Source organism: Blennius ocellaris (assembly GCF_963422515.1).
Source record: "Blennius ocellaris genome assembly, chromosome: 5".
Lineage (NCBI taxonomy): Eukaryota > Metazoa > Chordata > Actinopteri > Blenniiformes > Blenniidae > Blennius > Blennius ocellaris.
In genome coordinates, this window is record NC_137654.1 from 13,151,513 (window position 1) to 13,702,805 (window position 551,293).

General features: G+C 40.2%; 12 protein-coding genes across 16 annotated transcripts in view; 8 read left to right on the top strand and 4 right to left on the bottom strand.

Moving 5' to 3' along the window:
- Positions 1 to 71, top strand: part of mtcl2 (microtubule crosslinking factor 2) — a 91,914-nt gene extending 91,843 nt beyond the window's left edge. For both annotated transcript variants that reach the window (XM_080496400.1, XM_080496401.1), the window contains exon 24: positions 1 to 71. This exon is cut by the window's left edge and continues 2,677 nt beyond it. The gene's annotated coding sequence lies outside the window, so the exon portion shown is untranslated.
- A 10,935-nt stretch (positions 72 to 11,006) lies between these two features.
- dnajc16 (DnaJ (Hsp40) homolog, subfamily C, member 16) lies at positions 11,007 to 15,200 on the bottom strand. Its single transcript, XM_080495965.1, has 15 exons — positions 15,154 to 15,200; positions 14,696 to 14,878; positions 14,546 to 14,612; positions 14,126 to 14,450; positions 13,850 to 14,034; positions 13,649 to 13,753; positions 13,392 to 13,550; positions 13,186 to 13,316; positions 12,892 to 13,075; positions 12,634 to 12,813; positions 12,460 to 12,536; positions 12,106 to 12,186; positions 11,878 to 11,967; positions 11,621 to 11,791; positions 11,007 to 11,528 (listed from the first exon to the last, which is right to left on the bottom strand). Exons 2-15 carry the CDS (start codon positions 14,866 to 14,868, stop codon positions 11,081 to 11,083), a joined length of 2,376 nt encoding a protein of 791 aa, XP_080352091.1. The 5' UTR covers positions 14,869 to 14,878; positions 15,154 to 15,200; the 3' UTR covers positions 11,007 to 11,080.
- A 327-nt stretch (positions 15,201 to 15,527) lies between these two features.
- casp9 (caspase 9, apoptosis-related cysteine peptidase) lies at positions 15,528 to 19,736 on the top strand. Its single transcript, XM_080496458.1, has 10 exons — positions 15,528 to 15,797; positions 15,878 to 16,088; positions 16,734 to 16,817; positions 16,891 to 16,949; positions 17,038 to 17,214; positions 17,307 to 17,396; positions 18,191 to 18,338; positions 18,439 to 18,627; positions 18,757 to 18,866; positions 18,964 to 19,736. The coding sequence occupies exons 1-10, from the start codon at positions 15,666 to 15,668 to the stop codon at positions 19,069 to 19,071; spliced, it is 1,308 nt and encodes a 435-aa protein (XP_080352584.1). The 5' UTR covers positions 15,528 to 15,665; the 3' UTR covers positions 19,072 to 19,736.
- An 11,540-nt stretch (positions 19,737 to 31,276) lies between these two features.
- Positions 31,277 to 34,543, top strand: LOC308130698 (L-rhamnose-binding lectin SML-like). Its single transcript, XM_080497130.1, has 9 exons — positions 31,277 to 31,318; positions 31,588 to 31,620; positions 31,710 to 31,772; positions 32,279 to 32,414; positions 33,060 to 33,169; positions 33,255 to 33,299; positions 33,430 to 33,562; positions 33,656 to 33,759; positions 33,880 to 34,543. The coding sequence occupies exons 1-9, from the start codon at positions 31,288 to 31,290 to the stop codon at positions 33,918 to 33,920; spliced, it is 696 nt and encodes a 231-aa protein (XP_080353256.1). The 5' UTR covers positions 31,277 to 31,287; the 3' UTR covers positions 33,921 to 34,543.
- Positions 34,544 to 44,511: 9,968 nt separating this feature from the next.
- LOC308130695 (L-rhamnose-binding lectin SML-like) lies at positions 44,512 to 48,352 on the top strand. 2 transcript variants are annotated; one of them, XM_080497127.1, is made up of 9 exons: positions 44,512 to 44,590; positions 44,861 to 44,893; positions 44,983 to 45,045; positions 45,550 to 45,685; positions 46,652 to 46,761; positions 46,847 to 46,891; positions 47,022 to 47,154; positions 47,248 to 47,351; positions 47,469 to 48,352. In XM_080497127.1, the coding sequence occupies exons 1-9, from the start codon at positions 44,560 to 44,562 to the stop codon at positions 47,507 to 47,509; spliced, it is 696 nt and encodes a 231-aa protein (XP_080353253.1). In that variant the 5' UTR covers positions 44,512 to 44,559; the 3' UTR covers positions 47,510 to 48,352. The 2 variants fall into 2 exon arrangements, with proteins under 2 accessions (XP_080353253.1, XP_080353252.1); XM_080497126.1 differs by having other exon boundaries at positions 44,563 to 44,602.
- A 3,068-nt stretch (positions 48,353 to 51,420) lies between these two features.
- On the top strand, positions 51,421 to 58,391 carry LOC308130775 (L-rhamnose-binding lectin SML-like). The gene is made up of 9 exons (XM_080497230.1): positions 51,421 to 51,558; positions 55,141 to 55,173; positions 55,263 to 55,325; positions 55,823 to 55,958; positions 56,925 to 57,034; positions 57,120 to 57,164; positions 57,293 to 57,425; positions 57,519 to 57,622; positions 57,749 to 58,391. Exons 1-9 carry the CDS (start codon positions 51,447 to 51,449, stop codon positions 57,787 to 57,789), a joined length of 777 nt encoding a protein of 258 aa, XP_080353356.1. The 5' UTR covers positions 51,421 to 51,446; the 3' UTR covers positions 57,790 to 58,391.
- Positions 58,392 to 61,203: 2,812 nt separating this feature from the next.
- Positions 61,204 to 65,212, bottom strand: lrrc47 (leucine rich repeat containing 47). The gene is made up of 7 exons (XM_080497515.1): positions 64,641 to 65,212; positions 63,495 to 63,956; positions 63,249 to 63,365; positions 63,006 to 63,121; positions 61,961 to 62,063; positions 61,730 to 61,819; positions 61,204 to 61,612 (listed from the first exon to the last, which is right to left on the bottom strand). Exons 1-7 carry the CDS (start codon positions 65,208 to 65,210, stop codon positions 61,391 to 61,393), a joined length of 1,680 nt encoding a protein of 559 aa, XP_080353641.1. The 5' UTR covers positions 65,211 to 65,212; the 3' UTR covers positions 61,204 to 61,390.
- Positions 65,213 to 66,205: 993 nt separating this feature from the next.
- Positions 66,206 to 95,131, top strand: cep104 (centrosomal protein 104). Of its 2 annotated transcripts, none has more exons than XM_080496407.1 (22): positions 66,206 to 66,257; positions 67,447 to 67,573; positions 67,832 to 68,005; positions 68,740 to 68,878; positions 69,498 to 69,560; positions 72,116 to 72,192; positions 72,631 to 72,784; positions 74,217 to 74,372; positions 74,527 to 74,733; positions 75,602 to 75,817; positions 75,965 to 76,132; positions 76,758 to 76,931; positions 80,517 to 80,693; positions 84,296 to 84,496; positions 85,203 to 85,298; positions 85,537 to 85,624; positions 86,069 to 86,141; positions 86,327 to 86,441; positions 86,545 to 86,683; positions 89,854 to 89,921; positions 92,410 to 92,497; positions 93,786 to 95,131. In XM_080496407.1, the coding sequence occupies exons 2-22, from the start codon at positions 67,461 to 67,463 to the stop codon at positions 93,914 to 93,916; spliced, it is 2,817 nt and encodes a 938-aa protein (XP_080352533.1). In that variant the 5' UTR covers positions 66,206 to 66,257; positions 67,447 to 67,460; the 3' UTR covers positions 93,917 to 95,131. The 2 variants fall into 2 exon arrangements, with proteins under 2 accessions (XP_080352533.1, XP_080352534.1); XM_080496408.1 differs by having other exon boundaries at positions 86,333 to 86,441.
- A 610-nt stretch (positions 95,132 to 95,741) lies between these two features.
- On the bottom strand, positions 95,742 to 97,793 carry b3gnt7l (UDP-GlcNAc:betaGal beta-1,3-N-acetylglucosaminyltransferase 7, like). Its single transcript, XM_080496230.1, has one exon. It carries the CDS (start codon positions 97,543 to 97,545, stop codon positions 96,310 to 96,312), a length of 1,236 nt encoding a protein of 411 aa, XP_080352356.1. The 5' UTR covers positions 97,546 to 97,793; the 3' UTR covers positions 95,742 to 96,309.
- Positions 97,794 to 100,177: 2,384 nt separating this feature from the next.
- cUnh1orf174 (chromosome Un C1orf174 homolog) lies at positions 100,178 to 106,308 on the top strand. 2 transcript variants are annotated; one of them, XM_080497409.1, is made up of 4 exons: positions 100,178 to 100,405; positions 103,078 to 103,149; positions 103,588 to 103,956; positions 104,632 to 106,308. In XM_080497409.1, exons 1-4 carry the CDS (start codon positions 100,394 to 100,396, stop codon positions 104,746 to 104,748), a joined length of 570 nt encoding a protein of 189 aa, XP_080353535.1. In that variant the 5' UTR covers positions 100,178 to 100,393; the 3' UTR covers positions 104,749 to 106,308. The 2 variants fall into 2 exon arrangements, with proteins under 2 accessions (XP_080353535.1, XP_080353536.1); XM_080497410.1 differs by lacking the exon at positions 100,178 to 100,405 and adding an exon at positions 101,023 to 102,807.
- dffb (DNA fragmentation factor, beta polypeptide (caspase-activated DNase)) lies at positions 105,423 to 110,358 on the bottom strand (the record flags this gene model as incomplete). The annotated part of the gene is made up of 7 exons (XM_080497408.1): positions 105,423 to 106,572; positions 106,663 to 106,763; positions 107,521 to 107,694; positions 108,186 to 108,265; positions 108,763 to 108,948; positions 109,140 to 109,266; positions 110,236 to 110,358. 7 exons carry the CDS (start codon positions 110,356 to 110,358, stop codon positions 106,353 to 106,355), a joined length of 1,011 nt encoding a protein of 336 aa, XP_080353534.1. The 3' UTR covers positions 105,423 to 106,352.
- Positions 110,359 to 110,937: 579 nt separating this feature from the next.
- On the top strand, positions 110,938 to 294,300 carry nphp4 (nephronophthisis 4; the record flags this gene model as incomplete). The annotated part of the gene is made up of 29 exons (XM_080496857.1): positions 110,938 to 111,117; positions 111,385 to 111,522; positions 136,008 to 136,177; positions 136,640 to 136,704; positions 146,495 to 146,644; positions 153,607 to 153,749; positions 174,808 to 174,992; positions 177,775 to 177,910; positions 200,426 to 200,644; positions 201,013 to 201,154; positions 206,375 to 206,427; positions 219,379 to 219,516; positions 227,680 to 227,834; positions 230,349 to 230,540; positions 234,001 to 234,188; positions 247,757 to 247,917; positions 249,593 to 249,776; positions 263,877 to 264,014; positions 267,248 to 267,452; positions 268,671 to 268,889; positions 277,752 to 277,941; positions 278,654 to 278,737; positions 281,635 to 281,791; positions 282,297 to 282,373; positions 282,666 to 282,751; positions 283,999 to 284,170; positions 286,818 to 286,997; positions 290,787 to 290,930; positions 294,108 to 294,300. 29 exons carry the CDS (start codon positions 110,938 to 110,940, stop codon positions 294,246 to 294,248), a joined length of 4,392 nt encoding a protein of 1,463 aa, XP_080352983.1. The 3' UTR covers positions 294,249 to 294,300.
- Positions 294,301 to 551,293: the final 256,993 nt, after the last annotated feature.

Sequence of the window (551,293 nt, forward strand, 5' to 3'; positions counted from 1 at the left end):
CTTTTTAAAAAGTCATACCGTGTCCAGACTCTGTCAAATACCCAGAGTGACAATAATATTTGCTTCTTGCATCAGCAAGTATGGTAAAAGTGGATATTGGGGGGGGGGGGGGGTTCTGCAGGTTTCTAGTCTGCTACATTTCATAGCAACACTTATTGAGTTTGAGTGTTTTAATCTAGGATCAAACAAACATTTCTACCTTTTGACAAATGCAAGTTGCGATCTTAGCTTTAAGTTAGTCAACAGATTGCACGCTGACTTTAGTGGGACTGGACTGAAAAGAGTTATCTGTTGTCACCAAGGTGAGAGAGATCTCTGCATGCAGTGAAAACACCCTGGGTAATAACGTTTAACAGCCTGAGCCTAAAAAACCCCGTCTGCAGTGAACACCACCGATTAATGACTCAGCCTGTCGCACACACATCAGGATGAGGGTTTTAAAACCACAAAGGAACCTTAATCATACGCTAAAATTAGATTCTGTTGAGTCTTCAAACCAGAGGTGTCCGACTCATTTCTTTTCATTGGACACATGCAGCCCAGCTTGACCTCATTAGGGCCAGGTCAGTAGAATTAGAGCATAATAGCCAACAAAGTGAATAAATTAATAAACCTGCTATACACTTTTTTTTTTATTGCAATCAACTTTTATATACACAGAGTTGTATTAAATTCCAATTGCAAGTTGGCACATGTGATTTGACTGAGGGCTCCAGTGGAAATTAGGAGATTCATTGAACCTTTTTTTAAACATGTTAGAGGCAAATGATTCCTTCATCAACACAGAGCCTCAGTCAAACCAAAAGCTCTCGATCTATTACCGTATTAATTACTGCTGTATTACTGTGTATGATAATGTAGAGATGATGCAGAACCATTCAGCGACAGGGACTTGTGCATTGTGCACAGCTGCTTTTTTGGAAAATGATGTGATTTAGGTCATCCCCAATTGCAAGATAAAAAAATACTGAAAGACTTTTTATGATGGCCTGTTTTTAACAAAGTTTACCAGATTGTGTTTCTACCTCTTCCCCTTTTACATACACTCAGACGCACCATGCAATAACACAGAGCTTATTTATGATGATGTTTGATATTCCCAATGTTATTCACTCTCAACTGTCCACAAGTAAGTCATTTTAGTGCCTTTCCTCTATAAAGATGTCTTGGTTTGCCTAAAAGTTTTACTTTTCAGTGATTATTTGGCTTCAGCCTCATTGTAACGGTGATGCCAAATTGCTCAGATTTAAGATTTAATTCTTGTTTTGTTTCGCTTTTTGTTAGTAGGCGCAGAATAATTAGTGTTTACATTCATCCTCACTCCATGTTTTTTCAAGCCAATGTAAGTTCTCAGTGTCAAGGTCAAGAGTGCAGCCTCAAAAATGGGCCTTTGTGAGCAGACTTCCAAACGAGGAAAATTTGGACCAATTTTTACACTTTAGCAACATGGTTGACATTTTTTTAACACAACGTGAAGATGAAACTGGCACTGTTCATAAAATTATTGATTTGCACCGAAAGTAATCTGTCAAAGCTGGAAAAAAAAAAACATCTCACTCCTGCTGGTTCTACCTGCAGCTTCATCACTTTTCTATTGAAAACCTCAAAGAAAGCTCAAATTCCTCCGTGATGTCACTGACCGGTGGACTACCCCCCCCTCAGGTGACCACTGTCAGACATGTCAGCCAATCACAGAGCCGGTTTAAACTGCGTCGCCAGCCAATGACGGGTGACTTCCTACTGGTTGTACAAACATGACTCCAGCGTTTTTAAAATGTTTTTCCCCATTCCAGTTCATGTGATTATTATATGCTGGGAGTATGTACATGAATTCTTAGCTGTTCATAATGTTTGCTAAACTGCCTGTATATCCGCTTTATATAACCCGACTCTTGTCTTTTGTTTTAATAATGCTTGATTCTTAAATCAATGGAGAATGCAATGATAGCTGAATAAAATCGAGTACTTGGTAAGAGAAAGTGTGATTCTGAAAAGGGAGGGAAAGGTTTGTACTCTTTGTCCTTTAGTTTCTTTGAGAAAAGCTGAATGTCAGCAGTCGATCCGACTGTGGAAGTATGTAGCTCTCTCACTTTACAGTCCACACTTGAGCATTTCTTCTGTACATAGGTGCATTTTCAAAAATAATAAGTAAAGTAAAAAGAAAAAGGTGGCAGCAAATGCTCAGTGGAAAAATTTGATCCATGTGGATTTTTAAAAATGGGGTTTGGGAGTGGGGGGGGGGGGGGGGGGGTTTCGACCAGTGTAGCTTGTAAAACAAGATACATCTGCTTCCTGTTTGTCATAGAAATAACAAATAAATGTTTGATGGACTTTAATAGTTTTGTTTTCTTATTGTCTGTGTATTGTGTCTTTATCCTCCCTCGCATTTTTTTTTTTTTTTTTTTTTATAAAACATCAGCCGATCACAGCCTCAAATGTTTCTCAGTGTGTCCACTTTCACTTTTGTGAATTTAATATTACAAATACTTATCTTCATTTTATTTATTTATTCATTTAATTTTCCATTTTTCCTAAAATGAGACGATAATATACAGGTTATAACTATCATGTTGAAAATTATACCGAATGTGTTGGGGTTTGTTTAATCGCAACTGTATTCAATTATGTTCTGAATCAAAAAGGTAAACAAGAATATAAACAACACAGTCAGTTTTAGTGACGACAGTCATAAATAAAGTGAATGTACAAGATACAAATTAAAGCTATAAGCAGTGTTGAACAGGTCCTCGCCCACCCAGGCACATCGGAATGTGGTGTGATGTTGAATTTCAGTGCAACATCAGAGTGCGATGTGATTCCTCCAAATTATCACATTTTCTTTAGCTGGGCCTGATGACTGCAAATTGTTGCAAAAAGTTTTGAATGTTTTGGCCCTCAAAAACACATTTTCCCCGAATGAAAAAAGTACAAGAGTTAACAATAGCCTTTACAATTTCAATAGGGTCCTTCGACACTTTCAGTGCCCAGACCCTAATAAAAGTGTTCAAGCCCTTAACAAAACAATGCTCAAATGATTAAAGCAAAAAACTAGCAAATGGAAAAATCTAAATAAAGTTACATTTGGTCAGTCTGCTGCTCATTATTTCATGATTAATGCAGGTCACTGTAGAGTCTCACATCTTACTGAATTTTGTACTTTTATGCTGTTTTTTTTTTTTTACATTTTGACAGAAAGTCCCTCATGAAATAGCAACCATTAAAATCCTTCTTAAGAAAATGGCTCAGGATGTGATCTTAAAAGACATTTGAGTTCCGTTTGAGCTCGATGTGCGTTGAGCTTTCTCTTGCAGTTTCATCCACAGCGGTCCACTCGGTGGTCTGCAGGGCACAACCGGGTCAGAAGGTCACAGGTACAGTATTAAAAGGTCTCAGGCCATTTAAACATTTTAAAGGCACCATTAGCATTTTAGAATCTCACAAGCCAGATGGTGAGCTGCACTCCCGAACAACTGGACTGAAGCGAAAATGTGGTAGATCCCAAGTTGGGGTGTAACGGCTTGTTCATTCTTTCTGCAGCAGTTGGCATTCTCACTTCAAACCGAGACGTTCGTGGGTTAGAATCTGGTCTGCTTGGCGTTTGCGTGTTCTCCCTGCACATGGAATGGGTTTCATCCCACCGTCCAACAACATGCATGTGACGTTATTGATTGAAGTAATTATTATTTTCCTCTTCCAGGTTTTTTCTGAGACATTCAGCTTTCATCTTTGTCGCAATTATAACTGCCTCCAAACGCTGTTCATTTACATGAATGTGGGCCCAGAGATGAAAAGGAAAACTGTTTCCAATGCATTTTCTTAGTGGAAAGTGCTTTTTATCTCTGAGTTTGTAAAGTCTCCTGACATTAGGTGGGATAGACAGATGGTGTTTTTTTTGCGACTCAGATTTTGTTAAAAAAACAACTTAGTATGGAGACTTGAATTAAACAGGGAGAATAATTAGGTAGCAGTTAACTTCCAGTTTCCCACAGAGCAGCCAAAACTGCTGACTAAACCTCCCAGTATTTGATCATTGTTTGCCTCTGAAGCTTTGTTCGTATTATCCTTTTGTTGGCGCTGAATCCTCCATATGGCTCCAAGCAGTAATAATGCTGGTTTTGCAAAACCTGATTAGTCTGGAGGAGATTGAGGAGTCAAAGGAAATTTAAACAGACATGACAAGGCACGGAAATCCAAGGAAGGGGTAAATAGAAACCGCTCGAAGGAATGAACAAAGGAGAAATGGTTGAATGTTGTTTTCTGTGAACAACTCGAGGAAGACCCTCATCGATGACTCCTGATCGGCTGGACAGTGCCCCAGAATCTCTTTGAGGCCAACCAAAAATCTCTTTCCTCCTTGGTATCTCCAAACTCCAAGGGCAAACTGGTATTCTTGGGTTGCACTCATGACAGGCAACGGCGAGCTTCTGTCCGCAGCTGCACATAGCCGCCTCCACAATGGAGGTCTTGAACAGGGTCCACTTGTACTCCATATCCCCAACATCCTCATGTGCCTGTCTTTCCCTTTGCAGAACACACGCTCTCGGGTCAAAGGTGACACAATGGCAAAGTTGATCATTGACCCGAGTCCCAAGGACCTCTGGAGCACTGAACTCCAATCACAACTCACCACTCAGTTCCGATCACTCTCATTCGGGTTACCCAGTCATCGTCAACATGTGTGTTAAAGTAGCACAGTAGGACTCCGGAGTCCATTGGCGGTGACCTTTGCAAGGCCTCACCCAGTCGCTCCAAGAAAGCAGAATACTCTGAGCTCTTGTTTAGTGCCACCGAGAGGCAACCTCCTATCCACCGGGATAAACTCCAACCGTGTGGCCACAAGCCAGGGGCTTGTCAGTATCCCCACTCCTGCCCAGTGCCTCTCACCCTGTGCATCACCCGAGTAGGAAAACGGAGAGAACATCCCTTACTGATGAGCATGGTTCTAGAGTCCATGCTGTTTATGGAAGTGAGTCCAACTATATCTCGTCAGTACCGCTGAACCTCCAACATCAACTGTGACTTCTTTCCCTCCAGTGAGGTGATGTTAACGTTCCAAGAGCCAGTCTCTGTACCAGGGGTCGACGGCACCTGGTCGATCTCCACTTTCTCACAATGCATGAGAATGTCCCCCTCCCCCATGTTGGACTTTGCAGACGATGGGCAGATGAAGGCCTCCCACATAGCTTCTTTCAGCTGTACCCAACTGTGTGAATAATGTATGTAGCAGTGTAAACATTATATAAAGTTAATTATTTTTTGTGATGTTTCAACAGCCAAAGCTTTAACGTCAAACCACATTTCCTTTATCTGCTCATCTAACTGCAAAAAAAAAAAAAACAAACCCTAATGCAAGTATATCAATATTTGAGCATGTATGGATTTTCTCTTTCCTCGCCTCACTGCTTAATTTAATTCCTCAGATTGTTTTCTGTATGCTAGACTGAGCCCACATCTCTCCGCATGAGTCAAACTAAGGTGTGGCTTTGACTTCAAGTCTGTTTATTCAGCCAACTCCGACTGTGGGATTACAAGATGTGTGCATTATGCAAATATCCTCCAAACTTTAAAAAAAAAAAAATTAGCTTTCACTTTGTGCCTTTACTTCTTCAGTAAAACTTACTTCAGCCTAAAGATTTAAGTTTTTCAGACAAAATGTTCAAAGAATTTATCTAAAGTCTGAGAGCACACAGTAGGATGTCATAGCTCAAGAGTGCGCGCATGCGTGTCTCTGAACCTTGCAGAAATAGGTCAGCATTAGAGGAAGCATGAGAAAGTCTTATCTATGAGCAGGCACTTAAAACCAAGTTGCTCTTGTATCGGCCTATCTATGAGAATGGGGCAGTGGTTTCTGAAGTTTCAGAAGATTTTAGGATGACGAAAGGCTGAATTTAAAAGTCTTTTCAGTTTAACTTTGGAATTCTGCCATAGAAAGTCATCATCCAATCCCAGACTGGTGGTTTAATACTTCTTTTTTTGATGTGTGCCAAATTGTTAACGTTAGTATGATAATAATCAGTTTTCGTCCGTGTGTATACAGGACATAAACATTAACTATGGTAAGTACACGGACCATCGTGGACAGACAAAGTTGGATTGCTATTCCAGGTGACTCAACTATAAAACTATCAAGTCCCAGTCCCCTACAGGAGCTCTGCAGCTGTTTCCATGTGTAACAAGCTCATGGAAAACTCAGTATTTGTAAAGACATTACATATTTATTTCACAGTAAGCTGCATTACTGTTAAATATGTGGTGATGTGGCTTCATAGCGAATGATTACTGAAATAGTCGGTCAGCTCTCTGTATCCTCCATCGCTCTGTAGGTATTTGACTGTGCTTTCAGTTATAATACCGACAGTTTTAATCATAAGCTTTCGCTTATATGAGATAAAGTGTGTGTCCATTATCAAAGTTGTAGGATGAGGTTTAATCATGTGTATCTCGCTGTTATAGGTGCAAAACACAAACACACACAGGAACAGAGGTACAAACACAGGATGCAGTCAATGAGGCTCCACCATTTAAACCTGGAGGCCAAGAAAGGTTCTGAAGCTCCTCAAGTGACTAAATGCAGACAACAAACACAAAGACATCAAGTCTCACACACACACTGTTGAAATGTCTGCCAAGAAATGTGGTAAAGGCCAAATCTACTCCAAGAGGAAGGGAGTGACTTCCCTTTCAGGAAACACCGACGGCGTGCTGTCAAGTCATTCTTACCTTCAGTAAAAGCACAAACACCTGACCTCATATCAGAGAAACCAAGGATTTTTAGTAGCGATAGCACCCGAAAAAATCCATTGAAATTAGCAGCGGGGGGGGGGGGGGGGGGGGTTAACGCTTTCAGTCCGATATGTTATTTCCTCATTCTGTAGTTGGCCTATTTTCTCTTCCTGATAATCAAATACCGAGATAGGAAAATACACAGGGGAGGCCTGGAAGGCTGCATTGATAGCATAGGCTCAATTAAAAGGGTCAGTGAGTACAAGAGGCTGACAGAGGGAGGAGAGAAAGAACTGGATGATAGCCGTCTCCTTTTTATGTTTGTATGTAATGTTGGAATAAACTACTGGTTTAAAAGGGTCCCTATTCGAGGTGCGTCAGGTCAAGATGAGAAAAATCTCCTTCAAAAAAAAAAAAGAGAGAGACGAGCCGGCAGTGTTACAACACGCAGCTGTCGGTCATCTTCACCTCTGACACCCTCTCAGACCAGGATAGCAACAGAGGTATAGTGAAGGTTGACGGTACAAGGACTTCTATAAAAACACAGCTTGTTCTGACCGCGGGAGGAGAAGTCTTGCTGGTGACTTTGGGATTAACATGTGACCAATGACCTGTGTGCAGCATGGCCTTATCTGGAGGGTTGAACTCCAAGCAGCTGGGATAGGAAGAGTCTGATCATTGTGTATCGACACCGGGGTCCCCGTGCCGATTCCGTCCTTGATCGAGTGTTACAGTGGAATATTTCTGCATGAGACATTGGAATGGTCCTCTGAGATGTCTTCTCAGTTATATGGTTCAGAGATCAAAGAATGAGGTGTGAATGAAAACTATAATGAGGGACAGTAGCAGCAGTAATCATAGTGCTATAATAAGGACGTCTACTTGTGCAATAATAGCTTCTGGAAGGTGCACTGCTCACTGTCTCCGTTTCAGTGCTGTCACAAGTTATTTTCTCTGTAAAGCAACACTATGAGCTCGCCAATCCAAAAATTACTTGTACTTCAAATGTTGTATTTGTGAGAACAACAAAGGAACAAAGACTCGCTCACTGTCACTGGACTTGTTGGTGTGAGACGCCCTCTTGTGGCAGAAGGTAAAGACTTCTTTTTTTCATTTTTATTGAGCTAAAACTATTTTAAATCCAAGTAAATTAATCCAATCAAGCACGGAGGATGGATGGATGGATGGATGGATGATGGATAGATAGATAGATAGATAGATAGATAGATTTTCTAATAAGCTGTAGACACGGTTATCTCTTCTGAGCAAACAAATACCAGTCAGATGTAAAATGTATGTGTGTGTGTATATATATATATATATATATATATATATGTATATATCACTGATATAAAACCGAACAGATTGAGGCAGTCCTCAGCTCGATGTTTCTCCATCTGTCACATCTCCAAACTTTGATTAAAGCATCTGCAGGGCATGTCAAAATTGGAACGGATGCATAAGACAAAGACTGAAATGTATAGTTTGGTAAAAACATGTTAAATGTAACCTCAGGTGAATATTTGCTTCATTTCTTTCTCTGTTCTTGCAGCTGCTTTCAGGCTGTTTGCAGGTATAATGTGTGTGCAGGATAGCGGAACACATGTTAGTCTGAATGCCTGCATTGAACAAATGTGTTTTTCAAGTGTTTCTGCAGGCATAACGACCACATGTGGTTTCTCGATCCGCCGGCTGAGCTGTGTTATGACTCTGTTCCCGCAGGCCGTTTGATTACAGACCATCAATATAAATTCAAATAGTTCTCAAAGAACCTGAGGGCCTGTGTGGATTGTGGGCAATCTGTGTGTCGTTTGCATTAAATCACATCACTGCTGAACAAAGAACAACAACACAAAAAACCTGCCAAAATGGGAACAATATCTACCTTTCTCTTTCTCTATATTCATTCTTTACCTCATATTTGTGCTTCAGTGTCTGAAACTGACGATGTAGACGATGTAAAAGAGACACAAATTTACCTCCAAACATTGCCATTAAATTATAAAAAAAATGTAACAATATATAATATAATGTTAAAGTATCATGAATTATCGTCCAGAAAATGAAACCATCATAAGAATTTATAAAACTATGAGTACCGGTATTTATTAATCGTATTTACAGCCTGCATAGCTGACTTTTTTCAGGAAGGGAAAAAAAAACAACATATTGACAGTAATGTGCAGTGGATTGACCTGCAGTATTAAACAGTTTGACTTGAGGGTATGAATGACCTGTGCTAATTCTCCTTCTGGGATGGAGGCTGTTGTTTATCTTATTATTCTATATTTTTACATGTTTAGTCAAATTTAGGTTAAAAAGAGACATTTTATTCACTGTTAAATTTCTGGAACTGGTGAAAGTTGCAAAAGAAAATTGGAAAAAAGAGGAAACGGGTAGAGAGACCATGCCTTCTCTCATTTCACTCTTCTATCTATTTTGGTTCCTTCTTCCTCCACAAATGATTTTTTATTGTTTGAGTTAATTATTTTATCTGTGTTACATAATTTGTATTACTTTCTTATTTGTGATAACTACAGTTCTTTTTTTTTTTTATAAACTATCACTTGTTTTCACATTCCAGTGTTGAATGCACAACACTGGAATGTGTTGTGCAACAGGTGTCGTTTCAGCTGAGTGGTGATGGTGTGGGATTCACATCAACTCATGTGTCATGCATTCATGTACAAACCTTGCCTCAAAGGTATTTACCTCTATTATTTTTTGTCCTTTGGTGCAAAAGGCAGAATTAACTTTCCATTGAGGGATCATGGGAGCAATAGCGAGTTTTTTCTTACATGAGGTTTTGTTTTGTTTTTTTCCTTTGACCATGCGTCTGTTATTTCATGTGCACACGGCACACATTTTGCATGCCAACATGTAGAAACATCTGCTGAAATGCCGCCAGGAGTTTTTGGGTTCGTATTTCTGAATTCTTTGTCTCGGACGCACACACACAGACACACACACATTTTTTGGAATTTTTATAATAACCCTCAAATTAAACTATTTCAACTGAAATAACATTACCCAAAGCAGCTTTAATAAACATAAAGTGTTTTATTACAACAGGATTAATGCAGACCAATTCAACCATCGTACTTTGTTGTTTTTTCTTTTACACCAATACAAAACTTTGAAAACAAACCACAGTATTTTGATCATGTAAAACATTCATCTTTTCTTTAAAATGCAGCTCTAAGATATAATTCAATCGTATGTAATATTTACAATACCTAATACAAACCCATTTTAACTCATGGACTTTTACATGTAATGTGGAAAAAAATTAAATCAATAAGAGCCAAGTTCCACTTTCAGGTGTTTACTTGATGGTGATTCATCGGCAGGAAAACATTCAGATGACAAAATGAACAAAATGTTTGCTACATGACGCTACTGGCAAACTGAGAGCTGAACAGACCAAGGCTGCGAGTTAGTCATACAAGGTGGTGGTGGAAATATATTTTGATCCCAAAGAAATGTCTTTTTCTGCAGTGATTATGGAAGAACATGAAGTAAAGCCTCGAGGTCCAGCGTGACAAGGCATTATCATGACAGCTCTATTGCACACAAGAATCAGCATTTAGGAGACAATTTATAGCAAAAAAAAAAAAAAAAGAAGTCTGAGCTAAGATGCATCAAAAGGCAACAACATTAAGTGTGTGATTTTTCATGCATCTGTATTCACAGTATTGATTATAAAAGGCGTCATACTCCGTCCAAACTGCTCGTCTGACGACTGAAATGCTTTGAAGACACCGACAGATCGAGGTCACGATCAGCCAGCCGCGTGGAGGCGAGAATAAATCCTATTTTATCTCTTATTAGGTACAACACAGCAGTAACTGTGGCACGTGTCCAGTGTGCCGGTGTGGTAAAAAAGATTTCAGTGCGTCTTCAGATTACGTCGAGTCATTTTGAAGTTTAAATGGATTCACAGGAAGTCCTTCTGAGGTTGTGATCCCGCCTCCTGTAGTCGTATCGGGTGTAATTAGTATCCGTGGAATATTCGAGTCTAGTTGGCCACAGTGATTCAGTGTTCTCTTCTCAAGGCTGGAGCAGCAGCATATCCTTCAATGAAATATGGGCACCACAGTTGAAAACAGCATGCGATGAGTGCAGGAGGTTCACACAGTAGTTGGACTAAAAATTTGTAAACTTAAAAAGAGAAACATATATATATATATATATATATATATATATATATATATATATATATATATATATATATATATATCAGATAATATGTCGAGTGCAAAATATAAAAAGGCAGCTCGAGCCTAACTTTGATAACGAATGGAATCCTTTTCGTGTGACAGCAAATAAATACTAAGCCCCGCCCCCTGGCCGGCGTCTATTTACAGGGGGTGATCTTGTCAATCCCAGGCCAGGTGGGGATGTAGTAGCGAGGCAACGTGCCCTCCATCAGCCTCTCCATCCACAGCCCCAGACGGTCCAGTTTGTGGTGGATCTGCAGGGTCGATGTGCTGCGAGATCGATTGGACTTGCGCGGCGGTTGGTCGTCACGGGACCTGGACCTGGACCGGCCCCCCAAAGCGCCGCCTTCGTCCTCCGACGACCTGTTGTCGTGGTCCTCCCCGGTGTAGACGGGCCTGAACAGACACAGGTATTTCTTGTGGCCGTTGAGTGCCAGCACGTAGCCGGTGTGGTCCATCTTGCGGCTCCTCGCGTCGTCCTCGTCGGCGTCGATCTGCATGGCGTCCTGGGCGTACTCCAGCAGCGTCGTCATCCACTGGCTGTGCTTGTCGATGTTCAGGAAGGAGAAATGCAGAGTCGGGCTCCTGGGGAGAATGACGAGAGGGAACCCATGTGGACTCGGTTTCTATAAATAATCTGCACTTCATTTTGCCTCCACAGGAGACTTTGGGCTCACCCGGTGAAGGAGTACACCTCTTTGGCGAACTTGCTGAGCAGGATGTTCTTGGAGGCGTCGGTGAGCACCAGCACGATGTTCATGTGTCCCGGCCTCAGCTTCACCAGGTTACTGATGTAAGTGATGTCCGTAAGCTCGGTCACCTCCACAAAATTCTTCTTGGGAGGACGACTAGATTCAACGAAAGGAGAAAGTTTGAATATGCCACTGTGAGTTTTACACCGTGAGGTGTGTTGGTATTAAAAATGCATTCTCGCCTCGAGGTACCACCGCTCCCCGATGAGCCATTTTCTGCTTTTGTTCCATCTTTAGCTTTTGGTTTTGTCTGCTTATCGTCACTGGAGTCACTAAAAAACACACACAGGGAAGTCCCGGGAGACATGGGCAGAGCACATAAAGGCGTTATCACTTTGATTTTTTTTTTCTCCAGCTTTCTTTACATATTCCTCTGTCTAAATAGGTTGGAAATGTGTGTTTTTACCCACCTGAAGGCCTGGATGACCACTGTACCAAACAAGATGAATAACGCAGAGAAGATGAGGGACAGAAGAGGCATCATCTCACGCCTGCAAGACATTTACAAGACGCCGCACTGTTTAGATCTCAGGTTCTCGTGAGAGAAGCTTTCATACAAATTACATCCTGAGATAATGAAATAGCTGCTTCAGCACTTTTACGACCAGATTTATTTAGATTTTAAAGCTTTAAGTTATCTAAAATGTGCAATGACTGATGGCTTCTGCCATCCCCCCCCCCCCCCCCCCCCCCCCCAAGACAACATAAACTTTGACAGGATTGGAGTAGAAGAGTTATCTGAATCTAAAATAACTTATACAAACCAGTTGTTATGAAGGATGTCGTCAATGACTTCAGAGAGATAATCGTACGATGCATAGATCCACCGGATTACAAACATCTAGAGAGGGAGATATGAGCTCAGTGAAAGCACCTTGGGTGGAGGTTCATCGCACAACAGGTTTGCTGGGTTTTTTTTTACTTTCAACACAACGTACGGAAGCAAACTCGTTGTTGAGCTCAGGCAGCATTGCATCATGGATGAGGATGGACGGGTCCTTCTGCAGTCGGTCCAGCTCCTCCAAGAGACGCTGCTTGTCCTCCTCGCTGCCGTTCCAGGCCGTAACCGGCTTGTAAAACGCTTTCCCGGCAGCGTTACGCCGCTCCAGGATCACAACCTGTCAATAGACAAGTGAATTTGATTAGCACAGATACCAAAACCCAGCTTCGCTGTAGGACAAGGGTGTCGGTTGAACCTGTGGTGGCGACTGGGCGCTGTCTTTGTTTCGCATGAGGATGTCACACAGCGGTTGCTGGAGGTGTTGGTAAACGTAGGCAAATCGCACAACCTCCCTGGTGTTGGTAGAAGCAAATGAAAGAAAAGCCTGGTTCCCGAAAGCAAAGGTCTCTTCGTCACCTGTGATCAGCAGGACGCAGTATCTGAGGGGAAACGGTATGGTCGATTACAAAACAGCTGCTGGATAAAGGGATAAACGGGAAGTTTCCTTCTCCTTTCATTTGCATTTTGCACGAAAGGTTTGTGTTCTTACTTCCGCCGTCTGTGAAACTGTTTGACGGGACACAGCTCATCAAAGAGCTTCTGATTGACGAGCCGCGGTGCGAGGAGAAACTTGTTGTTGGACATGAACTCTTCGATAATTTGCTTTTTCATTCCTTTTGCCTGCAGAGAGAGAAAAGAAAGTTCGACGGTGTGCCACTCATGTGTCTGCACAGGCTGCATCGCGCTTTGGTTTACCTGTATGATATCAGCGGGCTTGTCAGTGTTCTCTTTGAAGATCAGCATGGTCGGAGCATAAGTGTTAATATTAAACTCTTTCTGCAGGTTCGCCGTCTCAGAGAGGCCCTGGTCCACGTAGCCAAACTGCAGGTAGTCCTTGTAAGCAAAAGCTGTCAACTGTAGAAACACAGTAATGAATGATTGGCATGTTAGTATTAATATGGCGAGCTTGTCTAAACGTTTCCTCGGGTGTATAAATAAAGGGAAGCGCGAACCTTGTACAGTAGAGGAACGGCAGGCACTTGGTCAAACAGAAGCACATGTGGCTTGTTGAGCTCGTGCCAGCTGTTCAAGAACTGCAGGTCATTTTTGTCAGTGACCTGGATTATTGAAAACAGGAGGTGAGCGTAAGTGTGCGTTGCCTTGTTAAGTCCTGCATGTAACGTGCTCGTTTCCGCTGCACGTGCGTTGCTCACCCGCTCCACCAGCCTCTGAGGAAGAAGGTCCTCCACAAACTGCCTCAGGTGCTCCTTGGCTACGGCGTAATGGAAAAACGTCACCTTGCCGTTGATGACTCCGAGTATGGACGGTGTGCGGTGGGCTCCGAGGTGATTCGCCAAGCGTCTCTCGTATCCCACATCCACAACGCCAATTCCAACTCCTGTCGACGGAATAGACACGAGAACACGTCAACCTGCTGATTCAAGCACCTGCTGAATAAATATGAAAAAAAAACAACGGTTGAAACTCACCCAGGCTCTCCATCTCCTGCACCACCTCCTTCCACACTGGTTCGATGTGGATGCAGCTGAAGCACCAGTCAGACGTGATCTTGATCAGGTAGGGTCTCTTGTAGCTGTCGGGGACCACGTTGTTGACGTACTGGTTAAAGTGCAAGGTGTATTTGCCGTCAGTGAAGTCTCTGTGGTTCTTGCTGTTGAAGGGAAAGTTGAAGAAGGACTCGTCGAAGTAGAAGCCGTCGTGACGATTGCCATATCGACTGTTGCCGTACGGCTGAGTGTCATCAGTCTGCCCATAGCGGTCGTAATTAGCACGCTTATCCTCGCTGGACAGGATCTAGATTTGAGGATGAAAAAAAAAAAAAAAAAAGGTTACGTTTCTACCAAAAAGGTACCGCATGCAGATAGACTCCAGTATAAATGAGAGCTCACCTCATAGGATTTGGTGATCTTGATGAACATGTCCTCAGCACCTGGGTTTTTGTTTTTGTCAGGATGCCTTGAGAAGAAGATCATCAGTTAACAACAGACTAAATAAACGCTATAACGCATAGAAACGGGTATACTGGGGGGGATGTTTACCACTCTTTGGCCAGGCGCTTGTAGACCTTCTTGATCTCAGCCTGGCTCGCGCTCCTGGTCACTCCTAATATTTTGTAAGGGTCCATCTCAGGCCCGGCGTGGGTTGATGCTGCCAGCAGCACAGAGAGGACCACCACAGCAGCCAGAGGGAGGGACATCTTTGACCCCGCCATCACAGTTCCCCTTTAGAACACATGAGGAGATCTGTCACATCAAGACAGCGAGAAAAGATGGTGACACAGACTTTAAGAGAGAAAGCTTGTCCTCCACTCTCGGCAGCTGTGCAGTAATACAACATGAAGCTAGCTGGGGATCTGGTTATAGCATGCTAACTGCAGAAGCAAGGCGAGCTGTCATGTTACTAAGCTGCTCCGGCGGGATGAAGCGCAGATTCCCAGCCTCCTGTTGGGGTTATTATCGATGCCACCGGGGCGGAACGTGTCCCCGCACTCAGTCACCTCAAGCAGACGCGCTCAGCCGCCACGACGCCGCATATCAGGCGATGCTCCTGCCCCCCTTCAGATGCTCCTCCAGGAGAAAGCTGATGACAACCTGCTGCCGTGAGGCAGGAGTAAGGAGGAGGAGGAGGATGGATGATGGAGGGAGGCGCCGCCAAACACGAAAGTCATTTTGGGAGATGAAGTGCGCTTGTGCGCTTCGCCGCTGTCCGTTCGGTTTGTTGTGTGGCGCACCGCGCCATTTTAGAATGCAAGTTACAGCCATGGTTACAACTGGCTCCTTTACAATAGCGACGCTCTCTAACTAAAATCAAGCGCACCCTATTTGCCGAACTCGAGTCGCTTGTGAATGGACCAATCAGTGATCGCGGTGATGTAAACACGGAAGTAGAAAATGCAACCGAAAGAAGTCAACAAACTCCTTGTATTCGTTGATTCTTTCTCAGCTGTGTTGACGCGTATTACCTAAGCTTTAGCTTTTGTGATATTTCGTTGATGATCGTTCGTCGTAAATGGATGAAACACTCAGAAACATCCTTCGTAGGAACAGAACTAACCTGGTGACACAACTGAATCCATCTGCTCTCTATGACGGCCTCCTTGAAAAAGGGGTTTTCACCCAGGACATGATAGAAGAGATACAAGTAAGTCGGCTACGCTGATGTCTTTGCATTTTTGTAATCTAAAGCAGATGGATGACGATCCACATGTCTCCCCCTGTCAGAGCTCCGGGACCAGACGAGACCAGGCCAGGCAGCTGGTCCGGGATTTGGAGACCCGGGGGAGTCGAGCCTTCCCACTATTTCTGCAGTGCCTTCGGGAGACGGGTCAGCACAGTTTGGCAGGGATCCTTCTGAATGGGGCTCCAGCAGGTCAGCTGCAGCCTGCAGCACCGACACCGGTTCCCCGTCCTGTCATCCAGCCTCTGCCAGTCAGTAAGTGTGTTATATTCTTATTCACATTCATAATACAAGAGCCAGATGTGCGCAGTCGGTGGTTGGATTTGGTGCAATGGCGTCCACCTTCCCTAAATAGTATTAAGTTGTCAGGAACTTCTGCCATTACATTTACTGTTCCTCCATTTAGATGTCTGTTGTTTATTAGACCGACCAGATACAATATGTTATACGAGGAGGCAGCACGAGCCAAATCTCAAAGATGGGATTACTCCATTCAGCACCACGAATACTCCTTATCTCCTTATTTTATATAGCGCCAATTACGTCAAAGAAAAACCCAACAATCCAACTTTACACATGAACAAGCATAGGTAACAGTGGAAAGGAAAAACTGCCTTAGAATGAAACTTCTGCAGAATCAGACTGGTTGGCTTCTACTGCACAAATTGGGATTAGAAGATAGGAACAGAAAAGAATAGGACAGAAATGCAGCAAGTTGACATGAGATAGGAGGCACAGATCCAAATGTAAGAGACCCTGCATTGTCGAATTTAATGGTATGTAATAAACTCACATTCAATTTGCTTTTAATTGTATATTGAATGTTTAAACTAACGAAATATCTTACTACATATTGCACCTTTTAAAGATAAATATCTTGGTGTGATTTGTGTTTTGTAGTCTCTCCAATGGATGTTGATAAGCACAACAAAGATGTCGTCCCTATTCATCCATTGCCGAGGCCCAGTACCACTCCCAGTCCATGTAAGTCATACAGGTCACTAAGATGTCTCCGTGTGGTCAGTTTGTGATGCAAGACATTCAATGATTCTCACAGCACCCGAGAGGGAGTACACAGCAAGGCCACAAGGCAGAACACGACGGGACAGTCTTCAGGTATTTATTCATTTAAATTGTCACTTTTGAATTTTGAATGACATTCAGGTATTTATGTGTCTGAACTTATTGTCTCTCATTGTGTCAGATGTATAAGATGGATGCCAGCCCCTGTGGTCATTGCCTCATCATTAACAACGTGGAGTTTCAACCTGAAACTGAGCTGAGCAATCGCAAAGGCTCCAACATAGACTGTGACAAACTGGAGAGCAGATTCAAAGCACTCAATTTTATCGTTGAAGTCAAGACAAATCTGAAACACAGAGTAAGTGTCACTTCTTCAGCGCCTATGTCTGAAAATGCACACGTAATACAAGCTTTGCGGGTGTGTTGATGACAGATTCAACCCCATTTCAGCAAATCAAACATGAGCTGTGTGCTCTGTCGAAGAAGGACCATTCCCAATTCGACTGCTGTGTGGTCATCATGCTGTCCCATGGGTCTGAGGTAATGCTTGTCTTATCTTTGTATTCAACCCAATATGGATGTAATCATGTTTGTAATATAAGGTATTAGACAAGGTTTCCTGGTTACATGGCACCCAGGTTAAGGATTGTAGTTATTTCAGTGCATCTAATGATTCTTATTCAACCCTAAATTAACTTCTCTTTGTTGATTTTTTTTTTTCAGTTGACATGAAATATGTAGCAACCAGTGATGTAAATAACATAATACCTGCCAATAATTCAATGTAATAAAGCCCATAATTTAATAAGTTTACAATAGTTTAATAAGACATTAGAGCCATTATTATAACATTTAGCCAATGATTTAATTAATTATGATGTGATTGAATTAGCTATAAAATAATAAATATCCTTTGAAATGATACATAAATAGCCAAGTGAAGTCACTTTTATTTGTATAGCACTTTAAAACAGCTGTGGCTGAAGCCAAAGTGCTTCACATAAATGACAAAATAAAAACAGAAGAATAAAAACAGCAAAAAACAGTAAAAACAAACTATAAATAGGGCTACATAAAACCTTTTTTGCAGGCTTTGTGTAGTTTTCTTATAAAATAATAGATATAGTGATGGGATGGATGTTATATTCATTCATTCAGAAAGCAAATGACAGCACTCTCTCAATTAGGAAAAAATTATTCTGCTATGTTGTATCTACTATATTAGATATTTGCCAAATTGTTACCTTATTGGCTATATTACATTCAGAATGACCTAAATCATTACATTATTGTTTGTTACAAAAGATATTGTGTGCCAATAATTGTGTTTTTAGGTGAGTCATAACCGCTTCCCTGGAGCAGTGTGCGGTGTGGATGGACAGTCTGTTCCCGTTCAGCAAATAACAAACTACCTCAACGGCCAGCACTGCCCGTCTCTACAAGGCAAACCAAAACTGTTTTTCATCCAGGCCTGCGGAGGAGGTGTGTAACACCGAACACCGTCTCATGGTAACACAAAATAGCATGTGCCAAATCCATTCACAAGTTGTGTAATCGGCGAGCGTGTGTTTTCACCCTCCAGATGAAAGAGACACGGGCTTTGAGGTGTCACCAGACGAGTTTCAGCCATCCATCGGTGGCGTGGACGATCAGACCGACGCCATTCCCACGTCGTCCAGCAGCGACTCTCTGAGCACGTCCGATGAACTGGACGCCCGAGCCACGTTGCCCACTCCGAGCGACATCCTGGTGTCCTATTCCACTTTCCCAGGTGTGTTTTATGGTGAACACATGCTTATTTTACTTGTTTTGTTTCTCTGTGAGACACTTCTTGATGCAAATTCAGATCTGGACTTGCTGGAGTTGTCTCTCTAATCCTCTGAATGTTTAACAAACACAGGTTATGTTTCGTGGAGAGACACGCAGTCAGGGTCCTGGTACGTCGAGATACTCGACCGCATTCTCGAGGAAAACGCTGCTACAGATGATCTTGGCACAATGTTGATGATGGTGAGCCTCCACCAGAGAAAACTGAAGAAATTGCTGAATCCTCTCCTCATGTCTTTTATATATATATATAAAACATCTTCACTGTTCTCATTTTCAGGTGAACCACGAAGTTTCCCAGAATTCAGCTAAAGGGCTCTATAAGCAAATGCCAGGCTCTTTTAACTTCCTCCGTAAACACTTCTACTTCCAGACCCAACAGTCCTAGTGGAAGAGTCACGCGAAACCATGAACTTTAATGTTTTGATATTCTCCCTCAATCCAGGTGCAAAGGGTCTCAACTTTTTGATCGTTGTGAGCTTTGCTGTTTCCTGATCATGTACTTTAATGTAATTCGCATATTTATCAAATCTGGGTGCTTTGTTTTTTTGTTTTTACTTGTTTCTCTTTGAACCGTTCAAGGGATTTGCATTCCCAGAATCTTTGTCAGATTAGTTATTTTACTGTAAATGAAACCAACTGCACAAGTACCACTCTGCACCAGCATTGTTAAAACAGTTGTTAAATGCATTGATTTATTCAAATTGGGAGAAGTGGGTTTGAATCCTCCTGCTGAAATGTCACCACTTGAGCTCAGCTGAAATGCACTCCTTCATTTAAAGTCACTCGTCTTATATCGATCATGTTCAGAGGTTTATTTTTTGGCTGAAAATGGTGGTAGAGCCACTAATGAAAGTTTGATTAAACTCGTATTGCTTCTATTTCTTTACAAGTTGTGCTTGTACAACACATAGGTTAGGAAGATTCACTGGAAGTAAAATGATTGTATATCCTTTCGCTGGTCTGTTGTTTAAAATTTAAATACACGTTTTGTTGACTTTGTTTAGATGTTTTTTGTTAACCACGAGAATCGTGTAAGTCGTGCCTCCAGAGAAAATTGTGTCAACTTCATGTTTTTGGTCATTTCCATTTTTGAAATAAAATAGATTGAAACTATTTGTAATGCATCATTACCAGATAAGGACAAGCTCTAACTGTTCCAAAACACAATTCTAAGAACTGTTTTACCTCATGTACATTCATACAGCTACCATTTTTAAACTGAGGTACTGAGACATGTGTTGGGGAGATGTAGTGTGTTGTGAGTTTTCATGTTCTCCCCTTGTGTGCAGGATCTGTTCAGGTTACCCTGGTTTCCACTCATAGTCCCAAAACAGAGATTTCAGGTAATTAGTGACTCTGAATTTCTCATAGGAGTGAGTGTTTGAATAGGAATGCTTAACACCTAAATGATCTTAAACACATGTTTCTTGAGAAAACGGGAGTACCTGGATTAAAACCACACATGCGCAGAGAGAACCTGCAAACTCAAGACATGAGGGGAGGATATTCTTCTTATGAGAAGTGAGCGCTAAATACATTGTCAAATGTTCCCATAATGAAACACAGGAGGACCGGTGAAGCTGCTTTGTCTTTTTATACAACTGAAAATGTAGAATTATTTACTACTTTGTATGATCTTGTCTTTATATAATCCTTTCACATTTCATTTCGTCTTTACTTATTTTGAACTCTGAATTGAGAAAACACTCACATGGGACAACGTTCACTCCACACAGACAGACCAGAAAAGAGACGCTCTCGCTCCACATCTATCACTTGAGTCCAGACTGATCTGTTATTTCACGGGGAAAGTGTTGGGCCAGTGCTTGGCTTGAACCAGATAGAGCCACATTAAACAGTCAGAATTCCAAACTCAAGTTTCGATTATTTATTAGCGGGAATGAAGCATCCTGCAGACGCCTGGTGTCAGCAGTCCAAATAGTTCTGTTTACTATTTCCCAATGAATGCAGTTCAAAAGGACATGGTCTGTTTTTGTAATCATTAACTGTCACAGACGGTAGCTCACATGTCATTTTATGGATTTGAGAAGAACAGAATAGGATAGAAATGCTGTATTTTTCCCAGAGGGAAATTCCCTTGAGCATTTCTCCACACGCAATCAAGAGAAACGAAAGTTGGACATCAGTACTTTTTAATATTAATATCTACAAAGCTTAACGATGACAGCGCATAAGCACAGGGAGAATCAAAACACAGCAAATACTATTCACAGGGTGGAGTTCTAGAGTCTTATGGCCACAGGAACAGATGACCTTGAGTGGCGGTCTGGATTGCACATTGGTGTTATTATGAGTCTGTTGATAGACCTCAGATTGGAATGGATCCTCTCTGAGAACTACATTTTCAACATTAAAAAAAAAAAAAAAAATCCCCAAACTGCTTTTAAGACGTTCTTCTTAATTCCCCCTTCACTAAAGTAGTATTTCCCATTCTGTGTTTGATGTCTGCCACCTCCAGCACTTCTGATTTTTACACAGATTGTTATCAGGTTGCGGCAGGCTTCGGTGACGACCCGTTCATTTGTATCAGGTGTGTTTCAGCCGCCAGACATCAAGAACGCGCAGGACAGGTGTCCACCAGGCTGGATAACATAACACTGTGTGAAAGACTTTGAACTGCTCCAGGATGTCGAGTATTTGCACTCCCATTGGATGTCTGCCACTGCTCCCCCGTGGGATTGTCACGTTATCCCAAGCTTCACCAAATCGCAGCCAACTAAACAAGTCACAGAGGAGTCGGCTTCACATAAATGTTACACAAGCAGAGAGTGTCCTTGATTCATATAAATTTAAACTGACTGCTCCCACTATCAGCCTCACAAAGCACTGAGTCCCGAGGAGCCATGCTTTTCTACAGCACCGCTCTCTGTAAGTGTGACCACCGCAAAGCCACTTTTTGGATCCTATGATAACAACTAAATGGGTATTTTTTTCATTTTCAGTGCTGGCAGCGACCTGTCTGCTCCTACAGGCAGGTAAATATCTGTGTGTGTTTGTGGTCTGAGGGTACAACTACACAACTTAACTGTTCTTTCTCTCATTCCTGTCTCTTTTAGACGCTGCCTCAGAGGTGATGACCTCCTGTGAGAACTTCTCTGTACATCGTCTGAGCTGTGGTATGATTATTTCCTCAAACTTCTTATGCGTTAATCAAACAGCTCTTCTAATTTCTTTTGCTATAGAGATTCACTCGCATTATCTTGGATGGTAAAACTGGAACTTAATTCAAATTAAACAGTTTTGTGTTTAGATGTGATATCTGTCACATAAGAAATAATAACGCAAAATACAGAGATGAGATAACGCTACTGAAGTCAGACAATGAATTATTTGTACTTGACGACTTACCATCTCATGATAAGGCAAAAATAGCAGCAGATAAACACACATAAAAACATCCTATCTCTTCCTGGACGTTCTGCCCTATAAAAACAATATGACTAATATTGGTGTTATATGAATACATTTATTTTGAAAATTAACAACACATACAAAGGCAAAATAGCTAAAGCTGTTTTCAAGAAAAATCTTTCTAAAATACTAAAATTATCAAGGAAAAACAATCCTTGCAAACTGTGTGTGTGTGTGTGTGTGTGTGTGCGTGCGTGCGTGCGCGCGTGTTGCATGGTACTAAACACTTTTTATGTCAAGTAACACAAATACATGACCAGTTAAATCTTAACACAAAATTTAAACTTTGACTGTACATTTTCAACATGAATCCAAAGTTCTTTTTCTGAAACATGAGTGACCGATAAACAAGAATCAGGTACTTCGAGTTGACAGTGATGCAACATAAAACCTTAATCCCTGTTCCCTGTTTGGAGTAGACATTGGAGTGATCAGTGTTGAGACCGTGCTGTATGGACGAGCAGACCGGGTGACCTGCAGCATTGGGAGACCTCCAAATGAGGTCACTAACACAGACTGCTCTATGACCAATGCCAAGGACGTTGTCAAGAAAAGGTAAGTAAGTTGTCACGGCATCATGCAGAGAAACCGCTGGCCGTCTTAACCATGACAATAATGGAGTTATTGTACCTGTTGCTTGTCTTTGACTGTGATCCTGCCTCAAACTTAACCTTCTGCCTTTTCTTTCTTTGCCTTGATTTTTTTCCCCCGTGTGCATAGATGTGATGGGAAGAAGGTCTGTGAACTAAGCGCCAATATCTTCACTGCGCCGGATCCGTGCGAAGGAACCTTCAAGTACCTGCAGACCAAATACACCTGCTTACCAGCAAGTCAGTCACAGCTCTGTACTCATGATGATTTTCAGATTGAAATGCACACATCGTCTGCAATTACTTACCCTATTTGTCAATCCTCGTTATTTCCATTCCAGGCTCAGTTTTTATGCATTTGCTCGGTTGTCTTGGAGCCTTTTGTATAGTAATGGCACATGTGCAGGTTTTTTTAAATATAACCTTGATGAGATTTAATGGTTTTAACACTGAGAGGCAGGGGTATGATTTCTGAACACAAAACCTGTTAGGTGGGTGTGGGGTGGTTAAGGCATTTTTACAAAGTATAATTATTTGTTACAGTCCACCACGTGACGTGTGAGCACTCTGTGGCACACCTCCAGTGTGGTGAGACGGCATCCTCATCTTATATGGCACTTTTGGCTAAAATTACAGCATTAACTACATTTTAACTTGCGATCATGAACATGTGCATCTCTCTTCGTCAGATTTAGGACAAGTGATTTCAGTTCATGCAGCTGATTATGGACGCCGTGACCAGTCCACATGCTCCTATGCACGGCCGGACAGTCAGCTCCAAAACACTGAATGTTTTCACCCAACCAGCGTAGTTGCAACCAGGTGCAGCTAACACTCCCCCTCAGATTAAAGCTGATGGATATAGTACCCACAGTCTGTTAAACATGTAATTTAATTCGCTCTTTATCTTATTTATATCCATGTCCGCACAGCTGCAATGGGAGAAACTCTTGCGATATCAAAGCAAGCAACTCCGTGCTTGAAGACCCCTGTCAAGGCACCTACAAGTACCTGGAGGTGGCTTACACTTGTCATTGTAAGTAAACTGAAAAAGTCTTTGATCTTAGTTAGTATATTGACTCAATGTGCAAAAGTAGCATCAATCTTTGGAGGGATGTAGAAATATATCTTTGCAAGGATTAAATACTGTAATATGTGTACTCTTTCTTTTTTAAGCAGACATGCTAATGGAAAAATATTACAACTTGAGCTTACTTTCATCAAAAAAAAAAAAAAGAAATCTCCAAAAAGTTTCCTTGAAATGTCCCAGTCTTTTGTTTTTGTTTTGTTTTTCTTCTCCAGATCCTGATGTCCCCCTAGAAGAGACGTCCAAATGAGCATGACTGAATCAATAGTGTCAATCAGCTTTAAAATAAACAATAACATTTGGTAATCTCAGGGAGATTCAAATAGCTTTAAGGTAAAAACTTAAAAGTAGAACGATTACCAAAGTATTGGTAATTGGTCGATCGTAAATGAAAATGTGTCGAACTGTCTAATGATCGGATGTGAAGTGTTAAAGATGAACCAGAAGGACAGATGTTGGTGACGCCACCGACCAACATGAACTTGTGCAGCAGCTCAGGAGGAAATTATTTCGGATTTGGCTGCGAGATCCTGAAGTGAAAGAACAATGATTCTCAGCAAGACCTTTGTGAAGCTTTGGAAGAAGACGTCTTTGCAGAGCACAGAAACTGGGAAGCAAAAGTGACGTCCGCAAACCTCTTCTGAACCATCACAGGTTATGTTGCAAAAGGGGGTGGAAATGTTATGCGGATGTACGGCTTGCTTGTGAGTTTCTAGTTTCTGTGTAAATCTTTGAGTTGTTTGTGTTGGCACATAGCATGTGCCAAAAGAGTGAATGTTAGATTATTTTAGCTTGACGTAGTCTGCCATCTTATGTTCACTGTTACAGAGACAAAAGCTTTGCATTCATGAGCTTTGCCTCCATTTTTCACCATGAGGTTTGATTGACGCTCAAGAACAATAGCCTGTTGTGTAAAAAAGGAAGTGACTGGTTCCCAGGAAGACTAGAAGCACCCAGAGTTTATAAATTTGTTTGTTTAGAATCACTCTTTCACTGCCTTAAGCTGGCGGGAGAGCACGGCCGTCCTGTACAAGCTGACCATGTGGTGAGAATGTGTTGTTTAATAAATAATTGGGTGGATTCTTAACTATCTCAGCTCTGTGGTTTGATCCCATAGCCAGCCACACATGCAAAATCTAGAGATAAAGATAAATTATTTAACAATGCGATAAGTGCTGTAGAAAAAAAAATGTCAACAACAGTGGCTGCTTTAGCAGTATTAGAAGACTTTGTAAATGGTGTTGGCTTAATACGAAGAGAGCGTGTGTTTAGAGAATATTTACTGGCGCATGATGACAACTGGCTCATCAGCAAACTCCACAATGACCTGGATTCAAACACTCAAACCTTTCCCTGAGGGGAGAAACCTAAGTTTTCTAACAATAATTTAAAAAGTCAACACTTAAGGGGTTGATTTTAGTGATCACATTTTTGAAGAAAATTCCAACTTGGCACAGTTGGGTTCGGGTTAACCCTTGCATGTGCTCCTGCCTTTTGTGTATTTAAGTTGCGAGTTTGCAACTGTGCTTTGTTGCTGTCCACCACTTGGAGCAGCCACAAACACAGTCAATGCAACAGGAAAGAAAAGCTGTGTGGCAGTGGCACAGTGAAGTTCACACTCATCTCTGTCATCCTACTAATATAGGCTCCTTAAAAATGTGGCAAATGAGGAATAAACAGGCTTAGGACCTGAAATGGCTGAAATGTTACAACTCAAGCAAACTTTTTGTTGTAATTGGGAGCGGTTGAGTATGTTTACAATGTTAAAATGTGGGTTCCTCAAGAAAAAGCTTGAACTGCTGGAAGTACCCAAATCCTGATGGGACACCCTCCCCGATGATGGTTGAGAAGAACAGGGCGAAGATCCTTCAGCTTCCAGACTCTTAAACCACTGCAGGCGAAGCAGCTGGACATTGTGTTTGATGGCAAAGAACAGAAGAAGGCAACAGTGATAGAGGAAGTTGAACCAGCCGATGGCAACATCAGAAAGAAAGAACACAGAACGGTTGAAGGGACAGTTGTGTAGGGTTAAAGCTATAGTGATAGTCCCTGTAGTATTAGGTGCACTCAGGATGGTGGCCCCAAAACCAGGAGAGAACAGTGCAGTCTGCAGTCCTAATATATATATATATATATATATATATATATATATATATATATATATACGTGTGTGTGTGTGTGTGTACATTTCTATTTAGGAGTTATTGACCACATTTTCACTGGTATAAAAATCGTTTAGTTTTCAAACTGCCTTCCTGCAAACATTAGTCTGCCCTTCCATACAAGCTAATCCTAATGACCACGTCACAGAAACAACACAAATCAAAAGAGCATGGAAAACATGCACACACACACGTGCACGCGCACTAACCCAACACAGTGAAGCATAAACAAACAAACTTCTCCAGTGCAACTGAGGTCAACAAAAAATTGTATTGCTCCAAAGTTACATGTCCTCTGGAGACTTTTAATGTTGTTCCATTTTTAAATTGCATTTGAAGCTTTGTCATATTTCCAGTTAACCAGTTGTAACGATAAAACAATGAATTAAAAAATATAGAGATGATTTCATACTTCACACTTCAAAGTATGAATTGCACGGTTTGCATAATCTCACCTTTACCTTTGGGTGCTCTATGCCTGCCCTTGCTTTTTCTTACTGGCATCCAAGAAGTTACTTTCCTGTTCTATGTAAAGAGCACAGGTTGTGTTGCTTCATGAACAAACTGATGCGTAGAACTCAAACCAGGAACCGGGCCTTGTAATCTCTTGCTTTTCATAAAGTTCACAAGAACTAAACAATGGGTGTTTACGGGCGTTCCAGGAAGTCCTCAGTCAAAAAATACCAGCGCTACAACTCACAAAGCATGTTGCTGTAACTGCAAGAGGCACGTCTGAAGGACTTCCATCAGTCATTCAAGACAAAACCACAGTTGAACTGAAAAATGGAGCGAATCACAGTACGTATGTGAAACAGAGCTGTGTGGATGCTACACTGAACATGCACTGAGAAATGTGGATAAAACATGACCTCCTCCCCCATGTCACCTTAAACTGCTCAGACTCACAGCGAGCACTCCTTCAATTAAATTATAGTTAAATATATGTTGACTCAGCAGTTATTTCCCTGGGACTGTCACACAGCTTTCACGTGAGTCATGGACAAATCATTTCAATACTTATACAGTATGTACTTTTAAAGAATCACACTGAACTTTCTACTGCTGCCAATAATTATTGTGTTATTACAGCAACTCAGCTGGTAAATGTCACGTTACAGAAGATGACAGTAATGTCAAAAACAAAACGACACAAAGACGAAAAATATAAAACCCAAAAGCTCATATTTTGTCAGATACAGAACAATATAACTGTTAAATGGGAGCTGGAAATATTTACTTATTACTTATTACTATTTACTCATTTGCTCATTACGGTTGTAAATGAATGGAAGCGCTATGCTACTGAACATAATAATATGATGACTATAAGAAACTACATCAGTTTTATAAAAGGCTAGAAATTCTCCTCTTGATGTTGGGGCAATGAAAATGTTTCTGTAAAATAACTTATAAATAAACACTTACAACTATGAACCTGTTGAAAATTATACCATTACGTTTTGAAAAAAGGCTATAAATGCTACATTAATGTAGATAACAGCAGTGGAATTATTGTTGTCAAAAAGGCTGAAAATGCTAGGATACTCCATTTAATGCAATTGTAAAACATGGACTGGAAATGCTATTTTACTGTACAAAAATAGCATTATTACAAATGCAAAAGATCTTGGAATCATGAAGGGAGACATGAATGAGACACACTCGGTCAATAAGATTATCACTGTAAAAATACAGGAAACTCGACTTGTCTTTGCAGATTTCACAACAGCTCCTGGTGCCTGTTTTTACCTGTGTGTGTGTGTGTGTGTGTGTGTGTGTGTGTGTGTGTGTGTGTGTGTGTGTGTGTGTGTTTGTCCGAATGTCAGGAAAAAGAAGCCACAGCCCTCCAGTTTCTTCACAGTTGATTTCACAGAACTGGATGTAAATCACACCGAGGCGCATCTCTAAAAACAGAAGTTAATGATATATACAAAAATATATTTAAAAAACATTAGTGCACCAAAGGTGACAAATTGTCATTATGAGTTGGACTTGCATTTATGATCTGTTAGGCAATACAAGAGCATGATACTATTGCATACATTTTTTAAATTAAACAGGTAGGCATTTTTACAAAAGCGATTATGCTCCTGCAGCATGTAAAGTTAAAGTACTTGTATTGAACAGTTCAACGAGAAAGTGAAAAGCTTTTTTAATAACAAACATCAACAAATACAGAATAATACTCTGAAATGAAAATGGAGGAAAACATTTGGCCTCCAAAATGTCGTTTATAAACCTCCCTCATATGTATTTCTCTTGAAGATTTGTGTTTATTGTCTACTCATCCCACAGCTGACATGAAATTGTACCTTTGGGTTCATCCAAGCCTTTAAATATCAGGTGTGACTTTACTGGAGGTGTATTTTTCTCATCAACTTAGATGAGGCTATGAAACTAAGCGGGTCATATCAACAAGGTGGAGCAGACATGCAAGTGCATTTTTATAGTAATTTGGTGCATAGACTGTCTGTGTAATATTGTGTTTTTTGGCAAACATTCAGTGTCAGGTTTAGGCTATAGATATTTATTAAATCTGCAAGAAAGAACAAGACAACAAGGGTGATTTTTACTCGCGAGGAGAATGAACAGGAGGCGCCCAAGTTACACCTCCGACCCACTCTGAGCTCCCTGCCATTCTCCTGCGCTTTTATTTCGATTAACAGATGGGAGGGTTTACACGATATGCAACACAGAAAAAACACATTGCTATGCTAAACATTTGTAGAGAATGGCAGTCTCCCCTGGAGGCGTGGGACGCTACCGAGACGTCCGCTGAGGCAAGGTTGCAGTGTTCTTGCTTATCAGCCTCCGTCAGAGTGCCCCTGCCAAGGCAGAACACATGTTTATACAAAGTTAAACAACAGCGTCTGAGTGACGCTGCCAAATAAAGACAGAAGGAATAAGATTGAGATTAAGCATGAATATGGCAACTATATATAAAAACACTCTAACATTCAGTTTCACTCATACTCAAGTACAATCTCCACCATGTGAAAACATAATGCTCTAAAGTACAACCAAATGTGCAGCATTTCTTTTCACCTCTAAATATAAACTCATGTTTTCAATTCCTTCTTTGAGAGGAAACCAGTTGTGAAAAAAAATATTTGGTTTTCCATAACCAATCTTTTGACAGAGTTTAACTGGCAAAATCACAAGAAAGAGAAGGAGGAAGGTTTCCTTACAAAATTACATTTTACGAATTTCCGCAAAAAAAAAAAAAAAAATTTGACTTGGGCCAAAACACAAAAGGTGGAGAGAGTAAGCTGAATAATAGTGTGACGGATTCTCGGGTAGATGTGAAGTTGGAGATAAAGTGTAAAAGAGGAACAGGGTTGTTGCCTAATCCTGAAGGTGTTTAGGTACACATAATATTGGATTAAATGGATTATTAATAAAATCATATTTTTCAATCACTTAAATACCACACTCCAATGTTTCATCGAAGGACATTTCAATACTTTAAAGTCAGTCAACTCAACTCAACTTTATTTACACGCCATTAAAGAAAAAATCACAAGGTGCTGTACATAAATAGATATACAATCCTAAAAACACAAAGTGCAGGTTTCAAGCTGGGTAAAAGTCATGTGCCATTCACACATAATAAAATGTCTTGAACAGCAATATACAGACATAACTACACACATTTCACAATTTCTAACATAAACGGTGTCTGAAGTAGACAATTCTGTAAAATACTGATGACATACTCTTGAGTAACACTGTCTCACTACATGTTTTTAAAATTGCCAAAAAGACACTGAAGACGTTTGACATATGTTTGGAAATTACGGGTTTTATGTGTACTATGCTTTCCTCAAATTCCTTCAGTTTTCACATCATATTTGAAATGAATCAATCAAGTGAACTCACTGGGAAGAAATGCTGCTTCGCCCGAGCAAGGCTGCACTGCATCCACTAATGTTTTGCCTGATTTTTATTATTGCTCAGGTTGAAGTTGAGCAGGGCAAAATGTAATGGTTACTGGGTCTGATATTTTTTTTAATAATTAGTGGTTTGTTAAAAATTATTTAATGCAAAGGAACCAAAACAAACTTTAATTTTATTGTCTTTGCTTAGAAGCAGTTTATGGTGCCACATTGTACTTAAAGTTACTTTTATGATGCTTTTATCATGTTGTGTAGTTCCTTATTGTCTCTACAGTAATTGTTTTGTTTTTATTTCTAATTTCCTCACATCAATGACGCCACCTTTTGAATAGCTGATTGTCAACTCCTCCCTACCGAAACAACTGAGTCATTGATGTCTAAAAGGTTAAAAAAAAAATCCCATATGCCAGTCCTTTCCTTGTCACCATGATGATTCATTTTTAGCCTATTTTTATGGGGTTAATTGTAAAACCTTTCATGAATCAAAGGGCTCAGAGAAGCTTTTCATTCACTTTAGTTAATTGGCAAAATTCTTCGAAAAGCTGTGAATTCCCTGTTGGTAAACACTAATGATGATTGCAGCATGACTGCTATCTCAGCTCAGGTCACAGTGTTGTTCCGACCCATTTTGGCCCACACGCCTGATGTTTGACATCCCTGGTTTAGAACACCAATCGGATTTCAGTAGTATTTTTTTTAACCCATATCATACTTAAAGCTTAGTTATTGTGTCACAACAGTACCACAGTTAAACACCTGGGCACATGAATAACAAAATCCTAACAATTAAAAGTAATGCAACTTTAATAGAAAGCCTGTTACTTTATAAAGGATTATCTGCAGGTGGTTTCCAGTTTCATGGTTGTGATCGGCTTCTGGTTTCCCTCTTTGTGATAATGCCTGAGCTTAGTGTTGGAACACTTTTCTGGACCTCCCATGGTGCTTTTGGGCAGGGTGACTGAAAACCTGAATAAAGCTTATTGTTACACAGCATTTGACTTGTGGTGATCAGTGGCAGTCAAGATGTCCCAGTTAGCATTCACCTATATACTTTATATAAGGTTTTAAAGACCTTCCTGTCCTTTTCTTTTGTGATGAAAAACACAGCCTCGGAATATGTGTGTGATGTAACTATCTTGTAATGCTGTCAGTGCAGAAATACAGTCGGTTATTTCATTTTAACTATCAGACCTTCCCTTCACTTCACTCAGTTTAACTCTGTGACATAAGTTGACGTGTTGAGAGATGTATTTCCTGGTCGTCAGGCCCAGTTAGACCAAAAGTCACCCACTCTTGCCATCTCCTTGGGCATGGATGACATCACAGATGGTGGGAGGAGATTACCCACGCTATTGTTTAATGATCTATCTTCCTGTATAAGTACGAGCATCTTCGTCCCTGTTGGCATCACTTGACACTCGATCTCCAGCAGCCATGTTTTGTTTTAGCCACAATACCATACTGTGTGAGTATATGGGTGATTATTTATAAGAACATATTAGAAATATTTACAATCTAATACTTTTGAAAATTTCTATTGCTTCCTATGACAGTACTGAGTATATTTTGTATGGAGGTATATGAATAAAATGGTTCCTTGATTGATTCAAACTGTAAATAACTGTCTTTGCTGTTAAATGAAAAATATTTTATCTCAAGAAAACAAAATTTGACATTTTGATTTGCAATTATAAAAAAAAACTCTACTCAATGTGGAATTTCTTCTTTTTCCAGTGCTTGCAACAGCTTGTTTGCTCCTGTCATCAGGTAAATTACCAAAACCAAACTGAATGTTAATATTTCATACAAGCAGTACAGATAGACATTGACTGGTGTTTTTCTGTTTGTTGTTGTAGCTGTTTCTGCAGAGAGAGCAACCACCTGTGGCAGCAGCTTGACAGTCCATCACCTGGAATGTGGTATGCCTGAATATTATGCAAATCTGACATTGAGCCATCAAGTATTGTATTTTGTTCTGCATAGATTCGAAAGAAAAGGTTGAAGAGGTTATTTTTACTTATTTATAAGTCGATTACAGATTTTTTTATTGTAAAGTGAAAAGAAAATATGCTAATTCTGACCAAAGTGCACATTTACATATAAGGGAAGCCTTTTAACACCCATGTTATTCACTGTTTTTTGAATCATTATTCATGCCATAACTGATAATTAAGCCATTTCAATAAAACAATAAATATAGTGTGTGCATGACATGTGTGACTGCACACACACAGTATGAACCCCGCCCCATGAGGCATTTAAAAATGTGTTTTGAATCAAGAAATCTATGATTCAAACATTTCTGGGCTGGTGCATTTTAAGTGGAAAACCTTGAAATTATGTATTCTTATTTTTTTTATTTTTTTGAAAAGTCAAGTACATTTGTTGCCCTCTTTTCCAACTCTTTACTTTCCGTGTGTGACAGAAATGGGAGTGATCAGCGTGCAGAATGCACTGTTTGGACGTACTGACAGAGAGACGTGCAGCGAGGGCAGACCTCCTCAACAGCTTGCCAACACCGAATGCTCTTTGGCAGGCACTGTGGACATCATTCGAACGAGGTATACATTATTATCATGGTCATAAATTTAAAATGTGTCACTGATAGCCACTTATTTTGGGAAGCAGTCGGTCACATCTTCGCTTTCTCATTATTGGGAAACACGCAATGTGGCAAAAGTGAAGGGTGATCATGTGGTGCATGTGCTACCCCTCTGTATCCTACTCACTGGTAATAATGTAGCAATTTATCACAAAGGTGGAAACGTCTTGTTGAGTTGTACAATATGGTGGTACTACATAAGGCAACGTTACAGGGAAGTCGTCTTTACTTGTGTGAAATCACTTTTAGCGTTCCTATCTGGTCACAGAGACAATTTATCTATTAAGAGTTTGATTCCCGGCCTTGCCTTATGAAATTTGTATGTTCCCCTCTTGCGTGTGCTTTTTTCCCCCGCCTGGATTTTCCAGTTTCATTCCACAGCCCAAAAAATTGCATTTGAGGTTAATTGTTGCCCCTAGGTATGAATGTGAATGTATGTGAGATTGTCTGTCTCTTTGTGTGGTGACCTGTTCAGGTTGTGTCCTGCCACCTTGTCTAGTAGGATGAAAACAAACAAACAAAAGCTGCTCATCAGATAAGTAACATCTGAGGAAAACATACATTTTCTTTGTGCAAAAACGTGCTTTCACTGGCATTCCCACAGGTGTGACGGCAAGAAGGTGTGTGAGATAAACAGAGGTGATGTTCTTACCTCAGACCCCTGCCGAGGAATCTTCAAATATGTGGAGACCAACTTCACCTGCGTCCCAGCAAGTCAGTCTGCCCTCAGTCCTCATCAAGTATAGCTGCAGTTGAGCTCCGCCGTCAGAAACCTAACCTGAATCCCTTTGTTTTCCAGTTCGTCTTATCGCATGTGAGGGCTCTTTGGCACGTTTGTACTGTGGTAAGATCATCTGTTTTATCCTCTTTTAGTTTATGATGGATCGACGTGACAGATATGAGTGTAAAGTGCTGAAAGTTCCACAAAGCAAATGGCGATCTTTGCCATTTCCTTTCATTTTTTTTTTTTGCAGATGAAGGCCAGGTTATATTTGTCTACGGTGCAGACTACGGTCGTCGGGACAGGACCACCTGCTCTTACAGACGACCTGAGTCTCAGGTGGAAAATGTGCTCTGCTCAAACCCCACAGACAGAGTGGCAGAGAGGTAAACGATGGCTATTATCACCTCTTGGCTCAATTCAAAGTCAGGCAAGTCTTAAAACAGTCTGTATTCACTCGTGTTAATCTACATCAACAGTTGCAATGGGAAAAACACCTGTGACATCACAGCCATCAACTCGGTGTTCGGAGATCCCTGCGGAAGAACGTACAAGTATCTGGAGGTGGCCTACCACTGTGACTGTAAGTAGCTACCAAAGGTTTACTTAAAATACAAATTTCTGAGAGTGGAACAAACTGCATGACACATAAGTTTGACATAAAATATGTGTGAATTGAACATTTGTTGTTGTTCTGTTTCAGATCCTCTTGTCCTACCAGAGGAATTGGAGGAGTCTCCCTGAGGGAGCAAACAATACAACCATAGATGTCATCATCTATGATGTCATCATCTAGGAAATCCCTGTTACTCTATCATGTTATTTGCTGACTTTTTTTTTTTTATTAATCTACTCTGCATGACATAATCAAGCTATCTCAAGTCTCTCTCTATGTGTGAGGAAACCAGCACAAAAATAAACTTCACAAAATACACAAATTACATTAAACCTCCCATTCTTCTGCTTCAGCTGATCCAAAGACACTGACTCACATTCACACCATCATTTCACCATTTCACCTGAAGCACATGATTCTTGGATGTCGGAGGAAACCAGAGAAAGACCTGGGAAAAACCTTCCCATGTATGGGAAGAATAAGCAAACTAACTTTGGATATGTGGGAGTTGAGTAGTATGCCATTGCACCACCGTGTGGCGGTGTGTCAGATGTTTGGAAGAAGTTTTTAATTTATTCTTTTAATTCTTTTTTTACTCTTTTTTGTTCATGCAAATGTAGATTGAGTGGGCTGTATTGTTTCTTTTGGTTTTCTTGTATTCATCTAAATGTTTCTTTTTCTTTCTTCTGTTTGTGTGTTGGGAAAAAAGATTCATTCAATAAAAAAAAGAGGTTACGCAGCACCGAACACAGACAAACCCAATGTGATACATTAGTTTAAGATTTTCACCACTTGAGAAGTGTAATCCTGTCAATCTTTTCATTGGTTTAGATTTAATATATCCCAAAGTATTTCTTGATACAACAGACCATAAAAAGGAGCTAGTTTTCCTTCCATCTCATGTGTATTGAACTAGATGACCACTGAACTCTTATAATCTGTGAATGGACAGAGTTCCTGGGCCTTGATCTTCACGCAGATATTCTCCACATACCTGAACTAATTAGAAGGATGAATGGCAACGATTGGGTGCATTGGTGACCCCCAAGGCATGTTTCTGTTGGTAACACATGCCGATACGTAAAAATAGATGTTCAAACATGCATCTGAGTGAGTGTATTGGTGTCTCTTTGTAGTCTGATTGGATCAGTTTGACACATGAGTGAACAGAGATGTTACATCATGTGACTCTGTTATTTTGATTCCTTCATTCTGTGAGGGTCCATGACTATTGTCAATAGAATCCTTGAAAATCTCTATGACGTTTGGTATTGATGACTAGTGGACGAGAGCTTTCAGGTTGTGTATTAGAATGAACAGACATTTGCCATTAAAAGCACAAGATCATATTACGTATTGATCTCAAAAGCCTTTAAACAACAAAATCTCATGATGTGAACAAATGTGAGAGCTTGGTTTGTCACATCACCGCTGCAAAGTTCAATGTAGTTCAAGCTGAAACAAACTACCAACATGCAGATTGCACTCCTATAATAGAAAGCTCATTTTAATTCCGGGCCCCATCTGCATAAAAGGTTTATTAAGTTGGACATCCGTCACTCCTCCTACTGTAAATGACAGTTTTTACCCTGAGAGCATTACAGATCGAGAGAGGCGGTCTTTACAACTATTTTCAGTTAATTCAGTAATTTTAACTGCATTTATACCCCCAAAAGTTTAAAAAAGCTAGTTTTTTTTACAACTGCACATTATACAGGCATATATTTCATTAGCTTTAAGGCACACTGAAGACTGAATTTACTCGTATCCTTCTCCATCTGTAATCAGAAAAACAACTGCACCATCAGCTTTGGCAAGTGTTTGAGAGCGTCAATACACATGTATAAATACCTGGAGGAGATAAGATAAGATAAGATAAGATAAGATAAGATCGCCTTTATTAATCTCATTGTGGAGAAATTTACTTGTTGCATACAGCTCTTGAGGACACATGAGGAAAGGAGAGGAATGTGCAAACTGTTAGTAGAATAGGCAAGGAAAGTGCACACAGTTAGTAGAATAGAGGTATCTTATATACAATTTTACAAATTAAGTGACTTTGATAAAGTGTCCTAGGTGCATGGGTTGTTTCACATGCTGTTGCTGTTACTACACAGTCCTGTTGTACAGTCTAACAGCAGTGGGGATGAAGGACTTGCGGTAGCGCTCCGTCCTGCACTGAGGGTGTCTCAGTCTGCCACTGAGGGAGCTCCTCAGCTCCTCTACAGTCCCGTGCAGTGGGTGGGTGGTGTTGTCCATGATGGAGGTGGCCTTAGCTACCACCCTCCTGTCGCTTACCTCCTTCACAGAGTCCAGGGGGCAGCCCAGGACGGAGCTGGCCCTCCTGACCAGCTTGTCCAGTCTGTTCTTGTCCCGCTCTGTGCTGCCCGGGGCCCAGCACACGGAAGCGTAGTGGAGAGCAGAGGCCACCACAGAGTCATAAAAAGTCCTGAGCAGAGGCCTGCTCACTCCGAAGGACCTCAGTCTCCTCAGAAGGTGGAGGCGACTTTGGCCCTTCTTGTACAGGGCGTCGGTGTTGTGGGACCAGTCCAGTTTATTGTTGAGGGAACTGGCTTGTGGCGGCCAAGTGTTCATAGCGACGTCGCTTTTTGATCCTTCGATGTCGGCTCTTCCTATCATTGTGAAGCAGAATTCACCAAGCGTTGGATTGTTCACCCACTAATAGGGAACGTGAGCTGGGTTAGACCGTCGTGAGACAGGTTAGTTTTACCCTACTGATGATGTGTTGTTGCAATAGTAATCCTGCTCTATTTTTTAGATAGATGCTTCCTCATCATACCCAGGTACTTGAAACTGTCCACCTCCTCAATGTCCTCCCCCTGGATGTTCACCGGTGTGTGTGTAAGTCTCTTCCTCCTGAAGTCGATCACCATCTCCTTCGTCTTACTGGTGTTCAAGCACAAGTGGTTGCGCTCACACCAGTCCACAAAGTCTATGATGACCGACCGGTACTCCAGTTCGTTCCCCTCGGACACCCGGCCCACGATGGCGGAGTCATCGGAGAACTTCTGCAGATGACAGCTGTCCGTGTTGTAGGTGAAGTCCGACGTGTAGATGGCGAAGAGGAATGGTGAGAGGACGGTGCCCTGAGGGGCCCCGGTGCTGCAGACTACCACCTCAGACTCACAGCTGCGCAGCCGCACATACTGTGGTCGGTCCATGAGGTAGTCAATGGTCCATGCAGTGAGATGTTCATCCACTCCCACGTCCTCCAGCTTCCCTCGCAGCAGCGCCGGCCTGATGGTGTTGAAAGCGCTGGAGAAATCAAAGAACATGACCCTCACAGCGCTCGGGCTCCCGCCAGGCTCCAGGTGGGTGAGCGCCCGCTGCTGCAGGTAGATGACGGCGTCCTCTACTCCGATGTTAGGCCTGTAGGCAAACTGCAGTGGGTCCAGGGTGGGGCTCACCACAGTGCGGAGGTGGGTGAAGACGAGCCGCTCCATGGTCTTCATCAGTGTGTGTGGATTATAGTCATTTTACAATTATTTACTTCAATGATGTGATTCAATGGAGTATTTTCTCCTCTTTTTGCAGATTCTAGTGTTGGCCCAGAGTCTCACAACACCTGTAAGTCACATCACAAACATGCGAGAGATTAGTGTTTTACTTTGTGATTTTTGAATTCTGGAAATAAATGAATTAAAGCTACATCAAAATATTATTGGTTAGGTAGACAACAAAAGTTGTGTACTTATATTCATGGTAAAAAAAAAAAAGTAGTTGAGAAGAAATTTTACTTTAATGTGAATGAAATGACCATTTTTCTCCAGAAGTTAAGAAACATTCAGTTATTTAACTTGTTCAGCCTTTGGTTTTTGATTAAAGGTATAGTAGAGGATTTTCTTCTTCCGGGTGGATCATCAAAATAACTGGTCCTCCCAATTGTCAATCATTCTGGTGATATATGACGTAAGCCCGTCGTACGTGCTCATCTCTGCGCGCAGCTCACTCCACACGGGTCTCATTATGCCGGTGGCCGACCCGACGCATTATTCTCGGACATTTTTACACAGTTTCACCCCCTCTGGTGCAAATCTTCTTGTAAAGTGAGCTTATGTGAGCGATGCCGACTTGTGACTTGTAAACAGAGCGTGCACGAGGAGAACTGGGCTCGTGCATGTCTCTCGCACGCGTTTTAGTAGGCGTTCCGTCTCGGGAGCAGGTACAGCGTTGCGCATGCGCATTTTTTTCAAACGGTGGAGAGGGCGGTTCTTTCTTAAAATTCCTGAAAATCCTCCTGTATACCTTTAAATCTAAAACACAGTTACTCCTAATGAAAAACTGAAAAAAATCAACATTCATTACAAATATGTGGCTCTGAATTCAGTTCTTTCTGCTTTCGACATATTTCACCACTATTTGTTGGTCAGTTTGTTATGTTCTAATAACATGGTCACACAGTGATCCATGGGTTGCTGTATGTTGCTTAATAGTGGTTACGGTCCCTTTAAGAGATGGTGTGAGGATTATGGGATGCAACGTTACGTGTAGTGTGAACACATGAGACTGGAGAGATAAAGGAGTGTATGTTCTGAAGCAACGCGTGTGCGTGTCAGCCTTTTACACATAACATTTGGCGACAAGGATGGCTGGATTTAGCCTTCCCCCACCCGAAGTGTTTCTCGCGGTTCCCGGGGAACCCGCAGTACCTTGGACACGGTGGCTGACAGGTTTTAATGCCTATGTTGATGCGCTCGGATTCTCCGGCGACGAGCTCCCCGACAAGCGAAAGACCGCTATCCTCGTCCACTGCCTCGGTACCGAGGGCCAGCGTGTTCTTGGAGCGCTCGGCTCAGCAACAACCTTCGAGGCTACAGTCAAGCTGCTGACGGACCATTTTTCTGGGAAACAACGTGTCCTGATACGGCGGTACAGGCTCAGGAAGCGCCACCAACGACCCGGCGAGTCCATACAGACTTTTGTAGCTGACCTACGTGAGCTGGCACGAGCCTGTGAGTATGGAGCATTGCATGACCAAATGATCAGGGACCAGCTGATAGAAGGCACGTCATGTGACAAGACACGCGAAAAACTGCTTATGGAACCTGATGATTTGACACTGACTGATGCTATTAAAATAGCGTTGCAAGTGGAATGTGCTCTTGAATGCTCTACTCTACTGACCAGCCCTGCTCACCACACAGCGTTAGCACAACAGTTGCGGCGCGCAGAAACGTCTCAGTTTTCCCCGTCCAACAAATGAATAGACAGCGCCCCGCTGTGGGCTCCAGGCGCAATTGCGGCAACTGTGGATCCAGTTCTCATGCTACAAGAGCATCACAGTGCCCTGCCCGTGGACAGGTCTGCAGAAACTGTTCTAAATTAAACCACTTTGCTAAAGTCTGTCGTTCAGCGCCAGCCAATGAAGCACAGCAGCACAGGCTTCCCCAGTCCACTTCCGGATACACAGAAATTAGTAATATCCGTTCTACACGAGTATCATTCAAAACTTGCACAGTGCAGCTGGGGGAGGTAAGCGTGCCACTCATCCTGGACACTGCGGCTGCAGCGTCGCTCCTCAATTTGGCCACATACAGGAAATTCTTTTCCCGCATGCCATTGGGACCCCCATCCACAAGCTTGCGGGGATATGCAAATTCTGCCATTGAGATTGTGGGCACAATTGACCTGCCTGTCTGTTATGGTACGACGCACCTTCCCTCCTTCCCTTTTCATGTGGCACAGCGGGGAACCAACCTTCTTGGCCTCGATCTCTTCATTGCACTGGGCTTCTCTCTGATGGACAATAGTGGAAGAGCTATAATGCAGGTCTTCCCAACGATGCACCAGCAGTGGCCAGCGCTGTTCGACGGCCTGGGCTGCTTGACAGCATTCACTCATCGGCCCCTGGTTGACCCTGCCGTGACACCAGTTATTCAGCCCCTCAGACACCTGCCACTCACCTTCCGGGAGGGCGTCACCGCAGAGCTCACCTCCCTGCTAGAAGAGGGCATCATCGAGCCAATAAATGCAGCACCCTGGATCTCAAACCTGGTGGTCGCACAGAAAAAGTCAGGGGGTCTCCGGGTCTGTGTGGATCTGCGACAGGTCAACAAAGCTATCATTCCAGACAAATATCCTTTACCTACAGCTGAGGAGCTCACCTCTCTTTTCCATGGATCAACGGTCTTCACACGGTCTTGGATTTACGCCAGGGCTACCTACAAGTTCCCCTTCACCCGGCCAGCCGGGACCTGACAGCCTTTGTGACACACGCTGGGGTGTTCAGGTACACACGCATGCTGTTTGGTCTTAGCTCTGCCCCCAGCTGCTTCCAAAAGGTCATGTCTACAATTCTCGCTAGGGTCCCGGGGACAGCAGTTTACCTGGACGACATTGTGGTGCATGGGCCAGACCAAGCCACCCATGATGCCCGCTTACACAGAGTGTTTGTGGCCCTCACCAAACATCACCTGACACTGAACGGGGAGAAATGTCTCTTCTCAGTACCGACTGTGGACTTTATTGGATTCCGCCTCTCAGCTGATGGCATTGCACCTCTCTCTTCCAACGTTGACGCAATACAACGCATCCCTGAACCAACCTCCACCACACATGTCGCATCGTTCCTAGGAATGACGGCTTATTATTTGCGTTTCCTGCCCAACTACTCGCAAACGACAGCACCCCTCCGCCAGCTCCTGAAGAAGGAGGAGCCGTGGGCTTGGTCACCACAGTGCTCTGAGTCATTTTCCATGTTGAAAAAACAATTAACCTCACCTCCTGTCCTCGCCCATTTCAGCCTCTCAAGCCCAACCTTCATCACCTGCGACGCCTCCACGGCTGCAGTTGGAGCTGTCCTGTCGCAGCTTCATGACGGCACGGAGAGGCCAATCGCCTTCGCATCTCGGGCCCTGACACCCACTGAGCAGCGGTACTCCGTGGGTGAACGTGAAGCGTTGGCCTGTGTGTGGGCGTGCGAGAGGTGGCACATGTATGTTTATGGCCGTCATTTCACCATCAGGACGGACCACCAGGCCCTCACAACAGTGCTCTCCACGTCAGGTTCGGGACACAAGCCTCTCCGACTCCATCGCTGGGCGGAACGCCTCCGCCAGTACCACTATGACCTCATCTTCACGCCGGGCAGGGAAAATGTGGTGGCAGATCTCCTCTCTCGCTCCATCGCAGCCCCAAACCCTTCTGTACCATCACACGATGAAGAACCGGCTCTCATCCAAGCGCTCTATGCACCATTGCAGCCAGTAGTCACACTGGAGGAACTGAACACTGAATCAGGAAGAGACCCGATACTATCCAAGCTGTGCACCTACATCAGAAACGGCTGGCCGTCCCACATCCCGGAAGAGTTGAAACCGTTTGCTCGGGTGAAAGATGAGCTCTCCTGCTGGGCAGACACATGTGTCTCGAGGGGGCTCTGCACCGTCATCCCAAACACTTTGCGTGCACGTGTCCTGTCAATGGCACATGAGGGTCACCTGGGAATCGTGAAACTCAAGCAGCGGTGCCGTGAGTTGGTGTGGTGGCCAGCCATCGACTGCGATATTGAACATCTGGTCCAGGACTGCTCAGCGTGCCTCCTCAGTGGGAAAACCGGACCCCCTTCAACCCCTCCCCTGCAACCGCTCCCCTGGCCTTCACGTCCCTGGGAACATGTACAGCTGGACATCTGTGGGGAAATCCATGGCCGTGGTGTTCCCCACCACCAGCGCTTCCTGGTGGTCGTTTATGACCTCCACTCTAAGTGGCCGGAGGTTGTGCCAGTGGGGACGGTGACGTCGCACGTCATGGTTCGGATACTGGATGGCCTCTTTGCCCGCTGGGGCGTGCCTCGGGCCATAACAACGGATAATGGCCCACAGATGACATCTGCTGAGTTCTCTGACTTTCTTGCCAGCAGGGGTGTCAAGCACATCCGAACCGCTTTTTACCACCCACAGGCCAACGGTGGAGTAGAGCGTTTTAATGCAACACTGAAGAACGGGATTCGTGCACACCTGGCCCAAGGCTGTGCATTCGAGGAGGCACTCAACCAGACCTTGCTGCACTACAGGGCAAGCCATCACTCCACCACGCTTGTGTCACCAGCGTCTCTGATGCTCGGACGAGACTTGGGACTGCCATTACACAGGCTCCGAGCACCAAATAGTGACTTTCCCATGCCCTCCCTGGCCCGTATCCGAGAGACTGTTGCTGCACGGCAGCAGGAGACGAGGGAAAGGGTTGACAGGAAGCGCAGGGCGAGGCCTCCGTCCCTTCAGGTCTCCGACTGGGTCAGGGCTCGACGGCCGCAGCGACACAACAAGTTGGCCTCGTTCTGGTCTCAACCTAGACAGATCAGTCGCCTTCTTGGCCCCGCCACATTTCTGCTCGACGACGGCTCACGGTGGCATGCGAGTAGGCTGAGGAAAGTCCCAGCACCCCTCTCTGAGCACTTGGCCACGGCACGAGCCCAGTCACCATTCCCCTACAACATGGCCACTGATCCGGGCCCGCCCCCGGCCCCGGTTGCACCCCCCGCCCCTGTCCCGCCCCCCGTGGCGCCACGCCAGGAGGTGGTGGTGCCGGACCTGAGGCCGGTGCGGGCCAGGGCTCGGCCTGTTGCCTTGCAGGACTATGTCGCGACTTACCATGCTTAGTCTAGCGGTTGCCTTCACAGTTTCTTGCCGGTCCTAGTACATTCGATATCGTATTTAGATGTTCAGTTTTCTGACGACTGTTTGGGTTGGTTGTAGTTGGGGTGGTATGCTGTTTGCTCTTTCATGGGGGGGAGGAAAATGTTATGTTCTAATAACATGGTCACACAGTGATCCATGGGTTGCTGTATGTTGCTTAATAGTGGTTACGGTCCCTTTAAGAGATGGTGTGAGGATTATGGGATGCAACGTTACGTGTAATGTGAACACATGAGACTGGAGAGATAAAGGAGTGTATGTTCTGAAGCAACGCGTGTGCGTGTCAGCCTTTTACACATAACACAGTTAACAATCGATGGAAGATAATCCATAACCACAGTGGCTGAACATGGAATATGTAAACATGCCATGTGTCGATGGAGTGAGGAGGGACATTTCGGACATACCCAGAGACATAATATACGTAATGTCTTCATAATCTCTTATAATGTCGACGTGGAGAACAAGCTTGCAAATGAAGTTTCATTATTGTGCGTTCATGATGACTTATGTACATCGTAGGCGGTGGCATTTTCATCATGCAATCCACGCATAGCATTGCGCAATCTGCTCACGCAAACATGTCCTTCCCAAAGTGATTAGACTCATGTTGGACAGTGTAGCGACCCGGCCTAATGTTTGTCAGCTTAGGGGCAACATGCAGCCCAATTTCATCTTGCGTTGGCTGGACTGATAAAATAGTGCCACGATAACCTTTGAATATCAACTTTAAAGTTTTTCTTTGTTGTGGCGCAGAATATACAGTATTCCATGAAAATCTCTACAATCACTACAATCTCAACATAAAGCCAATTTTAATTAAACCCTTCTGGTGCAGAACACAGTAAAACATAGAGAAAAGTCTAGTGCATTATGCATGTTTTTCAACCTCACCCAGACAGCATGGCTTTGCTTTGAGGCTAGTTTGATAGCAACAACGTTGTTTTCTTTGATTGCAGCATGACTGCTATCTTTTGTTTTTATTTCTAATTTCCTCACATCAATGACGCCACCTTTTGAATAGCTGATTGTCAACTCCTCCCTACCGAAACAACTGAGTCATTGATGTCTAAAAGGTTAAAAAAAAAAATCCCATATGCCAGTCCTTTTCTTGTCACCATGATGATTCATTTTTAGCCTATTTTTATGGGGTTAATTGTAAAACCTTTCATGCATCAAAGGGCTCAGAGAAGCTTTTCATTCACTTTAGTTAATTGGCAAAATTCTTCTACAAGCTGTGAATTCCCTGTTGGTAAACACTAATGATGATTGCAGCATGACTGCTATCTCAGCTCAGGTCATAGTGTTGTTCTGACCCATCTTGGCCCACACGCCTGATGTTTGACATCCCTGGTTTAGAACACCAATCGGATTTCAGTAGTATTTTTTTTTAACCCACATCATGCTTAAAGCTTAGTTATTGTGTCACAACAGCACCACAGTTAAACACCTGGGCACATGAATAACAAAATCCTAACAATTAAAAGTAATGCAACTTTAATAGAAAGCCTGTTACTTTATAAAGGATTATCTGCAGGTGGTTTCTAGTTTCATGGTTGTGATCGGCTTCTGGTTTCCCTCTTTGTGATAATGCCTGAGCTGAGCGTTGGAACACTTTTCTGGACCTCCCATGGTGCTTTTGGGCAGGGTGACTGAAAACCTGAATAAAGCTTATTGTTACACAGCATTGGACTTGTGGTGATCAGTGGCAGTCAAGATGTCCCAGTTAGCATTCACCTATATACTTTATATAAGGTTTTAAAGACCTTCCTGTCCTTTTCTTTTGTGATGAAAAACACAGCCTCGGAATATGTGTGTGATGTAACTATCTTGTAATGCTGTCAGTGCAGCAATGCGGTCAATTATTTAATTTTAACTATCAGACCTTCCCTTCACTTCACTCAGTTTAACTCTGTGACATGAGTTGACGTGTTGAGAGATGTATTTCCTGGTCGTCAGGCTCAGTTAGACTTGGGCTCCTTGGGCATGGATGACATCACAGATGGTGGGAGGAGATTACCCACGCTATTGTTTAATGATCTATCTTCCTGTATAAGTAGGAGAATGTTTGTCCCTGTTGGCATCACTTGACGCTCGATCTCCAGCAGCCATGTTTTGTTTTAGCCACAGCACCATACTGTGTGAGTATATGGGTGATTATTTATAAGAACATATTAGAAATATTTACAATCTAATACTTTTTAAAGTTTATATTGCTTCCTATGACAGTACTGAGTATATTTTGTATGGAGGTATATGAATAAAATGGTTCCTTGATTGATTCAAACTGTAAATAACTGTCTTTGCTGTTAAATGAAAAATCTTTTATCTCAAGAAAACAAAGTTTGACATTTTGATTTGCAATTATAAAAAAAAAACTCTACTCAATGTGGAATTTCTTCTTTTTCCAGTGCTTGCAACAGCTTGTTTGCTCCTGTCATCAGGTAAATTACCAAAACCAAACTGAATGTTAATATTTCATACAAGCAGTACAGATAGACATTGACTGGTGTTTTTCTGTTTGTTGTTGTAGCTGTTTCTGCAGAGAGAGCAACCACCTGTAGCAGCAGCTTCAATGTCCATCACCTGGAATGTGGTATGCCTGAATATTATGCAAATCTGACATTGAGCCATCAAGTATTGTATTTTGTTCTGCATAGCTTCGAAAGAAAAGGTTGAAGAGGTTATTTTTACTTATTTATAAGTCGATTACAGATTTTTTTATTGTAAAGTGAAAAGAAAATATGCTAATTCTGACCAAAGTGCACATTTACATATAAGGGAAGCATTTTAACACCCATGTTATTCACTGTTTTTTGAATCATTATTCATGCCATAACTGATAATTAAGCCATTTCAAAAAAACACTAAATATAGTGTGTGCATGACATGTGTGACTGCACACACACAGTATGAACCCCGCCCCATGAGGCATTTAAAAATGTGTTTTGAATCAAGAAATCTATGATTCATACATTTCTGGGCTGGTGCATTTCAAGTGGAAAACCTTGAAATGATGTATTCTTTTTTTTTTTTTTTTTGAAAAGTCAAGTACATTTGTTGCCCTCTTTTCCATCTCTTTACTTTCCGTGTGTGACAGAAATGGGAGTGATCAGCGTGCAGAATGCACTGTTTGGACGTGCTGACAGAGAGACGTGCAGCGAGGGCAGACCTCCTCAACAGCTTGCCAACACCGAATGCTCTTTGGCAGGCACTGTGGACATCATTCGAACGAGGTATACATTATAATCATGGTCATAAATGTAAAATGTGTCGCTGACAGCCACTTATTTTGAGAAGCAGTCGGTCACATCTTCACTTTCTCATTATTGGGAAACACGCAATGCAGCAAAAGTGAAGGGTGATCATGTGCCGCATGTGCTACCCCTCTGTATCCTACTCACTGGTAATAATGTAGCAATTTATCACAAAGGTGGAAACTTCTTGTTGAGTTGTACAATATGGTGGTACTACATAAGGCAACGTTACAGGGAAGTCGTCTTTACTTGTGTGAAATCACTTTTAGCGTTCCTATCTGGTCACAGAGACAATTTATCTATTAAGAGTTTGATTCCTGGCCTTGCCTTATGAAATTTGCATGTTCCCCTCTTGCATGTGCTTTTTTCCCCCGCCTGGATTTTCCAGTTTCATTCCACAGCCCAAAAATTTGCATTTGAGGTTAATTGTTGCCCCTAGGTATGAATGTGAATGTGAATGTGTGTGAGATTGTCTGTCTCTTTGTGTGGTGACCTGTTCAGGTTGTGTCCTGCCACCTCCTCTAGTAGGATGAAAACAAACAAACAAAAGCTGCTCATCAGATGGGTGGACTAAAACCTTTACTTTAGCTCAATTGTTCCATTCTGTTGGTAAAAATAGAGACTAACACAAATCAATCAGGAGGTAATAAAAGTTTGCTTCCAGCAATCGACGATTCAAATGCACCCAACCTGGAAAAGGGGAGAGTGACAGAAGGAAGACACACACCCATGCTTGGAATGTTACAATGATCAACATGATTAAAGTCTCATCTTAAGTTTTTTATTATGACTCTGTGGTTTCAGTTGACTTTGTGGGAAAACCCTACAATAGTGTTGGTATTCAGACTACACACTTTAATGATTTATGTATTGGTAGTAAGGAACATCTGAGGAAAACATAGATTTTCTTTGTGCAAAAACATGCTTTCACTGGCATTCCCACAGGTGTGACGGCAAGAAGGTGTGTGAGATATACAGAGGTGATGTTCTTACCTCAGACCCCTGCCCAGGAATCTTCAAATATGTGGAGACCAACTTCACCTGCGTCCCAGCAAGTCAGTCTGCCCTCAGTCCTCATCAAGTATAGCTGCAGTTGAGCTCCGCCGTCAGAAACCTAACCTGAATCCCTTTGTTTTCCAGTTCGTCTTATCGCATGTGAGGGCTCTTTGGCACGTTTGTACTGTGGTAAGATCATCTGTTTTATCCTCTTTTAGTTTATGATGGATCGACGTGACAGATATGAGTGTAAAGTGCTGAAAGTTCCACAAAGCAAATGGCGATCTTTGCCATTTCCTTTAATTTTTTTTTTTTGCAGATGAAGGCCAGGTTATATTTGTCTACGGTGCAGACTACGGTCGTCGGGACAGGACCACCTGCTCTTACAGACGACCTGAGTCTCAGGTGGAAAATGTGCTCTGCTCAAACCCCACAGACAGAGTGGCAGAGAGGTAAACGACGGATATTATCACCTCTTGGCTCAATTCAAAGTCAGGCAAGTCTTAAAACAGTCTGTATTCACTCGTGTTAATCTACATCAACAGTTGCAATGGGGAAAACACCTGTGACATCACAGCCATCAACTCGGTGTTCGGAGATCCCTGCAGAGGCACGTACAAGTATCTGGAGGTGGCCTACCACTGTGACTGTAAGTAGCTACCAAAGGTTTACTTAAAATGCTAATTTCTGAGAGTGGAATAAACTGCATGACACATAAGTTTTACATAAAATATGTGTGAATTGAACATTTGTTGTTCTGTTTTAGATCCTGATGTCCGACCAGAGGAATTGGAGGGGTCTCACTGAGGGAGCAAACAATACAACCATAGATGTCATCATCTATGATGCCATCATCTCTGAAATCCCTGTTACTCTATCATGTTATTTGCTGACTTTTTATTTTATTTTTTATTAATCTACTCTGCATGACATAATCAAGCTATCTCAAGTCTCTCTCTATGTGTGAGGAAACAAGCACAAAAATAAACTTCCCAAAATACACAAATTACATTAAACCTCCAGTTCTTCTGCTTCAGCTGATCCAAAGACACTGACTCACATTCACACCACCATTTCACCATTTCACCTGAAGCACATGATTCTTGGATGTCGGAGGAAACCAGAGAAAGACCTGGGAAAAACCTTCCCATGTATGGAAAGAATAAGCAAACTAACTTTGGATGTGTGGGAGTTGAGTGGTATGCCATTGCACCACCGTGTGGCGGGGTGTCAGATTGTTTGGAAGAAGTTTTTATTTATTCTTTTTTTTTTTTGTCAAGGTCTTTTTATTATTTTTTCAACATACAAACAAAAACATAAACATCAATGATGTTTCACTTAAGAACAGTGAAACATCCCCCTCCCCATAGCTCCATTTGAGCTATTCTCTCAATGGTTCATAGAAAATAAAACAAATCAGAAGTTCAAGCTTTCTAAGGTACAGTGTATACAGAGTGAATATATGCGTATGTACACATGCACAAAGAACAGATAAATGCTCATATAACCACACACATACACACACCAATGGATAATTAAAAAAAAAAAGCCCTGAGTGAACATTGAAATAACTCAAAAAGTGGTGGGATCATCAGCTCTAATTTACAATGTCCTTGGCTTCCATTTTTTCAATAAAAGTTATAAACGGCTGCCAGATGGTATAAAATTTTTGGGCACTGCCTCTTGTGGTGTATCGTATCTTCTCACATCTCAAGAAATGGATAATGTCATTTAACCATGATTTAAAAGTCGGAGGATGTTTGTCCTTCCATTTCAGCAATATCAGGCGACGTGCCAAGAGAGAACCAAAAGCAACCATAGTTTTTGCCCGTCGATTGAGATGTGGCCCAGGTGGTATGACCCCAAACATTGCTGTTATAGGAGTGGGTTTTATTGCCATTTTTAAGACGTCTGTAAATGTTGAAAATATCAAGTTCCAAAACCCATCCAGTTTCGGGCAGGACCAAAACATGTGTGTGAGAGTACCTGGCGCTTGCTTGCAACGATCACACAAGGGATCAGTACCAGGAAGCATTTTAGATAGTTTGATTTTGGACCAGTGGAGGCGATGTATAACCTTGAATTGAATCACGACATGTCTCACGCAGATAGAAGAAGAGTGTATATTTCCCACAGCTTCATCCCAGATCTTCTCAGATAGTTCTAACCCCAATTCTTCCTCCCAGCAGTTCCTCAACCTGATCAAAGGTTTCAAGTTGTGAGAATTAATTAAAGAATAAAGAAGTCCAATAGACCCTTTCGAAGATGGATTTAGTTTCAAAATACAGTCTAGGAGAGAGTTGGTTGGTGTGGATGGAAAAGAGGAGATGAATGTTGATACAAAATTACGGATCTGAAGATATCTGAAGAAATGTGACCGCGGAATATTGAATTTTGATGTCAGTTGGTCAAAAGATGCAAAAGGGTCATTAATAAACAGATTTCCAATTGTAGTAGCTCCTCCTTTAACCCAGATATCAAAAGCTTTGTCCATTATTGATGGTTTAAAAAGATGGTTTTTTGTAATAGGGTCGTGGATTGAAATATCTTTTAGTGAAAAAAATCTTCGAAATTGCGTCCATATCTTAAAAGAGTGTTTAATTATTGGATTTGAGGAATATTCGGATATAGGTTTAGGTAAAGGAAGTTTCGTATTAAGCAAGGCAGGTAGAGAGGTAGACTGACAGGACAAATGTTCCAATTGAAGCCATTTAGGGGTTGAATCAGAGTTTTGGGAATCTTTCCAGTACAGAATATTTCGTATGTTGGCAGCCCAGTAGTAATATTGAAAGTTTGGGAGAGAAAATCCACCATTTTGACAATGGCGTTGTAGCATATTTTTACGTATTCTAGGTGTTTTCTTATTCCAAATGAACTCCGATATTAGTTTATCAATTGACGCGAGAAAGGATTTTGACTGTAAGTAGCTACCAAAGGTTTACCGGTACTTAAAATGCACATTTCTGAGAGTGGAACAAACTGCATGACACATAAGTTTTACATAAAATATGTGTGAATTGAACATTTGTTGTTGTTCTGTTTCAGATCCTCTTGTCCGACCAGAGGAATTGGAGGGGTCTTACTGAGGGAGCAAACAATACAACCATAGATGTCATCATCTATGATGCCATCATCTCTGAAATCCCTGTTACTCTATCATGTTATTTGCTGACTTTTTTTTTTTTATTAATCTACTCTGCATGACATAATCAAGCTATCTCAAGTCTCTCTCTATGTGTGAGGAAACAAGCACAAAAACAAACTTCCCAAAATACACAAATTACATAAAACCTCCAGTTCTTCTGCTTCAGCTGATCCAAAGACACTGACTCACATTCACACCATCATTTCACCAATTTAACCTGAAACACATGATTCTTGGATGTCGGAGGAAACCAGAGAAAGACCTGGGAAAAACCTTCCCATGTATGGAAAGAATAAGCAAACTCTAACTTTGGATATGTGGGAGTTGAGTAGTATGCCATTGCACCACTGTGTGGCGGTGTGTCAGATTGTTTGGAAGAAGTTTTTTATTTATTCTTTTACTTCTTTTTTTTTACTCCTTTTTGTTCATGCAAATGTAGATTGAGTGGGCTGTGTTGTTTCTTTTGGTTTTCTTATATTCATCTAAATGTTTCTTTTTCTTTCTTCTGTTTGTGTATTGGGAAAAAAAGATTAATTCAATAAAAAAAAGAGGTTACGCATCACCGAACTTCACTGACAAACCCAATGTGATACATTAGTTTAGGATTTTCACCACTTGAGAAGTGTAATCCTGTCAATCTTTTCATTGGTTTAGATTCAATATATCCCAAAGTATTTCTTGATACAACAGACCATAAAAAGGAGCTAGTTTTCCTTCCATCTCATGTGTATTGAACTAGATGACCACTGAACTCTTATAATCTGTGAATGGACAGAGTTCCTGGGCCTTGATCTTCACGCAGATTTTCTCCACATACCTGAACTAAATAGAAGGATGGATGGCAACGATTGGGTGCATTGGTGACCCCCAAGGCATGTTTCTGCTAGTAACAGATGCCGATACATAGATGTTCAAATATGCATCTGAATGAATGCATTGGTGTCTCTTTGTAGTCTGATTTGATCAGTTTGACACATGAGTGAACAGAGATGTTACATCATGTGACTCTGTTATTTTGATTCCTTCATTCTGTGAGGGTCCATGACTATTGTCAATAGAATCCTTGAAAATCTCTATGACGTTTGGTATTGATGACTAGTGGACGAGAGCTTTCAGGTTGTGTATTAGAATGAACAGACATTTGCCATTAAAAGCACAAGATCATATTACGTATTGATCTCAAAAGCCTTTAAACAACAAAATCTCATGATGTGAACAAATGTGAGAGCTTGGTTTGTCGCATCACCACTGCAAAGTTCAATGTAGTTCAAGCTGAAACAAACTACCAACATGCAGATTGCACTCCTATAATAGAAAGCTCATTTTAATCCCGGGCCCCATCTGCATAAAAGGTTTATTAAGTTGGACTGTGTGACTGCACACACACAGTATGAACCCCACCCCATGAGGCATTTAAAAATGTCTTTTGAATCAAGAAATCTATGATTCATACATTTCTGGGCTGGTGCATTTCAAGTGGAAAACCTTGAAATGATGTATTCTTTTTTTTTTTTTTGAAAAGTCAAGTACATTTGTTGCCCTCTTTTCCATCTCTTTACTTTCCGTGTGTGACAGAAATGGGAGTGATCAGCGTGCAGAATGCACTGTTTGGACGTACTGACAGAGAGACGTGCAGCGAGGGCAGACCTCCTCAACAGCTTGCCAACACCGAATGCTCTTTGGCAGGCACTGTGGACATCATTCGAACGAGGTATACATTATTATCATGGTCATAAATGTAAAATGTGTCGCTGACAGCCACTTATTTTGGGAAGCAGTCGGTCACATCTTCACTTTCTCGTTATTGGGAAACACGCAATGCAGCAAAAGTGAAGGGTGATCATGTGGTGCATGTGCTACCCCTCTGTATCCTACTCACTGGTAATAATGTAGCAATTTATCACAAAGGTGGAAACGTCTTGTTGAGTTGTACAATATGGTGGTACTACATAAGGCAATGTTACAGGGAAGTCGTCTTTACTTGTGTGAAATCACTTTTAGCGTTCCTATCTGGTCACAGAGACAATTTATCTATTAAGAGTTTGATTCACGGCCTTGCCTTATGAAATTTGCATGTTCCTCTCTTGCGTGTGCTTTTTTTTCCACGCCTGGATTTTCCAGTTTCGTTCCACATGCCCAAAAATATGCATTTGAGGTTAATTGTTGCCCCTAGGTATGAATGTGAATGTATGTGAGATTGTCTGTCTCTTTGTGTGGTGACCTGTTCAGGTTGTGTCCTGCCACCTCCTCTAGTAGGATGAAAATAAACAAACAAAAGCTGCTCATCAGATGAGTGGACTAAAACTTTTAGTTTAGCTCAATTGTTCCATTCCGTTGGTAAAAATAGAGACTAACACAAATCAATCAGGAGGTTGTGAGGTAATAAAAGTTTGCTTCCAGCAATCGACGATTCAAATGCACCCAACCTGGAACAAGGGAGAGTGACAGAAGGAACACATAGATCCTTACTTGGAATGTTACAATGATCAACATGATAAAAGTCTCATCTTAAGTTTTTTATTGTGACTCTGTGGTTTCAGTTGACTATGTGGGAAAACCCTACAATAGTGTTGGCATTCAGACTACACACTTTACTGATTTATGTATTGGTAGTAAGGAACATCTGAGGAAAACCTAAATTTTCTGGCCCCATCTGCATAAAAGGTTTATTAAGTTGGAGATCTGTCACTCCTCCTGCTGTAAATGACAGTTTTGACCCTGAGAGCATTACAGATCGAGAGGTGGTCTTTACAACTATTTTCAGTTAATTCAGTAATTTTAACTGCATTTCTACTCCAAACATTTTTTTAAAAGCTAGTTTTTTTTTAAACTGCACATCATACAAGCATGTATTTCATTAACTTTAAGGCACACTGAAGACTGAATCTACTCGTATCCTTCTCCATCTGTAATCAGAAAAACAACTGTACCATCCGCTTTGGCAAGTGTTTGACAGCCTCTGTACACATGTATAAATACCTGGAGGAGGTAAGTGTGTGTGGATTATAGTCATTTTACAATTATTTACTTCAATGATGTGATTCAATAGAGTATTTTCTCCTCTTTTTGCAGATTCTAGTGTTGGCCCAGAGTCTCACTACATCTGTAAGTTCCATCACAAAAATGCGAGAGATTAGTGTTTTACTTTGTGATTTTTGAATTCTGGAAATAAATGAATTAAAACTACATCAAAATATTATTGGTTAGGTAGACAACAAAAGTTGTGTACTTGTATTCATGGTAAAAAAAAAAATTAAAAAAAAAGTAGTTGTGAAGACATTTTGCTTTCATGTGAATGAAATGACAATTTTTCTCCAGAAGTTAAGAAACATTCAGTTATTTAACCTGTTCAGCCTTTGGTTTTTGATTAAATCTAAAACACAGTTACTCCTGATGAAAAACTGAAAAAAATCAACATTCATTACAAATATGTGGCTATGAATTCAGTTCTTTCTGCTTTCGACAGATTTCACCACTATCTGTTGGTCAGTTAACAATCGATGGAAGATAATCCATAACCACAGTGGCTGAACATGGAATATGTAAACATTCCATGTGCCGATGGAATGAGGAGGGACATTTCGGACATACCCAGAGACAAAATATAAGTAATGTCTTCATAATGTCTTATAATGTCGACGTGGAGAACAAGCTTGCAAATAAAGTTTCATTATTGTGTGTTCATGATGACTTATGTACATCGTAGGCGGTGGCATTTTCATCGTGCAATCCACGCATAGCATTGCGCAATCTGCTCACGCAAATATGTCCTTCCCAAAGTTAATCGACTCATGTTGTACAGTGTAGCGACCCGGCCTAATGTTTTTCAGCTTAGGGGCAACATGCAGCTCAATTTCATCTTGCGTTGGCTGGACTGATAAAATAGTACCACGATAACCTTTGAATATCAACTTTAAAGTTTTTCTTTGTTGTGGCGCAGAATATACAGTATTCCATGAAAATCTCTACAATCACTACAATCTCAACATAAAGACCATTTTAATTAAACCCTTCTGGTGCAGAATACAGTAAAACATAGAGAAAAGTCTAGTGCATTATGCATGTTTTTCAACCTCACCCAGACAGCATGGCTTTGCTTTGAGGCTAGTTTGATAGCAACAACGTTGTTTTCTTTGATTGCAGCATGATTGCTATCTCAGCTCAGGTCATAGTGTTGTTCTGACCCATCTTGGCCCACACGCCTGATGTTTGACATCCCTGGTTTAGAACACCAATTGGATTTCAGTAGTATTTTGTTTCAACCCACATCATTCTTAAAGCTTAGTTATTGTGTCACAACAGTACCACAGTTAAACACCTGGGCACATGAATAACAAAATCCTAACAATTAAAAGTAATGCAACTTTAATAGAAAGCCTGTTACTTTATAAAGGATTATCTGCAGGTGGTTTCTAGTTTCATGGTTGTGATCGGCTTCTGGTTTCCCTCTTTGTGATAATGCCTGAGCTGAGCGTTGGAACACTTTTCTGGACCTCCCATGGTGCTTTTGGGCAGGGTGACTGAAAACCTGAATAAAGCTTCTTGTTACACAGCATTGGACTTGTGGTGATCAGTGGCAGTCAAGATGTCCCAGTTAGCATTCACCTATATACTTTATATAAGGTTTTAAAGACCTGCCTGTCCTTTTCTTTTGTGATGAAAAACACAGCCTCGGAATATGTGTGTGATGTAACTATCTTGTAATGCTGTCAGTGCAGAAATACAGTCGGTTATTTCATTTTAACTATCAGACCTTCCCTTCACTTCACTCAGTTTAACTCTGTGACATGAGTTGACGTGTTGAGAGATGTATTTCCTGGTCGTCAGGCTCAGTTAGACAAAAGTCACTGTCTTGCCATCTCCTTGGGCATGGATGACATCACAGATGGTGGGAGGAGATTACCCACGCTATTGTTTAATGATCTATCTTCCTGTATAAGTACGAGCATCTTCGTCCCTGTTGGCATCACTTGACGCTCGATCTCCAGCAGCCATGTTTTGTTTTATCCACAATACCATACTGTGTGAGTATATGGGTGATTATTTATAAGAACATATTAGAAATATTTACAATCTAATACTTTTTAAAGTTTATATTGCTTCCTATGACAGTACTGAGTATATTTTGTATGGAGGTATATGAATAAAATGGTTCCTTGATTGATTCAAACTGTAAATAACTGTCTTTGCTGTTAAATGAAAAATCTTTTATCTCAAGAAAACAAAGTTTGACATTTTGATTTTCAATTATAAAAAAAAACTCTACTCAATGTGGAATTTCTTCTTTTTCCAGTGCTTGCAACAGCTTGTTTGCTCCTGTCATCAGGTAAATTACCAAAACCAAACTGAATGTTAATATTTCATACAAGCAGTACAGATAGACATTGACTGGTGTTTCTCTGTTTGTTGTTGTAGCTGTTTCTGCAGAGAGAGCAACCACCTGTAGCAGCAGCTTGACAGTCCATCACCTGGAATGTGGTATGCCTGAATATTATGCAAATCTGACATTGAGCCATCAAGTATTGTATTTTGTTCTGCATAGCTTCGAAAGAAAAGGTTGAAGAGGTTATGTTTACTTATTTATAAGTCGATTACAGATTTTTTTATTGTAAAGTGAAAAGAAAATATGCTAATTCTGACCAAAGTGCACATTTACATATAAGGGAAGCCTTTTAACACCCATTTTTTTCACTGTTTTTTGAATCATTATTCATGCCATGACTGATAATTAAGCCATTTCAAAAAACAATAAATATAGTGTGTGCATGACATGTGTGACTGCACACACACAGTATGAACCCCGCCCCATGAGGCATTTAAAAATGTGTTTTGAATCAAGAAATATATGATTCATACATTTCTGGGCTGGTGCATTTTAAGTGGAAAACCCTAAAATGATGAATTCTTTTTTTTTTTGAAAAGTCAAGTACATTTGTTGCCCTCTTTTCCAACTCTTTACTTTCCGTGTGTGACAGAAATGGGAGTGATCAGCGTGCAGAATGCACTGTTTGGACGTACTGACAGAGAGACGTGCAGCGAGGGCAGACCTCCTCAACAGCTTGCCAACACCGAATGCTCTTTGGCAGGCACTGTGGACATCATTCGAACGAGGTATACATTATTACCATGGCCATAAATTTAAAATGTGTCGCTGACAGCGACTTATTTTGAGAAGCAGTCGGTCACATCTTCACTTTCTCATTATTGGGAAACACGCAATGTGGCAAAAGTGAAGGGTGATCATGTGGTGCATGTGCTACCCCTCTGTATCCTACTCACTGGTAATAATGTAGCAATTTATCACAAAGGTGGAAACTTCTTGTTGAGTTGTACAATATGGTGGTACTACATAAGGCAACGTTACAGGGAAGTCGTCTTTACTTGTGCAAAATCACTTTTAGCGTTCCTATCTGGTCACAGAGACAATTTATCTATTAAGAGTTTGATTCCTGGCCTTGCCTTATGAAATTTGTATGTTCCCCTCTTGCGTGTGCTTTTTTCCCCCGCCTGGATTTTCCAGTTTCATTCCACAGCCCAAAAATTTGCATTTGAGGTTAATTGTTGCCCCTAGGTATGAATGTGAATGTGAATGTGTGTGAGATTGTCTGTCTCTTTGTGTGGTGACCTGTTCAGGTTGTGTCCTGCCACCTCCTCTAGTAGGATGAAAACAAACAAACAAAAGCTGCTCATCAGATGAGTGGACTAAAACCTTTACTTTAGCTCAATTGTTCCATTCTGTTGGTAAAAATAGAGACTAACACAAATCAATCAGGAGGTAATAAAAGTTTGCTTCCAGCAATCGACAATTCACATGCACCCAACCTGGAACAAGGGAGAGTGACAGAAGGAACACACAGATCCTTACTAGGAATGTTACAATGATCAACATGATTAAAGTCTCATCTTAAGTTTTTTATTGTGACTCTGTGGTTTCAGTTGACTATGTGGGCAAACCCTACAATAGTGTTGGCATTCAAACTACACACTTTACTGATTTATGTATTGGTAGTAAGTAACATCTGAGGAAAACATAGATTTTCTTAGTGCAAAAACATGCTTTCACTGGCATTCCCACAGGTGTGACGGCAAGAAGGTGTGTGAGATAAACAGAGGTGATGTTCTTACCTCAGACCCCTGCCCAGGAATCTTCAAATATGTGGATACCAACTTCACCTGCGTCCCAGCAAGTCAGTCTGCCCTCAGTCCTCATCAAGTATAGCTGCAGTTGAGCTCCGCCGTCAGAAACCTAACCTGAATCCCTTTGTTTTCCAGTTCGTCTTATCGCATGTGAGGGCTCTTTGGCACGTTTGTACTGTGGTAAGATCATCTGTTTTATCCTCTTTTAGTTTATGATGGATCGACATGACAGATATGAGTGTAAAGTGCTGAAAGTTCCACAAAGCAAATGGCGATCTTTGCCATTTCTTTTCATTTTTTTTTTGCAGATGAAGGCCAGGTTATATTTGTCTACGGTGCAGACTACGGTCGTCGGGACAGGACCACCTGCTCTTACAGACGACCTGAGTCTCAGGTGGAAAATGTGCTCTGCTCAAACCCCACAGACAGAGTGGCAGAGAGGTAAACGACGGCTATTATCACCTCTTGGCTCAATTCAAAGTCAGGCAAGTCTTAAAACAGTCTGTATTCACTCGTGTTAATCTACATCAACAGTTGCAATGGGGAAAACACCTGTGACATCACAGCCATCAACTCGGTGTTCGGAGATCCCTGTGGAGGCACGTACAAGTATCTGGAGGTGGCCTACCACTGTGACTGTAAGTAGCTACCAAAGGTTTACCGGTACTTAAAATGCACATTTCTGAGAGTGGAACAAACTGCATGACACATAAGTTTTACATAAAATATGTGTGAATTGAACATTTGTTGTTGTTCTGTTTCAGATCCTCTTGTCCTACCAGAGGAATTGGAGGGGTCTTACTGAGGGAGCAAACAATACAACCATAGATGTCATCATCTATGATGCCATCATCTCTGAAATCCCTGTTACTCTATCATGTTATTTGCTGACTTTTTTTTTTTTATTAATCTACTCTGCATGACATAATCAAGCTATCTCAAGTCTCTCTCTATGTTTGAGGAAACAAGCACAAAAACAAACTTCCCAAAATACACAAATTACATAAAACCTCCAGTTCTTCTGCTTCAGCTGATCCAAAGACACTGACTCACTTTCACACCATCATTTCACCAATTTAACCTGAAACACATGATTCTTGGATGTCGGAGGAAACCAGAGAAAGACCTGGGAAAAACCTTCCCATGTATGGAAAGAATAAGCAAACTCTAACTTTGGATATGTGGGAGTTGAGTAGTATGCCATTGCACCACTGTGTGGCGGTGTGTCAGATTGTTTGGAAGAAGTTTTTTATTTATTCTTTTACTTCTTTTTTTTTACTCCTTTTTGTTCATGCAAATGTAGATTGAGTGGGCTGTGTTGTTTCTTTTGGTTTTCTTATATTCATCTAAATGTTTCTTTTTCTTTCTTCTGTTTGTGTATTGGGAAAAAAAGATTAATTCAATAAAAAAAAGAGGTTACGCATCACCGAACTTCACTGACAAACCCAATGTGATACATTAGTTTAGGATTTTCACCACTTGAGAAGTGTAATCCTGTCAATCTTTTCATTGGTTTAGATTCAATATATCCCAAAGTATTTCTTGATACAACAGACCATAAAAAGGAGCTAGTTTTCCTTCCATCTCATGTGTATTGAACTAGATGACCACTGAACTCTTATAATCTGTGAATGGACAGAGTTCCTGGGCCTTGATCTTCACGCAGATTTTCTCCACATACCTGAACTAATTTGAAGGATGGATGGCAACGATTGGGTGCATTGGTGACCCCCAAGGCATGTTTCTGCTAGTAACAGATGCCGATACATAGATGTTCAAATATGCATCTGAATGAATGCATTGGTGTCTCTTTGTAGTCTGATTTGATCAGTTTGACACATGAGTGAACAGAGATGTTACATCATGTGACTCTGTTATTTTGTTTCCTTCCTTCTGTGAGGGTCCATGACTATTGTCAATGGAATCCTTGAAAATCTCTATGACGTTCGGTATTGGTGACTAGTGGATGAGTGACAAGTGTAGACTGCTTTTCACCTGCTTTCTGTATTTATTGGTGCGATCTCCCTTGAAAATGTCAAATCTTGTAAATCTTTGATAGCAGTCTGCAGTATTCAACGCAATCGTTCCTTTTCCCTTGAGAGCAGGATGGATGTTGATGTTCTTGTTCCTACTGACAACTCGGTGACTCTCCTGTTGGCTGATATTGGATGGTAGGGGTTTTACATTTAGAAGAGTGATACTTCAGCACAGATCAATGATTACTAATTGTATTTAACCTTTATTCAACCTGTATATCTTCAAGAAAAAAATGTGTATTTAAAACAGCAACATCGCAAATGGCAAGAGTTATGGAATCTTGAGGAGAAAAAAAGTTAAGATTATCAACATATCTAAACAGATATATTCATGCATCTATAAAATAACAGTAAAATCAGACAATATAGAGAACAGACATAAGAAAAGCAGCAGTTGGTCAGTCAGGAAGCAGCTGCGAGAGACCTTTTGTAGATGAAATTTTCCAGTTTTACCATTTTTTGTAGGTTATTCCAGTTAATGGATGCTGCAGATTGAGATACAAATTGGCCTCTTACAGTGTGTTCAGGGACATTACAACTATATAAGGCGAACAGAGTGTCTGTTGTCAGGATATAATTGTCCTTTTTTTAACAAGCTGCAGAAAAAAGGGTCAACATAGTGAGGACAGTTTTTTTTTTCCAATGAGCATGAACAAGTTTACAGAGGAATAGTATGCAGAAATGTCTTTGTTGTGTTTAATAAGTAACTCCAACACTTCCAACTCCATGGAATCAAGTTTCATTTTGAAGTAGCAATGTTTCGAATCAAATTGAAAATCTTAAATGTTATTTAGTGCCCACCATCAATCTGTTGTTAAAAAATCTAAAAGGAGTGTGGCCATTGGTTAGTTGCTCGGAGAGATGCCGTTTCCCGTCAGTATTCTTTTTTTTCATTATACCATCCCACGGCTTGATGAAAAGAACAAAGTGTAAAACTGTTATTTTAATAAACAGATTCATAAAATGTTATTAATTATAAGTGTAATAGAGACAAATTAAAATGATGAAATAAGATTTATTGACAAATCCTCAGTGCAACAGGTTATGTATTAGAATGAACAGACATTTGCCATTAAAAGCACAAGACCATATTACATATTGATCTCAAAAGCCTTTAAACAACAAAATCTCATGATGTGAACAAATGTGAGAGCTTGGTTTGTCACATCACCGCTGCAAAGTTCAATGTAGTTCAAGCTGAAACAAACTACCAACATGCAGATTGCACTCCTATAATAGTAAGCTCATTTTAATTCCGGGCCCCATCTGCATAAAAGGTTTATTAAGTTGGACATCCGTCACTCCTCCTACTGTAAATTACAGTTTTTACCCTGAGAGCATTACAGATCGAGAGGTGGTCTTTACAACTATTTTCAGTTAATTCAGTAATTTTAACTGCATTTCTACTCCAAACATTTTTTAAAAAGCTAGTTTTTTTTTTTAAACTGCACATCATACAAGCATGTATTTCATTAACTTTTAGGCACACTGAAGACTGAATCTACTCGTATCCTTCTCCATCTGTAATCAGAAAAACAACTGTACCATCAGCTTTGGCAAGTGTTTGACAGCCTCTGTACACATGTATAAATACCTGGAGGAGGTAAGTGTGTGTGGATTATAGTCATTTTACAATTATTTACTTCAATGATGTGATTCAATAGAGTATTTTCTCCTCTTTTTGCAGATTCTAGTGTTGGCCCAGAGTCTCACTACATCTGTAAGTTCCATCACAAAAATGCGAGAGATTAGTGTTTTATTTTGTGATTTTTGAATTCTGGAAATAAATGAATTAAAACTACATCAAAATATTATTGGTTAGGTAGACAACAAAAGTTGTGTACTTATATTCATGGTAAAAAAAAAAAAAAAGTAGTTGTGAAGACATTTTACTTTAATGTGAATGAAATGACAATTTTTCTCCAGAAGTTAAGAAACATTCAGTTATTTAACTTGTTCAGCCTTTGGTTTTTGATTAAATCTAAAACAGTTACTCCTGATGAAAAACTGAAAAAAATGTACATTCATCACAAATATGTGGCTCTGAATTCAGTTTTCTGCTTTCGACAGATTTCACCACTCTTTGTTGGTCAGTTAACAATCGATGGAAGATAATCCATAACCACAGTGGCTGAACATGGAATATGTAAACATTGCATGTGTCATAAGAAATACAGTGAATAAAATGGGAAACATGTTTTATTAACACTCTTCGATTTCTAGCATAAAGAAGCAAAGGCAATGGATTCTTTCGATAAAGAAGCATACCATGTCTAGAGGATGGTTCAGGTTAAAGTGAATGGTGGTAAAATTCACATGATAATTTACCACCTTCATGTAATCTGAACGGATGTAAACACCGAAGCACCGCTACCAAACCACGGTCAGGTTGGCGATGTCTGTTGCGAGGTCCGTCTTGGACGGGTAGACCACCCTCAGGTTCCCGTCTTGATCAACCGTCCGCACCTGCTGGATTATCAGCTGGCTGGACGTGTCACTGGGGGCGCCGGGCTCGGCCGCGTCGCCCCCTTCCTCGTCTGACCCCGCCTCCTCCTGATGCTCCGCCGTGAACTTGTTCAACTCTGCCATTTTCTGCGTGGAGACAACGGGGGCGCAGTGGTGAGTACAGGCTGGATTTACAAATGTTTAGTTACAAAACTTCAAGGTGCAGTCAATGACCGTAACGCGAGAGGAAAAGGTGACGCTTACAACAATTAGGGCATCCATTACATCTTTGCAGGTCTGCAAGCTGGTTGCACTCGTCACCTCCAAGAACAACTCCTTAGTGGTCTTCTTAATCTGCACAGAAAAGTCATGCAGTGGTTTCTGTTGTTTACAAAATGTTTCAATACTTCTGGACGTGTCTTAATATTACACTCATGCTTATATCGGTAAAGTGTGAGAGACCGTTCAAATGTGAAAAAATGTGCACACACTCACCTTTGTTTTCTCACTGTTGGTGATCGGTGGGAAGGAAATCACGTGGCCTTCAGCATCCACGAGGCAGGGATACACCGCTTTGCCTTGAAGAAGTTGCAGGTATCTACAAGAATATAAGCACCTGGTTCACTGACTGGACGATAGAGATGAGACCTTGAAAGTTTTTGACAAATTGCTTTCTTCTTATAGAATTGACTGAAACACAAAAAACTTCAACCCCATCAGGCCGAGTCACACATAGGTAAATTTGCAAGCTTTGTTTTCTGATTTTTTTCTTTTAAAGCAGAAAGCAAAGATCGGATGAAAAGTGCAGTTGGATAAATGATCGTAAATAAAGAAATCTTGTTTACACAAGAGATCTTGAAAACAATATGAGAACTCAAAAAGCTATTGTTTTGGTCTGTGAGCAACTTAATTTGTAATCCTCTTTTCAATGTTCATACAATCAGAAGAACATTTACACCAAGGTCATATCAATACTGCGATAGAGTGTCAATTGTGTCCTTTATCATTTTGAAATGACATTCAAGTGCATCCTCAGAAACGCAGCTTTCACCACCAAAAGTAAGACCTCAGTTCATAGACTTGCAAAGCTTTTGTTGTCTTGTGCAAATCAACAACTCTGGATGAAAAGTCTCCAGAGATCCTTCTAACAAAGCACAGCCAACATCCGAATCAAGCTTATTGTGAACCTAAAGCAACTTCATGAGTAATCCGATTGGCCGTTGTCTAGTGCAAGTCATTGTACGAAATGTCCACACGTCACTGTATGATCAGAAAGAAGTGAAAATTCAAACCTGAACGTAATTCAAAAAGGAAGTGTAATAACAGACTTTTTAAATCGGAGTATTGTTCCCATCCCTGTCACCACCGACTCAAACGTAGTTTAAATGATTGCGCTTCACGTCTGCTCACTCCCGTACACTCCTCAACTATTTTTGGAGTGATCAGCCTCGAGGCTCACTTCCTTTTAGCCCCGCAACATTATATTCCTATGTGACTCAGGAGAAGTTCAGATCTTCTCCCACAATCTTCTCCTACTGACTTGTGAAGGCCGGTGACGTTCTGCCTCTTCTTGTGCTTCCTCAGCTCCTCCGCCTCCAGATGAAGAAGTCTGATCAGCTCCACGGCCGTCATCTCCTTCCGACCAAGTGCCACAACCTGACAGGCAGACGGGAAAACGATGCAGAGCAAAATGGATGCTCCGGCTTAGGGATGCCACCAGAACTGGGATGACAATGAAAATTTGTACAGTTTGTGTTGAGCTGAAATGTGATTGGACGGATACCTTCAGTTGGGTGGGAGGTTTGACCTCGTACACCAGGGGACCCTTGAGAAGCTGCACGTCGTGAGTTGCGATGGTTGCGATGGTCCTTTTGCCACACAAGTCATCATGAAGCTTTGTCTAGAAACAACACAACTGAAATCATTGTTGTGGACACAATGGGAGTTGGGATTTTAAAAGGTTCATCAAGAGTTAAATGCAGACAAGTAGGGAGGGATCAATAAAGTATTGTGAAGGCGTTGGTCTTACCTGAGCCATCAGGAAGCGTTTGAGCGCGTTCCCCGGCTTCAGGTGCATGCCTCTGACGACGCAGCACACCAGGTACGGTCGCACGTCTTTCACCTCGGCGCTCACCGTGACCGTGATCGCTGTGGGCGCGTCTGAAATGTGGAGAACCTTCACCACCATCTTGTTCACTTCTTCCACTTCGTCGTCTTCCTCGGCCACCTTCTCCTTCTTCTTCCTTTGCTGCTGCCTCTTCTTCTTATCGGCGCCGCGGCCTCCGTCACAGTCGCCTCCCTCTTCGCCCTGCCTGCCCCTTCCTTTTCCCCTGAGGTAGTCCAGAATGGACTTCGTCTGGCACCCATTCACCATCTTCGCAAGGCGGTTGTCCTTCAGCTTGTTGCCTTTGAAGTTGATCTCTTTCAGCTTGGGGCAGTCGCTCAGGTCGGGGGGGATCTCACTCAGCTTGTTGTTAGAGAGATCCAGCACCTTTCAGAATAAAGGCAAGAGAAAGACAGTTTGGCTCAGGTATGGAAAGGGAAATATCGGCACCAAGCACAGCATAGAGAGAATTAGGGCTGCACAATATTAGTTAAGGATGCAATATTTTTGTTGAGTATTGCTATCGCGAGAGGACTTGCAATAATCATTTGAGAAGTGGAGAGGGTTTGTTGAGTTGCAGTAATTTTTTGCTTCGTTTTTTGTGCAGTAGGGCTCCATCTGAGTGGCCAAATATCTTGGAATGCACATCATGAATGCACAGAGACAAAAAATATATTACATGTCTGGTTACTCTTTTGCAACATGTAATTTTACAGAATTTGGGGTGGCATAGTGGCTGTGGTTAGCGCTCTTGTCTCACAGCGAGAAGGTCTGGGCATTTCTGTGTGCGATTTGCATGTTCTTCCCATATGTATGTGTGTTTTCTCTTGGTTCTCCGGTTTCCTCCCACAGTCCAAAAACTTCTATGTGAGGTTGACTGGTGACACGAAATTACCCCGGGGGATTAGTGTGAGAGGTTGTCTCTCTCTGTGTGATGGACTAGTGTACCTGCCCTTAGCTCACATCACAGATAGTAAACTGGGATTAGCTCCAGCTCCTACCACTGCCACCTCATGGACTTCACCCTTGCACCTTGAAGCAGGTTCCATTCAAATCTGCTTTCAAGCTCACCTTGAGAGCAGCCAGTTTGTGGACCTCTGCACCCAGAAGCTGGATGCAGTTGTCGGAGGCCACCAGGGTGCTCAGCAGGTCCAGCCGCTCAGAGAAGAGATCCTCGGGGAATCCGGTGAGCTGGTTCTTGGAGATGTTGATGGTGGACAGCTTGGTGCACTGACTCAGACCCTCGGGCAGCACCTCCAGGCGGTTGCAGCTCACGTTGAGAGTGTTGAGCTCCCTCAGCAGGGTGATCCCCTCCGGCAGGGCCGTCAGGCTGTTGACCGACAGGTCCAGGACCTTCAGGGATTTCAGGCTGCCCACCACATCCGGGAAGGAGGCGAGCTTGTTCCTGCAGAGGATGAGGCTCTGGAGGTTGGTCAGCTGTTGGATGTCCTCGTGGATCTCGGACAGACTCGGACACTGGCTGACTTCCAGATAATTGAGCAGAGTCAGAGAGTAGATGGAGGAGCTGAGACCCCCGTGGTGGGAGACCCTCTTGTCCACAGCAGGACCCTGGAGAACCAGCTCACGCCTCTTCTCTGCGGCCGCTTTCTCTATTTCTGGCCAATTCTGAGGGTCCTCCATGCTACTGCCGAACGGGTGCAGACGTTGTGAAGCTAGCGATCACGCTGAGAATACAACTTCCGTTTTAGTATTTCAAAGTAAGTGAAACAGAAACTGATTTATTGCCAAGTATAGTATATTACGAGGAATTTGTTTTGGGGACATTGATGCAACTTTTCCACCATATTACAGAATAACAAATGACTAACAAATCCAAAAGTTCAAGAATATAACGTGGAGGTTGAATTGAAAAATTCAGTTGATATATTGATACAGAAGTAAAGTTTAACTTTTTAATCGTCATACTTTTGAATTAAAGCTTCAAACTGACTTATTCTTAAATGTTGTTTTCAGTCAATGAAGACAACCGGGAAAGAATAATATTTGGATTTTACGCTTGGAATATAGATATCTTGGAGATGTCAAACTTCAAATTTTTAATAAGTTTCTTTTGGTCAGTTTTGAAATGTGTTATTTGAATTTTGACTTTAATCTTACCACTAAATTCACAAAATCTCACATAATTCCTTGATCCTAAACTCTTCACTTAAATAAGGTCATCTTCTGTTATTAACATTTTTTAAATAAAACATTGAACTTTATTCCAGCAATCTATTTTTCTTCTTGGACTTTCAAGAATGAGTCATGCATTCCTCATTCCTTACGCTTTAGGATCTTGCTCTGTCAATTAAAATTGTTGTTTTTAATTAAAATAATAAATAAATAAATTATAATGGAAGATTGTAGTGTACAGTATTGTCACTTCGTTTATTATGGCGATGCGATTGCACTTCCGGTGTTTTGTTATGCGTTATTTCTCTCGGCAATCAGGAAGTAGATATTAAAAAATACTTTAATACATGTTTTATAAGGTTTGTATAGATGTTATAAATAGGTTGCATTGGTTATAGGTGGAAACACAAGTTAAAAAAAACTACATAATAAACCACCGAAACGACAAGCCCCACAGTTCTGCGCTGACTAAGGGTCGTAACTGCGCATGCGCGCGTGGTTGTTGTCACCGGTGGTTATGGAGATGAGCTGTGGCTTCGAGCTGTCAACAGCAAGGTAACGTTCACAATGATACCTCTTTAAAACGTATACAGGACAATGTATCTTTAAAGTATTTGCATGTATCTCATATAGAGTGACAATGACAACAGACGTTTAGCCACTCAAAGAATACCTGTGGTTCGCTGTGCTGTCTGACGCGAGTTAGCTCATGCTAATGCCCCCCGCCCCTCTTACACGCCTACAAATCTGTAAAAGATTAGCTCTCTATTCTCACCAAGAAGGCTGTGCACCCTGAATAACGGCTCATTGTGTCAAGAGAAAACCGCAGAACAAGCTGCTCGTGATAAAGGGGCCTTTCAAATATTTTATTTGATTAAACGCCGGTCCTTAAAGACCAAATGAAAGCCCTCAGCAGATCTTTAAGCCTCTTGGGTGCATGGACAGTCGTCACTGAACGTGTCACTCTCTTGGTGCTGTGTTTTAGCCCGCAGTATTTACTTGATTGGTTTTTCTTCTGCACTTGAATAGATTAAAAAAAAATACATTGGGCACTTTGCAGACCATTTTTGAAAAATATTTGTTTGAAAAACAATTAAAAACTAAATTGCATTGCCCTCAACATTCACTCAAGGTATTGGCAATTATTGAAAGATCTTTCTATATGCCAACAAATGCTTATCATCAGCAAGGTGATCATAATCATACTTATTTGATTATCTTTCATTTATTATTTCTGTAAATGTGTTACCGGTAATGAAAAAAATTGTTGAAACATTGGACTAAAACACATGAAACACATTCATTGTAATTGTAATACAAAACAAGATCTTGGTTATATTCTATAACTCCCTATTAATTCTTTTGTATCATATTGACACAATTGGCATCTTAATTTAGTGGTGAGTACTCTTCTCGCAGCATTGACTGTCTGTTTTTTGGGGTTTCTGGTCCTCACTGTGAGGCTTTATATGTTCTCTCTGTGCATGTGTGACTTTTTCCAATGTACTCCAGTTTCCTCGCACAGTCTGAATCCATGTGAATAATGAGCTATAAGTGTGACAGTGAGTGTGATGCAAATGTTTAAAAGATGAATGGGTCCTTACAACTTTTATTTTAATTCTTTATCTAGAAAGTTGCCGGTGGTCATTGGATGCTTTAAGGAATCTCAACATGTTCCTTCATTGTTAGGGTTATAACAAATGTTAGGTATTAGGGAACTAATAAAACGACTGTGATTTGTCAGTTTCCAACAGCGGGATGCCCAGGAAGATAGGATTCGTTGTGGTCGACTCTTCAAGTCATGAGGACAAATTCAGTGCTAAAGAACTTATGGTCCATGCCCCCACCATCAGTGGCTGGAGATCCTGCAGGTACTCAAAGACGATGTCTGTCTTCAAAATGCACATCCAAGATTTTCAGTATTACTCTGGGAAAGAAAAGCTGTGTCAAGATGTACTTTTCATTCCAAAATGAATTATCTGCTTGTGTATTATTCTTGTTTTCCTTTTTTGATTTTTTTTTACAGCAATCAAAACTTATATCCCAGATTGCACTTGTCTGTTTCTTCTGAAGTGACTTTTTTGCTCTTATAACGACAGCGACATTTCTGTGATGGGAATGTGTTGCAGGCAGTGTCCCTTCCCACAGCACATCACCCTCCAGCTGGCAGAGCGATGCAGGGTGAGGAAGCTGCAGCTGTTGGCTCACCAGTACCTGATCCCAGCCAGGGTGGAGTTCCACATTGGAGACTCCATCCCCGAAAGCAACACTGCAGGATTTCCCGGGCAACTCCACAGACTCGGGTGAGACTCCAATCGAGGCCAGCTTAGTTTTTATATCCACGTTTATTTTTCTTCGACATTTTGAAGATTTAAAACACTTGGTGCAAATAACTAAGCGGTATCTTATTGGGCTCTTTCGCCCTCTGTGGTGGCTCCCTGAAGCTTTCAGAAAACTATGAGTCAATAAACATTTTATCCCATTATTAACTTATTTACATATCAGTCATTTTCAAAAGGGCTTTTAAATCTTTGCTAAAAGGGCTATGATAAGTAGATAATATGGGAAAAATATGTAAAACAGCTCAAAAGAATTACTACAACTTAAATAAAAACAAAAAATCTTAAAATGAGGGAGAAACAAGCACAACTGCTTGAGAGAGAGCCACAATAGTTAAAATAGTTCAATTGTTAACATTGTCAACAAATAAATAAATAAATAAATTGAAAGAAGGGTGAAACTGCAAACATCAGGTCAAAAACAACAGCTGAAAATATCATGAAACGTTTCTCCTTTGAACGTGTATCAAAACTATACATGAAACCTTTTCGGCTGTGTTGGCTTCGTCTTAAAGGTTAAACATGTTTTGTTGCTTCACCTGAAATTGTTTTGGCGGAAAGTGACATAAACGGCCCTTTTGGTCGTAAAGATTTCAGACCCCTGGTTTCACCAAGCTGAAATGGCACCAGAGGTCAATCGCTTGAATGTCACAGCAGAGGGCGCTCTTCAGCAGCTTCACTCGCTCCTGTCTCCACAGGTATGTGTCTCTGTCTGACAACGAGAAGACAGGATTCAAAGCTCGTGAGCTGAAGTCCGTTCACCTGGATGCTGTTGGCACGTACCTGAAAGTAATCTTCCATCGAAACCATGTCAACCGCTGCAATCACTACAATCAGGTACTCGTGTGGGGAGCAATACACAAAGATTTGTCTCGTGCAGAGCCAGAACACTATGGCTGTTGTTACATGTAGGAAGGATTTACACTTGTATTTGATATTTTTAGAAATCTAATGAGAAATGGAAAAAAAAAACCTGGGTCACGATAAAAAAAAAAAAATATATATATATATATATATATTGATTCCCTCAAGAAAAAGGTTGGTAAACTCTGAATTCGATTATTAATTAGAATTATTTTATTTTATTTGTTGCAACAATCAAAATGTAATGATTGATATCAGGGTGAAATAGTTGCTTTATAAGGAATAGTGAATATTTGGAGCTGTAAAATGCCCTGCAGTCTCCCTGCATGTTCCTCGTTAAGAAAAATCTCATTAAGTGCAGTCATGTGGATCAGAAATAGGCTTGTTTTTCCATCAATTAGCAAGTACAATAATTTCCTTTAAAACTTTCATAATAAAAAAAAAAAAAGAAGAAATGATCTTGATGCAATCACATACATCAAATCTTACCTCCCCCAGTACTCACTCATTTCCCCCCACGCATTGACTTTTGATTTGATTTCCCAGTTTCTGTTTCTCCGTCAACATCATCAACATGTGTTTATGATTTCAGGTTGCTTTGGTTGCCATTAATGTTCTGGGAGAGTCTTTGGAAGGCAATGCTTTGAACACAATAGTAAGTCAGCTCTCTTCTCACTCGTTGCCGCGCCTGCATCCGCTCAGCAGCAGGTGGTGATGTTGTGCTGTGGCTTTGTGCAAATGTGGTCGCTGTCCTCAGTTTGTCAGTGGAGCTGATTGATGTGTTATCATGCATCAGTTTTAGGTATTTAATCTACAGTGACACTTTAAACCCTCGCCTCCATTCGTTTGGGAAACAAAACGGCTATACAAGTATAAGTCTTTCCTCCAGTCATCTATCCTCCGTGAAGCTTCACTCAACAAGGAACCGGATGTAAAACCATGTTTGTTGCGCTTCTGGTGGGTTGTGGTCCGTGGAACATTTTGATGCTGTTCTTGTGTTCTACGATTTTGTGGCGTGGACACACTAGAATCACTCATCCAAATCCACTGCCGAAGCAGATGTTTACATACACCGGTTAAACAGAATTGTGTGTATGCCAGTGTGTATTCTTGTGTATGTATGTGTCAGTCATGTAGTAATGAGAGACAAAAGGAGGGCAGTATGTAATCAAACAGGAGGCCTTTAGTTAGTCAGTGTAATCAGATATTCCTGCAGACGGACAGCTCCTGGAGGAGAGAGCGAGAGCACCTTAAAGCACACACATAGACACACACAATCGGAAAGAAACACGGAAAGACAGACACACACTTGCACAGATTCCACTGAACAGGCCGTGCATTGTTAGCCTGCTAATCCGACTCTGAGCACCTCCATCACAGCAGTGATCTTGCCTGGAGGGTCGGTAAGATCTTGTTCTCCTTTACCTGCTCCATGTATGGAACTGGTGTTCGTCCTGTGGAGGTGCTCATGTGGTGTGAATTTTAAGATAAAGGTTGAAGCATTCATTGCATTAAAGGGTGAGTTTATCCAAATGATTGAAGAATACACGCCACTTTGCTGTAGTACATGTCATTATGCATAATAAAAAACATTCTTATAGTGCTTGTTCAACTTTGACTTTGAACTGATAATTCTAATATATGTTTGTTTTTAACCATTCATCTACATTATTCACTATTTTCTTATTTCCATTCTCATACTTTCACTTCTGGTGTCATTTTCTGGCCTCCACTAATATATTAACATTGGTTGATATTATGTTAGAAGTAAGAAGTATGTCATCTGTAGGCCATAATATCAACAAATGTTAAATGTACTTCCTGTTAACATCAATTTACAGGATAATCTCTCAAAACAGACTGTCCACAGCACTTTTCACATGTATTATTCCATTACTTTCCCACTTGGACTCTGTAGTGCTTTGTGCAAGCTGCAGAGCATCTTCTAAAACAATATGATTTTAAAGTTATTATTCTGGAAGTTTGTAAACAAATAAAAAAGTACTATCTTCATAATACCTGGCAACACCGAAGTAGCAAAAAAGGTGGACAATTAGGATTATCTTGTATTGCACTGATGTTGATACCAGCGTGTGTAGTGAATGTCTCGTGATTGGCCATGACTGATAACGTGCCAGAGCAGCACACCAAATCAGTGAAAGGGGACTAATATCAACTATGTGGACATTTTTCTTAAGATCAACTCATGAGATAAACGTAAGGCTAAGTGCAAATTATGCACGAGGCTGGTACTGATTCGGCGAGTTGAGATTGAAAAGATGACATTTTCTTTTCTCAACAGTGTGATTATTTTACAACAAGGCGCCTGTTCACACAAGAGATATGGGCTGCGGACAATACAGAGCACATTTACCCAGCCAAAAGGCAGCGCAAAAGCTGGGAATACTTGAAATAATGTTGGATCTGTTGACAAATCGTATTTCACTTCATTCATGAAAGCAATATATATAATACCTGGTGGCAGCAGGCCAGAAGACAGAGGCACAGGAGCACGGTTTGCCTGGGTGGCTATGCTTTCGTGAAGTGTGTGATGGCATGATTGTCATGAGCAGAATTGAATAGAAATGAAACATTTTAAAATGATTCTGTCAATTGAATTGTATTGGTTTCAAGCAACTTTCAAACTCTTTTATGTAAAAAAAAAAAAAAAGTGACATATGAAATCCTATTTGGATGCTTCCTGCCTCTTGCACACCGTCTTGTCTTCTCACAGAAGGCTAGCAAACAGTTGTGCGTGATCGCAGCAGCCACTATTGTTCCCATTCATTAGTGACTGAAAGGAAATGGTCCTCTGCTCCATGAGGAAGTTTGTCCTTCATCACGCTAAATTTGCTTTTAGTGCTGATAAGTAAGAAGTATGTCATCAGTAGGCTATTTTCTGGTTGTATAATCATTAGCTTTCAAGCTAATAGCAGTGTTCATGGTGGATTGTCTCTATATATCCTTGGCCTGGAGTGGTTGAACAATAACTGGGTTTGTGTGAGAGTGTGTGATCTTGTTTTACTGCCCTTGCAGTTTTTGGTGATGTCATTTTGTAAGTAGTTGTTAGTTTCAGTATATACTGGGGTGAGTTTGAGAGTCACCTTCAAGCTAATGTGATCTGGAGACAACGGTCAGGTTTTTCCTGAGCGCAGTAATAGAGGAGTATATATGCGCGTGTGTGTAATTTGTCCATCTGTTTACCCCCAGCCAAGCCGAGAGCAGCTGATCGAACACTACCTCAACAGTACCCAGCTGGAAGCCGCCTTGGACACGACCCTCATGGGGTGAGGCGAGGCCATTGAACCCTGGTTTCTCTGTCTTGTGACAATAACAGCGTTCAACAAAGCCATTTAGTCTGGAAGCTAACCAATAAGGCATTTGAGGTCACATGCATCTGAGGACGATGCAGGTGGCAGCCCATGCAAAGATGAAACACATTTCAAAATAAAAAAATTTTCTTCCTTTCTATTATATCCACCCCCAAGGGACGCTTCACCTCAGGGCCACACTCCTTTGGGGGTGGGGTCGGGACAGACAGTCAGTGTTTTTCCCCTTTGGTTGGGAATTGCACAATAACCAGCCTATTTATTTGATGATGACTCTCGCATTGAATACCAGCATTATCTCAAAGATCTACGTGACTAACTAGCCAGTGACAAGCCAACACTTCTCTAAAATATCCCCTTTGTGTTGTTGTTGTTTTGTTTTGTTTTTGCACCCAGCAAATGTGAGACCATCTCCCCGTTGGATGACCTGGCCTTCGATATGTACCAGGACCCCGAAGTGGCTCACATCATTCGTCTTCTGGACCAAAAGAAGCAGGAGAAAAATGAGCAGGCCAAGTATTTGAAGCAGGCCATCGCTGACCTGCAGAAGGTAGTTGCAGGGCTGTCATACATTTAGACCAGGGGTCTGCAACCTTTTATGACAAAAAATAAAACATTTCTGGATTTCGCACCAAATAACATTTTGTCTGCAGCCTCAAAACATGCTATATATCTGAATATTTTTCCCTGCTGGCTTTTCCAGTCCTAATATTTCAATGACTCACTCAGAAAAAGTAAAGATTCATTTTCTGTGTCTTATGGAGGCTTGTCGTAGCACAGGGATCACAAAGAGTGACAGACTATGATCCTAAAACAACATAAAACAGTCGATTTTCTTTTCTGTGCTTAACAAAATTAATAAACAAGATACCATCAACCTGCATTTACCACCGGTCATCATAATATGTTTTCCATGCACATCCTCACCTGGATATCTTTTTCTTATAGGGGCCTCGTTTGTTTTCACCACTGTCTGTAACAGTAGTTGTTAAACATTGTTCAAATTCCTGTTACTGACCTCCTTTGTATACGGCGTTACCATGCAGACCATGAATTCTTAATGAGCCCAACAGCTGCAGCAAGAGGCTTTTTGGGTTGCGTCTCCCCAACGCCCAACCACAAGTCCCTCTGTAACCAGATCGCACACGGACAAGCATCTTGTTAGCATGGTGTATTACAATTGTGGACAATGCATTTGCCAACGTGGTCATGCTGAAAATCCCTTGTCATCGCACTGTCTGGCTGTCAGAGCAGGATGTTTAGTGTCACATTATATTTGATGACACATGAGAGAGAGAGACAACAGATCTGTCAGCAGGGCACCACCACGTCATAACACAGAGGAGGTGGAGTTGCCATGGAGACGGCGCTACCTGTTTCATCCTCAATCTGACTAAATTAATAAAAATCCATCCAGCTATGATTTACCCAGAGTAGGATTTGGTTCATGCTATCCAATGTGAGAGCCAGAGTACATCACAGACTCTCACAATGAGACCAAGTCAGACATTAACATTAATTTAAATTATTTAGTGAACTCAGCTTTGTCCTTTACTGTAAATTCTGAGTGTTTTTGTCTCATCAAAGGCACACGATAACATCCCATAAACAGGCCTAAATCTATATAGTTAACAATTAGCCATTGAAACAAGCTATTATTAGAAAAAGATATAAAAGTGACATCAAACTTGTGTTAAACTAAAATATTTTTTTTGTAAAAGACCAGTCCAAAAGGAAGCCCTTGAATAAAAATACATAGCTTACTGACTTTTTCAAACTGAAAAATAAAGATTTATGCCTTAAAGTGCAAGTCCTATAAGGATATATATATATATAAAAAAAAATCATCCAATTAACTTTACTTAATCAGACTCAAATTTATGGAAAGAAAAAAAGGTCATTGTGAGCCATAAGCTGCTCACATATCCCAGTGTGTCACCGTGTACCGACAAGGCTTTTCTTACTTTTGGACATTCTTTCAGGTGGGGGAGCGATTGGCTCGATATGACGTGGAAAAGCGATGTGCCATTGAAAAAGAAGATTATGATCTGGCCAAGAAAAAGAAGGATCTGATGGAGGAGTACAGGAGGAGTGTTTACCAGCAACTGGAATTCCACAACTTGCTGGACATGACAATGGTTTGTCACCTGATCATAAAAACAGCCGATTGTGTTATGAAATTGTTCATTATATAAACTTAACAGGTTTTGAAAATCTGAGGATTAGTGGGACATTTTCACTATTTCTTTTCTCACGTTTTTTTTTTTTTTTTTGTCTTTGCCATGTCACCAGATCCCAAAGGCATCAAGTCTATCCCCGAAAGAGATGGAAAACCCCCTTTTGCCTTCACCGGGTCATCAGTCCCTCCCTGTCGGAAAGCCGGTGGCATTCCCAGACACATTCAGGAAGGAGAAAAAAAGTCATCAAACCCAACATTCACCTAAATTTAGCAACACACCTGACACTGCTTTCATCTCACCTGCTGGACCCGAGAGTGATGTAAGTATACCTCTTTTCATACATCACCACAGCACACTATATATAACAACACAACTCTGTCCGGACTGTTAGTGATTATTTTCTCATTAATGACACAGTTCGACCAGGAAAAAATAAAAATACAAATCTAGCCCACTGAAGCACGTCAGGAACATGTTTCCTGTTGAGACTTCTGTAGTTTTGTAACCCAGAGCACACAGGGGGATTATGATCGCCGGTTTCTTTTATGCTTTACTCACCACCTACTAGGAACGACCCCGCTACAGGTTTAGGTTTCACTATTTAATTAAAAGCGTGCAACAGTTGGCTGACTCCGGCGGCTGCCAACCTGGCCCTCAGGCAGGGCTTTGAGTCGTGTGTACGAGGCAGCGGGATGCCAGTTGGCCCTGGGGCGAAGGGGACGGTGCTCAGCGGCTGGAACTGTGGTGTGTTTAGAGAGGGCGAATCTGTCATTCTCATCCCCAACGTTGAAAGATCGACCCATTCAGAAGAAGAACAAGGCCCGAGATGATCAATTTTTCAAGAGAATGGACGTTGCTTCCATGCATGAAAATATAGATCAGTTTTCTTTGAGCTTCATACAGTAAAGCGAACAAATGGTATAAAATGTGCTTTCTTATCTATTTCGAACATGTCTGCACCAATAATGACATGTTCCCTTTAACCATCTTGTATAGTGCTTCGTCTAACGTGGGACTGCAGAAAGCTGAGTACTGTTGGTGAAGGCCGGGTACACCACAGAGCAAACAACACATGCATTCACACATACGGAATCGAATCGGCTTCTTTTGACCCTGAACAGGACAACGCAGTATGAAAGATGGATGAATGGAAATCGGAATGACATTTTTTCTCTTTCTTGTGACAGGTCAGCACAGTATCTTATGACGAAAGGCCACTGCCGACCCTTCAGAGGGGAGAGCGGCTCCTGGAGGTCACCCAGAGCCCAGCCGAGGAGCACTCTCCCAAATCTGATTCGCAAATGACTCCAGACAGCGCTGAGACGAGAGGAGAGCCAGAACCCCTGACAGAGCAGGCCCACAAAGAAGCTGTACTACCAATAGAAGTATTTGGAGAGAGCTTGGTAACAGAACCCCATAATAATCTTAATGCTATGTAACCTCAATACACCACATGGCATCTCTGTAAATGTCTGCTGCGGTACAGTCCAATGTAACTCATGCGTGCAGTCTGCCCCAAACCCCTTTGGCAACTCCGTGGTATTTTTCAGGTGGCTGGGTGGTATTCTAAGAACTGGCGCAACAGAGAGCATGCTCTGCAGTCTGTGTACGAGAGGCTTCTGGAGGTATCGGTCGTCAGCCCCAAGGAGGAGCTGAGAAACACAATCAGAGCTGCAGTCTTCCTGGTCAAGAAGTCGCTTCTGGATAAAGCCGCAGCTGTGAGTCATTTCAGAAACCAGCGTCATTGTATTTCAATCGGCCCAGTTTGAGCACAAGTTTGTAGGGTTGAGTAACGTTTCGCCGTGAGCTTAGGTACTACACTTCATGCAGTGGTCATAACAAAACAAAAAACAAACTGCACGGACCATCACCAGGACAGCCGGATCAGGAGCGGAAAAACACCGCTTTGAGGCAAAATGATTGTGTTCACTCCTTCTCTGTCAACACCTTCTATATGCCACAGAGATCATGCATTCTTGTTTCAAACGGAACTAACATCCGTGCTGTTAAAACACAAGTCGCTCACTCACAAATACACATGTTTTAGCAGCGTTCTTCCTGAAGCACAAACCCAGCTCTTCTTTCCAGAGCTGGCTGCTTTGGACAAACAGTTTCAACAAAGTTGGTCTTGCAATTCTGTAATCCCCGCTGAAAGCCACTGACAGTTGTCTGGTAATGAATAAGAGGAGCTGAGCTACTTTCATACACACTTACTTACCCATCAGGATATTAACCGATCATTTTTCTGCTCATTCAATATGCCACCGTTCACCGGACGAGTGTGTTTAGGTTTCGGGAAGTCCATTGAGGTTTGATCTTAATGTTGAGTTACTTTTGCTTCAGGTTTTCCATGCCTCCCTGAAGCTGCTGCGGGTTTTGTTGAGCCAGGTAATCCCAGGTCTGAGCCTGGGCCGGCCTGAGATGACCTACTGTTTGGAGCAGACCTGTCCCAACCTGCTGGCCAGGAGTGGAGACCCTGCGAGTCATGTTCGGGCCGCAGTCGCTTCCTTCATGCTGGTACTTTGATAATCTTACAGCTCGATATAGGAACCAGATTCCACATTCCCCTGATGTTTTTCCCTGATCAGCCTTTGTTTGTCTCTTTTAGCAGCCACAGTTTTTCACGCTTGAGTTTGCTTTCATTCCTTAAACCTTGTATCTCTGGGGCATGAGAACAGAAGGTTGTTTTTTTTTCTCTGCTTGTTAAAAAAAATACAATGTCTTCAGTTTTCCTGCATTAAGTCCATCCATAGTGCTGCATTATAATCTTGGGAGATTTCCACTCAAAAACAAACCTTCAGATTGAAATGTACAGGTGTACAAAAAGTGGGGAAAAGTCAATTTTTTAAATATTTCATCACACTTTTTGACAGAATGAGATTAGTTCATTTTCAATGTAATATTCCAAATATGTGATTATCATGCCACAGACCCATTCAATATTTCTTTTTAAATAAAACTGTGGTTTATGTAACCTTGTAATGTCTTGCTCTGTAATATAATGAGACACATACAATCAAAGTCTTGAATATATATTTTCATATCTACATTTGAAGCAAGTATGTACACACAACTTAAACCAACATTTGGTTTTGGCTGTAAATGATGTAAAGCTGATGGAAACTGTAGGCCACCTCTCACTGCACATTCCCTGTTGGTCACTTATTTACCATTGGACCAAGTTTGTGCCAAAACTACTACTAATTCTCCTCCTCCTCCTACTATTACTACTACTACTAGTATGACAGACCCTCACTTTCAGTTTAGCCACAAAAATGTCATCTTCACTGCCATGTGGCCAAATTGCGACTGGCCACTTCTCCCATCAGGCCATATTGGATTTATGGAAACTAATTTAATGAAAAAGTTTTTAATATAGCTAATCTATACTGTGGGAAGAAATCAGAGTATAGCCACACAATCACTAGGAAAACATGCAAACCGATGTTAAAAGTATCAGTTAGGTTTGGAGGGAGAAACGGTAAGCTAAAAACATACCAGTAGCAGCCAATTTTCAACAATTGATTCATGGTTGTGCTTTAATTAATTTTAAAGGAAAATGAGGAAGTTACCACATGTAGTTGTTGCTTGATAAATGATTTCTGACACATGTTGGACATGTGAGTTTGGTCAAATTAAAACCATCATGAATCCTGTTCTTTTCTGGGTTACATACAAAACGTTTTTAGAACATTCAGAATTAATAACTCAAGCAATGCATCTGTATTTCAGTGTGTTGACAGTTCAGATGCAAACCATTTCACAAAAAACAACAAATCTATTTGAAGAAAATGTGACTGTATTTATGAATATCTCAATTATAAAAAGAATAGAAAAACACATTACATTGGTGTATCTTAACTGAAAACATCAGATAATCTATGCAAGTAATTCATGTTAATAGAAGAAAAGCGTAAAAGGGGTTTTACTTCTGCCTCGTATGAAGTTCATTCCATCACATCAGAAAATCAGACAACCAACAAGTCTAATAATCACAACCTGTTGCAGCCTGCAGAGAACTTTTAATTGCAGGTAATGGTCGTAGAGAAAACGGAGATCAAACTATTGTCGCACACTGAATAAACTACACGTCTGAATTATTTACAAATCAGACAAGACGTACAAAACCCAACTTCACTCCCAGTTTATTTGGTGGCTTCATTGACTTTCACGGCGTCTTTTATTTTTGGATTGGAGTAAGAGCTTTGTCAGTATCAGCTTCTTTATCTTTCCTAGCCTAAATGCCTCTTCCAAAAACAACACGCCACCATGTGGTTCTAACTTCCGAACTGTGCAGAAACTTGTGACTCCCGTCCCCCCTGGGGACTGAGCTCATTTGGGTGAGCGTGTGCAGGAGACGAGAGATAATTACCGAGCTGAGTTTGTGGAGGAAAAATATTTGGTGCTGACCAAACGTCACTCTCTGATAAGATCACGAAGCTGGCATGAGTGGAAAAAGAGCAGAACTTCATCATTAATCTGACATTTTCAACCCCCATTTAAAAAAAAAAAAGAAGTAATGTTTTAAGATCGTCTTAAATTCCGCTGTCTAATATGTCTTTGAGAGACAGGAATTTAGATCGCCAAACATTTTTCTGTTTCGGTGGAATGAATTTAAGCCACTAAGCCAGATTTTCTGCTTGAGTGTCCGCTGCTCAACCAGTGGAGAGACTCATTAATGGCTTGAGGGACAGCTTTGAATAGTTTAGGGGGGGATGGGTTGAACATGTTCTGACAAGATATAGTGGATGTGTTGGACAAAGACATGGAGATGGTTGGTGTAACAAGAAGAGGCAGGTGATCTGTGGCCACCCACATATGGAGCAAGAAAGACCAAGAAGATCAGCACTTCTTTCAATTCCTTGTTGGATCAAAAGGCCTCCACATTTTCTGTAAAAAAAAACAAACAAACAAAAAAAACAAACTGAAGGAGATATTTATGGTATGATGACACTTAAAAATAAAAAGAACAGAGATCAGGACAAGTTTCACCAATCGACCCCAAACCACATTTGGACAATTCAAAATTAATTCGACACACTAAAAGTCTACTTCAGATTGCAAGTTTACGAATTTAAATCTGAAATAACTGCACGGGCTTACACATCTTGTTGCTAATCTGTGTTTTTTAGTGTACATCAAAATTATGGGAGGAAGTCAAATTTTTAAATTGATCTATTTCTTTGATAATGTTCTTTATCTTTATTAATAGACGGTTAAAAAAACTCTAAATTTGTGGAATGTCGCTTTGTTTCTATCCTTACATCTTTTAATACAACTCAAATAATAAATTTGACGATTTTATTTCTTCTGAAAATGCTAAAATGACTTACCATGAACATCTCCGACCTTGTCAGTGGCATACTGTATGAATTTAGATTTATGAGAATGATTCTATGTTTTTATTGTAGAACAGGGCAAAAAATGTCTGCTGATGACTCTCCTAAGTTGAACCAGTATGTCATCTTGATGTGCTGACAATTTTTCCCAAAACCTTGGAGCTGAAGCCTGGAAGGCCTCCTTAAACATGGACCAGAGCCACCGGTGCTGGTTCCTCTTGCATGAGTTGGTCTTTGTTATTTATGCACTGTCCTGGCGAAAGCCCCATTATGAGCTGCTGGGTGGGTCCAGATGAGTGCAGCTGAGCCACGGGAAGGATGGATGACGCACCCTGTGTGCGCACATTCGCTTCGAAGGGTTTCTTGCAGCGTAGTCATGGAAGGGTGTGTTGAGTAAAAGAGCAAGGTTGGGAATGAGCTCAGTGCCTCACAGGCAGAGCTGCTCAGCCCATCTGGCGTCGGATTTGTCTTCAAATCACTATTTGAGCTCTTTTTTTACTTCTTGGTTTTTGACCCAGCATGTTTTGCCGCCTTCCATTTACAACAGTTTCTTTTAGGTTGTTTTTAAGTCGCCATCCAAACAAAGCCGAGTTGTGTTTTCTGTCAGGACTGTGTCTTAGCCAGATGCTTGCGCCGAATGATAAATTACAGTTTTTCTAATTTAAAGGTGTAAGTATACAAACACGTCACATGATTTCAACACCATCAATTTCAAAGGCATTGTCTCATTCCCATGTCCTCCCCCCCTCCCTCCCTTGTGTAGGAAATTGCTGTTTTGAGGGCTGTCCGGGTCCTGCAGATGATCCCTTGTGAGCTGGTGAAGCCCTTCAAATACAACATCCCCTGTCGTCTGGCTCAGAGTCGGGCCGAGCTTCTCGAGAAACTGCTGGCCGAACTGGGCACAGAGAGCTCCGGCTTCACCCTGGAAAATGTCATTACGGTAAAAACAAGCTGAATATCTGGATACATTTTTACATGATGGGTCTGATTTATAGAATTTAGAGAACTCTAGTATTTCTTTATCATGAGTATTTATGACTTCATTCGTGAGTTGTGACTTCCATCCTTTAAAACTGGTTTGGAACTGTAACTGTATCAAATCTGTCTTGAGGGCACACTTTTCAGTTGGCTATAAAATCAAAAGAATTTACTGAACATCTCTGTTGAGTAAATTCTCGTCACAAGAGCCAAAAAAGCCCCCAGGTATCACAGATTGCTGTATTTAAGCTGTTAACGGCTACTGTTTTTTGGCAGCTTGTAAGCTTTTGAGGTATAGCATCCTCCATGTTGACATGATAGAACACGTCCTCTATATCGTGCATGCCTGCATTGTGTTACCTCAAGTCACACTGAATTTCAAGTTTTCTCTCACATTTTTATTTTTACAAGAAATCTCAGTGTGACTAACTGAAAAAGGAGCAGCCACTCCTCTGCTCTCTGTGGTCATCCAGCTCTCCAGAACTGGCTTCCAGTAATCTCCAGTCAGCTGAGTCAATGTTGTCACCACTGGCACCAACTTAAATGTCCCCTGCTTTCCTTTGGGTTTCCAGCAGTGAGCGAATAGCTCCGGTACAAACTACCCGACTGTCAACCAACAGTCCTCTCCAATTTGCAGTCGCTCCTCTTCCGCCCAGCTCAGGCCTCCTCTTGACTCTGTTTGACTTTTATCAGTGAGAGCTGATTGTGAGGTTTGTCCTGTGAGTTTCTCCAGCCTCACAAGTGGCACTGTGTGGCCTGTGTTTGCGTGTTTGGGCATGCCTGCTCAGCCCCTGACTGCCTTTGTATTGGCTGCTTTACGTGTTTGCTCAGGAAACATTTTTCAGTCTGGATAGAGACATGACAGGAGAGCTCTGCTTTTTTTTTTTTTTTTTTAACTCATCCACTCGCTCTCTGTCACTTTAAAGAGGCCGGCAAGTAGGATTAAGAAGACAGCAGGATTAAGATTAAACTGGACTTGATCAATTAACTGGCATGTCTTCATTGGTCCATTTAGATTTAGATTCCCCACCTTCTTGTGATCAGATAATGTTCTCTTTTAGCTTCACACGCTTCTTCTAATCACAAGGCCTTTGTCCAGGAACAGAACGATGATTCCGTGCAGTATCTGAACAAATATCTCCCAGCGTCAGACCTTATCTTGTTTAGTTAAAGCAAACAACAACAGCTTGCTACTTCTGTCTGCCAGTGGAAGTGACTCTGCAAACACATTCAAAATAGTTATCCTCCGCCTCCTCAGAGCACAAAAAGTATTAATGACCACAAAAAGCAACCCACAGAGAAAGAAACCGTCTCATCTACGACAATTTTAAATGTTCAGAGTGTACTGTACATCGTGTACTCACGGCATGCTGGAAGTGTGAGAAGCAGATATTTGTAGGATGGATTCATCAATAGGTCTTTCATTCAGTAGGAAATTAGCTTTTACTACTTTTGTGGGGAACATGAATATATATATTTTCTAGATATTTAAGAGAAGATGTTTAGAGTCAAACAAGTACAGTTAAAAGTAGAATCATTCTTCAGGAAATGCATGTAAGTGAATTCATTGTCCCCTCGGGGCATGCCGATTTGATATGTGTGTGCACGGGCATGCAAGTGCAGACATGTATTTGTGCGAGTGTTGGTGTCGGATTCTACAGTAAAATTCTCCTGTCAAGATGTGAATGAAATATGCTCCTATCACCGCTCCAAAAACAAGACAGTGCTTCATAGTTGGTCAGGAAATTCAAATTCAGGTCAGTTCTGTCCATTCATTCATTCATTCATTTGTATTTACTGATACGGTCTCATGTGAGTCCTTACATTCTCAGCTGAACCTTTTAATGGTGTGTGGTTTTGAACGCCTCTTTAGGCTCATGTGAGTGAACCCACTTGACACAGCGCAACTGTGTTAGCCTAGCTATGGCTGAAACATTTTTCCTTTTTCCGCCTCTGTTACCTGGGTGATCTGCTCTGAGGCAGGAGCCACAGTGAAAACAGGGGGTGATTGAATTTCCTGTAATTAAAATGACAAGTGGTCAGCAGAGACAACAGAGAATAATGGCAGGCTGTCCCTGAGCCTGTTGAGCGAGAGATGGGCGGCCTTTGTACACATTTTACCTCTGGATGTTAATGTTCTCCGCTGGCAGGATTGCCTTTGTGTTACGGCTCTCTTCACGGGCTTTTTGTCAGATAATAGGTTTGTTTTTAACGTCACGATGCGCCGCTTTTCCCAAAGGACTTTCCCAGTGTTGCTGCACATTTCACATGAACACTGTCTTCATGTATTACTCCACATTTGGAGTGTTTCTAGTTATTACGGAGGCAGAATATAACATATATTAAGGAATTAGATTTCATTTATGTAAATGTTCTCACACTGTTGGAAGTCGAGATAATGCTGACAAAGAATGTCTTTGTCATCTGAGCAGTTTCAATGAGACTGCTTGAATAGTTTGACAAAAGAAAGTTAATTAATTAAAGTGCAACACTGAGTAGTCATATCTGACCCTGAGGTGGGGAAGTGAATAAGAATCAGGTTGAAAGTTCTAATAGTGGAAAATGTGCGCAGTGTGGAATGAGACTGATCTATTGATCACTCATCGTGAAATTATTTCTCTGGATTTAATCCATCTGATTCTGAGGATGCGCCCGGTGGACTGCTGGATTCAAGCATCATGCTCATGGACCCACAGTGGTGACCTGTCTGCTGTGGGATTTGAACCTGCAACCTCAAGGCCATTACTCCTCTTAGAGTTCCTTTGTGTGCTGTACTTACCTGGTCAGCTTGCAGCAGGTCACTCATCCAATTGTAGATGAGAATTCTGTTAGTAGAACTAAAGCAACAGTGATGCTTTAGTTCACCGCTGATAATCAGTACACCGCTCCACAGCGGTGTACTGATTATCAGGGATCTCTGGTACTCTAGTTTTCTCTCTCAATCCAAATCATACTTTCAAAGTCAACTGATGACTTGTGGGTTCGTATATGATAGCCTCTGTGTTTGCTCAGTGACGAGTCGGTTACTGATTCAAGGTGTAACCTGTGTTTTGCCAAGCAGCTGGTGTGTGTGTGTGTGTGTGTGTGTGTGTGTGTGTGTGTGTGTGTGTGTGTGTGCGTGTGCGTGTGCGGGTGGGTGTGTGCGTGCGTGAAGTTGCTCCTGGCCAAGGTACCCACAAGCATATTTGATTTCCTTCCTGATACGGATTCAATTGCAGGATTCGAACCAGCAAACCTACTGTTATCTTCTTGCCTTTTTAACATCCATCCATCCATCCATCCATCCTCAATACTGCACTGTCCAATTCAGAGTTACCGGTTATAGCTGTTTAAATAAATGTGTGCTGATTAGTTTAAATTAAATCGGTTGTCACTTTATGTATTCCCGTGGCTAAGAGATATGCTTTCTCAAGATTTACAGTGCCAGTTTCTACTCTGCATGGTGTTTCTGAAACTATGACTCTGGTACATAGAAGCTACTGAAGCACATAGTAGTGTATTTTCTTAACTCTATATTGTAACGCGAGTCTTTTGTCTTCACAGAAGTCTTGTTTCCTCTGTTAGTTTTGTACAGCGGCTCTGGAGCACTCTGCCCTGAAGGTTCGAGAAGTGGCAGTGCGCATCATCTTAGCCTTGTACCAGCAGCACAGAAGTGCTGTTCTCAGCTACCTTCCACCCAACGATGCTGCCATACGGAAAACCTTCCGCTACAAAACCCTCTTCGATGGCTTCGCCAGGATCGATGGAAAGCTGGTGGACAAACAAGTAAGTCTCTTTATAGCTATTTACATTCTCTTACTTTTGACTAAGTGACTGTTATATACAGAAACACACATGTTGTCTGTATGGACAGTTTTAAAATGACCTTCAACTGAGGGTTTGTTCACATCACGCAGTTGTTGTTTTGTTTTGTTTTTTCGAATGCTTTGTAGTCGGGATGGAGCAGCTGGCAGGCGAGCAGTGAAACTGCCAGACAAAGCAGATGAAGGTCATAGCTGAAGCAGAAACTTGCTCTTCAACTTCTTTAGAGATGATGTTTCTCTTGTTTATACATCTCAAAAAATAGGTGTTTGTGCAAATGATTGCGTCAATAGAGTAGCACCATCTCCAGTTTTTCTAGTTATTAATTTTATTTAATCTATATTGTGTTTCAATTCATCTTTCTCATCTCGTGGGTTTGTGATGCTGCACCCCCCCAAGGACGTACATCTGTTTTACCACAGCAATTTTACATGAAAGGGGGTGATACTGTACTTGATTATCAGCATAGCTCTGATTTGATTGGAAAGAAATTCTACTTTATATACACAATGAGGCAATTCAAAGGTAAGAGCCTGGCAATAATCCTACATCAAACAGGAACCCAATGAAGAGAAGCTACTATTGGGGTGATGTGATCATAAAATAATTAATTATCAGCGACAGAATGACGTGAAAAAAGTTGTTTAATGGTCCAACACTTTTCACCCAGACTGTGAAGAAGGGCCACAGCCAGCAAGACGGCCAAAAGGAGAAAGAGGAGATCCACTCTCTGCAGGAGCAGCTGGCTGCTTTGAAGGAGATCACAGTAGGTGGATGAATCATCATTGTGCAATTGCGTCACTACTGGCAAGTGTATATCTGTATTTATCACTATAGACAGGTGGGGTAAAATTGCCTTACACACACTCAGCTATTTGCAATGCTTGCACATTATACTTGAGGAAGGATACGGCTATTTCTCCTGAACTGAGCTCGTCCGCTGCTGTTCAAAGTGTGTGATGACTTTCTCACATCTGTTTATGTTTTCCTGTCTGCTTGTGAAGGAACGAGAGAGTAAAAGCACCAAAGAAGTCACAGACAACAGAGAATCACACCAAGTGGAAGAAGAGTCCCTGAAAGCTGGCCAAGCAAGTATGTCTTGGAAACACAAAAAAATATGACTTCCTTTCATAAACCAGCAATAATGAGCTGATACAGAGGAGGTGAAAGCTGTAATATCATCACTCACCACATGTGGATTTGCAAGAATACAATTTTACGGATGCACTGAGCTCATACATAATGATACTAATAGAGATACTCAATATTTTTTATTATTTTCCTCAAAAGCTTTGAAATTAAAAAATAGCAATGCAGTGTTTCTTCTTTAGTTTTAATGATACATTTCTAGCCTTTCTCTAAACTTGATTAGATGAATTAAACTAAATTCACTAAATGTCTTTGTTCTGTAGAATTTGGATTATTTTTGTTCCAAAGTTTTTTTTTTTGGTCCCATTTAGGTTGATATTTAAAAGTTATTGTCTCAAAATGTGTGTTAGTTTTGTGAGTAACAGACATTTGCTTTTTCATTTCCAGCTGACACTAAAGAGCCACAGAGCAAGTTAACAGATGATCAAGATGTCCAACAATCTATCGAGTATCTTGACAAGTGAGTAACTAAATCCAATACAGACCTTCAGAGAAAGGAAATCCTCATGGGACTAAATTTGAAGCCTGTGCTCACATGATTCTTTTATCTCATTTTTATCCTGCTAAGGTGCTAATATCATTATCAAGCTTTTTTTTTTTGTCCAATAATAAGTTCTAGTACAAAATCACCTAACAGATTTTCAGTTTCAGTCTGTGCATATTCTGCGATAAAAAGGACGACTCGTTCACCGAGGATGGATTGGACCTTCACTACTGGAAACATTGCGTCATGCTGCGGCGCTGTGAGGAATGTGGACAGGTTGGTCCTATCGAAGGTCCCACACCTTTTGTCCAGCCAAGTAACAGAATACACACTTCCCCAGCTTCAGCCTTTTGTTTGTGCCTCTGTGTGGCGTTCACAGGTTGTTGAGATAGCCAGCTTCACGGAGCATCTACTGGGCGAGTGTGAAAACAGGTCCAAGTTCAGCCAGTGCCCACGATGCTCTGAGGCTGTGGCCAACGAGGAGCTGGCTGACCATGTGCAGGGTCCCAACTGTAACCGTGAGTGGCCTCGATCTTTTCGATTCTACTGGAATATTATAAAAATAAATAAATAAATTGTCCATGTTCGTTTTAGTATCAAGTTTAAAGTGAAAAAAAAAATGGATTTGTGCTCCTTTTACCTGAATCTCGTGATGATGTCATCACCAAGGTTGTGAATAAGCCCACTAACGAGCCCCTCATTGCAATCAGGTGTGCTGCAACTGGTAGAGAGCTAAACCCCGCAGGTCGCCGGCCCTCCAGGACCGAGCTTGGCATGAAGTCATTCCACTGTAATAGTAAATACAGCTTCATATATGTTGGGTAGTATCTTCAGTCTCTGCATCTGGATTTGGTTATTTGTGACGCGTTGAGAAACAATTAATTAACAATACACCTTTTGGCCTGAATACCATTTGGCAGTGTTGACTAGTGACATGTTTACTGCTTATTGACAAATGGTGGGTTGCCTCGTATTCCAGGACTATTAGAATCACCTCTTCTTTGGAGAAACTAGGTTCTATTGTTTAGTAAACCAGCTATCTGTGTATGGATACAAACATTGCACCACATTTGTCACACTGCACACTTGAAGTTGAGCTCGACGTTTCCAAAGTGATGCTGATCTAAAACAGATTCAGACTTCCTTCCAATCTGCAAAATTGAAAAGATAAACCTGCTCATTTATCCAGCACAGTTTGAGATGCGTTTTATAACAACCACTGGCTGCAGGTCAAGCCAGATGTTTTTTTTGGGAGAAATAAAATACACACTGTGACACAACTTTTAGGACAAGATGATTTCAGGGGCTCACCAGATGATTGACATTGGAAATAGTAGACTACATCACTTTAAAAATACAGTAGTTGTACTTGTTTGTCTTGTCTTATTCATGATTTGTCTGGAATTGATTTCATCAGCTGAGTTTGGATTAGTAGAATTATATATTAACCGTATAGTTCCCAATAGAGGCGCATCCCCAAGCCTTGCACTCGTGCACTGCATGCCTATTGGGAACTGTACAGTACGTATATATTACATTTTGTTCACACTTTCACAGCAGATTAAAAGCAAACAAAAAAGGAACTAGATTTACATTTTGACACCATTGATGTGACAACGCCTTACCCATCCATCCATTCTCACATGCGATCTTTAGCAAGTCATTTTATTTCCTGTCAAATCTTCATTTGTCAGACCATTTGTGAGAAAAAGTTACGGCTTACACCACACCTCCATCAGCAGCCATATGTTCCATCTATTATTAATACACAGGAGCCTTCTGTATTATTCAACTCAACTTTATTTAAATGGCACTTTAAAAACCACCACAGTTGAAATAAAGGGCAGGACCTTAAACAATATAAAGTACAAACAATAAAAACTTCAAAATGTAATGGTAAAAACAGTAGCAAAGTAACAAAAGTGGGTTTAAAGATTCGTTTTAAAAAAGTACAGTGAGGGGGCTTGTGTGATGTGCAGTGGTAGCTCATCCAATAACTTAGAAGCAGGAACAGAAAAAGTTCTGTCCCCTCCGAGCTTCCGTTTGGACCTCAGTACACCAGAAGCAGCTGATCGGCTGACCTGAGGCACAGAGCAGGAGTGTTTGGGTGAAGCAGCTCAGAGGGGTAAGGCAGGGCGAGAGACCATTCAAAGATTTATAAACAAATAAAAGAATCTTAAGATGAATTCTAAAATGCACGTGTTCCCTCTTATGTGTTCCAGTTAGTAGTTGAGCGGCAGCACTCTGAACCAACTGGAGACATATAAGGGAAGACTGGCTGACTCCAACATAAAGTGCGTTACAGTAATCCAGCCGAGATGTAATAAAAGCATGAATTACTCTGTCAGAGTGCTGACGTGCAAGAATGGACTTCATCTTTGAAAACTTACTGAGATGGAAGAAGCTGGACTCAACCACTGCACTTATCTGTGAGTCCAATTTAATATCAGTGTCCATTTTCAAATGCAGGTTCAATAGTGCCGGCTTCACAAGGGGCTGAAGTCGACAGGGCGGAGCTTCACAGAAACCACTGGCACCAAATGCCATCACTTCTGGGGTTTTATTTTTTCAGCAAAAATGTAGTCATCTTGGGTATAATGTCATTGAAACATAGTGACAGAGTTGTCAATGAAAAGGTGTCTTTCTTCGATAATGGGACATATATCTGACTGTCTTCTGCGTTGCAGTGAAACCAGATGCTGTGCTTTCTCAGAATAGAACCCGGAGGAGATAAGTGGAGTGATAAAAGCAGGGGCCCTAAAATTGAGCCCTGTGGAGCAACGTATGCAAGAGGAGTGGAAGAGTTTGCAAAGCCAGCAAGACTCTGATAGACATGTTCTGTCTGTCAGATAGGGCCTAAACCATACAAGTGCATAACCGCAGATGCTCAGCGGGTGCTGCCACTGGGATATCAAGATGTCATTATCCACTTTTGTCAAATGCAGCAGTTATGTCCAGCAGAACCAGAACCATGTCATCGCCAGAATTGTTAGGACGTCATTAAAACCTCGGTGCTATGAAGAGTTTTAAAACTGGACTGAATAACCTCCGTGTTCATCCGGGTAAAGATTTAGCTGTGAGTAGACAAGCTTCTAGAATAGCCAGAACATTCTGATCCAGGCCAGGTTTGTTAACAAGCAGTTGCAGTACTATATGTTGTTTAAGACATCTTTAAAGAGATGGGGAGGGACAGCATCCCTAAAGGCTTGATATGGGCAACCATGTCCTCTGAAAATGATAAAGTCACAAGCTCAAACTTATTGAACACAGCTGGACAAAAGACAGAACCACAGGGATCAGAGACAGGAGCTGAGCTCAGAGTCCTTCTGGTAACAACCTTATTGATATTAAAGTGCAGGAAGTTCTCACATAGTTCAGAGGATGATTCCAAGGAAACCCACTGCGGGGCATTAAGAACAGATACAGTGGTTCTTAATAGCACACTAGGGTCATGACGGTTTGACACAATAATGTTGAGGAAGTGTTTTCTTTTAGCGTTACCTAAAACAAAACTAGCAGGTTGAATTGTGATCACACAAGGATCGTGTCGACTGTAATATTCCGCCTGTTCAAATAGTTGAAACTCTCCCCGTTCAGTGGTGTCATTTCATCCGGTTCTCGACAGTTTAGCGGACCTCCTCTGTAATTGTATAACAGACTGCTTAAAGGTGTTGTGTTTCTTTTCCAGCTCCCGTCTCAACTCAAGGCTTCAACCACTGTCCTTTGTGTCACAATAACTTCATGCCTGGAGAGGAGGTGAGATCCACAACATGCCCGTTGCATATTATTTTGTTGTGATTTGACACAAAGCGACGGCCTGAAGCCACGAAAACCAAAACATATGTTCTTTCTGACACGTAACGGTGTGTCTAACTTTAAGTTAAGTCATAAAATAATAAAGCCTCTCTTGAAATGGACAGAAGAACAATTAATCTGAAAGTGGAGAATTCTTTTCACTGATCTTTCCTCTCAAGTTTCCTCAGTAAGCTGGTCTTTCTCTCCCATATCAACACAGAAACTAGCAAGTACCTAATATCGGGCTCTTGGTGCAAACAGGTGTTGAGGTAAAACACAGCTATTGTTGGTCTTTTAAAGACATCAAAGGGGACTAAGCCTTTGTTGGTAATGGGCCGTTTCATTTGTGTCGGGATGTAGAAAACTCCATCACATTCCTCACATTCCCATTAGTGTCGTGAAGTATTTGGATGAGCTGCTTCAAGCTGAAGCTTTGATTAGGTTTTTTTTTTTTTTTTTATAGCCGTGCCTGTGTACTTTCTGTCATCAAGGTTTCTTTCATGCTTCAGTTTGGTTTGAGGAGATGTTTTCATAGCATATAATTCGAAAAGATAAATAAGGATTGAATTGTACCTGAATCTTGTACATTGCATTATATTCCGATATCCTCTTTTGTAAAGATAAAGAAAACTCTGCTCCTGTTTCAGTGCCCTCTCAGCTGCAATAATACTTTACGCCTTCCAGAACTTTAAACAAGACACAAAGAAAAACAACAATGGTGTCTGCTTATATTTCTCCTCCAGTCCGGGTCCTGTCTTTGTGGAGCCTAATGAATCATGTAACACACCTTTCAAGGAGCCACTCTTCCTCCTCCAATCAGTTTGAGTTGCACTTCTCAATTTCCCAAAACATCTTGAGCATCTGATTCTTGAAATGATGGACCTGACTGTATTGAACATATACTGAAGGGATCAGATCGGAGGTTATGCATTATGTCACAGAATGGCCACCCCCAGCACAGATACTGTTCGTGTAGACAGAAGATGAGCCATAAGCTGAGGTAAGAGAAGAGTTGGAGTTATAAATGAAGTCTTGAGGTTAGTGAAAGCAATGCCCCCTAAGTGGTGAGGAAACCGTGTGTGTGTGGTTGTGTGTCGAAAACGAAGAAGTGGACAACCGCACAAGCTGGTTCAGAGCTGCATCCATAGGGAGCCTTCAGCCGGGTATATAAAGTCAAAACTAATGCTGAAGGAGCCTGTAACAAACAATGCAAAGGACTTTAGTCTTGTAACATTGTCTGCTTTCATGGTCTTCTAATCCAAAAGTGCCTTCGTATAGGCCTCTGTGATCTTGTGGTGCCAAAAAAGTCCTTGAGCATTTGCTCAAATGTTTTCATGTTTCAGAGATAAAGTTATAAGGGTGTGTGTATTCCAAAGAAAGGAAACTTAAACTTATCGACAAATGGAAAGTAAAAAAGAAACTTTAAACTCAGTGCAGCCTTTCGGTCTAGGATAATCATGAAAAACCAGATGCGCTAAAAGTCGCAGCTCTTCATCTGGTGAACAAATGGTCATTTCTAAGTAACTTGGGTGTGCCTAAATCAGCATGACAGCAGCATTTTCCCATTTCATTTAGATTCTGCTTCCTTGTTCACAGTAAATTACAAGCAGAAAACCTAAATCTGAATTCATCTGCAGCTTTGTTGCAACTGACTGGATAAAAAAAAAAAAGCAAATGGATGCAGATGTGAAAGTAATGTGCAATGAGTTGATACATCTAGCTTTGAATATCTAGTAGTTATTCAACATGATTGTGTTTTCGATGGCAAGAAGCCCATGTTACAAATGTGTGACACGCGAGTTCAACTTCTCTGGGATTGAATGATAACAGAAGTCACATTAAAGCTCCATTTGTTTCCTTTCTGGTAGAGTTTGAATTTTTCTAGATATCATTAAGGGTTAAAATACAAAGGTGACAGCTTATGAGTAATACTGTTCAATAGCATGCTTGTCACTGCTATGTTAAAATGTGTTCTTGCAGTTATCACAAATATGAATCTCCATGCCCCCCCCCCCCCCCCCCCCCCCCAAAAAAAAAGAAAAACTAATAATGATTAACTTTTAGTTTTAATGGTCTATTTTCACACCCACTAAATCACTTACTGTCCAAGCACATTAAAACAAGACTATTAACTACACAGTGACACATACTACCCAACTTGAGTTGGAACACAATCTATGTTCCTATTAAAAAACCTGATGCTCAACATGCAGTGTCTCACCTCACACACCCTTAAAATTTAGTGCGAAAAAAGAAAAAAGGATGTCCAGAAGGTTGCAGTCCGTGTGCCAGAGCTCTGAGTGTAAACCCAATGAAAGCCTGTAGTGTTGACGCGACGGAGGGCGGCCGCTCGGGTTCTGACTGGGCCCACAGTCACTCGTGGTCATCCCTGTCGAGAAAATATCTGGGAGAGAAGCGAACTCACTGAGCTACTTTGTCCCCATTCCAGGCCTGGAAGGCTCACCTCATGGGCAGGGAGGGCTGTAAAGAAAACTCACGAAGGACTGCGGTGCCTCAGAGAACTCAGCCAGCACAAGGTGAGGCATTCATACGCAGCTCACATGCAAATACCCCCCCCCCCCCAACACGTAGTGTGAGAGCCATGGAGTAACACAAGTTGGTAAAATGTCATGTTGGAGTCTTTCAGGCTTTGCACACAGGAGAGCGCATGTAAAAATAGTGGCCCATTTGATTTGGAGTGTAGTGTAGTGGGCAGTAGAGTATCCATTTATAGTCCCGTTTCACAAGGACCCAGCTTTTAGCATTTGTGGAGGATTTTATTAAGCTCAGTGGTTTGTTGTACCTGGCAAACCTATTCTGAGGGACCGTTGGAGAACACGTCTCAATGTGAAAATATTTAAGGAACCATTTCATAAAAGATTTGTTTTGAATTACGTTGAGGTACTGCATGAATATGAAAATGCAGAGTCCACTGAGTGGTGCTCAGTTATGGTAATGTCACATGTCCTCCGTCACCATGGCCCGCAATTCAAGTCTCACATTAAGGAAAACATCCTCTTGAGCCACCAAATGGGGCTGTTTGCTAGAAAGAACCAGCCAATCAGAGAAAAGTATCATTAACATCATTGAAGCCAGCATGTTGTTTAACATATAAAACACCAAATGTGACTTTCAGGTATAAAGATGAAAACTGTTAAATATTATAACACATGGGGCATTTAAATTACATATATTACTGTACATTATCAGTATTGTACGTTTTTGAATCAATCTGCTGTTTCTTCACATTAACATAGATGCATAATAAGCTGTAAAGTTTTCAATTCAGGATGTTTACTTGTCACAACGTATTTTAAAGTGGCTGCTTCCAGCAGACTGAGTGAAGGAGGAGTACAACCTGCACAGGTCAATCACAGAGCAAACACAAAGAGACACTCGCTCATTTTAGAGTCACCAGTGAACTCTGAACACATTATATATAGACTGTGGGAGGAAACCAGACTATCAGGGAATCGATGCAGGGAGAACATGCAAACCACACACTGAGAGGCTGGCTGGATTCAAACCTAGAACATTCGTGGTGTGAGGATTGATCAGTGGATCACTATAATCCAAGTCCACATTGTGACCATGGCCTGTACTCAGTGATTTCACAGCTCATCATCAAAGAGCACCATTTCTCCCAAAAATGTCGTCGTATCGCCATGAGCTGCTGACATTACAAAACTTTAGTTTATTTTTTTACATCACAGCCAAAGCAGACTTCTCTGCTCAGTGAAAAAAAACTGTAAAGAAGAACACATGGGATGAAGGTTCATTCTATGGATGACACTTTGCCTGTTTTTTTTTTTTGTGCACATCCAGGCCGTGCTGTGGGCGGAGTCAAGATAAAGCCTTCCTCGTCGGTCGGAGCCCGGGCCCGGCCCGTGGGAAGAGGTAGCCGCATCCCGTCTCTGGAGGCTTCTGCCAGAGGACAAACACCAGGGAAGCGCTGACCCCAGAAGGAGAAACCTAATGTATTCCTGCATCTCGGCACTTTAGGAACGCTCATATATTATAGTTTCAAACACAGCATGTTTTAATACCCGGTTTTTCTTCAATAAACCTTAACAAACAGGCCTTTTCTGAGATAATACTTAATTCTACTTCAGTTGTGGTCAAGCATAGGATGTTTACAGAGAGGAGCATAGTGGACTTGACCTGTTTGTTTTTGTCCCACTTCAGACCATGAGGATGACACACCTGTGGGGCCGGTAAACATGAGCACACATTGTGCTGGTTACTCATATCTCCTTACAGGATATCGAGGCTCCCCTTTTTTCCCCTTTGACTGCCATATGGAACCTCTTTGGAGGAGCAACTTAAAGGGTTAATCCCATCTGTTATGTTGAAGTGACTAAGACGAAACATGAAATCAGAACTGCCGCAAAGCCAGTAAAAATATATTATCTTACTGATACGCAGTAAATGTCTTGTACATCACACTTCCCATTAGGAAATCAACTATTTACTGGAAAACCAAAGATGTAAAATTACAGTCATGCTCTCAAATTTTTTTTGTCTCAAAGCTTAGATAACCCTGGGATAACATAATGAAGGTTCAAAGAGAGCTCCTGTATCCGTCTGTTTTCAGATAAACTCTTGTTTCCCTTCAAAACTCTGCACAATATAGTAGCTAACGCTACAAAAGGAAAGTTATTTATTTTTTCCAATGATAAAGATTACTGAGGGGAGTGATCCCCTGTGCAGGATCAGACTTCACAACATGAAGATGTGTCAGGTGTTTAACATATAATCACTTTTTTGCATGTGGTCAGACATTGACTGACAATGAGGCAGCAATGAAAAGTGGAAGAGGGTCAAGGTTCAGTTACGTTCCTTCCTTGGCAACATCCCAAAGTGACTTCACTTTTTACACGGTTCCTTGTTTTACTGAACAGTATCAAAATAATGATAAAGCACTTTGCCAAGCAGATGATGGTTCACTGCTGAATATTTACCCTAATATGGGCTCCTTCTGCTTTCCTTGATGTCTACTGGCAATGCTGATGAGAAGGAGATGCCTATTCGTGAATATCGATGAATAAAAAATGGAGACGAATGTACTTAAGATGTTTTTGTATACTTTTTCTCTGAAATTCGATCTTAAGTTAAGTATAGTAGGGTTTGAGCAAAAAAAAGTGACATTAAATTAAAAAATGCAGGTTCAATCCTTTGACTTTCAGTCTTCTCTGTACTTTTACTAAACCTCTTCACAGTGTTATGGTGATCTTGATTGTAATGTGTTGAGAGGAGAACACACTCTGGAATGCATCTGAGTTGTTTAATCTTTAAAGAAGCTTCTAATTATTGATGTATAGGAACATGGGTGAGTATCATGACTCAGATTATTGAATCTGTGCTCCAGAATGACTCAAAAAATACTGTTTTGAAAGAGAGGATATTTTGCTTATATCTATGTGTGTGTGTGTGTGTGTGTGTGTGTGTGTGTGTGTGTGTGTGTGTGTGTGTGTGTGTGTGTGTGTGTGTGTGTGTGTGTGTGTGTGTGTGTGTGTGTGTGTGTGTGTGTGTGTGTGTGTGTGTTTCTCATAAATAGTGCATTGGGTCATATTTTATTGCGTTTTGATGTAAATGATGTGTCTAAATAATGATGCTAGCATCAAATGTCTATTTTTCTCTGCCCGAGCAACTGTATTTGGAATATCAATCTATATTAAAAAGAAGGGATGTAGTTTCGCCTTAACCAACCAGTCTTGTAAACAGATGTGAGTGGACACTTGTCTAGAAACACAACAGGCTTTATAGGCCCACAGGCCTCAAAACACGCTTTTAATATCCAATCTATTGTTGCAGAAACATCAAATACTGCTGCAGTCATTCAGTATTTACAAAGCCACCAGGGATCTTCATGTTTATTTACACTATTATACAGAAATGACTCTGTAAATCATACACATTGAATTAAAAAAATGTAAAACAATATATTAAGTTAAGAAAAACTAATCATTTCTTCCTTTTTTTGTTGTTTTTTACAATTTCACAACGAAAATGCTGCTGTATAATGCACTGTTAAATCCAAGGAGTTCTCTAAGCAGTCACAATGAAATCCTGGTTAAAAAAAAAAAAAAGTCAAGTAGTTATTAATGCCTGCGGGGGTACACAATTTCCGACAAATAGACAGATCATGGCACTGGAGATCAGAAACCTGGAGGGCTGTGTAGTAGTGGTTTTTAAATAAACTTCAAACCCTGAAATGGAGAGGTGCGCAGTAGGAATTCAAATATGAGACTGGAGATTCAACAAAATGAGTGAACTTCATCATGTGTGATCATTGAACAGGTCTACTGTGCAGCTTTGGTGTGTGTGTGTGTGTGTGTGTGTGTGTCCATCATAAGGAGAACCTCTGCGCGCACACCAGGTCCTTGCTGTGCACCACGTTCCACATCTTCAGCAGCTCCTGCGCGCTCAGTTTGTGCACCACGATGAGGTTTTTGTAAAAGCATGGCTCGCTGTTCATGGAGCTCACCCTGCGTCTGGTGATGCCGAATGTCCTGAAACCCGGGTGCAGCTCCGGGGACAGGTGGAGCTTCTGCAGGCACATCCCCAGAAACACGTCGTCGATGGGGTACAATTCCAGGTCCTCCGACACCACGAAGAGCCTCCGGGCCAGCGGGGAGGACATCAGAAACCCCCCTCCTCCTACATAAGGGGGGTATGGCTTGTCGTACAACTCTTTGGGGATGTAGTATTTGCTCTGCCGGTTCCGGATGGGGATCGCTTTGGAGATGGTGTCCCCCACGAACAGCCCGGCCTCTTTCTGCTCCTCCACCTTGAAGCCGATGAGCTCGAGCAGATTGTGCGTGTTCACGAACACGTCGTCGTCTCCTTTGAATATAAACTGCACACCGGGGCAGTAGATGTCGAACCACTTGAGGAAGTTGACCTCTTTCAGGGTCAGGTTGAAAAATGTGTCCATGAAGTCCCACTGCAGGATGTCCTTGAAGATCTGGTCCTCGTACTCGATCAGTTTCTGGAGGTTTTTGATATCTTTGCCGGTGTTGGGGCTCCCTACTAGAAACAACGTTTTAATAGTCTTTCCATCCACGGTTTGCTCCTTGCCCCAGGTTTTACGCACAGCCTCGCGTCGGTCGTGCTGCTCGATAACAGACTTGACCACCATGAGGAGGTGGACGTCTCCGTCCGCGCATTTCTCCGGGTGGTTGATGAGCATGGGGAAATACCTGCAGTGTCTATGCAGAACAAACTGGTGAAATCTCGGGTCCAGACGCCGGAACCAGTCCTGGGTCCTCACCGACGAATCCTCGCTGCAGTTGAGAACCTGCGCGTCCCAGGTGGCCGACGTCCTGTTGGACACCCGCTGAGTGTCCGACTCTTTTCTCGACGCGGGGGACTCGGCGCTTCCCAAACTACTTTTACTGACTTCTTTTTTGAAAGAAAAACACTCTGAGCCGCACCAACCCGCCGCTCTCAAGTGTTTAAGTCCCACTGCGTCCTTCTCCGACAGTCTCAGTTTGTGGATCATGAGAAAGGACGCAAAGACCAAGGAGAGGCTCAGCAGGGGTTTCAGCAAACCGACCCGCTTTCTCCTAAAAAAGTGATCCATGGCTGTCACTGCCTTGTCCGGGGACCCTCTAATTCAGGATGTTTTGCCTTCATAGTTCTTCACAACTGTGCGCCCGACCGGAGTCCATCACCGCCGTCCATTCTGACTGGGGCTGGATGCGTAAAAGCGCGCACTCTGCACCGGCTCCAGGACGAGTTGTGCCCATGACTGGGCCCAGTGGAGTTACACATCTCCCCTCGGTGCGGAAAAGCGATGCAGCATGCCAGAAGGCTTCTTCTCCGTCCCTTGTCAGCACACAGACTGGAGAGCTGCTACAGGATAGCACCTCCTCACCCCCCACCTGCCACATATATCTCCACCCACCAATGATCCGCGATGATCTCATTTCTCACACGCTCAAACAAGGATCCAACTTAAAAAAACAAACAAACAAAAAACCCGCTTTATAATCAAGAATTTGGGATTGCAATCATCACAACAAACAAATACACTTTAATTACATGTTTAGACAAAAACAACAGCACACAGCAAGAGCTTTTAATCACACAAATACCGTTTTATTGGAAACACTTTGCTCGCGCAAAAGTTAAAACGACAACAGTTTCGGAAATGATGACAGATTTTATTTTATTCAGCAACCCAGCCAAGAGTTTACATATTGAAAGACCACTCTTTCTGTAAAGTTGCACTCAGTTTTTCAGCATTTCTTGGCAGGTTTCCAACCTGCACTGACTGCCTTCTCTGTTTCGCGCAAATGTTGGGGCTCTCAGCATTCCCTGACTTCTTGGTGGGGAGGATGCTTGTAGTTGAATTTTGAAGTTTAACATCAATCACAGGCTTACTTATTTGTAGTTTGCCATACTTATGAAATGAGATGTGGGTGGGCTCCAACTTTTGCTTATCAGTGGCACTGTGCCCCTCTAAACGATACTGGTGGTGAAATGAAAAGAAGTGAAATCTAAATTCACTCTATTCATTCTATATTACATGGCAAGTACACAGTTGTATACAGATGCAATTTCAAATGGAAAACACTGTTATTGAAACTGTTGCTGCACTACAGTTGGCTTTGCTCCTGCTTTGATTGTTTTTAGCATTTAAAAAGAGTTTTATTGTTTGCATTTTATGCTATTAAGAGTTTATGCTTATTGGTACTGGTTGTTTTGAAAGTGCTTCATGAAAAAAGTTGAGTTGAGGTTACATACAAGGTCAGCAGGTCGATGTCAATGTCCAATAATTAGAAACATCGACGATAAATATCTATCCAACTATATTTTTTCATGCTTCATGATATTGTACACAAATGCAAATAGTACCTCTTTGTAGTTAATCATCAAATATACTGAGTGTCTGAAATCATTCTTTATTAATATGAAACATCCAGAACCCTGAGGTCATTAGGAAGAGGTTTATAAAATGTTCTCGGAGTCAGAAGAAACAAGGTGAATCAACTTTTAGTTCCTACGCTTCTCATCTGAGGAACAAAGTTCCTGAACACCTGAAGACTGCTGACACACTCACTACCTTTAAATCAGGACTAAAACATTTATATTTGCTCTCAAATCAACAACAGACTCTTATTCTATTACCCTTTTCTTTAAAATGTTCTTACTGTTCTATGTTGTTTTTAACCCTTTAATTCACATTACGCAATTATGAAATTAATTGCATTCATTTTTGAAGTGATGCAGTGAAGAGCTTCTTCCGCTCATGTAGGAATTCATTATTTCTGTGTTGGTTGCAGAGAGTGAGTCTGTTGTTTGCGAAGGAACCTGGAATGGTGGGGTTCTCTGACCAGAGGACATAATATTTGGACAGAAGAGCAAAGTAAAGTCGATCCAATGAAAAGGATGAGTGTGTGAGAGAGAATGTGACAGGTTTGAAAGTAATTGCTTAAGATTAAGATTGTTTAAGATTAAGATTCTTATTCGCTGCGATTAATGTATTTACTTTATTTTTTTGGAAAACACCATGAATGACCTTGTGTCTGAATGATGCTCCATAAACACATTTGCCTTACCTTTGCTTCATTATAAGGTGCCTTAAAATTGGAATATATATATATATATATATATATATATAAATTCCTTCTGGGATTCTCTTCTATTCTATTAAGCGAACAGAAGGGGGAGATACGAAGAGGTCTGCCGCCCTCTGGAGGTCATTTAGAGAACTGCAGCAGAGCTCTCGCTGTGTCCTTAAACGGCCCCTAAAGATGAGGCTTCTCTCAACACACCAATGTGAAAGCAGATGTAAAAATTCGTCAAATTGTTGGAAATAATTGTTTAAAAAATTAATGGAGTAATATAAAAAAACAAAAAAAGTGAAGCTATATGTTGGTGTGCTTGGGGAAGCTGTAATAAAAAAAGAGATAAGAAACAAACAAGTGATGGATGACCTATTTGCGAACACATTTGCATTTTTTTCTCCTTTTTTTTTTCGAGCGTAAAAGAGGAATTGTGTACCGAAGCGTGGGAACTGCGGGGAGGATCTGACGCTGTGCCCGCTGCTCAGAGGACGTTTCCCGGACACGTCCACCTCTTCGCCCACCGCTCGGAGCACTTCTCTTCCGCCACAAGCTATCGCTCGGAAGACGCCCCTCCACCCTTGCTACCTCCTCCCCCACAGCCCGCGGCTCGGAGGACCACCCCCCCGCCCCCCGGTCTATTCCACCACCACACACGCTGTAACCTCCGGCTGAACCTCCGGCTGAGCCGCCCTCTCTCGCAGGCAGGAAACGCTCCGCGGCGGCCCGGAGCAGCGACCAGACCAACCTATCAGGATATAATCGGCAGTCTTCACCGTCAGCCGCTCGGAGCCTACCCCGCTTCGATACGCGCATAACCTCGTGATTAATCTTGGAGATAATCCCGCGCCGCGCCGCTCAATGATCCACACGGTGAGTGAGTGAACCAGCCGGCTAGTGGCGTTAGCACGGGGGAGCTGAGGCGGTTAAACGAGTTCCTATCGTCAGTGTGGCTACAGACGAGGCTCTGGTCTTTTTTTGTTGTTGTTTATCCCCCCCCCCATCCCCATGTGGGGCTCGTTTCTGGTACCGGAGACTCCCCGGGGCGGCCGCTCCATTCACCCACACCGCCCGGTGATATTCACCGCTGAAAGCTAAGTTAGCACCGGGGAAGGGTTAAGAGGCGAAAACGATTCATCCCCGCTGGCCGCAATGTCGGACATACCAACCTAATGTTGCTCATTTGAGAGGAAAATGATTATCTGCAGGGTTTTTAGTCCTGTCTGGTGTGTTGAGGGGAGTTTGGTTATAGGGGGTAAACAAGGGGCGCCTCCCGAGAGGGGGGCTTTCTCGTGGAGGTCGGCACAGATCCAGGATCAGATTGAACTGCAGAAACTTTGCTCAGATAAGTCTAAAGTCTTTAACTCTCCAGCATGTTGATCGGCCTTTTGTTACGTCGAAGTTTGAAGCGAGGCACGTGCTCGGTTCAAGTGGTCTGGTTAAAGTGGAAAGAATTCAAGATTATTCCAAATAATCTGGACCGACAGATCGTTTGGATCTGTTTTAAAATCTCCAGATGCTGTTTGGCATCTGGACAGGTGTCTTAAATAGTCCCAACATCTACATCTGATAAAAAGAATCTGTGTCTCCAGTTTAACGAACACAGCTCTGTTTATTATTAATCCTAGTCCAAAGACCAACTGCAGTTCAAAAAAACCAGGCCTTGTCTGTAGTTTACCTGTAAATAAATCTCTTCATGGGGAAAGTTACTTTCATTTTAGCTTTTTCTTTAAAGCTATAACACTTCTCTTTTCTGATTAAAAAAATAAAACAAAAGCACACTATTTTGGCAGAACACTAAGCTCCATGTGGCGATTATGCAGCAACAATGGAATTGTGGACACTTTTTAGTTTGTTTAAAAGCATTTTAGTTGTGAAATACATTATAATTTTGGCCAATGTTATGCCTTCTGACAATTTGTCTTTGTATATCAATAACATTCAGGTTTTGCCAAAATGCCAATTGAGTTTTAAAATGAAAATATTTCAATAAGTGCTTTATCAAGCTGAAGATGACATTAAATGGATTAACATTGCATGTCCATCCTATTGTGACTTCTAAAGTGGTTTCTGGTGGAAAACTGGAGACATTTTAAGCAACAGAGGTAGAATACAAAAAGTTACTTAAGACTCGGCTTCATCATCATTCCTATGTGACCATGATGGAACAAAATGTTATTCTCAGTGTACACAACCAACAAGTCAAAAAAAGAAAAAGAATTCTAATTGTGTGTTAAAAGTTCTACATAGTAAATACACTAAGAAATATCCCAATACAATTTTATTAATCATTCAGACAAATCAACTCAAATACGTACATGGAAATAAAACATATAGGACATGGATGCTGGAAACGATGTAATTAGCATGCTGGACCACCAGTTCACGCTATTGGTTGAGTTTGTATATGCTATACTACCTTAGAGCCTTTTTCAAAAAAAGATGCAAGTGGAATTGGTGGTAGATTTTGTGCAAATGATTTCATTGTTGAATGCCAACGTTGTACAAACACATTTATTTACATATTGATTAGAAAGGAACCATCGCAGCAGTACCATTAAATGCATCATTAGTAAAAACATGGTTCAAAACCATTGCACCAGCCATGAAAACGTTGCGTAACTACTTGATAAACAGTCTAAAAATAAACCTGAGCCATGTGTTGAGCACAGACCGTTCTCTTGCTGAGCTCAATAATAAAGAAAGATGTATTCATAATTGGCTTCACAGTCTTCAAAAGTGGGATTTTAACCTGAACACAAATATATATATTTTTGTAAACATGTCCACAAACTCCTACCTCATTGACTTTAACACAGAGATTTTCATGTGTGTTGGTGTTTTGTCTGCACACTTCGATTTATCTCCTCTGTGGTGCCACTTTTCACATTTCTCTGAAATCCTTTTTGTGTCCCAATAAATCCTGGACGACTCCTCCTCCGCGGCCACACAGTTTCTGCTGCTTGTGGCGAAGTGTGTAAGATTTCGAGGTCCTGCCGCGTCTGTCATTGTTTCACCAGGCGGCTGCGCAGGTCCGCTGACAACAAATCACTCCCAGGAAGTTCAGATAATATTCGAGACGACGTCCTGAAATGTAGACATGGAAAATCACCTTTGATATCTGCAGCAAATGTCAAGACGGAGCTGGGACTCGAACCAACGGTGTTTTCAAATCGTCTTCCTCGAGCACCGCCCAGTTCATCTGGCAAGTGCAGGGACCGAATATTTAGAGTTTAGTTTCTGTCAGGAGTTTCTACTCTCAACTCAAACAAGATGTGAGTGATTATCGAACTCGCATGGAAACGTAGATTAAAAAAGAAAGAAAAAAAACCATCTGTTTGTTTGTGTCCAACTGGAAAAATGCATTTGAGCACATATGCATCTTAAACTGGCTTTTCAGGAATTCGGTCACACTCTGGTTTTATATAGAATCTGGGTATGAGCTTGTGTGCTCAGCAGGAGTCCGCTGGTATTGTGACAGCCGCCTCCCTGCTGACTCCAATGATCACAAGGTAGTAAACACACCACATGATGCTGCTTTGCAGATGGAGGGCCAACTTGATAACGTGAAGCCCAGAAAGAGGAGGAACAACTCCGAGGCCAGAAGTTCCCGAAAGGTTGGTGTCGCTTGTTTGCGTGAAGCCGAGCAGGGAATTCAAACACGAGCTAATGTACTTGTATTGATCCAGTGTTTCATGATTACCACGGAAATGAAAACTTTACATGTAAGGGGAACATTTCTGATTAGTGACTGTCTAATGACTTATATCTTCACCATTTTTGCATTTTTCACCACAATCACCATATGCTTTGACAGGCGAGTTTTTCAGAATAGTAATCTTTGTGCCTTTTACATTTACACGCCATCGTCTGGAAGACGTGTCGAGACACATTTCTTCTCGCATACGGCTAAACTGAGCGAGCCCGTACGACAAGAAGGAGCTCGTATGTTTACATTGTTACTGTTCCCTTCATGGATGGACGGTCGCGGTACAAAAACACAGCAGACGTGTTGTGGCTCCCCGTCCACCGCGCTTGTCCACTCTCTGCTCCAGGCCGCCGCCAGCGGGAGGTGCGTGCGAAGTCCGAAGAGGCACTCGGCGGCCGAGGGCTCCTCCTCGGCGGCGGACGGCTGCAGGAGGTCGGCCGACCCACCGGAGAGGATCTCCCGGATCAGCTGCGAGTGCCACCTGTCCGCCGGCAGGAGGAGGTGCTCGGCGTCGCCGGAGCTGGGAGGCCGCGACGGGAAAGAGAACGAGCTGAGGGCGGGCCCGGAAGGAGAGCGAAGCAACAACACGAGGGACAAACGGGAGCCCGAGCGCATGGATTGCGAAGAGCGAGGGAAGATCGTCTTCTTCCCCGACGACGACAGCAACGAGATTCTCCCAGTGGAGCAGTTCTTTGGGAACTTGGACACTCTACAGGTGAGGCGCTCGGGTTGAATTCACCATTATTCACATCGCTTTCAGTGTTTCTATATTAAATGTTGGGAGAGTCTGTGCTGCTGCCATCTCAGCTTTTCCATGGTAGAAGTGAGTTTAACGCACTTTTAACTGAGGCGTTCACTTCCTGGTCACCTTCACACCCTCGTTAAACTGACATGTTATGCCTCTTTTTCAGCGCCGCTGACATGCAGGCAGAACTGTGTCAGTGGTACTGAGCTGTCCAGTTCTGTCCCGTTTGAAAAGAAGACTATGAAGTCATTTTGAAACAATCCCAAGACTATGCTTCAAAGTCTAAGATTTAACACTAAAAAGTTATTGAGACAATACGGGAATTCTGTGGACCACCGTTTTATTGGTGAAGCCGCTTCTTACTGACTTCGAGACACAAACATGAGTGGAAAAGATGATTTTGTCTTTTGAACTACCCGCGGAATTAGTTCTTCGTGCATGTCTCAGGAATGTTGCATAAACTCCGGCTGACGTTTGCATTATGATCCGCCTGAAGTTCAACTGCTTGTTGCTTGATCGATTAATGAACGTAAGGCAGTCACTTTGACATCCGAAGTCAAGCGACACCTTTGGAAACTGCTGAGCTCGATGCTTCACGTCTCTTTACTTCTCATCAATTCTTTTAAACTCTCTCCACCCCATCAGGACTTCCCTCAGAGGTCGTCGGCAGCGTGTCCCAGCAGCCACCGGGAGCACAGGCGCCGACATTACTACGCCCCAGAGGACAGCGACGACGACGAGGCGACGGGGGCGGGCACTTAAGAGGAGAACCGCGCCGGACGCAAAACCGACTTCCACGCTCCCACGTCCAAGACTTTGCTTTCAGTCACCAGCTGAAATGAACCCCCCCCCCCTCCCCCTCCCCCGAGTTACGGTGATGAATGTCCACGATGCAAGCGCCTTACCAATAGCCTTGCAGACAAGCCAGCCTCACATGGGAGTATTCTCCCCATAAAACCGAGAAACTCCAGCGTCAACGAAACCGTCCGAAGTGACCCGCTTCCCATCCGACCAGGACCAAGAAAAAAAATGCACATCAATGCCAAATGGTTTCCTTCCTTCACCGCCACACCAGTGGGTGCCACGACTGCAAGTTTAACCGTCGTACGTTAAATACGGCCTCTTGTGAGCACGCTGAAGTGTTGCTTCAGTTTATTTATTACTGGACATGTTCCTCACATCGTATTGGTTCTAATAGAAGTGGTCTTACCTGGTGGGGGGGTTGTGCAGATGACAGCACTTTAAACCAATCTGTCCATGCTTCAGAGGGCAGCTTTGCAAGATTGAGATTTGCCGTGCGAGATGCCAAAGAGTGCTGGATTAGAGTTACTACCTATACAAGAGCTAATCTCCCGCCACAGTTTGTGAAAACAAATCCGCGTGCACGTCGAAACGGCAGCAGCGTCAGTGTTGAAGGATGGAGCTCACGCCAAAGAGCAGTTCGGAACACATTTTAATGTCATTGTTAAGAAAAAAAAAGAGGAATGTCACGTCAGCAGTTTTTCTGCACTCGAGTCATATTTCACCAAGTGTCCCAACGCAGCTTTGCGTCTTCAGGCTGTTGTTTTTCCGCAGCGTATGTATAAAACAGACTGCGTATAAAAATGGACCATATCGCTCACCTGTCAGGCAACGACGGAGCCGCCGAGTGGCGAGCGAGATAAGCCCCGCCCGCTTATCCACCTTGAATTAAGAGACTGAGTCCTTCACTCAGCGGCGTCCCGATCCCGACACAACACATGTGATTGGTTCAAACGGCGGATTTGACCTGAGGAGTTCTAACCACTAGTCCATCTTTATACGCAGCCTGTGGTTTTCTGTCTGGCAGCTTTTCAAACATACAAATACTGTGTGTGTGTGTATATATATATACATATATGTAATCCATGCAGCTCATCTTGCCTGCTCAGATTCTTAATTGGTGGGGCTTTGAAATCACCAGTGATTAACTTAAAAGTCTGACTTTATAAATGTAATCCTGCCATCTAACTTAGAGGGTAATACAGTAATTGCACTAGCTAACTGTAGTATGTTTGTATATAGCCGAGAGTTTTGACCATCCATGAATATTTTTGCATTTTAAAGAGATTCTCACTGCCTTATTTAAGCAACATACATCTTCATATCCTATGCAACATTTTGAGAGGACAGATGCATCATTTTCATAAAAAAAAAAAAAAAAGTTCTGTGCCAACATATGGGGAAAACGAAAAACTTTTTCATGATTGAAGTGGAATCATTAAAAAAAATATATATATAAGTGTACAAGAAGTGGCTCATAAAGCAGATTATCGTAATGTGTTTGAAATTAAAAATGCCAATTGAGGTAAAAATGTGAAATCCAGTTTGTGTTTGAAGTCAACATGCTAAGTGCGGCGTCTCTTCGGTTTCGATTCGCTGGAGAAGATTTTTTCGGCGTCGCACGAAAGGCCGTGCGCTCCTTTCTTGTGGCAGACGACGTGAACCAGCTTGAGGTTTTCCCTGGTGAACAGCAGCTGGTAGAAGTAGTCCAGGTTGATGCTGCTGCTCTTGCGGTTCTGCAGTGCGTCCAGCAAGGCGGGAATGATGGTCCGTCTCTTCTCGATCCTGCTCGGGGGGGGGGGGGGGGGGGGGGGGAAGAAAGTGTCAAAGCAGAAATGTCTTGCGTAACATTTCAAAAAGTGTCTTTCAGCCGACCTGTGGTCCAGGTTCCAGGTGCTGAACACGATCCTGCTCTCTCGGCTGCCGTACGGGTTGATGGAGTGAAGAGACGGACACGACTTCTCGTCAAATGATCCCTGAGCGAGGCCGTTACGAAGCGAGGCCGTTACGAAAAGAAGAGGAGGGGGGAAGTTGGTGCAGATAATGCAACTCCTCAAATTGGTTACTATCTCTTTGTGGTTAAATGGACTTGAACTCAAAACTACAAGAGGCGTCCAAACTACCAAACGATCATTTTCAGGATTTTAATCTTGAAATCCTCTGAATCAATCAATCAATCAAACTTTATTTCTATAGCCCTTTACAATCACCCAGTGGTATCCAAAGTGCTTTACAACAAAGCTATAAAAACAATACATTAAGAAATAAATACGAGAATAATACAGTTCTGAATCAGTTCGTCGGCCACATGGAGCCCAATTTTATCTCGAGCGAGACAAACCAGTAAAATAGTGCCACGATAGCTTTTTAACTTAAACTAAAGTTTTTTTTTGTTGTGCACAGTATATGTGATGAAAGCATATTTTCACAAAACGCAACAGTTTCTCCTGAATATGACTACAAACTCAACATAAAGGCAATTTTAACGATGCCTTCTGGTGCAAAATAAAGTGAAATGTCCACACAAAAAAACCTAAACTTCTATAGCTGTTGCATTATGCATGTGAGGCGTCAACCTGGGTTTTATGTGTCCGCGACTGTGAAGAAATGTGTCTTACTTTGAAATTTTAACAATTTGCTTGGTAGTTTTCAGGCGGAATTCGAGACTCTTGTATGGTTTTTTTTTTGGCTCACGGGTCTTATGTTTGAACTCGTCCAGTGTCTGTGGCCTACCTGGCAGGTGAACCATCCCTCCTGGGTGCAGAGGCGCTCCGACTCCTTTTCAGTCCGGTCAAAGTAGCAGCCGTTGTAATTTGCTTCCTTCAACATTTCTGTGAAACACTTGGAGGCTTTCAGGAGCTCGGCCCTGACTCTCGCTTTCTCTGCAGTTCTGGTGGCCTCGTTGACCTGAGGACGCACAAAAGGAACGGCTATTTAACTTTACAATATTATGTCAGTTTCTTAAATGAGGAGGAATCGTAAAATGACTTGACACAGCTAGTGAGTTTAAGTATATTTAGAGTTCTGACTACTTTTTGGCTTTAGTTCCTGGAACAACCAATAATGTAATAACTTGTCAATAATCTAATAAGTTATCACATTAAACATGTCCCTCATAGCTTGGATTTACAAAGTATTTGTGAAAAAAAAAAAACACCTTCATATACATCTATAAAATCTCCTGACATATTCCCGTTTGTTTTTTACAGAACAATTTAGTTTCTCATTCTACAAGCTGAATGATGTGGTGTATCGGTGTCTCAAAGCTAAAAAAAAAAGTCATTTTTGTACTTTCACAATGCCTACTTCACCTAAAGAAGCTGAATCTGTAATTTAACCAAAAATCTTTTTCACACAGTTTCTTCAGCAAAGTATCCGAGTACTTATTGAGTATTTACCTCTTTCATGTAGCTTCGTATCCTGCTTTGACAGTTGAACTTCATGTAGGCAGACTTGGTTTTGAATCGAACATCAACACCTGAAATTAGATGCAACAAATTCGTTCAACGGGAGCTTTGCTTCAAAATCCAACTCACGTTTGAGCGCTGGTCATCAGACCAAATTTGACTCTCGCGTATTTGAAGAGAAATGTGTGCATGTTCTGTTGCTTTAAATTCTGTTTTTGCACCAACAAAAGCTTGCGTTTAGCCTGACGTGTTGAGATTAGACGAGACGTTCCGCCGCTGAGATAACGCACATGACGCCACCCCGTCATCGAAGGTGCGAAGCAGTTCAAGGTGCTTTACAGATGAGCTAAAAATGTACATGCGTCTTAACCTGCTATATTATGAGTCACTATTTAACACCGATCGGGAGAGCTGCAAAACATTCTCTCTTCCCTAACTGTGTTCACCCCTATGCTGTCATAGTATATTGCATACTTCTCATAACTGCAAGATCGTTCGATAACTCAAAAACTCCCAGACGCTTGTTCTGATCCCATTCTTTCCCACGGATTTACATTGCAGTTTGTACCTGTAAACCAGGCCTTGTCGTCCTCTCGGCTCTCCATCTCTGACCTGTCGTCCAGGTTCCGAAGCAGGTCGCTCAGGATTTTGCGCTTCTTTGAAGATTTCTCATCGCAGAGCAACTCCTTCGCTGCGTCGATCAGGCTGTCCGCATGGCGGTCTGTGTTCAGGAGCTGGCCGATGTCACAGACAACTAGAAGGACACACACACACACACACACACACACACACACACACACACACACACACACACACACACACACACACACACACACACACACACACACACACACACACACACACGTGAGGATCAGTCAGCAATGCGACTGAGAAAGGACACGCCTGTCTTCATTTCTGCTATGCGTCTGAGGTGGATTCCTGTACCTCCGCTCCACGTCTGGCCTTGAGACAGAAGCACGAGTTCGGTGTCGTCGGGTAGAGTCAAGAAGAAGTCCTCTGTCACCACTGTCCCGTCCTCATACAAACAAACCTGAGCCCCAGAGGAGGGCACCTATAACAACGAAACACATATCCGATGTTTATGCACAGGTTAAGACGACCCCCCCCCCCCCCCCCTCCTTTTTTTTATTTTTAAACTTTGCTATATTTTGTGTTCAGAGTGCTCAGGCATGTTGACAAAAGACGGTATGTTTTATCTTATAAATGTGACACGGTCTTCAGCTTAAAATTATACATTTGTCTCTTTGATAAGAAACAGTAATATTGCTTTTTTTGACAATCACTGATTGCCACTGGAAGCCTTGTTATGTGAAGTTCCATGTTACCTCTGGTCATACCTGGATTTCCTGCAAATACTCCACTTTTCTCCCACAGTCCCAAAACATGCACACGAGGTCCATTATCAGTTTTCCATGGACTGTAGATGTGAATGTGAGTCCATGTAATCGTCTGCCTCTCTTTGTTTGCCCTATGATGCACTCTTGACCTGTTCAGGATGTGTCCTGCCTGCACCCACAATTACCTGGGATCAGCTCCAGCACCTTGAAGACGGTTCGGTGTCTTTATACGTTTTTGTGCTCCAAGTACACGATTTATGTCTAGTAAAGTGTAGTACAATGATCCCAAAACTATTTCCTGGTGGTATAATGAAAGACACTTGGTACATAGACGAACTGTGAGTGAATAAGCAACTTTTCTCTGATGCTTTGGGACAAAATTACACTCTACTTCAAGACGTGTTTCATATGATCGAGTAGTTGTCCACGACAGTGCAGATAAAGACGGTAACAAGGAAATTATTCAATTTCTTCAGTTTGTGCTGAAGATCCTTTGTCATAGAGGGACTTTATGAACCTCTGCATTTCATGGAAACAGATAAAACCTGCTGCCTCTTGTCAGTATGTGTCTGCATGTAATGGATCATCTGGATCGATCGTACTGAACAAAATAAACAGTTGTTTGCTTCTCGATTACCTCCGAGCAGCATTATTACTTTACGATGTTTACAAACGCGGCTCACCTGCAGCAACTTGCATCCCTTTTTTAGTAGCTCCTTCATATCTTTTGCTGCCACTCCATACTTTTTGTTTTCGCTGAAACCTCTAATTTTAAAAGGTTTACTCTTGTTAAAAAGCCTGAACATTTTCCTGTTTGTACATACCGCTTCCTCCTTTCTCTTCCTGTCTGGGTGGCAAGGAGCAGTGAGATCGTGCTGCTGCCCCCTGCTGGTCCTCTCTAAATACAACCTGGACCCGCAATCACTGTCCGCACGCTGTATGTAAATATGTATTAATTAATTTGTTTCTTTGCGTGTTTGTTTTGTTTTTGTAGTCCTGTGTGACACGCGTTTGGAAAGACCGGACCGACGTAGCAACGTGAGCATTGCCATAGCAACTGAAGCAGCCTCGAGGAAAGTACCAAAGCAAAGGGGGTGTGCGAGCATACGGAGCAGCCTTAAAATCTCGCCCAAGCGTTTAGTTGTTTAACGTATGATTTTAAAGAAAGAGTTCTATAGCAGAATGTAGTTAATGCTAGTTTTATTAATTGTATTATAGCTCGAAGTTTCCGTAGAATTACTTGTATTTTTGGCACCTTCCCGGGGATTGCGTTGTAAAATCCTATTTCAATATGGCGGCCTGGGGTTTGAAAATCCAAACTGGTAGGAAATGATCATTAATGCTGTTCTGTTCCAGCGGTGTCCTCGATTTATGCGTCTTTTGGCATGGTGAATAAGGAACACAGAGCGTCCTGTATGGCGAACGGCTGGGGAGAGGTGTTTGAGAGAAACAGGCGGGTTCCTCCGCCCAGTCAGACCGTTCGTCAGGCTGTGGAGAACCACTTGAACCGGACCCAGGGATTCCAGCTCAGCCTTCACCGGGTCACTGCAGCCCACCTCCCGCAGGTGATCACCAGCAGTTTACACACACGGAGGTCATGGCAGCAAGTCCATACAATCCTGAAGCTTTCAGATTTTCGCAAGCTTTACATCACTGATTTTGTACTGTCGGCTTGTGCCATAGAAATCAAAGATGATTGAACTTTACAGGGGCTATTTTAGATATCTCTTCTTTTCCTCGTTTATATTAAAGAAGTTAGACATTGTTTATCTTGGGGCTTTAAACGTTGACAAATACGATTTCAGATGCATGTCTGCCTTGTTCACCTACAGGAGATTTCTACTGGGGAGCAAACTGTGACCTTTCAGCTGCGAGTGACACTATTTGAGAGAAATCACCAGTATTTCTTTGGGAAAACATGGAAAAGCTCACCACAGAAGATGAAAAACAACAGGATTTTCTTCAATGAGGTACAACTTACACTGAAATGAGACCAGACCTGGATAGTGATTCACTGAGTGTCTCATGCTGTCTTGATATGCAGTGGATTGATGATTGTATAGTGAAATCATCGCTCATTCAGACATATATTCCGTTCATTCCACTCAGACATTGTTTAATTAAAACCAATCAACTACCTTGAAATTAGGAGCCATGATTAGACTTGGCTTGGCTGCCGGTCTAGACACAACAAAGTTTAATTAAATAAGAAGTGCTTCCTACTTCAATTTCATTTTTCTTTAAGTCAAGTTGAAGAAATGCACAGAGGTGTGTTAGGAAAACTTTGAAAACTTGCACCCAGAGTATGAAAGGGTCCACATATTTAAAAAAATAAATGAATAAGTGCAGCGATCTAAATAGAAAGAACACATATTATTATCATACATGAACATAGGAGTTCTACTACTTGATTTAAAGATTTCCTACTCAAACTCATTGTGGCTCCGATTGTTAAAGAGAGGTCTGTTACACTGTAAATGGTGTAAGCAAAACATCCAGATTGTTGTTGTTTTTTTTCATTGATTCAGATGCCTTATTGCAGACATGATCACTCAAACCACTGGCAGAAAGTTCCATGGAACAACACAAGCATAATTTTCACGTGAAGTCAGATGCGTCATAGCCTTTTTTAGACGACTGATTTATTGGTTAGTATTCCCTCAGATCATGGCACGGGTAGGAATTCTGCAAATACACATTTGTCAGATGTTGTGTGGTCAAATGCAAGTAATACAATTCACTTGTAGTATTGGAAGGATACGGTAGGGGCCAGGCAATAGCTTGAGATGTGACGTAAACTGCTATAGCCAATGTGTCAACCACAGCAGCCATAAAAGTAGAAAATTACTTGCATCAAGCATTTCACTGTCATTGCCCTCTGTCGCTCACTGTAGCCAAGCATCAGTCATGCTGCTTGTGCTGTAATATTTCGTGACTCAAAGTGGAAGCAGTGTGAAGTCCACATGCTGTAAACCTGTCTTTTCTAGATCCAGCATGGCAGCTGGCATTTGTAGATGAGATTTAATCAACTCATGTAAGTGTAAGCCGAGGTTGCAACAGTCTGATTATAGGAGTGTTGAGAAAAGGCCTCACGAAACATTCGTAATTAGCTTAGTATTAATTTGCACTTAAAAGCATTTTTCACAGTCTCAAATTACGGTCATTGGAGCACAATGTCCTCTCGGTGCGTTTTCATCTCAGTCTTATTAGAATTGTAGCCGTTTGCACAACAGACGGGATCAAAATCGGTTGACTCTCAGGCAAAGCAAACTTGTGTGCTCACAGCTGCAGCTCAAGTGGACAATAACTAACACAACTCCTGCTGTAACTGGGATACGAAATGTAATTATTGCCAGTTCAGCAGCCTGATTAAGGCTGGATTATAATGAAAAACTCTGCACACAGGCAACCATAAAGCTTGAAATGGTTTATTTCATAAACTAGAGTGTTTTCCTCCTGCAAATTTCTGGTTGGTTATTGGGAGTCATCAGTGATAATCAGGGGGATATTGCTGTGTTAAAGACTTACTTAATCAGTTTACATTTTGAGGTATTGTAAAACCATCCTGTTGTGCTGCAGCATCTCTATATTAAGGATTCAGTGTGTGGGATTTAGTGACACCGAGATAGCAGAAAACAAACTGAGCACTGCTCCCTTCCTTATCCTCCTCGCTCTCTTTAAGCCTTTATGACAAGGATTTCAATCAGACAGACATTTGGCCAAAACTGGCCTGCAAGGTTTTATTTAGAGTAAAAGACGTAAGACAACACTGACCCAAAAGATTTGTGATGCTGTGGTGAACGTGAGATAACGAATAGCTCGAAAAGTAGCATGAGAATCACATGCATGCAGATTGCTGCAGCAGGACTTCACGTACATTAACATGAATAGAAATGCTGTGGATCTGACATATTTGAGTGGTTTTATAAAATTAACCACAACAATAAGGCATATGTGCAATTTTACAGAGAAAAAAAAAATTCCAAACTTTTACCAGCCAGAAATAGAGGTTATGTTTTTAATGTATTTTGGACTAGGATGCATAGTTAAACAGAACATCATGTTGAAAATGCACATTAATTTCTTTAGAATAAGAGAAATCTCAGATTTGTGAAAAATATATCTAATTAAAGGCTGTCTCAAGAGTAACAGGCATAAAACAACACTGAGACTTTTGGACCAGAAAGTATCACGGGATTTATGTCGAGACTGGAGTAAATTTTAGGGACTAATTCTGAAACATTTTACAAAAACATAGACTCTTTCGAAACTTATTTTTTCGCCTCATTCAAGAGAGGCTTTATTCCCAACAGAGAGGTTTGGCTGAGGCTCTGTGAATTTCCACAATTAAAATTTCATGTCACTACAAGCAGAGGTTTCGACAAATTGAATCCAATGAGGCTTACTTGTGAACATAATGAATACTGAGCCTGACAGTTTAATGCCCATCGTACTCATTAGGTGATCGAACAAGTAAATGCACAATTATTTAATGAGGTTAAAAATTGCTTTTGCTGCAGCTGTAAATACATGTTGTTGTTTTTTTCTTCTCCACTGACAAAATCACTTTGGACTGAAGTGCTTGTTGTGAGCCTGAAGTACAGCTCCTCTTGTGATGTGATAATTCTACTTAAGTTTCCTCGTGTCATCAGTTTCCACACCATTTCAGTGTTTATATGCTGATTGTTTTGCTGAAAGCAGTGCATGCCGGCTACATTATATTGACAAACAGTAGGCCATTAGGACATCAGTCCTATATGGTTTGTCTGGGGTTATTATGTGTACTTACTGTAGCATTTATTGTAATTTAACACACTCTTTAGGGAGTGGTTATCTCTGTGCTCCCCTGAAGAAACAAATGAAAAGAGTTGAGTGTTTATTGACTGAGGATCGGATTTGTAGTTTTGCTTTTAGGCGTGAGTTAGTGCAGGTGCAGTCAGAAGGAGCAGCTGCACACAAAGACTGCTGCCTCACTTTGCTGCACTCTTTTCATTTCTTTTCCTTTTTTTTTTTGCCAACAACTGAGTCTTTTCTTCTCTGTAATCATCATTAGACAAAGGGAACAAAGCAACAAATTTTTTTTGGTATCAAATGATGCTGTGAGAGATGTACTCTTTGAAAGTCATGCTTTGATGATGAAATTTCCAATTACCTATTGAAAATGCTAAAGAGAACGCTGTAACAATGAAGGACTTGAGATACAAAAGATAACATATTCGACACTGATATTGAAATGCGCCGCGAGCCAGATTATCTTCATCGTATCCATGCGGTTGGAAATAAGTTCTTTTGTTAAGTTCGGTGCTGTGTGGACTGCGCCCATGCAGCTTGAGAGGCGGGGGGTGGGTGGGGGCTTGTTGCATGCACGTACAGTCGGCGCTCTCAAGCAACTCTTCATTTTCTCTGTGCAGGCTCGGGCTCTTGTCAGAGTACGTAGTCCCATTTTCCAAACCTTCAGCGGTTGATGCCGTTGACTGGGTGTCGGGTATCTCGGCGCTGCTTGAATATACTGTGCATGTCATTTTTGATCTGGAACGGTGTGTTTGAAAAGCTGAAAGTCAATCTTCAATCTATCTGCTGGCCGACGGCATCATACATGCAATTGAAAGAAAAGTGAGGAAGCTCACTTAGAATGCATGTGTGTGAATGAGAAGGCGGCAGGTGAGTTCACGTACATTCAGTGCAATGGACAGTGTAGAAATGAACAGTGCAGACAGGATGGAGTGTATGGAGTGTCATGTGTTAAGGAAGGATTGAAGGAAAAGTGAAAAGGAGAGCAGACCATCTGCTGTGACAACCCATCCATCCATCTATCCAAATATACATTTTCATTGCAGTTCTGGAGTTTTGCATTGCCTTGAGGCATTTTCCTTCTTAAATGTAAAATACTAGCAACTTTACAGGAGCTTATAACACACTGAAAATAAAAATAAATGTGAATCAAGTAAGTTATGGGATGTTTTGAAGTCTCATCAAACATTTCTCATCAGAGATTGAATTTTTGAGGATGCCAAAAAGAGCTGTAGTGAATACACACAAAACAAAGTGAAGAACAATGAGTTCAGCTGTGGTTTTGTTGGGCCTCAACAATTGTCTATTTGTTTATTTAATTGGTTATTTGATGGATGAAAACAATAAGTACATCTCTGGAGTCGTATTTATTCACTGTGGTCTGTGTGCAATTGCAGACCAAGATTTATTTTCTGATCAAGTTTGACTTGGTCACATTTATTGTTTCTCATTTTGAGAGCATATACAGGGAGTTCTGAGGAAATCAGGCCACTGCGCCTTAAAATGACAGTGCCATCCATCCATCCATCTTATACATTGATTTATCTAACCAGTCCATCACAGGGCCTCACACAACTGACAGTCATAAAAGGTCATGTTCACAAAATAACACCAGCCTTTGGAGTTGATTTGTGCTAAACTTATTTTCTCTGTGATAATCAGTTGCAGAGGACTGCGTCCTCCCATGTCGAGTTGTAGAAGTCACACTCCTGTGCAGTAGAACGGGCATATTTGAGACTTTCCCATTTTCATTTCCCTCTGTCCTAAATCCCTTGTGCCAACACGTAGTCTCAGACATAAGCCCGTTTTGTTGAGAAATATTTGGAGGGAGAAAAGGAACAAGGAGTCCTGCAACAGATGGTCTGACCTCCTCGGGGCCTCCGAGAAGTGGCAAGTTCTCTTGTATCCTTGGAGCAACCCACCTGTGCAAAGCTGCACTTCACGCTGGAAGAAAACTGTTTGTACCTGTGCCTGAGGGGAGGAGGAGTTACAGATTAAAGTGAAGCCTTTGCCTCTCCGTGTTCATCCTTCGTCCTTGCATTTTGGAATGTAATCCCTTTCAGGTGGAAATGATGTCCAGCGGCTCAATGTTCTCTCTTTTACTTTGGTCATGAAGATCTGCTCAGTTGCTAAGGAAGGCTGGCCACATCTTGCAGTCTGAACTTTCACTAAATTAATTTTTTTTTTTTTTTTTTGGTGTGTGTGTGCGTGAAGGGGCTATCATTAGTGAAGTAGAAAATATATCCCTGTGAAGTGTGGAGAAATCCAGCGCTGTGTTTACCATCTCTTCCAAGTCATTTTGTTATTTCTGAGCAGATATCTGGGAAGCAGCTGGATGTCTCTTTTCTCTCCGAGTCAAACATCTGAAGGTCTCTGTACATCCTGGTTGGAGGCCGGTCACCCACTGTTTTATGATCGTGTCAGAGCAATGTGGAGCTCCTCAGTAGCTTCCCATTTTGAAGCTGCCTCATCGGCTTCCTGTGTGTGCTGCTCCACAAGATGTTTTGAGAAACTCTCGTAACAGGAAGAATACTGCGAGCTGTGGCTGGCTGATTAATGCATACTGTTGCATAAGTCTTTGTACAGAGACACCAATGTGTCACAGCCATGGCACATTCTGATATCTGCTCTTGTCACCATCTGTTTCTCCCCTTTCCCCTGCTTGATGTTTTTTTGATCGAACAATCACTGGAAGCGCGTGGCCCTATACTTTGATCCAGTGAAACAGTCGTACCCTGTATAGAATAGACCTCTGTTGGAAGCCTAATAAGCATCTAAATCACATTATCCATCCAGTGTAATGATATCAAGCACAACACATCCTATCAGGATGATAAAGTGGGCCTGGCTCTCTCTGTGTCATACAGTGAGATCTGCACTAGCCTTTTTTCATTTTTAAAAATAATGTTCTATTGGATTTGGCCTGATGCACTCGCATTCATGCTGTTGTTTATGAATGGAGAATTGCTCTTTGATATCCAAATGATGTTAGAAGAGAGGAGGAATTGGGATTCTCTCATAAGTTACAGGAGCGCAGTGGAAATTGCCCCCGCCACCCCCCACCCCCCACCCCTCCTCTCTCTCAGTCACCCATGATGGATTGGTTTTAATCTTGGGTGAAATGCGAAGATGCACAGTGATTAAAGGGAGGAGCAGAGAGCTTGGACGAAATGTGTTTTCTAGCTTTGTGCGCACCTTGTCTGCATGGCACCCTAACGATGGTGCTGTCATTTGCTTTGTGTGTCAGTCTGCTTTTGCAAGTTGTTAAATTTTTTTAAGGTGTCAAGTCAAATGTATTGGGATGGCTCCATGGGCTTGTGAAAGCCTTAATGATTATTTGTTTCATGGCTTGTAAAGTATTTTCAGGATTTTTAAATGGTCAATTTTCTTCTGATCACAAACAAACAAACACATTTGCCCGTTGGTAAAACTTTCTTGAACACCTTTTTTTTTTGTGATGTCATAAGTCCTTCTTTTTGGTTTTATAGAAAAAAGACACAGCTCCAAATCGGTATGTCTTTTAACAGCCATATTACACTCACAATTCCCCACAAATTGTTGTTTTTCTCAAAATATGACCGAAGATTGTTCAGATGACTCTTCTCGAGGGTCACTCTCCAGAGGCAGTGAAAGCAGTTGCCAACAGAGGGCAATGTTGCGCTGCAGACGTACAGGCACAGGAGTCCAGAGGCTGGAGGAGGCAAAGCGAAATGTGCATCTTTCTGCATTGTCTCTCAGTGTGATCACTTCATTTGAACTCCCTGCCTTCACAGGGAGCCAGCGGTTTCTTCTCATATGTGCAACATTATCAGGCCGACAGCTGGGCTTCGGGAGAAAAGGCCAAGTTTGTTCATGTCCGTGCAACCTCTGTTTTTCTTGGTCCTCATTTTGGCAATGCACGGACCAAACTGGGAACAAAACAAGCACACACACACACACACACACACACACACACACACACACACACACACACACACACACACACACACACACACACACACACACACACACACTCTCTTAATTTTTTTCTGTTCGTTACTCTCTTTAATAATCTTATCCACATGTTCAAGCCGAGCCAGCTAAAATCTAAAAGACCCCCACAGCAGGGTGGACCGTTATGTGTTAGATCCCTACAGTGTGATTAAAAACAATATGCTTCAGCAGCACGCACAGCTTTACGACATGACTTCAAAGAATCTTGCAGCAAAAGAAGATTTGTCGATGGGAAAGTATTCCAACATCAGTCGTGCAATTCTTCCACTTTTGTTTCTTGAATGTTTGTACTCTGAAGAACAACCCAGTTTCAAAGAGATGAATCCCACACGGTTCAAACTTAAGCTGGGAGTAATGAACACACGGCAGCCTTCACCACGGCACGAGTTTCTGTTTCTTACAACATACAGTGGCCTGCCAAATTTAAGCTGTCAGTGTTGCAACAAAGCTACAGTTAAAACCCTCATCCCTCCTTCTTTCGCCTCGCTCTCTCTAAAAGCAGAGACGTACTCCAGAAAGGTTGGCTCAGCCGAAGAACAACTTGTCTTTGAAGTCTGCCATGGTGGTAGTTGTTGTTGTTGTTGTTGCTGCTTTGCGTTGCGCACGGTGGTTCGCAGTCCACCGCGTATGATTGCACACATGATTCGCAGACTATTCAACCGTGGACATTTGGCTGTCACACAGGAGGAAGTCGTGCCCTTTTCCCCTTGTGTTCAGGTAGAAGGTGAGACGGCTGCACGCCGGTGTCAACATTTCTGAGAGGAGAGTAGCCATGACAGGATCAATTATGTTCCTTCCTGTTGATTTCTGTAAGTGAACAGATGTAATGGTAAAAGACCAGCTGATTCAACCTGAACCATTCAGTTCCTCTGGGAGTATTCTGTTTGAATCGTTGTCCTCTCCATTAAGGATTTCAGAGCTGATTCTCAGGATTTTTGTTGTTCAAATAACAAGTAGTCAACCTTTTTTTTTTCTGCTATTGAAGTATTCTGTTGTATTTGTATGTTAAGTTGCTGTTTTTATGGACGCTTTTAAGATGCTTTTAAGAGAAAAAAAAACTGCAAATCTAGCTTTTTGCAACAGTCACTCAAATCAAAACAAAAAAGTAATTGAACGTGTGAATGGATTAAAATCTGCAAATTCCTTTAAATTAGCTGTAACATGTATGGGCTTTTAATTCTCAGCGTCTTTCCACTGTTCTCTGGGGAATAGGTATAATTGATGCCATCATCTATATTTCATTGATACTCATCCATAATTCTGTAAATAATAGAGGGACATGTGGTAAAGTCAATTAAGTCGCTTGTCGTGAAACAACTGTTGCTTCACGCTCTGCACCGACTGTCTCCATTCACCGTGCTGAAGTTAGCCCACTCTCTTTAGCCCACACATTTTTAACTGCTGTTCACCATAACTGCAGTCCACAGATTGGAAACGGTGTACTCGCGCACATTAGCAGATGTTTAGATGGGAGGAAAGGTAATTGAACAGCAGGAAGTCCGAGAAAGCCCAACCTTGAGAATGAACAGGGCTGAGATGTTGATGGAGGGCACTTCAGCTCAAACCTGGTGGCAACCGGTGCCAATCTTTTGGTGCTTAACTTAGATATTTCCATCAGATGTAATTAGCAGTTGAGTGGAAATCGTGACATTGTTTTCATTAAGCAGATGTCCACCCACACAGGTGATTTCTTCCTCTCGAGTTGCACTCTTATTAAGCACCATGTCTTCGAGCAGCAGATACAAGTTGCAGACTTTTAACTTGTAATGGAGAATAACCTTTATGTGCTTTTTATCTTAATGATCACTGAAAGTAACACTGTGGCTGATGAGTACTTGGCTCATTTGCTCATATTGGACCCATAGTATTTGTTCACCGGTGCCATTTTTATAATCTGTAATCCCCAATCAATGACCTTAAAATTTAATGAGCATTGATGGATGGATCATATTTAGTGTTAAAGTTGTAGCTGAACATCTTTTTTTGTTGTTGTTATTGTTAACCATATTACGAAATACATTTTTGTCACACAAAATGTGTTTATACAACTCGTTTTTTCCATTAAAACAAGTTGACTGAAAGGCATCAGAAGAAATAATCATCACAAATGTTCATATTTCTGTCCCCCACTACACTCCACATTAACTGCACAACACACCACACCACCCCCTGACCAATCCACCCACCACCACCAGCAACATCTCACATTCGCTCTTTTCTTTTGACAGCATGTCTTTCAAGTCCGATATCAGATTTGTCCGCATTGATATGATTGATTGTTCTGGTTTATTAATCCCTGCTGATGATCGTCCCTTGTACCAGGTTAGTCACACTGCAGAGACAATAACAACAATATTGACCTTCATACTGGAGAGCACTTTGTTTCCCATTACTTCAGCACACACACACACACGCACACGCACACGCACACACACACACACACACACACACACACACACACACACACACACACACACACACACACACACACACACACACACACACACACACACACACACACACACACACACACACACACCCTCCTCCTTTCAGTTCAGCGGTGTCCTGTTGACTCAACTCAAATACTCTGAGAAGTCACTGACATGTAAAAATGATAAGCCATCGTATGCCTTTGTTTGCTTCTCTCTGTTGTCAGACAGCGGCCCTCTGCAAGACCAGTTCGCTGTCATTTATGTTTTCTTTGCAGCTCAGTGGGCAGTGGCAGGAGGCAGAGGCTTAGCACACACCGAAAAGGACTTTACTGGAGTTTTGGAGTGAGAGCCAAAGGCAGGATACTTTTACTTTTCATCGTCTGCCAGAGAGTATATTGATCTCATAGTTGACATGATAATCTTTGAGATACTTTTGTCAAATTTTGGTTCACATTATTGCAACTTTTTGAGACATGGGTTTGTTTTGGTAGCTATATTGATGGCAACCTTCAGAGTCAGAAATCAAGAGGCAAAGTGTGGAGCAAGCCTCACCTTAGAACCGCCAGAAAGCTTTACAAGTAGAACACGCTTTCTGCAGAATACCTTCTCCCAGCATCTTTTTCCATGTAATTTTTGAGGAGGAGTTGTGTTGAAAATAAAATGAGTTAAGGACGGAACTCAAGTCTGGTTTCTGCAAAGGTTTCTCCCTGTTAGAGGGAGTTTTTCCTCCGTCCTCTGTCGCAAATAAACCTGCTTGCTCATGTGGATATGTTGGGCTTTTCTATTTTCTCCTTTAAATGGTAAATGGTAAAAATGGTCTAGATTTATATAGCGCTTTCTAACCACACTGAGGTGTCGGAATGACTGTGTTGTATTTAAAAATGTTTTTTTAATTAAAAAAAAAGAAAAAAGAACGGAGCTCAATAGAGATTATGGTGAATTTTCCCAAATACCCACGTTTAGGGCTACTCACTTATTCTTCTTAGATGAAACATACATAGGTCTTCCACTAACACTAGCCATCACCTAAGCGCTTGCTCCTCACACTTTGATATTCTCGTGTGTCTCCAGGTGTGTCAAGGTGTCCCTCTATTGTGCTTTTCCTGCGGGTTCCTCTCAAAGGCCCTCTTGGCCATGAGCTCAGCTGGGATCATTATCGTGTGGCCATTCTAACCCTACTTTCACTGTTTTATCTCCTCTATCGGCTTCGGCCCTGTTTGTTTACAAAGCCCCTCATTACACATTCTTCCTGGCCACCAAATCTACCGGATGCCCCTCAGGCTCTTGTTGATGAGCAATTTCTGCTTCAGTCCCTTGGTCAACCTCCAGGTTTCAGAACCATATAAGAGCACCGCTGCACAGTTGTCCCAAGGCACAGTCCTTGACGCTAAATCTCACTAAATTGATTCTATATGTGAATGTGAGATTGTATCTTTGTTTGCCCTGTGTTTAACCGGTGACTTGTCCAAAAGATACTTTTGTCTTTACCCGTGACACTGAATTGGAGAAAGCAGTGTTAAAGATGGAGAATCACAAGCTCTCCCTCCCTCCCTCCATCAAGTTAGGGTCACAGAGGCTCAATTGTAGCATTCGTAGAATCCAGGAGATCAGTAATGCCAATTAGCATTCACCCTCTGAGATGTGCATGACTGAACATAATGTCATGGTGGTCAATCTAAAAATGCTTACTTTTTTCAGTCTGGGCTGAAGCAACATAAGAGACCAACTAGGTCATTATGAAAGCCACAATAATGACATGTCTAAGAATTCCATTATCACAATCATTTAGAAAACACTGTGGACACACTTGTTGTTTTTTTCTTCTTCTTTTAAATCAAATTGGCAGTGCATAATTACTATATTAAATAAAGCTTTTATTGGGATTACCAAATGAGTGTGTGACTGTGTGGGTGGTGTTTGCTCCAGTGTTGCAATTACCACCTTTTGTTTTGTGTGCTTGGCATACACTTAGTAGCCCATGGGCTCTTCAACTTGTTGCTTTCGGAGCACCTTTTCTTGAGAGGAGTATGCATTCCTTCTTTGTGCGTCGACGCCTTCCGAAAGTAATGCACTAGGATGCTTTTCTGTGGCTTCACTCTCTTTGAATAATTAACTCACTGTTGAGTATTGGGTATCTGTCAGCTCCCTCTCTGCATATGAACTTGGTTGTGTTTTGACATTGATGCATCACACCTGGTTGTGGGCGGGGGGGGGGGGGGGTGTTTGGGACTGGAAATGTGGCGTCTGCCTGTCATTTCACAGCAGCAACTTTGTAAAAGGCTGTCATGAACTTTAACTCAGACTTTTCAAGTCTGCTGAGAGCCCTTTAAGAAGCATGTATAATACATCAACATGTTTCCCATATGGTGATTACATTTCTGCATACCTGCGATTGACTGAGGCCCCATTTACACAACATCGTTTTCAAGTGAAAATGCGGAACTTCTGTTGTGTTTTGGGTGTCTGTTTACAAGGCCAGTTTATGAAAAGTTGCTGAACACGCGCAACCTAAGTCTCTCAGTAACACAATATATGGACACGTATAAACAAGGTACTTCAGTTTCTATGTTCTCTGCAATGGAAAATATAGCAACTTGTCTGAAATGGTGGGGAATTGTTTCAGTTTCAAATGAAAAGCTTTTTGTCAGTTATTAAATATGTTTAAAAGCAATAGGTCCTGCTCAAAGTGCTAGCACAATTACATTGTAGACCAGACAGTCCTACCCCTACCAGTGTAATACCCCCACCTGTTGGTGGAAATACTTTTTCCCTTGAGTATTCTGAGGATGTACATCAGAAGCAATAAGATGATGCAGATAAGTCTAGGACCTCAAAGTATTGAGAGACGTTGAGGCAAAGTGCGTCTTTAAAAAAAAAAAAAAAGTTGAAAATGGGAGGTATATGCCAGCACCAGCCTAACTGAATTATGTTTCTTTGATGAATGCTCTCTGCCCCCGAATGGCCCAAAGGCTTCTCGTATCCCCTTCATTGACCTGCTAAGTGCTGCGATAAATGGCGAGCTGTAAAACATGAACCTTTATTGAGTCTTGCAGTGTCTTGTCCTCCACTCTTTGTTTTCTTTTACAAGGCATGGCACTTCCTCAAGTTTAAAGTAGCGGGCCCATGAAAACCGCCCGTGTGAAAAGCCCTATGATGGATGGACAAAGGAGCTACTATGGCAGCATAGACGGGCCTTCAGCTTACCTCCATCCCTAATTCTTGCTCCCAACTGGCAAACCACACTAAAAGATATACACTTCAATTATACATGGGGACGGTGGGGGCGCGAGCTCCACTGCTTTGCCTGCGAACTGATCAATATTTCAGCTCCAAGGGGACCAAACATCTAGCAGAGTAGATGCTGCTTAACAGCTTTACACATTTGAGTGGCACACCCTGTAATACACAGCTATATATATTGTGCGTGCGTGCGTGCGTGCGTGTGCGTGTGTGTGTGTGTGTGTGTGTGTGTGTGTGTGTGTGTGTGTGTGTGTGTGTGTGTGTGTGTGTGTGTGTGTGTGTGTGTGTGTGTGTGTGTGTGTGTGTGTGTGTGTGTGTGTGTGTGTGTGTGTGTGTGTGTGTGCGTGTGCGTGTGTGTGGGAGATCGAGGGAATTTAGGACCCATAAGAGCTACTGTTGAGGTGACAGTGGGGAGACATGAGAGCTTGTGGAGGTTTTCAGTGCGTTTGTGTGTGCATGCATGTTGCGTACGTCGACTGTGTGGTGTGTGTTGACTTCCTACTCGTCTGTTCCTCTTCCAGCCCGATCTCATTTCTTGCGACTCCATCTTTTCCGTCCACATGGAAGAACTTAGAGACACTGTTTAGTGTATACTTTCTCCATCTTTGTGGGCAGCGTTCAGAGGATTAGGTTGAAATGCTCAAAGCCGCGTCACATCTTGTGTGTGTGTGTGTGTGTGTGTGTGTGTGTGTGTGTGTGTGTGTGTGTGTGTGTGTGTGTGTGTGTGTGTGTGTGTGTGTGTGTGTGTGTGTGTGTGTGTGTGTGTGTGTGTGTGTGTGTGTGTGTGTGTGTGTGTGTGTGTGTGTGTGTGTGTGTGTGTGTACAGAGGGTTGGAAAATGTCAGAAAGTGATTGTTTTGTGTTTTGTTGTTGCCTTTCTTGACATGTCAGCTTCATCTTTGCTTCTTTAAATGTATCGTCTGGCAAAGTTCCTCTATTGTCTTTCCACTGTTGTCTGCTTTTCCTGCATTCCTCCCGAATTGTGACGTTCCACCTGTGTTTAGACAATGCCCACAGTTTGTCTTTGTGGTGACATTTCAGACGGGATTCACAACGTGTGAGAAGAACTCCAGTGACAAACAGAGAGAGTGCTGAAGTGTGTTATTGGCAAAGGATGGGATGTTTTGTTGGTGTCGGAGACAAAACGGCAAACACCACACTCGCAATAGAAAAAGTAAAGGAAGAAGTTGGAGAGTTGTGCTTATTAAGAGGTTTTTGTAGCATTCTGGTGTGTTTTTTTTAGAAACTAAAATGTGTTTAACCTGACAGCAGTTGACGTCTCTTCGGCCGCACACCAGCCTTGGCTCTGCTCCGGGGCATTTGACCTGTGAGAACACATGGAAATCAGAGTGGACGTTTTCGGCGTTGCCTGTTGGTCTCAAATTGGTCTGAAGCCAATATCCTTTATTCTTTGTTTCTGTTTTCCCTATCTTTCCTTTTACCTTGCTTGTTCTTGCTAAGAGTATGTCTCCAGATTTCCTCTCAATACAGTTGGGTTAGGTTTTCAAGTTCATAAATTCTGTTCTGAATGGATTTTATTAGTAAACAGACAACCTATTTAGTCCCTTATATCTTTGGCGTGGTATTGCAGTGGTTAAATCCTCACTGCAATGATACTGTCAAGTGTGTCTTTTTGTATGGCGTTTGTATATTCTTCTTATTCCTGTGTGAGCTTTTTGTCTTCCTTTAACCACCTTAAAAAAAAGCTGTTTTTTTCTACTTGTGACTTTAAAATGCAGGAGTCTGTGATTGCCTTATCTTTGAGCTAGCTCTATAATAGACTGGCAACACATACATAAAGATTAATGGATGAATTTTCTCCTCTTTCACTGGTATCATCAGTAATTGTATAGCCTTGTGAACAACACAGAGCTTCTGCTTGCTTCGACAATGGCACAACCGAAACAAATTCAAGCTAGGAAGAAAGTGGCTCCCACCCTCTTTTTTACATGGAGTATGATAGCCCCGTTTACATATTTTCATTCAAACATGACACATTTTGCAATCGTTGTCCATTTACATGGACACAGAAACTACTCTTTCTCACTCATATCCAAAAATCATTTCCCAGCTCTGGTTTAAGTTCAAGAAAGTGTCTTATCATTTTATTCGACATGTGTAAATATATTTCTGTCCCCGAACATACAAAGTCACTGCCATTCTACAAAAGGGTCCCGGACCCCATGTTGGGAACCAGTGGCTCCGCATATCGAGGAGATTTTGTGAAAAAAGGAAATGAAAGACTTCAAAATACTGAGGTGTTTATAGGATTCATGCAATTGAGGCTGCTTCTATCTACTGAGATAGCCTATTTTCAAACAACTGTTTGTATCTTTTTGAAGTCATGTCAGCTTAAAGTAGCTGAAGATGACATTAAAAAAAAAAAAAAAAAAAAAGAATAAGAGAGAATTGCTGTACAGTGCCAGTCCATTCTGGACAGAAATGGCAGCATTGTCACCCTCCTTCCTTGGAGGCATACCATGTAATTGGACTGTTTCTCCAGTAATTGCTGCAGTGCTCTCATCTTTGGCTGATAGCTTAGCCAACCCCCCCCTTACCACCCCCCACCCCATCCTTTGTCCTATGTTTTTTCTTCATTTTTTCCGCTCTTTTGTTTCTATGACATATATAACCACCTCTTTTTGTTAAACATCAGCCATATTGCACATGTCGGGGGACGCTTGCATTCATTGCTACCAGGAGTGCATCTCAAACCTGTTTTTTTCCCCACCCTTAAACTCGTCACTCGGATGGCAGCAAATAACACCTTTTCTGTCTTCTCCTTCTCAATTAGCTCCATTACACGTTTTGTTATTGTTCCACCTGTCACGCTTGAGGGCTTCACAGCCTTTCACTCTCTGCCTTCTTGACACACACATTTCGGATGCTTGAAAATGGTTAAAGGTCTGAGACGTTGGCATGCAACACTCAATTTTATAATCCAGATTCAGAACCTATTCAGCAATAAGGATTATTCTTCGTCCCACGCTGGTCTTTGAGCAGTTGAATTTTCTTCTCAACAAAATTATGAAGTAATGTAGGAATGTGTTGTTAAAGCTGGAAATGAGTCATCACCATGGCTCCACTCTCTGGTTCTTCGTCTGCTGCTTTTTAATTAAATTGTTTTGGTTTTACAGTAAAGTCAGCCGTCTTAAAGTACCCCACTTTTTGTATCTTGACTATTACATTCGAGTGTTGCATAAATAGATCAAGTCATCCAGATATTTTGGCTTCTGAACCAGCAAATACACTGAAAGTGCACCAAATAAGAAAATCTTAACAAAAAATTGCACATTTTTACAAAGCCACTTTCCAATTGATTGGAATTGTTTGTGAAATGTCAATAAAAACAGGATGCAATCAGTTCTAATTGCCATAAAACATTATATCATCCATGGATTGGTTCTCTGTCTTCCACAACTTTTAGAGACTGACTATTGGTGCAAGAAGAGGTCACACTTGACAAACAGGACCCTTTCCCAACTCTTTTGAGATGATAATACTGACATAAAACTGAAATGAGCAAATATTTTTGTAAAATGATCGTTTGCCCTGCTGCACAGTGGTGCCACGGTCAGCTCTCTCACCTCAAAGTGAGTATTGTGAGTATCATGTGTGAGTCCGAGACGAGGACCTGTCTTTGTGGAGTTTGCCTCTTTTCCCTATGCATGCATGGTTTTTCTCCCACAATCCAAAAACATGAATTTGTGATGAATTGCTGAGTCCAAGACCCCATTTTCTCAACATCATTAAAACAACTAGTTTTGGAATTTTCATTTCAGAGAAGTTTCATGTCTGCACAGGAATGTTTTCAAACCAGTATTGACATGGCGACAGTAGAAAGGCTGACAAAAATGTAGTGTTCATGTAGGACCATTAGTGGATGTTGATGTTTTTGGATTGAATCCTGTGCATAGAATGATTAGCTATAAACATTAACAATTGGCAAGTACACAAACATTGGTATGGGCAGACAATGAAGTTGGATTGATATTCCATGTGAGTCTCAACTATAAAATGACCAAATCCCAAGAAAATATGGACTGGGAATGCCACTATGGAGGCCACCGTTTCCGTTGCTGTCCATTGACTCGCGCACGTAGAACTGCTAACTACAACAAAAAAATTGTAAAGGAGCGTTTGAAAAAGTTGCATTTTCCCTAATTTCCATGAAAACAGGACCATTTTCAAAAAGTTTACCCCGGTTTACACAGAGATGGACTCAGTGCATTTTTGGAAAGGTGCACTTTGGAAGCCATTTTCAAAAAGTTTAGTTTTCAGTCACAAGCTACAAACGCCGTTGTCGTTGACATTGACAATTAAAATGCTACAAAAGTTTTACTTTTTCACGTTAAATCTTCGTCATGTAAACAGGAACTAAATTGCATGTAGATGTGAATTTAAGTGTGACTGTCTTTCTGTCTTTTGTCTTTTTGCATTTAGAGTTGCAAAAAGACAAATGGAATGAGATGGAAGTATTGTTCTGTGGTAAACATTTCCTTCCCGAATGAAACAGTGTAATTAACTTTTGATCACAGAGTGTCTTCTCTTCAAAAATATATCTAAAATTCTGTTTTTCCTCAAGGGAACAAGCGAGATGCTAAATTGCTACTAAAATACATTATCCCTGTTGCACTCTTTTTCTCTCCACTTATTAATAAATGAGACCAACTGTTCCTTGCACGTAGGGGAAGAAAAGCAATAACACTGGCATTGTGATCAGAGGGTAGAGTTTAACAAAAGTGCTTGCTAATACATCAGTGTGCGTCTTCAGAAGCGCTCTCAATCCGTGACTGAGAAACAATCACGGGAAAGAGAAGCTTTCAAATCAAACTAATTGCAGCTTCCTTTCACTTTATTAATCACTTGGACATGTTATTTACATTTAACATTTTCTCTTTAAGAAGTGATACTCCTTTAGCTACTGGTGGGGGACATATACAGTAAGTCCTTTTGATATCTCTTTGGGTTGAAACAGTTGCTCGCTGTTTGCAGTTGCGGTTTTCTCAAATGTTTCAAACTTGCAATTTTAAAAGTCTCTCACTGTCACACACACGCACACGCACACGCACGCGTTCCCGGTCCTATCTGCCCAGCTACGGTCCACGACATTATTGGCCATAGGGCCCGAAGCCTCTGTCCCCATCATTTTCCCTGCTTCTCAATCATCCACTCTAACATCTCTCATCTTTCCCATGCTGGTGACAGTCAAAGAATTTCACACCAAGGATTTGTGATGCTGATACCCGCTGGTTCTGTGCCTGTAAAATGACTCGCTGTATATCTCTCTCACTCTCTCCATCACCTCGAGGCATTGGCTATGCTGGCAGTGCTCGTATCAAAGTCCAAAATCTTCCAGAGTGCGTGTGCTTGCTTAACTTCGTAAGTCTTCATGAGTTGAGTTTTCTGACTTTCAGTTTCTGAAGGCGCATAATACACCCAATGACATGCGCATACAGCAGGAGCTTACAGTTCTGTCCCCAATTATGACACTTGGACCAGATTGTGTGTAAATGTGCCTTCTTGCTGTTGTGACAGCCTTTTGTCAGCCTGGGGATTTGAGGTAACATGCCTGCATAACATGCGAACAGATATGGCAGGCATGCAAGTCATGACAAATGTGATCACCAAGTCCCAGGTACCGCATACTGGGCCTGCCTGTATGTTTCTTCAATGGAAATGTCCCGTTTGCTTTTCATTTGGGAAGCCTCCAGCGGTCAAATAATGGCTCCATGTCACTTGCACTCCAGTTGCTCTGGACGTCTCTATGCAAAACCCATGGTTCATTTGCAACCCCTTTGTTTTCCGCAATGCCTGTGATTCCCCGCTTGAATACTTGCCCAGTTGCCCACGAGTTGAGCAATTGAATAACCACCTCAAGGGGCAGACAAAATTACCTTCCGTTTTTCTTCTTTGATAGCACTGCGAGGCCGCCATAATTGCTTCTTGAACTCAGGCAGTAGGTAATAAGAAGGTGCGAAGCTATTAAACATGGTTTTGTTTATGTTTTCCCAAGGCAAGTTATTGGCATTTTCCAATACTCATTACAATTTCCTCATCATTTTACTTGGCTGCATGCCATACCTGCTGACGGAGCAAGTATAACCAACCGACTCTGAAGCAATCATGCCATCAGCCAGTGGCCTGAGGGAATAAGTAATTTGTTTGCCTGCATCAAGAACATATCAAGAGGAAGAGGTCCTCCGTTTCGGAGATAGGACTCACGCATTGGCTGTCACATAATTATGAACTAATTTTCTTTTGATGGTCAATAGTCAAAGACTATCAGGGGGGCTTGGGCACTAAGGGTTGCTCATAGGTTGCACTTCCTTAATTCAACACAATCATACTGAGGTTATTGCTGAGCAAAAACAAATTGAGCAGAATGAACGGCTGCATGACACTATTATAAAGTGGGTTAGTTGGTGTGGAACTTAATGAGTTTTAACATTTGATGCCACTGAAATCATGCCGACGACCCTTCTCCAGCTGACAGTCACACCTTTCTCTGTATCTTTTCATCTGTTGTTCAAACCAAGCTCTTGTGAGTGTTGCCACCCAGCATGGCAAGAGTAAGAAAACAACTCAAGGCTGTGTAAACGGGTTGGCCATTTACACAATAACATTTCAAGTGAAAAACGCTTTGTTGTTCTGTTTTCATTTTACAAAAGATTTGCGTTTGCATGGCAGCGTTTTGAAAACGACGTCCCTTTAAATGGAAATGGCTGAAATCTTGAAAATGATGTAGTTTTCATGTTGGAGCAGTAGCAGCATTTAAAAAAAGTTGCATTTCCTCCAATCTTCATGGAGACCGAGTCGGAGTGTTTTAAAAAAAGTTACATTATCTCCGATTTACCCGGAGCTGGATCATTTTCAAAAATGTTCAAATTTGGCAGCCATTTTTCAACAATTTGCCTTTTCAGTGGTCCATGCAAAGATGCAACAGAAGTTTTGTGTTTTCACATGAAAACACATACTATTTTCTAAGCTGGTCCATTCCCATGCATTGCATTTTGAGTTTCAGTGAGGCATACACTTCAACTTATCAATTTCTCTTAAAATTTAGATGTCTGCATGTTATACACAAAATATACAAACGCATTATTTCTCAACATCATTAAATGTTCCTACTGCAACTCATGCATGCCAACATGATGCAACATCACACACGATGATACAGTTTTTGCATCAGTGCAGGGTTTCAAAAAGATACTGGAAGATGGCCTGGAATGGTGTGAGAAGTTGATTTGGGTCTGATTAATGCCATGTACTGTTGTTTCAGGCAGAGTACAGAGAAGCCTTTCTTTAGGGTTTAGTTGCAGTGTATTTTTCCTAACTGTATGTAAACAGCTATGAAGTATGTTGTTGTGGCAAAGTATGTACTGATCCATCTGGACCGGAGGGATTAGGATACTCGAGAAATGTAATATTCATATTGTTTTTGCTTTGAAAGAACCCACTTGGATTTAAAGCAACGTTTTACGTAAATTTCTTTTGCAGCTGTAGATGTTCCACTCAACTGTTTTCAACAGTGCAGAGGCAAGTCATTATGATTCACTATCCTACTGCTTTATCCATCTTATGGCAGCTGGGTGCTGGAGCTGATCCCAGCTGACTGTGGCTGAAGGCCTACAGGGCAAACACAGAAAGACAGACAGTTGCACACACTGACATTCTCACATGTTTTTCCTCCCCTTCTTTTTATTCATTTATTTTGATAAACCTAAATGATAAAGATAAAAGGATTTTTAAAAAAAAGAAGAAAATAACTTCATAAACGAGCATCATTTTGGTTCCCCGTTGCACATTGTTGCTGAAATGTGCGATACAAATAAAGCCGCCTCGCCTTTACTGCTCCCTCATCCCTCCATTTACAGCCGTCCTTTGGTAAGTCCTCTATCACCCACAAAAAGGTCTTGGTGTTGACAATAACATGGAGCTGTGTGCCTCTGCGCTGGTGATGTTTTAATGTCACCCCATCGCTGTTCCCCTGTCTTTGCTTAAATTATGGGGATTAGATATTTACCCCCGTGAGAATCGATTGCTGCTTTGTTGACAGTCTCCGCGGAGTATAACCTCTCATTAGGGCCGACATATGCTGCACCCAGCATCGCTGCCGATGCAAGCTGTTTTCCCAGTGACATCTCCCGATGCCCTCGTGGCTTTGGAAGTCGCAAGATCCCATAAAGCTGCCTTAATGTAAAGTTCTGGTGTAGGTCGCACAATGAACCGTGCTTTACTGGAGCAAACTCAGTCAAGTGTCAGAGTGGATTACTTGGCCTTGTTTTCCATTCTGCATCACAGAACAGTACAAAGTTCAAAGATCAATTGTCCTGGCATGCAGTGTGACAGTCAAACAGGCGTAGATACACAAACTCCAATCAATGAAAAGGATAATGATCGTCGACACTGCACTTAATCTAATCTTATGTTTCAGGTTGTTGTGGGACAGACACAATGTTACTGTTGAAAATCGTATAAAACATGGCAAGCTGTGAAAGTTAGTGGAGGAAGTTTAGTCACAGTGTAGCCATCTTCCTCACTCAGTTGGCTCTCCCATACTAAAATATTCATGATGGTTTTGCTTTTTTTCCCCCTGTTACTGTTAATTATTGCAAATTGAACACACAATATTTGGTCTTTGGGGACCGACACATTATTATTATTATTTTTTTTTTGCCAGCGATTGGACCAAAATCAATTTGGAGATGTATCAAAGCAGAGGAAATGAAAAAGGAAATCAAGCTTTCACTTGGAGAGCCATCATGAACGATGGCCATGGTTTGGATTACTTTGAGACGTCTTCAAATCTCACATAATCACAGTGAGAGGAAACTTGAGGGAACATGATCGAAGATGCCCCCCCCGCCTTCCAGTTTTTTGTTTATGCAATTTGGAAAAGGTCCAAGAAGAGTTCATTGAAAGACACAGATTTGATTTAGGAGTTACGGTTGGAGGGAAATAAATAAATGGAGTGAAAGTAAAGTGTTCAATCCATGCATACAGAATGGCTGGCATCCGGGATGGTTGATGTTTTTTTTTTTTTTCTCTCCCCACTCAGCCAGCTGCTGTTTCTGATTGTGGAAAGCTGTCGGAATTCCAGTTCTGCAAACAGAGCAAATACTTCTTACCTGAGAAAATCTGCTTCGTCAGTGAGAAATGAGGCACTTTTGAGATTGGATCAGATAAATTGTATTAGGATTTCATAAAATTGCTCTGCTTTCAAAGTACCCATCTAAAGTTCACTGGCTAAAATGTCATTATTTATTTTATTCACAACTTTCATGGCCTTTGTGTTCAGGCCTTGCAGGGGAATGCGTCAATGCTGAATCACCTCCAGGAGGTCACTTTTCTTTCAGAAAGAGCACCAGTCTGTGGGCTGTGTAGTATTGTGCAAATCTCAGCATCCTGGTCAGCAAGGAGACGCTTTGAAACACCTGATTAAAACCGCTTTCTTTAAATTTGTATTCACCAGTGTTTTGTGCATGGAAAACTAGTCATTTAAACTCGCCATGCACTGTGATGAAAGTCAGATATGGCCCAAATAGGAATGCCTCAGAGGCTTTGAATTTGAATATACAGCTTTGTGGTGGCTGATAGCTGAGTGTGAAGATGACCAGGTTGTGCCACAATAGGCTCGGAGAAATTGGTTCTGTTTTTTCAAGGTACCTCACATCTTTTTGTGCCATTTCTCTCTGTTGATGGCGTCATGTTTTTCTTTATGGTTTTGAAAAAAAAAATAATAACAGGCTTTATTGTACTCGGGGACCAACGGATCAGAGAGAATTTGTGGGCCTCTTTATCATATTCGGGCCTTTGTGCATGTAAATCAGTGTGGCTCTGCCGTAGGTAGGCTATTATTTCCAATTTGAATGGCAAATCAGACCCTGTAAACAATTGCACCTATACCTGGCACGGACTACAAACAGGCTCCCAAAAGGTTCCACTGTCTCCCTCTGAACTTGTCTAAAAATAGCAAGGTCGGTCAACCCTCCACATAATCCTAAAGAGTCTGCTCACAAGGAGGACATACCCACCTCCTGAATGCAAGATTTTTTATGCTACATCAGGTTTTCCTCAGAGTGTGGCTCATTCTTTTTAGATACCTGCAGCAACATGAGCTTGACCACAGAGAAATAAAAGCAGCATGGTGAAGAAAAAGGTTTTATTCTGGGGTGTATTACATGGCTGGAACAGAGAAAAGCAATTTGTTGCAGTCTGAAGCGTCATATTTGAACAGTATTGTTTGTTTGTATGCCGACTCCATGCATGAAGTGGCATCCGTCTCATCCGCACTTGTCACATTTCCTCTAATTTCCATCGATGCAGCTTGGTGACATGATGACACGCATTTCATTATCTCATCCCCGAAGCTCTGATTGAAGGTTTCCTTCTTTATTGACTGACAACTTTGCTATTTGAAGTGTCTTCAACTCATCCAGAGGAACATTCACTTCAGATTATAGCAGTGTGGGTCTGACCTCCGCTGACAACCACTGGGGAGCCATGGGGGATGTCTTTTTCCAATATAATTTTTCACTTTTGTTTTTTTTTAAATTTTGGAAGAAGAAGAAGAAACGGCTGGCAGGAATCCTTAAACTGCTTTATTAAAACATCCCTTTCTAGATCTCACTTTGTTGAATGTGTGTTGGAGATTTAATAAGTGCAAAACTGCAGTGTGAGTAGAGTTGCAGACTGGACATGAAGACCCACCAGATTCCAAATTAGAAACCCATAACTCACACTCTAATAGTTGGACCATTTTCAGAGATTAAGAAGACATTTTGTTTGACTTGACTTGGGAATTCTGATAATGTTGCAATTTTCTCCCTTGAGCAGTTTTTTGATAACTCCGTCTCTAAACATCAGAGAGTTAAGAGTCACACTCGTGTGTGTGTGCCTCATATATAGTACCCCATTCTTTTTCCACAAGATAATCTTTTGAATATTCTACAGACACACTTTTATCTGTCGCAAACCCCACACCTGGTGAAAATGTCTGTTTATAATGTTCTTGGGACCGTGCAGTGTGACTGTGTAAATGTGTGAACTAAACACTCGCTGTGTGTAATGTTCTTATTCTGAGTGTCCTTGAACTGCAGCAGCTCAATACGGCAGCAACAGTTGATGCTTGGAGCCAAACTAGGTGCCGTGGGACTGTACACCATCTGTACTTGTTTATAGGTCACTTCCCTCAAGTGGTTCCCAACATGCTGTTTATTGGTCATTATTATTGTATACATCGTTCAACTCATCCTGATCTTTCTGCAATATGCTTGGTCTCTTTGGCACAAAAGAGGACATTCAAAGTTCATGGAATAGTTTTACTAACATGAGAAATGTGTATGTATTTATATATATATCACACAAAGTTTTTCTTTACTTTTGTCTCTCGCAGGCATAAATGACTCATGTTTCTTTACTGCAATGCAAAGCTGCCATTTGCAAAGACCTGGGTCGTGAAGTCAGTGTCAAGGTGCTAAAGTCTGTTTATTTTGTCCAGATGGTCTCTGCTGTTGTTGCCCATCTATATTTACAGTAAGCACTGAAACAAAAACTTATCGGACACTTCATGACGTTGACATATACACAATCACTGCAACTTAATATTGTTTAAACATAAAAAAGAAAAATGTATCAGATCATATTAATATATGTACTTAATGGTAAATGGACTTCATTTATAGTACTTTATAGCTGTGAGAGCAGCCCCAAAGCGCTTTACATAGCTCGTCACATTCACCCATTCACACACCATTGGAGGCTGTAGCCATGCCTGGCGCTGTCACTCCAATGGGAGCAGTTTGGGGTTCAGTGTCTTGCCCAAGGACACTTCGCCATGTGGGCCAGCAGACATGTCAGAGATAGGAATCAAACCTGCAACCATCTGATCGGGAGACGCCTGCTCTACGAACCGAGATATGCCGACGAATGTAGTTTTGCAGTCTATTGCATGATTGTTGATGCTTGTCTGACCTCCATCTACACGTGTTTGTCTAGGTCCTGTACTTCCACACGTCTCTGCTGCTGCCCAGCACTCTGCTGGTTATCGAGCTGGTGTCTTTGTCGCCCAGGCCAGACGGCTCCCATCAGGCACTGGGTCGAGGCTTCACTCTCCTGGAGCTTTTCAGCAACAAGCCAGAGGCCCCCACTCCTGATGGGGACAGAAGGTGATTAGCCCATTTGTAATCCCCCCCAGCCAGGGATTAATGAAGTTACCCATGAGGGGATGCTTGAAGGACAAGTATATTTACAATGAAATGGATATGATGCTTTGAATGTTATTTATGACCAGCTTGGTTGGTCTTACATTCATACACCTGCTTTTGTAGTAACTGGCTTTTTAGATAATGTGACATGAATGTGGTAATGTTTTAATTATAAGATTGGGTAGTTATAAATAGAGATAAAAAAAAAAATCTGTATTTTTCTAATGTTCTTTAAAATTATTATGTCTACAAGTCATTATACAGCATCTGCATCTATACAAAGTCTGTGGTAATTGGGAGTAACAGCGGTTCATTCTGTTTTCAGACAATAGGATAGGTACAAGGCAGAAACATGTTTTGCTATGCTGTAGCAACTCTGTATATTTTTGAGCCTCTCAGATAAACTTGAATTCCCTCTCCCAGGCTCAATCTACATCATGGATCACCAAGAGGCCTGCTCCACCCCCTGTTGAAGGACACCACTGAATGTAAGGATCTGATTTCTTACATGATGTGCAGCAGCAGTAACCTTTAAATTACATAGTGACGAGCTGGAAACACCACACGGTAATCGATTAAACTAACAATAGAAATAGCTAATCCAGAATGCAGTCAATAGGTACAGTGGAATAAAACAAAACGGTTGGGGAATTTATACGGGTCAACACAAGTAGAACCATCCTCCTGAAAATTCTTTGAAAAATCAATTTTTTTTGTGGCAAAACAATAAATATTTGATGTAGAAATTGTAATAACCTCCCTCACTTTTGTTGAGGAGGTGCTGGGAAAAAAAAATCTTTGCAGTGAGTTGGCAGTATTATACATGACAATGAAAAATCAGGAGAAAAATATGTGTTATGCACGTACAGTATTTAGTGAGAGGGCAAGACATCAGCAATCATTGTTTGGGCTCACTGCCATGGACAAGGACACTACGACGGGCAAGTATGTCAATTCTCTGCCAGGTACCATCGCAGAAGGATGGTTATTTGGTCAGATGCCATGGAGGTGGCTTTCAAAGAGGGAAAAGAGGGAGCACAACACAGCAGAGTACATACAGGATAAGCCTCGGTTAATGGCCTCTCAGGAAAAGAATTTAGCACAAAAACAGAATTTTGTCCTGCCTTTCTCCATACATATATGCCAGAAATGTTTGCGTAAGGAATGGCAATTTGAATGCTAAGAACAATCTCTCCTCCAAATTCTCCGACTCGAGTAAATATGCTGAATTGGCATTTTTGGAAAGTTACAGGAAATGCTGTTAGCAAACATATCCTATCTGATGTTCGCTGGGGTCCAGCCAATGTTGTGCAATCTGCAGTTTGTACAGATTCTAAATCCCACTAAAGCCAACAAGACCTTTCCCTTCACAGTTGGCTTGAGATGGAAGTATCTCAAACCAGCCTGAATCAATAGGCGACGGACCATGAACTACCCTGGTTTTTCTCTAATTTGATTTTGTTCAGGTCAGGCTTTCTTATTACATGTACCTTTTAGTGATCATTTCTACGATAAGAAAACGTTCCCTCTGGGATCGGCAGGGTCATTATTGGCATTGTTTTTGGGTTGTTTTGGGACTATAGATAGATAAATAGGTAAAGTTAAGTGCATCTTAAAGTTCAAGGAGAAAAGAGGAGAATAAATGTTAACAAATTACAAATTAAGCTAACAAAAATGCATTTGGAATAGTGAAAAGCAGAATGGTTAAAATAAGTAATGCATTAAATCATGACAATGCTGCAGTGAACATGTTTTCAGCCTGGATTTAAATAAGCCGACAGTTGGGTTTTGACCTTGGGTGTTGGAGAAGTTTAGTACTTTGTTGCACTAAAACAAAGACAGATGTTTAGAGTTCTAGTTATTCATAGACTATCATGCTATCATTTACTGGTCCGGTCCAATTGAGATCAAATTGTGCATTATGTACCCCCTGAGGTAAAATGAGTTCGATACTCCAGGTGTAGAAGTTGTGTATGAAACCTGTAATTATTGAGTTTGCTGCTGAAGCTCTGACTTGGTCGATGTGCAGTGTGCCCGTGCTTGGCTTCAAACCAACGCTATGAATTACAAAACACTGTAGTGCCTCACAGTGTGAATATCACTGTGCCCAGTGAGAGCCAGAGTTCCTGTCTTGGCTATCATGTCACATGAATATTAGAAAACCAGCTCTCGAACGGACTCTTATGCCAGCTGAATTATTAACCTTATGGCTGTTGTTTAGTTGAACGATGCCTCTCATTTTTAAGAGCCGTGTTGCTGCCACTCGTTCCTCTTCGCTTCTTTATGGTCGAATCCCTTTTCATTTCTTTTTATCACTTTAGGTCTCATCCACTGTGACGGGGATACAAAGTATCCGTGGCAAAAAGACTCGGGAGGGTGAATTTTATAGAGGAAAACAAAGTCGTCGCAAACTGTTTGTGGTGGCTGGCAATAACTAAATTACTTATTGTGGTCATTTATGTCTGATTGTGTGAAAGAATTATAATGGCAATGCATTCCCTGGAGGCATGGGTTTTTTTCAAGATCTATTCATTACAAATTCCACATTATTCAGTTTCCATGACTCTATTTTTCAAAACACCATGGCCCCGGAGAAGAATATCTTAATTATTTCTTGATGTGTTGCAAATGAAGTCTGGGTTAAAAGGTGAATTGAATGAAAGTGAATGAATTTAGACTGTAAATGGACGCATTTTTACATGTCTGCCATATCGAAGTAACTGCAAGTGGGATGCTCCATCATCATTGCAATGGAATGTGTTTCAGCAGCCCAATAGCTTCTAACGATTCTGTTTACAATATGTCATTTGTATTTGTAGTTGTGTTCACACGTTTGCTTTTAATCAGTGCTATTGATCTTTATGATATTACGTTTCTGGGTACATGAAACAAACCAAGAAAGTTTGAAGACTGCAACATCATATATTATACAAGCTGTAAATACTCTTTGAGCCAAATTTGTGATCTTTGGCTATTTACTTTATATACACTTTAATTGACTTGGATAAATGACAAAATCTACTGCTAATGGATTATCAAACCATGCCAAAATGTGGTAATACATTTATTGGATAGCTTTGCCATCACAGGGGGAGTTTTCTTTTTTTCTTTTTCTTTTTTTCAAAAACTAATACATTATTCATTTCGTTTATCAAATTATTTACCTGTGGTCATCCACATATGGGAAATACATATGATGTACAATGACAACAGATTTCTATTCATGATGAAAGCAGAAGTTGGAATAATATTTCTTTAAAACACAAGGTTTTACACATAAAGTCTTAGTTATAGAAATGCAGGATTCCATCTAAAATTTCTTTCTTGATGTGAGGCAGACAGTGAGTTTAGAGTTAATGGAGTCAGTTTTACTCTCTCAAATGTCTCATAGACATTTCCATCATGTTTACTTTGTGCCGCAAGAATGAAAATTTTTTTTACAGTTTAAATGTAAAGATTATTATGGCACTATTGTTTCTGGTGGAGCCCACTTAAGATGCTGCAGGCTGTATGTGGCCCTTGAACTAAAATGTGTTTGACACCCCTGATCTAGTCAGTAGTGACTGGACTCACGGAATAAGTCTTAATGTATTGCTTATGTAAATACAGACTTGTAATTGCATAACAGAAAGTGCGCTCTGACTTTTTTGCTGTTTCATGTCAAAAAAATCACGTCATAATGACGATAAAACAACTTTCTCGGTGCAGAAAAACTTGATGATTGACATGGCACTATTCAGGTTATCTTTGGAGTCGAATCAAAGAGAATGTGGCTCTTCAAATATTATTTTGGAATAAGTAAACTTCATCTTCCTATTCTTCCCACCCGTTATAAAGTTCCATCTTGGTTCATAAGCTCGACCTTCTATTTTAGTAGCGCTTCAGCTATCTGTATTACTACCACATTTATGGATCTAAAATTGATTCTGCCAAACAAAAAACTGGGACAGGCACTATACAGGAAAACAGGAAGATCCAACATGACAGACTGAGATTTGCATACACACAAAATGTTCTCGGTGAAAAATCAAGGGAGACACATTAAGGGCAGAGCAACAAGGACATTATTCCGGCAGAGAGGAACCAGAGATGGAACCAGAGATGGAACCAGAGATAAAATTGAACAGTGATTCAGGCAGAGGAATACCACCTCATCATGAAATACAAAATCACAAACACATTCCATTCAACTGCTGCATTTAGTGTTGATGTTTTATGGTTTTATGGACTGTTCTATTATTGATCAGGTTCGAATCTCGTCGAGGTGTCATAAGGTTTGAGTTCACCTATAATTAGACTGATTACAAAGACAAAGACTTACCTGTTAAAACATGAAAAACCCACATGACATAGAGTGCTCAGCGACAGCACACTCTGTGGCAATTAGTGGCAGAGCCAGTTTTCTATTTTTTTGAGGGGGGAGCATCTTTCCTTCAATTTCCACTGCGTTGATCTGGTGGATTAAGTGAACGATCAGCCTGAATGGCACAGGTAGGCATCATGATATAATTTGTTTTAGGTTGAGGAGATTCAATTAGCAGGGAGCCTCCCAGCTGTACCATCTGTATGACCAGCAGGCCTCTATATAACATGAATGCCTTTTGGTCGCTCATCAATAAGAAAGGGAACCAGATGTTGCCTGAACTCCCGTTAATGTGACGACTTTTCCATCGCTGGGCTCATTTCCTGCAGTGTTTTCCTCTCGTCTTGTCAAAAGCAGTACACTGGGCTCAGCTTTGGTTGTCGTCTCCTCTCATTAAAGTTGCAACAATTTCAAGGCATTTCATTAGAGGTAATACACTGTGGCAGGCTTTATTGTTTTGGCTACTAGTTGTTTTCAGCGTATTAAACTTTGAGATGCCTGCAGTTATGTGTTCAGCATTGTGTATGATGTGTGCATGCTTTAAGGACTTGTAAGGAGCGTTGTGCTGTTTACACAGTGGGGCTTTTTTTCTGCTCCAAGGCCAGGACTCTGTCCTCAGGAGTACACATGGAGGTCAGCGCTCTCTCTCTCTCTCTCTCCACTGGATTCAGTGCTAAATGCGGTCTTCGTCATCAAACCCATCTGAGAATTGTTTGCTGCATCACATCGTGCGGTAACCGCGGGAAAAAAAAGGAGAAACGAAAGTGAGAGGAGACTCCTAAAAAAATGTGTTCATCAAGCTCCTCTTCAGTGAAAATAAAAACAGATCGATGGTAAGAATGAGTATACCGGGTGGCTGCACATAGACACTTCGTCCTTAACTATTTTATTTTTATTTTGAGGGGGCTCGATCTTAATCTTGAATGTCGGTAGATTCAAGTGGGCAGTGCGCATTTTCTCTTGTACTTTACTCTTTCTTAAGTCATTTCATACAGATAATGGGATTTCCTGTGCCATCACAATCGATGGCATATTATTGATAGATTTTGTTTTTGACTGATTATATAATCAAAACCTTTATACAATATTACAGTACAAACTGCCTCGAATAAACATTCAGTTTTCAATGAAATAAAATTATCTGTGCTCCTTTTTCCAGCTTTAAACCATGAAGTGTAACCAAAAGTCATAAATTCAGTGGAAAAAGCCAGACGATATATTGGGAGCACGTATGTTTAAACTGACACAGAAAACGAAGCAGGCGAGAGACATTGGCAGTGGCAGAGAGTCAGAATCCCTTTATTTTGCAGAGCTGGAGTCAGGGTCAAGAGGCAGGAAATAGGAAAAGGAGAGAAGATGGAGAGGGGGAAGTTGCCTCTGGGCTTTTCAAAGTCCTGAAGGATGGGAGGGCTAAAAATGGAGGAGGAAACAAGCGCAAAGGGAGGGAGGGAGCTCATTGGCTTGGTCTAAGCTTCTCTCCTCAACCAAATGGGAGAAAAGAGGTGAAAATACTGAAGTGAGAAGCACGGCGGGTCACTCTGGGGACCTCTTAATGTGATGAGAGGACAAACAGATGGTACATTGTGTTCAAATTTGCATATAATAATTTGAAGCACCACCATAACAGATTAATTTACTGTCCATGCCTGTGTTTAAGGGACGGAGTGGCCGTGTCTTTACAAATTTTGCCAATGATGCATAACACCAACATAAAGAAGTTTCTCAGATTAATTTCCGAAAAGTTTTTCCTGCTTATATTCTCGTGTTTACCGCCCACACCAGACTTATCGTTTGAGTGGATTTGACACTGCAAGCAAATATATTGAAGTAAAACATTGTTTTTACCCCTGGATCAACTCTCTCAGCTTTACCTGGACCTCCAGTTTTGCGCCAAGCTTAAGTAAACATTACATATCATCAACAACTGCGGGATTTGCCTTTGCAGCTTCAACCATTTCAAACATTCCAATGTAAACATGTCAATTTTATTTTTGTGATAATTATATTCGTAGGGTCCCTCGATGAGGTCTTGTTTACAGATAACGATACGCAGGACCGGCATTTCAAAAAGTGGTGTTTTCAGTAGCTCCAGGCAACATTGTTGTGTACACAGACCCCATTAAAGAAACCAAAGTTTTCTGTTTTTCACTTGAAAACGCTGTGGTGTAAACGGGGGCTAAATGTCCCACCCGAGGATGAATGATCATTCCTCAGTCTTGTTGACAAAGCCTCTCTCCAAGCCCAACTTCCAGGAATATCTTTGTGAATTCTACTTTTCTCTTACGATCTTCTCCGAGGACCACCATGTCTGACTGATGCTGAGCCATTTTTATTTATTTTTTTTTTACCCCCATCCAACCTTCTTGTTTTCACATCTCCTGCCAAGCTGCTGCTCAAACAACTCCGAGGTTTCCCACCAGTGCCGTAAGGACATTTTGGGTTAGGATTCTAATCTATGCGCAGCATCTGACTGAAAATGAAGTGTGATGCATAATGAATAACAAGAAATGAATGATGGAAGATGCTGACACCTGGGCACCATCTGCATCAGGAAACTTCTCTGATTCTCCCCCATCCTACTTTTTTTCCATATTTCATGGCAAGAAGCACCTTTGCGATGAAAGCAGCTGTTGCCACGGAAAACGTTTGTAGAACAGAGGCGTAGCTGTGCGGTAGCCTGAGAGATTTCCCCAAACCACTTTTCCTTTTTTTTTTTGTCTGGCTTCAGACGTTCAGCTTATTTTTTTGTAGTAAGTTAACTGTTAGGGGGAGTTAAAGGGTTTGACTGGGATGAGTCATGGGCAGGGAGGGGAGCAGAACATAGTGATATACTCCATCATCTTCTTTCCTCCTCATTCCCTTTTCAATGACTTTAAAGATAAAGGCGCCGGCTGCCAGGAAAATGGATGAAAAGCTGTCTACAGCAGAAATGGACATTCTGCCCATCGTTTCTCTGAACTTACCAGCTTTCCATAATATTACATGGCTGATAAAAAATACAACTTTATTAACTCTTCCTCAAGGTTCCAAGATGCTGTGCCCCCCTTCCTTCCAAATAGATTTCACATAAAATATATTTTCCTTCCACTTGTCCTTTACAGCCAATTGCAGAAGGATTCATTTGTTTGCTGCTTTTATTCTTCTGATAAACAGGATCGTTGTGCTTAACTTTTGTTGTTTTTCAAGAAAAGTTGAAGTCATAAATATTTGAGTAACGGATTAATGTTTTATTTATTTATTTTTTTTTTAGCACTATTCTGTTTCTTCTAAACATTTTCTTTATCTGAATTGATTTGAGAAAAAAGAAATGCTTGATCTGATTACATAGTTGTTATCCTCAAGGAGCTCGTGACTTCAGCTCAATACCTGAAGCAGGAGATGCTATTTTTTCTTTATTTCTTTGCAAACTGTTTGAGACACACAAATGAAGAAAAGTGTTGAAAGGAAACAGCCTTTGGATGGCTGACATTCATTTTCACAAATTGTAGGATTATCCACTTCTCTTTGAACTGCTTTGCTATCAGTGCAGTCTATGGTATACATCTTTTTCATTTGTCTGAAGGTAGTCTTGTCGAGAAAACGATATAAAACTTCCTGAGTCACTACAGTTTGTTTAAATCATTTATGTTTATATTCAGCTTGGTTGGACTATTGGAACTGCCAAGAATCTGGGCATTGGAGTTCATTTGTTATTTTATTCCAGTTGTCTTAGAACATGAACAAACATTGTGGATAAGAAATAGCCTGTACACTATACACTGACTTTCACTCATTGTCAACAATGATCGACTCCAGTTCCCCAAATCCCAAAGATGGATGAAGGTACAGCATATAAGATAGATAGATGGATGAATGAATGTGTTTTGTACTTGCAGTAAAAGAAAATGGAACAAATGGGTTTTTTTACAAGGTTAAAGTCATATTGCCCTTCATTTGAGCTGCCCTGTGGTCCCATCATTTCAACCACAGCTTGGTTCTGGTATAGATGTTTCGATTAGCAACAGTACCATGCAGTTATTTGTTTTGAAATGAAAATTGAGACTGTTTTGTGGTGTGAGTGAACTCACTGTGTATCATTGTTTTTGTTTTTTTTCCCTCTCCATTTCCCTTGATTGTTTAAGGTTAAGGTATGATGTGTGTTATTGGTGCCTGCCAGTTCTTGTCATTGTTATTGTCCAGCCTGTCATTCCTCAAAAAGTGTAAAACAAAAAACTAACCCTGATAAATAGTTTGTTTGAATTGGGAGGGGCGGTGGTCTTTCATGCATCTATCTTCCGCTGTAAGCCCCACAGTTACAAGGCAATGCATCTCACAGGGCTGTCTGTCTTTCTTATGAGCGTTCAGTGAGTTCAGAAAGCACTTTCAGACAGTTATAGATTACGACTGTGTGTGGAAGCCACTGATGTAGAAGACAGCATAGAGCACACACCGTCACTACTGCATGTCTAAAAAAACCAATACCAAAAACTTTGTGAATGGAACTTTAATGCTGAGGTGGCTTTTAAAACCGTTGTTTTTAAGATCAAAAAAGATAATAAAATAAAGGTTTTATTCATATAACACCTTCAAAAGCTTGTAAAGTGCTTTGAAAAAAAGCACAACAGCAAGAAAATGAACAAGAACAAGAAAAAGCCAAAAATAATGTGTTGACAACAAAATAAGGAATGAATAAATCAGACTAAAAGTAATGAACCGGGTTAAATTGATGGCATCGGTTGAATATGCATATATGTAGATCCTACAAAGTAATTCCAAAGAGATCAGAGATTCTGTGTGTTTGTCTTGCCCCGATAAGCCCTGATGGATGAGTCACCCTAAGATTTTGGTGTCCGCTTCAGAACAGCCAGAAGGGACCCACCCTATGGCATCAGTGGTCAACCTTTGTGACATTTATGACGAGTCAATGATTCAATGGATGAATAAAGAAACTCACAAATGATCAGGTCATTTTCTTTAGTTCATACTATTATGGTTATAGAAGATTTTGCCATTGCTGCTAATTGTGGGCATCACAAAGCTTTGGTAGGGATTGATGCAAATATTGTGCCATTCAACTGTGTCTTTGTTTCGAAGAATTATGTACCACCTGTTTAAACACTCCCCGCAGTTTCTTCGTAACTGTTCTTTCTCTCGAGAAGATGTAACAATTGTAGTCATCACTTTACTTTGTTGAAAGCAATGGTTATAAACCAAAATGCAGCCCATCACTTCAAAGCTCTAACAATCACCGTCATTGTTCCGTTAAAAGTCTCTCACCTTCAGATCGCTCAGTGCCGTCATGTTTGGCGCAGCCCATGGCAGTGAACGGAGCTTCTTGTATTGATTGTCACTGATGCCGTCGAAGGTGCAATCATTAACCCTGTCAGAGTGAAGGATTGCGATGCCGCTCAAGCTTGAAGGAAGCCAACATACAGTGCGCAGTGCATCAAACCCCACTTTGCCCACCTTCCAAATGATCTGTGTTTTGTGTTGATGGCAGGAGTCGCTGCTCGTCACTTGTCATTGGATGGCCTGCCTGAACGATGACAGCGTCTACCTCATTGCTCATACTCGGGTGCCGCGGCTCTCTTCTCTGTGCGAGCGTGTTTTCCAAGTTGAATGGTTGTCATTTCAGTTGTAGACCTGGAAAATGACGCTTGCAGTGTAATGGAACATTGCACCCTTGGTCACTACCAGCCAAATGGAATATTGAAAAATTGAAGTGTCTCCTTGTTGCGGGCCACGTTTTCTGGTGACTCCCTGCCTCTGCAGCAATATTAGGCCCTAATGCACCGATGAGATGGAGAGCATTTGCTTAGGCTGAATGTGGGTTGAAATATCACATCAAACTCATTTGTACTCGGGATGTTTGCTGGTTTGTCAAGTAATACATTTGAATTTATTCCCCCCATATTTGTTTCAATTCTCGTTTTCAGACGGTAGTCTGTTGCAGATTATAGATGGAGCAAACCTGGACTGTGCAGTGAAAACCCATCCTGCACTGCTTTCTGTGAAGCACCTGTTTCCAGAGAACGTCCTTGTATCAGGAGATGAGAACATCCCAGGCCTGGCTGCTTCTCCAACAGGTAAAAATTACATTTCTCACAGAAAGTGTAGTGTAAATAATGTTCCTGTGAAGAGATGCCAGCATGTGAAGCAGATTTTGATTGGAAAACATTCTATTTTCATTCACCTTCTGGACTCATTTCTCATGAGAAATGTATCTGTTCGTATATTAGAACTGAGCATGAATAATGTGGAAATCAAGAAGATGCCTTTTCCTGGCACAAACTTCTTTCTATTTTGGTTACAGAGAATATAATAAGTGGATGAAAAAAATGGTTTAAATGATAAAATGTGAATTTATTGAAGACCATAATTGTAAGAGGTGTGCCAGTTGTAGACCATTTATAAATAGATAGTTTGTCATCAAAGCATCTAAAGAGTCGTGCTGTTTACTGACAATGAACCCCAATAGCTACATTTGTCCAATCTTATTATATTTCTGGGGAGTCAAAATCCTGGTTTTGTGATTGGTGCAGCCAATCAGATTGCTGGGTTTTTATAACTTGGTACTCATTATTATTATTATTATTACTATTATTATTATTAAAAAAAGATTGGTGATCCTGATGACTAACAAAACATTTATAACTGTCAGAATTGACAATACATTTTGCAAATATTAGTCAGTACTTAAGAATCGTGTGACTTTTCCTTAATGGGGAAAATTTAAACAAACATTTCAATGTAATCAAGAATATTTGAAATACACGTATTCGTTGCTGTCCAAGATAGGACAAAAAATCTGACCAAAATCTGACCACCAAAGGAGTTGTAACCTCCTTTTTTCATTACATTGGATACAGGAACTGGTGGAAGTTTTGTTTGTTTGTTTTGTTTTTGTCCATGGTAAATAAAGAAATAAACAGAGTATACATGATGAAAATGTCAATATTTTTGCAATTCCTATGGAAAATTTCTGCAATCTAAACAAAGCCAATTTTAATGAAACCTTCTGGTGCAAAATACAGTGCAAACTCCAAAAAAGTTTCCTGTAGCTGTTGCATTATGCATGTTTTTACGAACTCACCCTCGCACCATGGCTTTGAGGCTAATGCTAGTTCGATAACGATGTAAATTGTGCAATATCACTGTCTTTATGCTGATCATGAGGAAAATCAGTTAATATTTGAAAGATTGCGAGTTCCCAAAAGTTACTGCAGAGTTTTGTTTGATTTTCATTAAAAGTCATGTGGATTTATTAACCAATACAAAGGTCTACAACTGATCATGAATGTGCTATGACACTTCATTAAAACTTATCTTTCTCTCTAAATGATCTCTCACATCCATCTTATTTTGAAGACTAAAGTCATTCTTGTCCAAACACTTTTAGCTCTCGCACGACTCCAGAGATATATTATTGTTTTATAATCAAATATTTTGTGTATCACCAGAACTTGACTGCAAAACAATCTTTGAATTAATTCCTGCTTATCCATTTATTCTAACGTTTTAATATTTACACTGGTAAATTTTATAATATTTTTACTTTATGCTTAATAAACTAAATCATTTAACCCCGATTATTTATCAGATTTGATGCAGGTCTTTTAGCATTTTCAGGCTAAGAGTTGTATTGCCCAAAGAGGCAACCCACTTAACTGCCCATCACATTCAGCCCAGGTATAAGGTTACATTACGCACTTAACCATCTTCTTCCGGATGTCACAGTACCATACAGGACATTCATAATAGTACTTAAAAGTGGCCTTTTTCAGAAACTTAGTTTCATCAGAAGTTGAAATGTCTGCAGTACTTAGGAAGTAAGTTTCTAAGGGGGAATGTAATGAAGTCTGACAGTGCAGAGCCATAATCATTGGGAGTCAGTGGGAGGTATGGTAGCAGCCTAATCCTCTTCATGTTCTGGGGCTGTGAGCAGCACAGACCTAAGCTGCCTTTTAAGACCACAGCCACCGGCTTGATATTCATGCCGCATTCAGAACAGTCCAACTCTGAGCTTCAGAGACAAGGGACTGCAATGAAATGCTTGATGGCTGCAGTACTCTTGAAGAGATTACAATCACACATGGCGCTCTGTCTTTGTTGTGTCTGAGAGAAGAGATTGTGAACTTTCTTGTTTCAACTGTTGGGCGAGATGCTTTCTTCAATTGATTCTGATTCACTTACACCAAAAATCTAAACAACAACAAAACAGTTTAGTTGGGTTGTTTAACTCAAGCATTGGCGTCTCTGTGGTGGTGTAAATACTTCTGTTAAGCCTCGTGCAGCTTAGAATAAATCAATTGGGTGGTTTTATAGTGGGAGTGACTTTATGTTCATAATAAAAAATCAGGTGGCAGCGTAGACGAGGGTTTTTCATAGTATTAGTGCTTACATTTTTTTTCAGTACTCTGTGTTAAATGATATGTTAATCATACATTGAATAAGCTCAACACCAGAGCCATTTTCACAAAAACAAACCCACAATGCCGTTTGTCAAAGAGTCAACTGGTGTCTCAACCAAGGCCCTGTTTATCCGATAACAGTTCAAGTGCAAACGCATAGTTTTTGAGTTCAGATTTCAGAAAGGTTTTGCGTTTACACAGCAACATTTTGAAAACACGGAAACAGCGGAAAAGCTGGAAACGATATCGTTTTCATTTAGAGCCACTAGTGGGTGCTGTTTGTTTTTTTTTATCATAAACCCACACACACGTGCACAGAGAATAATATGCTGAAAAAACATTAACAATGGTGAGTACAAAGACATTCGAATGGACCGATGACTGGAAAGTTGGATTGGTGATTCTGTGTATCTGACTATAAAACGATCCGTGGTGCCACGCGCAAGTAGCAGCATTTAAAAAAAGTTGCCTTTAACTCCGTGTGCAAGGACATGGAGCATTTTCAAAAAGTTGGAGAGGTTTTTGAAATGTTCCACCTTGGAAACCGCTTTTTAAAGTTCAGTTTTCAGTGGCTTCGAGCAGTGTTGTTGTGGAAGAGGACACCCAAAATGCAAGTTTTCCATTTTCACTTGAAAATGTTATTGTGTAAACGGGGCCTAAAACAAACAAACAAACAAATAAAAAAAATGGTGGCAAATGAAAAATAAATATTTCGTGAGATTTTTTTTCTTTTTATCCCTCCTAATTGTGTTTCTGTTGGAATCTCAACTTTATTTAGCAAAAAACAGCAAATAATTACATTAAAGGTATAGTAGAGGATTTTCTTCTTCCGGGTGGATCATCAAAATAACTGGTCCTCCCAATTGTCAATCATTCTGGTGATATATGACGTAAGCCAGTCGTACGTGCTCGTCTCTGCGCGCAGCTCACTCCACACGGCTCTCATTATGCCGGTGGCCGACCGGACGCATTATTCTCGGACATTTTTACACAGTTTCACCCCCTCTGGTGCAAATCTTCTTGTAAAGTGAGCTTATGTGAGCGATGCCGACTTGTGACTTGTAAACAGAGCGTGCACGAGGAGAACTGGGCTCGTGCATGTCTCTCGCACGCGTTTTAGTAGGCGTTCCGTCCCGGGAGCAGGTGCAGCGTTGCGCATGCGCATTTTTTTCAAACGGTGGAGAGGGCGGTTCTTTCCTAAAATTCCTGAAAATCCTCCTGTATACCTTTAAGTTTTTTCACTTTCGTTGTGGTCTGCTTGGATTTAATGAGTGATATATATATATATATATATATATATATATATATATATATATATATATATATATATATATATATATATATATATATATATATTCAAAAAAATTTTTTATTTTACTGCATCCATAGCCAACTGGCTTATAACTCGTGATTTTAATTAAGAAGGCTGTTTCTCCTCATTGGGACTCTTCTACAGTACAGTACAGTAACTACACTCTACTCGTGAAGAAAAAGTCATTAAACAAAAAGAAGAAGAGCTGAAATATTACTTAAAGCTGAGGGAGCCAAATCACACCTATAAGACTTAGTGACTCTGCACTACTGCAGGAAATGATGGATATCCGTCTCCCGCCAGGAGCCAGAATTTGTGTATTAAGCTGCTGGCCAGCTGAGATTCAGCCGTCTCAGACTGTGTCGAGGGCTGAGATGTATCAGCATGTCTTTGAGCTCTGTTTAACGTGTCAAATCTTCCTGTCGAAGCTCTGACGGCCACTATTTTCCAGACTGCTGAGCTCCTGAAAATCCCTCCGTGAGCTGGGAGGCATATTGTGTTACTACCTGTGGCACAGCTGCATATTAGACACAGTGCGTTTAATATGGGGATTTTAATATTTATAGCCTTTTGCTTCACTGTTTGGAAAGCGATATTATAGTTATTGTAAATGCCAGGGATTTTTTATTTTTTTATTTTTTTAATATGATGAAAAAGTAACTGCAATAAATGGTGTGATATATCACCAGCACTGCTGGCATGTCCTTCAGTCACCAAGACACAGTTGCTTCAAGACACATAATAATAACATTGTACTTGATGGATGAACAAATATTTCACTGGATATGTGAATATTTTGAACAGATGATGGTGTCACGTGGTGCGTTTGATCATCACAGTCATAAGTGGTCCATTATCTAGTCACTGTGGACATCTCTGCCCCGAGCCTTATGGCAGCTTATTCAATGAGACATTTTAGTCTGGACCAGAGTGGTGAATATTTGAACTGACCAACTGAAGGCCTCACCCTCTCACTGACTCACATTCAGACTTGTCAGACTCACTTTTCTCTGACAGCTGACATTTGTGAGGTTAACCTGGATTAACTAAAACCTTCTGTATTGTAGCTCCGGTCCCCCGGAGAATGATTTTGATTAGCAAACTGGTTTTTGTGTCACATTTTGTCCTGAATTTTACTTACTGCAAGCAACAGCAATGACATATTTTTTCCCTGGACCCTGCAGTGTGGTATAACATATGCAGCAGAATCAGCAGGCTGTAATACTGTGTTGGGACCATTATGTCCTCATATGGATCACTATTTATGTTATGGTTGGCTATCGATAATGATTAATAATTATCAAAGATAGTTATTAATAATGTTGTTGAAATTTAATCTGATGTGTATCAGAACCTCGGAGCACCACCTGTCGTAACAGGAAATGATAGCCAATTCAGTTATATCAGTCTCATAAGATATACTAAACAGTTAATCAGGAATTTTAATTAATAGTTAAATTAATTACAATTACCAGAATTAACAGTAAAGCTTGAAGGATTTTGGAGTTCTTAACACAGAAGAGGTCGACATTTCATTCACCTTTGTGCTCATTAATAAAACAGCAAGTATGATTCCAAAAATATATTTATTAACAATGAAAACAAATGAAACACAGATTCTAACTACCTATATACAGCTGGGTGTGTGTAGGTGCATGTGTGTGTGTGTGGAGAGAGAAAGAGAGAGAGAGAGTTGGAGGGAGTGTGTGTGTGTGACGTGTGATGGAACTACAAAACAAGATGGCGGATCACAAGAAACTACATTCCAAATGGAGGTTGTCAGAGAACAGGAGGTCTGTCCTTTACAGCTCGGCCATGTGCTGATAGCAAAAGAACAATAGAAGCTAGCCACAGCATCTGCTTCTGTGTGTCTCTGCTAAGGGACCATTTCTAGAATGAGTTTATGTGACTGCGATTTGTCTTGTAAAACGTCAGGAGTCGTCAGATGGTGTTCAGTTACTGTGTGATGTTGTCTTTAATGTGATATGTGTAGGATTGTGAGTTAACAAGTTAGTAAAGCAGATTAGCATGCAGACCCTGTGTCTGTGGCAGAGCTAACAGTGGTTTACAAGTTGATAACTGCTCCTAATATCATTATCATCAGAACGCGATCACTGTAACAGAATCAACACATCTTCATGAAAGTTAAACAGTCTATGCATAGCATCAAGTTTAACTAATCTCAAGTAATGCCCAGTTGTTACCACTTCCTTGGAAGAGTTCAGTTGTCATGCTGGAGGGAAGCTGGTGTCTTCTCCTGTAGTTAGCACCTCCTGCTAACTGTGGTTGCTGGTTCTGCAGGCTGAGGAGAAGAAGATGGAGTTGATGTTTCAGGAGCTGTCCTTTGCAGCGCTTGGTTGTTCCCTTTGTTCAGACTGAGGAGCTGGTCGATCAGGTCTGTGATGGTTTTCCTGCTTGTTCAGGAAAAACACAAAGAAGCTCTGTGAGGGTCCCTGGTCCCGTCCTGGAGGAACCGGTTGGTTTCCCTGGAGAGCAGACTCTGGGTGCTGGTCTCTGGATCAGGGGAAGGTCTGACCCTCGTGGTGGGTCAGCAGATGAGTTGAGGAGTGGAGGCCTCTGGTTGCCGGCCTCTCGTGTTAGCTGTGTGCTAACACTGGATGAGCTCTGCAGCAACCCACCTCCTTGGAGTTTGCTTTGCAAGAGTCTCTGAATGGAGGCTGGGTGAAAGCCTTTTTTTCACGTGTGACTTCAGAGGTGTCGAAGCCTGAGAGCTTCAACCAATCAGTGACTGGCTGATTGCATGGGGGAAGAGTCTTGTGAGCAGAAAGGGGGGGGGGGGGGGGGGGTGGAAGGTCCTGGAGAATGTCCCCCCTTCCCCACTCTAGGTGTGAAAGGCCATCACATTCCTGGGTCAGAATTCATGTCATGACTGCGTCTCATGACAAATGAATATTGTCTCTCCCCAGAAATGAACAAACTTTCTGTGGTCCTGCAGATCCCAACAACTGTATCAAATTTTGTGTTTTCACCCGACCTCTCTCTTTTAAGTTTCTTGAACTTATGGGACCCCATGGTCAATTTTCCTGGGGGATGAAGAATCTCAGTGAGTCTTACAAATGGGACACAAGAGAAAATCTACTGCAATATACTTTACAACAGCATGACACACGATGGGGATTTTCTTCCCCCCCCCTCCACAGTCGTCCCAACAGAGACAATAACTCCTCAGTGGAAAACCAATTTGACAAACCAGAGCGGGAACTATTTCAAGACTCAGAAGTGCTGTGCTTTTGAACGGGGATAATATTGTGAATGTTGGTGGCGTGTGTGTTTATGTTGACCCTGCATTTTGTGCTGCCACCAGGAGATGGAGATGCTCTGCTGAGGCCTCAGCTGCTCAAGACACTGCCCTTCACCCTGAACAGACTGACCGTCTCCCTCCAGCCGTCCCTGGAGACGTTCGAGAGCCAGCTGCTGCAGCTGATCAATGCTGACTGCCATAACACAGTAAGGACTGAGACGCACGCACTCACACACGAGTAGCCAGCTTTGATAGTCACGCACATGACACATTAAGGACAGAGACACATTTTGATCCGTATTCTTTCACAGGGCTTCACTAAAAATAAATCTTTAAGTGACAAAAATCAGCATTGGACGCTCGCTGAAGAGAAATATTCAAGTCAATGCACTTGTGTGTGTGTATATATATATATATATATATATATATATATATTTAAAATAATAATTTTTTAAGAATGCACACTCAATGCATGCTTCCAATACATTTCATCTTTACGAGGTAAACCGCTCACCACGCTCCTCAAATTAAAGATGGTCACGATGGCCTTGACACACCTCTGCCAAGATTATTTTCTCCCCGCCCGATGCTTTCCTTTATCTCACTTTCAGTTTCTTTAGTGTGCAAGCGCTTTTTACAGCTGCCATAGCAATTTAAGGCACAGCACCCCCCCCAAACGAAATGGAGCTTATCTATTCTTTCCTCTCTTTTTTTTCATGTCTGTGGAAACCCAGATAGTTAACTGTATTTGACAGGTGCAACTTTGGCCTTGCAATTATATGTACAATGACTTTACGCCGGCCCTATCTGTTCTCCTCTGCTTATGTGAGACGTGTCTTTGGTGGGTATGAGAATTGATATGGCAACACCGTCACTCCATATCTCTTTCCCACTGCTCTTTGATATTGCTGGAATGAATCTTCCTGCTCAAACACAGAGGACCAAGGGTGTGTTTAGAGTTGATTAACTTGAGCAAATAGAAGGTATTAGTGTCTCTGCCTTAGATTTATCGTCAGTGTACCTCCGGTAAAATAACCGGCTTACCATTTTTCAAGCATCTGCAGTTTGCTTTAGAATAAAAAAAACTTCTTTGACGCATGTTTTTGGACTGTGGGGAGAAATAGGAAGAGCGAGAGAAAACCCAAGCACAAAGAGGTAACATGTAAACTCCAAACCAGGAAAACCCCAAGTGGAATTGAACCAGGGACACCCTCGAGATGATTTATTGCCTTTGCCATCTATCATATTCCAGTATGAAAGAAAATCTTATGTTGCAGGGACTGTGTGGCCATGGCTGATTTATCTAATATATTTTAGGATGACCTGCAGAGTGTTTCTTTAATCCATGCTAAAGAAGGGTTTTGGGTCTTGTGTTACACTTTGATCTGACTCTGCATGCTGGAGATATTACCTGATGATCTAATAGAAAGAAACTTGCGCGTAGAATTATGCTCATGATCCCAAGAAAAGTGAAAACATCCTCTTGGTTGAAGACAAGTGGGATGTTCTTCACTTTTAAGTTGTTGCTGGGACTGGTATTGCTTTTTGTATTGATGTGTATGCAGGGGATGTGGATTTCAGTGGACCATGAACTGGGGCTGGTGTGATTTATTGGAGGGATATATTAGCTTTAAAAAAAAAGACAATTGCATGAAAAACATGTATAATAAGGTGAATAATTTCAACTTCAGTTGAACATGACTCATGACGAACACTGTTCCTCATCGGGTCTCGTTTTCCCGCAACTTGGAATTTAGAAAGTTATATTTAGGGAAAAGTGTCACTTCCCACTTTGGAGCATTGACTTGGTAATGAGAAGCAGCCAACAAGTGTGCCCCAGGATAATCTGCAGAAACATGACAAACTACATTGTCCTCATCTTTGTGTACCGCCAATGTAGTGACGCTTGTCAGGTCAATAGCTTCAAGGCACATCAGTTCAACACATTTTACCTTTTTTTTGTAGCCAGTCAATGATGAATACTTGTCATTTTCCCCCCAAAAACCTTTATGGGTTTGAAATATTACAAAGTGCATTAATTTAAAAATAAATAAATAAAAGAATACTCATGTTGATCCACAAGTTGTAAGTTTGCCAGCATCCACATGTTTTTGTCCCCCAAGAGACGGAATGTTTTTGCTCATTTTGTGCACACCAACCTTCAGTGTTCATAGTACCACAAGCAGAACTTGTTAACAGAGAAATCGCACCAGGAATCTCTTGATCGGACCAAACCTGACAAGTGTGAATGGTGCCTTAAACATCGTTTGTCCGACAATGTCATAAAACATTATCTACAAGAGATCAAAAGAAGCAACTAAAAGTAAAAGTCCCACTCAAGGAGTCAGACAAATGGCTCTGTGTCGTAAAAATCGGCCAATGGGAAAAATTAATAAACTGTAAAAAGGGATTTTACCATACAAAGACCAACTTTCCAAAAAACACACTGCTATCTCAAGCATGACCAAACCTGTCAACAGGCCAAATTAGAGGATCATTTTAAGTTATGCAATTGCATTTACAAGCCTCCTTTTAGTGTATCGTTTATTTGATGTAATTACAGTATTTCCTAATTCATTGTACATGTACAACACAAGTAAGGGCACAAACCTGTCTTGGATGCGATGCGCTTAATAAATACTTGCAGCAGCTGATGATCACACCAGCCCAGTCATTAAAATTTCTGACCATGATTCCTTATAGTGCATCCTGGGGATGTCTCTTAATATGCTGTGAACAGCTCCGTTGAGCCCGTTTTACACAGCCAGCATGTTGAATTCATGTCCAGGCTATTGGCGAATCAGACAGTGACAATTGTGTTTTCTTTTCCTTTTCCTTTTGAGCCATCATGTAGTGAATATATTCTTGCCGAGAGACATTGTCTTTCTGCATCAGTGAATCTCTACTGACCAGGTACCCTGACATTATAATGATAAAATTCATATCCACCAAATCAGCCTTAAATGCTGATGCTTCCATTGGCTGCGTTCAGATACAACTTGAGGGGGCAGATCAAGGGAGATGATGGTTTTCTGAGTTGTTTAAGTGTGGACTACTTTTTTAACTACTTTGTAGCACCATTCTGTTTGTGGAAAATTAATCAATACATCTTGAGTAAAGGTCTTCAGGGATTGTATGATGCTTGGTTCACACAGCACATGCTGTTTATTATGAGGAAACTCATAAAGTTTAAGTGCTTTGTCAAAGTATTTGTACACAAAGCCCAAATCTCATTTCATTGATTGAACTGATGTTTTTTTTGTTTTACTTTAACCACTGGCTGATATTAGCTTATAGAGGACTCACACTGAATTTATTAGTGGATATTTAATGTCTGGGTTTGTAAAATCCCTGAAATCCACTAAGTGTTTATGTGGCAGAAGGTGTTTTTCTCGATGGCTGTGACTTGATTTGCAAGCCAGATCACATTTTACCAGCTTGTTCCATTACTTCAGGGGGCTTAACATCGACTTGAACTCTGACATTATCTCACTTTACCTAACTTTGAACTTAAAGAAGCATCTAATTTCCTGTAGACTTACCCAGTGCTCAGCCATGACTACGACTTTCACCAACCTTTGCCTGACACTCTTAAGTTTACTGTAAGACCCGTTTGCAGAACACAAGTTTTCATTCCATTTTGGGTGTCCATTTACACAATGGTGCTCAGAGCTGGTGAAAACATAACTTTTTGAAAGTGTCTCCCAAGGTGGAACTTTGTGAAAATGCTTTGACTCTGACTCCATGCAACCAGTGAAAAACGCAACTTTTCCATGATGCTCTGACTCAGTCTGAGCAATTTATTTATCTTTATATTATTTTAAATTGCGATAGTACAGAAAAGAATACACATATGCGCTCAGTAGGCTTTCATTGCTGTTGTTGTTTGCTGCGCTGGTGCATGTGTGTTTGATGCGCGCAGTCTGCGCGGTCACAAAACTTATGCGACACGCAATCCCTCACGCACAGGGGTGGATGGCGATATTTACGTCACATGGACCAACGCGTACCCTGCGGACACAAGTTTATAGTGTATCGTTCCCAGCACGCATGTGTGTGGCTGTTTTCATCACAAAAACAAAGCACCCAGGAGTGTCCTTACATGTTTCTACTATTTCCCTGTGAACAGACATCATTTTCAGAACAATGCTGCTTTAGCTCAGTGCTTTTCTGAAACAAAGATGGAAAAAATATATGTTTATTTCCCCCTCTGAAATGTTGCAATGTAAATGAGGCCTTAGTTTAACCATCTAACACTGGTTTGCTTTAAAAATGGAATTGTTTCATATTTTAGCGTACTTGGAAACGTTTTAGTTTTTTTGTCCCCACAAACAAAATATATCCCCTTAATGTGAGGCTGTAAACTGATTTAGGCCCCCATAATTGTAAGAGGCTGACATTTCATGGGTCAAGGCCCTGCCTCCCTATGGAATCTTCATTCCAGACCCACCAAAGAGAGTCCAATCTTCAGGGACCGCTAATCCTATTCCAGAGTAGTTATATATATAAACGAGGGTTTTATGGAGAATCATCCCTCCTTAACTTCTTTCCGCTGCCCTGTGACACTGCAGGGACTCCCAGATTTACATCATGGCGGAATGTGCATTTTATGTCACAAAAAAACGTCAGCGAGAAGGAGGGCAATGAATTACTACATTCATTAATAAATGGGCTCACAAGGGAAAATCTAATTTAATGAACCGATTGCTATTAAATTTTCTGAGGCACATTTTATCCTCCCAAAGGTACCACAGTCAATGTGCTCCTCTCAGGACAATGACATGAAAAGCTCCCGGGAGTGGAAGTGTGACTGCACTGTTATGTCACTGCTCCTCTGACGTTGGTTTGTTTTAAGTACATCAGGATCAATTTAACATCCTTCATATTTCTATATACGTATCTGACTATGACGTTTAGACCACAATAAAATTAACAAAAACAACAGCAACAATAAATTAATGCGCCTGTCCTTGGCTGGAAGGATAAGCCCAGAAACTCAGAAAAGCTAATGAAGCCCGTTTTTGCCTCTTGTATATGCAGTCACATCTTTTCCTGCTGATGTACATAATTCATACCCCTCTATCTAAATGCAAAACAAAGGAAAGTAGACTACAACTCCTTTTCCTCGGTGAGGTAAGTGACAAGTTAGTGTGAATAATTCTCTCATTTTGGCTTTCACAGTCCCCACCCCCCCACGTTTGTGAGACATTCTTCAAAGGTCCTCACATCCAGCCGAAGTTGCGTAGATTAGTAAAATGTTCCAGACTTTTATAACTTTGGCGATATGATGACATTCTCACGTCTGTGAGAGGCGTTAATACATGCAGAAGTCGGCACGATTGCAGCTATTAATTAAAATTTGCTGGTGTGTGTGTGTGGCGGGGGGTGGGGGTTAAGAGACAGACAGAAAGAAAAAGGGTGTGTGTGATCTGTGTGTGACCTTTAAAAGTGTGACTCCAGCTGGATTGTCATCAAGCTGTCTCTGAAGTGATGCTCACACCTCACCCGCCAGATCAGCCTTAGTGTGTGTGCATGTGTGTCTATGTGCCAGTGTGTGCATGCCTAAATTGGGATGGTGGCAGATGTGGAGTGACAAGAATAAAGGGGAAAGGGAAGGCAGAAGAACGTACAGTGCAGTGTGAAACGAATCCTTTATGCTGGCTGCGAGTCTGACATACAGTCTTCACATAATCTCCCCATAAGTAGTTCTATTTTTAGCTCCATAAACTATCCCAGAGTATATCTTCTTTTTACAGTCCACTTCCCCACATAATATCCAGACTGCGCCCTGGCTGTTGGCGGCACATTAATGAGTGCGCTTGACAGATTTCAACCGCCGCCTTAAACGTGACCGAACGCAGTCTGACGTCCGGTGAAAATCGTCTTGTCGTCTTCAGGCCCGCTCCCCCCCCCCCCCAAGTTTTTCAGTCGTATCACCTGATACGACCTGGAGCAGCCGCTCACCCACATCCTCCATAGAAATCTATTACTCTTGATGAAAGGGCCTGAGATCCTGTCAGAAATTATGTAATGTCTTGGCTCGTGATCAAAAGACCAAGGAGAACAGAAGATGATGAAGAGGAGGAGAGGAGCAGGCGAGGACCAATGCCGTGCCGCAGGCAGAACAAAATGCCCGGGGCTGATTTAATGAATGGAGAAAGACTCTGGCAGCAAAGCTCCCAGGAAGTTTTCATTTGTCCTAAAAGAAGAAAACGCACTCAAAGTAGGACTGCCCCTGTGGACACAGTACTATAAAAAAGACAAAGGAGGCTGAGCATTTCTGAAATAGGAGGCGTCTCGTACATGGTTCTCAGAGGACACCCGGTTTGGCTGCAGGCCGGTAACTACTGTAACCGATGCGGTGCGAAGGAATGGGGTTTAATGCACTTGGCTCGCATCAAATATTCATGAAATGCAGGTCTTCGTAATGATTGACGATCCAATCATTAGATGAACTAGACTGCGACTGATTATAGACCCCTTATAAGTCACACAAGACAGGAAATGCACAGCAGCAGAAGGAGCAGAGATAGATCCATAAACTTAAATAACTCTTACCGTCACTCTTTTTTGCTTTGTGTTTTTCCTCCGATGGATTTGTGAATGAAGTTGTGAGTGTTTGAAGAGTCACAAAACGTTTTCCCCACAGCAAAAGAGATGAATTAATGCCACAAAACACAATAAATTACTTCTCATTGTGAATGAGGCTAATTTATGAGTAATAAAGGTTTTTTTTAACTCTTGAAGTGCAGTTTTGCTGAGCAGAAGACACATTATACCAAATATAAATGGTATAGGTCTGAATTGCATAATAGTGCATCCTAAAAATAACTATCAATTTTATGTGGGTAAATCAAAGTACCAAACTCCTTCGATCAGATGTCATCAGACCTGTGTCATGGAATGTCATCACAGTGCTTCAGTTCTGGTTCGTCGCAGCTCATAATCAGCACCAACAGGTACATTTATGTCTTCTTCCTTCCTCGCTTCACACTTCAAGCTAATATCATTGTAGAGAGAAATAACCTGATTGCATAAATTAGTCATGACATACAATCACTTGACTTAGATTGACACCACTGCTAGGGACCAAGAACATTTGTGTGCATCTGGGGACTGTTTCTCCAAGATTTCTATACAGAATCAGAATTGCCAATTACAGTATTTATGTTTAGTTCTGACGTGGGTTTTCCCAGATATTTGTACTTTATGTGATTTTTTTTTTTGTAATGTCTTTTTACTTTTATTCTCTGCAATTAAAACATAAATGGAAATATTGCTGCACTTTCTTTGCATACATTTTTAGATATATGGAAACAAAGGCCAGCAATAGTTATATTTAATTGCAGAGAATAAAAGTAAATATAAATATTGCTACACTTTCTTCCCATATTTTAAAAAAAGAGAGAATTTGATACACTGTACTTTATAATGTACCATCACTGTTTAGTTCCCTTATGTGCAATCGAAAGTATATGTTTATTTATTCTGTGCAATAACATTCTCTGGTATATTCCAATCACAACTAACATTATCATGTGAGAATGTGAAATATTGTCTTGATTCTCATCTTGTTTTTCGAAAGTTGTTAATGTTGACATTGTTTCTAATACTTGCTGTTATTGTTTATATGCTTTCGCTACTCTTATTACTGTCCACTTGATGCTGCAACGATGCTAATTTCCTCCTTGTGTGACAACTAAAGAATTATTTTAGCATAAATCTGCCATGTTAGTTTTTACTTCTTTATATATGAGGTTGATAGTGTTACAGTGTAATGAATCAAAGCAGCTGATGGTAACTTATTAATACTTTAAAATTTAAGTTTCTTCAAAATTAAAATGGTGATCTGTCTATCCAAGTTATAATGTCATTAATAAGTTTTTTTTTTTTTAATCATTCTCTTCCACTTGTATAGTAGTATACATTTAAGAACCAACACTTCACTCCTCCATACTTACCTATGCGATCTCTATTTTTCTTCTTAATCAATGATTGTGAGTACTTTTGCAACAGAATGAAGAAATATAGGAAAGTACATTAATATTATGCTTTGTCATATTGTTTTGCTGGTATTTACTTGGTTTCTGCTCAGGCTCCACAAAAAGCAGATTTTACAGAAAAAATGTTGCACAAAACATTCAGTCCATACAAAGTAACATATATCATTCTGATATACTCTATATTGACGGATCCTCCTGTATCAAGAGAGGTATCCTGCCTCAAAACAAATCCTGAAAATGAACAAACCTCACATCGTCGCAACATGTGTTGCCTGTGATGCCAAATCGTGATTTTTTTTTTCTTCGTCGCCAGGGGGGTTGTTTTCTCCAAATGTTGTTTAAAACATATCAATTAAACATAATGTTGCCCTCAGTGACTCATTCCTTCATTATCTTAGCACCAGGCGTGTCTTAATACCCAGATGAAAATAGCTCATTCATTAGAAAATGGCTGCCTCCTCTGTCATGAGTAATATTTAGAAGAATAAAAGGCACCATAATATTCCAACAGCTGGGTAGTTATATTGTAATAATTAGCTGGATATTCGATGCCTATTTTTAACCACCAATATCACTATTGCAAATATATTAGGCCCGCTTGTTCTTGTCAGGAGAAATAATGGATTATATTAATGTAAGCTGTATCCCTTTGTTAGACGATCCTGCTCTGTTGGTGCTCCAAATTGAATCAGGCTTTCTTCTAAAGTGAGACCAACTCACCCACCACATGGTGTGTTTACTGCGTATAAATTAGAAGAAAGTGTTATTGTTATGCTTGGGGACAGATTGTATGAAATTTGGGGGGTGGGGGGGGAATGGGGCAGAAATGCGGTGGTATGCGTACTTGACTTGAGATTTTTGATTGTGAGTTATGGCAGTGTTTCGGCGGTGGAGCAGCCATGATTTATCGGTGGAAGCTCCGCGCCAGTTAAAATTTGTTAAGGAGTAGGGGAGTGGGAGGATGAGAGCAGCATGCTAATGAAGCCGCTGCTGTTTCTTGCCATGGATGACTCACCTTCAGTACGGGGGAGCTAACATCCACTGCGTAGGTAGCGGTTCATACTCACTTGTTCACTCAGTCACTCACTCACTCACTTGTTTGTCTTGACTTAAAGAGATTTAATAAACAAGTGAAAATGACAGACGTTTCAGGGGTGTTTGAGGCTGGGCTCCGATAAACCTAAAAGCATGCTTCTGGTGTGGCTCACGGTCCTGGCTGATGTGTTACCACCTGGTAACAACACATAAACATGGATAAACATAATTTAACGGCCTCCTGGTATCCTCTGCTCGACTTCATGAGTGATGTATGATCACAAAAACCCAGAGAACCTTTCCTCTCTGGCTTTCAAATGTAAATGAAACATGCCGGAGTTGTGTAACTCACTAGGTAATTGGCTTATACAAAACTCATATGGGACATAATTTCACCTGCTTTTTCTCCCTCACACTCCCTCTTGCTTCATCTCTCCCGCACGCTCACACTCTCCTCTTGAAATGACAGTTGCCATCTGTACGAGTTATTATTACCTTTTACAACAGCCTACACGTTGATTTCACAAAGTACTGACACGAAAACTTACTGACGAGCTGACAGCTTTTCACGGTGCCTTAAAGAGAAAATGTCGAGTTTGGGAGAACCGTGAAACACCAAAACTAGTGTTGAATGAGTGTTTCTGCACAATTACAGCTCCTCTTTGGTAACATTTTTTATTTTTTAACTTTTTATGAAGGACAAAATTAATTAATGAGACCTTGAATATTCCTAGAGTTGACTCTTAACAGACTACTTATGGACAATAGCTATCCTTGTGTTGCTGAATTACTATTGCAACAAAACGTCATCAGTAGGATAAAACTAACTTGTCTCACGGCCGTCTAATCCCAGCTCACGTTCCCTATTTGTGGATGAGCAATCCAACGCTTGATGAATTCTGCTTCACAATGATAGGAAGAACCAACATCGAAGGATCAAAAACGCTTGGCCGCCACAAGCCAGTTATCCCTGTGGTAACTTTTCTGACACCTGCTGCTTAAAACCCAAAAAGTCAGAAACATTGTAAGGCCCCGCTTTCACGGTCTGTATTCATACTGAAAATCAAGATCAAGTGAGCTTTTGCCCTTCGACTTACAAAACAGGCTTCTTTTCAGATGAATCATGTCTTTTAGAAATTGTTAAACGAGAACTGGTCACAAATTGTCCGCAAAATTTTACATTTTATACTTCTCGTTCTGTGAAATCGTTTTATTGGTGTACATTTGCACCAACTGTCCATACTAAGAAAAATTCTGAAGTAAATCTGTTCAAGGCATGATTCCTAAAACTTAAAGCCATATTTGTCTATCTTCTGTGCAAAGTTATTCCAACTTAATATACGTCTTGGATCGGTCAAAAGTCCTTTACGGGGACACTAAATTCACAAACAATCATACAAACTTGCATTTGCACCTACGGGCAATTTTGGATTCACCAATTAATCAGAAGTGCAGTTTTTCTGGACTTTTTGCGACTGGAGTAATCCGAGAAAACTCACAATGAGAGAAAACATGTGAAGTCCACACAGAAAGGCCCCCCCAAGCCCAGGCTTGAATTGGAGTGTTCACCATGTTTGCACATCAGCTAAATGCACAATTTGTCCATTAAAATAAGAAAGTTACATCACTGAAAGAGTTATAGTGATTGTAAGAGTTATGCTCCATGAGAGACATTTGAACCGAAGTCCATTTGCTTTGGACTACCTGGTATACCAAGGACTTTTTTTGATTAATGTTTGATGGGCATCTATTAAAAGATATAAACAAAAACAGAACAAACACATTGTTCAATTTATTATGATTGTCAGATGGAGAATTGGTGCTGCGTGAAGAATAAGCTGTGGCCACACCAGATATTGTTCCTTGTGTTTAATATACTTTGCATGCAAAGTATATTAAACACAAGTCTTGAAGCTTCATTTTTAGTGCTTCAAAATGCTTCTGTATTGCTGTATTCCTCGAGTTGGCATTTGTGTGCAGTGCTGTTAGTGTCAGATGATCAGTGAGATAAAGCGGGTTATCGGAAATGATGGGGAACTTTCAAAATTATACTCTCAAGTTAAGTAAAGAACGATACAATTAGTCATGGAACACAAGATGGGTTCATGTTGTACTTTGCTGGTCGCATTTTAGTTGAGATGTGCTTAGATACTTTACTGAAATGAATAGCGGGATCATTTTCTCTGAGTATTTGCATGTTAAAGGCACCAATACAGTGACTCTTAGGAGTAATTTTATAAGAGTGCTCACCTACATATACAAAAGATTATCTTGTGATGACACAACATGGACACAGCTGAATGAAGTGCAATAGTTCACAAAAGAGCAAAATTGTTATTGAATCAAAAATTACACAAGAAACACACACATCATATGTAATATGTAATTCCTGAATGTTGTGTGCTGTACCTATATCCAAAGATATATCTAAAACACAGTGTTTGGATGTCTAAAAGCTACGATACAATATCTGAGCTTCCACAATAAAAAAAAGTCACATTGTGGAGAGCCAATCCGCAGTTAAGTGTTCAGTACTATTTACCTTTTAAGGTATAAAAAAAAAAAAAAAGTACCCCCCCCCCCATATGTTATGTCACAGCGGAAGCAATAAGATTTTGTGTAATAGCTTTGAACATTTTTTCCATATTGGGAGCATTTCTTACTTAAAGCCAAGGTATAAAATCCTGTAATCCTTGTGTGACTTTGAGATAATTTATGAAATGCATCAACAAAACAAAGCTGTCTCATGATGGTCTAATGTCAGCTCGTAATACGAGGAGAACAATGCAGTGCTTGGTGAATTTAGGTTCACAATATTGGGAAGAGCTGACTTGGAAGGATCAAACAGCCACGTCTCTATGGAAGCTTTTCTGTGAGACCATTACTGACAAGTCCTGCCTAAAACTCAAAAAGTCAGTTTGTACACTTATAGAGGGGGAAACCCTTCAAAACCTTTGCAAAGCTCAAGAGAGAATTTCATTTGGAGAATGGGGATCTATTTCGTTATCGACAATTAAGACACTTCTATGATAAAAAAAAAAAAAAAAAAAAAAATTTAAGCAGAAGGTAATGAAGCGATCAAGGTGTTGACAGCAGCATATAAACATACTCCTGGAAAAACGGTCTCTAAAATGTATCGCAAGTCTATAAAAGCAAAATGGAGTATGTAAAATTAAACTGGAAACTCCCTGTGCACAACACAACAGTCTTTTGCTTGCTCTAAAAGATGGATTGATATTCAGTTGGAATAATTTATTTAGATTTTTTTATACACCTCAAATAAAAACAAACAATTAAGAATACATCAGCAGTGTTTCAGATGATGTGGGCTCATGAATGCCAATCACTCTCATGTATTTTGGTCATGTTCAAAGCTGCAACGAACAGAATTCTGCACATTTTCAAGGAAGTATTTGGATATACAATCCCCAAGGACACCGGGATTGTGCATCTGGGCTTGACACCTGGCAGACGTATTCAAACAAAGGACATATATCTCTTTAAAGTCATGATATTTGCATGCAGAAAGGCAATCACCAGGAACTGATTGAAAAGCGCACCCCCGAGTCCAGATCAATGGCAGGCCATTGTAGAAGAGACCCACTCTATGGAAAAAATGACTAATTCTCAAAGGACTAAAGCAGGGATCCATAAAAAAAACCCAACTCTGGTCCAAATGGGTTGCATATAAGACAAAGGACGGACTGAATTTAGCAGATAAGGGGCGAGAACAAAAAGACTGAAAAATAATTAGTTAGCCCCCTACATTTCATTTGTGTGAATTTGCTTTTTTTTGGCTTTTCTTTTCTCGTTACCCTCTTTTTGTGGGTTTGGAGTGTTGTTTTTTTTTGGTTTGTTTTTGGTTTAATTTCTTTTTTTGGAGGTTTTCTTTTTTTTTTTCTTTTTTGCTGTGGACTCATTTTGCTATATGTTTTGTACTGCTTGCATGCAAAGTGAATAAATAAATAGTCTGTAGTCATACTGAAAGTCCAGGACAGCTAACCTTTTTAAATATGCAGTTAATAAGTAATACACATTAACTTTCATTGATTATCAAAGCCAACGTGCCATGCCATGCTGAACGAGAAACAGTACAGAATGAGTGCGTTTGGGCATTTGTCAATAGTGCCAATAATGCTGATTGGTACTTTGGGATACTTTGCCCATGCAACAGGAAAAAAGGAGTGAGACATTGTGGGAAGGTGTATTTTCACTGGTAAAAGGGTACGCTATAACGATTTCTAAACTCAAGACAGTGATATCTTCTTTTTTTTCGTCGTCCTGTTTGAAATCCAACCTCATTACCAAAAATCTAACAAGGTGCCTCGAGCAGAGAAGCAAAAATGATGTTCTCCTTTTCTCAATAGTTGGCAGTGTAGTGTTCTTTTCTTCACTATGTTTGCCACAATTTTTCCAACCAGACAGGAAATCAAATCGAGTTGCTCCTATTGTTAAAACATTTTTTCTAATACTATAATGGATGGCTGGATGGGAACTCATTCACCTATTGTAACATAAGAAGACAAATACTCTCAGGTAATATCTCTTAATTTCTTATTTTGTATGATCACTTATCCAGAAGTCCTTGATAGAAGATGCTGTGTTGCACTGGTTGTGACAGTCAGTATTGCAATATTGTTAGGTTACAAGGAGGTGACAGGCTGAGGCGTGACTTGAATAAAGTTCTAATGCAGTGATCACAGGGTCAAGATGCGTTTACCATCTTGAGCCTCATATGTGCTTCTTCTTTTAGCTCCTGAACACAAAGGAATGACCTTCAAAAACCAATTTGGCTTCTCTGACGATCTACACTCATTTCCCTCAAAGGTGCACAATGAGGCAGCTGCCACCTGCTTTGCATTCCTTTTTCAACAGCTATTATTTCTGAATTTGCACTAAATGGCTTTCTTTTTTTAGCACTCGCATTTCATTCAGACGATAGTGCCCCCAACTAAATCAATTTTGCTTACTAATATTTCATCCTCACCTCTGTCTCCCTCCGCTTCACTCAGTAGTTGGACCGGTAAATTGACTGGCAGAGAATTTTTTTGTTGTTAATATGGGACAATGGTAATGCCATTTCCAGGTATTAATGTTCAAGTGAGGAAATAATCTCCCATTCCCCTACTTCAGAGGTTTCTGTCATTTTATGTTGGATTGAAATGCAGATGAGGGAAGGGAGCGCATTCATGTGGACCGGAATCAAACACAACCATCCACTGAAATGTATTGCCTGTGTTTTCAGAGGTGGTTTTCCCTCTGCGATAAGCTATGCACCAAAGTTATCTTTTGACTTTTTACCAGCCACTTCATCCCCAACACAAGAGTTCAAAGGAGTCTGGTCATTTTTTTTTTTCTCTCGAGACTGCCACTTTTGGAAATGTGGAGTTTGCAGTTTAGGAAATATATCTGTTTAGCCCTCAAGGCCCCATTGGTATAAAAATCTGTTTTTGCTTTTTCTTAATGCACCATGGATCACCAACCATGAGAGTAACCATCACAGATAATAGTGATGCTCTGGCTTCACTCCATTTTGGACCATTTTTATTTTTTTCCAGCAGAAAGTGGATAGTTGAGCTGAATGTTAGGTTTCCTTTTTACAACGCCTACACTGGGGTGATTCGTCTAATTGGATAACAAAGAAAAAAAGCTACCAACAACTCTACTTTTACAACACAATGCTTTTGTTTACTCCCTAAACAAAGCTCTAAAACTAACTGCCTCCCAAAGCATGCAAATTAGTGCTGTTCTGCCTCCTTTTTTGTCTTGTGCTTAAATGATACAAATGGCATTTAAGCATGTTAGCACAGTGGAGCTACGTCTCATTCTAACACAGGCGTCAAGTGTACTTTGTGATAGCTGAGGAGACAAAGTTGATTGGTTGCAGTGCCCCTGTCTGGTTCAGCAATTCTTGAAGCAAGTTCTCAGGGAATATCACAAATATGACACAACGGTAGTAGACAACAAGCTTATGTGTGTGGGTAAAAAGAGAAAGACACACCCACGTGGCACCGGTGCGCTCATCACTCAGAAAATTCCCTCTTCTGTGACTCTGGAAATGGAGTATAATTTAACTTGGGGCCCATTTCATTGTTCCCTTTAAGCTTCTTAGCTCTAAAATATTCATATTTCAAGCGAGGGAGGAAGAAATCTGTGACGGCAGCAGACAGAGGCAAGAGGGAGAAGAAAGAGGATAGCGAGGGAGATAGGTAGAGAGGGAGAGAAACTGACGGAGTGAGAAAAAAGAGGAATGAAATAAATGAAAGAGAAACTCAGTGGAGGGGGGAGTGAAGAGAGGGATAGAAAGCAGCACTTCAAGTGATGTTCTCTTATAAACAACTTTCTTCCTGTCTTTCTTTTATTTTCTCCCTGAAACACCTCATGCCAGACTTGTCCAACAAAAGACAAAGCCATTTGCCTGCCATCTCTCCCGATGCCGGCTGCAGTAAAGGAGAAAGGCGAGAGCAGACATAGTGTGTCGGAAAAGAGTAATTTGCAATCTGCATGCAGCATTTATTCCTGTCACATTTGTTGTGATAGCTGCCACTTGCTCAAGACTAGGTTTATGTTTGGTTTGTCCATATAAACACGGACTGGCTCTTGTAATGGTTTACCAGTAGAACTGTGTCTGGCTAATTTACAGTCTTTGCATCATTAATTATCTGGCAAACAAAAGGCAAAGAAAGGTTTACAGTGCCAGTTCATGCAGCTGTGTATATATAATGATATAATTCAAAATAAACCAATGTAATGTATGAACAACATCTCAAAGCACTTTAAAGTGTTATATTCACCGAGTATATAAATACGGCCATCCTCTATAGACATTATATTACATATATTTCCATTTTCCCCCTTGATGGTGCCTCTTTTTTCTAACCTTGAGTGTGTTGGGGCCCATGTTTTGAGTACAAGTTGCAAGAGGAATGGCATCTGATCTTAAAGCTAGCAAAGTCTATGTTGCAAGATACAATTGCTTGTTGGGATGATTCCTGTAAAAAGGGAGAAGAGCTGCTGGACGCCGCTGCAGCTCGGAGCTCCGCTAACGACCACCACACAACAAAAACAATAATAATCAATAACAACAACATAGGGATCTTCGTCTCCACATCCAGTAGTAATAGTGGCTTACTACTTAATAGTGGCATGGCTGTCATCGTCATTATTATGGAAACGCATCTCAATACAGCATAATCTTGTTCTACACTAAAATAAAGTCTGCATTCATAAATGAATAGCTAAACTGAAACCTTTCTCACGTTCTCAAACAAAAGTAAACGTGATCAACTTAGTGATGGCAGAAATAAAAGCCCAGCTGTGATACTGAATCACATTATATTGTTCAGATGTACCAAAGTAAACGGCCGGTGAGTGTTCACCCGAACTGGACAACTTTAGAGGTGCAATCTTTGCAATTATGGTTTTCGCAATGTTGACAGAGTCTCAACAAAATGACAAAAGCTGAGAATGTCTGTCAGAATGGGGCCAGGGATGCCTTCAGTCGACACAATACAGCCTCAAAACTAAGCTTATGCTTCACAACGACAATGTTCAGGCTGTTATTTTGTAAGGCTCTGGTGCGAGAGACTAATGAAAGAAGACATGAGAAAGGTTGATGTCTTTCAAAATAGCTGCCTTCGTAAAATTTGCAATATCTACTGGCCCAACAACATGAGGAACTGCATGAAAAGACAGACGGTATGAATATATCTCTCTGAGTTAAGAACTGCCGACTGCGATGGCTTGGTCATGTGCTAATGGTGTCCAATGACAAGATATTCAAAGCAGGCATCAGAGGAACTCTCACCTAAAGGAGGAAAAGAGGCCTGAAACCACCTGGCAAAGGACTGTGATGAAAGAGCTCGATGAGAAGGGTCTATTATGAGGTGAAGCACAAGCCAAAGTTCAGGACAGGGTTGGGTAGCGAAGTATTATTGTGGCCTTACTCCCCTGACGGGATGAAGAGGTTAACTGACCAACGAGCAATGTGTGGCTTGGTACTCACAAATCCCACTATTTGAAAACAGCTGACTATCACATGATGTTCCTGTCAAAAATAATCTCAAATGAGTTTCATGCAGCTGCACAAGTTTCTGCTTGTTCCATCCAACAGCCTCCACAATAAATATGTTGTTTGACAAATGCTGCTTTAAATAAGTTCTTTTTTTTTTTTTTTTTTTGTACAGCCGCAGTTACGGTGTGTTATTTATTTCATTTAGTCCAAGCACAATGTTGAAGTAGAAGCTGATTGTCACATCAAAAATGTAAATTTCTTTGGGAGAGTTCTCTCGTCAACAAGATAAACCCAGTGGCAATTTATTGATATATACAACATAACAAGAGAATGCAATCACACTGAATGAAAGATAATCTGAATATGGAAATGATTTTAATGAAATGTTCCTGATATTACAACCTTTTTTGGTTTCTCGTAACAGTACAATTATTTTTCATAAAGAGAGATGCACTTTACCTTCCTCTCTTTTCTCTTGTCACACCTCACCTGATGCTCTGGGATTTGGGTTCTTTATTTTTTATTTATTTTCCAGGCTAATTATTTATCAAGGCCGATGCCGTTAATTCTTATGTGATGCACCCGCCATTGTGCCGCTTCGTCTTTTACATAGCAAACGTTAATTGACTGGAGCCTCAGCTCATGCGATCCAGCTGGAAGATGCTTATGTAACACTCCCAAAGCCAAATGAGAGCTGACACAATTGCGCCAGCGTTTAGTTATTAAAAAAATGGTGCTTGTCAGCTGGTATTTCTGTTTACCTGTGGCTCTGCTCTTGGAGTGGCCACTACCGAATCCCCATGTCACGAACACATGGTGGTTCTTGCTCACAACAGCTCTCGAGATGAGAGGAGATATTTTCTAACAGGAAAGAAAAAGAAAAAAAAAAAGGGAAGGAATCACTTGAGGTCAAGTCAGCAACCTTAGTCGTTTTTCCTCATCGTGAAAGAAGCGTGGTGCACTGCTGGGCTCATGTCAGCCGTTATTTGTAAGTGAGAGAACAAATGACAGTAACGACGAGGATGGTAGGTAGAAAACAGATAGACTGAGTGAGGAATTGTGGGAGGAAGTTGAGAGAGCCTGTGCATAGATTTAACATGAGGAGAGCAGCGAGGTATGTGGGCTGTACAGTATCCAGGCACGCTGGGCTGAGACTCTTGCTCTGGCTCCTGCTGTTGCTGCTTTAAAAGAAAACCCCAAAGCTGAATTGATATGCTAATTTGATAGAGAAAGTGTGGGCGGATATGGAGACGGTTTTAAGCGGCAAAGGAAAGGGGGTGAAGCAGTGAGAGAGAGAGAGAGAGAGAGAGAGAATGACAGAGAGAGAATGACAACGAAGAAAGAGGGAAAAATAAGAGTGGGAGTAGGAAATGTGTTGGTGAGAGGAAAAATACTGAAATAAAAGAAATGGGAAGGAGTGCAGTGGGACGAAAGGTATGCTCTGTGTGTGGCTTTGTGTTCTGAGGTTACAAACTTGAGTGTCAGTCACGAAACATGAGTCAGTCGGCAGTGCATTAGTAACAGCAGGTGCAGCAGAAATGGACCCATCAGCACTGAGATGTTGCCTTGCTTTTTTTTTTTTTTTTTTTTTTAAACCATTGTCAATTAGCACAGACATTATCTTGAAAAGGATAATGGACATAAAATATCATGTACGGTGATGTTATTGCTCGTCAAGATAATTACCACTTGGGTCTTGTTCTAATAGCCATATCCATTCGCTAACATTTATAATGACATTGCATTAAAGAAAGTATTGGCTGAACATTTACAGTCAGGGGGAATATCATACAAGCAAGATTATTTTAACCAGTGGTTCCCAACCTGTGTTCTGATATCCAATTTGTGGTGGGATGTGACAGAGCTCATTGCAGGTTTTACCAGGTCCGAAGATATCAAATTATAGATAATGGAATATAAAAGAAAACCATAAAAAGGACATTTTATGAAATAAACTCAAAAAACCGCCTCTGCTTTTTTATGTTGAACAGAGTAAGTGTGTCCACCAGCATTTGGCTTCACTATAATGTTTAGACAAATCAGATTGGAGAGAGGGTCCAAAGCCTTTTTTAAAGGCTGCCAAGGGGCGTAAGGGAAATATTATTTGTAAGCAAGCCAGGCAAGGGAAATTTATTTTTAGAATACCATTCAGACACGAGGCAAGTCGCAGTGCTTTACAATTCCATATTAGAAATACATTAAAACAAAGCAATTAAGAATCATAATCTTAAGTAATTAAGATCATGAAATAAATATATATGAAACAAAGGGACGAACCAGTGAAAATTCAAGTAAAACCTGAGTTCCATAGTAATTCAACAGCAAATGTTGAGTGCACCGCTTCGGTTTATAAGTGTAATTGGTTCCTGTTTGGCAGTTACCGGTACTCAGCATTTCCATGGCCAGTTGACTTCCAGACGATTTGTCTACACGCCTGTTTGGTTTGACTCTTCCTTTCTCTCCTAACTCAAACATTTTTTTTAAATGACTCATGTTCACATATTTCAGGGTTGGCCTCGTGATTTACAATAGTGGTTAGCACTACCTCTTAACAATGAAAAGCCCCGGCCTTGCTTTCAGGTTCGGCCTTTCTGAATAGAGTTTGCATTACCTCCCTGCACTTAGTCCCTGGTTCTCTCAACTTGCTCTCTGAATTGAAACGTGAGGTTGATTGGAAACTCAGAATTTCATGTATGTGTTCCCCACTGTGATGAATTGGAAATGTGCTACCAGTGCACCTTGAACATGGCCCAGTGTCGGCTGAAATGGGTTCTCGACCCCAAGACTAAAGTGTAAATGACCTCTACTGCTGAGGCAATGTTGAGAGTAGGGTTTTTCCCAATGGCACTCTATAGAATGAAGTAATAGATCAGACCTGTGGTAAGTGGTGAACAATTCCCATCCCCCCACCTGTGTTAATAGTGTGGCTGAAAACAGTGCACGTCTAATTGACTTTCTAAACGTCCGTCCAGTTTCCATACTGCTTAGTCCAACTTGTGGTGCCAAGGGGACTGGAGCCCATCCCAGCTGACTTTAGACAAAGTCAAAATATACCTTGTACCCTTTCATCACAGGGCAAAGAGAGAGACAACCACAACCACGCACAATCATACCGACAGGCGATTTAAAGTGACTGTTAATATTAAGTGCACGTTTGTGTACTGTGAATGTGATGTGCAAATTCAGAAAGCCCTCCAAGCCTGATGGTTTTCCTGTTGTGAAGTGACTGTGCGAACAACTACACCTTTATTTGGGCCTGCCCCCCCCCCCAAAAAAAAAAAATTACTTCTCATTTAAAAAGTATGTTGTTTGGCCAAAGATGCCAATAGAATACGACGGCAATTCTTTTCAACACTTGCCTGCAATACTGAGTGACCTAGCTTTATTCTATTTATAACAAGATTGGCAAGATTAAAAGGCTGGAATTGATGGTTCTGCATCTCCCTGATCATAACCCTCCTTCAAATAATGCCATCGCCAAATATTTCAAATATTATATTCAGATTTACTTTTTTTCTTTTAGTCTTGGCAGAATAAGTATTCACCAGACAGGATGCTGGCGCTCATTTTAATTGTACACCTAAATGTGCAAGATTGGTGCAAGAGGAGTACTTGACCAGTGACAGCCATGCTGTCGGGGTAGAGAATGACCCGGGGATAGTGCAATGTGATAATTGGGGCAAGCTGTCACTGATTTCTTGGAATTCCCTCTGAAAAAAAAAAATGGAAACAAGGCTTTGGGAGACTCTATTGCATAAAAAGAAGATGAATTGCCTAATTGTTTTTATAGGGAGATGTATTGTCTCCTTTTCCATTATCATGCTAACAACCTCGAGTTGTCTGGCAGCCACTGCTCCGGATTTTATAACCAGGCTGCAATTTGATCCCATTCGGACACAGCAGCATCGGTGATGTTGGTCACATCTGACAGCGAATGTTACAGCTCCTCCTGAAAGGGGTTGATGTCAGAGCTCCAAACAGGCTATTCAGGTTCTTTTACAGCCAATTGAGAAAGTCATTTATGGACCTGATGTGTCGAGCAGAGGAACATTACCATGCTTAAACAGACAAAAGCACTTTTCAGAACCACGAAATGGTTGGGAGAATACTGTCATTACATCTGAGGAATGGAGCCCGAAACATGGCTTCAATAAAAGGAAAATTCTTGTGGACTTCTGGTGATTTTGAAAGTGTTGTTCTTTTCCTTCTCAGAAACAAACAGGACCAGAAAGTACACTCAAGACCGTTATCATCCAGGAAAGGAGGCTTCATGTTGGTGTGCACAATGGCTGGTGCTTTCTCGGCAAACCTCAAGTGGTGGTACTGGAGCCGCTGGCTTCAGGGCTCAGAGGACGAGCAGACAGCACCTCCAAGCAGAGCTCACTGCTGAAGAACAGGTGAGCCGAGGGGAAAGTGTGTACATTAGTAGAGTGGAGCTCAAGTGTTAGGAAAAAAAAAAGGCTCTGCAATATTATTTTAAGAGTCTCTGTTTTAATAGCTTCTCCAGGCAACTCTTCTTTTGCCGATAGGCAAGTAATTGAATGTCTATATAGTAAATTCAGCAAAGATGTGTCCTTGGAAGCTTGGAGTTCAATTTGGGTGAAAGATCTGCAAAAAAGAAGACATGCAAACTTTCCATATTGTGTCTTACATTTTTCCCATGTTGGGTCTTTATTTATTTATTTATTTATTTTCTGTTGATGAAATCCTGCACAATATTTGCATTCATCTGACTGTAGCAGTGGTCCTTTATTAATGCCATCTTGTATATAGTTGAATTTTAAATATGTTAAAAAAAAAAAGTGTTACGATGCCAAGAATTGAAGTAAACTGTGAATTAATTGTGTCTAGATCATAAGCACTCCCCTTGATACTCTCTTGTAAAAAACACATCACTTGCTAAGCAGCAGATAGTTGAATTGAAGAAACGTTCAATTTGTATTAACCTTATTCCACTTCACCCGATGCAGTCATTGGGTTTTTATCTTATTTTAAGGGAACAAATACATTACATTCTTATTGTATTGGTGACTTGAGAATTTGTCCATTGGCCTTGTTCATAGAAGAAATGTTGTATTCCTAAGCAACTCATGTCCTAACCCAACCCCAGCCTCATAATTTACACACAGAGCCTTACCATAGAGGCTTCTGCCCTCATAAAACAAGCTGGGCTGTATATTTCAGTCCATGCTGCTACTCCATAACCAATCAAGGAGATATGACTGCTGTCTCCTTTGCCCCTGGGTTTTATGGAGATGCCACGAGGCTCAATGCTAACCTCGTCAAAGTGGATATGCTAATGTGAGGTCATCAGTGTCTGGCTTGGATCATATAACAAAGCTGAGGAGGTGCTGCGACTTGCAGCTGAACTCAGAGTGACGCAGAGTGAGAGGATTTCAACCCTACGCCGCCCGTTGCAGTGAACAATAAATCCAGGCGCTGACAACGGGTACAGTGTACAGGCACGCGCCTTAATTTTGTTTGAACTAAATTCAAGTGTCTCGGATTAAGGCCACTCTACATTTTGTAAATGAATTCTTACCAGCTGAATGAGAGAGAGAGAGAGAGAGAGAGAGAGAGAGAGAGAGAGAGAGAGAACGAACCGCTCTTCAGATACTTTCTCAGCTTGCGAGGCTCCAGGAACACCAGCTGTCACCAGCACCCCACTGCAACCCATTAAATCACCAGAGGTATTTCCAAAGCAGACCTCTGACCAGTTCCAGTAAACAACAGCCAGCAGTTTCAATTAATTGAACGGTGTGGGGGCATTGGAGAGCCCTGCTTTGGGTGAAGAAATGTTCCGTGTCTATTTCAATAACGTTGTGTGGGCACATTAAGCCTGTCACCTGAGTGCTTTGTTCCGTGCACACAGATGTTAAACCTGCCAAACGGATCTTCAAAAATCTCATTAAAAATTCAGGCTCGTTGTGATGCAGTGTGTAGCTTTTTTAGATATTCGGTCCATTTGCACAGTAACATTAAAGAAGAGATCAACTTGGCATGTCCCGGAAATATTGAAGTTTGATATGCCATGGATGTGTGGGATATTTCTAATTCTGATGTTTCAAATTTTTTTTTTTTTTGCTGTCTGCATTTGCTTTGCCCTAATGATACTAACTGTGATGGGTATGAGGGAGTATGGTTGTGCTGACAGTGCTGTCTGCAAAATACCTAATTGGTTGAGAGTATGATGCTGAGCACCCACACGCACAAAAACATATGACAGCCCACACCTGCTGCCACTGGACAATGATGCATCTTCTTCCACACTTTCCTGTAACTGAGAGCACTTTTTTTTTTTAAGAATTGCCTCTCAGGGTGATGAAACGTGAGTTCTTGTGCAGTTTTCATGAAATAATGATTCAGGATTAAATATGTCTTTTGGAAAAGCATGATTCAAATAACAGGTGAAATGTGAAAACACAAGTAGTTTGTTAATGACGGTGATGCGAGAGGATCCTTTTTTCTCTCCAACAGTAGCGAACACATTGGTGCTAGAATGATGTGATCAAGTTGTAAAGATTAAAATTTAAGACGCCAAGCTCCACCTCTTATAACAGAGTGATAATGATGGAAAGAGCAAATGCCTGTTTTTTACAGTCTTTTAACATTTGTATATTGTGAGTCTATACAGACTATCAATTTCAGTGTGGCTAATTGGTGGGGGCATACAACTGCCAGGTCGTAATTCTCACCCACTCTTAATCAAAATGTATTGTGCTACGTGTTTCAAAGCAAATGCTCACTGCTGTAATGATTACATAGGTAATTGCAATGGTGTCTTAATAGTATGAGAAAATGTGCACAGACACACACATCTCTTCTTAGTTGCTATGAACAACAATAATCATCACCATAGCAGCATCTATTGTTTTACAGTTTTTCTTGTTGTCTTTGAAGAAGTGCTTGTTGTTAGATTTGTATGATTATAATACCAGGGTCTTGTGTGCTTTCCACCTTAAGCTTGCGTCAATGGTGTATGCAAATGGTGAATGATGAATACCATGCGTGCGGGAGGCTGATGTGCGCAAGGGAACATTTAGGAAGCAAGTCAAGATTGCAAGACGGTGAAGTCGTTTCTATGAGATACAGACTCCAACTCCAAGAAAATAAATAAATGTGCCTCTGCATTTCAGGTAAACATTCTTATGTTTTTATCACCATTTGTTCTCCCCTCAGCTCTACTGCCTCAACACTCCCTCAGATACTGGGCTTTCAAAGCAGCCTGGAGCTCAAGCTGAGCGAGCATCCGTCGTTAGCCATCATCTTTCAGCTGGAGTATGTCTTCTCTGCTCCAATCGGCCGAGAGACCATGGTGAGCACAAATACACAAATAGTCAGAAATGTGGTTTCTTCTGTTGCAAAACCTGAAATCAACTGGTTCCTTAAATGCAGAGGAACCTGAATGACTTCCTCTCACTTTGAACTCAGAGCACTGAAACAGACCTCCACAATAATGCATGAGGAAAGACACCTATACACACCCCACTGTCTTCTCTTCACTTTGTATTTGTTCTCTCACCACCTCTTCCTTGTTCTTTGAGTATCACCTCATCCATCTGTTGCTCTTCTGTCCCAGGGGAAATCACTCCCAGCATTGTTGGCCTCTATATGGGGAGAAATCTTGAAAGAAATATGGATGGAGAGATGTTCTGAAGGCTGGATCAAACAAACCAGTTCAAATCCAGAGTTTTAGTTATGATATTGAGTCTTCCCTGTGGCTAATTTACACAACAAAGTTTACAAGCAAAAACATCAGTGCTTGGAGCCACTGAAAACGCAACTGTTTGAAAATGCCTGCCAACATTGAAGTTTATGAAAATGGTCCATCTTTGTGGACACGGTGGAAAATGCAATTTTTTGGAAATGCTCCAACTGTTGAAACGGGGGGGATGACGCAACCTTTTTGAAAACACTCCAACTCCGGCCTCTATCTCCATGGAAACCGGGGAACACTTTTCTGAAAGGCTGCTGCTGGGCATGCACACCATGGCTGTAGTAAATTCACAATGTTGGCCTCGAGACTGTCATGACTGCCAGTCCATATTCTCCTGGGACTTGTTTTATAGTTGAGAATCAGCCATAATAGCAATCCAGCTCCATTGTCCGTTCATATAAATCTCTCTGTACTTGCCGTAGTTAATGTTTATAGCGTATGGTTCTGTGTAAATTATTCCATTACAAAAACAAACAATAGCATCCACTAGTGGCCCTCCATGACAACTACATTGTTTTCAGTGTTTCGACCATTCCCATGTAATCGGATATCCTTTTTAAAACATTGCTATGTAAATAGAAAACCTTCCTAAAAATGATAGCACAAAAACTTCACTTGAACTGTCAGGGAAATGGGGCCTTCGTTTTAAGTCAACCCTCCTAAAACAGCCAATATATCTCCGTTACATGCAGATTGAGTATTGCTTTGGAAAACCATGGTGAAAAGTATGATCGTGTGCATGCATGTGTGTAAATGTTTGAAACAGCATCTGCCTGATAAACCATAAGACTGCACTGTGTTGTAGGTGTATTTTAGTCTGTGCTTGTAAAGAGCTGAAACCCCTTACACAGGTCAAATTACAGTATTTGACTAGTCCCTTTGTTTTAAATGTAATATTTTTATGACTGACTCTATGCACAATCGCTGGAATATCAGGTAAGATGCCTTTTTTAACTTCATATCTGTCCGCAATAGTCAAAAATGAGAGGTATGTAATAGGTATCTTGGTTTCTGTGTCATTTCACCAACCCATTACTTTGATTCATCATTCCAATCTGCAAATGTTGGGCTTCAATCAAAATTGAATTGAAAATGGAATCATTGTGGTCCAGCACTAAAGTGATCCTTACTAGCAAAGGACATATATACATCATTTTTGAGGAATTCATGGCCTGAACGGCGATACCAACACCACCGAGCAGGCAAAAGTGGAAGTGTTTTGATTCCTCTTCAGTGAAGCCAGTTGAGTCTGTTGGGCATTTGATTTTGGAAGTTTGAAGGAGGCTTCAATGTCTTCGAGGTTAGATTAAAAAAAGATGAAATATTGAAATCGATATCATCTTGAAAAGAGAATACAAACCCTATTACTGGGGTGTCTTTGACAGATCCTGCCAATAGACAACAGACTCGTTGAATAGAGTTTAGTAGAACCTAGTAGCTGCAATGTCAACATGACAACGATCAACTTTAAAATGTCTGAAGATATTATGGGGTTGCATTCTAAACTGAATTCGTTTAATTCCTTGCCAGCATATATTGATTACCGGTACATGCGATCTGTCACGTTTGCCGCTTACAGAGCCACGGGGTCTACGTGTTCCCAGAGAATTCCAGATTCAAACCACACCACACAACAGTCTATAAAAACAACAGAAAGACTGTGGTTATTATGTGCGTGGGTAAGCCTCCAAACACTTAATGCATGCCAAGGCTGCTCTCTTACTGTGTTACTGTGTGTTGTCCCTTATACAAGCAGGGGTTATCAGATCACCAATTAAACGCTGGAGAAAAACAAGCAGCCACTCAGTCATTAGAACAGCATGGTACATTTGCATTTATGTATTAATTCACTTGTTACCTTAGCTTTAGAAGCACTCGACAGGCAATCAGGCTGTTGTAAATGGACAGTCCTCCCCCAGCTCCCCTCACCTCCTCTTTTTTTCTTCTTCTTTTTTTTCATAGATGAGAGGGATCATTGCACAAACCCGTTGACACGGTGATGCATTAAAGGCAGGCTATATATCGTGATTCATTGTTATGAATCTGAGAATTTAGAAAAAAAGTTTGACAAAAAGAAGATTGAGAGTCAGCGGCTTTACCACAATTGTTTTCACCAAAATTCAATGCAGTCCATCAAACAGTTGATGAAGATTTTCAGTCAAAAGTTTAACTTGGTGTTTGCACTGGATGGTGTAATTTTTATATACAAAACTGGTGCAGTCTGAAGGTGAAATATGTGACGTCAACTAGAAGGACAGACATTGAGTTTTACAGTTAATCGTCTCCAACATCAAAAGGTCAAATTGGACACTTCCATCCAAATGGTTGGTTCTAGTAATAGAGGAGGAAACATTTTAAAATAATGTGGAAAGACAACCTGAGCCAGTAGACAGTTGGCGCAGGGGATTAATAAAACACTGAGTTGACAGTTCTCATTGTCTAATGTCACTATAAAATGGATTCAGGATGATTGAGTCTTTGTGGTGCTGATCACAGAGTGCATGAAGATTGAGTATAAAGAATGTAGTGGGTATGTTTCAGCTGCATACATGGCCAAGCTTTGTGGAAGTAGGTGTGACCGTGGGCTCTCTGGCTTTGGAAAGTCATTTTTTTTGGTCCACCTACACCATGGTCTCTGACCTTTGTGCATCTTTCCAGAACTTTGGAAATATCAGCAATTTCAAGTCATGCTAATGTGGGTTTTTCTTCAAGACTTGGTAAAAAGATGCCCAGATGCCTCCACGTGTGATGTCACCTTGAAAGGATTCCAAAATCTTAGGTGTTTAGTTTATTTCAGGTCACAACAAATACTCAAAACGAGTTCCATCATCAGCAATTTCTTAGTTTCTCACAATGGGTAAGTGCTTCTTTAACATTTTTGTTCCTGATTTGACATTGCTGACGTACCAGTTTATACACTGGGTAAATACACACCGACAGGTTATTTATAGATGCATAGTAGCTTCAAATGCATGTTTTGGGATTTTGAGAAAGAATGGAAGTATCTGAAGAAAACCCATGCATGCTCGGAGAGAAAACAAACTTCATACTGACTTCATATGTCATCTATTCATCATCAAAGTGGCCACCAGGACTTCAGCAGTACGAACTTCAGTCCATTGACAAGAGTTAGTAGCGTGTCCATATTAGTAACATAAGGTTTTTTCCTACTGTCAAAAGTAGTCATATTTAAGTTGACCAGATATTGAAAGTTGAACTTACATTTGAAAATGGAGAAGAGCTCTTACTACTTTCACATTGTTTGGAAATTCTGACATGAAATCTAAATTTATCTTGGTGTCCTCATTATAGCAATAACCAGATAAACCACAGCGAGGCTATTCTTTGTGATATTATTTGATAACTGGTGGATTTTCAGTTGCATCAGCCCTCGCCAACAGTTGTGGAGCAGTTATCGTAGAAATTCCCTTGTTTAGGTCTGGTTTGCTCTTAGAATTCTTTTTTAGGTTAACTGGTGACTGTTAGTTACTCATTGGTGTGAATGAATGTCTGACTGTGTGTAGTTGTCTGTCTCTTTGTGTTTTCTCGTTTACTGACTGGTGACCTATCTACAGGTGTCTGCTGCACATATAGGCATCGTTTACATAACATTTTCAGGTGAAAACGGAAAACGTTCATATCCGTTTATACTCAAAATGCATCTTTTTGAAAAATTATCCCATGGTGCAACTTTTCGAAAGCATTCCAGCTTTGGTTCCATGGTAACAGGGGAAATGTACATGCTGCTGTAACTGCTACTGCTGCTGCTGCAGCACAGTCCTGGGACTTGCTAGTTTTACCACCGAGAGCCACTCATAACAGCAATCCAACTTCATCATCGATGTAAATAGCTTTGGCACTGCTCAAATAGTTAAAACAGTGCTATATAAGTGAAATCCATTTACCATTCATCTCTCACTTTATGCATGCCATGTATGTTCAAGTATTGCGAAATGCCAAAATCTTTTTACTGGACACTGGTCCAGTAATCATACAGTTTTTACTGGACCGAAGTAAAGTTTTATGAACATTTTTTTTTTTTTTTATACAAGGCTGTAATAAACTCGTCTCCACAGGAATGTATGACATGTATGCATCTATTCTCTCAAAAGGCAACTTGAAATTAGTATAAGGTCAGAAAAGGCAACAACTGGCACAACCTATTTTTGTTCAATTTGGACAATGTGGGGGTCTGCATGACGTCACCATCTCATAATAAATGAGTTCTATCTTTAAAACCTCAGAATTGCTTAATGAATCCCTGGAGAAATTCTTTAGCAATGCAGCACAAATTGCAATCTTTCCAGCACTATTGCAGCACAAATTGACTATTATCAGGGAGTTTAGTGTGGCGTACGATGCAGCTTCACAGAGACGTGAATCGCCTTCTACAGCACGGAGGAGCTGCAGTTCATTGTTTTGATATCAGAGCCGTTATCCTCAGAGAGCTGGCGTTTTAAAATGGTGACGTCTGGCAGCAGAGCGCTGCCTCGCTGTGCAACAGCTTTGCAAACATCCACCTGGATGCTTTGTGGTGTTTTGAGTGTAAAATATGTCCATACAGTGGACATGTTGTCATGAAAAGTTGGGTAGCTGCAGTGCTACTTCCATAGCCTCCTCGCTGGCTGCAAACTGTGGAATGGATTTCCTGACTCATTACTCCGCGTCTCGTTGAGACCCGCCTCCGTTCAGGAAATCCATTCCGCATTTTGGTGGCAGCGGAAATTTGGACAAGAGGCTGGTTTTAAGAGGATATTAACCGGACCAAGGGCATTTTTATCGGTAATGACCGACTGTCCGACGTATTTTGCGATCACTGATGTTTTTCAAAACATTCATGATGACAATTCATGGTAAAGTGATGATTCCACCTGAGCTTTTCTTTTGAAAGCACTATTTATGAACACATTTGATGGATGAACTCTTTTTGGGCTTTCTTCCTTTACGAATGAGTTCTTTATGCAATCATACTTTAACATAAGAACCACATATTGCGATCACATTGAAAACATCCATTTAGCACATTAAAAAAAAGATCATGACAGTAAATTGTTTTACACTGTCCAAGAATAGCAAGAGAGTGTGGCAAAAAAAACACCTCTATCCACATTCTACATCAGTACCATCACCTTCTCTGGCATGAATGTTCGATGAGGTGAGAGATATTTAGCTGGTTGAGAGTGAAAAGTTCTGTGGATGATTGTGAATGATAATCCAATGTCTGAACCAGTTGTTTATGGGTCACCGATCTCACTCGGCTCCTCCACGCCCCTGCAAACGTTCCTCAGCGGATCATCAGACTGCTCCACCTCCCTGCTTGATATCTTTGGCTCCTGAGGAAAGTCTGATGGGACGGTATCCACACGTGTCCCTGCACTGTGTCACAGCTGTCAGAAAAGTGATCCTTTTGAGGTGTTGTTTGCTGTATTGAGCCGAGGTGTGCCTTCAGGGCAGCCAGCTGTACACTGTCAACAAGACTTCACGCCACATGACACCAAGAAATGTTGAAGGTTGTCTGATTCTCCAGATCTGGAGGAATGCTGGTGTTTCTCGAACCTGCAAAAGATCAATCAAGAAGTGTACATCCAATTAAATCCATCTTTATTTATAGAGCACTTAAAACAATCACAGGGACACAAGGTTCTCCACACAGAAATATTAGCACAACAAAAAGCAAAACAAGATCACATGGAATGAGCAGCTCACAAAATAATGCCAACATCTTAAAATGGTGGTTTAAGCCAAGGAGAAGAGGTGGATTTTAAGAAATCCATTTAAAAACAAATAAAGAAGGTGTCTGTTTGATGTGCAGTGGGAGATTGTTCCATAGGAGCTGCCACTGACGAAACTCGATCCTCTCTGAGCTTAAGCCTGGGTTTAAACTCCACCTGGAGCAGCTGATCTAAGCTGAGGGAAATGGGTCACGGTTGTTATGGTGTAACAGCTCACAAAGGTAGGGTGGGGCAAGACAATGGACTGATTTAAAACCAATTCAAAATAATTTTAAAATAGATTCTGAAATTAACAGGCAGTCAGTGGAGTGAGGCGAAAAACAGGAGAAATGTGCTTATGCTTACTTTTGCCCATTAAAAGACATACAGCAGCATTTTGAACCAGTTGAAGACGAGCGACAGTAGTCCCACTCACCCCGATACATGAAGTGCATTGCTTTAATCCAACTAAGATGTTGCAAAAGCATGGGTAAGCACGGGCACCTCGTAGTGCCCCTCTCCAGAACTGGCTTTATTTTAGCCTAGTTTCTGGAGGACTTTTGATGAATTGGTGTGTTTTAAAATGGGTCTAAAGTAGGTTTCTTAATCAGAGGCTGCATATTTAAAAATGAAAGGGAGCAGACCTGAGGCAGGCCCAACTATGGAAGAAACCTATTTAATTAATTGTGGAGAGACAGTCCATCAATCAGTTAAACATCCCAATACTTTCAAAATAGCTCTTGACAACGGCTACGGCGTACCTTGTGTGATTACCCTTTTATTTGGAATCACAATATTTAACCTCTTACACCCTTGGGGACCTTGTATTCATCTTGTTGCCATGTATTTCATTAAGTTTATGCAGAATATCAGCTGTGGCACATTCCCCCAAAGAGTACAATTTGTCTTAAAATGACAAATATCATTGAATTCCATTGACCTGCAGTTCAGAAATGTTTACAATAGATTAAATAACATCATTGTCACTCACACACTGTTAGAAGAATAGTACTTGATCTGTGTATTTTAGTTTTAATAAGGTTGAAGTGAAGCTCTCCATTTTGGGGGTTTTCAAGTTCCACTTTGGCCTTTTGGCAAAAATACGAAGTGAAATATTCTACAATTGAGCAAAGTGACATGCTTCCTCTGTTACGAGACCAGAATTGTATATTTTGGAATTTAATTTGTTGCCTTGTTACTGACTGAATTTAGATATTCTCCTCCAGGGGTTTGTTAAGAAATAGCTTCGGGGTTGAAGTTAAAATAAGTCCATGGTTTTTCCCCTTTTTTATGAAAATGCAGCTGCTGTACATGCCTGGACTTTTATTATTGTTTCAGTGTTGGAAGAAGTAAAACTTGAGCCACTTAAAAATGACCAATCAAGCTTAAACCTGTAGATGATGTAAATAAAATGCCATATTTATATGTATTGTTGACTCGATTGACTATTTTATAAATAATAATATAGAATAGTGTACACATTACACAAACATACAAGAACATGTGATTCAATACAATATATTGTGTTGTTGTACAGAATAACCTTCGGGGATTGAATAGCATAAAGGTTGATACGACAAACGTCTTTCTTGTGGAGGCTGGGTGCTGTGTGGTACAAAGAAATCCCCAAAGCATCCCGTGATTCTGTGTGTGGAGCTGCACATGAACACCCTGATACTTCCATTGATTCCAATAGAATGGAGCCCTCAATCTTTTGTCTATTGCTCCCATGTTGTTGAACCTTCTGCTCACACACCGACACTAGATGGTGCTGTGTAATGCAACATCACTTGCTTTCGGGCTTGTGCTTGCATGGCAGGAACTTGCAGTCTCCCTGGCTGTTGTTGTTTCCTCTGATTAAATAGAATTATGTGTTTTGATGTATTCCGAGGGAGCTAAGGTGGGTGAAAAGAGGAAAAACGATTTTGCTGAAATCCCTTCTCTTATAAATATTACCAGTGCAATACAGAGGCAATCGCCCTGTGATCTTCGACTTTCTACATGTCTCATATCGTTGCTGTGTTGAAGTCTGCTTCTCACTGCGAGACAAAGAGCAAGGATGGCCTCCTTTTTACAAGATTGCAGTGTCCTTTGGTGCCTTTAGTTATGAAGAAAGAAAGTCCAGCAGTGTCGTCATTTGTCCTCTTTTATTATTTTTGATTTTAGTTATGATTGGGTTACTTGCTTTGTCTTGTCTTCCTTTCTTCTTGCCCCCCCCCCCCTTTCTCTGTGCCTCAGAGCAGACTTTTTCCATGCTCCTTAGCAGCAGTCAGAGGGATGAAGATAACAATTTAAATGAAGGAGGCTTGGGAGAGGAACGGAACTGGGATTGTGTCTGATAGGCTGCTTTCAAAGAGTGTCTGGGGTCAACCAACTTCAAATAATCAACTTCTTTTGCAGTCGAATACACCATGTCCACTTCCTACCTCCTTCTTTCTCCTAGTCACTTTCTTGATGCTGTTTAGCTGATTCACGAGGGCTGCATTGTATTACACAGCACACCTCACAGTACTTGTAGCTTGATGGGCTGCACACAGGGAACTCTTGTCTTTCCATGTCCACTTCAACCCACTTTTCTACATCACTTGACGCCTACTGAGGAAGAACCTGGGGAAGCTGAGGGAAAAAAGCGGTGTGGAAGTACTTTTAAGAGTTGCAATTAGTCGCTCCACTCAGGGCTGAATGCTGTGATACTGTGCAGCGGCACAGTGTTGGGATGACAATAAGCTCAGTTCTATTGTTCCCCTTTATCCCATTACTATAATTTTTCAGTTATTATCTTTTTGATTTGTAATTTAAAATGCAGTATTAATTGGATGGAAAAGTATAATCTTACAGTTCAATGAAAGCTATCGAGTTGATTGTGCAGCCATTGATGCTACTTTGCAATTATCCAGACCATAGACTCAATATGAACGAAACATAAAATGGCAACTCCTAAAAATGAGACTCAAAGGATGACACATTTGTAACCTTTGCACTGTCGGTCTGAAATCACAATTCCTCCGTGTTCATAAGTTTGATACAAGTCACACAAAAAAAGTCAGTGTTCGTTGCACAAATTTCACTAAAAGACACAGTGAAAGAGATTTCTGACCTCCTCCAAGGGTAGAGTTACAATCTCAGATCCAGGATTTGATCCTGATCATCAACAAAATGTAATGGGTTCTTGAGAGATTCTGTTAATAGATAGACAGGCAATCCCCAATTGCTGGTCATTTTGTTATTTATAATTGAACTTGTGCTTTTGTGCCAACATATTTTTGTCTATTTGTCTTCAGGTTTGTTTGTTTGTTTGTCACGTGTTGTTTTTTTTCTCATCAATTTTGTTTCAGTTACATATTTATGACATCTGAAAGTTCCTATAACATCAGGACTTTTGCTCTGGATGAACTTTTGACTTGTGAATAGGTAAGTTAAGATTTTTTGAGGTGGTTCTAATTAGCTGAGTCTCATCCATCCTAATAGACTTTAAATGGTAATTACAACTAACAGCTACACACTTTTCACAGACCCAATCTGCACTGATAGGTTTGGGTTTATGTATTCCGATCAATGAACTCCTTTATTCACGATATTCAGTACTATTGGCTTGGCCATAGTTATGTAGTCCAGAGCTTAACCTGTACTGACTTTACTTGACTTTGGGGCCGTCCACACCATGAAGCCGGTGAACCTAAACGTGCCGCTTTTGGCCTATCATCCACATGAGGCTGTGTTTTAGAAGCGTGAAAACAGGATTTTTTGAACACGGGTCCCAGAGTGGGGAAATTCAAACACCCCGGCTCGTGCCATTCAACCCCCCCGGGGGTGTGGACAGCAAAATCAGCAAAGACGAACATCTGTGGAAAAAAATATGACGTAATCGCCCACCGCGGTCCACAATATCATCAAATAACCACAACAATAACGGACTACAAGCTCCAGTTGCAGAAGCAACATGATGCTGGCAGAAGAGTGTGGCCATAGACCTATAGAACAAGAGTTATATACAGGTTTATAGGCAGGAATCTTCTTTGTGTGCTCTGTCTTCTTCTCTGTTTTTGGTATGTTTGGTAAGTCACAGCACCCCTAAAGGCCTGGCATGTGTACTACATGCCTGGAAGCCTCGTGTTGAGCTGTGTTCATAGTGACGTGTGGACAGAATTTTTTTGGAAGAAGACTGGATAGAATTTTTTTTTTTTTTTTTTCGTGGTGTGGATGTGGCCTGACACTATCATTTAACAGAGGCAGAAGATATAAGATCATGACTTATCAAGCCAAATCAAGATCCACTGTATTTTTGTTCAAGGAAATACATTATTGGTTGGTTTCTTGTTTAATTTACTAACATCAAAAATGATCTCTTTCTCTAATGTATCATAGGAGCATTGATAAGAGTAACACTTGTCTTATACTTTGATCTTCTAATTGCTCCCTCCTCTCAGCTCCTTGACACACTCATCTACTTGAGAACTGAGAAAAACAGTATCCATAATAACACATAGTGCATTATGTTATCCACTCAGTAGTGTGAGTGGAGGCCTTTCTACAGCACATGATTTACTCACTGCTTAGGTCAATGACAAGTGACGTGAGGCAATGACGGCTCTCCTAATTACATTCTGTCATCACCAATTTAGCCACGTCGTAACTTCATCCGAGACATCCCTTCCCCGCTCCTGCTTGCTGATCGCTGCCTCTCCTCAACCACTGTGAGCTTGGCACTGCTATTGAGCCGTGCAGTACAGTCATGTACTGTAATGCGACATGATGGGGTTTACTGTTGTCTGCCTTGCTCTGATGACAAGCACTAGCTCATCACTAATGGGGGGCTGGTCCCGGGGAAATCGCGGAAGAAGGCGCTGCTGGCCTACGCAGTGTTGTCCTCTTGCCAGGAAACCATCTGACAGGGAGGAGACGGAGACAGCTGCAGCCACCCAAAGCACTGACACAGAATGAGTGACTGCTCGCAGGTCACAGCCTCAGAAAGATGGAAGCAAAGCTGATAGATGGATAGACAGAGGGGGACAGGAGGGACACAGTGAGAAGAGATTCTTCATTTCATCCTCTGACTGACCACTGTTATGCTTCTGAGAGACTGTCAGACACAAATCACATCCTTGAAACAGTAATTGGCAACTCTCCCAAGCTGTTACACAACAACAAACTTGTGTTGCTGGAAAATAGTGCTGACCGTTTTTGATATGCGTCACATTCTCATACGGGCTCTCCGTTTGAGTAAATGAGCCAGTGCAACAGAAAGTAATGGAAGTGCCATGTGCATGATATTTTTCTGTTGCACCACCTTTGACCGTTGTCGGGCTTAGTGAGTGGCACAGTCGATTACAGAGCGTCTGGAAGTGTAACCATTAATGCATGACCTTTAAACGTACTCACTGGTTTGCCCTTTACCAAGCTCTCATCTGAGTATATGCAGACACAGGACTGCATCTGGCAGTCTGCCCATTTTTCAAAAGATATATAAAGCTACATAAAGCGCATTGAAGAAAATATGTAAGAAACCAGTGGCATTTATGATTGTTGTTTTAGTTTCTGTTTGAGGCCAGATGGGCAACGGGGAATTCTTTTGCAAACTTAAAGGTCACTTTTTAACCACAACATTGAAATTACTGACTAAATGAGTGCGACTAAAACACTTATCACTTTTACAGTAGAATCTGTTGAAGGCCACGGTGTTCTTTGTGATAGTGAACTATGTTGGAAGCAGGAAAATGGCGAGCGTTTGAGCACCTTTTAAGACAACCAAACTCTCTGTCGCATGAAAATTGGACTTGAAGTGCACACAATGTGCAAACTCGATCGCTCCATGCTGAAAATGGCAGTAGAGTGTCTGTTGGTCGATACAGGGGGTCAATATCCACCGAAAATGGTCCGCAGATGGTTGACTTGTGAACCTGAAACAGAGTCATGGGTTTCCAAGGCTCAGTGATGCATGTGATGAAAAGTCAATGGAATGCATTGGAGTCGGAGCTAAACCAGCTTTGAACCTTACAAAATCCCTTGGCATTGCATGTGTGTGAATTTTACCTGGAAATATGTCACCTATCAGCAAAATGATGTTCTGAGTCACACAGTAAACATTGCTCATCGCTGCAAGTTACTCCAAATCTTTATAAACATTGGTTGGATATATATCGTAAATCATTGACATCTCATCATCTCACAGGTGTCTAATATTACATGACACCTTCAGAGGTCTTGTGAGAAGTCCATGCCACTATAAATCAATTCTGTTTTGGCTGCATTCTGCATCATTTTGGAGCAACTGACTCAGTTCAGAAAGCGGGTCAACTACCAATCCTCCTGATGGTTATTCAACCCTCTGTGTTACCTTGTCCATGTTTCAATGGTATGCAAGTCCCTTGGATGGAAGCCTTTACCACTGCAGTGTTTGATACTGAACATCTGAAGCAGATTGAATGCTAAAGTGCGAAAATATGCATTTTAAGTAAAGTTTATTTACAAGTTATTTGATGTTGTCGACTGGTCCAGTGTCTTTATATAATTCAAGATGACGTGCTATGTTTATGTCTAGCACAAGCCTGGTGATGAACATAAATGGGTGTGACATTGTGTTTTTTATGCACTTTTGTCCCGACTACACTGAAATAGAGCTGATATTTCTTTCTTTTTTAAATATTCATATTGTCAATAAATCATTCATCAATCAAAAATGATGGCAGAATATCTGATGAAGAAATGTGCACCCAAAGAGAAATTTAATTGCTTACATTCAATTATACAGTGAAACTAGAAGGCAACAAGTCTTTGATGTATTGAGTCCGTGATTGAGTTTCCAAAGGTTTCGGTTTCAAACTACAACTCCTTTGAATGGTCTTGTGCGCTTGATTGCTCATGTGAATTTGTGTCTAAACTCTCCAAAACAACCCAGCCCTTTGTTGTGGAAGTACCATTCGATTTGTACTGTATCCTGTAAACAAGTTGGCTGCACAGAAAGTGTTGTTAAACAAGCTCCCTTCGCCCTTGTTCCTGTGGCTTTTCCTCACTTGTAGGTAGCATGCCATGGTCGCTCCAGTGTTATGTGCAATTTCTCAACCTGCCATCATGTCCGAAACTTGACAGGCCTGCTGTGCTGCTGAAACTGCAGTTCTGCTTTGTCTCTCTCGTTGGTACAACTGTCCAAATGTCCTTGTTTAACGTGATACTGCAAGGACCAAAATAGCACAAACTCGGTGGAATCTGTAAAAACAAATAATGAGCTGCTTTTCACTTTGTATAATGACACATTATCTGTCAAAAATACATCCCATCAATTTTCAATCCTATTTTGGTGGAATAATCTATCGCTTGATTAAAAGTAAATTATTCTTAAAAAAATGTTTAAGTAAGTTCACATCAAATTCTGTTCTTTGTAATTGGTTAAAAACAAAATTAAATGCTTAAATAGACTGCACCTGAAGGCATTTCCCTGTTCTGCACACATTAGGTATGCATATGGAGTTTTGCAGGGTTTTTCTTTTACCAAGAAATACTTAAGCAAATCTAATTGTACATCACTTTATTACATCGTCAAAATTGAATGAACCTTTACGCAGCCTTTTCCACTCAGCCTATTGGTTTCTGAGCTGCTTTGCCTCTATTCCACCATTTGGGTGGTTTGGATGCAACTAAAGATGAGAGAGAGGGATCTCGTTCCTGCTCTGTTGTGGCACGGTGGTGATATCTGTTTGAGAAAGTTGCTGTTGACGTTTGACTGACGGCTCAGTAAAAGCGCCTCCGAATATTGCACAGGCGTGTTTGCCGCTTGCAAGGCCTTCATTAAGTTGAGCTTGACAACAAATATCACGCTCTTATTCACCTTTTTATTTCTTTGTCTGTCTCAGATGTCAGTGCCAGGGGAAGGAAGACAAACAGTGTGCGAGGCGGAGAGCAGTGACATGGCTAGCGGCTGGGTTTATTAAAGGTGTTGGTGTACAGCTTCTCCTCTGTGCTGCTGAGACTCTTGTTTGGGTTTTAATTGGCTCACAGACAGGTATGCACTATATAGATTGCTGTGTATTTTTCATGCGACGTCCCTTAAGTGGCTGTTTGCGTGCAGTTTGTTGTGCGCGTCGTGTATGTTGCATGATTATTGTGGGCCCCTGCAGGCTGTAATGATGTTTGCTGAATAAAAGAGATCTAGCAAGGTTATTCCCAATCACATGCTCATTAAAATGTATTTTTCTTTCTTTTTTTTTTTTTTTACAATGACTCAATCTTCTGAACCCACCTTGTTTGGAGGTCTCCTTGAGTACTTGCTTTACATTGATGCAGGGATCCCACTCGTATGGACCCAACCCTCGAGGAAAACCAGTTGTTTTTTCTTGTTTCAGATCTGAAATGTCACACAAATGTTAATTAAATGTTAATCAAACATCTAAAGCAAAGTAAGACCATGACCATTCTGAAATGGTATAATTTGCAGATTTGTGACCTGTACTGGAGGTCTCTCCTCCCCGGAGGCCCCTTCTCTTTTCTCACAGTCAGATGAGAAGTTGAGGCGAGGGAGGCTGCATGCCGCAGAGACAATATTTCGCCCGCCTAATTAAAATGAATGTCAGTTCTCCCCCCACTGAGAAGTGCATCAATCTCTTCATGCTATAGGCCCAGAGTGAGTCTTACCCTGTCAGTGTCTGCCAGCAGTGCCATCTCTCTCCAGATGGATGCAGCACCCTGGCAGCCGGAGAGACATCGGTGATGATGTTTTCACGTCTATTGGTCGGGTTGTAAATGACCACTACAGACTCAGGCCTTGCACTTTTTTATATAAAGTTTTGGGCTTCATTTGCATTAAAAAAAACCAAACTGGGTATGGATCAAATGTATGATAGTTGTATAAAAAAAAACATTTTTAGAGTGATTAAGCATACAATCTTCACAGGTTTGTATGGAATTAGTCATATTTAAAAGAAAAAAATACATTGAAACCATTCAAGCTTTCTCAAGTTTTCCTCTAAAAATGTTTAAAAGAAATCCTGTTCAACATTGAAAGGCATTTTAGAATAACAGTGTGTCAAATACATACACTAATCACATGTCAATCTTAAAAGGTTAAGTCTAGTCATTCAACAGCTTTTATGAATGCACATGCTTTCCTTATAATAATAGGATTTGAATTCGTCATTGTATGTTACATCTAATTTTATCTAGCTTTAGTGAATGATGCGGGAAATTCTTAAGCCCTTCTGTGTGTCAGTATTTATTCATTCACTGTCAAGTTGTAACAGGTTCATACTCTATTTACTTATATGATATTTTATGCTGTTTACTTATTTAATATTGTATTACTATTTTATTGTATCATCATTACAAGTCTGTGTCAGCCAACACACTTAATGATTTCTTATAAAGCATTCAATTCTCTGATAAGTACACATAACCTACAAGTACTCATACTTGTAAAGAAATATGATCGGATTGAAGCAGCTAATGAAGTCCAAATGTTATTTGACAGTCTCTTCAAAATATAGATGTTTTTTTCCAATGACATGTATTGGAGATATATTTGTTAGGATGAGGTTAGTAAACATACGCAACACTATACAAGAGGTCCGTCCTTCACAAACAATCATAGCCACATTCATTAATTCACCTCAAACTCATGCTTTTGGAGTGTGAGAGGAGTAAATGAGGAAAAACTCTTGTGTCCACAGGGAGCACACGCAATTTGTGCCTAGAAATGTCCTGAAAACTGGAGTCAAACCTTGGATATAAGAGTGCTAACCACCACAACACCTATGCTATGCGAGGTTCCTGTATTAAATGAATAGCTTGATATTGTAATGGAAATATTCTCGCTTTGCTTGTAGAAACCGTGGTTCAAAACGATCAGTCATAATCAATATGGGTCAAACTGTACTTTGAACACTGATCAAAATGACATATCCTTGATATTCAGACAGTATTTTTTAGTGAAAATAACAACTAATCTCCTGATGAGATTGAATGTTTGACGCCAGCCTACTTTTGTCTCAGAAACAAAAATGTTTCCGAGTGAACTCAAGTATTCTGGCTTTGCACATCTCCTGTCTCCGCCGATCCTGAGGCTTTCTCTTTTTTTAGAAGAACATCCAAGGGGCTGATAATAAATGCGCACATTCACAGTAAATTGGGCCGAGCAGTGAACATGACTTTCATGAACATCTCCTTGAAGTTTTGCCATCAACAGCCCGACCTGAGAAAGGCTTCCTCCTGAGCCTGATTTGGCCTTGGCGAGCGGTGGCGAGCGCGGCAGCCTGCTGGGTTCATTTGGATTACTTGTACAGATGGATAAAAATGTGAGTGGCTTAGTGCTCTTAAGTTAATGATCTCGGTGCATGTTCTCTCACTTCCTTCAGGGCCTCTCATTGTAGAGAATAAGGAGCGGGAGCTGTGGACCGGTGCCTGTCACAGGGTCTTGGCTGAAATAATGACTTGAACAGCCCAACAGACTGTGGTAATGGTAATAACTGTCAGACTTCGTCTCCCATCAATGCTCACATCCCTCTAATTTAGGATTAATCCCCGCTGTACTCCAAAAAGCCCCGAGTTGTTGAATGTCTTTCCTTTTTCTGTGAAGTCCTCCAAAAATACTGTATGTTCCTGCTTTATCTCAGCTCATCACAAAACTGGACCACTTTTTTGGCGGGAAAGCATTTATAAAAAAATTAAGCCAGTTACATTTTTTGTTAACATTTTTACCCCTGACCTGGTGGCTGTTTTCACAATGGCAGTGTAAGAAGAGGCTTTTCATAGTTTCAGCAGTTAATAAGCAGCAGTGCATTAGATTGGTTGTGTCTTTTCTTCCAGTTTTTCTCGTAGGCTGGGAAATTATTACAATTATATATTTTTTTTGCTGTCTTTGAAGTGCAAAACTTGCCTTCTGTCACCTTTTTTGGTAATTTTGTATTTTCCTCTCCTCGATGTCCCCCGAAGAGTTCGGGGATTACCTTTCTGGCTCCAGGTTACAGACTTGAGCTCTGTGTTTCCACCCCATCATATGTCTGAAACAGACACGCTCTTCTTTCTCTTTTCTTTTTTTTTTATTTTATTTGTCTGGAAATGCTGCAATATTAGATTTTTCCACTTCTAAACAAGGTTGATGGATTCTTCCCTTGGAAAAATGCTCTGCCAGTTGGAGCAATTATGTGTGCAGTGACATTGGCTGTTATTGTTTTCACTGCAACTTTATGAAAAACTTTGCTACTTCCTTGTTTTTGCCGTAGGCTTTTGTTTCTATTCTGTGTCTCAAATGCACGATTGAAACGAGTGTGCCGCCGCTCTCTGAGCGAAAGTTAATGACTCTTATTTTAAATATACCCTTTGACACTCAAATCAACAGTGCAATCACACTTTGGGGAAATTGGCTATTGATCACCCTGCCTCGTCTGGTGAGCACTTCTAAGAGCAAGTTTTTAATCCAAATGGCAAATTCTGTGATTAATTTGAATGTTTCCTGGCAAAAACCTTGCAAGTGGAAAAAGTCATACTTTATTTCCACTGAAATATAATGTCATTGATTGGGTGTCTCTTCGCTGTCACTGGCAGGTTCCACAATTGATTAAGACTCACTGAGTTACTGTGGTGCTCAGAATCAGTCGATTTTTCTGACCCTCTCGGCAAGTTTCTTCCCACTGGAGGCCTTCAACACATGAATACATTAGCTAACAACCTCCTGCAGCGCTGTGTTGGCCACAATACCATTAAATGCTTTACACTTTCATGTAGATTCAACATCGATCTCCACTGTCATATAATCAAGGAAATGCATATTGGCGCTGTTAAGCTGTGAATGCAGAGGATTACATGCATAATATGAATTTTCCACACGGCTCTCAGTGAAACCATTATTCTGTTTGTTTACTTAAACGTCTGTTGCTGAGTCTCTTCGAGATTCCTTCAGTTCTATTGTTTGCCAGCCCGAGACTTTAGTGCTTCACACAGTTCATATGTAGATCACACCATCCCGGAGTACTTAAAAAACCACGGTGTTGAAGCCTCCATAGTGATTCGTGTTGCTCCCAGCTTTTCGTCTCAAAAGGAATTTTTATTTTGTGGACTGGATCAATGGCCATTGTTCTGATTGCTGGATTCCACTTTTGAAAAACCAGCTTAAAGATCCTCCGGTTTGACCTTTACTTCGTTATTCTTCAGAAATGATCTTTACTTCATGTGCGTGGTTCGGGACTTGGGAGAAACATGTTACTTTTCCTTGTCCTTTTTATCGCCATTCGCAGCCAGTCAATGCAATTTCCAACATAGAGTTTCCTATGATTGGAAGAGCAAAAGTATGTGATAAGCATTGAGCATTGAGTGTCGGACAGATAAAAGCTTTTTCCAAGGCTGTAGGCGTCCCTATAGAAAAAGGGCCCTGATTGGTCTTTTGTCTCTCTATTCTCTCAGAGCTCTGCCAGCATTTCTGCTCTCGAATCGCTCCTGCGATATATTCACTGAATAATACAAGAAGTGAGTGTTGGGTCATGTGCGAGACACTCATTTTGCTCTCTCCCTCATGTTCTGTTGGAGCACAGACATGTTACAGATAGAGAGAGAGAGAGAGAGAGAGAGAGAGAGAGAGAGAGAGAGAGAGAGAGCAAAAGAAGACAGACACATTAGATGAATTGCCTCACTTTTACTGGCTACTCCCTGTGCCATAAAACGATCTTTCTGTAGTTGGATCAGTTCTACAAAATCATCATTTTGAAAACAGAGGCATTTGATTTAATGTCATACATAAAGCATCTTATTAATCCAACCCCTTGAGATGGAAAAGAACAGGCAATGCCTCACGGGAGGATATGATGCTATCTGTTTTATGGCTGCCATATATTTCTGGAGTTAAAATTCAAAGAAATAGCTGTTAATGTCTGTGCCACTTGAGGGTGAAATTATGGTCTGAACTCCCTCTGAATAAGAATAGAGTATTGATCAATGTCTGGAGCCACTTGAGATCTGTGATGCTTCAGAGCGGTCTTCTCACATGTGCATAATGGACATTTAATGATTGTGCCACGCAGTGTGTAGTTTAGTTCTCTCTACTACTCAAACACAGACAGCAGCTTTGCCGTGTTGCATATATATGAATCCAAAGCAGAACTTAAACAAACTTAGCCTCACAAATGTTTGGGTGTGAGGAGTAATGACTCTTGGCAACCGGTGAAGAAGAAGCCACTGAAGAACTTGTTTGATGATTTTAAAAGGTGTAAAATGTATTAATATTCAAATATTGCAACTGGGAAGCGAACGGTTGACATGTCTTTAACCTTTACACTTTTAGCACTTTTAGTTGATCCTGCAGCACACTTTTCCTTGTCGCGTTCAAAATGTCAGCTCCATTAACCTATCCGAACGCTTGACTTTGGCCTCTGTTAACTGGACGGCAAGATTGCTTTGCATAATGCATTGTAAAGTGGCATTTTAAAAGTGCCCTTGCCAAAAAAAAAAACAAAACATGAAGACAAAGTCAGGTGTTGTTTGTGAGAAGGGACTAAACAATCCTAGTTTCTGTTTACCTGACAAGGACCCCTTGTCGCCATGTTAATAACAGTTGTTGGTTATCAGGAGCAAAGGTTGATGTGGTGTTATTATTTGGTATATAATTGCCATTTTTGTATTTTCATTTTAGAAAAATTTGTTTTGCCCCAGCAATGTTTCGAAAACAGTGTCCATTTACAAGGAAATGGCGGAAACACCGAAAATGATGTAGTTCTAATGTCGTGCCACTGATTGATGCTGTTGTTTGTCGTGGTATTGCAAAAAAAAAAAAAAAAAAAAAAATCTGCAAAAATCACTGCAGACTCATCATTTTAACTCCCTGGGTGAATTCTAAATTCTACATTCTTAATCTGTTTCATATATTATGTGTATGTGATTTTTTTTTCAAGTTTAGTTGTATTTTATTTTGTATTAATTTATTTGAGCTTGTTCTGTTATATTGTACCAGTGTCCCTCCAGTTCATATCTGCCTCTAAAAAGAGACTTGGTGACTTGACTGGAACTTCCTGGTAAAACTCAGAGCTTAGACTGTATACCAGTCTATCACATGCCCAAGCACAGTAATTTGACAACTAAATAATTCTTAAATGAATGTTTTTTTTGGATTCTTTAAAAAAAACCCACAGGAAACGCTGATGCACACAGTAAGGACTTGCAAACCCCCACCAAAAAAAGTAGGCCTCAAGGTCAAATGTGAATCAGCAATATTATCACTGTGAGAACTATCTGTCCGAGGTTTTGTTTTGTTATTTCTTTCAATGATCCATAAAGAAAAAAAATGTATGAGTGTACATAGTGGTGTGTAATCTGTGTTAGCTATCTGTATTTCCTGGGAACTTTGAACAAAAAGTTTTTTTTTTCCTTTTTCTGTTTTTCACTTTCATGTATGGCCTGGAGTAAAGATGAACTCGGGGTTGGATGATTGCTGGATAGACACATTGTTTATGAAGGAGAATGTGAACCCTTTGTTCTTAGATGGTCTTTGGAATTAAATGTAAATGGACTTTTTTCCAGCTGTCCACCAATACCATTTAGTTTTGAGTTTTTTTTATGGTTTTGGTAACAGATGATGGAGCTCTTTTTCCAGTCTTTGTTCAGGCTCTTTTCAAAGGTTTTTCTTGTTTCCCCCAGTGTTGCTTTCTCTCATATCATGCAATACACTCACTCCAGTTTTCCTCCTTGGGGCACTGCTGCTCCAAACCCCCCACTTCAACACTGCGACCTGTCCTCTTTCTGTGGGAATACAGACTTTTGGTGGACAGGAGGAAATAGAATTAATAAATCAATCGAGAACACTCCACGCGAAGGGAAATGACATCTGTTTTCTACCGAAGCTCTTGATTCTGTTGGTGAAGACATTCTCCTCTGGCGGCTGTCTTTTCAGCCAGTGAAGTAACAGCTGGTTCTGTGGACAGTGACAGCTGTAACACAGTTTGGAGTTGCAAGTCTGGCAGAGTTTGGCGGAAAACAGGCTCTTCTCTTTTGGCTGGCAGCACTGCTGACTTCTTATTTCTGGCCAGACGATAAAGTGCATTACTGACTTTTATAGCATTTGACTCGAAAAAGACTTTGCAAAAGCAGAATAATACACAAAATATCAGAGTTCTTTTTTTTCTCCTCTAAGTGCAGTTTATATGGGTTTAAAGATCATTTGGCATAAATCGGCACAATTTACTTGAAGATAATTGCGTGCAGTTCCTCGTTTTTATAATACCATCTAATGTCAGTGCATGACATTTAGAATAAAGACAATACTTATATAAGGGATGATCCACAGTAAAAGATTATGGTATTACATATAAAAATAAACTGCCCAGAGTAGTTGGAAGCATTCAGCCTCTTGCTCCATTGAAGCAGTGCTGCTTCTGAGGCTCCTCGTGTATTCAGCGCTGTCCTATGTATGATTGATTGCAATGGTCCGAGGCTGACCAGCTTATTAATCGATTCTGCAAAACTCCCGAGTCCCTCAGTAGATGATTTAAAGCAAAAGACTATTTTACTTTTCCTGGATGCCCGGAGTGGAGGTGCCGCGGTACGGACAGTAAATCATGTTCAAACAGAGCTAAGCTGCTACCAGAGTGCACGTGCCATCTCGTACTGAGCAAATGGTCAATTGTGAGATGGAATATGAGAGGGCACTCAGGTAGATGACTATAATACTACTTTTTTTTTTTAATTAAAGGTTTTTGCGATTCAGTTTTTCAATGTGGGCAAGAAGATCCCGAGTTGGCATATTGAAGGATGTATAATATCTAAAATTAAATGCTCTACTTAATGAAGTGGATGCAATTATTGTCTGGTCACTGTTAAACACTGTGAACGTTTGTGATTACTTCTGGTGTAACGCTTCATCTGCTGTAAGCTATGAGCAGTACATATTTTTGTTGTTTTCGTCGCAATAGTCGGCACAGACACAAACATCCAAACACATTTTATTCAACATCTATGGTCAATTTACTGTTACGAATTTACCTAGTCTTTGGACTCTGCGAGTGAAAACCAACATGTATAATATTCAGACTGCACACAGAAAAGCCCCTCAAACCCAGAATCAAACTTGGAATATTTCTTTGCAGTGAGACAATATGATGCACTATGAAGCAGTACAGTTAGTCTGAAAAATAAAAAAATGGTGTTTTTTTTTTGGGGGGGGAAGACATTAGATTAACAATTTTATATCCACAAGCTAATAAAAAATTGATTGTCTTGACAAAAAAACCCAAAACAAAACGAAAATGTTATGGGCGCATAAAAACAAAATTGCAGGCAAGGATATAAAAAATGAAAACAAAGAACTTTATCTTTATCGAAGAAAGGATTTTAATCATTGCAATAGTAACGCTTTTATTGAAGGCTCTTTTTCAAATATGAAAATATAATATGCGTGTCTGAATTATCTGTTCTCTGATCTGCTTCCGTCTCTCAGCTCTCTGCGACCTCCACATCCCGAGCTGCTTTCCTGCAGTGCCTCCGTTGGGGGATTTGGTGCCCCTTCCAGGAGCCGGCTGACTGGAGGCAGGGAGAGATACACCTCGTTCTGCGAGGAGGTGCACAGCCAAACCCTCATGCGGTCATGGTATACAGCACCGAGGCGCCTGCCAAATCTCCGAGCCCGGCACCAGCCTCGGCTCCGGGTTCTGCTCAGGTACTGCTGTTACACCGATGGAGAGAGGGAAACAGAGCCGTGCTGAGAGGGGCTCATACAAGGTGCCGCTTCACAGTGCTGACAGAGACGAAAAAGACAAAAAAAAACAAATTGTATCCATCATTTATGGTGCTGCTTCTCTTGATTCTGGTTCCCATCATCTGCTCACAGTTTTGTCACATCTTAACTTTTCACACTGACTGTGAATTATTGCATGTCTCGATTCTGAACATAACGACACGCTGTCATCAGTCTCGGCTTCTTTTATGTCTCTCTCACCCCAGTTGTGCACTTTCCTGACAGAATGTGAGCTATTTATTCTGCAGCTGTTTGGTTGTGTTCCTAAAACATCTGACACTCTTCTCCAGGAGCTCTCAGGAGAGGAGGATACGATGTCCTTTTGGCTGACATCCAGCATCGAAGTGAAGGCATCCAGCCCGAAGGCCTCTCTGAGGACAAAGCAGGAAGACGTGCCACGTCAGAGCAGATCACCTGCAACACCTTCACGGGGTAAAAATCGCCAACTCATCCCTAATTGCATTTTAATTACACATTTATAACTGAGAGTACCTATGCAACTTCATATGAAGAGTTTCCCGACGTAAAAGAGGCGAGAGGCCCTTAGTTACTCACACCTTTGAAAGAGAGATTTAGTTTCTCTGTGACAGAGGATTTGCTTTTTGGACCTGAAAGTCTGCAGTCTCTTTCAGCTAATTGTGGGGTCCTCTCAAGTGTACAGCAGCACCGAGTTATAATCAGGCAAAAGTTCTTGGTGTCGAGCACCAAACTAGCCCAAGCTCTACCTACGACGGAGTCCTCACCTCCTCAGTTTTATCTCGGTGGCACCACCTGCTCTCTGCATGATTAGCACGCTCCATGATTGCAGTCTGAGGGGAGGAAGAGGATAAACTGAAAGTGCTTGGAGAAGACTTTCGCTGTCCATCAGGACTCCTTGATCTTGAATGGGGCTTACTTTGTGTCCTTGTGCTATAGAAGAAGTATGACTGCAATATTGTCGAACATCACACTTCCAATATTTCAAATACTTTTATCCTCCCGAATGTGGGCTTTCAGAAATGAATATTCTTATTTTGTGATGTTTATACACACAGAATATAATAAGATGGATGGGTTCTATAGGACAGCAGCGATATATCCTGCAACTATAACTAGTATTTAGGTGTTTTACTACATGTAATATTGATGTTGTAAGTAAGTGATCTGTCACTTGTTACAGGTTTTTGTTATTTGCAGAACTATGTAGATGAATCAGAGCGTTGGGTAAGTTGCACATTTTCAACACTGAAAGATTCTCTTTTGTTGTGTCTGAAACCAAAAGCCTGACTCCACTTGCTCTGTCATAATGAATTGGTATCTGTTTTCTGAATTATTATGAAATATGGTCATGCACTGACAGCCTGCTTGCTGTGGGACAAATGGCAGTCTTTCAAGTAAAATGACTGTTATTATTGGCTTTATTACATCTAAAATGGTCACATTTTTCACCTTATTGGCTATTATTGCAATATTAGTTGTCTGGCAAACGTATGAACTTATTTACTAAAATTGAAACTTTAAAAAACATTGTAGTGATGTCCAGACAATGACTGGGGCTCTAACACAGAACAACGGTAGCTCAATGGTAGCTCATAAAAAATGTGCACAAAACTGCATTTTATCATTGTATAACTGTTCTCGAGCAAAATTCAAGTCAAGTTATGTGTCAGCCTGCAATAGTAGTGCTAATTTTCTATGTGGCCCTTTGGGGAAATTAATTTCCTAACCCTGCTTAAGAGCATCTTGCTCAACTCTTGAAGCTCCACCAACTTATCGATCTTGTAAATAGATTTCTGAGGGTGGCATGGTTTTTTTTAGATGATCTTTCAGACATATTGCACCACTTCAATCAATAGTAAAAGAATGAACTTTATACTTGTATAAAAAAAAAAAAGGAACATATAACAAGATAAATTAATTTCACACGGTAATTTCATTAACATAGGCAATGCTCTCGCAGAGTTGTATCTCCAAATCACTGAAACAGTCCAAAAAGTTGTGGTCTGAAATTACTTTAAATCCCTGTTCATGCCCACATAGTTCACTATACACTGCTGTCTTGAAAATAAAACTCTGGGTCCTCGAAGCTGCCCCAAGTTTATCTTCAGGATATCGACCGAGAAGGAGACGGGCTTCGATTGTGCAACTCTGAAAACGCCTCAGATTTCCAAGGTTCAGGGGGAACTTGAATGCAGTATGAAAAGAAGGAAAAGGTGTCTTTAGAGCCCTTCATATTGTTGTGAAGTAATATGTGATGAATTTAAGAAACACTTTTACTTAGTGTAGATATTGTTTCCTGAGTGATTGTCACTTTTGCCTGATGTAAATACTCACTCAGTTCCTTTCTGTATACATCTTGTTCTCAAATCAGAACTTGGTTTAATCTTACAGCTGAGTTTGCTACATTGAGTATAACAGTTTTTTTTCTGTTTATGGTGAGTGCCAAAATTACACTCTGCACACCCCCTATAGTTACTTCTGAGAACTGCAAATCCCCGGTTGAGAACAATATTTGCAGTTCAATCCCTTGATGGTAATCCAAGGCTAACTGTTTTCCAATCAGTGGTTGTGCTATTTACATTCTAATCAGAGGTTTCGTTATCCAGCAGCGGCCTGCAGTGAGTGTTGCACTTGATTTAAACGTAGAGTTAAGTATGTTTGTGTTTTATTCTTCCGTCTTTCGATGTGTGTGTGTGTGTGTGTGTGTGTGTGTGTGTGTGTGTGTGTGTGTGGGGGGGGGGGGGGGGTTACTGCTGACTGCTTTTCTAATCTCACATAAATAATCTCCAAGAACTTTGTACAGCATGTGGTCAACATCGCTTTATGAGACAGACTTACCCGAGTGCGAATGTATGCATGTTTTGTTTTTTTTTGGTCTGAAAGCACAGCCTCGACATCCAAGTGTGACAGCCTGCTGTGTTTCACTCCTTTCATCAGCAGCCTTTGTGTTCAAATCTCTCCTGACCTCCAGAAACTTGATGCAATGGCAATCTGGCGACACAGGATTAGTGTTTCTGTGCTGAAAATTCATCAGATTTCTTGAACTCAACTTCACGACACACAGAAGCAGTGCCATACTCTTTTCATTATTAGTGGGATTATTGCAGTGGAACAGCTTCAGCATGTTTGTTTAGTCGTCTCACTCAGCAGCCACTTGTTTCTCCACGCATACCGACTCTTCTTTGCTTTCTATAAGAGCAGTCATTGTGAATATGAAATCTGCATCATATTCCTGTTTTTTTTTTTTCCTTCTTCTTTTTTATTGGATTAGAAGGGGGTTATCAGTGAATGCTTCTGAATTTCTACAGCAAAAGATTTTTTATTCTGCTGGTCCCAATTAGGCATGACTGTTCCACAACATCCTTCCAAAAATAACTGCTGAACCCAGAGCTTTTGAGGCCTCCCACTGCTACAAAGTTCCCATTAAATATTCTACATCCTGCACACAGCCAAAGATAAATGATGTGCCACCATCTGAATTTCTTATCCAAACCCAAGCGGCTGATTTGCTCTGTGTCTTTTCGGTACGTTGATTGAAATTGTAGTAAACACCACACACAGCCACTCAATCCCAATGACAGCAGAGAGAACTCAAGTGGACCCCAGCTGTAAACTTGATGATTACACCTCCCAAATAATTCTGTATCTTTAGAAGGAAGAATACCATTGGTCAGAGTTTAACTCCTGTGAGTGCAGAGAAGGATTTTGGCAACATCTTTTAATGACATTTAATCAGTGTTCAAATGTCCTCCGGAGAAGCCGTAATGATTTGGACGGCTGTTTGGAACTAAATGATATCATGACTCTCTGTCTTTCTTCATTGTCAGCTGCTCGAATCTTCCTGGACTTCTCTAGAATAAAGCTTGATTGCAAACACATGCCAATAAGTGTACTGTTTCCCATTGTGCAGAGCTTAGGGATGAGGAGAAACTTTGAAACCCATGTGATTTACAAATAATCCCTGTATTTCATTTTTAATCTCCGAGGTGCGTCCCTCTGCAGTCGTTTTACTACAAGCTGAACATAAAGCCAATATTGAAACCTTCTGTTGCAAAATGTAGTGAAATGTCAAAATTTCTATCACTGTCTGATAATGAATGTTTTTGGGAACTCACCATGACAACACGGATTTGAGGATAATGATATGTTTTCTATCAACAAGGGAGCGCACTTTCATGGCAGCGGCACTGATGTCTCACCCTAGGTCTCACTGTTAATAAATTTGTTAAAAAATATTGATTTTCTTTGGAATTTTTAGATACAAACTGGCTTTTGCCCACGGGCCTTATGTTTAACACTCCTGCTCTAGTAGATGTGCTGCAACATTCGGGACCAGTCTGGGATATATATTTCCTGTCTTTGATGCATGTGGTAAAAGCAAAGTAGCATTTTTATTTTTTTATTTCTTTTATTTTTTATAAGAAACCACTTGTTAAAAAAAGGAGCAGCACGCTCTGCCAATCTGAAAAATGAGCCTTTAACTTATTTATGATGGGCTTCAGCATGACTTCCAGTGAGAGGGGTGGAAATTCTCTGTGCATTATCATTAATCTATAATTTAGCTCCACAATCCCTTGTCGTCAACGCACATCACTCTCAGCCTCTAATGATAAGCCGAGTGGAAGCAGAGAAGATTTTGCTGTTTTGACAGAGATGCTCCATATTGGATTTTAATGCCTCATCTTTACATACTCAAATGTATTCTTTATTAGTCCCTCTTGTCTTATGCTCATATAGGTACCTGCAGCCACCTTTAACGCATACAAGTAGTTCAAACAGCCGTCCTGGGGGACTCGTCTGATCGTAAATGAGCCTCCAGATTTGCTCCAGCCCGGCTAATGACGTGCCCCTCGCTCTCCGTTGGGTTGATAAGTTAGAGCCAGTGAGAAAACCAGACGCTCCAAAACTAAAATGGCTACCGGAGAGAAGGGGTGAACGCCAGGGTACATTTGTGACAGAGAACCAGCCAGTCCCACACCATGTCCACTCTGTGTGCATGTAGTCTGAACAGATGGGAGCTACAGTAGGACACCCCAGGCAACTGTGGCAATTTCCAAAAGGCCAGTCAAGCCCAGCACAGACAGCGAGAACGAGTGGGAGAGGAGGACAAAGAGATGCCGGAAAGCCTTTCATTTCAGCATTACCATGGCGACCAACCGCAAAAAAAAAAAAAAAGAATTGCAGGAAGCATTGTTCGTCTTTAAACTCTGCGAGATATCTACATTCAACTCTGCTCCCTGATCTGTGTCAAATAGGATGGATTTGTTGGTAAATAGCTGCTTGGTGACGTTTACCCGCTTCACATTGTTATAATATGTTTTTAAACCACGATATGCCAGTTCACTGTCAATCCAATCAAGGGGAAAGCAATTACAAAAGATGACATTTTACAGTCAACTTCTTCTCTCTCTCACACTCAAACTAATTTTCCATAAAATGTCTAACCAAACTATAAAATTAACTGTGCTGCCAGGTGCACGGAGCATGCAGCAGTTATTACAATGTTGTTAATTGAGCTTGTTAAATCGTGAAACAGAGTTGTCTGCACCTAACTAGATGACATTCAAATGAAAAATGACGCTGCAATTTGACAGAAAATGGGACAACCTTGCACGTTCACACTCAACAGGTGAACCTTTCATTAACTGTTTTTGTCCCCTTTGTTTTTCTCAGGTCTGAAACACACTGTGCCTTCTTCTGCTCCAGAGTCTCCTCAGGGCCCCGGGGTAAGACACCGTGTCACCTATTGAATTTTACCAGCTTCGCTTTGAAAATAAGGTTTTGTCTGCAGCCCACTCTTTTCTTCCAAATTACGAATCCACACAAGGAGTTCAGCTGACTTTTGTTTTGTTTTTTCTTTTGAAGCATCTGCAATCTCATGACTCTCCTCATCCTATGTCTGTTTCCTTTTAGATCTACCATACAAACAATTCCCAAATGTTCATAATACAGAAAGTTTTCTTAGTTTCTTTCTTGTTTTTTTTTGCTATATAGATGAAAGAAATGCAATTGGAAGAAATTGGCATTTGCTGTCTTTTTAAGAAGAGCTTTGTAAAAAGAAGTGTCTTCACAGAAATAAGTTTCACACAAAAAGTATTGATAGTAGTATTGGTACAAAAAGTGTTTGGTCGTCAATTTATTTCTTGGGTAGATTTCTGCTTTTGCCAAACTTTCTTTGCCATAGTTTGTGACCAAACTTTAATTTCAGAGAAGACTATTTTGTAAGGGAAATAATCAGCATATATAATATTTATTGGTATGAAACATTCTTATAACAAAGAAATAATCAAAATACAAAGTACAAAATACACATGTTCTGAGTATGTTTGTGTAAGAAAAGAAATGATGGTAACAGGACCTTGATGTGTGCAGTTGTGTGAGTACAACTTGTTCTATAATCTTAAAACTAAAACACTAGATGAAAGGACACCTAAAATCAGGCAGACTTTATGTGTTTTATGTGCATTTGGAGCGAGAGATGCGATTTTCGATTTGCGTGTGATTGTGTGAGTAGGCAGGAGGAATGCTCTGTGGTTCTGGTTTGTGCTTGCTAGAAAATAGTCACGTATGAACTTTAGTTTTGAGCTGACCTCAACTTTTTTCCAGCCTTCCAACATCCACCTGTACTTGGATGCAGCCGTCCCTCCCCATTAACGCACTGTAAACAAGGTTCATAAATCTGGGCGAACCCAGACTTTTACTGTGTCTGCTTTGCCGACAGAGTTTGCAGGTCAAGCCTATAAATTAGAAAATAGCCAGGAAATGGCCTTATCTGCCACAGATCTTTCAATAGCCCAGTGACTCAGAGGTATAACTATTTTAGCATTTCTTCTTTCTCGAGATTACAAGAGTGTTTTGCTGAAAAAGTTTCCATCAATCAAAGTGTGTCTGTTTGACATTGTTATTACGGGTGAACTGCAACATGGTGTCTGCCCATCAGTCATGCAACACTTCAATCGCCACTGAAACCAGGACTGCAGAGGTAACTCTGATGATATTAATAATCATGCTTAGTTGCTTCCAATCAGATTAAATGTCACATTAGCATCAGTTGATGTTTTGCGGCTCCCCAAAGGAAACTGATATCTGCTGATCAATCCCACACGAACCCGACATGGATTTAACTGTATTGCACTCATCCATCCATGATATCTCATGCATGTGGGTGACAATGACTCATATACAGTTCTTCCTCGAATATCAGCATCTGCCATATGTAATACATACTAGCAGTGTATGTGCGTGTGTGTACATTGTGTGTCTGTTTGTAGCGGCAGTAGTAAGCGACAAGGCGTAACTATCATCCCTCAGCCTGAGTGGAAGTGCCAGTAGAGACTGGGAGCTGTGATAGATGGTGCTCTCTCTTCAGATGAGGCCACACACACACACACACACGCACACACACACGCACACGCACGCACACGCACACGCACGCACACACACGGACACGAACACAGAGCGGAGGAGGAGAGAGATGAGCTCAGTTTCAGTATTAGCTCCCTAGGCCAAAAAAAAAAGTGGTCAGTATTGTCGACTCATGTTGAATAGCACCAGTAGGAACTCGGAGTCGTGGGAGTGCTACACCCCTGAACTCCACAAATCGACCCTCATTTTGATTAAGCATGAAGGGCAGTAGAAGCCTGCGAGTGGGCAGTTCCCCGGGGCTGAAAGGAAATGCCTGTGGTCATACTGGGCTCTTCTGAGAGGATGACATTAAAAAAAGGTTGCGTTCGACTGCATATACCTCACTACTATCCACTACCGTAAAGCCTTTATGAGCTTCTAATCAACCAAACAGGTAAAACTTGCATGAAAGGAGCATATATGTGCACATGGTCACAGGGTGACCGTGGCTCAGGTGGTAGAGTGGTTGTCTTTCGGAGTGAGAGGTCGGAGGTTCGATCCCAGTCTACACCGGTCTATGTGTCGAAGTGTCCTTGGGCAAGACACTGAACCCTAAATTGCTCCCAGTGGTTCATTAGCGCCTTGCATGGCAGCTCTGTCCCATTGGTGTGTGAATGTGAGCGTGAATGGGTGAGTGAGCTGATATGTAAAGCGCTTTGGGACTGCACTCAGTGTGGTTAGAAGGCGCTATATAAATCCAGACCATTTACCATTTACATTAGATGTGTATTTTCTTTAATCTGTTCCACATCTCTCTGTAGCTCTGTAGCACATTAGAATAAGCTCATGTTATTCTCCTATATTTAAGGGTTAAAGTTCAACTGGATTTTCCCAAAAGGCTCAATTAACCTTGCGCCAGAGGAGAATCATATATCATGACAGAGAAAAACATTGGCAATTAAATAAGTTCTTTATTTTTTCTTTGAAGGAGAGTTTGGGGGGCTTTCACCACCACTGTACACATTTATCAGTATAGTCATTACAGAGCTGTACTGAAAGTGAAAAGACCATCAGCTTTATTTGGTGTGGTGTGAATTAAATTAGGAGCTATAAAGTGCAGCGAGGTGCTGTTTAATTAGGCTGCTTTTGCTTAATACATGTTTTCAAACAAGTTGATATATTTTAATATGCGAAATGTATAATATAATTAAACATAAGTTCATGTTATGACAAGTTGTAGAAAATTCTTATGTTTCTGAAATTGTTCAAATCCAAAGCAATTCATAATTTGAGTAAAGGTCAAAATGCATTTTCATTATGTGATGTCAAACAAAATGACTCTCAAAGAGTGAGAAATAAACCACAATCCAGATAACACAAGTGTGCTTCTAAATAACATTTATTTTTCCTGCACTTAACGTTTTTCAGTGATAGCTGAACTGCCCGTATTAATCTCAAACACACAGTTAAAGACAGCAACCATCTTTGCACTTGGTTTTTATTGACTTCATCAAACATAACATACTCCGAAACTGAGAAATTGCTGCTTGTCAGTGCAGCTCGCTGGTGGAGTTTGTGAAGTGAGTGGTCCAGTGACAGCAGCCAACAGGCAAAGTCAGATATTTTGCTGAGTAACGTCCAACGGTGTTTTGTCTTCATCCATGTCAGACAACACAGAAAACAATAGTCCTGGGAGGTGAGTGTTATTCAAGCATGTCATACCTTCACATGTGGTGCTGTTAAAACAAATTCATGCAACACCAAAATGCTATCGCGTCAATCGACATCAGATCTACTTCTGTAAACTCCCACATTTTCCTTCTTTTTTGTGCCTCCACATCCTTATTACTCACAAATACATGATATATATGCAGTACTTTTGTTTTCTTTAGAAAATATTATTGTTTAAATTTTAAAATTGAGTCTATTTTTATTCTGTGACATGAAATACATGTTGAAGGTGTTCTTATTATTTATTTATTAAATTTTGTTTTTGTTTTTTTTAGACTCTGACCCCTTTTAACCAAGTAATGAATAATAAGTGGCTTCTCCGTGGTCATCAGATGAACACAGATCCATTCGATTTAGTTTATAGCCTTGCTGTGTTTGTTACTTGAGCTTTTGTTCACTAACATACCTGAACTTGTAGATTTACTACTGAAATACATGTGAGATCACCTGTAGAAGACCTGACTGTCTGACATCAGATGAATAGATATCATTAAAGTCATTAAAGGCGGAGTCATTTTACTCTGGTGTATGGTATTGTGAGATTCCTTTAGCCTTCAAAAGTGATAAAATCTGTGTTAAATTTTGAGAGTAATTATATACATGAATATATGTATGCTTTATATTAACGATTGTCTAAAAAAAAAATATATATATATACACAATCAACTCTTTTTGTTAATTGGTTCAGGGTGATGCCAATATCAAGATAAAACTGCATACTGTGTGTTTAAATTGTGGCTCATTGTGACCTGTCCAGGGTTTTACTGGACTTCACTCGAAGTCAGCTGGGATCACCTCCAACTCCCCGTGACACTGATCTAGATAGATGGGGGATTTCCAATTGGCAATAAATAATGAAACATTGAACATTATGACCTAGTGAATGAATAACTTTAACTATACAGGAGCTAAAGAGCTGTAAAGCTGGTGGAGCCCAAGACAAAGATGAGAATACCAGCAATGCATTCAAAGGCTGTTTGGATGTCGTGCCATATATACATGCTTTTATTGGATTTCATAGTTTGTTGACATGTTTGCCATATCGAAGGTGTACCGTTTGCGGTTTGTTCTGCTGGTTCCAGAGGAGGTGAACGTGCTGCATAGTCCTCACATAATCTTTGGACAAATAATGGTGTAAAGCTGCAGTCATTAGTGCCCGGGCTGCTCAGCGTAGAGAGCATAGATATCTGTCTGATAGCAATCCAAGCTTCTACAGAAAGAAAGGGAAAACACCGTGTGAAGACATGCCACTGCTGTTGGCAGTCACCCCACAACTCATCACGACTTGAGCTGCTGCAAAATTCACAGAAACAGTCCATGTCTCTGCCCATGTCTTTCTCCTTCACCCTCTCAAAGATACAAATATAAAAATACACTTGTCCAGTCCTGCGATGATTTTTCCCGTTCAGCAAGAAAGAAAAAAAAAATCCTTTCCTCCTCCACATGGCTGTCAAGTGCTGATTAATCAATGGCGTCTTTCTCTGAAATGGCTCTGTAAACAAGCTGTGTGTTCCAGCTCTGTCTGTAGACATTGTTGGATCTGACAACTTTCTCCTGTTTGCATAAATTATTGATCCCTGACACTCTTTGGTTTGCCTCCGTGCAGAATGCTAAAGATCCTGCGGTATTTATAGCTAGCATTTGGAGGAGCAGCTGAATTTGTTTGCCTCTGTTGGTGATGATTCCTCTCATTGGGCCGCGATCGTGTTCCGGGGTCGCGCTCGTGTTCTGTTGACCCAGGTGGTCCGGTAGTCTGTGGGCCGAAGGTGAGGCCATGTTTCAGTTAGTTGCTGGCAGAGGGCTTGTTTGGCTGTTGGCACCAGCTCAGGCAGACCTAATTTTAGCGGCCCTGCTTCATAGAGAGCAGTGGGTGTCTCATGCGTGTGTCAAATGAAGAAAATATTCAGCTTTTCTGAACTTTGTGCATATCTCGACAAGATTCTGGTTATCAAACGTGTATTTATGTGTTAGAATCAGATGACATGCAGGCATTATTGTGTGGTTTAAGAACACTGTCATGCTATTAAGCTAATTACTCATTATTTCAGTTTGTCAGACACTAGAATCTGTCTTTATGTACAGTAACCCAAAGTGTAAATTAAGATGCATTTCAATATAACTGCGGTATGCTAATCACACCTTGGAGGTTACAGTATGACCGCCACTACTTTAGTGATTACTGGAGGAAAGCTGCTTTTAATTCATCATTAATTTTTCAATCAATCATCCTACACATTAATGTTTTAAAATACATGCAATATCAAGGAACATTAGACATAAATGGCATTAAACATAATTTTTTCCACAGTTATATAAGTGTCAGACCTTTGAAGCAAGCAAGAGAAACTATATAATTGCATTTCAAGGCTTCGATCTCATTTGAAACGCTAAAGATGAAGAGTAATATCATGATGTGGTAAACATTCTGACCTCACGGCAAATCCCTGGTTCATTTCTGTGCTTGGGGGGCTTTTCTGTTTAGAGTTTGTGTGTGTCTGTGTCTGTGTGATATGCCTTCACGCACACACACAGCTGGGATGGCGTCATTTCTCTGCAACCCTCCGTTACATCAACTGGTTAAATGGTATTGAAGCTGGATGGATGTATGAATTAATACATACAAATGTGAGATTACAGCAGTACATAATGACACTTCCTATCAGACTGTAATTTCTTATGTTAAATTGTTTGTGGGAAGTGTCAATGGAGTCATTTTTTGACTAGTTAATAACAACGCTCTTATGCACTGATAGAAATGTGATTACTTTGACGCTGTGGAGTAGCCACAGAATAACAGCCAGGCAAAGTGTTCTTTGTCACAAACGGATGCTTATATCATTCTGGATACTTTTTTTTTTCTTTAATACGCCATAAGAGCATTAAACGTATTGTCAGATGAAACTCGTATACCCCTGAAGCAAATAGCAAACGCTATGTTGTCTAAGCTCAACGAAGAAATCATGATATTAAAAAATAATAGTACTAATCAGTTACTTTTTTTTGTTTTGTTTTTATTTGTTAGAAGCTGCTTTCAAGTTTGAATTCAATCACTAATCTAAAAATATTGGTCATCAGGTATCACATCCATCCATCCATCCATCCATCCATCCATCCATCCATCCATCCATCCATCCATCCATCCATCCATCCATCCATCCATCCATCCATGGTGCACTGGTCAGCGAGAGTGCTGACCAGTGCTCCACTGACAACATATCAGATCTATAATGTTAATTAGGTCACCACCGCATGAAAACAAAATGCTTAATTAGGTCACATTTACAATAAAGAGTTTCAGGTGAAAACGTCTAATTTTTGTGCTTTCAGATTCAAAAAGTTTACATTTACAACATTTTGAAATGTTTCCTCTGAAACAGCAGAAATGCTGAATGTGATGTAGTGAGCATGCCAAACCACGAGTTGGTGCAGTTGGTTGTTTTTGCAATGAAACCACACACATGTGCACGAACACAGGGAATATGTTATAAACTATAAACTAACTATGGCAGGTGAGTCCCAACTATAAAAGTACCAAGTCCAAAGGGAATATGGACCGGGAGTCATGTCGCTCTTGATGCCGTCATTGTTGTTATTGTTGATCGATGGTACATGTGTGGAGGAACTATTTACTATGGCTGTGGTATGCGTGTGCGGTAGCAGCATGGCAGGGAAGTTGTATATTCTGCCATTCGCACCAAGTCGGAGCATTTTCAAAAAGTAGCATTTCCCCCTGTTTTCACAGAGAGACAGAGCATTATCAAAAAGTTCCACCTTGGGAGCTGTTTTCAACAAGTTACCTGTTCATGACTCCAAGCATCATTCACACTGTAAACAGACATTAAAATCCCCCCCCCCCACACACATTTTCACCTGTCTATGCTGCCTTCTATTCTATGGTCATAAAAATTTCAAGTTTGAATTAATCATGGGATCATTTATGTGTTTCATCACATAAATTAACTTCAATTGTAAAACAAATGCAGTGCAATTGCGGAGTTTCCCCCAGAAATGGAAATCTGATTGGATGTAACATCATCTAACTTTGTGGTCTTTCTGTGCATGGTCTCCCTCCTGTCTGTGCTTAACTTTTCTAAATTATACATCCTCACTTCAAATTGTTTGAGCTATCCTTTTAACGCGCTCTCATGAAATACTTGAACACAAGTATTATCTGATTAACCTGCTCATGGTGTGTCAGCCTGTACTATTCAGGTTCTTGGAATTCGGCAAAGATAAATTGGTCAAAAACCACCACTTGAATTGTGAAGGGATTTCTGTTCCGTTTGCATCAGAGAGCAGCTTTTTAGGAATAAGCCACTTTTTTTCAATTTTGCTTTGAAGGCACTGGTGTTGAACCTTCTAAAACCTGAAGATGCCCTGTTATGTTTCTGTTATCACATGAGCTGTATTAAGATTTTTTTTTCCTGTCTTCACATTAATCTTCAGAGAAGGTAGACAGTCTTGTGTCTCGCCCCTACTCTGCACGTCATTACTCTTATTTTATCTCCTCAAACTCTCACATAATTATCACTCTTACTCACATAGATTCCCTGTTGCTGACACCGCTACTTGGTACTACGTATTTATTGTGCATCACTTACATTTAATTTGTCTTTGTCTCCCTGTCAGTATTTTTTTTAATTAACGTTTTTTAAAAACCTACGGTAAATACAGTGACCTACGTCCATATTACAGCCATACTAATATGTACAGCAGCTCCACCTTATGCACCATTTTCTGCTGTTTCTGTGTAACTGGACATTGTTTTCAAAATGTTGCAGACTAAACAGGAAACTTTTTTTTAAACAAAAATACAAAAACATTTAATTTTCTCTTTGAATTTTTTTGTAAAAACAGAATTAGGCATGTATGTGTGAAAGAGCTCATTTCCTCTGTATATTTTTCCTCATGAAGAAGAAAATGTCACCTGTTTGATTTTACCTTGACAAAAATCACCACCATATTAAATGCTTTGCTCGACTTTAAATATTGTTTTTTTGGGCATGTGCTTTTGTGCCCCGTTAGAAATAACAACACTGCTAGCTTCCGTTGTGTGCACAATAAAGACGTCTCTACCTTCTGTTTTCATGAATAATTACAGTGTTCAACGTGAACGTGTTTTGATAATGACACCTAGAGTTGGGGCTCATTGTCACATCCGAGCTGCTTTAACAAATGAGCCTGATATGAGGTGGTTGGATTTACTAGTGTGTGATCCTGCTCCATGTGGGATTAAAGAAAAAAAAGAAAGAAAGAAATATTTTAAATGCAAAACAATTTTCACAATAGGCACGGTGCAAATCCGACATACTGAGATAAATAGAACAGGTGATGCTAAGAAGATCAGTCAGATCGCACGAATCAGGCTGAACTTTAATCTGCAGGATGAGAACTGAAACAGCAGTCTGAGTGATGAGGCCGGCGAATGTAAAATATTGTTCTCAAAATCATATGATCACCAATCTATGATGTTTTTTTTTTCTCGTACCATTCTGTAATTAGTTGGCTGTTGTCCTCAGAAGCAACAAAAACATCTTGAGAAAGATTGATAAGCGTCAGTTTAAGTGGAATCCAAATTGGTCCTGGGCTTATGTGTCCTCAACTGTAATTTTGCAAACGGAGCAGCGTTCAAAATTAGTTTTGTGCTCGCATCATGAGTATATTCTTCAATTAGACACAGTGACTCATACGTCGCACGTGAAGAAGCCATGACGCCAGAAGGTGAGCAGATGATCTGCTTGGCTGTCAGGGAAAACAGGCTGAGTTCAGAACGCTGGCAGCCAGAGCAGTGCCACGAGTAATTGCCTCGCTCCACGTATTCTCTTGGTGTGTTTCTCATGTCGGGTCTATCTGGTGTCTTTCACACCCTGTATGTGCAGGATGTGTCGACTCAATGGGAGATTATATGTGCATCTGTGTGTGCATGCGTGTGTTAGTGTGTGTATAATGGGATTTTGTTTTGCAATATGTGCAAGTAGTGCCTCGTAACAGTCCATTGGACTTGACATTTTGGGACATTTTGAGTAGTGATGACATTTTGACCGGCTCCAACAGCCAAAATAACTCGTTTTAGGGTTTAGGCTCCAGGCAAGTGAGCAACGTGGACGCAGCAGTGGAGGAGCAGGCAGTTTGTGGTGAGGAGCCACCTTGAAATTATGACACACTATAATTTCATTTCATTTTATTGAGAGCCCCATTAGCTCCTGACTTTTTGCAGGAGCTGTTCTTCCTGGGGTCTCCCTATAATACTGTGAGGTTCGTCCTTTGCATTTAACAAAGGACAAATCTCAGAGGACCAGCTGGTGTAAGGGGTTGGATGAGCGTGTGGACAATGGTTGCTTTGAATTTCTTCACCCAAACTTCTTGCCAGTCCAGGGATTCAATCCAGAGACCTTCTCAATCAAAGCTGCTCTCAGGGCCGTCATTGTCTCAAATAACAAAAACGTTACACCGAGAAACAAAATTTGTGAATGAAGCTCATTTCTGTGAAAAAAAGGGGTGAGTTCAGCATCATCCAGTAATAACCCCGCTCTCAATTTCCATATCCAAAAGAAAAGAGAATTGTCTGACTTCTGACAGGAACTGAATGTCTCAATAAGAAATGTGCTCCAGATCCTTGTAACAGACAAAATATTATTTATTGAGTCCGTGGGCCAATCTTTGCACCACATCTGAAAGGCAGATATGAAAATTAGCTCACCAAGTTAGTTGGTCTTTCTTTCACGTGCCTTTTTTTTCTGCACAATGTCACCAAACAAACCTGGAAAATTACCTCCAAGTTTGAAAAAAATGTCAACATAATAGCTTGAGCACGACCTTGAAGCCTGAGCAGATTGCTATTGGGAGGATAACACCTATGATGAATGCCACTTTGAATAACTTTTAAACAAATATTGTTGTTAGATACACATTTGCAAACCTTAAACCTACTGTCTTTGTATGAGTCTGCTTATGTGTTATATAAAACAACCTGGTTGAGGATTCTTGAAATAACTGTGAAGTACGGAGTCATTGATAGACCTTGACGAAAGGTTGTGATGATCTGGCATGCCTTTGCCTTTTTCTGCTTCAATACAGCACTGCACCGCCAATGATCCTGACCAAGTCACAGTTTAAAACTAATAAGCACATTTATTTAAGCAGTGTTTGTGCGGAATTGATTTCTCCCATCAGCGACAAGGTCGAAACACCGAACACTGTTCTGCTTGGCACGTCTTTGATCTTGTCTCAGGAGTGAGTTGTACCACCACTGTTTTACCCTTCAAGAACACATCAATGGTAATAAATGTGTCATTCGGTGTTTTAAAATCAAATCAGAGATTTAACCTTTGGTTAACTTGTGAACGTGGTGTCATTTTAACACCTCGGGAGCCGAATTTCACTTGGCAATATTTTCTCCTTCAGTTGCCACATTGCCAAAAATACACGGAAGAGTAAACATTTAGTTTTATGGAGCAGTCAAACAAGCACATGCTGCTTTTAATAAACAGATTTGGCATGCTATGAACAATTGATTTTATTTGATTTCATGCTGCTCCCAGCACGCACGCGGTGCATGCAGAACGGGGCTGGGCTGGTTACCTTGGAGAGTTATCAGCGGTCTGCATACTGTCGTCCACACTGGTTTGTCACGTGTGTGTGTGTGACAGAAGCCCATCGACACCACGGTTTTCTGATCACTGCCAAACTCGGTGAGTGTTTGTCTCCGACGGATCAGTCAGTGAGTGAGTGTCCTCTTTTTATCGCTCAATATGTTTCAATACTGTGTCTTCATTTTCCCCCGGAGAGATCGGTTGTTTTTGATGTTCATAGATTCAGTGAGTGCCCAAACAGACTGAAAGACACATTGAGATTACAGACAAACACTGGCCACGCAAACGTCAAAAGATATAGCTGATTTACCCAAATTAAAGATAAATGAATGTACTTACATAACCTAGTAATGACCTTACCAGTTTATCCACAGTGCGGTGTGTTCTACGTCTGTAGTTTGTTTGTGGTAAATCAGGACTCTGGTAGTGAGTTAGGTAAATAGCCACTGGCCTAGTTTATGAAAAAAGGGCTACAACAGCAAAGAGTGCTTTATTTCCCTGAAGGCAAACAAGCCTTAGAAGAGACCTAAATAAACTTCTTGTCTTGCCAGTGGAACGTTTACTAATAAGAAGCTACAACTCTTTGAAACTTTATCCTGCCGTGGGTAAAGCAGTATCTCACAAAAGTAGTGCAATGTTTAAAACCGATAGTATCCACATCCAATTACAGCTTCAGAAGTAAAATTGTTGAACTTTGAGTGTAAAGTATTGCAATGGTCGACAACAATTCTTGTTATTGATGATCAAAATGTCAGATCCAGTTTCTACACTGCATTTAACTACATTTTAGTGAATTGAAGCATTCTTATGAATCGAACTGAAAAAGTCCGTGGATGGAGATTCCTTGTTATGAGTCATCTTGTGGGGGGGGGTTCCCCCAGTAATAGCTAGATTAGCAGTAGGTGGCCCACAAAAAAAAAGAGCTCCTTCACTTACTTTTCTGCCACCATTAATCGAAGAAAGATCAATGATCGCAGGCAGGTGCATTGCAAATTTTGGAGCTGGCCATCACATTAGCATATCGTGCTTTTCAACAGCACTTATTCCATCACTAAGCCATTAAAAAGTCATGTTATAGTCCCCACTAACTGCTCTTAGCTTTTATCTCTCCTTCTCTTACTTCTCTGTGCTTTCAATCGATGTTAACCCTTTCACTCGAGGCAGTTTTTTGAGGTATCCAGTCGAGAAAAAACTAAAAGAGAGGGATATTACTCAGTTGCTATCAGCAGCACAACTTAATGAACAATAACAATAATGGCCTCTGTTGATAATGATAGCAACTAGGTATAATTTATAAGTTTTCTTGGCCTTTGAGGGGAAAGTTGAGGCAAAACACGACTATTTCTTTCTTTCTTTAAACCAAAGAATAGATTAAGGCTCAATAACAGTGAGCCTCCCCAAACACAATAAGTGCTTTCCACATTCTCGTGACGTTAATGTGAGCAGAAAGTAGAGTTAAATATTTGAATACAAGCTGAATTACTATTACTAATCAATGCAGGCAATATGATTATTGACAGTATATTATGTCTGTATAAAATATTCAATGGTGCTCTTCTCTTCATCTTAAACTTATTTGCTTTAAGTGGAAATGGAGTGGCCATGCTGTTCAGCTACTTTGGATCATATTTCACAAATCCCGCACTCGCAGTTATTGATATCTCTGTATGCCATAACTGCATAATCCTTAAGACGACCATGGGAAGAAAAAAAAAAAAAAAGACAACAGAAGCTTTGAAATCATATGCACTTTCTTTTGTTTCCTCTCAAGTCCTTCGAGGCAGGAGACAAACAGTATTGGATCCGACCTGCTGTGGGGTGGCAACGTTAAATGATGGTGGGTGGGGGAACGGGTGGAATGAGAGGGACTTATGAGCGCAAAGCGGTGTAATGGGCTGTTGTTGTCATCTGAGACAGCACATGTGTCTCCCTGGCGTGAAGTATATTCCTGAGCCCTGTTGTTCATAATCATAATAATAACAGCGAGTCATTTGCATTGTTTCTCTGCAGCTCTCGCTGTCTCAGCTGGCAGCTACTTCACGCTACCCGACCATCAGCCACTCCAGCTCGGCGTTGCCGTGGCAACAGTCATTTCCTTCTCTGCTCCATCCTTCCCCGTTGGCATCGGCCCACCAGCTGTCACATGTCGTAAGATTTCCACCCCCGTGTACACGCACACACACACACACACGCACACACGCACACACACACACACACGCACACACACACACACACACGCACACGCACACACACACCAGAAACATACGCACATATAGCCTTCCATTCGTACATCCCTTATGTATTTGAAGAAAGAGTCACGGATGCATTTACAAGGTTTCTATTTATTATATCACAAAAACACACAACATGGTACTTCAGTCTTCATACATTTCAGAGCATATGTAGACAGTTATTCTCCAGAGTTCAATACGTTCACCTTTAAGTCTCTCACCTCCCAACTTATACTGGTGGAGACGCACGCACGCACACTCAAAACCCCATAACTGAGCTCCAACCCAACTCACTCTTTGTCTTTGGAGCCGCTGGAGGTGCTGGAACTGCTCCTTTTCATCTTTTTAATCAAAAGAAACATTATTCTTTTACTTGGCTTTTCAAATCTTTCCACACAGACCGCTTCATTTTCTTAAACTGTCCCGAGTCCCGCACAGTCTCACATTTAACACCCCTGGAAAAATATGTTTTAACATGCTTTTGTTCTGACTCCTGCATTAATGATTTTAACAATTAGCTGCTTCATTTCTGTGTCAGAATTCAGCTGCACGGATCATTACGAGAGCCCCTCCCAGAGAAAACATTGCCCCTGTCCTCCTGCAGCAACACAGGCTCAGTGTTAAATACCATATTGATTTCAAGATTTTTGTGTCTCACTTTCGAGCCTCTTTATAATGCAGCACCTCTGTATCTCTCTGATCTCATTCTACACACCCTCCTGATCTCTTCTCATCCTCCTTCTCTTTATACCTCCTGCCCGGCTGACTATGATGGGGTTTAAAGACTTCAGCCCTCCTGCCCCTCGCCTGTGGAACTCTCTCCCTTGAGATATCATTGACATTGACTTTCGCACTCCCCCTTTAAATCCTGCTTCAAAATTCAAAATGCACATTTTTCAAATTGATCCTGTCTGTACTTTGGTTACACACCTAATTCAGTATTTTTTACTGAACTTGCTATTGATGGGCAGATCCCCCCCCCCCAAAAAAAATATTGGCTTTGTGAGATTATCAAACGTTCAATCTTCTCTGAAATTGTTGTGAATATTACAGTGATATTATCAGGCCAAAATACACTATAGATCATTATGAAGGCCTGGTTATTATAAGGGAGAAAAATAATATAAATAACAGTTTTCTCATCCACAAATCCATAAAACTGACACCAGAAGTGCCAGATTAGTCGCAAACGACTGGAAGCTGGCTGAGGACTGACAGGTGGAATGTGTCTACTGGTGTCTTTGCTCCTGAAGTGTGTCAACATGGCAGAATCTAAAGAGATCTCAAGTGCCACCACAAGAAAGGTTTGTGCATGTCTTTGAGCCTGGCTGGAGATTTTACAAAAGAAGTTACCCTGCTGTGAGGAAAATTATCTGCATGTGGTGCTGATTACAAACAAGTGCTTGTGTGTCCCAGACTGTCGGACCCTGTAAATTCACAAAAAAAACTTCAGGGAATTTAGACCAAAGTCTAAACCTACCAATCGAATAACTATTATGACTATTATTGACGAGTTGAAAAAGAGATTCCACAAGTTTGTTCTGCACTGGAGGCATGCAATCTCTCGCTCATTAGTTTTTAATGGGTCTGTGGGGATAGGGATATCTGATGGTCAAATTCATGATTCTTTTCAAATGATAAAATGGGCTTTAGTGCAAAACTATGCCATCATGTTGATCCATGTGTGCATTTTTCTGTCCAATCGGAGGCCTAACGGTGCACTACTGGCCAGTTTTGGAAGGAAAAAAAAGTATTGCGTTGATTAGCTATTACCTCCCATAATAGTTTTGTAAAAAAAAAAGAAAAAGGTTTCATTGATTCCTTCACACATCTTTGTCAGAATTCAACCACACATTTGTCATCGAATGAGCAGAGTGGAAATTATGTCTGAGAAAAATATCTGACAGGCTTTAATTGCTAACAAGCTTTATGCTTCTGAACAAAGTTGTGTGGTTGCAGCCGGGGGATATGCTGGAGCAGAAATGAGGAAGTCAGCTATATCGTGCTGATTTCAACGTCTCTGCTGAATAATTTCCGTGAAAATGTGTAGGGGCAACCTGTTCCCCACAGTTGTAGGTGTTTGCTGCAGAAGATTGGCTTGCAGAGTCATTTTGCCTTTGCAAGCCGCCTTGTCTTTGTTAAATTAGACCGTGTTCACCCACAAACATGCATATATTTGGGACTCATCAGAAACAGTGGCAGCATCTCTCAGAATTGCGTGGAATTCATCATTCTATAATCCGAGGATTAACCCTGCCTGTTTCTCTGCTTATCAAAGTCAGTTTGCGCATTCATATATAATATATACTATGTCTTTTTGATGTGGAAAGATGTGCTATAAAACGCTGATGTTTCACAAGTACGTGCATGTGTTTGACTGCGTGTAAATCATTGCATTCAGTTGTGAGCTGAAACTGATGCCACGCACTGTTTTCTTTAAATGGTGGGGCTTGTTTTTTTTTCTTTCGTTTTTTTTTTCCACATGGCTTTGCTGGAGTTGTGGCTCCAATACAGTACAAAAATAATCTAATACACAGTTTTTGGAAACACCCTACAGGTCTATTTTGGCTTAATTTGGGTTTGTTCTCCATGTAAACATGAAGTTGTATTTTTTCACACAAAGTCTTGAAACAAATCCAATGCAACGGGATGAAAAGCAGGGTTAATCCGTTACCTTGGTGATAGCTTATGTGAAAGTTGTGACTGTTCTGTGTATCTCCGAGTTTTTTCCTGTTCAAAGAGAAATTCCTTTTGGCATTTTGTGTTTGTTCGCCTCACTGCATGAATCAGCTCAACTATAATTAGCTGTGGAAGTGTATTTTTTGGGTGAGTCGATCCTATCTTTTTGTTATGTGTATGAAAACACAAGTAAAGATGAAGCTGCATGGCTCTGACAATATTTTAATTCTGGGATTTTTATGAGTTTTCATGTTCTCCGTGTGCTATTTTCTTTTTCTCGTACCTTGGTTTCCTACATCAGTCCAAAAACATGTTTAGTAGTAACTCGTGACGAACTGACTTTATGTGTGTGTGTGTGTGTGTGTGTGTGTGTGTGTGTGTGTGTGTGTGTGTGTGTGTGTGTGTGTGTGTGTGTGTGTGTGTGTGTGTGTGTGTGTGTGTGTGTGTGTGTGTGTGTGTGTGTGTGTGCGTGTGCGTGTGCGTGTGAGAAGACGATGTTGACAGAAATGGCAGAAACACTGAAAACATTATAGTTTTCCTTTGAGGCCACTAGTGGGTGCCATTTTTATGCAATGAAGCCACCTATGTATGCACACAGAGTTGTAAACATTGAAACTCATTTCTTTGTTGTTTTGGCCCACTCAGTATCAGCTTGTTTGTAAGAACAAACAAGCACAATGCACATGTACATGAAAAAAAAAAAGGTTTTCTATTTTCACTTGAAAATGCTGTTGTCTAAACGGGGCCTTCTTTAGCAAAAGTTGACTCCAATCCCCCTAACTCCAAAGTTTGAGAAAGTGGTGTCACGATCGATTGCATGATTTAAAAAAAATTAAAAATAAAAGTTAAGGACTCTCTTACTCTACAGGTGAACATATTTTGCATGAATTGCTTTCTATCTTATTATGCTTTCTAGTTTATTATGCATCCCCCCATAACATTTCTGATGCGAGTCTGGGTCTGTGAGGCTGTGATAGCTGAGTGTAACAGCCCGGATGCATTTCTTCAAGGCATTTCCTTCAACATCTCAGGTGTCCCAAGGTGTTCCCACACCAGATGGGGTTTAAATCCCCACTGTCTCCTCTCATTGGCCATGCCTGAAATACCTTCCCCTCAGTTCACGCTTATTAAATGCTCAGACTGCTTCAATCTTTCAATGTAAAGGGAGCAGTCTGGTCTGTAGTGGTGCTTGAAGCTCCATGATGAGCTGTTGACTGGGACAGTCCCCTGCACTCCAGACATCCGCAAGTCTGTCAAAGTGTGGATTTTCAAGTTCTTACTGTAACTGTAGTCCAGCCTGAAACATTTTTCCCATTGCTTAGATAGTACAACATTTTATGTACATACAGTCATACAGATTATTTATATCTTTATTTTTAGTTTTCATTATTCAGTCTGTTTCCTATCACATTAGATAGTCGATAATGTTTCATGTATGTCGTCACCGTTCTGCTTGCTTTGACACCTCAGCACAGCAAAGAAGGACTTTGCTCATATTCTTACTAGACACCAGTAGCTTTAATATTTCCTTCTTGAAATCCATATAGCTTAAGCTATGAATCACCACGCAGGAATAATCCAAGAAATGTGGATAAGGCTTACCGGTACTAGAGATAAAAAAAAAAAAAAAAAAATCACAATCACATACACAAGATTTCTCAAAAAAGGCACAATTCAATTTGATTTTCGAAAGACCCACTTATATACCATTGTCGGAAATAAAAGAACAAATTATCTGTTGCATATCTATCTGTGACTACATTGGTCGGGGATGGTTCAGAGAATGTATCTTTGCAAATGTCATATATTCTGCTTCCTTTATACCCTGAACAGTTAATTCAGTGAGGGTGTTGCATCCTACCAAACTGTACCATAGCACTTAATGGTATCCCTTATTCTAATATAATATATTATCAGATACTATAGTGCATATGCATTGCATACTATAACGTCATTTAGCATAGTATATATTTGTCCATCCATTTTCTATACTGCTACATCCAGTTTGTGGCGCTCAAGCAGATCCCAGTTAATCACAGTTACAGGCAGGATACACCCTGGATAGGTTTATCACAGAACAAACACATAAAGAAACAGACAACCACAAGCACTCACATTCACATCTAAGTCAATAATTAGGTCCTGTCAATGTTTTGAAATTGTTTCCACTCTCCAATTGTGCAACAACAGTTTTGGGAGTCACTAAAAGCAGCACTTTTCACAAATTTTGAAAAGCACAGTACTGTTAATGTGCAGTCAATACCTTTTCTTTTAAAGATATCAGAGAGATGCTGGTTTGAATTTTACCTGCTTCTCTCAAACGCTGTACATTCACTCCACCATCCTCTCAATTACATGTGGAGACATCTTTTGTTTTCATTCACCAAATTCTGAGTGGGTCTTATTCCATGAAGAATGAAGCTATAAAGAAACTAGCATACTCTTCTTGGGGTGGATGCTTTGGTGGCTTTATTACAAATACACAGCATCAACTCGTGATCTGACATGCAAGCTCCATTGATTTTAGCGTCTCAGGGATTTTTGAGTTGTATGATGATTATTTTTCAAAGTCTTGCCATCTGGACGTGAAAGTAAAACGAACACATCCAGTCCGTAATTGTCATGTACGCACAGCTTTAGCCTTAAATTGATTTTTTTTTAACTGCGTGAAGAAACTTGTGCCCACTCAGGAAGAAAAGCAAAGTCCACACATAAAGGTCTGATCTGGACTCAAACAAGTCACACTATATAATAAAGTGTACTTTACTATGCTTAACTGGATGTAGAACATCCTAGTATGACATAGCACAGGTCAGATGTGCATGCCATTCAGAGTCACTCGTGCTTTATAACTGCTGTATTTCTGGCAGCGGATTTGGCATGAAATCACATTAAATACATCAAATGCTCCTAATGCAGTTGGTGATGAATGAACTTACTTTGAGGGTAAAAATACAAAGTCATAAATCCGGATGAATCACCAAGTTTACTAGTTCAATTCAGAGAGCTTCATTTTGTCATTCTGTTTTAATATTTAAAGTGAGCTTGAATGACATTGTTCTTACATATATTGAATCACTCCACCGGCTCGTCCACTACATCAGAGAAATGATCTTTGAAACCTCCATTTGTCCTTTTAACCTCACAACCTGAACACACCTGCCTATAAAAATCCCTCATATGTCATCAGGCAGCTTAAGGCTTGATGGCAGCAGGGTCACATACAGTTTGAAGCCATTACCTTACAGCTTCTAAATGTGTTAAAGCTTTTAGATCATGCCTTGGCACCTACTTAAGGTTACTATACTGCCGACCATTTGATCAGCGAAGAAGAGTGTATGCTGGCGTTGTAGGTGCGTTGTTGATGAGGTATACATGTAGCAGCACGCATTGACTTTGGTTGAGGTTATTAACAGTATGTTTGATGGAAAGCTCAATAATCTGTAGCCATACATGCCCCCTAATAGATCTACTCAACCATGCACAGTCTACAAACACCACCGGAAAAAAAACAACACTTTACTGGAAAACATCACCATTAACACTGCTTAACTAATTATCTGTGCTAATACCCCTCCAGCTGGGTCTGTCAATGACAGTAAAGGGAGTATTAATGTTTACCACGCAACATTTAGAGATGTTGTACTGATTCACAGGTATTTACTGGGTTATTTTTGTCTGGATGTAAAATTTTTAGAAGCATTACACTATTAAATAGGAATAAAATCTGTTACTAAATTGCAAACACATGCTCAAACAATATCTTGTTGACATTTATCTTTGTGTAATCTAATGTATACATATTATATTTTACTGTTAAAGTGATTGAGTGCTTTGCAGAAAATTATTTTTCAGCACCTCACTATGTATAGTTGACTGTAAATGAGATATCCTACTATGAGTGATATTACCTGGGAACAAAGTATTGAGAGATGGACAAATAGATGGCCATTTCTCGTGTTTTTTTATGGAAAACAATGTGTACAGAATGAAATGCAAGCCATCATAATACTCCATCCCATTTAACTGTGATGTGTCTTTTCTTTACTATTGCCCCTGTTTTATGTAAAAGCATGTATTGAAAGTCAGGTGAAACTGATTGAAAGCAGGCCACGAGAGCTGACTTGAATACAATGTTAGACGGAAAAAAAAAGCATGCAAATACTCTTTTTCTGGCTGCAAATGATACACTATGTATCTCTACTGATGCATCTCTTTAAAATCTAGCCTGCATTTTCTGCTCCTCTTAGCTTGAAAAATTGCTTTGGCATTTGGCACAGCCGACCACTTTCTTTGGTGATGTATTGTGTTCATCTCGGGGGTATTTATGGAGCCTCCCAGTCAACGTGTCATACCTTAGAGGTTGCATGCAGAAATCATGAAATCAACACAGATTAGCAAAAGTAAACACCAGCACTGAATAAACATTATGCAGAAGAATTAACACTAAATCCAAATGACAGATGTCCCATTTTAAGATGCATATCAACATACTGTTAGTTTGTGGTTTTCAAAACAACCTAGAGACTTGTAGTGAGTGATTAATGTGGTGAAGTCACTGCTTCTGCCTCAGACATCCTGTGTTTCTTCAGAAATGTCAAATTAACCAAAAAACAGAACAGCTTAACAGAGTGACTGTGACACAGTCATCCGGCTCATTTACAGACCAATCAGTTCCTTGTGGCCAATTCCAAAAGAATCATAATCAAGTAAAAAAGTAACCTCACGTAGCTTTTGAGATCTGATTCTTGTGCTGATGTACTGACCACAAGTAAAAGTGCTGATGAAGCTGAGGTCGGTGGATTGATGTAAAAGGCTTTTTAGTACCGTGTAACTCAAAGTTCTTCAGAATGAATGTGGACGTTCATAAGGACAAAGTGAGCCAGGCTAAGCTTTTTATGTCCCTCGTGACATATGGCTGCTGTGTATTAAAGATATGTATTCCTCCTCTGAGTGTGGGGTTGGAGCAGTCAGCGTATTAAGCAATTTCCGGAATGCGTTGTGACAAATCCACCACGAGCTTTCACTGTTAGTGCCACGTTGCTTTAATCTGAGCCCCCATAACACATTTTTGCTCTGGATGTAGTTTTTCATGCATCACGCTTTCAGTTTTGTCTCGGAAAGTCATTTTTTTGGATTCCTTCCTGCGTATGACAGTGTATTGATTTGATGTTGCCACACTTTTGTGTGATCAATTTGTACCAACAGGAATCAACTATATGCTATTTTGTATGGTTGAAGGCTGTGCAGTCGTTTGGTAATTCATCATAACAAATTAAACAAATGGCATGCATATAAAATGTGATGCACTTCTATAATAGAATAATACAAATAATTGTAATTTATTTGATTGTTTATATTGATCCGTTCTTCATACTATTGGCATTTCATTATGTTTCAGGCGTGCTCAGCCGTGAGCAACATTGCCCACCTGGAGATGGATCTCAATCGAGAAGATGACTCACGTCTGACTCAGGATGAAGGAGACCAACTCCAGGAGCTGCCGTTTACCCCAGTCCATGCCCCGGTCATCACTCTGAGGATGACTGTGCCATGGTTAGACCCTGAGTATTATTTTGTTGAACGTGGGAGATGATCTGCGAGAGAATCTGTCTTGACATATCATTTGCATATTTCTGGTAAAAATACTTTGACGTAGAGGCGTGTGGTACATCAACATTGATTGACATGCTCAGTAGCCAATCAGCTGAATGTAAGTAAGCCACCCACTGTAGTTTAAACCTATATCTGAAGCCTGCACAGCTGTTGGTGCAGACGGGACACTGATGAAGTCACAAATTAATTTTCTATTGGATCCGAATGAAAAAACACCCTCAAGTGGCGAATGAGTCACTGGACTCCCTTTTACAGGAGGACAAACTCATTTTTCCAATACTAGTAATTTTTCTATGTATTTTGTCACAGTTCAAGAGAGAGATGAACAATTTAAACATAAGCTCAAGATAAAATCTGGGGAAATATACATATGGTCTTTAAATGTGCAATCAGTAGCGTAAAAAAGTATGTTCCAAGATTCTTTCATTGTAAAATTTCCCCATAATATAACCAGTACGTTTTATGTTGTCTTTACTCGGAAAGTAAGAGACCGGCCTTGATAGAAAAGTCTTTGCCATTATTCCCTGAAGCATGTAATTTTGGACTGTTCGTTTATTTGCTCTCCACTTTGCTTTTGAATCATTGTCATTACTCACATTAATACTAGTTATTTGCACTGGCCTTAAATCCAAAAAGTTGGACCAGTTTGCTCTTAGCAGCCCAATGAAAACACCGATCGGAGGTCTATCATAAAATTAATGGCAATTTAAAAAGCCAGTTATATCTCAAATCACCAGCAACAGCTACTTATAATATTTAGTTTATATAGCCATTAGCAGAATTTGAATAACATTTAATTGGGTTTGAACTTACTGTGAGTGTTTTGGATCTGCGAGCCTCTTTGTGGTACTTTAAATCTTTTTTTGTGGCATTTTAATCTACTGGGGTATCTTGTGTGAACACTGGTGTAGTCTTGTGTTTCCACAACAGTTCAATGTCTTGCCATCTCCAGTACAGAAGGTTATCGATCTGCTCGCTAATTGGCAACAGGTGTCATCCTGGTAGCATAACACGGCTCCTTGTAAAAGGTGAATTCAGCTCAGAGCCAATTTAAAGGAATTGGTTTGTCAGCCTTTACATCCCACTTTGGGTAATGGTCTCAGTATTGTTTGTTAGTGGAAAAATTCATTATCAAATAAAGCTGTACGTCAGTGGTTTTGACTGTGATTCACTGGATCAAGAAAAAAAAAAAAAAACAGAACTTACAGGCATAATGTCCGAGGAAATGTAGCCAGGTCTGTCGAGTCGGGATGCCAAATGTGAAAGTATGCTCTGCGAATAAATACACAAATGGGCAGAGAAACTCAGAAACAAGGCGTTGCATTAGTACAGAAAGTCTGTAAATAAGCAGCTGGCGCTCAAACGGTTTCCCAATCCCAGAGTTTGGATCCAGACATGATGTTGTTCAGTTCAGTGAGCTGAAACATCTCTGCCTCTTCACTCGGAGCCAAAACATCCTCTTGACTGTTTTCAGTGCGGGATGACCCAGTTCTTTGAGAAGAACAATGGAGTCTAGAGAAATTTAATTGAAGTTACTGGGCATATCTTATCGAGCCCCTTTTTGAAATAAAAAACGATGGCTTGAATATTAATCCACCGAGGCAAAATTAAGATGCATCTTAGAGCCGTGGGAGGGGGGGGGGTGGAGTTGAAACTGATGCAACTGCCAAGGAAAACCTGACTGGCTCCCTGCTTCATTTTTGTTACCTTAATTAGATTGATCAAGGCTTCCTTCTTTTACAAAATGTGAAACTTTGGGATTCAACTGTTAACCAAATGGACACAGGCAGTGTTGTGTTAAGCCCCAGCACTATCGCTCATTTCCCTATGCCTGCACTTTAACCAGCCATCTGTGCACTGTGTTTATCATACCCGGAGTGCTTGGTGTCAGTGTTGAAAGTATAAGTTATGAATGTTACCACAGTCACAGAAAAACAGGTGGCCACTATGATTAGAGATAACTGCCAATTATGCTGGAAAATCCTGCGGGAGCGCTTTGGCGCTCACTCCCCCTCCCCTGTAAGTATTGTCGCCGTGCCGCTGCTTGACGGATATTGCTGACATCCTTATGCTGTCTAATCATTGTTTCAACCATGTTTTGGTTAAGTCTGGCCGGATATTGAGATTCAGGTTCACTTTAACAGGATGAAGCGACTCAATAGACATTATTTCCACAAAGACAAGCATCTTGTGTCAAGATGGAACTCATCCAAGATAAACAAAGCTGGGTCTGAGATGATAAAACAGCCCTGCGTCGCACTGGGATCCAAACATTTTTTCTGCCTCATTTACAGCCACAAATCACCCGAGTGAGGCCACTGCAGCGGAGGCTGAACACTCTGCCTGCTGCTGCTTGTAAAAGCATTAAGAACCCGTTTTTTAGGAGACTCTTTAAAGTTGGCAAATGATCGATGTGCAAATCTGAAGGTTTCCTATACTTTGCCCCTTCCCCAGTTCCAGCTCAGTCAGCTCGAGGAGCTCGCTCGCTCAACTCTTCTCCGCTGGCTTCCCTGACATCGTGGACAGCAGTGGGCAGGTGGCAGATGCTTTGGACACCACAGAACCTCTGCTCTTCGATCTCAAGCGAGAGGAGGCCGACCTTCAACAGGGAAACTTGCTGGTGTTCCAGTTCCTTGCCTTTACCAGGTGAGAGGTGCAGCACTGTCACATGCACTGCTATACAGTGTATTCACATTTGGCTTGACAGGATGTCCTTGTACGCCACAAAGAAACATGGCTGTTCTACCCTCCATTAATATTTCTACAATTACAATGATTAGTGCTACAGGGAATGTCAGAATCATTGTGTTGTAGGTGAGAGACAGCATTCATTGATTTGACTGCAGCTTGCCAACATCTGTCTGTATACTGAGCCCCTGGCAATTCATCTGTATGGAGAAATAGATACTTGTCCTTTAGGCGTTTTGGTTGACGGCCAAGGACTTTACCTCAATGTCTTCAGAGCTCTCATCTCTCTCTCTCTCTCGCTCTCGATCTCGCTCTCTCTCGCTCTCACTCTCACTCTTACTCTCTCTCTCTTTCATTTTGAATGGGCAGCCAAGACTTCAATGCACATATCCCAGGCATGAAGAACTCCCAGTCATTCTCTGCACGCATGTCAAGCACACACACTCTCACGTTCGTGGAGCAACGCATTTCCTGTCAGCACGGCGTCCCATCACGAAAACCCCGGGAGCAGACATCCCCTCTGTCAGGGGTTGACAGCAGAGGGGGGCTGCTGAAGGATGTATAGAAAAAAAAACAACTTACCTCTCTTTGTGTCCCTCTATCTTGCCGGCAGTTCTTACATTTGTGGTGTTCATTTTGGACTCCCCGTTTAGGGACACGTAACACAGGTCCAAAGAGGTTGATGTGTTTTTATTAACAATTAAATCTTGTAGAAAACAATACAGCATTTTCTGCAGTCAAATGTTGTGGCACATAGAATTAACAGCAAAATGTACTCCTGCGACATCCTGAAGACCAAAATATGGCACTAATGGATCCTTGTATGGCTCACAAGTTTCTATCAGAAAAAGTTCCCAGTCCTTGGATCGATACATTGGAAACTTTACCTTCCTTGGTGTCCTCGGTAGGTAGTTTGATAACAGGGCTTTCAGTGACGTCAGCGTTGTTTGAATACCAGGAACCCTTAAGCACAGGCAAGGGGAGGAAGGAAGTGGCAGGAAAGAGGCTCTGCAGCAACAACAACCACTTCAAATCTTGTTACAGCCCAAAAAGCGTTTCAAAAATTATTGGTGCTGCAGCTATCTTCCACTTACTTTTTATTGTGCTTTTTTGGGGGGGGCAATGAAATGTCAGATGTTCATAAAAAGTTTTGCCTCATGATTTCCTAGAGCCCACAAAGGGGACTGTAGATCACTTTCAGCTACAGCAACTTTAACGTTTAAGTGTTTTTCCTTCTCTGGTGATTGCAGTACAACTGTGCACAATTGAATAGAAACATAAATGAATAAATTAATCAAAAGGGAATATAAATGAAGCCTCTAATTATGTGATCTTTTCTTGTCCATTAAGGTTGAAGCAACACCTACACATTCCTCCTTTCAGAGCTAGGTGAAACGTTTTATGATGACATTATCTTAAAGACCTATGAGCAATACAACACCTATAGACATACAAAAAGGTTAAGTATCATCGAGCTGTGAAGGGAGAACAATCAGAAGGGGAAGGACTTATCTCCTGATATGGTATGATTAAAGAAGCCAGTGAACAGTTCAGTCTATTAACTTGAAGTTTTTACTGTTATTTGGCAACTTGAAAATGTATGTTGAGACTGCCGTTTAGCTTTTAACCTAAATCAAAATGAAATTCTTCTTTGCACTCAAACTCAGCGAAACTTTGACTTTCATAACCCTGCTGTATTGTGAGATTTTAAAAGCAAACATTTAAAGCCTGGAGATGGGATGAAGCAGTATCACCCATTCAACAAAACAGATGTTTTTATGCAGATTGGATTCTAACGTCTGTGTTTATGTTGTGACAGTATTAAAACTTATTTCATCCCTCAGGTGCTTTTTTCCCCAAGCCCATCTATGGCCAAGCTGAAATGCAATTTGAAACCACACACTTGAGCATAAATTATGTATTTGTGTGGCTCGCTGTGGACTGTGGTTGAGGGTGTGTTTCTTCATAATTATGACAAACAGGTATGGCAGATGCCGGCTCAGGCAGTGGCAGCAGTAGCACTTAGGTGCGCGGGGAGCCCGTGGATACACAGTGTAATTTCTACCTCCCACCCAGGCGCCATAATTATCAATCTTGTGTGTTTACAGAATGAATATTAATGCCAGCTCTTCTTTGAAGACAGAGCAGGCAGTATCTTTAACAGTGGAAAACCTCAGTGTGTGATTGACTGGGAGGTCACATCCCATTCCTATTAGATTTCACTTTGAAATATCCGGCTTTAAGGCTCTGTCCGTGGTGCTGCTGGTGGTGCTGGTGGAGGGGGGGGGGGCTCACAACACTCCCGCTTGTTTTTGAAAGCTTTATTTTTCTTTTTTTTTTAACTCTTTATTATTGAATACTTGATGGCTGATTGCTAATCTACTCATCAGATGGAGACAGAAAACAATTTCTCATTGTGGAGCTCGCTCATTATTTTTGGCTCTGAAATTGAGTGTTTCCAGGCTTTTTTTTGTTGGCCAGCAGCAGTATTGAAGTGTGGGATTAGCAGTGTGCGTGCGTGCGTGTGTGTATGTGTGAAGTCACACTCAGAGGGTGGTATTTATTTGGAAAGCAATACACAGCACCAGGAGGTTCTCATATCCGCATTGACTGCTGCTTTAACAAATAGAAAAGAAAGGAAATACATTTTTGTTCATGAATAACATAAAATTCAGCTGCATTTACACTTTAAAAAAAACATGAATATGAAATAATTTCATACGTGGATATCTTGGCAACTCATTATGTTGCTCTTAAATTTTAAGAGGAAGACAAACTACCTGAATATAGTGACCCGAAGGTGTCATGTTGACTTGGTAACTTCTCAATGAGCAGTCTGATTTGGAGCCACTTTGTTGCTGTGATTTGCCCCATGAGTTGTAACCCTCCTCATGTTTAGTGGGCTTTCACTTTGAAGTAGCTATAAAACTGAATTGCTGCTTCCGACGTGAAAGAAAAGGCCAATTAATTCCTTTGTTCCTTCCTGGAATTATCTAAGGTGGTAATTTATCAACTGAAATGTGATTTATTTCTTCAAGCGCTTTAATGACATTTTCCAACCATTACTTTTCCGATATACATGCCTCTTTGCTCCCTGCATTGATTTTGAAATGATATTGCAATTATTCAGCAAATCATAATCAGCATAATGAATCGGTCATATTTATTTACATGCTATATTGTCTTGTTACTCACACGTCCATTCATTGATCTTCTGTAGAATTGTATCATATTCAGGGTTGTAGGGTGTTGGCGCAGACTCCAGCCCATCATATTGACAAGAAGGTTCAATTTAAGTGTCACCATTTCTCTTCAAATGTATGTTCTTGAGTATTATGAGTGGACTTGCACTTAAAGTGGTCAGTAGTTCTCCTTGTCTTGTTATTATTCATCATCATCATCTCCCGTCTTTGTACAGAATACCAACACCAGGTGCTGGTCCCGATTGGCCTGACAACATCTACGTCACTTTCCAGTTCTATCGTTTCCCGCCGGTCACGTCGCAGCAGCTCAAGCTGCTCAAGAGTGAAAAGGCCCAACAGATGGCAGGCGAGCTGCTTCCCTGCATCCTGGCCACGCACAATAATGATGGCACCATTAACACAGGTAAGGATTTCTCACCGCACAAGATTTCTTTACTCTAATGAGCCCAACTTGTTGAGTTATTTTCTCAGTATGAACAGGCGATGTGGTAGCCTGGAGGTGAGAGCAGCTAGCATAGAACTCAGGCCCCAAACACAAACACCTTTTGACTCAATACATTGTTGCGTAAACCAGGCCTAAAAGATCAAAGCTTGAAACCCCCATGACCCCAAATCCCATCGAGGGCTCCATCAACAAGATGACCCAGCATAAACCGTGTGTCAAGTCAAACGTAAGGACCATGAACCCCTGAGGGGCGACGACAATAGTCAAATGATAGTCCTCTTATATCAGAGAGTGAGAAAGAATAAATCAATAAGAAACTTTTGTGCAATAGAAATAAGTCTACACTTGTTTGTAAGACTTTTCCATTGATTACAGACTGCTGGAGCTGTGTATTCATTCCATACTTTGGGTACTCGCTGGGCTGTGATTTGTTTCAATGCTCTGTAAGTTAAGGTTGTAGCGTCTTCATACAAACCACAAGCTCATTCCATGATGCTCCTCCATGTTCTCCATGATGCCGAAGCACTTCTCTTTCAATCAGCCAAGCGGATGCTGATTGATGTCAAGTCTATTCATGTAGCAACTAATGAAATGGAAGAGATATTACAGCTTCTGACAGAGCGTGATATTGAACACACAAACAGCCCCCTCCTCTTATTCCTACGCCTACCCATATCCTCCATTCCCCAGACACTCACACTCCTGTCTGACTCTGTCAATAATTCCACATCTCTCAGTCTATATCATCCAGTGTGTACAAAGGCCTCCTACATCAAGACAAATCTGTACAGATATACTCTGGCTGGGAGCCTAACCACCTATTTATAGACAATAGGGCTGATATACAGGTATGGATGGGTGGTGATTAGCATTTTTGGATCATAGACGCAAGAGTTTGCATGTTCACCTTCATCCTATTAGGAATTGCTCTTTGAGGTTATTATTTTACAAGCTTTTATCCTTTTCAGCTTTGTACAATAAACAAAGTAAATTATGAAGCTACATCTTGTGTTTGATTTGCTAATAGGGTTAGGCGAAATAAGCGTTTAACTTCAGAGTAAAACCTTTCGGTCTGTAAATTTGTCAACCTCCGGATGAAAAATTGCTCTTGCTTATTTTATTTTCTTGGCCACTGACCGAAGAAATAATAATAATAAAAAACAGTGCTGGCTAGTCAACAAAACATAAATCTGAATGGATTTTCTCAATAAAGTGTTATCAATGAAATCTGGTAGAAATCCCAAACCAAATAAACAGTTATCTGAACTTGTATTAGTGAAACAAGCAGTTGAATACATTTTTGCCGTATCCAGCACACCCAGGGGTTTTATTGCTACGGCCATATAGTTGTCCCGAGAGTGCCTGTTGTTACCCAGTATTTGCATTTATGACTCTCCTCTGCTCATTCTTCTCTCACATTTTAGTATATTCCAGACTAAAACACTGAATAACAGCTTAAAAAAAACAAAACACTGAAAGTCAACAAATATTTTGCATTGATTACAGTCTGTTTGATTCAAGGTAAGTCATCTGATGTATTGTTGGAAATGTTCTTGACCTACTGATATTATTCAGTAAAACATATATCGTTACTGGTTTAAAATGGCACCAGTTGATACTTCTATAACAACGCTGGCATAAAAGACCTTGTGCCAGGTGTTTTTTGTTTTTTTTTTCTGTTGAAAGTTATTGTTAAAGTGAAAAGGGTAAGGGAAATTACCAGGTCGCTAAATTAGCAACTGTGGTAACACACAATCAGCATAATCGCTTTATAAGGACTGTCTTTCCCAGTGTTGTTTGCAGTCTGCTAAAGCTGCTAAAAAAGGATTTGTAATGTAAAAGTCCTATGCCTAATGGTATGGTGCTGTAATGGTTGGCACTGTCCCCTTCTGAGATTGGAGCCATTTCTATATGGAGTTTGCATGTTGTCGTGGTTTTCTATCATAATTTAAGAATGAGATGTGAGTGCGAGTGTGGCTTTTTGAATCGCTCTGCCTTTACCCAGTGTTGGCGGGGATGTTCAGGCCTCTTTCTACACCAAGTTAAATAAAGTTAAAGGTAAACGATGGATGAATACATTTTGTACGTGGAGGAATATTGAGTTATCTTAGACTTTCATGACAATACAATGCATTTCCGACTTCAGTTGCAGAGGTAGTTTATTATACTTCAGCACATTTCAGGTCATGGTTTACGTTTTCCCTCTGTTCATTCATTATCATAGTCACGTGGGATTAGTTAAAGTAGTATATACTTTAACCAATCCCAGCTGACTATGGTGGAAGACAAGTTGTCAGTACATTTGACATTTTTGTGCAGGGATTTTTCTTTGTCAAGGATGTTTCGCCTTGGTCTCCTCTCCTTGTTCAGCCCAGTTGTCATGTGTCTGCAATAATAACTACCAAAGATAATGTACAGTAGGTGGTTTGACAATGTTGTGATTATCAGCATCTTGAAAGCTGCCCATATATTGACATCAACACGTTAATATACGTACTGCATGTTTATTTTCAGCTTTATACTAACAAGCACAACGTTTACATTCAAATTTAGTTCAGATTCTTGAAAAGCAATGTTTGTAAGACCTGTGGCCTCAAGTTGATGTCAGGAGTATGGCAACAAGAGAGCCTGACTGACCTCTGTTCTTTACTGCTAGTTGGAACCAACAGCCAAAATAAAAGTTCTGTCAGACTTTTCCTGCTGGAAAGACACTTTGAGAAAACTTTGACAGTCACTCCATGCACATTTATGACCCGTCCTATAGGAGACCTTCCAATGTGTATTTGTGGGGGGGTGTCAGGACATAAAATCACATAGATTTATTCCAGCATACATTATACATGCTGCACATCATGTTGACGTTCTTTCTGTGCATCCGCATTGTCACAGGTTCTCAGACAGCCAGAAGCATGGCACATCAGGCAGGTCGCAGGTGAACATACATTTAATCCAAGCAAGAGTCAACTTGGAACCAGACCTCAAACTAAGAAACTTCAATTAAGAACTTAAACGTAGAAATATCTATCTCAGTGGTAGAACAGCGGTTACTGGAACTAAAAACGTTCACTTTCTTGCTCAATTACGCTTCAACCCATGAGGTGAGGGGTCCAACTGCCTAATTCAGGATTGGAAGACAACCATCCCATCCAACTGAGCAGAATACTACAGGAAATAATGTTTACTCAACCCAAATGTGCATTGAAAGCCTACCGTGTCCACCGACATGACTGACCATTCATGTCGCTCGTAGGACAGAGACCAAACGTCTCTCAATAGCACAGGTTTTTGAGGTTTGCTATATTTGCATGCTGTTTTCTTTGGATATTATAGAGTGCAGATGCCATCTTCACCTAAAACACCCAGGAAACTATTTTCACCTTGAAACCTGCAGTGACAATTATTTTTCTGTTACGCTTGCACGTTGGTCCAGATTTTGCCTGCCATTCTGCTTACTGTGAAATATTAGATTTTTAGCTCAGTGTGTAATTATCAACAAATGTGGATTTGGGGAAGCTGGTTTTGCAGATAAACCACTAAATATGTAGCCTCTTATGCACATCAAATCAAATCAAATCAAATCAAATCAAATCAAATGCTTGCCTGAAACAAAAAATGCTTCTGAACAAACTAAAGGCATCATGAATTGGATTGAACTGGCTGGATATTAAGTTTTAGGAATAATGTTTTTTTTATGCATAACATTTGAATTTAAATCTCTCCCAACTTGTACATTTTTATGTTGCTATTTAAAGCACAGTGTCTTTGGATAGAAATGTTGAAACAGTGGCGCAACCACTACAATATTTGACTGGTCCTGATAGAGGGAGTCACTTTAATTTCCCCTCTCCTAACAAGGTTTTCCATTATCTTTCACTCACTAATTGGGCAAATGGATGTGAGTGTAAAGCATTAAACATGCTCTTTAGTTTCTGCAGTTTAGAAGATTTATAAATATATGGATGATCCCAGTATTGTGGAAGATGACTGATCACTCACTTTTTTCTGGTTTGGGTTTTCTATCTGCTTGTGATGACGAGACACAAAAGACGGGGCTTTGGAGAGAATAAGGACTTTGTCTTTGAACTTCAAAGCTGCTGCACTTATTACAGTGTTGTGACTTTGTCTCCTGCTGCGTATAAAGTTCCTCAGCATTCTGAATCTCTCTGAATCCTGCTTCAGGCGGTCACTTCATGTATTCATTACTTCTCGTGATTTCCTTCCTCTGAGAGCTCAAGTTAGGTTGAGCGCTACACTTGATTCAATAGTATATAAAAGATATGACGAACAGTCGATGTCACAGTAATTTCTGGTATTGTGTTCCCCTCACTAGCAGGAAATCAAATCTCTACCCAGAAAGAGGTAAATATTTCTCTGTGCAGTGACTCATTAAATTGGTTGAACCAGGAATTTGAAGTGGGATCATGCATTTCAAAGCCGTCTCATATTTTTGTCTCACAAACATAAGCTAAGAGTTTGTTTCGCGCAGACATATTATGATTAAGAAGGTGCCCGTGGCTGTTTCTCATTTGGTCAAACACAAAAATGTATAATAAACGCAATTCATGCAAATATGAGTTTTCCTGAAAAAAAAAGTTTTTGAATATCTAATCATCTCTATTAATATGTCTCTGTGGCACGGTTAATTCTTTGTTGGTGAAGAGGATAAAGCTGGCATTAGTTTGAGAGCCACAGTATTTTCTTCAAATGGGAATCCCAGAGTTTATAGTAAACTGTGATTCTATTTATGCTATTTCCATCTTCAAAAGCATTTGGTCACATGGAGCTGGAAATAAAAGATAAAGTAGGTTAGCTCATATTGTGATCAATGAATTCAAATTGTAGATAATCATCATTTATGTGGACACATTTTTACATCTGTGTAGCAATCCTGATCACCTGGACTGATTAACCACATAATACAAACTAAATGGAAAGGATTATGGAAAGTAGCTGTAGAAGTTGGGGGGGGGGCAAGTTTGATTCCCACTGAAAAGCCATCAGTAGTTTTTTTTTTCTTAGTTTGTTGAATAAGATAAAGATAAGTGCTGTCACATGTCTGAACAGAAAAGTGCACCAATTTGTTTACTCCATCCATCCATCCATCCATCCATCCATCTATCCATCCATCTTCTTTCCCTCTTATCCAATACAGGGTCACAGGTTGCTGGTGCCAATCCCAGCCGACTTTGGGCAAGAGTATGATACACCCTGGACAGGTCGCCAGTCTGTCACAGTTATACTTCAGTGCAATTTAATTAGTGACATAAGAATGAGGAACTCCAAACATTCTGTATGCAAATATGTATTATTATACAATGTCTGTAATAAAATAGCCCATTATAAAACATAACTTTTTTTTTTTTTTTATTGTACTCTCTCACTACACTGAAGTGGTCTTCCTACAGCACGCGAGTGCCACTGTAACCAAAGAAAAGAGATATGGAATATTCACAATTTTCCTCAAGATATTAACTTAGTTTTCAAGCAACACCCGACCATATTGTGTAAATAAATATAGCATTTAGAAAAATTTCTCAAACTGTGTTTGTTTCATTGTTAAAAGTCAGCACTGCCTCAATAAGAAGGGAAACTAGGATTTTCTATTCAAACTCCTAATCATGCATTTCAAAGTTCTCTTTTTTCCCACAGCAAAGTAGGAGAATAGTTTGTTTCTACCAGACATATTATGATAAAATACCAGATGACTGTGGTGATACTAAAAATTCAGAGTGGGAGAGGAATGAGGCGCAGCGTGGCATCCTGATGTTTACCTCGTGGAAGTTAGCAGACACAGAGACTAAAGTGTTTTGTCTCAACTGGTTTCACTCAGACAATAAAAAATGTGTCACAGATATTTGCTGGCAATTAATTTGATTAAACTGTCGGTAATAACAATTAAATGAGTTCAATGGAGTAAATGAAATTCCATTCGTCTTCCTTGGTATTAAATTATAATTAGGGGCCACAACAACAAGAGACAGTTTTTACATTAAAGGCCACGGCAGGACAAACTGGTGGAAAATGTGAGCTACTAATGGTAACAACAAATCAATGTGAGAACCTTGTTATTTTTAGCAATTATCCACCAGGGATGTGAATAATCCTCGATATGCCCCACGCAGCCAGTCCACCCACACTCTTGTTTTTATTTGCCTGCTGATTAGAAGTCTTCTCAAGTCTGCACGCTTGACTGACGTGTTTGTGGCTTTCTTGTTATGTTTCTGTTTTTATCTGGTGAGGTGAATTCAGACGGAAGCAAAGCCAATTTATGCTTTCAACAAAGTAACAATTGAAAAGGCATTAGCTATAACTATGTATACAAAAAATATGCATGAGGGTAATAATGGGCTGAAAATGAAAAAAAAAAAAAAACACAAAATCACCTACAGCTTATTTACTCCTTCTGTTGTTTCTGTAATTTGGTTCTGACAGAAAAGCCTGCTTGAGCCTAAAATTTTATCCAAGATTGAAGAAAAAAGAAAAACAGACCTGCTTAACTTACCATGTTGCTTTAGTTTCTCCTCCTTAAAAGTAAGTTTGAATCCTGGATATGTGTTGGCAATACCTCCAATAGTTATTGTTTATAGGAAAACTATAGAAATCTGGTCCCTAATATGCTTTCATTGTCCTCTCGAAGTAGTGTACATTATAAACACAAGAAATGGTTTCATCTATATTTATAAACCATTTTTAATCCATTTATGTCACTAATGTTTAATAATTGAAATACACACAAATAAATCCTAAAACCAAGGTTAGAATTTTTGGGTGAAATTTCAAGATGCCGTAATACCACACTGGCAACTGTGCTGCTAAAACAATGTCTGTTTTCATGGAAACAGCATTTTCATGTATGGCACTAGTGGGTGCTGTTATTCTTATCTAATCAAAGCACCTACATATGTGTGAAGAGAGCACAACACACTGCTAACATTGAAGCTCCTTTCAATTGGTTTTCTTTGTCGTTTTGTTCCACTCAGTATTGATTGTTTTTAAGAAATAAAATGTGTCTCCACATGTGATCCAGATGATGGTTTAGCAGATTTATACTTTATTGGGGGAGCACTGTTAAAGTTTTTTTTTGCCATTTCCACGGTTTTTGCCATTTCCACAGTGATGGAGTGTTTTTCAAAAAGCTCCACCTTGGGAATTGTTTTTAAAAGTTGCATTTTTCGTGGCTCCGATCACCATTATCTCATAAATTCACACCCAAATTACAACAGAAGTTTTCTCTTGTTGAAAACATTGTTGTATTAATGGGGCCATACTTATAAGCAAAGATTCCAAACAAATAACATTCCAACAGTTTTCGAACATGAATCATCGAAACGCATTAGATAGTGATTGAAATTCACTTGAAAACCTGTGAGAGAGGAGATTGCCATCAATCAGTTATTAATGGCAAAATCATAAGATATTGATCTCTTCGGGAATTTGTATAAAATACAAGTGAAAGTACTAACACACTGAAAGGATCAGTGTAAAATAAGATTCTTTCAAACAGCTGCTTTCCAAAGGACGTTCTCCGTCTCTGTGGACATGCAGTCACCTCCTCACTTTTCCTTCTTTATTCTGTTTGGAACTTTTAGCAATGTCTTTGAAGTTGTCCATCTCGCTAAATACTTTGCTCAGAATGAAATTGAAAAGGTTTAATAAAAGTGAAGAGTACCGAGCCTCATCCAGCTACCCCCCTTTGATGTCACTACCTGGAATAAATTGCTACAGCAAGAGTAATGGAAGGACTAAGAGTTAAAAAAAAAAAAAGTCTTTAAAATGTTTATAAAATCCAACATGGAGTGTAACAAAGATGAAGAAGGGGGTCAGTGTTCCTAATAATTAGGCTTGCAGGTCTTCTTTGTTAAGGTAATAATCTCAATAATCAGAACCTGTAGTGTGGCATCCACTGCACCAGAGACAATAAGGTTTATTAATGTGAACTAATTTAAAAAAGAAAAACACCTTGTTTCCAGCCTGCATAGTTCATGGAAAGACCTCCCTCTGCCTGTGCAGAGGGAGGTCTTTGTCAAAAGCAACAGATCAGTGTACACAAGCACAGCTGAAAGGAAACATATTGTTTTAAAAGCAATTTAAAAAAGAGAAAAGAACAAGAAAAAACACCTATTAATTTAAAATGACCACTGTCGGCATTGGGTTGCATGATAGTTGAACAAATTAAAGACTTAAAATTGCCCATTACAACATTAGCCTGAGGGCATCTCACTGGACAGAACGTGGCCGGGCTGTTTATTAATTCTTCGTGTGCCTCCCCATCTTTGCCAGGAACACAAAGGTCTGCCGGACTGCAATCATTTCAGAGTAAATTGACAATCGCCAGTGATTCTGTTTTGACATCAGAGCTGGCAAATATACACAGTTCTTCTGTGTCCAGCTGTAAATGATCAATAACAAAGAGCATATGGAAAACAGTTAGAATATTATGGACTTTAGTCAGAGCAGAGTTTAGCTTTGCGGGTTGAAATGGCAATAGGAGCCAATTGCAGGTCAACTGTCATTCGGCAGATCATTATTTTACTCGTATATTGTTACGTTTATGAGCTTTTTTTAAAGCTACTGGATGGAGTCATCATTGAAGGAAGCAATCAACCCACACCTAATGGACAACTGACCGGTCTGTTCAATATTAATTTTAATACATGGAACAATAAAAACATGATTGAAATAACAGCGTTTTTTTGGACATTTCACTGTATTTTGCTTTGAAAGGTTTAATAAAAATTGGATTTATGTTGATATTGTAGTATTTTTATCATTATTGTTTTTTTGTGAAAATATAGACATTTGCATCATGTATACTCTGCACCACAACAAATAAAAACTTTAAAGTTTAAATTTAAAAGTTATTATGGCACTCTTTTATTAATTTGTGCTGCATGCGGCCCCTGCATTAAAATGAGTTTGGAACTCCTGTCCTACAGGTTGCAGCCTCAGAGATCAAAACATGAGTAAAGTGGGTATAAGAGCTAGATGGATGGATGGACAGAGTAGGTTAATTATATTGATTAGGCTATTAAATACATGAGCTGAAGAATTACACTGGGATCACTGACCCCAGTTAACTCCAGAAAAATCCTTTAATGAGTTCATGTGTTCGTGTTGCTCTTGTGTACCTGCAGCCTGCCAGGCTTAACATGGAGAATGTGCTTTAGACTTTCCACCAACGCATTTTAGTTGCATCACAGATGTTCTATAAATCTGAATTCACAAGTCTTCTTGTTCCTTCAGCCTGTAGCTTCTTCATCTCTTGGTTTTCAGTGTTTGTGTATTTGTGTGAGTATTTGTTTATGGTTCAATACTGCTCCTTGTATTGAGATAACAGTTTATAAGTTCTTCAGTCGGGCACGGTTCAGCTGGCAAAACAACAAGGTTTAGGTTTTATTCAATAAAAAAAAAATGACATGGTGAGGGAGCACTTCAGTTTGTTGTTCAAATAACAATGCCACTGTGGGACCTTCATCTTCAGGGTTATACCCAGAATCCCCTGTGAAAATCCAATGTTGTACATGTTTCATTGGCCATGTTACTGCTCCAAAGTACAAACTCTCAATCGACCACAGCATCAACTCACATCGGCATCACGCTCCCAGAGGACAGCATGCATAATTCGCTGTTTGAACAATCCTGTGGTCCCTTATTGGATGTTTCTGAATCGTATGCTCCATTTTTATTTAGAATATGATAGCAATATTTCTTTAGAAAGAACTAGATTGCTACTTTTTGGTGTTGGTTGGATACTGAGAAATTCTTTACAGCCAGTATGTGCTGTTTTCTTCTCCTGCAGATATGTTGGTTAACGTAGCCTTTTTCTCCATAGTATTTGGGTTTGCGTCAGTCTCTACATCTATCAGCACACTGTGCATCCTCACTGTTTTGGTTGCCTGCAGCTTTCACAGCGTTGCTGAGAGTTGCTGATCTCCGGCAGGATTGTTCAGCCTGCCCGGCCTGCTGTGTACACACCGAGCAGGCCATCCAGGTTAGGGAAAAGTCTGCTGGGTGCCGCTCCTCGTCTGCAGACCGAGCTGCACACACGCAACCCTGTACAGCCCTTGGGCCAGATCTGTCAGCTCTTCCCCGCTTGTGAGCGCAAACACACACTCTGCCTCACTCTCACTCTCGCTCCGTGCTCTCATCGCCACCCGTCCACACAGCAGACAAGCCCCAGAGCATGCTGGGAGAATTAATGGTCCAAGTGGAGAGAGTTGGTGGGTGGTTGGATAGAGGGGAGGGTGGGTTAAAGGAGAAAAAGCTTGAGCAAAATGGAGGGGGCACCAAAAAACAAGACCTTTTTTTTTTTTGTCCTGTTGTCTGACTTTCTCGGCCTCATTATCTTTTCTACTTGCTACTCTCAAACAAGTCCGAAAGGTCAAAAACCATTGTCCCTGTCATTTGCGTTATTTAAATATAAGTTCACTCAGTCAGTCAGTCAGTTCTTGTTTTTGGTCATCAATCTTGAGATATCACAAAAAAAAATAAAAAATTCCAATGATTGTAAAATATACAAGCATGATATATCACTCTACTGTAAGGTTTAGCCCAACTGGATACATTTTTACTTTTCATTTCAGTCCAAAATTACCTTTTCTCTTGATGCTCAAAGTACAATACAATATACAGTGGGTTTGGGCTTTGAGCATAAGAATGAAATATTATGCAATAGAAACATGCTCAGGGTCTACAGCTCGGGGCGCTTCTTCATTTGGGCATGTTCAAGTCCTCCTAAGCTATTTTGACAGTCTCTTTGACTGTGTTGCATGCAAAATATTCTCATACTTTTGGAGAATGAACTTGAGAAAAACACAACACAATCTATGGTTGTCTTTATGAACCAAGTGCTCTTTCATTTTGCTCATGTGTCGGTTTATCTGTAGAAAAGTGAATGCTAGAGGTTAAGCCTGAGGGCAACACTCATGTGAAACAAAAATACAGTTTGAAATGAGGAAAGTCAACTGTCATTACTTCACAATTGATCCTGTCGTTCGGAAAGGAATGATTCTTTTTTTTTAATGGGGGGAAAAAATAAAAACCTACCTATTCACAATTTGCCCTGAGCAACACTCATTTGTTCAGAATGCTTGCTTTAGGTTGCTGATAAACTCAGCAGCCATAAGCCATGAATGTACTTTCAGAACAGTACAGCACTGACAGTGACTTGCATGCCTTTAAAATCAATGAGTAAACAGCAGTAGCTCAGTTGGTAAAGGGCATCATTTTGTGATCCCAAGCCTTTATTCCACCCTGCCTATTTGTTGAGGTGTCTTTGGGATCGACACTAAAGCCCTGTTTACATGGCAACATTTTCAAATGAAGACAAAAAACGTGGTAATCTTTTGGGGGCCCATTTACACCACTGAAAACACAACTTTCTGAAAATGTCTTCAAGGTGGAACTTTCCTCCTGCAATGCATATGCACCATGGCTTTAGTAAATCGTTACTTGTCACATGTGTGAGTAGATGGACAATAACAACAATGGTGGCCTCCAGATTGTCATGACTCCCATTCCATGTTCTCCTGGGACTTGGTAGTTTTATAGTGGAAAGTAACCCCTAATGTCTCTCCATATCAATGCCATTGTTAATGTTTATAGCATATTGTTCTCTGCTCATAGTTTCATTACAAAAACAAGCAACAGTATCCACTTGCCCAACAAGAAGAATGCATTATTTTCCACATTTCTGGTGTTTCCATGTAAATGTACATTGTTTTGGACATGTTGCTGTGTAAACATGAAACCTTTCTAAAACGAAAATGCTGTGTTTCCACATTTCAAGTGAAACCATAGTGAAGAAAGAAGGAACACAGTAGAAGAAAATAGTGAAAGATCAATGACGCTTAGGTTCTTTCATACTCATGAAATCGATTGTGTGAATTTGAAAACTTAACTTTGTAAATGCTCAAATCAGTTTCTCAACAGCTAAAGTGAATGCTGTCATAAGGGTTGTAGTTCCCTGGTTCAGGTAGTCATTCTGACCATCAACACCTCCACATGAACAAATCGACGAAGTGATTCATCTTAAGGTCAGTCCATACAATTTGTGCAGCCCCAGCAAATGTTATAATGTCATAAGTATTTATCTTAAACAACCCGTCCTGTCTGAATCCTGAGGAAAAGCCCGGGCAGCCTCAGAACACTCTGCATTTATCATGGGAACACTGGCTTGCACTGTATGTGTTCAAGATTAAATGTGTTTGGGAAAAAATAATTTTCTCATTTGGTTTGTGGATAGAGTCGGAGGAGCACGCTGGTCTCTTTAACACAGCAGGGCTTTCACCAAAGGTCCTCATTACTCCACACCCATCCAGCCCATTTGGTCCTCACACATTAAACTCACGGGATAAAAAAGACAGTGTGGGGGAGCTTTGATACCGACTTGAAGAGGAGATTTGGGACACATCCAGACTCATACCTGATACGCACACATGGGAATGCTAATGTAGTGCCACATGTTTGGCTAAGGCTCTTGCTGGATGCTCACTGTACCAACTCAGCAGCAGTTTCATTTGAATGATTTGAACTAAAAGGATGGATCACATTTTACATTTTCAGATTGAATCTGGGGATTTTACTTTGAGCTAGGCTGAACGAGCTCACATCTCTGCATGTGACCTTGCAGGGATGGACAAAATATCAAACAAACATTGAAGCTCTTTAAATGTATGCGGCCCTCGGAGCTGCTTTAATCCTTGAAGTGTGTGCTCTGTCTTTTCTCTGCAAAGTAAAACATTTTTCTTGAGAGTGATGAAGAGCAAAATGTGCCGCTTCTAGAGGTTCACAAGAGCCAATCGTGGATGTGCTGATTAAGCTGTGACTTTATCCCACTATTCTTGGAATCACTCTTGAGGTTTTTTTGGCACTGTGTTAGGCACCATTATCATCTTGAATTACGAGAACCCTCGGGTGCTTCTAATTTTTTGTGAAATGGCTTCCTACTCCCTGGTTATTATGCTGTCATGCTGTGCAGTCATCAGACCTAACGACTCTCAGCGGATGGCTACTGCAGCAGCGTTGATCCGGCCGCACGGCTGACAGCTGATCACACATATTGGGGCTCGCCTCTAAAATCTGGATCAAAGTAAAGGGTAATTTAATAAACAGATTGAGGGGCATTTCACTCAGGTGGTGCATCTGTACGTGTTTTGTTCTCAGTGGTCAAAACTGATGCAGCAAAGAATGATGTCTCAGCATTCATTTTGAATCCAAACCGGAGGATTATATACTGTGTGTGTGAGGTTTGTACCTTTTTGCCTCCAAACACAAAAAAAGCCCATGTTACACCCCGGGTAGGGAGGCCAGATGCTACATTATGAAAGCCAGTTAACTGAAATCTCAAACAACCATCATTGGAATTCAACAGTGTTTATTTAACTGAAGGGTGGATGGTTCTTGGAAGCTGTATATTCTACACTGGAAATGTACTTTTCTGGTACTATTTTGCCATTTTAAGAAAAAAAAAAAAAATCACACTGTACTACTTTAAAATGCCTGAAGCCTCTTCTGTTCTTGTTTAGGCTCTCCGGGTCTGCAGGTTCAGTTCAGAGTTGATGACAGTTTCCTGAAGCCAGGAGAGAAGCGATGGTTTCTTCGTTACCTGGACCTCCACACCATGCACATCGACATCTGGGACAGCGACTCGTTGCTCCTCATAGGTTCTACTGCCATTGAGCTCAAGGTACCAACACTGTCAGATGAAGGCAAAGTGCCTTCAACTCAGTTTGTTTATTCTTTTCATTTCATTTTGAATACAATAGATAAAAACAAAATAATGAATACAATGCCAATTTTTCAACCAATCACATACTCGCAAGCTTTCATAAACTAAAATAATCACCAGGCAAATAAAGCAACCAGAAACTAATTAAAGGTAAATGACAGGATGTGAAAATATAAATAGAATTCTTTGTGCATGTGCCACCCTGAGATTTCCAGTTTATTTTTTCATTCGGTATAATATTTCATAGGTTCTCAGAATGTCAACCCCATTTCATTTCATTTCATTTTATTTATTCTTTTTTCAAGGTAATGCAACCTAAAATAAAGCAACAATCCAACAAAAAACAAACAAACAATACATTCCATGAAAAGAAGAACAGGAGTTGGATGAAGAAAAAAAATCTTATAAACTCCAACCCCATTCTTGAAGAAAAACGTACAAACTAGATGGCCTAACCGATGTAAAAAACAGCAACAACAAAAAAACAACAATTACATATACACATACATACACATACACATATACACACATATACATACATTTACACACATATACACACATATACACACATATACACACAATACACACATATACATACACATACACACGCAAAAACCAGATGTAATCAACTTTCGATTTTAACTTTTTATTTTTTATTTTTATCATTATTATTACTATTATTATTGTAATCTGTAATATTGTATTTTTGTACTTTTGAAAATTCTAAAATAGTGTGAGTTTTGTTTTGTTTAGATCCAGTGATAATGTGTTCCTGTCAAACCATTGTTTTAACCTACACATTTCTGCCATTATTGCCCCGCCCTCCCCTCACAAATTTGACATGTTCGATATTTTGCTGATATCTTATCAAGCAATGTCCAAGCATGACGAAATAAAGTTTCCCAGCTTCACAGACTGCCTCATGTACTTTAGATATCTTTTCACCCAGTGTAAATAAAACAGTAATAGAGAAAACAAGGTGTGCAGAGGAAACTGATAATAAAATGTCAAATACAAAAAAACCCCACTATGTATTAGTCAGTTTTCTATGAATGTGTGATGTGATACCTCGGATAATCTTTTTACTTTTTTAAAAAGATTCCTGAAATTGATGTATGTGTGTCCTTAAAAATAATAATAGAAATTCAAAAACATCTGAAAACATGTGAAGACTTAAAACACAGTCTGCTTTGATTTCATCCGACACTATTCAATGTTGCTCATATTTGTGATCAAAGATTCTATCAACACAATTTTCCTCCCATTTTTACTTTTAAATATAAAAACAACACAGATTACAGAATTTTTATTTGTGTTTATTTGTGTGTCTTTTCAGCTTTGCGTATATTGATTGGACCGAACTGATCTTGCATGGTCCAACATGCTCCTGATGTGTTTGGATCTTTGTCAAACTTGTGAAACATTTAATGAGAAAGAATTAACGTGTTGAGTGTCAAGTGTTGAACTTGACCTCATCCATTTAGCAGTAATACACACAGCCAGCAGCTCTTAAACCTCTGACACACACTCATCTGTCTTGTCCCATAATTTACCTCTGAAGTCCTGAACTGTTCATGCATGCTTTGAAAGTAAACGCATCCTTTATGTCACTCACACTCCCTGCCGTCCACAGTACATGTTGCGTCAGGGGAAGTCGGCCGTGCAGGCCCTGCATGAGGTGGAGGTACTGACCACTGATTACGTGGGAGAGGACACTTTACTGACCGGTACAGATGTGGATCGACGCTCGGCCTGCTCCCCCATGGCGGTCCACACCATCGTCAGAGGCTGGCTTCACATACGCACGGGCAACATAGGCAAGTGCTCAAAGACATTGAATTGCTTGAATGTGACTTTGACTTGTAGGACAATCATCAACTAAATAGTTTGGTAAAGCTGCATTGAACTGCTTCACCTGATATGTTTCTTTGTTGAGACGCAGTGTGATAGAAGCACTTATCTACAACACAGAGAGCTAAGAGACTGTTCATGAGCTAACTTACTTCATCTGTTTGGCGCTGTTCATGATCATGGAGTTACTCAAAATCTTTCTGAGTGTATCCAGTGATATTTATTGGTGATATTTATACTGATGGTCTCACCACAGTTGTTTCTTTATTGGCAGTTTTAGTTGGCAGGTGTATCCCAACACTTGAAGTACAACAAGTTTCTGTTCTTGGTGTTAAAAATGTAGAGAGATTTGAAAATGACCTTATTTTTTTTGTTTTTAGCTTTTTTTCCAGAAAGTTTAATTTTGAATAGCTGTCAAGACTTATTGTGACTTATTATGAACTCATGGCTTAGTGCAGTGGTTTGTGAGGTGGGCTTCCCTTGATAGTGTTAGTAAGAGTTAAGGGGAGCACGTCATTGATTTCTACCAGATTGCATCAAGCGTAAAGGTCCTGACAATGGAGAAGCTGGAAACCCATTACGTATCGTCTTGGTATTCCCAAAACAAACCTAGTACACTCAGAAACACTACATTCACTGTGCACATAGATATTTCTCTGACTGTATTCTTTTCCTGTTTTTATGGTTTAATCAAATCAAACCGTGACTCTGTGTTGAGATCATATTTTTACTGTGATGAGTGAAGAAATATTGGGTTTGTGAATTTTCTGTATCATTCAACCTGGATGCAGCAGCTCTCTGAACATTTCAGACAAAAAACATTTATAGAAATGCAGGTTGCTTCATGGGAACTTGCTAGACATTTCAGAAGAGTACATTTGAGAAAAGCTGTACTTCATGTTATCGGGTATTTTTGAACATGAAAAACTATTTGAATAATTAAAGGTATAGTAGAGGATTTTCTTCTTCCGGGTGGATCATCAAAATAACTGGTCCTCCCAATTGTCAATCATTCTGGTGATATATGACGTAAGCCCGTCGTACGTGCTCGTCCCTGCGCGCAGCTCACTCCACACGGCTCTCATTATGCCGGTGGCCGACCCGACGCATTATTCTCGGACATTTTTACACAGTTTCACCCCCTCTGGTGCAAATCTTCTTGTAAAGTGAGCTTATGTGAGCAATGCCGACTTGTGACTTGTAAACAGAGCGTGCACGAGGAGAACTGGGCTCGTGCATGTCTCTCGCACGCGTTTTAGTAGGCGTTCCGTCCCGGTAGCAGGTACAGCGTTGCGCATGCGCATTTTTTTCAAACGGTGGAGAGGGCGGTTCTTTCCTAAAATTCCTGAAAATCCTCCTGTATACCTTTAACCCTGGCCCTAAAGTTGAAGGACAAATTAAAAAATGTTAAAATAAAATAGGTAGCAATGTGGATGGTCCTAAATATTCAAATGGGAGAATATTGATATCGAAAGTAATTTTTTTATCCAACTTGTCAGTGATCCGAAAATACGGGTTGGCAAAAGTTAAATATGACCAATCAGCCTCGAGCTGATGCAAGAATCCACATGAACTTTCTTCGCTGTCGAATTTAACAGATGGACAAATCAACCAAATAACACCCTGAAGTGAGACAACAATTCGACATCCAAAGTCTACTTCTGGCTCTTTTTTTTTTTGTGCCCACAAAAGCATCTCATGCGTCAACATTCTGAGGCTCTTTGCATAATCCAGGATCTGAACTACCTATGCTTGCTGATTATACAAGTGAAAACGGCTTTCACGGCAGATTGGCTCAGAAATTATGTGAGAATAAGACACTTTCAGGTTAATGTCGTGGCAAGAAATCATCGGACTTGCCTGATTGTTGTCTTTGTATTCCTCTAGCACACATCCCTATGAAGACACTTATAAATAACAACGAGTACTGCTTCCGCTGGGAGACACAGGAAGGTTCAGAGTGGATGCATGGGACAAGGTGTGAATAGCTTTGTTGTGCAAACAGAAAGCATCAAAATATAGAAAGCCTTGTATTTGCTTTATCTTCACCTATAGCTCCTGAAATATTTAGGAGTGCTTTATATTCAGGTCACGATTCAAGATTATGAGGTAATGTCTGTTTACTTTTATTGATGTGCAGAGGTGGGAAATGACAGTGATTCCCTTCCACTGTTGTTCGTGCTGAAAGTTCCCATTTCCAGCAGCAGACAGAGGTGTGCAGGGTTGCAAAGCAAACATGGTGCCAAAGCAAAAAAAAAAGAATATCTTGATGTGATAGTTCCACTCCGTCTGGCAACTGAGCACCTTTCCTCTTCCTTTGCACTCATCCAATTTGGGCCCGGCGTGCCCCTGCGGCGTGATGGCAGCCAGTGATAGCTTCCTTGCCATTAATCAATTGTTGAAATAAGATGCTCTCTCTCTCTCTCTCTCTCTCTCTCTCTCTCTCTCTCTCTCTCTCTCTCTCTCTCTCTCTCTCTCTCTCGCTCTCTCGCTCTCTCTCGCTCTCTCTCTCTTGCTCTCTTCTCATAAACAATGGCTTCTTTTCAGGGCTTCAGAAAGTCTTCGCAGTGCCATTGTTGAGACTAAATATTCGGGCACTTTCTCATGGCGCTTATCACTCAAAGCAGGTTGAGAGCGCAGTGGGTTATTGGGTGTGCCAGAGATGGAAAGGGGGAGGGTTGTGTCTGGCATGTAAATTCCAATCAAGGCTCAGATATCCATCAGGCGCCCTGGCCGACAGTCAGAATCAATTTGGGGAGGGAGTACTCGCAAGCACTTTTCTTTGTTTTTTCTTCCATCTGTCGCTCTCACATTCTCACTCCTCTCTTCTCTCTTTATCACTGTCTTCCTGTTTTCTCTGATTCATCCATTTACCTCTTACCCTTCAATCACACGCTCTGCCTTCCACCCTCTGTCTGGCTGTTTGTTTTGTGCTCTCACCTCTCCCATATCCAACACGTGTCTCTTTCTTTCTTGGCGTCTGTCATCAAGCCATAATGAATCAGCGCTCTTATTTGGTGGGTGGTAAAAGATGTGAAGTGGAGATTTGATGGGAAGGACACACAGTTGCACACTGACTGACACACAGAGGCATATGTGCATATCAAGTCAGTCGCGCATGCTACAAAGGTATAGACTGATGTGTGCGCACAGGCAGGTGTAACAGAGCGTGGACATGTGTGATGAAGTGGGTTGTCAGAATTGAGAGGCGGACAGGCAAATTCTATCACTGATATCATGTCAGAATCCCATATCGCATATTTCTAGTTTAATAAAAGAATTATGGCACTTCTCTGTGGATTGGAAAAACATGTTCCTTTAAAACCCCACTGGATGGCCTCAAAGGCAACATGCAGATGCAGCTCCTTAAGGTGAAGGAAGGTTTCTTAAAAATGGTCAATGAAGCAGAGACAAAAAGGAAAGAGGAGTCTCTCCAACTGAACTCGATTCTATTTATGGTAGAAGAAGAGAGATACAGTTTTTTTTTCCCTCGGGGGGGAAAAAAAGAAAAAAAAATCAGCTTTTCTGACCTGCCTTGTTTCTGCATCTATAGGTATTTGCTGTCAATCTCACCTGTTGCCTTTGCCCGAGCCGGCTCACCATCTGCAGCATGTTGGCTGCTGTCTTCCTCTCCTCCTCTGCTACATCTGTCTCTTCATTAGCCACAGCTATTGCTTCCTGACACTCTCTTCCTGCTTCATCTGCCACAGCAGCACTGGATGAAGCCTGGACATGCTCTAATCAAATTAATTGGACAGCTAATCAAAATTGGTTGGGCTTTCCCATGTGTGCTGGTCTGGCCCAGACTGTCTTTACATCTCTTCACAATTAGCTGATTTGAGTCTTTGAAAATTCCCTTTAAATTTAATGTGGCATCATCATCAAAGTAAACAAATTGCCATGTAATTACCTGCTCAGTCAGCTGGGTTTTAACGGGCAGCATTGTATAGTATGCTAGTCTCGAGGTCGCAATTGTATTCTTACATGGACTTGAAGTTATTCCTTCAAAAAATGATGAACGTTTCTGAAATTGTTCATGAAATGGACCGTTCATACTTGATTTTGATCACAACTTTAGGTGAGAATGTTCTGTCTCCAAAGTGTGCTTCAGTTATCAGGTAGCGACAGTGTAATACATGTTTTCGAACAAAGGAGAGCAGGAGCATAGATGAAAAATTATTCAGGCACATCTGTGGCCTGTACGTTTGTATAAGAGCTATAGAATTGTGAGGACGAATGGAGGAAATCACCGTGTTGCACACAGATCTGCCATGAAATGAGATTTAACCTATTTTAACTTTTAATAACGGAGAGTAACTGAATAACTGAATATGTGGGGTGGAATGTTATCACCCGGGAGTAAATTAATGTGTTTGATATGCTGAAATGACAATTTTCTGTTTGGACTGAAAACAAATGAACAACTGAAATACATGTTATCAGTCCGGAGGAACCCATACCAGTAAATCTATTCATGGAAAAGGCTGGAGGATTGCACGTGGACGAAAAAAGGCTGAGCTATGAAGCACTAACCTATTTAAGCTGTAAATTCTTGAATTTTGCATTTAGTTGTGGCAGGTTGTTAATTTCTTTGTGCAGTTAAGTTTTTGATTGTATGTTTTGGTTCCTAACTCTAACCCTAACCCTAACCCCTAACCACATGCCCAGGTGAAAAGAGATTAATATTGTTTAACCTTGTGCTTTCATTTTTCATTTTGGTATGAAGATAAGTTTTATAGATGCTGTGATGAGCTCAAACATGTGATATTAACCTGCATTGTTAATATCAGACTCAGAAACTGTGTTGTTGAATGGATCAAACAAGGAACCGAATGATCAGGGAAGAAGGAAAAAAAAATCTTCTTCGTCTGGATGAACTGATGCATGAAACAATTCAAAGTCTGTGACCCGTCCGAGCTGGACAAATATCATATAAACAGTTGCCTGGGTTTCGTTCACAAGAGGTTAACTAGATTCCTCTGTCCATCCACTGCACAGGCAGCAACAATAGAACATAAACAGAATAATGCCAGTCTTTTATGTTCAAAAAGTCAGAATAGGTAGAAAACTAACAAATCACACTCCTTCACCCTGTAACATCTAACTTACCATATCTCTCCAGCCTTGGTTTGCAAAAATAGCAATATAAGAGAACAAAAAGAAATAAAAAATACAGATCGGTTGACATTTCCCACATCTTCAGCTGCCAATCAGAGTCCGATCTACCAACTCTGTAAGATAAATGTTTGACCTGGCACTACCATGCTGATTCAACACGTAACCAAAGGGGCTGAGGATTACTGGCTTGTCAGGTCAGTATTAAGGTGACAAGTCAGCTTTGCTTATTGACAGAAACAGATATTTATAGACATTTAAGTCTTTGCATAAATCTCACCAAGTATGTTCTATTGCTGGAACTAACTAAACATATATCATTGGAAAGTTTAACAAACAATAATAAACAGATTGAATGTGTGTTAAAATGTGTGTTCATTCAGTAAAATGTTTGAGTGTGTTAGTTATTTTTTCTCAACTCCTTTTTTGCTTTTAGTTCTGGGTTTGTCCTGTCACACAATGCTGGTTTCTTCCATTATATCTGTTTACTTTACTGATTTTTGTCATGTCTGATATTTATGTTTAATTTTTGTGCTGTAAAGCTGCTGTCAGTGACTCTCTCTTTATTTCCTGTTTTTGGTTTTTGCCTACCAGAAGTTATGAGAGAATCATTGAACACAGGATGTGATAGTAAACTGGGTTTGGTTGTGGCCTGGGAGCTCTGTCTCAGATATGGGAATGATGTACATTTTGGGACACATCATCAGTAGTGTCCCTTTGAATCAGAGGGTTTGGCCTTTCAAACACGAGACACGTGATTAAAGGTGGCCAGCTACAGGATGATCAAGCCTGAGCTTGCATCCCATATCCAATCATAAGAATTACCTTGTTGTTTCGTTGGTGCAGCCCACGTGACTATGCACAGCACGGGGTGTCCTCTTCACTGAATCAAGCCTAAAGCGGACCGCATACCTTAACCTGGGTTCTCAAGTGGGCAATTGGAAGGGAAACTTGTGAGCATGTCATCATGGTCTTTGAGCTGAGATGGCGATCTTCAGCTTGATCCACATCCACTCCTTCTTTCTGCCACTTCAGAGGCTGATTTCTTTGTCTGTCGCAGAGCCTGACCATGGATCGCAAGATCTTTTAGCAGTCAATTGTGGAGGAAACCACAAAACCTCTGCATCCCACTGCAACTAGATAGACTTTTGCATTCCACCTCATAGTTGAGCATCTGTTTCCAGTTCTGTGTCGTGTAATTTCCAAAATCCTCTTGCTCTCAATTGCTGTCACCAGACTCTTAAGGACCTGGCTGTGCCTTCAGGTGTAATGGCCTTGTGGGATGCTGGCCTTACAAGAGGAATTTCACAGAATTGTGGAAAAACTACAAAATCAAAGTGATTTAACTAAATGCTGACATGAAAAACTCAAGAATAGTTTAGAATTGCTGTTGTATTCATATCCTTTTGGAATATATTTTGGATGGACTTTGTGGCTGATGGTGCTATTTATTTACCCCAAACAGTCTGATTGTTACCAGGGATTAGTTGTATAGTAATACACACAGTTATATAGTCACATAATAAGTTGGTTTATGTCCTCCGCCCATACTGTTATAATTTACAATCAATGTAGTCCTGACTTCAGACTGCATGCTCCCTTTTCTAATTGCATGTGGTTCATCATGCGTGCTATTATTCATGTCTTTGCTTGGCCCCCTTTGGGAGTTCATCAGAATTAGACTTTATTCCAAAAAGTGAGTGGCAGGCTGTCATTTCCAAATGAAAAAGAGTGAAACATCAAATGATATCCTTTTTAATTATCACAAGGTGGGATAGACAAGTAATTAATTAAATTGTAATGATATACACTGTCAGGCCTATTCAATCATTCTCTAAAGCTGCTCTTATTAATCGCATCGCAAAAGACAAAAGGAAGTGGCTTAGTCCAATGATGGAGAGCTGCAAAAATGGTGCTTTGACTGTTGGAGGGGTATTGTGCTGCTGTGTGGACATGCAGACCTCAGGAAGACAGGCGGTGGTCGCACACTGAGCACTGTGGGAGCAGATGAGGACACTTTGAACGATAACGACCGCCTGCTTGTCTCACGTAACCGTTTGACAGCAAAGCTACAGTGCTTTATTGACTTTATCGACAAAGCCTGCAATAAACATTCTGGGGGAAATAAAGACAGAGGGATGGGAAATGATACAGACCAGCAATTTCTTTTCTTTATTTTCTTAAACACTTTTGCATTGTATTGACATCTTGAAGCAGCTACTAATGTACTAAGTTGAAACAGAAACATCGCTGTATGCAAGCAACACAGTCCCAAAGACAACAAACTGACATCTTAGAGTAAACTTTTGTAATCCATGTCATTATGATGTAAAGCCCAAAGCCTTTGCTGTGATAAAAATTGTGGACTGATCAATGACTTTTTAAGAGTGATTGATGTATATAGTCTTTCAAATACACACTAACATAAGCAAATACAATAAATTCAATAGACACAAAAGACATGCAATGTAAAAGTAAAATCACAGAATTGAAAAAGCCACACAGATAAGATCCATTTTCATAAAATGGAGACTTTAACACAACAGAAATACTTTCTAAATCTAAATCTTTTAAGATCTTTATTTGAATACTATGCTTAGAAGTTGGTTATCGGTTTTCATAAGCATTTACCTCTTAATGATTCACACTTTGTATAATAGGATGTAATTTGTTTTGTATGCAGTATTTGTATTCATATTGGAAAAAATCATCATCCATTCATCTTCTGTGCTGTCCATCCAATTCAGGATTATAGGTGACTGAAGTCCATCCCAGCTGGCTGCAGGTGAAGGCTGGAAACATCCTTCACAAGATGTCAGACAATCATGTTGAGAACACAAAGAGACACACGCTCACAATATTACCTACAGGAAATTTAGAGTCACCAATTCATGTATTTGGACTGTTTCAGGCAATGATGTGAACCACCACACCACAGTGTGGCCTTCTCTCCACCATATACATAATTCTTTTTTATGTTTTGTTTAGTTTAGTTTTTTTTGTTCACTATCTTCTAAGGTACTATTTTCTATATAGATAAATAAGAAGGAATAAGCAAACTGCCAACTGAGCATAGACACTTGTGGGGTTTGCTCAGGCTATGATAATAACATCATGCAAGTTTCTTCCATGGGGACCAACCGTCTTTCTAAACTCTTCACCTTCATATATTGTGTGAGCAGCATTGCACCTCTTCCACGCAGGGGGGTGGGCGTATCGTAGGCCTCCAGAGGAAGGCTTTTGGGGTAGGGCCAGCCACTTGCTGGTGAACACCATCCACAAGCCCGTCTCCAGGGATCTGTCCTGGTGAGACAAGACGAGACAGGTTTCACAAGGATTGCTATTTTTGTTAAAAGGACATTTCTGGATTGTGTTAGTCTTGGTATTTATTCAGAATCTGATTGTCTTGGGAAGGACCCGTCAATGTGAAAATGGAGCTAAGTTGTAAGGCAAAACTCCCCGGTTACCTGTTGAGCTACAGCCCAATCCTCACCTATGGCTATGAACGGTGCGTCTTGACCCGCAGTATCAGATACAAGGTACTGAAATTAGTTTTCTCCTTAATAAAGTGAATCAAAGTGCAGCCATCAATCCTCAACTTTGTGGGGAACCAGTTGAGCTGGATCTGGCTTTAAATCGTGATGACCCCTGATTGACTCCCATTTGGAGGTGTTCCAGTCACAGGCAATGCCCACCACTTCAGGTCAGCCCAAGATGGGAGAGATGATAGATCTTGGTTAGTCTTAAAGCAGTTAGCAGTCTGCCCAGAAGAGCAAGAGGAACTTGTGTGGACGTCGATGTCTGAGCATTTTTTTTATCTCTATATTGCCACCATCAATATGGATGGAGCAGGAATTAGGAAGGATGAATAGCATCTAACACTCAAAATTACAGGCAGGTAAGTAAGAGGGAAGAAACCAAGTTTGTGAGATAAAAAGCCCATTTACAAGGCCCATTTACACTTGAAGGCCTCATGAACCAAAGCAAACTACCATACATCAACATATCTGCCAAAATGTAATCTAAACCGGTAGCAGATTTACATCATGACCTTCTCATGGAATCGATGAAACTGTGCCAGAACAATACAAAACCTAGCTGTGTACTCATTTTTAAAGCACCGAGGAAAAACACATGTTCCGTTGATCAAACATGTTTTTACCAACATTTTGGTGCCAAACAATTTTCTAATGTGGAACACTGCACCTGTCACTTGCTGGATGAGAGAAGGTAAAGGCTGCAAGTCAAATAACCAAACAATGAGCTAAAATTGGTTCAGCATCTCTTACAGCTGAAGAAAACTACATTCTCAAATCAGTTATTTAATATAGTGTTATAAATAATTGGGATAAGAGCACCCTAAATGCTGCAAATTGGCAGCTCTATTGGCTGATGATCATCTTAAATCACATGTATCTTTGTCATATACAAGAGCCAAGGCTACTGCAGTTTACATAATAGCCTTTGATGTTCCAGCTCTATCGTCCACACACTTATTGTTTGGAGTTAAGCTTCATAAAAAGGTGATATTGTCAGCATTGCCAACAACTTAAGGCACTGAGCACTTTTAATATCCAATTTGGAAGCATGTTGGTAATGTCTGCCAGCAGTGAACTGGCCCATATGTGACAGAAGGAAAAGCCTATGGAGGAAAAGTGGTTTTGCTGACTGAGTTATGGCTCTATCCTTTGTATCCAATTCCCACTTTCTCTTGCTGTCCCTCTGACACCCCCCCCCCCCACACACACACACACACACACACAGAGTAAACAAACACAGTCACACGTAAACGGAAAGCATGTATCTGCTTCAGTACTGTAGAGAAGACAGATTAGAACCTTCTCCAGACCTCGCAGTGCTCCTCATCTGCAGCTGCCCGATAAGCCTCAGAGAGACTGACTGTTGCAGCAGAGGAAGGGTGAGAGAGAATTGTGTCTGAAGCTGTCACAACTGGAACAAAATATCAGAGAGATTTACCTCGCAATTAGTTGAGCTATAGGGTACTCCCACCATGGCCATGCAAACTGTACGTCTCACTCATTAAAGGCTCGGGCTGCCGGCATATTTAGGCTCCACTTTATCAGCATTGCTCTCAGCCTTGAGGTGAGAGAGAATCTGCTTATTCTGAAAGGTCAGTGGCCTGGAACGGGCAGGGAGGAGAAATCGAATATTGCGTACTACTTTGAAAACCCCTCGGTGCTTGCTCTCATTTGTTCTGGGGGCCCGTAAATCAGTGGTTTGTTGTGGCCTTAACCTCGAGAACTGCCAGCAGAGCAGAGAGGGCGGGCAGGTGGGGTGGTGCCGAGTAGCATTATTGTCATGCAACAGCAAGAGGCAGTCAATACATTTGATAGAGTTTAGTCCTCTGGCACTTTGTTCACAATTATTTTCCTTCACACAGACAATGTCGAGCAGCAAACGCTGTGCCGGGCTGTACGTCTGCAACACAACCCCTGAGTGTAAACTTACATTTCAGCGAGGAGCCTCATCAGCTTTGTTTTGCAGCATGATTCAACAGTTAGGGACAGATAATGTGACCAAGAGGAAGACATCCACATCAACCTAAATAAGCAGTGAAGTGGGTGTTATCTGACAAGCCCCATGATGGTTCTAGCGATTACCCGATTAATTAAAATGATTGAATGATTAAATCAGAGGGTCATAATTGGGTTCATCATTAGTCCATTTGTTTTTATCATACGCACGTAGCACTGGGTGTTCATCTTATCACATCCTTGCAGGCTTATTGTGTAATTCCATCCGTCATCAAAGCATTTCTCGACAGAAAAAGATAGCAAGCTGAAAGGCCCATTATGAGTTGTTGGGAATGGTATCGCGACGACTTCATTATCGATCGGAGATGTTTATGCTTCCCGCTGGAGTCACGTCTTCACTGTAATATTTGGGAAATACAACTCTAACAAATACATTCGCCTGAGTCGTGTGGCCGGGGGAAGGTTGATGGATGACGAGGGGAATGCATCGGGACGGCAGACACCTCACCCATTAATCTGCAGAGCCGCGCTGTCTCTGTCTGTTTGCATGGCAACACCGGCTCCCCATTACTCATTTAGCTGCCGCCCATTATCAGTTTGTTGATGAAGAAGTTTGCCTCTAAAAGATTTGGAGGGTACTTTTGGCTCCCCTTCGGAAAACTCCTACAAGCTAACTGAGGTGTCGGCTCTGGGCAGTAAAGCCACTTAATTGCTGCACTCACTATACCTCATATGAAAGCATCCTGAATTAGCTTTCCCACAGCCTCTCTTAAAAACGCTAAAAGTTCTTATGTTGCAATTAAGCACCTCATTCATGTTGCTATCTAAAGCCTGAAAGCAGAGGGGAGCGATGGGAGCATGATGTCAAAGTGGACCATATTTTAGTTTAACTCGCTCCTTTAGTCGGCTATTAAAAATGTTATCTAACTTATTGGAAGAGGGACCTTACCTAAAAATACCCCAAACCCAATCACACACAGATCATTTGGTTATACCACCAGCTGAACACCTTTTGGGTAAAAGCATTTGAAGCTCGGAAAGATATCTTGCAACACATTATTCCTTAGTACGCCTTGGAAACGAGGGATGGGAAATACCCGTTATTAATATTCACTGCAATATCAAAATGTTTGAAAATTGAATGGTTATAATCAAATTGGCGCTCATTTCAATTTTTAGATGCATAGGACAGAGTTCTGTTAATGCATCTGTTAATACAGTGGGAAGTTCAGTGCCAGATTTTGAAAATAACACTGATTATTTCTGTACATCTACTTTGTGTTTGTTTGTGGAATATATTATACAGCAAGCAAACATTTTATCCTCGGAGTTGATGTGTTTGGACAAGGGAAAATGATCTAGCGTTAGAAGACAGGGACCAAACTATGATGTTGAGACAACTGGCTCAGATCTTCTACGGTCTGGCCTGGACTGACAGAAAAAGGAAGACCTACATGGTATCACACATCTGGTCATGATTGTATCTTGTGTACACAACGTCCCTGTTTCAAATGTGGTGCATACATGACTTCTTGAATTTAACTGTCAATACTTTTTCCTTCATCATTGTATTTTGTGCTTTTGACATATACAGAATAAGCACTGTTGTTTTTTTTGGTTTGTTTGTTTTTTTAATTTACTTGGTATATACAGTGTGCCATATTGATTTGGTGCCCTGTGTTTTCTACTCCGTATGGTATTATATGTGTCAAAATTAGAAAGAAAATACATTTGAAAACAGATATACTTCAAACAAGGCAATCGAACTGTGGTATTTATGAATGTTCCCATGCAGAGTCGCTTGCTGCCGTTTTAAGAGTAACTGGAAGCCTCTATATTTCACACCTCCATTACAGAGTATTTTGTTTGTGAAGCACCGTTTAGAAGCATAAACAAGCCTCTCCTGGAGCTGCTGTACTGTAAGGCCTCTGAACAGGATGAATTAATGTTAGAACAAAGGGTAATATCAAATATCACTCAATGTCTTTGTACAAGTGCAACCCAAGAGGATTACTTCACCTTCAAAAGAAGGGGGAAATTATGACTTTTTACATTTAGGAACATAAAGGGAAGGCAAATAATGCAGAATGCTGGAGGCAGCCCTTTTGAGAAAAGGCAGGATTTTCCTATATAAACCTTAACTGTGCACTTCTTTCCAGTGTAATGTACATAAAGCTTCTGTAGCTGAAGTATTCATATCTCTAAAGAAATACTGCTTTGCATTGAAGTATTTCCCCACATCTCTGTCACCCAGCATACAGCCAAAGTCACAGAGGCCAACATTACCCATCAATCAGCGTGACTCATCACGTTGCCAGCTCTCTGTGCCCGGGCCTTCCTGGCAATTTCATGCTGCTAATGAACCGCTGTAGGCTTGTCTTCATGTATTGATCCTGCTTCTGTGTTTTGAGCCTGTGTTTACCTTGGAATATGTCCACATTGGCACCATCTTCAATGAAAATGTATCGTTTCACACGTGACTTCAAAAACCGCTTCTGGCCTGGACCTTTTTTGGGGGTACGAACTCGCCAGATTTACTTCAGATCCCGGTTTGGCTTGCAACTTCAAGAAGTGGCAAACACCCTCGCATCAAGCCACTGCTGGAGCTACACAGATTAGATTTTTTTACTAAAATAGCTGCTGTCCTTTGACAGTGCCATTATCGTGAGCCTGATGCCGAGATATTATGTGCAGTGTGTCTGTTCAAACATCACAATCAGAAAAGATATTTCTTAATGAAACTGCAGCAGGAGAGTCGCTCTCAGGCTTTACAGACTTGTTTGAATTTTAAGATGGAGCTTATTGTTCGGAATCACCCAGCTACCTGGCTATGGAGCATCTTGTATTAAGAAACTGTTGAGACTCCTAATACTTACAAACACAGATTGAGTTTAATCATAGGTTTTTCCTTAATACTGGTGATTTCTCTGCTTTCTTTAATCAAAGACAGTGGTATTTTAAGATTTTCATCTTTGGGAGGATTTGCTCTTTCCACATGTAAGCCTTACTAATAATATGAAGCTGTCTAATAAAGGGAGTTTCCATTTATTCAAGCTCATCTGGCAAACCAATCAACTGTGCGGTCTGGGCTGTTATTTGATTAAGTGTGTACAAGACATGGAAAAAAGAAGCAAACTCAATGTAAAAAAAAAAAAAAAAGTTCAAGTCACTGAGATCCCATTGAAGTCTCACTAATGTAATAACCTATTTTTATGAAAGAAAAGTAATAACATTCACAGTGTGCAGCTGCCACCATAACTTTGATTTAAACCATTGCAGCTACGACTCACTTCTCCTGTAGGTGGTGCATGCCAGCACTATTTTAGGAGAATCCTGTTCACAGAGGGTAAATAGGTGTGTTGGTTTGTGCGTGTTGTTTTAAGATGTGTTTCACATGTGTTTGCTGTGTTATCATGTTCGAAATATCACACTAAATGCCTTATCTCTCTCCTACAGGGTGCCCAGTAGACCCTGGGAAGCGAGGGAGGGCAGCAGACATGCTCCCGTCTCATTCCCACATCATCACACCTCGCGAAATTACCAGTGGCTTCAGAGGAGGAAGCCTCTCTTCCAGGAACATCCTCCATCTCAATGGCAAGCACTCTAATCGGCACCCTGCTGATTCCCCCCATCCCTGTTTATGCCACAACGCGTTCATTCACATTACTTTAGTTAGCTTGTGCACTTCATGTATTTCTCCACTCAAGTTTCAGCGCACATCCAAACACATGTGTGCGTGTGTGCATCCAACAGCACAGAGTGATTAGTGGCTTTCATTTGGGTGGTGACCGAGCTCCTGCCTCAGTCACCTCGACCAGATCCATTTCACATTCTGTCTGTTGGCCGCACCACTGAACCACTCAATTTTCAACCTAATTGAGCTTGCACAAGATTCTCTGGTGGCGAGCCACAGCTCTGTTTGTGTTCTCACACACACACACACACACACACACACACACACACACACACACACACACACACACACACACACACACACACACACACACACACACACACACACACACACACACACACACACACACACACAGACGAGAGAAACCAATTTTTTCCTCAATTAGACAAGCCATCACCAGTCAACTGGTTTGCCATTCCTAAAATTGCCCTTAAATGTGGACTTTGACTGAAACACACACACACACACACACACACACACACACACACACACACACACACACACACACACACACACACACACACACACACACACACACACACACACACACACACACACACACACACACACACACACACACACACACACACATCAGGCATGAGATAAAAGCAGGCTGATTAGAGAAGTATATCCAACGGCTTCATGATTTTTCCAGATATTTGTTTTCAGTACACTAATTCACTCTCACATGGTGGAGCAAACATGCACTATAATGTATATGCCATGTTTACACATTGTTTCATGGGACTGTTCACCCTGCATGTATTCCACAAACTGTTCCAATCATTTATTCACAGCTCATGTTCCTGTGCAAACACAGTCTGTTCACTGTTTGCTCTGCTTCTTACCTGTCTACCCTTCCGTCAGCCAGCACCACGACTTACATCCCTCTTTCACACTGAGCACTTCACTTTCTCCACTCTCCCTTTCTGTGCCATTTAAACATACAATGAACCCTAATTGCTTTCCCTGGAGTCCAGTCTCAGCATGCCATGCCAAACAGAGCAGCCTTACTTTGTGTGTGTGTGTGTGTGTGTGTGTGTGTGTGTGTGTGTGTGTGTGTGTGTGTGTGTGTGTGTGTGTGTGTGTGTGTGTGTGTGTGTGTGTGTGTGTGTGTGTGTGTGTGTGTGTGTGTGAGAGCAAATATCAATGAGTTACAGATATAAATAAATAAATGAAATTTTTAAAATATTCAAAAAATAACAATGAAAATAAATGAGGGAAAAGCAAGTTGGAGCAGGTGGGTTTTGGGGAGTGATTTGAAGTTTAGTAATGAGGCTGTGTTCCTGACGGGTTGAGAGAGTGAGTTTCAGAGGGCAGGGGCAGCGGCAACGAACGCTCGCACCGGGTTTGATGAGGTTTGTGTCGGCAGAGCAGAGACGACGGGTGGGATGGTGTTGTTGCAGGAGGTCGGTGAGGTAGGGACGGGCAAGGTTATGGAGGGACTTGTGGGTGAGGAGGAGGAGGAGGAGGAGGAGGAGGAGGAGGAGCTTGTATTGGATGTGATATTGCACAGGGAGCCAATGGACGTGTTGGAGGATGGGAGTGACGTGTTCTCCAGACCGAGTGTGACTGAGGAGGCAAGCAGCGGAGTTCTGGATGTATTGTACTTTTTGAAAATTAGTGGTGGGGAGTCCATAAAGAAGGCTATTGAAATAATCGAGTCTGGCGGTGATGAAGGTGTGGATGAGTATTCCGGCTGTGGTCTGGGAGAGGGAGGGACGGAGTCGATTTTCTGCAGCTGGAAGAAGGATGTTTTAGTAATATGGTTGATGTGAGATTGAAATGAGAGGGAGGAGTCCATTACAATGCCGAGTGTATGGTCCATATCATTAGTCTGTGTATGTGCAAAATTGCAACACTTTACATGTAATCAGACTTTTCCAACCACTATTGACGTGAAGCCGATATCCAATCATGAGTCACAATTTCATGCAGAGTAAGTGCCAATCAATGTTACTTTTCATTGTTCTGGCTTCAAATAGCAAATTACAATCGAACTGAGACAAAAGTAACATTTTAAAAGCAATTGTATGACTCTTATATGAAAATTATTGAGATAGGTGTTGTATAAAACCTTTAACTTAACTAATTTCAGCCTATACTGTAATCACTGTCAAGGAAGAATTCAAGGCGTTTTGCTTTTTGAGCTTTCACCTTTATAATATGGGCATATAAGTTGTGATTTGTGCTGTTTAATGTAAGTATTAAAGTAGTGAGAGAATACGACTCTGCAAACAGGGCAAACAAATAATGTAGGATACCAGATGAGCCAACACATACAGTATGCGACCTCAGCAAATCCACCACAAATACAGAAACATTTGAAGTTGTATAGAATTGGGTAATGACACAGAAATATGTTGAACATGCCAAGAATTAGTCAAATAGTGTCTGGTGTATTGTAGATATCCTAGGTAATGTTCCTGACAGACATTTTTACATGTGCGTCACGTCTTTTTTTCTCTCTTATTCCATCCTTTGTTTCCCCTCTACTGTCCTCGATAAACTATTCAGTTACTTTTCTTCTCCACAGTGGGCTGCTCTTTTCCGTTTGGAGCCACTTTTAGTCAGTCTGAGTCAGTTTTGCAGCACGCCTGCCGTCACACGGCGGCAAACTGAGAGGGGGAGGAGTGAAGCTGTTTTTAGATGACAAAATATGTTTGAGACAGCTTTGAGTTTTAAGTTTGTTCATGTCTGAGTGTTGTTCAAAGTGCAGGATTAGTCCAAATCTCTTGTCAGCACTCTTTAAAGAACATGGCTAATTTGCATGATCCATTTCAAATAAGAATGGATTATTTGGTGGCAAGTCAAATATTTTATTGAGGCATTTTGGTGCATGGAGAGTAGAAATGATGGTGGAGGTGATAGATATTATGTGAGGGGTAGAGAGGGAGTTTTTCCAGCTGTGGGGCTTTGGGCCCAGTTGAAGTGGTGCCAGTGGTTTAACTGGGCAGTTGTCTGTGAACAAGCTGTTGTTTCTTGTTCTCCAACAATACTTTAATTCGTCAGCGCTTCTCTCCCTGGGACATTTGGAGGGATTTTTAAAACATATGGTCAAAATGGCAAAGAGATTACAATCCACTCTGTTCAGTGAATATATTCATGATTGCAGCCTGTTTCTACTTCACAGCGAGGAACACTGCACAAGCAGACAGACTGGAGAAGGATGGGGATCGGGCGCCATTGTTCGGACTCGGAATTAGAGCTGACGCCGTCGCACCCGAAGAGCGCAACCTAAACGAGGCCGAAGGGGTTCGCCGGAAGCTCAGCCGGATGGCCGTCGTGCATCAGCGGGAGGGCAATACTGACCCTAAAGCAGGGAAGGTGACGGAGAGGTCAAACATTATACTTAAGCCATCGGCGAGCCACAAATAGCTGCTCGCGTGTGGAACTGAGGCAGAGATCCCTGTCCCCGTCAGTCGTCCTCGTCTCAGACTGACAACAGACGCGGAGCTGTAGCTTTTGTTCTCACTCTGAAGGCTGTCTCGAGGTGTGGCGTTTCTCTGTAATCACATTTCATGTGTCAACGCGCCTCTCGTCCCTCTGTGTGTTTTTTTGTGACTCTACATGAAGGTATTAATTGTTCTTCCACCCAAAGGCACATCTTGTACTTTCACCCATGGGTGCACATGCTAAATGTGATTCTCGCTGTGGCGTATATCTTCCTTGCAAATTTTACACCTTGCATTCCCTAACACGACCTGTGTTTTAGTTGTTTCACACCTCTGGAGCAGCCAGCGTTATGAGGAATATAGCTTAGGCCGGGAAGAAGATCTTTAGAGTTGCTTTGCAATTCAATTTGGATTCGACTTTTCTGGGCTGATAGCCATGACTTAATTTCAACCGGCTTTACACAGAGTAATTCCAGGGTGCCAGACCAGTGAAAATGCTCAGCATTATATTTTGCTCACACACTTACCTTTACAGTATTGATTTTTAAGATGAGTTGTTTAATTTACTGTTAAAATATGTGTTCCGCGGCACCATGTGGTTCATCAGACTACGATATTAGAAGGCATTAGAAGGCCATACATGGGGGTGATATGTTGGATGTGGTCCTTGAATGATACTTAAAGTCCATCTCAGACATGGAATGCACCCATCTTTGTCAGACTGCTTGTTGAGCTGCAGGATTTTATTGCATCTGTAATGATCACTCTACTGAAGGAAACTGTGCAAGTCTGTATTGAAACAACATGCTTCCATCCATAATGTGTCATCAAAATGCGGGCAGCTAAGTGTTTTTGTATAACATGCCTTAAAATATTCACTGAAATGTCGTGGAGGAAATTTCAGTCCACTGCAATCTGGAAGTCACATTTTTCAAAATTACAGGGCGCTCTTCAGAGTCGTTACTTAAACAGCGTCTGGTGGATTTAAACAGAAGGAAAAGTGACCTGACATTTTTACATCACAATCAAAATACTTTAATAATTCAATTTAAATAACCTTGATTACGTTTGGATGCTGTGTACAACTGATTCAATTTGATTAGTTGCCTTGCTGGAACTTTTCTCACCGTCTGTGTTTTTTGGTTTTTGATTTTAGAATAGGATCAAAGAAGCACAGCAGGCCAAAGAGCTTCATCAATGCGAACCCTGTGATGAGCGCAGCAAGGCAGAGGGCATCGCCAACATGCTGAGCCAGGCCATCACCATCCAGCACCTGCTCTACGCCAGCCTAGGCTCTGCTGAATACTTGGAGTTTGTCCTCAAAAATCCCTTCAATGTTCCTCAGACAGTCACCATCCACAGTGACGACCCCGAGCTCAGGTAAGACTCGGCGAGGTCGTCTCAGGCTGTCGCCCACCCCGCCAGCTGTTTATTTAACATAATTGCACTCGCCACTGACAGAGACGAGATCTGATAAAAACCAGCACGTGCTTGTTAATGCTGTGTTCTCATCTTTAATACCGGAAGGATTTTACAGCTTTAAAGGTGATTCTAACATATCAACTGTGAGCATGTGTTCCTGCACTGTGTGTTTGCTGCTATCAGACCATAACAAGTTGCGCTCCGCCGTGACGCCGCGTTCACGCGTTCACGCATTCCCGGTTTGTTTCCGAGCCCGAGAGAGCTCGAAACCTATTTTCATCCCTGTTCAGGAGATAATGTTGCGTCCTCACACTTGACCCGCCCCGATGCGAGACACATCCGATCCAGCACTTGGCTCTTTGAAGTGACAGTTAGCCTGCCTGTCGTTCCCTCAAACCTCTCACCACAGGTTTTGTCATCGAGTGTTGCCTATAATAGCTTGTGAAGACAAAAGACCAAGCAGCCAAAAGCATTAATGAAACATTTTTCAGGGTATCATTAATCATTAACGCAGAGAGAGGAAAAAGAGGCCCTCCGCACCTCTGTCAGGCGTCTTTATGTCTGACTTGTGGATGCTCTGGGTAACAAGCATTACTAATATTAGATTATCACATCAAATGAACTTGCCCTTGTTGTTTTTTACATGTTATATTGGACTTTAGATTCAGTATATCAAATGTAAGTAATGAAACTCACTATAAGTATTGAGAAAAAAAAAATCACAATTACAAACAAATAACGAATACTCTCAATTACATTATCTTGCTTGAGGAGTTCAGTGCCATATGGAAGAATCCTGATCTGGTGGTGTTGTTAACACATGAGAACGCACGCACGCACGCACGCACGCACGCACGCACGCACGCACGCACGCACGCACACACACACACACACACACACACACACACACACACACACACACACACACACACACACACACACACACACACACACACACACACACACACACACACACACAAACTTTGCAGTGACACCTCACCCAGAAGTTTGCAGTTCTTTGCAAAAATAGACACAACACATCTACTGGTGGTCAGATTGACTGACATCACTGTAACAGTACTCCATGACTGACATAATCTGTCACTGCAGTTTCAAAATGAAGCATATCTCGGATGTGTGTCAGACATGAGAACATTCAGTCTCGGTTCAAACAAAAGATTTTCAGCGTTTTTCAAATTAAAGACTAGAGGCTGCATTGAGACTGAGGGCTCAGATGAGAAACTCGATGGAAGCTGTAATTATGTTATGTCAGATTGTTACTTAACAGGACCGGAGGTGAAGGCCAGCCATTTTCCACTGTGCTCCCTCTTTCATGCTTGTAGGGAAAGGATAAATAGATGAATCAGAAACACACACACACACACACACACACACACACACACACACACACACACACACACACACACACACACACACACACACACACACACACACACACACACACACACACACACACAATGTCACTATGCATTATGGGCACAAAACTTAAATTCATGACCTGTCTGTCAGTGTAGAAAAAAGGTCACTCCTGCATGAAATGCATGCACATACACATGTATACACTCAGACCCACGGCTGTGTTTTCATTATTTCAAAACAGCATAATGTGGTTGGTTGTCTGATAAGAGGACGAACAAATTACAACATGGGAAAAGCGCAAAGTAAAGTTGATCTGTTTTTAAGTCCTTGGACTTACCATAACAGACTGACTAGTGAGAAATTGCACCTGATTTGTGGTTTTATGGTGTAATTTGTTCTCATTTGCTCCTTGAAATTGATTGACGGATTCATTTTTTTAGTTGATGTAGAGAAGCTCTTGTTCCGGCGACGTAAAAATTATAATTTTTTATACATTTCATGCATGGTATTCCTCTGCTCACATAGAAATTTTATATTTATATTATAATTTCTTCAAACTGGAAGCGTAGAGCAAATCCATTGTTTGCCAAGGTAGCCTGAACAGCATGAAGTGGGTATCCTCTCACAAGGAGGAGATGAGGTGATTTGGGATGCGAAATACCTTCAGTTCAGTGAGCCAGATTGTTTTTAAGGTGCATCTCCAATCCAGATCATTTTTGCATGAGATATTTTAACTTGTTTCAGTAACAAATGCATATTTAATTAAACTAATGGCAGTGTTGCAGTAAAACAAGAGGGTGTGACCAACCATGCACTTTACCATCATCCAGAAACACAAGCCATTTTATTGTTTACACCTGGTTTTCCTCCTGTGACTTGTCAAATAGGACACAACGGCTGTCAGACCATCAGGCATGGCCATTGAATCTCACCAGACTGATTGAATGTGCTTCTATTTCACAAGTTAAACATGGTTCTTCAGGAACACACGATTTAATCGTAGACCACAAGTATTTCTGTGCCGAGTGTCACCTGCTTGGCTCGCTTGCAGTTGCAGATGCAAATGAATAAAATCTTCAAAAATATTAGAATTTCAACCTGATGAAGACATTTCAGGTAATTACGATGAACTTATTACAGGAGAAATAACCTGCCTCAGCTTTATAAGGATGAATTGATAATGGCAGTGTTGTGAGTGTGCATTTTATTCATGCTGTGGGAGTCTGATTCACAGCTTGCTCACTGTTTTGATGTGATGTGTGTGTGTGTAGGTGTGTGTTAATATGTGTGTTTGCATGGGCTGTTTTTAGGTTTGGATTTTTTTTTTAATTTTTTTACTTCTTTTCTGCTACTGCTTTGACATCTGTTTGGATAGGTGAGAGCACTTTTCAGTCTTGGAATGTTGTATGTTTGTATGCACGTGTGACATATTTTCATGTTATTCATGAGGCGTGTGTATTTTTGTCTCTTCAAGATGTCTTTTTTTTTTTTCCAAGGGCTTCAATCAAAGCCTCTCCTCTGAAGACATTTCACATGCTTGCATCAACACAAATAAATAGTGCAAATTGCGACGCGTTCAGGAGCGGTATCAACCACCAAGTATTATATTTGAACACGATCACTGTAGGTTCCTGAACAAAGAAGTTCTCACCCCCCCAGTTGTCCTTGAGGTGTATGGAGGCGCGCTGCTGGTGAGATGCAAAATGCCCTCTTTTATCCACACACAGCAGCCATTATAGCAGATTTTTCCTGGATGACCTGTTCTGAGTATCCATGCATCGTTTGTTTCCTTCACTTAGCATCACTGTTAATCCCCCCCTCCTCTCCGAATCTTTTGTTATGGATTCCACTCATGCCGGAGCTTCGGATTAACATATATCACGTTGATCAACGAAAGCTGCAGTGCGCTGTGGATGAATCATTATGGCATTAGCCTGGCCACCGGGCCTACCAGGTCTAATTGAGAGTCATCAATCGCTGCATCTGTCCTCTCGCTGGCTTAGCGGCCTGTTGGCTTATTTATTTCTTGATGAGGCGGTGTGACACTTCACGCCAAACTGTCTGCCACCTCTTCCCAGAGTCTGAAATGTGTAAATGAACAAGGAAGAAGCATCTGCATTAGATTTGCCTCTTCTGCGGCACGGTGGCTTGAAAGAGTCAAATTCAGGCTCCACAAAGTATAAGTATAGCACTGCCAAGAGCACTTATATATTTAATGTCGCACTGGCACTTTATCATAGATTAGCAGTGCTGCCACTTTATGGGATGTAGGTTGTAATATATATGACTTCTGTGTTCACAGAAAAGACGAAGGAAGAAATAATTCACTTGGTTCTTTCTGTTTCATTCGTGTAATATTAATATTTCCTCTTTAACGATTCACCAGACTCGTTCCATGAAAGACTAGGATTTTACAGGATTTACTTCCAATGTTTCTCTCCACTGTCATGATTGTCTGATAAATCCATTTGTTCATCTTGCTGCATACGTTCTCTTTCACAGCTTTTTCGCTCTGCTATCACAATAAAACAATGTTTCCCACAAAAGCTGTGCAGACATTTGGCTTTTTACAATGAGAAATAGTTGCTCGAAAGTAGGTTACTGCGTACAGATTGATTCTGGTGTATTACAACACTTCTTGGTTGCACTTTGTTTTGTATAAGTATGCAAGTGCACGGAGACACAAAACCCTCAAAAATAAAGTTGGAGTGGAAATCGGTTACGCGAAAAGAAAAAAATAATCTGAATGTTTCCTTACAATGCAGATAAACCTCTAAAAACAAGCATTTAGACAAAAACGGATTGGATTGGATGCATTTAAGAATGGAGAAAACACTGTTCACACAGACTCTAAATTATAATAACTGTCATTCTGAGAGCAGTCAACCATTGACAAGGCTGCCTCTGGCCAAATAGAAGCCCTAAGCTAAGTTAATTTATGAGGCACCATTGGCAAACAGCCTTTAACAGATTTTATCAGTCTTTTGTCATCTCATTAATTGAGGATGATGGGAACAATATGAACAAACCTCCACATGCTTATTTTGTTAACATTACACCCACTTCTGAGTGAGGCATGAGTTGTTGTTTTTTTTCTTTCTATAGTCTGCACCTGAATCCAAACACTGTTTTTGTTTTTGCTCATCTGCAATTGCCGACCTAGACTTTCAATAGTTTATAACCGCGGGATTTGTGGTAGATGACCGGCATCCTTTCTCATCTCACTATTTTCATGCGCCACCCTTTGGGGAGTCATGACATAAAAGATGGTCTGCAGGGAGCAGAAATGTTCATTTGTTCAGAAAATGATCCTCCCAGCACAATGTGAGATCCTGCGCAGCAGGTGTTCTGTGTCGTGGTACACACCAGTGGTATATGTGAACTGTGGTAGCTCATTGGAAGAGTGGATATGAGGGAGCAGAGATAGGTGATACCCCAGGTGAGAAATAGTGGCAATATGAAAACACAAGTAAAGAAAAGAGCTTTTGCTTACTCAATTTTATTAGTGACTGCATGTAATCGACTATTGTCCCAAACTATTAATTATCACAATGTCCTCATGTTTGCATACTAATCGAAGTACTGTATCTACAAAACACGTGTTTTTTTTTGTGATTTCACAAGATACATTCTACATTTCTAATTGTTTTAAAGAAGTAGTCATTGGACAAGAGACTGAAAATTGGAATAAGGAATTATCTCCAAGGAAAACACTTTTGTTAGTGTTAAGGAAAAACTAAGCCTGAAACTATCTTTGTATATCCTCATTTGCCAGAGGCATCTCAAAGTAAATCGAATCAGGTCACCATGCCTTAGTTATGTGTCTTGGAAGACCTGATTTAATTTGCTTTGAGATAAGCCTGAAATGTTTTTGTTTTTTTTATTTAATTAAAACCTATTATTGTTTATGTTCTAATCAAGATGTTATGTGTTTGTGTCTGGGCTTCGTTGCCACAATTATCCAAAACAGCAGGATGGATGGATACTTTTTAGATAATGTACTCATGGCATGTAACATAAAAAAAGGAACACTGGCCACAAAGAGACAACAATTAGACATCAATCCAACTGAATTAAATCTTGAACAGAAATACTTCCTGGGAAGAGGATGTGTTTGGTAAAAATAATAATTATCCCACATTAGATCATATGGCATGAGACCATATTCAGTGTCACATTGCTCCATTTGTCTTTGTTGTTTTTTCACCTGTTCTGAGTGTACAAAATATAAAGCCAGCCTCCTGACTTCTGCTATGCTGCAGTACATGAACCGTACCTCAGTTAGTTTACAGGGTCACTCAGTTGTTATGTCCTTGCCAACAGTTTCACCCATATTTGACAAGGAGCTTTCTTGAGGACACAAACACAGCCTTGGGTCAGCTCTTTGTTCTACAGATACAAACAAGAAGAAAGTCTGACCCTCAACCAGACACCCTGAATCAGACTTTGAAGGCAGAAGTACTTAGTGGAAAGCTCGGCGAGTTAAACCTTTGAAGTCTGCGCGAGTTTCAGGCCCACAGGCTCATCTTGACATGGAGGACACATTTTAGACCTGTTGCAGTCCATTTTGCATGGTTACCTTTTACACTTTTTACACTTGCCCCAGTGAGCCCAGCGTGAGCCCCGATTGGTGGCGAACAGAGAGACAGGAGCTTGTCAGACCCTCTCCTCCATGCTACTCTCATTATTTCTCTCTCATTATAGGTCTTCCTCTCGACTGATTCCGTTTTTTCTCACGCAGTCCTTTTAATCATCATGTCTATCTTGTTCCCTCTTTCTTTTTACCCTATTTGTCTCAATCTGTTTGTCCTCTTTGTCTCCTACCTTGTTCTATTTCCTTACTTTTAAATATGAATCAAGCTGCAGTTTTTCATGGAGACTCAGGTGAAGCAGAGACACACAAACACTCTTTGTTGTCTTGATAAGCCACAGGCGAAATGTTTTATTCTGAGTGCACAGGTGGGACTCTCCAAATAAATTTCACAGAATTGGCTGTTGCATCTTTCCCTAATGTTAGCGAGGTGGGGCCCTGAAAAATTCATAAACTCTCACTCTCCTATTGAGAGAAATCCCCCTCTCCATGCCTATGGCTGGGAACCTTTGATGTTTAAAGTAGCACTCCCCTCTATGCATTTGTGCGTGAAATTTTAGTATTCAAAGGAAGAAGGAACGAGACCTCCTTCTGTTGAAGTGTGTTATCTGCTCCTGTTCTTTTCTCACAGGAAATCCATTTGTTGGGGAGCGGAGGAGGGACTTTCACTGACCTCTATGCGCCTTTTTCATACCTGCTGTCAGTAATTAAAAGCAGAGCATTGTGTGAGAGCAGTGTGACTGCCCGCCCATGGAATTTAGTTCACTCCTGCTGTTGGGAATAAGTCATCTTTACCATGCTGGGAGTAGATTGTAAGAATGAGAGATCCAGATAGAATGTGTTCCTTTGAGTGTGAAAACATCAGGGGAATATTTTGTATCTAGAGTATTTTATTTCCTTCTACTTCTTGGACACATATCGGAGGCAAAAATTGTTCACTACGTCTCGTGAAGCCTAGTACTGTAACAATTTTTCGCTCATTTATGTGTCCCCAAGGAATGACTGTATCAATTATGTGGCCACCATTTGGTTTTATTACAAGCACCAGATGAGAACATTAGTATCAACTTGGCATCAGGATGTGTCCTCACATCCACATCTGCTTACACACATTTGTCATCCTCATTAACATGCATCCTTTACATTGCATCTCATGTACGTGGATGCACATCACAGAGGAAGCTTGTTGGCCTCAAGAAAAATGGGTTTGGAGTGTTTCTTTAGGATGCTGAACCAGAGGCCCATTGGTATCATTAATATTATCATTATGAAAACAGAGGAAGCAACATCCTGTTTCCAAGCGATAACTAATGCTTTATGATTATTCTCAGCTAAGTCTTCTCTTGTACTCTTCTGCAAATATGGACATGTTTATGGAAATGTTGAGAGGCGCTTCTTCACCCATTTAAAGCCCTGATGTTAATTCTGGTGGCTGGAAAAGTCATGATGCAGCAATCGAGAAAATTGTATGATGAAGTGTAAAGACCATACACACGGTATGAAAGATGAATAGGGAGCCGAGTGGGAAGTGTTTGGATGGATGTAATAGCATACATACTGATAGCACATTTCCATAATGCTTGAAGTTACTTAGCCATACTTTTTCTTGTCTGCAACTGAATCATACAAAGTATTTTTCTGTACCAAAGCTTACATAGCTACTATTTAGGCAGAACATTTTTTCATTATTTTGATTGGGCAATGAAATCATAGGAGAAAAATTATATTAAATGTATGGAAATTGAAATATTTAGTTCATGATGTTCTAAGAGACTTAGCGAACTGAGATTATCATCATCATGCTTCCTCTTGAACGAATTTCACATAGTTAAAATTTTTTGGAAAGCAATGATTTTTACCCCTTTACACATGTAATTGCTCTATTTTTGTATATTCTCTCAAATGTACATAATTTATACATTACAGTAAGAAAATTATCATAATGATTGTCAAAATACAGTGATTTTGAATAATGGCATTATGGAATTAGCCAATTAAGCATTTTTTTCATTTAATTGTTTTAATTTTTTCTGATTTCAGATTGTAGGATTTGTGGTTATTAATTTAATGAATATGAGAGCGAAGCATGACTGAAATTGGATTTTTAAAATTAACAGCCGAATGTGGCTGAACCAACGATTTAGTGTTGTTGCTTCTTCTAGCACTGGCATTACCATCCCCTAAAACTTATTTTAAGACAATAGTTGTCCACACTTGGACACAGCAGATTCTCTCTGTATTTGTAGTAGTTTCAGCACGGATCAGCACAGTGATGCATTAGTTTTTCTGCTGATGCTGAGCGAAGAAGAGTCATATCACCTAACGTGTCACCACCATACCGCAATCTTGATCAATCAAACATCCAGAAAATATTCAACTTTTCAAATCTACTTAATTAAAGTAAAGTGAATTTTGAATAAGCAATAGTTGAGTAGAAGCCCCACATTTGGGTCACAACCAATCAGTTGAAAATCACTGCTGTAAATGATATAGAAATAAATCTATAGATATTGCTGTGTATAACCACAATATATTTCCACAAGGTTTTCTGAGTAGAGGTCAAAAGAGAGTATCTTTGAACCATAAAACCAAATATACATTGGACACGTTTTGTTCCTGCTGTTTTTTCTTTCTCCAACATCACCCTCTATATTCAGCAGAAACATCAGCGTGTTCCCTTTTACCACCATCTTGTCACAACAAGTAATAAACATGGCAGTCTACGGCAGCCTTTAGACTTTTATTTCTGATTGTGTAACAAGTTCAACTCTGATTCTACACAAGCTCTTTTAAAAGCATGTCGGAGCCGGGGTTTCATCTCATTCGTGTCCTTAAACCTTTTCATCTAGTGTCATCACCACCACTGAGGAGTGGCGTTACTTCAAAGCACTCACCAAAACTCCTACCCCAGTCGAGGAAAACATGTTCCACTCAGAAGACAGCGCTCCGGGTCCCAGGGTTTACCTCCGGCCCAACGAGAGTGTCCACATTCCCCTGAAATACCAAAGCTTCCTTTGTGACCACACCATGTCACTCCAGGTAAGGAGTCGACCGCGGGAACGTTTAGGAACTGAAATTCATCAATCCCTGTTTCAGGAGTGACGCTGACAGCTTGCTGCAGCCTCTTAGAGAAAATGGTGTTGTATTTCATCAGTCAGATGGCTGCTTGAAACCGTGAAATTGTTAGATTTGTTTTACAGTAACAGTCACTGCATCTTTACATCACCACAGATCAAAGTGGCTCCATTATTGTTTGAATTACTTGCTTCTTCACACTCTTACTTTTACTTTAATAAAATTGTTGTTGTTTTTTTTGTTTTGTTTTTTATTTCACTGGCTTTAAATATTGTGAAAATGTTTTTTTATTTTTTTATTTTATTTCACTGGCTTTAAATATTGTGAAAATGTTTTTTTTTTGGTTATAAAAACAACATGGGAGAAAAGAAAGATAAATTCACCGTTTATATAAATGTCACTTGACCTCAAGGATTAGCAACCATAGTGCCTCTATTCTCAAGTACACACATGCAAAGAAAATACAAGCTCTGTATTTATTTATTTGATGCCGAAAGTGCAATTTGTTCCTGTTGGTTGTGTTCTTATCTTTTATAGATTACTGGAGGTTTAATGCCCTTTAGTTACATTCTGCCCGTTGTTATCATTTATAGTCAGTTTTCATTGCAACCATTTGCTATTTTTCTGTAGATGTTCAATATTGATAAGCGGTTTGTTTCTTATCAAACCCTCACAGGGACCGAGCTTCCTACCCACAGGCAGAGGTTCTCAGGTGGCCAAGAAGAATCTGTCCAATATTATTCCTGCCAAATCTATCAAGGTACAAAGTAGACTACTTATGCCTCCTATTCCACCATCTTTATCTCCACCTGAAGCGTTGTCCATCTCAGTCCTCCACGTGTTTGTTTCCAGGCAGGAATTATTGTAAGTTATAAGTCGACGATGCAATCAGGATTCACACACTGTGTTTCTGCCAGCATCTGAGTTATTTTTAAATGTTATTGGCGTCTTTAAGTGTATGAATTGATTGAATCTGAAGATAAAGACACTCGTTGTGGAGAGGGAAGCTTCCGATTGGGAGTTTGTTCACGTTAACCTCCTGCCACACTCGCACATCTACCAACATGGTGTACGCACGCTCTGCCAGACTACTCTCCAAGGAGTGGCAGTGCACCGCCTCATCCCTTCTCTCCTCCTCTCCTCTCCCACACTGTAGTCACAGCTCAGGCACAAAGAACACTTTGAAGTGTCAACTATTAAAAAAAACAAAAAAAAAACGAGCCAGATGAGATTGTCAAGTAAAATTATACGCTGGAAATCACTTTTATCTTACTGAACATTGTTTATCTTCTTAAACTGGCAAATGTCAGGCTGCAGAGTTAAACTCGCTCAGATTGGAGGACAGCTTGACATGTCTGGCTAATCTCCTGTAAATGAAGCGTGCGTCTACAGTATTACTCCAGAGTCATTGTACTTTTTTAAGCACACATTCAGCTGTTTGGAACATGGAGAATGTTCATGTGGGGAGACAATGTGATGGGTTTGTTGGGATATGATGAGATAAGACCATGTGATGTAAGGTTTCAATGCAACCGTTGTACGCCACAGCTGTCACTATAATTACCTTTTATTTCTTGTGAATCCATTCAAATTGAAATTTCGGCTGTCTTTTTATAGACTGAAGCTTAAAGCTCTACTTACATTACTGGCACGCAGCGTTATTCTAAAACAAGATCGCCGTCGCTGCTTGCTAACCTGTAGCACCTCACCATAATCCCGTTGCTCCTGTAGAGTAGAGTAGCCCGAAGCTCTCCCATTGCAACGGGAGATGAAATATTTGCCAGCTTGCCAAGTGTGTGTGTGTGTGTATCTGTGTGTTTGTTTGTGTGTGTGTGTGTGCCTGCATGTCTGTGGGCTTGCTTACGACGTGTGTATTGTGTGCCAGTGTCAGCACTGCTGCTCTGAGCAAAAATCCTGTCAAGAGGTCAAAGGGGTCAGGTCTGGATCAAATCTATGTCCCGCTGAAACTGACAAGCCCCAACAGCAGAGCTGTCAGGGTTCCAGCTTTTGGCATCGCTGTCAGTCAGCACACATCATCGGAGCCAGATATGGGCCGCTCCGGCAGGTCAGCATGGCACAAATCTGACACATCAACAGTCCGGACAGCTGCCGCATGCTCAATGACCAAATTCAACAAGACTCTGCAACATGCAAAGAGGCATGAAGCTTTCAGAAAGGAGTCGTTTCACAACATCACATACAGTCAATTTAGTTATAAGAAACTTGTGCACAAAGAGAAAACCCATGAAACTACTGCAGGGGACAACATGAAGCCTAACAGAGACACATCTATTATTGTTTCATATATTCCATTTTCAGTTTTAAATTGATACAATTTCTCATCATTCCATGCTCAACAAGCCAATTTCCAATTTCTATATTTCGCAAAAAAAATAAAGAAACATATGCTTTGACATAGGACTTAATCTCGACATAAAGCCAATTTTATTGAGACATTGAGTGGGAAAAAACAGTGAAATGTCCAAAAAACTTCCCCTAAAGCTGTTGCACTATGCATGTTTTTACAAACTTACCCAGACAACAAGACTTCCAGATGAATACAATTTTGAATCGCTAACTTTCATAGCAACATCACTGTTGTCTTAGCTTGGGTCTCAGTTGTGTCCACTACTCTGAAGAAAGTTTTTCTTTTATGTTTTGGTGATGAGATTCTTACATTCTACACTCGTATATTGTTTTTTTTCTTTTCGAGCGAATTTTCAGAAATTAAAACAAATGTATATTTTTTACTCTTATCTATTTTAATTTATATCCCTTTGAGCCACGGGAATTCAAAGCAACGTCAGTGTATGCATGCTCGCTATCAAATGTAAATATATATATAGAATCAGTATATGTATGAACATATTCCTGTTGATTTGCACACAGATCCTCTGGGCTTTTTTATAGCAGAAATCTTCAAAGCACATTCAGTAGGTCCCTAGGGATTTTGAGCAGTCAGACTGAAACCAACTTTTTATGTTCTAGTTTACCGTGTGCTCCATCATTGTCATCCTCTCTGAGGATTTCTTAAATAAAGCTTCTCACTGCCTGCCTTCTACAAACCTTTATATTTTGTTTCAGGCCGGATTAGCTCCAGAATAAAGACATTTCCCATTTAGTATTTCCTTAAGAAATCAAGGAATTAGACTGTAGGCTTTTTGTTATTATGTATTAACAGAGGAAGGGATATATTTGAGGGTCCCACACACTGGGAGACAGCGGGAGCTTTGTAGAAATTACTTGTCATTGTTGCTGCTTAATTTAACTTTAGTGGAAAACTTATGAAAACATGTAACTTATACGGGTGGCTGTCAGTAAAGATAAGGAGCCCAACAGAGTCATGTGATTTTAGATTAAGAATAAAAGGAAACATTGCAGCCAAACCGCATATGGAACAGAACACAATAATGTTGAGATTACTCGTTTTAAATATGAATTACAGTCATACTCGTCCCACTGCACCGAACCCTTCATGAATACCAAACTATCCTGTGATAAAGTTTCATTCTTCCTGAAGATTAGAAATAAGCTGTGGCTATTTTAGTATTTTGACATTTCCTCAGAGGAAGTAATGGTGTTTCACTGCATATTTAACATCAGGCAGGACAGCGGCCTGCTGATAACGCTGCTGACTTCTCACCTTTTCCTCCACAGGTTACTTTCAAAGGGAAAGATGGCAAACCCATGGCCATCTGCCAAGTGAATGTGGAGCCAACACCCCACGTCGTTGACCAGACCTTCCGACTTTACCACCCCGAGCTCTGTTTCCTTAAAAAGGCCATACGCCTGCAACCATGGCACGACCCCGCAGGTGTGCCCATGCTATCCCTCATCAGCCATTTCACACCGTCCCACAAGTCCCTCTCTGTGTCCTTGACTGTGTTCTTGGGAATTCTGTGAAAGACGTCTTCCACTTTTATTGTTTTGCATATCATTGCAGTTTCACTATTAGTTTTGTGCCTAAATGAGCTACTCCGACTCTAAATACGTATATTTATGTGCAAAAAAACAATAAGCTGTTTGCACGGATGGAAATGAATAATGTTCATTTTATTACGTTTTTACCAAAGTATCAACAAAAGCAATCTCCCAATGTAAGGAAATAAAGAAAATGTAATAACATCGGCAACATGTAGAGCAGGAAATGAAAAAAGAAAAGTTAAATAGCACATCTCTTACATGCATGAATAAAATATATCATAGACTCTTTCTGTTCACTTGTTCAGCAGCTTGAATATCCCATCTTCCTCAAATATGTGCTGTTAGCTTAGGAATGATTTAAAAAAAAAGATTTTCTCTTGTGAATATTTAACTAGAAGGGAGCACAGATGCCAGGACTCGCATTTCCGTGCGCTGCAGTGACCCGAACATCATCTGCCAGACGAGAATGCAGGTGAGTGAGTGTGACATTATTTGCTTTCATGTATGAGACTGCTCTAATATGAGCGGGGGATGAATTACTGGACTGATGGCTGTTCATGGGCAGAAAGAACTTAATTCAAACTGTCCTGTCATGAAACTATTTTGATGTCCAATATTGTGCAAAGTCTTACTCTCACATCATGGCATGCACTTTTAAAGTGCTAATGGTGATGGTAGTGGGTTGAGTCTTTCATCTGTTTTTGTTTTCTTTCTCACCTTTCCACTTTAACATCCATCCTGCCTTTTATTCTCCCTCTGCCCAGGTGCCAGGAGAGCCTCAAGATGTGTACTTGAAAGTGCCGGGGAGTCCCAGTCCACACATAAAAATGTTCTTTGTGATGGTTTTCACGTATGTATTATTTACTGACCAGGCATGGTGTACACAGTGCACACAAACACAGCTTAGCCCGGGGAGCCCTTCTATTTCAGACTAATTAAATTGTTCACGCAGGCTTGACTTAATTTACTAATTAGACTGAGGTTTTGGTGGTCGGACTGCCTGCAGTTACAGAATCCATCCTCCAAATCTCCATCGTGACTATGCGCTGGCCCCTTCGTATTTAGAAGCCGTTGTTTGCATCTTCTGAAATGTCAGGGATTTATCCCTCCAGTCTGATGTCAGAGGGGATGATGGAGTTTTGACTGGCTGCGTATTCGCATGGAGCAATTCTCAGCAGAAACGCTTTGCGTGTGTGAGTAATGTGCTAACTATATTTTCATGCTCACAAAACTGTTTTAAAACAAAAGTACGGCTGATGTCCGTCAGTCAGGAGACGGTGATGTGGATTGTGACGAACATAGACTAATTTTTTGATAGTCCTACATGTATGTTTGTTTGAGAAGGTAGAGCAAGGCTGATTGCTCTCAGAATAAAGGAATACTTCACTTTGTGGCAGATCCCGGTGATTTTTAGTGCTTCTGGCGTTGTAAACAGTTACATGAAATAGGACCCAATAAGCCAATGATGGTCAGAAGTCAGATACTCAATGTTCTGCTAAAATGATAAACACATCGGTTAAGTTTAATAGCAAATATTTTTCACTTGTTTTGGCGCTCATTCATCTTGTGTATTATTCCTTTGTCACCTGGTTCTTTGTACATGATTTGATGGAAACAAAAGTTATAACCAGATTTTGAGAAATGGCCACTAAAATTTGACTTTTTTGCATAATTAATTTACCAATACATCAGGATACCAGCATTAGATGACAATGTGATAAATTTATGGATATACATATAATATTATGGTGCCAAATGTCATTTGAAAATGTCAACATTTTCTGTTGTCGTGTCCTCATAAACCCGTATCACTCCAGTTCGGTTCCAAACCTCCCGGTGTGCTCGTTGCGTGCTGTTGTCTCCGAGCAGAGCTGAGTAGGTGACTGCATCGCCTCCCACTCAGAGTCAGCTCGGGCCACTGAGACTGAATTCTCTTCATCTCAGCACTATGAGGATGACGATGATGGTTCTGCTTATTAAAACGCTGGCGCAGCTGTAGATCAGCGCTCTGCTCATCTCCCACCTCATGCAGCACCAAGCAAGGTCTTCCGTGGGTGGGCTGCCTTAATTGTTCTTGATGATGCTTCCTGTCTGCAGTGATGAGTGGATGGCGGCACCCTCCCAGATCTGGCAGATTTACGTGCACTTCCTGGAGCGGGTGGACGTCAGCTGTGTGACCGGCCAGCGGAGCTGCCAATCAGTCATTCTGAGGGGGAGGCAGGCGGTTCGCAAAGTCAAATGTTTCTCCTCGCACCCAAAGGAAATCGAGGTACTTTGCATGTTGATTTTATCCATCGACTTTATTTATCGTCAGGCTCTCTCCAGCCTGGCAGAAGCCCCACGTCAAGATGTGATTCACAACAAAAATCAGCTCTCGGAAGCATGGAGTGCCGAGGCCTGTACAAGTCTACATGGTTTCTGTTCAATTTCAAATCTCAACTGTATCACAGAAGCAATACTTTTAGTTAGAGGGAGGTTTTTTGTTTTGATGCTGAATTGAGGGTTCAATGCAGTGTCTTAGTGTGTCTGATACCGAAGTGAAAGACACAGACACTCTGCTAGCTCTGAGCTTTGTTATTGGCATTCAAAATGTATTTATTTATTTTTTGGGGTTGATATGTCCACACAGAAATGATCATTTATGTAAATTTTTACTTCTGTGGTTTGCAGTGAGTTGTCCTGTAATTAGAAATATGACCATCTTCTGTACTGCTTTAATCAATGCAGCTCACTGTGGGTGGAGACATCAGTCCATCACAGGGCAAATGGAGAGAGACACATTCAAACTCAAATTTACTGCTATGGGGAAGTCAAGTCAGCAATTTTGTGCAATAAGTCTCACATATCAATGCAAATCTTTGTCCTGATGACTAGACTTTCAAAGCTTTTTTCCCCCAACATACATTAAGCAATATGGTCAAATTGATTTTAAAGTTGGTCAAAAGCAGCAGCAAGAGTGTTTCACTTAGGTAAAGCAAATCACATATATTTGTCATTGTATTATATGTTGTAGTAATCAATAATGTAGTAATATTGACTTTTTCAGTATGTGGCAGTAAACCCCATAATGTAATAATTTCCAACAGTAATGACATATTTGCTCCATTATAAAAACATTATTTTACCAATAATATATGAGATGACTACATTTCAGACTGTAATAACTGAGGCCTATATTGTAATAACACATAAATATGGTTGCGTTTCTTGAAAATAAAAGCTTTTTGGGAAGGTTTTGTGCAGTTTGCTTATCAAAAATAGATTTAGTAGATGATATAATTGTGATATTCATTCAAACTCTACAACACTTTCGATCATGGTTGTAGCGATAATGAAATTATTACTTTATTGATGATTACAAAGGTTTAAATGCAGCAGTTCTTGACATTTCATCGTACAGTGAGTGCCTCACAAGTGAGTCTATCAATGGACAATTGTGGGATCAACAATATTTCTGATCAGTAACTACAGATTGCTTTGTTACATGCAAGTGTAATGAGTCGGCAATAATGCTCTGCTTTTCCACATCGCTGCCTCCAACATCTTGTTAGTATATTCATTAGCATACCTACGAAGCATGGTTTTTGTCTAATATGTTAAAGCAACATGCCAATGCTGTACTGTAGGTCTTTAATATTCAAGTAATACTTGAATATAATAGTTGGAACAGCTGATTTCAATAACAGTTTAGCAACCTCCTTTCAAAATAAAGCACAAACGGGATGCGAAAAGAGCATTCAAAGCAGCTATTAAAAAAATCTATTGAATCTTACACACCTAATGACAATTTGAGAGCTGTGAGGTTATTTTGTTCTTCTTTTTTGGACAGGTTTCCTGCCATGCTAGCAATTTGCAAACTGCATATCCAAAGCAATTTTATGTAAATTGTTCTGTGAGCAGCAGGAAACAAAGAAACAGTCTCTTTGTAATAACCCCAGGTTAAGATTCAAGTCATTATCAGGAATGTACAAATTTAGATTGACAGCATAATGGCTCTTTTCTTGTCATTTCAGTTCATTTTACTGGGTTCCCTCATTACGTTCTGCAGTCATGTCGGATCACACCGGGGCTCAGTTTGACATGATCTGAGGAATTAACGTTGGCTGTATGCTCTCTGAACATTTAAAGATGTGTTCGAGGAGTGTCAGATTGGCCTCTATTTTTACTTCTATTTTTAATGGAACCTTTCTTATTCATAAGTGAGTACAAGAGCAGAAAGAGGTTGACACTGCTTCTCACTCAGGAAAGGGCATTTCATATTACTCACCAATGTAAAAAAAAAAACAAAAAAAAGCAAACAAACAAACAAAACAAAAAAATAAGAAAGTGATGGATTGTCACGACCACCTCAGATGCATACAGTATAACCAAAACATGTTTTCCCCGTAGAAATGGGGTGCTGGCTGAAGAAAGCGACAGATGTATTTTTAAAAGATTTCACTGTATGCATCGATGGGCCCGCTTTGATCTGACTCTCAGCAGGTTAGCTCACTGTGGAACGCACTGGAGTCTTATAAAACAGGATAAAGCTCAGCATCAGAGAATAGCTTTGCTTTTCTCAACAGATTGAAAAGGAGCTGCACAGTAAATCCCATTCTCACGTCCTTATGTCTGTCACTTTTCTGCCTCTACTTCCTCTCATTTCATCGTCTGTCCCTTCCCTTTCTCGTTGTTTATTTCAACAGAACTTCATTCACACTTTCTCTCAACCATCCTCATGTAATCTCTTACACCTCTCTTTACTTTTCTCTGACTTCCTCAAAAACAGTTTCCCCCATTATTTAGTCTTTTTTTTAATGTATTCTACAATCTTTTATGTCACTAACTGCCATTTCTATTAATCGGGTGTCACGCCTAACTCGGTCTTTTAACTTACCAGCTTGAACAAACATTGCAAAACCAACTTTGTTGTTCAGGTGGACCCGGCAGGTGTGTTTATTTTGCCTCCTGCAGCGGTGCAGGAGCTGCAGCTGAAGGTGCAGCCATGGCAGGCCGGCAGCCGCTTCTTCTATGTGAACGCTGTGGACATGGAGCAGCGACGACTGGTCACCGCCTGGCTGCTCTGTCTCAATGTGCACCGTCCCATCCTGTCCAAGGTAGGAAAAACACACAATCTGTGTACTTTTCTGATGTGAGCGTCTATACTGTGGCCCTCATGTACCAAGTTTTGGGTTTTGTTAGCATCAACATCTGTCGAGCACTGAATTAAAGACCTCATGAGATGAAAAATTCATCATCTCTTTTTTTTGTTTTTGTTCTTTGATTAAATCTGTGGGCCTGTTTTTCACGTATCTCTTGATTTAAACCAAATTTACAAAAGGGAACATTTTGACATTTCACATCAAATGATCAACTATTCTCATTCTGTAAAGATAGAGTCCAGTCTCTAAAGGTGGAAAAAAGTACTTTCAGTCATCAGGCTCATCATGTTTGTTAGAATGAATCCTTTTACACCAGAGATACTTAATGATGAGACATCATGAACCATTTGCCTGTGTGTGTGTGTGTGTGTGTGTGTGTGTGTGTGTGTGTGTGTGTGTGTGTGTGTGTGTGTGTGTGTGTGTGTGTGTGTGTGTGTGTGTGTGTGTGTGTGTGTGTGGTGTGTGCGTGCGTGCGTGCGTGCGTGCGTGCGTGCGTGCGTGCGTGCGTGCATTCACATACTTTTATCTTTTGACGGAAGTTTTATTACAAACTAAAATGTTTCAATGGCATTTGTCAATTGTAAAAAGAAACTATCTCATGGTGTTACACTTCTATGATTGAAGGCACTCACTGATTGTATTCAGCTGATTATTGAAGATTATTACACTTTAACACGAATGATCATAATCTTATACTAATAATTATGCTATTATGCAGCTATGGCATTTGGGCCTAAATGGTTGAATAGAGTGCCTTTGTTGAAGACGCTGAAGTAACGTCTGGCCATCTTTGTCTTATCAGGACGATAGAACAAAACCGTTCATTAATAAACGCAGGAACTACTGGAACGGTATGATGCAGTCATGACCACAAGATAACTCCGGAGATACAACATCGTCCACAGAATATTTTCACACGTGAGCTGATGGGACGTCTTTTCTGGCTGGCAATAAGACGTCATTCCCCAAATTGACCAATAGTATAAAGCCCTGCTGTTGTTGTGGGTTCGGCCAAAACCTGGAAGAAAAATTGTTTTAAAATCGAAATTTGGACACTCGGGGAATGTATCATTTTCTCTGTACGACACTTGTCCAGGCTCCAGCTGCTTTGCTTGATATATACATTACTACAGGTAATATTGGTGTGTATTCTGTTTTGGTTGGATTTACCAGCTTCATTATTCATAATAACACAGATAAGAATAGAATTTGTAACAATGTAACAATCTTCTCAACAAAACCCATAATAACATGGCTGCAATGTGTAAAAATCCCTTTAAATATCATATAAAACTTCATTTTGAAGTTATTGTGTTTTGTTATAAGTCAACAAAATGTTATAAATGTAAAAAGAACAAGTTAAAAGATCTAGGATCCACCGAAATGACAAACTTTAAAGCTGACAGCAGATTCACAAATCCAAATTTGTCATATAAATAATTACTCAAGCGAAGTACAGATAACTGAAAATCTACTGAAGAATGGTAATGTGTGAATCAAACTCATGAGGGAACTCAATCGAGTTCATTTTACTACGGAAAATGTCAATCAAGTTTGAAACGAGCCCCTGTTTTCTGAAGTGTCGTCAACATAGACATGTCAGTACACACAAATCCAATAGCAGACGTGTTTTGCTTTTTATAAATGAAGTATCAAGAGTAAACAAAGTGATGCCATGTCTGCTCCAAAACTATTAAAAAAAAAAAACTACTTGCAACAACACACTTTCCTCTTGTTGATTGATTCTGTACTTACTTTCCATAGTCTCAAATAGTAATCCCACCAATGTGCATGTGTGCAAGTGCGCTTGGTGTTTAAACAGCGTGGGCACCAGACAGGAAAATGATAACTGCTTTGGCTCAGAAATAGCACAGACACTTGCACTACACTTGGTGCTGCTTTGTGCCGGATATGCAGTCCCTACAAGGTTGCACGAGGAGAAATTATGAGCCTTCAACCCGCCGTCTGGATGTTTTGAAGTGAAGTTGGATAAGGTGGTTATTCCAGCCAGGAGATCAGGGTCAGCACAGCCTCTGGTGTACTGACAACGTAATGTAGCAATGTTCTCCTGTGGATGGGGTCAGAGACGCAACATATTTAATCACCTTAAAAAAAAAAAAAAAAAAAATCAATATTAGTTTAAGTTCATGCTATATTTAGTCTGTTTGTACCACTTTGTCTTGCCTTTGGACAGTGCTTTCCATCATACTGTTTTCTTTAAAGGCACATCACAGTGTGCAAACAATTTGTGGATAATGCAGGTGTCAGGATTTTAGATGGGCACATGTGCATAAAAGAAAAGATAATAATCTTTCCAGCGTCATGAGGTAACTGCCAACAGGACTTCAGATTAATTTTTTTTAGTGCCACTCTTTTTCCGCCTCCTTAAGAGAAGTGGTGTGATGAACAGCCCCTTTAAATGTCAGTCTAGCTCAAAGCCACCAGTGACTCAGAGTCACATTCGTTGCTTGAATCCTCCTGGTACTTTCCTGGGCCAGATGGACTTTTCCGATCCCTTTATGGCTTTTGTCAAGTAAAGGCTGAGTGCAGCACATCCCAGGCCAGCACTCGGGGCCAATCCCTCCTATACATGCTGTCCGCCTTTCTACACCAAACGACTGATCGACTGTGCATCTGATCAGTGGACCATTTCAAGACTACACTCACATTATAGTGATTTTCTCTCTTTATTCAAAATACATCTGATTGTTTTATGTTGACACATGCATGTACAATTTAATGGCGTTAAAATGTGTCCAATATACAGATAGTACTGATTTTTAGGTATCATCAACTCCACAAAACCATGTTGTAGTAGTTGAGCCCAACTTTGTAGAAACAAAACAAAAAAAAACCCAATATTGACACTTGAAGTGGAATGATTCTTGTATTAGCTTTTCCTGACTTTAAATACTAATATTACATTGTATTCCATTCTCATGAAGGTTCGGGCATCAGACCCTTAGACAGTGGTGGTAGAGTTTTATGTAAGAGCCAATGAAATGGTCAGAGGTACTTGGAAAAGCTAAAATAGCAGCCAGGCTTTGCAACAGCTCTGTACCTCAGGCCATAAGACTTCTGAACTGTAAATAGTCTGTAGTTTGTTGTCAGGTTTGAGGATGATGTAATCCCCAGTGAAATAATCCAGTGCAATTATTTTATCACCCGTGTTCTAATACAATATACATCTTGGCACATTATTACTTTATTACTCTATTACTGCTTTATATATACGTTTTACTGTTTTGTTTATAGACACTTTTATTTTCATTTTTAGACCTTGTGCCTTAAGTGTTGCTATCTGAGCCATTTGCAATGACGTTTCATCTGTGCACCTGTATTGTGCATTTTGAATCACAATAAAATACAAATTGTAGTTGTATAGACATGTGTATTGAAATGTCAACTCTGAGTCCTTTTACACTTCTCCTCAGCTCTGACAAAAATTTAGAATTCTAAGTCCAGAGGACAGCTGGAAAGCACCATATTATAAAAATATGTTAACCTCCTTTCCATTTTGATATTCATCATCCATCAATCTTAATTTTAGTGCACTTTAAATCTCATTTAAGAATTTGTGAGAGGATTAAAATCCGGCCTGTGAAGTGGCAACTCAAGGACATTCCTGAAATTTCAATGTGAGGTCTTTTCTGTGCAGCAACGTCCCTGTCATGTCCTTTAAACAAATGTATATAAGAGCATGCCAGCGGTAACTGCTGTTGTACCAACACTCTGTGTGTGCAGGCATTTGAGGTGTGTGTCCCAGTTGGTCGTGGACGCGGCAGTTCTCGGAAAATTACCTACACCAATCCTTACACCAGCAGCCGCACCTTCCTGCTCCGCTCAGACCATCCAGACCTGCTCCAGTTCAGAGAGGACAAGTTCCAGGTGAGATAAGATGAGAAGCCATCTGGACGAAATCAATACATTGAATAAACGCCTTGACAACAGCTTGTCAAGGTAGCTTGACAAGTTGATTGTCCTCATGTTGTTATCAGTGTGTACATGATGTCACGATCATACGTGTTAATGCAAAGCGCTTCTGACCCACAGATAAAATAAAGGAACGACGTGTTCGCACATAAAGGGCAGGAGAAGCGTCAGCATGTGTAGGCAGCTGTACCGACCGAAATAGAAATGAATCTGAGGAAGAAAAGAAACATGCTGCTTCCTGTGTATAAATGCCTTTAAAAGAGATCTGTTATAAATGTCTGCAGGCTTTTTCACCCCCATTATCTGGAGCTTAAATAAGTACAGCCAGTGGATAAAATGCACATTTATCATACAAGTCTTTCCACATCCCCTCAGTGTGTGTGTTTTGCTTTCAAACTATGAGAGCTCACTCTCCTCTGATTGGTCCAGAAAGCCTTTGATTAAACAGAAGTGAGCCTGCCGACATGTGGCATCGAGAGATGGTAGTTTCATACCACTGTCTTGCCTCATTGTTGTGAAGGACCAGATGACCACTTGAAGAATTGCAAAATATTTTGTCTCAAGAAGTGTATCTTGAAACTTTGTGAGCGCCCAACATTTGAAGCATGCTGGCACTGGCTCTACTCAGATGTTTTTTTTTCTCATCTCGATTTTGGTGCCTTATGGGTTAAATATATACCTTGGCTTGGTGAAATCTTTATAAGCAGGATGAAATATGTTTGGAGGGAGCAGTGAAAATGGCAAAGCTTATAGATTAATACTCAGCTTATGCATCGGCTTTATCTCATTCACATGTCTTATTATAAACCTCATGTAACAATTGGACCTGTTACACTTATTTGTCAACTTATTTCATAGATAATCGAGTTAATATTGACAAAACATCCAGTTATTAAATATTGGGATTTCTTATCAAAGCTGAGAAGAAATAAGGTCGGCTACAAAAATATCTACCACTCTCCCATCTTAAAACATTTTGACTCAATGTTGCTTGTGTAACATGAGATTCTGAGAGCCGCAGCCTTCTCAGATGTCGTCCAAGAAAACGTAATTGTTATCGTCTTTGTTGAGTTCTCATTGTTCTCACGTAAATGGCAGTAATGATTTTCCACCTCATCTTTCATCCTTCAGCTTTAAAGGGTGAATGATTATCTTGTTTGCTTTCAGAAGAGCAAGAGAGTTACTGCTGTGGTTTATTATATGGTCACCATCAGTGTCCCTAATGGCTGATTCACTCACAAACGGACCTGAGATTCTGGCGTCACTGCTGTTACTGCCTTTCACTTGGTCAGGTGTGATAAAATGCCAAAACAAATGGGAAACCATCATTTTAAATTAGGAAGTAAATGAATGAGAGGCAACAGCAGCCTGTTTCTACATAAACTATTAAAGAGACTCAGTGTTGTGGGCCAGAAGACACTGCATCAATTAGACAGGAGGTGGCAGAGAGGGAAAAAGCCTATTGTTTTTCTATTTTTTTTTTGGGGGGGGGGTTCCATCCTGTCAGCGAGGCTCCAGGTGTCTTATAAAGAATTGGCTGTGCCCATTGCATTAAGCAAATGTGGAGAAGCTTTTCTTTCTCTGTTTTTGACATAACTACCTCACTGTGATAAAACCAGCTGTCAGGAGGAAAAGCAAAGCAGAGATCAATACTGCCACGCATTTGGGGAAGATTACTGCATAAATCCCTAAAATTGACCCATATTTCTAGTGCCGGTCATTACGGAGAAAGACAAGACGGCAGTTCTGGTCTGATTGAAGGACTCGGGGAAAACCGAGAATAAAACTAAGAGTAAAATGAAGACTGTGCCGGCTGTGAACCTTGAGCAAAGAAGAATTACAGCATTAGGTGGCGTCTCCCTTTAATTAAAGAGAATAATCTAAATTGCAGTCCGTGTGGAGAAATGCTCATTTAGAGCCAGAAAATAAAGAGTGGGGTGTCAGGAGGGCACAACCCCTGAGAATACAAACCATTTGCTTTTTCCTCACTAAACTGGTGTAATTACTTGAAATTCAGTGGCCTGCACAGAAGATGCTCTGACAGATACTGTTCAGTGAGTTCAGTGTGAGCGGCTGAGTGGAGACTACAAAGGGACAAACTGACTCAAGAAACTTCCACAGTTAGACTTCGTATTCAACATTTTGATGATGCCAATAAACTGAATCTGCTCTTCACTCAGTTTAGTGAAGTAGCTTCTAATATTGTGGATTCATACCAACAAACTGAAAGAGACGTTTTTACGAAGAGATTGAACCCTGACTGGTGTTAATTATGATACTGAAGCCTTCAAAATCAACTTGCTTGTTCGTCAAGTAACATATGAGTCATCACACAACTAATCAATGCCAGAATGTATTCATTGATGTGAGTAGTGGATGCATTTTTACCACATTTTGATACCTTTTTACATTTTAAAGGCTCTCTGTGAATATTCTGCAGGTCATATTATCATCACAACTAAAAGTGCACTAAGTCTCATAGGAAAACCATAATCGCAGGGTGTTCAAAACATTTGCTTACTAATTTAGAAGCTTTTGAGTAGCCTTATATGAAGTCTACAAATATTATCTCTCCTATAACTATACACACTGCTTTCTGATGTTTTTGTCTGATGTTATTGTTTTTTTAAAACAATGTCTTCGGTTTTGATCCTGAGAATAGCAATAACGATGTGCATATATTGATCTACTGGAGCAGTGTTTTACTCACCACCTCTTCCACAATGACTATTAAAAATCTAAAGCCACTTTGTGGGTCCAACATCTTAAAAAAGTTGATTTTGTTTGTCTTTCTTTTTTGGTGTTGTGTTTTCACATGTGCAAATCAAATGTTGCCAGCCTGAGAGCCGAGCGAGCCTTTGCTCGTGTGTTGTACAATCTGTATTACAGGACTATTATTTCCTGAAAATATGAGTTTCAAGCATAAACAGCTCTGCTCTGAGGAACATGACCTCTGTGTTTGGATTGCAGCAAATATACCAGCAGGCTTCTTTAACCACATCAACCTTTCATCCCGAGACAAGCGTGCTCATAACTTTAAATGCAAACTGTAGATTATTCAGTTCCACTGATGCACTCGTGCATCTCCAGAAAAAACCCCAAATGAATATGTAGTGTGTTTGTTGTGTTCAGATTGGCGGTGGGGAGACTTACACCGTTGGACTGAGATTCGCCTCCAGCCAGAGTCCTGGCTCTGTGGAGATCCTGGTTTACGTAAACAACACGGAGGAGAAGACCGAGGAGACTTTCTGTGTCAGAGTCAACTATGCCTGAGCGCGTCGACGGTAGAGTCTGGAAATGCTGATCATGTCTGAACAGAAACAGCGACAAGTCACTTGCATTTTTTATCACTGTACTGTGTGATTGTTTTGTAATATTTTTTGAATAAAGATTTTCTATGTGATAGTAGTCATGACTTTCTTTTGGGGTTGTTTGGAAAAGAAGTTTGAATGGGACCGAACTCCTTTCTCTTCACAACTTGAAAAATACAACTTCAAAAAAAATACAACTACTAGTTTGTTGTTGTTAAGCATTAAGGTGAATTAAGAGCTGAAACGCTCAGTGTTTTGGTCGACAAAACAAGATCAATTGCAAATAACTGAAGTTAAATGTACGTTTTGTGTTTGTGTAAAGTGTCTGCCCTTGTTTGGCCGTCGTCTTTCCACCAGGTCACAGGTCAGATATCCTGCGAATGTCAGACAGTTGAGCCCAGTCAGTCTGAAGGTGAGCTGTGGGTGAAAGCAATAGCGTTTTATCGACTTTAATTACCCTGCAAACCCACTCGAATGCCACTTGATGTTTGAGTTTTAATCTAGGACAAGCCAGGGGTCCGCTCTCCGAGTCCCCTCACCTCCCAAACAACTTATCCTCATCACCGGCATTATTAGAAACAGCGCCGTAATGAGGTATGATTTTCCGGCGAGGCGTGCATCTCTCCACATCGCCCTCATTAACACCAGCACCCTCTTAAACCCTCCATGCCCACCCCCCCATGCCTCCCGCTCGCTCTGCCATGCGCCTCGCTGTCAGACACGCAGAGCCAGAAAGAGAGAAGGCCATGCATATTGTGTTACGTAACACAGTGTTACACAACCCCCCCCCCCAACTCTCTTCCTCCATCCTCGCTTTCTCTCTCATTAGAATGCAGCCTGCAAAATAAGCTTCCAAAGCGGCAAAGACTAATAAAACGGAGATAGTGCCCAAGCCTGGCGCACTTCATCTTCATCTACCTTCTCTCGCGTCTTGTCTTGAAGCAGAACCCTCTCTGTGTTCGGTGTCTCGTGCAGGATGCGCATGAAAGCTGAATACACTCTCCAATTTGTTCCCTGTATCCTCTGACATGCTACAAACATTCGGCTTGTTGTTTGGGTTCTGGAATTATAGTTAAAAGTTGTTGTTTTTTTCAATTCATATAACGTCACAGAAGATTGAGAGAAAGAAATCAGGAATATATGCATATATACATTCATAAAAAATATCAAATAAGATTATAATGCCAAGTTCAAACTGTGTACAGTCTAACAGTCGTTGCAGTAGTTCCTCTGCTCTGTTCGTGCTCTGAAGTGTTTGTTTTCTAGTGTGAACCCAGCATAAAAAAGGGCCACAATTTAAGAAAATGGCAAAATTGTACAAAACAGATATTCTTAAAGGGCACTCATTATGCTCCAGTTTAAAGTTTGTTTTTCTTTACTCTCACTGGTTTAGCTTTTTAATGATTCTGGCTGTTTGTTTGTGCAGATCTTCAGTTTTCCGTCTGTCTCATCACCCTCCCCCACTGAAAGACATTTTTTTTTTTTTTTTGGTCTATTGGTCAGCTTAAAGAAGGGCTGCGACTTGAATAGGCATAGGCTTGCATTTGCCAGCCACACAATTGTTTGCCTTGCTTAACTGGAGATACATTTTGGAGGAAAACCGTTCAAACCAGATCCGAAATCTTCACGTGATTCCAAGCTTTGTAAAAATACACTCTCAAGTCACGGCCAGAATACTCTTGGTTTGATTCTGGGCTTCAGGAACTTTAGTCTAATGGTTTCTTTGTTAATTCATTCATGCACACAGTTCAAAGACATGTTATTCAGATTAATTGGTGGCTTTGAATTGTCGTGTGTGTGTGTGTGTGTGTGTGTGTGTGTGTGTGTGTGTGTGTGTGTGTGTGTGTGTGTGTGTGTGTGTGTGTGTGTGTGTGTGTGTGTGTGTGTGTGTGTGTGTGTGTGTGTGTGTGTGTGTGTGTGTGTGTGTGTGTGTGTGGTTTACTCTGTTTGCTCCATTATTTACTGTCTAAAGTGTGGAATGCATTTCGCCCATAGTCAGCTGGGACCAGCAACACAACCTGCGACCCTGACCTTAATAAAGCTGGTATGGAAGATGGATGGGTGGATGAATGGGTAGAAATGAGGAGGAAAATACAGAGAAGCTTTCGAGGTTCCTGTCACAGTATCATAATCCTGTGAAGCTCCATCAGTTGTCTGAATCAGGCCATTTTATTCTCATTTCTCACTGTAGAATTGTTTAGTTTTTCTGTGGCCAATCAATGGATAGAGAAACATTTTATATTGTGATGTAAACTTGCATGGCTGCCCCTCACCCGTTCATTTTGTGTGATTTTTCACAGACAAGAGTTATAATTCTTAATTGTGCGAATCGAGCTCTGATTAATTCCAATGGAAATGTTGTTTTAAGAGGGACTGTAAAAATCCAGACTTGTCTTATTTTACCGCTCTGCACTCACAGCTGCCGTCTGTTGGCATGGTGATGGTGAACAGCCTTCATGTTTCCATGCATCGCTGCCTGTGCATGGGGGAAAAAAAGTAAAAACATTTCCTTGCTTCAGTCCTCTCCAATTTAGGGGGACAATAACACACAACATATTTGTTGGGCTCGAGATCCTGTTTTCTGTTGTCCCTCAACTTTGTGTGTTTTGTGTGAAATCTCTGGCCGGTCCTGGTTTTAATACCCGGATCCTGGTCGGTGCAGCAGCTCCCCAGCAGGAGCTGCACGTTTGTTCTCTCAGTGAGGGGCCGATGTGCTCCTGACACCTTATTAACAGCACCAGTCCGCTTGTTGTCGGTTCCTCCTGAAGGAGCACAGACAGCCGCCACAACAGCTCGCACTGTCTGCTCACCTTGTTAGTGTGGTTAGACGACTCCTGTCTCACCGGCCAGCGCAGAGGCAGCCTTGATATTTGCAGGGGTGGAAGGGGGCCTGTTGCCCTGATATGTAGAGAGCCTTTCCACTAGTGTGTGTGTGTGTGTGTGTGTATGGAGATGCGTGTGTGTCAGTCTGCAAATTAGTTAGTTCACTGTGCATATATATATATATATATATATATATATATATATATACACACACGCATGTGTTGTGTGTTTTTCTGAATGTGTTTTTGTGTATGCTTGTGTGTCAGTCTGTAAATTATTGTGTGTGTCCACGCGTCTGTGCGTGCCTGTGCGTCTCCATGCGCGTGTGCATGCGTGTAGGTGGCTGGCCTGAGCCAACTGAGTGGGTGCATGTCTGTGAAAGCATACAGCGACACAGGTATCAAAGCTTTGTATCTGAAAGAATATGCATCCTAGCAACCAGCCCTCCTCCTCATGCACACCGCTGGTTTGGAGTTTAGTTAATATTTCTGCAAATCCACAAGATGAAAACGTTGCATCAGATATGTTATTGGAATCATTTCCTCCTGCCACACCTCGGATTCACACACACACACACACACACACACACACACACACACACACACACACACACACACACACACACACACACACACACACACACACACACACACACACACACACACACACACACACACACACACCAAGTGATGCTCCCACCTAATTATTGTTTGGCTTTTTTTTTTTAAATCTAAATAAATGCAGAAACAAAGACTCACAGAGGAAATACGTGATGCGCTATCAAACTGAAGTTCAATTACCCTGCTCCCCTCCTCAGCAGGGCTCTCTGAGTCATGACTATCAGACACACACACAATGTGTTTGTGGCCGAGGGAGCGTTACTGTTCCTGTTACTGCAAACCTGCACTCGCTCTGAACGTGGTTCTCGATAGATGGCAGCGTTTCACATACAGCAAACTCTTGCTGTTGTTTCACCAGTCTCTCTTTCCTCGGAGGCGGCAGTAAATAAAACATTTCAGAAAGGCTTGGCTTCAATCTGAAATTATCATAAGGCACAAGCAACTCTTGTCTGTATAAGCAATGAATTATTCTGTCCCTTCTTCCTCTATTTCATGTTTTCTCTGTGAATAGATCAATCAGCTTGGTAGTGTTTACTGTAAGCTATGCAAACTGTACCACGACTATACAGTGAATCTTATTAAAAAGTAGGCTCGGGTAAAAAAAAAATGAAAATCTGAATAACACAATTCATAAATAAAATCTCAACTAAACCACGTTTCTCCCTTTTTGCATTTCAGCTTCTCTTTTCTCTGCGTGTGTTCAGTGTTACTGATACAACCCCTCAGTGGATTGAGTGTCTTCAGTTTTCTCATAGCCAGGGTCCATTTTCAGATTTCCCCTTGTGTGCAGTCAAAATATTTTGTTCCTGTAAATGTCTGTTGTGAAGAAAGTTTTAACTGTAAGTATTTCCAAGCTGTGCCACACAAAGTGTTGCTAAGCTTTGCACACATGGCAACTTAGCTGACCAAGAGGCATCCAGAAGGACGAGCCTGAGGAACAAATACAAGACAGAAAAGTGCTAAGTTTCCTGAACTGGGAAGAATGGAAGGTCCAAAATGCTTACAGTTTGGACCTGTGGTCTCTGGTGCAGAGGTCCATCTGGACTACAGTGAATTATCGATGTCCTGAGTTGTGTTGACCTATGTTAGATAAACAATCTGATGCTTAGGCCCTATTTACATGACAACGTTTCAAGTGAAAATGCATTTTTGTCTCAGAAAGGTTTCACATTTTGAAAACAATGTCCGTGTCATCACCTGACTTCAGTCTGTCGAACGTATTCCCGCACAGTTGCTTTTGGTTCCACATCCAGATCATGTCATGAAAGTATCCTGGTTGCCATGGGGACAGCGGGGAGGGTTTCCTTGCATTAATATACCGTGCATTGAAAAAAAGTTCATTTGTGTTGATTTACCTGCATTCTTTCTGTCTTTCTGTCAGGGTGGATATGATGGGAAGAGTTATCCTCAGGTGTTTTGGCCCAAAGCATGTATGTTACCATTTCATAGGCACACACTGGACTTAGAGGCTGCTCACCTCCAGGTTATTGCCTATTTCACCCTCTCAAGAACCCAACCAGTCCATCCAAATATCTCTGCAACAAAAGTAACACTGAAAACTTCTGATTAACTCATCTGGTCACAATACACTGTAATATGAAATCCTTTCCCATGGGGAAAATATTTCAAACTTGATAATGGGGTAGTTATGTGCCTACAAATTAGACAGCCAGGAGCAATTTTGTGTTTTCTAAAGGGGAAAAAGCAAAATTGAAACGGTTAGAAAATAATGATTCCTGGATTCCATGCACACTTTTTGGTCATTTCAGAAATAGAATCTGAGATTTATATTTCTAACTTTATATTTCTACACTAAAATACTGAACTACTGTATATTGAACTGTGCTCTCTCTTCAAGAGGTCTATATTGAAAGGTGAATAAGTGAATAAGAATGATGCATTCAAGTGTCCTTCCAAACACTCCCAACCCCCAACACATCCCTCCAGTTTGATTGTAATGTGTTTTCTATCAGTTCTGCAACATACGTCACTGACTCTGACAATAAGAACTACTCCACATAGTTCTTTGGCTTCAGATTTTAATGATTGAGATTGAAATGGTCGAAGATACTGTATGTGAGCTTCTCAATAAGTTTTTAGGTTTGACCAAAGTTTAAACTTGTCCCATGAACATTTTTGCATGATTGACTTAAAACACAGTTTGATCTCTCTTCAAGCTCGACCCTCCGTGCAAACTTCAGCAAAATGTTTTTGACGTCAACCAGCACTGCAATATTGTGGAGGGACAAACATCTTTTTTAATTTTTCCATGGCTGCCTGGTTGATGTTCCAGCTCAAAGTGACTGAGAAAGTCCAGGACAAGAGTATTTTTAGGCGACTTTATATGCGAGTGATTGTGTCGTGGGCATATTGTGACGGGGTTCAGATGAAATGGCGAATGCAAAACTAATCATTTGAAGTCTATTAAATGCCAAGAAACCACACCATGACATGTCTCATATTTCACCATGTTTGCTTTAAGAGGTGCAGCAGTTCATCATCAGTCATCCTGTTATTCGACTCGAGGGGTAGCAAGGTAAGCAGAACATTTTCAGAACATCACAAGGGAGTTGGTTTGAAAACTTTCCTGGTTTTTCTCACTACTTTCATGACTTATGGCATTGTATTTTGCCCTGCAAGCTCACAGCAGGAAGACTTTGGCTCATTTCTGAGATCCAGACCCTCCTGACAGGAGTCTGCATGTTCTTTCTGACCATTTGCAAGTTTTCTCCTGATTATTTTGGCATCTTCTTACAGCCTGAAGACGTGTTCAGTTCTAATAGCCTGCAGATGTGAATGAAGGATTATGTGGTTCACTGTATCTCCCACAACCTTTATTGGAGAACACAGAGAAGATGGATAGATAAATGGATGACTGAGCTCTGCAGCAGTGCTTCATGCTGTGCCTGTGCAGTGGCCTCATGGAAGGGAATGAGATATTAGGTGTTAATTTGTCAATGTGCTTTTGTTGGTAGTTTAGCAGTGGGGGACTTCAGAAGTCTCCACAAGAAGAAAATGATTAAAAGCATCAAAAGTTGGAATAAAACATAATGCTTGTAACCACACATACTGCAAGTTTTCATGGTTCTTAAATGTGAGTCGTCCACTAAAATAATAACTGTCTTCGATCGCGCGGGATGAATGCTTAAAATAGCGTAATGGTGGTCTTCACCAGCGAGCTCATCTTATAACTGGGTCAGTGGTTCATTAACGGCCTGACTGATGTCCGTACCAAGTGACCTGTTCTATGTGTCCTTGAACAATTTGCAAACCTACTTCTTCACTGTTAATTGCTGAGAGGAAGCTTGTCGGCTAAAAGCCTAAATTGAATCTGTAAATGAGTTGTAAGTGAAAGAAGGGAAGGGCAGCGGCCCGGTGCTGCAGTGGGAGGTGGTGGGAATGGAAAGCTGTGCCAAATGAATTGATTTTTCTCCTCCCTCCCCTTTGTTTGGCTTTAAATGTGTAGTTCTGAGAGGAAGAGGAAACTTTCCCTCCCCTGCTGTTAGATTTATGCACTGGATAATAATGATTAGTGTAAGCATTAGCTGGAGCTTCTTGTGGGTCAGTCTGATGAGGTAAAGCTTCATTTTGGGGAAGTGGCTCTGTAAAGAGTGAATAACTATGGAAAATGAAGGATGGACATTTCAAGTTTATAAAATATAAGCTATTTTAAGCTTTTAATAAGGCTATTAGAATGTGTTAAAGAAAACTGTGGTGTTGCTGTTGCTGCAGATGAGCTGAAGATTGTGGAGATAGTTCTGAGATTAGAAAAAATATGCTCTTTGGGATATTGCTTTTTATATGGGAATATTAACTGAAAGGATTGCATCAAAGGCAACGGAGACATTTTTTTTCTCTTTGTAACACATTCCCTTTTGATAGCTGTATCGCCACCAGTCTTAGATGAGAGGTTTGATCCAAATGATGCATTCCTCGCTACTTGACTTCTGAATTTTTTGCCACATTGAAGAAATTAATACTTTTGTCATCATAAGATTTTGATGAAGCGAAAAAAAAATACTGGTGCATTACTAAATGGTGAGGTGCTTTTGAAAAAAACAAAATTATAGGAATTAAAGAGATGAGTGACTGTGCGGAGAAAAGAGATGATCTATGCTCGCGGCATGCTGCCTCGAGACGTTTTGCGGCATTGCGAGGCTACCTAGGTCAATGAATCTCATCATAAAAGGGTCAAAACAAGTGCTGCTGCTGATCCTACGTCATAACCTGGGATGTTTCAGCAGGAGTCGAGAATGAGCTTGAGATATGAAGAGCAATGGTCCATTCTTACGTCCAACTTCTATCTATCCAGCCTACGACACACTCACTGCTGTGGTCAGAACACAGCTCCTAATAAACAGGCTTGTTTTTGGATGGCGAGAGAAAGTTGATTTGAGAACTCGGACCTAAAACCTGTCGACCAACAGTTTCCAGCCAGGAACCTTCTTGCTTTGAAACAACAGTGCTAACACTCAACTGCTTGTATAGAGTAGAAGCTGAGATGAAAATGATACAAGTTTATTCACTTCTTTGGCATACAGATCAGATATTTTTCTTTTTATCAAATGTTATTATACTGTTACATCTTATTTAATGGGAACTGTAACTGAAATGTGTAAGACACAGATGCACACAGAGAACAATACACATGAGCAATGGCAGTACACTTATGGACAGACGACAAAGTTGGATTGCCATCACAGGTGACTCAACTATACAACTACCATGTGAACAGATTGGGGGTCATCACATTCTGGAGGAAAACATTGTTGCTATTTTCTATTTACTATCACCATGGCCGTGGAGCACATGCGTGCTTGCAGCATTTCAGAAAAGTTGCATTTTCAGCGGCTCCAATCACTGTTATTGTATAAACAGTTTGCTGTTTTCACCTGAAAATGTTGATGTGTAAATGGGGCCTAAGTTAAATATACAGCTACTAAGGACCTCTAAGTGCTTTTACAGCAACAAACATGCACGGCAACCATGACCAAGAAATGAGAAAGAGAATCATGAGCATAGAAAGATTTAGAAATAAAAGTTTCAAAAATATTTTACAGCCCGACCAAACAATTAAATGGAATCTACCTCATGAGTTTGAGACCAAACTACAGTTACTTTGCATAATCCAAATGTTGGATTTTATGATGATTCAGCGAATGCATTTTGAGCATCACTGCAACACAGAGCAACTACTTGTTACCAATATCAAATCAGTTCAAACTTAAGTTTTCTCTTCAATGTGGTCTACAGTGACTTGTATTCAGTTCCCCTCATAAACCCTTCCTTAATGACTTATTAGATGGTGAAAGCTGCAAGCGAAAAGCACTCCCATATCTTTTTAAATATTCCCCCACAGGTTTTTAGACATCAATTAGCTTTGTTTTCAGTTCTTCAGTAATTCGCTGAGGGCGGTTCATGACGGTCACCGCAGCGTTTGAAGGGTCATTGAACTATCAGCTCCGAATGTACCAGTAATACTTCGTGACCTAAGAGGACCGAGCGAGCCGAGCGTAACTCATTAGGTTCTATAAAGTAAAAAATCTTCTAAGTTCTTAGACTTGTCCACACTTTCAGATGCTGCTGCACTTGGTTAAAAAAGAGTTTTGCAACTTTTTATTTGCCTCTTTTCATTGCAAAGTCCACAAACCTTGTTATCTTACATTTGCATTTCTGCTGAAATACCATGAAATCAGCTGTAATGCTTGAATGTGTTTGTGTTCGGAAGCCGTTCTTACTTGTGTCACAGTTCTCCGTTGACCAGAAGTGAGTGAAACTGCAAAGTTAACTGTGTAACTTACAGATTTTCTCCAAGGATTCGTGTCAGATACAACGATCCAAATGACCAACAGTAGGAATTCTGTATGTGACTTGATGACATTCTAACATGATATTCGCTACAAAGAACTTGGAAAAAGCAACTTGACAACAGAAAATCGAAGCACAGTGTCCACTGCCCTGTGAATACCAAGTTGTGTTTCCAATGGCTCCGAGCACTTATAGACATTGTCGTATAAACGGAGCAAAGTGACTTCATTTCTGCTCACTTCACTTCTAAGGTTGCAACCCAAACTCCAAATTTTGGGGAGAGCCTATTTTTACTTTTGATAGTATTTGTTTGTATTCTGTTTGATTTTAAAGCTCCATTAATAGCATTCAGAGTACATGAATTGAACACGAATCAAGCTTCACCAGCAATCAGCTGATTCCCTCCACTTTCCGTCTCTAATTTCAAAATTAAAATCCACTTCTCCCCCATTTTCCCTAATTAATTAGAAATAAGTTCAGATGTTTTCTGTTACCCAGTGTTCATTTCTTTTCGCGTTCAAGAAAACACTTCCAATCTGGGACTCAACACTGTGGCAACACACAAACTGTGAGTCGCGCTATCCATTATCCCCTCATTTGCCACAATGAACTGTGGGTAAGTGCGACTCGCTGCACATCTCCTCATTGCATTTAAATGAAGAAGCTATTATTTATTGCTAATGGAGTAAAACCTTTCATTCCCACAAAAACCACCTTCATTTTGTTCATCTCATTTAAACTGACACCGCATTCAGGCCTGTTTTTATAACAGTATGAACCACAAAACATGATATATATATATATATATATATATATATATATATATATATATATGTGTGTGTGTGTGTGTGTGTGTGTGTGTGTGTGTGTGTGTGTATAATAAAGTGTAGTGTTGATTTATTATAAATTAGTTTAGAAATTAGTTTGTAAAACAAGTTTTTTAACCCCCAAAGCACTGTCTTCTCAGCTCTTTTCAATTAGAGAGACCTGGAAGGTCAAGCAAATTGAATTCCAGGCAGGAGTACATTTTGGAGGCTCATATTTTGATTGCCAAGCCTTTCAGAGAAAAGCTCGCTCACAAGGGTTCTACGACTGAGTTTGCTTGCTATCAAATTGAAATGAAATGGATTGATGCACTTAAGGTGAAATTAGTCAATCCGATGCAGATACAAACTGCTCCAACGGGTGGAGGGGATTTAAATTACTTAAGTGTGAGCCCGTTATGAATTTTAAATGCAAAATCATGTCCCATTTCCTGGGTTTAATCAAGTCTCTTTGAAAATCAGCCACCGGATTTCTGGTTTAATATACCGACGGTTAAAAAGGGGAGAGTGGGGAAATGAAACATGGAGTCCTGATTGGGTGTCACGGTGCACTTTCAGTCTGTCAGCAGAATAGCCCGGCATAATTAGGAAAAGCTGCACAATGGAGGCAGTGAGCGCTGTGCTCCAAGCCAAGAGCTCTACTCCTTTATTTCTTCTCCCCCCGCTCCGATATTTGAGCCTGCTGGAGACCCATCGGGCTCGCTTTTAACCACTGCACATCAGAGTGAGTAGTCACTTAGCGAGGCTGCGATGTACAGAGGCATTATCAGCCACATCAGACACACTACAGAGTGGCCTGCCGCCTCCGCCATGTCCTCTTACATTTACACGTTGCATTTAAAGTCAAAGTGGCACGTGTGCGAGACAAACAAAGATTATCTCCTGTCAGCACAATTCCTCTCAGGATCCCTCCGATCGACTGCAGTCGCAGGAATCCATTATACCTTCATCAGATCTGGCTGGAAGACAATAACTAAACTGCAGTTCTTAACCTATAGCTTCAAAGTTGATTACAGGAGAGCAGTCCCACTGACCTCGGCGCACTGATTTAGAAATATTGTAAATATTCATGAGTGAGCGGGCGCGTGTCCCCGGGAGATAAATTGGGCCTTCACCTGTGTGTCCGCCTTATCAAGCCAGAGGTCGGAGCTCAAGTAATTTCTTCAGGAAGAGCGGAGGCAGTTCAGAACCTTTTCCATAAAATCCAACTCCGAATTTCAAGCTCTCACCTTACATCAATCCCCATTTCCTGCTGTCAGCAGGGACTCGTTACAGGGGGAAAAAAAAAAAAAAAGACAGACTGCTGTTCCTGAACCACACTGTTATTTACGTTGTTTTCACACTGGTTTGAACGCTTCAAGTGATTTAATATTTCTCTGTTTTGTGTTCAAAGGGTTAGTTTGTAAAATATAAATGGAAAAACAAATCTGAAAGTGGTTTGAACGTGATCAATCCAAATTTACTTGAAATACTCCTTGTGCCCATGTGGAGCATTCAAACCAGCAACCTGCAGGCTGCTGGTTTTCCCACCACAAAAAAATTTGCAGTTCAATACAATACAAATACATGCCTGTTGGGTTTATTAGTTACTGTCACTCAGGTATTGTGTCTTAATTATCTCTAGGCTTAGCTAACACACTCTAAGATTGACTTATTTAATATATTAATGCGACAGAATGACTTGGAACTGGCAAATTATTTAGTTTTGAACATGCCTGACAGTTTTTAGCCCAAACTGGAAAGGTCACTGAACCAGCAGCAATATTTTTGTGCTGTAAATCCAAACAGGCCTTGTGGAGTCTAACGTGAATTATTTTAGCTGTGCCGACTGCCATCAGCTGTCTCGTCCCATTTACGATCAACTCTTCGTATCGCCTGTGGACCAAGATGTCACTTCTGTCACCCTCCCGTGACCTCACAGCTTCAACCCCACATCTCCAGCGCCTCCCACTCTCACAGAACACCGATCTTGCTCTTTTCTGTCCCGCCAATAAGACGACCGCTCCGTGTTTGATGCCGTGGCTGGGAGCACTTTAATAGTACTCTCTTCCCTCTGAGGTCAGCCCTGAGTCCACAGGGAGTCCGAGTCCTGGCTCTGGGCACGGGGCTAAACGTCACCGTCCATGAGTTGAGGGTCATCGGAGGTTCATCTCCCCTTCAGAAAGCAAGTGATGCGATGTCTGTGGACAAGTTCACAGTTCATGTAATAGCAGGCATCCCAACACTGGAATCAAGCAGGCCGTCATTATTAGACAGGACTGATGTGGTTTAATGGGCTAATGTGCATCTAGCAACCTCGCGGCTTCACCAGAGAGACTCATTTACAGTCTTCACACCCCGGACACATGATACGGAGTGGTTTGATTAATCACTCCTTTACTTTAAGATCATCACTTAACAGAAATATTTTGGTTTAATTCCATTCTTTGTGTTAAGTACTGGACTGTAAAAGACACTTTTATTTCAACAATTCAAATTTTATTTTTAATAATTAAAGGGAGAAAAAAATAATCTACCAAACGCATCAAAGTCTAGTTTTAAAATGAGCAATCTAAAGTTGATCCTCCATAAAACTAGAAGATTCACAAGAGACAGATTAGAACTCAGTGATCACAATAAAAAGCAGCAGAAGTTCAAGTATTCATCATATTTTTATTCATCAGTGTAGCTCACTGGACAGCACCATTAACTATTCCCTCACCCAGTTTGTAACAAAGGCAGTTTGCTCTTCATCAACATTGTAGATCCCATCATTTCCAGTGATTCTCATCAAATAAGCGAATGTGGTTTTTTTTGTTGTTTTTTAAGTAAGTTCAGCATAAATTTGTGTATTTTGAGAAAACGTGTAAAAATTATACATTTATGGCCAACAGGATGAGATGAGCTTCACAACGGTTGTTCAATAGACAAAAAAAATGTTCACAACCACTTCACCAACAGACCTGGTAAAGGAAACTTGGTGGAGTGTTTTTATATTCCACATTCTTATATTATATTTATATCTGAACTCATGGCCTATATTACTGCTTTGTTGTTTTTTACCGATGTGGTGCAGCTTACTTCCTCTCCTCTCACTCGGCAGGATTTGACTCCAGCCCCCTTTGTGACATAAAGTTGGATAAACAGAAGCTACACTATATAAAAGATGAGACATTAAACCAAACTCCATAAACTCTGGATTCGAGTATTGGACAATCGAAGACATCACTGTCTACAGCACAATTGCAGAAAGAATACACTAACGATATACTTAAAATTAATGAACTCTGCATATGCTGTTAGAGCTAGATCATTTATTTAGAAGGAATAGCTCAGGGAAGAGGACATACCTACTTCATTTATCAAAGAGAGATGAGACAAAGAAATAAACAGTAAAATATCTGATCAATAACAAAATATGTAAAAATGCAACTTGATCTATTCAAAAACCTTCTTCGCTGTGTTGAAAATGAAAATGGGTCTGGAATATCGTCAATGTTAGATGGACTGTGGAGGGTGTGGGGTTGGGAACCACCTTGTTTCTTGTTTCTTCTTTCACTATGGCAGTTGATAAAAAGCAATAACTGTCTTCAAATTGATCCTGACAACAGGTGCAGCTTCTTCATTTTCACTTTTGAGTTTTTCGTGGAAGCATTTTTAACATTTGACTTCACATGCAAAATCACTGGTGAGGCTTTCTTAAGTACAGAAATTTCTAATTGTAATTCTGAGTGATTGATTAAATTGCGTAACAAAAATAATTTGTCATACCTGAATAAAATATGTTGCATTTGCATGAATATTTATTTAAATGCACCTGTTATCCCTTTCCATATTTTCAGTCATATGTGTGTGTATACAGTGGGTGTGAAGTGTTGTTTCATGTTGATAATGAGATAATGCAATGCACACCTCCATATCGCGGCACAAACTGGCAGACTCTTTTATCCAGAATTAAACATCAAGTGTAGCATCACTTTTGATGGTAATTAAAATTTTAATCAACAAATCAAGCATAATTGTACAGTCCTGTTTTTATTAATTATGCACAACCTGTAACTTGTCATTCATACATTCGACTTCGATCATTGTTATTCAGTACGTTCTTGTAGAACAAGTCCTGAAAAAAACCTGCACTTTCCAAACCGGCTCATATCATTTAGCTGCACGACAGACATAGCTAAATATAATATTTAGCAAATTATATATAAAGCTCACAAAAGAACTTTACCAGTCAATATACAGAACATATTTGCAAAAAGATATAGAAACTATAACTTAAAAGGCACAAAGATCATAAAACCAAGATTTAGGACCAAATCAATGAAACGTTACATTTCTGTAAAAGGGATCAAATTATAGAATAATCTAGAAGAAACAAAAGAATCTAAATCACACAGAGGATTTAACATTGGAATCAAAATCAGCATATTATTAAAATACAAAGAAATTCAGAGCATCATAGTCTTGTCATGAGAAAAAAAACTGTGATATCAAGAGTGGCTGTGCAAACCTTTAAAACGTTATGCTCATTTTGTTTGTTGTTTGTTTTTAATGCTCATTGTGAAGAGATTGATTGATGTATAAGGGCAGATTGCATACGTTTAATTCCTCTTTCTGCTCCTTTTCATTCACAAGTTTGGAAACTAACTAACTATCTAACTAACTAAGCCTCTGAATTGTACAATTGACTTGAAGAATCCAATGACCAGTTATTTTTAATAAAGCCCCTACATTTCTCCATCTCTCTTAAAGAAAGACCCTGTTATAAACTCTGAACTTCAATACCATCCCTACAGCGAAGCATGGTGGTGACAGCATCATGCTGCGGGGATGTTTTTCAGTGAGGGGAATGAGGAGACAAGTCCAGATAGAGGGGAAGGTGAATGCAGCACTATACAGAGAAATCCTGGATGAAAATGGAACCTTTCAACAGTTCATTTTTTTAGCAGGACAACGACCCAAAGCACAGAGCCAAGATATAAGAGAAGTGGCTTCAGGACAATTCTGTGAATGTCCTTGAGTTACCCAGACTTCAATCTGATTGAACATCTCTGGAGGGATCTAAAAATGGCTGAAACTTGATTGAGCTTGAGAGGTGCTGCAAAGAAGAATGGGCCGCACTGTCCAAAGGTAGGCGTGCCAAGCTCCTGCAATCATATTCAAAAAGACTTGAGGCTGTAACTGCTGGAAAAGGTGCATCAACAAAGCCTCTGAATATTTTGGGAATACGGCTGTAATGTAACAAAATGTGGAAAAAGTGATGCTCTGAGACGACTTTCCTGGTGTGCTGTATCTGTGGCTCCAACGTAAGCTGTTCCTAAACACCTGTCAGCTGCTTTCTTGCCCTGCAGTGAATGACGGACCAGGCTTCTTAAAATGAGTCGGACATGATTGCCGCTCTAGAGACAGTGTTGCGTGTCCAGGCCTCGTTTATGTTTGCTCTGGGCTCCTCTGGTGTCACGCTGCGGTGCTGTCCATGGTGCTGAAAGTCCTGCTCACAGAGAGCATTAAAACCTCTCTACGCACACAGTGTGATCCAGATCCTGCATGCTCTGACTGCTGAGAGAGAGAGAGGGAGAGAGAGATCAGTATTGAAAAGCACATGAGGAGATATTAGCTTTCTGAGGAAGCTTTGACAATGATTGCATGGTCACTAATCAGGCCTTATGACTGTTCAGTAATGGTTAATGTCTCATCTGCTCATGTAATGATGGGGGAAAATAATCCCTTCGGACCACTTGGTCGGTCTTGTCCTTCCTTTGAGGCGGCTCTACACAGGAATCATTTGAAAACAATTGGCTTTGCTCTATCTTTTGCCCTCTGTGGGCCTCTCTGAACATGAAATTTCACTTCCCTGCTTTATGCCCGACCCGTGTGTCCCGCTCCAGCTATTTAGGGGGGAGAGTGTGCTATAAATAATATCAGGGCTGGAAGAAAGGCAAGTAGGGCATGCTGTCATACAGTTCAGTAAGGACCAGTGTAACCAGTCGTTAAAGATTTTTGTGTAATTGATGCAGCATATGGTAAGACACCTGCTCCAGGGATGTGCGGGTGTTACAGGCGTCCTATAAGGCTTTATGCGCCGACTATTTAATGAGGAATAACTGCTAACCAGCTTTGTGAAGTTCTACTTCATCTTGCCTTCGCTAGTGTATCTGCTGTTTAATTAGCTAATGAATTTGCACGCTGCTCTTAATGTTAGCTAAGCAACAACGCAAGTGACATTTAATCAATGAATTAAGGTGCATGATTACATTTACATTGTTAATTACATTGAAAATGATGATCTATCAGTCATCTGTCTTCCATCGTCGGATGGGATGAGCTGGTGTAAAAGGCAGCATATACCCTGGATAGTTATCCAGTCAGCCAGAGAGCACCATCGACATACTCATCCATGCCTATATAAAGTGCCAACAACCTCAAATGCAAACCCATCTATCGCTAATGCCTGCCGTTGTTTCTCAGTAAGACAGATAATGTTGTATTTCATATTAGTGATCCTGGTGACAATCGTCTCGTTTGATGACAAATGTGAAGCCGGTTTACTGGAGGTCATGGCGAAAACAAAGTACTCAGTGGGTCCATTGCCAGTTGTGATCCTTCCAGTCAGAGCACTCTCATCATAATAAAGAGCATGGCTCCCATCCCAGAGAACTCAGAGTAGCAATTATAAAAAAAAAAAAAAACAAAACAAAACAAAAAAAAAAACCCAACTCGCGGTGCATAAGTCTGCTCAGCCAATGCAGAATTCATTAATACTAATGCATAAGTACTGATATAAAAGAGGAGGCTGTCTTGGTGGGTGTAACAGCGCAGCAGGATTGTACGTTCCAGCTCAGAAAACTACACAACAGACTGATATACCACACAGCGCTGTAGGGAGAGAAAGTCAAACCCCTCAATGATTTTTTTACATTTTTTTTATTAATATTACAGTGGGAGTTACTTAAAAGAAAAGTCAGCAAGAGGACACATTAGCTTGGAACTATCACAGAGTTTTGTCGTGATGATAAAACAAACAGAATAGAAGCAACCACTTTTCCCTGTTTAACTTTTTTCTGCGGTTGTGAGTTTTTGCATGTTTTAATGTTGTGTTTGCTTGATTTGTGAGTTGGCCGTAGGGAACAGAAAGGTAAAGATCCCATATTATGTAAATCTCTGCACCAGGGGTGTCAAACATATTTTAGTTCAGGAGCCACATACGGCCCAATTTCATCTTGAGGTGGCCGGACCGGTAAAAAATAGTGCCATAATAACGTTCAAATTTAAACTTCCAAGGTGTATAAAGGTGTTTATGTATTATAACAATGTCAATATATTCACAAAACCAACATAAAGTCAATTTTAATGAAAGTTTCTGGTGCAAAATATTGCAAAATGTCCAAATAAGCTGTTGCATTACGCACATTTTCACAAACTCACCCTAACAGCATGGTTTTGAGGCTGCCTTGATTGCAATAACAGAAGTATCTTTCATGGCAGCATCACTGATCTCTTAGCTTGTGTCTCATTGTTGTGTTGTGTCCGCTACTCTTAAGACATTTGTTTAAATACGAATGTTTTCTTTGAGGTTTTTAAAGTTTGCTTGGGGGCTTAGCAGGCCTAATTGGAGCCTCTTGCAGGCTGGTTTTGGCTCAGGGGCCTTTTGTTTGACACCTCTGCTCCTCTCGATGAAGCATGTGTTAATGCTATGAAGTGACTTGTACTGCACGTGTACTCTATTTATATATAGCGTTACAAACCGACTCTGTGATCTTCGAAAAGGTGTTTACCCATAATGTGTAAATCTTGTTACTGGCGTCTTTCTCAAACCTCTTCCTTCATATACCATTTGTCAGGCTTCCAGATACTTCTGGCATTTCTAAATGGATGCTGATGTTTGAAATGGAAAATAAATGTCAGTCTGACACCGCGAGAATCGTAACTTTACAGCATCTGTGGGCCGGATGTAGGCCAAACCTACACGCTGGTGCACAGAGCAACATTCGGGAGAGGCGCAGCCCAAAAATAAACAGATGATCTCGATAAAAATACTCTTTCCCAAGGCCAAAATGGAAAAGTGTTTTCAAAACTGATGCTAAATGTTTTGGGATTTACAGGCTTTGCATCAACTGAAATTCACACTGAACTAAAGAGCTGCCTGAGCTCCCTCGGCTGCAGTGTATCATTTCCCATGATACTGAAGTAAAGAAGAAAAATGAAGCAAACTCAGATGCGGTTGAGATAAATATTCAAGTTCACCATTTGTTCAGTTACACGATGAAATCCCCCCCCCCCTAAAAAAAATATCATGATGATTAGATGTGTGTGTGCGTGTGTGATTTTTGAGGTGTCTTAAAACATACAATTTCACATGAAGCTGGTGTAATAGTCTGTTTCTTTCTTTCAATTACATCAGATATTGTTTTGCTTTACAAGCAACTACTCACATATTAACAGGGAAATGAGTATGAATTTTGCCACAGTGAACCCACATATGTTCTCCACTTGTGTGGGGCTGACACTGCACAAGGCTGTAAGATGAAACTTGTGGGTAAAAAAAAAGAAAAAAAGACGAGATGCAAAACTTAAATAAGGCAAAGGAGTTTGGTAAAATGTTATTTGTTTTTGTATGTTAATGAGGCACACACACAGCAGACCACACCGCTTCCCTGCTATAAGGAGTGTTGCTGGCCATGATTGGCCAGGTCTGAAGACACAACAGGAGCAACAGGTGGAGGTGATTAAGCTGATCACATGAGAGCAGACTTGGGAGGAGGGAGAGAAAAGCCCAGGAGGGAAAATAAACCTAACTCACAAACCTGAAGCTGAACTATATATAACATGACTGGCATGTAACAATTGGTATTAACACAACGTGGTGGTAACCTGATGTTACTTCATGGGAACAAAAAATCTTTACATTTAGTATTTGCTCCATTGTTGTCTCTTGTCAGATGACGGGCGCTCAGTGTCCATGTGCTGTTTGTTACAAGGCATATGTTTCAATAAAGTTGTCCTTTACTGAAACCTAAAAAAAAAACCCAAGTAACTCATAATTTGATGGGAGGTTTGGAGCGCTGCTCTGACCCGGAATTGAACAAGAAGATCGTTGTCAGGACGCATGGTGCGGCGGCATTTGGAGCTCCTGCAGACGAGGAAGAATCCAAGAAGAATCCTGGAAAAACCCAGGACCCTCCACTGTGTCAGCAGACCACATGGATTGGGAGCGTCAGAGCAAAGCAGGACCAGCAGGAGGCTCGCGACAGGCTGAAGCTGGGTGAGTCGTACTCCTGATGACTCGGTGTGGCTTTGAGTTCCTGCTAGAAAACGTTTGTCTTGTTTAACTTTGCTACAGGTGGACGAAAACTGAAAGAGGTGCATCTCAAAAATCAAGTAATAATTAGAATAATGATAAAACAAACATCTGTAAGGATGATTGATTTGTCAATTTGATTTCTAACCTCATGGTGTGAATCTTAAACCGTTTTGAGATTTTGGTAATTTTTGGGGGGTAAATATTTAGACTTTTTCTTTAATTTTTGTTCTGTTTTTTTGTTTTTTGTTGAACTGTGTTACTTAAAAAAACGATGCATTTGGCTTTTTGTGTTTTAGTATTTTGTTTATATAAACGTTTAGGCAATTTATGTGAATGTTTTTGTAAAATGTTTGTACTACTTTGATTTTTATTTTCTTTCAATTATTATATATCAGCTCATTTTATGTTTCATTTGGATTGGATGATGCTTCGGACAAAATTACGTTTTTGAAATGCACCTTTTCGTTTGATATTTGTGATTTACACTTATAAGAAAAAAGAACCTCAATAGAAATGTATGAGAAGCTGATATTCAGACTGGAGTGCTCACACAGTTTTTGCCTTTATTTTCTCTGAAGAAGAGCAGCTGACAGTTGAACTGTGCTGTTTGTTACTGCATTGCTCTGTTGGTTTATTGCTGTGTCATTCATAAGCTGCTCTTGCTTTCTCGTTTATTGCGAGAGGTTTCATTCTGTCAGTTGGACAATTGTTGAGCCATAATTGGAATCTGTTGTTGGATCCAATTCTCTCTGACATTTTTAAACTTGTGTGTGGGGCAAGAATAAATCACACAGGAGACGTGTGGAATTTGATCAAAAGTGTGGTAAAACACCACTGATGGGGTTTGTTGAGTTAATTTACACTTGCACAGAGATCGGGTGAATGTAAGCTTTACAATTATGCATATAAATCCAAGAAGATAATTGAATGTGGTAACAACAGTGCAGCATTCAATTTACATGCGTTCATGTTGTCACATATGGAGTGCATTACAAGTCTCTGGTTTGGCTTGTTTGAACAACCACCTGCTGAAATCCGTGTGCCTGTGTTGATGTTTGATGCTGTTGGTGTTTGATGAGATTTGACACTGTGTGGTTTTGCAACATTTCCATATTGCTGAAGCTGAACCGCGTTGATGTCGTTCATGATCCCGACGAGCAGCTCATAACAACACAGTTGTCTTGTTCCTGTATTACTCTGCCTTTTAGGTCCTCTTTGTCAGTCCCAATATTTCGCTGCAGGAAATGTGATGGAAAACATACATTCATTGGCATTAATCAGTGATTTCTGAAACCTTAACTCATGCAGACTAACGGTACTTCGTTTCAGGTTCATCAGGTTTACCAGCCAATCATCTCCTCTAACGGTGAAATATGTTAAGATGACATGGGAAGCTTTCTTCTCTCTTTACATAAACTTCATCAGCTGCTCTGTGATTTGTTCATAATTTGTTCAATCAGTACTTGATTATGGGAAAAGTTGCTTGGGCAGAGACAGCAGTGTGAATACAAATGTCTTAAAAGTCCTTTATTTTCCTCTGAGCCTTCACTGGCTTCATGTTAATGTTTTTTTTTTAAGCCATGTTTGATCAATTGGCATAGATCATTAAAACCAAACTCCTTTGCCTGATTTAAAAGTACACTCAAGTGTTTCAATCACAGGGTGTTCTGTAAATGTATATTTACCATCATATTTGGTCAGTTTTGTGGGGGTTTTTTGATAGTTTTTTTGTTCATGCGTGGATTTTTACAGAAAACTCTTTTTTATCACTTTTATCTCGTTGCTTCCATTCAGAACAACTGAGCACATTTCTGTTACTTTCGCCAACTTTTCTTTCAATAATTTCTCCTCTCTTCATCAAGCTGCCACCTCTGAGCCTGCCTCTGCAGGTTTCTCCCTGTTAAAAGTGAATTTTTCCACTCCATCGTCTCCCAGGCTTGCTCATGTGGAATAGTTTGGGTTTTTCTCTGTGAAAAGTGTTTTAACTGGGGTCGGTGCCTGTTGGTTTTGGCTCTATATGGATTGAATTTCAACTGAATCCTTTAATCATCTGGTTCACTTGACGAGCATCACACAAAGAAAGCTCCATCTTCAGATATTCTTGTTTCACATACATGATCTTCGCTTTATTAATCGAAGAGTTTAGTGCCTTTGTATTTAGTAGTCAAAGGCTGTTTTGATGAATTTCATGTCTAACAGATACTGGATTTTATTTTTAGGAACTACTCTGTATTCCAAGATTTGTCCATGTTAGGATGGTATTTCATTTGATCTGGATTCAGGAGCAGAAAATACTGGATATCCCATTCTCAGCAAATATACAGACCTCTGATTTAATAATTCAAGCCAGATCATCCGCCTCTGCGGGCACGTACAGCGGAGCATCAGCACAGCACAAGAAATCGATTCCATAACTGTAATTTGGATGTGTTGAAACTTGTGGAAAATGAAATCTCAATGCTGAAAACCGAGCCCTGAGGTACGCCTTATTTAAAAAAAAAAATAGAAGAAAAAAAAAAAGTGTGTCGGAGCACCACAAGAAAAACACACTGTGTTCTTGCTGATAAGCTCGATTTTTAGGGATGCATGAGTGGGGCCATGGATGCCAAATTGATTTTCCAGTTCTTCATTGACCGATAGTGAAATCTGAAATCCAGTGTGAACACAAGATTATTCAATAATGGCGAGAGCAGGAAGAAGAGAGCGATGGAGGGCTGCTGATGGCCATTCAGGGTGACAATGAATCAAAGTGTGTTTTTCTGAAGCGGCTGGCCAAACGCTGGTGAGGACAGTGCCAATTGCACATTATGAATGGACAATATTTAGTGCTGGAGGCAGGTGGTTGATTCAGAAGCCAACAAACTGCATATCAAGCAACCATCCGCAATTCATCATACGCATGTTTCACCACCAAGTAGGTGGAGACGAGGGGGTCATTCCACATCAGCTCTCTGGTGGGGGAAATGAAAACTAAGGCATAATTCCTGCAAAGTTACAGGCAGCTACTGGATGGCTGTGTTTGAGTAAGCTTGGCTCTTGTAAAAGAAGAAACAAAGAATGGATGATTGTGTTTATAGTTGCTGATGAAACCGGAGAACTGAGCTCCACACAGAGCGAGCTTGTAATTCAGCACACACACACTCTACCTACCAGAGATATGGGAAACTTCCCATACTGATTTATAGCTTGTGCTCCAATTATGCGCCGTACTATTTAAGACCACATTATTTGTCAATAAAGCACAGTGTAGATGTCTTCCAACTGTCTTGTTTTCATAGTGTGTGTGTGTGTGTGTGTGTGTGTGTGTGTGTGTGTGTGTGTGCGCGCCCCTGGGGGGGCGTGGTGGGGTGTCAGGGGGGGCGCGAGGCGGGCGCGACTTTCAGTATTAGTGTCTTTATTCATGCTTGAACAATAAAAAAAGGGCCTCCAGCCACTAGGTGGCAGCAGTGCTCAAACTAATCAACAGGCTGCCTGTTCAACCAGTAGAGTAGAAGAAGTACTACACATGAACACCTGTGTACAGAGCTGGCGGAGGAGGAGGTGGAGAAGTTTCTGACAGGAGTAAAAAGAAAAAAGGATGAGGCGTCAGAGGAAAAGAAAACAGGTGAGAGTAAACATAAACCTAGTCAGAGCAGGAGATATGACGATGCCTACATAGCCCTTAGGTTTACCGTGAACACGTCGGAAACGAGGAAACACCCGTTTGTGTTTTATGCCTAAAAACTCTGGCAGCGGAGCATGAAACCAAATAAATGAAGACGGCACCTGGAGACCATACACCATACACCTGGAGACCATACACCCGTTATGTCAGTAAGCCACTGGAGTTTTTTCATCGTAAACTCCATGAGTATCGCCAACAAGCCGGTCATTTTGTCAGCGCGGCATCAGTAAACAAAAAAGCCTGTTAGCCTCTTACAAAGTTGCCCACCACATCGCAAGGTGCAAAAAACCCTCACACCATAACAGATTTATTTTGATAATCAGGCGATTGTTTGCAGAATGCTGGTGCCAGCAACTCATACAGTGGTTTATACAGATAAATAAATACATATTATCAAGTTCTCAATGGTAGTACAATTCGGGGGGGGCCCTGAAAAAAATTCTGTCCTCTAGGGGGGGCGTGACAGAAAATAATTGAGAACCACTGCTTTAGGGGGACAGCCATCACTCCACATCAAATTGAACAAGGCAGCGATTTGACTCCTGGAATCTGAAAGGCGATACAGTTGGAGTGGGAGCGCCACTGTGAGGAAACATGTCCCAGAGTGGGCTCGAGCACAAACCCGGATGAATACTCGAGTATTGAAGTGGCAGAAAGATCTGTCTGGTTTCGTCTTTTCTGGATTGTCCTGTGTCCGTGGAATCATGCTTTATTCTGCAAGCTGTATTGCAAAAAAACACAGGGATTATCAATATGAATATATATAGTCTAGGTCCAACCACCGTGGGAACACTTGAACATTGATTAATTTGGTTTCCATTAAAAAAAAAAAAAAAGTTGCACATTTTTCATGGGTATAATGTAATTGTTTATTTTGAAGTTAAACTAGCTGAATCCCGATCTCAACCAAATGAATCGGAAGCAATTTTACAACTTCTCAAAAATGTATTCACTAATTTATTTATTTTCGAAAGGGGCTCCACCTGTAGATAAATGATGATGTAAAACCGCAGTACTAAAGGCTTTCCAGTTCTTCCACATTTTGAACAAGCTAATTTTCTAAAGTTTTGATGAACTAACACTGACTAACGAATAGAAAGTACACCCTCTGATTTGCATACTATTATCAATCTGCAGGGATCATTTGCACACTGATATTTGGCGAACAGCTTGAATGGGAAAGTGTTTGATGTCAGAAGTCTGTCTGGCACCTTCATTTTCATTTGCACCTCCCCACATCGCACTCTGCTTGCTCAAGAGAACCATATGCAACCACACGTCATCGTCTGCGTAAATACCGGGTCATGATGAGTGGTGTGTGTGTGCGTGAGTATTTTTAGGTTCATTTGTACTCTTTGATTAATACATGGAAGCCTGTCATGACGCTACAGATGCAGTTTAGTGAATTATCTCCTTACACTTGTGTGTCAAAACCAATTTTAGATTCTTACATCTCTGGTGTGGCGACAAATGAGGTTAAGTCACTTTGAGCACATCAGGAGACTGGATGATGTTTCAAGAGGGATACCTGTAAAATACAATTTATCTAATAGCACTGTAGTAAACGTTTAGCTTTCATTCTTCCTAAGGAATAGTTTTAAATAAAGAAAAATCCTGCAATAGTTGATTTTTAACACATTTATTGCTCCACCATCAATTTAAATATTAATTTACTTATTTTACCTGTCTAGTTATGTTTGTCCATTTGTTATTCCCGACTCTAACCTATTGAGTCGCTCTGTCCATTGTGATCCATATAATTCAATCAACCAACCAACCAACTGACCGAAAGCTATTGCGATGTCTTTTTCTTGTCTAGTCCTTCATTCCCCGTGCAAAGTTGACTGGGCTGAGATATTTGACGCATTTGAATTTGGTTTCATTCAGACTTTGAGTCCGTGCTAATTACACTTGTGTGCCATGGAATCATGTGGGGAAAATGGTTTGTACTGATGTGATGTGATTACTTTGATCTATGCAGATATGATTTGATTGATTTTCTCTCAATTACATTCAGCTCCAGAACACCTGTTGAGATATGTTTCTTCCATATGCTGATGCGGTTACATAGCATGAAGTCGTAATGGGATCATAATTGGGTCAGAGTGGATAAACGTATTACTAAACCTTATGTGGATGGAAAAATCTGTCAGGAAAAGGTGGCTCACTCACAGAATGATCAATTATGTCCTCAATGTGTCTTTATGGTTTTAGCTTGAACATTTGTGCATCTAATCAGTTCGTTGGTCTTAAAAATTGTAATTGAATTTATTGTACAGATTCGCACTGTAGTTTATACCAAAAAAGACGAAAGTTCAATAGTTATCACATTCATTGGTAACTTTTTTTTGTATGCAGCGTCTATTGGACCATTTATACTAGTAATCTTGAAGATGTTATTGGGTTCAAATTGCCAACAACAACAAATACTTGCAGAGGAAACATGGGCTGGTGTTGGGGCTGGGTGGTGTGGCTTAAAATCTAATATTGTGGTATAATTTGAAGCATGTGTGGTAATGATATCTATGTATATATCAATTTTTTTTTCTGTGTAAATATATTTTGCAGCGAGGCCCGGGACGATAATTAATATATCAATTGATCGAACAATGAATGGCACAGAATGATACAGTATTTGTAACATGTCGTGCCTAAATGCAGCATTAGGCTTCATTAGTAAAGTTAGTCAAAAGTAATCTTTGGGTATATTTAAAAAAAAAAAAAAAAAAAAAGTGTATAAACATTTCACAATAGACTCATTTCATTTCAGTTTATCTGTGTTTAGAACACAGAATCTCATCTTCACGAGTATTGATCACTCTTTCTGAGATGGTGAGAAACAATTAGAGGATGGATGCTTGAATCAAACGTTACTTACTATAAATGGAGCTTTTAAAATTGACTGCAGTTTCCAAGAAAAAAAAGCTGCAAATTAAATTTTGTGAGTGCAGTTTTCCCCCCCCCCTCCCATTGCACCTCAAAGTCACTTTGTGATTCTTAACATGAGTAAGTATAAGTTATCTGTAATGGAGCAGTGTAAACCCAGCCAGCGAGTTTTCCCCACAAATAACGAAATGACAGCGAACGGTTTCCTGCTTCCACTGGGGTGCTAATCGAATTTCCTGCTGAATAATGGATGAAGAATGCCAGCTTCGAGTTTGGGGTGGAAAAATAGTTCTTGAGTCAATTGTCAGAATAAAATCTGATCTCGCTGTGGCTGAACAGCTGAATGACTTTGGCAGCATTTTTAGCCACTTTCTTTGCAAAGTAAAGATTTTATGTCCTGCGTTTTTGTTTTTATGTTCCACCAAATACAACTGGACTGGCTACTTTCCACAGCACCCTGCCACCCAACTGCAGATACAGTGTCTAATGGAGGTGGACTTTGTTTCTGAATGATAAAGATGATAGGAAAGGTACCTGATGCTGAATGGTTTTTAACTCCCTACACATAGTATCAAACACCAATTCATCATACCACTCATTTTCGTTGTTCATGACCTGCGACAAATGAGTGTATACAGCATCCTCACACTCCCCGTGATTAGTACCAGAAATGAATTGCTGGATAGTTGTTCTGAAGGAGGAGGAGGTGTTGTCTTCCCATGGCAAGTTTTACTAGCAACAATGAGAATGGAGAGATGAGATGAGTAGATTGGACATATTATAGTTGATAAGAGGAGCTGATGTGCTCACTGTGGTTTTAGTCCCCAGATCCTCCTGCCTGCGTGTCCCTGTGTGAGTGAGGAAAAACAATAAGCCACAAATTGTTCCTGATAGCCGTGCCACCTCATGTATATAGCAGCACAGCACTTTGTGTCTGAGTGGGTGTGCAAGTGGTTGAATGAGAGGCAATTCATAGCGCATTGTTAAAGACAGCGGCGTGCAATTTACTGTGACCATTTTCCTTTTAATAAAATCATCCATCCAACCCAACTCTTTTATCCACCATGGTATTTGAACCCCATCCCAGCCAACTTTGACGAAACAACAATGTAAATCATTAAATTTCATCACACATTCAATGGTGAAATAATACAGTAGCTGAAGTTGATATTTAAAATCACATCTTTACATTGCAGCTCAGCACCACTAACAGCTAAAATCGTCTCGTAACAAGTTCTATGAAATCTGCTTTGAGTTGGGTTTTCGTTGATTTCGTTTGTTTTCTGGAATCAACATCGCGTTTGTGTTAATGGGCAGAACAAAACTGCCCTGGGATCTTTTTAAAAATGTGGAGTCATGCAGGTTAATCGTTCCCTGAAGTTTCTCAAAAGTCAACAGGGTTATCTGTTAGAAGGACCCCTCTTACTATAATCTGTTTATCTGCCCATAGGAGAAAGGATTTACGTTTAAGGCGAGGTGAGAAAATCATAGTTCAGTGACAAAAGGTTTAAGGAGGCCTGCAACTATAATCTTACAAATGTGTGCACTTCTTTGTAGTATTTTCAGTGTCACAATTTTCCCAGACACAGAAATACAAACAAGGGAAATGAGTTGTTTTGATTGTAGCGTCACTTTTAATAATCAATATGTAATTGACTTATTGAGATGTATGCAAGAGTTTATTACTTCAGAGATTATTATTATTATAATAGATCCCAAAAAACTGATTTGACATCACACTGTCACCTGAGTACCGGCAGATAATCATCTATGCCATTAGCATCCCCTGCGAAGGAGGAGCCATGTCGGTCGTTGACGGCAACAGAAGGAAAGCGCGCAACTCTATACGAGGCTTGTACTTGTGTATAATTGGATTATATATTCGCTAGTAGTCGGATGGACCGTTTTCATTTATTTCTTCTTCTGCACCAATTTGAAGAAAATAAAAATAATGATGCTCAGTAAAGTAAAATAGATGCCATGTCCACATGAGTTGACATTAAGTGGTGCATGCATAGTTAATTCATAATGTACAGTGGATCTGGCTGCACTGCTGCACTCATCCTGTACAAACTGTTGGTGGTTTCCTCCCCTAACAGTACACAACAGTTTTTCTTACAGAGGCCAGGTGGATCTGTGGTGGGATTAGAGGATATCGAGCAAAACGGGAAGCGTCGTCATGAAGGCCATATTAAATAGCTCAAGAATATTAAATAGCTCCAGAATTCATTCATTAAGCAGTACGGCATACCTGGTGAAAATAGCTTCACAGTGTGGTTTTAATATAGTAAAGTTTGTGTTGATGTCATTTAGAAAACTGTCAGGAGAATTTCTGAGTAAATCACCTCACAAGTTGGCATTGTTGGTTGTTTTTGTAATGAAATCCCACAAAAATAGCAGAGAATAAATAAACTATAAACGTTAAAAATGGTGAGTAAATGGACATTCATATAGACTGACAACTAAGTTGGATTGCTGTTACGGGAGACTGTTGACTATAAAACTATCCCAGGAGAATGAACCGAGTCGAGACACTCTGGAAACCATCATTGTTGTTGTTGTCAATCTACTTGTATACTGTATGTGCACAAGAGCTAGTTACTGTGGCCGTGGTGCAGCATTTCAGGAACTTTCGTCATTCCCATACAGTCTGATAGTTTGCAAAAGGTTCCACTTGACTTAACTGTTTTCAAAAAGTTGCATTTTCAGTGACTCCAAGCAGGCAACAGAGGTTTTCACTTGAAAATGTTGTTGTGGAAACAGAGCTTAAATTTAAGCCCCCCAAAATCTTATGTTAATTCATATTTTAGATTTAGGTTTTAAAGCCTGAGGCATTTCTGGACTGAACCCTTCAAATGTTTTGTTTCAGGCTGCCCAGTCTTTTTAATCCCCTGGAAACAACATTTTATATAAATTACATTGAAGAACTGGGACTGTGGACAATGTCAGTCAGAGTTTACTCTCAAAGTACTTTTAGCAGAGATTTTCTAAACCCCAAAACCTGCCTTGGTGCCTGAAGGCAGTGACAGTGTCTCAGGGATTATTTGAGGGTTATGAATAACGGGGAGAGATGTAAGTAAGAAAATGAATTCAAAGAGATTAGGAGATTAAGAGAAGGGAAAAACAAGTACAAAGCTTCAGAGCTGACATTTGGAAGCATTCAGATAAAGTTTGAAGTGGTGAGATACAGTAACATGATTGGCTGGCAGAGAAAGTGAAGAAAGAGGAGGAGTTTCTAAAAATATTACATTGAAAGAAAAGAAAGAATTGTTGAATAGACTACAGAATACAGTGTGGAAAGACTTAGAATTTAGGTCGAGCTACTTATAATAGTGATTTTAAAATAAATCGTAATTTGTTTTGGTGACCTTTATGTTTTTATTGTAAAGTGCAACAAAGAAAATCTGATCATTAACTTTTTTGTGAATCATGTAACATTTTGTAGTTGCATTCATTTCAACTCGCTAGTTATTTGAAAAGACAACTCAATGTTCAGTCATTCAATTCCTTAATTTTTTACCAGAACATTCTGACAAAATGAGCAGAAAAATGTGTGTATTTACATGCACACGCGCAAACAAGGTGGTATATCATCCACATAAAGTGATATTTGTAACTTGATTTGACAATTTATTAATGCACCTACGTTGAGTAATAACCAACACATGTAACAATAATGCATTTAAAACCCTGGTTTCATGTGAATCTTTACAAAAACGAAACAAACGCAAAACAAAGCAACCCTGTGGGTTCAAGGTGACCTCAGGACACGGCCTGATTAATCTGCACAGGATGTTCTGAGGTAGAAATGAACAGCGAAGATTGCCTCAGGGCCAGTAGTACCTTTTCAGAGCTCGTGGCTTTGGGTTTCCTTTTTTAAGTCATTAAACTGCCACTCTCTCACTGCATCAGACTCCTTTCTCCAGTTTCCACTGCTACAAATGAAATTCAACTGCAGGAGTAAAGACTTCACCTCAGCCTGAACAAAGTTAGTGTCAAAGCCATTCCTCCTCCATTTTCAAGGGAGTAAACAACAATAAAGCGGTAAACTAAATTTCCAGTGTCATTTCACCAGTCAGTCTGACAAGTCTGTTTAGGTAACAAAGCTTGATGGGATAGTACGACGTTGGAGATGGAGCAGGAAACTACATTTGGACTTTATTAAGTTTATGTGGGAAAACCTGTTTAAGACGGGTTCTTGTGAACTCCTGAGACGAAAGTATTTTCTTTTTATGAGCGTTCAGACCTCTCAGGTGTCTCTGAGGCCAGTTTTGTTTCTCGCAGCTGAGCAGTGTTTTGCTGTGTCTCAAGCACAGGGTGACTGTGTGAACACCGAGACATTTAGAACTCTGCACTTTTACACAATCTTTTATTGGGTGCTTTCTTTCAGAGTTGGGCACATCTGAGAAACTTCTTTCCCCTTTTTTTTTCTTCTGTTAACTTCAAGTGCAGTGATGTTCATGGTCCCTTATGTCATGTCTTTATTTTAAAGGTGCGTTATGTTTTCTTTTTTTGATTTCAGCAATGAAAACAATTTATCACAATAACACATCAGTTTAGTTATCTTGAAGATATCAGTGCATTGTGCTGCAGGGATTTTAACTGAACATTGCAAGCTCTTTGTCTTATAACACTTCATTGTACTATTTGGTGTAATACATCTCTCTAGAATCTGCCCCCAGTCTAAGCAAGACAGGATGAAGCAGATGAAGAAAATATTTGGAGCTATGACAGTAAACAAGATTAAGGTAGAAGCTTTTTGCTCCAACTCAGTCAAAGGTAAGGCCACCCAAAGTCTCATTGTATTTGTCCCACTAACTACAACTTTAAATGAACATTATTCACATTTTGCACATTTATTAACTTTCTGTAATTGGGCCTTTGCACGGTAAACTTTATTATGGGTCATTTTGATTGACACTGAAAGTCTCTTGGAATTTGTTGTAATTTCACCACATGATGCCATAAAACTATAATATTAATTAGTATCTTTACGACAGTATAATGACAGTTCTATCAAATTATGTTTTAAATTATTCTATGTGCAAACTTTGATTAAATCTTACTTTATAGTATTCTATATACTGTTTAATCTGTGGATCAGCAATATGATTTCTACAACTTTTTCTACCAAAATGTCGGCGATTGCCGTCCTGAGAGTGATAAATGAATAATTCGGACATGAGACCACTGTCAGTTGGTTAATGTGGAAAAGTGAGCTCACCTCTAGATCACACCTCTGCATTTGACTTTCTTGTGCAGTATGAATTGTCCTGGCTTGAACTTTGTTCTTCTTGCCACCTTGAGAAAACAAACAAACTTCCCTGTTTTTGCAGAGTGAATCACAAGCAGATGCAATGCGAACGTGTGGTTACACCCTGGACAGAAGGACTAACACAGAGAGACAGACAATCACACAAACTCTGTTAAATTGACCCGTCAATTTACAGACATCTATTCCCCTAATACACACATCTTTGGATTGTGGAAGGTAACCGAGGCACTCGGAGAAAACCTGCACAAGCAAAGGAAATTGAACAAGATATAGTTTCACTGTCGAGCAGAAGTGCAAATCATTATTCCTGTACACCACTGTGTGGCCCTGGAAATTAGTTGGCAAAGTCACAAACAAGCCCACTATATAACACTTTCAGATGTCCTAAAGCATTCATAAATTCATGTAGCTGCTTTCCCTATTTCTAAAAAACAAATTTCAGTTTCAGTGGACAAAAAAAAGTAATTTTTCAGCTGATTATTATTTCCAGCTGCTCTGTGATGTAAAAACATGATGAATTCTGAATATCGGCTCCCTCAAGGAAACGTGTCTGATTCTCAGCTTGAGTCTAAATTTGGTGTATTTCTTCTGCAGTGGGCACAATGGCAGGAACGTGGTGTGGACGCTGACCGTGCTCACATTGCCTCTACTTTGGGTGTCTGTGTCCTGCAGCTGCAGACACTATGGAATTATAACGTCAGTGTGTATAGTAATGAATAGTTATCCAATTTCATGAAGGGACGTTACAACGGGCTCACCCTGGGCTTTTGGCCTCGCCAGCGCACGTCTGCATGCTAATGAGCGCTAACTCGTCGCCGAACTGTGACTATTGAATAACATCACAGCGCGTCTCCAGTGTCTCCAGGCAGGAAGCGCATTGTACACACATCGGGCCGCTTCTGCTGGAGCTATAACAACTGAAAATGATTCACCATATCACTGTTGTCAGCTTGTGATTAAGCCTCCTACTATTTACCCAGCAGGTGCGTCTGTGGATGTTTCACCCACCTGCTGGCTGCGGTCCGCCGGCTGGAGCGGCTGAATTGGTCCCCAGGTGAGTGCACATTTGAGGCAGATGTACAGAATATTGCACCCCTGAACTTCTGCTGTGAAAGACTAACGCCCTCAATAACCAGTGTGCTCTCTGCACTAACATGAGGTTGGCATCCCTGCCTGTTGGAGCTCAGTCCCAGAGCAGCCATTAGATCCTCGTCCAGCCTCATAGATGAGCTGGACGTGCAGGCTCCACTGGCTTTATTGCTCCCTGTTGCACAAGTGCAAATTTCCCCACTTACTCGGTACTTATTAGAGTCATAGTATACTTTGAACATTTCTATCCAGACTCTTTAAAAATTCCTTCATTGTGAGGATGGAAACTACACCCCTGACTTCTGCATGATGAGATATGCAGAGCTGATTGTAGTGGTTCTTGTTCAGGCTGGTTGTTTAAATGTCAGCCATATATTGTGATGACATTAACGACTTCATCAAGTCACGGAAGCTTTCTTCAATAACATACCCTTTTTGATTTTTAGGTTTTTTTTAAACAAAGCGCCGCCAACATCATGAAGTAAAGAACGTTTCTTGTTTCCATAATAATGGTGGGATGTTGTTTTAAAATAATTTTGAATCACAAATGCCACAAAACTGTGCATTAATGAGAAGATGCTACTAGAGGTAAGACCACAAGAGCTTTAAAAGCCACTTATAAATAAAAGGCATTATTATTATTGGAAGTGAAGAGAGGACTTAAATGTTGCAACTAAGTCCCCTGATACCGTGATGAGTTGCACTGTCAATAGCAGGCATTTCATTCACCTCGCCAGTGTAAAGATCCATTTCTGAGGGAAGAAAAATGGAAATAAATGACACGATGGTAAACAAATAATAAACTCATTGCCTGTAAAAAGTTGATCAAACCCGATAATTAAAATTTTGGGCATATGTAGGTTAGAACTCGTGATTTTAAAAGTAGCATTCTAGATTATATAGTACAATTTATATATGAGAAAAATTAATACACACTTTAAAAGAATACTTAAAGTACAGGTGCAGATAGTCAGAGTAATTAGTAATTCTAAACATTTTAACTTCAGAATTGAGTCAATACATTTAGTAAATGGTGTTGCGGGATGGAGTTTCCTGGTTTGCACATGAAGGCTGACGTGGTCTCTCTCTCTCTCTTTGTGGGATTTGCATGTTCTCTGTGTTTGAGTTTTTTCCTCTTCCACATCCGTCTTCATATCTATAGATATGATTGTGTGATGGACTGAAAACTTATTTTAGTCATTAGTTGGCTATAACAGGTATTGGGGGAGGTGGATTATATATTGAAGGAATATTTGGCAGTTTTACTTGATGACATTCAAAAATAAAACTTTTTCATTTACACTTTTACATTTACAACAATAGCCTGATATGTATGGTTGTATTTAAAGAATAAAAAAAGCAATCCTGCCAAATTTGTGATGCAATACTCAAAGTACCTTGAGGGATGCAGCTCACTCCCTCGTCTTTCTGTACCACCTTCAGAAGGAACGGAGGGTTTAATCGTTATATCAGATGAGAAAACGGTTCACTGAAGCCAATGGATGGAATTTTATAGATTGTGTGACACTTGATAAATGCTGGTCATGAAGCTTATAAACTGGAAATTATTAGAGCCATTAAGTGGTCACACAGCCAAGCAAATTGTGCCTTTTGCTGAACTGACAAATAAGTTCTTGCTTGGTGTTTTTTTTTTTTTTTCCCCCCAAACTTTTATCAAATATTTGCTGTATAAGCAATCAGAGGTTGATTGACCTGTTTCGGTTTACAGATAACCTTTAAGTGATTACAATCCTCTTGTTTCCATATTTATTGAATTCAAAGGCATATTTTGACAGAATGTATATAAATGCTATAAATACATAGTTTAGATTTACATTGCAGGGTATAACAGCTGCAGGCCCAAGTATGAAAACTCCCCTACTTCATTCTTTAAAAGTAAATACCACTAAATAACTATCCTCAAATAATCTTTTTTCTTGCTTCTCCATCCCAACTACTATTATCAGTAAAAGCTGTTATGAAATTTCCCAAAACGTCTGATATCAACATTAATGTGAAATTTTACAGGCTGCATGTGGTCTTGGAGTTTATCATTTTACTTTCACTCAGCTGATTGTCTTGTATTACTTGGATGTTAAAATATATTTACTTGTATTGTGTCTGGTCGCCTTGTAAAAAGGTTTGGGAAGGCAGTATACCTGTCAACAGACCGTGAAATCTGTCCTTCATGATCCTTATACTATTTGGGTTTTAAGCAGGAGGCATCAGTAAAAAGTTACCACAGGGAAAACTTGCTTGTATTTTCTGTTTTGGTTCTAAATTGTTACATATACCCTAATATTTATAGTTTTTTTTTATGTGTTCACTAGTATATTAAGCATGCATTTGTGTGAGGAGAACCAGCAGCATACAGGACAGAAACTTGGTGAATAACGGACCCCGACACCAATGTGTTACAATATGCAATGACATTCTAAGTAGCCAAGTATACACGAGAACATAACCATTAATGTCTTGTCATGCCATACAATTGGGTTTTATGGTGGCACATGGAGTGAGAGACGGAGCTTGACCCCCATCAGCTCCCTGCAGCGCTGTAGAGTGGCTGCACCTCTAAATCCTAGAAATACAATTGCCAATGTGGGGAAAAAAAGAATTTCCCCATGGGGATTAATAAAGTATAATTAGTTAGTCAGTATAGTTTCCATCATGCTGAATTACTCCTGGTGGCCAGAGCTGCAGCTTCCCGGAGGAGCGGCTGGACTGTCACTGTCAACATCAGTCTTAATATAGCATATCACCTCATTTTTACTTGTTTTATGTCCACATAGAAAAGTACTCATGCACTTTTCAATTCACAATTAAAAATTAAGTTAGTCATGAGTGTTGATTCTTTTAAAGTCTTTTAACCTGAAAACTGCTCTCTAAACTGGCATCTTCCTGTCACAACAAATACATTTCTATTTCTGTCTCCTGCTCAAGTTGTTTTTAGTTTTTGTTTGGATTGAATGAAAAACTTATTTTACAGGTGGCAAGAGTCATTCTGATGCCTTCGGGGGAGATGAAGAATATGAATTTGCTCTGCACAGGGCTGTAAGGAATATCTTTATATATTTGCAATCTTGTTTCTTTAGCATTACTTTCCTGCAGTTTATTAAGGTAAAGCAGATGCAATATGAATGTCAAATCTAATACCACAGGAAATGTAATTTTTAAGGAGTAATTTAGAGATCATGCTTTTCATCCTGTCTTGTGTGGGACCTGCAGCGCTGGAGCCACATGTGGCTCCCTGCAGCTTTCACATAAGTACATGTAATTAAACATTGTTTTTAATCAGATTTTCATTTTCTTGCACAATAATAGTGAAGCTTTCAAACAGACATTTTTCTCACAGCATGAGTAGACAAATTTTGACACTTCAATGAGAAACACTGAAGTTAAAATACTTAAGAACTGCAATAAATCATTAAATCAAATAAAACAGTGAAGCAAGTACAACAGCCATCAATGCTAAAAATAGTTAAAATGGCTTAAAGCACTAAACCTTATTAATTGGGAAGTAAAACGGCTAAAACATGTTTTAAAACTGTGGCTGAAACAGCTGCTATGGCGAAAACAATCAAAAAGGTAAAAGTGCTCAAACAGTTGCAATCACACAAAATTTCTATGTATTTCATTTATAAATATATGCTTTGATATATAACTCAAGCCGCAAACTACATATATAGGTTCATGACTTGTTAATTCTGAAGGATAAACATGTTTTTTGGGTCAAGACAAATTTATTGGTTGTTAAAAATCTGTTTTTCCCACATAAGCTTCACCATTGAATGTTTATTATATCAAAAAAATTCAGAAACTACCAGGAAGCGTTGAAATACGGATTTGCATCCATATATTCATCATTACTGTGGATCAAAGAACTCTCTCAGGCTCACTGTCCAATCGCAAATCACATTCACCAACATTGACAGAAGCACTCACTACTTGGGCGGATTTATTTTTATTTTGTCTGCAGAATTGCCAAAGTGTCAAAACACTATACATTTCACAGCCTGTATGTAGAGTCAGTGCAATCCTGTCCAAGCTCGATGGATTAGATCAACTGACGGTGCACAACATGCATCACAGGGGCTCTTTTTTTTTTTGTCTGTTTATTCTTACCAATAGCTCCACTTTTGAAGCTCAAACACAGAGAGGAGTTATTGATCTTTGTTTTGCTCCCTTTCTCCATCATCTTTTTGATGGAATTGCAGCGTCAAATTGGAAGTGCCCGTCACCAGCACTGAGCTGTGACAGTGTTTTAATATTCATGTGTCTTCTTGTAATGAGCCAGGCAAGTCAAAATGTCAGTGTTTCACAGCGAGGACACATTCCCACCTGCGATAAGCATCCAAATGGGAGAACACAAACAAACATGAAAAGGGATGTTTGTTATGTATGATTTCCATGGATGGCTTATGCGAGCTCCCGCGGGAGAAAAGCTCGCGGCTGGAGAGACACAATAACCAGAGGCAGCGTGGAATCAGGAGAGACCTCAAACGAGGTTTGTATCATTGACATCATAAAATTCAATCCCAGATGTTGTGCAGATAGGGTATCTGCTCTCCACTGTCTCCCTGTCAAAAGCGTCTATAATCTGCCGATAAGCTTGGCCTTCGTTGACAAATCCTCTTTTATTTGCTGCACCTTTCAATCATGTCTCTTACTACGTTAGTGAGGCTAACAGAAACGGACAAAAGTTCCTCTCCTTATTCCTTATGGGCGGCAGATTGCTGAACAGGACTTTTGGATCTCCTCCATCACAGCTGGGGGAACAGGTGGCGTAAAGGAGTCCTGGGGAAACTCCAGTCGAGCAGACCTGGCCCGTAGGTAGCCTCAGGTATGCTCCAGTCTTTCCAAAATGACAAGCATGAAGCATTTTTACTTTCTCTCCAATTACTTCATATTTGAGTTGGAACAGTAAGCTGGTTTGTGAATTCCCATTTTTCATTGTAATTCAGGTTGGACAGCTGCTTTCAGCCAATTATATGATTTGAGGTATTTTTTTTTCTTTCGTATCTTTATTGCAGACACGGGTCCATATAAAACAAGAACTTACAAGTACATAAATAGAAAGTAGAAAATAATATAGAAAATAATGAAAGCTACGACACATTAAATCGTATCCACATGCTGCAGACTTGATGAGAACAGGAAGCATAAATCACAAACTTTCAGCTCCTCAGCCAGAGTTCCTGTGAGGGCGTGTAGAGAGAGGAGAGTGCAGGGAGTCCAGTAGTTTCCTCTTTTCCGCCATCACCAATGTCTATGTGAATGAAGAAAATCACAAAACAAACATGTTGAGCAAATGTGATCCAATTCTCAAGGTTACATTACTGCACGCAACACTTCTTCAGGTGAAATTGAATTATTATACATTTGTTTTTTTGCACAAGCATCATATATATGTATATGTATATATGTGTATTTATATATATATATATATATGTGTTCAAGCATGTTCAATATTATTGTCACTGTGAGCATTTTGAAACTTTTCATTGAGTTTCGAGCTTTGTCCTTGCCATCAATGTTTTCTTTATTCTTTGCTCCCAGACAATGATATTTAGTTTCTGTATTCCAAAAAATACAGAAGTTTTGAAAGTGATATTGATGGTTGTTGTTGATTAGAAATGAGTATAAAGCAACTGCTTCCTGTGTGTTGATAGTTCTTGTTTGACTCCTAAATGTTTATTTTTTTGTAAGTTTTGCTGCCTTTCAGGTCAATATATAACACTCTATTTAGAATTTGATGCTACATGAATATCTTGTGTAATAACCCAGACTGTATTAAAATAAAACGGAGCATAGATTTTTTTTTTTCTCATTTTTCCACACAATACACATACCATAATTCATATCCACTTCTTGCATGCATGGCTACATTTCAGTCTTGAAAATTGCCTCCCTGGCACATTTTCTTTTCCAGGTATCGTATCTCACTGACGGTTCCGTTCGGTGGTTACTTTGCACCCACTAGATGAAGCAAAGAACAGCTCGTACATCCCCACTCTTTTTATAGCACCCACTGCAGACTTGACAGTAATTGTATAGTCCGTGGTAAGTGTGCAAAAAGTTGTCTCACATCCTTGAGGTGGAAGTAATTCTATGTCATCCCTACGAAGGTGGCATGACAAGAACTCAGCATCGTGCCATTGTTTGTTTTAGTTGGTCAGTTTCAAAAACGCTAAATGACGGCGTACATGCAACCTGCTATTCTCAAGAAATGAATTGCCCTTCAAAACCCATTCTGTATCCATCATTAGACTCTGACAGGCGACCATGTTGGAAATGTCCTTTCAACGTTAATAATAATAATAAAGCACTTTTCAGAACACATGTTGCACAAAGTGCTTTACAAACAAAAGTCAGGTGAGACCGAGGAGACGAGCAATCAGACGGGTAAGCGGTCATCAAACAGATGGAAAATTATACACCAAAACTATTATTGGCGACAAATCACCACCGGTCTAGGTGGCTTGAAGGGAGAGCATATAAAATGATAAAAGGGGCAGCATTTTCTTAAATGGAGGTTTTAATTAAGAGCGAGTCTATAAAATTCAGTTTTAAAAAAGAGATTTAAGAGGTCACTGATTCTGCAAGCCTTATCTCCTCTGGCAGTTGAGGAGCCCTCGTGGAGAACTTGCAGTCACCCTTGGATTTGAGTTTTGTCTTTGGGATGACCAGAGGGGATCTACCCGAGGATCTAAGGCTGCGAGCAGGCTTATATTGGGTCAGCAGGTCAGTAATATGACTGGGTGTCAGACCATGAATCTTAAAATCAATTCTAAAACGGACAGGGAGCCAGTGGAGTGAAACCAGGACAGGTGTGATGTGTTGTCGCCTGTTAAAACTAGTAAGAAGCCTCACTGCTGCATTTTGGACAAGTTGGAGGCCATGAAGGAGCTTTGAAGAGGGACCAGATGGAAGGAAGTTGCAGTAGTTGAGGCAGGTGAAGATGAGACGAACGAATGAGTTTTTCCAAGTCTGGGCGGGAGAGCATTGGCTTCAATTTGGAGATCAGTCAGACCTGGACGAATTCTTTGATTTGGGGGAGGGGGGACGGAACTGAGGTCAGGATCGAATAAAACTCCAAGATTTCTGGCAACTGCTTCCGATTGATTAATGAACAAATGGGTTTGGGGGGGGGTTGAAGAGAATTATTTTGGATTTTGACTGATTTAGTTGGAGGTTTTGAGCCATCCAACAGTTAATGTCATTAAGACGGTTAAAAACAGCAGCTCGGTCTACCACATCACACACTAGAAAGCAGTATGGGGGGTATGGCTCGTAGAGCGGTCGTCTCCCAATCGGAAGGTTGCAGGTTCGATCCCATCTCTGCCTGCCCACATGCCGAAGTGTCCTTGGGCAAGACACTGAACCCTGAACTGCCTGTGTGAATGCAGTGTGAGAGTGAATGGTTGGTGGTGGTCGGAGGGGCCGGTGGCTTCCATCAGTCTGCCCCAGGGCAGCTGTGGCTACAGATGTAGTTTACCATCGAGTATGGAATAAATGAATAATGCAATGCAATGTGAAGTGTCTTTGAGTACCTAGAAAAGCGCTATATAAAACCAATGCATTATTATTGTTAAAGCTGTTTACATACAAGCAACAAAAGAAGAAAAAATATGGCTTTTTCCTTTCCTTACTGAACATTATCTGTTTTTTTTCTTGACAAATAGAGAGTTGTTCTATTCTAAAGTTCATGTTTATTTGTATGTATGTTAGATTACAGAAAAAACTAATACTAGTTTGATGGACATCAGAGTTGGCATTGTGTGGCATTAGCTACAATAAACTCGCATTACATTTTGATGTGGACCTGATGCACATGGCTGATCCTCAAATGATCTTTCACTTTCAATAATGGTGTGAGATGGGACACTTTCCCTACTAAATGCCAATATAGAGGATGAAAACAACCTTGGTTTCTATAATAAACCCACATTAACTGTGTGAAAACTATTGGGAAAAATGCAATGCAGACAAATTAGAATGATAAAATACACTTTAATGAAAAACCATAGATGTGACCTTTCTATTCTGTTTATTATATATAATTTACTCCCGTCTATTCAGGTATGAAAGCATGCTCCAGATGAGCAGCTGAAGGTCCAACATGCATGGAAATTGAGAAGAATGACTTTATGGACTTTGAACACAGTATAATTGTTGGTGCCAGATAGGGTAGTCTGAGTATATTGCAAACTGCTGATTTGACATTTTCACTCGCCACCATCTCCAGAGTCGTGACTTGTCCAAAAAAGAGAAAATATCCAGTAGGGGGCAGTCCTCTGGGCCAAAATGCCTTGTCAGTGCCAGAGGTCAGAGAAGAATTTCCACACTGGCGTGAGATGACCGACAGCAGTAACTCGAATAACCACATGAAGACCATCTCTCATCACACATCATGTTGAACTTTGAATCTGATGGACTCTAGCAGCAGAACATCACATCATGTTCTACTCCCTGATAAGAATTGGAGTCTGAGGCTGCAGTTCACACCGGCTCAAGAGAATTGGACAAAAGTAGTTTGGAAAAGGGTTGCGTTGTCTGATGAATCTCGGTTTCTGTTACCACAGTCAAATTCTATATACTTTTCATGACATTAACTCATGGAGAGACACTACCTTCAATCAATGTTATTTCCTTTTGGCCCCTAACATTGATTAAATGCCATAACCTGCATGAATAATTTCACTGATCAGGCCCCACAGTGTACCGTCTTTTGATGGTACTTCCAGCATGATGCCACACAAAAGCTCAAACCATCTCAAACAACATGGCGATAAGTTCACTGCAATCCAAAGGCCTGAATAGTCACCGGATTTTAGTCCAACAGATCACATTCAGGATGTGGTAGTAAAAGATATTTACATCATGGATGTTGAGCCAACATCAGCAGCAGATGTCGATGCTGGCCCGTCGATGTGGACCACAGCCTTTGAGAAATGGTGCAACACCAGATTAACCTTATTTGCAGCAGGTTGGACCCATTTTCTGCCATTTCACTCGTTTTCAGTGGCATTGATTCAACAATGTATTTCTTCAGGATGCTGCACATGAGGTCTCGGAGGTCTTTGTGGGCACGTTCAACACTTCACTATCCCAGACCATTGTTCCCTCCTGCCTTTAGAGATCCACCATTGTCTCCTTTTATAAAGACTTCTGCAGTGGTTTGCCTGAACGATTACCTCCCAGTTGCACTGACCACATTAACAACAAAGTGCCCTCATAGGTTCCTTATGAAACATGTCAAACAGATGATTGATGTGACCGTATGTCCCAGCAGTTTCTATAAATGTAGAATGATCAGACATGCATGCTTGGACAGATATAACTCTTCTGTTAAGTTTCTTTGAGATTTCATGTCCACCTTTACATAATTATCCAATATGAACTGGCATAAACTTAACACTGCTGACAAAGTATTGCAGAGCTCACCACCGGAACACCCTCATACTGACATTTGCATTTGACCCAATAACAGTTGGACTCATTATGAACATGGGACTGAAGCAGCATGCAGAAGGGAGTTTAGGTGCAGCGAAGTGCATCTCATAGCTCTGCTACTGCATCTACAGAACGCATATTGCAGTGTGTAGCGTCTACCGAGTCCCTGTATACTTCCTTAGAAGATTAAAAGGTGTGTGAATAAACGCCAAGAACCTTTAGGTCATTCAACAGGTTGCATGTCAGAGAGTTGAGGATATACAAAGGACCATTGGATGCTGCTTAGACATCTAAACCAGGAGATACCCATGCAGAGCAGTCTGCATCGTCATTGATCTAGCCTGCACACGCACAAAAAGTTGCACATCATTCAGGAAAGACTCGAGGACAGCTTCCACTTGGATGCTATTAGACTTTTGAACTGCTCCACAATGCCACATTAATATCTATACTCCTCCAGCACAAAAACGCTTCACACCAACACTACCTTATAGGGACTGTACACTTCAACCTTTTAATTCATATCTGCTGACACCTTTAGTTCATGAAGTTATTACATTATCTGCTGTTTACTGTGTGGTTGTCTGCCTTTGTTGTCTAAAATACTATTCTTACACTATTCTTGTGTATGAGTGAGATAATGGGTGATTCTGGCTACAGATTTGCATTTCACAGAAGAGAAGACTGTTGGGACTATCAGTCTAGTTTTGTTATAGCATAAGAAAATGACAGCAAAGGCATCTTTCAGAAAAATGTATCCTGTGCAACATCACTTAAGTATCTTTTTCAGTAGTGACAATTGAAAAGTCCCTGTAGATGAATTCAGTCAATTAAATGTTACTTACTCTGGTTTCAAGCTCCATAGTTGAGTGATTTCTGGATACTTTTATTTACCAATGTAATCACTAGCTCAGGGGTGGGCAATCCTGGTCCTCGAGGGCCGCAGCCCTGCACGTTTTAGATGTCTCCTCACATCAATATAGCTGACAGCAATTAGTGGCTCCTTGTCAAGCTATCTTCAGAGCCTCATCATGATAACCGGTGTGTTTGAGCAGGGAAACATTTAAAACGTGCAGGACTGCGGCCCTCGAGGACCCGGATTGCCCACCCCTGCACTAGCTCCATGTTGGTAATTGTGGATTTGAGTATGAAGCCTTCTTTTTTTTTCTATTGTGCGAACCCTGCGTTTCCCAACTGTGACACTGTGCGTTTGACTCAACCCGAGTAGGACATTTAAACTGAATGTTTCACACATGTCTCTTTTTCACAGGCAGTTGGTAGTCATGCAATTACATGCATAACTCATCTCATACCTGTTGGGCACTTTTGATTCACAATTTCTGGTGTTTTTGTATAGCCTGCAACTTACTTTTTGTTAAGTACTCTATTAGCCTGATTTCATCATTTACATTTTTCTCATTACATTCATTCATTGTCTAAAATGTATTTTCAAAACTTAGTAAGATGAAGAAACAAATGTTGGGGAAAAGTCATCTCCCAGATCCCAAGATTTTCCCCACTACTCCTGGTGCTCTGTGGTGCAGCCCCCCCAGCAGCAAAGACCCACAAGGGTGTCAAGGGTGTCAAACATAAGGGCTGTGGGCCAAGACTGGCCCGCAAGAGGCTCCAATTAGGGCCACCAAACCACCAAGCAAATGGTAGAATGTTCAATTATTTAATTGTTTAAACACATTTCTGAAGAGTAGTGGACAAAACACAACACTGAGATGAGATATCAGTGATGCCGCCATGAAAGATGGCTACCTTGTTGCTTGAAAACAAACCTCAAAGCAATTTAGACTTTCACTGTATTTTTTCACCAGAAGGTTTCGTTAAAATGTTTTATGTGGAGATTGCCGTAACTTTCTGTTGTAATTGTTTTTTGTGAAAATATAGATTTTTTCATGTCTTCTCAGAGCCACAACAAATAAAAACTATAAAGTTTTAATTTAAAGAATAACTATGGCGCATGTATACCATTTTTACTGAAATGTGTTTGAAAGCCCTGGTTATGATGCTGTATAGTTTGGCACAAAATGTTGTATTCAAGGCTCTACCCAAAAAGTCTTAAAAGACCTTGGAAACGGTTCATCTGATGACAAAAGCATGTACATATTGTCGTTATGACAAGTCTTCATTTTAAATTAGCAGGATGTTTCTTCCTGACAGTTTTCTTCTCACACTCAGCATTTTTTAAGAAGCCGCCGAGCCTGAGAGGAACAGTGACTGTAAGACACGATGCACCTGACTGGAAATATTTAGCATTTAGAGAGCTTTGCCGCTAATGGAGTCGACTTTAATTAACTCATTGTTGAGTTGAAAAGGAAATTCTTCTTATTCATCATTATTTTTGGCAGACTTGTTCGCCATAAATGATGAGGGCATTGTTTGAGGTGAGTGAGGTTTGTAATTTTGTTTTTTTCCCCCCCACTTTTTACTTAGCTGGAGTGATACTGAAACCTCATGACCATGACTAATGATTTTAAAAACCCCTGATTCTCACCACATGCTGCATGTAATGTGGCATCAGAGATACAGTCCTGCCCTGTGCTAAAATAATAATAGTGCTTCTTTGCTGTTGGTGTGTTAGTTTTACTTTGCTAAGAAGCAGGTTAATGAAACTGATCCTGCACTGTTGACTTTATGACCTTTTAATAATGCCATCATCATATTGCGTAACTGCAAACTGATTAAAGAAACACTTTCTCGTGTGTTGACAGCATTAACATTTAGTCATTAAACTATAGACCCATATATGATATGCTTTGTAATGCATGAAAGCTGGTGTGTTAAACATGGATGAATAAATCTGATCGAATGAGATATTATATTCAGTCCTATATTTTGTATTTTAATGATTTGAAAAATCCTCACAAATATTGTTTTTTTGTGAGTGTATGTCACAACTGGCACAGATAGTTGACCGGAGACAAGGCGGTGAAAGCAATAGGTGAGTTTATTTACAGAACTTGCATGTAAAAGGACAGAGAGCTGCAGGGGAGTCTCTGTTGGAGCGGTGCTGCCGAGACGGTCGGAGACTGAATGCAGGCAGGCAGCAACACATAGCTGTCTCCGCTTCGCTTAATCAGCTAGCCAGGGGAAGGCCACAGGACGGAACCAAGCAGTGGACGGCCAATTGGGGAGATGACCCCCCCCCCCCCCTCGTTTCCTATCTAGGCCCACAGGCCCAGACAACCAGGGCTGTGATGGTGTAACAAAAATCCAAACCGTATGGAATTTGTTTCATGTTGCAATGAGTGTTGCCCTTGTGTTTGATATTTTGGATGGACCTGTATGGCAGCTTCATCTTGATACTATCTCTGATTGAAGGCAGTTGGTGAAATTCTGAGGGGTTTCTCAGGCCACTGTTTGAAGCCACTGAAAAGGCAACTGTTTGAAAACACTCCAACGCTGGCTCTGCGTGAACGGGGGAAAACGCAACTATTTTGAAATGCTGCACATGCGCACCATGGCATTAGTAAATACTTTTGCAAAATTGCCCTCTCAAGGTCATATCATATTTCACATCATATTATATATTTGTTATAATTGGTGACCTGAAAGTGGGGAATGTGAAGTGAGGTTTTCAAGTCATATTTAATTTATATGTGAAACGTTCCATCATCCTGTGTAGAATTTAACAGTTGGTCAGTGCGTTTCTATGTGTAGTTTTTCTTTCAACACTTTAAAGTCCCAATCTATTCTGTACCTTTCATGTCTTAAGAGTGTACACAGTCTTAAAAGCACATATAGGTCACTACCTTTTCCTGAAATTGTCTCTCCTTTTGCTGACCATGTTCTCTATTGATTTCCATGACACGTGCATTGAAGAGGAAACAGAAATCATTGCAGGCAGATTCTAAGCACGGCTGTATGTGGAGCTGGCACAGTGCTTATCATGTAAGCACATGTTTGGAAGCGAGTTCAGCACTTCGACATCAAGGCTGCTCACATATTATAACTTCATGTCAGGCATTACACCTTTATTGTCTCATGAATTATCATCACCGATTGTAACTTTGAAGCTTCACTGCATCATCGAGCCTTTGAAATGACATATTATACAACTCATATACACTGTAAAGTGAAATTTGCAGTGACATGTTCAGCACCTTCTCGCGCTCTTTGTCTTAAGTGTTTTTTTTTCCAGCTTGCGGTACATTTTGTACGAGAAGCGAATATGGTGAAACTCATCGGCTGACGGTGCTGCTCACAATAAAAGCTCTTCTCCAAACATTTATCTCAAATATGTAGGAAATTGGATTGTTACTTGAATTAGAGGCTTTCAGTAGAAAAACAGTTTCCTTCTACACCCACCTTGTCACAATCAGCTACAGCACATCAAGTCCTGATGTTGAAAATGATGATGATAATTGTAAAATAATCGCCTCTCTTTGTCATCGGGACAATACGGCAGAACTCCCAACAGGGTACAGAGAGTGTTATTTGAGGTTAGGATTAGAGACACGTGATTAAACTTGTCACGCCACACACTGCTGGGATCTTGTGTATATGATAATTTTTGCTTCTGCTGATGCTTTCATTTTGTAGTGGAACTGCCATTACCGGCATAATTGCATCTTCAAATCGCCCAGAGATGCGCCCTTGTTGCAAAATCCATTAGCACACCACAACACCGTTTCCCCCGGGACGAGGATGGGGGTTTCCAACCAGGCTTGATATCACTCGCGGAGAGTGAATAAAACATGGACTCCTTCCTCCTGCAAACCCGCCCTTCACTGATTGCCCTGCTGAGACGAGCAGAGGAGGGACTCACTCAGGTTCAAAAGGCTTAGTAAAATTAAATATTACAGCACCTTGTGGGTTTTTCATGCCACAAACCTTTGATCGTATTTACAGGCTTGATAACAATGAAAGTTGTGAACATTTCTGTTGATATAAAGTCTGTACGGTCCTTTTGAATGTAGTATGTACCATACTTTCTGCATGCTAGTGTTTTTTTAATTTATTTTTCAATGCCCCGATGTAGCTGCTGCTGTCGTTTATAAACCATGTGTAAATATGTTCCTCAGCTCTGGCCGTCGTGCTTTTAACGCACAGCCTCTGTCACTCTCCTCATCGCTGTAGAACTCTCTGATTTTCTTCAGTTCTGACAAGTTTGTCGTCACACACTCCTGAACTCTTTCTGCAGCTCTTTCTGTTGTATATAAGTTAGTTTTAAACTTGATGGTGTAGCTTGTCTTTTGGAGACTTTGCACTTGATTTTGTGGTTGTATAGTTTTTTTAGCTCTCAATGTTTCACACTATCTGAAAACATCTGTTGGGTTTATCAAAACTATCTCTACTTTACTAAATTCCAGTGTAACATGAAAGACGATCTGTAATTGTTTTGAACCCCCCCCCCCCCCCCACATTATGTCCTACAGTAAATGCACAATCCAAATCAAACAATCCGAAGAGTCTCGCGCACGACTGTCATGCATGCGCGCTTGTCTGTCTGTGTGCACGATTCTATGGGAAACACCGCTTCACAATCAAAAAACAGCACCAAATGCCAACGGCAGTGCCAATCTCATCCAGAGAAAGTTACAAAAAATTTAAAAACTAGCACTCACCCATCACTTGCAGTTTAAATGCATCCCACTGTAAAATGCCACACAAAGCCTTTGATGGTCTAAGTTAGCTCATCCATGTCCTGCATGTTTTTGGACTGTGGGGGAACCCGGGGTACCTGGACTAAACCCACCCACACACAGGGAGAACATGCGAACTCCACACAGAAAGGCCCGGGTGTTCTTTGAACCCACAACCTTCTCACTGAGAGTGGTCCATTGGTGGGAGTGAGACTGCTGCATACAGTACCCTGCTTCACGCCAAACAAGTGCAGTAGATCTAATCGGCCTTCAGAAGGTCTTGGTGTGCTTGCCAACGTTGTCAAAATGTGTGTCTTTGCAGATAAATTCCTAGAATTGTTTGGACTTGTCTATACTTTGTCTGAGGAATTGTCACAAAAATCCACGCATGTATTTAGTTGTATTTACATGAGCACAGGGCATCGCTGTGGAAGTTATCCCGCATAATATGATTCACTGCAGCTGCTTGGTATGAGTTTTTGTTTCCATCTTTTGGTCCGATGTTAAAATGTGAATGTGAAGCAAACCAGACTGAGGGTAAACTTTTCTCTGTATTTTCTTTACTTTTTTTTCTGGAACATTGTGTGAACATTGCACAAGACACTATTCCTACTCATATTACACATTCTTCTTCTTTTTTTCTTGGCCTCAAACTCCCATGAGAGGTGAACTGCTATCCTCAAGGGTGCAACATGAACAACTCGGGCTGCTGTGGATGGTTGAGCCAGAAGTTCGCCATTCTTCTCTTCTCAGTAAAGTTGTTTTTCTACATGTTTGTCTGATGATTGAATTTCAGATTATAATCTGTCAAGGTGCCGAGGGAGGTAAACAGACGAACACTCCGACACTAAAAATATTAAGCTGCCAAATGTGGTTCGGCTTACCTACCCAGTTCTATTTGAGTTGATTGTCTTCAATCAACCAGCATGAAGCCAGAGGTCATTTTTAACCGGCTCAAACAGAAATGGGTTCTTTAAAAAGCTAAGTAACTCTTATATTTTTATACAAAAGAAAATACACACTGGTTTCTAGTCACGACAAAAATCAATCTTTACATTTTATAGTATAATCATTGATACTTAACCATCAATCTGCAAATGACTCGCAGTGCACGGAGGCTGATGGTTTGGTTTCGACTCAATATTGTTGCCTCAGATATCACATGTTCATGAGTGTGATTGCATTGTGAATATTGGATTGAATATAGATATGTACATTGTAGATTCTGTTTAGGGTTTAGATGAGCTTATATAGCCTGAAGCTAGAATAGTGACATCACAGTGTGAGGGGTTTTGTGGAGATTCTAACAAGTATTTAAATATGCTGCAGTTATTAAAAAAAAAAAAAAAGGAAAGACCAAAAGATGCAAAGAAGTAAAGTCTTGCTTGGCTTTATCTTTATATGGTTGGTTAGCTGTTTAGTATAAAAGTCATTGTATTGACAGTTTTGCCACCTGAGGGCAACAGTTCCTGCAGCAGCAGGGGAAATCTCATATACAACCACTTTTTCATTTTCTTTTTAATTGATTGTTATGCTTGGTATTAACTTCTTTAAACACAGAATTTCAAAGTTGAAAGAGTCAACTTTATAGAAAGAGAAATGAGCACTACAATATTGCATGTGCATAATATATGAATCTCCAATAAGACAATTCACAAGTGTGGGAAATTAAAGTGGTACTTTATCGCAATTATATTGCAGTGAGTGAGGCTGTAAAAGTCTCGGCCTTAAAGTTTACATCTGAGTTCTCAAAGAACAGGATTGTCACCAGTGCCGACTTGTATCCAGGCTCTGCTCTTGGCAAAAGAGTTTAAATGGTTGCTGCTGATGAAAGCTTCTCGTCACAACATGGCTGAACAGCAACGGAAATGGAACGATCCTATGAAGAACACGATTGCTTTTTTATTGAGTGCTGTTACTTCTTTAATCTGGAGAATGGCTTCAAGGAAATGCACTTTAAAGTAATTTGATATGCTTTATTTATGTGAAGGTAAAAAAAAAAAAAAATACAGTACTAATGGATAATTGTGCAGGACACTTACTGGTGAATGTGAATGGATGATGGTTTCAATACTATCCTTTGAAGGGAAATTCACGGTTATAAAATGTGTTTTGGTACGCAGTAGGTCTGATAATTTGACATCTTGTGTGAACTTTTCATGAAATTGATGCAGTTTCTATTTTGATGCCATAATTACCTACATTTCAGTGTATGCATTGGGAACCTCTATAGGACAAACATGTATAGGACTACTTGACAGGTGTGCTGACCAGTGACTTTGGTCCAATTTACATGAGAACATTTCAAGTGAAAATGCTTAGTTTCGGGAAAAATTCAAGCCTTACACATCAACATTTTTGTTGCTCGGCCACAAGTTGGTGCTATTGGTTGTTTTTGTAATGAAACCTCACACACATGGTCGCAGAGAACAAAAAACATTACCATTGGAGAGTAGACGGACGTCTTTATGGACAGACCATGGAGTTAGATTGTCATTACAGGTGACTCTGAACTATAAAACTACAAAGTCCTATGAACATCTGGACTGAGGGTAGGTCCGAAATGTCCCTATCTCCTTATCTATGGATTTTAGCTTAACACCGTGGACTACAAAAAGCGCATTCGGGTTTTAGATGATTTAAAGTTGTTCAAGGCAGATTATTGCTTTGGTAACTTACATGATTTGCGTCCTTTTTCATTCATCCTGAGTTTCCATGAACGCTCGGATTACCCGATCACTTTAAATGTTGTCGCCACAAGGAATTGTGGGGCAGCATGAGCTCGCCTCATTTGACAAAGGAAGCACCAGTGGTTCCTATGCTAAACGAGGCTCAAAAGGAAGCAATGAGCCTCCTTTCCTTTGCTTATTGATAATTCATACAGTCCTAATCATGGCCGCTACACAAAACACTTCCGGGGTGAAGGAAAAGCTGATGGATAAGGAGATAAGAGGGACTTTTCAGACATACCCTGAGAGTCGTGACACTCTGGAGGTCCCCATTATTATCTTTCTTGTGCTTGTGCTGAAGAACTATTTACTACAGTCGTGATGCGTATGTGCAGCAGCAGCGGCTTTTAAAAAAAAATTCCAGATAAGTCAACTAACAGATGTAACATATGGTTGTTTACTTTTATGAAACAAATATATTAACGGCGTTGTCCAGTTGAAACTTGTTGTTTGATGTATTAGACTCTCCACAACCACCCACTATGAAAGTCAAGCAACTCGCTCTTGCACTGATTTTCCCAAGCATTTCTGTTGTTTATTTGCAGAAAAATAATGATGAAAAATATAGATGGATGATAAAAATATTAATTCATTTTATTATAATATATTTATAAAATATTATATATTTATAAAACTTGATTTATTGTAAGTGTAATAAATGTGAATTCAAATTCCAAATAAACATTAGTGCAAAGTGTAAGAGTTGTGCTAGTTGTAGACAATAAATAGTTACCATACTTGCTTGGACGTCCAGCTATAACATGAAGGCAGCCGAGCAGCTGAGACAATGTCGTATATTAAAGACAACAGGAAGTCTTGCGGTGACGAATCTTGATGGATTCATTGCAGTTATCACAGATGACTGATTTCTATAACTGACTCATTTCAAATAAGACCTTGCTCATTATATCAATCAATCAACTTTATTTATATAGCACTTGTTATACAAGTAATGCAAAGTGCTATTATGATTGCATTGTTTTCAGGTGGAAAATGTCATCCTTTCAATAGAAAACATAACTAGACTAATCGATATAAAGTATAGTTTGAAATTGGTAGCAGTACATTGTTAACTATATTTGACAGTCAGATTTTTTGACAAAAGATTTAAATTTACGTGACATAATCACAGATGCAATGGAATGCAGAATCAGTCATTTTAACAAGAAACTGATGGCATAAATTCCTGAAACTGTACGTATCTTATGAGTACTGTGAAACAAGGTAGTTTGGCTGAACCAGATTGAGGTAAATGCAAGAAGCAGAATTCTAATTGTGCAAAACTACATTAAGACCAAAGCCCTTGTGCATATGAAGTTTGTGTGTATGAAGTTTCATTTTGCCTCCAAGTTGGGGAAAAAAAAAGAAGCAACTTTATTTGTCACTTTAAGAAATAGCAAAATCATAAACTTATTTGAAGAAGAAAGTTTGTAGATACACTACCAAGACAGTTGCAAGTTGGTTTTGTAACAAAACTTGTTTAAACTAATGCAGGCCAGCGTGTCCTCTGCGATGTTGTTGGACAGTGTGTATGTGATGTTTATGAATTTGAGTCAGTGGTTTGGCCACCGGTGGGCCTCCAGTCTTTAATTGACCTCTATCATGAGTCAAGTATTTGCAGCACCTCGGCTGCTGTACAGCCATCCTCACCACTGGACTGGAGAATTTAATTAGCCAAGTTTCCCCTTGCTCACTAACACCGGCTTCATCGGGGAAGAGTTACCTCTCCCTAGGAGCTGGCTGTTAGCAACACCATGCCCTATTTACAATCACAAATGTGCACAATAATTTCAGAATGCCAGGGGATGCAGGGGGCTGTTGGAGGGGGGGCAGGGCATGCATCACCATACTGAAATGCACCTTCAATACCTCGGTCTCTGCAGCCTCCTACACTCAGAATTAAGTGTGCAAGCAATTTACCCCCGGTGCTGTTTCTCTCTGCTTCGGTGAGAATTAGTTAAAGGCAGAGCATGGTACTGTAAGACCTTAAGTGGGCATAGTTTGACAGTTTTTTTTTTGTTTTTTTACTTCACCAGCACTATTTATTCAGGCGTATTAAAGGGGAAAAAGTAGTTGTAATTACAGCAAAAGGACTCAAAACATCACTTTTCTGGACTGCGATTACACAGGGACATTAAGAAATGATGATGTGAGCAAAAGTCTTTCTTTTCTTTGCGAAGAAATAAATAAATGTAAGTCTGACCATATGTCCTCTTGGCTGTTAAGTTTCTGAGAAGAAACACACAGTGACTGAAGCAACGGTAGCGCCGTCTGCCTTGCTGGGTATACCCAGTCTTCCAGCAGCAGCTGTTTGCTGGTGTCCCTGGTGGCCCTCTGCCAAGCAAAACGTGTGCCGACCACACAAGCCCACCTTGCACAGTGAGGCGTGTTTGGCACCAATGAGTAAATAAATACAATGAAGAAGTGTGTTCAACACTTAATTTGCCTCCCAGGGCACAGCAGCTACTGACTCTTATTGAAGGGACGTCAGAAGAGCAGAAGACGGAGGCAGATTATTGAAGGAACCTTCTGCTGGAGGAGAATGTACTCCAAGTGTGAACATGGTTAAAAAACAAAGTATTATGAGCTGGTTGCATGACAGCATAAATCAGTGGGAGGCACTTTTGCTTTAATGGAAAGCTGGGGCCTATACTGTGGACCTTATCAATCATGGAGATAGAGCTGCCACCATATTGACTATGCACCATACAAACAATATCCAGGATGAGGTCTAAGTGCTATTCCCAATACGGCCCACATTGTAGATCATTCCTCTGCCGACGTCTCTTGAGAGCACATTGAATTATTGAGAATGAATATATGTGAGTGCAGAGCATGATCGCCTTGATGGGAACGAGCATTATTCCTTTGCTTGCCTGGATTACAGCAGTAAACCTCTCCAAAGGTTGCATTCATTGTGAAATATAAAGCTGCGACAGTCTCTTAAGATAGGCCAGTTTTTCTAAGCTATGCAAAGTCTGTGGGAAATTATTTGGAATATATGTTAATGCTATTTGTATAATGCAGAAGTGTTCTTCCTTTGACCACTGGCTCAGGCCCAAACCTCAGAGAAATATGAGAAACAAATGTGAATTTTATGAGTCATATATTTGGGTTTTTAATTCTTTTGTGATAAAAATTCCTGCAACCTGATTTGCACATATTAATTCAGTAAGCCATGATGCCTGTATGTGTAATTAGCCCCCCCCCCCCCCCCCCCCCCCCCCCCCCACCCCTCTCTTTATTTGTTTGCTTTCTAAAGGTTGCAGGGCCACATAGAAAAACAGGAAGAGGTTTGTGACATAATATGCCAGGTTCATTTGTTATATCCAAGGTTTTCTCTCATTTTAATGTTAGATTATTGAATATTCAAATTTGATGGTGATGTCATTGCAATACCATTTTGTGATATTTTGCGATTGACCGGAATCGGAAAGTTGTCCAACTTGCCCGAGTCCCTTTAGTCCTGCAAAGCACATGAAGCACGTGATGGTGTTTGAGTCACTTAAAGAAGCTGCAGCAGAACTAGTTTATACATTAGTGCCCTAATGTCTTCGCTGTCACACAATGATGAAGTCGACAGGATAAGCATCTGAATCTGAAACAATCCCACGAGCATGAAAAAAAAAAATGAACCGACTCAGTGGCAGCATCTTATGTACGTGTCGTCCTGTCTCGCGAAAGGAATATTTCAAGAAGAAACATATTCCTCTGAGTCAGCTTTGAACTTTTATACCTTCATAGCATTTTTCCAAGCTTACAAACTTTTTTTTTTTTTTTTTTACTGGACACCATTTAAACTAAGCTGCTGCATTCATTTTCTTCAGAAGTAGGATCTCCTTTTTGCAGCTGCATAACTTGATTTTCTGCAAGACGCACGCACTTGCATGTCGAAGCTAAACTTTATTTCTGCAGAAAGTGATGGAGACCTCCGGTCTCTTTCTGGCTGACCTGTTTTGGTCGGGGAGTCATGTGCACTACAAAGCATGGCCTCTGCTGCTTAATTTAGCAATGAGAGTGCAGCGGATGAGTCTCTGAAGATTTCTAAACAGCTTTGAGTTTCATGATTACAATCAAGGCTAATAATATGCACGTGTTCTGATATTTCCATTAAGCTGTATAATGTGAAATTCCAGTCAGTGTTACTGACACAAAAATACACAAACAATCCACATTAGTGAACTGCCTTACTGACTTTTGCCACCTAAACAGCTCTGACACATGGGTGAACGGATTTCACAGACCTCTGAAGATTTGATTTGGAATCTCAAGACTTTTGCGTTGACTCTTGAAATGCGAGAAGTGGTGCCCTGATGTTTACGGCTTGCTTGTCCAGCACATCTCATATAAGCTTCATTCGATTGAGCAATGGGACATTTGCAAACCAAATCAACATCCTAAGCTTCTTGTTTGGTTTTTTAAATAGTAGATCAGAGGCTGCTGAGGAATGTAATTTTCATAAGAATGTAAAATAGCCCCTAATGTGATCTCTGGAGCCTCTGTGGATCTCTGGACTAAAGCAACACATTGCATTTTTTTTTTATTTGATATTTTTACTCTCACAGTACATCCCAATGCCATATCTTTTATGTACACGTGCATCCAACCGTATACATTATATAAAACATGACTCACCAGATGACATCTTTTCTGATTGCCATGCTCCAGTTTTTTTTATGTGTCTACTGTACAAGCTGGAACAAACTGTGATGTAGCATATCTTAACACTTTTTTTTTTTTTTTTTAAGTTTGCATCTCCAATAAGTTTTTCAGGGATTTCAGCCATAATGCACATCTGCGCGATCTGACCACCAGGTCCTACCTTTGCCGTCCATGTGCATCAGTGAGCAGCACTGACCGACCTTTCACCCCATCGTAATTTAACCATATACTTTGCCGAGACTTTGCTGCTTTTCTCAGGCTCTGACCCTTGCATACCAGGAACTGACCCAGTCAGCATCACAGTTTGAGCTTGATCAGTCACTCACATTCTTTCACTTCCCTATTTTTCCTTCATCGCTTCAAATTCAGTGACAGACCGGCTGCCTGATGTATGCCACCCTTTGCCATGAGCTATTGTACTGAGCTGTTATTCACTTCTCCTGTCAGTTGTCATAATGCATGATCGGGGTCCAGCCACTGTTCAACAAGTGTGCTGGTGGGCACTGCGTGCGTACCTTTGCTTTTTGATACACTAACATTATGGGACTTGTCAGGTGTTGAACTCTGTGAGGAAAATATACTCCTGTGCCTCAGTTTTGACTCAATCCAAGTTGTTCAGTTTACCAAATAACCTCCAGGTTCTCACCAAATACTGTATTATACATGGCAGCCTTGTTGGGAAAACACAATATTGAGATACTTGTGTTTGTGTACAAACCTCTGTCAAGCCTCTCTGCTTTCCAATTCATAGCTAAAGTGTTGTAATTTACATCGTTTGTCTGTTTCCCTATCAACATGAATTGTGAACTTTTGCTAAAGTTGGCAATTTCCTGTATTATCAGCAATGGCTTTGACCAGCCGTTCCACAATACGGTGGTCCGTGCTGTAAACACAGAGCAGGATGGAGTGACACTGGCAATGAAAGTCTGAGAACAATAGCCAGAACAATGCGATGGAGCTTTATGAATGAGGCAGCTTTCATCAATTTTCCAGCCCCTAAACAGTCTTGAGCTGCCCGATATGTTCAACCAGGGATCGTGAAATGCCAAAAAAATGTTTTTACCGGAAACTGGTCCAGTAATCATAGTTTTTACTGGACCGAAGCATATTTTACTGGACCAAAGTAAAGTTTTGTTGTTTGTTTTTTTTGTATGAGGCTGTAATAAACTTGTCTCCACAGGAAAGTATGGAATGTACAAATGTATGCATGTATTCTCTCAAAATGCAACTTGAGGTTAGTTTAAGGTCAGAAAAGGAAACGGTACAAACTATTTTTGTTCAATTTGCACAATTTGGGAGTCTTCGTGACGTCGTCATCTCATAATAAACTTATAAAGTTATATGTTTAAATCCTCAGAGTCACTTAATTAATTCCTGTGGAAATTATTTAGCAACGCAGCACAAATGGCAATTTATTCAGCTCTAACGCAGCACAAATGATTGGGACTATTTTTAGGGAGTTTATCATGGAACAGGACGCAGCTTCATGGAGGTGTGAATCGCCTGCTACAGCATGGAGGAGCTGCTGTTCATTGTTTTGATGTCAGCGCTGTTCTCCCTGGTGAGCTGGCGTTTTAAAACGGTGATGTCTGGGGCCTAGAAATACATTGCTGATGCACACAAATAAGGCATCTCAGTATATTTTGGGCCAACAAATCTATACTTGAGTCGCTTTTGGTCAAAGACAAACTGCTGTTGTTCAAATGGATTTGTCAATTTTTTTCTACTATTTAAACATTGCTGTAACACAAAATAATTTGGAAATGAAACTTCATTTAATTGTTTGAAAGACTGATGCAAACAAGAGCTTCGTCCACAGCTGCAACCAATCACGGCATCTCCCACACATCCTGCTGGATACTGTCGGTGGGTCGCGGGGTTAATGATTTTGTGCTTTGTCAAATCAGATTTATTATCTGAGCATGGATTAATTTGTCAGTATTGTGCGGTCCATTAAGGCACTACCAAGCAAAGCCTTAATTAGGAGGACGTAATTGCAGTGATTACAACCCTCCTCTTGAGGCATGATGAATGGGTGGGGGAGCAGAAATCGCCACCAACTTTTGAGAGTGACGCAAATTAGGTGCGGTGCAGTGAGAAGTGACGGCGGAGCCATGTACTTTGTCCCGCTTCCCCTCAAGACGCGATTTCCTTAATCTCCTTGCATAGCCTGAGTAAAATTACTGAGCGATTGCTCAAGTGTTTTCCACAAAGATAACGTTCAGTGTGAAAAACGCTCACAAATCAAATTATTCCTGCTGACGGAGTATTGTGTTGGAGCGCTGGAAGCAAGCGACAATCTCACGAAAGAGACACAAAAGCAGAAGAAAACACACACACAGCGAGCTCTGAAGGCAGCATGGGTACTTGTTTGTCTGGGACACTGATATACATGTGCAATCAGATGAAAAACTGGAAGAATGCTTTTGGACTGGAGGACAGAGCTGAGATAGAGCAGCCAGAAGCACTTTACCTTATCTCAACCTCTGTTCAACATCCTCTTTCTGTGGGCTGTTCCCATATGGCAGTGTTTCTGCAGGTGAAGCTGAAAACACAAGCTGTGCCGCTGCTGTTAAGCTGCGACGTGTTCCCAAGCTGCATGATGCTGCTTTAAAGTGGTTTGTGTTTCAGTGGGGTGTCTATTAAGGAATTGCATTGATTTCCTGCTGTCTGCATCTGATCTGATACAGAAAGGGAAATTTAGAAAAACACCAGTTGGAAATTGTGATTGTTTTTGCAATGTAATGTCTTTATAGTAGGGATGCAAGTATGAGAACTAACCTTTTGCTGCTTGCCAATTAGAGTACTTTTTAAATGCCATTAAGCCTATTTTATTCTCCATACACAATTGATATGTGAAGGCTTTGCCTTGGTGCGAACTACCTCCTCGCAATGCTGGCGGAAGATGTTATAATACTTTCTGGGTTGTATTGGAGAGCTTTTTCAAAGTGCAATTAGGTCGTGAAGTATCGGACCCAATAGTGGTACCTGAATTGTTTCTTCTTTTTTTTTTTTTAACCAGTTCATGAATTTATTTTGTGCAAAAATGAGAAGTGATTAGTGACACCACTTTATTTGCAGTGGAGTTCCACAAGTGTAGCCTTGATCTCTGATTTGCCAAAACGCCAAATGTGAAGCCAAACACTGCGAGACACACCAACACACTTTGAAATGTCCAGTTTCTCAGGCCTGCTCGATTCTAGGCAGTTTGTTATCATGGATTTATTTGACATTACTCTCAAACTGACAGCAAATGTCTGTTTAGAGCAATCTCTTCACTTTAAAGAAAGCTTGGCGACGGCACCACAAGGTGGGCCCAACTCCTCAGTTACTATTGAAGTGATAAAAAGATTTAACAGATGTTATCAGACAAAACTGTTTGACAACGGCATGTCATCCAAACCCTGAAAAGCGTACGTGGGCTCATGATCTCTGAGCATATCCCTTCAATAGTTAACTTTTGTTAAATTAAATTGTAACGTAGCGTAGGTCGCTGTCATCTCTGCCACTAATATTCTTTATACACATCCCTCACTTTTCATGCAAGGAATGTGTTTAAAAATTTAATCTTTGATCCACCATACACAGTTCCTTTAGGCCATGACTGTGACTTTAAAGTATCAGAGATAAAAGTGAGTGCTTGTATGTTCATGTGTGTTAATTTAGAAGTAGGGCAAGGCAGTGGGCTGCTTCACACAGACACTTTCCTTCACTTTCAAGAAAGCGTTGCTCGTCTTTTGCTTCACTCCCATGTTATGTGGGACACATTTGAATTCTGGCCTTTTGAAGCTATACATCCAAAAGGCTCGTGGGTCCGTCCAGCCTCCGGTTGTATTCAAGCCATTGATGGCTATCACATGAGATGTAACCAATTGATTTCAAACACCATTGTACAATATATTTCATTTCTTGGCTTTGAGTGCAGCCAATGTTTAACTTTAATTAAGCAGGATTATTGGTCGATAGGGGGCTGGTGTGCTTCGGATCCCCTGAGATAAGGGGAGATGGATGTGCGTGGGTGGTTCAGGGTGGATGTGGGAACAGAAGGTCGGGTTTATCATCAGTGAAAACATGTCGGTTACATTTAATTGACAAGGTGCGTGTTTGAATGCAGACTTGCAGCAGCTTTTCCTCCAGATGTGCTGACGTGGCTTTCTGTTTTTTGTCAGACGCCAGGCTTCACATTTGCAATATGGTCACGGCTGCAAATCTGTGAAGATCTGAGCCTTTAAAGACTTGCCTCACGAAGATAAACAAATGGCCGTAAGGTGCGTACTCACAAAGCATCACACATAAGGAGATCAGACTGTTGGAGAGTGTCTGCTGGTAGCTTGCCAATCCCCATATAGTGCTTCAGAAAGTTTGCTTTTTACTTCCAGCCTGTCTGATTTTGGAGAAACTTAATGTTTCTTTGGCTGGTCTGCATCAATGGGACTGGACTATTAATTAGAACTCAATGAGTGAGGGACTGAATGACGAACAACTTAATCATATTTGCTCCATTCATTGGCCAGCCACCTGTGTTTAACATATTTTATTTTAAAAGGAAAAAAAAGAACAACCTTTCCAGACTATGTTCACAGTGCATCATGTGAAGATGTATTCACCTCATAAATGGTACGAATGTTTGGTTTGATTTTTTTCTAAAACTGACCAACTAACACACACACACACACACACACACACACACACACACACACACACACACACACACACACACACACACACACACACACACACACACACACACACACACTAATGACAAATATGTGGTTTCTTCTCTACTTCAATAACCAGTTATCAATGAGGTTTGAGCTGAAAATAATCAGACATTGTGTGCGCTGACCAAAATATTTAGTTTTGTGGATATTTTGTTTGTATCCTCCGTTAAGGCAAATGAGGACTCGCATACACACCACCCACACAAAGGCTATGGTAATGTCTTTACATGACTGCAGGGCGATTGTGCATATCGACAGCTGTTGTAACGTCTTTGCTGTTAAAGTTATCAAAGCAATGGTAATAGGAGAAAAAGACAACATCACATCTTGGGTTTTATAATATTTCCAAAGGGGATTTTTTTCCCCCTAACAAATATTTTTTTAAAGATGGTAAAATATGGTCTATGTTTATTTTATTTAAAAAAGTAGCTGTAAAGTCTTTGTGAAAGAAATTTGGGTAGCAGTGAAATTAGGAGCTTGGATATAAACACTGAGAAATCATCAATCAATGCATCATTGAGAATGTGTAAGTGCAAAGACGAGTGTACTCGGAGTGCCTGAGAGCTTATTCCATCTTTGTAGATTTGTAGATAATTGTTTCATTGCTTCAACAAATAAAATGAAGCAAACTGTATGAAACTATTTTGAAAGTATGAAAGTGATCCTGCTATGTTAATGATGTACACATTTAAGAGCAGACTGAGTGATGTATTAACTGATTCTAAATAATTTTGTTTCTCCAACTCTGATCTAGTTAAATTCCCTCCTACAGGGTGTAAGGGAGGAAGTGACATTTTAACAAAAACGGATAAGGATGAAATGTTGTCAGAGCGAATGTCAAACATTTTAAAAAGTGCATGAGTACATTAAATATTTTATTCCATGTTTCATTTAACTGTTAAATAGATTGTACCTCTTGAGTCCCATAAAAGTGCAGGGAATGCAGGTCAACAGAGAGCACAGACTCTCTTTGAGCAGATTTCAAAAAGTCGCCTGCAGGTTCAAGATTAACTCCTGCAAAGGATTATTGTCACACATTCGTTAGTCATTGTTAATGAATCCAATCTCACCCCTGTCTGTGCTTCAATTCATCCCCAGCAGTGAAAGAGTACTTCATCTTTCATTGCTGTATTCATTCACTGAGAAGTTACTGTTTGTAATCAAACTGTGGAAATGGTTGGTCACACCACATACTGGCTGAGCTGGATGTTTGTGTAGTAGGCATGAGTCCCTTTTATATTGATGAATATTGTGGCGGCACTAGAGAGTTAGTGTTTTGCTGGTGTAGGAATTTCTTACCTCATAAGGATCACTATTTATGTTGTGGTTGGCTATTGATAATGATTAATAATTATCAATGATAGTTATTCATTATTTTATTTAATCTGCTCTGTATCAGATACCTCGGAGCACCACCTGTCTTAACAGGAAATGATAGCCAATTCAATTATATCAGTCTTATAAGATATACTAAACAGTTAATCAGGAATTTGAATTAATAGTTAAATTAATTACAATTACCAGAATTAACAGTAAAGCTTGAAGGATTTTGGAGTTCTTGACACAGAATTGGTAGACATTTCATTCACATTTGTGCACATTAATAAAACAGCAAATATGATTCCAAAAATTATATTTATTTACAATGAAAACAAATAAAACACAGATTCTAACTACTTATATACAGCTTGGTGTGTGTAGGTGCGCGCGTGTGTGTGTGTGTGTGTGTGTGTGTGTGTGTGTGTGTGTGTGTGTGTGTGTGTGTGTGTGTGTGTGTGTGTGTGTGTGTGTGTGTGTGTGTGTGTGTGTGTGTGTGTGTGTGTGTGTGTGTGTGTGTGTGTGGAGAGAGAAAGAGAGAGAGAGAGAGAGGTGGAGGGAGTGTGTGATGGAACTACAAAACAAGATGGCGGATCACAAGAAACTACATTCAAATGGAGGCTATTAGAGAGCAGGAAGTCTGTCCTGGGTCTCGACCATGTGCTGGGAGAACAATGGAACACGGAAGCGAGTCTTTAGCATCTGCTTCCTGTGTGTCTCTGCTGAAGGACCATTTCTAGAATGAGTTGATGTGAATGAGACTTGTTTTGTATAACATCAGGAATCGTCAGATGGTGTTCAGTTACTGTGTGATGTGGTCTTTGATGTGATATGTGTAGGATTGTGAGTTAACGAGTTAGTAAAGCAAAGATTAGGATGCAGACCCTGTGTCTGTGGCAGAGCTAACGTTAGTTTACAGGTTGATAACGGCTCCTAATATCATTATCAATAGAACTCAATTACTGTAACAGAATCAACACATCTCCATAAAAGTTAAACAGTTCTATGCATAGCATCAGGTTTAACTAATCTCAGATAATGCCCAGTTGTTGTTACCACTTCCTTGAAGGAGTTTGGTTGTTGTCCTGGCTGGAGGGAAGCTGGTGTCTTCTCCTGTAGTTAGCACCTCTGGCTAACTGTGGTTTGCTGGGTTGCAGGCCGAGAAGAAGGAGATGAAGTTGATGTTTCAGGAGCTGTCCTTCTTTGCAGCTCCTGGTTGTTCCTTTGTCCAGACTGAGGAGCTGGTCGCTCAGGTCTGTGATGGTTTTCCTGCTGGTTGAGGAAAACACAAAGACGTTCTGTGAGGCGTCGTTTCCCTGGTCCCATCCTGGAGAAACCGGTTGGTTTTCCTTGGTTGATGGGAGAGCAGACTCTGGGCGTTGGTCTCCGGATCCTGGGAAGGTCTGACCCTCGTGGTCGGGTCAGCAGAGGAGTTGAGGAGTGAAGGCCTCTGGTGTTAGCTGTATGCTAACGCTGGGTGAGCTGCCTCCAGCAACCCACCTACTCAGGGTCGACTCGCTGCAAGAGAGACTGTGAGACTGGTTTTGCAGCCTTTTGTTGCAAATGTGTGGATTCGAAGGTGTCAAATCCTGAGAGCTTCAACCAATCAGTAACTGGCTGAGTGCATCGGGGAAGCGTCTTTGCAGCAGAAAATGGGGGAGGGTCTGCTGTGGCAAAAGATCCCCCCCACTGGGTGTGATGGTCAATCACATTCCTGGGTCAGAATTCATATGTCATGACTGTGTATCATGACAAATGAAAATTGTCTTTCCTTAGAAATGAACAAACTTTCTGTGGTCTTGTGAGATCCCAACACTGGTGCTATGGGGGAGTTTGATCTTTCAGTGTTGGTGCTGGGGAAATTGGGCATCTCTTTATTTCTTCCTGTAGCGCCGACAATATGCATCCACTCCACCATGCATATAACAATCGCAATCATACAGTAAAAGCTCCCTGATTTAAAATGTTGTTATGCAACATAATGCCTGAGATATCTAGCCAAAGTGGCAAAGATGAAGGGTTTACAAGCCTGCCACTTAAACACACCACTGAATATAAACTTTAACACAATTATGTCACTGACAGGGAGGCACAAAAGCAGTTGTAAGCAAAACACATACCTCTCCATGCTTGCAGCATTACTTGGCCATCATCAGTTGAAGTTGGGGTTACGTCCCCTTCCCATTCACACTCATTTACAAGTAGGAAATCTAAAAAACAAGATTGAAGGAGCATAAAAAATCCTCTCAAAATGTTCATATATTATTGGCTTGGCTACCTTCAAAATAACCACAATTATTACGGGCAGGTATTGCATTGTTGGCTGTTTCAGGTATTTTGATAGTTGTATTCATATGGAGGAATTGCACAATTGTGAATAAAATTTTAAATGACTGCTGCTTCTACTTCTATGGTGAGTTTCTCCCCGTTTATATTTAAGGGTAGGTTTACACTATGTTCCCAGCAGCCTCGTTTGCCCGAAACCTAGTTGGGAAATTCTGAGGAAGGTCTGTTACGTTTTTCATGTTCTGTCAAGGCTTTCTACGGATGAAATGTGGACGTTTGAAGCACAATTATGCCCCAAAGGACCACCAACAGTGAAGGTAGTCATTGTATCCTGAGAATTTTGCTGGGTGTGTACATACCTCTTGATTTCTTTTTTGGTGGCATAGCTTGTAGAAGGTGTTCTGTCATTGATTGCTTGATTGTCGTTGACTCGAATGAAACTCCCCTACCAGGCCCGGCTCCTCTCAGACCTTGAGTGCCGTGGCAGACCGGAGTAGAACACGATGCATCAGTTCCACAAACTGCCAGGACAAGCCACAATTGAATGTGATGAAACAGCCACCATACACCGTAGCTTTGCCATGACAACTGTGACATGGCACGGCGCAATAAAACGCGAAGTAACCATGAAACAACCTTGATAGAACGTGCACTCAAAGACACTTCCTGTTTACCTTCCCGTCCCACTACGGACCTCCAAGTTCTATTACAGTCAATTATGTGCTGGGGAAAAGAGGAAAAGGTTTTGACAGTTCAAAAATCTGGCACGGCAATCACGACCGGTTACGTTTGCACATCCCGCCCCCCTGCGTTGTTCGTCGTCCATCCCATTTTGTTCACGGTGGCCTGAAACAGGGCTGCAGTGGCTGCCGGCAACATCGTGTAAACGTACCCTTAGTTTTATTTGAATGTCTTTTTCAGTTTTTTTGTCTTTTATTTTCAATTTCTTCAGGAAAAACAAAAACAGTATTAATTATAGTTACTTTTTTTGTTGGGGAAACACCAGCCAGTTTCCATTGTCCATCACAACACGAGTTTTTTCTTTGCTGCTTATCAAACGTTTAGCAGACACACATATCGCTGTATCTTCAAAGTTGAACACTTTAACTGCTGTGCTGAAGGCGCAGGCCAGACAAACAGCTGACGCAACCTCTGTTTTTGACTTGAGCTTTCTTTTTCAACAAATGGGCAGAGAAATCCTGATGTGTGTTCTGTCAGCTCGTCTGCTGGTTTCCTCCACTACTGCGTTCGCCTGGGAAAGACCAAACAGTAATCTACAAAAGCACACTGTGGCAAACTGTCAGGGTTGAAGCTTGTCCTTCTCTCCTCCCCTCTGTATCAAAAGGCCCCGCTCCACTCTTTGATGTGCCGGCACCTCGGTGCTGCCGGGTACGACGGCCCCAGCCTTTTCTGTGCATTCATCCGCTGTCTGTCCAGCTGACATCAGTCAAGAGTCTGCATAAACGAATGCTCTCCAGTCTGCATGAAACGGTTTTGTCACTTAAGACGAACACTCGGCACTCTAAACACACAACTCCAAAACGGACATCGGATGTTGTTGGTGTTTTAGAGACAAGTGTTTCTGGGTGACGGCAGAAAGTCTATATGTTTTTTTGTTTTTTTTTTACTACTTGCACAGTGCAAGGCCTTGCCGAGGCTAACTGTTTCAAAGTGCCTCCACCTCAAGCCTTTGTTTTTCTTTACAGGCTTTTTCTTTTTCCTCAGAAAAGGGTTCCTGATAATTGTTTCAGTCATGCAGAATATGCACAGTGAGAAAAGGCAATAGTAATATTTTGAGATTTGGTTTACTGTGGGAGTAACGTGTATGACGTCAGTTAAAATATCACCATATGCTGTTTTATTGCAGCTCAAACATTGTCTGAACTTCACTTGCACAGTACCTCTGATGCAAGTCTATGCAGTAAAGTGGCTGAAATGGCTAACTTAACCCTTCCTTCCTAAGTTCCTCAGTTACTTTGAGTTGTTATGGGACTGAGCTATAACACTGGTAAAGAACCCATGCATCCACAGGGAGAACATACAAATGTTTTACAGGAAAGCCCTGATCTGAGAATCAAGCTTGGGTCTTCTTGCTGTGAGGCAAGAGTTCCAACCACTACATCTCTCCGTGGGGCTCCACAGTTTCCCTCTGGTACTTCTTTTTTTTTGTTGTTTTTGTCTCTGAAATAGCTGATACATGGTGACATGAAAACACCTTCGACCACTGATCAGTCACACAAAACTATGACTGGATTCGTTTTGTCTCAGGACCCCTAATGGAGAATTTCCACCACTCATTTTTTCCAGCAGTTCTTCCACTGGAGCAAAATTTGTCTTCTCACTGTGACAAACTACACACCCTGAGACTCGGCAATGCCATCCCCTAGAGATACAACATTATTACTCTCTGTCGCCTTTAAGATGTCACAGTAGTGCTACGTGGCATCACCGTGATGACCCGTTACCTTGAGACGGCGACATTTCTGCTGTGGAAAATAACATCCAGAAAAGTAGAGAGGTTGAAAGGGAGACGGCCAAAACAAAAACACAGGGTGATGTATTTCCGTGCAGTTTGTCAGATCATGCTCACAGATCCTCACTTCATTTTCAAACTCGCCACTTTGTCTTATTTTCTTTTTTGTATAATCCCTGATGAATTACCAAAGTGGGTGATGTGCAAACTAAATAACCTGAACACATTGTCAATACTGATTAATTCAAATTGCAGTTGGAACGTGTGCGTTACTTATAGAGTTGAAGGCAAAAGGAATTTCCAATTGTTTGGCCACATAACGAGAAGACGGGAAAATCTTTTGCACACAATCATGCGTGGCCAAGTGAGAGGAATCCAAGCTCAACGACGAACAAAGACCTCCTGGTTTACTAGCATCAAGGAATAGACTGAAGAGAGCTTTGTAACTTGTGCCAGAGGAGCTGATGATCCAAAGAAGTGGTGGAAAACAATACAGTGGTCAAAATGCCCCAAGGGTCAAACGACTATTGGAATAACATGAGTTGATGGATTATCTTCTTAGACTTCATTAACTTTATGAGAAGAAACGCATTTCTTCAATGCAGTAAACTGTTCCCTAACTCCAAAATTGATGTTACTAGATGAAAAGAGAAGCAACACAAACATTGAACAACTACTGCCTGTATTTCAAGCATTTGAGCCGAACACTATAGCAGGGTTAAGCATATGTCCTTCAAAGTACATTTTCATTTGTTATTGATAGCTAAATTATTGCTTTTTTTAAATGTATCCTTTCATTCATTGATGTCAGAAGAGCAGGATTTTGATATATCTTCGTTAAGTTTGAGGTTATCAATTATATAAACACATCAAGACATGCTGGTATCAAGTATGGAAGGTTGTTAAGGTACTGCATGACCTATGTCTCGTGCTGAAAAGATGAAGGATTCAAAGAAAGTGTTATTGAAGGGTCGTCAGGGTTTTCTGCTTTTATTTCCCTGTTTTTTTCTTCACCAAGTACTTAGCTGAGTCATAAGGCTGTAGACACCAGATACAGCAGTTAAGGAAGTGCACACATTTTATATTGACATTGACGTCTCACTTAAAGTTGTCTTTTCTGACAAGATTTCTGGCTTTGTTTTTCCAAATCATCAGTTTCTATGAATGTATAATGCTGCCATTTTAAGATTCATTATTCTTAGATTTGATATAGTTAAATGGAGGGGCTCAATTATGAGCAGAGGGTCATGACAGCAAAACTTGATGGTACAATACAAAATATGTGTATGCAAACATAAGACTAGAAATGAAACTCCAAAACATTTTTTTTTTTTTTTATTTGCAAGGATGTAGCAATGTCCTCAAAATCTAGTGGCTTTATAAAAAAAAACAAATGTCACAGTGGGTAATGTTTCTGAAGGAGATATCAGATGTATCAGCTGGTGTATCAAAATCAGCAAATTTGAGTAATTTACAAGGAAATTGATATCTGAAACAAAATGGCAATGATATCAACAAGCAGCAAGCTGCACATGTGGGCATGTTTCCAAAGTAAAGTTTGTTTTTTGACCGTCTCAAAAGAGCACTCTCGAATTACGATGTACACCATTTGCAAGAGCCACCGCATCAAGTCCTTTAACACCACCGATTTTATTTCTCATTTGAAGGCTCTGGCAGAGGTTCACAAGCAATTCCAGGACCAACAAGCTTACTCAGTGAACAAGTGGCCAAAAATGTAAACCAAACCTGCTGCAGCTTATAGCTCAATTCAGGAAGCCCTCAACAAAACAAGAAATTTACCAAAGACAGCACAAAGCCTAATTCAATCACAGAGTAATGGAAATTATATCTTTGCACGACCAGCCATTCTCTCCTGCTGAGGACTGCGGATGTTGCCAGTGGTATACATTGAACCTTGCTACACCCTCCCAAGTACCAATTGCTTTTCGGATGTTGCTCTTTCTGCTTTGGACCATAAATTGGTGGACAAATTGGAGGATATCAGATTCATGGTGGATATATGGAGCTCGGACACGAACCAGATGAGTTCGTTAAGCCTTAGAACTCAGTCGGTGGCATGAAGGAAGATTTTAATTGAAAATGTTGCATGCTCAGGAATTTACCGGTTACCATACCCTGTGTTTGACTGCGTGTTTACTTGGTGGCACACATCGAAAGCTGAAACACTTTGTGAAAATAAACAAACCAAGAAAACCTGGCGCTAAGGATCGGGCTGATCCAGTATCTGTATCAGATTCCAATATGAACATAATTCATGGGTCGGAAATTTCCAATCCAACCTGTGGAGATTTCCGATCTGTGAAGCTTCATCTGTGCTTCTGCTGAAATGAGTCCACATGTGTTTCCCTGCCGGCTGCTCTGCTTGCTGGCTGCAAAATGTGGAATGGATTTCCTGAACAGAGCCGGGTCCCTATGAGACACCGAGCAATGAGTCAGGAAATCCATTTCACAGTTTGCAGCCAGCGAGCTTGGAAGTAGCACTTCCCGAGCCTGTAGCATTCGACTTTTCATGACATGTCATTGTTTGGACGGATTCTATGCTCAGAACACCGCAAAGCAACAGAAACGTGGATGTTTGCAAAGCTGTTGTACAGCAAGGCGGACGCTCGGCCGCCAGACATCACTGTTTTAAAATGCCAGCTCGCCGAGGAGAACAGAGCTTAGCGCGGCATCAAAACAGGTCGCTCCTCTGCGGTAGTAGGCAATTCACACCTCCGTGAAGCTGCTTCCTGAAAATAGTTCCGATCAATTGTGTTGCATTGCTAAATCCAGGGATTAATGAAGTGATTCTGAGGTTTTAAAGATGGAACTAGTTTATTATGAGGTTATGACGTCACGCAGACCACATTGTCCAAAGTGAACAAAAAGTAGTTGTACTGCTACTAACCTCAAGTTGTCTTTTGACAGAATACATGCATTCAGTTGTACATTTCATACTTTACTGTAGAGAGGTGTTTATTACAGCCTCATATAAAATCAACAACAATGATAATAATAAAGTAAAAACAGCTCTGGTATCAGAATAGTATCGATATTGGCAGATTTTAGGGTACCTGGATCGGCTCAGAAGTGAAAAAACCTGGATCGGTGTATCCTGACCTGGCGATGTTGATGAAATAGACTGAAATTGAAAATTGGTTCAAGTGAGAACATTTCAATGTATTCTTTAGAATTTCCACTTGCCGAAATATGTACAGACCACATTCTCTGTCATAAATGCTTCTATGATAGAGTTGGAACATGTTTCTGATATTTTTTTGGCTTTTTTTTTAATCTAACTTAAATGTTTTGTTAGTTTGATAAACTGCTGTTTTATGGTTTTCAATTATCTCAAGGGATTTTCTAATATTGGTGTCAATGACTGAAATAATCTTTAGTTTGTTAAACAAGACCTGGAAATAGTCAGAAAATAGCTCAAATTAACATTTTCATCGATGTGAATTGTACCAAAAAACATATCTACTGAAATAGAAACATTATTTTTTTCATTTTGGTACATCCCTAATTTCAAACCATCAAAACATTTACATCTCTTGAATAATTTCAACTTATAATGTCACAATACATTTTTCATATGAGACTATGTATTAAATCTGATCAATTACGTGATAAGTGTTAGAATTTTCACACTTACTAGCATTAAATCTCTTGCTAAAGTGCAGATATCCCCAATGAATATCTTTCCCTGAAAAGGGAGTTTAGATAACACTCAGGTAGCCTTGATCTATTCATTAGACTCCTTTTCAAGTATATCTGATCACAGCCATTGTTGGCCTGTTGAAAATATGCAGAACATTGCCCACAATGTTCCTTGAAACAAAACGTGGGTTTTTCAGTGTCACATCATGGCGAGACTCAGTTTGTGAAAGGCTGGAAACTAACCTCTGATATGTTCAGTGAGATCAAGGCTTTTCAAAGCATGACTAAAAGTGAGAAAACCATTCAAAACCAAATGTATCAACCTTTTTTTTTCTCTAACATACAAAATTGACTCTTTAGAATATGCCTTAATCCACCAAGTAGCTTTTCTGTTTCTCTTCTGTTAATTTTTTGGTCATTTTCAGGGAACACACTTAAGTTTTCATAGGAGATAGATGTTCAATGAATGCATTCAATTATTGTATTCTTGTGCTCCATGTATACAATGTTTGAAGTTTATAAGTTTTCTTGTTGACATGGCAATATGTTTACACAGAAACTGCAGACACTAAAACAAAATGTCGGTGCTGCTGTTTTCTGTAATGAAACTACACACACATGCGTGCATAGAACAAAATGCTATAAATATCAACACAAGAGAGTACATGAACATTTGTATGGACAGACAACAGAAGCAATATTTACTACTGCTGTGGTGCACATTAGCAGCATTTCAGAAAAGTAACATTTTTCAAAAAAGTTCCACCTTCTGAGCTGTTTTCTTAAATGTTGCATTTTCAGTGGCTCTGAGCACTGTTGTCATCTGAACGGACCCCCAGAATGCAAAAAAAAAAGCTTTTCTGTTTTCACTTGAAGGCATTGTTTTGTAAACAGGGCCTCTTCGTGTAAATTTGTGAGCTCACTTGTTTTGTGCTCATTCTTTTTGCACATCTGATTTTTGAGCAACCGGTTTTTCTCCAAAGCACCTCGATACAAAAGTGAAGGGAAAAGATTTGTTTCACACAATGTTTGTTATGGAATCGAAATGTATTTTCGTCTTTAAATATTTATCAGTAACCAGGATGTCACATCCAACAAGATACTCCTTCTGAACCTGGTTCCTCTGAGTGTATTTATCGAGCTCACCTTGTGCTATCAGTCAGAGGGCTGCCATTTGTCTGATAAGACGAAAGCATTGTTTCAAGATATGAGTAAATGGCCTCCTTTGTCTTCTTTAAATCCCACGCTTGATTATTTCCACATGAAGGTTTCCCTGCAAAGGTCACTTTACGAATCACTGGAACAATTACAGTGCAAAGAAGAGAGTGACATCTTTAAATTCATTTGCAAAAACAATCCTGGATTTGGAAGATGAATTGGTGGATTATCTGCTTATTGGTGGCATTATGGGGGGAGATGGCTTCTTTCACAACCCAGTGACAGTTGCTATGTGGCCATATGCAGCTGGAAAGGTCAATGGCATGTTTAGATGGAAGCTGAAGGAAACGGCACCTATGTATCTACATCAGTTATTAGCCTTGCTGCCCACCTAATTAAATGGCTCGCACAGTAATCAATCACAGGCTAAATTGGATTTGGATTGGATTTCTCTGGTCTCCGCAGTGAGCGGTGGATTGTTCAAATCTGGAGGTTTAACTTTGGCTATGACATTCCCAGTCATCTCGGGCAGAAATTAGTCACACGCTTCAGGAGAATGCGAAGATGAGGGGCAGAGGTGTAATGACACATGGAGGCAGGTTTTCAAGCATACATAATGCTGACTATTTGTTGATGTCATCTTAAACATTGAGCATGCCTTGATAGTGTTTTTCCCCCTGAAATGCCTCTTATTTAATAAAAAAAAAAATAAGTAAGAGGCATTAATGTGATACGACTACATCTAAAAGACTCAAACACATTTTTCAAGGATGCAGTAATTACTGTATAGTCTGTGGACTTCTGTGATTTCAGGAACCACAGCAGTTCTCCTCCAAACCCTTTCACACTAACTGTATTGATTTTTAGTTTTCCCCCAGTAAGACCTGGAAACATTTTAATGAGCGTAAAGGTATTTGGGATGCTTTATGAAATAAAATACCACCTCAATCAATGCAGATAAAAACAAATCTCTGCCTAATAAGTTTCAATTATGCACATTTCCCTCTCAAATCTAGTGTATGTCAGCGGGTGCAAGCACCACAAGGTTACAACATACTCAAACTGACGAAGTTACCAAAGGCAGAGGCCAGTATCTTATTTATTCTGCTATGGCTTCAGCCAGTGGCTAAAGCAAGTCCAGATAATTTATTATGTACTGATTATAGCTTGGTTTGAATTAATAATTCTAGCTAAGAGACACTCACACATCCCCATCCATCCATCCATCCATCCATCCATCCATCCATCCATCCATCCATCCATCCATCCATCCATCCATCCATCCATCCATCCATCCATCCATCCATCCATCCATCCATCCATCCATCCATCGCGGTGTAAAGAGCTGGTTTTAGGGACAAAGGAGTGCTAGTACCTGTTGGAATTCATACGAGAAAGGCAAAAACTGGAACTCGGCATTTAAGGAATGGGAGCTGTCGGAAAGGATTGCATTCACCTTTATGAATATTTGCCTGTTGTACAGATCTGAGCTCTCAGACTCTTACCGGTAGTCCTTATGACTCTGCTTGGGGTATTTTTAGACCTGGTGTTAGAGACCAGCAGAGAAAAGAAAAGGTCAGTACAAATTCAATATATGATCTATAAAATAAAATCATTATCCACTGATCGACTCAAAACTTAGAAAGTTTGCTCAGACAGGACAGTCATTGTTGGCCTTTCTTACGGTGATTCTCTGTGACAATTGAAATTCTGCTTGTTATTCAGAGTAGTCTCAAGTTATTTATAATTATCGACATTGTCCACTGTCTGGCCTTTGATGATGGGTTTTTGATTGGTGTTATGGAGCTTCTGTATAAAATCAATGCACATGTCCTTGGTTTTCTCTACATTGAGTTGAAGAATAGCATCGTCACACCAGACTACGAATTTATCAATGACAGGACCACAGGAATATTTGTGGTCATGAAGAACATTATTATAGAATCATCTGCAAATTTGATTAGCAATCAGTGATCATGCCAGTCATGGAAATCATTAGTGTACAAATTACAGAGGAGAGGGGAGAGGAGCCCTGGGGAGACCCAGTGGATTATGATGTGTCCCCTAATATGGATCCAGTCCCCCTCACCCTCTGTGTCCTGAATGTAAAAAAAAGAAAAAAAAGTAAGAATCTTGTCTGTAATATCAAAATCTCTTAAAATTGTTGAGTTTGTCAATTAAAATGTAGATTCTATTAAAAGTGGAATCTGCATACACAACAGCTTATGGTCATTTTTGCTTCTATCAAGATGTTTAAAAACCAGGTTTAATGACGTGGCCATGACATCATCAACTCCACAACCAGCCCTGTAGGGAAACTACCTTGATAGGACGTTCTCTCATGAATACATCTTTCATCAGACTTCATGACAAGGGAGATCAGGGCCACAAATCTAAAATCATTAAAAAACTTTGGGTTGGTTGGTTTTAGCCACTTTCCAACACCATGTCATCCTCTGTTGGTTGAGTGATAGCTGGAAGATGGAATAGAAAATGAGAGACAGTTGTTCTGCAGACCCAGTTGAGTAAAATAAGTATGGTTCCTTTTCAGGACAATATTGTGGCCATTTAACAGAATATTAATGCTGTCAGTTATTATTTCAATTCTTCTGCCAAACCACTTAAACAGTTTTATATCTTTGACAAGTTGCCACATCTCTCCTTGGCTCTGTACGTCAACATATGAATTATATCTTGGGTTTGGTAAAGATGACAGAAGTGAGAGAGGCCCCGAGGAGATGCCTGTGCCACAAAACGTCTCAGATGCTGCAAACACAAAAACAATCTGCAATTTGTTTGGGCTTGAAATTGCAATATGCTGCGTATTATTGAAGCAGCAGCATGTGGTTGAGCGGCACTGAGATTGGTCATGACTTTTTATATCCATTGTCTGTTGGACTCAGATGAGACGGATCAAAACAGACAAATTGAGGACGAGGAGCACAATCTGAACCAGAAAGTCGACATTAGGAATTTTTTCTTGACCGCATGGAACTGATAACCAGCAAGCACACACGTAAACGAAGACACAGCTATTGTACATGCTGTTGAATGTACAAAGGGATGAGATGGATTGACAGCCTCATATATGTAGCTGCTCAGTGAGTCTTGACTCGCCTTGCGTGGAATGCTTTCTTGCGGTGCCTGCTCTGTTCGGGGTTCAGTTATCGCCCAGCTGGAAACCCTCCCTTTGGTTTTGATCCATATCTGTGGCAGGTGTCACTCAATATTCCTCAGCTCTGCCCGGGGCTTCCCTTTCTTCTCTTCTGGTAATATTCTTACTGGAGAGCCTCAGTATTCACTGATAGCTAAACGGGGAACATTTTCATATAAATGGAACAGTGTTGCATTGTAAAAACAAGAAAAACACAGGACATGTGTACTCCTTTGTTGCCTAGATGAACAATTCTGTTGCGCTCAGTGCAGTTTGTTTCCAGGAGATTGAGTATAATTGGATTTGGATTATATTTTTAATGTTCAGTGATGATAAAGTTGTGATTTTCTGTGTGCACGTTAAATATCACTGCCATAGACAATCCTCATTCAATTACATCTGTTGTCTACTCATTGTAGCATAGCGTTACCCAATTGGAGTGGTTCATTGTAAACCTTAACAACCCCCTGCCACATCTCATGCTATTACAAAAAAGGTGAAGAAACCGCAGAACACGCTATATGTGAACGAACCAGAATTTTCATTTCCTTTGCAAGCTTACCTTTGTGTATATTGCAGACATTTAAATAATATTTTCTTTATTTACATATTTTAAAATAAAATACACTTTTAATTTAAAAAAATTATTGTGATGATTTTGTGATATAAAATTAAATTCTGACTCACCTATTTTAAAATTCTAGAAAATAAAACGTTACATCTGAAAATCAAGAGGGGTAAGTATCATGCCACGGTCTAGGTCTGATTTAGTATTTTTACTGTTTGACATTTTTTGGCCATATTGATTTCTTTTACTAATCATCTGTTAGCTGCTGTGACGACACAAATCCCCCCTTTGTGGGACAATCAAAGAATATCTCTCTCTCTGTCTCTCTGTCTCTGTCTGTCTCTGTCTCTGTCTGTCTCTGTCCTTTTCTTCATTTTGAATTTTTGGATTTCTTTTGACCATTTATTCAAATGAATTCCAATCACATTAAAAATCCCCACCATTTGTGTAATGTGCATGGTCCTCATTTTGCACATCACAATGGAAATAATTATTCTTTTTGAATAACCAGTCAGCAGTGTCACCGAACAACAATTTGCATGCACAGATTACTGAGCAGCAAAGGGTCAAGACAGTAAAAGCTGAATTGGATGACTTGAGCAGTTATACTAAACAAATAACCAGGTAATTATGGGCAAAAGATTTTTATTAAAAAAAACCTCTATTGTTCAAGCAGAGCAGTAAAGAGAGGTCAAGTTATTAGGAGCATTCAAATGTTCACTAAATCATAACTATGAAGTGTTGCTATTTGTCTAACATTTCAATTTGGATTTTAATGCTGAATATATAAATACAGCTTGATGTGGATGGTCAAGGATGATAGGATTTAAATAACATTAAACACACTTGGCTAATTCTTCGTGTTTTTCTACTCTGAAGTTGAAAATAGTTCATCTTACCATTTGGATCTTTTAACAAATAAATCCATGGTTTTTTCCATTTCCATCCAAGTGAGCCACAACCAATGCAAATAATCAAATGTCATTAGTTTTGTTAAAGCAGGTTTCTTGTTTTAATGCATTCTCCAAGGTTAAGATTGTTGACTCCTGAGCATATTTTAATATGACGCATAAAATGAGTTATCAAACATTTTTCCAGGACACATGAAAATGATCAAATTCCTTTGATTTGTATTTTATTTGATACAACTTTCCTTTTGTTTGTTGTGGTTCTTTCCAAAATGACGCATTTAGAGGTCAGAACACACACACACACACACACACACACACACACACACACACACACACACACACACACACACACACACACACACACACACACACACACACACACACACACACACACACATACACACACACAGTGTCCTAAAGCTTTGGAGTGGCTTAGATTATCAATGACTTGAAGATCTTTGGAAATCCTCTCCCTGGCTCAAAGGCATATGCAGCCTTTCCTCTGAAGACTTTAGTGCACTCTTTCAAACTTTGCATGATGACACAACTCACATTAATTGCAAATAGTGCAGCAGAGCCTAAATGTCAGAGGTTTCACACGTCTTTTTCCACCTCATTTGAAACTGAAAACTGATTAGAATTTTTGTAATTTCAGTCTGTAACAAGTGTATGTCATTTTCTTCAAAGTACTGTTTATTAATCAATCTAAAAGAAACAAAAATGGTGTCTGTGTGCCAGCCATACGACTGGGAATATCCCCCACAATAAAGTTTTCAGAATTTTACATGTTGATCTTTCTGTACTTCCCAGCAATAGAGGTCCTCTGTGGCATCAAGTCAAACAGGATGAGCCCAGCTGCACATTCTCACAGTTCAAAAGCCCAAACAAATATAAACTGTTTTGTCCTTCCATTTGTTTAAGGTTATTCTTCTTTTGTGTATCAGAAAAAGTAACCTTCAGAGGCTTTGACTCATCAGCAGAGGCTCAGCATGTACACAAATTGACTTTTCAAACAAGCATAGTCCTCTGTCTCAAGGTTATTTTGGAAAGTCTGGATCCAGCTGAGGATTCCTTTGTATCCCAACTTGTATCAAACAATATATTTCACAAAAGATAGTATGAGAATTATATAACTGTTTTGGCTGTACTGGTGTATGTTGACAGAGTTGTGCATTTAAATAAAAACACCTATTTACTGACAAAAGTTTGATTTTAACATGAGTTTCTGTGGCTCGAACTGAGACAGTGTGACTCTTCACAGCAGCGTCCCTCTCCTTTAGCTATTCAAGTGTCTCATCCAGTAATGGCCTGTTGCTTGGTCTATTAACCCTCCGATCAAACCATTATATTCGCAATTTTCTGGCACAAATATCGAAGGCCCACAGATACTTAACGACCTCTTTCTGGTTCCTCCTCCAAAGTTTCCGTTATGGGTTTTGATAATGACCAACTGAAACCAATGGGAGGTGTAATGTCATGAATGTGTCTCCTACTTTGGTTTTTATTTCGCTAAAAAAGCCAGAAAATAGAGCAGACAGACCACCAGAGGTTTTAACAACTCACAACAAAAGGTGTTGGTTAAAGAGTTTCTTGAAAAAATAAAAGCCTTTTTGAGCTTTATAGATAAGGCATGAGCAACTAGTGGCCCCTATTTCCATTCATTTTGACCTGCAAACCATGAAAAACTAACCTTTTGTTAAACTAAGCCTATTTTTTCAACTGAAGTGGCAAAGTGGGGGTATATGAAATGTGGTTTGACACATCTGGACTTTTATTTTTTTTTTTGTTTAAATATCTACTAATTTATTAGCTGGTTAAGGAGAACTCTGAGAATAGAAAATTCCGAATGGTTGTTGTACATAATTTTGTGGCTTATCAGCACGTGCCATACAATACTAATTAAAAATACCAGCAAATCAAGCCAAGTCTTACTTCCTTCATAAACCTTTCTTGATGAGTTAGAAATAAAAACAACATAACAAACATTTCATGTACCGAGCAACCTCAAGATGAATTCACACGTTCTTCTATGACAGTCAAAAATAATATGTGGTCACATTCATGCCACTAAATCCATTTTTTTTTTATCCTGGAGATGCGTATTAATGATTGCCATGACATGTATAGAGTTATTCCAATGGCTCTAAAAGGGCTAAGGGTGGACTTGGAAATCCAGCTGCCATGTTGATTCAATTTTAATTGGCCCATCTTCAATAATATGTGATATGAAGGGTTTTCACCCGTTATATAGTTTTGCACTCTGCTTCCAGAAATGCCACAGTGGAAAAGTACTATCAAACGATTTCATTGCAGTAATTGAGACTAAGGTGGAGGATTTTGGTTGGGTCAATACAGCACAGACAGAAAGTTATGTTATGACTTTCTGCCTCCTGGAACCCTGCAGGTTTTCAGATTCTGTGCAGAGGCAGGATGACACGAAGGTCCCTCGGTAGCTTTGGAGAATGACTGAAACATTTTTCATTAATAGCAGTAAATAATTGTTCCTCTTGTGGTTATGCTCGTTCTGACTGTATAGCCGAGGTACTAATTAATCTTGTAATGACTCTGGCCTTGCATTGTGTACATTCATTTGTACAAGGCTTAAATCACCATTATCTACGACAATGTTTTTCAGTCCTTTACCTTTGGCGCCGCTAATCTGAAATACAGTGGACACAACTACACTTATCAACATGGCAGGCAGTTTTTTTTCTGCATCTGCATTCGATTGTAGAAAACATTTTTGAAAATGATTTTCAATAAATCTAACTTTGGCAAACCCAAAGAAGGTAAAGCCTCAGGCTCCCCCTGTGATCTCTGGCCCAATGGACTCCAGAGCTGGAACTGAGAGTCAATAAAAGACATCTCCAATAATGTGCCAGACTTCCCTCACCTCTGTTGTTCTGTGTTTTTCTCTGAAATAAATCGGGGAATTATTAAAAAGCAGCTCTTTGAAGAAATATTCCTCCTCGCCCACTACAATATGACACCAAGGACAAAATGTCACATTTGAACATGTTGTACTCGACAATAATTTGGATAGGTGGAGGCACCGTGACAGCGGGGACAACAGGCTGTTTACATCACACTTGCTGAAAGAAAAAAAAATTAATGGAATCTGGCAGCATGATTACTGTATAACTCCTCTCAGCCGATTCAATTCCCCAACAGGAGATAACAAGATAATGGATGGCAGTGTCTTTTTTACACAAGGTCTATGGGCTGATGTGATACTTTTATTTCCCATTCACACAGCAGATATGCAACCATATTGAGGCCTGTTATTTTTGCTGTCAGACATAAGTGAGTATAAAAAAAAGGCCAATTCACAGCAGGAGGGTTGAAGCGGGGAATAATCTCACCCTCACAGATAAAAGAAAGATCACTCATTGGAGGGAACAACTTTACCATTCAATGTTATAGAGTTTGTTTTTATCTCTTTTTTGAACAACGACAAAAATAAATGCTTGTGTTTTGTTTCTCTCCCCTTTCTCTTTTCTGGAGGTTGTTTATCGCTGCTGCTGGTGTGTGGCAACGGCAAAGCTTTGGGTGATGGAACTAAGTCTTAGTAAAACAGACATCGCTTTGGAAGCTTGTGCTGTTTCAGGCTGCCTCTTGCCTCAATCTGCATAGGCAATGGGGTTAATTAGGAAACCTACTTTACTGATGTGTTTCAAAGGATGAAATTAAAAATTAACAGACAGCCCTTTCACGCCAACGGGAAACCATAGTGGATAAACAAGGAGAACACCCCGCCCTGGTTAGAAGCCCTGAGTGAATGAATTCAGCTGCTTTCATGACATAGCCAGGAACAGAGGTACTACAGCACAGATGTTCGAATCAAAGTGGATTGTGTTCCTCTGTTCAAATGGATTCATTTCAATACCTGGCTTCTGAAAACTTTCTAAAAGTTTCCTTTTGATGGCACATACGGGTCCAGTTTATGTCACAGGTAGAAAAATGTAGAAAAGCACATTTGATGGTTTGTCAAAGTACAGAGGAGATAAAAAAAAATGTCTGCCAGATATTTTATACCATTATCAAGCACGATCTCGAAATCTCTCTTGATGATATCCAAATACCAACCTTTTCTGGTGTACATTGATGCTTGGTTGAGATTCACAGAGGGTTTGGAGAGGCAAAGAGGAGAAAAAAAGAACTAGATATAAGAATATAGGAGATGCAACAGGATGGCACTCTTTGGTGCAGATGCCCCGAGATGTTAAGAGAGATGGTTAACATCAGATTGAACTGTGGTTTGGTGAAGGCAGGTACATCGCTTGACTTTCAAAAAGGCTTGATTGTATTGAGCCATATTATTGCAGTGTTAATCTAATAAACTCTTCATGATTGCGGCTAATTGAATGGTAATGGCATTATTGATTATGTTGACATCTGGAGGCCCTTATAATGGAAAGTGTGCCTGTGAATTTTAATCACAGTGGTTGATTGGCATTTGGGATTCACTCGCTAAAAGTGTGAATTAGGGAAAAACCCTAACAACTCAGCAAGTTCAATGAAAGTCATACTTTTAAATGTTGGCCTCCAAAGATTTAGAAGTAGATTCAAACAGCCCAGTTTCCGGGAACATAACCCAAAACAAAGAAAACATGTTGCCATTTAAGATTATTTTAAACCCTGGACACGCATCGTGTTTGGCAGCCATTATTCACAATTAATTATATTAAACTCACTATTGGGCAGAAGGGTCCCTTGATGGCTGGGGTATTTATGACAGGAGCAAGGGAAGAAATCAGATGATGGTGTTTAATAGGCGACATAATCTACATTAGCAGGTTTGTTGGAGGCAATTGGATGAGGGGAGGCATGACAGCTCAGATTGCTGTTCAGATCTTAGTTTAAGTACTTTGGAGTTTTGATAATCATCGTTTTTCATATCTTTTCAGGAAAATCTTTTCTTGAAACAAAGTAGCTCTTGTGTCTTAACCAAATCAAAAATACCAATAAAGAGCATTTCCATTTTCCCCCATTTCCATGGAGATGACGCATTTTCTAAGATTTTGAATTGTCAGTAGTTTTCAATATATTCGTCCTGTAAACAGACACCCAAAACTCAAAGGTTTTGTGTTTTCACCAGACAATGTCAAGTAAATGGGGCTTCAGTCACCGTCTCCTACCATTTGAAGAATTCAATGATTTTTATTGTCATACCAATACACTTTTTTCATTTCCTGGTACAAAATTGTGTTCCTGAAGCCCAGTCGACACTAAAAACATTCTGTTGTTTGTCAGATTGGAGCAACATCAAGATCATTTATTTATTTTCATATAAAGCAATCAAGCTTCCTGCATTGATTTGTTCTTTTTGGACTACTGAGAAAAAACATGATTTTAGCTGCGAAATGTTTCATTATGTTCATTTGTTATTTGTTAACTGTATTTTAAAAGCTCATGGGCACCTAACAGGTTGGTTTGGCACAATACAGTGACTTTATCGTTATTGTCTTAATAAAAACAGCTTGTAACTGCTGAAGTACTTGCGTGTTTATGAGCAGCCCTTTTTACTTTCCAAACAATTGTTCAGTTATCAATATAATGAAGAATATTGAGACATGAAGCTTTAATATGTGTATCAGAACTGGAACGAGAGCTGGGCAGCTCTGCTGGGTTAAACATCTGGATTTTCTCTTCCTGTGTAACAATGGAGAATGAATCTTACATCAGTAGGGAGTTGATGGGGCTATTACCAGTTCCCAGTGAATCTATTACCTGGAGAGCTTCTGAGCTTTATAGCTTTTTCGTTAATGTTTTGTTTTTTCCACCCACTTCCAGGCTTTTTGAGGTTTCAGAAGGAAAATCCCTTCATTCACAGCTGCAAATGCATTATATTATGCAGTTTGCACTTTTATAGAGTTTGTATGTATTTATAATATATCAACTCTCCAACAACAGGGCCTGGCATGATTCAGCACAAACTATTTTGAGTGACCGATTAGTCGATGACTGTCCAAATTATGCAACAACACCACAGAAATACTTCATGTAATAAACTCAACATGTCTTGTTCTTTGGTTACCTAAATTGTGCAACAATGTCAGACGGGGGAGAAATTTCCCGATTCATTTCATGCGAGTACCTTCTGCATTTAACCAAACCGAAAGGAGCAGTTGGTATCTACTGTGCACAGGGAGAATTCTGAAGTTCAGGTGACTCACTATTGTCAGGTCAGGTGAAACTTCTGCATCTTTCGCCTTGCCAGTGTGTGGAATACACAGTTTGTGTACATACACATCTGTTCATTGTTTTACTCGGTCCATAAAATGTATCTCCATTTACTTTGTCATTTGCCCACACCTGCATCTGTTTAAGTCATCTGTCATGATACATTATGAAATGACTGACCACAGGCAGTATTTTTGCTGCTAAAGCCAGTTCAAGTAGGCAGCTCCGTTTCATTCATTCATTGCACATCTTAAGGCAACAAGCCGTCCAGAAGTTATTTGGATGGTCAATCTTAGTATAGTCGAGCACGGATAGGTTTTAACCTTAATGAGGGACAGCCTACGGCAGGACGGAGCTGAAGTTTACTTCAGTCAAATGAGACCCGGGGACCAAAACTGGCTGCAAAAGCCCCAATCCAGCCCCAGAAACCACTAACCAAGTGGTTATATAGGATTTATATGACTTTCTTTTTCTTTTCTTTTTTTACATTTCACTGTATATTGCAGCAGAATGTTTCATTAAAATTGACTATGTTGAGATTGTAGTCATTTTTAGCACTAATTGTGTGATCTTGCAAAATTCATCCCGTACACTATGGCCACAACAAAAACACATTCAAGTGTAAATTCAAAGGTTATTAAAGCATTATTTTACCAGTCCAGCCCACTCGAGATGAAACTGGACTGTATGTGGATTCTGAAGTAAAATTTTATTTTGTATACCTCTTTGTATATATATATATATATATATATATATATATATATATATATATATATATATATATATATGGTATATATCTTTACATTGGTTCAGTTATGTGGTTTAAATAAGTATGTTTCTTCTGTAACATATTATTTGGTGTTTGGGTCGTTCAATATTAACTCATCCTACAATTTATCACGTCACAATGTAGTACAATGCATTTGAATGCACCATTTTGCAATTTCCTGTAGACATCTATGTTTTTTGGGGGAAAATGATATTAAGGATTCAACCTTTTGACCCTGTGCACTTCAGCTTCAAACAATCAAAAACAAACTCATCAACCTGTCACAGTTTTATCCCAGAGTCAATATATGACAGTGAACACTGCTCAATGAAGGTTTCCAGGAATGAGTTGGGTCATCCAACTTGTTAGCTTCAACATTTTTTTTCCCCCTCTTTTTTGGAGAGGAGCAAAATGCGGGTGACTAAATAATTAACCATTAGTCCATTTAGCTCTGGGTGCAATACACTTGAGACTTGTCCCCTCAATATTTCCGCTTGTTAAGCCTTTTATTAAAATCTCAATCAAATATTTATGTCATGGTGGGACTTCTTGCAACCTTTCTTATTTTGTGATCACCTCCATGGGCAGTTACAGTAACTGACTGATATCGTCCACAGAAAACATTACACTGCTGCTGGGAAGCAAATGATTGCAGCTAATTGCATTTTACACCTAACAACAAAAATGATAAAATCAGATCAAATATGTAGTTTGAGGTTGGACCTGGAGTCATAAAACTCATCCCACTGAACAGAAATAATTTTAATTATGCAACAGTACATGGAATTAAATTAGGTGCAATATCGTAAAGAGTAATTTGACTTGCCAAAATGTTCCAAGTGTAAATGAGAAGGAGCAGGGGGTTTTGAAGGTTCTTGGCAGCAAAGTGCACAGCTTACTGCGCTGCAGTGGATTCGAGTCTCTGCAGAGGATTGTCTGTCACAGGGCAAACGTTTCACTTACAGCAGGTGCTCAGTAGAGCATTAAAGTTTGCGTGGTCTCTCCAGGGAAATGGCCTAAATGGGATCAGTTGTACTCGTACAGTTGTAGTTGAGACATCCCATGGGCCACTTTGTTTGCTCTTTAATAAACGCCTAGTGAGAGTGTTGACTGTTGTTGTCAGATCAACACCTGGATATATGTTTATTGATGACTAAATATTTGTGTTTGTGCTTTGCAGCAAACTGCAATAATTACTTGGACTTTATTTGTTTTGTCCTCACGTAATTGTGCACTATGTTTTAAACAAATAACATGTCAGTACTACAGTTGTTTTATTGGGACTGTTTGCATTTGGAGCTTTCTTTCTTGTAACTTGAGTCAAAGTATATTTTTGAAGGCTCAAGACAATATTTTTTAATATAAATTGCAGAACTACTGTCATTATAGCCTGTTGCTTGAGTACTTTTAAAATGTCAACATAATTGTCAACACTAAATCTGAATATGCCCAGCGTGGACTCATAAACTGAGCTGTTGATGCTTCTGCTGCTCTGTATTGTACAAGTATAATAGACTGTCCAATTTCATTTGTTTCAGGTGCAGTAATAAACAATCCATCTCCTCTGTGTTTACTGCACATTGCCTATTAAATGGTAAATGGACTTCACTTATATAGGGCACTTTCACCGCTTCGGTAAATCCACAGTGCTTTGCACTATTTGTCACATTCACGCATTTACACACACAAACACTCACACGCCACTGGAGAGGGTTGCCATGTGAGATGCTCGAGCTCCATCGGAGGTCTTTCTGGGTTTGACATATGGAGCTGGCAGATTGAACCACTCACCTGAGGACTGGAAGACAGTTCCTTCTACCAACTGAGCCACAGCTCTACAATTATGTAAATCAGGGATGCTCAATGATCCAAAAGCTATAAAGAGCAGTGGTTCTTGCAACGGGTCATGAACCCCCTTGGTCCTTGCCATGAGGTCCGAGATCCTCTTAGGAGATCACTCAGAGTACACCAGATGTACTCTGAAGTTGTAAATCAGACATGAAACTGCCCACTGCTTTTATTTTAACATCTCCTGTTCTTGTATGTTGATGTGTCCACTGAAGATTTGCCTCACTTTAATGTTTTTGCAAATCAGAGATTGAATAGGGGTTCTGAAACCCAAATTAAGCTGTTTCTATGTAAAAACGATTTACTGTAGTAGAGAATTAATTTGACTTGTTGATGATTTTTGCATTACTGATAACGTGCGAGGTTCCACTGAAATTCAATAAATTATCTGCATGCAAAGATAGTGTAAAAATATACAGCAGTTTTTCAGCTTTTCCAAAGTTCAGAAAGAGTAACAAACTATTCAGAGCAGATCCAAGAAAGTTCCTGGTGTCTTTATTTGGAGGTAAACAAGCCTTATTTCAAAGTCACTCTCACATTTTAAATAAAGGAAGTAATAAAGGCGCAGCCATCTGTATAAGCTTGTTAGCATCAAAAAGGCTATTTATTTTTCAGACAGCACTGCTGTTTGTTTGACTCCTCAGTAGAAGCCAAAAAGAAACTACAATTTCCACAATCTGATGGGAGGTAAAATATCACCAAGAATACAGGGTACATACATACACAAGTATAGCTATAAAGTTATAGTTAAAACAAATAATCAAAATTAATTTTTCATTCATGTCAATTCAGCCTTGAGTTAGGAACTGCCTACTCTGACTGCACGTCACTGATCTATATAAAGTTTATGGTATATATGTATGATTGCTGGTGCCCAAGTCTTCTATGCTCTATCGTCTGTAATCTATTTCTCCAATCATCAGTATCATCAGTTTATTACTGTATATTTTATAACAATTCAGGTCGTTGTCACATTTTAGGTTTTTGTTACATATTGGACTTTAATAAGACTCGTTCTTCATGCAGCATAATTTAGATCTTTTTTTATTTTTTTTATTTTTACAGTGGGGATTGAAAGTTTGGGCCCCTCCGGGTCAGCAAAAGGCAGCTGAAAATATTTCCGAGATATTCTCCTTTGCTTTGGCGGGGGAGGGGTGGGGGGGGTTGTCTCAGGTTCATCGTTGAGAAGCTTTTCTCTTTTTTTGTTTCTTTGCTTTTTTCTGTTGTCTTCTGCTCAACTGGTATTTTCCATTTACCAAATATGAAAAAGAAAATTACATTTGTGTAAGACAATGCTGGTTAAACAGCCTTCATACCAAGATTAGTGCAGCTATTAAATTAAATATATGTAAAATAAAGCCCATCCAACTGATCCATTCATTTTTCAATTATTAATAACAGCTTGTCTTGTCATTGATGTGCTTACTTGAGTTATTGTTAGATTGGTCCTTTTCCGTGGGGGGGGGGGGGGGGGGGGGGGGGGGGGGTGGTCAGATGTTGAGCACTTCGTCTCCTCTTTTTGTTGTGGTGTTCTTTAATAAGCAAGAAAGAAAATTGTTAGTTTCAGTTTAGTTAGTAGTTTTTCTTAAAATACTAAAACTCCTCAGAGCGATAAAGTTTCGACAAATACCTATTGACAGAGCCTGGAAGTTGTCGTAAGACATCTTGTGCCGGGGACTGGTCCTTTTTGTTCAGGTCAGACGAACAATGTTTATTGGCCAAATGGTTGCTGTTGGACCTGGTGATGCTGGCAAACAGCGGCTGAATATATTCATATTCATAAGAGCTGCAACTGTTGCACTCCACCATGGGTTTGCTGTAATATTTCACACTGGGAGGTTAACAATCATTACACTCAACAGCTTGCAAAAGCCCAATGATGTTGAATATTTCTACACAGTTAGCAACTATTGTATTGGTCTGTTTGATTAAAAGACTCAAAATCATCAGAGAGATCAAGTTTGGGCAAATACCTGTTGACAGGTAATATGTTTATTTATTTAATAAAGCTTTTCTTTACTGATCAGTCGTCCTGGACTTCCTTCATCATTATTCTTGGGCCGGGCGAACCCATAGTCCTTCTTGCCCAGGGCCCCAAGGGTGTCTAGAAATGCCCCTGGGTCCAGGTCCAGTCATGCCTTGTGACATATACGTTCGTTTAAAATAACATTTATATTGTATGCCAAAACATCAAAGATCAGAAAGACTAATAGTGTAACATGCATTTTCCCACAGTTTTCGTGTCTGAGGTCGTTATTGCAGCGCTTGCAGAAAACGCTTAACTCTGGACTGTTACTTATCTCAGCTGGGTCTCTGATTACAGAGACTGCTGGGTGCCATTCGATGGTGGTGTACATGATGGAACAGTCAATTGGCTCTTGAGGTGTGTTGAGGAAAGAGAAAATTTGATTCAAACGGCCACATGTTGTGAGGAACAGTGCCCAACAGAAGTGTGGGGAAACCCTGTTCGTGCACACAAACATGACAAATGCACACAGAAGAAGGGACTTTGCTGTAAAGTGAATCCATCACGCTCCTCTACCAGCCACCATCATACAGCATCTTAATCACCGGATTGAATCTTTATATACCTGCAAATGAAGTGACGAAGTTCAGTACCCACAGCAAGGTTGCAATATTTCCCTTAGTGACGCTCGGCAATCAGTGAAGCTTTTCTCCAAAGCCTTTTCAGCAGCATGTGTTAAACCCATAGAATGCATTAGACTTTGCACCAGCTACACTAGCCTCCCCGCTGCTCCCCGAGTGACCCTGAACTCCCACAATTACTCTCCGCACATCACAAATGCATGTGAACGCAGAGTAGGGCTTGACATGCAGCATCACGTTGAGAGACATAAGCCAGGACAATTATCCCAGTATGGTTTCTATTGCAAACATGCCAATTACCAGCACAGCCACCTGCACACAAATGGAATCCCAGAAGACTAGAGCCCACCTACACCTTTCATAAATTGCACCAACCTGTGGATTTAGATTGAATTTGACTGTAAAACATGAGTGACTGTGTTCTTTCTCAAATAAATGTTGGATCGTAATTGTATTTACCTTCTACAGGATCGTGTGGATCATCAAATGAAATGAGTAGCACTGTGCGATATATCTTTCATCATAACACCATAACATTTTCTGATGAGACAAAACAATGATATTGCAATAACAGTGAAATTGCACCTTGACTTCATGATTATGGCCAAAGTCAGATGATAACATTCATGGAATGAAGCATTTTTACAAAATATTGGAAAATTATGTAACAAAATGTGAAAGTATTCAGGATTTTCATAGCCACCTTGGGGTGTTATTCATGGCACCCAATCTAATCACCGCACTCCCTCCTTGAAGACCTCCCGCATCACCGACACGTCACCGACACACCCCGTCCACTCTGAAAGAGAGAACCTCCCTCAAGATGCACCACAAACGCATGCATTGTGACGCACAATGCCTAAAAGCTTTGCATTATTTTGTGCAGGTCTCACTTCATCTTAGGATGTATTTCAATGCCATGTATATGAATATTGTTCAAATTAACTGACAATGTGCCAAGGCCCCGTGACAGGAAAACTCTACTCGCCTCGGAGTAGGGAGTGAGAAACCACATGCACGCAAGGACACGGACATTAGATACAAATAAGTAACTTTTATATGGCATGGAAAGGTACAAGCACAATAGAGAGAAGTGAAAACTTGCCCAGCAACAGGATTAGGTCATGCCACTCGTGACGAAGCGAAGGGCAGATCCCAGGAGGAGAGGTAAAACAGACAGCTCTGCAGCAGTTCGGGGCTCTTGGGTCATTCTCTGCTCGTATACGTGCGGTTCAGAGACGCAAGATCCATTCGTGGTGACCTGCTCCGAGAACCCGGGAATATTCCTGTAAGGCTTGGTATTTACTCACTGTTTTAATAAACTTCATTGTTAATCCACACTCAAGGTTTGCTAAACTCACTCATTTTGTGTTCGTCCCCTTCCTCGGGAGCTGGACGTCCCCTCCCTGGGGGCAGTGGGCCCCGAAAGCGGACAATATACAAAACTACAACGGAAACCTTTAAATGAAAAAAAAAATCCTTGCATCTTTATGTTTTCTTGAAACTTTTTTACCAGATAAGTTAGTTGAGAACTTGTTCTCATTTACAATAACATTCTGGTGAAGAGGTGACAGACAACAAAGCAAAACAAATCTTCCATTTGCTTCCTGTCACTCAAATACCATAAAGGTCAATGGAGAACATGAGGTGTTTTGAAAATGCAAATTGTAAAAACCCCTAATTTGAATATTATCTTTTTACACGAGTCACCAATCACATCTTTCTTCTTTGTTGATCACCGGAAAAACATATGCAAACTGAAAGGGCATTAAATTCAGCACTAAGGCTTATTTCTGGAGACATGTCTTTTAATTGTAAATATAAGACATATTGTTGGAAGGATAAACGTGGAAATCTGAGGACAATGATGATGTGCTGTTCTTTTCCCCTCATGACTCAGTGTGGTCATAAAGGATATTCTCCCATAAATGCCAAGTTATGTGTTAATACGAAGCTCAGCCCAACTGCTGCAGATTTTTAATGAAAATGATGTTGGTTGGCAAGAAGCTGCTCAAGCCTTCACACAGTCTCCCCCGATGCTGTCAAGTCAAATCGAACTCTCACCTCTGTCATAAGAGCTCTGACACCATGAAATCGCCGATTGTCTGCTAATCGCTATTCGACACTTTCACCCTTTAACAAACCGATATATTGGTGCAACCTCGGCTGCAACATGCGAAAATCCCTGACCTCACCTATGTCTATCTAGTGATGTATTTCAACTGGCGGAGGGGGGGGGGGGGGGGGGTTCATCTGACCCCTGCTCACGCTCACACAACTGGACCTCCCCTTGTACTGCTCTTGAGCATAGCGGCGTCCCACCTGGGAGCAACTGCGTTGAGTGGGGGCGAGGCATGGAAGAAATATTGATTGTAATAAGCCTAGAAAACGACCTCTGCTTTATTTTTAGACTGAAGCCATATGAGTCGGGAGGAAGTGGACCATTTCTATGAATGAGGAATGAGGTGGTCGTTTCTCTCGTGTGGACAGCCCCCCTCTGCTGCTGCTGGAAAGTATGCAAAGCCCTCCCCTGAGGCTCAGCTAATTATTCAACCCCTCCACCTGCTACTTCTGTGTACCCCCTCCTGCCTCTCATCCACAGTGCCCTCTACGAAAGAAAACGGCACTGAGTGATTGAATTGTTTACTGATGGAACAATCCCCACCATCTTTAACTTAAAAGCTGTTCGCCATAAATCAAAGCGAAGATTTCTGCTACCTGGATGATTAATGGTTTTTAATATCCTTATGTAAATGCATGTGCCCGGTACACATCAGGCGCACACGCGTAAGTGGCATGTTGAAAGAAGAGCGGAAGCAAACTGTTATTTAAGAAGGGAATTTTGTGATTTACCAAGAAAGTATCGCAGATGTGCTTTGTGTTCTTGTCAGTCTGGTCACATATTGTTCCATTACAGCTGTGTAATTTCTTCCCTGATGAATTGGCTAAATGATTGTGACTGCTCTGTATTTAAATGTCATAAGATAAGCACCTTTTTATGAATGTAAAATAGGTTTTTAGTGGCGCATTACATGATGGAGCATGCTGGGTAATCCATCCATCTTTGCACATGAGAAGGTAAAACTGTTTAATTTTCTTATTATGCCTCCTAAGCGAGACTATTTGCACAGATGCGGGAATAAATCCTAATGGAGCCTCCACATTTCAGGCAATCCATAACACAGACATAGAATAGATGGGCCTTTTTGGCAATTCTTTTTCCTTTATAACATGTGACATGGGCATTCACACATCTGTAATCTCTGAATCTTCCCAGCTGAAAATAGGATGATGTACCTTCAGGGTTCATCCAACCCTTCAGTTCACCCACCCTCTGATTAATGGCAGTAGACATTCAAGCAATCACATGATAAAGGGAGTTTATTTTAAGCATCCCAGGTGCTTCAAGTTGCGGCCTCGTCTTAAAACGTCCATGTCAAAACGAGTCTCTTCCATTAGTGTCACAAGGGCATTTGGCGACATGAGGAGAAATGTTCACAATACTCAGTGGAATCATGGACATTTGGGAATTTTGAGGGACATTTGAATTGCACCACACTGTCATATATTCAATGTCTATTATTGACAACTGAAGAATCATTCTTTTTTATTTGTACTGGAAACACAATTGGGCAGCAGTGGGATATTGTGGTTAACTCTTTCACCTCTCAGCAATAAGACCCAGTTAGATTTCTGCATGTGGAGTTGACTTGTTCTCTCATGCATTTTGGGATATTTTCATTTTCTTATGTTCAATTGATGGCACACACTGTAAATTCCCATGTTTATATGTCGATGTTTTTATGCTTGTGTTTGCCCTATGATGGACAGGTGATCGGCCCCTGGATTGTCTCCACCAGTTTTAGCGATAGAGGAACATTTGCTTACTTCTGTCTTGCTTCATTAATTAATCAGTTAGAAGTGTGGTAGGTAGATAGGGCTTGAGGTTTGTGCTTAGAAAAAAACAAAAAGGTAGAAACATGATATTACGTGCACAGACGTGTCTGACCGACATGCAAATGAATGCACACCGGGCCATGGAATGTACATCAATACAGTATAAAAATATACAATGCCCATTTCTGATATGATTCTGTCAGTTTTTAACAAATAAAATGTGGTGCTTCAGCAGAGATGCAATGACTGTGGTTAAAGGTATTTTCTCATTTGATTTGTCACATTGTTAAGACATTTTTGTGTTTTACAATTTATTTGCTGTATCGCTCTGATACGTTTGATTATTCCTTTACCAACATGGTAAAACATTTCTTTTAGTGCTCGTTTGGGTTCAGTGATCCATCCACTCCATGGTGTTCGCAAGCAAATGGAATATTTTTTAGTATTTATGTTTTTGGTGCTGACAGGGCCTTGACACATGATTTCCCACCAGGACATGTAAAACATGTAATGTTATTTAAAAAAACTAAAACAAACATGCCATGTTCTGTGAGAACAATGGAACATGGAAGCGAGTCTTTAACGTCTGCTTCCTGTGTGTCTCTGTTAAAGGACCATTTCTCGAATGAGTTTATGTGTATGCGACTTGCCCTGTAACACATCAGGAGTCGTCAGATGGTGTTCAGTTACTGTGTGATGTGGTCTTTGATGTGATATGTGTAGGATTGTGAGTTAACAAGTTAGTAAAGCAAAGATTAGCATGCAGACCCTGTGTCAGTGGGAGAGCTAACTTTGCTTTACAGGTTAATAACTGCTCCTAATATCATTATCAATAGAACTCAATCACTGTAATAGAATCAACACACCTTCATAAAAGTTACAGTTCTATGCATAGCATCAGGTTTAATTAATCTCAAGTAAAGCTCAGTTGTCGTTTCCACTTTGTCTTTGAAGGAGTTTGGTTGTTGTCCTGGTTGGATCAGGCGAGGAGTTTGGCTGCTGGGTGTGATGCTCAGGCTCAGATTCTTGAGTCAGAATTCATGTCGTGACTGTGTATCATGACGAATGAAGATTTCTTTCCTTAGAAATGAACCAACTTTCTGCGGTCTTGTGAGATCCCAACACTGTGATGCTGAGTTTATCCTCTGCATAATACATTTGCATGAGTGTGCAAATTGGCACACTTGGCTCTACAGTATCAAAGTAACTCGCAGCCAAAGTGTTTAACATCCGTTCATAACATCTCTCATTGTTTTCATACAGTGACTTAATGAGGCGGATGCAATGGAGAACAAGTTCACGTAAACAAAACACATGGTCGAATGTCACTGAAACGTTCCATAGGGTGAAAAGAGTTGCAACCAAGTGGTAATTATTTCATATTTCACACGACTCCTACATAACACATATATGGAGACAAAGTATCTTGACTTGTGCATCTTAAAAAAAACCACTCAAAAAAAACTCTGCTGCATGCATTGTCATTATTTTATAACCTAATGACTATGAGTTTCTATCACATATTAACAGATAAGTTAGGATGTGAAAATCCAGTTTCAAGGTCATTCATTTATTCTGCTCAACCCTGACTCTTAACTTCGCCCATATGTTGTATTTTGCAGTCTTCAAGTTCTTTGAAGGGGAATTCACATAGACTCATTAGCATATTAAATGTTTTTTCTTTTTCTTTTACTCGGCTCAATTGCAACTGCATGCTTAAATTATTGGACAATTGTACTCGCAATCCACCGATCCACACGTGTGCACGTCCAATATTGAGCAACAGTACAGTGCATGTTGCTGGAAATTAGTACAATAAAACAAAACAATTTTGCCTCACTCTTGTTTATTTCCAGCTATGATGTCTTAATGCTATACACATACCTCATGGCGCCACCAGCCGTAACACATTTACATTCATGTGTGTACATTTTTGAAGGTGAGGATCCAAAAAATATTCTAAAGGAGTGTTTCTATTTGTCTCTGCCTGGTCCATCATAACTATAACATTTTGCCGGGCTGTTTTCATCGGTGTTTCTGTACCCCCTCTCCGGTGTCAGCGAGTGCCGGTGGTTTGTGCGTACTATGAAACTGAATCCTGGCGGCGCCACTGCACATACCTGTATTAATTTGTTCATTTGACGCAGGAGCTGAGCTGTCAGCACTGTGTGCGTTCAGCATAAAAACTGAGTCACTCATTAAGTTCAGTGGAGGTTTCATCAGTAATTAGGAGGGAAATCTAAAAAGTGGACTTTCACAACTCAAGAGCTGCAACAAAACAGTGGAGCTTAACTATAGATATGCAGACACTTCTTGTATAGGTATTTAAGGCTGCTGATACATTACAAGTGCAGTGTATACAGGATGAAGTTAATCTTAGATTCATTGGCCAGAACAACTTGGTTACAAATTTTTTGCTGAGGACAGTTTTCTCCTGGAATAAACACAAGTAGATTAAATGAATAGCAGTTGGAAAAACTACTATCTTTTAGCAGGATGGAGATACAGCATAGTTTTCATGCAAGTTTTTATGTTTTTATGAAACCACACATGCGTGTAGACAACAAGACATTCTAAACATGAACAAAACCATAACAAACATTCATATAGACAGACACTGGAATTTGCAATGTCACCAAGCTACAATATTGTATGCTCGAGAAAACACAGGGTGCAAATCAAACAATTTAGAAAGACCTAATAGTCAGAGACGGACATAAATTCCACAGAATAACTTAAAACTAAATATGCTTAAAATCACAAGAACAAGGTCTTGCAGACATCCACAAAGTAAACATTGTAATTCTGAAATGATTTATGGTCCATTAATGCACATGAAGAGTGTCTGTCTCTAATTTGTCAACAGTCAGCGATGAGCCTCTTTGGCTGTATATCAGTCAATCCACAGCACCTCTGATTATTTCAGCTCCTCCTCGTGTATGTTCGTGGCTTAATAGAAGTATTTACATCTTAACTGTGTTGTGTTAGCAGCGCGTTTGTCAATTCCCCACCACTTGCAATTTGTGTTCACGCAATCACTGCCAGAAGTGATTAGACATGAATAATGCATTTCATTTTTTAAATTCAGCACTCGGGGTTTGATTTGCACGGTTATATTTTTTTACTCATCTTTCTCCACTTATCCCCCACACTCCGCCTCCTCCCACAGCCACATGCAATGCTGCGTTTTTGTTAAATAACTCAAATGGCACAGTCATCAAATGGAATGGATCCTGCAGTCTGTATTCACTCCATTTTAACTGCTGTCCCTCTTTCATTGTGAGTGTTATCTGAGAGGCATCCTCCTCAGTCGTTTCCCCCTGTAGCAGCCAGTAGGATGTGAAGCTGGCAGGCCAATGAGAGCAAAGAGAGCTGTGGAACAAACCAATTCCTCCTAGCAATCCCTGGCACAGCAATGCAAAAAATAGTTTTTTTTCTCCGCTCGTTATCAATGCACATATGCTGAGGAGAGAAATGAAGGAGTTGGGTGGATGAGGGGCTGTGGGGCTGGGGACTCTGATGGGATTTTCCCCCCATGACACTGCTGCGTTCGGTGCTTGCGTCAATAAAGCCAGCTTAAAAATCCTTAATTATATTATGTAAGCTGCAACATCAAGGACCATACTGAAAGCCTCCTTGGAAACCTTTTTCAGTGTGCATGTCTATTCAGAAATCTATCCTCATACCTTCACATGCACTTATATCAAAAAATTAAATGAGCCCCAGTTTATTCTGATGACGTTCATGATTGTAAGGGTTCCTTTTGTCTGAATTTGGCATCTAAGTGACGGATTTCAATTGCACAGCACTGAAAAAGACTTTTTATTATGATGTGCAGTTTCTTAAATCCTCGTGGCATATATTGACACAAAATGAGGGAATGTTTTCACGCTGCACATTTTTTTTTTTTTTTTTTTTTTTTCAGATTTGGATGCCTGATTTTTTTTTTGCACACTTCATCAATAAAACATGTGTTTGAGCTTTTAAGTGGCACAGGGCCCATTCTGATCAGCATAACACTTGGAACATTTCACTTTCACTTGGAAGACCGAAGCTAGAGTGCTATGTAGTGAATGTTTGTTACACTTGCTGTTGAACCACAGTGATGGTTTTGAGAATTGGCAAGTTTGCCATTACATATGCTTTCATTGGACATAAGTAGTGTTTTTTTTTTGTTTTTTTTCTGACAGGGGACAATAACTAATGATGCAATATATGCAAGAAGCTGGGAATCCTAGAGGATTCGTCAATACAGAGAGCACTGAGTTTCTCACAAAGTATTGAATATATTAGTTCCCCTAAGGTCCCATTGATAAGGACCCTGGACAATAGGGAGTTGTGTAACACAAACTGTACATCTGGCCAGTATCTCATAGAGAGAAGGTCTGTCCAGTATTTCTGTGAGGAATTTAAAATATTTGCCACTGTCCAACATAGCCAACAGTCCACAAGCATCCATTTGAGGTTAATCGGTGTGTTCAAATTTTCCCAATCTATGATTATCTCTGCCTTTGCCCTGACATGGACTGGAAGGCCATCCAGGGTGTGCACTATCTTTGCCATTAGGGTTGATTTACAAACATCCTGTGTGACGCCTGCTAAATTGCGTGCTCGTGCAAATAGATTGTGCTCTCGCTGAAAGCGAGCGACATCTCAGAAGAGTATTCAAAGAGGTTTTGCATGCAGTCACTATGCATTATCTGCTGGAAACTAACCCGCGTTGGTTCACGATGGAGTGATGAGATGAAGTGGTGCCAGGTGCCCAGTGGTCGATATGGGAGATGATTGGTCGGACAAAGACCAAGCTGATCTAAAAATAAGAGCAACTGAAGAGATGCAGAGAAGCTTACAAGATGGGTTACAACACAGAAAACATTTCATTATTTCATTATGAAATCCACATATAAAACTCATGTTGAGCCAGCTGGGGAAATGACTCCCACCATGACGAGGCCAAGCCAGTTGGCTTGCACCCACTTTTCAAATCTATTAAAAACAGACACAGCCATAGACGTCGCAAATGGTTTCAACCATTGTAAATCACATTCGAGGCTGTACATTAATCTATTTGTAACCCGCATGAATATATAGACTGGTTAGTCGATACAGAGGGTAGCGCACCGACCCTGGTTCTGAGTGTTGGATGCATGAGCATAGAAGATGGATAGATGGATTGTATGGGGTTCAAACAAAATTGTTTGTTGCATCGAAGTGCACGGTTACTATTTAACTGTTGCAGCTCAAAACCTTTCGCACTTGAGTCCACATAAGATTGTTTCAAAGAAAGAAGTATCCCACAGTGGGAGACACACCAACAACCAGTGATGGTCAGTTTTTCATATTTGCTCTTTATCCACATTTAAGTGTCTTTTTTTGGTTATCTGTTCCATGTGCAAATCTAGTTTTGACAACCTGAGAGCAAACAAAGATTTCAGTTCCTCATATGTTCTCTGGCACCTGTGATCTGGACCCCGCGTTGGGAACAAGTGGTTTGGACGATGTTCTAGATAAATGAAGGAGGCAGTCAGACCCAGCTGGAGTGGAACGAGACGGGACCTTTACAGAAACATGATCGGTTCTAGTATCTACATATTCATTGTTTCCCATGTTTTCTAAGCAGTGGAATGCAAGTGTTCTCCAGAGCAGATGCACACTTGTGTCATGTGGTTTGCAAAGATGGTATTGATTTGGATTCTGAATGCATTTGTATTTATACTTCGTTCATTGTGTCAACAGTGTGTCCTTGACCACCTTTAGAGGTCGGAAGTGCATTCACGCTCTGTTACGGTGGAACACAGTATTCCAAACATTTTTAATGCTTTCTGTAAACTGAGTCGAAGCACTTGAGTTCGGTGGACTTTATAGAGCCAAAAGCAAGAATGCAAACATATCCATACATCACATTCAAGGTGAGTGAGTGTGAGGAAATTCAATAACATTATACAGTATATAAGGTCATCAGTCCATCACAATGCAACCGCAGACAGTCACACAAATGCATCGCTCTCCTTAATGTACTGTGAATTTTTCACACTCATGAGAAATCCCTTGACTGACATCATTTAAAAGCACATGAAACCATTTTACTGCCCAGGGTTAATAGATAATTATTTTTTGAATGCAGTTGGAAGCTGGAAGAACACATTGGATCTTTGAAGGAACAACAGCAGGGAGGAGAGTGAAATGATTTTCCTTGTGTCCATTGCATAGCAGCCAGGACAATGAGTTTTCACTGTTGCCATATGGATCACAGATTTAAAAAAAAAAACAAAAAAAAAAAACTCTACGAAACCAATGAGCCATGGAGAGGTGCAAATTATAAGTGAAGCATTTCTGTATTGGCCGCATCGCCATGAAAGAGATTGTGTCAACTTTCTGCTCATTGCAGGGAAAAGCTGAAATATTTTGCATGGGTAATGTATGGCTTACGATTGCTCACTGGTCAATAGTTCCATCCTTGTGTGACATTGCACGTCACAGCCGGTGCCATAATGTAATCCTTTAGCTGTCACAGCTCAGGCCGAATTAAATGAATCACCAAATGCCCCACAGTGCTTTTGATAGTCTTTTGCTCCAAATTGTGAGGCCATGCTTTACATTTCAGTAAAGGGAAATTTCATAACAGTGATTTTCTGATGTGAACTGTTAAAAATAACAACCAGGAATCATCGATAAGGGAGACGTGTTCCCCAGGACTATGGGTCTTACAAGTTGACTGCACAGTAATTACATCTCCCGAGGATCCAGGGGAGGAAAGTTTTCAAAAGCAGAGGGGGGATCTGGCGAGGCAGAAGAACTGCATGCTCTGCAGGCGTCGCCGTGCTCTCCTCCCTCTTGAAACAAAATATGAATGCTAATATCTCATCAGCAAACAGGCGGGGGACACTGGAGACACTTTGTGCTGCTTCATTCATTATTTCTCTCTCATGTTCCCAATGTTCTCCCTTCCTAGTCATCTTGTGGCATGTGATGACGTCCAAAATTGTTATAGAGAAAGAAAAAAGAAACAACAACAACTGTGATATACTTTCTCAGCGCAGAATTTTCACCCATAAGATTTATGGTCGAGAAATTGTGACAGTGTCTGAAATAGGCCCTCTGGCTTCAGTTTCCTGGTGATAGCATCACTCGAATATCAGAAAAAAATTGATTTCAATCCTTTTTCCTTTAATATGTAGTTAAAAGTATTACAGTGTACAATTATACAACTGATAACATGAATTGAATCAGTCATACTAGAAAGAGACCAAAATAATTTGCTCTGCTGCTTTTATCCAGACAAGGATCAGGAGGATTGGCACTTATCCCAAGTCCTGTGTGTCAGGAAGCACATACTTTGTTTTACCAATTTGTGTGTGTTCTCAGTGGTATTTATTGGAAATTATTCTAAAATGTGAATCAAATGTGACTTTTTCAGAGTTCCTTAAAATGATTGAAAATCATTCCTATGGGCAGACAGATCACCAAAATATCATGATTAAAGCACATGTCCACATCAAATTTAGCTTTTGGCATGTTCAATTACTACATAACATGACGCACCAGTACAATTTATCTTGGTTAACATCAGAGGTACTTAAAACATTTACCTCCATACCTAAGTATGGTTATTTTGGAATAATTCTACTGAAGTGATAGATAAGTATCCACAGTTTTCATATATTTGGTACTCTTTTGTTTTTCGAGTGACCATATTTTAATAATTATTACCATGGGAAGGTCTGATTTTCTTGTTTTGCAAAGCTCATCTATTGCTGGTGCTTTGAGCAAAATATTATATCCAAGAAACTGCTTTTGTGTGCAGCGGTATTGCCGGAAATATTATAATATCAAAGAGGCGTTGGTGCAGCATAGCATCTAATCTGCCCAGAAAATGCCAAATTGCTGCTTTTCAGAAGGACTGAATAAAAACTTCCCCATTTTACAGATCAAAGTGTTGATATTTTTTAAACTAGTATCTTCAAGAGGCTGTTTGTGTAATCACTGTGAAAACATTCAGATATTTTGGTAAAGTAAAACCAATTGAAGAATTCTTCCAATGTTATTTCATCATTTGTTTTTGTCGAGGGAAACTTAAATAAAGTTGCTATTTTGTTGCCTTTTGATTTCCAACAATTTGTCATTCCACAGATTTATAAACTATATTTATTTTAGTCCATTGATTGCTGAATATGTAGTTTTAGGCAGATAAAGATGTGGCCACTGATTATTTGTTTGGTTATAAAGTTAGAATATTTTTAACTGAATTTCCATCCAAATGGAGGTGGCACGCCAATAAATAAATTATATTTGTAAGGCATCATTCAAGAAACGTCAAGTAATCTGATGAGGCAAAACATGGAAATTTGTGATAAATGTGATGTAAATAAAAATGTGCCAAAAGTAAAACCTAAAGGTTTGAAAGAATAATTGTTCAGTGTACCATTAGAAACACATTTAGCATGTACACTGTCCAAGACACCACACAGGAAGCTGCTCCTTTCCCTATTACAACATTAAGGCATGTCTTAAGTTCCCACTGGAGGGCATGTCTCACCCCTATGCTGCTGGTAAAATGTTTGTGACAGAGCAACAGGACAACTTCAGTCTTACAGATCCTTCCAGTGTGGTATGGTGGCTACTCAAATAGATTGGTTGAATATTTTGCTGGACAAAATAAAATCTATCTATTTTGCTTACTATACAAAGAATACCATATAATTATTCTAATATTGTATCAAAACATACGATTCTATTCTAATGTATATTTGTATTTGCAGCTCTGAATAGATTTTTTTTTAAAGACCAAGATGATGCTTGCAAAATAAGACGATGAGCTGTTTAAGCTGCAATCATCACCGTTCAGTCATATGCATCTTGAATTAATCGTTCCGGTTTAATTTGTCTCATTTGTACAGTTTTTCAACTCTGCCATAGCATTAATTGCAATGCGAAAATAAGTAATATATACACAAACCAAATCTGCAGGTTTATCTTACAGTAGCTGCCGTACGGGCCCTTTCATTGTTGGAGATGTGACAAAAACAGCAATTGTTGCTATAATATTATTTGAAGTCTATGACTTCATTTATATTTTATTTGCCTTGGGATGACCAACGTGTCAGTCGTGATCAGCCGGTAATTTTCTCACATATGTTAGGAATAGGTGAAAAATGCAGAAGTACTTGTAAATGCCATCAGGTTTACTTTAAATCTTCAACTGGATTATGGTTTGAAGTCATACAGTGGGGGGGGGGGGTGTTTTGAAATGGCTGTTGTCAAGGTCACACAGCTACAACTACTATAACATCCAATAGATATGCAGCATAAAATGTCATGAAGATCAAAGGGAAACCAGATGGCATGCAAACATTAAGTGCTGAGGGAAAATGCAGGGAACATTCATATTCTCCTTTGAATTGTGTACTCAGCTTTTTTTTCTACAGGCAATAAATGCAGCAAGAACAATGACTTTATTCTTGGTTCACTACATTAATTTCTGTCTTAAAGCCACCCGCAGTATCCAGGGATAAAATGTCATCCTATAGGTTATCTATGTGTTTCTTTTCTTTTCTTTTCTTTTCTTTTCTTTTCTTTTCTTTTCTTTTCTTTTCTTTTCTTTTCTTTTCTTTTCTTTTCTTTTCTTTTCTTTTCTTTTCTTTTCTTTTCTTTTCTTTTCTTTTCTTTTCTTTGAATGTCTTCTTAATTTGCACCAAAAAAACCTTAAAAATATAAATCAATGGCTACTGGAAAGAGAGAGATCTTGCTGCACTTTACAAATATGATGCCATTTTTCATACAATAAAATTGCATTCAATTTCAATGGAATTGAGTTGTTATAATTACGATAAACTGTGATATATTCTTTCACAATTGAAATAATCTACTGAAACTGACAAGTAATGACTCATTTTGAGAGCCCACACGTTCCATTTCATGCTGGTTTTTATAGTATGTTTGGCTTAATGTAGAATTTGGTGCATTTGTTGCTGTTTGGCACACATAGAACATGTTTGGCGCCACAAACAGTCCTTCGACTTTTATAGAGAAAATATTTAATTGGACTAATCGTCCGGGCCAGGGGCTCGGTGCCTGTGAGGATCCTGTTTTCTAATTTGCATTTAAATAGGAAAACACTGACCAAAATATTTTTCCTGTGGGTGAGATGACTCTCTGTCAGCTGGCATGATTTGCTGTGATTTACTGCTTTTGAAATGTTTGGATTGTGCAGGTAATGATCATCGCCCCTCCTGTGTCTTGTTATGATTGATTGTGTGATTGTATGATGAGGCGTGCTCCCGCTTCCTACGTTTGTCTGGTAGGTGAGGTTACATTTTTTTTTTTTTTTTAATACTCCCAGGCTGCTGAAGTGGAACATTCACTTCATCAGTGGAATTGGACATTATTTCAGGAAATCAGACCCTTAAATTGTTTTGATTTATACTGTTGTCGCCATTATACAGTGGCCATTATGCCCGTCTTTGAAATGGTAATTAGGTCTTATTAATGGCGTTATCATTTGTGATTAATGTAACATGAGCATGGTTGTTACATCAAGGTCAGCATTATACTGGCTACATTTATCTAACATGACAATGTCGTTGATGAGCGCTTATGTAAATGATAATTTGAACTCTGATGCACAAGCATGCACGTTGGAATGGAGTGTAGAAATTGTTCGCCATATTTTTCATAGTATCAAGGCAAAGTCATTAAAAGCCAATTACATTTGTACTGACATGATCTTCATAAAAACCCTGTTAGTATTGTTGTCATGAAGGAGAAGAACTGTTATGTTACTGTTATGAGTACCTTAAGTATTTCAGGCACCGAAAATCATAATATAATCGACTGAAACTTTCAAAGTAGAGACTGATGGGAGTGAGAGTGACGAGGGCATTCCTGTTTGTTCTTTCTTTTTGAAGCCACTTTTTAGTGTTTTACTCAAACTCCAAGGCTTGTCTCGATCGTTCAAGTTGAGAATGAAGAGATAATAAAATGAATGGTGATATTCTTTAAATTGGATTACATTTTAAATTTTGATTAAACAGATGGTTTTGTCATTTGTTTTACCGGTACTTCAGGCAATGTTTACGCATAGCCGGATAATAGCCGATAACAAAACTAGATATTTCCCACTCTGTTTTCAAAAATAACATTGTTTGCACCAGATAACTTTTAGAAAAACAAAGTTAATTTACACAAACTTGCTAAAAACCTTATTTAGAGCAATTATGCCAAACCTGTAGGTGGCAGTGTAACAGGGAGCATAATGCCTCTGCTCCTCTATATAATAAAGCATTTGTGATCGCTGATACAAACAAGCCAAAAGTGTTTGCACACATGTAAAACGAACACTACTTTTAACAGCATCTGTTGTCATCACAGTAGCCAAATTGTAAACACAGGTTGCCCACATATGATGCCGATGATGCTTCTGTCGCATCCTGTGACATTAAACTCCGTCTCCTCTGTCTACATGCAAACGGAAAGATGTTTTTTTTTAATGGCCAGAGTTTTCAGATAGCTTCTAGCTTCGTTTACAAAAGGCCCAAATGCATAAAATACGTAACGTTTTTGCTGTGCGTAAACAGGCCTTAGTGGCATTTGATTTTGCAGAATTTCCACCAGGCTGTTCAAGCTGAAGCTTTCGAACAGGGGTCTCAAACTCCAGTCCTCGAGGGCCGCAGCCCTGCACGATTTGCATGTCTCCCTGCTTCCACACAGCTGATTGCAATGAGCAGCTCCTTATCTGGCTTTGTGCTGAATTTGGTGATGAACCATCAGGACATTCAGGGGAGGGAGACGTGGAAAACGTCCAGGGCTGCGGCCCTCGAGGATCTGAGTTTGAGACCCCTGCTTTAGAACATCAGTATACTATGGTACTCTGCGTGTTTGCCAAGGGTCAATTTATATTCGTGTTGTATTTAATTGGCAAAGAAGTAGTGTGCGCAGAAGTAATTTGACTCCAGCCTCCGTACCCACTGTGCTTTGTCTCCGAGTGTCAAATAAAAACTTTGACTCGCTCAAATCAGTTCCTTTAGAAGCCACTGAACTTCCACACATTGGCTGAAAAGGAAATCACACTTCTCAAATAATTTTTTCTCACTAATGCTTTGATAATATTTCTTATTCCTGCACTCGGTCTAAGGGTACAGCATAGCAAAAAAAAAATCTATCTCTCAAACCTACAATATTTATGGCTCAAATAAGCCATTTAATTGAAAGTCAACCTCAAACCAACCAAAGTCTTAACTTTGCATTGCTCTGGATCACTGCTGATAATTCTGGACTCAAATCTCCAAAGACATTTATTCATGACAAGGAATGCACACATACAATACTTGCAACATAATTAATTATTGCTCACAAATGTTTTTGTTTTTTTTCTCACTCAATGTTTGTACACAAAAGTATTCCGATACTTATATTCATGCCACATCAATGATCAACAAACGCCTTCGACTGGAAGTCACAGATCGGCACTCTGGCATCCTGCTATATCTCACTATGTCTCAATTTGTGTTTAAAGGGACATTTCATCACTGAATCAAGACGACACAAACAAAAGATTTGTGCCAGCGTCTCTATTCAAAAGAACCTATTCTTACAAACTGGAAAACCACAAACGCCATACAGCTGTCTCACTGGAAGAACCTACTGACAGACTGCGTCTCCCGGGGAAACATTACAGCCCCTCTCAATAACACAACCTCAACTTTAATGTATTCTTATTCAAGTTTTATCTCGAGTGAGTGCTGCACTGACTTGAAGGTAGTTTTAATTGTGTGGTATGAATACAGTGACAAAACATCTGTCCATGTGCCTGTGTGGATGGATGGATGGATGAATTACATATGAAAGACAAAGGTCTTTCATATGTAATCCATCCATCCATCCATCCACACATGCCGTTTAATCTATTACTTCTGTCACCTCATGCATATCCTCTGTTGGTTTGTTTTGTTTCCTTTATTTTCTGATTAATGGAAATCTGCCTTGTCATTGCTTTTTTTCCTCGGGTTTTCTCCTATACAATATATGAAAACAGGCTTCCAGTGACAGTCCTGAAGAACTGAATCTGCATGTTTGAGACCGAGGGTAAACATAGCAAAAAGAAATGACAAGTATTTTGGGGTAGAATATGAATTATTAGAAAAAAACATTATTCTTTGAATGAGGTCTATAATCATACAAATACCTCTAAATTGAACAGAGCAAGCCTGTTTCATAACTTGACAAGGATGAGGTAAATGATGATGATATGATCATTAAGTGGGATCCAGTTTCGTTAATGCCGTTGGTGCATGTGCAGTCAGGCAAAATAACTTTTTATTATTAGTGTTTTTGTCTTGATAATTGATAGGAAACACAGCTTGCCGGCGTTTAGAAAAGTTAACCAAATGTAAAATGTTTCTCTTTGGCTCCACAACCATTTGGCGTGCTTGTGATGTCAGATCTAAAGGTCTGACCGCAACACTTTCTTTCAACATGTAACACACAGTTCATGTATGATTATAGATATTCCCCCAATGCGGTGGATAAGCGTGCGCCACAACGCCATCATCAAAAAACAATGCACTGACCTTTCTGAGCTAATAACTGTTTTCCAACTGATTTTCAGACGTTTTCAGAACACGAACATGCTTTGAGGAACAATCCAACATTGTGGTTTCTTCTCCACAGAAGCTTTTACTAGCCTTTAATAAATATCATCCCTCAGAGGATGCAGACACTTTTAAACCTGCGTTTTTCTCGACGCACTGCCACGCAGCTGCATATCGGTGACACAACCACTCATTTGTAACCTGTTGTAGTGGATTTCTCCCCAGAGTGATTCCTCCCGAGCACTCACTCCCCAGGTAGCTTTCGTGCTTATGAAAAATTCACACTTGCATACTTTCTTTAAAGTTGTCATTTTTCATTGCGAAAACACCATTTAATTCCTCTGCTGCATTTATGTTGAATGTGAGTGGGTGCCGGACACGTGAGCTCGACTTGTATTCAGTTCCTTTATGAAACGCATCCGTTATGTTCAGACCGCTCCGGTTTCATTGTGAATTCTCCATACAGCTGGTGTAATCTATGTGGAATATATATAAAATTATATACAATGCTGTCAATATAAGCACAGGTTGTATTTCGGTTGAAGCTTTGCAGAGAATATGGTTTCATTTGATCATAGATGAAAGAAATCAATGAGCACAGGAATCACATTCATACTGACGCTATTGAATTCTGTGTAGGAGGATGGAAAAAGAATTCATCTTGCTCTGCACTACTTTTATTAATGTATAACAATGAAATGTGGTAATATAAATATATATTACATTAATCTTTCAGCTGTTGCTTTCACTAATAAGTAGTATTACTATAACAGTGGATAGTCCATTATCTTTGTATGAAAAATAGGATTTTCAAAGCATAAGGAGACATAAATGACATTTAAACCAAGGCATTATTAAGCCTACTTATTTGTCCGTTTCCACGACACCGGTGTGCGGATGCACTGTATCTGCAAAGCTTTTATACCGGCTCCCAGGGTAGAAAGATTCTTTCCTCTCTGCAAAGCCGGAGGCTATGGAGCGCTGTTACTGCACATGTGCATCTGTCAACGTCCCTTTCCGTTGAAAATAGTTCCTTTGGCTCATGCAGCTGTAAACAAACATGGAGAAACTGTAATGGTTTGACTTGTGGTCCGTGTTCCAGTCCATATCAGTAGTTTTCTAGTTGAGACTTACCTCTGGTAACATCAATCCATACGAATGTCGGGTTCTCATGATTTTTTTCGCGTTTATAGCATATTGTTCTCTGCACACAGCGCCCTCCCGTGGTCCAGCATACTCGCTACATCATTGTCAGTGTGCTAGCTGCTGCAGCGTAAATGCAGTCCCTTTTTTTTCACGGATTAGGTGTTGTCAAATGAAATGTTGTCGTGTAAACAGGGCCTTGCATTATACCACCGTCTTGCAAGTGGCAAGGCTATTTTCACACACAAAGCTGGATGTTGGGAATATGTATACAGTAAGTTAATGGTTTACATTTACAAAGGTGTTGTCAACAAACAAAATCTGTAATCTTAGTGTCATGACAATCACAAACTGATTATAAAGGTCTGTGGATGTACCTATAAGGGTTTTATGGCACTATTTTACCAGATGAACTGAAATGTGTTTGAAATCACTGCTTTAAGTGTTAAGATGCTGTCGTAAACAACATATTGGTTCAACAGAATAAATACTTTATTCTGAGGTTTTTTTCCTTGTTATTTATGTCCATCTATGAAAAACTAAGTCATAAACAACACATTATAGAAAAATCAAAGCAGTCTTGGCATAAAAGGTAAAGCGCTTTATAATCGAATGGTTCAAAAAACAGAAGGGTAAGAAAACAAAGTGCTGCCATGAGACAAAACAAAAATCCAGTTGGGATCTATGAGCTTTGCGTTCAATGATTAGTAAATAATTAGTCGTAATTTGTTTTTTATATATATTGAACCAATTTTGAAGCAATGACTATGCTCCAGAATCCAGAATGTTTTACTAACCTATTACTCCTCAATTAAGTGGTTCACTGCACACCTTTGGACGGTACTAATGATATGACTGCAGACATGATACACACTGAACATGACCCTGAATCAGCACAGAGCTGTTTCTTCATTTATTTACTCATGCAAAACTTAAGTCGAACCTCATATCCCTCAACTTTTCTAAGCATGTGATTATGTAGCGGAGTACTTGAACGTTGCTTTGGGAAACGTTGGGTTAAGAGTTCATGTGTTCTTAGCCACAGAGAAAAAACAGTCCTCACAAGATCTATACTTAACGCTTTCTTTTCACCCGAGGTTCTGTTATGCATTGATTTATTCCAAAATAGATGCATCTTGCCCCAGGTTCAGTGTTTTAACTTGAACATTTGAAAAATCTTTGGAAATAAATATCGTCTCCAAAACTACCTGATGTGTTCTCTGTGTTTTATATGAGATTTAAGTGGAGACGCAATGTAAAGCGAACCCACCAAAACCTTTTAAGTCATTGCTTACGCAATAGAGCATAGATCTGTGTTGGATGAATTGTTGTTGCTAAAAATTCAGAAATGTTGTAATTCAGAATTTCAGGCTGAAAAAAAAATTGGGGGAATGCTGTGAATACACTCGTCTGTCTGCATTAGTGATGATTACCGTTGTAGCAGACTTTTCCTGATCTCACATTACTTGGTACTGCACAGCAAGGGCATTTGCTAAAGGGTTAGGATGTATTTAAAATGCACCGAAAGGCATTTCTCATTTTTCTTTCTGCAGATATCACACAGCAGCAAAGATCTGGGTCCCTCATTCTTTGTCAGATGTTCTGCCTCATCCCTCTGTTAAAGTAGCCCGACCCTGGCCTCAGCCGAGGATGCACAATGATAAAACCCAACCGATTTTTGTGAGCAATCACAAAGACATAAAAGGGAGAGAGCTGTGGCAGAGCAGGCCATCTCTAAACCACTTTGTCGGCTGAGCTGACTCATCTTGGCATGGGTAAGGTGGTCCATAGCTCTGAGTGCCATGTGTACTACAGCAGCCCGTAATGGAAAGCAGAGTCATTATTATCTAATTAGGCAGACTAATGACGTGCCTCTGAAAGCCATAAGGCCAAGTCTGTCTCCTTCGTACCGTCTGTTTTTCACAAAAGGCTAATTCTCAAAGGAGCCCACAAAGCTTGAAATATATTTTCCTCTGAGGTGCCAAAAATGCCATATAATACCGTGATTAGGTTAACATTTGTCTGAAACCTTTTACATAGACATTACATTATTTACCAGGGAACAAGTAGCTCATTTTGAAAGAAACTGGCCTTGACAGTGACATCCTGCAGTGCAGCAATGTCGCAAAGACTGTTCAACACAGTGGAAGAAGATGGAAACATTGTCTTTATGAATGTGTTTGTGCAAGAGGAATACTAAAGAAAGTAAAGTTGTTTTTTTTTTCCAAGAGAGGAGAATGCACCCCCAGCCACTGAGGGAGGCCGCTGGGGTCAGTGTGATTGTGAAAGGTGACGATGACGACGTGGCTCAACAGGAAGGCTGAGCATTGGTCACAGGCTGGAAGAGCCATGCTCTGATTTTATGACTTGGTTTGATGTAAGGAGTATTTCAGGGCCAAAACTCAGTGGCAAACAAAAGCAATGGTGCTTTAAAAAAAAAAAAAGCATAATTAGCAAGTTGAGTGGTGGAGTCATACATACATCCACAAAACCTTTGGAATAGTTGAACACTAAAGCCTATGTCTTTGTTTTATATTGCACAACTATGCCATTTATATGGAATAAATTCTCTAGAGAAGCATTAAACTGATCAATTCCAGAGGTTGCAATACTCAATACCATCAATACTATCATGTGAAGGTGAGAAAAATCCTTTCAAAATAGTGGATTTGGGATCCTTTCAGCGTAGAGTTTACATTTAGTCCCTGAAAACGATGTTGTTTTGATGTTGAGTACTGTTTGTTTTTGTAATGAAACCACACACATGCACATGGAGGACAAAATGCTATGAATATTAACCATGGTGAATACACGGACATTTGTGTGGACAGAAGATGTAGTTGTATTTCCATTATAGGTGATTCTAATTGCTGTTGTTGTCCATCTACTTGTGCATGTGCAGAAGAAGTATTTACTACAGCTGTGCTGCGCATGTGCAGAAATAGGATTTCAAAATAATTATATTTTTCACCTTTTACATGGAGTAGCAATCGGAGTGTTTTCAATAAGTTGCACTTTGAGAGTCAGTTTCAAAAAGTTGCATTTTCAGGGGCTCTGGGCTATAGTGAGATTGTAATGAGTCACTTGGTAGAAACAATATCAAATATGGTCACATAACTAATAGAAGGTCCATGCACGTCAAAGTCAGATAGTGTCAGTCATGTGTTTGATATCTGAAGGCAAAAACTGTTTTGCTGTCTTCATCTCTGTCCTAAAGACCATTGACATCTGCCATCGCCTCTGGCGCATTGCACTGGAGATGAGTCTGTGAGACAAGTGAGACAATGCGGACAGTGACCGAGGGTAAACTTACTTCAACTCAATATTTGACCGAACAGATTCAGACTGAATTCTAATGTTGGAAGAGCCACTGCTCAAAATCCTCCTGAGTTTGTACATTTAGTATTCTGTTTTCAGCTCTTAGGCACCTTTGCTTCCCGACAACTGGTTTCACAAGATGTATTGCGAATGCTGAAATGTTGAAAAACGAAGTTTGTTAAAAAGAAACTGAACTCTCCCTGAAACAGGACGTTTACCTAGTCTTGAATATGGCTTTTGCTCATGCCCTACGCCTGTGTAGCGCCAGTAATGCTTGTGAAGTGTCCCTTGACAAATGAAGGGAATTATATAGTTCCCTCACCCTATAGTCTGCAGGTCAGCACTGATTGCAAAATCTGCACTATCTCAATGGGTAATGTTATTTTCATAATGGTCTTTGCTCCCTAAAGTCATGTAGAGGTGTTAAGTGACAATATAAGAATACTACTGAGCCATCTTTGTGTGAATTAAATATGCAGTAGCACTCTTTCATGGCACAGTTAATACTGTGAGGTGTTTATCTTTTGCAGGATGAGCTACTTTATAACTAGTAATTTTATTTGTACTGAGGCAGTGTCTGGTGTAGCATTTATTAGCAAACATTTCACTTTTTTTCTTTTTAAACCACATTATCTGTATGTCATTTGGTCTTCTCAGTAGAAAAGTCAGGATCTTATTGGAGATTATTTTCCTGAAGGTTCCAGCTCAGGATATGAAGGTCAACATTTATAAGGAAGGCATTTAAAGTGTGCAAGAGACCACAGATCAGAGTCCAGTCATGAGGATGACTGGATCCTCCCCTCCAAAACAGCAGTTTCAGTCATTGATTCAAAAAGGAAAGAAGAGGGTATATGATAATAGACACCGTCTTTTCCTTTACTTATTAACCTTCTTGGTGGTCTCTGGCCATAATTACTGGACCCCACTTCCATATCCTGAATTGAATATTCAAGTGTCCTTGAATTCCTTTCTAGCTTCAGGGTGCCATTCTGTGCAGGAGTCTGACCTCCGACCTTCAGAAAAATTACATTTTTCTTTTTCCCGAATGAATAAATGATTAACATTGTTCTATTACTGATGGAGGGCATAATAATTGACGGAGTGAGTGTCATTGAAAAGCGTGCTGCTGACAAGGGAAGTAAATGAAGGCTCTGTTCTGTTCATTGCAGTGACACCAAACGAACAGTTAAAAGTAGAGTCGCAGTTTGGAATATAATTAATAGCCAATTTGATCCACTCTGCTGCAGTTGTGGTGATGACAGCTGAACTCAAATCTTGCATGGCTAGTGGACTGGTGTGACCAGAAACCTGATCCTCTTATTACTGAATACGGATGGACTGGACCCGGAATAGAAATAGCACATTAACAGGACCAAACATTACATGACACTTTTACATTGAAGTTAGAAGAAGACATCAAAAGATACTAGAAGAGAGTCAAAAAACCCTCTTAACATAAATCTTGGTCAACGTAAAATACAGATTGATTGTAAAATGTCATGATTGTAAGACTAGTCGTCTTGACAATTGAAGTAAACCATTATATTCCAGGGTGGAGCTTCCAGGAGGGGAGTTGTTCTCCTGCCTGGAGGTGTTGGGAGACCCTGACTTTGTGTGTGAGCCACATGCCTACATGTCTTCCATTAGCCACTGATTAGGCTTATGCATCTACTGTATATTATAAAAGATTGTATGCTGCAGTAGCAGATTGTACTCTTCCATCACAGTGAAAATATTCCCAATTTAAGTCCAGACTTGAAGTTGTTTCTGGGGATAGGTTGCATGTTCTCCCTGTGAGTATGTTCTGTTGTCCTCCTCTTTCTGAAACATGCATTTGACGTTGAATAGCGACTGAGTTTGTGTACCAGTCTTTGTATATTCCCTGTGATGGACAGGCAACTTCTCAGTCCATAGTCAGCTGGGATCAAATCCACCCCCACCGTGACCTTTAGTTGGATGAAGAGATGTAGAAGATGGTATAAACATGGTCCTAGTCAATGATCTGTATTGTCTCTAAAGATATTAAAATATTTGTTCACAGTTGAGGTTAGCTGCAAGCATGGGTGTGGACTGATCATTTGCCCCGGGCCCACCTTGCCATCTATAAACTGCTAGTAATTATACGCCATCCACTGAATTCCTTGACCATTACTTTGCTCTTAAATACAATGATCTCTCAAAGTCATTGCAGTTTTTGGACAGCAAGATCATTAAAAAGTATATTTCCAATTCTCACGAGGTTGGTATCATAAGTATATTTAATTCACCATAAAACAAAAACAACATAGACAAACATAAACAACACATAATCATCGTCATGTTTACCTTTGGCGACCTCAGATCTTTGAGTAATAATAATCACAGGCACAATGTTTTCAAGTGAAAATAGAACACTTTCATTGTGTCTGGTGGAGCCATTTACCGGTACATAACAGCAGTGCTCAGGGCCACCAAAAATACAACTTTTTAAAAACATCTCCCAAAGTGGAACTTTAAAAAATAAAAGAGTTGAGTCACCCATGATAACAATCCAACTGTGTATAGCATATTGTTCTGTGCATGTGCGTGTAGTTTAATTACAAAAACAAACGGCACCTACTTGTGGCCCAACAGGAAAAATGCATTGTTTGCAGTTTCTGTCATTTCTGTGAAAACAGTGATTGTTTTCAAAACATTGCTGTATGAACATGAAAATTTTCTGAAATGAAAAAAAAAAAAAAAATACAGATGTCTTATATCTGATATATAATTATTTGAATTTATTTAATTATTGCTTACTGCTGCAATACACAATGACTGAGTACGTGTTGGTCACCTCTTTTTCTTGCCAGATTATCAGTGCTACTGTTTCTAAAATGTATTCAGGCATGTAGGCATTTTCCACACAACCTTACTCCTGCCTGGCAGACTTGCATTGTGCCACTATCCTGCATTGCTCATATGTTTGTTTTGAAGAACACTACAAAGCCTGAGTTTGCTACTAGCTAGCATACATTTATCCTTTCACCATCTGCTGCTGGCATTTACTGAAAGCGTGCAGTCTCGATGCCATAAAGGGGTGCAGCAGGTTTTGTTTCAAGATGTTGCTGCAGGCAGAGAAAATTGAGAAGTCTTTGTCTGAAAAAAAAAGTGTTATTATTTCAAGGTCCTACATTTATACTGCCGTTTCTTTAAAGATTTCACCACATTGGTGCTTTGTGATTGTTTTCTGTCTGAGCAGCTCAATAATAACTTCAGATCTCATTTGGCACAGTACAACAGTCCACTTTACTCAGTACAAGGGTGCACTTTACTTGAGTTCCTCTGATAGCTCACTATCTGCTGATGCACATTGGAATCTCTCAAGCAGCAGAATAAATTTACACTGGATGGTGTTTTTGAGGTGTGTATTTTTAGATGACAGGGAAGGCCAGCACTGTAAATCTAAATGTCACAAATAATTGTTGCGAATTATAATGAGGTGTGTGCGTGTGTGTGTAAAGGTTGAGCGGGTTAATGTCACACTTGCTTGGACATTGGCCAACTGTTAAAAACACAAACAAACAAAAAAAAAAAACCAAGCTCATATAGTTGTGGTTTTGGACTTGTACTGAAACTAAACATGAGATAGTGGTGGTATTGAATGAACAGTCAAATTTATTTTCAGTGGGACGTTTCAATGCATGAGCTCCATTTTGCCTCAAGCGCACAACAGATCTGTCATGTGTTATTCCATGTGTTAACGCATGCAGAGCTAAGTAGAAGTGAGCCGCTGTTTTGTTAAAGCTTTGATCCACTTAGTTACAGTTGCGCTTCGTTGTGAACATCGATAAGTTCAACAGAGGCGAGGTCGAGAAAGTAAAACCTTTCCCTGACGCCGCAGCATTGGCTTTGCAATCGAAGATGCCAACAGACTTCACCCAGGGAGAAATAAATGCTCCATGAATCTCTACTTGATTCGCCTCCATAGTAACTGTGGGACAAAAATTGAGCAAAACATAAAGAAAATCTGCACCAAAAATGAAAATTTAAATATAATTCAGTATAAGCCTGAGTGACAGCGACAAAGTCATCATGCCACTTCCTGAGGTATAATTATTTAAACCATGACGTCTTGGATTCTACCCCTCGACAGTTTGAGGCAGGAAATGAGACAATTTTAAAGTGCCACTTGCATACGAGCCGGGAAAATTGACTTGTACAAAATTCAAGACAGTTGCTGTGAATGCAAACAGACAAGCGAATCACCATCAAAGAGATTTGTCAAGGGGGAGATCAGAAACGTGTGTGCCTGAAATTCTTGCTTCACAGCAGGCACAGTTTTCTGAAGTTGTACCACAGAAAACCTCCACATATGCTGTATACTCTGTAAATGTTTGGGTGCATTTGGTAGAAGTTATGTAATTTGGGAACAGTCCCAGTGCACGTCCATCAAAGGCATTGCCTGAATTAGATAAGTCCACACATGAAAACGCGTGATTCATTCATAAATCATCAAAGTTGTCTTGCATTGTGGGAAAAACTAAGGGGGGCAAACACTCAGTAAACAACAAGCTGTCGTTGGAAATTAAACGTGCTGGAAAAGTTATTGGTGATTCTTTCACATGAAGTTGCACTGACGCCCACAGTCCTATTACTAAATTCAAAGGTATTGTGAAAAACGCGTATTTTTATACCTTATTTTAAACTGGTGTATGTTTAGACATTGCTTCAACTCCTCATTTAAACTGTTCCGCAGTCTGACTGTACAGACTCAAACACAGAAACTTTTCTGCAAGTTTTGAAGTTGTGTTTTCTTCTTAAATCTTGGCTCCTTTCTCAACAAAACAATTTTAGAATATTTCCTGGCCTTGTATTAAAAATAGACAGGGGGATTGAGGGGTGTGGGTTTGCAGCAATTTTTCGGATCTTAAAAGGATACCACCACAGCAACGAAATATTCAGATAATTGGCTCCAGCCTGAGGATTTTGGCACTTTGTGTCTGCTCAGCTTGAAATTCATGAGGTGAACCTGCCCTTTGTCCATGTTTGACTGGTTGTTCACTCATAGGGTGTGTTAACAGTTAAAACCTGTCGGTGCACGTGGATTTGTTCGCTCAGTACGGGGCATTATCTGTAGTATACCTGAATGCTTGTGAGTACCTGACCCAGTGCAGGACTCTGCTATGAAGGTGGAGACTTGCGGCAGTGGTGTATTTGCCAACAGCTGACTCCTTAAATCCAAACCAGGTCCATACGACCGACGTTGCACCGGTCTTCTTCATGAGCACCTCCTCCCGTTTAAACAGCTTGTAACCACAGCCATCCTGTCGACCAAAACGGGTGCGGCTTGATGACATCATCACCATGCGCTATTGTGGTAGGCCAGTATAGTTTATAGCAGTTATAAATTATGCATAGAATGCAAAAATGCATAGCTGAACCTGTGGGACATTGTATTACACCCTGCATACAGTTGCAAACTAAATGCTGTTCTCAATAATGGTCTCCTTTGAAAGTTGTACATTTTTCTTCCATTTTCATACAGCCATTATGTATTAAATCAGTTCTATTCTCTAGAGGAATTTAATCTGTTTCATTGTAATCCAGAATACTGCATGATTTGCAAGACATGTGTCTGTGAAGTAATTTCCAACAGCGGCTTTCACAATGTGGCTCAGAGGATGGCAACATGTAGGGGAATAACTAATGTGCGGTGGAACGGGGAGTTGGAGAGTTAAAGGAAATCTATTTTCAAGCCTTCCTTGGTGTCAACCTTTTGATAAGGAGCTGATGATTATTGATCAGACGTCCTGAGCAAGCTCGTACATGAACTTACTGATGGATGTCGCAGGTGCAGAGAACACAATATATGAAAGGGAACTGGAAAATATTAAAAAAATATTAATGTTAATAACATTTTGACAATACTGCTAACTTTTCTTTTTAAATAGCAATCATTACTTTTGCGGGTCTATTTTTCCTCGCCAAACAAAATAAATAATGACTTTCCAAGAAATTACAACATTGTCGTAATGTAACAACAAGTGCCACATTACAGGCGATTTCTCCTGCATGTTCTCCTTTTAGCAAATTGGGAAGCGACCACCATTCTTGTTGATGGTTTCACCATCTGGGTTGATTTCACAGTGCATTATCCCCCCCAACATCAATGGCATAGAAAATTATGATAATGCCTCTGAACAATGGCAAAAAAAGGTAAACAAACATTATAATCTAGTTTTCTGCATCAGTTAGCCATACAATGTGATCCGATCTTAGTGTTGCAGTGTTGCACCTGTCTTAAGACCACAATGTCAAGATCTTGATCTTGACATTGTGGTCTTGAGATGCTCTGGTGTTGGTCTAGACTCGGTCTCAGATTAGGTAGTTGTGACGACACCACAATCTGATCTGCATATCAGTCACAAGTATAGACAAAAACAAATCTCTTCACCTAATACCACATAAAGAATTATATTTAATTTACATATCTAATACACACATTAGTGACCTCCTTGGCTAATGATTCAAAACAGAACAAATGAACACAATGCTGCACTCATTGTACACTTCATGTGAAAAAAAAAACACAAATACACACATCCATGTAACTGTACTATATGTTCCAATGTTTTGGAATCATTCGCGGTGTTGACTTGTCAGTTACAACTCATTCCTGCTGCACATATGACTGCATGAGGCCTTCATTATTTATTTTAACATCGACATGCTTCAAGAATTGTCCATCCATCTATCTTCTACATCTTCCTACATTGATCCCATCAGCAGATTTAAATGCTTTTATGAAACGCTCCACATGAACAAAAATAATACCTACTTTTTGATAAAAAGGAAAACTTCCAACAAGTGCTTGAAACTCCCAAAAATATACACAACTATCGACCACAATTGAACTGCCAACTCCTTTAACATGCGGACCGCCTGGATGTCCTGAAGTCAGCTTTCCCATGTGAGACGAATTACAATAAGCCATATCAGAAGTGTTCGCTAACATGCGCTGGTGAACTGCAACCACTGCACTGTTCCTTCAGTTTACCTTACCTTGGGAATCTGCAAAGAGAGGATTAGTGGATGAGATGAAGGGGCAGAGCAGAAAGGACTACAGGGAGAACGAATATGCCGCCTTAAGCCTCCCCGGGCCTCATTACAACAAAGTCCACAGACAGAGGAGCAGCATAAAGGCTTTCCAAGAAGTGCTACTTTAAATCTATAACTAGAGTTTGGCTGGGTCTGTGCAGACCACCGAAATGATCTATAATTAGAACAAAATTTGATTTTAGCCCATTTGAAATGATCCTATTTAGATAATAGATTGACTCCTAAAGAATTTATCTAATACATTTTTCATGTTACGAAAGCTCCCAGGCCTTGACATGTTGGCTTGGGGCTGGCATCGGTAACTATTTCAATATAAGTTACCAGGGAATACTATTTATAGCATTTTAGGTCTGCAGAACGTGTTGTAAATTGTTTTTTTCCCATAGGTATATGCAACATATACATATTGGGAACGTTGATGGCCATATAGCAGAATACAGATGCACAGAAATCAAATACAAATGAGGGAAAACAACACAAAAGACCAACTCTGCTTTTGAAGTTCTGCTGGGACAAGAAAAACACAACACATTCTTCTGTCATCAAAATATCTAAGAGCTTATATTCATTGCATATCCAAATGTTACTATTTTCAACATCACTGTATGCTATTGCATGGTACTTTAAAATCCAGTAGAGCACTGTATATATTAGCATTTTTTCATGACTGATTCAATTATAGTTTTCAAAACTTGATATACCTGGGTGTATAACTCATGTCGGCAGATAGGTAAGACAATTGTTAGTACAAACATGATGTTTGTAAAAGTAGCCACAAGGTATCACTGAAGTAGCCCTGACTCTCAAAAGTTGACGTGTATATTGATGGTATATATAATGGTATATAGTGGTAACAAAACATCCTCTGGGATTTCCTCATTTTGTGAGTTTAATAGTAAGAAAATGTGATCTAAGGTTTGTCTGAAATGTTCCACTAGCACAGAGGATGTTTCTTGAATATGATCGTTTCTCAATCTTAGACTCTGGGGCCTTTCAGTGTGTAGTTTGTTCTTCCCCCTCATTGGTGTCGGTATTTTCCAGGTATTGTATGTGTTTACTGCTTTTCACTTAAAGTCAGCTGGGCTTTTGTCAAGCTGCTCGCCATCTGAAGCTAAATGAAGTATTATAAAACATGGCTTGATGGTCAACAAGGTTCTTGAATGGGTATTGAACACTTTGGTTTCTTTCTTGCGATTTATTTTTCAGTTTTTGTCTCTTGAAACACCCAAACACATTTTCAACGAGCTGCAGAGAAAAAAATCTGAGGTGCAGAGTCTCACAATAATGAAAGTAATGAACAATACTACCTGCATATACAGTGTCAAAATTTCATTTTTTTTTTTACCCTATTTAGCAGAAGTAGTGTGAAATACATCTTGAGCTGGCTCGCATGCTTGCTGCTGCCTAATTGCCTAGTAATAAGCGTGTAATGAGTTTCTGATGTACAGACTCTATGCCTTGGAAATTTGAAGTATCTCTCCACAGGAATTTGAGCGTGACAAATGAAGTGATTGTTTTTGTGTTTCAGGGCATCGTAAACCTCTCTGAGCACCGCCTGCTGATTTCACTTCCGTCAGCACAGTCGCTAAAATCCAGCTGCTGATTTTCACTTTGCTTTAAAGGCAGTTCTCGCAAACATTAAGCACATAAAACAACTGGAAATGTCAAATTTGTGAGGTTTTTAAAGTTTTTACAGTCTGACCACTTATTGAGGCCTAACTAGTTTGTTCTTAAATCATCTGGTGCAAAAAAGTAGGATTTTAATTTTGAGCCACCGATAATTATTCTTTGAAGATTCACAATAAAGCAGAAATAATTTAATGTCGACAATTTATTTATTTTTTAATAATGAAAAATCATGTTATTGTGCCATATTAATTCACTTTAGGGTCCAGATTACGTTGAATAAATGGCTGTGCTCGGTGGAATTACTAAAAAGACTTAGTAGTAATAAATCTCTTTAACATTGCCAATTGATTTAATTAGAGTTAAAAAGAAAAAAGAAAAAGAAATTAGAGCTGGCAAGCAATCAGATGATGGCAACTCCTATCAAGATCCAATCAGCAGCTCGATGAGACTCAATTAGGATTGAAGCGAAGGGGAAAATCGGCTTACACCGTCCAAGTATTTGTGCGTGTGTGCCTTAGAGCCCGCCTTGCATGTAATTGGAAAGGTTGAAACATGTCAATTGACCAAGGCTGGTCAGCAAAGCCGGAACTAAATTTACCACACTTAAAGACATTGACCTGTCTCTAATTTAACCTGTGTGGTGAACGACGTTGGGAAACGTGCCAGCAGAATTCCAAAGTAGTGCATCAATGTGGCACCTTACAATTGGAGGTAATATTTGCCTTTAGACTTCAAACGTGTATTCATTTTCTTTCACTTTGCATAATGGAACCGGCTCTTCGCAATGTTAGTTTGATAAAAGCAGGGCGATACAACTGTGTGTACGCCTAATGTACAATGCACATATTTTATTCCTTTCATGAAAGTAAATGGAAACCCAAGTCACATCAGCATGTCAGCCCCAGCAGCTCCAATATTTATGCCACCTTTCAAAGGTCAGAATGTTCCTATTGTCTTATTTTAAATGTGCAGGAAGCTGGTTGGGACACGGATCAGATTTTTCAATTCACTGCGGTGGTGTGTTTGTAAAAATGATAGATGGGAGTCAGTTGATCTTTAGCCAGTCCACCACTTGGACTGTGTTGTTGCAACTTGGAACTCAGTCGCCTGTTATGCGCTTCATAAAAGGCTCAAGTTAAATCTACTGTTACAATCCTCCATATAAACACCAAATAGATAAAAGAAAATAACATTTCTAAGTACTGTAATATATGTTAAGTCGTAACTATGATCAGGTTGGTTTATTGTTGATCACATTTTATATATTTCATTTGGGATGTACCATTATTGTTCCACAAAATCTTTTGCTATCCCAATAGGATATTCTCAGTTTAGTAGAATTCTGGTGTATTGTTTTCAACTTGGACAGGAACTTTCAACTTTTGTCACTTAGCACTTACGAGCATACAATTAATCTTAAATATGTGTTGTATTGGATTCATCCTATATTATTTATCCTACTGTTCTTGCTGATAACTAATGTTGCCCCTTCTTCCACAGACAGGTTAGGATTTTTTATTTTCTTTCTTTTTTTGTAAAAAAAACCCAACAAAAAAACATTCTACGTGGATCTATGTGTAGCGGCTTACCTTTCCATACACGTACTTTCCTCAATTAGACTACCAGGAAATCACATCGACACATCAGATGATGCTTATATTATCTGGAGCACCGGAAGCAAGTTAACACTGTTGTCTCAAAGCAAGGGTTCAAATCCAGGCCATGTGTGGGTGTGTGTCTTCAACAGACTTCTGAGGGTGATTGGTGACTTTTAGTTGGGAATGGAGTTCTTCTGTCTACTATGATCCTCCTGTTCATGGTGCAACATGTATCGGGGTCAATATTTGGATCTGCTCCAGCCCCTTAGAAGATGCTCTCAGTTTTCATACACATATTGTTTGATAAATGTCAAAGAAAAGCTGCAGACATTCCTCATTTGTTTGGTCAGCATGAGGTAACGTCTGAAGACCGGAAAGTAGGTTGTGATACTGAACGAAACAGGGGCGAGCTGACAGGCAGCAATTTGGATGTCAGGAGACAACACGGAACTCTGCAGTGATCTGACCCAAATTAACCTATGTGTGCATCACGTCTTCCGCCACATAACGCTTAGACCAGACAGATGAAGCCACACAATAAGTTGATATTGCTATAAGATATATGAGATTGTATTATTAACAGTAACATTAAGTTCCATTTTCATGTTAAAATGCCTCCTCCCCCCCAAGTTATTTTATCCAAAACCTCCTAGTTATGGGTTTGTCTGCCATGATATGGTATTTTTCTCCTCTCCATCATTTATCGTAGATTGTAAGACAATAGCAGAAATTTTACTTGACACTTCATTGGCAAAAATATATTTGTATTGCTGAGCTGTGTTTTGTTGTGTAAGTTTAGGTGTTCACAGCTGTTGAGCAGACATTAAAAGCAGCAACTGCATTATGAGAACCTCTCTTTCCTTGCTGCTAATATATCTAGGATTGCATACATGGTGGAGTATGTTGGTGGCAGCGATACATGTTTGATTAAATAGATACAGTTCTGGACAAATAAATACTAAACACCTCAGATAAACAGAGTTTGCCATGACGATAGCACTATGTGCGGGGAGATGCATTTTCTACTGTGTCTTGATCATAATGTGTACTTGGACAAGTATAAAATGTTTGTAGACGCATGTATAATCCTGAAAACACATGGTTGTGTCCTCGCTACCCTCACCATTTGCGAGATCACATCATAGAAGCAAAGCCAGGCATGTGACCGTCTGTAACTTCCGACGTCGGATCTGAAGACTTAAATAAATGACTGTGTTGTTTAGTCACTGAAAGTTAAAATCAAAAGCAGCTCAGTTTACCATTCTGGGCTGGGAGATTAGCTGCTTATGTGAGAATGCACTGGTGCTCCATGGAGTCAAAAAAATGTCCTTAAAGTTTATCTCCTTCATTTTTCTCTGCAGTTTTTCCAATAAAATCCCTGCCTGCTGCAGCTTTAAATATCCCTACATGTGATTTCTGGACAGTTAGTATAGTGTTGGATCTTTGACATCAGATATGGAGCTTGATTGAATCTCTGCCCTCGTCTGTTACTACATTGTGACATTTCTCTGTGTGACTCTGCTGTGCTAAAAGATACTAATTAAGCCTTTACTCACATTGTCATCATTATTCATGAGGTTAATCCTCTGTATGTGCTATCAGATTTCTTTGAAACTCCAAATCCAAAGCCTGGGAATGATTGAAATCTAAAGCTCATTTCAGTTCACCTCATACAGATCTCAATAAAATCGATGTCGGTGAGGGATTCAAATCTGAGAATCCGTTCTCGCCCCCTTCCTCCCTCTTGTCAGCTGACAGCAGGGTTTCCTTTTTACCAGTTGATTAAATAGACACCCCTGCTGTCCCCTTTGACGACAAATCATGCTCATGTACCGGACTTCAAGACAGCACGGGCATTTAAAAAAAATTTTGGGTGGGGGGGGGGGGGGGTGTTAATTCTCATAGCATCTGTCATCTCTCGGATCAAACAGCTCATCCATCAGTGGTACCGGAGGGTGTCACAAAGATCCACAGTGAGGTGATTATCATTCTAAAAGTGCACTACTCTTTGAATTTCAGCCAAGTGCTTGTCTGCTAGGTAGGCAGACTTTTTCAGGAGGAAAGAAGAGTACTTGTGACATCTGGGGATGTATTAAGGAGTCTCTTTTTTCATCTTAAATGAAAGGAAAACAAGTGGCCAGAGAGGGCGCGGGAGAACAGTGGCAGTATCTTAGTGTTGAAAGCTGGGGAATACTCAAGCTTGGCCAAAGTTGTCATCACATCTCCCGTTTGGGGAACGGAAGAAAAAATAAAAAGCATAATTTCCTCTGACAGAGAGATGACTGACAAATCCGTGGCTGTACTGCAAAAACTGTGCCTCAGAGATGTGAATGACCCAGCAAAACATTGATTTAACTGAAGAAAAAATACAACTGAACGTTCAGGGTTGTCCACTTGGGCACCTTTTTCTAATGATTGCCTCTGGAATTTAATATGTGCTGGGTGCTTCAGTTTTGATCTCTGAGGTAAAAGAGGTCAGTGTTGACAAAAATCACTTTCTGGTAACTATCAGCTGGTCACACTGCACTTAAAGACTGTTTTCGTCGAAGTTCATCATGTTTTCTGGTGTCACAAAGACCTTGCAAAGAACCACTTGCAACCAAACATCACATGTCTCAAATAAGGTCTAAACGGCAGAACAGAAATAAAAAGCAACAGGGGATTTCTTTTCTGTTCGGTCTTTTCGAATGGAGACATCAATATAAAACAATATACACAACGTCATCCAGCTGCACATTCATTTAAATTGCTTATTCCACTTTAGCAGGGTTTAGTAGAGTTTTAACTTACACAATACTGAAATACAGAGAAATTTGTTTATTTTCCCAAGTTAACAAGAACACAAAAGTTACTTCGACCAGGGATATTTCAGGCATCACATTATTTTCTGTACACTTTTCATGAGGTATTATCCATTGCATATATGGCGTACATGATGCATCATACAGATTTGCATACATCCTTTCAATCCGATCGAACTGCACCTCAAACGTTCTACAGTTATCCAACCACTTAATGTCAGCAGAATTATGGAAATCACAACATTTCCACGTTAGCCACAGAACCTTACAACAGCTGTCTGACACCAGGCAAGAAGAAGAAAAAAAACAAAAAAAAACCGTCTTGAGTTCTGTCAGAAAATAATGTTGTTTACAACCCTGGAAGAGAAAACATTTCAACCTTCAGTTTTGTCAGAAAAATCTGATGGAGATGCTTGTCGAGAGCTGATAAACGCATCACTGGAACAATGCACCGCTCTATCACTCCCATTTATAGATCATTCGAATTTTAATGACATCAATAACTATCACTGTCTTTCTAGATCTTTGTTTACATGTGTAATGCTAATACACACGAAATACACAGGGTTTTAATGAAGAGACACATTAAAGTAATGTACAAATACAAGTAATTGTGTTGCTTAGCAACAACCACATTGTGGTTTGTAGGCCTATTGACACTGTTTGTGCCTGCTCAAAAAAAAAAAAAAAAAAGAAATAGGTCATTGTGGTTATAATTTCTCAGTATTTCAAGTCCTATTAGTATTAAATGTTAGCGTAATCCAAAACTTCACATGCTGAATCATCACAATGTTGTACTAAAATTTATTTTTGTCCCAATCTCAATGTTTACAAATTTAGTTAAGGTTGCAGATAGATACTTCTTCTGCTGTGTATTTACCCAGTCTGAAATCGACCATGTTGTAATGTACTGCATGTCTGAGCCTAGCTGAAGATGAATGTTGTCTCGAAACTGGTGTAAGGCTCGAAAAAGAGCAATATATATCAGTTAATCTTTACTTTTAGAGAACTTGTCCAACACTTACCTCTCACAGGTCTGATGCATCATTTTTCCTGAAGTTCTGTTCCCCCTCAGGCACCACACCGCAGCTGCTCAAATCCATTACTGTAAACTGATTCAATGTGCTACAACTGCAGTCTTTATTTAGTCCCTCATATGAGCCTAACAAAATTGTATGAACAAAACCTTTTATGTCTTTATGACTTTTTATAACTGGATTTACTTTGTTCTCAGGGATGATTCAGGCTAAAACTTAAAATTAGCAGTCGGAGCATAGTAAAAACTGTTATGTTTTTGTCTCAATCAGTGGTGAAGGAAGTCCTCTGGTTCGATGAGTAAGATATCAAAAAAATAGAAGTATTTCTACTTCAATGAAAGTTTGAATGAAACCTTGTTTTTACAAAATTCATAAAGTGGTATATCATGACAAGCTTGGAATCAAGTTGTTTTAAACAGGGGAATTAAAATGTAAAAAGCAAATTTGAGACTTGTTATATGTGGAGGAAAGTTAGACAATTAGCTGATTATCACAACTTTTCAAATTTTTGCATTTTCATTTTAAAGTTTGCCATTTACACAGTAAGTTTTTGAAAACGACGTCCACATACACAGAAATTGCAAAGACAATGAACACAATCTAGTTTTTATGTTGAGCCACTCGTGAGTGCTGTTGTTTGTTTTTGTAATGCAGTCACATACACATTGGTGGAAAACAATACATTAAAAACATTGACAATGTGAGTACACGGATATTCATAATGGACGACCAAGTTCGATTGTTAGTACAGTATAGGTGCCTCATGGGCTTATGATATGCTTGTGGTTCTCTTGTGAACTTTTCAGACTCCAATTAATTTTCACTTTTTTTGATGTATCTGTCTATAGTGGTCAGTCTGGGGGGGGGCTCGAACAAAGAAGCAAGTTTACCAACTTACTAACTTTACAAACTTACCGACACTTGGTTCATGATGGTTCAAATCATGTCACCTTGCTTCAGAAATATATTTTCAGAGCATGTATATGGATACAAGTTTTAGTGTGTCAGACATTATTTTTCTTAATTTTCTATCCAAAATGAGATTCCTCCTGAGCTTCTCTGTTAACATACAATATTCTGTTTGCTTACAAAATGTTCCACCCCCTGTGGCGCTCTAAAGTGGAAGAGGATGTGGAAACCATGCTACCTGTTGCACAACACATTATTATTCGGTTGTTTGTATGGAGAATAAAATAGATGATGTCATGTTTGTTGGATAAAGAAAAATCTAGTCTGACAGTCTAATCCAAACTACTTATCTACTAAAAGGTCTGCAACAGTTTTACTGCACAATGTAAGTCAGCAGAAATATTTACTGCCAGGACTTATTTGACTTGCAAAAACATTTTCTGCCAAGTCAATTTAGTTGTTTCTTCTGCATAAAACAAAGAGGATGTGTTGAAGGAGGGTTTGCCCAGCTGGGTGATTTATTTCTTCTCTAAATACGACAGCAATGTTTTACCTATGCCTTTCTAGTTTCCCAATTTAAACAGCGATTGTCTACTACTTTTAGATTCATCTTCTGAATATGTCATTCAAGAACCCACAAAAGTTGGTTATCCAACTTGTTCTAAATTCAGCACACTAATTCCCTGCAGGAGATGTTGCAAAAGAAGAACAGCATATCAGGACGGCAGGTCAAATCAGATGGACAGGAGAGGTTTGAGTGTAGAAACTGGTTTGACTTTAAAACACATGACGGCTGGAGGTGTATGGGTGCATTTGGTTTGATGTTTTTTCTCAGCTCCTCAAAGGGCGACTCTCACACAACTCACACCAGCTCAGGGCAGCTTTTCTTCCATAATGTGATTGAGGGACGGCCTCTATAGAGGACCGGAAGGCTTCAGCGATGCTGAAGTAGATCACTCACTCTAGATACTGTACATTATACTTACTCTCCGGCATCAAGTAGCAATTTCAGTTGCTTTTGTGAGCAAAAGGATTAGCAGCTTTATCTTTGCCACTGGGAAACATCTTCGCATCCCTACTGCAACTTATTGGCTGAGTGCTTGTGCAACTGGAGCTGGTTTGAGCTGGAAATGGATTCACTGATCATACAGTGGTTGAATAAAGCTTTCACTGAGCAATGCAGTTTTGGGGATCATATCGGGAACTCTTGCATGGTGAACCAAAAACATCTTACCTCAGAATTGGAGCCATCTGACAGCTGGCTTGGGCTCATTTTGAAAAAGCAAGGGGAAATTGGAAATTGAGTCCCACGAAAGAGAGAGATGCCTGCAGCTTTGTCTGTGATCTTTCATCCCGGTGCTCTCGGCCTGTTGCAAGCTGCTGGAGCTGCGCTGTCTTTGATGTCGAAATGTCACCCATGCTTCCTGTTTGACATGCGTTGTGACCATTCTTACCAGACATTATCGTCATCATTGGCCCGCGCAATTTGATGGTCAGCCAACTGCAAGACTTAAGTTGCAGCCATTGAGGCTTTTGATGCTTTTGAAGCTGGGAAATGATTTAAGACATGGTGCACAGCGGTTTGCCTGCAAGTTATGTGATGTAGCTTTAAGTGCATTCCATGTGTCCATTCCCTTTATACTTCCAGCTTGCATACCAATTAGGCTATCAAACAAACACAACATACCAGTCTCTATTTCTTTTTTTTTCCTTGGCTTGCTATTAACGTAGGGGATTTCCTGTGATTACCTCCTGCTAACATTACCTCTGGGCTATAAATGGTCTGCTGGATTATGAAACGATGTTGTTGTAATTGTCAACAGTATCGACAGTCCGAAGTTAAGAGTCACGAGGACCCTTGGGCCCTCCTGCCGTTGTCCTAGTTATGGCGTTCATGCAGTTATACAAAAGCCATGTGACACCATCGCTCTCTGTTTTTACCTTCTTTTCCCCAATTTATACAATCTCATAAAAAAAAAAAAAAGTACTTAAGCACTTCTGCCATGCTGGATGCTCTGTTGCCCTGGCAACCAAATTCACCCACCAGTATTAAGTGCCTGAGGACTGGTGCTGGCATGATATTGCTTCACTTATTTCACTCTCCTAGTCTTTTTTTTTTTTCATTTAGTGTAGAAGAAGCCGCATCCAATGACACCAGTGCAGTGGTGTTTTTTTTTTTTTTGTTTTGTTTCTTTTTTTTTATGTCAGGTCACAGTTACAAGTTTGAAATACATTATCAGCAGGTCATGTAGCTTTTTTGGTGTCTGCATATGTTGATGGAATGCTGTACCTCTGTAGAATAATACAGTTGTAGGGGTTACAGCTGTAACTGGTTGTTCAGTTTCCAGTCCTCACTCCCCTGCTTTAAAAATGGAGATGGATTCAGCGAAAAAACATACAAACACTACAACCTAACAGCTATCAGCAAGGTGTTTGTGTGGCACCCTTTCCAGCCCCCTGAAACAGAAGTGAGGTGTTCATGAAGCACTTACCTCACCACCTGCCGGTTACTAGAAAGACTGTCTTACCAGGAAGCCCGTAGGTGTGAATATGTGGAGCTACATGAATGTGAAGCAGCCTGTTAAAGGCCAAAAAAATAATAATAAATTGGACAGTGACACATTGTGTTTCTTGTCCTCCTCCAAACATCGACCCTTCAATATGGCTTAATTAGGGACAGCATGCATTGCTCCTTGGAGACGGCAGAGGGGAGGGGTGGTGAGAGCTGGCAGCAGCATCCTTGTTGTCCCCGCATGCTGCTCGAGAGATGAGTACAACACTCAACACATGCAGCAGAAAATGGCCCCAACAAGCTGAAAGTACAAGCCGATCGATGCCTTTAAATGTTTTTTACTTTTTTAAAGGTTTGACAGGGCCGTGGGCACGCCTCTGGAAAGCCCCTAGGTCAGAGGGATGATGTATTGAGGATAAAAAGACCATGTGCTCCTGTTGTCACAAAACAGTCATTTACTGAGCTCCACCACACGCCATCTTTTCTGTTTTTATTTTTTTTTAAAGAACTTTAAAATATTACTATTTGAATTATAGAAGGAATTTTACAAATGCAGTGTTTTTGTGCATCGACCTGACCCAATTGGAGTTACTGATTTTCTGTCACTCATCCTGCTAAATATATTGACCCACTGACTGAATATAAAGGAAAATGTAAAATTTTATAAACGCCTGTATTTTTAATACATATTCACCAATGAAGATACATGTTCATTTCATAAATTATTTCTGCGCAGTGTCATTTTGCTTTTCGGTGAAAAGTGATCTGTCCAAGTAATAAGACATATATTAAATATTAAAATGTATAAATACAAGAGGGTACTTGAGGAATGTGAAGTTTAACTGCACTAAGAAACAAACATAGAAAATTTGATTTTGATGTTTTGTATTCCTCACTTTTTCTCACATCTATTGGTGTTTTGTTCACTACACCGGTAGTATGGGGCAGGAAATAATGGTAAGCTTTAAAGACCACATCAGAAGCTGCCTTTTCTATTTGTAGGACTTCATGTTAAATATATCAAATTGTTTCCTTCCATATGTGTTGAATCACAATGAAATAAAAGAGTGACTGTGTTTTAATATTCCTTGCAAAATACAAGGTGCCACTTTTGCTTCAAATGAAAAAAAAAAAAAATGAGAGAGATCCTCATTTAGCTGTGGCCTCTGTGAATGTAATTCATTGAAACCGCAGTCATCTGTCAGCACAGAATACATTTTTGACAAGAATATATGCTGATGCAGGGAAGGTTGGATGCAAATCAAAGCGCATTTTCAGTTCTGCCATTAGGAGCGTTTCAGCCTGTTTGAGAAAATGCGAATGTCCATTACACGTTCTGTTAAATTCGCGGTCTGATTCCGATAGTGTAACACTCTGGAGAGGAAGACTTGTTTTGTTTGGGAGTACGAGTCGTTCTTACCGTTATCTATTCATGACATGGAATCAATAATCACCTCCCACCCTGTGTGTGCTGCTCCTGGGTCGAAGGGATTATTTTCATTTTTTTCTCATGTTCAGACTTAGAATGTTGCAGACTCAAGGAGGTACCAAGAGATAAGGACGTCTTGGAACGTTTGTTTATCCACTGATAAACAGAGCAGAATATACTGATTTTATTTACAGTATACTGTACAATTCACCGCCCGGAGCTCACTATGAAACATTTCAAGCAAGATAGGAAGTAGAAGATGATTAATGTGAGGTAATCGTCTGCTTGGATTCACTTCTTCCAGCATTTACAATCAATCAACAATGACAAAACCCTGTACAAAGAAAGTACTTTTCAGAATGAATTGGCCATGAAATTTAACCCGAGTTCCTCACCTGGCTTGGATTTATTGTTAATTGTATTGATGCCAATTAGCTCTTCTTGGATTCATTTTCAGAGTGATTCACTTATTTTGTTGTTCAGCACTATGACTCTATTTAAATGAGACATGGCATTCTGCATCATAAGTTTAAGCACATTATGTTTGTATACACAAATGGATTAGATATTTTTGGTTCCTTTATACCTGTATAGTACTGTATAAGTTAGCACTCTTTCTAAATGAGAATATCCTGTGTGTTATTTCCTCATGTTGGTTTTCTTTCAGTACTCCAGTTTCTTCTCTTAATCCAACAATCCACAACATATGAAATATGTCCAGCTATGCATCTCTTTCTTTTCCAACTCATCTTTGCCATGTATTGCCAAGCAATAGCGAACAAAAAAAAAGGTTCCTAACTTTTTTATTCACCAGCCACTGTGTCAAATGTATCACCAACCGAGAGCTACCGAGTTCAACTCTTGGTTTATTATTTATTTTGTGGACACACACACACACACACGCACACGCAGGCACATACTATACACAGACCTCATCAAACTATTTCAATAATTCAATTTTTTTTCTACGACAATGTTTAAGTGAAAACAGACAACTTTGTTGCAAGTTCAGTTTCCGTTTACACTTCAGCGGTCCTCAGAGCCACTGAAAATGGTGGAGGCTGAGGCTCAAAACAACTCGATGGAAAAAATAAACTTAAAGAAGAGCGTAGGAAGCTCTGCCCGACATGTCTCTGCTGTTAAAAAATGAAATTGAGTAATCACAGTGTTTCTGTCTGTTTATATTGTCCAATGAATTAATATTCTATTAGCTCGCAAAGTTATGCATCAACAAGTCAACAGTGTTGCTTTCAGTGGATGTGTTTGAATTATTTATATTTTCGGAGAATAATTGCTCCTCCGTTACATAAGCTTTGCTGCGGGGTTTCTCCATGATTGGTCAGGCACTGCAAACGCCACCCCTTTCCCAATGGGAAAACTCTGGGTTGAAGTGTTGAGGCTAAGCAGGATTGCGCATGTCTGGGTACGTTCACTCGGATAACAGACATATCCTGGATATGTTTAGCCCGAGTCAATTATAGGCCTCCGGTTCGATTTTACTTTGCATCATCTTGGAAAAAAAATCTGTGGTATTGCAATTCGAAAAAGTTCACATTTCCAAAATCCACACTGCTAAAGATGGGAGACGCGCACTAATTAACCAATAAGAAGATGAACAAACCCTCAGGTATCCAGGTAAGACACTCATGTGTCGTCACAAGGTTGCGCCTGGTTCCTACTACGTAAAGTAAAATAAAAAACTGCAAAAGCCATGACCTGTCATCATGGTTAATAAGTCTAGCTTAGTTGCACACCAAGACGGTTTACCACCCACTTTTATTGATTTGGCATGTATTAATATTGAGCCATTAGCAGGCTAAGCAGGAACTTACTGGGACTATTGATTATCCTCGGATGCTTCCTCCTGTTCTTCCGTATTCTTCTTCTGCTTTTTTTTCACTCAAAGGCTTCAGTGGATTTTGTACAGCAAATATTGTAGTACTCATGCAAGCGCCAATGTGTCGTCTAATTGTCGGCGCTTGCAAGCTACTGTGTATCTTGATAAAGTCAAAACATGCATTTTCTAGGTAACAGATGGTAAAGTCACATACACTTTCTATTTCAAACATTTCTGTTTTATTTTTGTAATATTTTAGCTTATCAAGTGATTAAAATAAAAAATGCAGAATCACACAATATTGAAATCATTCCTGATATCAGATGTTTTACTAATGTACTTCAAGCCTGTGTTTGAGGGTTCAAACATAATCCAGATATTCTTCCATAAAATGCTTCAACTGGTTCAAAGGTGAGTTCATGGTTTGTTTATTGCTCCTTGCAGCGACATTCAATAACACAATAGATACACCATTTTTGCCCAGACTTAAAAAAAACAAAAACAAACAAAAAATGTACCTAAGATTCAGAAATATCAATGTTCTCTTAATATATGTAAAATGTTGGCAAACAACACATCTGTCTGTGTGTGTGAATATGAATCACCAAAGTTTGGGAAATAAGAGCAGATGCAAGTCGACTCCTTCCAGCAGATTACAGTTGCTTCTTACACCTCGTATAACTCAGCTCTGAGGTGAGAAAAGAGAGTGTGTGTGTGTGTGTGTGTGTGTGTGTGTGTGTGTGTGTGTGTGTGTGTGTGTGTGTGTGTGTGTGTGCGCGTGCGCGTGCGCGTGCGCGTGCGCGTGCGCGTGCGTGCGTGTGCGTGCGCGCGCGGTTCAATTTCAAGTCACACACTGAATGCTGTTGGTTTACTCAGTGACTTTGGGATTCATGATCAGGGGTTTCGTGAGGCCACACACACAGTCTGGCTCTCGCGGTATAAAGCAGAGATATGAATCAAAGTTCAACAAATGAAAATCCATCCTGTGACTTTTTGAAGACTTTATTGAAGCTCTGTGACAGCAGGGGTTGGCCTGCAGGCCCAAAGGCCGGACGCTTTACCAGTGTGGGGTGTGATTTGAGCCTTGCACAAACTTTCAAGATCACAGAGGATTTTCTTATCTATCAGGATGTTACAAGCTCATGTTCATCGGCACACGTCAAGCTTGTGGTGGTTATAGACTTTTAATCCAGCCTTTAAACAACAACATAGTGGAGGGAATGTAACTGAGCAGCAATGTGATTGCCCATTTCAGTTTCAGCAGGTCAGCCACTTGAGCTGACACTGACAGATTTAAATTGTACAATTTTTGACTGATTTGATCCTCTAAAAGAAAATACATCATGCAGGCGGTGTTCATTCAAAGTATAGTAGGATTATCCCTCCCTCAAAGAGCTTGAACCACATTGACCTATCTCTCTCACGCTGCATCTTTTAACAATAGATTGTAGCCTTTCATTCAAAATACTTTTTTTTTCACATTATATGATATTATTGTTGACTAAAGGCTCCTACAAAATTAGGGATTTTCGGCCGCTGAGGATGTATGATCAAATCGTCTGGGAATCGTTTCTAAAATCCGCGGTCGCGGCTCACATCAGTCGGTCTTTGAGCACAGTTCTCAGATGGCTGAAGTATCGGTCGTAAGCCCATGACCATTATCAGACTATAGTATTTGGGGAGTTATAGTGGCAGCTGTGATTACGTCAGCTTAAACAAACCAATAAAAATGGAGTATGACATGGTGTAGTTAGTCGTGCAACACCGGATTGCTAACGTAAAATGCTAGTATAAGCTTACAAGTACTTGGTTCAAGCCAGGACTGCGTCCATGTTCTCTTCTTTTTTGGCAGATTTTTTTCAAACGTAAGAATCCCGCAAGGTTGAGAGTTCTGTCCATGTTTCGCACCTTTATTTTTATTGAATGGATGACACATGCTTATGACATTTTATTCTTGCGTAATCATGTCAACGCAAATGTGTAGTTACGTTGAGTCAGAGTAGATTCCGCTTGTACAGTCTGCAAAAATGATTATTAAAATTTTTCTCGTACAGTCGTAAGCAGTGTGAATTAATTGACGACTTCAACGGTCGAAAAGCTTGTGTGGGAGCCTTTATGTTGATGGCATTGTCATAATTGATAAAAGTGAAAGTTCATGTTTGTTTATTTCTGATATATAACTCATAATAGTAAATGTTTGTCTTATAATGTTAATGCATCTAAGAATCTGTGATTGTCGAAATCATTAATTTATTGATTTCTCCTCAAACATCAACCTTGGAAAAAGCATCCCCCTGAACCTAACACTCTTGTATACTTTTACCTTGTACATTTTTATGCTGATGGAGCTCACGGGTTCTGCTTCATGGTATTGTATATTGTTTAAGTAGAAGGCTTGTGTAAGACACACAAGAGATGAGAACGAAAGGAGGACTCTGGCCTTGAAAGATAAAGAAACAGCTGCTGGATACTCAAATGCAAAAAAAAACAACAAAAAACATAAAAAAAAAAAAAAAAACAGCTCTTCTCACTATGTCCTTAGAAACAGAGCAAGTTCATTTGAAATCAAACTGAAGGATGACCCAGCTTCATTTAGATCTATTCAGTTTTTCAGTATTTTTCTGTATTTGTATAAAGATAATTCAAAATCCTTATTTGGAATGATGACTCACCCAGAAAATATTCCATGGCCCTAATAGAACAGATGTAGGAATAGTGGTATCCTGTTTCATTCTATTCCTTTAAAATGTAGTTACAAGTAAGTACAAGCAAATTGATGACGTGTTGTACTCAGCCTATGATCTTGTACAATAAATGCACATTCATATTATTTAATATATATATACCAGTGCCTTGTGTCCTAAATATCATACATTAAATTTCTTGTGCAAACTCGAGTCATTAACATTACAATTAATGCATAACGTATTGTTATAATGAACTGCCTGTTGAACTAGCAAATTATTCCACTAAACACCTCCAGGCTGAATAGTCAGAGACCCTTTTTCTTCATTGTTTGAATCATTTTTGTAATGCTTCATTTCTGCTCCTACATAACATGATGTCTGGTTGAGATTTTGTTCATCACCCAACTTTAGACAATATGATTTCACCCCACCTCCAGTTTTTTCAAAAGCATTAAAGATACAACAGTGCTGTTTAATCTAAATAAATTAGCCCCAGTTGGAGGCAGCAATAATGGAACACAATATGCAATAAGCTGCTGTCTCGAAACAAAATGAAAGCAGTAAATATCCTGTCTGCTCCCAGCCTTACTCCTTTGGTGCGGGGAGAAACGGGGTGCTCTCTGCTTCACTCTGAAAGCATTAAACCTAATTTGAAGCTCCTAATATGAGAGTGAGAGGAAAATACCAGTGAAAGAGCGTTGATTTCTCCTCCTCGTACCTTCACTTTTTCCTTGCAACCTAATTTTACACAGGGCTTTTGTTTTGTCAGATGACAAGCTTAATGGCATCCTCTTTTCCCCATGTGGCATGAAAACATGTCAGCCACTACCGGAGATGACATCTTGTTATCTCAGAGCAATTCCAAGTCTTCTGCTATCTTTTGTAATTATGTGTGCTACAATGCACAGCGAAACCTGGCCGTCCCACTTCTCATGTGCCACAAAAAAAAGACAGACATATGGGTTTTTTCTACGCAAAAACCTGACACACTGAGAACAATTAGGCCTGTCTGACACATCTGCACTGTCATTTGATGCTTTTTGTCTGCTGATATTTTACTGGCATTTCATCAGATCATTCAGTAAGTATTGATTGGAATCTACAAGAAAGACCTTGTGATTCCTGAAACTCTTCCAACATGGCTGACATGAACAACGTTACATTAATGGACAGGTTAAACACATTAAATACCAATGAATAGATTTGCACATATTAGAGATGCACCAATGACACCTTTTTAAAGGACGAGTACAAGTACCTCCAGCAACTTATTAAATGTACGAAGTACTTATTAATTGCCATCAACGCAAAATTTATACTCTGTATGTAAACAATACGTGGAGGCAATGCTTTGCCGGGAACCAACTCTTCGCAGCCAATGCATCTATGCTGCACGCACTTGAAACTCTTTAGCATATAGCACGTAGCACAGCTCATTGTAAAATCCTCCTTGGTCCACTGAACAGTTAAACTAATGACCGACGTTGGGCTAACTCTGCTTGGTCCAAACGTCACTGATGATTAAGTTGCTGGTGTTGTACAATCTCGCTTTCATCCTCTATTGACTTTACGCTCTTTCTTTATTTCAAGTATAAATAGAGTTGGAAAAGAAGCTCTGTTAAGCCACATATACTATGCTGCATTTTTGTACTTTTTCACTGTATTAATTAAATTATCCCTTCATTTGGATCTTGTCACAAACATGGGGCTCACCCATCATATATTTTTGCATTAAGTGGTTTAAACAGAAAATCAAAGAATTCTCCCATACGGTGTTGACAAATGTTTACCTCATTTTCTATTTATTTTATTTGCATATTATTTATGCCTAATATATTAAAAAATGCAATTGGTGACAGTGGAAAAAACTAAACAAATACATATTACACTTCAGCAGGTGTAATACCTTTCCATTTAATACCCCAGGCTTTCAGTGAGTTTGATGACTGCCTCAGTTAAAGTGTAATTGAATCCAAACAATGGGCCATTGTGAGACTGAAAACATAAAACATACAGCCATTGCACAGAGGACAAAACAGCAGACTAACCTGCAGTGACCTGGACTTATCCGACTTTTAGTTCAAAGCTATCTTATACCAAATGTGGCTGTCAAAACTCAACTGTTCAAGAGACACATTTTGAGACTATGCTGCGAGACAATTCAATTTCTCAACAGCATGTTTAAGCCCGCAGCGTAAGTCTGAGCTGCTCGAGAGTCACAAGCTCAAATCTTTGGTGAATAAAGCTCATATTGAATCGAGCAACATGTCTGAAAGGTCAACACAGGCAGACTGCTATTGGCATCCTGTCTGCTGAGCTAGATGAGGCCATCAAGTAGCTGCTGCAGTGAAACAGCAACCTGCTGCAGAACAGTGTGAAGACGTATCAGCACACAGCATAAAGCCTTTATATCAATGATTGTTGTACCACAGACCTGCCAAAGCTGGTCATTCACGACTGGAAAACATGTTGGTCGGCAGGGACGTCGTCAAAACGTCTGCTGTTATATCAAAACATTGACATACAAAAGGTTAAAGGAATAAATAGATGTCAAGAGACCTGCAGAGAGGATGCAAAGATGCTCTCACACTTGAGAGTGCAGACTAAGTTGTGCATTTGATGTGGACTCACGCCGTTTTCAACTGAAAACCTAGTCATTCATTCACTCTTTCGTTGTGTCTTGGGTGCTCGGGTGGATGCTTGGACCTACGGAAAATACAACTTTTTGAAGATGCTCCAACTCCATCAACCATGTGCCGTATTTTCCGGACTCTAAGCTGCTCACGTGTATACGTTGCACTAGTCAAAAATTCTGGACACACACTAGAGAATAAGTTGTGTTGTGTTTATTTGGAAATCCAGGACCAGGAACATATATTTAATCTGGAAAGGCAAGTTATTCAGTCTTTTGCCATGGTTTTCTGTGTGAAAATGACAATCGGCAAGTTTGATCCATCGCCACAACATACCAACGCCACTGTGAAGTGTGATTTCTCATGACCAGTTGTCACTATATTCACACTTTTCTGTCCTTTCTCTGCAGTACCTCGGCCCATAGGGATGTCAAATGTGAGGAAGCCAATGTAACCAGCTGTCCCAACACCAGTTCTGATCCACGTAAGGCAGTGCAGGTGCGGGGACAGCGCACCAGGGAATCAATACCCATGGGTATCAATGAGTTGTTGAGCTGATCGATGCCTGTGGTTATGCTAATAGCTGATTCATAGCTCAGCTAACAGCTAGACTAATGGCATACTGACGAAGTTGGCTTCATACTCGAGCATCACGGTGAAAAGGAGATTAAAATGCTGTGCATCCCGGACAGAACAGGACAGGTGCCTGATACCTCACCCTGATACCAGCTGGCAAGGGAGAAATTACACGATATTAACTAAAAAAAATCCACCACAGTCCTCTCCTCTCTGTTTGTTATATATATGGATAAATTACTGGCTCTTGACTACATGTCGCAAACTATGAAAAAATTCTGAGTTATAGTGCAGAAAATACGGTATTTGGGCAAAAACATAACTTATGTATGGAGGCGGGGGAAACACTGCAACTGGGCATGCACAACACAGCTGTAGTAAATATTTCTTCTGCACATGCACAAGTAGATGGACAATAGCAACAGTGGCAGCCGTGAGAGTGGAAAGACTCCATTTTCTCCTGGGATTTTTGCGGTTTTTAATTTGAGTTACCTGGAATAGTCACCCAACTTTGTCGTCTGTCCATATGATTGTCTACGTACTCTCCATTACTATTGATTATAGTGTATTGTTCTCTGCATGCTCATGTGTGGTATACAAAATTACAAATACAAACTACATCGTTTTCAGTGTTTATACCATTTCTGTGGAAATGGACATCATTTTCAAAACATTGCTGTGTATATTACCAAACCTTTCTGAAACGAAAATGCAAAAATGACACGTTTTCAACAAGACCTGAATGTGTCCAGCCAAGACATTGCCTTTCCCAAATGCTGCACCATTACGCCTCCATGACTATTAACTATCACAATCGTGTTTACATGTTTACTGGAAAAAGAAATCTCAAAAGATGAAATGGACCGTTATTAATGAAGACACGAGTGAACCAGTCTTACATTTCTCAAAAGGGAAGTTTGTGGAAATTTGTTGAGTGAGTGAGGTTGTCCAGTGGTTAAATGTGGTGGAACTGCTTTGAAAACAACCCACTCTCACTTAAAATTGTGTAGTACCTATACATTGGTCCACAGCTGAAAAACATGGTCATTTCACAAGACTGTGCAAAACGACTCTGAAAATGTAACATAGGTATGTTTCATATGCCTTTTGTTTTCTGCGGACAGACTTGAGGTTAAAAATCATACAGTGTGACTGGAGTGTGACCATCACTTTCAGCTCTCTGTGTAGCTTTTTGGTGCACACCAGAGTACTCACCCAAAATCCTAACCGGGCCACCCTAAAATTGGGAGGAATGCTCATCCTTATTACTTTTTTTGGTGGGTGTGTTGCGATGAATGACCATTATCACACTCGGGCTAGTCATTTGATGCATTATTAATGTAGAATACGAACTCGTGCCGCTTCAAGTGTCCATTAGTTTGAAAAGTGTGCTCGGCTTTAACGATGGAAAAATTACTTCAAAACTAATTTATTGCTGTGGATGACACAACACAAACAAGATCCTTCTAATAGATTTCACATTGTGTTTGAATTAATGGAAGCAATTAATGCCTGTAGTGGTGGTAAAATAAACCCACATTACTTCAATGCGGCAGTAGTGCTGTGATGAAGTTTACATTGTTGATACAATTCTATAAACACTGCAGTGAATAAAGATTGACTTCAAGTAGATACATATTTAATATTTTAAGCTTTTTTTAATATGGTGTGAAAGCTTCGCTTTTGCCTGCCTGTTTATGAGATTAGACCACCAATAAAGACCTTGGGACAGTTTCGTAAGCATTTCCTGAATCGTTGTTTGTCAGAGTAGGCAGGCGCTTATACATTCAGTCAAGTGCATCAGTGTGGATGCTTCTCTCCTCTGGCACTGCGAGAGCTATAAACCTAAACGTGCCTGTCTGGTTGCACTATACAAACAAATAACATGACTCGAGCTTCGCTGCAACTCAGAAGTGTGATATTACTCTGTTGGAGTCATTATAAATGTTTTTGCTCTCCTGGCAGGCTTCACACAGGGCAAATGCAATTATTCAGCAATGCTCGGCAAGGGTTATTTAGCTTGGATGGTTACAAAGTGAGAAATGTTTGGACACGGCTGAGCTGCGGGGGTTTGTGTGCTCTGTGTCCTCGGGGCAGCTGCATGCTCCTGTTAAAACAGGGATTTGGAGGGTGCTCTTTCACCCAGCCACATGTCACCAGTTGATACACAATATGCATTGTAGGCCATCAGGTCCCCTTCACGCTCCCCCACACACAAACAAACAAGTCAACACAAGCTTGTGGATGCGCGTCACACATACAGCCACATGCATAAAATTCACACTTCATATAAAGCAGGCAAGGATTAAAGTATTATGGTGCCCTGGGGTGACCTCAGTGAAATTGCCCCCCTCCTCCTAGTATGCGCATAGAACATTTCTAATCTACAATGACGAGGGAGACCATAAATTTACATCAGCTGCCCAGGCTACTATAAAGGAACAGGGGGCCAAAAAGCAACAAACAAATATTCATACTCATGCTGAACCTGAAGGCATTTCATTTATTAACACATATTTTCCATAAATGATCTCCATATGAGAACCGCTTACACATTCTTAACAGTTCGCAAATATTTGTAAAACATACACATATGCTAGGCTTCACTGCAAAATATTATCTCCCCCTCACTGTGTCAATATGTCTGGTTTGAGTTCACATTTTGGTCCTTCCTGTGTGCGGTCTGAATGTTCTCGACTCACCTCGTTGTGCATCTCTTCACCATGAGATTGGGCTCTTTTAGTCACTCTGCACCCTAACTCTTGAACACGCTTCTCTGGACATCCAGATGAACTCTACCGACCTTCAAATCACATCTCAAAACACTCTGTTCACACTGGCCTTTTTCTCCATCAATGTTATATTAGTTTGTTTTTTTTGGTTTGTTTTTTTAGATGTTGTTCATCCATCAAATGGGTCTATATATATATATATAGACCCATTTAAATTTAAACAATGTTTCAAGTGAAAACGCATCTTATTTGCACTTTTCCTTTCCGAAAATGTTCTGCCACATTTTGAAAACAACGTACATTTACATGGAAATGGCAGAAACGCTGAAAACGATGTAGTTTGCATGCCAGGCCACGAGTTGGCACTGCTAGTTTTTGTAATGGAACCACAAGCGAATGCAGAGAAGACTATGCTATCAAAATAAACAATGAGTAGACAGATATTCATATGGACGGACAACAAATCTTCCAATTCTCAAGAGAACATGGACTGGGAGTCGTGACATACTGGAGCTCACTATTGATGTTATTGTCTGTCTTCTCGTGCATGTGCAGGTGAACTACTTACTTTGGCCGTGGTACACATGCTGTAGCAGTGTTTTTCCATAGAAACTAGGTCGAAGTATTTTCACAAAGTTCCACCTTGGGACCCATTTTTAAAAAGTTGCATTTTCAGTGGCTCCAGGCGCGGTTGACGTGGAAACGTACACCCAAAACACAATAAATGTTTTCAGTTTGTACTGGAAAACTTTGCCATGTAAACAGGGGCCTGAATAATTATATTTTATGCAGATCTGAACTAATTGTAAACGCTAACAAACAATTTCAATAGTCTTGTCATATTCAGTTGATTTTGTATCCTGAAGTCCAATTGTACCTTGTTGTCTGAAGATTATCTGCCAAAATATAATAAGATAGATTCAGCTCTTCAGTGCTATTTCATGCTCATAATCCCAAATCCTTCGTTTCCAACAGACCAACAACGACAGCCTCCAGAGTGTCTTGGCTTCAAGTTATATATATTATACATATTCTCCTAGGACTTGGAAAATCACCTGGAATAGCAATCCAATCTTAACTGTCAATACGAACGTCCACATACTCACCATTCTTTTAGTTTTTTAGTTTATTAGTGCATTTCTGTCTGCATGCTTGTGTGTGGTTTCATTAAAAAAAATGGACTGTGTGCATACAAAGTGGAATGAACACTTCTGGGGGGGTGCAGGCTTTCGATTCATGTTAAACACATTGGACTTTGTTTTTCCCTGTCCTCGCCTTGTCCAAATTTCTGCCTAAAATCTCAGTCAAGGTGCCGTCTTGCTTGTTTTTTCAGCTTCAGCACTCTTGAAATAACTTGTTCGTCATCTAACTCTGCAGAAGCCTGATGATGACCCATCATTTGAATGAATTGTGTTGACGCAGGGACACATCTGAGAGTGTTTTTAGCACTTACCATTCTTAAGTTCATTTCATTTCAGCCTAAAGAGACTAGTGGGTAATTGCATATGGGAACTTTGTACATGTCATCAAATTGATGTAGGCAGTGGTCATCTGGGGATTTGGAATAGAGGACAAGCATCTTGGTACAAACGAATTGCACCTGATGTGAACATTCCTGAAGCATGCTGGGCAGCGGCTCAGCAGTACCAGTGCCAAGAGTCACTGCACTGGAACTCTGGATATTTAACATCTGTCAACAGTGTACGTAGAAGTTCATTGGTTATGAACATTACCCCATTACAATTATTAAGACTTTAAAACATGAACATTGCTTCGAAACAAATCTGTAAATTAGTTCTGCTGTGAAAAATCTCAATGGACCAAGAAAAAAAAGCTCTGATGGTAGGCCTTTGATCCCACCCTTGAGTATACAAACTCGTTTATTGCAAGCATGCTCCACACTGTAATGGAAGTGTTTCAGTCTGTGGAAAAGGGGGACTCATACTTTTTCACAATTAAATGTAAGACCTTTTTTTTTCTTCTGTTGAACAAATTTGAGAGAATGCTGATTGACCCACTTGTGTTTTTTTTTTATGATAATCACATGTTTTATAGATTAAACAATGCTGGGAGGTGCTAATCATGCCAAATCATGATATAGCCATGTGCGTGTTACCAAAATAAATTTAATAAAACCTGTTTTAGTCACTGGTTATTCGGCCAAATATGCACCTCCTTCAGACCTGCTCACCATCAAATATTTTCTGTTGAGTTTGGATGTTCTTCATATGTCAGTGCAGGTCTTTCTCGAGCAACTTCCCACAGTCCAATGTCATGCCTGTTGAAAATGTGACTGTCGATCCCACAGTGTGTGTCAATGTTGACTATCCATCTATCAACTATCCACTCTGCCTTTTACATACTTTGAGCAGGCACTGACTCTCAACATGACCCCTGTCGAGATAAAGTGGGCATATACAAGAAATGGAGGGAGTGATAGACTATCTATGTGATTGAAACACCTAATATATGTCAGAGTTGTCTATACTGATGACATTACTTAAGGAAGGCACCTGTGCACCGTGCCTCATCGCAGCCTGGCGTCAGTGACCTTCATTGGCCTCCAGTTCAGGTTTGGACAAATGCCAGGGAGTACAGATAAGTTACATCAATGAGGCTGTAATGATAGACATCAGCCACATTATTTATTTTAGTACACTGGCATTTAAGCTACAACTGAGGCTTGTGATGTGCTAAGTGAGTTATTTCACTGTGGAGTCTTTTCATATAAATCACACCTGAAGCGTGTGAAGTGTGTGTCTAAAGCTGTCCACTGGGCACATATAAGTCAAGGCAGCGGTTATCCAGAAAAATAGCTCTACTACTGCTTCAGGCACTGAATATGTTGGCTACCAGTGTGATGCAGCCTGTTGGCAACACTTTTCTTTCGACTTGAGTCCAGGTCTTTGAAGTAAACATGCATGTTCACCTCATCTGTCGATTATTCTTTCAGAAGACCAGAGTGCATTACTTAAGCAAATGCATTATTAAAAATGAAAATATCAAAAGGAAAGTAATTCCTCTCAGCTGATCATGCTGTTATCTAGCAATCTGAAACATGGTAGTTGAGAAACTGTTTTGGAGCTGCTGGGAAAACTAGATAAAATAGAAGTCAGTCACTCATATTACCTCTTGACAGGAGAAAAAGATCAGAAAAACGTTGTAGCATAGTGTTTTTGTATTGTGCTTCAATTGAGCACCACTCTCCTACTCTGTGGTTTAACATCACCTTCAATAACCCAGTGCATCAGTGAGGATTGTTGGAGCATTGGCAGAATCTTAATGTCTTCATTTCAGTACGCTCCGCATAGTGTTGTCGTGCTGCCAACTTCACACTCCTGCCAAGGAAGTTAGTAATTCCATTACTTTTTGGGACCCAGGAAAGGCTGTTTGTTCAATACAGTAGATATAATCCCTATTTTAACAACTCCATTCACAAGATAGAAGCGTCAAAAAGCATTCTGAAGAAACATATCATTGTTGGGACTCCAGTTTGAAGCTGAAGTCGATCAGTCTTGGAGCGCTTTAAAAACCTGGAGCTTCCAGTGTGATGCCAGTGTTGTTGCAGTAAGGAACTGAGGTGGTGGCTGCTATCGATTGGCTTGCGTTCTGAGACAATAATCAGGGAGGCTGATGTCAGGCACACAGTGGATCTACCTTAGAGGAATTGATTGCTTTGAGCTCATGGCCATTGGTATTCTTGGGCTGGTGGACAATGGCAGACAGACAAAAACAGGGCACTCTGTCTTTGAGGGTCAGCGGGGTGGTAAAGGGGGGTGGGTGTCAAGAGAATGGGAGCGGGTAATGGAGAGGAGGAAGGAAGGCAAAGGATAAAAAGTAAAAAAGAGAAAGATGAAAACAGGGTAAGGAAGGGAATAAGCCTGGCAGTGCTGTCATCTTCACATGTGACTACTGACAGCAAGTCTCAGAAGACAAAATATTTCAATGCATGAGTGAATAAATTCTGCTATGCACTTGGAATATTCAAGTCTTTGGGGTTGTTTCCATACCTTGAAAAAAATACTGAGGCTGAAGTGGACAGTGGCATATTTCTCTCTTGGTAAGCTGGTTTGACACATCCTTGTGGCATTCTTTAGTTTGGACAACCCCCAGAGAGCTTGTCCTTGGTTCTGGTATCATGCTTCGAGCTGTCTGGGCACAATGCCGCTGTTCCAGTGTTTAGTGACAGTCCTCTGGCTGTGGATTTTATGACAACAGATCCAGGGTGTCTGTGTCGCCCATTATCTGCAACTTCCTGAAAGCATTAGTCTGACATTTACACTCACTTCATGGTGTGAGTAATCAGCTCTGTCAAGGTGGCAACAAGGCAGGGAATTTCATTCTTCTGTGCCCCTTTCTTTCTTTAGTCTGAAAGATAGTTGGGGGTCTTTCTATGTGCTTCTCATTTGAGACATGTCTGATTTCTAAAATGCTTCACGGTTCAAGACTTTGTCATTTATTTACCATATCAGCATGGATGCTTTAAATTAAGACTGAAATTGACACAATAAGTGAACCACAGATTCAAAACCGAAAAATATCAAATAAGTTCCTTAAGGGCATGACTGATGCATAAACTCTAGGCAAAACGTGATCCCGCTATCTATCCCTAATGCCAGGGATATGCAACCTGTGACTCTTCAGGTCTTTTATAGTGGCTTCCTGGAAACTTCACAGTATTGTATATAAAACATATATTCTATTACAGATTTTACAAGTTAGATTTTAAAGGAACTCAAATCTTGCGGTTCAAAGTCACAAATGTGACATTCAAATGCATATTGGTTTAACAGTTTTAAAACTAAAATGTAATTTGTCATTGTGCTACCGACATGCTGCCTTCAAGTAATCAATGTTGAGTTTATGTTGAAAGCCCTAAACGGCTAAAACCATAAAGTATGGCTGGAGAAAGGTCATCTTCTGTAAGGCGTCATGGTGGCAGTACAGAGAGCAAAGAACTGCGGACATCTCTGCCTCCTGCAACTTCCTCCAGCTCTTCTGGGGGGACCCGAAGCCGCTCCCAGACAAAACCCGAGATGTAATCTCTCCAGCGAGTCCTGGGCCGACCTCCCAGTCAGATGTGCCCTGTAAACCTCTAAAGGAATGCATCCAGGGGGCATCCTAATCAGATGCCCAAACCACTTCAACGAGCCTCTTCTCAATTTGAAGGAGTAGTGGCTCGACTTTGAGTCTCTCCATCACAAAGAGTGAATCCCACCACCCTGTGGATAAAAAAAAAAAAAACATATTTCTGCACTTATATCCACAATCTTATTCTTTCGGTCATGACCCAAAGTTTCTCAGGCTGGTAAGAAGGTAAACTAGCTAAAACAAAAAAGGAATAAGAATGTTTGTCAGTGAATGAATCACTTTCACTTGTGCCCCTTCCACCGTAGCCCCATCTTTTTGTAACCGTCACATCTTTTCACGGTCACAGAGAGGAGCAAGCATCTCAGCTCTCGTCACAAACTAAAAGTAAAAGGTGAAATTTGTCCTCTTTGCTTTGCTTGTGGAAGTCAAACATTTGTGTGAGGGCCTCTTTTATTCTCCTCCCAGCTTTTTGAAAGGCTTCTCCCTCATCAGTTCAGTAAACTCTCTGATAAAATTCCCATCAGGGAATGACCTTCTGTTTTTATTGATTTCAGTTTGGTTTAAAAGAAAAAGAAAAAAAAAAAGAAGGAGTCATTGTTGATTTCTCCAAAAAGAGGCAAACTTACAAGACGTGAACACTTCTCCACAGTGTTTGGACCATGCTGGGCAGCACAGCTGTACGGGGCGGTAGGTGGATGAGTTTCCATTTTTCACGTCACACTATCAGCACTTTCTGTGTGGCACCCGGCAATGGCTGCCATGCACGCTCACCGACCTCTATTGGGAACAACTTGTGGTTCAGTGTTCTCACCAAAGACACTTTGACCTATGGAGAGGATGAGATGGGGGATGGAACCACCAACATTGCACCTGGAAGATAACTTGCTCGAACAGCTTGTCACAGCCACCCTGAGTGTGTAAAGAATGATTAAATCTACAAGAACTTTAAGACAATTGTGTCATGTTGTGTCTGACAGAACCGGCCACTTAAAGTGACCCTGTACAAAATATAGACGTAATGCACCACTGGTGTAAAGAACAGCACTGACTGATTTATGAATACACTACATTATTCTGTTGTCTGAAAGACAAAAGAAAAACGTATTTGCTGTGGAATTTCAACATAAATTCTGATGTGTCTTCACATTTTGAGGTGGAGGCACTTGTTTACTTCATAAATTGTTTTTTTATGGCCGCATGGGAAGGTGAAGAAAGGTAACTAGGTCTTCACTCAGGCATCTGAGTATGAGCCTTGGCTTCAAGTCAAGTGGGAGTTTCTTATTTTAAGTATCAATACCCACCTTTGAGGCCCAGACAGTCACAAACCTTTGATACAGATGCTGTGTTGAGGCAACTCCTCCGCAGCTCCAGTGAAAGTCAAGTATTGCCACTTTAGAATCTGGATTATTTGTGCAATATCTCATATATTCCTGTTAAAAAAAATAAAAAAAAGTGGTGGTATTCTCAGTGATTGTAGACATCTGAAAATGCAGATATTTTAGCCAGGAGTTGGGAAATGTTCAGAGAGCTGTGTTGAGGTGGTTTCTGTGTTGGCTTGATCCAGATAGACACATTAACAAGCCAGAGTTCACTTAATACTTAAAAAAGATTTATTACAGAAAATTAAGTTGAACTTAAGAAACAACCAAGCCAATTGTGGTGGACTGAAAACCAGGCACCAACAATGTCAGCGTTTGGCCCGGCCAGATAGGGAGCAGTCTCCTCTCTCGCACATGGAAACCAGCATTACCGGTACTAAAAAGCATTTTTATAGTCAGATGGCAGCATATCTTCTGTCACATGGCCTCCCACGCTCTGGCACTCCACCCTCACAAGTTGGTCTTGGTATTTAGTGACCATAGACCTGCTCTGAATATAATTCATACAGTCAGTATGTCATGAATTGAGAAGGTTAACAAGCTTGAATTGTTATTTGTGGCATATTTGCATAGTCTTTCTGATACACTATGAACTTGGTTCATGGAGTAGCACCGGGTCTGTCATGTCAAAACAGTCTTTGTTCTCAAAGTCAGACCCACATTGAGCATGTCGAAGCTTCCCCCAAAAATGTTGTGATTTCATTTTCCATCGTGTCCCAGTTACAATCGTATTCTCACTCTTGTTTCCTGATCACTGTAATGCTTTTTGTTCACTGCCAGAATTTCTCAGCAAATTCTGTTGTGAATTGTCACACGACGGCACACGCTCAAGTCACTGCGAAACAGAAAAACACTGCTGTTGCCCCACCTTGAAGTTTTTTTATTGCAGAATGCCGCTTGAAGGCAAAGCTCTGGTGACGAGAGACCAGGCTGCACGGCTCATTTGTTTATGAAAAGATGGCGGCTGTTTGCTACAGATCTGTCAGAGACTGTGATCAAAGAAGAAGCAAGCTAATGTTGAGGAAAGAGAACTTTTCATATGCTGGCAAAACTGCTGGCTGCAAAGCTGCTGTTTATTTCCACTGAGCGCTTGATGATGAGGTTCTGACAAAAAGCCAGTTTGTGGATGACTAAATAAGCATTAGTGTACCACTTGGATTTGTGTCAATGAATACTGTATCTTCCGTTTTCCCTTAGACTAATTTCCTGCCAGCTTGTATGCTGTCAAGTGTCTATTTTATCAAAAAGTAGTTTATTTGTTTGTATAGTCTATAAAAAAACAGGTTGGAAATTTCCTCCATTCCATTTGTCTGTTTGAACTGAAAGACTTCCACAGCGAAGCAGTGATTTCTCCCATAATTCAGGGAGCTGCCTGCATGGATGATGCCTTTCCCTTCTTTGGTTAAATCATTTTTCTGAAGGGATTCTTGATATAGACGATCACAGCGTGCCTCCATTGCTCCACGAGCCATGTCTCATCTCTTTGTAATCTTTATCCAACTTTTATCTGACTTTTCAGACTTTATTGAACTCTCTCTCTGCTGGTTTTTGAAACTTTTCTTCTCTCCAATCGGATGTTGTCTGTAATTCATGAGCTCGATTCATTTCGCGGGATCTAACATTCCACATTGGGGGTCTGCCTATTTTTGTGTTTTGGAATAACCATGCCTTTCAAAAACTGTGCCAAAGAACTACGTATTCCTGAACAGAACTGAACTTTTTTCAGTCAGAAGTGAAAAGGCCTGATCCTCTTTGAAATACTATTAACTTGTCAGGTCGTCAGTCGGTTGATTAATGTTAAATAGGTATGTAACTGAAAATAAATCCAATTCACTTATTTATATAAATCGTTATCAACTCACACTACCTAACGCCCCCTAAAAATTGGATAAACAAAGCAATTCACCAAAGTCAGCGGAGACAATTTGAAGAGTAACAAGGATAATTTAAGAAGAAATCTGAGACATCAATCCACCTCACCAATGATAAAAAACAGACATGAGATTATTTTATATTTTTTAATTTACAGGCTAAAAGAGAATTACAACATGTAAAATGTAAGAAACATTGTGTTCATTACACTATCAAAGGTGACTATAATCCACAACTCTTAAAGTGTAAGACAGTCCGAAGATCACTAAATTAAGTTACTCTGGTCCTCTGTTCAGGACAGGCTGTTCCAAACGATTCTGCAATGCAAGGATTAGCTTGCATGTGTGAAGGAGAAGCTTTAGCTGTTTAGAGGAATAGAGCAAATTTACAGTAACTATGTACAGGTTTTGGCTATATTTTCCATAAAGATAACGATAACTAAAACATGGTTGGTCATGTTTTTGGCCAAACAAGGTGCAACTAAATGATTTTTGAAATAAAGAGCCATCATTTTAGGATTTTATATTGTCAGCTTGAAGTGATGAGATGGGAGGCATGCATGGTTGAAATTAGTTTTCATCATAGGGTGGTGAAGAGCTCTGAGGATGCCTCCCGATTGTCTCCCATTCAAGGTCTAAAAATCATGTACAAATTGGACAGAGCCTCAAGGTGATCCCAGGCCTCCCATGCTGAGATGGTGATGAATAAAAATAGTGCTGAGAAAAAAATCATCAATACTCTGGCAATGTTAATACAAATAATATTACGGCTGATTAAATAAAGTCTTTAGATAGTATTTACAATTTCTGCTGAGCCTGGTATTGATGTAAAAGAGAATACATCCTTTTTCGGGCTCCTGTCTCTGGTAGAGGATATCAGAATTCAATCTTCAAAGCAAATCAAAGTCTTAGAGGTGTGAAAAGAACTACTGGTGTATGATGAAGATTTTTTGCTTGTACAATCAGCCTATATGCTCACAGTTACTACCAGAATGGTGTGTAGTCATTGCTGGGCTTCTGTACTTATTATTTTTTTATTTATTAAGGAATTATGCGATGGACGCCTTTGGTGTCGTTTTTATTTTTGGAAATAGGATTTCAGGTGTATCCATTATGTCAATTTAATGCCCTCTCGCTTAAAACATAGGTTTTTGATTCATGGTCATCATCAACATATGTTATGTTAAGCACAATTAAAGATAGAAATAGAGGTGGAAACACTCAATAAAAGCTTAAAAATATTTTTTACAGGCTTAAAAAGAACTTTAGTAGATGAAGTGTGGAAAGAAAGAAATTTACGAGCCTGCAAAGCTCTTGGTGACTGGAGTGGGACATCTTCCTCCTCAGATTTTAATGGAGTTAAGTGCCAGCAAATTTGCTCTATTGCGCCTCCTGCAATGTCATCCTTTAAAGGGGACGTAGAAGAGTGAGCAGAGATTAGATGGGCCTCGAGAAGTACTACTACTTTTCACTATTACATCCCTTGGCTTTGGCATTTATTCTACATCTGTTCACTTTCTGTAAATGAGAAGACTTGAAAGTGCATTACATAATTTGCCATCAATACCCTTGAAGATGTATTAAAGAAGAAAAAAAAAAAAAAGCAATAATTCTCAATAGTTCCAATCTGTACTTGAGGTACTCTGTAAATTTGATGATGACAGGATCGTCACCCAGTTGTATGAAGCAAAGCGATGAGGAAAAAGTCTTGGTATTTACAATAAATTGCCTCGCTTTTCGATCCTGACCTTTAACTTCACTTATTGGTGAAGACTCCCACAGTCCACACACATGCATGTGAGGATAATTGGTGATACTAAATTGTCCTGAGGTGTTGATGTTATGGCTGTCTGTCTCTCTGTGTCCCTGTAATGAACTCTTCGCTTGTTCAGGGTGTATTGTGCTCTTGCCTGTAGTTGCTTGGGATTGGCTCCAGCACCCAGCGGCCCTAAATAGGATAAAGCAGGATGGATGGATGGAAAATAACAATGCGGGTCTTCACTTCCCAGTTGTTTTTTGGATAGGATGCAAAAACTAAGTCAAAATTGCAACATCTGAAAGAAATAACATACCTGTAAGTATTTTTTTTCAATTCAATAATACCCATAACGTAATACCTTGCCGATAGTATAATACTATAATTGATCCTTTATTATGATGACATCATACCAATATTCTAATAAGTTTACAAAACAATTGTAAATGTAATGATTGCAAAGTTGGAATTATCGTTTTTGGCCATTTTTGGTCAGTTTGATGATCAAATATAGGGGTAGTGGATGGGGTACTTGTCATATTGATTTAATGAGGATATGTCTCCAATACTGTCAGTTATGTTTGTAAAATATCTACAATTCTGTTACATGATTGGATAAGTTATTACAATCTCAACATCATAATGGCAAGAATGGCCAAAATTATGACATTTCTAGCAGTTATTACATTGTTGGTTGATCCCGCTCAACTTTTCCTCAATTTTTGAGTGCATCTTTGATAGGACCTGTGGGTTGATATGGATATATCATGTCAACAATTAATTAATATAAATTATTAATTATATAATATATGCTATGTGTAGGACTGTACAGGTCAGAGTGAGACGATCTTATGGATTCAATATTTAATGCAAACTTGCCTTTATGCCAATGTAGAGCTTGGGGCCAACAAAGTCAATGCCCCATGTTAGCATAAGCAGGGTCATTTGAAATGTATAGGTCATTACCATGATTAGCAATCGCACAGCTAACTGATTACGTCTTCCATTATTTCTTGTTCCTGCATACATATAGAAGTGGTTCCTCCATAGTTCCTGTTATACTGCACTTATTTATTGAGTGAATGTTATTCAATTGTCAACAACACAATGAACACAACCAGTAAGGTTCACAGATACAGTATGTGAATAATGAGAAGTCGTGCCAGCAACAAGCTTCCATTCTGCTGTGCCCATTCTCACCCAGAGCTCCATATAACCACAGACTCAAATTGGCACAATATTTCACATGAAACATTTAACCACATAATTAAATTGCATACTGAAATGTCTCATGAGGCTGATTCATGATAACTGTAGTCCAGTTTTCAGTTAGATGAGATCGATAGTCAATCTGATGCAAATGGCTCACCCATCATTTATACGCTCATTCCAGTTCAAAGTTATTCTTGCATTCCAAATATGTGCTTCAGGCATGCATATAATAGTACAGATAATGCAATATTGGTAATCATTCAGTTGGGCTTAAATATTTTAGTTCATCTTTCAGTTTTTATCCAGAAATGTTGTTAAAAGTTGGTTTACTTTTTAACATTATGTAATTGTTCTAACAATGGGTGAAGGCAGAGTACAACCTGGACATGTTGTTAGACTCCACATGCCTGAACTTTCTTCATTTATTGAGGGAAATGACCTCCTTTGACACTAACAACAGCATCACATTAACAGGTGAAGATGGATAACACCAGGGCATGGGAAAAGGTCACAGTAAACAAGCTTTGGCTTTGCAAGACACAAACAGCCTGGATGACACAGTAGAAGTCCTGGCATGCCACTCATATTAGAAGTGTACAAAGAATTTGCAGAGAAACAACCCAACAAACTTTTCTTTTTTCTTTTTAGACATGAAAAGTTTCTTAGCAGGGTTTGACATCAAAAGATTCACAGACAGATCTTTCATGTCAGTGTTTTTCTGCTATAGAAATAAGTCAGCATGTAATGCACAGGTAGAGCTGCAGAAGCACAACTCTCTCTCTACCGTCAATTTCCTGTAGACATACTAGAAAGGTCACTTCGTGGGTGGAGAGAGAGAGCACATAATCTGTTTACATATGCCTATCGGACCAATGCAAGTGGACCGTCGCCAGTTGGGCAGTTGGTCCCGATCAGCCGAAAGTAAATGAAAATGGGAAGTGAGAGGAGAATTTATTCAGTGACTCTGACAAAAACAAAGAACCTAAGATGCAATAATTAGGCTGCGGTCCAGACAGCAAGCAGAAATATGCCAGTTGGCAAAGTAGGCACTTAGGTTCCTGCTGGGACGTCTCGCGAGGAAGCTGGGTCTGCAAGGACCAGACACAACAGGCATGGATATGATGTTTTCTGAAGAAAAATAAAAAGAGACTGCACTATAACCTGATTTGTAGACATAACTTTGTAATCCCCCCCAGTACACATAAACTCCTCCCTGCAAATATGTTGACATTAAATAGACGTTGATACAGCCCGAGCCGACCGGTGCTGAAAACAGCGATAAATACACCGATGAATTAAAAGTTTGACCATCTGCCATGTCGAACTGTTTTATTGGTCATTAGGCTTTGTGGTTTTTGGGAAATACACTGTTATTTGGGTAAAGTTGAAAACTGGCTCAGTTTTTAGTTCGTTCTAAAGTTTCTACCAAGTCAGCATGCCTGTGAACAATTCGTAACCGTGTGATGACAGGACAGAGTAAAATCAATGTGAGGTAATAATTGCTTTTGAAACACTGTGTTCAAATGTCTATTCCTTTCCTGGAGACTGCCCTCCAGTGAACTGGAAATGTGTTATTTAAACCTGGAAGGGAAGTGTTGGTGTTACTTTATTTATTTCCTTACGATGGAAATCAATCTTTGTTTTCCATGTCTGGTTGGTTGTCTTTATACAGCATTTTTGATGGTGTCTGCTTGCAATTCTAGAGCACAGAGCTCATCTACCTGTGGAAGGGTCAAAGGGAGTATCCACTACCAGAGGAGTGGTTAGTTCCCCACAGGACATCACAAAGAGAACATCTCTGTATGAGCACACGTTTGCTAAAAGGTGGAGCAAGTTATGGTGCTGACAGACTTCTTCACTTCTAGGGCCACATACACATGCTATGGGAACTCATATTACTGTTAAACAATTAAATGTCCCATATTATGCAAAATGATCTAAAGTTGAATTGAGTTGCCCATTTATCCGGGGGTTAGTACTTTTGCCTCATAGTGAGAAATCCCCAGTTTGAGTCATGGATTGCGGTCTTTCTTTTTGCGGTTTGCATGGTTGTCTTGTCGGAATGTTATTTTTCTCCACCCACTCCCGTTTAGATCAGTCTGACATCATGCATTTAAGATTGACTGATAATAAAATTGCCCTTACATGGGAATTTGTTGGAATTTTCTCTGAGGTATGAAGCAACCAGTTATGCAAAAATGGCCTATAGTGTTTTATCTGCAGACTGTTGTTTTAAAAGTAATAAAGTCAATAATATAACAACCTACCAACAGTGTACTTGAGCATATGTCGTTATTATTTCATAATACAATTTTGCCAATAAAGTGATGCAATGCTTGTCTGGCCATTATCGTACTAAAGCAACATTTACAAAATCATTACACTAATAAAGTAATAAAACATAAATATATGAATACATTTCATGATTTTGCATTTTTTTCTGTGATTTCTGTAATCAGAGGCAATATATTTGTTAAACTTTGCTGCATTCCCTCTGAATTATGCTTGCATTTAATTTAATACCATTTGATGTCATTATTGGCTTTATTACATGCAGATTTTCCTAAATGAGTATGCTCTTTGCAAGTATGCATGTATTTTTAAGTTCATTGGTGATCCTAAAATACCTGGTGTGTGTGATTGCACTTTGATGGACTGACAACTGGTTCAGGGTTCGCTCTGCCTTCACCTATACTCAGCTGGGATCGACTCCAGTGCACCTAAATTCTGAATTGGATAAAGCTGTAGAGAAGATGGATGTATTATACTGTATCAACCACATGGCTGTTGCAATATTATAATTTTGGTTCACTGTTATTCATCAGTGAGATACTACAAATATGATGTGCTGAATCAAACGGGGATTCATCAAACTTAATTCTTGCAGTATTTCCCTTGAAGACCTGATGTCATAGACACTTCATGTTCTTTAGATAGATAGATAGATAACTTTATAACTGCAAACAAGCTTCAGTCTATAGTAAATGTGGGCACATGGGGAATTTAAATGACCGGATTGGTTCCATTCAAGCAATTATTTGATTATAATGATTAAAAAAAAAAATGCCTCCTTGTTGTACATTATAGATCAGTAAGTCACTCATATGTGGCCATATTGGTTTTGTCCTCGAAAGTAATTAATTATGAGTTTTAAATTGTAGATAAAATTAGTGTCACAAGGCCAATACATGAATATGTGGGAGCTCTGTGGAGAAATTGTCAACATGCTGAACAAACTGGAGCTAATTGTAATGTTGCAGCAGCTTTCAGGGTTACGAAGGTGCAATACAATAGATGGAGATGTTTTTAAAAAGATGAATTACCCTTGTTAAACTGGTACAAAATAACTGCATTGTTGGCCAACTCTATGATAGTAGGCACTGACATATTATTTCATCTCCATTGATTAATGTCAAAATCTGCTAACTTACGAGAATGTTTCAATGTTGAATCAATTACCTCAGTCCTTCCCTAAAGTTACCAGTTAAGAATGACAGAAACGTTGAATTGGCTACAGAGAAGGTGGGGAAAGAACAATCACACCAGAACGCCCCTAAGAATCCATGAATTTATGAACAAAAGCCAAACATAAATGTTTTGTGTTGAATATTTATGAATTCAATTTAAGGCAAGTTGTCCATACACAACAAACAGCATAAATATAAATTGGAAGAAATTCAACATGTTTTTATTGATAATGTTGAATCCAAAAACAAACATATTAATTGTTAGTATGTGATAATAATCTGTTTCTGGTTTTGCCATTCATATTTTTTTCATATGTAATTTTTTATTTTCTGATTTTGATTTTACTTTTTTTTTTTGTATAGGCAATATAGGATTGTCATATATTTTTGCATCCTTTGAAAAACATTTTTGTGAACTCTTACAACTGTGTAAATTTTTTTGGACTCTACATATGAAATCTATACTAATATTGAGGTTAAATGTGGGAAAACAATTACTCTCGTATCCACACGGAGGTTAGGGTTAAAAATCTAAATCTTAATCCTTATATGGCCCTGTGGAGCTGCTCAAGGAGCTCAGTTGGGTAAAAAAGGTGGCGCAAAATCAGAAGTTATTTGGTGCCTTTGTAAATGTACCTCGTGCTGAATGCACATTGCTCAGTGCTAAAACAGCTTGTGAGGCAGACCATAGTGTGTGAAGTGGAAAACTGTAAATGCTGTTCACATTTGACGATGACATAAACATTTTCATTTTCAGCTGCAATGACAATGATTCAAAAGTACCCAAATGTGGTATTGGGATTGACAATAACGTTGAATGTTCAATAGGACACTTCGACTGCACTTTAAAACCGCCATTCAAAAGTAATGTTCAGAGTCAAAGGCTCATAAAACTCGTGCCAAATTCAGGCCAAGCTACTTCACTCGAGATTGGAGTCATTATCACAATCTCTTTTGAATAATATCTGCCTGATCCACAAACACCGTAGTTCGTGTTGTTGGCAGGGCGTCATATAAAAGGAGAGCAAGTATCGCTTTCGGGGTAAGCGGAAACTGGGAAATGAATGCATCAATCAAAACGTTTGGATTGGTTATGAGTCCCAAAGGACAAATGAAACCCACAATAGGAGGATTTAAAAATAAATAAATAAAATGAAGGCACACAACCACACAGTGATACAACAAACGATCAGATACGTTTGATAAAGATGGCAATCTCCGAAGGCTCCTCGGGCCATGACGAAATGCCCCTGTTCAATGGGAGAGAAGAGAAGCCGGGGTGGGAATCGTTGTAATAGAACAGTAAACCTCATCAGCTGAAGAACAACAGCAAAACAATATAACCAAGTTTTGTGAAGTTGTAAATGCTCATGACATGTTTTGACAAATGCAAGGTTTTTCTGACTCATTCACTTCCTGCAATATTCCCAAGGGGTGTGTGTCTATGTTTGGCTTAAATTAGCATTTTAGCCTAATTTGCATACGAAAACAGTGGCTCTTGATCACTATATATTGTCATTAAATAACATTAGTTTGGTTGTACGATCTCAGGTTCCTTGTTGGTACATACTTGTTGGTGTGTTCAATAGCTGTCATCACTATCGTGTACATCTCGAAAGCTTGTGTTACCTTGTCTACACTGGGTATATAAAGCAAATCAGTAAATTGGTGGATTCTGGGTAGAAAGTATTGGGATTCTCAGGTTAAATTCATTGCACACACTGAAACTTTCATGTAGGCTTTAAAATTAACACCCCCACCCAAGTGCTAAATGTGGGAGAATCTTGATCTGGAAAGAAAACCTGAGAAAAATCTACCACCACAGGATTGGGAAAATGCTAGGTGTTCCAGTCAGGCATTTCAAACTAAGCTGAGAAAGGTCTGCAATGTTTTGTTGTCCTTCATAGATGTATTCCTTGGGACCTGCTCGTTCTACCTCCTGAGCGCAAGCTTCATCAAGGTCGGACTGGAGCTCGTACAAATTAGCTAATTTTTTTTCTGAGGAAGTCGACCACAGAGTGTGATGAGAGCTGTGTGTAAAATAATCTTGACAAATTCCCAACCGTTTTTTCCTAAATTGAAAAATGTTCCAACTCCAGGATTGTAATATATAATTTTCCCTGGTTTTCAAGCTATTCAGTTTCAATGTTGTTTATTTCCTCAGTTGATTTGATATCATTATTGAGTGTGGTGGTGGACTAGATGTTTGATGAGTGAGCTTGTGACTGTCTGTTTGGTAATTTGAATTCTACTGTCAACAAGTCAACCACAGTAGATCCCCGAGTAAGTCCTGTAACCCCTAACTGGTCTCAAGGTGCTGCATTGCCGCATCCCATTGCTATGTAACCAGCCATAGGAAAGGTCCTTTATTTGTGCTTCTGGTGGTCGCTAAAAAAAGGAGAGGATGTCCAGCATAAAGGTTGTGCCAAATCACATATGTAGATTGTGGAAATCCCAGAAGTCACATACAACTCAACGCCTCATGAGGATCATCCTTACTGATTAAAAAGGATTGTGTGAAGGTCATCTTCATTGGCCAATTGCTCTTAAAAGTGTATTACACTGCTGTCATAGCATTAAATCAGTTGGAGTGGTCGGCCTGGCATCAGAAGTTGACAGGCTGAAATGACAACTGACATGTCATCACTAACGCTCCTGGGTGCTGTGCTGGGTCAGTCCACTGCTCCAGAGATGTATATGTTATGAATAAGGTGGGTTAAATGACCAGAAGTAATTTCTCTAAAGAGACCAATGACGTATTCTTTCTTTGAGTCAGTATCACTGTTGTAGCTTTAAGCATTACTTCACAACGTCCGCACAGTGTCCCCACACATACGCAGATTGATAGCTGGCACACATAAATATTGTACATGAGGTGCCATATTTATTTTATGCATGTTAGAACTCTCTCTCTTTCTCTCTCTCTCTCTCTCTCTCTCTCTCTCTCTCTCTCTCTCTCTCTCTCTCTCTCTCACACACACACACACACACTACTCGACATGCTGAGACTCCAGAGGACATCACACATTGTCTTTGACTTTGCTATTTCTTGCCGACAGTTGTGGGAGGGAAAGGGAGGGAGGGGTGACAGGTTCTCTGACCAGCCAAGCTTTGCTGGCTATAATTGGAGTTCAGGAGGTAGTAGAGGCTGCTGGGTATAATTGGATGGCAGCCAGGAACTTGTGTGGATGGTTGTCTAAGCCTCGCTCCCCCCTTTCACCGGCCATCTCAATTACTCCCCCGGTACAGGGCTCCTCACTGCCGGGCCATTGACACGGCAACCTCAATTTCTCTCCAAAATGTGTGCGGGTGGCAATGGAGGGAGGAGGGGAGGGGTTTAATGAGCCGCAGTCTTCATCGAGGATGGTGGGTCCGTCTAAATCATGTGTGGATATGTACATGTTTGGTAATATGTTTTGTATAATCCACTATTTATGACATAGAAGTCTGTCAACTCTCTCAGAAGACTCAGAGATGCACCAAGAGTGAACACACACACACACACACACACACACACACACACACACACACACACACACACACACACACACACACACACGCACAGAGTGCTTGTTTGGCTTTTTTTTTGCTCAGCCGAGAAATCCTGTTGTGATGCACACCCACCTTCATAGTCTTCCCACAACAACCCTCCAACTGAATGTGATTAAAGCTATTTTAAATTACAATAGCTACAATTGACAGGGAGTGAGGGAAGAACATTGTGTGGCCTGACCATTAATTACAACAAATGATTAAGCAGTTCGAGAGCCGTGGTTCAGTATTTAAGTCATGAAAGCTTGTCTATTTCTTTCAACAGGCACGGCTGTATTCACTGTGACTGTACATGAACAGACGTTTCATATGCGTCATAGCGATGACTGTGGCACAGCTACCGCTGACTCAAGGGTATGAAAGGCTCCGACATGGGAATGGATGTAGCGCGGCTTTCATTACCGAGAGGGGCAGGTTCAATTGCTCATCATTGTGTTTGTTTGAATTTGGGAACCTGAGGATCTGACTATTTCAATTACGAATATCTGCCTTTTTATCCATCTCTGCTACAGGTCAAGTGCAGCCTTGACCAACCCAAGCTGTTGCAATCTGAGTCAGACACAGAGCACAGACAAAGGTTGCATGAACATTTTTGGATATAAGTGCTAAAACATAAAAGTGAAACCCTTTTCATGTATATTTCTTAACAAAACAATTACTATTCTATCTTGATTACCACCCTACACTGAAAATAGTGTTGCAAAATTGTCTGTTTGGACAGAGGTGGTTGTTGACTTCCCCTTTTTCTGCATGTACCTCCGATATGCTGTGAACTCTCAATAAGCACAAGTTTATGCAGTGAATTGTCAGGTTCATAAACATCAGATGATGAATTACATTAGCAACTATGGTTTATGTTTATCTTTTTGTGTAATTTTCTTGCAAATTAATTTGTGGAACTCTTAAAAACAAATGATAATGACAACACAACAAGTTATGAGACCATAGCATACAAATAAATGAAGAAATGACTCTCCACAAAGAGTGGAGATGTTTTTTGTAGACAGGATTTAGAAACAGGGGATGTCGGAGTCAGCCTAATATCCAGAGGCTGTAGAAGGGATTCAAGGGATTTCAAGACTCAAATTAAAATAATAGTCTCACACATAAAGGGTGTGAATGGGGTGAGACTGTTATAGCTCCCACAAATGGTGTGATTCTTGGCGATCTGAAACAAGATGGTTTATGGGTAAATTGTTTGCGAAACCCGTGGCCACGGTTCAAATCGTTCCGGCTTTGTGCACATTTCTAGAACGGCCGAGGTATCGTCGTAGACCCGTAACCACTATCACACTGTCTGATATTTAGGGAGTCAGAGTCGCAACTATGATCACGTCAGCTTAAACAAACCAATAGAAATGCAGTATGACATGACATACAGTAGTTATTCGTGCGACCCCAAAAAGCTAACGTAAAATGCTAATATAGGCTTACAAGTGCTTACTTCAAGCTCTCTCTGCCAAATTGCCTCTTTTTCTGAGCCACAACCACGTCCAAGGTCTCCTCTTCCTTTTTGGGGGGATTTTTCTCCAAACATTAGACTATCGCAAGGACATAATTACAATGATGCAGTGCAGATGAAGCTCATACACTCTGCAAAAACCATTATTTAAATTTGTCTCGTCCAGCCTTTTTGATAACCCAGACAACCGAAAATTGCGCTCTTTGTGGGAGCCTTCACAACAATTTTAAGGGAAAACGGAAAGTATTGGTTGAGTTTTTGGTGTCCGTTTACACAACGACGGTGCTCCAACTATTTGAAAGCAAGTTCGAAAATGCTCCAACTCTTTCTCCGTGAAAGGGTCGTAAAACACAACTTTTCTGAAATGCTGCCATTAGACATGCACACCATGGACGTAGTAAAAGTCTGTCTTCTACCCATGCACAAGTAGATGTACAACAACAAGAATGGGGGCCTGCAGGGTGACATGACTCCGAGTCCATATTCCCCTAGGACGTGCTAGTTGATTTATAGCTGGGTCACCGTAATATGTGTGTGTGTGTGTGCGTGAATTGAAAATTGAATTGAAAAAGTATGAAACTATCTTAAAAGATGAAAATAGACTTCTAATTAAAACATTGTTTGAATGAGTTAAATTTGTTGGACACAGTTTAAAAGCACAGTCCTTTCAATATAGCACGGTGAAATCACAAACATTGAGCTCACACCTTTTAATATCTTGTTAAATTCATGTAAATATTTGGCAATTGTGTTTTTGATTATATTAATGTCCATATTTACATTTATTGTACAGTTATCAATCGTATCAATCAATAAATAATCATGTAGATTTTAATAACTATATTTTATACAACTTAAATATCATTTTGTAAGGTTTGTGTAAAATACATATCCATCATCATTACTGAGCAGATAGTTGGCTACAGGTGTGGCTTTATTTATTTTTTTATCAATAAAACAAGAGTTTCTTTTACCTGAGTTTTCACATCTTTTATGAATTCTTTTGATGTTTCCAACATGAGGGCCTTATACAAGGATGAAAGCTTGCGGTGTATATTTAGGCTGTGTGCATATATTTGCTACTGTTGTTCCACACAAAAAATATTTTTAAACATTTCTCACTGTTTGATTTTAGGCCAGACAAAAACAAATCATTAAGTGATACAATAACATTTGACATACAGGGTATAAATGCCTCAGCATGCCTGATCGGACTTATGATAAAAACACATGGCTTGGAAATAATTTGGTTTTGCACTGTTTTTCGAGGTAAATAAAAGCTGTGACTTTGTAATGTAGAGGCTGTGACTATAATTGCATCCAGTGAGTGCCTCTGCAGCTTTTGAGTTTTACAATATTGAGTGAGAATTGAAGCCATGGATAATTGGCAGATAAATGTAAAAGATGGACCGACACTCAAAGATAATGCTATTAGGAACACTACACGCCACCTCCCCAGTAAGGTGGTCACAAAAAAAATAAAAAAATCCATACAATATGTCATATTCACTTATTACAGCCAATATTATATGGCAAGTCCACAATTTATGCTCTTCTTTTGTCAAGTTATTAATTCATTATTTTTATTTTTTTTGTAGAACAGCAGATGGCAAGTCTGTTTTGACATGAGACCAAGAAAACCAGATCACAGGGCTTTTTGACCTGGAGACACATGGCACCGGCGGCTGGTCGGCCAGGTGAGACCTATCCTGGTGGTGGGATCAACTCTCCGCTCCACCCTCTTCACAACCCACTGCAGGTGGTGCTAAGAGCCTAAAAATGCTGTCACTGTTAAGAGCCATGTAATTTATTGAATCTGACGTTGGGAGCCAGCTTAATTAATAAGACAAAGACAGTGAAGGTGTGATTACCGTACATCCTGGAGAAACAGATTGAATTTCTCGTCACAGTGTAATATTCAGCATCCTCTACATAGACTCCACAACATCAACAGCACCCTATCAAGTATTTTATACTGCATAAGTTAATGTGCCCATTATAAATTCTAAAAATCATTCAATACAAACACATAATTTATAGCTACCAAATGTACAATCCTACAGTGTATTCGGTCTGCTCGAATTCAAGCCCTGGAATTTGGCTTCCACCCGAAGTTTCAAGGTCGTCTGTACACCTCTTTATCTATCCATTCATCCATCAAGCCTGTTCTCATTGAAGAGATTTCCCAAATGCCTTGTTGGAATTTCCTCATATTTCAGCACACAGATTCGCTCTAAATCAGAGATGAACTGATTTGAACAGACTCGGGGCCAGATTATTGTGACTTCTCAAATTCCTGCTCAATGGAATTTGTACAGGCTTGGCTACTCGTACAAGATCTGATCTCCAAATTCAGTCAAAATCCTTTTGACTTCATATTTGATCCATCTTTCCAAATTATATCCTGAAATGACCCTTAATACATTTACCATATGAATCTGAACTGACGTCGTTCATGTTTTAACATTCAAGTAAAATATGTGACGGTCAACATTAGTACCTTTACTAAACTTACTACATATAGTACATGTCTAGAATAACAGGATGACAGCTGTATATGACTATATATGGTAATCGTACTTGCTACAACGGAGCAGCATGTCAACAATGCTGTATACGACAGCCTAATGAGCAAAAAGTTTCCCATTCAGCACACCCGTACAGTCTATTGTCATCTAGTGAATTGGTTCAATGATAAACTGCCTTTACCAATGTGATGATGTGCAGTTTATTGAAGAGGTTTTGATTATTTTTAGTGGTGGGCTCTGTACATGTGTGGGTTGTATGGTTACTCATGATTCCTACCATTCCAACAAAGACTTAGGTTATGTTCGCTGATGACCAGAACTTAGGCTTGTGCAAACTCGTGATGCAGTCATCATTCGTTCACTAAAGCAATCAATGGAGAGGCTGACAACACCATTACATGCACTGTGCAGGCCTCATAATTTCTAAACAAATTCAATGGAAAATACAATGAATGTTTCAAATATATTTGTTTGAATATAATATACTGAGTCCACTGCCATGCACTGCACCCTTGTTCCATTGTTCTGTTTGATGCTTTTTGTAAATACTCCTATTATTGCTAGTAACTGTAGCATACATCTTATTTGGGATGTGAACATGCAGATATCTGAAGGGTTGTCTTCTAATTTTTAAAGAGGTATCGCTGTCTTTCTACTTACCTGCATGACATCTAAAGGCTTGACCTTGTGCATCAGTTTTAAAGCAAAGACTTGCCAAGTGAGCTATGGGAATGACAAATGGATTTGAATAGAGCCAGACAGTATTATACTGATAATTGTTATCTACCTATAGAGTATAGCATCTTGCAAATGCTTTCTGTTTGATAATAATTTCATGATATTTATATTTATACCCAGCAGACAAACTATTACATGGTAAAATACATGATAAGCTGAACCGTTAGAGGTAATCCTTAGCAGCCTCACATATTTCTGCAGGTAAGATAGTATTTAGTGATGCATGGCAAATGCGTTAAGCTGTGTAAGCCAGCACTATCCTTGCAAGTGAGGAATGAATGGATTTTCTGGGAGTAAGAACTCATGACAGCTAATTAGTGAACCCAGTGACAACCATGCATCTTGGGAAATGAAAAAAAAAGGGAAAATAGGCTTCTTTAAAAGTTTTGGCACGACATGCTGACATTTTGGAGCTTGAACCAAGAAAGAAATATAGAAGTGTATTCAAATGTATCACTAGAATAAAATAACATACTCTTGTTCAATTTATGGACACACATGATGGATAAAAAATAAATCTTTCCTTATTTAGGAAATCAGTTGAAATACACAGAATCTCTTAATTTATACTCTTAACTCAGCTGTCAGTTTCTGCCTCTCAGGGGCCAAAGGGGTTATTCATCTTCTCCACAAAAACATTTCACTTCACACACACAAGCGACAGAGCTAAATGGTACACTCTTTTTGCAGCCACCTTCCCTTTTATTAGAAGATCAGAGCAAACACTGGTCTGATGGGAGCCATAATCAATCTCTTAAGCACAGAGGCGGTGTCAGTTTAAAAAAAAATTGATAAATAAAGCCCGCCTCTCTCTCTATACCAATCTATACCATCTATTTACCCTCCAGAGACGTAGTATCCCAGGGGAAAAAAATGAGTTTCTTTTCTGGAAAGGAGCGCATCGCAAGAGGATTCTTTAATTGGGAGTTGTTTGGAATTGTCTAGGGTCACAACATTTAACCCCAGTGGAAATACTTCCCGGTTAACCTGCGTTAACCTGGCCTTGTAAGTCTGTGTCGCTCCCTGCTGATGGAAAAATATGGGGTGCTATTAAGCAGAGACAGGCCATCTGGTTCAGTTACAGGCAGCCTTGAGGGGCTGAGAGGTCTTGGGGGAGGTGGGGGAGACGGTGGTATGGCTATTCTGCTCCAGTGTTCTTCTGTGCCTTATTTTCACTTAGGTCAATCGAGCAAATGAAATCAAAGATGAGCTCTTTATTCCACTTAAAATCAGATTCATGGGGCTTTTTCATTGCGCCGTAAACACGGATTTAAAAATTCATGAAATTCTTCCAAGACATTGGGGGGGGAAAAAATGCACAATCCACAGGTGAAAAGAAGATGAATGATGACTTTAATTTATTTACTAGATAATAATAGATTATTTACCATGGTAAGTCAAGCAAAATATTCTTGTCATTAAATGGACACAACCACACTGTTGTCACGTCAAGAACATACTCCGAGTACCTTCATGAATGTTCTCCTCTTATCAAGTAAAATAGACAACATTATAGCAAAAAAGACTTCTGCTCCAAGAGTTGATATACAAATGTTTAGGGGGTGTAATATTGTACTGAAAAATAAGATACAGTTTAAATGTATGGCAACTCCCTAATTTAGCTTTATTGCTTGTCCACGAAAACCACGAAAAAGTGTCGATTTAGAAAAAAAGTGTTTCCAATAGTCAATAAATACAACATGATCTGAAGACACCAAACTGATCCACATTTTGTTGTAGAACATGCAAACTTCTATCACCCAATATGCGTAATACCAGTTAATATGGATAATACCCTTGTCCAAAAGGCCATCTGTGAATGCAAAGCTCAAACACAAGTGTAAACACTGACCAAGTTCTACTGAAATTACATACATTTGGGAAGACAAAAATTATAAATACATATCTCTACACCCACCTATACAATTTTTTTTGTCTTATGAAAGTTTGAAGTTGATTTAATGGCTCTCCAACATACATTGTGCATGTGGTTGATAATGTATCACCTGGAGTGATTTCCAGATAAAAAAGATGGCACAGGTGTCATTGTCTCTGGGTGATTGTTTTGTCTGACATGTTTCTTTAGATGAAGTCAGCCTCATATATATTACCTTTTAACCCAAATGTCTTGGATCAAACCTTTATTAAATATGTGCATTTTTTGGAGTGTTCTGTGCGTTAGCAGCTAAATAACTTAATTAGTCCAACCAACTCATCTTCACCTCACATTTGCTGCGTTTGGTGTCTCTTCATCCACCTTCTGTTAATGTATTGTCTTTATATTCTCTTTTTACCGAAGGTAGCTGACCCATTGCCTGCCCCACCCGTCCTGTTGCTCTAGAAACAGTAAGGAGCTCAGTTTAGATACTCATGCGGAGTGCCCCCTGAGGAACCTCCACACAAACGCCCGCAACATTCTCCCTACTCAATTCTTTTTTCTACCCATCTGTCTTTTTTTATCACCTTGCACTGATTGAAATTACTTTGGTACCCTTTGTCTGTGCAATTACAGACTTCAGGTTACAGCTCTTCATCTTTGAATGAGTGAAGTGGATCGCAACACTATTATTGCAGCTGATTGATGGATCTGTTCAAGGCGTAATCTAAAGTTTGCTTGGTTTCACTTAGGCGACAAAGTCTTCAATACAACTTTATTTTTCACTCAAGGAGGTGGGAAGGGGAGAATGGCAAAGTAATTGCTTAGGCATATATCAGTATGGTTAAAAAAAAATCAGACCCACAGCTAGTTCATGAGTAAAATCTGAGCCATACTGCCATGGATACTAAAGTAATTTGAACAGTTTTACATATTTTACTAAGTTTTGAGCCTCCTATAATGTGTTACATTGGCTTTACATAGTCTAACAGTATATTTGTGAATAGAAAATATCTCGTATTTTTACTTGCATGCGATAGAACAGTACTGACTTAAGACAGGTTGAGACCTCATCCTGTCTTGATGAAGGAAAACAATCTTCAATAAAACCTGTCTCAAATTCAGTCTTTTGTCATCCCAGCGTTCCTCCATGACAGACACCCATCTGGATTCAAGTAGGATCAACCCAACTTAGTCCATGGCTTACCCAATGTCTGGGTGTCAAGATCAATGGCCAGCTACAATGCAGGGTAATTTGAAGTGTACAGTGGGGATATTACAAAAAAAAGCTTCAGGTATTACAAAAAAAAAACCGAACTTGATGAATACCAAGAGGTTTAGTGGTATTATAATGCCAAAGTGCACTTTATAATGAAATCATTGAATGATGAGATCATTGAATGGATGAGATGGTAGCTTTGCTACACCAGGTTGTTGAAACTGAACTATTATGTAGTCTTGTTTTTACTCCACACGACCTCTCTCTGCAGTATCAGGGTTTTTGTGCTGTGCATCATGCTGTAGCATATTTGCCTGCTTATCAACAATTATATAGAACATTTCTTTCATATTGTTCGGGTCAATTTCTTGTAACTATATAACTATGATCTGATTAGTTTACTTTTCAAGGTTGGTGGTTTTTAACTGTAGTTGAATGTCTTGATACTAAACAAAATGTTCACACACAGATGCATATTATTGGTGTAATTTGTTTATTTGCCATACAAATGGCAAATAAACTAACTAGTGGAACTAACTAGTGGAAAAACATTGTAATAGAAGTTGCACAAACTGCATCAGTCTCCCCCTACAAGGAGGGATTTGATGTGGTCTGCTTACGAGTGACAGAGGCAGACGGCTTCTTCTGGCTTATAACCAGACCTCTTTATCACTCTGACATGCTGGTGGCATGTCCCTGATGAGACAAGCCGAGAAAATGTTCTTCTGGAAGACCGAGTGAGAGTAGATGGATTCAGAGCTTTGACGAGCACCACTGTTGTCACCAGGCTGTGACCTGTTTGGCACTGCATCACCAAAAAACCCTGTCAGAGATCTGGACATTTGGCCTCGTTCATCTACATTACAGATGTCTCTGTGCTGCTTGGCTCTCTCCGATATCTCTTCCAAGTAAATTTAGTTGAGTTGGAGCTTGCCACCCTGGCCAAGGCCTATGGCTTGGGGAGTACAAATGGAGAGTTTATCTGGTGCTGCCATCCGGCTGGCTTTTCATGAGGCTGGCAAGTGGTGGCAAGACATGGGAGGGTGTCTAATTGAAATGCAAGGAAGACGTGCATCAAAATTATTTTAAAAACATATCTTAAATATTTTACTTGCATTTGTACAAGATAATATAGGTAGGCTAAATGTAGTACACACTATGACTATGGAGAATTCCTAAATGAAAAAATGTATTTCCTCCCCCAGACTGGTTCTGTTGTACTTCCTAAGACCCACAGTATTTTCCTTTTTACATTGTCATGCTACACAAGCTCTGGCACATGTCCAGCATTTATCCCAAATCAAAGATATTGGTTGGATGGCTCTCCCACAATCCCCAAGCGAGGCCAGCCACGTCCAATTTTCACAGACTTCAGATAAGGAAACTTTGACAGTGCAAAATACAAAGAAAACTTTTTTTTTGTTTTTTGTTCACTTTCTTTAAAAGATAAAATGGTCAACTTGTTCATCTGCAAACCTGCAATAAAAGCTATCCGGCAGCCCCTGTCGTCAGTCCGCAATAACTGCGTATTTCATGAGATGTCTCCATGGATGCTGTGGCCAGCACAAACACCATAATTAAACTGATGGAGAGTGAGGTGATCCACAGGAACGTTAGCCATGAATGCCGTCATCTTCACAAAACAACACTTTGTACTATTGCTCAATGATTGCAGTGAACATTGCTGTTGCTAGTGTAGCAACAAAGGCAGTGGTGTTGTAGAAAAGCTGTGATGTTGTCTTCAGTGAATGCCATGATCCTGCCATGAATCTCAAACAGCTACATGGAGAAAAAAAAAAAAAGAGACGAAGAGAAATCCTTTTTTTTCCATAAAGGGAACAGGTCCAGGGCCACAATCTGTTAGCTTATCAGTGGAAACCACAGTCCAATATATGAATAATACACTCTCGCCACTGTGAACATTTTCTTATTTTTGAGTGCAAATACTTTCAGGATTGCAAACAAGTTGACTTTCAGGTACATATTTTCAAGCCGTGTGCTCATATAAAAGAAAAATCCAATTCCACCTGGAGCAGTGGCCATTTCAGGAGAGTCAAAATGCTAAATTATAACTGAGCACCAAGGCCATGGAAGTCAAGCATATCCAACCACCCAATTTGAAGCCCTGCCACCCCATATGTTCCTTTGTTTCTTTGATGGTTTCCCCATTCTTCCCCTTCTACGCAACCTTTTCACCGTGTAGATATGCAGTTTCTGTATTACTCAAACCAGACAAAGGCCTTTAGATACCCAATACTAATTTGCTAGCACACTTTTCCACATCCCTCTTGAAGTACATTCCTAAATACAGTACATGCGTTTTCATTTTATGAGGTTTGTTATCGACAAATGTATAAAGCATGCTTCTAGGCTGGGAGATCAAGCTTAAGTATATTGCGATGGTCATCACAATATCAGGAGAACGTGTGTGTTTTATTAAGCATTTAAAGAATGCAGTAGCATGCAGGGTGTTTCAATCGGGGCCAGCAGTTACAACCCTCCCGCCCGGCCGCACATTATGTCCTACAGTAAATGCACAATCCCAATCCAGTGTCAGGCCACTATTATGCGTCAGTACTTAATCTACACCAACATGACAGCTGATCAACTGTGCAGCTTCACCATCAGATCATCTTTCAGTGTTTCCCACAGGTTTGCATGAAGACGGGGGGGTGGGGGTCGTAGCGTCCAAATCTCGCAGCGTCCAAGTCTTGCGCACTACTGTCATGCATGCGCGCTTGTCTGTCTGTGTGCACGACTGTATGGGAAACACCACTTTACAATCAATCAACGGCACCAATCTAATCTAGAGAAAGTTAAAATAAATAAATAAATAAATAGCCCTCACCATTACTTGTAGATTAAATCCATCCTGCTGTAAAATGCTGCACAAAGCCTTTGATGGTCTGAGTTAGCTCATCCATTTCTGGTGTTGGTCTTCCTCTACTCACAATTTCCATTTCTTCTGCAAACTGGCACCTTAAAAAAGGACCCTGAAGCAGCTCCGCTATCGTATCATCCAATCTTGCCGTTACATTAGCCCCCATCACCTCCAGATTAGCAGATAACAGTGCACCTGCCAATGGGGCAATCAGTCAAGCTCATTTGAATGATGACACCAAGGCTAGCGCTAGAAACTCTGCTTGCCCTAGGGCGTTCTGTCAATAACACGTCAAAATTCGATTGGCTGATGATACTGTCACTCAACATTTTAAGCATCCAGCTTCGAACAGAGGTTAGCAATGTAGTTACCACTAGCCCCAGCAGAGGAAAGGAGTTGGGATGCGTCAAGAGGACATAGGAGATTTGAGCTCCACAAAACAGAACCAGTCATCTTCTGGATAAAGTTGCTAAAGTCACTAATTGATTCCAGACACAGATTTCAGAATCACCTTTTAATTATTAAAAAAAGTAAAAAAAACACCCTGCTGCCCCTGACTGCACACCACTGAAAGAATGTTATGTCAAGCTTGTTATGTGTACATTAACAGTTTTTATATTATCATGATGAAATACGTCATTCAAGTCAAAAGTCAGGCTTTCCTTTCTGAGTGTAAATGACAATGGATCTTCAACATGACAAAAACATCAAGCATTGTCATTTTCAAAGACAGATATTGTCATCATAATTTTCTGTTACACAAGTGGTAATTGTTATCCATTAAACATCACTAAATCAGTTTAACTGTATAACATTTTTAATTTAAAGTTTAATTCCTGTCTGTTACTTAGGGTGAATGAGCATTTTAAATGGATTCCTCTACACAATCTCTCTATTAACACTACTGGTCTGGAATTGCACATGTTGCCATTGTATGAGGTACAATACACGCTTCCTTTTTCAGTGAGGATACCAATTATACAATTTGAATCAAACATCATTTCACATACTGTTCACAAACAGAATATTTTTCTTCCACCATTTATCTCTTTATGTAGCTATTTCTATTTTTACAGCCATACATAGTCTTTTCAATACTATATTCACAATGATTGCCTGCAAATTAGCTCACATGAAATACATTAATTTCATCACCTACAATTTAACCTTATTGATATGAGCCATATTGTTTCCTGTTAATTCTATTTCAGAGCTGTAGGAAATCACGGCAGACTCATTCTAAAGCACTTTCTGGGTACACATTTTTCTCTGCATTGTGCTGATTGTCAGTTTTCAGAAAATGTGTGCACTGATGATATTCAGTCAATCATTTCAAGTTTTTTGCAGCTTACGTGTTCTTCTCCAGAAAAAAAACAAAACTGTCCTGTAATATTGTGTGGAAAGAGCTCCGACATGCACTGCTTTGGGTAAAAGTGTCTGATTATTCTCTAAATTGTTGTCTGGTCTTCGTTGAAGACTGCCTTGACTGTGTTGTATTTGGTGCTATATACATAAAGTTGAATTGAATTCATCTCGTATTTCATCAAATATGAGATGCCATATCATATTTAATTACAGCAAATATGTAATTTCATTTTACTGTGTTTGGTACAAAGATGACCATTCCGACAGAGTCTAGACAAGTAACACTGCAGTAATTACAGTCATTACATCTCCTTTAATCATATAAGGAAACACACTCATCGTCACTCTATTAAATGCACTTGTGAAACCTAATGGGTTTCAGCTGTACTGCAGTGATTTCAGCCTTCATAAAGGAATTAATTCTCAGTTTTACTCCAAATTGCTTGCGGGGGTTTTGATTTTAGGTACATGTTAATTTTTGAGGCTATGTTTTTCAGTCGTGTTAAAATGGATTGCATTGAGAGGAGTTTCTAATATATGATCTCTCCTGTGTATGCTGATGAAGTGGCAAACAGCATTATCAGGAATGAGCGTAAAGTTCAATTTCAGCCTCTGTGACGATCTCAGCAAAGCTACACATTATTATCTTTGTACTGTCCAAATATATGGCACACTTGTTGCACTGAATCGCATTAGCCTGAACAAGACTACATAATTAACTGACTGGTGAGTATAAATTAACATCGACCTGTGGTCTGCAACTAATTTTTCAAGACAGGAGCCCAAGCCTCATCAAACTGGCCAGGGTCAAATCACCAGTTTTGCAGAGAGAACACACACACACACACACACACACACACACACACACACACACACACACACACACACACACACACACACACACACACACACACACACACACAGGCAGCATGCAGTGTATGCATGTTTATTGATTGTAGAAAAACACACTTAAGAATAGTGAAAACTCAAATAATGAATGAAATGTGTTTTCCTCGTGAGGCAACAAACAGTGCTAACCACTGCACCTATATATGTATGTTAACAATTGAGAGTTTTTAGCTTACATTGTCTAATTGTGTGAAATTAATCACATCAATTATTCACCATTATTCATTGAGCTCTCAGAGTGGCTGTTGGCCAGTTTCCAGAGCACAGTGTCTTCTTGTCAAAAGATGAGCTTTCTGATTTCCAATGTTTGCTTGTTCTGTGTTTACATGTCTTTAAACACGATATTTAACCATACGATGCTCCCAGTGGAGATCATTATCAGTGTGTGAATGTGTGTCTATGATTGGGTAAATTGGACTGATCAGGTAAAGAGTGGTGAGAGTGATGAAAAGGTAATAACAAAGTCCATTTCCTATTTAGATATCTATTAATGTTAATATGTGCAAATACATACGTACATCCTTCAGGGCTCCAGATGCCTTCCTTCCTTCTGCTCTGAATATATTCGAGTGCTTGTTAGAAATCTCAGAAAGCTCCCATCCTCCCCGACATGAACCTGCCCCTCCCCACCGCTGAATGATTTCTCTGTTAATGTTTTATACAGGCAGGACTGCTCATTATTTACTCCGTATAAATTAAGGTCAGATAAAATTGATTAACCCCCCTAGCTCACAGAGCTGCCCTTTAGATCTCTATCTGCTTGGGACTAAGAGATATTGACATGGTAAGTCTCTACTCGCTGACAAGCATGTGGCAGAAGGCAAAGTAGCTGCCGCTCAGCCCCGGCAGAAAATAAACTGTTGACAGGGAGCGGAGGGGACAAAGTCAAATAGCCGGCCTGCAGCCAGTCAATCCAGATGATTAGATCAGAACCTCACACTGCATTTCAGGACTGGAGGGTGACAAGAGGGTTGTAAAGATGCTAATAAGTAGATTCCCGGCTGATAATTCTTAAATCTTTTTGATTCTGTACTAAACTAGACTCCACATGACAGAGACCACTTTTTAAGCGTCCCAGCTGTCCACTTATTAATAATGTAGATTATATTGAAATCATATAGAGATAAATACTTATTTTTTTAAATTGTAGTTATTTATAATGTTGCTGCAAAGCTCAGATGCAAAATGCACTGAAGGAAAATATGAGGACGACTTGGCTGTTGATTTTTTAAAGCCCACATACCTCTGAAGTGACATGTAATGTAGATTAGTACAGGTTTAGTCCAACAATATGATGCTCAATGAAGTAAATGATATAAAGTGAGAGGATGCTGCAACAACACTGCTGAAAAGTGCACTTTGTTAATTGTGATTTATTGAAAATGTATATTGAAAAGAATGCTTCCTGTGAAGTGTCACTGGGTAATAAAAACATGGCATCCTCTAGAGCAGGGGTCAGCAACCTTTAATGCTCAAAGAGCCATTTGGTCCTGTTTCCCACTGAACACAACACTCAGAGAGCTGCACACATTTTATTTTGACACTCCCACAGGTAGACCATGCCAGGAGGACACTACACACAAAACCTTCTTCACTGCTGGTTGCCAACTTACAACTAATAAACTAAACTACATGAACCAAGCAACAAAAACACAACACAACACAATTATTACCAACACTACAAACCTAGTATAATGCCCAATAATTACATTTAAAACACGACAAACAGAAACTCCCATAATGCACTGCAGCTCTCAGCTCCTTTATTGCTACACATTATTAAAATGGAAGATATATGTGGGAGATCTGGGATTTTTAGAACCATGAGTGTAAGTGGTGTGGCTTTCAATGTCCTTTAGTTGTTGTGTAATTCACTATTATTTGCCGTTACTCTCAACAAGTCCGCAATGAACCTCCCGGAATTGTCGGCGCTCCGCAGCGCAGCAGTTTTTCTGTGAAAGGTACAGGAAGATCTCAACTTCAGATACCAGTTGAGCCGCTGTCATGACCTGCAGCCGCAATTCTACGTTCTTCATGCCATTATTGTTGCGTAATGACGTCACATCGCTGCGTCGTTCACGACCCGCCTGCATTTTACTCCACTCTTTGTCGTGGGACTGCGCTCTGGGCTCTTTTATGTTCCCCCAACAGTAGAATATTATTTATATTGTGAGACAGTATACTGAATATAATGCCTCAGAGAACCCTGACTCCGCTATTTCTCCAAATCCGCAGTAAATTTAATTGTTGCTGGCCTCCCCAGCTGGAGTCTAACCAGAGAAAATACACAGTGAGTGCCCATTTCAAGTGAGACAGATATTACAAATACAGTAACTTCAGTTGGCAGAGCTATGAAATCAGAAGCTTCTGCCCTGGTCACAGTTGAATATCCCTATTAAGGCACAGCCAGAGACCAAAACCAGAGATTAACTGAAGGAGGGATACATGGCCGTAATTACTGGAGAACAAGAGGGATTCAGCACAGAAACAAGAACATTTTGATGACAAACTGCTGCGTCTTCAAAGAGCTCAGGCTTTCTGAAATGGAGAACTCTCAGCAATGACACTTCATACTAAAGGTATTTATTTCCACTGGGGAAAAAAATGGTGGCTCAGGATTTGCTTGCTAGAAATGCTGTTTTTCTTGTGCTCTCAAAATAATTTCACACTCACTCTGAATTCATCGCTCTCCTACAGGCTCCATCGATTACCATGAATACTGAGACCTATTTGCCAGGGAAGAGAGTTGCTATAACACAAACGTGTTCTTTTTTCTTTCTTTTCTTTACTGCCACAGGAGCCCAGTCTCACTGGTTGATTTTTTTTATGTGTTTCTGTTTATTGTTAGTGCTTTTCTGAGTGTTTTATTTTGGCCATTAAACTCAATGATTGTCTTGAGATGATAGTGATCCATCCAGCAGCCACATGTTGTCTCCGAGGTAATAAGTTTGCACTACTAGTTAAGTGCTTGCCGTTCAAAGTTCAGAGGTCTCACTTGTGATATAAACATCATCAGTCACCATTCACCACCCATCATTTACTACATGAAGTCTTTCACGTGTCAACTTGTGCCCGAATGCAATCATTCTGTTTTCAAAATACAATGGCTTGTTTATTAAATAACCTTGTTTGATCTCTAAAAAGTAGAAACAGTGAGGGAATAGTTCTGTTTATAAGAATGTGGACATTGCATTTGCTGTTGCAGTGTCTTTGTAAGAAACTATCACATGCATATCAGTCTTCAGTGACTTCAGTCGGGCTTTGACACCAAGGGCATGTGGCAGATGGAGGAGGAGCAAAATCTGTTTCGGAGTCTGTCACCAGATGAGAAATTAAACAATGGAGCCTATGAAAGTTACAAACTTTACCTTGAATGGAAATCAAAGCAGTCTGAACAGTTTCTACACGAATCAGAGACATAATATAATTCATTGTTTCAAAAAAGTAACATTAATACGTAAAGAATGAATAACACAACTTCGATTTTAAGGGTTACAGGTGTTGACTTCATCTCACTCTGGAACCAAGTCTTTGATCTGGTTTTGTGATGGCATTTGAAGACCAGCGATGACATATCTGTCTTGGTGAAAAGAACGTTTCTTTCTTCATCTTGAATGAAGAGGCCAGGTCCGTCTCTGTTGCCTCAGTAGAATGCTTGTTGCACTGTCTTCTCCTCCCTATTGGACTCCTTTTATGTCAATCCTTTCTTCTCTCTGCTCTGTCTTGTTTCTTGTGTGCATGTGCGTGGGTTTCTTCCTCCCATGGTCAAAAAGCTTAAATGGGGCTTCATACCCATCCTGCCAGGTGAGATGAGCTTCCTCTTCATCTGCGTTTCATCAAGGCTGAAGGAGATCTTTTGGGGAGTCGGTTGGGGGCAAGAGGCAACTTGTCCAGTCTAAGAACTCTTAGTAAGGACAGTTTGTCTATTTCTGGGAGGTGTCTGTGTTTGGCTCTTTCGGGGCAAAACACTTTTTTTTGGTCGGTGTATTTGTAGTGCGTGTCTTCTTCCGGAGGGTAGCAGGGGAAACACGTGGGCTAGTTTAAGAAACGGCTTGTTTCTTTTGTTGTCCGCCAGTGTAAATGTCTAAAGGTGGGTAGTGTTCTTTTTCTTGGATCTGATTCGCCGTGCTCGTGACTGTGCAGCTGGAGAATGACATCTAAACATAGCAAACATGGTTCAAACCCTGCACAGAGATAGGTTTGTTCAATACTATCAATTAATAAAAAAAAAAAAAGAATTTAGAAACTGATCCAAATTACTTTTGATACTATTTTATGCATTGTTCATTTGAAACTAACATAATTTCCAATGTGACGATCATTAGATGTATGTGGAATGTGAAGTCATTAGTATAAGAGGCAGACTGTACAAAATAGATTACAAGGTAAAGGAACACGTCTTGTGTTTTGTCACCACCTGCAGCCCCTCCTTTCTATTCAGACCGTAGCTTCTTTAGTGTCATTCAGGTTCACATTGTGTCTGCCTCTTGCTTTGAAGTCACATTCATTGCTCTTCATCTTTCTTGTCACAGTGTGTTATCCCGGCGCTCCCAACAAGCTGGAGGGCACGGGCTCGCGCATTATACCCCTGGGTGGCAGCTGTTGGCCATCGCTGTTAATGTTATCTGCTATACATGACAAGAGATATGAGATGGAGATTATGATGATTAAAATGTCTCTGTTCACCGGTGTTAGGGGTATTCTTTCTGACTGCCTGCGGAATTGTATTTCAAAGCCGTGACATGTTGGGTTTTTTTCTCCCCCCCCCCTTTCCCTTTGAAGCCAGCCATAATGATGTCCCCTACCTGTCAGCGAGATGGTGGCTGAATAGCCGAGGAATGCACAGTCACATTTATAATAAATAACCGAGACATTCTGATGCCTGTGAGAAACACGTGAGCACATTTTGATGTATTCAGAAAAGCACGTAGGTACGAGAGATTCATAAATGACTCATCCACTTCATATTGAAATATATTTCTTTGGGGGCTTTTTTTCCCCCTCCCAAATGCTTGTAAATGCACAAATAAGCCCATTATAGTCACATTTTAAGTGAAAAGACTCTTGCTGTGTCAAAACCTAATAACCCAGCCAAACTTAAATACGTCTCCTGTGGATCCTTCGGCGCAACCCCTCTGTTCAATAACTCAGCCTGTTAATTCTTCCTCCCCACACCACTAAAATTTTATGGATGCTTTACAATAGTCAGCCCCTGTGCCCGTTCTGCTCCCTCACATGCAGCAAGGCTTTCAACTGGGCGTGTGCGTGTGTGCGTGTGTGCGTGTGTGTGTGTGTGAACGTGTTTGGTGCTAACGGAGCATATTCCCGTCCTTTCCTAGCTGATTTATTGCTGCGTTGATTTACACATTTATCAGTGTTTGGTGAACCTCTCTCCCACCGTGTTTATAAGGTGCTGCTGACATCCCATTAAATATGGACTTAAATACTTGAAGTACAATGAAATATATCTTGTTTCGATATTTGATGTCTTTTATTTGTACTCACTTCAATTAGTTAGACTTTAAATAGTCTTAACCTCATTAACTCAGTTTAAATTTCTTTTTGTGATTTGATTTGAGGTAGGAAAAGCAAAGCAGACAGCAGTGATTTAAAAAAACAACTTTATACCACAATACGATGACAATATGTGTATATTGATGGATGTGAAACTTTTAACTGCTAAAATAAAATGCATGTCATCACAAAAAATCATTATAAAAGGCTGCATGGTGGTATAGTGTTTAGGAAATAATAAAAGAAAAAAAACTCTGGGGAAACGACCATTGCGTAGATTTCCAAGACTCCTGGTTTTGTATGTTGGTAAGAGTGGGTGTTTCCACCAGATTTGCTGTAATATTGTGGCAAATTACATATCATCAAGGGGGTCCACTACATTTCTTAGAAGCAATCTCGTCGCACTGTGTGAAAAAAGTTTGATGCCACTGCTCACCCCACACCCAGTGTTTGTGTTAGTAGTTATGGAGTGAGCACTTACAAGAAAATGATTTCTGTTGTTATGGAGTGCATGCTCAACTTTTGCTGCAAAGTTTCTATTTTAATTCAACTTCTTTTTAGTTATTGCTTTATTTGTTTTTGTTTTCATACCTCCTATAAGTTTCATTCCTGCTCAACCTAGTAGATTCACATTAGGAAAGTTTTAAGGGCATTTTTGACATTTTAACGTATTGTAATTAAAAAAAAGCAGCTTTGGAATCTTTTGCGTTCAATAAACCTCTGAATGTCATCTCCCAGTCTCTCTAATACAGCTAACACTTGATCATAAACTGTTCTTCATTCCCAGGGCTGTTTTTCATCCACTCCACAAAATACAAAAAGGTTCGGGAGTCGCGTCGTGAGGTGTTTGCCCTCCTTCATCAGTGTTTCATTAAACAACCCACAGCATCTCTGGAGGTCTCAACAGTGACATCTGGCGTCCCAGGTACACTCCCCTCAGTTTCTCACCCTCTTGCTTGGTTGTGCCGCTCCGGTATTGTCCTTTTTTGTGATCCACTGGGAGTTGCTATATTTTTCTGCTGCTTTAGACAAAGGGGTACCCCCAAACTCCAATTTTCCCCAGTAAACAAGTTGTTCACATTGCAACAAATCCTCAACATCTCACCTCAACGGGAAGCAATTACATTCCCACATTCTAATGCTCATTAGGAGTACTCTGTCTTTTTTCTCTCTCAGGCCTGCTCTATTCCATGTTCTCATGGAGCTGTCTATTCCACAACAAATGATAAGTTGAATGACGTGGACCTCAGTACAATGTGTGATCAGAGAGCTGTGATAATATATGGGGGGGGGGGGGGGGGGTGGGGCAGCCTCTTGTCCAGATCCACTTCTCTTCAATCCCTTGCAGTCTGCAGGAATCTTATGTCCATTCGTGTATTCGTGACTTCTCACCGCTGTTGCAAGACTGAGGGTTGCTGTTGATGTTGTTTGTGATACCCTTCAGAGACGTTTGTAATTCACCCTGGAAAAAAGTGCTTTCAGCCTGGAGAATTGACATAATGAGCTTTGGGAGTCTTCACCAAACTATTGTTGGAAGTTCTGGGGAATGTTTGTGAAACTCAGTCAATGTCCTTCCATCTTCCAGATGTCTCCCCAGCTGATCTTCTGAGCTGGGTTTATACACTTGATTTTTAATACTTTGACACTTCTACATTGCCTCATTGTTGTTATGAAGATCAATTTTGCAAGCAGAAGGAACATGAAGATGAATGCTGCACTCGAGTACTGAGGGCAGTTGTTACTATGACCATACAGCAAGTCTGAGGGAAAGCACAAAATATCAGCAGATGTGAGATGCTGATATATTTTAGCCGGATCTCGAGGATAATTCAGGAGGTCGAAATACAGTTCCACTTTTGATTGACATTGCACAGATGAGCAAGGAGGCGCTAGATGAATAATCCAACCGATTTACATCCGAGGTTGTGTTGATGAGAGTTCCTCTATCGCTTTGTCCATCTTCATCCTGTCATACCTCCCCTCATGAGCACTCTCTCAGCCTGTAAGTGTAAAAACACAGACGTACACAAACTTTCACTTTCACATGTAATTTTTATAAATAACACTTTCTATGCTGAGAAATGGCATCTGCATGGTTTATTTATTTGTTCCCAGGAGTTACGGATACTGTGTCACTGCCTGGGGAACACAGGAAGAAGCAGACTGTGGAAGTGCAGCATTAAAATGACAGCTGAAAGGTTTACAATCTGACTGAAACATGATGCTTGCCATATCATTTAGTTGCTGGGGAAAAAGGAAGGAGTGATGGAATGAGTGAGAATGTCTAGCTAACTCTTTAAAGGTGCATTGTTTAAGCTGTATGTATTGCCCCTTGTTTGCATTGAGTGCCAGTTCAGAGTCATTGCTGCAGTTTCTGTAGTTTACTTTTCGTACCCCAAGTCAAATTTCAGCACTTGTCAGTTTTAATTTTTTCCTCTTCTGTCATATTCTGGTGCTACTTCTTCTTTTCTGATATTACAAATGCGGTTATCTCAGCCCTTGTAGATGTCAACATAATTCTGGTGGTTATTGCCCTTTGTTTTCCCATTATTGAATTTATTCCATACTGTAGCTTTAAAGAAGTAAAAGACTGGGATTTAATTGAATCGGTCACTGATAACACTGAACAGTCGTCGCAGGAAAAAATTAAATCGTCTCTTTCTTTTTTTGTTATGCAACATTGGCAGAGTTGCTACTGTCTGCCTGAAGGTTATATTATTTTGTATATTTGCCTCAGACAGCTTTTGTCAGAGGGACAAATTATGTGAAGTTTATTGGAAAGCAAGTAGTGCAAATGTAGCCTGCACTTGTAACAGAAAATCATAAAGTAGTGAAGAAGAAATAATTTTTTTCATTTGTAGCCCAGTACATGACAAACAGCCAATGGTCAGTTGCTGCTGACCGGCTGGTCCAATAAAGTGTCATTGTTTGCAGATGTGTTTTATTGCCTATGAATTCAAGAATGTTATTGGAAACCAGAGGACACAGAGCATAAAAATGCCTTTTCTTTCATTGTGCTATGCGATGGGATTCGGAAGAAACGTGAGCTTAATGTCGAGAACATAATACTACACCTAACACTTTCTAATCCCTGCGTGAGTGGACTAGATGGGTGCTTTATTCTGCCATTTCTCAAGCGCAAGCCTTTGTGAAAACAGGAGCCACCAACTGGAGCTAAGCTCCTAAGTTTTTGCACCCGCACCATTAATTTGGATACAAGGACCCTAAGTTAATAAATCTGAATTTCTTCTCACTGTAAAGTCTTAAGTCTGATATTTTAAGTCTGATATTTTCCAGACTATTGAGCGCACTTGACACAAGCACAAGATGAGGTCACAAAGAGCAGAAATATCACTTTTAGGACAGTTTTGGAGAAGCAGGGGTGCTCAACATGGCATGTATCTACATGTGGAAGTAGAATCTAGCGGCATGAAGTCCGTTAACCCATTAAAAAAGTTCCATAAATTAGTCACTTCATTGTATAAGCCGCAGGCTTCGAAGTGTGTGAAAAAAGTAGCGGCTTATAGTCTGGAAATTGTGGTACACACTGTCATGTTAACAAAGATCTCAATTTCAACTAAAGACTGTCAGTAGCATTTTTTTTTTTCTATTCCAACATTGATTTAGATTTGAAGTAATTTATGACTCAATCATGTGCACACCCTTTGTCCCCTGAGAACAATGCTTGCCTGTCTAAGTGCAGTTTGCTTTTCGATGGCTCAGAAGAGTTACCGGACCTGCTATTGTATTGAGGACATTAAGCTGTCATGTCAGATGACCTAAGTTTCTCAGTTCACAGTGAACGCTTTCATAAAGGCTGTGTGGGACATGGTTAATGACTGACATTGTGGCGTTTAGCCTTTGAATCTGGTGCCTTATCACTGTACTGCTCAGAGTAACATTTGTCAGGAGAAGTCATTTCCATAAGACAGGTTGGCTTGACTTGAAGAATAGAGGAGTTATGAAATGTGCTCCAGCATCTCAATTCAATATGACTTTATAGTCAAAGATTATATTTTAACGACAAGCATTAAGGACATATTGTTGTTATGATTTCTTCAGGTTGACTGGGGTCATGATGTAACACCACAGTCATGATGCAGACAACAAGATGGAGTGTAGTTACCAGTGAGGGCCAGAAAGAGAGATGAAGACACCTTGGATGACTTTAGGGATGGGGTGGTGGTGGGGAGGAAGTGAGTAGCAGATTAGAGATTTTGAGAGACAGTATGATAGAAATACAATGATAATTGAACAGTGGGTATATGGGACCCTGTGGCTCAAAATGTGAGCAGGAAGAAATGTTTAGACTGAAGCAATAACAAAATTGCAGATTGACTGATTCTCCAAGTGATGAAGTAGACCAACAGTGTTTATCTTTATGGGAATGCACACAGATCTTCCTTTTTGACTACATATATACAGAATCATTAAAACTTAACAACAATGATATACATTTATTTTGCTGTACATTACATGTTACATTACTGTAAAAACCTGCCCTTGATTTAAAAAAAACAAAAACAACTAGGGCCCAGCCGTTGGCGAGGTCCCTAATTATATATTCTGCCTTCTAGGGATCGTTGTGGATACATAGCTACAGTCTGGTGACACTCTTTATGCTGACCAAGAAGAAGGTTGTAGCATACTGTTCAAGGACCTTCTGTCCTATTATTAAAAAATAAAATAAAAAGTCTGTGGATCCTCGCAAATCAAGCAAACAAGTGTAGGATGTCAAGTACCAGACAACACAGCATGCAGTTTCCCCTGTCGGTACTGTGTCTGACCAAGGCCGTGGACATTGTTCCATGTCTCACCCAGCAGGGAGCCTGGATGGCGAAGATAGATGGCGCGAGTTATGAACACAATATAACGTAAGAGGAATTAAGGACCTGGTGATAGACACAGCATTGCTGCAATCCATCACTCTGGCTATTAGTTACCTTGGTGATGAATGGAGATGCTGCACAGATGCAATGATAAAGGACATTTTCTTTACAGCATCAGTGCTCGTTCGTGCATAATAGCTGACGTGCAACGCTACACTATTCAGTGAATGCCACAAAATGACAATGCCAGCAGCAGATCCTAATTACGTGTCCGATGGGGGATCTAAACTGGGACAAGCCTCATCATAACTGATAGGAAACACTGTTTGGTTTAATACATAGCTCCTTAGATTTGCAAGATACCTTGCCTAATAATGTGGCTTTCTCTGTCACACGGGAAACATCATTCTCCCTCTCCTCATCAATGTGATGCACGCACACAAATACGCTGCCTTCTCTTCCCTCTGCAGTGATGACAAAAAGCTGTCCTCCTTCAAAGACTGCAAAGGAACCCAGCGAAACAAAGCATGTCACAACACACGCAAGAAGTCCCCTCCTTTGTGCAGGGAATCTTGAACAAGAAGAGTTTCTTTGAAGCTTGACTGACCCCAGTTACTGTACTTAGCAGGGGGAAGGACACAAAAAAGACGTACAGCTTTTTAAAGGCTCGCCCTGAGGGCCCAGGAGGCAGATGGGGCTCAGAAGAGTTAAAATGAATGGAATCTGATAGAGTGGAAAAAGTCTAAAAAGACACTTTAAAGAGTCAGAAATGCAAAGGCGGCGTCACGGGGGCGGGATGTGAGATGAAAACACCATGAAAACGCTACATTAGCTCCCTCTCTACCGCTGGTGGAGGCAGTAGCCATAATCATTTGGTAGTCTAATGGCATTAAGGCAGTGATGAGAGCTAATGCCTACTGTCACAGGAAATTAAAGAGAGGGAAGACATTTTGGAGCATAATTCCTTTTGTCCCCACCCCTTTTTTCATGGTTCCACTTGATTGATAGTCCTCTAAATGTTGCTCTACATTTAGATGTAATCAGGACAGTCTTATCAGAAAAGATGAAAGACCTCTCTATTCTGGGGTTCATTCCATTTATACTTTGCAAATGACACAGCCACTTAATTTATCAGTGCAAATATCTCAGCTCTTCCACAATGGGAAAGTGCCATAAGCTACGTCGCCAAAACTGGCAGCCAGAGTGGCGTTCTTATGGGTGAGAGTTATAACATTTATGAATAATGCAGCGAGGTGTCGGCGAACCGAATGTAAAGCAGAAGCTCAAATTACGCTCCGACCGAGTTTGACATATGCTCTTCAGATGGACTGTGTTGCTTTCACAGCCTCGCCTGATCAAATGTTTCATTTTGCAGGCTTTACATCAAACTCAATTACCAGTGAAAGATTCACTGGTGTGAGGACTCCTCGTGTTCTAAACAGGGAAAGAAAGACTAGAAACACTAGAGTTTCAGGAAAACAACTGAGGTGCTCAGCAGAACAGAGCCCATCATTCTTTCCAGGTACAAATCCTGCAGTTAAGATTTCTCTCCATGAGGAAATATGGGCCATATTTAATAAACTAAAGTCACTGAAATAATGCATTTTCTTCCATTCCATTTGAGATGATTTCTACCCCCTTGTGCATACTTTCTAATGTTCTACGGACATGCAGCTCTCTGTACCATCTGATACACTTGCAAGGACTCAACCTAGATTATTCAACACAGACAACACATATATATATATATATATATATATATATATATATATATATATATATATATATATACACACATACATACATACAGAATATGGAATGAAAGAAAATACATTCTAACAACTGTTTTTGCAACATTATTTTGTGTGTGACAATAAACATACACAACTATTACCGACCATCATATGTTAAAGAGCTGCTAGTATCCCACTAGAGTTTGTATTTCTCAGATGCTCATGTATTCTCATGGACGGAGCTTTCATATAACAGGCTTATCTCTCTGGAAACCAGTTTCATTGGAGGAAGGAAAAAACCTCCCGACTTGTGATCATGCTTTATACTTTCTAATCGTATTTGCCTTGTGATCAGGACTCATTCTGGACCAGTGTCGTGGTTAAACTTCTATAAGTTTATACAGTTGTAAGTCCATATTTAATGCCCCGAGTCTTGTTTTCACTCTATGAAAAGTGTTGTTTTACCTCATGCTGTAACTTTTGGAAGTTTTGCTGGCTGTGGAGAAAACTGCCTGATTTGTAGTTCCTGGTACCAGGAGTGTGCAGTATTTCAATTGATCACTGTTTGTTACCATCCCATCACCCAAACTATTTGAATCAGTTGCCTGCCACCCCTGAGTCTGCCGGCTCTTGCTTCCTTTTAATATTGGGATTTGTTCTGCAATTCTCACCTATACTCACTCATGCAGGGTTTCCCCCCCCCCCCAATGTTTCATTTAATTAATAATAGCTTCGAGCAAACTGTGCGACAATTGGTGCATTATAAATAATAACTTGAAATGAAGTAATCCTATTTTTTGCTGTTGAATACGACCATATAAATGTACTTTCTCAAGCATTATTTTTGCCTCCTCATTCATATTAAACCATTCATCATCCGTCTGACTTTGCAGCACTTCCTTTCTTATGGTCAAGATAGAAAACTACTGTCGCTGCATCTGTAGCACCATGCCCATTCTATTGAAGTAACCATGTGTGAAATTCCCTCATCAATCCTAACTTGTCACAAACCTCTTCATAAAACACAAAGAATGTATTTACAAGGTTTATGTTTTTTTTTGTCTTTTGTTTTTTTTCATTTATTTTTGTATTCCTTGAGAGTGAAGTCTTCAACCTGCCCGTCTAATGTGAAGTGATCAGGAGGTATTGGTATTTTAGGTAAGGTCTCTGGTCATGTCTAGATTTCATAACCGTAACTAAAAATAAATTAACACCCCACGACCTTGCACAGGATTAAGGAATATAGAAGATGGATGGATAGATATGTAGGCTTTGAGAGAAAACCTTGATCGTTACAGGCAAAGTACTTCTCGTCAAATGTCAGATTGTTATCAGTTTGTATGTTGCATTGCCTAACGAATTAGTTTATTGTGCGGAGAGGGTCTCCGCCACATTAACGCATCAAACCCTGCTTTTAAAGGACTGGTCAGGGCACAATGTGCAATGTCATCAACTCAGTCATGAGCTGCCCTCAAAGTCTAGAAGTTAATTGCATCAACAAATAATTTGCATTACTAACCATATGTTTATAATTGAAATCAATGATGTAGGAGAAAAGAATATCATGAGAGAGAAATGTGGGACACCAGCAATGGCTTGAAATCACTTGCAAATCCCGACAGAGGCTTTTCTGTGTGAAGTTTACACGTTCTATCCGTGTGTGTGGTTTTCCTCCCGTACTCTGGTTTACTCTGATAGTCCAAACAACCTGCACCGTGACTTCCTGAGCTACACCCCCGGCCTCCAGCACCTGCCCCCAGCGCCGCTGTGTGGCTCCTGAAGACGGTGCATTTAGTGAAGAAATTTCCCGTCGGAGGACTAACGAGGGACTTTCAAATAAATTAACTCTGCCGTCAATCTGTCTCGTGTAGCGAAAGTCTGCTCCAATGAGCCTAGAGCGTAGACATGCGCTAGTAGATATTTCACTATACGTACAGCCTCTCGTCTGCACCATATATTCTACACCATAGTCTACTACACTATATGGTCTACACCATATAGTGGATGATCGACTAGAGTAGGTCTACTATGTAAGCATGCACAATCTATAGAAGTCTACAACTATATGTCTATGTATTAGATCATTCTGTGTTGAAAATCCCTTCTGCGGACTGGGAGAAAGCATTCTTTCTGCTACCTCACTTCCACATTCTTCTCAGGCTCCGACCTCTAGCAGAGGGGAAGCTTGTCAACAGTACAACATTTGAAAAAGTGTAAATTCCAGGGGGCATCCAATGAAGGCAAAAGCACCTTTGACTGTTATTTTTTAAGGGATACATTATTAAATTAACATGCAATATGGTGTCATAGGCACTTTAAAATCTCAATTGATTTCATGTTAAAGATGTAAACGTGCAGTTTGTCGCTCTGCTTGGTCTGAAGTGTCTCCTGTGTACACTCTCTGGACTCGAGCTTTTGCAGTGTCTTCTGTCTCCTTGTACAAGATTCTCACAGCACTGATTTAACACAAGTATAACATCTACTATCACTCCTACCTTGGGCATAAAACACAGGGGAGGCTGTGCAGCACGCAGGTCCTAAATGGAGCAACTTGAATGAGCGAACCAAACGGCAGCATGGAATTGAGTTCCCGACAAAGAAGGGTGAATTTACAAGAAACAAACATGAAGTCGCTCAGGGCACCATCAGCTGAGGCAAATATGAAGGAATAAGAAAAGAGAAATGTTTCAGCATGAGTGAAAAAAAAAAAGAGCTTTAATTTCATAAACAGACAGATTTGAAAGAAGCAACAAGTGAATTGATAGAGTGGCACATGGGTTTTCGTGTAACGACAAGTGTTTTTGAAGAAAATGTGTCCTGAAACCTGAAAAAAAAAAAAAGAACTGTTCATTATGATTTTGAAATGAAGGCACTTTCACTAATTCCATTACAAAATCTCTTTTCGCACCAAAAGCCCTTGCATGCATATCAAGACAGCAAAAAGACTAACGGCGCTCTCAATAGTAATTAATCTTTACTATCGAGAGGATTTACTTGGCAGTTTCTGTTCTGTCACTAAAAATGGCTTCATCAGCAAATACTTTGCAAATTTCTCCCTCAGACAGTGAAGCAGTTACATTTTTTTCAAATTTAAATTGTAGTGTCTGATACAGAAACATAGGTTTTCCATTTTTCTGTTTTTACACAGTGCCCTGCAGGATGGGAGATGGAAATGATATAAATCAAAGAGCAGGATGTGATCTCACTGATGGATTTCTGTAGGTAATTTGTTGCCCTTAAAGTCTTGCCCATCCACTTCATAAGAGCATTATTGGAAGTTGAGCATGCAAACCACTTGCATTGAGTGTTTTGTCTTGATGAGATTTAAATTTAAAACCTGAAAACAGTTTTCAGATATTATTTTGTCATAAAACACATTACAAAATACTTAAAAAATGATTTCGAAAGGTTTGTGGTGGCATTCAGCCAAATTAGATCGCAGGGGTGGGTTATCTTGTCTTTATGTTGTTCTTTTCGGTCAGTGTCACTGATTATGATTAAAAAGGAGTTTATCCTCTCAACCACCATGTGGGATGGTTTTGTTATTTTCTCTATTTTGACTTAAGTTTAACTGTTCCTTGTAAAATAACACCAAATTCAAATAAAATTACATTATCACAATTCACTTTACAGCCTTGTTTTATTTGCACCTGTATCTGTAAAACATTTTAATTTAAACTGTTCAACTTGTAAAGAGGTGACTATGCAGTCATATGACTAAGATTGAGTTACATTGATGTTTATTGTTAGGGTACCTCTGTCAATTTCTTCAGCCTTCACTAAACATTATCTCACTGACCAAAGTATGTGGGTAAACATAAGCCACAAGGTGTATATATTTTTCCTGCAACGATCTAATTGCCAAGGGGGTGAAAAAAAAAAAATCCTCCAGGCTTTATGTTGCAGGAACTCCGGTTACATTCTAGGCTGGCCTCCAACAAAATGGCAGCCCCGTGACTCTCCATAGTTTGAGTCCTTGAGCAGCCTTGAAAAGAAGATTGACGGCATTGGCAGTGTTCACTCACTATCGTTCTGGTGATCTCTGTTTGCAAAGTTATGCCCTGTCCAGGGCATTCAAATCAAAAAGATTATGGAATATGTAGAAGGTGATCCAGGATGAAACTGGAGGTGATAGAGTAGGGCTTACAGATCAATGTAATAATGTAATGCAGAAAAGTTATAATATCTTTTAAGAGATATGCCTTAAACCCTGCCAATTTATTTGGCTTCATAGGTTTTTAGGGTGTGACAGAATCTGTTTAACCAGCAATTGCCATTGTTTCGTGGGAATGGTTTTGGCAAAGGTATTTGTAATTGGCTGTATGATCCCATCTTTCATAACTAGATTGTGTAGAACAGATTATTCTACACTAAGCAGATGTAAGTTTACCATCCAGTTTATTTGTCAGAGCTTTGCCCTGAAAGTAGTCAGCAAATAATTAATGTCTGCAGGATTTTGTGTTGGCTCTGTTTATTTTTGAAATATTATCACAAACTCTACTGTGTAAAGTGTGAGTTTGTACATAGTGCATTACCTAAAAATATGGTAAAAAATTGTTTATTATCGAGACCTTTTTTTTCTTTTTTGTGTGACAGGTAGTGTATTAAGAAGTTGCATTTTGTATTTCATAATATAATCTATTTATTGTGGGCACAGTTATAATACATTTGGCAAACTAGCAATGTGAGGGCGGCTGGCACCATCATAAATGCGAGCCACTTTTCTGTGTTGGCAAACTCTCCTGTGGTTAAAGTAGCCTTCAGGCTGCTGCAGTTCTCACCGGCTCCACACCTTGAATCAATGAACTCTTTCTAACGCTGGTGGGACAGCCCAGTGGGACTGCAATTTGGTGCCATAGATCTACTTTCTGCAAATGATTGCTTTGAATTGGTCATTTTTTTTTAGCTTCAAGCTGCAGCACGGCTTTGGAAGGGGAAAAAAAAGAAAGAAAAAAGACTTGCGCCATATGACTTTTTTTCCTGCAACAAATACACTTATTTAACCAGCATTTACAGTCCCTGCAGAAATGAGGGGGACTGTGCACGGATCAATTCACTGCAGGGCTCCAGACTGGAGCAAAGAAAATCATTATACACAGATTTATGGTTTTTATTAACCTTTACCTACCCGGAGCTGAATCAGTGACAACACCCTGCTCCATACGTTACCGCGCACATATGACTCAGACCTGGAGCACCTCTGTCCATCACTATATACGGCTGTGTATACAGCGATACACAGCCTACACAGCGATAGGCCACTTCACCCAATTAAGCAACACAGCCAGCGACAACCAGGCCGGCTCACTGTGAAGTGAAAGCGCCAACCGCTGCGCCACCGTGCGGCCCAGCTTCAACCAGATTGGGTTCAATGAAGCCAGATCGAAAAGAAAGCTGCATGAGCACCAGGGAATTGTAACAGAGCCACGGAAATTATTGGAAAGAATATTATGATGTTCTTCAGTGTGAACGTGTGAACTGAGCAATTAGCAATATATGCCGAAGCAGTACAATATTCAAGCCCCACTGAATTTCCAAACTGCATACAGTATCTTAATGGAGATGAGAAGAAAATGAGTTCCATACAGACCTGAAGAAAACATCTCCATTGATACATCTTGTCTATCAGATCTGCAGAGACATTAAAGAAAAAAACTAAACAAAACAAAAACAAAAAACAGCCAAGGGTCAAAAGTCAGTGGGGCCAGACAAGGTACAAAGCACACCAAGAATATTCGTTGGTTTACATCAGGTACACTGGTGTCCTACCACAGTCCAGAAAAATGCACAAGCAGCATGAGCGATACTCCTTACAATAGTGTGAATCCACCGCATGTTGCATGGCAGTGGAGCAGTTCACCAGAGCTCCATGCTGTGGCCTTGACCATGTGAACAGAGGCAGGAAAATAATATTTTCACTCTTTCCATAAATGGATTGATCTATTATTGGGATTATTCCCAAGTGTTTTTTTTTTTTTTTTAAATAAAGGCACTTTTTTTTTTTTTTTTTTACCTCTCCAACCAAATCTGTTGTTCCTTGCACAACATGCACGTCTTAGGTTTTTTTTTTGGCTTTTTGTTAATTTTTGTCCATGTTCAGGCTCGTATTCATCTTCTTGCAGACTGAACCGAGCCCATGATGACTGTGCAATAATCAAGCATAAAATGACATTGTTAGATTGTATGAGCATCACTTAGAAAATACTTGTGCTTAATTGTGTCGACTGTATATTTTGTTTTGACCAATGGCATAAGGACTTCCAGACAAAAACGGGTTACAACCCACCAACAGAACAGCAGGTTGTCAGCATTATGGTTTACAAATACTCAGTTATTTTCTTAACATAAATGATGAACTTGGATCTATATTGCTCATAAAATCATGATTAAGTGTTTGCCAGCCTTATTTAGCTACATTAAAAGCTGCCATTAAATTCTAATTAGTTCTACATGAAGCAACAAAAGACCTGGTTACTTTAATCATACATATTTATTATGCCCAACTTGGAGAAACAGTAAGATAAATAAACACACTGGAGCAATAATTGCCTGGGAAAGAAAATACAGCTACTGTGGCATGCAGACTCATACAAACGGTACTACATAATAATTAGGGGGGGACATGTCGCCTCTGTGGCGATAAACAACTCCAAGATTGTATGTCTGATTAAAAAAAAAAAATACATCTAATTAACTCAAAGTGATCTGGTTGTTCCGTTGGTGTCACAAGTTCTTCTCTGGCCAAAACCAGCCTTGCACATCAGATCAGTCAGCAGTATCTTTGTTTCAGGAGAAGAATTACAGTATCACAACGATGACCTTCCATTGATTGGGTTGCAACTTGGAGATTTAGGGGCTTCTTGCAGTCTTTCGGGACCAAGCAACTTTAATGCAGCTCTGAAAGGATCCATTGAATATCGGTTTATTAACCTCAGAGTACTGACATTCATACAGATGTTCTGTAAAACGCCTGAATCAAAGAGGCTTAGGATAGTTAACCTCCAGTGAATCACGGGTTTCTGTAGAAGATGAAGGGAGTTACATAAATTGCAGCTTAAGGTGAGTCGAAGGTTTTTAAAGCTCACTTTACTCGAGGGAAGATTTTCTCGTTAATTACTGATCTCTGCAGTGACACAAAGCAAATAGTTTTACTGCAATAAAGCTAACATGCATGGTTTGTTGGGGTGCTGATGTTTAGTTGATATAATGTTTGCAATAATATGTTTGGCTTTCAGCTTATTAACTTTTATCTGGTAGTGAGATGTATATATTTTTTTTATTTTTGAAAGCAAGATAAGGTTTGAAGTGATTGACATCTCACAAAAAAATACATGTTCTCCTTGTGTGTGGGTTTTCTCTGGATCCCTCCCACAGTCTAAATACATGCATTTCAGGTTAATTGTTGACCCTAAATTACATGTAGATGTGAATGTAAGTGTTTCTCTGTATTTTGCCTTTGATGGACTGGTGACCTGTCAATGGGGGTAAACCTGCCTCTACCCATACTTAGCTGGGATTAGCTCCAGTGTCTCACAACGCTGAACAGGATAAAGGGGTTTAGAAAATGGATGGCTATGACCGTGCTTGCCAGATTTACTCCAATTAAAATATATTTGTGTGAAATGACTCAGTTTGGGGCCTGATTCTTTAAATTCCTGAAGCAAACGTTAGGCAGATATGGACCATTTGAAAGTTTGTTTAAGACTCACCTCAATCAAACTGGTGCAATTCCACATCAACATGGAAAGAAGGTGTATCCTGGACAGGTCACTTGAGTAAATTATGGGTTGTAATGTGCCCTCTGGTGCTGGCCAGTGCAAGATTCCTTCTGCACCTGCACTCAATTACTTTTAAAACTCCATGAATCCGCAATTGGTTCCCACCTATAAATAATTACTGATTGTACAGAGTGTGTCGGAGCAGCTGGTCAGCCAGAACTATCTGAGCTGAAAATGACTGCAACCAGGTTCTACCTTGGTGTTTCCTGCAGCCATGTTTAAAAATTAACCCACTTCAGATGTCACTTTAATGTTTAAATTGAGTATGCAAGTTTTGTGGGGACTGAGATTGAGAGCGCCTGAAAGGCTTTTAAACATTTATGAATACTTATATTATGAGGCAAAGTTTGAAAACAAAGTAATATGAAGTTAACCCCCCACAAAGCCGCTCAGCTAATCATTCATTAAGTGGCTATAAATTAACAACTTTAAATGAACACACTCCAGGGTCTAATCTTAGTCATCAAGAAAAAGTACTGATTTAAAGATGTGACATAGTTTTTTTTAAACCTGAGGCCTGGATTTCAGTATGTTTGGTAAAGAAGGTCAATAAATGTAATGGGTCAATATACTTTTAGATCTGCTAATGTTCCTTTCACAGGCCCACTGGCATTCAGGACTGTAGGACTTCATCAGAGCACCGAAGCAACTTTTATCCTTATAGATTTGTTATCGAGCATTTCACAGACTGCACAATCATCTGTTAATGGCGAGCCTATGTGGAAAGCACATTGTCGAGGTCTTGTGGGACTGTGCTGATTGTCCCGCCTCTGGTCCCCAGTTACATCTACAGGTTATTGACTACAGGCACAGACAACCGGCGATCGATACGCGAGAGCACCGCAGCTGCAACCGTTGCAATTTCATTGATTCTTTATCGCGTTCCACAAAAGGTTACAGAAATGGAGTCTGAGGCTACTGGCCAAGCTGTGGCGCACAAGCAATTGCAATGAGCGTTACGGGGTGCTGCACGAGTGGTTGATTCTGCTTGTTGTTTTCACATTTCTCTCAGAACGCCAAAAGGTGGACTACAGATCTGCCCTCTGTACCGAAAAAAGTATTTTCAAAGATAATAGCTTGATGTGTGAAGTACTATATGCTTTTAACTGGGTTTTTTGTGGGGGGTTTTTGTGCAGCTCCTCATCTTAACTTTTGAATATTTCATGTAGGTTTCTCATTTCTCTTGTTGAAAGAATGTGCCAACCGCAATTCATGGGTCAATCGGTTCGGTGTTAACAATGAAGTGAGCAATGCTTTCTTCAAAGGAAGACGTGAGAAAGTGTTTCCCATTATACACTGGAAACCTGCCCATGATAAGGACCAGGGTGCTTGTCACTGAGCATCAGAAAATGGTCCACTCATGAGCAACACAGGAAACTGACAAGGTGCAGCCATAGAGTATACCCACCCACACTCTAAGTAATGCATATTCACTTCATGCAAATAGTGAAGTTGCTCTAATCCAGTCTGGCACATTAGTCCTGCAAGAACATGGACATACTGTTCTGTCACAGTGTAAAAGCATTTTGCTGTACCTGAGAGGCAGTTGTATTTAGAAAGTCTGCCGTAATGGCTGCTACATTTGGGTGACCATCACAGTTGACAACAATTTGATGGTCGCATGGAATAATAGGTCATGAAAAAAATATGAATTTTGAAGACAAGAGCTTGAGAGCTTCTGATGGTTGGTGAGGCTTTTGCTCCACTATTGCTTATTCAGCTTGTCACCATAAAGATTATTTAAGTAAATACATTGTTGATTGTTCTCTTTGTTTTTTTCAGCTGGGGTGTAAATATGTAGGATTTTGTCAATGAGTTAAATTTATACTCATCTACCATATGTCATTTGGGGACAAAAATATATATTTAGTTATGTTACCTTTTGTTATTCAGCCAATACTGTGCCACGTATTATATATATTTAAAAAATCATATCAAATAATTGTTTTTGGAGTGAATCAATGTATAACATTTATATATTTTGATAATTTACTAACTATGAACAAAAGTATGGGATGTGAATAATTGCCATGTATTCAAATATAGTCATTGTTTACATTTGAATGTGATCATTTGACACATTTGCTCTTTTTCTTACTTTCTTGCAGGTTATATTGTGTCACAGTCTCAAGATGATAACATTTAGTTGCAGATGTAAACTTGAATTTTTGCATTTAGCTACTTGTACAAAAATGTTTTAACTTGATGTCAAAATGTCAATTGACTCCAATAAAACGGCTGAAATGTACTGTATATAGCCCATATTTTGTTGAATGCTATTAGCAATATAGGCTAGTACATGAGTACTTGGAGTTAGTTTTCTGAAATATGCAACAGGCTGCTCTTTTAAATATTTACAGTTACAAAACGTATTGACAAGAAACACTTATTTCCAAAGTTCCTTACTTTACTATTTCATTTGATGTTGGCCAGTGAAAAGCAATTGGATCCTGTAAGTCCACTGTTTATATTCTAAACGGATAAAAGGTTGAGAAGCAGCATGTGAACATTTATAGATCTTCCGTTTGGTGGTCCCACTGAATTATATACAGCCAAGGAGAAGGCGAGCACAGCGTTTAATCCACAGCTGACAGAGGGCAGGGTGTTTCTGCTCGGCCTGTTGTGGACTCAGGTGGTTGAGGCCTGAGCAGCTGTTCCGGGGCCAGATCCATGCTAAGCAGCGCTGCATGGCCGCCACTCTCCAGCTGAGGTGAGGCCCGTTTTCTGTTCTATATTTAATACTATAGTGAGTAATTAATAAGATGCTATTAATAACAGTGGTAGCTGTGAAAGATCCCCTTTCTTCACTCCTCCTTACAGCAGTTTTTTTTTGGCAAGGCCGGCAGTCCTGCTCACTGCTCTTATTGCTGCTGCTGTCATATGGGGCTATGGGGGATAAAGACTGTTATTCTGGCCTGGACTGTTTCGGCCTCATTAAAAAATGTGATGGATCAGCATAAGCATAAATGTTTGTTTAATAGGAGGAATTCCAAATCAATGACCATTATGCAGAAAGTCGGGTACATAAATGACAAACGCTCTGCAGATGTGATGTAATTTGGCACAATAAGAAATTACACAATCATTTTGATACAGTGTAGTCTTTGAGACCACTTTATTTACAAAAAATACATAATTAAAGTGCTGATTATGTCATCGCTCCACTGTTTTACAGATTTCATTATGAGCTGTTTATGTATTTATCTCAAAAGAATTAAAAGGTCAAGTGAACTTTGCTTTCATGCCTTGGAAGATGTTTAATTCATTCAAGTGGGTTCATCAGTTTATCTATGACCTACCAGACTAGTCTATGGAATAGTATGCACTGCAGTACTGCAGCGAGGGGTGAATATCTGCCAAATGATTATGAGAGGTGCAGGTGAACACAATAACAGTTTATTGCAATGACTCTGTCATGGGTTGTATTTCCTCATCAACAAGCAAATATTTAGTTCTCTGACTTGATATGTTTGAAGCACATGCAAAAATGTGGGTGATTTGTGGCCAAATCATGATGGTTACATAACTGAGCGGATGCAGGCCCTGTGGTGTAGTGGTCAGATTCCATCATAAGTGGTTCAAGGATGAAAACCTTGGATTGGCGACAAGGTCATTTGTAACAAAGGCTTACTGAGGGGCTGAATGTTAGTCTATGTAATGCAATATGAGAGCCACTCAAGATCAAATTGCTGAAAAGGGTTCTGCAATTTTCTAAAATATGCCAGAACACACAATGGTTTTGTTTTCCGTTTGTTTTTTTATTTAGAGTTCCTTGTTTATTGACCAGTGGCAGACCCATGTTGACCTATATATACTTCTCTAACACAACATGCAGTCTTTCTCAATCTAATCCACCATATATGCCATGTGCAGGACTAACAAGCTCCACAAACGCCTTACCTCACAACTTTCAGGTCATGTCAGATATCTCCATACAACCACAGAGTTCCTATGGTGTCAAAATGGTTATAATGTAACATCTTTATTTATAAAGCGACTTCACACCACCGTGGCTCAAACAATGGGGCACAATAGTGTATGTTGATTTAATATTGGCTGAAAGGGTATTTTCATGTTTGTTCTTCTTTGGTTGGTGAAGAATTGAGGCCGGAAAGTGTTCAGATCAGAGCACACAAAGCCTCATGACATGACAGGGAAGGCAAACATGAAGGTATTTAATATTGGAGGGCTTTGGTGACCATGGGAAGTCATAGTCTTTATTGTTGTTGTATTATCTTTTCCATGGATTCCTCAGATCTCCCAGTGGTCGTCAAAGCTCTGCACAATAGGTAAATGTCAATTCTTAGGTTCAGGTGACTTGCTGCACTTGGCCTCAAGTGACCCATTAAGGATCCTTTGAGATGGAAGTCATGCGGAGGAAGGTTTCAAACTGAATGTGCCTGACTGAGTCCTACAATAGCCTGGCTTCATTTTTGACAAGATTGGGTGTGCTATGATTCATTGACTAACCTTCCCTGAGGGCGAGATAATAACTGTGGAAAAGGCACAAAGGAAAGGATCATGCAGTCTAAAACCAGCAGTTGGATTAAAATGAATAAAATTATTTAAAAATGAAATATATATATATATATATATATATATATATATATATAAAAAAACGTGATGTGGTGGATGTCATGACAGTAGCTTATTTTGATATGTCTTCATTTATTTTGAGTAGGCCCATATCATGGAATTTAAACGCCATTGACAGTTGCCAAGTGGCAGTACAGCGTTTCACAAATGTGAATAGCAAGAAATGAGTGTGGGCCGAGAGAGCTATTGAGTGGTGATGTTGCAGTGACAGTTATTTCTGCCCAAGCAATGACTGGCTCCCCACTATATTGGCACTCAGAAGCCAAATCACTAAGCTGGCCTTGAGCTACACTGCACTGTTGTTGCCATGGTGAACATATTATCTTTTGTATGAAAACTCTCTTTTTTTTCCTGCCTTGGATGGACAGTCGTTTCAGCTGGTAACTTTTAAGTTCGCCGCTTCTCCTTTACACTGGTGAAGTTGTCTAGACATTAGCGCTGTGGCTAGTTAATGGAAGCACACACAGATCAGAAATGTATTGATATAAATGTATTGATCAGAAAGACTCCCCGAGTGTGTACATGTTCATATATGATGGAATTTTGCTCTACTAAATTCTTGATTTGTATCAGTATCATTACAAGCGTCATGTTCACTTTTGAGTATTTTGAAATATGTATTATGGGTGCATTAATTAACATGCATTTCTGAAGTCTCTTTACCAAACATTAAGAGAAATCAATTTTGTTCAAAGACAGCTTGGTTCATATATCAAGCTGAACTATAATCTTTTTATAATTTTAACATTTTTTTATGTTCCGGTTTAATGCTTTAATGCATTCTGCATAGGCAAAACAAAAATCTGTCAAAAAGCTTTACATTTGTAAGAGCTTTATATGCGCTAAGATGGAAGGAAGAGGAAAAGCATCAAATGAGTAACAATAGTAAATGTAAGTGGAACACCTCAGTCAATAAGAGAACAAGTAACAAAGTGATTAAAAGGTTTCTACCTTTCTTTTACAAGTGGTGAAACCTTGACCGACAAGACCCTGTGGATCTTATTTGATCGCACAAAAAAGTGGGTGATCATATGTACATCTGTACTTTAAACCCAAATAAAGTGTTACCATGTTTTCTGGACTATAACTCACACTTTTTTGAGTTGTTTGGCTGGCCGTATATGTCACAATATACCGGTATCTACCCTCTGAGACTACTTGATGGCACAGGTTTGACAACAGAATGCTGCTACGGTACCTCAGATAAACGTCCATTGCAACCCTATTAGACTGACAGTGTAAGTAAAATGTCACCCAAAAGAAAGGAGAAACAAATTCAGTTAGTTCTTAATTAAGAACTGCTGGTTGAGGTTTATCTATGATGTAGATATGTCTGGGTACTTACAATTAATGTGTCGTCTCTAGCAGTCTGATGTTGTGACAGGATGAAGGATGAGGCAGAGCTGAATCTTGGAACACGTCTTTATTTCAGCGAACACAGAACTGGACTGGTGCAGCCCCACAAAAGCCCCAGCGCGGGAGAGCTCAAACCCCGCCCCTTTACCCATAGTTCCTTTGGGTGAGAGGCCTGGATCCTAGCAACCGCCACAATGTACTGTTTTTCTTTTTATTCTATTAATGATTCTTTTTTTTTGACAGTTGCTCCTCGTGTAGGCTGTACAGTCCGGAAAATACGGTATTTCACCAGTCTTAAGAAATAAATGAATCAACAGTTGTCAGTTTAATCATGATCTGTTCCAGTTTGGGACATTCTGCTTCACTTTTGAGATGAGACGGTGTAAAAACAATGTGGAAGCCAATTGATTTCCTTGAACTTAAATACAAAAGTCTTCTCCTTTGTCCTGCTGAGAGCTCTTGGGTGTGTGAGCATGTGAAGAGTGTAAAATTAGGACCCCGATCTCATAATAGAAAATGAAGCACAGGATTATTACAGCTGGAAGAGGGGCATGAGGAAGTGGCCACATTTGTTCAGGTGAAAGTCTTCGTCAGAAAGTCAATGAACTCAATCTAAAAATCGATGCACAACCCATTATCAGAATTCAGCCAAACGCATCACAAAGCAGCTGCCAAGCCTTTTTCTCTTTGTATGAATTCAGAATTCAAAAGTCTTTTCACTTCTGTATTTCCTGAGCAGCTTCCCCTCTGCTTCTTTATGCTGCCGCTGACCTTTAAGGGATTTTTTTTTTCTTTTCTGTTTCTACATGACTAACAAGTCTCTGAAGTTGTATAACCTTGTGTAGCATCATATTTCCACAGAATGCTAATACATTTAAGATCAGTGCTTCTTTGTCAATTACCTTTTCAACTTAAGATGAAGAGTTTGCTCAGTGGCATTGCCAGAAAACGATGTAATCGAGGAAACAATGTTATTCGAATCTGTTACTTGAAAACTAGTGTTGTACTCAAAGCCATCTAACTCGAGACAAAGTAAAGATCAAGGCCAAAGTATCCCAAAACCAAAACAAGAACAAGATTTTGCTGGGAAGAGACTGAGTCCAGACTAAGACCAGAGCATCCCAAAGACCAAGACTGTAAGGGGCCATGATCGTGTCAATACTGTGACCTTGAGACCGGTCTCATGCCGGACACCCTTCCTGCTACAAGTGGAATCTGAACAGACCCCCCCCCCCCCCCCACACACACACACACACACACACACACACACACACAAACACACTCTCAACATGGTTGTTAAAAATATTTCAGAATACCGGTACAATCCCTAAAGACCTTACACATCACACAATTGTCAATTATCTAGCATCCAGATTTGTAATAATAGATGATAAATTAAATCAGGGTATAACACCACAAGGGAAATATAAATTTAGCCTTAGCTGAATAGTATGTAAGAAAACAAATGAAAATGCTTTCGTAAGAAGTGGTGATGATGTATAACATTGTTAAGGCTATTTTCAATAAGTGGAAAGAAGCTGTCAGTTAATTGTAGGTTACTACCAGGAGGCCATGGGAGTGGTGGTCCCCTCAGTGTTATACAACAACACTGTCTCGCCCGTAAGCGCACTTCAACAGTGATACTCACTTGTTGGAGAAAGGGAGAAGGTGTGCTAAGTGAGCATTGCTGGCTGGCAGTCAGGTGGGGATGGGGCTCCAGAGCAGCACTTAATTGGTTTACCACAGCCATGGCCGACTCGAGGACACCAGGGGACATATATGCCCAGGGAGGAGAAAAAGGCTTTCTTAGGTATGGGATTACTGCACACAGGAGACTGAGGACACACGAACAACACTGCATGGCTGAAATCCTCCCAATTCTCAGAAATATGTACAGTCTCTCAGACACAAACCCCCCCAGAGCCAAGGGATTTGTCGAAATGGATAGCCAGTCTTAGTTTATTTTTGAGTTTTTGTTCTGTTGTATTTTTATTGTTTGCTGACTTTATGATGCAATGGTGAAGTTTTGTCACTTTATGTTCCTCGTTCTCTGTGTCACTCGAAATGGCAGTATACGTTGGCTGAGACAAACCACTTTGCGCCAGACTGACTCATCTCACCAAATATGTCATGGATCACCATGTGTGGGCATTTCTGTTCCCTGAAAAATAAATCCTACTGACTGCACTGAGCCTGTCTTTTCTTTTTTTCTTCTTCTTCTTTTTCTCGGGCTTCACCATGAATGTTGATATTTTTGGGTTCAGAATCAGTTCTGTTGTGGCATCCATGCATGTTGTGGATTTGATGAAGGATTGTTATCGCATGAAAAAAAAGTAGCTTGAGACTTTGATTTACAACTAGATACCTGCAGAAATCACTCCATACAGGTGTTTTAGATGGTGAAAAGCTTGGCTGCCAACCACTAGTTGTATTGCTGCTTTTCATTTGATGGCTCCTTCTTATCACATAGCCTCCAGCACGCCATACTCCATGAAAACACTTTGTGAAAAGATTTCTGCTTTGTGATAATGATTTATCCTGCAGTTTCCGACAGGAAGTTCGATGAAACTCCTGATTGACTTCTGTTATAAACGTGACTTCTCACCTTTCAAATCCGCTTCTAACGCATCCACATCTGCAGGGAGCAGTCCCCCTGTGTAGACCCTAACAAGAAACATTGTAAATGATTGTTTAAATGTATGTGGATGCTGATTTGGAGAGTCGCCTATAATTCTGAATGGCAGCTTCATCATAATCACCAATCTCATCTACTGTGTCTGTTTTTTTGCATGCTCATTAGGGATGCCTGATGAAGTTCCCAATCAATATGCAGATTAGGAGCACATCAATTTGTTTTGATTCCTTTGCCATGCATTTTTTTTCACAGCAATGCTGCCGAAAGCAAGAGTGAAGATGTCAACACTACAGATGTATAGCTGCTCCTCAGCAGCACGCTAAACAATATATGCTTGCAGTGTGATTTGAGTTTAAAGGATATTAGGATTAGGTTCTTGGGTTTTTGGTATTGTTGACCAATCTTTTCAGAGGTTTGATCTAAACTTCAGTAAACTGTAGCTTAGAGAATTTGGCCACTTCGTGCCAAATTCTTTTTAGTGGTATCAGTTCATTTTTGACAAATTAATGCAGTCTCACGCTCAGGAGCATTCCGGGAGAGTCAGCATCCTTGAAACAAAATGAAACGGAAACAATTTCAGCTTGGACAGCACAGAAATATCCACAATCCCCATAACAAATTTGAGGTGCTCTTTCCAGCTCTGGGCTGCCGGAATCATTCACACTGAGGCTCAACGAGAAGGAGGGTCTTGCCCTTCTCTTTGGATGAGAACACAATTATGTGTGAAAGCATTGTATAGTTTATTTCCATCTTGAGAGATGCTTTCAGGATATTAGTGGTGCCACCAACAGCAGCGCATAACATTTGTCAGCCTCTGATATGTGATTTTATTCATTCCATTTTAATAGTTTTGTTGGTTTTCCTTATTAGATGAGTTGTTTTTTTCACTAATATTGTATCATTGACTATGTTCTTTAAGTGATAAAATCCTGTTTTTGTGATATTCTCAATATACAGAATAAAATCAAGCTCAGAGTCAGAGAACGCCGAGATTCTTAACACACTGAGGTTTTCCAGTCCTGCAATGATGGTAAAAGCCTCTCCCTTTAGGCTTTGGAACCCCTAACTAAATCCTCAGTTTTGTCCTTGTCGAGCTGGAAAACATGATCATTTTCATTCATGACTTTGAATCTAAAATGCAGGTTAAAAGGGGCGTCTGTTGGCCCTGTCTCATTAGAAAACACAGCAATGGAGGTGAACCAGTTAAGAACAGTGGCGGAGAGTCCTACCAGGTAATAAAATCTATTCAAGAAGATGTGATCTGCTCCATCAAAGGCAGTACTAAGATCCAGTAGAACCAGGACAAAAAGCTTCTGAGCTTCCATGTTACATCTGATGTTGTTATTGGTTTGGAGGAGAGCATGCAAATTTGGGTTTGGGGCAGCATTTGGCACTGTCACAAGGTTCTGTGGAATCTGGGTCCCAATAAACTGCAATGGGGACTCGGTAGAGCACATACCTTTGCCAGCACCATGATTGTCATCATGGAAAAACAATGGATTGCAAGGTTATGTGACCCACCACACCACTCCTTCCATCATTTGTCATGGTCATTTGAATTACTTTATGTTATCAGTCTGACACAGATATCATATCATTGCTAACGAGCCTGTAAGGTAGCAATATTACTGTAGGAAACACTGAGTGGGGGTGCACAAACAAACCACTACTGCAGTACAGTACTGACAACCAAAATGATGATCAAATCAAGCAGAACAACAAAATTATGAAATGGAACAAAAATGTCCAAAATGATTCACAAGGGTTATTGTTGTCATTGCCTAACTGCTGATTTTCAGTGGCAGTTTATGCACCGGTGGAGGAATCATATTGGGTTCAGGGAATCAGGGCAATGCAAACTTTTGGGCTGACTTTAGAAGAAAAGTGTAGTTTTTGCACTGGTCCTGCTGTTCAGTCCAGTCAAAAACATGTTTAAGATTTATTACTATGACAGAAGGGTATTTGTAACAGGGAAAGGCTGTGACAGTGAAATATGGTTCTGGGAATATTTAAGTCCCATGAACTCATGTTGAAAATTTGAACGAACTCTCAATGTATAAAGATTGTTCATCCATTCATCTTGCAAACAACCATCCACACTTGCATTCACACTTAAAGGAAAGTGAGAATCGCCAATTAAACATAATTGCATTTTTTTTTAAGTCCGTGGGAGGAAACTGGAGTGCACATTATAAAAAGTTTGTGTTAATAAAAATTCCTGCCTGGGAACACCTTTTTTTTTTTTTTTTTTTTAAGTTTATCTTGTGATTCATGCTCGTACGCAACAAGGTGTTTAAATGTTTTCAGAATTGGGTTTTCAAAGATATTTTTTACTCTGTTCATCCATGACCCTTCCTAACCTCTGTCTCATGTCTCGATTTTTAATTAGGTTTTTGTTCACCGAACATATGAAAACACATGAGGCAAATTGCCATAAAATGACTGTGTACGAATATGACCCAAAGGAATAAACCTTTTTTTTTTCACTATCTCTCTCATGCCCTTTCTTGTTGCAAAGTATGCAAGGGTGAACTTCCCATGAATTAATAAACACTACAGCATCTTGCAGCTATTAGGATTTGAGCTGTTAATGTTTTTATGCTAATGATACTGATGGTGTTTAATATTGTATTCTGCTGTGTCAGTGAGCACAGGTTATTTTCCTTTAGCGACATATAACTCGGTGTAATACCGTTTTCATACAGTCACTCCCTGAATGTCACCAGGCTATTTTGGCCTTCCGTGCACGTTTGACAATTTGCCCACATCTTCCAGTTCTTATTCACAGGGCAAGTCAATTTTATCCAGTAGTGGCTTTGTTTTTTTTTGTTGTTTTTTTTTTTTTTAAGCACTCCAAGATGTCCCTCTTCTCTCCGCACCCATCCTTTCTTTCTGCCCTTCATTGCTCTCTGCGGCATGGAAGGAGCTGATCCCTGTCAGGGAGGTCCATTTCCTTTATACATGGGGTTTGAGTTATTAAAGTGGAAACCACCAGCTCAGCAAACATGACTAAGGAGACAGATGAAGCCACCCTCGTACTCGGGGCTTCTCATCACCCTTAAACCTTGAAAATTTACTGTCCTGTCTCGCGGGCCATTCCAATGTAACACTGGCATGCTGACGCAACAGAGTTCATGGCATCTCAGTTCAAAGCCGATTCACTGGGACCGCCTCATGTCACGCACTTCATGAAAAGCAAATATGATTCTGCTATAGTCACTGCTCAACAAACTGCACAGATTGAGAAACAATCCACTAAGGTCTTACTGCATACTTGCACAAAGCTTTTTTTTTTCTTCTGTTTGGATGATGATGATATAACTTTTTTTTTTTTTTTAAATGCTTTGTGATGTGAAGAAACTCTTCTAATAAGCACAAAGTTTGCCTAAAACCTGAGTCCTGTAAAAACAAAACTGAATTGGTGAGTGCAAAGGCTTTCAACAAGAGTTAATTCACTGATGTTGGGATTTTTGACTTGAGGGCCACTTGATCCCAGGGGGGAAAACATGAATCACAAGTACTTGGAGAGCTGGAAATGCAGAGTGTCGCCTCTAAATCACTGAAAAAGGAAGGAACAAATGTGTTTGAAAATTCTTCAGGACAAAACGATACGATGTTTACACCTTTTCTTATTCAAGGTTAACATGGCAAAAGGTGTCAATGGTATGTCCCTTGGCAACTGCGGAGAGAAGGTCAGGCTATATTCTTGGGCCCCTCTGCAAATATTTCCATCACTCAGCTACGAAAATCATTTCCAATGAGGCCATGTCATCTACAACTCTTGGCACAGCTGTCGAACTACCTCCGAGATCTGCACTTTACAAAAACCCCCTTCCGAAACTCCTGCATTTACATTACAGGAATCCAAGATGTCAGTCAGTCTGAGTCGGCAGCGAAAGCGGATGTAAACAAGGAGGGGAGTCTGAGAGAGGAAAGTCTCTGTCATATTCAAATATGCTCTCACAAGCATCATACGTGTGTTTATTCCCAAAACTATGAGAATAACCTGAATTATTTTGACGATATCATGATGTGTACATCACAATCTTCATTGGTTTCATTAACTTAGCTTTATCTTTTAAATTTTTTTACTTTACTGTTTTTTTTTGTTGTTGTTTTGTTTTTGCTGTATGGCATTTGGCAAGCCAAGCACTATGGTAATAAACCGATTCGGTTATTAGCACAATGAATCACATACAATCAAATTCATCTACATTAATTTCCAGTTTTTTTTTAACCTATCGTATGATTTTTTTTTTGAAGAAAATAGAAAAGTGAGTTCTTGGACATGTATTTTTTATATTAATGTATATTTTTCAATGTGTGTTTTTTAATGTAAAAATGCATCAGCTCCTTTCAAACCTCAACACGCACACATTTGCTCAGTTAGAGGCGAACACAACTTTCAGTGTTGATACGATCTATAACTCTGATATAAGTGAAAGTGGCTACGATGGCCACTCTGACTTCATAGTCATTTTGTTTGTTTGATATTTGCTGTTGGCTTTTAATTTTCAATGGAAAATTATTGTTTCAGATAAAGGGAGGCAGATTATATACTTTTCTTTTTCTTTCATTCAGGAATTTGAAAACCTGTGTTCTGTAATGTATTGTATTGAAGAGTTTGGTTTTTTTTTCTTTTCTTTTCTTTTCTTTTCTTTTCTTTTCTACAAAGAAAACAAAGGGGTGTCAAATATATTTTAGTTAGGGGGCAAAATACAGCCCAATCTTGAGTGGGCTGGGCTGGTAGAAAAGTGCCATAATAACCTTTGAATTTAAACTTTGAGTTTTTTTCTTTGTTGTAATGCAGGGTATGACATTTCACAAGCCAAACAATATGATAATAAGCTAATTTGGTTATTCGCACAATGACTGACGAAAGTATTTCTATTTCTCCAAAACCAAACAATTACTATCAGAAATGACTACGATCTCAACAAAAAGCCAATTTTATCAAAACCTTCTGGGACAAAATGCACTGAAATGCCCCCCCAAAAAAGAACAACTCTTATAGCTGTTGCATTATGGGTATTTTTACACTCACCCTGTCAGCATGGCTTTGGAGCTCGTGTGTTAGCAATGAGGTTGATCGCTTTCCTGGCAGCATCATCAATATCTCAACTCAGGTGTTACTTTGTGTCTGCAACTCTGAAGAAACTAGGTTAAAAAAAAATGTGCTCTTTGAAATGTTGACAGTTTGGTTTGATGGGCAGGTTTGGAGGCTCTGGCGGGCTGGTTTCAGCCCACGGGCCTTGTGTTTGACACCCCTGAACTTGTAGAAGTTAGTATCTGGTGGTACTGTCTACCAGACTAAGCCTTTGTCTTTTACCATTTGTTCATATTGTATTCAATTCTTCAGCAGATATATTAATAATAATTAAAACTCCCTAAGATAGCCTGGAATTAATGACATGTAAGACATGATTCAGTCTCTTAGTTTTTCTGATATGCTTTTAGTCTACATTGAACAAAAAACATTAGTTTGGTATTTGTCAGTTAAGAGGGTTTTCCCCTGCAGTTATGCAACAACAAAGTAACTCTCTTAAGTAAATCCAATTGTCATTTTGAAATTCTGGCAATTTTAACAAAACACACTCGCTCTCTGTTGATGTCATTCTTGCTGAGCTTGTAATATTGTGAATATGTGTTCTCTGGTGCAGAAAATCTTCTGGAGCTGGATTCACTCACTTGTTCATTAAAATACTGTTTATAGTGGAAGGAAGGAGCCATAAAATCAGACAACATGGTGCTAATGGCTTTCAGTAAAAACATGGAGGAAGACTTATTGTAGATTTTACTGACGTGGCAATGTCAGATTTCATTCATTCATAAGAAAAAACAATGATAAAGGAAGTTGCTGAAAAGGAATGCCAACATAGAGAACAGTAGAATACATTAGTATGACTTGGCATGAGTCATTTGATCAGAGTTTTAATTCAAATAGTAAATGTATTCCAGTGATTTATTTTGTGTTGCTTTCCATTCAGTTTTGTCTTGTTATTGTGGTGATTGTACTGATTGTGATAGCAGCAGTGGTCATGTAGGCCAGAAGGTTGAGGGTGACCTGGAGGATTGATCTGCACTGAGGATGTAAAGGTTAGAAACCAGAATATGATTTTAGAGCAGACCAGGGAGACTGCTCTATGGCCATTGCTCGTGAGAATGGGTGGGTCCACAAGTACTTGGCTTCACTGTGATTCCACAGCCTTCTCGGAGGCTTCTAAGGAAAAACAAAACAGAACAACTGGACCACAGGGAGACAAGTCGAGGGTGGGTGGGTTAATGAATAAACAAAATTAAGCTTCTCATTCAGGAGTAGCCTTTAGGACTGGGTACCTTTCACATTTGAACCGATGCAGTACCCATACCTGGGAATCGATACTGGCACTCAATGTTACCAATTTTTAGCACTCTTGTGTGTCTTGATGTGATGATAAATGTTGATTAGTTTAAATGTAAAATGTTTGATAGATTCCACTTTTATTTTTCAATTTAACATTTATTTCTCTATGTAAACTTTAACAAATATGTCAAAACAACATCCAACTGCTTGTGTTGTAACATCACTACAATTACGCAGTGCTTTTTCTTAATAATACACAAATTATAACCCAGATCCACTTATTCGTATTCCTTTCCCCTCTGGAAACATTTGATGGTAAGTCTGTGATGGTAGAGCTGTAGATCTGTGATGGTCGATCTGAGGTTGTCAACATATGTGCACTTTTCAGCCATGAGTAAAATCTTGTGCTTTGCCAAGTGCTTCCTTAGATTAGAATTGCATCACAAATATTGTAGTGAGCGTAACCGGCATCGCATTTTGAAAAGTGAAGCTGTGCGTTTGAACGCTTTCTCAGCCATGCTTGCGCCGTCGCCTGAACCTGCAGCTACTGACATCATCACGCTTGTGTGCCTGCCATGCTGTGTTCAAGTCCGGCTCGGAAAAGCACCTACTCTTCCACTCCCTCAGTGTGAATCGGTACTTGGTAGTACCGACAGAATTCATTCAGTACTTGTACAAGTACCAGAATCGGTACTCATCCTGAGTGGCATTGCACAAATTAACACAATTCAGCTTGGACTTATTTCAACCTGTTGTTCATAACTCGTATAATTCACATACTGTCAATGTTCAGTGATGTATTTGTCTTGAAAAAGCCATGCACACGTCCATATCTTGTGTGGGAATGTCCGTGGACTGTATTGACTCTTTGCAGGTTGAGAGCATCACAATAAAAAAAAAGTTTTGTGTTTCTGGGCTACTCGTGGTTTTCACATGCCCATCGTTATGAACAAGAACTTAAAATGTGACATAACGTTGTCTCTGCTGCTGCAAATCAGGAGAAATTAGATGAAAAATCCTGCAAAAAATGTAAGCGTTTCAAATACAAACTGGCAAGAGATTTTTTATTTACAGGACAATGAAAAGTTTTGTGCAATTGTTTGATGTTTTGAGACATTGATCGGTAAAGTCTCAGCTTGTCAATATTTGCTTCTCTCTCAATCCTCATTTGGCTTCTCCCTGTAGACACCAGCAGCAGCCGACAGAGGGTGAAAGCTGTAAAACATAAAGACAGTTTCAGAACCTTCACATCTGTCACAAAGTAAAACTGTCAGGACAAGACGGCAATGTTTCTTGAGGAGTTCAGACTTACGTTCTCTTGTGTGAAGGGCTGCAAGTGAAGATTTGACACACTGATTAGAGACTCACTCGTCTCTCCGTCGGGCTGTCTCTCATCCTGTCAATGTCAGACGTTTTGTATACACGCCGTTAATTGGAAGGAGGCTGCTTTTAACATTAACATTAATTGCATAAAGCTCAACGGTTATTTCAAGGCTATTAAGTGCTCTACTTCGGTGTCATTCAAGTTAATTTATTATCTCACTTGGACAAATTGAGACACTGGTTGGATAATCGAAACATAAACTACATGAAGCCAAGATGTGGGAGTCATTCAGTTTTTGCAGCGTAAGATCAAATAAGTCATAATTCCATCAGTGTCAGATGTGCTGCTGGTCGTTCTAGATGTCATAACTTAACAGCCTGTGAGGGTAATGTGCTTTAACAAGGTTTAATGTTGTGTGGTCTCTGAAAATTGTGAGTACAACCCTAACAAGAAAAATGGTTGGAACAATATGTAACGCATAAATCAAACAGGATTCAATTATGAGCGGTTTTAATTTATTATTAATTTACACGAGAACATAAGCAACATATAATGTATTGTAAGTAGCACATCTTACAGTGGTGGGGGAATGAAATCAGCCTGCAGCCAAAAGAACGTTTCAGCAAATGTAAGCAAAGGAGACACGTGAACAAACAATCTGTACCCACAGATGCCAGCTTCCTGTACAGCCGTCACATTCGGGACTTCCATTCCCACATCACATCACACATCCACAGTATGAGCTGCTACAATGCCAAAATACAGAAATTACTCTAAAAATGCTGCTCCATGGCCACGACAACGTCGGCATTTCCAAGGGAAAATGGAAAACGTTGACAAATGTGTTCAGAGCCATTGAAATCACAACTTTTTGACAATGGATCCCAAGGTGGAACTTTTCAAAAATGCTCCAACCACGAGATTATATCCGTCCTTTAGTCTGGGAGTAACTTGGGTTCCCCCAGATGTTGCAGGGGACCGGGATGTCTAAGGTTAGCATCCATATTGCCACCATGACCCCATCAGGAGAGAAATATGAATGTATAAATATGACATATGTTTTTATACATCATGCAATAACATACAAAATGGAAATATTACAAATTCAAGTTTAAACATATGAGTTGGATAACTGTACAACATGCTCAAAAGTAACGATCAGAAATTGCATTTAATATATCTGAAAACAGTTTTTAGACACCAAAATTGGAAAAAAGAATGCAGATGATCAATATGTTTAAAAGGTTGGTTTGTTTTTACATTTGCCTTGTAATTTTTTTGCATATTTATGGGTTACTTTATTTCTAACTGATGCATTTTATAATAAACTAAACTTTTGCAGTTAAAGAGGAGAACCAAATTAAAATACATGGTTACTGACTACTAAAATGTAGAGTTATATTCTTTATGGCCTTCAACATATCAATTAATGTGTTGACAATGCTAGTTGTCATGTATCTACAGTTTTTATTTGCTTAGATTCTTGGTTGTACCGGAAATGCTGCCAACTTGGAATTTCCCAACTTGTAACTTCCCAAGTTGACCAGTGGGGCAAGTCTGGACCGACTTTTCCTGGAGAGATTGGTTAGAAAAAGCAACCACCCAAAATGTCATTGTCGCAGTGTTACAGGAATTACTAATAGTAATGCAATTAATAAATATCTAATCTCTCACAGTACTTGTTTCTGGGAATTACATTCATAATATTGTGACACGGTCCTGCTCAGCTCTCTTACTTGGCTTCCACACACACATCTTACACTGCTTTGGCTGTTTTTGACATACTCTTTATCAAAATTGATCTTTTTTTTTTTTTTGTAAATTGTCTGACCGAATTCACTATGCAGTAATAATCCACTATTTAGTCTTAAATGAGAGAGTTTGATATCAGCTTTGACACACTGGCGTAGTGTTTGGCATTTCTATTCATTTGTGATCCATAAGCCTGGCCATGCGGTCCACTCTCCAGGCCCACTCGCAGAAGGCATGAATCATAATTCTTATAGTAAACTATGACAAAGACTTAGTGTGCATTCATTCAGCATGGAGACAACATACATCCACAAATATGTCATTTCTCATTATGCATCTCCCACTTTGAGCGGTTACTATTCAATCGTCGAGCTGGCAGGCACGGATGCTTGTCAAACAGCCCACCTCCTCTTCATCCTCGCATTTGTAAAACATGTATTTTGTTTCCTGCTCTGCACTGTATGAATAATCTGCCGACATTGTATCAACTACCTAAACTTATGCAAATAAATGGCATTATCAGTAGAGAGTGACACTCAATTAAACATATTCACTAATCCACAAATTAGTTTCTTTGCAGGGTTGTATAATTCTAGAGTTTAAAGAAGGAGGAGGAGGATGACGAGAAGGTGGAGGAAGGTCAGGGCCAGCTGACAGATAGTCACTTGCTTCCCTTTCATCTTTAAGCTTATTTCAATACTTCCGTGAGGACTGTGACCTCTTGGCGACCCACCTACAGTAGAGGTTGATTAATTATGCGGAGAGTGCACACATTGAGTTTGCACCGTAATTGCAGCCTTGTTTCTCTTCTCACCTTGCCGCGCTTTGAGCTTCTGGCAGAATGGCACCATTGTGCAGAATGTCATATGTGATGTTCTGTCCGACATCACAAAACACTGACCAATTAAGCATTTATTGCATTGCAGCTGCCTGGCAATTACTGTATTCCTGCTCTGCTTGCACTTTAGGCACATGAAGTTAAAGAATGAGCAGATCCAGCCAATTGTTTTCTTCACCGAGGGATCAATTACATATCTTAAAGTAGGTAATGAGCCTCTTGGTTATATATATATATGTTTTGCTGTGTGTTCAAAATGTCAACATTTGTTCCTTTATAATGAGTTTGGATCAGAGTACCAGCAGTTTAATGCTGATAGTTTAATCAATTGCACTCTGAGTATAGTCCAATACCAGTTATTGTGTTTTCGGCAAAGTCTTGCACTGTGTGCATTAAATGTATTCTGCATGCTCCTGAATTCCTTTTCAACCCCGAGCAGCTTGTGTTGGTAATAGTTTATTTATAATTGAATGTCTCTGCTGATGTCTAAATAAATAATATATACATTAGAGTGGGATTGTTATGTAACCTTACTTTTTTGGGGCTCGTTTCTGGATTGTGTCCCTGAGCATGGCAGCACACTTGATCCTCGACAGCTGTTCACTCAACTGTCAGTGACTAATTGGTCTACAGACCGAGGAAAGATGCATCACTGGACCTTGCGCAGGTTCAAACTCAAACCGTCTGGAGGTGAGAGACACCAGGAGGTGATGCTAGAATTCATGCCAGCTTTTTTCCAAAATGATATGTGCAACACAAGCTGCTCACAAAGTACCCTTTAGCAATATAAAATGGAAAACATGCAGTCAGATTGTGCTCAAGTAGAGCAGGGGACTGCAATGTTCAAGGTCTAAAAATAATAATATATATATATATATATATGGAACTTTTTTGAGATATTTACCAAACCACTCCACTCCATGTTGCAATTATGAAATACAATTATAATAAAACACTCATCATATTTAACAGTTTTAGGCAGTTCAGCTGTTGTGGGTGTTTGAGCTGTTTAATTATTTCCGCTATTTTAGTACTTTTATTGCAGTCAGTTTCAATGTTTTAAGTGTTTAGCAGTTATAGCTAATTTAGCTTTTCAAATATGTTGCCATTAAGCAGGCTGAGCTGTTACGGCCATTTTAGCTAATTTCCCTCTCATTTAGGCTGTTTCGCCATTTCAGCTGATTTTTGCTTTCTTTATTACCTTTTGTTGTTTCATGATGTGTTGCAACTGAATCTTTCATTTTTTTTTAAAGTAACATTTCCCAACGAAAAGTGTGACAAACATATTTATGTGTGAAAGTCGAAGAAGCTATTAAGAAAGGGTTTAAAGGTCAGCATGCAGTTTCAGAGCCGTAGATCCATCAAATAAAGTGATGATTTCCTATGAAATAAATGTATATATTAAGTTTTGCATTTTGCCAACAGTTTTTTTTTTCACAATATTCACAAATCAGACAGTTTTATATAGTATTGCTTAATAATAACTGTTATAATAAGTTTTCTTTGTACTATGTTGGATATGTTATAGTTACAGTCAAGCTTCCCCAGTCTTCAGGTGTTGTGAAAAATGATCTCCATGCCCAGGCATGTTATAGCACAATAATGTTCTTTTGCTGAAACTCTATTTAAGAATTACAGGCCTTAGCTCTTCTGTCTAAACTGCATTCCTAACCTAAGCAGAATATTGAGGCAATTTATTGTTGGACCTCCATAAAATTGAAGGATGCAGATGAAAAGACTCCGTCACAGTTCGTAGGCCGAGGAATATCCTTTTTTTTATTGCTAATAGGGGTCAAAGTCTCACATCACTTCCCCATTCCTCACACTATGTGCCCTATTCCTTGCTTGGGAAGGTCGTGCTACAGATTCCTTTGTAGTTTGTTCTGTAGTGTGACTTTGCGGTTTTTTTTTTTTCCCACGTCTTAAACAGAGATATTCCGATTTCACTTTGGCCCACAAGGCTGAGTGTGTGTGACCACACCAGTCAACAAAATATGAGGCATAGTTTTGTTGTATACCAACAAAACCATGAGTAAGTCATCTTCCTCTCCTCTCAAACTGAAAATTGCTATTCAAGACAGGCAACTTGACCCTGAAAGTGTTTGTCACGTAACCCACCCCTGCCGACTCAAACAGCCCAACAATTTTGGTGGGAAATCAATAATCCTGCCGAAGGTTGAGGGTCAAGATATTGCCACTGGCTTACTCAGTCATTCAGATTCTTCCACAACAACAAAAAATGTGTGAACAGTTGACCTTTGAGCAGCATCTCGCACTCTATTTTACAAGACCATCAACAAAAGTGGTGTAATGAATTCACTTGTCACAAGCTTCTAACTCTGCTCCCTTAGGCTGCAGGATCCTACATCTCGATGGCACTGTCTGTGCGACTGCACTTTAATAAGGCAATGGAGGCTTTGGCAGGATCAGTACATTTGGGAAATCCACAGAGGCACATGTGATTGAGTGCCAGTGCCAACACTAAAAACCCCGGTTTGGAGTGATGGCTGATGGGTAACCGATTTGATAGAGGGCAGTGTCGCAGTGTTGTTTGATAAAAGATCATTGTGAATCACTGTGGGTGGGTGGAGGCTTTTGTTTTCACAGAGTTCAGCTTGGTACATTTTCCCACCCCCTGCTGGTGCAAAGGGCAACTCTGCAATTTAGCTTGTACTTGTAGTGTTTCTCCATCAATGTCCCTCAAATTCAAACCATGATGTGGATAGGAACAAGGCTGCATGGGCTCCTAAAAGCTTATGCTCATCACCAGTACAGTACATAAGTGCACAGGCCGATTAATAATTAACAAATTGTCCATCTCAGGGCGTCTTCCTTTAAAGCAGCATTGGCAATGAGGATGAAATGGAAAGTGGTCCTTGCATATGGTTAAAGGACCTTCATGAATATGGAACGAAGGATGAAGTGGGATGTTCGTTTCTAAGTGAATGAGAAAGACAGTATGGAAGCACCTTACAGGATTAACCTCTCTCCTTATCTTTGCTCATAAGCCATCACATGATTGCTGACCTGTCTTTCTCTGACACTTAAGGCCTGTCAATGTATGCTGCACCAGAAAGGCTGCAAGCAACTTGATTTAATGAGACATCATCACATTAAATCATCATATATGCACACTAAGACATGACCATTTATTGCGGGAAAGTGGCTTCAAACCATCTTTTAGTGTTTCCACCTAATTCCACTGATTGGAACTCCCGTCTTTTTTTTATTTTTTATTTTAGCATAAAAGTCATTGGGTTTGGTTAGTTCAGGGTTGGGATGATTTCTAAAATGTAATTGAAATAAATTGGTATTTTTATTTGCAATAGAGCGTAGCTTTTATATAGGACTTTCTAAGACTGTTCCCCGTGTTTTGATTACCAATCCAAGCAATGGAGTTCACATTTGTGGATTGTACATAAAGTTCTACTCACAAACAGTGATTTTATTAATAATCCAATATTGATATCTACACATTCCTGTAGTTTCGGTGTATAATTTTCACAATTTTCATACCCTATCCGGAAGGATTTTTGAAGTTTCTTGTAATTCACATCAATAATAATTTAGCTCAAACTGTTTCACATTCATTATATATTGTCTTATAGATTGGTGAACATGTGCCGCCATTCCATTACAACTTCTCTTACTTTTCTAAAAGGCTCCCTTCACACTCAGTTATGTGACCCACTGGGTGTTAAATAACATAAACGCTTTCAAGCAATTTTCTTGCACATCACCCCTTGGAGTTAAGATTGGAGACGGAATGTTGCCATAGCAACAGTAACAAAAGGCAGATGTAGCCAGAAATGAAGGAAGCCAATTAGGTGTTAACGTTGTGTGTTTTGACATCCCATCAATCCACCTCACCCTCTCCCGACATGTGAACTTTATGGCGCTAGTGCTAAAAATATAAAAGCAAATATTCATAAATGTGTCCTCAAGGCAAAACAGAGTTCTGAAACTTGGCACAAATGTGCCTATTATGGTAAACAGTTGTTACTTTTGCAGGACAATATGAGTTAAATTTTGATGGCTGGGAAGTAATTAACAGGAGTAAAACAGTATAGTGTAAATATCTATAATAATGATGAATACTAGTCATAGAAAGAGATGCTTTGGTTCACAACTAACCATTGTTCCTCTTTGCACCCAAGTGGAAAATGTAAGACTTTTTCAGAACGATTGTTACATAGCTGTCAGTTGTTATAATGGTGTAAATCAATATTTTTCTTGCTGAATTCTTTAGTTCTTTTGGTTTTGACATTTCTAATTTCACACTACTTTAGTTTTGTGACTACAGATATTGTTGTAGATTTCTACACTGTCTACCAAATAAGCGTGTGCTTTGTGGTAATCTTAAAACACATGTTCAATATTGCATGTGCAGTAATCATCTGGTTTCGCTACAATTGAAGGGATTTAAAAGGTAACCTATCCTGATCAAATACATGGAACTCATGTTGCGAAAGATACACCATGCAAAACACAGTATGTATGACAACAAAACTGGCTCAATAGATTATTTTTTTCTGTATGGAATACACAACACATGAAAGAAAAAATGTTCATCTTTTTTTTCTTCCTTCTGCTACAAATGACTGAGGGATTTGAAGGATAGAAGTTACAGATATTAAAAGATAGGAGATTTCTTGACTCCGTCCTCAATTATCATTGATTGTACCAATCAATAGTTTAGGTGACCTGGAACTCATTAGGTCAAGAGCATTCAGGTGCATCAGTACAAGTTGACCCCGCTAAACCAGATCCCTCCTTGAGAGCTCATTATAGAAGGCTTACTGAATTCAACAACTGCTTATTGCCATTTTGCAATTCAATTCATCCGAGCTTTTGTTTCAGGCCACACGACACTCTGGAACAGTCGAATACAAATGGCGTTTTTGTGTGGCAGTTGTCTATAATCACTTTGTGTCGTCGTAACTCCAAGGACAAAGGGGTGAGCTGCAGTCACACTAAATGACAAAGGCCAGCATATTGCCGAAGTCAATCCACAAAGACATATGGGAAATTGTAGAAGAGTCTACATTTTTTTGTGAAAGTGGTTCACAGTTGCTTTGCAACATAGGCATAACATTAACATGTTTGAACAGGATTACATTATTCAAACTAATTTGAAGAGCTCCACTAAAAAATACAAATGAAAAAAAAAAGAAATGGCATTCAAGAGAATCTCAGTAACACGTATTTTAATTGTATAAGTTTAACGGCATAATACCCATAGTTTCACTCTACATAGTGTAATACTAAACTATCTTCCAGTTTGCTTATTGTAACTATACATCGCATGTAATATTACACAAACTCAGTATATTGAATACATTGCATCCTGTGTGCCAGATAATCCAGTAAAGACACTGAATATTTAGAAGAGCAGATATAAAAGCTCCCAAAAGCTGAAAATAGGTTGGATTGCTGTTGCATAGCAATCGGTGTTGGTTGCATAACATGTTTGTTTTGATAAAAACACTGCAGATTTTTTTTTTTTTTTTAAGAGCTAACTCATCTCTGGGTTTACAGTGGCCATGGTGTTAGGCTAGACTAATGACAATGACAGGCTGTGCTGACTCATTTTTCTTTCCTGTCCGTTCACCGGCTTAATTCTGCAGTTAATTCCTCTGAAAGCTGTGGTGTCAGACTCGTGTGTCTGTCTTGTTCTCTGACACTGTAGCCTGACTGTCTTGAAGTTGCACGCACTTTCTGTGTCTGTAGCTGCACGCACTTTCTGTGTCTGTAGTAAATGTGTGTGTGGTGTGGCTGATTGAAATGGAGCATCGTGACCCCCCACAGGGTTTTTTTTATAACCCCCCCCCATCTGACAGAGAGAAGCCATGATCGGAGGGCTGTAGATCATAAAAGAGATGATAGTGGGTTTTCCTAAGATAGCATGGGGGATGGGGGACAGGAGGTACATTGAAACCTGGTGTATAATGGCTCCATTCAAGATCCTGGCAGACACCCTCAATAACCCCCCAAGTGCACCTGCCACTGCCGACGAGAGCCATGGTGAACCATGGGGAGGCATGGAGAGAGGACAAAATGACTGAAAAAGCCAAGGGAGACGGCCTGGATTTTAGCGTGTGGCTGGCATTGGCAAGCAGAAGGGACTGTCCTGTGGGCTTTCTATAAAGCCAAAGAGAGACACTGACAGCAACTTGAGCAGAGTGAGTTTTAATGTCAGTGAATGTCAGCGCTCCAATCAGAGAAATAAGTTGAGGTGAACAATGAGATAAAACAGCACTCGTTATCCTCGAGCAGCCATGAAGCATATGCACAAAGCCAGGAGTTATTTGTTTGTGGACTTAGATAAACGTGTGTTTCACCTCCACAACTCCATCTGTTTGTTTTCCTCAAAGCCTTGGTACAGATAAAGGTTCCCTTGCATCTGAAAAGATAAATAAAGTATTTGTATGACAAAAAGAAAAAAAAAATTGCATATTTCTGCAAGGTAACTTGCAGCTGTGGGGTTTCTGCATTCAAACTCACAAAAACAGATTCTCAAATTGTATCCACGCTCAGCTGATTGCAAAAGGAAGAATGTGAAACAAACTATTTTTCAGCAAAGTTGAAAATACACAGCTGTTAGTTTTCTTTATGCAGTTGCTGACCATCTTAATTGCTGAGTTCAATTGTAATTACAAAGTCAACTCATCTTTGTCTAATTCATCTGGTGGGCCTCTCCTGTCCTCCAAAGCCAGATAACATTGTGGTTAAAATGACTCAACATATCACTATATTCTGTGGTGAACCTATCCGTTCAATGACGCCAACATGTCCGACTCGGTGTCATGTTTCAGTTTAGTGAACTCAAACAATACCATTTCCGGCATTTCATCATCTAAACCAGGCATACAGGCCTAAAACCTTCTTCTGCATAGTCCTGCTTGATCACCTGCATGTAAATTCAATTTATTTGCGTGTGTATGTAATTGAACGCACTTTATGCAGAATCTTCGTAACTCAGGCCCAGAGCCATCTGTCTATGTCAAGAAAACAATAACATTGCTTGTTGTTGCTTGTTGTGTTACCACATGATGTTGTCACAGAGTGTACCTTCGGTTGGATTCATCATCACTTTGATTATATCATTACATTGCATTTTGACAAAATCAACATTCATCTTTCTCAGGTGTTTTTGTCCTACTATCCCATATCTGTGGGACTAATGAAAACATGCTGCGCCCATTATTATGCCCTGATAACACTTGAAGCTGTTATCCATCTGTCATACCATGTTGGGAAACACACACACACACACACACACACACACACACACACACACACACACACACACACACACACACACACACACACACACACACACACACACACACACACACACACTTAAAGAGGGAATACAAATGCCACACTGATGTTTACTGCCTGTTCATAATGAAAGATGAAGAGATACTGTGAGTCTTTGCCCACCAATGTTTTGCCAAAACAGAATTGAATGAGGCGCTGGTTTATAACACATTACATTTTGAGTGGGCAGAGTGACTTTTGCTTTTTAAACTGGAAGAACTCCAGCAGAGCTGTTGCATCCTCCACCTACAGTTAGGATCATTCATTCAGGCGCACTCTTTTGGCTTGCCTAAAGGCATTGTGGGGAATATAGGTCACTTTATGATAAAGTTCAGTGAAAGTACACAGCAGTCGAACTTGTGTTTAAATCCTCATAGCTGGGAAAGTACACATTCAGCTCAGTGATTGCCAATCGCATGAAATATGCTGTCTTTGAACTCCTGATACAGTAATTGCATTATTTTATGTTTTAAAACACTCCTGTGTTGACAATGCATCTCTCGGCAAAACATGCAGACTTCTATCTTGTATTTGTGTTGGTGGTTTACAATGAAACACATGTGATCCCCAATCACTTTGAGTATATCAGCTCTTCTTGTCTGAAGTGTTTCCACCTCTCTGCATTTCAGGAGTCAGACCGTTAGTATTCAGAGTACTCGTGAATAACTGACTGGTTACAGAGTGGGGAGCAATAAAAGAACCCTTAGCTTTAGTCAGAGGTGCCAGGGTCAAATTAGGATGCAAATTAAAACTAAACTCAATTCAATAAATTAAGTGCACTAACAGCGGTGCATCAAGGTTCATTTGAATGATCTATGTCTTCCAGTTTGGTGTGTCTTTGTGCATCATTGGGCATTTAATGAAAGTGTTTTCGCTTTACTCCCTTGACATTTTATAGACTTCCGTAAGATGTCAGGACGATTATGTAACCCACGTATCTGACATCAGGAAGAACATGTCTACCAAGTGCTTTATCAGCCACAGAATGATTGTTTTTGCAAAGGTTCTGATCTTTTGTATTCCTCTGCAGCTGTGTTACACAAAGGCAATTCATTTTCAACCACTATGAGACTATATTTCAACTTTAGTCAAAGTTGCAGTTGAGTTCTACTAAACTGCAACATAAAGTAGTAAACTCTGCCAAAACCAGCGGTAAGTATTTATTTTATATTGATTTTTTTTGCAATTAACAATTTGACCAAAGGAGAAAACTAAATCTGAACTCATCATAAAGCCTGCTTCTTATGCCAAGTTAATAAAGCATACAGTTATACCTTGAGTTTGAGTTTATTTATTTAAAAGAGGTACAACAGATATTTATGAACATATACATGTAAATATGCAAGATTATAGACGACGGCTAATTTCCATCGTCCGTCGCTTTGGAAGGTTGATGTCAACAACATAAGATAACCAATAAAACAGTAACAACAATTAGAACAGGGTTGCCTTCATGGCCAGTATGAGCAGGAGGAGTAATTACAAAAAGAGGAAACATGTCCTTGAAACACAGTCAAACAGAAAAAAAGAAAGCCAAAACAATGAAACAGTATAGTGGATTATGAAACATACAGGCCAAGGGTCAGGGGACCAAATGTATTTCACTCGTGTTAAATACAAAAATTACATATTAAAGAGTTGGTTAAAGTGCAGAGTGCTGAAGTGTTAAAGTGTTAGATGCGTAATTATGTTGCAGATTGCCAGATTGCACAGTAAATATAATACTTGATACTTATTACATTAATTAAATACCAACAATGGCAGTTATGTAATACTGTGAGTACCCATTTTTAAGAAATATAAAGTGTTTTGCCTTGCACATAGCCCTAATACCTAAAAGGTAACTAAAGATATACTAAATAGCAAAAGTATTAATGGGGAAGAGGAAGTAATAGTAATGACAATAAAACAGTGACATTTATGTATGAACTCGGTAGTAACTGCAGATGGTACCCTAACAATTAGCTAACATTAAACAAATATACAAGTTAAGGCACAGATGTGACAATAGTGTTGTTTTCTCAGTAGCCAAGCTTTAAGTTATTTTGTAAAAGAGGTCAGAGTCTGGAGTTCACGTATCGTGTTTGGTATTGAATTCCAGGCGTGAGAAGCATGAGCAGGAAAAGTGGCTTGACTAAATGCACTCTTTCAAAAAGGAATTACACAGTAACCTTAATTTCTTATGATATAAGTTCATGACATGTGGAGTCTAAATCTCAGGAATGTGACTGAGCACCACTGCAGGGGGTCCTGCAGGGACATTGACTACCCCCATGCACTCAAACAGTCACCTCCCAGGCTCCCAGGATTCGACACCTTCGAATACCCCCACTTTATCGAAATCCTTTGGAGAGAAACAGCTTCAGTCCTCTTCCTCTGTGAACACCGGGGAGGAGCTGTATCCCAGCAGCTCAGTTGGAGCCCAGCCTGCTAACAGCGAGCACCAGAGATCTGCAACCAAAGGCCTCCAGAGTATTCCTCTTCTGACCGACCATGAGGAGTCAGAGCTTCCCCTGAATCCAGAGGCCAGCACCTAGCATCTGATCTCCCATTAACCAGGGAAGACCAACCAATTTCCCCAGGAGGAGACCGGGAAAATGACACTTCATAGAACCTCTTTGTGCTTTTTCTTGAACAACCAGGAAAAGTACAAAGTACAATGTGTCGTGTCAACATCATTACTTCACCCCTGGAAGTTCAGCATCCAGGTTGTACGTGCCGAGAAGTAGCTCAACGTTACAATGCTTTAAACCGCATGAAAGTCGTTGGTAGTTTTCTTTGTCCAGTTGCACATTTGTGGTCATATTGAGCAATGTGGCACTAAGATTGACAGTGACGGTCCAAATCTTAGCTTCAAGTGCAAGCCAGCAGATTGAAGCAGTGAGCTCCAAGGTGGCTTCCTGCCCTGTCATCCCTATTGTCAGAGGTGTACAAAGCTGCATGTACGACACCGCAACCAGACTGGTTTGCTCTGCCCCTGGCCAGTGTATGCTGTTCACTCTTAAATTTAACAGCAGTCCTACAATAAAGTAGCATTTGTAGCAATGCATAGCTTTTGCATATTGTTTGCCAATCAAGTATAAGTTAAGCTTCAGACAAAGAATAGGCGAGGGATGCCCAATTTAAGATCACTTTTTTCATTATGTTTTTGCATGCCAAATATGCTTCCTATACACACATAAATTGATATTTGCATTTCAAATGTTATTCATCACTGCCTTTATATTGCCTCAAGTTGGCCCAGCTATACATTCAATGTCGGTCCTACTCAATATTGTATAAATATTATAGCTTCTTTTTCCCGATGCCCAGGTGACATAATGTCATAAATATGCTCCTATAAATCACACATGTGTGGTATATCCTCAAATCTCATTTTTTTTGTTGTTTTGTAAGTTACTTTGTCTTTTTTGTTCCATTTTCTGGTCTCAATTAAGCAACACTGCTCAATGTTGCCCCTACAGGTAATCAGTGGTGCAACTCTGTACAGCACACATCTGTAAGGTCCCTGGAAACTATGCAAATGACAAACTCAAAAGATGTCCGTATCCATCAAGCATATTTAGGCCTTGCGACATCCGTTTACTTGCTTTTCACTTGTGTTTTAACGTTACCTTTGGCATTTCAACTTCACTCAAAACATTGCCTTTAATCATTAAATGAATAACAGTGAAAATATCCTCTCATTCTTTTCCACTTAATGTGGCCTCATTTTGCTGTTGCGTTGATCCAGAACACTGTAATGGATCTTTTAAAGAGGTTCTGTCTGCTGAGGGATGAGGTTGTTTACCTCCTCAGCCGGGCGGATCGTCTTTCTGTGAGGGAGGGCCTCCTCCTGTGTTGAGCAACTCTGTTTTAGCCCTTGCTTTCATGTTTTTCCAACAAGCTTTACGTTGAGCAATGTCTCTTCTCTCCTTCACTCCAGTTGCTCTGTTCAGTCTGCCCGTTGCTGTCAGGCACTTTCTTTTTTCCTGCACTCTGGTGTTTAAGTTTTTTTCTTCTTTTTTCCTTTAAATATTTGATCATTTGGCTGTATTCCCCCATTGATTCAGGCATTTTTTTTTTCATAGGAGAAAGAATTAGAGCAAGTAGCAGAGTATAGTCTACAATCATTGATAATCAATATTATATGATATTTAAAAAAAGAACAGAACTGAAGGGTTTTGACTCAAACTATAATTACAGACCATTTCCAATGTCATTATAAGATCTCACAGGCTAGCTATGAAATGTACATTTCTTACTAAACATTGGGAGAGATCATGCTATTTGGAGGTGCTTTTCAAATGGGGATAAAACAATGAATTCGCCCCTGATTACCGATGTGCCAATTAGTGTTCTCCATAATAGCTGCCCAAGGATTAGCTGCTTGAGTGTCCACCTGTATTTAACTGTTATAACCCTTCATTTTGGCTCCAGAGTTGAGACTTCTTCTCCCCACCATCCACCTGTGCTCTTTACCGTTTCCATTATGGGGTAAAAGAAAGGGCTGGAGGCCACTGCTGTGCTCAAAGCAGATAAAGATGTGATGGAATTAAATAAGAGACAATGTCAAGGATTTGAATTGAAGCTTGCACCCTTTATAAGTAACTATCCATTTAACCATCTATCTGTTTGTCCAACTATCCTTCTATCATCCATTTATACACCCATGATTCATCTGTCATTCTGAGCCTCAATCTAATAAGCAAGGGACAATGTCAAGGATTTGCTCACAACTGGAGCTCACAACTTATCTATCCAAGTGGTCCATGGACTCCCCATCCCACATATAGGGTAAAAACTAAAGCCATAATTATGCTATCGTACGGACAGCTGTGGACTTAATTGCAGACAGTGAGCTGCTGATGCGAGTGCACATCTATACAATCAGGGCTCTGTAGATGCAGACATGTTCCACACATGCACCCTGGAAAATAAGTGCTTTCAACAGCAAGCACAGCCGCTCCATTGTCTGTTGGTTTTGGCCAAGTGGCATGACAAATTCAAACACCCTACTTATGTTACCTTCTTCACCAGCTTTTGTCTGATGTTTCATCTGTAGTCATTATAACATTCATGTGTGGTCATTGAGTCTATGGCAGACTAAATCAATTGGTGTGTACTGATTATGTTATGTGCTTTGCTCTATTGTGATTATAATTAAAGAGTCAGATGTTTGCATGTTTTTGACCTTTTCCCAACCTTCCTGGAAACATGGCATTTAGTGAGCCGATCCAATAGAGGAGGCTTTTCTGGAAGGCGCTTCTGTGTTTTTACCAAACCTGAAGAAGAGCGTGAACTTGAGGTGTTCATGGTATGGTTTTGGGGCTTGATTTGTCTCCAGACAGACCCCAAAAGATTCACATCCTCACAACAACATGGATGCAGAAAAACATGATATGGCCTTAAGGTTTTGACAGCTTATGCTTTGAAGGCCAACTTTGAAAAGAAAAAAAAATGCTTAAAAATATCTTCTAAAGTCTCAATATTATGTTTCAGAGGACATTTTTTTAATTGCATAAATTATGTAGCAAGTCTAAAAACGAACAAGTTTAAAAAAAAAAATGTGTTCAAGACAACTTTCAAAGCTTGACTTTCCTGTGAAGAACAGATTATAACTACTTGATGTCTTACTGAGCTGCCAAATAATAAATAAAGAAATAAATCAGGCAAAAGCTAAATGTCCTCGCGGCCAAGGCACAGTCAGCAGCTGCTGTTTGGCAAGTTCACTGACATGTCTCACTTTTGTTAAAACAAGGAAATTCAACATAGCATGTCTATGAGCCTACCCCCTTTTTTCTACTATTTCAATTGAGCAGACATTTCCAGTTATTGCAACATTTATCCAACTCTCTATCTCAGCTATCTTATCTCAAAAATGTCACTCAAAACTTTTCAATCTGAGCTTCCAGATTAACTTGAATGGTCAGTTTGATTCCAGACTTGAGCCTTTTGGTCGCTTTTTGGAGTTTGCATTTTCTTCCTGTGGGTTTTCTATCGCAGTCATGGAGGCTTGTCAGGTTAATTAATGACTATGAGTTATCTATAGTGGTGATTATACAGTATGTGCCTTTCTCATTGTTTCAGCTCCTGGGTGAACTGGAAAGCTGTCCAGGTTGTACCCTCTCCTTCACTCAGTGTTAGTCGGGTGAAAGAGGTGAATTTTTGACTGTTACTCACAAGACAATCAGCTTTATTCAAATAAATGTCTATATGTATCCCATTTTCAAAATGTCAGCAGTCTTTTTTTTTTTTTTTACAAAGTTTGGTACTTTGCTTTCACTTGATTACAGTTACTACTTATTTAAGAAAAAAACTAGTGTATTAATTTTGTGTAACTAACCAAACAAACAAATACAAAAAACAACTACTTATTTCTCCTCACCAGGCTGTCTTAAGGATGTACAGGTAGTTGTATTTCTGAAACATTACCTGAGCTGTTGCCACTTTGTGTGTCAGTCTGATGACTGATTCACTTATTTATTTCAGCCTTATTTTCACCAGTTATTTGCAAGTTAAACAGTGGACCTGATATCTGGGTTAAATGTTGTCAACTGCGGCCACAGCATTCAGCGTGATGCAGAACTCAGTATAAAATATACAATAGATCTACAAACAATGAGAAGAAGTGGCAATAAAACAGCTGATATTTAGTACCAAGATGAAGGTAAGCGAATTTTATCAAAGTCCACGATGTTGGCGAATGCGAAAACACGGGGCATAAATAGACACCAACTCTCCAACCGCATTCATGGAAAAATATGCAAGTTTATTATTACCAAAAATATTTAACTCCTATTTTTGCAAAGCTATAACGAGTAAAATAGAGCATTTGCTGACATGTCTATAAAAAAGCTTAATTAAAAATTCAGGTTGTTTTCATTATTTATTTGTTTGTTTATGCCATCACTCACAAATTTTCCCTGTTGTGAATATTGAAGTATTTCTTCTACATGGCCATGTGATATACTCTGACACACAGACTGGATGTTTCGGGATCACGAACAATGAAAGAAAAAGCTGTGAAAAGTATGCCAGAATGACTGAAAATCAATATTCACGTTTGAACAGTGAGCCATGGTTATTGTTAAACTGAACTATTGTACATTCTGTTTGGGATACATGTCAACTTGCAGTTTTCTAGATTGGATGAGAAAATCACAGTTGAGAGACGAAAATAAATGAAAAACGATTAATTAATTAATGAGTCATTTCACTTAAAAATAAATGAGAACTGTGTATAAAGTGACAAAATTGAAACCAGTAAGAAATAATGAGCCATAATAAAACAAAGTAAAGAAAATAAAACGAGTAAATGCTTCTTTTTGTTTTTTACTTTTATAGCTTTAAATGTGAGTATCAATCTCAAAACATTTTGTTTGCAGATTGTCTGTTCCTTTCAGTAGTGATGTCATCACTCTGTTTTCTAATGTCATGCTAATCTAAGAGTAGTATCATGAGGTACATTATAGTGACTTTATGGGAGGTGTTTGCATCAAGGCTGACCTAAATAATCCTGATGATTAATAGGTGGAAGCTGAGGCTCAGTATAATCACACTCCACTCATGACTCCTGGCCCCTGAGTTCACAAGCTTTTCCCCTCCAGCGCGTGTGTCTGTGCCTGTCTGTGTGCGATCCCAGCACCCGGATCTCCACCCGTCACTCCTGCTGTCTCCACTGGACTCATGCACACAGACACACACACTTCTTCTCATCCTTCCCACTTGCATTCCTAGGCGCTTGTTCCGAAAAGTAAAGTGCTATTCTAGGAGCAAGGTAACAATCAACATGGCCAAGATCGTTAGCCTCAGTTTTCCCTTCGGGCCAGACACAGAAAATAACTTTCCCTTTTTCCTGGCATCTGCAGATACTGGGGTAAATGAAGACATACAGCCCCCAGGTCCAGCAGAATGCTCAAGGTAACCTCTGCTGTCAGCACACATTTACTAATGCCGGCTGTCGAAAGGAGAGTGGGGTGGGGGGGGCACCAGGAAAAAAAGAAAAATAATATGCCACAGAGGTAATGCCCCATGCTTGATATATTAATAAATAAATGCTTCTGCCTGATCCCATTTCATTTCCATGAGTAAATTCACAAAAGAGAAACCTACCTTGGATGCCTCCATACAGTAGCTGAATTTCCTGCAGTGGGAAGTCCCACCAGCTGCCGCTCGCTCGCGTGTTTCAGCCATCCCAGCTTTCTGTGGAGCTTTCATGTCAAAATGAAGGTATTACCACAGTTCACAGCGTGTTTGTTCCTTTGTCTGTGAGAAAGAAACAAGACACACGTGTGACATTGAGACAGGATTAACACTCAGTACACAAACATATGGATATAAACCGTGTGCTTTTCTTCAAAAGTCACACACATTATGTTCAAATAGATGCTCAGTTCTCCCCCTTGAACTGCAACCTTATCGTGGTGGGGGAGTTTGAGCACCCGAATGACCCTCGGAGCTATGTTGTCGGGGGGCTTGCCCCCCCAGTAGGGTCTCCCAAGGCAAACAGGTCCGAGGCGACGGGTCAGACTAAAAGCAGTTCACAAAACCCCCATGGATACACGCAAGAGGAGCAAGGTGACGTCGCCCGGTTTGGCGCAGCCGGGGCCACACCCTGGAGCCAGGCCCGGGGTGGAGGCTCGCACGCGAGCGCCTGGTGGCCGCGTTCTTGCCCGCGGGACTCGGCCGGGCTCAGCCCGAAGGGACGACGCGGGCCCCTCTTCCTCATCCTCCTGTGGACCCACCACCCACAGAGGCTGCCGTAGGGGTCGGGTGCAGTGTGGATTGGGTGGCAGTCGACGGCAGAGGCCTCGACGACCCGATCCCCGGACACGGACTCTGGCTTTTGGGACATGGAATGTGACCTCGCTGGGGGGGAAGGAGCCCGAGCTTGTGAGGGAGGTTGAGAGATACCGGCTAGATATAGTCGGGCTCACCTCCACTCACAGCTTGGACTCTGGAACCCAGCTCCTCGACAGGGGCTGGATACTCCACTTCTCTGGAGTTGCCCGCGGTGTAAGGCGGCGGGCTGGAGTGGGCTTGCTTATTGCCCCACAGCTCAGCCGCCATGTGTTGGAGTTCACCCCGGTGAACGAGAGGGTTGCGTCACTACGCCTACAAGTAGGGGACAGGTCTCTGACTGTTGTCTCGGCCTATGCACCGAACAGCAGCTCAGAGTACCCAACCTTCTTGGAGTCCCTGGGAGGGGTGCTGGATAGTGCCCCAACTGGGGACTCCATTGTTCTCCTGGGGGACTTCAACGCCCACGTGGGCAATGACAGCGAGACTTGGAAGGGGGTGATTGGGAGGAACGGCCTCCCCGATCTGAACCCGAGCGGTGTTCTGTTATTGGACTTCTGTGCCAGTCACAGCTTGTCCATAACGAACACCATGTTCGAGCACAGGGGTGTCCATAAGTGCACATGGCACCAGGACACCCTAGGCCGGAGGTCAATGATAGACTTTGTGGTCGTGTCATCTGATCTCTGGCCGCGTGTCTTGGACACTCGGGTAAAGAGAGGGGCAGAGCTGTCAACTGATCACCACCTGGTGGTGAGTTGGATGCGCTGGACTGGGAGGAGGCCGGATAGACTCGGCAGGCCCAAACGTGTTGTGAGGGTCTGCTGGGAACATCTGGCCGAGCCCTCCGTCCGCGCAGCCTTCAACTCCCACCTCCGGGAGAGCTTCTCACAGATCCCGAGGGAGGTTGGAGACATTGAGTCCGAGTGGACCATGTTCTCCACTTCCATTGTCGAAGCTGCTGCTCGGAGCTGTGGCCGCAGGGTCTCTGGCGCCTGTCGTGGCAGCAATCCCCGAACCCGGTGGTGGACACCGGAAGTAAGGGATGCCGTCAAGCTGAAGAAGGAGTCCTACCGGGCACTGTTAGCTCATAGGACTCCCGAGGCAATCGACAGGTACCGGCAGGCCAAGCGAGCCGCAGCCCGGGCTGTGGTGGAGGCAAAAACTCGGGTCTGGGAGGAGTTCGGAGAGGCCATGGAGGAGGACTTTCGGTCGGCCTCGAGGAAATTCTGGCAAACCGACTCGTCCATCTCCCAAGCTGAAGTCACCGAGGTTGTTGTGAAGCTCCTCAGTGGCAAGGCACCGGGAGTGGATGAGATTCGCCCAGAGTTCCTTAAGTCTCTGGATGTGCAGGGACTGTCGTGGCTGACTCGTCTCTGAAACATCGCGTGGCGGGCAGGGACAGTACCTCTGGACTGGCAGACCGGGGTGGTGGTCCCTCTCTTTAAGAAGGGGGATCGGAGGGTGTGTTCCAACTACAGAGGGATCACACTCCTCAGCCTCCCCGGGAAAGTCTATTCCAGGGTACTGGAGAGGAGGGTCCGGCCGTTAGTCGAACCTCGGATCCAAGAGGAACAATGCGGTTTTCGTCCTGGTCGTGGAACACTGGACCAGCTCTATACCCTCCACCAGGTGCTTGAGGGTTCGTGGGAGTTCGCCCAACCAGTCCACATGTGTTTTGTGGATCTGGAGAAGGCGTTCGACCGCGTCCCCCGAGATGTCCTGTGGGGGGTGCTCCGGGAGTACGGAGTCCGGGGTCCCTTGTTGAGGGCTGTTCGGTCCTTGTATTCCCGGAGCAGGAGTCTGGTTCGCATTGCCGGCAGTAAGTCGGACCTGTTCCCTGTGCACGTTGGCCTCCGGCAGGGGTGTCCTTTGTCACCGGTTCTGTTCATCATATATATGGACAGAATTTCTAGGCACAGCCGGGGGCCGGAGGGGGTCCGGCTTGGGGACCACAGAATCTCATCTCTGCTATTTGCGGATGATGTGGTTCTGTTGGCCCCATCAAGCCTGGATCTCCAGCGTGCACTGACACGGTTCGCAGCCGAGTGTGAAGCAGCTGGGATGAGGATCAGCACCTCTAAATCCGAGGCCATGGTTCTCGACCGGAAAAAGGTGGCTTGCCCCCTCCAGGTCGGTGGAGTGCCCTTGTCCCAAGTGGAGGAGTTTAAGTATCTTGGGGTCTTGTTCACGAGTGGGGGAAAGATGGAGCGTGAGATCGACAGGCGGATCGGTGCAGCGTCTGCAGTTATGCGGACGTTGTATCGGTCCGTCGTGGTGAAGAAGGAGCTGAGCCAAAAAGCGAAGCTCTCGATTTACCGGTCGATCTTCGTTCCTACCCTCACCTATGGTCATGAACTATGGGTCATGGCCGAAAGAACGAGATCCCGGATACAAGCGGCTGAAATGAGCTTCCTCCGTAGGGTGGCTGGGCGTACCCTTAGAGATAGGGTGAGGAGCTCAGTCACCAGGGAGGAGCTCGGAGTAGAGCCGCTGCTCCTCCACATCGAGAGGAGCCAGCTGAGGTGGCTCGGGCATCTATTTCGGATGCCCCCCGGACGCCTCCCGAGGGAGGTGTTTCGGGCATGTCCCTCCGGTAGGAGGCCTCGGGGCAGACCCAGGACACGCTGGAGGGACTATGTCTCTCGGCTGGCCTGGGAACGCCTTGGGGTGCCACCGGAGGAGCTGGAGGAAGTGTCTGGGGCGAGGGAAGTCTGGGCAACTCTGCTCAGACTGCTGCCTCCGCGACCCGGCCCCGGATAAAGCGGTAGCCAATGGATGGATGGATGGAAGATGCTCAGTTCACTCCTATTTGTATTTAAACTATAAATATATATTTTTAAATTCTTACTTAATTACTCCTTGGGGATAGATGTTTATTTATTTTTTGTTTTGTTTTTGTTTTTTATTCTGAATGGGAATAGTGAATTTTATTGTAAAAGTCCATTTTCTGACCAGTCACTTTCGTGGTCAGTTGCAAAAATATGATGGCTTGAAATTCTAAGGTGCTGAAAGTGGATTTTGATCTGATTCATTCCCATTGAATCCTGTATATACAGTAACAGTTTAAGAAATTATTCCTCCTGTACAATGCAAAAGCAAATTGTAAAACATAAAAGTACAATTTAAAACAAAACTAGATAGATTAATGTATGGTCATCATTTTTATCAGTCCTGCTACCAAACAATGTGTCCTGACTTAACTGCACATAACTAATAAAAACAGCGCAAATTCCTCAAGGCACCATAGTGGCTTTGAAACTTTTCATGTTTGTGGCTGCGAAAACTGACAATTAATGTGGTAATGGGTGAAAATAATATTTATACTGCTCCTCAGATAGGTATCCATTCAATATATTTTCATATATGAGATAACAGGGAGTGTAATGGAGCGAAGTCATCCTCCGCATTTGGTATATTACATAATACCCTCAAGATGTGGCATCAACATCGTGAAATGGTGTTTTTGGACCAGGCTGAGCAAGATATGTCATGCGGAAGATTTATTGGTTAAGCTTCACAGGTGGTTTGTCAGTGTTTACTTAAGCTTGCATTGCATCCAAATGGATTATTGCTACATTGCACATACAACTCAGATAGCTTAGCTTCCCGGCTTATTTCTTACACACAAAGACCTCCAAAAACATTCCTCTGCCTTTTGAATTTAAGCTTCATGCATTATGCTTCAAACTGCAACTGTCCACTGCAGCCCACAAAGAGAATACTGAGTGTAGGAGGACTTTGAAATAACACCCGAGCCCTATTTTAATGTAGGAGTGCTTTCTTTTGGCCCGAGGTTTGCTCTCAATGTGATTCCAAGAGTCACTCTGAGAGTGCACAAGACATGCATTCAACACAAAGACCTCTCATTCAACCTACAAGGATCCAACTATAAATCAAAATGTTAATTTACTTTGTGCCACTCCGTGATAAAGATCAGTAAGTAAAAATAAGTATCTGTTGGAGCCAGAATTGCTTAAATGATTTGCACAGTTTTCAATCCTAAGCTAACTTTTGTTTTCTCCAAAGAAGGAAGAAAATACATCTTTCAGCATTTCCCCAAGTTCTCCTCCTTGTTCTCGTGAGCATATTGTATTTTCTGGCAGGTTGTTTAATATGACACCATCATTCAGTCACAACATTGCAGGCTCTAACAAAAGTATGTGCTATAGACAAGGCTCAGAATGTACCCAGTGTAATAATTAAACAGATGCTCCTATTGTTACATTTGGCTCCCTTGTTATAAGTATATATAGGCTACACATGGTTGAAATAATTGAACGCACAATTCTAGCACCATGGACAGCTACTGTTACAGTAAGGCATGCTTTCGACCAAATGATGTTCTGTTATTTGAAGTTGCCACTATATATTTTTTTGAAGTCACAGGTATTGCAAATCACAATTAAAGGGCAGTGGTTGTGTATCATCATATTATCACAGAAGTGAAAGTAAATTTTTTTTTTTTTTTTTTAAATTTTTGGGACAAAATGTCCTTGCCCTGGTCGACAGCGACAGTAAACAATATCGTTAATTGAGAGCCTTCCAGTGTCAAAATAGTTTTTTGCTCTTGAAACGACAAGAGATTTGGAATCTGTTGACGATGTAATGACATATACCATTTAAACTTACCAGACCAACATGGCAGCTCAGACACAAACTTTCTCTTTTATTATTGGAAACAGTTGAGTGAAATGTATCTGGGAAAAGCCACTGGACAACTACATCACCATGTGGCCTGTGTTTAATTGTTATAATGCAAAATATATCCAAGTGTTTCTTCTGAATTTCCACATTTAATGCACTTTTTCATGAATTGAAATTATGACAACAAAAACAATTGTGACTGTCACTATGCAGAGCAATACATTTTTTTAGTGTGCATATTTTCACAAATACAATGTTTTGAAGTGAAAACGAAAAACGTATTTTATTTCTGATATCAGTTTACATGACAACGGTGCTTGGAGCCACTGAAATCACAACTTTCTGTAAAGGCTTCAGCACAAAATCATCCAACAGCACTCATTAGTGGCTCATCAATGAAAACTACATTTTGGAAACCTCTGTGTAAACAGACATGGCTTTCAAAATGTTGCTGTGGAAACATGAAACTGTTCTGAAAAATGCAAAAACTATACATTTTCACTCGAAATAGCAGTCTTGTGGTATGGTATAATATCCTTATACTATCCTAACTATTCTGAATTACTCCGTGATTGATCACCCAGCCACTACTTACATTGGTAGTGATTTTACTCTATGGAAAATGGTGGAAAAATTACGAACAAATCACCTTAATGGAAATGTTTTATTCATTGTCCTATATATTTTTTTTTTGTTCAGGCTTTCCAAGTTGCTGTTTGACACCCTTATTCCAGAGTTGTTTTTTAATTATCTGTCCTTATGACATGTGAAACAAGCTCCCTGTCTGCAGTGTGAAGTTACTTTTGTGATTCTTCTGTGGCCTCAATTTCTTTCACAAGTAACAGTACATTCTCGACATGGTTACTCCAATAACCTGGTTTTGGCTGAATGCACGAGAAAATAAATGGGTTACAATAACCTGGATAAAATCATCTTCAAACTATGAGGAAGACGGCTTTTCCCATGACACATTTGTGGCATAGAAACAGTTTTCACTGTGATATAAAATGATTGGGATCACACGTCCTCTGACAATCAGGAGGGCTCGGTCAAAATTAAACAACCCACTGAACTTGTAAACCACCCTTTGTGTGAGACCCGCGCTGACAGATTATTATTATATGCGTCTGTGTAACCAAGAGAGGGGATGTCAGGCTCATCAACTTTTAAGGTCTGAGCCAATTTATATGAAATGGAGAGAAAAAAAATCTCCTTGTTGAAGTCTGTATGGGATTTTGCTCCATATTTCCTTTCCAAAGCTTTGGCTCTTCAAATTTGGCTGCGTATTTTATTTTAATTACTTTGGTGTCAAATTTCACAGATCACGTTAAAAGTAGAAGTCTGTCCAGATTGACTATTACCTTTGGGTGGTACAAAAGGCTCAGTCTTCCACAAAATCCATTGTTTCATTATACTCCCTGAAGGATTTTGCAGCTAACCTCACTTAAACTCAAGTAGCCTGAGGTAACTATTGGTAGCTGTCTGGGTTCATCACTCTTAACTAACTGTGTGACTGCTGTGATGCTTTGTAGCTTGTTGCAGGCACATTTGATTTCACACGTATTTACGTAGGTGTGAGGTAAATGCCCCCTGGCTCACCAGGACCACTGAAGTGATGACATCTTTCCAAGCCAGTGGTTGATTCTCAAATTTCGCAAAATGAAGAGCCGTATTAAAGGGACTCTGATCGAATATTCTGTTTTGTGTCATCTTGTCGTATCAACCTTGAAAGACACCATTTAAAAAATGAATATAAAAAAAAAAAAAAAAAACCACTGTTGATACTGGTTATTTACATGTACTTTTGCAAAAGCTCCCCCATAGCTCAGTATAACGATCAGTCTAATCACATTTATCTTGAGCTTGGTAACATCAAGTATCTTCGTTAATGAATTAAATGCTATATTTTAGGTACTCATTACTCTGTCATTTCTTGATGGGCAAGCCTGCATTCTGATTATCAGATAGCAGTGCTATTAGAATTTGTGTGAAACTAACTTCTCTGGAACATAAACAAGTCATGTTGGTGATAAATTTACACTTATTATTACACGCATTAGAAGGATAAGCAAAGAGGAAAACCATAGAACGTTATGACATACATACCCATACTCTCGCTTTACTTTAATTACTAATTACACTTGCTGTGTATGTTCATCCATGCTGGATTTTTTTGTGAATAAATTCGGTCTGATTTTCATTTCATGTTTTTTGTCTTCATGGATATACGTATTGTAATTTACCCATTCTAGTAACATTCCTGATGTGAGTGGCGTTTCTATATGTAACTACTTGGAATGAAATAAAAGCTTGCCCCACCAAGTATTTAAATATAGAAATGCACTGATTCAGGTCCAGGTTCCTTGATCAAGTGTTGCTAATGTGAAGATGTTCAGTGGTCGAGGATAAACGGTGTATGGCCTGGATCAGTTCCCATCACTTCAACGTGTGAGGTTGGCCTCAATGGATGCATGTTTAAACTGCACAGTGGTCAAGATTCTGTGGATTTTGCTTTTTTGGGGGGGGGCGTTGTTCATCAGCTTCCCATTAAACATTCTATATACTTGATCTAGTTGTGGAATCTAGGCAGATGTCAGAAAGTTATCAGATTGTGTGTGGCGCCACAGTGCTTCAATGCATTTTTAAAAACCCTGTACAGGAGATGCAAGCGTTGTACCTGTTTTACAGATCCGAAGTGACAGTCAGCATGGCAGAGAAAAGCCAAATGGAAGATTGCATGCAAGCGTCTTTTTTTTCCTCCAATATGCTTTATTTCCCTTCATTCTCTCTGTTGTCACAATGTAGTACTGTCTTCCTGTTCTCGTCAACGTGCCGTCTTTCTTCCCATCATTCCCGCTACATCGTCTCCCCTCATCTGTACGGCTTCCTCTCAGCCTCCTCTCCCTCTCTGTCTGACAGCGGAAAGGCTCCTTTGGGAGGTAATTAGGGAAAACTCAACAGAGACACACAGCAGCAGCAGCTGAAAACGAGGCTTTCAACACTTTCTACTTCTTGCCTGCATTACAATAGCAGAAGTCTGGGAGTCAGGGGAAAGGGGTGATGAGGGAAGGTGGGCAAACACTACAGGACATCTTTAGGGAATGGTGGCAGGAGGGAAATGCTGCTTTGGTAATCCCAAATTGTTATGCACTGAGGTACCTGATGCAAGTTTTAAATTACTTGTGCCTGTGCTCGTGTCACTCAAAGGCAGAAGGTCTTGTCTAGCAAATTGGTAGCCTTGGCTGCAGGAATAACACTTCTCTGAAGATGACATGAAACTCAGGAATCAATGTGTTCAAAGGAGACCTATTTCAGTAATTTGGGACAGAAACAAAGTTGCCCGTCTTCCTTCGAGCCATTTGTTCACTTCACAAACTGCATGTTATTGGCTCGGTGCCTTTTCCTCTGGAAACGAGTAAACCGAACCGTAGGATAAATAGTCATTAAAAGCACCTGATGGCTCTCTCCTTTTCAATGAGCCTGCTGTCCTCTGGGCTAATTTCAAGTATTTCTCATCAAGCTCCATGGTCATTTTGTGCCCGCGCTGCACAACAGGAGTGACCTAGTTCAAGTGGTTCACTTCCGAAACAACATACAAGCTGCCATTGTCATTTAACAGTGCGTTGCTGACCAGGGACCAGCGTTTCAATAGTGCCAATAAAAACATTGGTTATGGAATGACGTTCAGAGGTTATGTACAAATGTTTAGGGCTAACGTACAGCAATACAGCACTAAAAAAAAAAGTTCAAAATCCGTGTTTTAAAGCAGTGTTTGGTTTTTTTTGTCCTCATTCTTAAGGCGGCTTACAATGAGCACATTATACTATGCTTATATTTATGGTAATTTCAAGAATTCTGTTGCTTAAAAGTCTTTGGTTTATTCATTTAATTTCCCAAATCAATATCTGCAATGTCCATTCACAAATTATGCTTTGGTATGTGGAGTTATTAGCTTATTGTTGCTAACATGTTTTATAAGTGTTTATGTGAGACAATGCCGAGCCGCATTACATTCACATCATCAAAGTATGGCCAAAAATAACACTGCACCATATTACAAGAACAAAATTTGGATAAATTGTAAATTTACATTTTACTGCTTGAGTTGAGTCGTCTCAATACAGTAATAATTATCCTTTCTGCAATGCATGTTGCTTGCACACCATTTATAGAATGCGGCAATTAATTGCCCCAAACACCCCTTGGACAGATGGACAGGGCAAGGTGGGGCATCACACCATCAAAACTGTGAACCAACTCAGCCACAACTGTCCCACTGGCACTTGTGATAGGTTCGTTTGAAGTGATCCCCTAAACATACCTATAATCCTATAATATAAAATAATGTGCAGTCACCTCCTGACCTGTTCAGGGTCTATTCTGCCACTTTCCCAATGTAAACGTGAAGAGCATCCAGCCCAATCAAATTCTACTCAGGATGGAGGGCATCCAAATGATAGATGGAAGGACATAACGAGCAGAAGTGGACCATTCACCTTATAAATCAGTCTTGTGTGATGATTTTTTTTAGTACATCGGTTGCATTTCCTTACGGTAAATATCTGAATACAATCCTAAAACATGCCCAAAAATGATAAAAATGTGGACATACCTTTTATAGTGTTAAACAATGATATACCCCAATCAGATGCATTTTTCCAAAGACAAATCTTAATTTGTTCACTCATGAAATGTTTGGTTTTCAACTATCAAAGTCCAACAATGGAGTAATGCCACCCTGGAGGCCAGAGTTGTTGTTGTCCAACTGCTCACATGTGCTGTAGCAATGTTTCAGAAAAGTTGCCCACCCCCAATCTACACAGAGACAAAGTCGTGACGTTTTCAAAAGTCCATTTGTTTTCAAGCCGTTTCATTTTCAATTGCTCTGAGCATTTACATTGCATTGAAATTTCAACAAAAGTTTGGCATACACATCATTGTGTAATCAGGGCCCAAGTCACAAAACCCAGACTAAGAAATCAGCATCTAATTTTACTTTCCAAAGTCAACATGTTTAAAAGGATTCATCTTTACAGTTTTCACCATCTCAGTGTTGTCGAATCAACATAGCCTAATTAGTTCTGAGGATGAAGAACTCATAAGTTGGACATATTATGATGGTTGGTTATTGTTAATAAATCAAACTCCGACACAAAACATGAAAAATGACCTTACAATGACACAATGACAAATCTATGAGGTGAGTCTGTTTTACCCTGAGGGGATGATGGATGTGTGTGCCAACTGTCATAGCAATCTGTCCAATAATTGTTGAGGCATTTCACTCAAACTCACTAATGTGAGCCTGTGGTGCTGATGCAATGGAGGAGAAGTCAGGGAAACCAAACAGCTGCCCAGGTGCAGTGCACTCAGTGCTGCCACAGCTCATTATGTGAAATGGCAAGACTCCAGCTGGACCATCTTTTATATAATTTAGCATCTCGTGTGTTTACTTCAACATTGTTCCTGTGATCAACTGTGTGAACTTTTGACTTGTAATGGCATCAGTATTGATTTTGTCTTGGAGGAGCCGTTTCCACTAACATCATTTATGCAGTTTTCTCATAGTAAGAACATCAGTGGAATGTAATTACTATTTTGAATCTTAGTGTGGAAGAGCAAATTCAGAGGTCAAATATAATGTCACTATCTTTTCTAAGTCGTTCAGAAGGTTCCATTTCACACCAAACATTAAATGTTCATCTAATAACTACATGCGTATCAGTCTTTGTTACCAACAGACGCAAAGTCTGTTATTACAGAGCCGCATTCAAGACAACACAGCTGCAATACAGCGCAGTTACGAGATGCAACTGCAGTGCACTTTGCATAGAAATGTATATGAATACAGACCATATAGACAAATACAAACACTCACATCTACCCAGAGATGAATTATCTCTGAACTGTACTGCCCACTAAGCATTTTTCAGTCAATTACCTTCCACTTAAGACATTTCTGCACATATCAATTCTCATTCATCATACCGACATTAATTAGACACCATATATTTGCACTATGAAGCCAAAAATGAAAGATACACCACTTGCAAAAATCATTCTCGCAGTGCAATATTTTATTCAGAACCATTTTTTTAATATATCCTTTGCCAGGCATTAAAACAATCTTTTTTTTGAGGTTATTCAAGAGCTGATGCTGTATATAAGGCCTGGTTGATGCCACTCCATTACAAGGTTCAAACCATTGGCAACATCATCCGGAAAATATGGTTTGTTAATGAAAGGACCTTTGAGAGTAAAAACAATGTATGTGAATAAGTATATGTAGTTTTTAACTTTTTTCCTTTAAACAATAAATACATATATTTTCATGAGTAAGATTTTGATGTGTTGAAATGTTACAGTGCTTCAAGGTGAATAAAAACAATAAAGGGGTTTTGCATTTGCAAATGACTGTTTTCTCAGTAAACTGTGCTAACTGCACTAGAAGTGTTGACATCGTTGGCAATGCTGCTCACTGCTTGATTTTTTGAGTTTCCAGTTCTCCCAGATTTTTGAGTTACATTTTTTTTGAGTTCCACCTTTCCAGTTACTTTTCATCTGGTGCATTTCTTCTGATAATCAGACTCGTCTTCATTCTTGATTTGGTCGCTTTATATTCACTTCATGAGACAGTTGTATTGTTCAAAATTAAGGGACTAAATAAATCATCCAACTGGCATTGCATAATATATGTTATTGTACACACATCGAAGATATATGATGCATTGACGCTAATGGATCGTTGCAACCTGCTGAAGATGGATGGTCCTGCTGAATCATTGCAAGCATGAATGGAAAGCTTTTCTTTGGTGCAAAGAGAAGGGGCGGACGATGAATAACCCACCTTCCTCGTCTTTGTATACTTTAGGACAGACAGAACGGACATATTTGGTGTGCCTCCAATATTGGCAGGTAGTGTCTTTGGAAACAAAGTAAAGTAACAACAGATATTCTGCAGACATATATTTCACACTTTGTTGCCTGGAAATGAAGGGTCTTGTGAAATGGAAGCATGTGTTAGTTCAAACTAGGAATAAAATAGAGAGAAATGCTAACATGCCCACTCTAGATCTCATCTACTCTCTGGAAGCGACTCACTCATAAACCCAACAGTTTGACAGTGATGAACAAATGGCATTGATTGAGTTTTCCATTCAATCAAGCTTTTCTCTCCATGGTTTCAGTGCAGAGCTCTTCTAATCACATATAAAGTTTATTCCCTCTTTGCTGATGAGCTTGTCATATTGAGCTGACGCAAACATGATGCAGATTGGATTATTTTTCTCAGTGGTGATGCTCTGTTAACGTCTTTAGTTTGGTATGCTTGCCGGTTTTGCTTAATTGTTCCAGCACATTAAAGTGTCCACAATAGAAAATAACTGTTACACCACGAGGGATTGTCAGCATTGAAGTAATCATTCTAAGACAGTTATTCACACATATTGGAATTTAACTCATGATGTTTGTTCATGGCAAATTATTATGTTAGATTTAGAGGGTATTGGGATTGTGTGAGTGCTCCCATTGAATCCCCAATACACACCACTGGCTGTTAATCTGTATCATTTATGCATTTTTTTTTTTTTAAGTTTTGGTAAGTTTATAGTCAGTAAAGACACAATCACACTAATGCTGAACTCTCATTCAGCCCAGCAAGTCTGTGGAAGTCATACATCTTAATTATGTTTAGCACTTTAATGTTTAACCATTACTGCTGCTTCCCAGTTGCATCAACTCTCAGAAACCCGAGCTGGTATTGGAGTTGTGATAACTGAAGATCTGCCCTCTTTACGTTGGTATCTGGAGAGAGTAAACTCAGGTCCGCTCAGAAGGCTTGTTCACAATCTAATCACAATACATGTTGGCGTAAACAGTGTTTTTTTTTTTTTTTTAATGTTTTATGACATCTAGACATTTATAACGGGTTTCAATTACTTGTACATACAGCCTATCTGCAGTGCTGCATGTGGATATAAAGTTGCCATGTTCTTGTGAATAAAATGATTATATTTTCATTTAATCTCACAAAAACGGAGCACATGAAATGCTGTTGTTTGACTTGCAATGTTGTAATCTAAGCAACTTTTCAGAGGAGATAATGTGATATTAATTTACTCATTTTAAGTTTGACAGATGATTGGACCATTCAAATGTATAATTATATATTGAAAACTATATATACATATATATATACATATATATATATATTTATTTTTTAACTGAAACTGGAATAAAATGTACCAATGACATATTGACACAAATTATCCCTTTTAAAGTGTGATCAAACTATCTGGGTCAACTTTACAGTGATCTATTGGTGGAACCCTTCAAAGGTGTCTTATCTTTCATCGTCACCAGGGATATATTTTTGGATGCTCACATTCACTGCTTAAAACGAATGCACTGTTTTCTTGTTTTCATTGACTATGCATTACTCTTGGAAAATAAAGCTCAGTGAGCTTGAGATAAGCAAACACAGAAAGAACTGTGCAAATGTGGTCATGCAGTGAATTAAAAAAGACCTTCCAACAGTAAGACATTTCAAAGCAGCCCCTTCTCATCAAGGCATTAGCATGCAATATTAATGGAACTCCATCCAAAAAGAAGCCTTGTATTTTTTTTGCTCGGTGACCGAGTGATATTCTTTGGAAAGTGGGCCACAGTCGCAGTGTAATATTATCATGCACAATTTGTATTTAATTGGCTGGAAAGGACCAGAATGGTCCTGTAAGAAGTGTGTACATTGTGCATTCCCTTTCAGTCTTTGGTAAGATCACAGAGATGTTTGAATGATTTATGGGGAGATGTTCATGCATTTGCATTGAGTGACTGTCGGCAGTGACGCAGGCGGGCCGGCTGGCTGGTGAGCTGCGTACCGTACAGCGTGAGCTCTCCAGGTTCCAGGCTGATAAGCACTAAAAAGAATCTTTAGTAAGATGAAAGCAGCCTTCGGCCACCGTGTAGATTGGGTTGACATCTCTCCAGTGGCATCGACTTACTACAGCTGCCTTTTAGATGCCTTTAATAATACACAACGCTCAGTTTTCCACTTAAGCGGCTAGAAAAAGTAGGTAGCAACAGCATGAACCACTGGCTGCGCGTCGCGCTCTGTAAGTGTTGACACAGCAGGCTCCGTGGCGGTCGTCTCATTGCCGAGCCATAAAGCCAACCCGTTCCTGTTCTTTTGGTGATACAACACCTCCGGGGAGGGGCAGTGTAATGCAGGTGAATTTAAACGGATCAGTGTTGAAGGCTCCGAGGAGTTGCCACCGAAGAAATAAATGTCTTATATGTGTTTCTAAACCCTCTTAAAGAGCAGCTCTTAGACAACAATTTCCTCTGCTGTGTGTTGATGTCTAGGGTGCCTGCTTGGCCTCTGTGTTTCAGAGAAACATGTTTGGTGTGAGTACAGGCGCACACTGCCGTTATACCTCCAGTAGTTATTTGTATATTATCGGTGCGGAGCCGCTTCGCCGGATATAAACTATTGGGGGGGAAAGTGCCAAATCATTAAGTTATTTAATAGTTCATTGAGTCTCTACAGTTGGCTGGTAATTAAACAACATTCGATCAATGTGAGGGGAGGAGAGGCAGTGGATGACATTAAGTAGATGAGATGGTCTTAACCTCTGCAAACTGCTAGGATCAACTGATTGGCAATTAATGTTCCCACCAGCTGCCACTGATGAGACCTGTGAGAGTGACTTTGAAAGCTCCAACTTTTAGACAATGCTGACATTGAAGCCTCTGGTATTACAAACAGGTTTGGCTCAGTTCCCTATGTCAGACATTTGTCTCGACTTGTGGACAAGTGCCAAACACGTGCCAAATATTCATTTTATTCCTTTTCAATGCAAGATTTTAGACGTTGTTTGGTGTCACTAGGTCCAGCGGAATATATTTTGGAATGATCCATGACCTATGCTATATTCTAGTAGACTGGGCTCTTCAGAAGCTGATTTTGAGGTAATCTACCCAGTATTAGCCCGGAAAAGTTACAAGTCCTCCACAAGGCATGTGTCTTGGTGACACATGATGGGCTACACTGCGAAATTATCTAAAAGAAGCATAAGTTTTGATCACACCCTGTGAATTACGTATATACATATTGTATTGCAAGAAGTGGTAATATCTAACTTCAGCACTGAAATAATCAAAATACCTGGAAGAAAATCATATTTTAGAAATGAGTAAACACACATATATATATATATATATGTGTGTATGTGTATGTGTACATTTATAGTGTTTATGAATGATTCAGACAAGATCTGAGGCAGGTTTATTGACAGTATCGCCCGCCCAGATGAGGAGGATGTATAGACCGATGGACAGACAGATAGATGGGACCCTGGGGTCTGCCAGAGTGGTGAATGGCTGATTGACTTCTTGGAAAGTCTGTCTGATCGACCTGGAAGATGAGATGTTGATGGGGTTACACGTCAGAGCTTCTGAAAGGCAGAATGACAAAATTGCATTGGGATTTCAAAAGGAGGAACAAGGACATGATTGACTGGAGGAAAAGCACACACACACACCAAGATTATTGGAAAAAAGGAGTGGCGACAAAATTATGGATGCTGAGGTTCTGACAGCTTGTGAGAGCCGAGGTGAAGAAAAAGATGGAGCAGCAGAAATGCTCATCTTCATCCGTGGGGGAATCTCAACATGGTGCATATAAACAGACCTTCCTGAGTTATTAATGTTACATGAACGGCTGTCATCATTTTTGCAGTTCTTCTCTTGTTTTGTGCACTAATGCGAGTGTTGCCTGTCACGACCACTTTTATAGGTCTCGCTGTGTCTTCAGGAAAGCAATCCTGAGAAACACTGCGTTTCTCTGCAACTAAATGAGACGACACTCCATGTCGATTAGATGCACTGCAGAGTACAATTTGCTGATGCCTCCCAGCGCTATTATCACTCAACCATTACCTTTGGGGAAAAGTCTGTTTATGATGTGACAAAGCTATAGATGAAATCAGTGAAGTTGTTCACATTTGGCTTCAGGTTGAAATTGAACAATATTCAGATGAAAACGCTGAACTGATGTTGATCTTGGAAGTGTATTCTTGCTCCATCCACACAGCCCGAGCTCTTCTCTTTGTCGGTCACGCACAATATTATGACGTAATCTTAAATGACATTGCACCCTCATAATCTCATGACATTTTGTCTCTTGCCAAGTGGTAATAATAGTTTGATTTAAAAATTCCCAGATGTTTGTTACATTACAAGATATGTATGTTAATGGCTGCTGAGACCTATGAGGAGACGCAAGGCATTCCTGTTGCCCAAGGTAGAGGCTTATAATTGACATTCTGGTCCGTCTTCATGTAGTCTTCAAATGTGGTTAGACTCATGGTTTTGCTCTTAATCAAAATGTGTCTGTTATACCTACAACAAATTCAGTAATAAAAGTGTGTGTTTTAAGGGAAGAAGAGTGTTGTCCTGCATTCATTTCTTTGGAAACCATGGCTCAGTTGGTAGAGTGGTCGTCTCCTAGTCGGAAAGTTTCAGGTTTGATTCCCCATCTCCACCTGTTGAAGTGTCCTTGAGCAAAGACAGAACTCCAAATTGCTCCCAATAGAAGGAATGAACACCTTGCATGGAAGCTGCTCACATTGATGTGTGAGTGTCTGTGTGAATAGATGAATGTGATCAGCAGTGTAAAGTACTTTGGGGAGCTGCTCAAGCAGTGGAAAAAGATCAAAATAAGTGAATTCCATATATTATTAACTTGCCAATTTTGTCATAAGTTGGAGAGGATTTGCCTCTCTTTGTCCCGCTCATCTGTGTGTTGTTAGCTTTAGTGGTAAACGTTAACAAGGTTAACATGCCTCATGTGTACCTCTTGTGTATTTGCGTCCCTCGGTGAATGTCAGCTTATGTTTATAAAAGCCCTCGGTTTTCCTTCTCAATGTTAGTAGTTCATCTCAGTTGTTTAGTTGTTTCTTCGTCTCATGATGAATTCATCAGTTATTCTAACAGTCTTATGCATGATGACTGAAATCTCCATTGTCCCATGAAGAGAGCATGGGCAGAGGAGCAATTGCAGATAAAGCTGCTCGACTTTAATAAATACTGATTCATTCACTGGTTATCAAAGTAATTTGAGTCTTTTTCTTCTTTTTTTTTGCCCCAGAGCCATACTTGCTTTTTGCTCCTTTTCCAGTTCACTCCTGCTTTTTGATGTATTTTCCTGCTTGTTGAATTCAATACGAACGTTTAATGTTTTGAGCACCCCCACCCACCTTTTCACAAATGCACTGCAGTGAGAGATACCCCAGATGCTTCTGTCGCCAATAAAGACCTTCACATAGTCCTGGCATATCAGTTTGGATACAAAACTGGCAGAGCTTTTCTTGACAACTGGTAGGGCCACCTGTCTTTGAATAATTACGACTTTAATTCTTTCTTCAGCAACTGTTGACAAACCTATTTTTCCCGTGGGGATTTCCAAAGTTTGTCTGATTTAAAATGCAGTGAAGAAATTATGACCAACTAAGTTAAACTACTGTCGTTTTAGGATCCTGTAGTGCAGTGAATTCATAACTTTTTACAGTTTTTTGCCAAGGCATGCCAGCCTCACATTTTCAATCGTGTCATTTGTACTCTTGGGGCTCAGATTGATCGATATGCAATGAAGAGTTGTTCTGTGCCCCGCAGTTGCTCACTGATGGCCTCTACTTTGTTTCTTCCTGTTAAATTTTTCATCACCACTATCACCTGGACATGAATTGAATTGAATCCTACCCTGTGAAGATGTTGGGCTGTAAATCACCTGATAACACAATGACACTGCTGACTCTGACGTATTTGACCCCACTTATTAAAAAATGAAAATCGGTTCACATCAGCTTTTAGCACTTGACATGAGCATCAATTTCTTTGGATCGGACACCTGGCCATTTAGTGGAGATTCGGTGGCTGTGAAGAAACGGCAATTAAACTAACACACAGCAATTGGCTGCAATTCGCTCTTTTCCAGTATTGAACTAATCCCATTCAGTCTGAGCAGTCTCAGTACAGCTTGTGCAGGACAATATTCAAAAATAGTATTTTATCGCTGCAATAAGGATGCTGTAATGACGGCAGACCTGAGAGACCGTGGCAGGAATAAAGAATTGTGTGCACTGGGCCCAATCCTCAGCGGGGCAGATGGTATTGATCATAAATAGGGAAGTCCCATGAAAACGGCTCAAAGGTCAAACCGGCGGGACTCTGTCTGCAAAATATGAAAATCTTCAACTTATCTGTGATTGTAATCAGAGTGCTCTACCTCATCTGTTGCCTGCAGGCAATTAGCTGGATTGGAATATGTCAGACGAGCAAATTAATCTCATGATGGAGCATGATTCAGGATGACACACACACACACACACACACACACACACACACACACACGTTTGTTTTGTTTTTTTAAACTGACTACCATGCTCATCCCTGGAAAACTGCGAAAGTATCTAAAAGGTTTAAAATGAGAATGCCTCTGAAGAGTGCAGTAATATTTCATTTGATCTCTTTCCCCCAAAACACATACTTCCTGTTCACTCTGCTTATCTATTTAATTCCTTCCATAGTCTTAAAAGTACTTATACACAACCTCATGCAATGTTAAGGATTTCTTGCATCAAAGTGCACAAGTTCAGTTTACTTAATTCCGTCATTCTCCCCGGTGGCTATGTTGCTCATCAAGAGCAAACGCTACAATGAACAAAACCGACAGGAAGGCTTTCGGCTCATAACAAAGTGCAATTCTTTGTTATTTTTTTCCCTTTCTCTCTGAAATATTAACACCATGACCAGCTTTGATCTCTGTTAACTGCTTCAAACTACAAATGGGGTCAAATGTGCCCCCATTCTAGTGTAAATAAATGACGAGCAGTCCCATGGTGAATCAAATGTATTTCATTTCTTCATAGTAGTAGTAATAGAGTTCCTTCCGAAATGGATCTAAATTGATTATATAACCTAAATTAATCCAGTGAAGGTGAAAGTTGGGCTTGCAGACGCATGGTTATCATCAACACCTTCCCTTGTGCCTCTAGCAGCTGTCACTGTGAATTACACCTGCCAACATTTCAGACCGATCAAAAATTGTGGAGGGCAGATTTATTGACAAGTTGATTGTGGAATTGTCATTACACTGAGCCTCTGTGTTTTCTCAGAAAGGTAATACTAGACTAAATTAGGCAGATAAAGCCATCCTGCCAGTATATATGTGAGTAAAAGATTGAAAATGGTCGATTGAATCATTCTCCATCTCGTATACACGTTTTCCGATGAAAGCAGAAACATTTGTTTCTGATTTGGATGTCTGATACACAACAACATTGCTCAAAGCCACTAAAAACAAAACTTTTGAGAGCTCCCAAGTTGCTTCCAAGGTGGACATTTTTGAAAGCACCGTGACTCCGTCTCCATGTATATAGGGGGTAAACAGAACTTTTCTGAAACGCTGCTACCGTGTTTGCACACCATCGCCACAGATTGACAATAACGACGACAGCCTCCAGAGTGGTACAACATTTTATTGTGTCACTCTTAGTAGCAATCCGACTTGGTCGTCTGTCCAGACTAATGTCCGCGCACTCGCCATTGTTGATGTTTATAGCATATTGTTTTTTGCGTGTGTGTGTGTGTGTGTGTGTGTGTGTGTGTGTGTGTGTGTGTGTGTGTGTGTGTGTGTGTGTGTGTGTGTGTGTGTGTGTGTGTGTGTGTGTGTGTGTGTGTGTGTGTGTGTGTGTGTGTGTGTGTGTGTGTGTGTGTGTGTGTGTGTGTGTGTGTGTTCATAACAAAACAAACGGCACCAACGCATTGCCTGACATGCTAATTACATCATTTTCAGTTTTTCTGCCTTTTCTTGCCTTTTCTAAAACATTGTTTTCAAAGTATTGCTGTGGAATATCATTTTCTGCAACAAAAATACAAATACAAGGGGTTTTCACTTGAAAGTGAGACTAACTGCTATAGAAAGTGGATAGATTCAACTCAGTGTCCCTAATTTTAAACTGAAGTGACAAATTTGAACGTGAACTTCAACTACCAGGTTAAACGTCTCAAAGTGCACACTGTGAAGGTTCTTTGAAATTCAAGCGGGAGTTTCATTCTTCTTGTCGTTTGAGCTTCTTTGATCTTCTCCTTGCCTGTAGTAAGAGAAGTTAGCCAGAGAGTGAAAAAAACCCAAGAGTAATCTTCTATCAGCTCAGAGAAAACACGTCACAGATGGCAGACGGTGAACTCGCGGGAGCTCCCTCGGTCGCCCCCATTCTTCTGCGCTGCCAGCGTTGTTAGCTGGACTCCTGACCTGCACTCCGGCCACCGCGCTGTGGGAAGGTTATCAAAGTTTGGAGTAAATGCAAGCGTTAGGAAAAGGTGGATCGGGGCTGTGTCCTGCAGTCAATCTGTGTTCAGTCAAAGGGAGTGAATGACACCATGGCCAACGGGGGTTGTGTGGGAGGGAGTGGTTGTGGTGAGAAAAGATATCGCTTCGGGGAAGGCCACCTCTCCTGCTGCTGCTGAACCCTTTTAATAAACATTTAACATTCACAGGAGGTATAATCAATACCCACAGGAGGTGACTTCCCTGTGGTTCTGTGAGCCGCTGCTAACTGCTGAGACCACATCTGACAGTTTGAGTTAACAGGTAGCAGAATGAAAAAAGTCATCTCCACGTTCTACAGATAGCAGAGTTAAATACTCAACTGAGTCCATTTGTTCAGGTATTGCATGAAAATAAAGTGTTTATGTAGTTGATGATGTGCATTCTGACCGCATGCAGCTTTTTGCTTTGCACTGAATTCCAACAAGGCTAACTGACGTCATCACATGATGGATAATCTTTTAAGGTAATTTGGTAGCTATACTAAGACTGGAACACATGGCCATGAAATAATGATGCAGTTAAAGCAATGCATTGGCTGCAGCTAACCAGAGTGAGAATTCTCTCCAGTTATTTCATGAATCACTTCAACATTTAGTTCTGATATATGGTGTCTCCACAGCTCCACAGAAGCAATCTTACTGATGTTGTTGGCATTTATTTGCTCGAGAATGAAATGTTTTGACAGCTAAATGGATCTCTGTGAGATGTAGATCCACATGTAAAGCCCTGTTCAGAGTAACACATTCGGAGTAACCACATATACACATTTAAACACAATCTAAAGAAGAACCATATAGTTATACTTACAAGTAATTTAAGCTAATTGACATACCAATACTTCACATGTACAGTATATTTGCAAACTCCTCCACAGTATGCATTCATAAGAACACCCTGCTTGTTTGTGGTCTATGTGATGTATACTGGGCCTGATGAGAAGTGAGAGAAAAATGAGGCGTTCCTACCTAGAACATTTATTTTCACTGGCCTGTGCTCTTTTGGTATTTTGGTGATTCACCATGAAAGTGACTAAACCTGACGGTAGGGGGGAGGCAGTCAGGGACAGCCAAAAACATCGGAGTAGTGCTGAATAAAGGCACACTCCCATCTTAGTGGGGATAGGAAAGATTTCTCTTTTTTTCTATGATACAGTGAGCAAACTGCAGGAATTATGACAGGTCTTCAGTATAGACGTCCAACCTAGTACTGATTCCAATAAACGATGAGTATTTGGACTTATTTTCTCGAATTAATACATTTACTCTATCAAAGCATGATAATCATTGACCTGATTTGAACCAGACATTTTTCACCAGGTTGTCTTTATGGGTTATGATGTTCTTTTGATGTATGGTTTATTGGTGGAGCATGCATCCAGACATGAAACCAAAATCTGTGTGCATTTGTTGCCTTTGTATAACCAAGAATTAATTTGGGTTATTGTTAGGTTAAAGTGACAAACTATGTCTACGTTTAATCTGCAGAAAATGAAAATATGTCCAACCACAGGCATGCAAACAATAAATGTGTAAATTTGTGTGATTCTCGTGATGATTAAGTCAGACTGCCAAATCTGCTATCAAAAAAATTCAAAGAATCAAACTGCTCCTACAACTGTTGGTGTTAAACGTCACATGACCACAATTAGAAAGATTTTGCTTGGTTTTGATGTATGGGCGGTCATTTTTTTAGTCGAGGGTGTTTTTCCAATTAAAAGTCGATAGGCATATTCCACCATGACTATTACAATATCCTTTATCCTATGTCAAGTATCTCTGATGTTTTCTACATTATAAGATATGAATAAATGCTGTTGAAGTCAATAAATAACAAAATTATCAGTTCTTCCCCTTGCAGTTAGATGCTTTTCCTTGGTGTCTGTAACTGCTATAACTGTTTCAGTTCTGAAAAAATGTGTTATAGTCTCCATTTAATTTTAGTTATATTATATATTGTGTTTATTTTTGAATGAAAATCAAATGATGCTGATAAAAGACATCCCTTCGAATTCTCAGCTTCATATCAGTCTTAGAAACCCGTTGGTTTAGTCTAGTGTGGATAGATATTCCACTTACATGGTGAGGTGAATGAAAGCGTTGGAAATGTATTTGCTATGCAATAATTAATATTGGAGTCCCACATCAGCTTGCTATTAAAGACATGCACGCAGTGTATTGTCAATTGTAAATGCATAAGTGCATGTGAATGTATCGGTGTATTAAGACACATCATTGGGGTGTGTTTATCGTAGAGTATGACTGTGGATTCATCCAACATCCCCTTTGAGAGTCAGCATGTATTCTCCACACATCTTTTGGAGGCAACTTTTAAATATCAGTGAGTGGCCCACTACTGAAAATCTCCAGATATTTAATGAAGCTCAGTATCAGATGCATAGATAATGGGACTTTTTTTTCTTTTTTACAGCACAAAAAAGCCTCAGATGGGGTCATACAGTTGTATGTTTTTTCTTCATTCCAAACATATTGAATAAGATGAACTAATTTGTACATAAATACATGTCAGATGCTAGCTGGTCTCAATCTGAATAGTGCGCGTTTGCCTTTTTTCTTACGTAATATGTTGGCCAACAGGTTTGTGAAGCAGACTTGAGATTGGAAATGGTCACCACTGGGTGACCCTAAGTAATGCACTGTAGTCATTTCCCGAGGGCATCAATAAAGTATGCTTTCTTCTTCTCAGACCTCACTTAAACTAATACACAAGCGAACATTTAATGCATTCAGTGTAAAACACTGAATGCAAGCTGAAGACTGGTTGATTGAAATGGGGGGGGGGGGGGGGGGACTAATGGTCTAACTTGTTCTTTTAATCTCTATTGATTAATTTATTAATTTGTATGACTGCCCAGTAGCTCTGCCAGAAGTAAGGCACTTTTCGAGGAGACACTCTGCCAAACAGGATCTGTTGAGTGTTTGTTACCATTAGCATTCACAGAACACACACACACACACACACACACACACACACACACACACACACACACACACACACACACACACACACACACACACACACACACACACACACACACACACACACACACACGTCACTGTATTTACAAGGAAATCAGTATATTTTACATTCATGCCAACAGGACTTCCATTTCCATCAATGCTGCCATTTTTTATTCAGCCCTGCTGTGTGCTTCCACTCTATTTGTGCAAATACCAGCGAGATCGAATGACGTCGTTCAACAGTGCAAGTAGTGTGTGATAAAGCTATTCTATCAGCCAGCAAGTCGGCAGTTATTGCAGCCGTTCCACGTCTGTGAGCTCCCTCCTTAAACTCAGCAAAGCAACTGTTGGAGGAGCCCATTTGCAAGGAATTGAATCAGTCTTTGGAACACAGAGTGGCCCGGGCCCAACAAGGATTAAAGAAAAAAAAGTCTGGAGTGAAGTTATTTCACTTCATTTGGGAATTTGTGCATATACTGCCTCGCGGTATCATACACAGGTAGCATTTGAGAGGCTGCCACAGAGAAGGAGCAAGCTCATGAATGTTTAATCAACATTTTCAACGTGCAGTCAAAACAAGCATTTATATTCCTCGAGTCGATTTCCATTGCGGATGTGTGGAGGCTGATCTATGTTTAGCCATGCAAATGTGGGGATTAAAACTTCAGGCTAGGCTGGAGAGCGGGGAAGCGCTCGCTGCTAAATTAGTCATTCCAAGAGAAATGCTTTAGCAGGCACACGTGTGCACGCACACTTACAAAAGCTCAAACTGAAAGCATTTTTTTCTTTTTCTGTGTGTGGCTGGTTTCTGACTGGATTTAATACAATAAAGCACTGCAACAAAGTGTTTGATGTCAGGAATAAACTGTGCGTCTGCCGGCTCACCATGTTTCGATGACAAGCCACCAAGCACGGTGAGAGATGGCCACCGAGTCCCACAGACATCCACTGTCCCCGAGACCGTCGCCAAACCACTTCAGCATCAATCAGCTCAGAGGAACAAAAAATGCCCCAAAAAAGCCGCTTCGGGTCTGCTCATGTATGTGTTTCCCTCAAAGGTGAGTCATTTGTTCCACACCCAGACACTCTCTAATTGGATTGTAAATCTTTGGTGACGATTAATCACACGACCTGCTTCTGAGGTGCTAATGAGGAGCTATTTTAGCTGGATGACATCACCACAAATCACCTCTGGCAACTCCAGGCTGCAGGTTTGAACCTCTTTTGGGGTAAATTTCTCCTGGTTGCAAGAAAGATTAAATTGTCATATTTATGCTTTCCCGGGGCCATCCCCGATTTCAAGTTTGAGAAAGGAATGGTTAAAATCCCAACTTGAAACTCTCTCTCTCTCTCTCTCTCTCTCTCTCTCTCTCTTGCTCTTGCTCTTTATGCTGTCTGTCTCTTTCTGTTGCCCTTTGGCATCTCACTGCTCCTCTAAGTGATAGACATTAAGTTCGTTTGTCACCCGAAAATGTTTTGCCATTTGCAGGCTTAACAATGCATTACCGGAGGCGCGGTGGATGAGAGTATTTTTACAGCGTGGCATTTGACCAAGAGAGCTGTGTAATATTCTGATGCCCCTTGTCCTTTTCAACTCATTACCGAGGCCATAAAATATCTGTTTGGTCTCAGTCGGAGGATTTTATTTTAATCATACATTCTCTTGGAAGGTGATGTGGACATCTGCACTGTCTGTTGTTTTGAAGCCTGGAATTGGTGTATTGTGAAGCACAACCTGGCTTGGGGGAGTCGCATGTTCTCTCAGTGCATGCACAAGTTTTCTTAGGGAACTTTGGATTCCTCCCACAGAATCTTCACCCACACACAGACTCCTGCAATCCCATTGCTGATAAAGTGGGATATAAGTTGAATAGACAGATCACCCATAGCTTACCCCCTTCTGCTCAGTTTTTAAATCACCTTCTTATGTGATCAATGCTACTTCCCGAGCCAAACAAATAAAAACAAATAAAATGAATTAATTTCTATATCGGAGAGCTGCCAACTCACCTGCATGGAGATTGATACTCAGCGAACTCTAAACTTTTACACAACACAAACTTTGTGTCACACCAAGTTGCTTATTGAAAATGGAACCACAGGAACTGAGTCAATTTCAATGTGTGAAAGGTAGAGTAGATTTCTGCAAGGCTGTTCCACTTTTTAAAATTTATAGTATGATTTTATACATCTTAAAATTAGTGCTGTCAATCGATTAAAAAAAACAACTAATTAATTGCACCCATGATTAGTCAATTCTATTTGAATGAGAAGTTTTGATGTGAATGAAATACAGATTGTTGTGCCATCAGAGTTCTTAAAAAGCCATGTGTTACTAAATATATAGTAAACAAGATAGTGCTCAATACACCTAATATACCTACTGTGACTCTTACAGTTAGTTACAGTAAAGTTACATTATTTGTTAGAGTGACTTTATGGCAGGTCAAATTTAAGACACTATACAACACCAACAAATGTATGAAATTACCTTGGCCTGGTGTATATCTGGTATGGAATGGTGCTATAGTTTAATACATTTCAACACTGTTATCCAACAAATAAACACAAACAAATACATTTATATACATTATACATATGCACAGCCATAGTCCAGACAGGAGTTAAAGCAACGCATCAGAAGAATTAAGAAATTCAACCAAAATGACTCTAAACGTGGTGAGATTTTTAGAGACAAAACACACACACACACACACACACACACACACACACACACACGCACATGCACACGCACACACACACAGTATCTCTCTCTCTCTCTTTAGGTACTTGTGTCTTAAGTGTATTTTAAAATCTCATGCCACTTGTACAGAGAAAAGAAAAGAAAAGAAAAAATAAAAAAAAATAAAAAAAAAATATATATATATACAATTCCACAAGCACAGGTGACAGTGGAAAATGAAAAAAAAAAAATTATTATTCAGAGTCAAACTCAGAAGTGGTGGCTGTCTGCTTTCACAGGTTGGATGAGGTGATATTGTGAGAGAAAATGATGGGAGCGACAAATAAGTTAACGTCAAACAAGCTAATCCACTCGCTGCAGACGTGATGTGAGCGATAAGAACCAATTACAAACTTCAAATTCTGCTGTCAGAGATCATGCAATGCAGAAAGGCACTCTGAGGAGAGAGCACAGGCGACGAGAGAGACATATTAAGTTAGTGCCATACACTGATAACATGTATAAGGTACATGTTATCAGGTAACCAATGCTTGACAGAAAGTCCCCTTACTGTACAAACCTATAGCAGCTTCACTATAACATTAGGTGTAATATTTAATAAATAAGATTCAGCAATGGGAGAATCATTCATCTTAGAAGATGGCAGAATAGATACAAACAAGAAACATGTTCTCAAATTTACACAGGGACAAGGAACCACATTTCTGTTTTTGTCAGAATACGATCAAAACAACATGTAAGTATGATTACACTTTGGAAAAACCTGCGGAAAGGTGCTGCTTTCAATAATATATTACAACAAAGTTCCACTGGGCTCAAGCTGGTTTCTTCAAATGAAAAATGCTTCACTGACGACCACAGTCACCACATATTAATCCTGTTGTCATTTTTTTTTTTTTTTTTGTAGGACCCAATATTTACATTATTTGCAGTTGACAAATATGCACATTGTCAAAATAACCTTTATACCAGAATATACATGATGGAAAAAGTATATTTTTTTATGAAACCATACAATTACAACTGAAAATCACTAAATTAACAAAAAGAAAGATGTACACTCCTGCTGTAGAGGAATGTACATCTTTGCAATGTAGATCGTTGATCACGTGTCAACTATCAAGGTGCACTTATGATAGTAATCATTAAAAGAAAACTTTATGAATGACACAAAGATTCACATTTTCAGAGTTGGAAAAATCAAATTGCTTGAATAGTGGGCTTTTTTTCCACCTTTTTTCTTTTGATTTCATATATTCCTCACGGCACGTCAAAGCTCCACTGTTAGTGCAAAGGCACTTAGTGAAGAAACACTGAACAACTATGTTAGCTGTAATGAAACACCTGTTACTAGTCAGTAGTTGTCTTTCCAAAGATCTATACCAAAACACTCAACTAACCAAATGTTTGAACAGTACAGTGGACAAACACTGTGTGATTCCACATTGGGAAACAATCACCACTATTTTGGATAAAACCTGGCAAATTGTCTAAATCCTTCCCCTTGTACCGAGGTACTGCAACCATTCTTGTAGGAGAAGTCGTGCCGGAGACAGTGGCAGCATAACATCACCTGCGGCTATGACTTATAACATCGCCTGAAGCTCACCAGTTTGAATTTCTTTATGGAGTTGCTGAACTGTCAGGTTTGATTGAACTTGCTCTGAAGGGATTCCTTCCATTAAAGGGGAAAACATGAGCAGGCTGGGTGGTACAGTCTATAAAGACACCATCATGTAGAGCCCAACCAAGTGCCCACCAGGGAAAACTGATTCATGCCATAAAGCAGGAAGTGGTATGTTGTTTTCCCAGGCATAAATCCTCTTGCTGAGGAAGTACCAACTTTTATGGAAAGTTTGAAAAAACAAAAACAAAAACACAAATCTTGACAATATGATATAGACTCTTTCACTTCTTTTCTGGCTGCATAATATAAGGAGAGAAAACAGACTTTAGCTGGGTGGTTTAGTAGTCTTCTCAGTGATGCCCTCACTGTCTTAGCTGCCAGTCAGAGGTGGTTCAGGTGTCTTCCTCCAAACTGGACAATCAAGGAACTAATCAACCCTGACCGCCCTGCCCGAGCGTGGTGGCAGCACACTCTTTGACAAGAGCACGTTTGCAGCAGAGATTAATCTCACTGCACTAAAGTATCTCCTTGGCAGCTGTTGGCATGTGCCATCCACCCCATTGATCTGGTCCGTCTGTGGAGGCAGGACTGCATAATTCTATTTAATGTATGAGGAGTGAGGGGGGGCTCCGGGCCTGTCACAGTCAGTGCAGACTGATCCAACTGGCCTCATGCTAATGCAGCCTGGCAGGCCTCCCCGGGGACAGGGTCCGGCTTTAGGGAGCACAGAGGAGGACTCATTCTGCCTATGCCGATTCATCAAACCGGAGAGGAGAACTGTATCTCCAGGTGATCCCAAAATCAGAGACAGCATAAGAGAGCGAGCCAGTGCAAGGGCGAGAGAACACAACGACCTAGAGACAGAAGATATGGGAGAATGAGCAGGAACTGTCTGATCGGACGATACACCGTTAAATGGAAGAACACCAACCAGCTGCTTGGGGAAATTAACGTTTATTGTCTCATCAATGGAATCAACTGCAAGTGTTTGGAGAGAGTTAGGCACTGTCTGCCTCCATTTATTTGTTTGTCCTTATAGCAGACACCATTAATTACAATACTCTCCAGAAGAGCATTTTCGAAATGACAGTAATTAGAAAAATTAGGAATTATAACTAAAGTGGGATTGGTATTTGAGTTTAAAATGCAAAGCTTCCAAACATCATAATATATCATGCTGAGCTTGAAACTATTTTGTAAAATAACAAATTTAACAAAGTCAGTTGGTATTTTCAGGCAAACAGTTTTTAGAAATGTAATAATAGTGATACTTGTGAGCATTTGTTTTAGGTGTTTTCAGTGTGTGCAGCCTATGTGCATATTGAGAGATTATAAGCGACCAAGGCCCCATTTGCACAGCATTTCAGGTGACAATGTGTCGTTTTTGTGTTTTCGTTTCGCATTAAACGGCAACAATTTGAAAATGATTCATATTTACATGGGCAGTTTTCATCTTGAGCCACTTGTGGGTGCTCCTGTTTGTTTTTATATTGAAACCACACACATGCACATTGAGAACAATTTGCGATAAGCATCAACAATGACAAGTACATGGACATTTGGAAGGACAGACGACCACGTTGGATTGATATTACAGGTGACTCAACTACAAAACTATTGTGATTATTATTGTCATTTTCCATTTACTAGCACATGTGCAGAAGAACTGTTTAATATAGCCGCGGTGTGCATTCACAGTAGCAGCTTTTTCAAAAAGTTGCGTGTTTGCTTATTTAGATTTTTTTTTTATATTTTGGAGTTTGAGAGATGGAGTATTATTTAAAGTGTCACAGAATAAAACCCATTTCTGCGTACATCACCCCATTTGCTCTTTGTGAGGAAGAGGCCAGTCAGGACGAGATGTTCTCCCGGAATTAGGTTCCACAAACTAACTTTCAACCCACAGGAAAAGGAGAGAGAAGGACATCATACAATTCTTAAACTAAAGATTAACTTAAGAGACCTTTGAATGTATGCAGTCCATCAAACTAAATTTATTCCAAGGACTCTGACTTATATAACAGGATATGTAAACATAAATGTCAATCTTTTGTGAAGATGCTACATGGTACTCAGATCTACTTTTTTTTTTTTTTTTCCGTCCTCTGCAAACCATGATTATTTATAACAAACGCAAGGCAATCCATACAGTTCTTGTTTAGATGCTTCAGTTTCGAGCAGAGTGATGCACCAAAAGTCCCAGACTGTCGTCTCTGGAAACATATACAAGCCATGTCACAAATGAGACAGATATACAAAAACATTGAGCAAAATATTAGAATAGAAAATGTTGCCACTCAGTGCTAGTGACTGTAGCAACGAGTCAGAGTTTGCTGTGAACTGATTGTCCCATTAGGTGAATTTTAAAGAGAAGTCTTCACCCAACCTTCAAAAAGCCATTGTGAAATGAATACTAAACTAACAAGGTCTCTGCTCGCAAAGCTTTAATCAATGCTACTGTTAATGGTTGACTGGTTTGGATGGGAAGAAAAGCCGGCTAAGAAGACATTCCACACCTTAATCAGGTAGAAAAAGGGCTTTTGTAGCACTTACAGCTTTCCTTGCAAATACATCACAGCTCATTTGGGAGCCTTTTATCTAGACGCTCCATGGTGCCACAGTTATTCTTGTCAAGTTAAAGGCAATAACTTGATCATAATGACAATAATAATACTGATTGTAAGATAGTTGAATATGTATTAAGTCTTTTGGACTAAATAAAAAAAAAGGATATATATATATATATATATATATATATATATATATATATATATATATATATATATATATATATATATATATATATATATATATATATATATATATATATATATTATTTAGAATACAACATCTTTCCAGTGTAATCAACCCCAGATAGGCTTTAATCACATTTACAGCCATGAAAATAATTATTTATTTACAGTGTGGCTTTGTCGTCTCGAACTGAGTGAGTTCCTAAAGTGTTTTGATGTTACTCACCAACTGGAGCCATGCAGATCTGAGACGGGAGGAGCACACCAACATGATATTTATGATGTAATCATATGGTGATGTTTCTCCTGTAATCTGATGGTTTATGTGCACATACCTGCTATCTATCACTGGCTATACAAAGGGTAATATATTTGTAAAATAGATGAAATAGATTAAATAACCTGCACAGTAGGGCAACACATTTAATAATGTAAATAGTGGGAACAGATTTGGATGTTGGTTTTTTTGGTTGTTTTTTTTCTATTACTGGATTTGTCTGCCATCAGAAAATTCAGGAATATTATCCATCCCATACATTCGGTCATGAAGAGGCCAATTAAAGCTGTAGTGCTACACTTGCTCTGGAGTAGAAGTTCAGAAGGGGTGAGAAGGCTTCAGCTTCCTGAGAAAGTCCAGGACATAAAGGAATCTGAAGTGATCCACACTCAGCTGTTTGTTTTGAGTCGATCTTCGGTGTGTTGTTGATGTTTCTTCTTGATTCCATAAGTTCAGAAATCTATTTCCTCTGAAAAAGCAGAAACGGATCATATACTGTAAATGATGAAACTTGGTGTAGATGCAGGGATTTGGATAAATTATTTTCATAGCTCATGGCAAATCTATTCTTATTGTTGTCTTCAAAACTAATAATTAGTCATGTTGTGAATACAACATACAATATAGGGGATTAATGTGTTTTGGGATGAAGCGTATTAGTCCAAATGAGTGTAAGCAAAAGCTCTAAATTTGCACATTTGATGTTTCAGTCAGTAAAGGGCCTTGATCCTGAATTGTGACCAATGGTTCTGCCGTCTCATTGTAGCCAGTCATAATGCTAATCTGTCCAATTTAACATGATAATTAAGTATTCATTAAGATGCTAAGTAATCACATCAGCCCAATATCTACCATGTCATTTTGATTTGACAGACGCATCAGAGTCCAGATTGAATATATTCAAATAGTTTATTTTGTGCTGTTTTGCCCTGATTGGTGCCCTTACCCCAGATTCATTCCAACAAACTCCCTGTAGCACAAGTCCCATGTTGTTTTACATTTTATTAATAGCAACATCAGAGTACTAAATGTACAGAGGACGAATCCAATGAGAATCGCATTTACAGTGCTTGCAAATACAGAGCTTAGTAGTACAAGAGTAACCAAATCAAAGTCACCTGGAAATTGAAACGTTTACCAATACCTACAAAAGGAAGAGATGTGGTTCATAAGACACAAAATAAAAGTTATACAACATTTAGCCGTCACAAAGACAGACTGGAGTCCCTTTTTGTGGAGGTGTGTTGTGTGTGTATGTGTGTTCGTATATACTATAGTCATAGGTCTTATACAAAAGTTAACAGAGGTACTCATTGATATATTAAACACAAATATAAAAAGTTTTAAGAGTCACAAAGTACAAACTCTTCATTTTTATGGCGACAACACAACTTGAGTCAGGTTCCTTCATGGTAGGTATGAATTGTGATTGTAAGTCGACTTCGATGAACAAACCACCATGTGCCCCCTTTGTGTGAAACCCCTCCCACCCTTTCCAAAAAGGAGAAATATTCTATACAACCTTCTCACCCCCTGAAATTGAGACTTCTAATAACATTTATGGGTTTATTGTTGTGTTTTCTGTTTTTTTTTTTTTTTACATCTCTATTTACTCTGATTTGAAACAACTTTTTTTTTTTTTTATGAATCTACAGGTATACATTTTCCAGTTCTCTCTAATTGCCGTGCAAAGTCACTCATATCAGGCCTACATGTAGTTAAGAAGGCAAAGTAGAGTGCTCGAGGCCCTCTGCGAGAATCAATCGACACGATGGCAGATTTAGGTCACACTGCTCGTCTTGGTGTAGCAGAGGGATTGTGGGAGAATTGAGATGCTTGCAAAGAGTTCTTTTTTCTTCCTTTTTTTCAAGTCTTTGACTGTATAGATGAGCACTGACAGTGACAGTGCCTTTAGCTCTTGTGAATAGAAAAGTAAAAACATGACCCGAGAGGAGAGTCGCAGCCCTCCTGCCGTTGATACAGTAAGCGCACAGTACGTGATTTTTTCTGAAACGATGAGAAGCGGAGTGAGAAGCTACAAGTTTGTCGACGTGTAAAAAAAATGGATTCGCTAAGATATATGTTGGTCTTTAAAGATAAACTCCATTCTTTTATCTGATTTTTTTTTTTTTTTTTAAAGTTCGCCTTGTCAGATCAGTTTTTTTCCCTTGCTTTCACCTCGCTGTCTGATCATCTTATCCACTCTGAAATTCAAAACCACCAACGTCTTTTTTTTTTTTAACTCATCAGATGCCAAAAGGCCTTGTCCTCTCATGTGAATGGTTTTCACAATACATTAGGATGAAAGAAATGGCCAAACATTAAACCTTTGAGATATTCAACCAACATCCAATTCAAACAACACATATGTCAATAAGTCCCACTTTGTGTGTCTTGACATGCAAACAGGAATCACAGGCCCCTGCAAATGTGCCACATCCTTCATCTTGACAAGAAAAAAGCCTGGATGATTGATGGCTTGTTTGTGCTGAAGGGAGCGTACGTTTCACGGCTTGCTGAAGAGACAGAAACCAGAGCCACCACAAAAAATTCATTCATTGTGGGGGGGGAAAAAACAAAAAACAAAACCAAACAAACAAACAAAAAAAAGCTTGCTGGCTCTTCGCCCCCATCCCTCCTTCTCTCCCTCCATCCGTCTTTGCCCGCTGTGTGCTCTCAGATAACGTTTTCCGGAATCAAATCTGACCAGCCGAGTGGAATCATTTCCCTCCCTCTTAGCTATAATAAAG

What these genes read in the sequence shown, in the direction of transcription:
- dnajc16 (XM_080495965.1), bottom strand. Translation starts at nt 14,868, where the DNA reads ATGGCGGGGTCAAAGATGTCCCTCCCTCTGGCTGCTGTGGTGGTCCTC. An exon ending in GCAGGAGATGGAGAGCCTGG is followed by an intron (nt 14,035 to 14,125) that starts GTGAGTTTCAAC and finishes TTCCGTCGACAG; the next exon opens with GAGTTGGAATTGGCGTTGTG. An exon ending in GTGGTCATCCAGGCCTTCAG is followed by an intron (nt 11,968 to 12,105) that starts GTGGGTAAAAAC and finishes TGTGTTTTTTAG; the next exon opens with TGACTCCAGTGACGATAAGC.
- casp9 (XM_080496458.1), top strand. Translation starts at nt 15,666, where the DNA reads ATGGATGAAACACTCAGAAACATCCTTCGTAGGAACAGAACTAACCTG. An exon ending in ACATGATAGAAGAGATACAA is followed by an intron (nt 15,798 to 15,877) that starts GTAAGTCGGCTA and finishes TCCCCCTGTCAG; the next exon opens with AGCTCCGGGACCAGACGAGA. An exon ending in AGACAAATCTGAAACACAGA is followed by an intron (nt 17,215 to 17,306) that starts GTAAGTGTCACT and finishes ACCCCATTTCAG; the next exon opens with CAAATCAAACATGAGCTGTG.
- LOC308130698 (XM_080497130.1), top strand. Translation starts at nt 31,288, where the DNA reads ATGTTTTGTTTTAGCCACAATACCATACTGT. An exon ending in AGTCCATCACCTGGAATGTG is followed by an intron (nt 31,773 to 32,278) that starts GTATGCCTGAAT and finishes CGTGTGTGACAG; the next exon opens with AAATGGGAGTGATCAGCGTG. An exon ending in CTTCACCTGCGTCCCAGCAA is followed by an intron (nt 33,170 to 33,254) that starts GTCAGTCTGCCC and finishes TTTGTTTTCCAG; the next exon opens with TTCGTCTTATCGCATGTGAG.
- LOC308130695 (XM_080497127.1), top strand. Translation starts at nt 44,560, where the DNA reads ATGTTTTGTTTTAGCCACAGCACCATACTGT. An exon ending in TAGCCACAGCACCATACTGT is followed by an intron (nt 44,591 to 44,860) that starts GTGAGTATATGG and finishes TTCTTTTTCCAG; the next exon opens with TGCTTGCAACAGCTTGTTTG. An exon ending in TTGTTTGCTCCTGTCATCAG is followed by an intron (nt 44,894 to 44,982) that starts GTAAATTACCAA and finishes TTGTTGTTGTAG; the next exon opens with CTGTTTCTGCAGAGAGAGCA.
- LOC308130775 (XM_080497230.1), top strand. Translation starts at nt 51,447, where the DNA reads ATGCACTGTTTGGACGTACTGACAGAGAGACGTGCAGCGAGGGCAGAC. An exon ending in GTGGACATCATTCGAACGAG is followed by an intron (nt 51,559 to 55,140) that starts GTATACATTATT and finishes TTCTTTTTCCAG; the next exon opens with TGCTTGCAACAGCTTGTTTG. An exon ending in GGTGGCCTACCACTGTGACT is followed by an intron (nt 57,623 to 57,748) that starts GTAAGTAGCTAC and finishes GTTCTGTTTCAG; the next exon opens with ATCCTCTTGTCCTACCAGAG.
- lrrc47 (XM_080497515.1), bottom strand. Translation starts at nt 65,210, where the DNA reads ATGGAGGACCCTCAGAATTGGCCAGAAATAGAGAAAGCGGCCGCAGAG. An exon ending in AACCTCCCACCCAACTGAAG is followed by an intron (nt 63,122 to 63,248) that starts GTATCCGTCCAA and finishes TCTGCCTGTCAG; the next exon opens with GTTGTGGCACTTGGTCGGAA. An exon ending in CCAACAGTGAGAAAACAAAG is followed by an intron (nt 61,820 to 61,960) that starts GTGAGTGTGTGC and finishes TTTTCTGTGCAG; the next exon opens with ATTAAGAAGACCACTAAGGA.
- cep104 (XM_080496407.1), top strand. Translation starts at nt 67,461, where the DNA reads ATGCCCAGGAAGATAGGATTCGTTGTGGTCGACTCTTCAAGTCATGAG. An exon ending in GGGCAACTCCACAGACTCGG is followed by an intron (nt 68,006 to 68,739) that starts GTGAGACTCCAA and finishes CTGTCTCCACAG; the next exon opens with GTATGTGTCTCTGTCTGACA. An exon ending in ACTTCATGCCTGGAGAGGAG is followed by an intron (nt 89,922 to 92,409) that starts GTGAGATCCACA and finishes TCCCCATTCCAG; the next exon opens with GCCTGGAAGGCTCACCTCAT.
- b3gnt7l (XM_080496230.1), bottom strand. Translation starts at nt 97,545, where the DNA reads ATGGATCACTTTTTTAGGAGAAAGCGGGTCGGTTTGCTGAAACCCCTG.
- cUnh1orf174 (XM_080497409.1), top strand. An exon ending in AGGCCAGAAGTTCCCGAAAG is followed by an intron (nt 103,150 to 103,587) that starts GTTGGTGTCGCT and finishes TCTCTGCTCCAG; the next exon opens with GCCGCCGCCAGCGGGAGGTG. An exon ending in GGAACTTGGACACTCTACAG is followed by an intron (nt 103,957 to 104,631) that starts GTGAGGCGCTCG and finishes CCACCCCATCAG; the next exon opens with GACTTCCCTCAGAGGTCGTC.